At 39.6% G+C, this 429,024-nt stretch overlaps 16 protein-coding genes and 1 pseudogene across 32 annotated transcripts; 5 read left to right on the forward strand and 12 right to left on the reverse strand.

Annotated features, from left to right (window-relative positions):
- Positions 1-241: 241 nt before the first annotated feature.
- foxo1a (forkhead box O1 a) lies at positions 242-22,702 on the reverse strand. The gene is made up of 3 exons (XM_026366698.2): positions 21,669-22,702; positions 4,909-5,100; positions 242-4,499 (listed from the first exon to the last, which is right to left on the reverse strand). The coding sequence occupies exons 1-3, from the start codon at positions 22,332-22,334 to the stop codon at positions 3,201-3,203; spliced, it is 2,157 nt and encodes a 718-aa protein (XP_026222483.1). The 5' UTR covers positions 22,335-22,702; the 3' UTR covers positions 242-3,200.
- Positions 22,703-23,527: 825 nt separating this feature from the next.
- On the forward strand, positions 23,528-27,821 carry slc25a15a (solute carrier family 25 member 15a). 2 transcript variants are annotated; one of them, XM_026363949.1, is made up of 8 exons: positions 23,528-23,601; positions 24,036-24,132; positions 24,235-24,302; positions 24,492-24,750; positions 25,204-25,344; positions 25,424-25,599; positions 25,704-25,862; positions 27,461-27,821. In XM_026363949.1, the coding sequence occupies exons 3-8, from the start codon at positions 24,248-24,250 to the stop codon at positions 27,580-27,582; spliced, it is 912 nt and encodes a 303-aa protein (XP_026219734.1). In that variant the 5' UTR covers positions 23,528-23,601; positions 24,036-24,132; positions 24,235-24,247; the 3' UTR covers positions 27,583-27,821. The 2 variants fall into 2 exon arrangements, with proteins under 2 accessions (XP_026219734.1, XP_026219726.1); XM_026363941.1 differs by lacking the exon at positions 23,528-23,601 and having other exon boundaries at positions 23,748-24,132.
- Positions 27,822-27,905: 84 nt separating this feature from the next.
- Positions 27,906-36,984, forward strand: stoml3a (stomatin (EPB72)-like 3a). Of its 4 annotated transcripts, none has more exons than XM_026363978.1 (8): positions 27,906-29,359; positions 29,775-29,919; positions 30,126-30,198; positions 30,299-30,381; positions 30,493-30,696; positions 31,141-31,275; positions 31,355-31,582; positions 36,852-36,984. In XM_026363978.1, exons 2-7 carry the CDS (start codon positions 29,797-29,799, stop codon positions 31,544-31,546), a joined length of 810 nt encoding a protein of 269 aa, XP_026219763.1. In that variant the 5' UTR covers positions 27,906-29,359; positions 29,775-29,796; the 3' UTR covers positions 31,547-31,582; positions 36,852-36,984. The 4 variants fall into 4 exon arrangements, with proteins under 4 accessions (XP_026219763.1, XP_026219747.1, XP_026219755.1 ...); XM_026363962.1 differs by having other exon boundaries at positions 29,775-29,878; XM_026363970.1 differs by having other exon boundaries at positions 29,775-29,836.
- Positions 32,844-54,563, reverse strand: mtus2b (microtubule associated tumor suppressor candidate 2b). Of its 3 annotated transcripts, none has more exons than XM_026363891.1 (15): positions 54,257-54,563; positions 48,528-50,521; positions 48,045-48,237; positions 47,487-47,693; positions 43,930-44,064; positions 42,570-42,668; positions 41,494-41,684; positions 37,307-37,373; positions 36,868-37,082; positions 36,418-36,523; positions 36,044-36,117; positions 35,844-35,942; positions 35,632-35,751; positions 35,261-35,358; positions 32,844-34,793 (listed from the first exon to the last, which is right to left on the reverse strand). In XM_026363891.1, exons 2-15 carry the CDS (start codon positions 50,301-50,303, stop codon positions 34,586-34,588), a joined length of 3,588 nt encoding a protein of 1,195 aa, XP_026219676.1. In that variant the 5' UTR covers positions 50,304-50,521; positions 54,257-54,563; the 3' UTR covers positions 32,844-34,585. The 3 variants fall into 3 exon arrangements, with proteins under 3 accessions (XP_026219676.1, XP_026219669.1, XP_026219683.1); XM_026363884.1 differs by having other exon boundaries at positions 35,261-35,361; XM_026363898.2 differs by lacking the exons at positions 41,494-41,684; positions 42,570-42,668; positions 43,930-44,064; ... (2 more) ...; positions 48,528-50,521; positions 54,257-54,563 and adding an exon at positions 39,484-39,856.
- Positions 54,564-54,647: 84 nt separating this feature from the next.
- LOC113164557 (high affinity cationic amino acid transporter 1-like) lies at positions 54,648-65,608 on the reverse strand. Of its 4 annotated transcripts, none has more exons than XM_026363926.1 (12): positions 65,448-65,608; positions 60,422-60,811; positions 60,178-60,336; positions 59,925-60,096; positions 59,691-59,824; positions 59,390-59,612; positions 58,922-59,058; positions 58,595-58,697; positions 57,869-58,068; positions 57,609-57,760; positions 56,607-56,715; positions 54,648-56,499 (listed from the first exon to the last, which is right to left on the reverse strand). In XM_026363926.1, the coding sequence occupies exons 2-12, from the start codon at positions 60,783-60,785 to the stop codon at positions 56,336-56,338; spliced, it is 1,917 nt and encodes a 638-aa protein (XP_026219711.1). In that variant the 5' UTR covers positions 60,786-60,811; positions 65,448-65,608; the 3' UTR covers positions 54,648-56,335. The 4 variants fall into 4 exon arrangements, with proteins under 4 accessions (XP_026219711.1, XP_026219697.1, XP_026219719.1 ...); XM_026363912.1 differs by having other exon boundaries at positions 60,422-60,829; XM_026363934.1 differs by lacking the exon at positions 65,448-65,608 and adding an exon at positions 61,269-63,392.
- Positions 65,609-69,948: 4,340 nt separating this feature from the next.
- Positions 69,949-137,721, reverse strand: gbe1b (glucan (1,4-alpha-), branching enzyme 1b). The gene is made up of 16 exons (XM_026367645.1): positions 137,543-137,721; positions 129,150-129,319; positions 126,394-126,509; positions 124,018-124,143; positions 122,843-122,978; positions 120,333-120,423; positions 118,492-118,701; positions 109,792-109,907; positions 108,847-108,974; positions 108,435-108,533; positions 100,683-100,793; positions 100,422-100,593; positions 89,722-89,906; positions 86,554-86,684; positions 79,251-79,368; positions 69,949-72,051 (listed from the first exon to the last, which is right to left on the reverse strand). The coding sequence occupies exons 1-16, from the start codon at positions 137,719-137,721 to the stop codon at positions 71,989-71,991; spliced, it is 2,151 nt and encodes a 716-aa protein (XP_026223430.1). The 3' UTR covers positions 69,949-71,988.
- A 22,860-nt stretch (positions 137,722-160,581) lies between these two features.
- cadm2b (cell adhesion molecule 2b) lies at positions 160,582-279,350 on the forward strand. Of its 3 annotated transcripts, XM_026365784.1 has the most exons (10): positions 160,582-160,881; positions 241,793-241,819; positions 254,429-254,578; positions 263,511-263,663; positions 264,255-264,392; positions 270,881-271,039; positions 271,331-271,421; positions 271,613-271,791; positions 277,292-277,414; positions 277,519-279,350. In XM_026365784.1, the coding sequence occupies exons 1-10, from the start codon at positions 160,821-160,823 to the stop codon at positions 277,635-277,637; spliced, it is 1,200 nt and encodes a 399-aa protein (XP_026221569.1). In that variant the 5' UTR covers positions 160,582-160,820; the 3' UTR covers positions 277,638-279,350. The 3 variants fall into 3 exon arrangements, with proteins under 3 accessions (XP_026221569.1, XP_026221579.1, XP_026221588.1); XM_026365794.1 differs by lacking the exon at positions 241,793-241,819; XM_026365803.1 differs by lacking the exons at positions 271,331-271,421; positions 271,613-271,791.
- A 10,843-nt stretch (positions 279,351-290,193) lies between these two features.
- rwdd2b (RWD domain containing 2B) lies at positions 290,194-292,884 on the reverse strand. Its single transcript, XM_026365723.1, has 4 exons — positions 292,477-292,884; positions 292,305-292,372; positions 290,752-291,120; positions 290,194-290,655 (listed from the first exon to the last, which is right to left on the reverse strand). Exons 1-4 carry the CDS (start codon positions 292,681-292,683, stop codon positions 290,403-290,405), a joined length of 897 nt encoding a protein of 298 aa, XP_026221508.1. The 5' UTR covers positions 292,684-292,884; the 3' UTR covers positions 290,194-290,402.
- An 82-nt stretch (positions 292,885-292,966) lies between these two features.
- Positions 292,967-297,858, forward strand: usp16 (ubiquitin specific peptidase 16). Its single transcript, XM_026371298.1, has 18 exons — positions 292,967-293,178; positions 293,274-293,371; positions 293,471-293,667; positions 293,758-293,861; positions 293,952-294,064; positions 294,161-294,393; positions 294,487-294,582; positions 294,678-294,808; positions 294,896-294,983; positions 295,156-295,237; positions 295,375-295,466; positions 295,549-295,602; positions 295,694-295,861; positions 295,971-296,622; positions 296,819-296,913; positions 297,084-297,170; positions 297,257-297,401; positions 297,484-297,858. Exons 2-18 carry the CDS (start codon positions 293,311-293,313, stop codon positions 297,603-297,605), a joined length of 2,520 nt encoding a protein of 839 aa, XP_026227083.1. The 5' UTR covers positions 292,967-293,178; positions 293,274-293,310; the 3' UTR covers positions 297,606-297,858.
- Positions 297,859-298,001: 143 nt separating this feature from the next.
- On the forward strand, positions 298,002-302,516 carry LOC113169680 (transcription regulator protein BACH1). 2 transcript variants are annotated; one of them, XM_026371276.1, is made up of 5 exons: positions 298,002-298,114; positions 299,078-299,335; positions 299,774-300,940; positions 301,030-301,236; positions 301,593-302,516. In XM_026371276.1, the coding sequence occupies exons 2-5, from the start codon at positions 299,096-299,098 to the stop codon at positions 301,956-301,958; spliced, it is 1,980 nt and encodes a 659-aa protein (XP_026227061.1). In that variant the 5' UTR covers positions 298,002-298,114; positions 299,078-299,095; the 3' UTR covers positions 301,959-302,516. The 2 variants fall into 2 exon arrangements, with proteins under 2 accessions (XP_026227061.1, XP_026227070.1); XM_026371285.1 differs by lacking the exon at positions 298,002-298,114 and having other exon boundaries at positions 298,350-299,335.
- A 3,269-nt stretch (positions 302,517-305,785) lies between these two features.
- Positions 305,786-329,452, reverse strand: LOC113170254 (glutamate receptor ionotropic, kainate 1). 2 transcript variants are annotated; one of them, XM_026372275.1, is made up of 16 exons: positions 329,365-329,452; positions 329,036-329,246; positions 320,650-320,817; positions 320,273-320,530; positions 318,153-318,334; positions 317,352-317,405; positions 315,947-316,120; positions 315,090-315,233; positions 311,169-311,276; positions 310,165-310,278; positions 309,872-310,075; positions 309,548-309,771; positions 309,186-309,304; positions 308,777-308,994; positions 308,161-308,386; positions 307,729-308,018 (listed from the first exon to the last, which is right to left on the reverse strand). In XM_026372275.1, the coding sequence occupies exons 2-16, from the start codon at positions 329,118-329,120 to the stop codon at positions 307,729-307,731; spliced, it is 2,568 nt and encodes an 855-aa protein (XP_026228060.1). In that variant the 5' UTR covers positions 329,121-329,246; positions 329,365-329,452. The 2 variants fall into 2 exon arrangements, with proteins under 2 accessions (XP_026228067.1, XP_026228060.1); XM_026372282.1 differs by lacking the exon at positions 329,365-329,452 and having other exon boundaries at positions 305,786-308,018; positions 329,036-329,120.
- A 1,769-nt stretch (positions 329,453-331,221) lies between these two features.
- LOC113170266 lies at positions 331,222-332,637 on the reverse strand (annotated as a pseudogene).
- Positions 332,638-332,825: 188 nt separating this feature from the next.
- cldn8 (claudin 8) lies at positions 332,826-334,635 on the reverse strand. The gene has a single exon (XM_026372306.1). The coding sequence runs from the start codon at positions 334,505-334,507 to the stop codon at positions 333,743-333,745; it is 765 nt and encodes a 254-aa protein (XP_026228091.1). The 5' UTR covers positions 334,508-334,635; the 3' UTR covers positions 332,826-333,742.
- Positions 334,636-335,374: 739 nt separating this feature from the next.
- On the reverse strand, positions 335,375-336,775 carry zgc:110333 (uncharacterized protein LOC550497 homolog). The gene has a single exon (XM_026364009.1). It carries the CDS (start codon positions 336,715-336,717, stop codon positions 335,845-335,847), a length of 873 nt encoding a protein of 290 aa, XP_026219794.1. The 5' UTR covers positions 336,718-336,775; the 3' UTR covers positions 335,375-335,844.
- A 4,873-nt stretch (positions 336,776-341,648) lies between these two features.
- On the reverse strand, positions 341,649-380,631 carry tiam1b (TIAM Rac1 associated GEF 1b). Of its 4 annotated transcripts, none has more exons than XM_026340849.1 (27): positions 380,497-380,631; positions 363,390-363,477; positions 362,351-363,272; positions 360,963-361,419; positions 360,314-360,486; positions 359,842-360,066; positions 358,610-358,795; positions 357,017-357,163; positions 356,812-356,886; positions 356,199-356,369; positions 355,996-356,100; positions 355,473-355,554; positions 355,146-355,232; positions 354,195-354,407; positions 353,591-353,691; positions 348,122-348,307; positions 346,809-346,877; positions 346,359-346,484; positions 346,146-346,254; positions 345,413-345,592; positions 345,195-345,313; positions 344,994-345,102; positions 344,774-344,832; positions 344,058-344,163; positions 343,887-343,974; positions 343,604-343,776; positions 341,649-343,305 (listed from the first exon to the last, which is right to left on the reverse strand). In XM_026340849.1, the coding sequence occupies exons 3-27, from the start codon at positions 363,260-363,262 to the stop codon at positions 342,791-342,793; spliced, it is 4,773 nt and encodes a 1,590-aa protein (XP_026196634.1). In that variant the 5' UTR covers positions 363,263-363,272; positions 363,390-363,477; positions 380,497-380,631; the 3' UTR covers positions 341,649-342,790. The 4 variants fall into 4 exon arrangements, with proteins under 4 accessions (XP_026196634.1, XP_026196642.1, XP_026196650.1 ...); XM_026340857.1 differs by lacking the exon at positions 380,497-380,631 and adding an exon at positions 363,562-363,639; XM_026340865.1 differs by lacking the exons at positions 353,591-353,691; positions 354,195-354,407; positions 355,146-355,232; ... (10 more) ...; positions 363,390-363,477; positions 380,497-380,631 and adding an exon at positions 351,026-351,342.
- A 263-nt stretch (positions 380,632-380,894) lies between these two features.
- LOC113170186 (SR-related and CTD-associated factor 4-like) lies at positions 380,895-399,223 on the reverse strand. The gene is made up of 18 exons (XM_026372162.1): positions 399,002-399,223; positions 397,450-397,533; positions 396,896-396,940; positions 396,624-396,785; positions 396,414-396,531; positions 396,137-396,270; positions 395,897-396,043; positions 395,728-395,801; positions 395,151-395,247; positions 394,813-394,896; positions 394,483-394,568; positions 394,029-394,213; positions 393,251-393,351; positions 393,040-393,153; positions 392,786-392,942; positions 392,589-392,683; positions 382,278-382,416; positions 380,895-382,028 (listed from the first exon to the last, which is right to left on the reverse strand). Exons 1-18 carry the CDS (start codon positions 399,029-399,031, stop codon positions 381,616-381,618), a joined length of 2,265 nt encoding a protein of 754 aa, XP_026227947.1. The 5' UTR covers positions 399,032-399,223; the 3' UTR covers positions 380,895-381,615.
- A 1,433-nt stretch (positions 399,224-400,656) lies between these two features.
- Positions 400,657-412,986, reverse strand: urb1 (URB1 ribosome biogenesis homolog). Its single transcript, XM_026375280.1, has 39 exons — positions 412,755-412,986; positions 412,495-412,634; positions 412,262-412,413; positions 412,047-412,176; positions 411,871-411,967; positions 411,703-411,788; positions 411,482-411,607; positions 411,251-411,372; positions 410,972-411,167; positions 410,741-410,878; positions 410,439-410,612; positions 410,216-410,348; positions 409,996-410,118; positions 409,761-409,873; positions 409,532-409,651; positions 408,986-409,102; positions 408,730-408,868; positions 408,481-408,639; positions 408,048-408,247; positions 407,744-407,962; positions 407,479-407,664; positions 406,533-407,370; positions 406,224-406,428; positions 405,962-406,148; positions 405,830-405,888; positions 405,531-405,718; positions 405,331-405,441; positions 405,194-405,257; positions 404,938-405,106; positions 404,593-404,695; positions 404,335-404,495; positions 404,139-404,250; positions 403,859-403,965; positions 403,483-403,626; positions 403,156-403,265; positions 402,832-403,041; positions 402,401-402,642; positions 401,552-402,127; positions 400,657-400,986 (listed from the first exon to the last, which is right to left on the reverse strand). The coding sequence occupies exons 1-39, from the start codon at positions 412,873-412,875 to the stop codon at positions 400,799-400,801; spliced, it is 6,765 nt and encodes a 2,254-aa protein (XP_026231065.1). The 5' UTR covers positions 412,876-412,986; the 3' UTR covers positions 400,657-400,798.
- Positions 412,987-429,024: the final 16,038 nt, after the last annotated feature.

A 429,024-nucleotide genomic window follows, 5' to 3' on the forward strand; every position in this document is an offset into this window, starting at 1 on the left:
AATCATGATTAAATAATGGCTAATGCAATTAGATGACACATAAAGTGCTTGTTAGTCCTCTCGTTACTTTGCTGTCATTAGGGAAAGTCATCATTTTTTTGGCAGATATATTTGAATCAGTTCAAGTTTCCCACCTAGCGTAATTTGCAACTGTAACAAAAGTCAGATTGATCCGGTTTCACCTCTTCTGCAGAGCAGGCCCCCTGCAGCGTCTTTCTCATGCAAAATCACAAATCTCACGTCTTTAACACAGAAGTACATTTATTCAGGTCTTAATACATTAATATTGAACAAGTTACATATTCTTATTGATTGCAAATCACAGCACAATTCCAATTTATTCCTGTATAAGTTAAATGTAACAGATTTTTGTTTTCAAAATATGTAATAGGTACTCGTCCTCTTGTCACGAGGAGCACTTTGTTATAAAATGAAAGTAAAAGTGCAATGTCTTTCTACTCATAAAATTACAAAAATTGGTCCAGAATCTGCATTCTGAGCAGGACTTCTCTGACAGACTAAAAATTTTGTTTTTCATTTTTAAAAACGCAATATATCTTTAAGTTTTTTTTCAGTAATTTGCTTTCTGTTTCTATTTTCTAAAAAGTGTAGCTAAATACAAGAAATACAACATTGTCAGTTTACAAAAGCTTAGCATATCAATCACTGCATTACCTATTTTCTAAATAAACTTCATTTTTTTCCCCATTTTAGTATCTGGAACATAGAGTTTTGACAACAACAACACCAAAATATCTCACAGCGCTATACAATAAAATATCTCTGTCATAAGTTCAAAAAGAAAATGAAAAATATAACAATAGCAACATAAAATTAAGGAATACAATGCATAGATTCAATCATTTAAAAATGTAAAGATATAATTTACTTAGTACAGCTCTTTTATTTTTTAGAGTGAACCCTGTGATACTGACTACATGGATTCATTACAGTTTATCCTGACTTGAGTGACCGGCACAAATATATATATAATTCTGAACATATCACATGATAAAAATGCTAAATATATCACTTTGACTTCAAAGGCAAATTTGGCTATAGTACACTATGGTAAGTTTGGGTAAGAAAAGGCAACACCTGGCACCAAAGCCAAACAGCAGCTTCTTTGATGGCTTCTCAGCAGAGCCTTCTGAAATGTTAAGAATTACATTTTACTCTTCTTAGACCTGGCCTTCTCCCTGGCCTTCTTAAAAATGGATGCCAGCAGTGTCAGATCATGTGCCACTACTAATGTGGAGTATGCACGTTTGTATTGAACAGCGTTCCCCTCTCGTTTGAGGCGAAGTCGTTAGTAGTAAATTAAAGGCTGCACACTCACAGTTCTTGACAAGACAGGATCAGACGCCTAGTGATGTGTGGTTTCTGGAGAAATCCTACAATAAACATTAATGAATTGAATAGGCAGTTTTCCATTTTAGTTACTTATCTCTATGTCACTTTCAGCCACCAAATCAGTCAACTTAATAAGAAGCAATCGTGTTTACAGATATTATCTTCACAAAGGTCGCCACAGTCTTGTACGCTATTTGTGACTCTGCATAATAAGTCACTGACAGGATGATAAACTCATTATTACAGCAATAAGTGGGGAAAGCAAGTCAGAAAATGCTAATATACAAGCTAGATAAGATACGTAACACTTAGTGGTGCATTTCAGGGGCAGCTTTAAGAAATAATAAAAATAGATTTGTTATTAAAAGGTAACTGGAGCTATCAAGTCATGTGTAATCAAGGAGACAGGTAGAGGTAGGAGGGGCAGGGACAACTTAGACTCTGATTAAAAGCGGTGAAGCTGATCTGACAGACAGTATCTGGGGTTTCTTTTGGACAAAAAGGATCACATTAACCTGTTCAGACAAAGAAGAGCGTGTTTTGTAAAGTTGTGAACTGAACAGGGGGCTGGGTGGTTACTCAGTGTCTTTAATGACAATCTCTGGCAGGTTTTGGACACAGCCTGGTGTGAAAACAACAGTAGCACTGAGAATATATTAAATCCACCAACCTGCCTTGACCTTCTAACATTCACAGTGCTGCAAAGCGTTCAGGAAATCCTAATAATAACAATTTAGAGTCACTTGTTTCTTCTTGTGAAAGCAGGAAACCGAAAATAAAGAATTCACTGTACTTTTCTTCAAGACTGCTGGATTTGAGTATCTTCTGGACCGTAGACATTTATTATATACATAAAACCCTTCAAGCCTGCAGTCAATATCTACTATGTTAGGCACAATAAATAGGCTCCTGTGGTATTAAGGTTCAGAGTGACAAATGCATCAGAACAATTCTGATGTCTGAGTGCAGGTTATGCACCAGCATAAATTTATATGCCACAAATAATTTAGGTCTCAAATATATACTAGCTCTAGTAAACATCTACTACATTATTTTAATATACATTCTTAATGTATGTACATGAAATCAGAAAAGCGTATTACCATTTTACAGTCCGATTGAGATAGATCCTCAAGCACAGAACTGTCCGCTTCACATGTGTTTAAAAGAATCTGATCCAGTTTTCTCTGTGAGTACATTTCTGCTGCCTTGATTTTTGCTTCTGTTCTGTAAACACTATTTACAGTCTTACAAAATACACTACGAGACCTGATTTTACAGACTGTGTAATGACATTATTTACATTTAGGCAATAACAAAGTGAAGTGAGTTATTACAAAACATCATCCGAGAAGTCTCTCACTTTACATCGGGTCAGTCCACAAACCCATGAGCCACATCGCCTTCATTCTTCTTCTGCAGTGGTAGTCAGTCGTCACTACATTGTACATACAAAACGCTTGATTATGGAAACGTAGTAAACAGCGTGGTACGAGTTTGTGCTGCTGCTGCTGCTGCTGTTGATGATGAGATGTTCTGTGGTTGGCAGTGTCACGTAAATTGTTGAGGGAACCACTGCATTGTTTCCTTAAACTTGGTAAGTAAACCAGAGAGGTGTGTTTCAGTTTGGCTCTTGTATTAAGGCAAAATGTTTGGCACTTAGTTTGTCCAGAATATCTGATATTTCAAAAATAATTCTGACTTCATCTTCACCAAAACAGGGGCTCTAGAGGCGATGTGTCCTCAGCAGATAACGACCAGTCCCAATCCGCTTAAGTTATCAGAAAAATATTTTTGAAACAGAAATGTTGATGGTACAGAAACTGCCGGTGATGTCAGGATGAGGATTAAGAATCCTCAGATATATATTTTTGTTTCAAATGAGTTTTGATTGTGTTCTTTACCAAACAGCAACAACAACAATTCAGATGAGCAGAACTTTTGTTTTTTTCCACTGCAGTTTCTACCCCTGACACCCAGCTGTGTGTGGTGGTCTTCACTCCATGGGGGAAACCTTGTTGGGTCACCATCGGCTCAAAGTTGAAGTCCAGCGAGTCCCCGTCCATCAGGGTGTCATGAAGAACCGTCTCCATGTCAAACTCAAACTTCTCGATGGACATGTCATCCAAGTCACTGGGCAGCTTCTCTGGGTGCGACGGTGGTGGCAGGCCTGGTCGACCATATCCATTGGTGTTGAGAGGGCAGAAGCCACCAGGTATTCCTCCCCCGCTGAGGTGGCTGGAGAGGCCGTAAGGCATCTGCATGGGGATTTTGGCTGTAGGCAAGCGGGTGTTGCCGTGGTTTAAAGACATGAGCAAATGGCCATTCATAGACGGTGATGTGGCTGGGGCTTGGCTGTGCACATTGTGGGGGTGAGTGTGAGAGAGACCGTGCGGGTGACCGTTTCCTCCTCCCATTAGTTTGGCTGCATGCTGACTGCTGCTGTAAGGCGGCAGCATGCAGCCTCCGCTGGACTGAGACACCACAGTCTCCACTGACGGCATGAGCTCTCCGTGCTGATCTGTATCTGACGTCAGCAGTTCCTTCAGAAGCCCCGCAGGGCAGCTGTACTGACCCATATTGTGCCCAAAGCTGGGCTTGTTCTCGGACAGTGTCTGCAGTTGGATGGATGACAGAGTGTTCATCCCTGCTTGGCCATACACACACTTGCGGTACTCTTGCTGAGGTTGCGGGGCCATGCTGGGGGAGCTGTAAGCAGGGTATCCTGGGCTTGGCTGCATCATAGGAGAGGGGGAGGACTGGGATGAGCCAGGGGTTGTTGCCCCTCCTCCAACCTGAGAGTTGTTAGGCGAGAGCAAGTTCAGGTTGTCCAGAAGATTCTCCATGACGTTCTCAGAGCTGTGCCCCAGAGAGCCTGCCATCTCTGTGAGGCTGGGCAGTGTAGCTGTCATTTTGGCCCCGGGAGCTCCTGGGTAGCCCATATGCACATCTGCCTCCCCGAGATCGTCCTCTGGCATGAAGGGTGAGAGGCGCCCACTCACTGTGCTAGCGTTGGAGCTGGTTCGAGGCCTGAAGCTGTTCCACGCATCAAAGTCGTCATTGCTGTGGGAGTTGGGGCTTCCAGGCCACTTAGAGAAGGAGCCTGGGCTGTCTGCGCCTCCATCAGGGCCACCTTGGAGAGTGAGCTGTGGGGACACAGTGAGACTCTGAGTGTACCAGCAGAACCATATATGACAGCTACGGTCAATGTAAAATATGCTTTGGGCAGAAACCATTACATAAATAACAGACTGGGTAATATTGTATCAAATAATACTGTATCTGGTAAATGAATGGATATTTACATACAATATCATTATAGGAAATAATTACTTAGCAGTGTAAAAATGACTTATTTTAGTCTAAGAAGTTGAGAAAATGACATGTTAATTGTAACATAGCTTTTAAAACCAAGAAAAAACAAGAAGGCCAGAATATTACTAAAATTCAGTAGCTGTGCTTTCAGCTTAACCAGCATTCAACCCCCCCTTTCATGAAGTGTTGTCTGAAAAGTGCAGAGTCGGAGAAGAACAAAGAACAAAGACAGATGTTTACCTTTTTCTTAGCCGCTCTTCCTCTGCTCTTAATAAACTTGCTGTTGTTGTCCATGGAGGCAGCTCTGCGTCGTGGGGACTTGCCGCTCTTCCCACCCTCTGGGTTTAACATCCACCACGAGCTCTTCCCCGTCCCCTCATTCTGGACGCGAACAAAGCGGCTGTGCAGCGACAAGTTGTGTCTAATGGAGTTCTGGAGAAGAGGCAGAAAGAGCAAAACAGAAAAGCTGGGTGAGAAACAGGCAATCAGACATTTGCCCTTTTTCCAAAACACCTCAGGTCTGCTTTAGCATTCAAGTGCAAATCCCTCCTTACAGGTGGCTCCTTTTTTAAAAACACATTCACCATGACAGCTAACTTACAGAGGAGAAAGGAGAGATTTTAAGGTCTCTCAACAAGCCATTTGCTATTCAAAGAAACGCACATTTGTAAAGTGAACACACACACACAAAATAGGTGTCAGTAAGTTTTTTCTATGAGCAATATATGCGGAACAATGTGAGGATTAAAGTGCAGACACTCTTATCTCCAAACATACTGTACATGTGGGCCTTTATTTCCTTCACAAAAACAAAGGGGCCCATTGTAAAACACCATTATACCAACGCTCACATTCCACCTGACTATGTGTCTTGTCTAAACCAGCAAAGAATCAAAGGGAGGAAACAGACTAATCTTTCCTCTTTACAGACACATTAATACTGCACTCGAATGTTGCTTAGTGACGCCCCCAGTGGAAAAACTAATTTTTGTGCAGGAAGCAAGTGAAGCATCATTAAAACATGGCAAACAAAAGAGCAAAAATATTGGGCAAATGTCTGCTAAGCAAACCACACAGAGTGAGACACCATTTCTGCCCTACTTTACTGGAACTGCTGCTGTGTCGGGACACTTCAAGTTACTCAGAATTTCAGACTCTGTTTGTTTTTCAGCCTCTCACAACTTTTTATACTAACTCACAGAATCATTTTACACTGTAGCCGCTTTAGGGCCCGGCTCGTTTTGTGTCCGGGACATGACATGAAGTAATGAGCCTTGGCCAGACATCACTGTGCATGCGTAAAGCTTGTTGTTTTGGAAGAAAGGCTGGAACTCCCGGCACACACATGCAGAGCTTAGCGTGCATAGTGGCTAACGTCATCAAGTCTGTTCCTGCTGTGAGTCATTGCTTCACATCTGGTTGCCCTCTGCTCTGCTTTCACCTCCACTTCTCATCTCTACCATCTCCTCTCATTCTCTGCACTGATATTTGATCCCATAAAATGACAAAAAATAATATAAATGATTGATGTATTGAATTGTGTTTGGTGATAAAACAGAGAAATCACCCTGGCAGCATATGGGTATTACTCAGCTGTTTTACAAGCTTGAACTCCTCTTATTAACTAACCTCACATGTAAAACTGGTGACGTGTCCCTTTAACCAATTAACACCATTGTATTTGATTAATTTCCTGACGATCAACAGATCAGTTAATTGATTTAATTCCACCACATTTCATTTATTTGTCTTTTACATCTCCTTTTCTCCTTTCCCCTCTCCCCCCACTGGAGGACCTCAGACTCCTCTGAACAGCGGCACTTTACAAGTGAATGAAATTACCTCTGCATCAAATGACCCGACAGCTTCAGCCAATGTCTTGGGCTGGTTTGCATGATGTGAAGGACGTAACAGCCCTTCCCTGATTAGCCTAGCAAATGCTTGTCTCCCCACTCCTCCTGCACATTGGTAGATATGACAAAAGGCGAGGAGTAAAGTCTGGTCATGAGTCTCTCCTTCCCATGATCGCTAAAAGTACTGTTAATTTCAGCTGTGCTGCAACAAGGAATGACTGCAATGTGAGCAGAGACGCCGGGATGTCCTGTTACAGCCCTATATCATCCTGATGACAGGAAGGACAAACTCACAGCTTAAAACTCCACTTTGGAGGCTCCGGTTCAATTTTGGCTTATTTCACAGTCGATACACATGGTGTTGTTGATCGGTCAAGAACATTTTAAAACCAGTTTTGATGCAACAGAGAGGGAGTACAAGTGAAGGGTCATAAAAAACTGCTCTGATGGGAAATGCCAGAACTTGGTAGAACTCTGTGTGCCGTGTGGGGAGTGTGGCTGAGAGTGTCTGGTGGGGCCAATGGAAAAGCCTCGTCTCCCACTGTGTGTGTGTGCGTGTGCATGTTTTGTCGTCATAGACTGAGTGCCAGCTCATGTTTTTAGTGGAATGGCAGCATAACAAACAGCAGCACAGAATGGTTTTGATTTTGTTGCTCTCTCCACTGCAGCCAGTGATATCGTGGCGTGTAAACACGCGACTGGGGATGAACACACGCACAGGAACACACACAGGAGACTAATACACACACATGCATATTGCTTCCTACATTTCTAAAATCACTTTTCTTTTCAACCTCAGCCTTTAATTTTTTACAAATTAAATGTGTTTCTTTTGGACACTGTGTGTGTGACACTCGTTTATCACTGGCTGCAGTACACAGGAATCTTAACATTCCAGCTAATCACTGTGTGCAAAGTTCAATTGTAATCACAGCCAACTTGTTAGTATCTCTTAGGAAACAGTAAAGGCAGGATTCCCAGCCAGGCAGCCATCACAATCAACATTCCTCAGCAAGGTTACAAAACCCATGATTTCACAGGAGTGAACTCTGATTACCGTCGCTGGAGGACGTCCTATCTTTTGTTCTATACAAATACCACAAAAACACTGTGACTAGCTCCAAAGTGGAGGTTTTTGTTTCAAAATGCAACAAAATAATGGAAACTGTTCTGGAAAATAAACAAAAGGTTGTGTAAAGACAGACTACTTTGACCCCCAAATAATAAAATGTTGCGTGCAATTAACACACAGCAAACCTTTGCACTCAGGAATGTAATTATAATAAACTGTATGTTATGAAAATAGGCAGCAACCTGACATTATCTCTGAAGGCTGGTTCATGAGGCCAGAGATAATAACATTTTTCTCTGTTCTACCTCAGTTCGCCGCGAGGAGCACCACCTCCGTTCTCTGAGTCAACAGAACACAGTGGTGCTGGCAAAGCACGAGGAAGTGACCACATGAAAGAGGTCTGTGACAGGAAACAGAGCTGACTTCCTGCCTCACAGGAAACATGGCGGTTGCGAGGCAGAGAAAAAGGCATGGAATGCAAAGCCGCAGGGTCCCAAGCCAAGTGGACACCGCAAATTTAGCTTTCACCCTCTCCTCCAACTCCACTCGGCTGTGTTGAGCAACAGGCACAAGTCCCCGGTGTCACACTACATTTATTAAATGAAAGTAATGTTCACTTTGTCGTGTGACTGCTAAAACTGAATTGCATGACTGGATATGTCATGACTCAACAAGTGGCTGCAGTATGGGTGCATGGGTGGTGAGTGTGTGTGAGAAAGGGAGAGAGAGAGCAGGATAATGTGTTTTGAGTGTGGGCAGTTCAAGAAATAGAGAAAGAGGGGTTGTGTGTGACAGAGTGGGCTTGGATCAGTTAAGAACACACTGTGCTGGTTTAAACTCCCTCACTGGCAGCACTACTGAAAGGCCACAGTGTTTGGTACATCCCCGTCTCCTTCCTCCTCTCCTTCTCGTCTCCTCCCCCTGTTTTAATATCATCTCTCTCTTGCCATGTTTTGTGTTCTTTCACCTCTTTCCTACTCCTTCTAGTCCCTCTCTTCTATTCTCACCTCTCCTCTCGTACCTTGTTCTCTTCTTTGCACCCTGCATCTCGACTCCTTTCTCTACTACTCTCCTCACTTCATTTGTTTTGTCCTCTTCATCTGTCCTCTCCTTCTTGCCTTGTCTTCTGTCACTCCATACTCCCACATGTCTGCCTTTCTCCCCTTGTTTCCTTCCTTATCCTCCTCTTTCCTTGCCTTTTATTTTGTTTCCTTCCCACTGCCTGGTCTCTCCTCTCCTTTCCTGCCTTCTCATGTCTTATCCTCCCTGCTCCTACTTTCTCTTGCAGGTAGTAGCCAAGTATCTGCAGAAAATTTGAGACACTGTGCCAGACATATGCTGGCATGCTGACCGAGGTTCTGACGCTCTCAGAGTTGCTCAAATGTCAACTCGTCTAATGAAAAAAAAATCCCCAGATGACTGCAATACCACCTACATGCAGGGCTGCTTTGAATCAAGTGAAGCCACAAGTGAAACCTCAGTTGCAAAGCCCATAGAGCTTTAGGTATACAGTATCTGCAGCAATGCTCCCTCCTCACTGACTGAAAGCGTGCAGCAGGTACAAACTCACACACCAGCAGTTGTCGGAGCAGTTTCACAAGCATATAGCAGCGATAAGGAGCTGATGAAAGTGAAATAATTGTGGTTTCCCTGCACAATTTCCATTGAACTCATTAGAGAAACGGTGCTGTCCTGAACAGTTTTTTCACCTTTCATTACCCATGCTCAGGTGCGTTCGTGCACTGTAACTAGCTATTTTCTGTGTAATGTCTGCGGCTATGAACCAGTCAATCTATAGAGTAGATAGTGCACCATTTATAACCACCAAAGTAAGTAGCCCTAAAGCTGCAGCTTGGTCATGTCTAAGCTTTGTGCTGAGTCTGGCTGAGTTGAAGTGGTGTGATTAGGACAGAAAACAGGTAAACCTGTTATTAGCCTAACACCAACTCAGCAGGTCTACCTGCTTAACAACAGCATGGAGGTGAGGACACAGCTCCAGGTGAGATGGTAGGGCAACAAGTGATGGTGAACAACCACTCACTGAGATCTCAAAGGCCTCAAAAGATGCACTCACAGCACTTTTCCTAACGGCATAAGGCACACTTAGGATTGCGTCAGAATGTGTGCGATTGTCAGAGGTTGATTGCAACTAATTCTATTAGTAAAACAAAGCTAACAAAAGTAGATAAACTGGCTGTAGAGGCTGATCGAACACCTGGAGCCAGGTAAAGAGAAACACAGGCATGAGGGAAGAGTTAATAGATACTTTAAGTTGATTAGGTTGCAGCTTTTTTGGTGAAAAGGTTTGTTATTAAAATCTAAAATCAAACACACGGTCAGTATGTAATCTTATTTGCATGTTCTTTATGATCATCTCTTCTTTCAGAATATCAGATAAAGTGTTAGAGTCTGGGTGTATTCACCTTGTTCAGCTGCACACAAGGAATCTCTCGCTCATACACACAAAAACACAAAGCTCTACACCTTCACGTCACAACATTCACAAAGCAATCTGAAGACGGTGATGACTTCATTTGTTTGCTGTTTGATAGGTTATCATTAGCGCTAATATTGAACTGACCAGTAATAATTGCTGACCTATTTGCTAAAATCAATACAACGGCGATCATAAAAGGCTGTGGAAATCAAAAGCAGGGCACAGGAAATGTAAAGCCTTGGACCATTTTATTATTTACACCCTCAGTTTCATTAACACAGCCCGGAGAAAAGGAAATGATTGCTGCCATTAATGTTGCGTAGCAGCGAGCAACACAAGCACTGTGCCTCAGGTTTGATTGGTCAAGAAGACATAGACATGTCCCTGTTTCAGGGATATAAAAAGAAATATGTTTTTCCGCACTTTCTGTATTTAAAAAGTTTCAGATTAAATATGGAAACTGACCCTAGGATATAGTTCAAGCCAGAAATAGTTTGTTTCTGCCCTCTCCTTCCATCCTGTCTCGTTCCTAGTATACTATTTCTCCCTTGTCCTTTTCACTTGCTCCTCTGGGACATTGTGCACGTACACTACTGGCCACAGCTGATCGCACACTCGTGTTGCAGCAAAAAGGGTCCCTTTCTCACCCGCTGACGTCAACTTGCAATAATTCAATTTGGCAAAGAGAGGGGAGAGAGAAGTCTTGGACAAAGAGTGCTCAGTGTGGAGCTCCGTAAATTCACTTTAGAGCTCCATGAGCCCAAGTAGCACTCTATGACTTCCAGGAAAGTACCTCTTGAAAATGGTTATTGTCAGAAGCTGAATTATATGACCATTGTAAAGCGCACATGGAAATGCAGAAAACGCAAGTCATGCAGAAGCAAATCTGTCTGCAAATGTATTTACTGACGGCCTCTTGGCAGGATCTGCTTTTCACAATCCTCTGCAAAGAATCTGTGTGCAACCAGCAGGCCTTTCCCCAAACACACACACATGCACACACACATATAGTTGAACTTGAAAACCAGAGTGGATGTTGATTGGTTAAACTAAAGATGGATTGGTCTCACAGACTCGACAGACAAATGATAAATCGACTGCGAGTGGTTTTGTGCATATGGTGAGAAGCAGCAAAGCCACTGACACTCCGGGATCTTTCATCAGAGTATGAGACGAGTGACGGAGTGGAGGAGCTATTAGCGAACTTCCTGCTGCATTGTATCCACACAGGAAGAGCTGGCCAGGCCTGATATTGATTCCACTGATGCCTTTGATTTCTATGTAAAACACAGCAAAATGAGCCATTGGTAGGTGCAATGTAAAGGGGACCAGCTGAAGAACATTGGGTTCAGGAGCCACTACTTCCTAATCAAAACTTTGACTGGGCAAAGCAGGAATAAAAAGGAAAGAGGGGCCCCTTCTCTGTGTTAGCTATGACCCTTAAAATGTAAAAGGCCAATGAGAGAAGTTGAGTGAATAGATGAAGGCTACAGGGTTGGTGCTTTATGCAGTTTTAAAATACTGTCCCAGCAGCCTGTTAACAGCAAGCAGAGCTTTGTGTTTACATGCTGAGCTCTATCTTGTGCTCGCTGATTTCATGACTCAGACTTAAGCAGCACGCAGCTCATGTGTACAGACAGGGACTGGGTTGTGCTGGCAAAGCTTACCAAGCTAAAATATGTGCATGTGTTGCTATGTGCAACACAATGTGAGTCTGTAAATGCACAGAGCTCTGTCTGTGGAGCGGGGATATTTTTCGCCTCTGATCAGCAGAGTGGCTGGGCTGGGCTGGGCTGCTGCCTGCTCTGCCTGGATAAAGATGCAGTGTGTGGACCATTGCTGGGTGCCTGTGTGGCGGCCTGTGTGCAGTCAGACGCACTACAGGAGGGAGGGTAGAGGGACTGATTGGGGGGGGGTTCTATTTATTCGCTTGTTACCCCAGTTCAACCTGGCAAACACGGGGATATCCCCAAGCTGTTTTTATGGCTGGATGTTGATTCTACCAATAAATCAGCTCCAGAGTGGAGAGGATTTCTCTTTGGTGCATGTCTTTCCTGTGTTTCTTTATGACCTTGTAAAGCATTGAGATAAATAAGTGTACTTTTAAACTGTGTTTGTGAAAACTGTTGTATATAAATCATGTTTGTACAAAGTAGATATAATTAAGATACATGTTTATGGGATTCAACGGTGGGGTGGATCACTGCTGGGTGCCTGTGTTGCAGCCTGTGAAGGGAGGGTGGGTGGAGCATAAGATGAAGAAGACAAAGACAAAAAGTCAACATCAAAATCTATTGAAAAGACAAAAAGCCATATACATAAAAAATAACTGTTCTCAAAACAATAATAATAATAATAATATAATAATAAGTGTAGTGTAGTAGGAATTTTATCCAATGAAGAAAAATAGTTTTGAAAAATAGTTTTGATTTTAGTGTACGCTGCCTGCTCCTGATGCTTTTAACTGTCCTTAGATATCCACACTGTGCACTTACCTGTTTGCCGTTTCTAAAATTAGCTTGAGCAGCAAAAAAAAACAAAAAAGAAAAAGAAAGGTAAAATTAAAGTTTCACATAAAAAGTCCTTCTCAGCGTAACGCTTCTGTACAACAGTTGATGTAGTAGTTGAGTGAAAGAGTTATGAAACAATAAGCTGATAATCCTAGAGGTGTCCTTATTGTTTTAAAATCTTCTGGAACTGGTAGACCAATAGAAATGACTATAAAAACGCTGCTCTACATTCAACATCTCCATCAACGAATGATAAAATCAGCTGTGGTGAGGGTGCGAGGAACAGTAGACAGTAAGTGTGTCATTAAACAGGGGTACCAAGACCTGAACTTGGCTTTCCAATCAGCGCAGCCATTATCAAACTGAGACCAGAACAGATCAGGACGTGGACCGCACGAGTAAACCAAACCCTCACACACCCGCATTTACTTTTGCTTTATTTAAATACTTTCCATACAGCATCATTAAGCTGACTGTCAATGAGCCAAAGTGTGAACCACAATATCTCGATATGCATATTTTGAGGGTTTAGCATTATCATATTGAGCAATGATTAGCGATAATACTGATTCATTTCCCAACTCTGAGTGGGGCAAAGAGGAAGAATGAGAAAAAAGGAAACACTGGAAGAGGAAGAAGTCACTGAACCTGACGTCACTCTGAATGCTGCTTCCTCTCTTCATGATATAGGCTGGTACTGCGTACCTTGAACTGCTTTCAAGCACCCACTTCCTGTCAGACTGCAATTTGCATTTGGTAAAAGAGAGTGCAGCAGATGGAGGAAAATAGAGGTAATAGATTCTACAAAAGAAAAAAAAAAATATATATATATATATGATAATTGCTACATAAGATAGAAGTTGTACTGGCAAATGAGCACTTCTTTAAAATGCATTGACATTGTGCAACATTTTTTTTTCCTGACATCACAGCTTTTCTACAATTCAGTTGTTTCCTACTAAAGAGAGCTGCAGCAATAAAAGCATATAAGCCAAATTTAAAATCCAATATTAATGCAGAATGGAAGATGTGGGATGTGGGAACAACTACAATTATGGCATCATGACAGATGGAAGCCAAGAACGACAAAACTATTTCCTTTAACTCATTTGACCAAATTCCACGGCCGAATTCTTCCAATGTTGCTCACCTTTTGGTAAAAGTATGTTTCCCATGGTGCCTGCCTGTCTCTCCATAATTCACTGTCAATAAAAGGCAGACATGCCAAAGATGTGTATATAAATATTTACCAGAATGAAATTCAAAATAACATCAGTGTGATGATGGATATGATGAAAACTAAGGATTCTTGTTCCCTCACATGATAATGTCAACAAATCAACATCAAGATTTTCTTTTTCTTTGGTATCCCTCTTGTCATTTGCTTCAACCACGTCATAAATGATTCATTGAGAGACAAATGAGTCCACATGTGGTTACATGTGTAATCTGCCTGTCTGGCACTGCTGTGTTTCCTAGAATCCAAGACAGGAGCCTCGGTGGAGAGCCATGTTGGGAATGCAAATGCCACCTTCAGCACATAAATGTTCAGAAACATATTATATATCATTACTTTTTTGTTTATAATATAGAACAGTATTATTAATACTATCAAATATAACTATATAACTATATAACTATATAACTATATATATATATATATATACTGTATATATAAAGATATATATAAGCTATACGTCTGTCTCAGCTATCAGTGACGGTGAGAAAGTAATAACTTCCCACACAATTGCTAGCAGCCATTTCTTTTAATGTAAAACAATTTTCAGTTTTAGTCCACGCTGTATGTTCCAGTGGAAGTTAGTGTCAAGTGAAGCGTACCGTTGATATCCTGTCCTCTCGCCTCTGCATGCTTTCATTTATAAACACTGCAGAAGAGCCTCACTAAACAAAACTGCAATGTTGCAGCGCAAGTGCAAACCTAAAGTGCACACCTCTGACCTTGAAACAAACTATTAGTTCCCATGACAACTGACGTGGGAAACCTGCAGTCTGATGCATAATCATAACAGCACTTTTGATTTAAGTGCACATTTTAATTTCCATCCATGTCAGCCAGCTGCACAGCTCCAGCATGCGCTCATGTATGCACATCGAGCACCTCAATGCATGTGTGACTGTATGATAATACCGGGCCAGTCTCACAGGCACCGTGCATAATCGCTTTAGGGCGGGTATTGCACAACAATGTGGGTCTGGGTAATGCCTGTGGTTTGGGGCCCTCAGCAGCAAGTGGTCCCATAAAAGTGTTGCTCTGCTCATTCCCTGTGGTCTGGAGCCAGTTCACGCATACACACACACACACACACACACACAAGCTATGAGAAATTGATGGGACACCACATTTTTAATGTGTGAATAAGAGCTGAGGGCTTTCACTTCTCATTTGAATGGTAAAATTATTTACATTCCATACCAACAGTTCCTCTTCTCACACCGTAAAACAATGCCGAAGTCTTCCTGTTAACCCCACAGGAGATTTTACTAATTTTCTGAGAGCTGAGAAGCCGCGATGGCACATAGACCAAACAACAGCATATTCTGTGAAACAAACTGCCATGCCTGGACAAACCCACTGCCAAAACAGATGATCACATGCTCTCATCTCGCTCCTACCAAACCCGCATGAAAAACATTCTTACTCATCCTAAATTACTGTTTATCTGACCATGATGGTGAACATCAACTCTGTATGTTTTGGACTCTAGCGTAAAGCAGCCTGCACGGGCACCTTTCCTCTGTCCTGTGGAATGACACTACTCTCTGCTGGTATCACTTTACTGGACACTACATCCGCACTGAATGATCTGTACTCTGGTCTGCAGCCAGAAAAAGGACTGACAAAACAAAACTCTGGCATGGGTGCTGCAGGGTTGTGTGATGCCAGCGCCTGAGGTGGGTGGAAACACCCGTGTACACATTTGACATGATTGGTCTGAATTCGCTAAATGAAAGGGGCACTTTAAGGGGATTTTCCTGGGTCCTTTCCAGTGCGATAAAGGCTCTGTAAGTGTGAAGTTACCAGTTCTAATGCTATTGAAGACTGAAAATATCACCTATAACATGGTCAGCACCTATTTATCAAGTCTTGTGGTTGTACTTTGGTTTTAGTTCAAAGTTGGTAATGTCCTATAAGTAAAGGCACATCCCCCAAACAGTAACTGCAACGCCCATGTTTTGATTCCCAGCTGTGGTTCCTGTGTTCCATGTCCACTACTCTCCCCCCCTTTATTTACCGTCTCTCTCTCTCTACGCTGTCCACTGTGGAATAAGGGCAGAATTAAAATGTATTAACACAGGACTTTAAAGCAGCTTCTCAGCTGCTAAAATCCCTCACTGGTTGCTGAGATTGGTGGTGGCAGACAGTTCCTATACAGTAAAACCTCGACTGAGTAATGTTTGGCAGACAATTTGGAACATCAAAAATGATTAGAAACCCCCTGCAGACACAGCACAGCTGTTTTGTTCCATCTTAAAAACCCAATTATTTCCCATTCAAAGTGGGAAAAAAGTGTTTATGTGTCAAAGACGTTCGTTGGTTTTTCAGACATTTGAGTAAAAAATAACTTCATCTGCAACTTTTTCGAGACAGAACTAGAAAGTTTGTTCAGACAGACAGACAGACAGACAGACAGGCACAAATCAGACATGATCCCCAGTGCGGTATGTGTATTACGGCTTCTGCTGTTGCCTGTTGGCTTGCTCCCATGGCATTCTGGAGATGCTATTAAAGGTCTACCGTGAAACGATGACCCAGACGGCACCGGCACATGGAATCAATTGTCAACACTTGCTTGGGAAAAAAGTGAATGACTGGATTCATAAATAAACACACGTGTTGCTCACTCAGATATAAAAATTTCAACACCATGTGATCTCAACTGCCCCACCACACTGACCTGGTTTCCTGCTCAGTGATTAATATCCGAAAATGTTTCTTGGTATGAGGGAATAAGACGTAACAGACAGACAAAAACAGGGAGTACTAATGCCAGGACTGAGAGGTAAACACATGTGGAGCAGAACAGAAGGAAAACATGAGGTTGTGAAATAATCTGTGGGGCTACTAGTTTCACACTGTTGCTCAATCAAATCAGTGTGGATGAGCACAGTTACGTCACTCTGAACACGGCTTCACATTTTTATACCATGCTGAGCCACAACATTTACCTGTGCCAAAACAGTTAGTCAATAAAAACGGCTTTGATTTTGGCGAAATGTAAGTATGTAAGTCACCTCTTTGTAGATGTATCATAGACACAACAAGTCATCGGTAACAAGGAATAAATCATCAGTACATTAATTGATAATGCAAAGCAAATCAAAGGCCAACATGATTTTCAAAGTCACAGCTGCCTTTTTAACTCCCTTAGTGTGCCAGCTATCGTGATCGAGCACATCAAAGCACAATGAGTGATATGCAAAGGAAACAGTGAGGGGAAAAAGCCGTTGTAAGGAGATACTGGATTAAAATCAGCTGGGAGAAAAAGGAAAGGCACACTATCACGCCACAATAAAAAACGATATAAAGGCCTGTGCTGGAATGTTCCCTGTGTCAGCCTGTCTGTTTGCCATCGTGTCTGTGCATCTGCCAGCAGCAGGGCTTTAATTATGAGGCCCAGGTTATGTGCACACACACACACACACAGGAGACTAGCGTCCCACATATCTCTAACACAGTGCTTCACAGTTCCGCTGACTAACCAGTGGCACCAGACTTTGGCCTGCGGCTCCCTGATTCCAGTAAATGTCTTGTTATGCAACTCCTAACAAGTGTCACCCAGTCTGAACTTAGAGCATTCTGGGTCGCTGCTGCTCTCTCTCTCTCTCTCTCTCTCTCCCTCTCGTGTTGTCTTTATCTCTTGATTTTTCTCTGTACAATCTAAGCAGCTCCATGGGGAGGAGACTGAGGGTGGGGTGGGAGTGGTGGTCCAGTAACCCTTTAAATAACTAAGTATGAACTGCTTTGTGCAGAGGCGGAAAACTAGCACTGGAGAGGTAGGCAGCCCCAGGCAGGAAATGGGGAGGAGGGTGAGGAGAGCGACTCCAGCCCTTTGCCTGAGAAACACAGCTGCCCCTCATGTCTTGGGGCAATGCCAAGGTTGGACTCCTTCACTGCCTCTGGGGGGTGAGAGGTGTGTGTGTGTGTGTGTGTGTGTTGAAGCAGTTGAAACAAGAGGACGGCTGTTCCATCCAGCTCACTGTCCTACTAATACACATTCAGCCCTGGAGAAACAAGCAGTTTGTGATCAGTGACAAAGTGAAACCAGCTTTGGATTAGAATACCTTCACTCTTAGCTTCTGTATTTGATTCTAGTGAGATTGCCGCAGCGGATGGGAAAGATATTTCAGATAACGTAGCAAATGCGTCCACCCGTGCATCACCTTGCAAACAACCTACGTAAATATCAATTAAACACCTAATGTAACTCTTAGTAGAAGGATGTGGTAGAGATTTTGCTGCATCACTCACAGTGATATGATGATTTCGCACACACTCATATATGGGCCATGCTACACAACCTCACTGAGCGACTCTTTTCGGTGATACCTACTGTGTTTACAGTAAGACCGACAATGAGAGGCTGGAGTCAATGGGTGCATTCTGCGTGGTAATGACCCTTGTGTCACTTGTACTATCTGCTTGGACTTATGTGTTTGTCTGCTATGGCACAGTTTGTTTAGAGACCCGTGGGAGTGTTTACCAGCGTAGGCTGAGGAATTTCAGGTCAAGAGAGCTCCATGTACAGAGAAAACCTATGACCAAATTGATCTGAATACTAACATCAAAGAGCTGAGACATCCAGCTCCACTGGCTAAAACCAAATATTTACCCCGTGGTGACGTACGTATAGTAGAGGAACACGAGAGAGAACAGATTTTTGGCAGGTATGCAAGGTTGCGTGTGTGTGTGTGTGTGTGTGCACTGTATGTACTGTACTGTGTTAATGGAAGTGTACACTTTGTGTATGATGCAGCCTGAAGCAATTTAACGACATTTTAGAGAGTGATTTAAAAGGAAAATCAGGCAGTCTCCTGGGGAACACAACATATTAGAAAGAGCGAACCAGCTCTGCAAAGAGGTTTGATACATTATTTGTGCCATCTGTTCTTCTTCCTGTTGGATGATATTCTGTGCCAGGGCCAGTGTCTAGTGCACTTGGAGAGCTTCTCCAAGTACGGTCCCACCTGGCACAACTGTCCTCAAAATTCACACTGTCGCAGACGGCCTGAAGAGTGTGGAGGCTGTCATGACTCAGTTCAGACACGACCGAGCGTCAAGGATCAGCCGCGCTGCGAAACGAGCTCGAGCTCAAACAATTACGGAGCAGACAGCCTTAATCACAGATTAATGAAAACTCTGTGTGCTCCAGCCAGTTCACTTCAGGAGAGTCTGTTCACGTGGACAAACGATGCTCGGTAACTGAACCAAAAGTACTTTACAACTCATATTTACGCTGCTGTGACTGTCTCACAGCATAAATACAGCCACCAAACTTTAGGCTGGATATGAGTCAACAGTCTGTCAGTCAATCAACCCCATACTTCCACTAACCACAGATCCCCTTCTCATTCTAATCACTGTTGTATAATGGGAGATTTTTGAGTTTTGAGGTTTTTGTTTTAGCATTTTTGCAAAGCTGGTGTCTTTGGAATGAAACCTGCCAATTTACATACGTTCATGTTTCCAATCTGTCGCTTTATCAGTTGAGACAGAACTTAACATGGCACGGAAAGGGTCAAATGCTTCATCAGATTTAACATGGACAGACTGAAAGGGTTAAATATTGATGACACATTCGTATTTAACTACTGGAAAAAAACACATTGCTGCTAAATTAGCATTTTATATTGTTATGTTTATCACACAGGCGTTTTCTCGTCAGCGTGCCCCGGCTCATGAGTGAGCCCGCTCTGAAGAGACAATGTGTGATAGCCGCCCTGTGTGGAACTGAAGGGAGCTCTATGAATAACTCCCCTCGCAGCAGTGAATGGCACTTTGCTTTCCCACAGTATTACTCAGCATACACCCCCAACATGGCAGCATAAGCAGCAAGCCCAGGCTCAGTGGTGGAAGAAGTACGGAAATCATTTACGAAAGTTAAAGTAGCAACACCACAAAGTAGAAATGTACAATGTACAAGCACAGGTCCATTCAAAATAACAGCAAGAAACCACTGTTTATTTATGTGAAATAATGAAGACACATAGATGTGTCACTGTGTTTCATGCTTTACACAATGTAAATGATCAACTACTGCAGGTAATGACTGATGTCGGAGACAATTAACTCACAGTAACCTCACTTAACTGCTCTCTGCTATATAATAACTGCCATAATTACACTGTAACCATCGAGTACTGCTGAGAAAGTGTTGATCAAAGCTGTGGTCACTGAGGGGCTGGTATGACGGCTGACAATCAGGTGACAGAGTGGAAAGTCTCATCAAAAATAATAACGTGCTGCATATACATTGGCATGTTCACAAATTAATCTGGTTTCCTCATTGATAGTTTGAGCTGTAGCTTCCCACACCAATGCATTCCTCTTCATTATAGTAGAATCCATTAAGTATTAAAGCAGGACAGATGCCGGCACCTTTAAACATACAAAGGATCAAACCTACCTGGACAGTTTCACGTTCCTAACAACACATTACGCACAGTGTATACTGTACTGAAACAAAGCAGGAACTGGACAGATTTCACTGGGCTGAAGGGTTTTTCCCAGTCTCACAAATTCACTTATGGGACAACGTTTGAGTTTGGTTCTGTTTGTAAACACAGAGGAGCAGGAGGTCGCTGAAAATGCACCGTTTCCTCAAAAGGTGGTTAAAAAAAAAAAACAGAATATAGCAAAATATGAAAGTTGTGGCTAAATCGTTTTTATTATGTGATTCAGAACAAACTAAAATAAGAAGTTCTCACTGGCGTTTGTGACTGATATGCGTGTTCCACCTCTCAGCACATGACTCAAGCATGGGAGCTGGCTCTGACAGGGGAAGACAAAAAGCACTACGAATGCTTTAAATTTCATCGGCAACCCAGGAAGTATATAACAGAGGGAAGCGGCAATAAATCTCTCACTTAGTGACTACAGACTCAATACAATTTCCCACTGGGAGAGTAGACTGTCATTAATTTATTGTCAGACACCACTGAAACTATGTGTCTCCAAAGGGAGGTTTACACCCTTCAATAGTGTTCAGTGGGAGGGCCTGTCACACCACATCAGAAATTTTAAATCCCCTCTTGTGTAATGTGTTGGACGGTTTCCAGGACACATGAATGCTTTTGGTATTTCTTTATGACATAGACATCCATCCACAGCTTCATTCAAGGCACACACTCTGATGCAAATCTGTGATTCATTTCTCAAGTAACAACGGAGACGACTCCCGTCAATCATACTAAGCCAGAACTCAAAGTGTTGCTGAATAGAAGATTCAGGGAAGCAATAAGGCAGAAAGACAGAAAAAAAACCCTGTTGAGTCAGCAGACTCACATAAATCACACACTGCAGGGAGAAGTCAGATGACTGTCTAAGGTCGTGTTAGGAATTGGTCAATTCACTGAATTGCCATGAGCTGGATGGGTGCCAGTGAAGGAAGACTTGGTTTCCGTGAATGGGAGCCAATAATAAACAACCCAACAGTCACTCAAACGTTCATGCATGCTCTGACGCTCGGTCTCACCTTGTTGGAAATAGTAAGAATGCATTGCAAATATTAGCAGAGGTCCCTGCAGGAGGTGTAACAGTGATAACTCAGGGGGTGATGATAGATGATGGCGATAAAAACAGAAACAACCTAGACCAAAAAGCATTATATAGTCACAATAAACTGACTATTGGAGACCACAGAGAAGCCAGAAAGCCCTGGGGGGATATTACAGTGATACCACAGGAGATAAAAACATAGCATAAAGGACAATGAAGTCCCTGTGAGCCCAGTGTTAAGTACCACAGACGCACTATAACTCCCAGCTGGAAAAACTTTGTCCAAGAGCTGCATAGGCAAATGCTTTATCAGCCATAAGCAGCAGTTCACTGTGCAGCTTAATCTGACTGTGACAGAGTAAAAGAACCAAAAGAGTGAAAACAGACGTACCTTCCAGCCCGCGGAGCTGTTGCTGTCTCCTTTGTCCTTGAAGTAAGGCACACTCTTCACCATCCAGTCATAGATCTGAGACAGAGTTAGTCTGTTCTCAGGAGAACTTTCGATAGCTTTGGTTATGAGGTCTGCATATGACATATTCCCCCATGCGTTTCGCCGGGAGGAGCTGCTCTTCCTTTGGGCGGCAGCGGCAGCTGCGGCCGCGGCCGCCGAGGACGACGAGCCGCCCGGGGATGAGAGCAGAGGCACCTGCTGCTGCTGCTGCTGCTGCTGCTGCTGCTGCTGCTGCTGCGGGAGTTGCGGGTTCGAGTGTTGCTGATGCTGCTGATGTTGCTGCTGATGTTGCTGCTGCTGCTGCTGCTGTTGCTGTGGAGGTTGCTGGTGGACGCAGTTCTCCTGACACTGGAAATCAGTGCACAGGATCACCGGCTTCTGCTCCGTGAAGTCCTCGTTCTCCTCCAGCAGGCTCAGGTTGTTGATGAACTCGTTGTTGCCGGTGGGCTCCTGCTTCACAGACGGCACCGGCGAAGACGTGTTGGAGTCACCCGGGTTGATGAACTCCGGCCGGGGCAGGGGCCAAGTGCACGACCGGGGCCGCGGCAGGGGCTCAAAATCCGGGTCGATCTCCACCAGGTGTGGCTGCTGGGCCGCTTCCGCCATGGTCTAAAGGTGACGGAGCCAAGAGTTACACTGTCATGTAAATGTGGCAAACGTGTCGCCCCAAGAAGCCCCTTGGCCTTTGATTGTGAGCGAACACAAGATCAATCTGTCCGGGGAAATAAAGCTCCGCCTGGGCGCAAACTCTGCACTGACAGTTACATCCCAAGCTGGTGAAAAACAAGTGAGTCAACAACAATAAAAAAAAAAAAGGTTTCTAAAAAGAGCTTTCACGTGGAAAAAGTTGTCGAAGTGGCCGCAGCGCGCAGAGCCGCTGGTTTGTTGTTGTTATTCAGTCGTAGTGATGTTCCGTGTGCGCCCCGATCCGCCCGCTGACTCTCCGTGTCGTCCAGCATGTGAGCGCTGACTGGAAGGATCATCTGTCACAGTCACCGCCCTCTCCTCTGACTGACACCGCGCAAGCACCAATGAAGGACGCGGACACAGTTGGATGAAAAAAATAAAAAAAATCTGTGTTTTCATTCTTTCGTCTAGTAAACATCTTATCTGGGGACAAGATAATTGAACTTTTTTTTTCTGACAACTGTGTTTCTCTCTCCTAGAAAATCCACGGATTCAACTCCAGAAGTTCATGTTAATTTTATTGTATCCTGATGCATCACACACTGAACCAGTTACTTTTCATTGACATCTCTAATATTGGTCTCTATGAGACTTTATCAGAGGCAAACTGTAATTTTTTCATCGCTTGGTGACGTTTAATTGCTAAATTACGATCTAATTACCATGAATTACAGTGATTTAAATGTTTGATGTAAATAATGAATTGGACCATGATAATAAATCATGTTTTCAATGCACAGCTTAAACTTAAACTGAGGATACAGACACATACCACTCTCAGTAAGCCGGAATATTTATATTCTAATTCTCCCCTCAGAGACTACTAATAATAACTAATCACTGTTAAAACGTTAAATGCTAAAATGATTTTTCATAATAAAGGTACAGTGGACATCAGCTGTGATTAATTAGTGTTTTAATAAGTGAATAAAGAGTGGATCTTCACAGTTCAGTTAATACAACAAACTAGTGTCTGTCTCCTCATGGTGACTGTGCTGCTCCTGGATGGTTTGTGTTCTGTGTCCTCACCTAACTATGGACTGATGTGACCATCTGGTGGTAATTCTCAAGTATTACAACTACAGAGAGTCCTCATCGTGTCTCTTCCGCGTTTGGTTCTCTCTGTTCAAACACGGTAATGAATTCCTTCTGTCACTTTTATTCTAGAGAGACAATGTCAACAGAGGTAAGTTAAAAATAAAGCCCCATTGTTGGACGTGTTTTAATTCAATTAAACTTCAAATGTGCACATTTTTTAAAATTAATCATTTTCTCAGCAGTTTCAATGAAAACTATACATAAAGTCTGGATAATGGTTTAATTTGACCTCTGATGATCATAGTTTAATTTGTGGTCTGAAAACGATCAATGTCCTGTAATGTTGGGATTTCCTTCCCAGTGTTAACCAACAACTTGTGCGCTCGATGTGCGTAAAATGCGCACGGGCTTGTTGAAATCCAACCGTGGATTGCACAACGCGTAGCTCTAAAAAAAACGGAAGTACGCTAAAACATGAACCTCCCATGGGTGGATTTTAAGCACTGCAGAACATCGCTATGCTATCTTGATGGTCGGACTCTCATTCATCGTGTGAATATGCTCATTTGGAAACTTTGTAAGATGTAGAAGAGTCTGACTGTTGGTCAAGGACGAGCTCATCCTGCGCACACGTGGAGCGAAGTCCGGCGTTGTCGCGTTTGGACGGAGGAGATCACAGGTGAGCATCAAGTGTGATCCACCCTGCTTCACCGAAACATTTTATATTGCTGTGTTTCTAGTCTCCAGTAGCACGTTTATTGTCACTTGATTTGTCTTTTAGGTTCATCTGAATCATGGCCCCACATCCCGTCACCCAGGCAATCATCGACTTCTCAGCTGGAGCATTAGGTGAGTCGACTGGTTTAATAATCCATGGCTGCAGTTAAAAAATATGCTGTGTTCCCAAAGAGAGGGTTCATCTATAGCTGTCGTGTCGGTCTGGTCCGGACTCTGCTTTGTTCTCTTATGCTCTGATAGACCCTGACATCACTTTAATCTCTTTCAATGAACCCTCAGCCTTATGAAATCCTTCCTCAGGTGGTACAGCCTGCGTGCTGAGCGGTCAGCCGTTCGACACCACAAAGGTGAAGATGCAGACGTTCCCCACCATGTACCGCGGCTTCATCCACTGCTTCATATCGACCTTCAGACAGGTGGGGGTCCGAGGTCTCTACAGAGGCGCAACCCCAGCTCTCATAGCCAACATCAGTGAGAACGCTGTGCTCTTCTTGAGTTACGGCCTCTGTCAGGATGTGGTTCGCTTTGTGTCCAGGATGGATAAAAGGGCAGAACTAAGGTTCGACAATGACATTTGAGATCTTATTATTGTATACATAAAAGTAAACCAACGTAATTGGCTGTGGTGCTATTAATATTGGATGACATCATATTCATAAAACCTAGACTGGAGTTCAAGACCCTCTTTGGGACTTCTTAGGAGTGTGTTGTTCAAAGGTTTTTCATGTCCTCTGTATTTGCCCTCTATCTCCAACCCCTGTGCTGTAAATCATTTCACTATACACTATTGGGTAACATTACATCACATTTGGGTGGGGTGCACCTAATCTTTACAGCCATGGGGGGTATTTGTGTGTCCAAGATTACAACAAGGCCATTCCCTGTTAATTTTAGCTACAGTAGATAATAATTGTATTTCTGTCCTGGATGATAAAAGTTGGAGGTCTTACTTGATGCATACTTAAACCCTTTAATTGTTTATTTCTTCTGTTGTACTTTATTCCATGTTCAGTGATATTCAGAAGGCATCAGCAGGGTCTTTAGCCTCCATCTTCTCTTCCATGGCCATATGCCCCACCGAGCTGGTGAAATGTCGCCTGCAGGCCATGCATGAAATGGAAGCATCAGGCAAGATTGCAAGTGGACAGAGGAGGTAAGTGATAAAACAAAAGAAAGATCTGAATGTGCAGAACATGTTTTCAGCTGTGTTGTGTTTTGTGGTGTGGCTTCAGCACAGTGTGGACGGTAGTGAAGACGGTGTTGAAGACAAATGGTCCCCTGGGCTTCTACCAAGGACTGTCATCCACCATGGTGAGGGAGATACCAGGTTATTTCTGCTTTTTTGGGGCCTATGAACTGTGTCGGTCTAAATTTGCACAGTACATGGGCACAGACAAGGATGGCATAGGTACGGATATATTATTTCTCTTCATATTTAATGTGGATTTTTTTGCACGTTGTGATGTGCAGTTGTTGTGATTTGTTCTTACAAATTAGTTTTGTTCTTTGCAGGTATTCTTCCACTCATGTTCAGTGGCGGGTTTGGGGGAGCCTGTCTTTGGATGGTGGTCTATCCCATAGACTGTGTTAAGTCCAGGATCCAGGTGTACTCATTGGCTGGGAGGCAAGAGGGCTTCATGAAGACCTTCATGGGTATCTTGCGCACTGAGGGTAAGATCTGAACTTTTTTATTCTTTTTCTAATTGAAATTCAGGTAGATGGTTGTGGATCTCAACTTTACAGCTCACATTCAACCAGAGGAAAAAAGAAAGTTGCCCCCTAAAATATCTCTGAGGTTTTTACAGCCAAGTGGTGTGTGTGTGTGTGTGTGTGTGTGTGTGTACCTCTTTGATTGTACTAGTAGGGTTAGTATGTTTGTTGATGCATAAATAGTATGGGAGAGACGGGTGTTTCTGATTTACACAAATCTTATTTGTTAATGGTTATACAGTCTCAGATTATACAGTAAATGCCTGTTTTCTTCATAGAAAGGTAATAGGATCATTTTATTTGCACAGACTGACATTAATCAGACTTACAAACCTTCACTATAAAGAAAACGCCAGCACATTGACTGTAAGTATCTACGGTGTGAAGGGTGTCCAAACAGAATGAAGCAAAGTTTGATCGGATAGAGCTGTGACTGCGCTACTTACTGCATGTAAATGCAAATTGCAAGTAAATTACCTCTGCTGCTAGTGTCTTTGTTAAATATTAAGTGAATGAGGGGTAGGGGTGGAGTTTGACACTGACATTGTGTTCATTATTAAACAAAAAAAAACATTGCTCATTTTAACAGGTATTAAAGAAGAAGACAAATGATGTTCTATACTTTAATTGTCAATTCGACAATGAATCATTTACTTACTGTAACATCTGTACATCAGAGCCTGATTGGAGCTTGGTTGTCCCTGCCGAAGAGCTTTATTGTTGCATAAACACGTTTAAAACACATTAGTGGCTCACATCGCTGCACTAGGTGACTTTTAATTCTTTCTCATGTAAAGAAACTACTAACGTATTTATTATTTCTTCCAACAATAAAAAAAAAAAGGTGTTGGAAAGCTCGGAAAGTCGATCACGTTTTACTTGACTCGCCACCAATAAACCAACCCAATGTAGCAGGCTTATATTTTTCTCCCCTAGATCTTTGTCAACATTTGCACATTAATTAGTTAAATACACCTGTAAATCTCACATGTCTAGGTCACAGCCACTCCATCTGCTGGGACAGTGGGGGAACATACAGAATAGCTTGGTTTGGTTTGCATGGTTTAGATGATTAAAGGACAGTTTCTATGGAACTACACTATCACTTATTTTATAACAAACAATCTTTGGATAAGAACAAATGCAGGCTGCAGAGAAGATGTTATTCAGAGATTAATGTTTAAAATACCAGTGAAGTTTATCATTATAACCAGCCAAGTATAAATAGTACAACATGTTTTGCACTCTGCCACCTGCTAGTGATAAATAACTCCAGAGTTTAGTAGAGTTGACACACAACAGGTTAGAGTTCAGTAAAGCAAGGATTGGAGTTTTACTCAGCTTTAATTTAGCAGCGATCAGTCTTTTACATCAGCTCGGGACATCTCTAGACAGAACATGTAAAAATAAACAATTAGCCAACATTTATAATAGACACTGAACAGAGGTTCAATCCCCCGACTTTGATCCAGAGCATGGATGCATCTTGTTAATTAATAGCTGAATAACTTATCCGTGGGGACTGACTTGTTTAGCGGTTTGTTTCTTTTGTCCGACAGGGTTCATCACGCTCTACTCAGGCCTAACTCCTACCATGATACGCACCTTCCCTGCCAACGGAGCACTCTTCCTGGCTTACGAGTTTAGTCGCAAGTTCATGATGGAAACAGTTGGAGCCTGATGTGGAGGGTATTGCAACTTGAAGCAAGTATTCTGCTGAAAAACTCTTTTGTAATAGTACTTTTAATTAGATGACACATTTTTATTAAGGTTTAAGATTTAAGTGACATGATGTAACAAAGATGCACATGGTGGTTTGTCTGGTATATTAAAATGTCTTGGACAATGAACACTGGACAGTATTTCAGCACTGTGCTGGCCACAGTAATTCAAAATAAAGTTTTAATCTTACCCCCGTAAGTCTTTGCTTAATACTTTATCTACAGCAAATCTGTGAACATGCAAAGTTCTAGCTTGAAACATCGTTTGGCCATTTGTAATAAAAACTAAGAGCAGAGTATGAACAGCAGCAACCTGTCCTCTAAGCACTTTCCACAACCTCACCAAGCTAACAGTACTAAATGTTATCTTGGTGAGGTGTCCAGTTTTTAAAGTAAAATATGTGTCTTTTGCTTTTTACTGAAATATATACAGAGTGAGGTACCTGTCCTGACCACAAGGGGCGCTATTGCAGCAGGAAAACAAATACATTTTTATTATTGTAGTTTAAAGTTAGAAATCATTTCTGAAACATTTATCTTCTACTACTCAGTCCTGTCCTTAAAGTTACTGTAATCTATAAAAATTTATTGATTTAATTGGACTGAAAGAGGTTCTGGCATCAAAATATCAAGGAAAAGCAAGTCATGATCCTGTAGTATCAAAATAAAATGCATTTAGTCTCCAGTGGGGTTTTATTTTGCATCTAGTGATAAAGTGTTAAAAATTAAATATCATAAGATAAGGAGGAGGAATATTTTCATTGTGATGATGTATAAATGACTATAAATGAGATCTGCCTAAAATAATAACACAATAAAATCTGATCCTTTATCCAAGTCAAGAGCATTAAATAAATAAAGATCAGGTCACATTTTATGACAAAGGAATGCAAAGAAAAAAAAAAAACAAAACCAAACCAAACCAAAAAAATCATCAAAGATCATCTAGTGGGGCTGGCTTCCATGTAACTATCATATGGCAGTCATTTGAAGTGACCTTGCTATGGTAACGTGCTTCTCACATTTCAGCTCACACACAGTTTTCACGGTACAAACTAAAAACACGGACATAAAAATTATGACTTAGGCTGTTTTATTACTGCATGTATTCAAACTGCTTTCACCTATTCAACAGAACTATTACATTAATACTAATAACAGGAATAAGATTCTTTCATCTGTCATTCATTCTCTTCTACCTGTAGTCTGTGTTTGTTAAATTTTACGTTTTTTATTCTTATTGTATAAAAACTTACTACGACAATCTTTTCTTTTCTTCAGTTGTTTCACAAAACTTCTGTTATAAAGGGAAACAATCACACCTTATTGCTCCAGCACTGGCTCTCGTGTTTCACGACTTGGAATCCTCATGTTGTTTATTCAGAACATGCATTCAACAGGTGTCACATCAGCGTAAGAACGGGAAACACCTTAGCTTTTCAAAACAGGAGTCAGGTAGAGGCTGCTTAGGCTCTATGGTTCATGTTACTCATTGTTATTAATTAGGTGAGTCCAAGAGTCACGTACCCTGCGAGTGTACGAGTTTATGTGTATCTCAGGCTCGTGCAAGGTAACAAGTAGCGAGGGGAGGGGACAGTCTACAGCCTGCAGGGAGAACAGGCAGCTGCAGCTCGGCTTCACAGACGCTCAACATCAGTATGCTCTCAACAACATCCAGCACAGTCGAGATGGTTACACATGGTAAACTTCAGATCAACCCTGACCACAACGTGGAGGGTAGGTACTCTTTTTATTTTTATTTTAATATTTTAAAAATCAGTGTATATTTTGACTGTCATCAGTTAGGTTTCCTGCTTGTCTCTTTGTTTTTTGTTTTGCTCACCAAGGATACAGAGGAAAAGTAAATTATTCAGGGTGAATGAGCGACTCTACTGTAGTAGGATCTGATCAGAATGTGTCTTTTAGTATTTTGTTTTCTGTCAGACTTTGAATTAAGACATTTGAATATTCAATATGATTTTTTGACCCTATTTGTGATGGCACTCATAGTTCAAATACTAACTCAAAAACCTAACCTAAAAGTGGACGGATAATTAGATTTTCATTTATATTTCCTCTCTTAACAAGACTTAAGTAACCTTTCACAACATTGGGACTCGTGTCACTGTCACCTTTTCCACTCTCCTTACAGATAAAAACTTGGGAAGACTGGGATGTTTCGGCTGGCTGTTGGTCCTCATATCCTGCCTCTTTGTAGTAGCAACGTTCCCACTCACAATATTTATGTGTATAAGGGTAGATTGAAATCCTACTTCTCGTACCGATCAGCTATAACCGTAATAGAAACGTCTTGTTTGTTTACATCTATGTAGTGTTAGCATTTATTCAGTTAAAAGTGCATTATTGGCTAATTTAATAAATAATTAAAATATGCAGAGCAGTAGCTGTGGTCATTTATTGTAGTTGATATGTATCCTGACATGTTTGCCTTTGCACTGATTTATTTTTCTTTCTGTTCTGTGTGTGGCTTTTGAACAAGCAGATAGTGAATGAGTATGAGAGAGCTGTTATTTTTAGACTCGGCCGGATCCTAGACAGGAAGGCCAAAGGACCAGGTTTGTCTTTTTATGTGTCACATACATGAGTATATACTGTGTGGCCTTATTAACTCCAGTGGATAGATGACATAAAAGCAGTATCTTTATTTCTTTCTAGGGCTTTTCTTTGTTCTGCCCTGCACTGACAACTTTATCAAAGTTGATCTTAGAACCGTGTCCTTTAACATCCCTCCACAAGAGGCAAGTTTTTGTTTCTTCTTTGCTCTTTCTCTTGTCAGAGTGCTTATCTTACAGTTTCTGTCATTGATAAGAGTTTTCCTGGCTGAACATAAAAACTTTTTACCTTTGCAGATCCTAACAAAAGACTCTGTGACAGTGTCGGTGGATGGTGTGGTTTACTTCCGCATACACTGCCCGATCTCCTCTGTGGCTAATGTGTCCGATGCAAATTCATCTACACGGCTGCTGGCTCAAACCACCCTGAGGAATGTTCTCGGTACCAAAAACCTTTCAGAACTGTTGTCTGACAGAGAGGGCATTTCATTGAGTATGCAGGTAAGGATGCACTGTGTGTTAATCATATTTAATGGCTGGAGCTGGAGGTCAGAGTAGTAGTGTGAAAGTTTAATGTAGTAATTATTAATGATTTTAAAATAGACTGTTTTCATTTAAACAGAATTCAGAAATCCACACAGAAGTACAAGTACATATAGACTGGTGTTTAAAATCCAATATATACTTTATTATCCAGTTCTTGATACCAGTGTGTTGTTGTTGACCATGGGCTTATCAGAGCTCGTAGGCATAAAACTGTCTTTGTCTTCTTCTGAAATGACAATGACGAGCGAGGAGCTTGAACAAGACGACAAATGTAACCCAAAACCAAAGCATTGAGCTCCACACAATGCCTGAGTTGGGTGATATGTTTGACTATAATAAATGAAGGGAGCTAACAAAGGTTTAATGCGGCTGGATTGTTTATTTAACCTTTCCCTACAGGACGCCCTGGATGAAGCCACTCATCTGTGGGGCATTAAGGTGGAGCGTGTGGAAATCAAGGATGTGAAGTTGCCTCTGCAGCTGCAAAGAGCCATGGCAGCAGAGGCAGAGGCCAGTCGGGAGGCCAGAGCTAAGGTGAAGAGGGTTTATACTAAAAATAAAAGAATGCTGAGAGAGGTCATGTCAAGAAACAACATCTTTGTCTGTGTTGCAGATCATTGCTGCAGAGGGAGAGATGAACGCTTCCAGAGCACTGAAAGAAGCCTCTCTGGTGATTTCTGAGTCACCCTCTGCTCTCCAGCTGCGATATCTCCAGACCCTCAACAACATCGCAGCAGAGAAGAACTCAACCATCATCTTTCCTCTGCCCATAGATATACTGCAGAATTTCATGCAGAGGAAATGACGAATCTCCTCATCAGCAAGTCCTATAAAAGCTGAAGTAAGTCTCATTTACACTGATATTGTTATATTATCACAGTTCTACGTTTCAGCGACATCGTTGTTAAATAATTGAAAATGGTCGAAGTGGGCTAACGTGTTTGCTGCTCAGCTGTGTGCTGCACTGCATTATCAGTTCCTAAGATTAACTAAGCAAAAATAGGAGCTCAATAACATAATTAAGTACTTGGAGGTATATCCACACCAAATGTTGTATTTGTACACTTATGTTTTTGTAATTTAATACTTAAATACAAAGTGCAACATGGACATTAATGTCTCATAACTGACCACAATGTTTTAACAAGATGAGCTACAGTCGCAGTTCTGGAGGAGGACAAATAAAGAAATTTGAAATGCACAGGGAATGTGACACAGAAATAATGCAAAACAACCTTATAAAGACATGCTTTCATTAATACACTTATCCAGAGCATGGATTTCTCATATAGTGATTACAATATTTACATAAGAAAGACCCAACATCCGTTTGATATCCAGGACCAGTCACCGGGTTGGTTGGATCGCATAAGATCTGAACTGTAAACAAAACCTGTGTCAAACAAACATTCAGTAAACCAATACAAGGTCGTGCTGATGCAATCAGTGCAATTGGAGTACCTGATGACAGAGAGAAACATCATTTCTACTTGGTTTTAAAAACACATTAAAATCCACCAGTAACCAAAGAAACTTTTATTGTACTAACAGTAAATTCTACGAACCTACAACCAGTCCCTGCTCGAGCAGAAGTCTATGTTTTATGTCTGTGGGAGGTTGGTTGTTATTATTGTATTAAAGCAATATTTCTTCACACTATGTTATATACAGTATGTATATACAGTCCCCTCCAGAAGTATAGTTAATCTGTTTTTGCTGTAAAGTGAGAGAATTTGGGATTAAGATCAAAAAATGTGATGTGAGACAAAAGTTCAGAATTTCAGGTTTTATCTTGTGACTGAACAATTGCTGTTAAAATGGGATAAATCAACAAGAAATTCAAAGAGCTGCCAATAGGAGAAAGACGAGACATTTTGAATATGAAAAAACCACAGGAAGAAACCACCAAAACACAGCTGAAGTAAAAACCTATGATAAGAACAAACCATTTGGTGACATCATTGAGTCACAGGCTTGATGCAGGTATTGCAAACATTAAGTCTCAAATGGATTTTAAATCAAATATTTTATTTACTTCAATAGAATGTCTACCTAATATTTAGGTCATCTGATACAAAATATGCTATGTTTTTGACACATACAGATGCAAATAGCATCAAATAAAAGCGAGAAACTGAATTCTTTTAATCCTAAACCCAAATTCTTTCAGTGTACAGAAAAAAAAAATCATTCAATATTCAATTCCAATAGTTTTGGAGGGGTCTGTACCTATTTACTTACGGTTTTACATTAAAACAGAATGTGATTAAATTAAAAAACAAAAAAAAATACACAAAAGGGTTATGGCAGTTGATTCCCTTTAATAACTCTCAGCACCTGAGATTCTTCTCTACAGTGAGAAATGAGGTAACATCTTGCAGATTTTCGTGCACAATTTATTAAAAGAAATTTAAAAATATTATTTTTTTTCCTCATCAGGAATTTCGGGATTTTGTCGAGTCAATTGGAGGGACAAGTGAAAAACTAATATTTGGAAGCCGCATCACATTTGCTCACATTTGTTTTCTGTTGCGAATCTCAAAGCACGGAGAAAACATTTAGCGAGACAAATGCTAAACACTTCCAATTACTGTAGCTGCAAAAGCAATGATAATGGAAACATAAAGACAGAACAACAGTGCAGGTGTTAAACTGTATGAATGCACCAGATGGACAGATGTTAGGATTGAATGCATTTACATGAATACTTTATGAAGAACTGCAATGTGTGCACCACTCAGTATCTGGTTGTTTCTGCAGCACTGAACTCCAGGCATGTGACAGTTACAGTACATGATGAACTGCTGTGATTTCCTCTTTGGTGGCTGCTAAAGATACAGAGTTCTTGTTTAGTGTTTTCTTAACCCGAATGCAGGTGAGGGGCGCAAACTCAGTTAACACAGTTATTTAATTAACTGGTTTCATTTGAGCAAATCATCCCCATCTTATTAGAAATAAGATTTGACTCATGCTCACCGTTCCACTCACATGTGACACCCATCAAGTCATAGTAAATCCTAAAATAAAGATAATTGTACCCGGAAGACAGAACAAGCGCTAAATAGAGCTATACATGAACAGTTTTTACTTATTATAGTCATTTATATCATTATAGTGTTATACTGTGTAGGCGATTCATTGGATTTAAGAGTTATGCTGTTATCATACATTTTTAGGTCAATGCTGAAAAAGTAAGATAGATGATTGAGGTTAAGTAGTCATTCATACACTCCTGATACATGAATCATCTCAGCATGGAAACGCTAATGAATGCCAGAGGAGACTTTGCACTTTGAGAGCATCTTGCTGTAGGTAGTTTTATGATTTAGTTTAGTTTTTTATTCAGAGTAGTGCCTGTGCCTTTGTAAACGTTGCTGGTGGGAGAGAATGGATGAGAAAGGCGCTTCTTGGGTTCATCGTTGCACTTTTAATGTTTGCTTTATCTCGTTCATCCGTCATCCTGAGTGCTGGATGAGAAGGCGGCGATGAGAGATGAGGCGAAAACATGGAAATGAGGCACCGTGACTTTGATCCTGCTCTCTGACGTTTACAACGACTAGGTCTTTCATATACTGTTGTACTGCAGTATTTCTGGCTTGTGGGGCATTCTTGTGGAATAGAAAAAGAAGGGCAGAGAATTCCCTTTTGAACAATAAGAGACGCTAATACAATTCTTTAGGTCAGAGATTAAAATTCCTGGGGTTTGACTTTGGAAATGTGTCTCATGGGTGAGTGACATTTCCCATCTGCATGGTGTAAAATCCTACTCTTCTAACCGAGAGAAACATTCAGCAACAAGTATAAAAAAAGAAGGTGTTTGGTACAATAACTTCTACTGAAAGTGTCATTGATGGTAGGAGTGTGGCCGGGCAGGAGAGCCTGGTCCAGAGGAGGGGCGGTGGATGGGAGAAGAGCTGGGAGACATGCGAGGGCTCAGCTCGCCCGTCTGAAGACGCCATAGCAGTTCCTCATTAGTGCGGCTCAGCCTCTTCTTCTCCTTGCTCTCCTTCTCCACGTTCACTTGCAGATTGGCATTTTCCTCAGAGAGTTGTCTGAGGAAGAAGTGGGATGACAAAACATTTCAATATTATGGAATAATGCAGTATTCAGAACGTTCTAATCTCTGTCCATTACTGTTGCATTCAGAGATTTTCTGAACCACTCTTTCACAATTTAAGCATAACCGGGTCAACCTGGTCATTCAGTATATTCAGGTAGTCAGCTGACCTCGTTCTTTGGACACATAACATTGCTGAACCTAGACCTGACCAACTGCTGCGACCCCAGATCATAGCACTGCCCCCACAGGCTTTTACAGTAGGCACTAGACATGATGGGTGAATCACTTCACCCGCCTCTCAGAGAAGGTCAGAGAAGGAGCAGGATTCAATTTGGGTTGATAAAGACTCCAGTGGACGTGAGCAGTTTCTGGGTGTGAATGTGGTCAGGATGACTGTGAACAGGAGAGAAGGCCTGTAGGTTATACTTCCATGAATAGATAAAGGTAAAAGACACTGACCTGGACACAGCTAGGTTTTTGTCTATTCGCTCCTTCAGGTCTTCGTTCTGCTGTTGTAATACCTGTAGTCTTTCCTCCAGGTACACGTTCTTTTCAGCCTGCTCAAAAATACAGGAGAAAAGGTGCACAACATTAAATTCTTTAAATACTGAATAACAGTGAAACACACTAAATGCAATGGTTTAATGAGGAGAGATTTAATCTTTAAATTACTAGAGGTGCAATAACTCCAATATTGATGCAGTTAAAGACTAAAACATTATTTGTAAAATTCAACATGAGGTTACTGCAGATTTCAGGAGAGTTCAATACAAAAGTGAGTCCTAAAGGTTTTTTCAGATGTTGAACAAAAGCAGAAATTTGAAGCCTACTATTTTTTCCAGTTCTGAAATCTTCAGTTCTTGTTGATGAATTTGCTGATTCTTCATCTCCAGAACTTCTTTCAGACTCTTTAGGTCCTCATCAATGTGTTTATAAGGTGCCAAGGCGTCCTGTAAACAGCAGGTTGCATTAGCGAAACCATCAGTCTTTAGCATCAGCAGAGGTTTTATTCAGGTCTTGTACTGTATCATGTAGCAGTTACCACTATCTGCTCGTCTGTGCTCTTGCGCAGAGCTTCTTCAAAGCGCTTTGCTCGGTCTCTGAGGCTTCGGTTCTGAAATGTCAGCGTGTCCACCTGATCCTGGGTGGCAGTCAGAAGCTTACTGGTTAGTAACTTACCACAGAATCTATCATCGTCTATATTCAGCTTATGTGTCCATCAATAAAATTAAAATTCTTTACTTGAAGCGACAGTCTGATCTTTTCAAACTCCTCCTCCAGAGACTTCCTCTGCTGTTCATGGGCCATCTTCAAATCTGTGAATGAAATAACATATTGTTAAACCTTCTGAATGTGCAGCCGAATGAGTCAGCAAAGTAGAGGTAATGGGCATTCGTAGCAGTGCGATGACCAGTGGCTTTTCATGTTTATTTCTTGAAATGTATTATGGTGTAAATATTTTACAGTATGACTGTGACTATTTATGACCTGAAAAGGGAACTGGCACTGTTGTACAAATTCAATTAAAACAAATGTACTGCCGGCTAAAGTGGTTTGTCTGTAGTGTCTTTACTCAGTTAGCATAGGGCCAGTAGACTTTATTTTCTGACTCTTACTTTTTACAGTCCTGGCGTGTTCTTCTTGCAGAGTGGCCAATGTGTCGTTATGAGTCGTCTCCATCTCCATCAAAGACGCCTCATGGTTCTCACTCATCTCCTCGAGCTAAAGCCAAGATTTAGGCAATTAAATGTAACACATATAACATGATAGCAGTGAAAAACGCATTCTCATACACACAATACCAGGGGTGTTGTAATAGGTACCACAGTATGCACAGAAGGGTAACGTTTTTATGGGGACTTTCAGTTCCAAACAGTTCACACTGAGATCTGTGGATGATCCAAAGGAACAGGGATATGATTTATAGACAGAACAAAGTTTTGAATGTTTTGAAAACCACATTATTCCAGATGGAAGTAGGAAACAGAAGTGTGGGGTGGGAGAGAGGATATGTTGTTTCATATCATCATTCTTATTATTTATCTTTCAGAGATGACCACACACACCTGCTCCTGCTGTTTGACCCTCAGCTCCTCCAGCTCAGTTCTTTGTTCTGCCTGCAGGCTCTCTATCTCGACCATGTGCTGCACCTTCAGCCGCTCCTCCAGCTCTCCCAGCTCCCTCTGCTGCTGAGCCCGCAATCCCAGCAGCTCAGCCTGAAAACGATGCTCCAGTTCCTCCTTCTCCTGCTGCAGTTGCTCCCAGTGTGCAACACTGAAAGCTGGAACACAGCGTTTGTTTCACTATTTGAATTTAGGTCATTTAACAAAGCAAATTTATTTCAAACCACACCACAGTTAATTTAACCTTTAAATTTAGTGATCTGAACTCCTATTAGAAAGGAATGTCAGTGTTAACAGGGCAGCATTTTAACAGTGTCTGGACTGTGGTGATCTGGGGTTAAATACAGGTGATGTCATATCTGTCACACTGAATCCCACTTACCCACTTCATCCCTGATTCTGGCAAGCTCCAGGGACAGTTCCCTCTCCTTCACAATGGCACTCTCACTCTGGAATGCAAACACATACATCGGTGAACACGTCTGAACTGTACAAACGGATTTCTAACAAACATCTGCAGTAGCACTGAAAGTTTTCGTGATAAGAAATGACAAAGAGTGAAACTGACAAAAAAGATTTTCCCATGTTGTGAGTTTCATTTCTCTACTCTTCTGCCCTCTGATGACTTCTACCACTTTCCTTGGGATTTTTCCCACTAACTCAAGTCACATAATAATGGAGTTTACAAGGCCTCTATTAATTTGACTTCTTCCATAAATCTATTTTCTAAACTGGTTTTCCTAATCAGGGTGTATAACGGTTCTTTTTAAGAAATACTATCTGTGCCCTTGTTTGTTTCTACTCATTTCTTTCTTTTGTTGCACCACTATGGTTTGTTACAGTATTTGATTCTGACTTTTCTCACACTTGTACTAGTCATATCTAATCACAGTGTAAATATCTACAAACCAAACTGAACCGATTAAAAAAAACAAACAGAATTTTCTTTGAATTAGAAAATAAAATTACTCATGTTGTCTCTCCTCCTGGTTGTCACAAGATTAGCTGTGGTGATTATTCAAAAATAAAATAAAACTTAAAATATTTATACATATTTATTAATTAAAAATAACAAAACCCGTTAGTAGTCAACGCCACAGTCTATTGCACTAGATAATAAAAAGCTGGGTGTTGGTGCCGGTGCTCACAGATCACATGAAGAGTGGTAACAACATTTTTTTTACTCCATGCTAAAAACTCAAAGGCTCCTCCAGTATCCACTTGGGACTCATCATGATGTGACATCCTCAGAGCACGTCTTACTCACAGAGCCACGCAGATAAAAGACTATTGCTCACAACAGTCAGATGGCTATGCACACTGTTGCATGGAGAGAAAGCTTAGATTACTGAGCAGCGCTTATGAGAAGCGAAGAGAGAGCAGCAGGTGAAATATGTATGACATAGTATACGCCATGTCTCTGCAGAAATGATGTCACCCTCTAAGAGGTTTTATTTGGAATCTACAGTCACCATGATCCTACTCACCATCCTCCAGTCCTGCCCATACTCCCCCCGGCTTAAATCTCCAGGGAGTTATGTGTGACATGAATTCTAATTTTCCTAAATGATACTCAACCCTCACCCATGGCAACGTAAGCCATTGTCAGCTACAACCAAATGTTAGTTTTTTCATTATCAATTACACTGACTATTTCTGTTTGACTTTGATTAAGATAGGGAAATGGTCTAAATCACAATTAAATGACATTCAAGGCTTAATGAGTCTGGCCAACAGTGCAAACCTCAATATTTACAAATATATATTTGATTTATTTTTAAATTAAACAGCTCAGTGACACAGTTCAGAAGCTGCAACCAGCTAATGCTTTCCACTATTCCTTATTAAGTAACAAATTAATAATAAATTATAAAAAAATGTGTATCTCATTTCAGCACTGTTCTTTTTACCTTCTGAAAACGAATACTCATGGCTTTTTATATAAGACCTCTCATTCTGGATGAGATGCTGTAATGAGTTAATCTCTCCAAAGTCTGCATCCATGTAATCAGTCCAGTCTCAGTGGGACCATAAAAGGTTTTCAATGTGCAGCTGCTGTTCCTCTTTGGACTTAGGCTACTAGCTAACTGTAACTACAGCCTAAATTTTATAAAGAAAACTGAACACATGAGTTCATGTACTTGATAAATAAAGCAGCATCAGGTAAACGAGAAGTGAAAGTCCTATACAGTCAACTGATTGTAATCACCAAGAATTACACAAGTTATTAATATTGACAATAATGTAAACAACAAAACGAAGAAGACAAGTGTAAGAATATAGCATAGCAGCAAAAGTATGTTATGTAATGTCCCTGCAAACTGTAAGAGAAGAGAAAAAGGGGCAGTGCGACAGACAAGACTGCTTTGACTCAGCATAATCATGCACAGCTTCACATCTTCCACCAGCTCCGTCACTAGGAAACAAGTGAACAAAATGCTCATATAGACAGACCCATTGAGACACCCCCATCTAACACACATGCGCACAACCACACATACATTAAGGAATCCTCTGTGTTGAAATAAGCTTGCTGCCTGCAGAGGATCCTGCTTTTACCGTTTGATCCAGACAATGCAGAGGTAGGAAATGGAGCCTACAGCAGCAATGGCCCATACTAGGCTAGCAGACAGCAGCATCCCTGAGCCGGCTGAGGAGGCAGCAGTGACAGATGCGAGTGAAGGAAAGATATAGAAAGAGAAACAGAGGGGGAGGGAACCAGGCAAAGAAAGGAGAAGGGGAGGAGAGATGGCAAAACCGAAACCTCACCTCGTTTCCTAGTTTGCGACCGGCGTTTATCACTGCTGAAACAAAGACTGCCAGACCCAGCCCAGCTCTGCCTACCCTCCTCTTAAACCCCCACCAACACGCCCCATATCACATTCAGTCGCATGGCAGGGAGCATCACACGCAGGCGAACACACATGTGCAGGCTTATTCATCGTTGAGGAAAAAAAAAGACTGGAGCAGGAGAAGATGGGGGAGGGAGATTAATCAATAAGTGACCAATTATCTGCTGTTATTCAGGGAAAATACGTGAAGGCATTTCAGGACATACTGAACACACACACGTAGAAAATCATTCTTGCTAGATAACTGACTGAAACAATGAAATTAAGTTTCTTGTAGATATTGTAACAAAAGGATGCCCATCTTTTCTCTAATACCTAATTTCTTTATTGAATAAACCTTCTGAAACCTCATTAGCACATGTGTGATCAGTAATAGGCGAAGTGAATCACTGGATAAATGCAGGACGTTCATGAGGGGCACATCTAAACTTAGCAACAACTAACAGAGCAAATCACAGCAGAAATACGATGTCAGCATAATAGATTTAAATTGAACAAAGATTTAAGGTTGGACTGTTGTGACCGAATTAAAGGAACATTTTAAACGGGAGTCCTAGTGCTCAAGGGTTAGTGTGTATTTGGAGATTTAGTATTTCAAATGTGTAGTAGCTATTTTAAGATCTTCCAAATTTATTATCATTCATTCTTTAGTGGGACTGATGTCTGTGTCTGACCATTGGTCCCACTGTACTCAAAGGACAGCCATACCCTGGCAGACAGCTCTAATCACATTTAACATTTCCAACTGTAGCACAAACCCATGGGTGGGGCTGGGAAGCAGATGAAATACAAGGAGAGCACCAGCAAAGGGCAAGAAGCAAATACATAATGGAGGGTTGGAAAGCAGAACACATGCAAGCAGAGTGTCCACACCATCAACAGCACCAACCCAGCTATTTAAAATAAATACAACAATTCAGCCGCTGTAGGAGCCAATACGAAACGCCACACAGCTCAATCACACGCATGTCCCCAGAAATCCATAATGCATCGCATAACAGGTCCCTGGAAACCCTTTGGAAATCCTCAGTGTTTCCCAACAAACAGTTGTACTGACAGAACCTGCTGCTTCAGAGTTCCTCCCAACATGTTCAAAAAGCTCCGATAGTCAGGTATTAAAGCAAGTCACTGGCTTTGTCAGCAAAGCAATGCTGACAACAAAAGGCAGATGCCGTAGCTTTTGCTTTTGTTGTCTGAAAATAGGCTGCAAAGCAAATGAATAGGAAGATCAATTAGCAGGCGAGGTTTAGGCAAAGAATGGTGTGTCCATTAAAGGACACAGAAAGGACATGTGCATGACACCTAAAGCTGGTTTTACCCTATTATCTAAAATTATAATTACTAAAAACGAATTGTTTTTTCCAAAGCATCCAATGATGTTTCAGATAAATTCTCATTTCAGTGTGACATGAAAAACAACTGGTAGAGATTTGAACCATCAACCATCACAGTCAACGTTACAGCCACTTTGTCAAATTACGATCATGCTACACAGCGATACAATTACATAGAAAGGGCTGTTCAGAAGATTCATCCCTGCTCAACATCCAACATTATAATAATATGAGGTAATTTAGCAGAATTTAAAGGGTTACTTCTGAATGAAAAACTCCATAATCTTGGATGTAAAAGAAGTCAAGTTCAGTTCTCTGAAACTCTCTGAATTTCCACATCTTTTATGTTGCTTGTCTGTCGACCTCAGGTCTGCTGAGCCTACCTTGTTACAGAAGTGTTGGGTAGTGATGCTGAAAACGTCCAGGCACAGGGAGGCCTTCTTCAAGTGGGCCTGGAGGCTCTGCAGCTGCAGAGCCTGCTGCTCGCAACGATCCCGCAGCTGCTGGATCAGCGCCAACTCCCGAGACCTGTCAGCTTGAACGGGACCAAGGACTCCTGCTGTCTTCCCATGGACTGTAGTAACAGAGAGCAGATTGATTAATAAATAATTATAATTTCATTGCAAACCGAAATATTAAGGATGCACAGTGCCTTTCACAACTGGACCATATACTGTATTTAACATTTCCTTTACAATAAGATAAGTATAACCTACAGGAAGACAATGTGACTACACAAAATAAATAAACATTAATTTATCAAATACTTAATATTGCAGTAACTTTTTTTAAGACTATATTCGGACTGTAGAGACATTACATGTTTATTATGTAATGCTACAAGCATTTGTTTGCTACACCCCCAGTTGAAAACAAATAGCTGGTTTGCTCTTTCAGCTTACAGACACACACACACACACACACACACACACACACACACACACACACACACACACACACACACACACACACACACACACACACACACATACAATTTAACTGCTGATTTCCTAGGACCTGTGTGGTTTATATCCTCCTACGTGGACAAATTGGCTTTCCAATTTAGTGTTCCTCAAGTCTGCTCACTGCTCCAACTGCAATTAGCAGCAATTTCCTTTTTCACCTTCAGTTTATTATTGGAGCACCATTGAAACTCTCTGGCTCTCTATCCAGTCGTCAATCTTTTCCTCTGGTCTCTGAGAAAAGGACAAAATGCTGACTTGTGTTGTAGTAACATGACCCAGCAGGATCGCTACTGAAGGAACCATCCTAGCAATTCAGCTACCGTAGCCTGTTGCCATGACAACAGCAGGCTGCCATTGGTCTTGCATTAAAGTGTGGAGACAGAGAGAGAGAGATGTACAGAGAAAGTGACTGTATATTTTAAGGATACAGCAGAAGCTGAATGTGATGCACTACCGACAAACCAAACACACAATCTCCAACATGTAAAACTCACCAGGGGACTGAGGCTTGGGTGAAACCACTGCAAATCTTTTAGGGGAGGACTTTGGTGCCATTACAGTCTCTGTATCCTTCTGCATCTCCCTCCTTAATGCTGTGTAGTAGAGAAATGAGACATGTTTTATAGTGCACATGTTTGACATTCATACATTTTGCCCTTGGATTACATGTTAGTACAAAATTGGTGGTGCAGAGATTTGCACACATCACTTACTGTAAGTATTTTCATTTTATGCTATCGTAACAATCCAATGTGGAATAATCAAGTCAGGCTGCAGTTGGTGATCGACACGTTGGTACAGTGACCACTAGCTGGAGCTACTGCTCCACCTGTATATATAACAAGGATGTATGGTTCAAACAGATTCTGATGCAGGGAGCTGAGGCTGTTTCTGGCTCCCACATAAATACAATCTGTGACCACTGGATGGTGTTGATCTCCCACATTTCACAGCTAACATACAACTACAGACAACAAGGTGCAGCAGCTAACAACAAAGACTATGTCAGCACAGTGTAATATCCTGCGTGGTACTGCCTCAATTCTGTGATGCAATACTAAGCAAGAGTTTAGACAGAAGAACAGAAGGTTTTGAAGGTTAAATATTTCTTCAAATGTTAAATTAAATCAAATCCACAGGGAAAATGAAGTGAACATCGTAGGTTAAGTGACTGTGCAGAACCTTTTTGTGATGAAAGACTCTGCAGCTGCTGAAAGAAAAACATCAACATCTACACAGATTCCAGCTTTGCTTTGTAGTCATCTAGCTCAGTTTTAGGAGCCTTATTCTTTCACTTATAAGAAAACTCAGATGGTAAATGATTCATCTTTTTAGCAGTTCTACTACATGAATTAATTAAACTTATTTTAAATAAAAATTATTTGAAGAATTGGCCTTATGGTTGAAATATTAGAAAAATATGGTAATTTCCTGGCAATAAAAGTATATTTATTTTGTATTAAGCAGGTCAGGCACTAAAATTAATAAATTTACTCATTTCTATTCATCAGTCAATTTTTGGACCAATAAAGTACAATAAAAAGAAATAACAGAATGCCGGTCCAGTCAAACATCGATCACTACATCTGTAAACTAGTAATCTTAACAGATAACTGTCATTTCTGTGAATTACATGCTGGTGCTGAACTGATACACATGCATTGAAGGCTGCAGCATTGCTTGAATGATGACTGCAATCCTCATGTACAACACACTCACACATCTTGTCTTAAGTGTCATGTGATCATCACACCAGACAGAATGACATTCAAGTGGGGTTGTGGAAACAGTGACACCACTTTTATGTTGTTTCTAGCACCAAACACACACCAAAACAGTGTTGTAGGGACATACCGAGTGGGGAGCTGCGCTGCGGGGGCAGAGTGCGGCGTTGCAGGTTGGGGGCGTTGGGAGGCTGCGGCCGACTCAGACCATGGGAGGTTTCACTGAGGGATGCTGTGGCTTTGTGTAGTGGGGTGTCATCAGGATCTGTAGAGTGAAGACAGTTTCAGAGAACAGAAAATATAGTGGTTGCATTTAAATTTGAGTTTTATCTAAATCTAATAACAACACGACAACGTTTTTCTCAACAGCTGAAGCTGATGTAGATGTCCAGCCTGTGTAAGAATCCCTCTAGGTTTATTTTTACATACAGATAGTTCTATGAGTATTTGAACAGGGACACAAATTTGGCTCTATTTATTTCCAAAATGGGTCTGAAATCAATCCATCAAGATGTGTGTGTGCAAAGACTGTTTAGTAATTACAGCCAACTGTAATTATTAACAAATTATGTTGTTACTGTAACTGTCTCTTCAGAGGATTGAATACTTAGAACATGTTCAAGAGGGTTTTTCCTCAAACAGTCCAGATACAAACTGCAAACTACCGGCTATGAATGTTAGAAACCTTTTGATTTCTGTTCTTATTTCTTTCTTTCTGCTTTCACTGACTCCATGTTTCTACTTGTATAAGAGGGAATAGGTGTTGCGCACCAGCATTTATTTCAGTGTATTACTGTGTAATGAGATGCAGTGGACAATGCTTGGCTGTACAAATTGCTAAGAACTTCATATATTAAAATAAGTCTGTAATATTAGTATTATAATGTAGGATTTTCCTCATTACGTTTTTATAACCAAAGCCATCATTTACTTTGATAAAACTGCAGGAAGACTGATTGTCATTTTGCATTTTAGGATCAAATATCGGCAGATCACTATTTTTCCTTGGAGAGCAGTTTTTTCTAAATTGCAGAAAATTTACAGAGACTAGCAGAAAAAGCAGGATTGCTGCAAACATCTTAATTATTCATAACAGCTGTTATTATGCCTCTAGGTTTCTGTGAATATGAAAGGCTTTGATTCATAGACAAACCCAAGCTGTAGCAAGGAGTAGTCCAACAGAAAAACAACACCATGAACAAACATTTCCTTCTAATGTGCGGGAAAATCCCTGCTGTTGTTATACAATGTCATACGTTGTTTTGCTTTTTAACATTTATTAGGATAAACCTTTTTTTGTGTCAAGGATTGCAGCCCTATATGTGCAATTCGCCATTTAGGTTTACTTTGTCAGTGCAAGTGAAGAATTTCCAACCACGTAGCTCTTTTTACTTATCATGAAATATTAATCAACTCGATCAATAACAGTTCTGGCACATGCTGCAACTATAGGTAACTCTGTACTCTCACAGGGGAAAGGACAGGTTTAAATTAAATTAAAATATCTAAGAATGACTGTAATTAAAAACTAAAAACATGCTGTAATATACAGTGTAGAGTACAGTCGAAATGACTGTGGATACCACAACAAATTCATATGAGAAAGCGATTGTTAAATCTTATGTCAAAATGCCCACGGCCTGTGTTAAACACTCAGTGGGATCAAACAGTATCTAGCTACACAGAGTCCCTATTCACCTGGGGAAAGTCAGCAGATGCTTTTGTTTCCGAAGGCATTTTACTAAAAAGGAGGTTTAGCCAAGATGCAGACTGGCTGAAGGAGCCAGCTAGAGGCTGACTCACACTGTTAAATGCTCGTTTGCAGCCTGCATGTACAGTGCAAACCCATCTCCTGCTGTAAGCATCCTCTGATCTGTGTTACGCCAACAAGACACGAGGAAGACTCTACTCTGTTGGTGGCTAATTCAGCCGAGACGACATCCATGTTAAATATTAAAGAAATTCTGGCTCATCTCTGTTATTATTAGTGAACGTTCAATTCTCATGTTTTCTCCTATTTCTGAATACATGTTTATCCAGTAGGCCTGCGTTGGTTTGACCTGCCCTATACCGCTACACCTCACTGCTTCACTTAATATCCTTTTGAGAAAGAGAAAATAAAATAGGCCTTCCAGACACCAGAGGGGTCTTGATCAAAAGCGGTCTTTTTACTGCAGCACATGACAAGGGTGGGTGTGATCTGCTGGAAAAGCAGCTTAATATTAATAAAATACCACAGAGATTTGCACTGCTGGAAAGTCTCACTATGAACTGGAATGGTTACTAGACGCTATACCATGCCTAGAAAACGTCTAAAAATATCTCAAGGTGACATTCAAACAGCTTTTTTTGTTTGATGAACAGTTCAAAATCCAAAGATATTAATGTTCCTGTGATGGAAAACACAGAAAAAGCTGTTTAATCACAAAGTTTAAGAATTTGGAAGCAATGAGTGTTTGCTATTTAAACTAGCACTAGCTGAGACTTTAAACACAGTCTGCTTTATCCAGCCTTTCATCTCCCTCTGCTGCTCTCAGCGTTCTGCACATAAGTCATTACAAAATTACAATGAGTAAGAAGGCTGCAATATCAAATAAATGTATTAAATTATCATTATGTATAGAAGTTTGTATGTAAAACACATAGAACACATATCTTGCTGGACACAGGAAGTCCTTCACTATGAGCCTGATGTTCATCATGGCGACCTCTACTCTCAAAGGACACTAAAACTCTCAGGCACATTGTTTTGGTGGAGTGTATCCCCAGTGAATGTGACTGTATGTGAGGCATATGGTGGCATATTAATAGAGCACTGCTGTCTGAGCCAAGAACCTGAAGGGAAAACACTGCCAAACAAGCTGCCATTCATGGATCTGCTGTCTGAGCTACTCCCAAGCATTTTACTATCTGGTAGACACCCATCTATTATTATTTTTTTGCTGAAAAGCGTCTTTCTGAAGCAGACTGCAGCTGCTTTCACCACTGATTCTGGATAGGAAAGAGACGACTGCCACAGACATGTGAAACAGTTGCTATGGTTAAAACTGGGATATGAACCCTGCATGTGACAACAGCTGCTTTCTCCTTTTTTGCCCAGTCTGAGGATCCTTCCTGCACTAGCAGTTTAAGGAATCCTTTAAACCCATGAGGTCAGTATAAGACAGTAAGGGGTGAGCAGAGACAGGCAGCTATTTTAAGACTGGGACAAATGTGTTAACGCACAGCAGAGGAGAGCATCAACCCTTCATCATAGCCACTTTATATCAGCACAGTCAATTATTAGCTTAGGAAAACATTTTACTGGCATTGACTTTTTTAAGTGAAAGCTCTGGGACGCTTATGAGAAGTGGTGTCTAGCTGATCACCAGCCTCTGATCTAAAAACAAATGCTGCAGTACATTGAGGAGAGACAGGTCAACATTTCCTCTGTGGTGCAGTAGCTTTCAGCACCTTTTTGTGATAAATGAATAAAAAATAAAAGGGAGCGAGTGGCTCTTACTATAATAACTGAGTACAGCAGGGGAAGCCACAAGTGCTGGTGAACTAATGGGAAGATCTAAAGGTGGAATATACCTGTGCTCACACTAAACAGTATGCCTGATATATGGAATAATGTCTGAGGCTCTACTTAGCTGTGTAACCCTAATAATAACATTTGAAATGTGTGGAGAGGGCATCACTCACGCTGAGAAGCTCGGCTGGGATCATTGTGACTGCTGTCATTAGACTGGCTGCTTGACACAGAGGAGACACTGGAGCTCCGGACGAAGCCGAAGGCGGCCAGACGGGCAGTCGGTAGGGCGGAGAAGCCTGGAGGACGAAGACCAGATTGAACTGGTTTGGCCAGGAGGTTCTTGGGTGGGATTTCTGGACCTGACCTCTTGTGCTCTCCTGGAGGTAAAGGGGAAAATAGCAATATAACAGCTGTAGTGAGTGAATCTTCAAGACCTATCGAGACATGGGGAATACCGTTCAATGTAAAGGTCAGAGTGAGAGAGAATGAATAACACTGCAATAACTTTTTTTTGTGAACCATATGTGAAAAGTAGATCATGACTTACAGTATGAGTGGGCAGAAAGGTGCAGTGCAACTTAGTAGGATGTAAGCATGACTAAGCCATAAAAAACAAATTGCCCAACATGAGAAAATTCTCTGATAACAATCCATACATTTTCACTTTTGAAAGTGAAATTTTCACAAATTGCAGTATTTTCAATCTGAATTTATCATTATCATCTCACCTGTAGGATCCTGGTGGGCTTGTGTGGTCACCCTGACTGCCGATGACGACTGGCCTAAAGTTGAGACAGACCTTTGACCTGTCTGCGGGATTCTTGGTTTGGCAGCAGGCTGCCTTGTGACTGCCCCTAACCCCAGCTGAGGCCTCAAAGCTCTGGGTGAAGAGTACACACTGGCTCCTTCTTGGGTACCATGCTGTTGAGGAACCAATACATTGATGTCGATGGTCATTGGGATTTTATAGTATACTGTAGTTTTGGTAAACTAGATTCTTTAATTTAATTATAATAACTTCATTAGCTTTCAGCTTTTGTGATGTTCTGTAATGTGTTACTTGTTTTGTTTTCTCTGTTTGAAACCTGGAAGTATACACAGTACTTACAGTGCATACTTTTACTTTTCTCACCTTCTGCCCTAGGTACTGTACTAGGTTAGACCACTAATCAAACTCTGGAAATATGTCAAGGCAGAAGTCAACTTCTCACCTCTTCCTCATGAAAGCTGTCTGACTTCCCGCTTAGCCTCTGAGGGATGGTGCTGCTTGAAGGTTTCCCCCCAGTCCCAGCTGTGCCTGGAGAACAGTGCCCTCCCTTCTGCATCTCCTGTCGATATTTGTCAAACAGCAGGTTGGATGAACAAAGAACTGGTGTGGATTTAGGCTGAGGACCAACCTTTAGGTCTTTATGAGCTGGTGGGCTGGAGTAAGATGGTAATCTTAGTGGGGCTGTAGAGGCTTCATGTGGAGCATCTGGTTTTGCTTGAGGATTCTTCCTAACATAGGTGATGATTTTTGGTCGAATGTTTTTGGGTTTCTGGGGAGGAGAAGACCTCCTGAGTTCAGGCTCTTTTTGCTGAGGCATAACAGGTTTGGGGATACCACTCATTAACAATGTCTTACCCGGTGGCTTGACTGTTTGACTCAAACCTCTCTGAGGAGAACTGCTACGCTCCAGGCTAAGTGCCCTGATGCCCTGAACCTTAGCTGGAGAACCTGGCGGCCGTCTCTTGGGTGAACAGGAAGTTATTTTAGGCGAAGTAGGAAGTGCTGGTCGACTAGGGCTTCCCCATGGCTTCCTCCTCTCCAGACTTGAAGAGCTGGAGGTGACAGTGTTCTCAAAAGAGGCCTGCTTTTTTAAACTATTCTCAAACGAAGGCTGCTTTTTAAAAGTCTTGTCAAAAGAGCTTTGTGTTTTCACTGTGTTATCAAATGATCCTTGTTTTTTTATGGCTTTGGATTCAATTGATGACTGATTCCCCTTTGTGCTTGTATTGAGTGGGCTGTAGTTTACATCAGGGGCCTCATCAGCTTGTGTGCTTTTATCCATTTTATTGTTGCTTTCTTCACATGACTTTTTTGCTGTGGGTAAAACTTTGTGCTCGGTACATCCACTATCACCCTCTGACATGTCATTCCCTGCTTTACTCCTCCGGTTATTGTTCTTCTTGTGCTCATCAATGATATCCATACATGGAACAACTCCATTGCTCACTTGTGGCTGTGATATAACACCCACTGAGTAAGCTGCTGAATTCCGATTCACGTCCACAACCTTTTGGTGTATTGTGCTTTTTTGAGAGGACAGGGAAGGATGATCAGCTTGTTGAGATACCTTGCCTCTCTCAGAGACAGTGCTGCAAGTCTGGGAAGCCAGAGTCAGGTCTTCTGAGATGGTTGAGTAAGGACCGGAGGCAACGTGCCAAGAGTCTGTCGTCTGGGTCCTGCCAACAGTGTCCATAGCAGTGACCATGCTTGAAATAGTTGACAGACAGGATACAAAGACATCCGTTTCAGAACTCAGGTCAATCTTGGATACATCTCTGCTCTCTGAGACATGAAAGGCTTTGGATTCTTGCTCACTAGCACCATACAGAATGGACTTTCTCTCTTCCTTGCTCTTATTATTTATTGCCTGGTCTGCTGTGGCTTTGCTGTATGATGAAGGCTGTGACTGAAGATCTTTCCGTTCTGTGAGCCCAACAAAGTCCTCTCCCTCTCCAACCAGGTATGCCTCCAGTTCCTGACATTCCAGCATTTCAAACTCGGCCAGTTCTGGGTCATCACACTGGGAGTCCGTACCCCAGATTACAACTTTGTCTTGCTCTGCTGTTTCAGTCACCTGCCCCGATAAAATGTCTGTATCTGCCATTCTTGCTTCTGTCCAGATATCATTGGAATTGGCATTATCATCAGCCAGCACTCCACCCTGCTGGTTGTTATTCCTCAACTCCCCCTCAATGAAGGGCTCTTCTCGCTCGCACATTTTGGAAGCAGCTCTGAGTTCACAGGGCTCTCAAGAGCTCTTTAGAAATCAATCATCCATGGCATCAATTACAAAAAAGGCTGCGTGCACATCCAAGAGACTTAACAGCACAGCAGGATCCTAGAGACTGATTTTCACATTTCTTTCCAGTACACATGTACTAGCAATTTAATGTCTACTTTGGGATATGGAGCTTCATGACATCTGAGGTCCTTTTCCTGGATAGAAAAGATAATAACAAAATCACTTGACATAACCAGTTAGACTTGATATAAAAAGTTAGTGTAATGTCATTCAGTGAAATGTTTAAGAGCCCACACTGAATTACAATTAAAGGCACAAGGATTTCAAGCAGCAACCCTATGAAAAGTGCATTACCTTTTAAGTGATACCCTATTTTTTCAAAAGACAAACTGAGATTGATTTGAAACAAGAGATTTCCTTTAGAAAAGCCGTCTGGCTACGTCTTGATCTCATTCATTTTCAGAAGTCATCTATTAATGTGATACTTCAAACTAAACCATGACTACTGATCTTGCAGCAACACCAAATTAACTCCTTCAGACAAATATTTTTAAATAAGTCTAGGTGGTTCCTTTACACCTAACAAAACAGCGATATTCAATTTTTTTTATACACGGATAATACTATCTCAACCTTTGCATGTGACTGAGAACTAATGTGACGTGAATATGCTGCACTACACCCGGTGGAGGCAGCTTGTGTTAACCTACTGCTCAACCATGAACTTTTCAGTGTAGGTTACAAGTTTGTGCTTGAAACTATGATACAAATCAACACAAGGCAACTCTGTTATAAAACAGTATTTGAGTTCTACAGCAACTGTATTATTTACTGTTGAGATAAATAAATAGAAAAAGATGGAAAGTTACAAATCCCACAATATACACAGAAAAAAGATGCTTTTCGGACTTTGACTCTGCATGTACAGTATGTGCACTTTATAGAATAATTTAACAGTCTGTTTAATGTGACAGGAGCCTCTCCAAAGATAATACACTATTGGCCACACATCAAATGATCTCTGCATACCAGAAGTCACAAGGAAAATACCAAAACAGCACACTTCCAGGGTGGAAAAATATGCCAATACCACGTGGGACTTACTTGCACTTCTGATGTCATTAGAAGGACTTCTAGTGTCTTGCATAGAGCTGACTGTCAAAATGACTTCTAGGTCTTTGTGCACATTTATCACCCTGATGTTTAGCAGTTATGATTAGGCTTAGGTTGTAAATTGGTAGAAACTGCTCCGTCCTTTAAGGTTTCCCTTCATCTTTTCAGTCAAGAGCACATTATAAAGGATATCTGAAATTTTCGGAGTGGACTCTTACATCGGACTGAAAGACCCTGTGATCTCAGGCAGCAACTATTTCTCAAAAAAGCATCTTTACATTAGGTTCACACCTTATGAAATCTTTGCCATTGTTCAGCCCTGGTTGTCAGATTCAGCTATAAACCTTCCATTAATCTCCAAGTCAGAAAAAAACACCTGTTGTTTTAAGTTTTTTACACTAAAGCACAAACTTATTAAACACATTTGATGTGCTTTTGTTTCTACTTCAATCAAAAAAAATACAGAAATAAATATAAAAAATCAACTTCAGGTATGCAGCTGTACTTGCAGAACTAAACGGGATGTCACGAGGACTGAAAATGGAAGAACAAAACAAAAGACTATTTTAAATGGCTCAGGGGGAAAGCAGAAGTAAACTGGCTAACATTCATCCTTGTTAGACTCATCACCTGATTAGCATGACCTGACCGACTACTGCTCCACCTCATCTCTTTGCTCTCCATTTATGTCCTATTAAATTCAGTTACACCGCAGGAAACAGCATCCCATTTCCCTCTAATAAAAATAAACTGGGCTGTTGTCTGATAATAGAGTGAAGGGAACATTACTGAATACAAAACATTTGCAGTTGTGTATATGTTCTTATTTATGGATTTCTTAAAAGCCTTACAGATGCAAGAGTATCTATCAAGCATAGAATCTGTTTGCTATACAAGCTAACACACTGCACTGAATGCTGCCTCAGCACCTGCACTGCAGAACAGTGACCAATGAATCAGATTCCCTCTACACCTGCTTCTCCCCTGCCTCCCTATCAATTCAAGCCGCAATGCCCACTGGGAAAACAAATACCTAATGAATCTATGTCGAAGTTTTTGGCATGCTGAATGTTCACTGATGAGTATGGCAAGAGATAAGAAAGTAGGTAAACAATCTGCAATCTGATTTATCTGCAGCCACGATTGCTTCTCCATCCCTTCAACTGATTTCCAGCTACAGGTCAATGCAGTTCAGAACAGGCACTATGCACAGTATTTCATATAACCTCCATCAGAACAGCAATGTTATCATGTGTATAGCTCACAAGATTTAGCTAGATTCTTTAAGGAATTCATCTTGGAATATTAAGTTATTAACTTAACAAAACAAGGGACTGGGAAGTCCTCCTGCATATTTGTGAACACTCGATCTAAATTATTTAATTATCTAACATCAATATCTTTCACAGTCAGAGTATTCTGTACCTGCCCTACTTTGGTGTCTTAAGCCAAAGATCCTTTCCCGTTTTTCAGCGCAGTGCATTTTATAATTTTCTGCTTCAATTCCTCATGCTGGATGAAATAAAAGTATTACAGAGACAATTAAACGTTTTAATTTGTTTCTACCTCTTTCTCTTCACAAATCTCCCGAGAGCTGAGATTCACAGTCCGGGCAAGAAAGAGCAGGATGCTGCTGGTCTTACTGACTGAAAAAAGTGCAGTGCAAGTACCCCGAGTGACTGTAGAGATATTCCTCACCTCCTTTACCACCCAATTTACCATTTCCACCCACATTGTCCATACAGTGCTGCTATACATTCAGGCTGTTACTGTGTTAGGCTCATTCCAGCGTTGGCCTTTTGCTTTTTTCCTTGATAATTTACATTCCGTCCCATGATTTCTCCTCCTGCTGGAACAGCTGATAACGTTCCTGCCGTGACACCATCACGGCACAAGGGAGATTGAGGAAATTTATGTTCACCCCAACGACATGCTTCCCTGAGCATGTTTCCCCATCCCCCAATTGTTCAGCAGCTCACCCCGCCACCTGCCTCATGATATGCAACATGATGATGAGACCTTCACCGCGGCCTCTTATGAAATCCGTGCATCTTTGCACAAGTGCATGTTAAACAATGTGTTTTACTTAGTGAAACAGAAGCTTGTTGCAGTCATACAGTATATCAGAAAGAGCATAGATCAGGACTTTCATCTTCCCATCATGCCTCACATCACACTTAAACTGGAAGCCCCATGAAATATTGAAGATGAATGAAATATGAAAATGGAGGCACAAGTCCCCCCCCCCCCGCCCCCTGCTGCTGCAAACATGGTCCTCTGTAGGCTACTTCACTGTCACATAGTGCATCATGTAAAAAATATAAAAAAGGCCTTGGCTGACTGTGGTCACTGCAGAACAACTGCAATGTGTCACTTCACTGTTGCACATGTCCCTTCATTCATCTTGTTCCTTTTTTCCAAATTTAAAGTGCATCTCTACATGTGATCCCTGAACAGGAAAAAAAGAGGAAGGCCAAGCTTTGAAAACCAAGCATGAGACAGGGGGAAGCTAACACATCATTCAGACTCTGACCCCGCTGCACACGCACATGCACACGCACGCCCTCAGAGGTAAACCCACCTCTTTTGTGTTTAACAGCCAGACTGTGTGCAACAGCTTTAACAGCCATTATTCTCCCATTAACTCATTACGCGGCTTGAAAACAACAACAACGTTAATAATATGATCCGCAGTCTGTCCAGCAGATGCAGCAGTGTCAATAAATCCAATTATCACTGCCGCTGATCTGAGAGAGAGAGAGGGGGGGGGGACAGAAAACAGCCGCCGTCACCGCCGCGCACTCACAGGCCCTTACCGTGTACATTCAGGTGATCCCCTGGAGAAGAGCACGACACCGGAGAGAAGATGAGGAAGAAGGAGCTTCACGTCCAGCTCCAGCCGTGATGGAGAGGATACAGTCTGCAGTATCGCTGGGAAACAGGGAGGATAGGAGAGGAGGTGAGACTCTACGCCCATGTTAACATGGGCTCAGGTCGCCCCCTGCAGGTGAGAACATCCTTTTAGTTTCTCTAAATCAGTTATGCAGAGCTACTGTACATGCAGTGATCAGACCGTGGACAAGTCTGGCTGGATTATTTGGCTATACAGAAATGCATAGTGTGTTGAGTACAAAAATATTAAAGAAATTACATTATTAAGAAGTAGGTCCCTAATTCCTCAGAGAAATCAAAGACAATGTCTGTGGCTTCAACTTTGATCATTATTTATTTACAGCAGGAGCAGTAACCAACATCCAGACGACACATGCTCATCGCTGAGAACGTGTTAACTTACCGTCCTATCAAACTTACACTGAAGTGCAGCATGCAGATGTTTTTGGTGGTTTAACTAGAATGTTTTAGGCCCAAATGTCTAACATAACTATGGCATCAACAACAAAAGGCGATGAAATATTATTTGGCTTCTGGTAACAGTTTATATAAGAAATTCTCTTAATGAACATAAATGACAAAAACAGTAATTGTTGATTTCATTTTAAAGGGACTTGAAAGAGACTTTTTACCTCACTTCATGTCCACACACACACACACGCGCTACCGTTCATAAGTTTGGGGTCACTTAGAAATGATCTTGTTTTCCATGAAAACATATGTTTTGAGGTATGCAAACATAATTGCAAAAGGGTTTTTGAATGACCATGTAACCTTTTTAATTGAAAACCTTTCATTAGGAAACAATATGCTGTTGGAACAGGCCTACGTTTCGATGTGACCCTGGACTTTTGAACAGCTGTGCACCTCAAAATGCATTGAGCTGTGCTGTAAATCTGCACAGACCAAACACTTTAGATCATTACGGATCTATTACTGCACGAGATCCTGCTGGTGTGGTACATTTCAGAATGTACAGTAAGAAAAATCAGTAAATCAAAAACTTAGTCACATACTATGGAAACCACAGGTGTTCAGTATGACCACTGCACGACTAACTGCACTTCCTCCCATTCAGATGAGATACTAAAAAGTGAAAATGGTGAATATTGTTTTATAAAGTATAAATACATCATATACTTTTCAAAATTAAAAGCGTACATTATATACAGACAATAAAAAATAGATATTTCACATTCCTAGCTTGTTACAGAGATGTAACATGTAACATTCATTTGGGAAATAGGCACTTAAAATACATCCTCTCAAGAATCTGATTAAATCAGTTCACATTAGCAGATTTTTTACTACTTATCTATCTCTAGTTTTTTTTTTTACTGGCGTGTTTGATTTCTAATAAATGTGTTCAAAGAGTCCTCGATCAGCAAGAAGTAAACGTTTCACATCACAAAGTACTGTACGGATAATTTATAACATCATACTGTGTTTTGCTCAGCTACTGTATATTGTTCATGCACTTTCTGTTCACTTCTGAACAAAAAGATGTACCTTTGAGGCAAACATACAGATCACAAAAGGTACTACACAACAGTCAATGTTTAAAACCTGAAATACAAGGATGCTAATTAAAAAAATAATCTTTCACAGGATCTGGACACCTGCCCTGTGCTTATTAATGTTGGGACAAACATTTAGTAGGACATCATCTGTATGTACATAAATGTACATTTGCCAAAAGAAAAGATTATTCATTAAACAGCTTTTAGAATTCAGTCTTTTCTGTAAACAGCCAACATGTTAAATGTTGAGCAGATTAACTGTAGAAGGGCAGTAAAAACTTAATTCAAATATTAAATTAAGTTCACATTTGTGAGATGTTTGCATATCACATTTGTACATTTTATATGTACATATTGCACGTGTACTATAGGTGCCTTCTTTTGAATTTTGCAATACTTTAAAATCCTGCTTTGCCCTTGGTTGCTAAATAATATCTGATATGCAAATTAGAGCCAGAGTAGATTAGTGAACCTCCTGCCTCCTCAGAAATCTTCATCATTGTCTCCGGTGATCGTTTGCGTGTTGCGTAGGAAGGCTTCCTTCTCTGGGGTCATGAATTTATCTTGTGTTGTGCGGGTTGGCATGCAGGTGTCCGACTTGGCCTCTGAACTGTTGCGTATGCCATAGCCAAAGTAGATGACGAAACCTAAAAATGGGACAGAAACATAAAAGCACTCACAATTCCCGGTCACAACATATTGTTCAGTGCAGACGAGGTGATATGTGACATTGTTGTCTAAAAATTAAAAGTACCTAAGACCATCCAGACAGCGAAGCGCACCCAGGTTCCTCTGCTGAGTTGCATCATCAGGTACACATTGATGAACATACTAATGACTGGGATGAAGGGCAGAAAAGGGACCTACAAGGAGAGTGTAATGACATGACATTACAATCTCGCATCTTAGGTGACAGATAACACAGACCCTTAACGCTAATGGTTGGTTTTGCTCTGTTCCAGAAGGGTCAGATTATTGGCATGAATCAAGCAAAGAAAACATCTAAGGAGGTTGATGAAACTACTAAAGCTGGGTTAAGAACTGTCCAACGCATTATTAAAAACTGGAAGGATAGTTGGGAACCATCATCTCCGAGGTAGAAATGTGGGACTAAACAGCTGTGCAGCCTTAAGAAAACCACTTGTCAGTAAGACTAATTGGAAGAAAGACTTCAGTTTGCTGGGGAGCTTAAAGGTTGGACTCTGGAACGATGGAAGGAGGTCATGTGGTCTGATGAGTCCAGATTCACCCTGTTCCAGAGTGATCAGGGTAAGAAGAGAGCCGGGTGAAGTGATGCACCCATCATGCCTAGTGTCTACCGTACAAGCCTGTGGGGGTAGTGCTATGATCTGGGGTTGCTGCAGTTGGTTAAGTTAAGTTAAAAAAATGGCTAAAAATGAATGCAACTCTGTATGGAAATAAATGATCTGACATTGCAGAAGCTTGTTGAAACGATGCAATGGTGAATGCATGTCATAATCAAAGCTAAAGGTGGTCCAACAAAATATTACGAGTGCGTGTCTTTTTGGAAGGGCAGTGTATTTTCCAGACAGCTACTACTACTTAATTTAAAAACATATTGCGTACTTTGAAAATTGTCTGTAATCAACTTGCACACACACACACATTATAATGTAGCTTGAAGAGCAACTCTTCCCTATTTCTTTGCTTGTTTGCTCTGTAAACTATTTACTACACTGAGACAATAGCAAAGAACAGGTTGCTTTAAACTCTATGGTGAAAGAATACACTTTACCTTAAAGGCAAGCTTCTCCTTGCTCTGTGGCTGTCTGCACACAATAAAGGTGAGAATCAGACAGACCACCAAGATAATACAGAGGGCAGACACTGACCAGGGGGCCAGTCCCCCTTGAACAGCTACAACACTGAAGACACACACCAAAACACCTGAAAAACGTGAGAGAAGATGACAACATTATATGCATTATATGCTTTTATGCTTTTTATGGTGAGTTATTCTGGCACTTTCATCCATTCTGTGGGCTTGTGACTCACCAAGTATACCGGTGCACGTTTTGACAGCAAACCCTGTCAGACTGGACGGCTCCGTGTTCAAAGGGAAAAGGAGATTTTTGATGGTGAGGCGATCGTCTGGCTGTGGTAATATGTCGATGCTCCCCTCGTTATCAGCAAGTTCGGCTTCATCCTGGGTGCTGGCCATCTCATAGGCTACACTGGGCTGCTCAGGCTGGTACCTTCAGGCAGTAAAACAGACAGTGAAACCAGACACAGACACTGCAGCCCTCAAAAAGGCATCCCTTACATTAATACAGAATAACAGGTCGTTCTTTCTAATAAATATCCTACAAATTATTATGATGATCTACTGTTACATGATTTAATAGAATAAATGACACAATTAATCGGGGCATATATTTTGGGCTGACACCTTTTAAGACTGAAGCTCAGTGGCTTCAAATAAGATAGGAGCTTCCAAAAATGATTTTGATGATATTACTCTCAGTGACTTTTCTCTATGCGTGACTCATTCTCATGTTTTTGAAGACTTTGATATCAGAGGCAGATGAGATCAATCACCTGGTATCAAATAAAAACTGAAACAACTGCACACATGTTGAAAATAAACTAAATTGTCTCTGATTGGACTTGGGGTTTCCTTCTCTGTCTGAAGATGTATAAATATGATTCAAATAAGCCTGGTAGCTCTCAAGTGGCATGTCACCTTCAGGGTGGATACATAGGCTAAGAGAGGCAGACTACCTGAGGACCAGTACACAGGCAGCCACCAGTGTATAGGCCAGCAAAGTCCCAATGGACATGAGGTCAACCAGGTCCTTCAAGTCAAACAGGAAAGCCATTACAGCTGCAGGATGAAATACACAATGTCAGAAAAATAACCGATCCAAACAGTTATAATGCCCAAAGCACAGTGGTCACAAAATAATGCATATATTGTATTTAATTAAGTCATACTACTGTATAGCTATAAACTATAGCTGCTCCATTTATTTACACCTCCGTGATTGGGCCACCACCTTCCTTCCACAGGGGGGCGCTGTTGCATTTGGCTTCATTTCAGCTGCATACCTGACATAACGCCTGCCACCAAGGTGGAGATGATGGGCGTCTTTCTGGAGCTGACACGGGCCAGAAATGAGAAGAGCAGTCCATCACGAGCCATAGCAAAGATAATCCGTGGGAGCGGAAACATGGAGCCAAGAAGGCTAAAGCAAACAGGAAGGAATGAGGAGAAGGCAGAGACTTATAAAAAATAATATCAGAGATTCACTCCTATGCAGCTACAAGCGCATTAAGTGATGTGTGGGAATAATTTAAACAAATCTTTAAAAAAATTACTAAGAAATTGCCACAGTGCAGCTTTATGTGAGCTAAATAACATCAGCCTGACAGACCTCAGAAAGAAAACAGTAGAGAATATACTAAACTTCTATAATCAGTGTACTAGACATGGATTATTCATATCTAAAAGCATGCAGAACAATTACAAGTCCTCTGTGACTTCTCATGCTGAGAGGCAGCAAAAGAGCCTCTTACCTGGTCGACAAGGCACATAAAGAGCCAATAGCTACTGCATAAGTGGCTCCCTCCCAGCCCACATACTTAAAGGCCACCGGCAGAGGGCTGTTCTTGTCTAGCATGTAATAAGGCATCATCATAGTGAGGGCAGCGGACACGCCAAAGTACGCCACAAAACAGATAAGGAGTGAGGCCACTATCCCAATAGGAATGGCCCTTTGAGGATTCTTCACTTCTTCTCCTGGGGAAGAAACACAAGTTGAGATGTCAGAGGACGCGGCACGTGTGCGGATTATTAACTAAATTCCTTTCCACCCACCTGTAGTGGCAATGCAGTCAAACCCTACAAAGGCATAAAAACAGGTGGCAGCACCAGAGAGGACCCCAGAAAAGCCAAATGGCATGAATCCACCTTCACCAAGACTTTCAGCTGACACTAAAGAATTTGATACACTGGAAGCAGAAGAAGAAAATGTCTGTTTACTGAAAAATATAAAAAACAAACATATGATTAAGTAAAACAGTATTGGTATTTGCTCTTTATTTCACCCACTTGAGGCTCATGTTTCTGTTGGCATTGAAGATTTCTTCAGGGCTTACTTTCCAGTTTTTTAGGCTTCCTTTGACGAAACCAGCAATGATGACAAACAGCAGCACTAATACATTGACACAGGTAAATACTTTATTTACCAAGGCTGATTCCTTGACTCCAAAAGCAAGAAGTCCTGCAAACAGTAAAGACATCATGATGTAAAAAGCAAAAATAACAAAAGAAAACCCCAAGACAGGTATAAGTTGTTCCTGACCTGTCAGAGTGATTATGATGAAAACAGCAAATAGGTCTGGATATTCTGCCAGGACACCCGGGGCATTCATAGTCATGTGCCGTTTGCAGAATTCCTCGATGTGCTTTCCAATCAGCTCATCAAACGTAGCGCTCCATGCTCTGGCCACACTTGAATTACCTGAGTTGAGAAAAATGTTTATGTAAACTGAACTATATCTGGTGTGGGAGCCAACTCCTTCCCTTCCTTTCTGTAAGTGTCTCACCAATAACATAAGAGAGGATGAGATTCCAGCCTGTGATAAAGGCCCACAGTTCTCCGACGGTGACATAGCTATAGAGGTAAGCCGAGCCAGTCTGGGGGACACGGGCGCCAAACTCAGCATAGCACAGACCAGCGAGGACAGAAGCCAGGGCAGCAATGAGGAAGGAGAGGACGATGCCAGGTCCAGAGCTGTCTCGGGCTACAGCACCCGCCAGCACGTAGACGCCAGCGCCCAGCGTACTGCCGACACCCAGGGCCACTAGGTCAAACGTGTTGAGGCACCGAGACAAGTGGGATTCCTTCGAGTCCACAACTTTCACCCGCAGGAGCTGCTTCCCGACGCCTTTTAACGTTGCCAGAATCATCCTGGCTGGAACTGTGGACTGAAGCTCTACAGAAGAGAATTTACCTGATGACATAACAATACAGAAATGACAGATCACTGGGATCACTGGATGTGTAAACGGAACAATCAACTATTGTGCTGTTCCTGTTCTGTTCAACTTTTTTTTTATTCCATTATTTCTGTTACTTAACTTGAGAAACTGTTACTTAAAAAGAGAAAATGTGACTTCAATCATGTTGGTCAATGATCATGAAGTATCTCGACGTCAACATAAGCCACAGACTACACAACAAGCAGTTTAGCAGCTTAATAACTCCACATCAGGACACACACACACACACACATTATTATTATTATTATTAGTAAAACTACATTCTGATATATTAGTACATACTGTGCAGGGCATAATTGTCAACGATCCAATTTCCAAAGCCTATTCTATAACAGAGTAGCAAAGACAGATCTGCTGTAGATCTGTCCAATTATATAAGCAAGTACTCACTTTCACAATACAAAGCAAGTTCTTCTATCCTTGCGGATACTCAGTAACTCTTCTTTCAGTTTGTGAACCTCCACTCAACCACTTTCTCACAGAGTGCAGCTGTGCACTAATCTACACTCAGACAAACAGAGCTGGGGAAAGCTGCTTTTACAAGTTGTGGGTTGACATGTGATACACACACCTCTTAGGGTGCAAACCATTCAGGTGTCAAGAACAGTGACACATGACATGGTTTGGGGTCTAAGAGCAGATATGACAACATCAGTATGCCTCCACATTCATAAACAACTGACTCCAGCAGATTAATTAAGACATGAATACAATACAGTGAGGAAAATAAGTCCCCGTTGTACTTTTGGATGCTTTTACAGCAGAAATGCTTTAGACTTTATCTGGCATTGTAATAACAGTTGCACTCAAATGAGACTATGTTTATGATGTGCTTTGTGAATATAACGATGGGGTTTTTCTACTGTTTATTATTGAGGTCAGTGGGAGGTGAAGTCCTACTGAGGTACATTATAATAAGAGGTGTTTCTGATTTTTCATTGCAATTGCAATTGTGCAAATACGTTGCATAATTGAGAGTTTTTCCTGACACTGCAGCACAGGCAGAAGCGTAGCCAGTGGTTCTGTGGTGGAATCACACATACTGTACTGTCCACATGATGTTAGCTAAAAAAAGCAGGATGGGCAGGGAAAGGACCTGCCCTCCTCTCAGCCAATCACTGAACTCGCAACCTTCAAATCACACCCTGGCACGCTGGGTGAGTTTGGAATAACGTTCAGTCACATGCTCTTCTCTTCTTGGCTCTAGGCAAAATACTTGTTCTGCTCCCTGATCATTTACGTGGGCACTAACATTCTTTAAACGAGGAAACCAGAAGTCACTCACCTTAAACTTGCTAGATTAAAAAAATAGGAACAAACATGTTACATTGCATTCAAGTTTTCAGCATGCAACAAACATGAGGTTGAGAAACCCTGCTGACTTATCATAAATAGCCATTTTCCCATTCTGAATTTAAAAGCCAATGCAAATCCTACAGAGCTGCCACTTGGCATGTGAAGCATATTCAGTGGCTCTACAAAGAGAGTCCATCTGCCCTTGTGATGTAACTGGTGAACAAACAAACAAAGTGCCTTCAAATGAACGATCATAAAACAGACAACAAGTTAATCAAACTTTACTTTCCAGGAAATTTGGCCCTTAGTGACACCTCTCAGGTTAACCAGGCCTGAACAACGGCTTCCAATGTTTTCCGGAGGTGGTCGACATTTTCACAGCTTCACAGTGAAGAAGCCTCAAAGTGGAAGAAGTTTCTTACTCTACATGTTTCAGCTTTCACATAACGTAACATAGCAAATACATTTTGTAGAACAATAAGTGTGTTTTGCATCTTTTCGTGTCAGGATTTGGGTATCGTCTGCGTATAAGGCTGCAGTGGGTGGCGAGAAGAAATCCACATTTAAAGATGCTAAATTTGACACTAAAAATGTATTTGAACGGTTATTCTGTATGTTTAATCTACAGCGCTGCACACAAACAAACACAGACGGTCAGGCAATACACAGCCAATAATAGTATCGCCCACGACGTGCTGTAGATTATGTGATGTTGACACCCTGGCTTAAAGCCAGGAGCAGTGTCGAAAACAGTCCTGTTAGAGCTCGCTGACATGACCTTGCAGGCGTCTCACTGATTCAGTGTTTACATTGTGTACCTTCCTCGTGATTTGTTCTCTGTGACTTTAGAGTAAGTAGCAGATGTCAGGATGACACCCAATAAAGCCTCTACACTATACCTTTCATCCCAAAAGCACTTTTCGCCTCTCAAACTACATCTTCACATATAATTAAATGTGCGTGTTAAGGTGACCGCGATTTACAGGACCTCAGTCTGACAAACTCTCCACAGGCTGGCATTGTGCCAATATTTCCTCCACATAAATAAAATAACTAATAAATACACATTTGTTTGGCAGGTGGTCATTCTGCATATTTAAAAAGCTTTAATGTTTGTTTGAAATCATTTGCATACGTTTTAAATACACTTTCATGCCTAATTAGCTAACGTGTCAAAAGCCTGTAATTTCTCTTTTTTTTTTGTAAATTAACTGTCCTACAGACCATAAAACTAAACATTTTACCAAATAAGGGACATAATTGTTGTTTATTTCCAATGTGAAACATGGAGCACTAAATAAACACTGATCATTACAGATCTGTAGCGTTTTATCATGGTCACTGCACAGTGATTAAAAATGAGACACCGCAGGTGGTGCTCTAGACAATTAGTCAAACTATTTCTAAAGCATGCTGCACAAGAACTTAGACAAAAATCTAATTAAATATCCAATTTAAGTCATAAGTGAATGAACATTTCAGCTTCACCTGTTAATACAGTTTCAGAGTGTGAAACAAAGTTCGATTCAGGTTCCTCTAAATAAGTTATGTTTGACAGTTACACTGAAAACGTGACAATCACCATCAAACACTGTGATGAAACTGGCTCTCGTGAAGACCACAGCGGATCTCTGTGCTGCAGAGGATACGCTCATCACGTACAAGGGGCCGAAATTGCAAACTAGCTCAGATTAATCAGCAGTGTAGTGGTAAGATTGCTGCCCTCCATGTTACACTGCCTTTGCCTTGTACCTCACTTGTTTGTCGCTTTGGATAAAAGCGTAAAAACATCTCTACAACAAGGGACTGAAGGAGGCTGCGTGAAGCTGACCTTTAAGGTTGTTGTATTTCTGCAAAGAAACCACGAGGCAGGGGTCTGCTGCCCTGTGTCTGTTTTTCTAACTATCCCTGCCTACCCAGTGAGGTGGGCTCGGTGTGTCAGAGCTGGAAGACACCATCTTAGAGAAGGTGTGGGAAGACAAAGTGAATTGGTATCTTCCAGCTTCTGATTGACTGAATGCACTTGATTCAGGTATCAGTAGAGGGTGGGACAGTATAGTCTGATTGGAACTGCCCACTCTTACCGAGGGATTTGTTCTTGGCCAAAATGGCCTAAGCTATTCTCTTCTCTTCTCATCAGACCAGTGGAAACATGTTTTTTAGTCTGATGGACCCAAATTTGGGATTTTAGCTTCTAAATCACAGTCTTTGTGATTTAAAACCATCTTTTCAGCAGTGTGGTTCCCATTGTGATGAAGGTGCTTTGCTGGCAACACATAAGGTAAAATAGTACAACCATCATGGTTACCTCAACAGCACCAACATACCACCCCATCTGGGCCAATTTTCAGCAGGACCCAAAACACACATCCAGGCTCTGTAAGGGTTTTTGACTAAGCATTGCATCAGATGATCTGATCTTCATAATTACCGGACATAAGCCCGGTCGAGACACTTCAGGGTGAGTTGGACCAAAGAGGGAGGGAAAAGTGTCCAACGAGCGCTCAGCATATGTGAAACTTCCAAAACTGCTGGAAAAGCATGAAAACATGCCAAGAGTGCGCAAAAGTGGCTACGTTGAGGAATCAGCTGTAAACATCAAGCATATTCTACACTTAGCAGTTTTATGCTCACGATATGATCCCACAGGTTATGTGTTAAGTAGTTTTGATGTCTTCAGTATTGGCCTATCATAAAAAAAAAAAACATAAAAAATAAAAAAACAGGGAGACGAAAGTGTGGCCAAACTTAGAGATATTCAGTTACCCCGACAAACATGTTGACTTCTAGTCAAACGTTATTTCAGAGTTATTTTCAAGTCACATAAAACTTTAAATAATTACAATGTGAGTTCATATGAGTCCACCCAGCCCACTGGTGAAAATAACACGCCTGGAACTCTGTGGCGCTATAAAAGGCAACGCGTCCTCCGAGGCGCACAGCTCCGTCCTTTAAAACTGGGAACATCCGCGCTAAACTATTACACCTAACTTCATTAGAGAAGATTTTTGCGTCACACTTTAAAGAGTGCTGAATGGGAGAGAAAAGCTACAGCAGCTGCTCCCTGATGCCCTCAGGTTTTATTGCATCAGCCGGATAGCCCCCTTTCCTTTTTTCCAGGCCATGTGCAACTGCTTCCTCGTAGAGTCCTGCAGGATACGCACGACACAGCTCTTTCCTCCTTCTCACAAACAGCTTTAATTGTAACATTACTTCAGAAACAACTTTAACTTCACAGAAAGAAGTCCAGCTATGTCACTTTTAAAGTCTTACCTTGCTTATGAGGAAGTCAGTCACTTAAGATTCTGCCGCCGTTTGCGCGACTCCTGTCAACTTCACACAAAAGACGCATGAAATGTTTTCATGTCTCACAAAGTCAAACAGAGACACACGTGTACGAAGTGGCTGCCCACACACGGACAGTCCGCCCAGCTGTCCCTGTGTGGCTCCACCCGATTATTAATCTACATTTACAACAGCAGAGGGCGATCTCTACAAGCAAATGCTCGTCCAGCTCCTCCTGTGGCTCTGTTTGACACATCCTGGATGGTGATCAGACACAGCATCGCGCCCTTTAGTAGGGTTTTAAATTTGCCCCTGTATCATTATGCATGTGTGGACATCTTTCCTTGGTGCTCCTCCATCCTTTCATCGTTGCACACACATGCACATCAACACAGAATCATTATGTTTTGTTGCTTGTGAAGTTACAATAGTCTCAGTGAGAGACACAAAGCTGTTACACTCCATCCTCTGAGCTTCCTGCTATGCAGCAGTTGTACAATGTCGTGATCCTCTTATTTCACTTGGCTTCTTGATGTATAGGCCCAAGATCTACATCAGGTTCGAGGATTATCAACCTAAAGGGGTTTCAATAGTCAGCACACATTGCCTAGCATGCACAAAGGAGTCATGAGTGACCTCCATCCAGCCGAGGTTGGAGAGATTCCTCCCAATCAGATCAGTAGGCCCTGTTGAAACCAGCTGCAGAGGTGGTTGAAATTCTGTCTTTGCTTTGACTGCAACTACTGCAAGTATCAAAGCGCACACAGACATAATTGGTAAGAGAAGTGCTGTATATGCTGACTTATCTGACATTTCTAGATTTATAGTTGACTTCTGCACGTCCTGTGGGCCAATTGTGGATAGCCTTGATAAATGGAAGTCAGTGCTCGGAGGTGATTTTAAACTAATGCAGATCCTGTGGGACATGGAGAAGAAAGTACTTCATAAGAAATACTTGCACACACTTACAAGATATTGCTGCGTTTTCTCCTTATGTAGAATAAGTGCACATTTCTAGTGGATTGTTTCCCACCTCATGAACTCATTGAACCGCTTTCAGAAACGAGCACCGGTGCATTCTGTGGTAGCGCAGCTCTTATTATAGGCCAGTTGTTTCCAGATCTGGTTCTCAGGAGCTTGAGTACTGATAGTTTTCATTCAAGCTGTTTAATGAGGATTGAATAGCCAAGCGATACCAAGAGAATGCAGTTAATTACATTGTACAATAGAAAACAAGTGGCACTTTGGGCCCCAAAGATCTGCAGTGGAACCACATGCTGTCAGTGTTCTCCATAAAGAAGAATAAGTGAGTGTAATGACTAAAAGAGTAACAGTACACTCTGCTCTCTATTGGGCCTGACAACAGTCCCGCCATGCACACTAATCTTCCCATCTCCCCTGTTGATACCAGAGTGCTGCACTAAGACCGTCTGACTCAGGCGTCAATGATCTTTATGATCGGGTAAATTACATTAAAAGTGAAAATTCAAATTAATTTGACCCAGGAGGTCAAGGATCCCAAGCTGTCAAGACTTTGATGCTCACATTGAAGAAATATTTCCACAGTTTAGGGAAATTTGTACCAAGAGTCCTAATTTCACCTTCAAGCTCCATAACTTTAGAGACAGTTTGCTCACATTTTATTTTGCTTATAGCATAAGGAGTCTATGATAAGAGAAAAAAAGTCACCTTCATGTATTACTATTACATTTATTCAGCTTGTTTAACTTTCTCGATAAAATAAAAACTTTACTTATATTTATTTATGTAGAATACAAACTAAACTTAAAGTCATGTTTGTCTATATTGTATTAGGTTATATTTGAATGTTAAATATCAGCTTTGTATTTGTTCTGCCTTATTTTTTTATTTTATTTTTTTTTCCTTTTATCCTCTGTGTGGTGCAGCTTTAATGGCTGTAATGTATACTGATATTTGGAAAAATCTACAGCCCTTTATTTGTTGTTGTAATATAACGCTATTGTTCAGAAAGGCTTTAGTTATGGAGTCATGGTGGACAGTGTCGTACCATCCTAGAAAAATACAGCTAGCCAGGCTAAGATCAGGTTCCATACTGTGCCCCAGGCATTCAAACCTGCAGGAGCTGATTGTTCCTGAAAACCACAGGCTATCTCTCTTCAGAAATAACAACGAAGAGCACATGTACTTCTCTTGACTGCTCCACATACCCAGGAGAGAAGCAGCAAGCAGTGTTATGTTCTAAGCCAGACTTTACTATTCATAGTACAGGACGTGCTAAAAGTATAGATTAATAATGAGAAGCAAAAAAATAAAAAAAACACTATAATAGCTCCTGCCATTAATAGTGCATTGTGGCTCTAACAGTGCAGGAAATTAGTTCAGCAGGGGTTGAAGAAAGTTTAACTCTTCAAATTTATGCTCATATAGTCAAATCTTTATCCCGAGGTTTGAAGTCCATGCACAATGTAGACCCATTATATCAACACATTATTTGCCATTCAGATCTTATTACTTCACTCTAGACTTTAAATGTTAACAATAAGTAGTCCTCTCTGTTTTTGCCCCCCAGAAATTACTCACTGCTTGTTTTCTTACTGGGGAAAGAGATAAAATGGCCCTTGGTTAAACAAACATTTCACTAATTATTGTAATTATCTTTACATTCCTAATTTTTGAAGTGTTTGTATTGGGCAAAGCAAGCATTTTCAGTATCAGGAAAGCTGAAATAACAGAAAAGAACACAATCGCAGGCATTTTGCATTGCAGCAGCAGCAGCAGCAGCAGCGTGCATTGTAAAATCCCTACCTGGTCTTGTGCAGTCTCATGGGTCACACAGAAAACATCCTCTTTGTGCATGTCATACCCCCAATTCTCACTATGACAATATTGGATTCTCCAGGAGCTTCCCGCCAGGCATTATAAATCCTTGTGAGCCCATAAAGAAAGAACAAAAAGACAAACCGTTCCAACACAAAATACACTCTGCTGCATTGAGAATTACTAATAAAATATTCTATGTGCAACACAGCATATATGTTGTGCATATTTCATGACATTCATGCCTGCAGGGGTTGCACCCAACAACATGAAGGCCTGCACAGTTCGGTGAAATAGCCATGCACTAACATCTCACACTGTGATGCTTGCACTTTGTGCTGCAACTGTTTCAGAAAGGTGTTGATTTAACTCAGGTAAGTTCTTAAGCCGTTTGCAGTGGTATTGCATTATGCTGTAAGACATTTCTGTCATTTAGTCCACTGTGTGAACAAATTTGCATGGTAATTGGATTGGACATCATCTTATTGTACAGGTTATCCCCGGTGGTAGCACATGAATACTGAGGGCCATTTTTGGAAAAGGCCAGAGGGTTTTGGGGAGTTGGGGATGATTTATTTTTGCCATTTGCCTTTATTAAATACTTGACAAGTTGAATGAGACATGTCACGCGGCTTTAAAACATACACCTGCATGAGTCCCACAGACACCCAAGGGCTAGTTAATGAATATGTGCAGAACGTGAACCAGAAGAATAAATTCAACAGAGAGAAAGAGGGAGGGGGGAAAAAAAAAAGAGACAACAACCTTCCCTTCTGAACACTAAAAAAAAAAAAAAAAACAGCCTCAAAAATTACCACCAAATTGAATCAGCATCTTTGTGAAACTGCCGCGACAAAAGCTACATTGTGATCTTCCCAAACAGCTTTGTATGGTGTAACTGCTATTAAGAAGCTGCTTGTATCGATGCCAGCACACAAAGACACATAATCTGGTGAAAGTAGCACAAAGTGCGGATGCCTAGGAAATGGAAATTTAAGAATTATGGTCTGATGAGTTGCCTTTCATCCTCCTTACATCATGTTGTGGGAATTATTGAGGCAATTGCACTGTACAGTGCTGTAAAAATATTTCACAGTTCCCCTCACCGAATGGAAAATGAAACGTTGTGTTTTGGAGTGTAGAGTGCAAAGTAGATAGCTTCCTTTGATTTGAAGATTTGGGGTCTTTCCTTATGGAAGTCTGGTCCAGTGTCTGTGCACCATTGTCATACAAATAACTTTAATTTAACATTTTTATTAGATCAGTAATTTTCTTTAATTTCTGATGCAACATTGCACTCTTTGTGAACTCTCTCTTGTAAGAACTATCGAATATATGGTCAAGCATCCATTATACCCTCTAACATTCCTCACAGTCACAGTCAGAAAATAGATGCATGCGAGTACAACTGCTTCTTGTTGGTTACAAGCAGACATATGGTGGGACTCAGATGCATAAAGCTGACATGTAATGACTCAGAATGCCATCCTAAAATCATATTTTGATTAATTCTGAGGGGACAGTTTTTCTATCAAGTACCATCGCAATACACTATGCAGGATGCTGAAACGGCACCGGCAGAATCAGTAGTCAGACTGCACACCCAGTTCATCTACGTTTTTCTTGTGGCTCGGCAGACACTGATTTATTATCATTAGTAGTAATGAAAGAAATTTGCAGCAATAGTTACTGTGTATCAGACATCAGTTTTACTTTAGAGAACAAATGCAGACAATTCATTTTGGCAGTGGCAAAATGACAATGACATTGGGTCAGATGAGGGATGATTAAACACTCCACTTCTTTCTCACAGCCTTGTTGCTTAAAATTTATGCAGAGTGATCCTCTCAGTGCTTTTGGAGAGGTGGAGAAAGTCATTTTTATGAATGTTTTTTGGTGTTACACGAAAAAAATAAATGCCATGTTCATGATAGTTTTGGCTAAACACACGAGGATGGTCGTGAATATGAATGCTGATTTCTTCAGCTGCAGGGGAGGCAGATCAAAACCTGCCATATGTTACAATACACGGCTTAAATGACAGAGAATCTACACTAATGCAGTAGGTGTGGATCACAGAAAAGCAGCATCCATGGCAGTAAATCAAGGCATTAGCTTTTATCAGGAATGCCCAAAATCAGCTCTTGTTTTACTTATAACAGTATTGCTTTGATAAAATGTGCAGAGAATGCTGAAAATTGTCCAAAAGACATCAATTTATATTGCAACAAGGGACTTTTAGAGAGAAGATGGAAACCAAGAGAACATAAGGCTGGAAATAGATGAATTATCACAATCTCTTGCAAAACGTAACCTCAAAAGATGAAACCCGTCACATGAAAGTCTATTATTATGACATTTTTGAGTGTGTGAGTTCAGTAGTTACAGAAACACCATCTATAGTAGTCACCTATCAATAACCTTCTCAGATAACAGCTATGGATAACATGGAGTAAGCACTGCTACTGTTCTTTGAGATGCTCAATCTTTGAGTGTGTTGAGATAAAAGTCACCAAAGTCAGATCTAATTGGAAGAGGCACGCTTTATGTGTGTGAATTTAGGCTGTTTCTGTGTTTTTTTTCTGGGCTAATCCCAGGGGAATGCTAAAGCACATACAGTAATGAGCACACTAGATGGAAGATACATAAATCATAGAATCTTAAAGTAGTCAAGTGTGTGAGTCATACCTGTAAAACCGTCTTCGCCCACACAAAATGATATGTTGATCATCTTCAGTTTATTTTTATTGAATTTTGCCGCTCGAAGAGTTTAGTGGAATCCACAATATAAACTACTTTGTGATTAACTGAAGGAGAAAACTATGCATTACTATATGCTACGTTTAAAACTGTATTATTCAGCTAAAATGTCACTTGTGTATTATACAACATGCTGTGAACAATCCAAATTAGACGATTTTATCACTTTGCTTTAGCTGCAAATTGCTGGCGTAACAACTGGGCCATAAATAAACACATGAATGCACCCTGTGGCTGCATAAATGCAAACATTACAACACATCTGTTTTAGATACCCACAGAAAATATAATAATTCAAATTAATTTGTGCAAATTACAATATTTGTATACGTACATTGACCTACAATGCAAGTGAACAAAGACGGATCACTGGTAATTAAATACCTGGACGCTTTGATTTTCAAGTGCTGGACAATATTGTTAAGTCTCTGTGTCTTTAACAATATAATATTATATGTATTTAAATACACAAACAATTAGACACACTAAGCAAACTAAACTGTACTGATACACATAATATTCTAACATATTCTTATTTCTCTGAGCTTTCATCGTGTTTGAATAAATGAATAAATGCTTGCTGTATTGCTTCTCTCTGCCACAGTCGCCAGTCATGTGTTTGAAATGACACGCCAAATTCAACAGAGCCTATAAATGGCTCCTGGCTAGTGGTGGATGGACTCTGCAGGGTTTTGAGTTTTAGCATCTAGCTGCTGGTTATGTTGGATGCTTCCCAAATGGACCAATCTGTAGTAAATGGGGTTACACAGCATCTAAGGTCGCAGATGGTGTTTGAAAGCACCGAAGCTCACAGTGCTTTGCCACCCCCCCATTTAGAAAAAGACTCAAACACAAAAAGTGGGTTTAGGTGGTGTGCAAGGTTGACACTTTAAGATGAAGGTGATTGTTAACACTCAGTTTGAGGTTGGAATCCATTCTCGATCCTGGTCTCTGTGGAGACAATCATCCTCTAATAACAGTAATCTATCTCCTCGTTGGCCAGGACAATAGCTGTTCTGCAGGGGATGTAGACCTGCAAGAGAAAAAGAAAGAGACAAAGGGAGGAAAGAAAGCAGGGAGAAAAGTGAGATGACAATTGAAGATTAATGATGTTAACAAGATCACTGATTTAGGAGTTTACTGAGTTTTCAGTTGGATCCTTTTTATTTTTTTCTTTCAGAACTGTGACATGGAGGCACTTGGCGGTGCCTTGATGATCAGGCATGATCGCTTTTCACAATTAAGGTTGACGTGACGGCTAAACAAAGAGCAGGAGATGGAGGGAAGAGACAGTGAAGAACAGGGTGGGAGGTGTATTTAGAGGGATATTCAGATCCGAGCAGAGAAATAACTCTTCAAAGGAGACGGTGCATAAACACCACACTCTTGATCGAAGAGGACTGTCAAGGGTAGAGAGGTATAATCAAAGTGTGACAGAGTTGGAGCTGCATTAAGACCTCTGGGTGGCACTGGAGTCAGCAAATCTAAAGTAGAGGTGGAAGTCACAACTGCTTAAATTTGTGCTGTGACGTTCTCTTTAAGCGTTGAGCTACAGAGAATCTGGCTCTTTGCATCGCTGATGCTACAAATTTCTAGATTAGTGACTTAATCTGTGTCAGATTTGTATTAGATTACAGTTTCAAAGCTCATTTATTCAAGTCAACTCTCAAATGAGCAATTCTGCCTTAAGTGGGAGCAAAAGAAAAAAAAAGTCAATTTAAACCTCTCCAATCAGTGCAGTGAGTATGTGTTTCATCATCTAAATATTGGCTGTGCATCAACTGTAAATTTGGGGTTCTGTGACGATACAATCTGCCAGTGGGCATAAACTGAGCTACAATAATCTCCGGAGTTTTAGTGGACTCAAGAAAAAACATGTCAGCAAAAAAAAACAAAAAACAAACATAATACAACAAAATATAGAACAAACAGATCCTGGAAATATCAAATGCCGTAAATATACTGTATAGCATAAAGAAATCTTAGCATGGTGTTAGTTCAGAGATGTGTAGCTAATAAAGTCTTTGATCAATCCTTTTGATATTCGCAGTGTCATTTGGAGGCAAGGAGCTACTGTGTAGCGTTAGTCACTTCAGATTTATGTCAAAGGAAAAGCAAAGCAGACGTAAATGATGCTATATTTCCCAACAGAAAACTAAAAAAGAGAGCAGAGCTGTAAACAATTCAATCACCCCCTGAACTCTTTGAGCCACCCCTCGGCATCAGTGGATCTGAGCTCGCGGTGGATATGTTTCTTTGGCAACAGTTTGTCACAGAGGGAGTCGAGCCGCCCGGCGCTGAAACACTGACACAGACATTGGTGACTAATTAAACAGTCACAGTAGGAGAGCCTCCATGCAGAATCACCACAGAGAGAAGGAAAGGAGAAATGAATCATTGCACCTGTTTAGACAAAAGCTACCACTGCGCCTAACCTGGAATGTGTCAACAGCTTTTATTTCCACCAAGCGGATAGCAATAGTGACAAATTCAAAATCAATCTGTGAACAAAGAGTAGCAGATAGTCCCAAGTGTTGGCACAGCAATTAGTGGAAGAGCTTCTAATTAACATATTACTGCTCACAACAGGAAGGTGTTTTAAATTGGTTACATACTCTTCAGTACATAGTCTACATGACCTATCACTCACGAACACACAGCGCTCAGACTAGATACAGTTAAAAACAGGATCATTCTCATCGTGTTACATTTTAGTCAAATGTTTTCAAACCACCGAAATGACAGGAAACTAAAACTACCACCAGCTGTAATGAAATCCCCTACTGGCATTTGATGGGACAGATGTGAGATCACAGTGACCTTGACTTTTGTCCTTTGACCACAAAAATCTCATCAGTTCAATTCCAAGTAGACGTTGGTGCCAAATAATAAAGAAATCCCCTGAAGATGTTCCTGAGATACGGATGGGCGACCTGAAAAACTGCCACAATGTCTCCAGCATGGACGCATAAAAAGCAAAATTAGCTTTTTAGCTAATACAAATTGAGCAAGAACGTGTTTTATTGCTCATTCAGCTTCATATTTAATTCTGTTTTTGGACAGAATGTAAGTTTTACTGGCAGCACAATTGCATACATCAGTAGAGAGACATAATAACTGTGTTCGCCAACACACACAAGCGCTACACGGTCGGTACATTCGTCGCTGGCATGCGTCTATTTACTTTGTACATTATCTGATGAGGCAAATAAACACAAACGGAATAAAATTTGCGTGAGTAATGTGATGAGAACAGTGCTCTACTTCACTCTCTGAATTAGAACACTTCTTTAATTGTGGTTTTCTTCCTCATATAAAATTACAAGTGCTCACCTCAAGTGCAGATTGATTTGAAAAGTCTGCATCATGAGAATGTATCAGTCCAGAACTGACTAAATGTATGGTGCTTTAAGTATAGTAGACAGTTGTGTGAATAGAAATATTCCTCAGCTATCAGTGAGATCATCTCTGATCACCCTCCTGATCCCCCAGTGCTAATAACGTCACACTCCTGTTAACCTATGTTATGATCTCATTTTGGATCAAACGTCCACTTATACAATATTAATATAAATTCCTCTGGCATATCGTCAGACACAATTCTCTGGAGGGTAGCACTAATTCTGCCAGTGTTTTATGAAGCCACCCTGGTCCTCAGCATCTGACTGGATTCGTCTGAATGTGCCCATAAAGCCTCCGCTGCTTTGCAATGAGTCATCTGGAGTAGGTGTTCACCACTTCATCAACAGAAACTCCTGAGCCACCTTTCACATTTAAGGAAGCACACTTACTACCAGCAGTCAGATGCTAGAGCAGTTACAGTGATAACAGAACGTTTGCAAATGTGATAAAATGTGTTTAAGCAGTAGTGAAGTACGTGTGCTGTGTTAGTAGAAAGTTAGTCATGGCCATTTGTTGTTGTCTCGACTTCTTTTGTTTCATAGATGTTCTTGTATCTCTCACACACACACACACACACACACACACACACACACACACACACACACACACACACACACACACACACACACACACACACACACACACACACAGGGAATTCGAATTCTGCTCCCTTCAACAATACAGCTCAGCCTTTGGGCTAATACTCAATCTGATCAGTGTTCAAACACGCTGATCACAGGAATATATCATCCACTAAGTTTCTGTCTCCTGACCCCTGCTACTGGTGGGAGCATTGTCTGACTACCTATGCACCTGTTGGTCATCTGACGATAATATCAGCTTCTCTTTCCACTCTAGGCCTGATTTTTTTTTTTGTAGCTTTCATCATAATTTTTATTAAATTCCATGTGACTCTACAACATGAGTGCTGGAGGCCTCTTGGATGTTAAGTTTGAGTTGTAGTTAATCAAAGCAATTAATAATAATCAAATTAATTCATATTACTTTTATTAGTTCTCACCTGCACATTTCATCCTGAATACACAGGCTTTATATTATATACTATACTGTGTATTTGTATGTGTGTGTTAAAGTGTGAAGCAAGTTTTACGCACCGTCACAGTTTTACTCCGTTAGTTCAAACTTCAACATCAGGCCTTAGATCTTTCTGATTGAAATGTACATCTTTTGATCATTCGCAACAAGCCCGCTATGTTTCCTTCACTTTCTTTTTCTTCCTCACTTCAGCTTAATTTCTTTATGTGAAACTGTCAAAGGAGACAACCCCTTTGATGCATGCAAAAGATTTTGAAGCCCGCTAATTATTCATCAGCACTTCTTGGCGTTATGTCTTTGACACTGTAACAGACAAAACTGTAAATGTGACAAATAACAGAAAAGGTTAAGCTACCAACATTTGCTCCGTTGGGGAATTTCGATTTTTGCCTTACTAAACATACTGCAATAATACTAATGTAAACTAATAATAAACTGTAACAATCCATAGAGGAAGTCCTAGTTCTTGTCTAGATTCTCATCAAATACCCTGCTGAGTACATGAAGCTGTCAGTTCACTCAGATGAAAGCTTAGTTGCAACATTTTTTATTTGCATAATGAAAGTTTTTTTTATGCAAGATGTTCAACCATTCACAGGGGTATAATGAAAAAAAGTCTGAGTGCCGACTCTTTTGTTATTACTAAGAAACCCCACTTGTAACAAACCATGATGGCAGCGTTAAAAACCTGTAACATCAAACTATGTAGGCGTTTTTAGGCGTTTCTACACTTATCTTTCTCTTTAATTCATCAGCACTGGACCATTTGACCTTCTAGAAAACTTACATTTACATTACATTTCATTATTTCAGACTCGTTGGCTTAAATAACCTCATTAACATTTATTAATTACTTTATTAACATTAGTACCTGCAGAATTAATCACATGTTAAAAAGTTAGTCTCATTAATATTTATTAATGTGGAAGGTCGTGAGAAACAGCAACAAAAGAAATGTTTTCACAATGTTGCAACTCTTAACTTCAGCTCTTACCAATGACTTAAAACTGATGGATTAAATATGATTTATTGACTCATTTATAGGGTGACTTTTTTAGACAGTGCCAAATGTTTCAGTGGGAAATCAACATATTCTCAAAAACACAGACATAGTTCTAGCAACACTTGTAAAATATGCAGCATCCATTATTGACTGTATGTAAGTGTCTATCCTTATAAATCTAGTGCTCTTCTTTCAAGTGAAAATACTTTTATGCCATGGCTATGACAACTTCCACGACTCTATATACAGGCTATATAATGGCCTGTTTACCATCTGTTCCACATCATACAGGTTCTTTGTGGTTGGAGCATTTTTCTATTTATTCTTTTCTTTTATAATGGAGAAAAAAAAAAGCATGATTGAGATCTAACAAGATGTCAGATGACAGTCTAGGACCAGATCCGTAAACACAGGGTGTCACGGTTGCATACTGTTCACCACAGTCTCCCAAGCTGCCAGGGTGCTCTTGACTCTGCTTGCTTCATCCAATTACGTGCATTGGCAGTGTGAGAATTTTTAGAGGATATCAGAGTTTATTATCGCTCCGTAACGAGGAAGCCGGAGAACTGACGGACCCATTAAAAAGACAGGAGAGAACAAGTTCGAGCAGACTTTGAAAGCAACAGTTGTTAAATAAAACATGGATGGTGTGGGCACCTTTTGCAGCCCCCACAGAGGCTATTGTCTGATTATTCTTGTCATAACCAGGTAGGAGTAAGAAGGAGGTAGGAGGGAAAAAAGAAGCATATTTATGCAAGACTACAGTCTCACCATGCAATCTCTACGAGGAAGCCTATAAAGCAGATACAGTATATGCATATGAGTCCCGACCCTGCCTTCCTCCCTCCCTGTCGGCTCCATTCCCCTCACTCGCATTCATTCCCTATTAATCCAAGATGGTGCCAACATTAGCAGATGACTTGATAGCTAAACTTCACATTTTGGCCAAGAGGGACGAGGGTGAAGCAGTGGTGTTTGAATTAATAAGAGCTAGAAAAGATTTAAGAGAATGTGGAATTTAAGTCCTTAACTGATGAAACCTATGCTAATACAATCAAGGATCACTGTCTGCACGAAAGAGGAAGACGCTTTTTAACCTGGGACGACACAGTCTTTAATGTGAAAGTGTTGCTCTTAATAGCATTTTGACAAACACAGTTTTTTGATGCACTAAAGTGCTGCATCCCACTTTAGTTGTACAGTATATCTAATAACTGCAACGCTTTCGTATTGATCTGAGGAGGTTCATGTTGAGTTCACATAATCAAAGCCCTCATCAGGTACTCTGTCAACTCTGGTACTAACTGAAACAGTTAAACTGTACTGTGTCGAGATGTTTATTATTTTACTAAACAAACTGAAAAACCACAGGAGATGATGAGACTGTGGAGACCACTTCACAGACATCACTGCCCTCACATATTAATTAGATTCATTAACATAAGATCTAACGCATGCAATCAGCCGAGTTACAGTTGGAGTGTTTGGGTATCTGTGGTGATCCTCACTAATTCATCCCTGACCTTATTCATAAACATCTTATTGCCTTTCAGCATTTTAATCAAGAAAAAAAAATTACACATCGGGAAAAAAGGAGGCAAACGTGGAAGATCCTCAAGCACTCTCCTTAAAATGCATATCAGTGTTTCGTGCTATATTTCAAGAATCAACCTATTTCATGCTATTACCCTTAAGCAGTCTCCATGATAGAAGCCCAGTGGTTCGTTCTGCCAGATATTTTTCTCCCTTCCGTGACGCTGTGCGAGCTTAAGAGCCATGCACATGAAAAGGTAAGTTCCAACACCATGAATAATGCACATTGTTTGCCTGAAAAAGCTCTAGATATGAGATTCACATGATGCTGAAAGACTCCAGGATAACAGCCACATAAAATGCACGGTAAAATGCAAAGACATCAAATTTGATTTTGTACAAACAAAGCCTAAAGATGCGATTACTGGCAAACAATGGATAGTGTCCACTGACAGGCAGATGTAGTGTTTTTATTGCTGCCATATTTGATCATTTTCTGAATTTTGCATTAAAAGCTAATCATATTAATGAAGAGGATGCTAAATTATAGAGCAGCAGTTAAGCGGAGTGGCCCAGACCAGGGAGACTGTGGCTTTTTGCCAGAACAGGCAGCCCTCTTTCATGACAACACACTTAAACCTCATTAGAATGGCTCTGAAAGATCCTCTCACTACAAACTCCATTTCATACTAATTAAAGCGATTTGTGAAATCAAACCGGACAAAACATTAATTCACTGACAGCAATTTCATCTCATTTTGTAAAACTACTGGTGAAACAACAAAGTGTAAGAAAAATAAAATGTTTGTCTAAAGTTTTGGCCCTACATTTGCTATTTTCTGAAATATTTCTGGAGCTGTCTCATCAACACCCACAACTCCTTTTCAGCAGTGAGCAGCTCCTCCATTACATAAAGTATGTGCACTGCATTGTGGGACAATAGCATCCATCAACAGCGCTCTCAAAAATCATTTAGTATGCATGCTGACATTTTTGAGTACACTTAATTTTGTAACTTTTTCAGTATGAATGTACAAAAACCTCTAAACTGCGTTAGCATTAGGATGCAGAGTGGGATGGTGATACAGCACAGGTTATTAGAAAAGTGGACTACTGACTGGACTCAACTATAATGGCCCTGGAATTATAAGTGGAGTACACTTGATATTTAGGACTCCGTCATATTCAACAAAAGACGACCTTTGATGAGTTAAAAGTGGGATGCTGAAAATATTTACCTTTATAGAGTTGGAGCGGCCACTGAAGGGCAGGGGCTCAGTGAAGAACTCCGTGTTATGGTCCAGCCGTCCGTGACCTCCATACTGAACCGCATCTGAATCTAGCTTGATTTTATATCTGGCAAAGATTGAAGTTAAGGCACAATAGCAGTGGGAAACTAGATTATAAGATCTAAGACATAAGAAGCACAAGAGAAGGCTTTACCACCAGTGCTTTTGGTGTGCAGACTTGGTTGAGCAGTGCTCATCTGGTTTATACTCATTGAAATCCTCACATCCATCAGCATTCAGCTCCCCTTCGCAGCACTGCAAAGTGACAGTGCAGAGCTCTAAAAGACAAAGCTGCCTGAAATTAACATAAATACAAAAGTGATTTAGTCATGGCGAAACCATCCACCCCGTCTGTCTAATTTATCTAATTCACTGCATAAACAATGGATTTGATCAAAAAAGTGATCCAAATGAGTGACAACAGTTACACACACACAGTGTCCATAAAAAAGTGTTCACTTCTCCTCTAGGATATTTTGTTGTTTTACAACTCCGAATCACAGTGGAACAGTTGAGCTTTTTTGACACAGATCAAAAAGAAAAGACTCTTTTATGACAATGTCAGCGAGAGCAAATCAGTGCAAAATGAGAACCAAATAATGCAGAATTGACTTCCAAGCTTTTTATCCCCCTCAAGTTAGTATTTAACAGTTGGCATTTAGGTCTGTTCCTGAACTAACAAAGACTGTAGCAGCTCTGCACATATGGATGCTGATATGTTCCTAAAAAAATAATGCTTAAAATTATATGTAACATACTGATGTTAGTGAATAATTATACTGTAGTTTATCAGTTGAATGAATGTCACATTTATACATACTGTAAAGATGTTAATGTGAGTGAGTGAGTTCTTTGCTATACCTAGATGGTTAAATACCCTTGATCATGTACAGAAGAGGTGTGTGTGTGTGTGTGTGTGTGTGTGGGAAGGCCCCTTGCTGTCATTTCTTTATTCTTTTTGCACCGTCTCTCTGTGCTGTGCTTCGGGGCGGGGATGTTCAGCAGCTGAAGAGCTGACAGATGAAATATGTGTGTCACTGAAGAAGAACCAAGATGGAGAGATATTTCTTCAAATATAATATGTAAATCATATTGTGTGCTACAAAAAGGATTTCAGCATATTCACCTTTTTACCCCTCTGCAGGATCAAATCCATTATGTGCATTTACACTCTCTTCCGTCTCACCAGAGGGAAATACTGTCGGTTTTACAGCTATATTGTTAAATTATCTAAATTCTTAGGAAAGTGTTCTCAAGAAATAATGTCGGGGGGGATGTTAAGCAAACCCCCTTGTCTTTCTTAACCTGCTTCACCTTACTGCTGTTCCAATGTTGTTGCTAGACTAAAACAAAAATTATATATGTTAGAATTAGTCAGTATTATTATAATCAAAGGAAATATTTGAGATGGATTTAAAATGCAACTAAATGTATGTCTGTAAATATTTACCTGAAAAGTTCTCGTTTAGCCCTGTTCATGTCAGTCAAAAACGTTAGTAGCCTACACGTGTAGCCTGATGTCCATGTGCACATAAATATCTTTGCTGTGCATTGTTTACCATCTCTCTGAGATGATAGTTGTAAGGAGTGGTACTGCGACAGACACCTGGAGAGAGGGGCACACATGCAAACAGCCCTCTAATTGGATGTCTGAATAATCACCTACTTTCCCCAGAGGTGATAGTCTAGAGTTTGAGTACTGTATGAGCCTCAAACGCTGCTTCATTCTGCCCCCGAGCTGGGGAAGTTTAGCTTTTTCTGCCCGTTTGTCTGCTTTGATAGCGATGATTAAAAAGGAGTGCTTCTCCATGCATTGTTTCCGCTGAGGGAGAAGATCCCCCTTCATTTCCTCTGTTCTACTCGCTACCATGTTGGTTTATTGACACAGTAAACTCCTTTTTCTTTAGAGGTCTACCAGTAATTATCAGAAGTATATGGAAATACCATCTCAAGGCTTATGGTGCTTCTCAGAATGTGATTTCAAAAGTTAATCATCCTGGTACAAACAATAAAAACCTCACATAAAACATAATGATGCAGTGAATATGTTTCAACACCACATGAAGTACATGTAAATATTTTCCAGTAACATCAATACCATGTTTCACACCTGATACAGAATAGCACTACAGCGATTCCTTGAGCTCTTTGTTGTGCATTTCCACTCTTGTGGATTGCATGTTTACATGTGTGCACGCCTGTAGCACGGCGCGTGCTGGAAATGAGGCATAGTTACAGTAATTCAGAGTTGCCTGGCAAACTTCTGGAAGCTAGAACCAGCACAAATTGGTAGTTGGAAGCTTTGAGCGATTACATCTTTGTTAGTGGCTACAGATGGCTGCAACAACAGCTTGCAGTTCAGCTGTAAAGTATTGTAATCAATACAGTCTGTGTGAATAAAGGGGAAGATTTAAGAACACAATCAATTTTGCCCAATGAGCAGAAAGAAAAGAAGTCAGTCCGAAGCTTGATGATTAGAGTCGTTGATGACCTGAAAACAACCTGGCCATGACCATGATTGCAGACCAAGGCACCACTTAGTTTCTCCATCAGCCTGTCGTTTCTTCTGGCTTTATGAAAGTAATCGCTCCCTGGTGTGAGTGAACAAGAGCTGAATGAAATGTGTGTGCACATCTGAAGAATGTGTCACGGCCTTGTAAGCATTCTAAATACCGCATCTTGCCTTTTCAGAGTTGACTTTTCCCTGCTTTCTGCTCAGCTGGTGCAAGTTACATCAGAGTGGAAGAAATAGTAGAAACAGTGTCTGTCACAGAGGAATAAGAGACGGCTCGGGCCAGGCAGCAGATGAAACTCATGGAAACTGAAGTAAAGTGGCACCCTTACAGACTATTCATTTCAAAACAAAGAGATGTCCATCTCTTTTCATGAAGAGCTTGACACCTACAGGACTGTTTAACAGCATACGAATGCTTTATACTCCTTTGCTTTGTTTCACTGTTACAAGCTTTAGAGGATATAGACCGGATTTTCTTATACTTTTATACAAAGTGATGAGCTATTTAACTAATTTAAATGTATTTAAATGGGAATAATACTCCTAAGTTATACATTTGTACAAAGAATGCACTGCCAAGTGCTCTCAATGGCTTTGTACTTAATAAAAACACAATAATAGCATAAGGTTACTTATAATACTCTAATAAGGGGCTATTTTACCTCTTGTTCCAATTTGTAATTTTGCAATTTTCTCTCAAAATAAATTGTCTGCTAAAAGGAAAAACATGACAAGTCAAATCATCAGATAAATACAGTATTAAACAACCCCTGCATTAACCAAACTTATCCACCACCACAGTTTTTAGTCTGGTTTGTTGGACCATCGTTGATCTACTGGTGTTTGCAGTAGATTTGTCTGAATAGTTTTCTGATTGTGATTATTACCAACATTTTGGGAAACTTTCTGGCCCTTTTGCAGGAGAAGCATTTTATTAACTTAAAATTGTTTCGTCAGGGATTGTGGATGACTTCTTGGCGTATATATAACGGCTTAGACTGTCTGAAATGTTACTCAACTGTTATGAATGATGTGAGGAAACTTTCAATTACTGCAGTTTGGAAACGGAGCACCATTTAATGTCTTACACTAAATGTATTGAGCTGTCTGAGAAAGAAGAATTTTACAGTAGTGTCTTTTGTTGTTATTGGAGATAAGTGGTTTATTTCACCTACAAATGATGTCTGATAGACTGCTTCTGTTTCTTGCTACATGTAATGTCAGCATATTCCCTTATCTCAGGAATTACTTTATCAAGTGCAATGTTTTCATAATCAAGAGAAATTAATGCCTCAAATAAAGCAGCTCATCGTTTTGTCTACAGCATTTGAACCAAACTGTGAAACCAGAGATTAAGTCATTGGATTGATGAGAATGACTCTGGATGATATCTGGTAAAGTTACAACCTAATGGGATCCCACACAGAGAAAAGTAATGCAAATGTGTTTATGCAATCTATCTTGATGTGTCTTCTGGCACTGGGGATAAATAAATCCATATTTTCCTTTTTCAGAAACCTCGTATGATTCATTCTTGATAATATCAGAGTAAATTACTGTCACCTATGCAGAGCTCTGTGTTTTTTATTCAAAATTTTAGTTAGTGTCATTGCGCCTGTAGTTGAATTATTTCAAATGGCATTTAAGGAGCGGCTCAGGCAGAAAAGGAGAATGATGACCTGACACAATCTCAACTGCCTATTGGCACGGTGTAAATCAAAGACCAATCTGCCCTGACAGGTGCAGCTTTCATGACGGGATCCAACTGGGATTTCAAATTCTCTAACCAGCCAGATAAAGCCCACTGCCTGAAGAATGTATCCACCACGAGTCTGAGAGAAAATAATAAAAATCACTGATGATTTGAGTGCCTGTCGAAAAGCTGACGTTGACTGCATTTTAATGGCCAGCATTTTTGGTAAGGTGCTTTCGCTTCACTTTCTTCACTGTTCCTCCCGGAGAAAAAAAAAGAAAAGAGAAGAAAAACACATTTAAAAGAGGACATCGAGAAGCAAAAGAAAAGCTTGTCTAAAAATATGAAGAGGCCAAACAGTCACTGAGCATCCCACTAAGGACTGCTGCTGAAGGATGATGACTGTATTGCAATTGAAGTATTTATTTATTGTAAAGTTAAGACAGCAGACTTTCAGTTTCGCATTAAACCGCAGACGCTAAAACCACAACTGTTATTTAACTGCAACGCATCTGTACAGCATGAACTGTGGATTCTTTTCAGTGCCACGTTTGACGGCTCTTTTTATTTTTTCTTAAAGTTTGTATGAATAAACAAGCAAACTGCGGCTGAGCGGTAGGTTTCCGAGCAGCGCTGCCACTGGGCACCATTCGGCTCGTATATAGTTCAGTCATAAGAAAGCAGCAGAATATTCTAGACCAACGTGCAGCCATCCAGCATGACTGAGGGCAACAAAAGGTAACTTAATGGTGTTTGTTGCTCAAAAGGGACACCCTCTTATACAATGCAGTACTTGCCATTTTGCTGAAGAAAATAACACCCATATTGGATCTGTTGAAATGATACACAGCATTATCGGCTGCATCCGGCTATTATTTCCAGATATAGCGGTGGTGTGGGGCCCCGCTGTGACATACCTGACCCTAACACAGGTAGAAGAAAGTTTAAGTATATGACAGCAGAGTGTAATGAAAAAGCACTTTTGGACTCTTTGAGCTTGTCTTGTTTACCTCCTCTGCCTCTGAGTGGCACTTTCATCTGTCTTCTCCCCTAATTGGATCCTCTGCACACATTCCCATCGGAGGATCTGCATCTCCACATACACGCGGCGCATTTACCTTCCTCACACACACGGCACATTTGCCTTTATGTGTTTACTGCCTCTCTGTATAATGACAGTCAGAGCTTTGCCCTCACATTTATTTGCATTTCCTCTCAACCAGCCCAGTGTCTGAGGCCTCTCCTTAAACATCAAAAGAAGCACCAGGAGGAAAAGATGTGGTTCCATCTAAATGAAAATAAACCCTCAAAAACGATGTAACAGACACTGTGCAGCAAGGCTATTAGTTCTGTGCCCAACATTCACCCCATCAAGGCAGCACTGAAAACACACGGCAGAATGTACAATTACTGAACACCCAACAAACGTACAATTAACACATGATATTCGAAGATTAGAGTTTACTTTAGTTTTCTGCATATTTAATTTTATTTTGACCGACTTCTATTATTTCATAATAATTAGCAAGAAGCATCGACTTATCCTGGTAAATGAAACTAAAATCATGTGGAACTCGAAGTAACAACTGCTGTCTAACATCCTCATTGTCAGCCAATCGAATCATCATAATTTGAGACCGAATTCCTCATGCATGGTAATTTAAACTGTTGGCGCCCAGAGAAAACTAACAAACTCTGGCTGGGTTTTGACTCACCGTCACATTATTTATGTCATAGCTGAAAAAGCAACACAGCGCCGTATCCATCCGAGAAACTGCTTGCGTGAGCTACAGTGGGCCCCCGAAGAGAGTGATGTCCGTTATAATAAATACAAATCTGTCAGCTTTCTGTCCCCCTTCACATCCCTGATCATTAAGCCTGCTGTAATCACAACTGTGGGACTCATTAAATTCCTCTGCGCTGCTCGCTGGGAAGACAGACAGCCAATGCTGCTAAAGAGAACGCTTTCTGAATCACTGGGCTCTGCTATTATTTCTCTCTAATAGCATAACAACACCACTATGAACAACTGACTCATATTCCTCTCAACAGTGACTGCTAAAATTACATCACAAAAGTATTAGCCTTGGAGAAAACACTGTCATTACAATTGCGGGTCTTTGCAAGTCACATTTACTTTAAACAAGGCTGACACAGTGTTTAGATCCCTGATCCACATCTCAGCCCAGAAGACATCTTTTCAGAGCTGATTTTTATTGTCTTCAATTCCCTGACAAAATTATGGTTGATTCTTCTGAACCATATCCAGCCTTGGATCAAAACAGCAAGGCTTCATGGTGACATAACAACTTAATTGATTATTAAAAACGACTCGCTCACTTTGATGGTTTGCACATAAGACGTGTCTGATGTTGCATTCTGTAAGATGATCTCAAAATAACTTTTGTTACTGCAGCATTTAAATTTATGATAATAGGACTGAAGGAAACTCTACACAGTGGCTGTTTGTGGGTATCCAGGCTGAGAAAATAGGAAAAGTATTGAGAGATTAAATAATGTGCTGCTGGTTTTGAGCTTTTCTTGGGGTTGAGCGATTAGAAAATAACAGAACACTGCAAGCTTTGTCTTTTTAAACAGACACAAAATGCTAATATTAATGTGCACCAGGAATGTGGTTCATTCATTTTGGAAAACTCTGTAAAGAAGTGTTGGTGGACATGTGGACTCTAATGATATGAGATTTAAGGACCATCATCAATGTACAAAATAGTTGCATGTGATGACGATATGATATTCTCTGTGAACCTTAAAAATGGATCGTGTAATTCCCATCTCTCCATTTCTGTCTCCTTTTTGTTCCCCTTTAACAGACATTTACTGTCTTAGCTGTAATATCATCACTTACGGATTGTGTCAAGCTCAAAAGATCAGTCATGTTATTGAATCTAACAAAGTAACTAACAAAGACGTTATTACTCTGCGAAGCGCTGCGAGTGTGCAGTGTGGCATGAAAGAGAAAAACCAGTGTGTGAAGATTTAAGGGAAACAAGCAGTGACGTGACGGATGGGAGCTAAAAGGATACTTTCCTGGAACTTCTACAGCCACCCTGTAGTCCTGGAAGCTCTTACTGGGGTGGAAGTTGAAGATAAAGAGCACATTTGCCCTGTCAAACACAATGACCTTGTCCTCTTCATGCTTGGCACTGACAAAGGCCTGGAGGGGGAAAGCGAGAGAAAAGAAAAGCTAATAAAATATTTCTTCATGAATAGTCATTACCTTTCTCATCTTGGATTGAGAGAATTATAATGGGGCACATTATATCAGTGAACTACACATTTCCAAATAGGCTCAGTAACATTCCCACATCAAATTTCAGGTGGCACTCATCAGCAGAAGGCAGGAGCCCGGACTAGCACGAAGCAGACACTGTCAGCGTTAGACAGCTGCACATGATAAATCCGCCACTCTCCTGTGGAGCGAGCTACTGTTAACGTGTCATTAGCAGAGATTATCAATGTCACCCAACCCCCCTATTTTTGGTTCCTTGTTCCCCAAGCCAATTTCAGGGCAGCATATTCACAGCTGAACGAGAAGATAAGCACCCCTGCAACTGGACTGGCAGAGAGGATGGAGGTTAAGGAATGAGCTCACAGTCTTGACAGCTGGAGTTTTTTTTTTTTTTTTTAACCAAGTGCATTTCTACATGAACAGCTGGAAGTGGTAATGTTTTTAACTTAAATTCGCCTCCATCCAAGTTGTAACCCAATGAGCATACGCTACACAGCGAGTGTGCATTCCTGCTTACAATTAAATAAATGTAAATGTAATCAAGAGTTTGTGGTACTCATAAAATTCTTCTGATTATATTTAGAATCGGTTGATGTTTGTGAGGAAAATCAAACTTATCTAACTAATCAAATGTCCACTAACAAAAATATCTCCCAACATGCAAACACAATATTCCCTGATATGTACTGTAAGCAACATCTTCTAGTTTGACATTAGGTGTAAGAGTCCACTGCTTCTGTTTCTGTCGCCGCCTGCAGCGTCACTCTGACCTAAAAAAGCAATTTTGGGTGAAACTTAGCCAGGCAACGAGAGCAGGGGAAATCCCTCCAGTCGCCCTATTTATGACCTCAGCACTCTGAATGAAAATATGTTTGTGAAAACACTGTTCAAATTCAATATTCCCACAAACTGTGACCCTCGACTCTGCTGCTTTTCTACACAGGCACTTACGTAAAGGCAGCTGCAGGTGCAGCCAGAGCAGTGTGTGGAAAAATTGGATTTAAATGTTGGTCGCTAGAAACATTTTATGTTTCCAGGGAAACAGGGACGAGTAAAAAAAAAAAGAAGTAACCTGTTGTTAGGTAAGATGTCAAAAATAACACGGATGTTGATGTCAATTAATGTTGACTTCTGCTCTAAAGGACATGATGTGACTGAATCACAGTGTTTAAGTCAGAAACAGGTCCAGGAAAATCCCAATGACCTAAATAAATAGTAGTGTGAAAATGTGAACATTAAATGTTTCCTAGACATGTTTAACTATTAGAAATAAAGATTTAAGTTACCATTAATTCAACTAGTTCATTTTAATTAAACTGTTTTAAACGTGTAGAGATATATACATTTCTTCACTGTGGAACTCCTAAAGTGATGCTATCTGTGCACCAACACAAGTGTCAAGAGTTTGGTTTTTTGTAGCTGCATATCTCCAAAGAGGCGACTTAACTACAAAACTCCCTCCACAGTGATATATTGAGCAGAGGTATAGAATATACCCATTAAATGCGGTTATCTCAGTTTCTTTGATAAGCTGTACCGAGGATTCAGACTCATTTGGTTGTTGCAGCAGAATGTCTGAGCGGTTATTGCATTATCTGTGAATAATGTCTTACAAAGTCTTTCTGTGATACTGTATCAGGCTGTGAATAAGAATTTTTTTGTCTCAGCTGCTTCCAGCTAAGACCACAGCACGGGTTCAGCTACAGAAGCCCCCTGGAAGTGGTTTATTATTTATTGCTGCGGTCCAGTCCTCTGACCACATTCCTAATATCTTAGGTCAAGTCTTACATAACGTCTTTTCTGATTCATATGTCTACTTCGACCCCTACTCCTCCATCTTATTAATTCTAATATTAGATCTCCATCAGATCTAATATCTTTTATATCAGTAAAGCTAAACCCTGTGATGGATGTTGTTCCTGCTCCCTACACACCCTCCACCCACAGAATTAAACATAATGTACTGTAACACAGATGAAAATGACAACTTTCAGACTGCCATTATTTAATCCTACAAAATTATTTAACACATGATTTGAGGTTATAAATCAAAGAAAGAAAGAGCATAATTAGATGATGGCTTAAGTATACATTAGCAGAGCTGTCATCTGCTATAAGGTTTTACATAAAAAGATGTAGAAACAGCCAAGTAAAACGTGTAGCAGGTCAGCACCGGTGCCAAATGTATTCGTCTTCTCTGCCAGTAGCATCCTTTGGGATCAGCTTTCCCTCTGATTCACCCCCAAAAGGGAAGACTGAAATCAGCCAGACTCTGCTTTTGCTTTGCCTTACCTCCAAAACTCTTTTTCAACTGGTTGTAAATAGTGTAAGAGGTTCCAGTAAGTCAGAACTTCTGATTGATAGACCAATATGTGGAAATTATCCTTGTGAACCAGACATGCCTCTAATTATGCTGTCTCATACATTTCCAACTCGGCTACTTTGTCTGTCTGTCAAGTAGACATGACGCAGGTCAGAGAGTAATGCAGCAAGGTGAAGTAGCTCTAATCTGAGTACTGATGTGAGGGAGGGTATTTTTGAATCAATTACACAGACCCATTTCTAATCCCTGTCAATTTAGCTACACTCTCCATTTGCATTATCCTATTACTTTGCTACCAGCCCCTTAAGAGAAAACCCTCATTTATTCTACCACAGGCTTCAACTGCAGGCTAAGAGAGAAGCCCCATTCCTGTTCACTTTGACAGCAGACAGAGAAAGAAGATGTATCCAAAATAAACTCTTTTTATGGTGCATTTAACCCCCCTGCAGTACTCGCTGACACTGCAAATGTACATAAAGCTGGTACCCCCTTATACAAGCTAAGTCATTACCAAATTCTTGGGATACTAGAAAATATTCAATATCCTGTGTCTGTGTAAAACAAAATGCTGCTGTGACATTGATGCGATTTTGTCATTGAGAGTGTCTGCACAAAGTCTACTGTGTGTGATGTTCTTACAGGTGGGGCAGCCAGCCAGCCGTACTTGTCTTCAGTACGGTTCATGTCCCGGTCAAAGGCGTAGAGCTGACAGTAGCGGAGGTGATCCATATCCACTAGGTTAAACTGCCGCCGGGCATAGTGGTAACTCTGATTGTTCCCCTCTCTTGGGAAATCCAGCCACTCAGGATGGCCAAACTCATTCCCTGCAACACAGAGAGTGTTATTAAAGAATGTACATAATGAAGGGAAAGGCACACAGTCTCACAGCGAATTAGCATACTCTATTGTGTCAAGCTATATAAGGTTATTTTCAAGTTTTGTGCAATTTTTAACAAGAGAAAAAAAGAAAGAAAGAAAGAAAGAAAAACAGATCAAAGAGACCAGAGTCAGCGACAGTCTGTGACCTTTTCATAACCTCGGCAAAGGTTGGTGCTTTCCATATTAAAACAGAGCCCCACAGCTCTTGCAACATTTTCCACCAACTGCAGTGTGCCAACCACGCTGTCACACTTTTTTTTAGTTAGCACTTGACAAACACACTTTTTCAACAAAAATATGGACAATGCTAGGATGTGTTTGTACATTATTTTTCCATGACAGGATGCAAACTTTAAGTCAGTGCTGGAAATTAGGAGAAACTGCAAAGATGTATCCTTAGGACTAATTTAAAGAGAAAGAATCTAGATGTAAAGCTGAACGTATACCAGAGAAGTTTAGGAAACAACAGTCCTGTTGCCACTATGCTGTCAAGCTAGGAGATGAGATAATGAATCCGTCATCAGATGTCACAACAACATCATAAAACAACAGTCGGGATAATTGAATTCTGAGCAGAGAAAGAAACACGCAGGCAAGAGACAGGAAGATGCATGACAACAGAATAGAGGCTAGTTGTTTATTTGGTGCACAACCCCCCACATACTAAAAAAAAAAAAAAAATCTGAGTGATGGGATGAAGTGGAACGGACAGGGAATGACAGCAGATTTTAATGAAATACATTATGTAGGTGTTAAAGAGTGTTAAAGAAGTAGCAAACAATACAACACAGGACTGCCAGCAGAAAAAAATAAAAGCCAACAGAAGTACTAGCCTGGAAATTAGGGCAGCAAAGACGTGCAGAGAGAGGGGAAGAGAGAAGGAGAGAAAGAATGAGAAAGAAGAAAGAGAGAGGGGCTTTTCTTGTGACATCTGCATGAATAACAAGCCTCCCACACAGCTGAACTTGAAATCTAAAGGAGAGAATTACACCTCAGACTTGCAACACTGGTAGTCAAAGGCAGACTTTCTTCCCTGCAGTCCACCAAGAGGAACACACAGTATACACCACACATTCAGTGTGCAGGTAAAAGCTATATTTGACATGCAAGCAGTTTCAGTGGGCATGCTAAAGTGAAAGTAGTAGTTTTTTACTTTTAGATTGTAGCTTTAATTACTTGTGAGGCAAGTAATTTATTCTACATTTTAATTCTTCAATATAAAATGGGTTCATGTCTTTCTTATTAAAGTAACTTTTTACCTGTGTCCCAGAGTCTTGAATTCAGCTTCTGTCTTTGAAACAAATCACAGTGGTCCCACACCAACACGGTGCACACTAATAAAACTGTAACCGTCACCGAATTTAGCGTCTGTGTTATTAACAGGCTGTTAGATACAGTTTTCCAAGGTGTCTGTAATCATGGTGCTACAGTATAGATCAAAACTAAATCACACCCTCTTTAATAGTATAAATTCACGTGTTTTTTAGATATACTGTACTGACCCAGTTTTACCTTACTGCAGTGCATGAAGGAAGGTCAAAGCATTACAATAATCATTAGGTTTCCTTGACATGGGAGTGTTGATCAACACAGTTTCCAGTGATCATTAATGTTTGTTACAGTATACAATGTTCCTAAGGACAGCCATGATGCTGCTCCCCGTCTATTTTTCTTTACTCCTGTCATTATATGCTCAGCAGTGACACCTCAGTGCTCCTCATGCTGCCACTGGGATCATCGACTAGCCAGTCTAAGGAGCACGTGGCCATATCATCAGGTGACAAGAAGACAGCCTCCCACATTCACACTGAATAAAGCTCCAATGTACAGGGGCAAGAAAAAGTTTGTGAATTTTGGAATGTCATGGTTTTCTGGATTAATTTGTCATAAAATGTGATCTGAGCTTCATCTAAGTCAAGAGCATTAACAAATATGATGTGCCTAAAATAATAATAATAAAAAATCTGATCTTTCATTTCTTTATTGAGAACAACCATAAGAACCTCACAGTGCGAGTGGAAAAAGTATGTGAACCCTTGGAATGATGACCTCTAAAAACCTAACTGGAGTCAGGTGCTAGCATACCTTGAGTCATGTTAAGAAATTGGCGGGGTGGACTAGAGCTACTTTGACTGGAAAAAAAAAAATTACTTTTTGCGTTTGCTTCGCACAAGAAGAATGTCCTTATGTGAACCAAGCCTCTCCAAAGAAGCTTTCAGAGGATCTACGGTCAAGAATTGTTGATTTACATGAAGCTGGAAATGATTACACAGTGATGTCAAAGACTCAACAGTCTACAGTTAAGCAAATATTCTGCAAATGCAGATGCTTCAGGACTGTGGCTACTCTACCAAGAAGTGGGCAGCCAGTCAAAATGACCCCAAGAGCACAATGAACACTCATTAATGAGGTATAGAAGCAACCCCAAGTGACAGCCAAAGATTTGAAGGCATCATTGGAACTGGCTAACATCTGTGTTCATGAGTCTACAGTAGGTAAAACATTGAACAAGCAAAGTGTGTATGACAGGACACCAAAAAATAGGTTGCTTCTTACTAAAAAGAACATTGCTGCATGTCTGAGGGTTGCCAAAGAGCACATTGATACTCCACAGCAGTATTGGCCAAATGTTTTGTGGACTGATAAAACTAAGATTGAACTATTTGGAAAGAACACACAGCACTACATCTGGTATTAAAAAGGTCACTGTATATCATCATAAAAACATCATGAACAACCAGTTAGTAATTCCAAGGGTTCACATACTTTTTCCACTAGCATTATAAGGTTTTTATAGTTCTCAATAAAGACATAAAAGATCTGAATTTTTTTGTGTTATTATTTTAGCCACATTATATTTGTTATAATTGTACTCTTCACTTAGATGAAGATCAGATCATATTTTACGACAAATTAATGCAGAAAAGCAAAAGGTTCACATACTTTTTCTTTCCACTGTAACGTAAACAGCTAGCAGTTATACAAGGCCATCTGTAAGTCCTTCCTAAGGAAGAGAAGACAACTTCACACCTCTTGGCAACACTGAAGACAGTGTCTTCTCATCTTTCTCATACTGAGCCAGGTGAGTAAACTGGGTGAGATGTTTCCAGTATTTTAAAGTCTGTGTCAAATAATATCAGCAGTGAGCTTCACCCCTGTGGCCCTTCTTACTTGTCCTAGAGGGACCTCCAAGCCAACATTCACCACCCGTGTGCCTTAAAAAAACCCAGCATTGTGTGAAGGCGTTATGGCAGGAGCCTCTTACAGATTAAGACTCCCGTCTTTGACAGAGTTGTTCTTTGTGTCCGCCATAGCAGGGCAAATGAGCAATTTCACCATGTCTGTTACAGACGCTGTGGGCTGTGTCAAGGCCCTGGCCACAAGTGGCAGCTGATATGTCTGGTAGGCTTGACAGCCCTCAACTAAAAACAATAAAGTTCTCGTGTGTGCTCTGCTGCCACTGTCTAAAGTGTCAGTCTACTACCTGATGTCTTTAGAGCCTCAGAAAAGAAATAGCCCATTTCAAGAACCTCCCTCAGTTGTTCAAATCATCCTCCCTCTCTGCTCAACATCCACACCACTGCACTGTTGAGGGGAATCGTTTGCAAGTCAGCGATGAAACACACAGTCTGAGCATAGTGCTGGATACAAGGGGACTTACTATGTGGCAGTTTTAGTTTAAGCACCAAGACTGTACACGTGCAGTATGTGTTCTTTACATTTTGACCAGAGCCAATGTGATTTATTGGGTATGTTTACTGGATAACGTCATTCTAAGCACATGCTTGTACATTTTCACGTGAAGAACAGAGGGAAATGAGTACTTAAGTCTACAGATTAACTTGTAATCATAGAACAATAGTTACAGTAGAAAACTATTTGCTGTCTGCATTGTCAACCCACTTGAAAATGAAATGAGAGGAGAATGGGTGATTGAGCTGAATAGAAGGTGTTGAACGTGTTACAATTTGGCAGCCCTCCATTTTTTATTTTACAGCAGTAACAATAAGTATAACATTCTCTGGGCTCACGTACTGTAGCCTTCACTGTGTTGTCTTTAAAATGCAAATCACAACGTATGTAGAGCTTCTCACACCCGCAAAAATATTAGTAAGTAAGGATCTCAAAATAACATCAGTAAAACCTGATGCATCTATCATCTCTAATACTTTCATTATTATAAAGTCCATTTCACAGGCACAACACAGCTATAGTATTTAGCAGAGTATGTCTGCATGGACAGCCACAGTGATCGTGGACATGTGACAGCTGCATGAATTCAAAAGCTAAACAATTAAACCATTCATTTGCAGATCATGGCAACAATTCCACCCACTCATACTCATAACACAGGATGGCTCATTTCTGTTTTCTGTTGGTAGCTTTTTGTTACTATTTGTGATAAACAAAATCATATTACATTATTGTTTCTCTTTGTGTGAGCTTTTTGTGACTACCATGGAAAGTAAGTAAAGATTCAAGCGTCGGTAAACACAGTGCCACTTGCTGTCAGTCACAGAAGTAAATATTGTTTTGATTTTCCTCCTGCAGGCCCATGTAGCACTGGTGATGCAGAATAGGTCACAGAAAATGTCTGACTTTATGTTTACAACTCTGGGTTTGTTTGTAATAACTCAGTGTGAAACTTAAATGGACTAGAACCAAAAGGACACAATGGATCATTTTCAGCCCTGTGGTTTGGAGTAAGAGAGAACGAAACTACAGGTGGGAACAGAGACAGGGCAGAAAAAGAGCACATAAAGAAACCATTATTCCAAGCTGCAATCTAAATATTTAAATGCGATGCGAGTTCCTCTATGGCCCACAGTTGATATGCATAAGTAAGAGCATACCATGCAACACAATGTGTACAGCAATGCAAACTATCTTACACTTCTTTTACACCTATTTTACACTGTGAAAATGTTCAAGTGTGAACTTCTCTATTAATGAATAAGCAGCATATGTACTCACATCAGCACACACATGCAGTTAGAGAAAAACATGGGGTGCCTGCTAATCTCTGTCTGAGCTCAGGCTTGTGCTTTAATAAAAGCTTTTTAAAGAGAGCTACACTTCATTAGTGCTGTTAAGTGCACCAGGCTCTTTTGCCTGTATTTACTTTCAGTTTTTCTATGTTATTATTTTACAAAGTCTAGTGGAGATGATTGATTTCCTGTACAGGTTGATTTAGTAACCCATGGAAGCCTTTGACTCATCTTTTCATTTCAGCTTTAAAGAAACACATTGGACACACCTCCGTTTGGTAATCATTTCCCTCTCCTCTACGACACAGCAATGTTCCTCCTGTATGCCTACATTAATCACCATGATAATCACCTTCCGTTGCCTCCTCACAGCTGAAATAAACCAGATAGCACATTCAAGAATGAATGTGCAATAATGAAATATGATGAATTATCTTCCCAATACACACATTCATCCTATCTGAGATAAAATACCGTGAGGTGTTTTAGTGTAATATATACAAGAATGGTAAACATCATTTAAGGAAAATTACAGTTTGTAACGGAGTCTGATAACAGTGATATCAAGCAGAAATAAATGCAGTCAGAAGATCAGACAAGTCAACTGTTTAGCTGGGTTAAGCTGAGTTGATTCACGTGTACAAACATTACGCAGTGGTCAAAGTTGACCCAGGAGGTTTATGTAAAACCTTTTTTCACCATTTGCTGCTTGTTTTCTCTTCTAAAAAGCTCAGGATTTGTTTTAAGTCAGTAAAATTGTGACTGCTTAGGTGTTCTGCACCACTGGAGTTCTTTTTAGTGTTGTTGCTGCTTTGATCTTCGAAATTGCATTGGTGATAAGGTGGTGCAGTGTTATTATTACTGATAGCCATTAATAGAAAAAAGAAAGCCCCAAAATTGTAACAGACCCTGAAAGAAAAAGCCTGAAATCCTTTTTCTTATAGGGGAAATAGTCTTTCTGGAAGAATGGTTATTTCTATGTCTCAACAACTAATAAATAGATGGATTGCAATGAAATTTGATACAGACGTGTGATCTCCAGAGGATAACTTCTATACCGTTTTCCCACTGCATGGTGGGATTCATTTTTTGAAAAGGGTACACAGCAAATATTACTGCCTCAGTGTGGTTGGTGGTCATAGTGACGCCACATAAAACTGTCATGAAGTCCTGTGAAACTGCCTAAACACACAGGAACAACAGAGAATGTAGAATGCTGTTCTTGTAACAGCAAGGAGACAGATTTTATTTCAGAATAAACTGAAGGCACCAAAACGAAAAGCTGCTGAAGAAAATCTGAGGTTGGGAAATACTTCAGTCTGCAGTGTTTTCATTATGTCACCTTCTGGTGTTGCCAGAAGGTGATTTTTCTTTCTTTTAATGCTGATTAGCAAACGTTATCCTGCTAACATGACAAATTAACAGTGATCATGTGAACATCACATCTGTTTAACATGTTTGCACTGTCATTGAGACATTTACTGCAGTGAATGCATGAACCATGTTGAGATTAGCATTCACTGCTGTGCTGGATACATAAAATATTACTTACCATGGTAACACATAACTAACACTTACTTCATAAGGCTTAGTATTATTATTTAAGTTACTTTAAGCAGTAACATGTTGCATTCAGGTCAACACTGTGAATTCTTAATATACCTGTTAATAATAATCTGTTAATACTGTATATACCAGTTACATGTCCCACTAACTGAGCCAGACAACAGTGGCAAAAATCTGACGCTCTTTTAGAATAAGTAATGTGTAATAAGTAACTGCTCGAGCACTGACCACCTCCACAGCTGCTGGCATTATAGTAGGTCTGTTTTAATTGAGGTAAATATAGTAAAGTTCATTTTTTGTCTGTTATCAAATTGGTATCAGAATTGCAGAGAGTCTCCACATCCTCAGATATTAAGTTGTTGAGTAGAGTGTTATCAGTTTAAATGTTGGCTTAAACCATTAAGAAAACAGTTTTTCCTTTAAGAAGATGTACCAGGATTTGCCACCCAGGCTAAAGGATGGGAAAAAACAACTAAAGGTTTTACTTCAACGATGTTGATACTTAAGTTAATGCTGGTTCCAATAATGATATGATAAATTGGAGGCAATCATGTTTACACAAGGTTATGTCAGACAGCTTTTCAGCTGGCACATCCCATTACACCTCTACACAGCTCTGCATCAGATAAGGGCCTGGCAGTGACACAGTCCCCTCAGTAATTAGCAGCACAAGAAGAAGCCAAGGATCAATGTGTTTTCCATTGGAGGGATTCTGCCAAAGGAAGATCAATGAGGGAATCAGAGGGGATGGGAAGGCAAGAGTCACAGGTTTTAGATGCAGTAAAAAAAGGAAAAGGAGAAGAAGAAAAAAAAAAGCTGCAGTCGTAATGCAATGATTATTTGCACTTGCTAGATTGATTTCTTGTTACTGTGTTAATGTCCTGTCCCTGTTCCCACTCTTGGTTTGCACATTAAATAAACGTTACTGGTCCAAAAGCACAGGTGGGATTGGCACATTCACCTAAAACCACGAGCCTCAAAGCACAGTTCACTCGAGATTATCTATTTGAAATGTATGAAGAGGAAAGGCTGGGTTTCAATTCATTGTCCAAGGCTGCAGTATAACGGTTGCCTGTTGCACTATAGCACTTCATGAATATAGAGTCCCGCAGGAGAAGTTTTTAGCTCAGTAATTTAGACTGTAAATCTGCAAGGTTATCTTAAGTCTCTGTGAGCCCTGAAAGTCAGGAAGTGCGAGCGCTTCCATTCTGTCCCTGCTGATGTAATGATAAAACCACTGAGGCGTTTCATTACTGCCACGCCACTTGGCGCTTTAATGTCATTGACGCTCCAACATCCTTTACAGTATCCATCTCTCAGCATCTCAAATACAGATGCTGCCTCTGTCCTCTTGCTCTGTGGTGTTTACTATTGGTCATGAGTAAATAAATGGGTTTTTCTAGGCTAGGCACTTCAAATTGATTTGCTTGCTCAAACAATTTGCTCTTGCTCAGCACTGGCTAAATGACTCTGCCATCATTGATCCATTGACACGGCATGTCATCTCGGATTTACTTGATTTTCTTTTTTTTCCTCCTTTACTTGAGCATTTCCATAATACTCACCCATCAGATGCTTGAACTTTGAAAACATCTTGTGCTTGAACGTCACAATCCTTCTAGATTGGGAAACTTTTACAGTTTCCTAATAAAAACTTTTAACTTTTATCCATTTTCATGGCTAACAAAAGATGATAGCACCACCTTTTAGTCAGTCACACAATAGTTCTGGCTGAAAGAGAGCAATATTCCTTTCATAACCTTCGTAATATTGGTCTTCTTGCCAAATGGCTGCTCTTCAAACCACAGAGCATTACTTGACAGAATGGGGTAAATTAAAGTTTTGATTGTGACTTTGAGTAATTCAGCAAATGTGATCGAAAGTAATGAAACAGAATGAGAAGAAAATTTTAATGAGTAAGCAAGGGAGATCTTATTTTACTTTATTTGGGTACATTAGGTACCTTTATAAAGTTTGCCACTCACCACAGCAGATTTACAAGGAGACACAAGACATGCGACTGCATGAAGTAAAGACTTGGTTTAAAAAAATACAGTGGGGATCTCTAATGACTTAAACACCACTTTCATGCCGTTTTAAAACTGCTTTATGTATTTCAGTGATGCATTTTGATGTGCATGAAGGCAATGGGGAGATTAGTACAGGCTCTTTGTTACTAAGGTGTGACATGGCACATGACACACGACTGTATATTTTTAATGTAATATTTAAATGTAAATTGAAATGTATTGTAATGTATGGGAGAGATTAAAAGTGAGAAAATCCCTCAGGGTTGAAAAGATCAAGAAAATCACTGTGAAGTGTTTTTCAGCCACTATATCAACTCGTGGTGATTGTGATGCTGACCAATGGGCACAAAGCATCAAGAGTACCACTGAGTGTGCGAATATCTGAACGAATCAGATATAATTACTATGAACTGTCCTTCAGCTGCCCACATGGGGTCATTTCTTTGACACCATGTTCAACATGAGCTGCCATGTTATCATTGTCCATCTAGAACAGTTTTGATTCTGCTGTTTGTTCCCTGCACATTAATCCACTTAGCAGAATTTCCCCTGAGTAATACTGGCCATCATAGTGAAAGGAGATATTAAATCCAAAGAGACATTGTAGAAATATTTTTGCTTGTCCAGAACACCTAGTCACAAGGTGGAGCTAAAATGCTGTGGATCTGTAGTGTATGCAGTATTTACATTAAACCAGAGGGAGGCATATGCAAGGAAACACACCATCAACCAAGGTCAAGTCATAGCATTATTATTTATCACTTTATTATCTTTATCAGCTGGCACTGATAAAGCCATGCTGTTGCTGAGGTGATGTGTGGAAAATGAAGAGCATCTCAGCAGTGATGAGAATTGGAACCATTTGAAAAAAAAGAGGACTTAGAGAAATATCCATGAAATAAATATCACACGTAAAAACGGAGGACTTTAGACCAGTTAGAAAATAAGTACCAAGGGCTACTTTACGCTTTCATTAATTAGGATTTGCTTATTATAAAAGGTGACATCTGTTTCTTAGTCTTCCTGTGCAGCTAGAAAACATACTATGACATCATCATGTACAAAAATAACACAATGCACTGTAGCACAAACGTTAACACTGCTAACTGCAGTGCAAATGAAAACAGTAGGAACAGCTTATCAGTAAAATATACAGCATTTACTGAGGCAGTATATACATGTTTTTCCCTGTTGACCATAAAGGACTTGCGTTGGAGAGCAAAATAAATGTGTGTTCATGTAACATGTCAACATGATTATACAGTACATATATTATTTACATGAGAGACAGTATGTAATTAGCATTTGATGTCTAAATATCTAATTAGAACGTGTCTAAATGAAAATCAGCCATGTAAATATTGGTCAATGGTTTATTAGGTCTGCAAGAAATTACTATTTCTATTGTATTAATCTTATAATCCTTTAATTTATTACTTGCTTAAACCATAAATTGTCAAAAATAGTTTTAATCCCCATCATAATTTATCAGAGTAAAAAGCAACATCAAATTACTTTAAACATCTGAATTTTGTTTGTTCAAAAGCCATTTAATAGTATATTCCATTTACATTAATAATAAACGAAGACAAGTAGAAAATTATCACACTTGAGAGAAGAAACTAATGTTTGGCATTTTTCATGCTAATGCTAAAATTACTAATGGATTGTCATAATTGTTGTAGATTAATTTTCTGTCAGTGAATTAAACCATTTCATAAGATGTCATTAATAATGGGATCTTATTGAACTGCAAGCAACAAAAATACTACAATATCTCTTAATTACGTCTTCTTATTATCTTTTGTGGTGTATAGTGAACGTTATATAAAACTGTAGTGTTAGATTCTCTGTGTGTTGTGTCCTGGTGACTCACCCATGAAGTTGAGGTAGCCTTCTCCACCCAGACCGTGAGTGAGAAGCCGAATCATTTTGTGCAGCTGCATGCCGCGGTCGATGATGGGTGTCATGGGAATCATGGAGCTCATGTTGGTGTACATCTCCTTGTCCATCAACCAGAAGGCCAGAGACTTATCCCCAACCAGAGCCTGGAAGTGTAGGGTATGTTTTAGTGTCTACGCTGAGATAATGCAGACTCTACTGACGCTGTAAAATAGGACCATGTAGAAAAACCTACCTGATCGTGACTTTCTGCATAGGCTACACAATTCTCTCCATAGCGCCTGTTGGTCAGTGTATGGACAATATTGCCTATGTTCCAGTCCTCATCCTTTAACTCCTTCAGGATCTACACAGTGACAGAGAGGGGTTATTGAAAAAGGGTGTGATAGATGTGTAGCTGAGAGATCCATTTGGGCTCTGACTGATGTCTAAAGCTCAGTATTTCTGTTCTGGCAGTCTTTCTACCTTTCTTAAGTTTTCTCTGAGTAACACTTTTTTCTCAGATCAATCTCTGTTTTGACATCTCTATATCCACACTGTGAGTTATGTCTACCTTTGAATGGTGGTAATGGAGTTTTTAATAACTTCACTACAGCCCATGGGTAGTAAGGCATCAGCTCTCCCCACCTGAGATGGGCAAGGTCAGACCCTCTCATCCAAACGGAGGGATTCAACAATAAATCCAACCATGGAATCAATGCCCTGCCGCTGGCCTGCCTACATGCACACTTCCTGCCAAAAGAGTCATTTTCAGAGGTCAGAAGGAAACGGGGGCCAGAAAACATGCATGTCAAGCACATCTGCCCACACATTGCTGCTTTGTGGCCACACTAACAGGACAAAATCACCCAAGTAAATGACAGCAAGGGCAGACTATAGATAAGCACATGTACTGCAGTGGACACAAAAGGGAAGGTAGAAAGCCACAGTATCAATAGCATTCAGAGAGGTAAGAAAAGGAGAGTTTATGCCCTCCAAGAACCCTTGTGATAGACTTGCAGCCTGTCTGATTGGTGAAGGAGTTGGTGAGACCATCTCAGTGACAGGTTGAAGTCTGCTCGGTGGAACTGGCCGTGACAGCTGATTGACATGTCAGGAAACCTTTATATTACTCTACAGAGCCATAATCCTCCGAGTAAAGAGAGTAAATTGTGCCGATCAATATGTCTGAGATGAACTGGCTGCTCCACCTAAATAGAGGCTTTCCCTCTACATATATATATCACCATCTGTTCACATTCAATCTTTTTCACCCTAGCCTTGTGTGGCAATATTACTCATTGCCACCAGAAAACCTCATTGAGACACTGATCATGTACTACGAATTCTGAGACCTTTTAACTCTCTGCGCTGCCCAGATCTTCAAGACAAGCCCTGCTGCAGTGGGTAATTAGGCTAGAAGCCAAATCTCCACCTGTTTTTGTTCTGTGTAAATAGATTTTAACAGTATTAAAATTATTTAGTCCTATGTGAGGTCTGTGTAGCATTGCTTTTAAATGAAATGTCCAAGAGCGTATTTACAATGATTTCCTTGCTTGTGTATTTGAATGTTAAGCTTGTATTGTTTCATGGATGTTTACTTTTTAAGGAGTTGTTGGGATATGCTATTGATAATGAATTACAATAGTAACTAGTTTTTCAGCATCACTTTGAGACAGGATGCTCCTAATTTTATCAATATTCCTTAGGTGGAAGAAGGCCGCTCTAAAGATGTATTTTATGTATGATGAGATATTTTGGTCAAAGATAAATAAACTAAGGGTAATAATGCTATTAGACAGGTTTCTAGAAGAAGTGGGTTTATTTGTATTATTACTATCTATTTGATAGTCTCTTATCAAATCATTCACCAACAGGGATTTAGACGAGAGATCAGATTTTTAATAGTCCAAATTTGATTGTTTTCTTTTTATTTTGTTCTGTGAGAGAATCGTCTTATTTTTATTAGGTTATTTGGTTTTCGATATATATAATTTAGGTGGTCGGGGAGCAGACACTGTCTCTATGTGGTTTTAGTAGTTTTTTGGGGGGTGTCGGCTGTAAGGAAACTGCCGAGAGATGTGTAAGACTGCCCCTCTGCGTCATGGACTCCACTCTGATTTGTCAGGGTCTAGGTTGTCTGATAAACTCGGCCATAATTCTGAAAATTACAATAAAGCAGTTAACACATGGATAAACTGAAGAGTAATATATAACATAAATTTAAATATGCAGCTAAAACTAAATACTCTATATATTTATCTCATTTGTCCATCAGTTCTCTTATAAAGGTTAAACAACAGAATCTGCAGGTTATACCACAGAGATCATCTCTGTTGCCTAAATATCCACGTACAATCAGACACTTTACACTTCCTTATGAATCATTACAATTCAATTCAACCGCAAAAGTGGTCTGGGAGCAATTAATCCTTCGGAGCAGAGACAGAAGTGACTGGGTTGACGACTTCCCTACCGCCAGCTCACCCACATCAGCCCCAACCAGCCAAGCTTCCTGGCACCACTGACACTCCACTTCATCAATGATAATGAGCAGTGCACAAATCTTACTTTACAAGCCTGCTGTCAGGAGCCAACCAGAGTGCCCAGATTAATTAGGCAGAGCCAGAAATAAAAAAAAAAATAAAATAAAAATCAAGAGCAGGATGAGGTCATCTGACTGCCACTGACATGCTGTGATGGATTCAAGAGCCTCTCTACTTCCATCGCATGGTGCTGGAAAGGACGCAGGGGCAGAGATGAGTTTTGTGTAAAGCTCTTGTTTTACATTTGGTGGGCTGGCCCGAGCATCCCACCTCTCCTGTCTTTGCAAACATGTCTACTGGAACTATGTTTGAGTTTGTGTTGCTATGGGGACATCCTCTCCTCTCACATACAGTGCCGCCCCCAGAGATGAGCAGAGAACCAAGTTGTACAGCACTCAGTCCCGTGGATCAAGCTAATGCCTCCCTATCTTTATATTTTCTGTTTCGAAAATTAATGAACTTCTTGCCCACGCAAATGTCTTCACCAGAAGCTTCACTCAGCTGAAAGGCACCCCTTAGCTCACCTTACAGTTTTTTTTCTATAAAAAGCCTCGCTGAATAAACCTGCACTGCCTGAACCTTGCACCACCAGTTAACACTATACAAGGGAGGACTCAGAGTGCAATTAGCTAATAAAAATAAGCAGGATAAGGCTGAAATGCTGCCGTTGAAGGAAGCGAGCAGAGGGTGTTGCTGGGTGAAGCGGTCAAAGAGAGTGGGCGCCCTTTAAAGGCTGCTGATGAGGCCCTGACATGTTTACATAAACAAGCTGAATCCAACATTGCTTGCCAGTAGCCTGAATTTTATTAAGTCATGTTAATTGAAAGTGTTTCCAGTGTGATGGACAGAACAAAGTATGGGAACCAGAAATTGATTTTTCCCCTGAAACTAATAAGGAGAGAGTTGTGCAGAATGATATTTTCGTTCAATTAAAATAAATGGAGGAACTGAAACAAAAATTGGGACAATTGACTCTGAGGTCATTCAAGTTGGGGAGCTGAGAGAAGCACAGGGATATTGGAGAATTGTTCGCATTGCCTTCTCTTTTCCAAGCTGCGACCAGCGAGCCCTCTACCTCCTCCACCTCTAATTGTTTCAATTACATCTCAATCTATTGTAGCTGGAGGCAAGGGTGCTTGTTAAATTAGAGGGCTTTTGTAACATTATCCATTAGGAGTGACAGCATTTTATGGTCATAATCAGATCAAATCATCCAAACTTGTGCTGTGCGCCTTATCTGGTCCTCTCATTAGGATATCTTAATTTTTCACAGCCTGTTGGTCCTTACAGCCTTCTGCAGCCAGTAAATGAGTCATATCAATCAGTCATGCTGAGGACGAAACACAGCGTGAGGCCCCGCTCGAGGAACCGAGAGAGATTCATCCATGCACACATGTGAATCTATAAATAAGCTCACAGCTCTGTCTCTTTGTCTCTCTTTCCTTCTGTTTCTTCCCGCCTGCCTGTCTATCTCTCTGTCTATCTGCAACACACACCTCACTGGAGGCTCCACTTCAGTCCATTCAAATCCCTCCCTAATTGACACTCTGTGAGAAGAGGCAAAGCTAGCCCTGCACTTCACTGACTATAGCGAGGCAAGTCCATATGAATGCTTTCCTGCATAGAAATGCATGAACTGTGCTACACACTTCGTCTTCCCAAGCTTTACAATTCACGTGGCATCAGGCTTCCTCAGAGACAACAAATTTAATTGAAAAAATTGCAACAAAAAGAAGTATCTAAACAAATACTGCATTGCAAGCGATACAGTTTGAAAAGTAAACAAGGAGACAACCTCTCCCGAGGCATTCTGAGGATAATCTTGTGAAACCGCTGGTTTACTATGGAGGAGGCAGTGTCTCAGCGGTGCAGCACTGCCTGCTGCACATCTAGTGCAAGCATCACTGAGGAAGGTCAAGTCTGGGACTCTCTCTCTCCCCCCCTCCCTCGCTTCCTCTGCCCCTCTGTTCTCCTCCCTCCATCCCCACTACTGAGTAAAACCCACCGCTGTGAGAGACAGACTTGATTAACGATGCATAGACTTCCCCCATCGAGAAAAACAAGACACCGTAGTGCAAGAGGATGCATGTGATGCGGAGGTCACGCACACGCTACTTTGATTTTTCACTAAAATATGTGTAAATGTAACTTTCATGAATCTTCCAACAGATAACCTCACTAGGTTTTCTACATGTTTTGCTCAAATATCAAACAAGAAGACTCCACTGCTTGTTTTAAACATACACATGCAAACAAAGACAGGGCACAAAACAATCCACCTTCATCCACCATGTAACCCAAACAGACACATCCCCAGAGACACCTGCTGCCTGTCTGCTCAGCTAAAACGTTCATGTATTTAAGTAATATTTGTTGATTTTATAAAAAAACCAGCATGATGAATGGGTGATATTATTATAATGACAGGTTAGAAAGAAACACCAAAGGGGCTAAGAAAATAAATGATGAGTTATGTACCACTCCAGAAGTTCCAAGAGGCAAATATTCTTCCAAAACAAGGTTGAAATGCTTTCTGGGAACAGCATGTTGGCATCATCAAACAGAAAGCAGAAAACTGAACTTTCAAATAAAGAATATTCAGTGACCTCTGTTTATCTCTGGATAGGCGGCTTGGTATCCATTTACTTTCCTTGTGCTGCTCAGTTTCAGCATCATACAGTTATGGATGGCTGCTCAGTTATAAACAATGTTTTCCCATCGTACGCCATTAAGTACTTTCACAGTGGCGGTTTGGACTGAAGTGGTGAGCTAAAGGATGCTTCAACAGCTGTTGTGGCAGGATGGAGAATATTTGGTGCCTAAAATGTCCCTTTTAAAAAATCAAGTCACTGGTGTTGTTATTATCCTGCGTAAATCAGACAGGTTTATGAAAGGCTGTGCCCTATTACTGCGTTATATACAGAAAAACACAGCTGTTCTGAATGAAAATGAGATTAGCATTAACTACAGTAGGCATAGGGGGAAAAGTCACATCCACAGTGATAAAGACTTCTCAGGTTCAACAAACTACATTTTGGAGACATTAGAGATGGATTGCAATAGTAAAGGCAGTGACCCCAGCTCGAGTCTGGCAGGGGACCTTAGTTGAATGTCACATCCTATCTCTACTCCCATGTTTCCTGTCTGCCCGTCCACAGCCGAATTGATCAAATAAAGGCTAACATGCCAAAAAAATATGTTGGAGATGTGAGAATTTTAAACAACTGTCTACATACTATATATCCTATACAATATGTCCTGATTACAAAGCGCTTCCAGAGACATTCAACAATTCGTGTTGCCCCGGTGTTCCTGCTATGAAGCCCTTTCCTTCAGCAGATATTCTCTGTTTTGTCTGTTCCTGTTTTTATGCCTGAGTGTGTACACATTAGCTACGTTTTGTCTGGCAGACAGCAGAGCAATGAGCAGCACCTTGTGGTGTGGCATGACTGATGATGACCTGCACAAGACCAAGAAAAAACTCCAACACGGACAGTGAGCAAAAAACAACAGGTCACTTTTCTTTTCCAAACCAGCCTATCCGCAGTGCAGTATATTCAAAGTTAGACACAACTATGTGGTTAATAAGTAGGATAGATAAAGTTAAATTAGAAAAGTTTAGTCACGATAAACTTTTTGCACAGAAGGTTCCGTTTTTTTCATTTGACAAATGAAATCACAAATGACCACATTTTGTTTCATCATAATTAAACCTCACACCCAATTAAAAACAATAACACTAATATTTTCAAATGAATTTAAGCTTGGAAAAGCATCAGAAATCTACTGAGAGAACCCGCAGCGCAACACAGGTTCCGACTTTATGTCTACAAACTGTCATGCACTATTGCCATTTAATGAAGTTTATTCATAGCAATACCATCAATTCAATTTAAAACTCACATATTTTTTTATATGTCCTATTGTCCAAAGTAGTGGAGCAAAAATAATTGACCCTTTTCTTCTTTAATTCATTATGAGTGACATTATTCTCTAGATTTCCCCTGACAATGAGTGGAGGCTGTCAAACCAGCTGGGACAAGGATATGTTGTCAGGAAACTAGTGTTTCTGATCTTCAACTATTCAGATTGTCTGGGAGGGTGAAAAAAAAAATCAACTATAAAACCACTGAAGTCAAACTGAAAAATAACTTTTGCTTAGACATCATACAAAACTAACCCAAGGACAGACATTTCAGCCTGAATAATGAATCAAAGTGAAATATAAAGGTGACTGTCAGTCTATTCAAATGCTCCACTTAAGGAAAAAAAGAAATTTCAGCCTGGCATCAGTGACTAGATGACATTCATGTTAACATCATTAAAGTCTGTCTTTCTTCCCACTCACTCCGAATGAAAATATACATCCAAGCAAAGGACTCAGACTAATTACAGATCTAAGAAGAAAAAAAAGGTCATTCAGTGAATAAGTCGATTGCTTTTATTGTCAATAACAATTCTGTCTTTTCCATCATTTATTCATAAATCTGTGTTTGAAGGGATAAATAATGACCTTCCCATTCTCACAGCAGGTAGGATTAAGGAGGAAAAAAGAAAAATAAATTGGCTCAGCTTTAGAAAAAGCACAAAGACCATTTTTCAGTTTGATAAAAAAATGAAATAAAACAAAAACTTGCAGCTCCGGGTGAAGAAAACTCAAGTCAAGTGAAGAGTCTTCATACATAAAGATACTTTAGACCTCGATCTCTATAACAACCACTGCAAGACAGAAAGCTCATATGTCCTATTTACATTTACCGTATACACGTCTTACAGTGAATGCAGGAGCTTATGCATTGTAATTATCTCTGTTTGGCCATGTTTATTAAAAAGGCAACATAAAAAGCACCTTGAACTGCATTTATAAGTATGTAATATTACTGCATCACTACTTGCTTTACTGCAAACAACAAAATCTAAACTTGTGGAGTTTGTCCAGTTGTTGTTTGTATTTAATGCAATATAAAAGATTGTAATATACCGTAATGCAAATCTGATGCAGTGTTAAGGTGAATTAATACCTACACGACATTTCAAACTCAACATCATAAGCTTTACAACACCATTGTGCAAGTCTGTGTAGTTTTTCTAGTTACTTAGTGTATTTATGTTGCATGTTCTTCTAGGAAAATATAGGGCACGATTCTCTTGTCACTATATTTCTGAACAAGTTTTGCTTGAAAGCTTCTTACAAGGCTCAAAAGCTTAGCAACAGGCTCAGCTGTAATATAGCACAAGAATGTTTAATACCTCCCAACATTCCCTGTCACTCCCTTTGTCTTTCATCCCTGTTTTAAAAGCAAACGGTTTCATTTTTCTCCCTATTTGTGGCTCATACACAAGTTCTGTGTGAGCATGTCTGCAGTGTCTGTAAAAGCTGCTGCGGAGAAAAAAAAAAAAAAAAAAAAAAAAGGAGACAGGGCACAAAAAGAGGTCGATTAAGAAGAAGTAAATCATCTTACCTGAATCCACTTGTCAGGAATGGCCATAGCCAGTCGGTAATCAAAACCAAGTCCTCCCTCCTCCACTCCTCTGCAGAGAGCAGGCATCCCTGACACATCCTGCAGAGAAGTCACACTATTTCATATCACATTTTCTCTTTGTGTGCACAGGTTTCTTTCTCAGTAGTCAGCCAAGATCACATCAATACCACTCCAAACTCACATATTAAGTGGTAAAAATCCTATACCACAGGCCAAAAAAAAAATCCCCCAACAATCCCATTTCTTTTTGCATTACTTCTTAATTACACCAATGAATATACAAGTAAGCTATGCCCAACTAATAAGTGCTTTTAATTAATAATAGCTGTGGGCAGTATCAGTGCAAAGTAAGGCAATGCTGAAAGTGTGTGTGTGGCACATGTGTTTTTACCTCTGCAATTGTGATGCAGTCGGGATAAAGGGTATGAAGAATATGATTGGAAAGCATCAGGTAAACCAAAGAGTCTTCATCCACCTGTAGGCCAAAGTATTCACTGTAGTCCCCTGAGAAGCCCGTGCCTGAGGAGTAAACACCCACACAGTTAACAATCTAAAATCCTTCAATCCTCTGTGTTTTTTTAAGCACTGCTACTCTTTTACTTCATAACATTGAATTTTTTAATATCTTTTAATACTAAGAAACGGATATATTTTGATGTAGAGCGGTATCTGTAGAATATTGAAAGAGATTAATGAGAACAATAACACGCACGTGACTGTGAGAGATCTACTATAAACATTTCTTATGTAATTAGATAAAATACACTGTGTGCATCGAGGAGACCTTATAAAGATGCTGAGTGCACTTTCATGCTAATAAAACAAAGTCATCCTTGTTACCCTTAACTCGCAGTCTTCTTCTATCCAGCTCTTTCTCCGGGGTCTTAAGGCATTACTGTCAACAAATGTTGATCTGTTGAACAGCATGAAATTGTTTTTGATTTAATTGGTTCGCCTCGTTGAATAATTACTAAAATCCACCTAATCATGTAACGCTGTACCATCTAAAATTACACAGTTCACGCAGAAGGCTGACCTCATTTGATATAGTGATAACATTTTTATGTGTAGACACAGGTTAATTCATCAGGCAACAGTTACACTATTCCGGCCTTATGTTTAATTTAATTGAAACTTGCTTTGCAGATAAGAAATGTCACCATATGATGGGTGGGATCAGTCAGGCTTCTCAACAGAACTTCTATTGGCCCTGGCCTTTAACCATCTGGAAATCCTGGCATATATTGCGTTGTGGGTTTCAAAGGAGAGGACTACGAAATGCGCTTAGACACACTATGCACTCGTGAATTAGAAGGTTCACACAAAGCAGCCTTACCGATGCCATGGTGATGGTACAGCATAGAGGTAATGCCATCAAATCTGAAGCCGTCAAAGCGGTACTCCTCCATCCACCAGCGCAGGTTTGACAATAAGAACCGCAGCACTTCCCAGCTAGTCAAACACACAGGCAGGTACACACACACACACACACACACACACACACTCAAGGTCAGATAAACTAGAAGCTGTGAATTATTCACACATCTCATCATGCACTTTAGGCACCAGAGATTAATTTTCACCACTACAGGACATTCACATATTGATAACAAGAGTTCCATTGTGTTGGAGATGGAGTGTCAGCGTCAGGAGAAGTGTTTTCATTAACTACACTGTAGAGGGGATACTGTCTTTCACATATCTAGTTGTCAGGATGAGAAATCAGTGGCTTATAATACACAGTAAAGTTTTTAGATTTCCATCAGACCGCATGCATGACCACTGGGCACCTTTACTATAGCCGGACCATCCCTGTGTATTTGAACTGATAGGATTTCATGCTACACTTGGGTAAACAAACACCATGCAGTAGAATTGAGTTCCCTCTCCTGAGGATGAGATAAATTATACAATTCAACTCGCTTTGCCTTCCATCTTCAATGTATGACGAACTCTGCTGTCTTACAAGCAAGAGGGCAAATATTCAGCAAAAAAAAAGAAAGAGTGAAACCAACAAACTCTCTGAATATGAAAGCTTGACTTGTGGCTATGTTTTGGTGCCCACGGTGCGCTACAAAGCATGCAAATGCTTTCTGCGCCCGTTGGCTGGACTGTGATGGGGGAGGCAAGAGGAGGTGGATTCCATAAATGGCCCCAGTCCCTGTTCCTGACTGAGCAATCTGAGAGTCATCTGGATCTGAACAGTCACTCAAGGCAAAGTACACTATGCAACTCACCTCTTCCCCGTTCAGTGGCGTGTTGCTATGGAAACGTCAGTTTAAACTCGAGATTTGGTTGTTTCTATGTGGCGTGCGTAATGAGCACCACATGAAACATTGTACACACGCATGGCACGCTGGAGAAAAGCAGCAAGTGCCAAGGATGTGAGGCGAATGTCATTCATGACACTGATTAAATGTGAACTGCTGCCTCTGCTTAGTCTGAAATTCAAAACTCAGAGTCGCTCCGTGCACTCAGCTCCAACAATGGCTGTCATCATATGTGTCTAGAGATACCTGGATATAACCACACCTATGGACATAATGTACGTACTCTTCTATTTTTGCAACAAATGGGTATCTGTGGTGTGTCTGTGATAACAGTGGCAACTTTTATACCAAAAGTTTCAAAGTTCTTCACACATCCTGTGTCTACTGCAAAGCTTAGATACATGAAATTAAGGGTTCACAACCGTGTTAAAAAAAAAAAAACTTAGTCAGCATTAAAACAACTAGAAGTGAAACAGGTTTCTACCTTTGCTGCAGCATAGATTTATTTATCATTATTACAGTTTCTTGGTTAACATTTTTATTTGCTGGTGTTTTATGGCCACCAGGTGGCAGCGATACTTAAAAAAGGATATCTTCCAGGGAGAATTAGGGAATGGATCATTAGAATAATGCTTAAATTGGGGTGTTAGCATCCAAACATGCTCTTTAGCACTTGGCGTAGAGGACAAAGTTCTCTGTATTTTAATGTTATACGTAATCTGAAGAGGTTTCTGTGTCACAGATGTTTCACCACTGTAGGAATACTACTGCCATGTTTCAAGTCTACATGAGTTGGGCCCTTCAGTAATCATGGGCTTTTGGTAAATTATGATCATTAAGTGCAGTAAGACCAGATCTATTTAAACATTTACTGTCTAGACAAATGAACCACACAACATGCAGTGGAGCTAATTTATACTGCAGAATCTTTTTGGCAATTTCCATTATTAAAGTGGTCAATGTGATACTGTATTAGACAGGGAATATAACTGGGAAAACCATCTCTCTGTACACACAGCAGCAGCAGTTTCCAAACCAGTTTCAGACCTTGAATTGAAAAGACTGGTGAAGCAGTGAGGAGTCCCACATTCATGCTTGAACAACACTTCAATAACATCTCACACTGCAAAAATCCATCCAAACACTGGACAATTCCTGTTCACAACAATACCACCTCTTTAAAACGTATCATTGAGTCATCCCCTGACTGTTACAGCACTAAATGCTAAGGATTATATGCTCTATGACAAAGGACAAAATCATTCTTTTTTTTTTTTTGGCAAAGTAAGCTATGACACAAAATGCATTTAAATGCCTCGTCTTCTGTGCTCCATCCCTCAGGGATGACCATCCCTAGCACTGTTTGACAGGTGTGAAGCTGCATGTTACATTGGCGCTTCCTCCTTCCCTTGAGGAAGAGCACAAGGGAGCCTGGTATGATCCGATATAGCAGCCTGGCTGGGTGGTCACGCAGACCCTGTGATAAATAGATTAGGTCCTCCACTCCACTGCGCAGAGCCAACAAAGGCTCAGACACAATGTATCCTCATGGGATGGAGATAATAGCCAGTGAGAGCCAGAGGCCCAAGATGAAACCATAGTGCCACATTAGGACCCACAATGCCATTCATCATCAAGTCCAATTAGAGTCAGAAAGTTAGCTCTCTATACCAAACGCAGTCCACCACTTATCTTTGCAGTTCAATGAAGTTATCACTTGGTCTGTGGTATTAATACAAAAGCAAATTGCATATCACACTGTGCTCATGCTAAAGCACAGCAATGACAGTGAAACCTGGTTAGGGAGCCAGTAGAGTAAAGCTCTAATAATGCTGTTTGTAGAGTAAGATAAGGTAATCTATCATATATGCTGTTGTTTTAGCTGCAAGCACACACTGCTACAAAAGTCGCCACCAGTCGATTCAAAGAACAGACTTTTTCCACATCAGCTTCATGCTTAGTTGCTCCTTATCTGAGCTTATTTCCTCCTCCAGCTGAACATGACTGTGACCCGTATTATGGCATTTGCGTTTGAATGCAAGCAGAGCAGATATCGCTGGAACATGCTGTGTTTCTAGAAGTCAATTTTGCATAAGTGGGCATGGCAACTTTTCATGATGGCAGAGAAAAAGATTTAAGTCCCAGTTTTTGCAACATCACACGTAAGCTGCAGATAAGAGCAAATAAATTTAAGAAGCTGACAGGTCATTCCACAAGAAGTGTGATGCTCAAACAACGATGCTAGACAGCCTGATGGATGGCGTGCATTTGTTGGACCAAAAAGGACAAATAAGGTGCCTCATTTAACGCATTTCAAACTTTTCTCCAATCCCTGCAGCCATTAATGTATCCAGGACAGAGACACTGACAGGTGTGACACCTGCAATAAATTCACATTTCATGGTTGAAGCTTGATTTATTTATTTATTCGGTCAAGGAATTATTATTCAGCTCACAAATACATTAAATACACATATGCACCATAGTGAAGGATAAGACTTAAATTAGTAATCATGTATCGTGGCTTTTCGATTATTTTTGTCTCTAAAAGGTAGAAATTTTAATCCTGTTTAGTTGTCACATATATTTTATAAAATAAAAATTGGTTCAGTGAACCACAGTTCTAGTAGCAATGTAGTTCTAAGCAATGCAAATATGTGTTTGGTGCTGGACATGTGTTATATACAGTATATAATACATCTTTATACCATCTACCACATTGCTAAGGAGCCCTTTAAGCAATCTGGTGATGCTGGCTGCCTTGCAGGGTAAACTCTCATCTAGCTGTGTGACAGACTGTCCCTGTATTGCTGTGCTTTGTGTCAGATATCTGCCATTTGTCTGGCATTCTTTAGGCTGCCTGGCAGCAAGCTGCTCTTGCTTGGCATCCTCAGGAGAGGGATATTGTGTTGCCTCTGAGAATGTTTGTATGTTTAGCAACCTGTAATTAGGATCACCTTGCTGCCTTTCAAGTTGCAGTCTGGCAGGCCAATGCTGCCCCAACAGAGTTTTCTCCAGTGGACTATTTTAGCATTAGTCCTGATGCCTCTGAAAGTGTATGTTTTCATGTAAATTATCTAAAAGGAGAATGAACATTCTGACAAAGAAACATTTAAATTGTAGGAATTAGGCTTCCAGTATCTTAGCTATACAGGTAACTAATTAGTCAGCTAATATTACCATCATGAGTTGCCATGTACTAACTACTTTGGTTAATTGCAAAAAGAGGTGGGCCAGAAGTTGGCAGTCAGGCTTTGGGGAGGATGCAACAATACAGGCTTTACTGAGGGAATGACAAGCCGCCCGGGGCTGGGAAAGTAGAGGAGGTGGCACAAGTTACAGCAAGCACAATTTCCTTAGTACTTCTTAGTATGGAATTACAGACTGGTTGCATAACTGTCACATGAAGCAAATCTAACATCATTTGCATTATGTTAACTCTTCTCTGCAGTGCACAGTCTCTAAAGTTGGTATTTAAAAGCTATAGGTTATCTAGTTGAATCACACAGGAAGGTCTACACATACAGTATTACTGCTCTTATATACTCTTTTTTTTTTTTATTTGTCAGATAGTTTTAAGGAGCTGAGGGGCATGAAGGTGCAAAGCTGCTGCGTTCCTATCCACTGGCTCCATGCAGCACCTACTGGAAGCACTACAGGCAGCTCCAACCAGCCGCCATGCACACCTACGGTTGAGCTGAGCTCATTAGCTGAAACGCACCAGAGGGGAAAAAATGGCTTTTCTTCTTGCTGCGCGACATGATGGGCCAAGAGAAATACAGTAATGCATGGGTACTAAATACTGAAATGACTCCTTATGACTTGGACTAAATTGATACTTGAGGTTTGAGTATATCGATTTTTCAGACAGTTGCACGGCCCCAAACAGTTCAACAGTTGGCTCACGTATGTTAAAGAACACAATAAATTCTCAAAAGATTTTTTTGTTTGTTTGTTTCTATGTAATGGTTTCTGCTCTGTTTCTTTAAAATAAAAGCCTGTCATTTATCAGCAGGGTGATTCTTTGCTTCTCTGCATGTCTTCCTGTCCTTACAGTTCTGTTATTTCAGAGTTTCACAATTTAAAGATGTTTAACCGGCACATTGGAAGGTTCAACATACGGTAAAGCAGTGAATTATACAGATGAAAGCATAGCTCATACTGTAATGCTTCTACTATAATGCCTATATTGAAATTTGTTCCACTGATCTTTAAAAACAGCTAATTCATTCAGGGACATAGATTTACCAACACCTGTGCATAATTCCAAATCATTTAAGAGTGCTACAGTTTTTATATGAAGCAGTGCATTGAATCGTCGTCTTTTGATAAACTAGAGTATATACACTACTGTAGCTTGTAGGAAAGCCTTTATGACGTAAACAGTTTTTCATTGCAGTGTCTGGGGTTTATGTAGATTAAAACTAAATATATAGATCAGTCATTTTAGTACTTCTTATACATCAGAGAACCTGCATTGTTTGATTCTTCCTTACTTTACAATCCATACAGTGCCAATCAGTCTTCAGTCAATGTCTGTAATCTATATTTGTACCCATTCATTTCAGACCAACAGCAGCACAGAGATACAGAGGGAGAAAAAACACTATTTATATTGCCTCAGCCACACATCATTAAAAAACATTTGAACATAATAAAATAAGTTTAGAATAATCTTGTCAAAGAGTGAATTATTGCTCCTTGGTAATCAAACACAAGGCTGATCTCTCAACATGAGAGCATGAAGAAGAGTTAAAAAAGAGTTTTCCAAAGCCTGGCCCTGGGCCCATTTTTCATATCTTAAAAATTCACACAAAGATTGATGAAAAATGGATGCAAATGATCCTGAGAGAGAGGTGGGGGGATTACAGAACAAGCTCACATCAAGCTTCTCAGAACACTTACTTCTGAGAGGCCTGCTCTGCAAAAAGGCTTCTTTGGTTGCCAACTCAATACAGTACACACTGAACAATGGGCTCCTTTCACTCTATCACTGTCTCAAGGTGACCTTGACGTATTTGAAAAGGTTTATAAAGGAAAGAGTGGCCAGCGAATAATGCAAACATCTGCTAGTTAGTTTATGCTCATCGCATCAAGAGCACCTGACTGTCTGGTACATCACAATGTACATTCACAGAATTCACCCCCTGAAGTGGCAGGAGTTTGAAAAGTATTTATCATGGGGTCACTTCAAATACAAGCTATATATGAGTTGCTTTGCTTTGATGGCATTTGGAACATTTCATCTCAAAGCAATGGTTGAAGCAAAGAATCTATAGCCTTTTTTAATCAAAACACTGTTTTCAATTAATAAATCCATGCTAACAATTTAGTGTGCAGCACCACGTGCTCCTTTGTATAAAGAGATTCCAAGAACCTCTTGACATAGGCCAACTAGAATGTGAGCCAGGCCAGGCGTCTGCAGGATGTGTCCTTACATGTTTTCAATGCAACTCAGTTATTCTACTATCAAGTTGGTATTCAGCAACTGCAAAACCACTTCTCGCATTTCTACAGCCTGGAACCAATGTTTGCCAAGCTAGACATTCTTAATACTGAATACAGACGCAATTGACTCAGAGGCAACTCAAGTTAACAAATTGGATAGCAGGCATCTATCTAAACAGCATTCTCTCCAGACTGAGCTGAATGTTTTATGAGGAAAGTTGGAGAGAAACACGTATAGACTTTAACAAAAAAACAAAAACTGTGCTTTCTGATAAAGATGCAGGAGTGGAAGCAGAGCAGGAGGGGCAGCAACAACAAAAAGGCATATTTGCTCCTATAGCTGGTATCAGTCAGCTTCTGTCAAGCTAATAAGAACATCATGGTCCGACTGTGATGGCTGATAGCGAGGCAGCTTGATTAAAAGCAGGCTGTGTTTCGCAGCGAGGTTTACAGCTAGCCTCTGAGCTTCATTTCCTTCCAAAGGGAGTAGTAGAAAAGCCTGACAAAAACGACACATCCAAACAACCTGTGAGAGGCAGAGAAGACAAATGAACCGGGGATGACATTGCAGAGCTCCTTTGGGCTTTTACAAATGACTCCTCATATGCCTCCCAGTTGCGGCATATGTCTGCACCATGTCTAATGAGTGCTTCTGATATGAGGAGAGTTCAATAACTAATGAAAGAAGAACCTTGTTCTCTTATTATAGCCCCCATGCCTGACACTAAGCATCGTATAATGTATTGGAAACTGCTGCACACAACACACAATTATTAAAAGCGAGCTCAAGAAAGACATTTGATAGACTCAACGGTGCCTGTTCATCTTGAATGTGTGCTGGGATCATTTTCTGGGCACAGAGGCAGTAGCAGAGACACTTAATTAACCGACCCTACAACAACACCAATCAATAATTTTTGGTGTACGCTGAGCACCAGCAGAGTCAGAAACTAGCCTTTCAACTTAAGACCTTTCATGCTTTTCCTTGCACTTTTGTAATTAGATGATAATACAAATATACCCAAAGCCTGTCAGCGCTGTAACGTCAAAACATTACTCGTAGCGAGTTAAAATTCAACACGTGTGTGACCAAATGTGCAAAAGTTAAAAATCAAGAGCATCGGACGGAGGAGGCTTAAATTCACCATCAATAACATATTCTGCGCCTTAGGAATATCAGATTCCAACTGAACCTGACCGTATGGCCATTTTGGTGAGAGATGTAATCTGTCATTTTTGTGATCATCTCTTGCCACTGACCTTCAACATATCATGCTGCATCAGATAGGCTCAGAAAATATAATGAGTGGTATGTCACTTTCCATTTGCCCTCATTTATCAATCTGTTCATATGTTGCTTATACATTTTTTATAAAAATCAGAACCCACTAAAGCCATAATGCCCATTTATCAACCTTCTGTCCAAGGACAAACATTTACAGAACATATCTGATGCAGGCATGGCAGGTTTTGAGTCGCTTTAGCATCATATGCTACATTCAAATGCTGCCTTTAATCTCCACACATAGAGTACTGTATAATGAGGAGTTGAGTTGAAATTGCAGTAATCAGTGAGCAGTTGCTTGCTGTTATATTGTGAACAGTGCTAAAAGTCTTAGAAAAAAAAAGACTGTTGGATTTAATTGCATTAATATTAAAGAAGCATAAAGTCAGATAGAAATAAAGGAGTCCAACAGTGCTGGTTAAATACAGATCTACTATTAATACCACACAATGTAGAGCTAGTACATTTTTCTGATACTGTACATCAGTAATCAAATCTGATTTAATTACAGTGCATTACAGTTAATACCGTATGTTCTTGTCTCTCACAGCTTCCATAAGTCTTCATAAACACCTGCTTGTTCCCTAATGAAAATTAAATGCAAAATGCAGTTTCTAATTGACATAAAAATCATGCTTTAACCAAATGTAACACTGCATATCTAGAAATATGTTGTACATCATCTCACAACATATTTTGATACCAATAAACTTAATGCATAATTATGCTAAAACCAAACAGCATTTCAGTCCCTTTTTTAGTACAATGATATAAGTTATTTAATATAATAAAAGGAAGACATTTTCACTTCCCCATGATAGAAGATCATTTAGATTAAGAATACACAGTCAATCCCTCAATCCATCTTTAATAATACACATATAATGGCTAGGTTTCATTTTACTGACTGCAACCTCTATAGGTTCAATTATACTGCAGGATTCAGTTCTGTTGTATAAATATAAAGATGGGGTTATAAAAACATAAATAAAAAAACTTTAGTTAACTAAACAAACAAGCCAAAGAAGAGTACCTGGAGTAGTTGAAGAGGCGGCTATCCCAGAGGCTGTGCTCCCCTCTGGGTGGAGAGTGGAAGAAGCATGAGTCAGAGCCATCAAACTGGTTCAGGCCGTCCTCTGTGTTCTTTGAGGCATGGCTATGAACGACATCGAGCAGCACCAAGATGCCCAGCGAATGAGCCACATCAATCAGCTGCTTCAGTTCATCTGGGGTACCGTACCGACTATAGACACACAACAACAGAGAGTTTGTGTTATTCCCTGCTCTAAATCCGCCAGAGTTCATCACTTGAATTTAGTCCTAATGTCAAATTAACAACTGTTAGCTCATAGGCTAATCATCTTTTCATTTTGTTCTTCTTTCCAAGGACAAAAACATGTATCAGGCGTTTTAAAATTTAACATTACCTTAACATTAAACCTCACAGTCTAATTTTATTGTGCAGCCATAACAGGGCACCTTAACCTAACCTACCCTAAAAATAAACCAGGTTCATGACTTGTGCAAGGTGATGGCCGACACAAATGTCCTTGGTTTGAAGTTTGTTTGCCCTAAACTCACTGTGATAGTGACAATAGGCCTATGATTTAGGACAAAGAACAACTGGCACAGACTGAATTTTCACTAAAATGTGTGCGATTGAAACAACCGCAAGACCAGTATTATTTTACAAACATAATCTGATGTCTTGCTGTCATGAGAGCTTCCTCGGATTCTGCTGTTTGATAGATTTAGTGTAAGATTTTAATATCATCTAAAGGGTCATGAAAACGACCCAGGAACCCATAGGACACTCAGAAAACCATTATATGTATGCATGCACACGTCCTTATACAAACACACATACACACGCACATATCTTTCGAGTACACTCCTCATATTGTCCAATAACGTCCCATCTGTCCTTCCAGCTATCACTACATCAGCCTCTTTGCAAAACAGGACACATAGCAACAGTATTACTCGGCTTCCTGGTATTCAAGCGCTCAGGTTTTAAATGACACTGAGAGATCAATCATGGGTGAAATTACACTATATACATTACACTTCAGGTTTATGCTCTACTCGAAGCAAGGAAGAGGGGATCGCTGAAAGAAGATAAATACTATACTAGTCCGCCTTTATCTATGACTCCCTCCACTCTCTGGATTAACAGTAAATGTATTTACAGAGAGAGAGATTATTGCTGGTGTCAGGCTTCCTAACCTTGATTTGAGGTGACCAAGTTTAGTAGGAAGTTGCTCACTCAGTTTGCAGTTGAATTAGGGACATATGCTGCCAGTAGCAACTAAACAAAGACATTTACAAAATGCTGGTTAGTGGTGATATCAGCAGTGATGCAGGTACCAGAGGAGGACAACTGGGAAACAGGAGAGGCTACTCGGACAGAAATGGCACAGAAAAAGAACAACTGGTGTATCTGTTCACAGCTCACACACACTCAGTGTATAACAACAGGATTCTTCATGTTACATCGTTTAAAATAAAGACAAACTGAGGAAGACAGTTCAGCTGCATCATCCGGCTTGGTAAGACTGAACTCATTATCAAATGTTGTCTTCCACAGTATGGCAAATGCCATATGCACCTTGTCTACTGCATCAAGTCCCCATATGTGCATGCATAGCTGCTTGCAAAGCTGAAATTAATAATGAAAAACTCCTGAACGGGGGGATAAATATAGAATACAAATACATTTATTTGCTATTGCTGAAACAATGCTGGTTGGAAATTGTAAAATAAATGGGTTCTGATGCATTATGAAGCATGTGTTGAAATGATTAAACATGACTATTAATCGATTAAGCTTGTACAAAATATACAAATCATATTCTGAGAGGAGCAAATATTTACCTGGAAGCAGCAAAGAAACTCGTAATCTGATATCCAAAGCTGGCGTAGTAGGCGTGCTCCATGACAGCCATCAGTTGAATACAGTTGTAACCTAGTTACAAAAGGCGAGGCAGAAAAAAATAAATATCTATATGTATATACAATTTTACTAAGGACTTATCTTCAGCTCATGTGCTTAAAGCTTTCCAACCAAATTATGGAGCCGACTTTGTCTAACTGATGTAAATAGTTGAGATATTAGCTGTGGGTAAACCAATAAATTATGTATGATTAAGGATGGCAGCATGACACAATGTAGCTCGACATCCTTTGTTATCATAGGTATTACAACCTATTTCTATTTATTTATTTGAATGCTTCGTTTTTCATTTTTCTTACAATAACTAGAGGGAGTCTTTTCCAATTTCCCTTAAAATAACAGCAGCTGCTCAGATCGCAGCCCAAACACAAGTTCAAAATGTAAATAATCCTTATAATATTTGATTTTCATTGACCACACAGTCGAAGTAATGTACGTCTGGGTATTCTATATTAATATACAGCATTTGGCCCCATTCATTTGCTATAGCAAGCATCTGGAAACATGATGACTTGATACTACTTGACCCGTGTCGATCTGTACTGTATATATGAGCTGCAGGCCCTTCCTTTTTGACACAAGCTCTGGCTCCTAAAGACAAGCTGTGGCTTCAGGGAAACACCAGCTATCAGAGTCAGGAGGTCATGTACAACATTTCAAAACGACCTACAAAAACTGCTTCTATGAATAAGAGAACAACAGGCTTTTAAACTGCCACTGAAGACTCCAGCGGGAGGCCCTGCAGTTTTTCACTGTTGTGTGGAGCAGAGTTATTTATTTATATCGCAGTTTCTTTTCAGGCTTGAGAGAAAAAACTTTAGCTTCTGAAGAAGTGTGACAAAGCACTGGGGTGAGAGGAAGTTTTTATATATATTATATATATACATACACACACACACTCTCTCTCTCTCCCTTTCTCTCTCGCACTCTCCCTCCTTCCCTCCACAGTCAAGAAAATGAAATGGCAAAGGCAGCCGTCACTAGAGACGGTGGAGTTTAGCCTCCCGGAGAATCCTATTGTACACATTCCCTCAGCTGCTGCAGGTAGATTCTTTGACAGCATTTACTCTGGCAGTTTCCTTTCCCACTAAACAGGATGACACAACCAAAGAAACAGCATTTATCAGATTGCTCCTGGTTTGCTGCACGAGTCATATCTGTGCCTTTTAATAATGTCGGTTCAGCAGCCTGCGTTTAAATGCAAAATAATGACACACTTCATAAGGGCAGAACGGCAAACCCAGAAAGAGATCTGTTCCCTAATGTTAAAGTCACACTTAAAAATCAATTGAGTTAAGTTAATGAGTTAATGAGACACAAATGTAATTTTCAAATTCAGTTTTGGTCAAAAGTACAACTAGAAAAACAAAAGGGGAAAAAAAAAAAAGAATGTAATTAAGCCAGATCAGAATAAATACTATTTTAAGCTAACTGCCATCCATAAAGTGGCGCTACAAGCATTGCTACAATCACACTTAGGCTCAGCAGTATTCAATTTATTTTATAAACTTAAGTCCTGCTCTCAATTTATTCGTACAACAGGACAGAAAAAAAAGTCCAAATCTTGCCAAACCTTTTTGACAACTGTGTCCGTTTCATAAATATTGGATAAATACAGGTCTATAAATGTGGGACAAGGTTTCCAGTCACTACGCTGAATGTATCGACACATACACATTATAAATCTTTCATCGAACCAAGTTGACAGTCAATAAATAAATGATTTGAATGAAAACTGAGAATAGCTATTGCTGTTCAATTATTACTGTATTGTTATAAAGAAAACTGTAGCAATCATCCAGCCACAACTGCAAGTGTGTATATGTTTTTACTGAATCATACAAGATGCAGGAAGATGGCTTTTCTCCACTATTGGCTGTCTGAGGCAAGATCATGGAAAAGGAAACAAGCTGTCAGTTTTTGAGCCACAACAGCTTTATGGTGTGACTTGTACTGCAGAGCTCTCTTTACAAAACACTGTCCAATGGTCAGTGATCCCTTCAGGTCATGCCAGTAAACAGGATGTTGACTTGCTGATGTGGTTTTGTGCAGAGGGAGTGTGACAGGTCTGCTACTGAAAATACTGCTACTGAAGGAACAGTGGCACTCAAAGCAGCCTGGCACGGCTGTCGGGTTATGGACCAGTGTTGACAGAGACGGAAAAACTATTGTTTTGCCACAAACCACATGGTTGGCTCAGATTTGATGTGTAAGGGAGGTATGTACATCAAGTTAATGCTTCACTTCTTCTCCGTTCTTGACTGGAGAAGATACAAATGCTCCAAAGTTGAGTCCACAAAAGCTCTGACACTGACACTTCACAGCAGGATGATTGCTATGCACTATTTACCAACTTCAGTAGCCAACAAAATAAGAGGGAAGAGAGGGGAAAGGCATAATCTTATGAAGGTAACAGGGTGTCATGTCTTACCAAGATCTTTTATACGAGGCAGCACATTGATTGTGAAGTTGGTGTATGAGGCAATCTTTCCCTCTGGTGAAGCGATGCCCACATGGGCCTCGTATATTCTTAGGCTCGTGGGTTTTTTGGGCCGAGGGTGGATTTGCTGGCGAGGAAACCAAAATTGATCAGAAAATCATTATGAAGTCCAGCACTTTTTCCAGAAAACTGCTAAAAATACAGTACATTTGGTGAGTAATTATGAACCATAAGGTCAGAGACAAAGTGTGGGCTTTCTGGGTCTCTGCACCAATATTCTACCACCGTGGCTGCTAACAGTTCTGCACGTTAAATATTAAAAGATCTATTATTCACCCTGTCTGAGTTACACAACGGGAGAGCGATTTGTTTTATACATGGAAGAAATTTCCTGATGGCTACCCACTGGGCCTTGTGAACCCACTATTTGAAGTAGTTGATTGCCACTTGTAAATAAAGCGAATACACTGCCAGTAAGAGGGCTCCTCTAATTAAAATAGTGCCAAATAACAAGTGATAAAGAAAGCAAGGTGGTCTTTAATAGCCTCTTACTGTTTTGCTTGTGCACACTTACACTGAGGGCGTCAAGTAGCATTGAGACGCATTCAAACACTCTCGAATCAGAAGCATCAAGCACCCACATTAAAAATGACCACAGCAGCTTTACATACGAGATGTAAGGTTGAGTTCCCAATGCAAGAAATCAAACCAACAATACAATATATACTCAACATAAAGTCATTTTAGTGATTTTTCTATGTTGAAATCAAATTATCAATGTTATCATGAGCCAATCATACCAATAAAACGTCACTGTCTTTAGTATAAATACAGATTTTTCTTTTTAAGGAATTTAATTTTTACTTCAGCTTTTACCCTTTCTGGCACCCAAAACGTGCTGCTGAAAACTACATTGATCAGTGCTGTTTGCATTACACAAAGTCCTCTTGCAATATTGGCAGCTGAGGAAACGATTCCAATAAAAGAAAACGGAAAAAAACAAAACAGTATGAATCATTGTGTTGCACAAATGATCCACTGTACAATTATAACTCAGTTTGGTATATATTTAGTTTTATCCTTTTTAAAACAAAATTAATTAATTAATTAATACAAAACAACACACAACAAGAAACATTAAATAAAACATTAAAATAATAAGTTACAATGTAAGGCTGAGGGGGATCCCAGTGAACCCAGTCATAGATGACAGATTTCTCCTCCTTGATCACATATTTTGCCCAGGGTGAGATTCGGTACAGCCGCTTACCCTCCTTGGTGTGAACTACCACCTGGGAAATGAAGACAAATGAGTGTTGCGTTTTAGCAAGGGCACTTAAACAATGACACAGAAAATGAGCATTCAAAAGACACGACATGCTCTATAAGTACGCCGAGAGGCAGGGGACACATATTGTAATAAGCGGAGAAAGGATCTGAACCACGTGACACACTATGTAACACTGGCAATCTGGATTAAAAATAAACAGGGGGAAGAGATAAAGAATAATATTATACTAACTACAATAAAATGGAGAAAGTGCTGCAAAAGGGAACACATAATTGAAAAAAAAAAAAAAAAAAGATTATATTAAATAATATTATAGGCCCGGCCACAAGTTCTCTGGCCCGGGTTGTATGCAACTTTAACGTCAGCATTTATTTGCATCTCCCAGCCATGAAATGCTTAAATCATAACTGTGTTGTTACTCCCCATCCTTTACACAGAGAGCATGGTGCCTACTGTTCAACAAATTGCTTAAAGTTTGGATTGTTAAACCAAACATTTTTCAATGTGTCAAAATGAAAACCTCCCCTCTTTCACAAAGCAGCTCCCTCCTCTCTAATGTCAAATTCACAGCTTTAAAACATATTATGGCGTGGAGGACAAAAAGCTACAGTATTGACCAGCAAAGCTGTTGTGGTGAATCTGGATTCAATGGTAATTATGTTGAGTTTTATTTTGTGAGTGGTGCAGCTTTTCCATTGGTTTTAACACAACCACTCATTGGCCCATCTTGAGAAGGGATTTGAGCCAGAGAGCAATTTAGAAGAATAGGAAATCTAAGTCATTATCCTTTGCCTCTCATCTATTATGTCTGCAGTTCATGATTGGAAGGGGGTCAAATAAGTATAGTTTGGAAATTTGACAAGTTACTTTGCCTCCATCAGTCAAATAAGAAGGGAGAAAGCCAGCGTGAGAGTTGGAAAAACCCACCAAGAAATCGATCCTGTAGTGTTACCCACAGTATGGGTTCACGCGTTTTGTCCCCTGCAGAATCGAGCATTAAAACCCAACTAATTCTGGCTACTGTTGTGAAGTAATGACTGTTCCACTGCCACCTGCCTGCAAGCCGTTGGCCAGACCCCCCTCTAGGGTTTTTTCATTATGGCCAGGCCACCTAGGGGCTAGCTGCCTGGCTCCCGTTATGACATGCTTCACAGTTTATAGGATTAGGGAAAGATAGTTGGATAAATGGGCTGGCATAAAGCCTGACAGAGCTATGGTCCTTCAGACAAATTGTCCAGCATTAGGCACATTAAAGAAAAATCAGACTGTTGGGCAGGCTGAGAGGAAGCATGAGCAGGGAAAACAACTTCAACCCAGGCAAAATGTGAGAACTTGGTGGTGGGAAAGAAAAGTGGGGTCTGATCGCTTAGGGAACACTTTAGTTAATTTCCTTAAAGGCTTGCATACAGGTAACATGAAGAGCTCATTGTAAATAATGTTCCAGGGAAAGGACACTGCTTGTTTATGGAGATAAATTGGGCACTGAACGTAGGGGATGGAAGGGCAAGCTGCTCTACATGAGAGTGATTGGAGATAGGCTTGTGCTTCCACGAGGGAGTGCTGTGGAACTAATTCTAAAGTTGAGCTCACAGCAAGACAGCCATTCATAGGCAGCAGGGGTGCACAAGGAAAGGCCAGGTGCCAGCGTTTCCATCTGCTTCGTATCGTCCTTAGACTGACCTCCGCTGACAATGGGAGCCGGGCAGCCTGTCCAGGGCGCAGGAGTGTGCCAAAGATGACCTGGTCCCAAGGAGAGTGGCATTGCAATGCCATCCATTCCTCGCCAAGCATCTCATTTCAGGATTATTTCTCATCCACGCTGTTTGCTTGGGAGACAATGCATAATGGGAGGTGCGTCTTTTGCATTTAACCCTGATGAATTATTTACTAGAGCTAAAAACCAATCATCTACACCCACTGTGGGCTGTGTTTTGCACCAATCAAACACGACTCAGTGTCCTGAGGGATACCTGCTGCAGCCAGGAGCTGAAATAAAAGCCATCAGTTGGACTCCTCAGGTGTATGTCCCCACCACTGTGCAGATTGTGTACATACAGCAATCTCCCTTACGCACACTGTGAGTATGACATGTTGTTGACAGCGACACGCCAGGTTTTCACTTGGTTCATAAGACACCACACATGACAGGGAATCTCCCTCGCATATTATAGTGACAAGTCCCCATGCCATTGCGGCAAGATGGTACCTAGTGAGGGCGTGAAAATAAGCATGAAGCTGTTCTGTTCCCTACCTTGAGTTTGGTGTTATGATCCACAGCTGGAGACTTGTCATGCTTGGGCGGTAAAATCAGTTCCCACTTGCCAAATTCCTTCTTGGTATAGGGGTGGGAGAATTTGTCCCAGTTATCTATGGGTGAACAAAGACAGGATTAAACAAAACAAACTAATTGGCTTACAGAGAAGACCCAGATATAAATTCCAATTACACATGTCCTGATCAAAGAAAGCCATGTGATCAGCCTAGGACAGAAGTACGTTTATGCCCATTGTGCCTTTAATCTCTGTTGGTATGACATCACCACACACCTGAAGACGAATAAAGACTGAATGAATACATCATTTTAAATGTGTTCTTCTTTTCTCCATCTCATTTGTCATGTTGCAACTCATCAGATCAATGCTGTGACCTCCAGGTTAAACTACCACTTGTCTCCATTTTGTGCTGCCAATGTGCAAATTAGCCTGGCACAGTTTTAATTTAGTGACCGAATCAAGCCTCCTATCACTCCAGTTGTACCTCTAGTACTGTTTGGAGTTTCATCTGAATATAGTTGGATGTTTTAGCTGGTATTTGTGATGCTAGGAGTCACCAAAGTTAGAAATGTTTAATGCAAATAAATTGCAAATAAAGCAATTAACAATTGCATTCTTCTTTATTACAGCCGTGTCTTATCACTTTGTATGTAGCCAATAGTCACCACTGTGACTTTTGTGCTATTTCAGTTTCCCCCAATGGTCATGGGACATTTTTATTTTTCCTCATTCTTCACACAATTTGTCTTTCTCTTAAACCTCTTACATAATTCTTCTTTGTTGGTTATGTTTTGTACTCTGCACTGCTCTCTTGTATCCTTTGACTTTTGCAACAGCAAATAAAGCAACAGGCTCAAGTAATCTAAAAGAAAAAGACGATAAAATACCACTTCAGCGCTCAATGAATTATATCTCTGAGGGAACAACAGAGAGGCGTCACATTCATAACCAGCTGATAACACATTGTCATGGACTGACAGAAGTACATTATGACCAAAAACATTTATCATAAAAGCAAACACCTTGGCTTGTCAATTTAGTATGTTGTTTTTATTCAGTAATCGATATCTGTTCGCTATTCATGAGCAGAAGCAATGGCAAGATAGAAAATGAATGACAGGAGATGTTCCAGGAGAAACTCCAGCACTTTCAAAAACAGGCCAAATCATGTTTTTCACAATTTATTTATCTCTTTTTGCTTAAACTCCTCTGAATTAAAAAACTGTGCATTATGCATCCAACCTGCACCATATTCATGACTAGGGCTGCTGGGCTGTTTCCACATTTACTATGAAATTGAAATCAAATAATATGACTGAGCCGTGTCAAAATATAATCTCTCACAGAATTGAATGTTGGAACTGAGCTGCTGCCCAAGGTCCTGGGAAGATAATTAAAAAAGGAAAAGGAACAGGAGAAATATGGAAAGAGGGAACGGCAGCAACAGAACTAACTAGCACAAAAAATGTATAGGGACAATAACAAATTGACAAATCTCTGGTTTTGCACACTGTGTCAGTCTGAGGGTATTACTATTAGCATTTGCTTTCCTTTATCATTACCTGCAGGGGGTCCGTTCTAAATGGCTGTGGCACAGAGGCAAGTGTTTGTGCTACGGTGGGGCATCATATTTGAGTCATGTGCACAGGTCCGATTCCTTCCACCATCCATTTTCTTGATCTTTTTCTATTATTACATTTTTTTGTCTTCTTTATTTGTAAAATGAAAGTAACATATTACCACTGGCATGTGTAATAGATCTCAATGCCTCCATAAATTTGATAAAGGACACAAAAAAAAAAAAAGATACAAGAAGAAAATGATACTGAGGGCTTGTATTACCCTGTATATCTATTTGATAGATGAAAGCGAGTCTCGTTTAATCTTGTAAATGATGATAAAAATAAATGATTTTGCTGCATTTTTTACACCCTACATTAACCGAAAATAACACTCAAAAGACTATTAACCTGAAATTACTTTCAAAGTTAGGAGTAGAGGGAATAGATATTTCAGTGCAAACACAGAGGTTGCACTCTCTCAACAACTTTGCAGGCAATGATGAAATAACCAGCTACTAAAATATTAACTAACACTCCCACATTAAAAAGAACCCCCTACAGTATGCAAGTTTATCCTGTGTAATCAATATTTTCCACATTTCCTATTCCCAGGTTGCTTGATCAAAAGGACTGATATCCTTGTACCACAGTCTACTGTGCATTTTCTTAATTTTTGGCCCTTTTGTGTTGAGCGTCTAGAATGTCTGTCTGTAAAGCACCATGAGGATATGCAACCTTTCAGTTTGCACTGAAATCTCTTCTTTCTTCTTGTCCCCAACAGTGTATGAAATTGTACCATAGAACAATATATTAAAATGTTTCATTTCTAGCAAGTCAATTATTGAACATTTATTGCTAGAACTGGAATGACACATACTTTAGTTTACTGCACGTGGCATGCAAGAACGCAAATGATAAATTCATATTTTGTCGGAATTATTTGATAGCAAATACCTATGATGTTAAAGCACCAAATCTTAACCTTCAAATCCACATTGTGCACATGCTACTAAGATTAAACGAGTAAGAATTGTATCTTCAAAACACAAAACACAGAAGTGCAGATAATACATGATCATCAATGCAGCTCATTTAACCTTTGAGGAAACAGCCTCAGCATTATACTAGTGTCATGTTGTTCAGGAGCTGGCGGTTCTCTTCAGGCTACTTACTGAAGTCGCCAGTGAGGAAGAGAGCCTCTGCAGCCGGAGCCCACTCTTTAAAGAACAGGCTGTTGTCAGGCCGTCGCTGCACACCGAAGGTCTTATAGCTGCGTGTGAACAGGTCAAACCCTCCTTCTGCCTCTTCCAGCTGGAGAAGCTGCTTCTGTAGCAGCTCATACCTTCAAACCACAGGAAACACAGACACACACACAAAACTGTATGAATTCAGTGGAGAATTCACCACTGGACACGTTTTCTGTTGTATCTGTTAGATACATTCAGCGTTAGATGCAGTATCATCATTCACTTTTTTTTTTTTGACTGAAGTGATTTATTTTTTATTGTGAACTCCCACTGCATCGAGCTGTCTCTACTGCTTCTACTTCAGTTGGTGTTTTCCTGCATTTCCCACTATGCTTTCTGACAACCCTCTTGACAATATCAACTGCATTCAGGTCCATGTGTTACACGTAGGAGGAGATTGAAACAACAATAACAAATAAGAGACATACAGAGCTCTATTTCGACTTGACTGCTGAATTTCAGCATTAATATAGTGAGTCCAAGAACTGAGGATCTGATTCAGAGTTATTGACACAAACACCGATGATAGCTGTTGCTTTTAATTTCAATTATTTATTTATAGAGTAATCTTTGGTGTAAAATATTCATGTGGTGTAGTACTTAGTACACTGCATCTTGATTTCCAAACAAATACTCCACAGGAAGGATCAAAAATGTATGATATTACTGTTTTCTGTTCTGAAAGGTTCTCGCAATTGCAATAGAAGATGTTGACATATGCACACACACGCACACACACGCACACATGCACACACTGTATAACAAAACAACTAGACATGAAATTAAAATTACTGGGAAAGAAGATGTTAATCAGTAATTACCACCAATGTTGCCGTTACTGGAATAAGCAGCGCCCTTATTCTACCCATCACTGTTATCACTTTTTACCAATTAACAACTATGAATGACAATACAGTTAATGGTAAAAGCAATTTACAGAACTGTTGGTTGTACTAGAATGTCAGATTAGATTTTCCCTTAGTAATTCATTATTTCCCCTCATTTCTGTGTAATTAACTGTCTTCACATCAACCTTTTTTGAAAAGTAAAAAATTACATTGGGTTTTCCCTTTAAGGCAGCCGTAAAAAGCAGGAAGACCAATCAAAGTTCTTTCCTTAAATAATCATGAATGGAAATAGGGAATATCGCACCACATGCAGAGTAGCGGTGCGAAGTGTTGAATCTTAATGTCTCCATGCTAACGTTATCTCTTTGAGGTCCTACCTCAGCATGCAAACCTGCCTCATTCCCTCAAGAATGTGTGACTACGGGCATATCCTGAGAGATAAACCTCTGCCTGTTACCTTCAACTGGGAAGGATAGACTAACTACTTTGCAATTTATCTCACTTAAGTTCCTGCAACCAGCTGGTGTCCATATCAGATTCCCCCTGGTACAGAAAGCCTCTTTCAGCCAGCTGAGTTAAGTGCACTCTCTCCCCTATAGCCCTGAAGCCAAGCTCAGACTGGCCTGTGAATGCCCTGGGGCTAGTGATGATGGGCTGAAGTAACAACGCGATTTCTCAGCAGCTGCTCCCGGTGTTGAGCATAGTGGATGTAGACGGTGCTTACCAAATGTACACCTTTAAAGTCCAACCAATGCTACCACATACATCCATTCCCACTTTATCGCCACTTCAAGAATATGCTGAAAGGACAATGGGCAAATTTGCATTGGGGTAGAGCTCCAGCGCTACAGTATTAATAGGCATGAAAGTCATGCCTATGATTATAACAAATGAGTTCCAGGGGGTTGAACCAGAGGGAATAGAGAACTGAAATCCTGTAAGGATGAAGTATTCACAGCACATCTCCTGTGTTTTTTGCTGCTTCAGATCACAGCACAGAGGCAAAAATCAGACCACACATCATAATGATTTGTGCCTATTTATTTCAGAACGTGGTTAACAGAGTTGGAAGCTAGACGCACAATCAAAACTTTGATTTATTTTCCTATTACTGATAATCAGATGGAAACTGTCTGAGCATCTATGCTGTCCTCTGTGCCCTTACTGTAGCTATACATTTTGATGAGGTTGTCACTCTTTCTTTCTTCCTCCTACTGACAACACACCTGTGCACTTGGCCCCTGTTTTTCTACGTTACAAATTCCACAGCGCACTAGAAAGTCTAACAAAGGACTGCATGTGGTATCCATGGGTAACATGTGCCAAACAGTGTCATATACCTGCACGGTGTTACCATTTCATCACATACTGTGTGGAACGGCCTTGAATTCCAGATAAAAGCAAGTTAGCTGAAGCTCATTTTTCAAAATGTTGCCTTCCTATCTTCATCTGTTGAAGGCAATTTTTGCCAGCTTATGTATTCAAACTCACACAATAATTGCCTGTTGATTTCAATATTTAGTCAACTCATGTACATTCATGCAAATGACTAAAATGCAAGAATAAATGTCCAACTTAACACACAATCTTTTTGTGGCTCAAATGTACAGCGCCTGGAAGGTGTCACAGGAGAAAACAAAGGAAATTGTGCAAATTGATTTCTAAAGCGAGAGCACAAATTAAGTAATTCTTGTGCACACATAAATAATTATTCTGTGACATGCCATCATGTAATCAGCAAAGTCAAAAAAGGTTCAACTCCACATACAGTACATAAAGGTGTTTTGTAATTTAGGAGAGGTCTCTGCCTGTGAGCGCCTCTGCCAACTGAAGCCACACATTGTGACTTTAACGCTCTCAGTAATGTTAATGGAACAATCTCTAGATGTGAAGTGTATAAAAGCCTGATGTTCAGACATCGTCCAGTGTGCTGAAGAGGCAATTAATCTATAAAGCTGCTCTATACTGATTTTGTGGCTTTGTTTGAGCTGCAAGTGAGGGAAAGTCTGAGCTTGAAAGCGGATGTCTGATGCCAAAAACAAAAGGCAATAAATTGAGAGCATGAATTATGTAATCCATGCGCTTAATTTGTGCTCTCATTAATCTGTGTGCATGATTTATTCTTTTTCTCCCCCATCGTACCTCCCAGGCTCTGTACAAACATAATACTACAGCAGGAATATAATTTCTCAGTCTGATATTAATCTGCTCCTAACCTATGTTGAAGAGCATCTGTTTGTACGGTGGCCCAGAGAGCTCATTGGACAAAAAACCCAAGCTAACCCAAACTATCTTCACTTGTTTGACACCACATGCACAGCATTTAGGCTAAAACTCATCCAAACACAGAAACATGCTGCAAATACAAAAATACTGCAAATAGCACAGAAGACAACATAAACTAAAAAAAATATGTGGATCATGTTATTAGAAGGTTTAAACAAACAATTAAAAAACTTGTGTTAATTTCCCAAAATTAGTGGACTTTAGTAGCTAAAATGAGTCACCATGGCAACAACATGCGTGCTCCAGCCATGTTCATCACTTTTTATCTCCCCCCTGGAAACACTGCAGTTTGCAGTTCTGCAAAGCTTCCATGTGGGCAATAAAAAGTGATGGACACATCATGTGGGGGTCTGAGATTATAGGTTTTCTGTGAAGAGTCGAGTCTGTCAGTAAGATGTAGGAACTGACTGCTCACAAATCTATCTGACTGCAGGTTAAACACATGAAGGGCCACATGGAAACTAAACACTTGTTCAGCCTTTTCAATAAAATAGTAATAGAAACACTACTAATTCAAGTTACAAAGTATTTCTGTCCTGTGATAGCTGAGCAGGTATGGGAGATTACCACTGTGACTCTCTTAACTCTTGGTATGGGAAACTTCTTTACCTAAGATTCTGAAAGAAAATACCATATGGCACAACTGAGACTTTATCCTAATGGATATGATTGCACAGAACTACATTGTAAGTGACAGGTGTCGACTCCCTGTCAAATAACAGAACAATTTCAATGTCAAACATTTTCTGTTTCTTCTCAAAGTGTCAAGTCAGCCTGACAGCAGTCAAGCATTAGTAAGTTCTTAATGTTGCAAGGAATTCATTGTTTTGCAAGTTTTAGTAGCATCCAATTGACAAGTGTCATGTTGACAAAAAAGTCTTAAAGTCACAAGTTGAGACTGTGGCTAGGAAGGCAGTAGAAAAGTGGGAACTTTGTAGAAAGATCATAGAAGAGAAGCCCCATTAAAGGTAGGGTTCGGGAAGCACTTGAGAAAGTGGGTCAGTAAGGTCTCATCAATGAAAAACACTGAGGCTCAGGGGGAGCCTGTGAAAGCACACAAGCTCGGGGACACTCTCCTGAATAAGAGACGCTGTTCAGAAACTACGAGAGGAACTTGATTTCCGCTCTGAAGCACGGTGAGAAGCAGCAGAACATCAATCATCTGCAGAAGCAGAAGGCAGGAGCTATCCGCTCCTCAGAGCCACAGATGAGGTCAAGTCAATGCTGCAGGACACAGAACTGGAGTGGGCAAAGAAGGAGAGCAGCATGATGTGCAGGCTGGATCATCATGAGACAAAAAGAGCAAGAAGAATAGTGGGATAAACAAGATCTTTGATACATTCCTCAAATCCCCTTTGTCTTGACCCTGCCTTGTTGCAATGTGATAGAAATTCTCTACAGCTGATATAGCGAGTATAACATTAACTGGATGTACAGAGACAGTGTTGGTGAGAAAATGGAAAACTTTGTTTGGAGATATGGGTCATGTACAGTTGGCTGGCTGTTAATTAGGTCTGTCAGAATTCAACAGCCTGGAATTTGAATGCAGACTATATCATTACCTTCGCGAAGGGTTGATTGCTGTATTTGTTTAAGCTCCGTGTTCCTACAGTGATAAACTGTAAATGCCAATTGAGTGGGTGGATTACAATTACAAATTACCAATATATGAGAAACAAAAGGTTAAAAAAAAAAGCCAAAATATATTCATTTACTTCATTTTCTAACAAGTCTGTTAGTCCAACAGTTTCAGATCACTTCATCTAAACCATTTGGTTGTGATGTGCAAAAGACTTGGTGGACAACACAATTGCCAGTTAGCCATGCAGCACTTTCACAGCGATGATCGGTTACACTTTTCAAAAACCTTTTCACAATTTTGGCCAAATTTGATCTGGTTTGCAACGAGTCAACATAATTAGTGAAATCAAGGATAATGGATGGATGAATGTGAAATTAATTACAACAATTGTTCTGAAAACTCACTGTGGAAATGAGAGGTTTTACATTTTACAGACAGAGTTAAAGACACCGGAGTCTGGAGAAGAAAAATATGTGCTCATCTATTGTTGGGAAGAGTTTGCAAGTGCTTATTATATAGTAGATAGTATAAGGCCATAAGAAGCACTAAAACTATGCAAACTACGTGTTAACTATGCAACCGTACCTATGTTGATATCTCTAACTAAATCCAGTCAGCTGTTTAAAATTTACAGTTATGATTACAAATCACTTTTTTTAGGTTTTCCCTGCAGAGAAGCTGAACTCGCTGCTCACACACTCACTGTTAGACAATTGGGCATCTAAATTTAGACTGAGGGTTCAGGTCTGTTGTGTATGACTGATGGTGACAGCTGAGGCACAGAGGTGTCAGGACAGTCTGGAACAGCCTGGAGAAACACAAGTAGGAAAAAACTTCTCTCCACCTAATCTCAGTTCGCCTAAAGGGCTTCCATACAGCCCAGCAGCAAGGTGACTTTCAGTGTCATTAATGCCCTTTGACTAAGTGCTTTAATGAGGCTAAAGAGGGACCTTAACATTTGCAGAGCGGCTGATTGATGAAAGCTTAAACTCCTGCTAACTTCATGGCTTTGTTGACCCTCAAGCAAGGTGGCAGGAAAATAAAAGCTACTGTAACTTTAAAAAGGCACATTAAGTATTCACTCATTACTCATTCACTCAACAGGCAGTTCCAGAAGTGTGATCAAGTCATTATAACAACTCCAACTAACTAAGGATCTTATAATCTTTTATTCCCCCACTCATCTTCAATTCCTGTGTGTTTCTTTTTTTTTCTCCAGCTGCTTAATTTTCAGTCAGAGCACATGCATTGGTAGCCGCCACTTCAAAGTCAATAATCAGTTTTACTTTAAATATATTGCATCACCATCGCAAGCATGATATCCAGACTTACTGTTGCACATTCACTTTGAAATGATTTGTGATGACACACTCGAATCTTTGCAAAAACTCTTTGCCATAATAAGCAGCAGTCCCAATTCTTTCTACTTTCATTTCAGTCCAATTTGGGAGATATATGGGGCCACAGGCTGCAAAATCCTAGCAGCACTTCCCGCAGCCTTGTGCAACAGGAAGGGTAAATAATGAAGCACGTCAGCAGAGCGCTGCTCACTGGCTCCACTAGCTCCAACAGTTGTTTTCACAATCAATCTAACACTAGCATCCTGGTAAAAATAAAATAAGAACTGCCTGAAAACACTTGAATAACTAATTCGAATTAGAGGTTTGTGAAATCTGAGGGAATAATTTGAACTGTTTGAGCAGACAGGCTATATCTGGAGTGAACCTAAGTTCAACAAACCTGAGAAGTGGGCGGCCTTGAGCCATGACACCGTGATGAAATGCAAAGAATTAGTCTGTGTGGTCATAGGTCTCCTCCTGATAAAGCAGCTGAATTCTTAGTACTGTGCAGCTCCACGAGGGGACTCAGCGTGACGCGGCATCCGAAGACGGCACTTGATTTCTAAGCCTGTGTTCATGATATGGTGTTTGGACTCTGGGCCTTAGAGCACCAGGGGCTTAGCAAGAATTAACCTTCACACAGCAGTGATTCTATATGTAAAATAAATTATGTGCAACTTTCATCACATGAAACGTGTCTGGGGCTCAGTGAAGCCTAGCAATCCCAAGCTGTGTCTGAGATGTGACTGACACGCTCATATCTCTGCAAGGCTAGAGCCCTGCTCACATGCTTCAAATACAAAGCAGGTGGTCCCTTCTGCCACATTAGAGACAAGATCTGACACAGTAATGAAATGGATGAAACTATATGGCCCCTAAGCAGAGTTTTAAGGCCTAATTTCAGTGAACAGATACCATAGTAATGTAGATCATCATGTAGGAAGCACTACAGTCATTTTTTTGAAGAAATCTATCGTGTAATTTCAATTTGGCATGAGGTGGGGAATAGAGCTGAAGAATTACACTGGCATTTTGGAAAGCAGATGCCTTCCACCCTGAAATGAGCCTACGGGATCCATTCAAAGGAAAGTACATGATTATGGAATCGGCACCGAGTCGTTGCTGCCACTCAGTCATTCTGCAGCGTTTTGTTCACCACTTCATTTTGGTCCAGTCTGTTTATCAGACTGCACAGTGTGTTGATTTACAGACAGCGTCTGTCTGCTTTTTGAGATTAGTGCGGAGCTAAGGTCAAACCGGGAAGTGAAGGACACAGGTTTGTTCTTTTCAGGTCTGTTTAGGGAGCTGCACTCATTTAGGCAGATTTATGTTTTAGTGATAATAATCACTGTTTAATTTAATAGGGACTGTTTTATTCTGGCATTTTTTGGGTGATGACATTATGACAGAAAATAAAAATAGCTGAAAGGGTGCTGTAATTGGCTAAAAGACTGTTTGTGAAGTTCAAGTTTAGGTAATTGAACAAAACCTTGGTTGTAATAAAAGGTTTCGTACCTTCTGTCACCTGAGTATTTAAAGTTAAAAATAGTTATGCATGCACACAAAGTCAGCTACTGAAGACTAATAATTAATTTGAATGGAGGCTAAATTGAGTCTAAAGGGGAAACTCATGCAGGAGGAGTATCCAACTACTGCATGAAGTCCATTCATGTCAGAGGGGATGTTGATCTAAACTGCAAACTCTGGCTTTGGATCCCATTTTAAAGTCCACTGAAACATTAACGGGAAAAGTCATCACTAAAAACTGGAGAAGTACCAATGAAGGCCTGCAGAGAGCAAAGGCAGCAGTGATGCTGGAGCAGGGCTTTGCAGCTCAGAGTCGCTCTTGGAGCCCGACGCAGCGCGGACGTCACCTGACACGCACAGTGCGACTGTCCCAACACAGGAAGTCGAGACACGAGGAGTGTTTTTCAACTTGTCACACGAAATGCAAACACTGCTTCGTAGCTGTTCATGAGTTTCCCCCTGAGCTGATCGTCTCCTAAAGTCTCGTTATTCAACAGACTGGAAACAAGCCGTCAGCTGTGCATGAGCCAGACGCGCCGCTCGGTGCGACCTCTCCTCGTCCACAATGTCAAACCCTGAGCACAGAAAGCGACTGCGATGTGTTGCAAACTTGGCTTTTCATCTGTTAGTTGTGAATGGTTTAGTGTGTCGGCGTAAGCTCGGCTTCTGCTCGACTCCCCGGAAACGGATTTGGGCAACAAGCCGTGCACAAAACCGGTCTGTGCCGTAATTTACCTCCTCTTGAAGTCCCTCTCGTATGGTTTGAGGTAGGGATCCATTTGGAGAAGGCGACTGTAGCCAGGAATGGTAACATTATCCTCTTGGTCTGCCATGGTTTCTCCAGTCGAAACCAATCGAGCACCGACTGCTGCTGCCCTGATGCACTGACACTGACACGCACCGAGGACAGACATGCACCCTGCACAGGGGTTTTTTTTTTTTTGTTTCCGGAGACAACAGCGAATCAGGCTTCATTGTGCTAAGCCCGTCCCCATCCCCGGACGCCGAGTCTACAGCGGCCAGAGACGACAGGGATCAATCTGCAAAAGGCACTCAGCTGATGTGAAACTGTGCCACTTTAAGATGACAGCAGGGACGCGTGATGCGCGTCAGAGGAAGCTGGTGCACAGTTTGTAGTTTGTTAGTCTGCTGGACTTTCATGACACCCAGGTGTCTTTGATGAGATTGTTTTATGTTATGTTGGCTGTGCCTGGTGTCTTGGTGTGTTGTGGTGTATCTGTGGCCACTCAAAGCTTATGATCACCCTATAACCTTTAACTTACTGTAGCAACACTGTGCTGTCACATCCCCCCTGATCCAGAGCAACATGCATCGCCCATTACTGTGGCCACTTTGCCACGCATATTGTCAGGTTTGGACCCGGATCCATGTTTTATATTCATTCCGGTGGCCTCACAAATGTCAGGCGAAACGTGTCCTCCACCAGCGCTTGTGTCATAAAGAACATGTCTGCAGGTGAAATATGATGCCAATTTTTACATCCCCTACTCAATATGCAAACAAAAGTTCTCATGGCTCCTCAGACAATTTTCTAATGCCACTATTGGGCCACAGCTTTCATTACCAGAACAGTATTAAAGTGATTTTTCTGAGTTTTACTGACCACATCCATTCTCCACAGAGGACAATCCTTTTTTCTTTTCTGGCACATTATTAGCCGGGTGCTTCCCTCGTGACATTTTAAGCCCATCTACTATAAATGTTCTAAAAATTTAAACTCTTTGTTGTTTGCTCCGTCCAGTTAATAATAAGATCTTATTCAGATATTGTAATGAGTAGCTGTCATTGGTGTTATGAAAGTCATTTATTATTTATAGTTTATTCAGTGCCTGTTAAAAATTAAACATGTGACTTTGTACAAATCTGTTAGCTGCAAAAGTGAATTTGTAATTGGTGATGATGCGTAAACTTTAAACATTAATTAATGTGTTTCTGCACAATATTTAAATTTATACTCATGTTCAGTGACAAATGTAAATCTATATTAGAAAAGGCTGTATATTTAAGTTTTATTCAGCAAAAGTACATTAACAGAGACACTGCAAACAAGATCCTATTGATTTGGCCAAAGTTACATTTGGGTGCACAAAGTTTGTTCAGTGTCAAGGCCTGCTGTCACATATGTGTGTGGAGTCAGCTCTTTCACTGGAATAAACTCACATCCACACAAAAGCAGAGTGTTTGTGTGCCCGTGTGGAGGTGGATGACGGGATTGTCTATTCAGACAATGAGTTGATTTGCTAATTCACTGTAATGCTGTTGTAAATAGGTGTTTTTCTACTCAACATACCCTTCACCTGTCTCCATTTGTTTTAATCTGTCTATCTAAAATCCAGTGCTTGCACTGTTTTGATCTCAATGTCTGCGGCCTCAATAGGTTTCACCACAAATTACTTTACTGAAGTTGCAGACATAACTTAATAGACTTGAAAAAGATAGCCTTGCTGTTATTTTAATTTAGAGCTTTGGAAAAGGCGGATAACTACGCACGCTGACTGAAGAAATAGTCTGGAAAGTGTTGTCCTTGTCACAAATAAAAACGTCCCAGTTAAAGGTCACAAAGTGAGTGTCATTCTAAAAAACCATCTGTTGGTAACATGAAACAAGTGTGTCACTATCCACCCCACAAGGTTATGTTGTATATGTTATTCTAAAAGAACAGATGTCTACAGGGATATGTGGAAACACACAATACCCAACGGCACCAACAGACAGTATTAGTATTAGATTTTAGCTGAAGGACATCAACTTGACAAGCTGAAGTAAGTAGGTCATTGATTACATGTCTTTTTTGATTCAGTTACTGTGAATGGTTTTTCCAGCTGTAATGGATAAGCTGTAGCAAAACCCACAACACAAAAGGAGATGTTTGTTTAGGTCACAGGTACGTTCATTTTCTCTGGCAACCTGTCTTCTGATCACCGTGCTTTGTCTGTCCCTGATTCACCTGTATTAAGTGCAACGACAAGCTATGAATCATCCAGCTGGTTTATAAATCTGTCTCAAAAAGTTAACATCACTGGAGACGCCGAGTTTCTACACCACACATAAATACAATCTTTGGCACACAATTTACTTTTCATTTTATAAAATTGATTATGTTGCACAAAGTCAATACAGAGCTAAATAACACTTCACTAATGATACAAATCCTTTTACACCAAGTAACCGGTCTAATCAACTACGGGCTGACAGCAGCTTTAGTAATCTATAGCAATGTGGCTGTAACTTACAACAGATTGTATAACACTGAATAAGAAATTGACAAATGCTACTTGGCAAGCAGCCTAATGTAACCCCACACTGTGTCAGAATTTGCACTTCTTGACTTTAGTGGTTCATGTTATGTTCTATACCACATGAAAATGCACAAAGATGAGTTGTAAACTCATAACTCCTCTTTCTTTATTATGCAGCCATCAAAAAATTACAACCTGTGATAGCGTTACAGATTTCAGATCTGAAGACCTGATTTCATTCTTCCCATCCTACTCACCGGAACTTTACCCCCCCAAAAATCCAGCTCTCTTTTCCCAAGACGACACAGTTACAACCCCTGGATGGGTTAGATATATCCGTTCACAAGAATTCAGATGACAGCTGAAGATTAAGCTCCAAATACTGTTATGTTTTGAGCACTCCCTTCCTGCGGGACTGAACAACATATTGCAGCATATTAACCTATTTTAGTTGGAAAACACAACCAAAGTGTCATTTCTGTGTGACTCCAACAGAAACTGCACAAACAAGTTTTTTATTCAACCTAACTGACGATGATGAGCACACATGCATGCCACATTGACATCATGTGTAATGAAAAAATGCAATTACTCCTTCATTATCTGTGATTAGTCATCAAAGCATTATGATGCATCCAAGCTGAGAGAATTATTCCCATTGCATGTTCAACCTCCTTAACACACCTCCAAGGTAAATGATTCAGCTGCTGGAAGATGGATGACTGAACAGTGTAGACACCGAATGCTAAACCTGTAGCTATGACTGCTTTAAGAAGAAACAAATTGTCTTATGAATACCTGGCAGGGACAGGATACTGTACAGTGTGTGGAGAACTGTTATACTTTCTGCAATTGGCCAAACAATAAGTCAGAATTACTGTATCAAGCAGTTTAGAATGCATATGGAATAAGGATAGTTTATATGTGCTACATAAAGACAAACTGAATAAAATCAGCAAAAATAAACCAAAATGAAGCAGGTGGGTTAAATATCTGTGTCTCTGGTTTTGTTGGGCATTTCTACCATATAACTGTGTGCAATCCTGTGAATGTGGAGCAGGATAATGCATGTTTATTCAGCAAAAATCCTGGATAAATATGTGGGCAGCACCTGAGAGAATGACAAAAGTCAACAAATACATAAAGTATTGAGAACATCATTCCACCAGTTTGAGATGGAGCACCGAAACATAGGTTTGAGAAAATGCTGAACTTGTGGCACGAGAAAGTTGCTGCACGCATTTGTTCAATATTTTTGTTTCAAAAAACAGAGATTCATGTATAATTCACAGACAAAGACGCTATTTACATATAAGTAAAGAAAAAACGCTGTTCAAAACATCTCCACAACGGAGAAGTTGACAGTTTGATGTGGAAAATGAAATGCTAAATCATGTGCAATGTTTCTAAGGGTCATGCGTGGAAACAGGCAAGTAAATAAGCTCACAAAATAACAGGAAGACAAAGAATTCCAATAAGATAACTAACAGTTATACTGCAAGACCCTGATATTTATTTAGATATTATTTAGGAAATTAAAAATATAAACATACAGCAGAAAACGTGGGAAATACTGTATTACACGAAAGATACAACAGCATGTTGCAGCAAAAAACACATTTTGGATACACTAGCAAAGCAAAGAGGATATGGATCAGTTCGGGGCCAATATAAAATAACAGTGCACACCTCAGTCTCCGGTTTTAATTAAGATTTGCAGTCAGTTCCTTGACACGAGGACAGTCTCAATTCTAAGTCTGAATCTGAGCGTGTGCAGCACTTGATAAAATTATGTATTTTTGAATGGGAGACAATCGTTTCATTGTGGACACTGCGTCGACAGAGGAAAGATATTTTCAGTGGAGCAGGTTTTCAAAACAACAGACATCTCCCGACTCCAGCTGTCAGACAGGAGCAGAGTCAGCTCTTTGTGAATTGCAAAAAAAAAAAAAAAGGCCAATTTATTTGCATCAATACAAGATACATCAATCACACTAAACAAAAGCTTAAGACAGTGGTTTTGGATCTGCATTCATCCAACAACATAATTAGTATATGTTTTCTGTGTCTCCAATTGCTGCTGATTTCTGTGGAACTGAATAGTACCCAATCCCACATCAGACCATTAGATTCAGACAGTTTTGTGACTTACAGCCTATCAGCAGCATGTCATGATGCACTTTCTTTGGTAATAATACTGCTAAAATGGAGCAATATAAATTAAATTGCTCATGCACTGCTATGGTAACAGGTCTCAGTAACAGAAAATGGAAATTTATGATAATTAAAAGAAATTAAATTAGGTATGGCAATATGATCCAAGGATGATACAGACAACCTCCTTCTGTTGGGGGATCAAATTAGATGTCAGGGATCAGTGTGGTGAAATATTGCAACTCATATAATTCCTCTGAAAGAAGGACACCACTTCTCCATGAATGCCACCAAGTGAGAAGGTTAACACTGAGCAATAAAGGGAGTCAGGGAGAATGGGAATGAAGCTAATGAGAGGCGATAAGATTCATTCCAGCCTACAATTTCAAGGATGGAGGAACTGGGATCTCTGAAAGAACCAGAGACTGACAGAGAGAGATCTTTAATGAGAGGCATTAGAGAAGAAGCAGTGATATGTGTGTATGTGTGAAACAGCACAAAGCGTGTGCTGACTGAGCCCACCAGGTACATGAATCTTTTTATGGAGTTGAGATTTTACAGACGATATGTCATATCAGCTCTCTCATGACTGTCATGTGCAAAGACTCTCTGTGTACTGTCTCTGAATAATTCAAAAGAGTACTGGGGATGGGGGCAGAGAATGCACCAAGTGTAAAATACCATTCAAAGCTGCTTCCTATATGGTTAATGTGATGAGCGTTAAGGACACAGGAAGGTAAGCAGAGGCTGTATCTCCACACTCAGCAGGGGTTTTTTTTTCAGCCAAACTCATTTATGAATTTCAGACTAGTCAGCCCCTTCAGAAGAAGTGAATTGTTAACATCTGACCTCACAATATAACAGGCCAAATGGTTTAAATCAAGCAGAAGGGGCTCAGGGGACGGCGTCAAAGAAAGAAGGTGAAGAGGCTGAATTTCATCTGGGCCTCAGCAAATGAAAGGCAAGGCTTCTTTAAAAGAAACAAGGAGACAATTGTCAAATAAGGTTAGAGAAAAATAATTACCTCTGGCCTCTCAATATCAAAGAAAACACATATCCTTATGACGAATTCAATACATGCCGTGGACCTTAGTGGCACACCATCACAGTACCATTTCACTCTTGGCTTCAGTCCCTTGACAACTGCAGTCCTCCTGTGAAACCATGTCTGAAAACCTTGATTTTGATTATGACCAGAAAAATTTGAGTTTAAAGTATCAGGTCATGTTCAGGAACAGTAAGACTGATGAGAAAACATCATCCACGTCTAACATGGGCAGACAAAATACATCATTATTATTTTAGCCACATGCTGTTATACAGTCCAAAATATTCCAAAAACATTTGGCAATTAACATTATTCAACCTATTATTGCAAAGTTTTCAAAGTTAAATAACATTTAGTTTCTTTTTTGTCACTGGATAAGTCATTCATTGCAGAGCTATGACCTTGAAATGGTCATACCTCATGAAACGTCTCATTATTTTACTTGAATATTGTCTAGAAATGGTGTAAAGTGATAATAAAGTAAAATTCCTACATTCAGAGGTTCCACTTTTAAGATAAATTTCCACCAATGAACATTTGCATTAAAATAATTAACTTAAGAGACATAATGTCCTCAATTAGCCTCAGTGGGTAACTTGAAGATCTGAATTCAATTGGTTCAGTAGAGTACCCATAATTTGACTAAACATCTCTATTAATATACGTATAAGGTACTTCATAACATATTCAGTCAAGGCCAACTGTGTCCAACTCAGAATATATTACTTCCATTAAGGCTATCTTAACATTTTCATATTTTATTTCACTTGACACTTGGGAGCACTGTCACAGTGGGAGCAAATGCTGGTATTAACATGGTTTGAATGTATCATAAGAGGCAATTAACAAAGAAAAAAGGTGTTCTGATTTTCTTTTTCTTTTTTTTTTGCTGAGATATCCATCAGTTCTAATGAAAAATCACGAAAAGGAGCCTCATTTTTAATGCATATTCAAATGAATCTGTTCAAATCTGTACTGACTTTCCATTTAATCACAATAACATATTTTCTCATTTACTAATATGTTGACATGTAACTGTGTCGTTTTTAATTAATCATGCAGCAAAACAGAAAAACTCTCTGGTAAAAAAAACTTTAAGTTATAAGAATAATGAGAAAATGAGATTAATTATTTTGTCTAAGCAAAAGGCTAATATTTACACAGTGAGTTATAAATGTTAGGAATCACTTCGTGTACACCATTAAAGAAACAAAGGGTCGGATTTGATCCAAAATCTGTATGTTTATTTGCCACAAACTTGCACAGTAGTAATGTTCAGTCCCACACCTGACACACTCTGCTCACTTTGGTAAAAATCTAACGCACCCTCTGAAATGTGGCGGCCTATTTAAGCGCCCTACCTGCCGCCCACCTGTGCAGTGCCATGGCGTTCTGGCTGCAGAGCTGCGTATTTACGCGTATTTACGCGTATTTACGCGTACTGGTGCTGCTCCACCTTGTTCCACCGTGTTCCTTCATTATGGCTTTTTGGAATAATCATCCTGTTTGGGATTTTCTGCTGCTCATTTCCTCTTCGTTTTCTCCTGCTCTCTGAAGATGTAACGAGGTAACGTCTACTTATGAACTACTCTGTGCCGTTTGTGTGTGTATGTTATGCTTTGGCTCTGTGTAGTAATATTAGGAAGCTAAGAGGATAACAACACTGCAGTTTCATTAATGGGCTCTATTATTTCCTTTGCTGCTACTTTCTAGCTTTGTTCATATTTTTGTTGCTTCCTTTGTGGATCAACCTTTCAGTGTCTTGGTTAATTTTTCTTTGTAAGTCGTGCTTGAACCCTGCGTTATGGTTTATATACCGTAGTTTGTAGTTGTACATGGTTTGGTCAGGTTAGGTGGGGTAGTTAGTTTGGAGAACACATAAACATAATTAATCATGGTTTTGGTGGAAACTCAAAGTGGCTGTTGTCCCGAAACGGGGAGGATTGGTAAATTTAATTTAATTTAATTTAATTTGATTTGAATAAGTAAATTATTGGGCTCCTGTTTGGTGCATATGCAGCTGCTACTCTCAGTTTTACTTACTGCCAATAACGTGAACATTCATACTAGCGGGCATATATTGCATTAATTTTATTAGTCCAAATCCACAGATTGATGGGTTATAGTTTATTTACATTCAGTGAATCTTAAAGATCTTAACACAGTGCTAAAATTAGAACTAAGGACTGTTTACATAGTTTTAAGAATGAATAACAATACTTAAAATGGAGTAATTTAAATAAAACAAAACAAAGTCAAAAAATTTTGAGTGTTTAAACCATGGCCAGTGTGAGTTGGACACAAAGACTGTTGAAATCTGGTTGTATTTGCTTTTTCACAAGCAGAGCAGATTGATTTTTAGAACATGAATGACATTTTTAACATGTTTTATTTAATATATTTTTAAAAAATGATTAGCCTGAATCAACAGTTTGGATTGGCATCATTTGTTTGACTCACTGACACTACAGTACCTTCCAGTGTTTTATTATTGTAATCTTATGGAGAACCATTTGTAAATACGCTGACAAACCCTGAATTATAAGAGTTTGTCACTGGCCTAACATCTACCACCATCTCTTCCTCCTATTAGTGGTGATTTTGCTTGAGGTGGCGGAACTAATTTTGGTTTGTATATCCATACCTTTCCTCTGAGTCCCCCAATGAGGTATTCTGCCATGCTTTATGATTTTAGGCTCATTACCTAGTAAAATATGACAAATTCTCATGGGAAAGAATTATCATTGTATATTGAGGCTGAGGCTCAGTTTAGTACAGAGTAGGTGGTAAAAGTTTGTCATTGTTCAATGCTGCATTCAAATTCTGACAGAAAAGCAAATAAAACAGATGTCGTTTTGCAGAGGTTAATAGAAAGAAGCATGATTCTACCATTTTCCAATTTGTTCTAAGAAAAGCCACTCATCACTAGCTGTCATTTCAAAGCTAACTTTCCAGGTAATGAATTTGATTTTGATTAGAGACTGGAGGGCCTGTTCAATTAGTTTGGTTCAGTTGTTTAAAATTTGTGCAGCTCATGATTACTTTATTACCCATGAAGCTCTTATCTGTGGTTCATCTCTAAGCAATAAAAAACGGCAGGAAAGTGTGGATTTGCTTAGTTATATAATCTAAAAACAACATTATATTAGTAGAGGGTATGACCAGGTAGAAACAAACTCAGGTAATGAAGATGGGGACCTAAAATTGACTCCTGCGGGACACCGCAAGTTTTGTCTATTGAGGAGGATGATAAGTTGCCTACAGTGACAGAAAAGGTTCTCTGGGTAATGTAGTAGCTGAGACAGTAAAATGCTGAATCTCTGATACCCACCCAGTGCTTGAGGCAGTCAATTAAAATTGCATGAACTACAGTATCAAAAGCCTCACTGAGGTCTAAAAGGAGTAAGATCGAACACTCCCAGCATACACTGTTAAAAAGAAGGTCATTTGCTACTTTAAGGACTTTCTTAGTGCTATTTAGAAAATGTTGCTGTATTTCTGCTACTGGACTAAAGTTCCTCTTAAAAAATCCAGTTTCTGTAGACTGTTTATTTGAACTTGGAGACTTTTAAACTGGTCAGTTATGGCCTCTGCTGAACATATGAATAGTAGATGAACACATTTTACATCAACAGTTGTTCTATATGATGCACTTCACTTGAAATATGTTTTGCGAAGGGGCGTAAATACCGTAGAGAATCGGGGGTGAAAAGCTTAGGTTGGGATTTAGACTTTTATGATTTGAACATTTGATTAAAACAATAAGGAGCTCTACGTGCCAAAACTGACAGAGAGCAGCTATGAGTTTTATTTCTCTCAGCGGGAGTCTTGAATTATGACAAGTCTTTCGTTCTGCCATAAAAGGCAGTTTAATAACCTTCCATTTAAGTTCCTCTTATGCTCTCACACAGTAAAGACCCCCTTCTGTGGCCTCATCCTACCATTCAAATTTGCTCAGCTGCTTTGAAAGAGGCCATTACAAAAAGTGATGGATGATTATCTCAACAAGTCTCAAGTCAGGTTTGCGAAGGGTGAATTAGTTGTCATTCCCTCTTTGCCCTCTGAACCAATGATTTGCTTGCGAGGCCTCTATGAAAAGTTTCACATGCTTGATGAGGTCACAGGAGGGGGAATTAAATGCCCAAGTGCCTTCAAATAGCTGTGAAAGGGCTTTAAAATTGGGACTTTTTACTTTTTAATAGAAACAACAAGCTTGCAGAATGAGTACTAGAAACAAGTATGTGGCCTCTCATTGTGCGTTTTTATATGTCTCAATAGTAATAGTGCTGGGAAGTGCCATAAAGATTTCCATGAATATATTAAGAGGTACAGCCAAAATAAAAAGTGACAGCAGGTAGGTGCATAATTTTAGGGGAGAAGAGAGGCAGCAACATGTACAGCTGCTTTTTATTGAAATTCAAAATGTGCAAATATACTCTGGTTAAATAACACTTAGCAAAAGGTCAAATCTTATTAGGACATTTCTGTTTATCATATTGGCCTTTTTACAGAATGAAAGACTAGAAACTGAACAAGGTGCAAAGTGTTTCTGATTTGGTACCAACTATGAAATGAAACAGTTTTAATTCCACCTAAAAATACCACTAAACTTTTTAAACAGATGTCACAATATAGCTGTTCAATTACAAAATAAAACGTTGAAATCTGAGGTGTGTTAGGAAATTAGCTTTTCACTGATTAGACTTACCTTTCTTTTTGTAGTAATGTTCTTTTAAATATTATTGAGACCACCGTAGCATGCTATACACATGTCTGTGCACTGAAGAAGAGAACTTCAGCAAAGACTACATAGAAACATGCAAATTGCCTACGGAAAGCCACTGTAGATGTCTCATTACCCAACCGTCAGGTTTAATAGATGGATTTAATATTAGTTAATGTTTTTTGAGCATGCTCCTGTCATTGTCTTTACTTTGATAATAATCAGGAATCTAATTTGCTTCTGTCTTCCTCCAAGGCTGTGCAGTGAAGATTACACTGTGGTATACAGGTACTCACTGACAGTTTAAAGATGAAATCATCTACCTAAATTTAATTATAGTGGAAATCATTTTGACAATGTTTATTAGTAAGTTGATTTTTATATCAGCACACAAAAATGTGGGTCATAGCTCATTTAGAAAGGCATGCTTATACCCATCCCAGCCATATAAACTCAGATTAATGTGGGATGGGGTATACATTTTCAAGTTGACAGCATTGCACATAATACTGACGGGATCATCATTTACTTTTTTATATTAAAGATAATGCACCATTTCTCAAAGACAAAGAGGTTCCTGACGACAGCCACTTGCAGTATTTCTACACAGTTAAGTGAAATGGACATTACAGATGGACAGCTGTATTGTGCAGCTGATGGATTTAGTCATGAGGCCTGGTTAACTAACTCCTGCCTTTACAAAACTATTATTAAAATGAATGAATAAAGTCTGATAGTACCAGTCACACGTGAAAAAACGTAGCTGTTGTCTGTTGGACAGTACTAACAGTGGCTTTGCTGACTGATGATATAAAAAGCTTGCGAGAATTCTCGTAAGACGATTAATTATTCATACATTTATGCATCTGCAACCACTTTGTTGAGAAGACGTAGTTAACTGAGGTGCATTAACAGTGTGCAGTATATTAGACAGATATCTAACATAAACTGGGTTTTTAATGCAACAATTGCATCAGTCTATGTATTTTCAGTATGACCCATTGGGTGAACATGCACATCCAGCAAACCTCATTCTACAGTCTAAATTGAGCTAGATGTTGAGTTTCTTACCTGAGTGGTGCATATTTATTCTTCCAATGTTCTATTATTGTCCTATTTCAAATTGTAAGCTGTAACACTGTTGTTGACAGTGTTTGTGCAATGAGTCTGAGTTGTGACAGCTGTCAATCAAGTTATTTTGCAGCCTTCAAAATGTCTTTCTTACTAAGCACTTACAAATCACACTAATATGATTTTTTTTTTTTTTATCTGATGTCTAATATTGTAATGCAGGAAGTTTCATGAAGTTTTGTTGTTGTGCAACGTGCTTTCAATGGTGTAACAGGAAAATAACTTCACTGTAAGAGGTGGAAGATGTTTTTTCTGTGATGTGTAATTTTCATAATTACTCAAAACAGCCATTTCTAAATGTGCAACAATGAGTTAAAGTCGTTCCAACTCTCTCAAATATATACAGGATCCATATGTAGGTACAGCTGTATAGCTGCAGTGCATGTTCATCAGTGAGCGAGTCTCTGCTAACAGTCCAATTAATTGTGATGGCATTGTTCTGCAGATGAGGTGAGAGCAGCCCATTATATGTCAGTCTGACTTTGCCTCCTCCTCTCAGTGCCCTGATAGGGCTCTTCTCTGTGCAGACCTGTTTTGGAGTAATGCCACAGATGGTGATGAGCCTGTGTAATCCCTGTAGATTTCCACGGTTTATAAACAGCAAGAGAAGCAGCAGGTCCCCTCGATCTGAACAAACACTTCTAAATCAGGGGGTGTTTATCATGCCTGTTTGGGGTGGAGGTTGTAATTATTGCAAACAAGAGCAAACATGCAAAGAGAAATGGATTTCACAGATCTAATTGATTGGGGGAAGAGCAGCAGATTTAGCTGCTGTAACCAGCTCCCCCTCCCTGCTACAGTGCTGCATGAGACTATTAAATTTATTATAGTTTATAGCACCTGAAGTATTTATCATTTCAAATGAGATGCATTCAAAGCGATATGGGGCACATTTCATTTCCTAGGGCTAAATCTGAAAAACTTAAGCACAGTTGGAAATGCCTCATTGCTATGTACCTCACAGAAAACAACAGATTTCTGGCTCATGATAGTCAAGACCATGAATCTAACCCCGCATGCACAGACAGAGGATATATGGAGATAATTGACAAATTCCTTGGTGAAATGAAATGCTGTGCATGCTCAAAGTAACATCTGTGTTTGACTTCTGTCTGGCAAAAGAATCACAGCATTTTGATGTGTTGCCTCACCTCTGCACAAAAATACATCCTTTTTTTTGTCGTGTGAATTCCTTCCTAATTTTCCCGGCAACAATAGGAACATTGGGAAATTGGTTTGATCCATGACATGTTGACATTTCATTTGGAGACATCAATCAAAATCTACCAGCAAAAAGGGTGCATGAAATGTTTCAAATGAAACTGCTGAAATCAAAGGTTTTATGGCAATGGTTTTGGAATATTTATCAAGTAAATGAGATATATCAGAGTGCTGCACAAATCACAGGAGAACTAATCAAGATTTTCTTTTTTTCTTGCACTGTTGGTGAGAGGCAATACCCAGGGGAAATTATTATCTGCAAGGCTAGTTTTGTTTTCTGGTGCTTTAATTTGAAAAAATTTAACTGTGAAAGATTACAAATGGCAAAATCTATTATTGATTTATAGTATGTGACATTAAAAACCCTTCTGTCACCTGTATGTAGCCCTGGGTTTTTGGTAAGGCTTTTGTTTTTGTTGTTCACCTTGTTTTACATGTAGAGCGACTAGAGAGTCATCTAAAATTAGCTGCACAGTTTGAGAAACAGCAGGTAGTGCACCCTCCTAAAAGACTCTAGAGGTGAATTAGCCATTAGCTGAAAAGGCTAATTCACCTCTAAACCAGATGTCTTTGTGAAAGTGAAAAAAGTGAAATTGTAAATGGAACACTGGGAGAAGTGCTGAGAGAGAAAAGGGTGTTGATTAGACCAAAGTAAATATCTCACTACTGAGTAGATGTAATATATTTGAAACATAAATGTGAGAAAGGTTATCTGTACAGTCGACCTAAAACTGCAAGATGAAGGTAAAATGTGTCATTTTTTTCAAATGTTTCAGTAATTTTCAGTAAGAAGCTTTTTTACCTGACACAACACCACCATGTCCTTCTGGGCTCTGGTGCTACCTTTTTGTCCGAAGAGGTCATATGGAAATCCTGTCTTTAGGGGAGAGCTGCAAATGTCTCCTAATGGATCTGACTTGACACCTGTCAGGTCTGCAAACACAGCTGTGGTTAACATACAACACAACAAACTAATCACTCTGCCTTGGTCAGATTTGGGAGACACATGTTAAAGTTTGAGCCAGATAAAACATGAGTGCACTCTCAAAGTTAAACGGCAGCAGGTTGTTGTAAACTGTACAGATTTTTCTGTGGGGTAGTTTTTGACCGAAAACATCATTATACAACTTTTACTCTGGATTATCTGATCTATTAGCCCGAATGCATGTTTCGTTATGTACAATCACTTATTTATATCAATTTATTTTACTTTGATGTGAGCAAGGCTTGTAATTCCATGTACCTCAGTCATCATGTTTCCTTGATGAAATTTTCATCTATGTATGAATTATGCATTAGTTATGCATAATGCACTAATAGAATTCCACTACTTTTTCCAAAACAAAACTTATAAGAATATTATTTTATTTATTTATTTTTTACTTGGTAACTTTCCTACATTGGATGCTTGTAGTTTGCAATCTCATTAAACCTTTTCCAAATGCCATAATATTTGCAGACATTACTGATTGAAATGTTACAGAATAAGCTGAGTTAAATGTGTTGACCACCGTATTACTGCACCCACATGCATCACACTGTTTAGGTTGAGATGTTTTACAGCAGTCTTTCAGTGGTTTGCAAAGACTGTATTAGTCATTCCTTTAAAAGCCCGAGGCGAGCAGTAGACTTCTTAATACACTGGATGCCCGCCACCCGCTCAGTGAGGAAGTGGTGAGTGTAGAGGCCTGTCCAGATACAGGTACAGTAATGTGCTATGGGAGAAAATAAGGTTGTGTTTTAAATTATACAACATACACTCTTCTTTGGCACACACATAAATATTTGGCTGAATATGAATATTTTACCTGCAGAGAGAGAAATCTGTTCGTAACTGTTACATGATGTTGAGTTGACACACATCAAAACCTGGGGAATGATTCACAGTCCAAAATGAGTAGAATTAGATTCCATCCTAAAAAGCTGCACTTATTACTCTGCTAGAGTGACAGAATACCATCTAGTACCATCACTGGATATATTTATTGTCTAGTTTTCAGTGTAATGTGTTCTATATTGATAGTAACATATTTCCATCGTCCAAATTAATAATCTCATACAGAGTTTAGTGAGGTCTAGTTTGATCTAATAGACACCAGATGAGCACAGTTCAGTCAATTATGTTGATAATCGTGATTATATAGACCAAGTGACATTTGGATACACTTACCATATTGTCATTTACTGTATATACGTATTAAAACTGTTCTAATAAAGTCTATTGTTTATTTAACAGTATTGCTAGAGATGGCATTACTGTGTGTGAAACATGAGCAACAGCTAGTAGCTACAGTCATGTTGAGTTTACATTGATAAGACTAATGAAATCAGAAATGATTCATATTTGAGAAGATTAAACAAGAAATTTTTGATTTTACAAGTCGCTAAACTATTGGAAGACTCATTCAATCCTAATTTATGTTACAGATTTTTTTGCAGTATACAGCCAGATGTCGGTCTGAAAGTTCAAGAGGTGTGACATGAATTACAAACTGTGTATTCCATGCTATCTTCACAACTTATGTTTTACAGCTCTGTTACACTTCAGTGTGTGAGTCTGTATGTTAGAGAGAGAGTGCGAAACAAAAGCAAAGAGGAAGAATATGATATCAATACTAAGATTGACTCAGTAGGGAGAGGATGTAGAGGCAGAAGCTGGCACGCACAGAAGATTGGCAGCAGGGAACAGATGGTCAGGAGGAGAAAGGAAACATGACCAGGATGTGTAGTTATGCAAAGATAAGCAAAGGAGGTGCTGGGAGTGCTGATGAGCTGTGAGACACTAGGCATCATAATTCTGTGTATAACACAGTTATCCAAGTATCAAAAGTTTTGGTAATGCTTGTCGTTTAATGGTGCTAAAGAATTCCTGCAGAGGTTCTTAAACTTGTTACTCATTGTTTGAAATCATTCAGTATGTATTGAATAAAGGCTGATAGGCACCAGATGTGGTGCTTTTTCTTATTCATTGATTGAGCTGTTTACATTTCACATTCCAATGCAACACATCAACATATTTGACAGATGTAGTAATAATATCAGTATCATTTAGGTATATGTTAATAAATGTTGATTGATTTATTAATATTTTCCTTACACTGAAAATAAGATGCAATGACCTTGATTTTTGAAGTGATGTGTTTTTTTTTTTTACCAGACATAACTATCACAACAACAGATGCATGAGCACTTGAATCTTCAGTTCAAATGCTAAATTAAATAGCTTTATTCTAATGAGGCTGCTTTTGTCAGAACAGCATTATGACAGTAAATGGCAGCGACACCGACCAGCAGGTAACAAAACTGAGACTTGGGACTCAAAACCTCGCTGTTAATCTTGTGTCCATATCAGTGTGATTCTGGCCCCAATAAGCAGCGAGTTAGAAATCCACCACGGGCAGCTAAATCCTGAAATCAGCCCATTTTCCATGCAGTGGTCTGTGAGAACACCAGCTGCCGTGGGCTATCATGGACGTGAGCCCTAACACAGAGCACTTCACTCTGCATAACCTGGGCACTAGGTTTTGTTTGTATCGACATGGAGAGGTGGAGAGAGGTGCGCCCACTTGAATATGCCTCTGTACTAGTCCCACAGGGGCGGTGCATGCCCTTGAAAAGAAGCTTGGTTTGTAAAGTTAAGACAAAAGGCCAGTATTGACTGAATTATTATAGGTCCATCCTGGAGCTGTGCAGTGAAGATGCAGTAATTACCATGCGTTTCTCCTGGTCCAGAATTGACTTCAATCTTTTAAAAGTAGTTTCAGTAGAAAATAACGTGACGAGTTCAGGGTTTGTTTTACTGCATAGATCTATCATTTAATTCCCTGTTAATGAGCCATTCTTTGATATTTATATCTTTAGTGATACAACAGTGCGCTATGGTGCTGCTCTGGGTATCCCTGTAAGAACTAGACACTTGACTGGTCCTGTGGAAAGCCAACCCAACATGAATTACTCAAATTTCAAAAAATAGTCTTGACTTAAGCATAGCCGGACCCACCCCAGTTGGACCCCTAGCAGTTAATTAACAAGCATCCATGATGGAAAAGAGCAGCATTAAAGTCTAAAAATGATATAACACTACGTCACCAGCCGTTGACGACACATAGGCTCAGGTGTGTTTTTATCTGGGTCACGGTTTGAGTCTCCATGAAGACTTCTACTAAGCACTTCTACATTTAATGCTACTAAAATATTCTTATAGCCAAAATATTCATGATACTACTACAGCACTTGGCTCAATGTTGGTTATTGGGGCTTTTAGGGAATATTGTGAAAATGTTTATACTCTCCTGTCTTCTTAGAAAAATCTGCTTTCATTATATATTAAAATAACGTTCAAGGTTTTGCCTTGCAGATTGTTGAGTTGTATCTCCAATAATGATGAACTGCAGAAGGTGCCCTAGGTCACATAATATCAATGAAAAACATGGTTGTTTTTACAAAGTTACCTGGATAACTTTTCAGAGTAAACCCAGAACAGATGCTTTTTTTTCTCAGTCCATCTCCCAGAGGGAGTTGTCCTTGGCTTTAATTTTGTTCTTGTCAACCTGACTGTATTGACTCCTATGAACTTCCACTGAAAATTCATTACGCAGGTCAGCTACATATGAAATTAACTAGTTTATTTAGAGCCACAGTTGTATAATGTTGTGTAAAATCAGTTGCCTGTAATGAGAAAAATTAAGTAACCACCTTTGGAAACCCTTTAAAGCAGCTCAACAATCTATCAAATGAAATGACCATCGGTGACCTCGGCACCCCTCATAGTAATTTGTGATTCTCGTACATAGTACGTTATGGAAAATGAAATCTGTCGGGGGGGGGAAGCCTGCAGAGATAAAACCATCTGCTGGATTACTGTTCAAAAAGCCTTAAGGTCGGTCTAGAGAAGCGATTTTTGACTGAACTGTGGTATAACGTACAGAATACTGAAGTCAGGAATGACGTAATAGCCTTCAAAACAAATTCTCCTTTTGTAAAATCTAAAAATTTTTATTGCAAGTCAGACATGTTGATTGTGTGTATCAGGCTATATTGCACAAAGGGGGTGGACGATATGGCCTCGTAATGATCTCTCTCAAATGTGCTCTGCGTGAGACGTCTATTTGAAGAAAACTTCCATAGAATTAAGTAGCTCCTTTTACATTACAAATTGTCATTGGAGGCCCTTGCTCTCAGGCATACAGTAGGATGGTTGTGTGTGCTGGTAAATATAGATGGGTCACCACATCACTATATCATTTATATTGTGCAATGACACTTTTTTTATTGTTTAACAATTTATACCAGTGTTATTTCTGATATTAGCGGAGCAGATTAGCCATCATGTGATTACACTTTTATTAAAAACTGATCAGAATCTGAAGCAGAACAATCATGCTGTGGTATCTCATGCATATATTTGTGTATATTTGGCACTGGTATTAGATTAAAATACTACAAGGAACGGCCGTGAGGCACATACGTCTCCCGACAACATTTTTGTGTTAGTGCTTTTAATTTTGCAGCATATAATGACATCCGTAGAGCACTGGCGTACGTGTTCATTGCCTAATACAGAAAGCCATTATCAAATGTAGCTGTTCCCAATGTTCCACCAATAAAGCAAGAAACGGGTACACTTGTATTCCCACCAGTCATCAATAGCACATATTCTTTCAGGAATAAGAAAAGGCACACACAATAAAATCTCTCATTAGAACATGTTTAAGCTCAGAGCAGGTGTTATTTCCCAGTGGAGCTCTGACAGGAAAAACATGTATGTGTTAGACACACTGGATTATAACAGACTGACTGAGTTTAATACAAAGGGCAGTGTCCTACTGTTGCAGTCTGAGCTTTAGTCCTTACTGGAAAAGAAACATGCATCAAGAAGAGCAGTGTTTCTGCAAACCTTTGTGAAAAAACTTTTTTAAAGAAGCAAATCTAATTATGTGTTATTTTATAGTCACCTTCAAATATGGTGTTGGTTTGATAATTAGCAGTGATACAGAAAAGCAGAGATATATATTTACACACCGTTCAGAGAAGTTGCATTAATCATAAGTTGTTTCTTCATCTTTTTTAAAACGGCACAGCACAAACGGCATGATGTAAAATGTTAATATCACAAATGTTAATGCTTAGATTATCATAAAGCAGAATAGTCATACATGTATTTTATTTAATCTTCTCATTTAATCACATTTATTACTACAAATCAAAGGTGTGTCATAAACGACTTGAGAGCAGTCCTGTACTGTATATTATGACGTTCCCTTTTATTTAGAACGTCTACATACAGTCTTGGAACGGTTCTTTGACTGAACTGTTCATACTCAGTCAAATCTGCCAGGAAATCTGTAAAATGACTTGCAGCTGAAAAGCTGAGTTTAAAAAGTTGTAATCTCAGTAACAACAAATGCATTATGTATTTAGTACAAAGGGATTGAGAGCTCTCTCAGTGAAACCCTTTGAGTTTCTAATGTGTAAAACACTGTAGTACTGTAATACTCCCTGTAGGATAAGAACCAAACTAAAATATTTGTTACTTTTAATTGAATCCTGAATTAAATATGTTTTGGATCTCATTAGTATAAAGACTGAATTTTTAATTTCATTGCTTAATTTGGTGACCTATACTAACAATACCCATTACTGGCAGTGCTGTGCGATTAAGCCAATTGCAGTCAATCAATCACGAGGTCAGCCTGTGCGATTATATGACCGCAAAAGGCAGAATAAATAGCACCGTCCCGAATACTAAAGTTTAAATTAAATTAAATGATTGGCCTTATGCATAGAAAAATTAACTAATAATATGAAGTGAACAATTTCTTTCCTAAAAAAATTAAAAAAAAAACGAATCTTAATCACATTGGAAGCTTGCTAAATCCAAATCTTACCCTCTACACACTTCCTGTTGTGCGCGTGTACAGTTAGTTTGTCCACATTCTCTGGTTAAAGCAAACTTTGTCTTTTTCCATGATGTAGCAGCCTTTGGGGGGGAAAGTGTCCGGTTTGTAAAGGCAGTGCAGCAATCGCCGTTTTGCTTCCATCACAAGTGGACCAGAGTGGACTCTTATCATCTCTCAAATAGCCTATTGCACCATTTCCATTCTGAAATTGTCAATGAATGTTCTCTCCTGTGGCTGTGACTCTTTCAGTCTGTGTATTGGTTGTAAATCTATCCCAATTGTTTGTCCCTTTAAGCTACTTTTTTGTTTTTGGGTTTAATTTCGTGTGAGTTCATTGAAATTTCTGGATTCACTCTGTCATGTGATACATGATTCTGTCTGTCAGGTTGCAACTGTCTATGTAAGGAGCTTCTCAAATTTTAAATAGATTTAGATGCTTATTGATGTCATAACTGCTTAAAATAGGTTAATAGCACATAAGGACAGGTTTTTAATAGGACTGTGTATTGGCAAGAATCTGACAATACAATACGTATCACGATACAGGGCTTACGATGCAATATATCACAATAAATATAGAAAATTTAGAATATTTTTAGGAAAACTGTCATAGCATAAACAATACACGATATACTAAAGGCAGTTTAGTTTTAAAAAAATGTGTCTTTTTCAAACACAACACAGAATAAACTAAACATATAATCGCAATATTAAATATTTTGACGTTTAACATTTTAAAATGATCAATAATGTGCATTGTTTTGTGATAACCAAGCAAGTAGACACATTTTATTAATTGTATATTATGCTACTATTGTGAACCACATTATTATCCACAATATACAATATGACTTTTTAACCAAATCGTGCAGCCCTACTTATTGAGAACACATTGTGTGATACATTTTAAATCATGCTGACAACTCTTGTGTGACTTTTATAGATCTTGTTCAACACATTTGGCACATTTTGAAATGACCTTTTGTGAGGTTTAACTCATCCAGTGCTGAGTTGTTAAAGCCAAAATGTATGATGTTGAAACAAATACTAGTATCAATGGGGTTATGGGGGAAATGCTCTCTAGTGGACAAAGTACAGTAATGGTAAATTGGTTAACTTCCTCAAATTTCAATACATGCATTAAACATCTGCATTGTACTGTCTGCCTATGCACTGATTCTCAATTCAAGCAGAACAAAACTAATCTGGTCTCATTTGTAACACATTTTACAAAGAACATCACACACTGAGCTCTGCTCTTGTGGAAGTGAATTCAATGTTTATGTAAAGGGAAAAGTAAACAAATAAAATTATCCTTATGTCAGACATGTTATGTGTTATGAAGTATTTATGGGTTAAATGTGTTGTGATCCTATGAGCAGAACTTCATCTCCTGAAATGGACCATTTACATTAAGTCAGCCATGCTCGTCGTGATACTGATTGTGTACACTCCTCTGTATTAGGGTTCCTCTGGAATCTGAGATTTCTGCAGTCCTAAAGTTGTACTGCAAGCCACACTGTGAACATGTGGCTTGCAGGTCTTTGAACATCTCTCACAGGGCAACCATGTTTTTTATCGACACAGCCAAAGACATCGCCACATTTGGTGATGTTTCATTTTTTTATTGTTGTGTCCCAACACGTCAAGTGTCAATATAGAGATGAAATAGACAGTTATAGCGTTTTAAATGATACGAGCCGTATACTGAGTCCGGGAGGTGAATCCTCCTCTGCTGCATTATATATTCCTCAGCACCCTGTTCTTTTCTCCTGAACCCACATTGTCAGTAAATTATCAGTATTAAAAAGGCACTTGAGTCAAATTTTACTCTCAAGGATCTCAAATGATGAGGAATTGACCTTCAGGACACATGGGATTGATTCTTCATCACCATGCTCATGGTAATTGACTTGGTATATTCTGCTCTGAATTATAAGTGAGTCATATAGAGAATGTAAGTCACACAAGAGTGCTCAGTCCTTCAGGGTTTACAGTTCAGAAAGGCAACAATGGTTCCACAGGGATTAGAGATGTGCATGGATCCAAGTTCAAAGGCTAAAATGCAGCATCAGCAATACAAATGTGGATGAGTGCTCGTCTTTGTAAAAGGCCTCCATTCGACTCGTGATTAAAAGCTGTAATAGATTAGAACATTCTGAAAAATGCTGCATTCGTTTCCTGTTTGGCAGTAAAACTGGTGATCCAACTGATTGCTTGTTTAGATATTAAAAGGTGGCGCTGTCATAATGTCATATACATTTATTCCTACTGAGAGAAAAGTCAATGATCTTAAAGGCTGGAGTGTATTTTTAGTACCACAGCTTTTTCTCAGGTGGTATGGCCAGGTCAGCAATTTGATTTGAAGTGGGAGTGGCATGGAAGGCCACTGTGCAAAATTGAACCAAATTCGCCTGGCAGCAAGTTAAACCATGTGTAAAATCCCCGCGATGGGCTTAGAAAACGATCCCTGGCTGCAGCCGCTGCTTTCCCCCCACCTCTGTCTTTTAGGGATGGTCACACACATTTCTGTGCACAACTCATAGCAACCTTTGAAGGAAGAAGGATGTCCAGGAGGCCATTAACCTCCCCTGTGCCTGTGCACTGATTCCTGACACACACCCACACACCAGGTCACAACCTCTGAGAAAGCAGCCGTCTTCTCCTGTACAACACGGGCAGGTCCTTCGTTTGTTACTGCACGCCGTCCTTGCTTATTGCATTTCCAGCTCTCCGAGAAAGTCGCTCAGTGTGCATTGTAAAATTCTCCATGTGATAATAAGTGTTGATTTTCCGGTGACACTTATTTGGAGTCGTCTCGTGTTGACTGCAGGCTTGTTTGTCTGCTCATAACGCTGTTGTGGCTCTGGGGCAGCTGTTCAAATCTGTCTAAAAGTGTTAAATTAACTCTGCTAGCTGTGGGCGCATTTTAATACATGAAATCAATGGTATGGTGATTTTTGCTCTCTCCTGGGTAAGACTTACCCTGACCATAAACGTGGGGTTGAGTGCTTCATTAGGACTTACTGTTATGACCCCTTCTCATCTAATGGCCCCTGACTGTCTGAGGTCTCACTATATTCTTACATAGGTGTGTTGACCTGTGCTGACATGTGATGAACCATCCCTCTAACACTGATCACAGCAATACTGCTGCTCCCTCTCGAAATGGATGGAAGAAAGTAAGTGTGTGTAATTGTTTTGACAGTTTAGCAAAGATCAGAACTATTTCTAGGTGTTCTCCGTCGGTGAAGCGTCTTCATTAGTCAAAAGGCGTGGGCGGGACTCTTGCTCTCTGCAGCGAGTCAAAGAGAAAGGCAATAAAGGGAGGCAGGAGCTGCACTTTGCCGACGAGCATCTCTGCCGTCCTGCTTCACTACAGTGATCACTGCCCCCGGATCTGCGAAAATACACAGGGACTTCTGTGGAAAAGGCAGAGTTGATCTATGTAACTCCGGTCAGTCCGAAACTGCGCCGTTTACCTGGATAAGTCCATCTCGAGGAGAGGAGAGGAAGAGAGCAGAGAGACGAACGCGAGTGGAGTGTCGACGTCCAATTGTGAAGGAAAGAGAACAATATGATTGTCAAGCAGCGCTTGATCTTCATCCTTTACAGCCTCTGTGCGAGCGTCTTCAAAGGTGAGAGAGCGCTGGATGCTGCTGTGTAGACGGGCGTGGTGCGCGGGGAGTTGGTGGCCACGTTAAGTGTAAAGACCATATGTGCTCATGTCACACGTTGAATGCAATGAGATGTGGTTTAAAATTCCTTTAAAGTAGTGTGTGTGTGTGTGTGTGTGTGTGTGCGTGTGCGTGTGTGTGCGTGCAGCTGTGGTAGGAGGACTGCTGTCGTTGCCTGCTGTCAGAGCCGACTGTGCTGGAATGCCTGGAAGTTGAATTGTGCAGCGCAGAGAAAAGCAGAATGCGGCTGCACAAGTTTCTGTATCGGAGACAAGTTGGACGCTGTTGTCCTGCCGTAGATATGAAGTGACAGATAAAAACGACGGGCGGTGCATGGGTCGCCTGCAGCCTGCCCGCGTTTGTTTGCTCATGCAGTTGTGTCCCGTGTCGCTGACACAGGGATGCACAAAAGGTTACGGCAGCCGGTGGCGTGCGCCTTATTTGTTGTGGATCATTGCGAAGTGATGCTCTCGAATCTGTGGGAAATGTAGGTAATTCAACACATGACTTTAAATCCGAAGAGGACTCACTGCATCGGAGTTGAACTGTCGTCTCCAGCCGTTTTGCGCACTATGTTTAAGTGTAGGCACAATACTGTGTGTGTGTGTGTGTGTGTGTGTGTGTGTGTGTGTGTGTGTCGGTATGTATTACTGAGCGTGCAAGCATGTAGTGGCTGAATGAAAGTTGAGATGCTGCGATGAGACGCGGGTAAGATGGTGTGAGACACCTCTCTGCAGTCGAGCATTGAGCGTCTCCTCATGACAACTCCCTCAACTCCCCACAGACCGTCCCGCTCTTGGACATGCTTGCGCAGCCACCGCCCTGTAGGCGACCAGTGCGCAGATCCATAAAGCTTACAGCAGAATGGTGTGAGCTATAAGGCTGCAGTTTCATGTCAAACTCCCAATTTAAAGCACCCATATCCAAGTCAATGCGATTTTTCTCCCACAAACAGCAACAGGAAGGTGTGAACAATCGATATTATTCCAATACTTTTGAGTTGATTGAGGAGCCCGCACTGACACTTAGCAGGACAGTTACAAGGAAAACCTGAAGAATCAAATGATAAAAAAACAACAATAAGCTCTCAAACTATTATCACAGTCTCAGATTCTTCCAGGAACATCACATCCTGTCAAGTAAAAAAAAAAAAAAAAACCTCTAAGTGTCAGACCATTATGTGTTGAAGAACACACAGCTGGGTCTCAGTTTAACTCACAGGTGTTAAATCCTGTTAGATTCCCTGGTAAAAGTCTCTATAAATGATGACGTTTGTTATTATTATTTTGCCTTGATGTATTATGTTGCATCTGACAGTTTGGCTGTCTTTCCCTTTGGCAAGGTTTCACCCCACACATTTGTTTCATCTCACTGAACTGGCCAACGTGAGGTGCCATCAAGTTTCCTAAATCCAGCTGTTACTTGCTGACACGTCTAGCCACAGCTACTGTGTACCGTGCTCCCTAAATCTGTCCCCCCCTGCGGATTGGGTTATGGATATGGTTGAATATCTTTATATAGTCCATTAACTACTGCAGTTACATAACTACTACTGTTAGGGTGTTTTTTTTTTTAGCTGCTTCCTACTATGAGTCCTGCCACTGGAGTCAGTCCACTCCATGTTAACCTTTTTGTGGTGTATTTAAGGACACTCTATTATGTGGGACGCGAGAATTGGCCTTCAGTAAGAATTATATTCATTGGCTGTGATGTAAAAAACAAAAAGCAGATATCGATGCTAAGGGAAGAATGTCAGTGGTAGCATCTTTTATTAAGAGCTTGTTGTGTAGTAGCACCTTTAGGACACCCAGACACTCTGTACTCACAAAGTCATTACCACATGTGGAAAAACAATTAAGTGGACTTACAGTAGTGGCAGACACAGTCCAACAACCCAAAGCACATTTCAGGTTTCTGAAGGAAGCTGTTCTGAAATGAGGAAAAACTACTTTGAAGGTGGGAAATGTTATGGTACGCTTTGAAAAATGGTCGCAGTAATTGCATGTTAGTTGTAGTTAATGGGCTATATAGGAAAACAATGACACGGTTCCTCAAGCCGGGGTCCATCTGAGTTCTATCTAGACTAAAGTAATAAGTATCCAGAATAATAAATATTCTATTTTCAAATGCTTGTATGTAAATGTCAGATGCAAATCATTTAAATTAGAGTCCCTGTCAAAGGTTCAACTTTGAGTATTTGATTAATGCAAGTTTAACAAAGTTTATGGCTGAGCTCAACTAATCACTTAACCGTCTGTATATTTTATTGGACATTTTACATTAGCATTAAATTGCTGTCAAGTACTGATTATATCAAAAAAAATTTTTCAAGCATTTGTTCAAATCAGTTCAAGACTCCATCTATAAATATTGGAGCATAGACAGGAAGAGGTCAAATAGGACTAGAGTAGATTTTTGTTGCTATAGGCTTTATTAGCTTTACCACACAACAGTGGTGACAGTGTAGAGAATAAAATGAATAGCGGGAAGCTAACCCATTTTGCAACAGATTTGGGTTGATGATATTCTGCCAGAGCGAACAGGGCACAGTTTATTTATTTATTTTTTCCTCTTGTCTAAGATGAGACCTCTAAGATACTGCCCACTTCAAGGTCTAGTTTAAAAATTTATGCTATGTGGCTTAACTTTAGACACATGAACTAGGGGCGCCTAGGGCAGTGTCCCAAAAGTCTGCCTAGTAAAAGTAAAGCACTTTGTAGAAGGTTAGAGCGGCAGAACAATGAAGGGAACAAATAAAACACTTGGACCGCATGTATATCTAACAAGTCAGAACAATCTTCCATATTCCTTTTATTAAAATGCTCAGAAATGTGGTGCAGTTACCGGGATCATGTGACTTTATCCACTTAAGCATTAGTTTGTGCAAGCATGGAAAGAATTTTCTATCTTGCAGTGTAAACAATTAGTTTTAATAAAGCTGCTGATGTACATCTAGAATTTCTGCACTAGGTCGTGGCTTTAGCTTTCATTAGATTTAATTAAAATCTGTAGAACATTTTTGAGGTATCGCGCTCACTGACACATAAACAAACCAACAAATGGGTCTGAAAACATAGCTTCAGTATAGGTGATAAGGTGCATGCATCTACTGTGTGATCACAATGTAATTGTCAGTTAAATTGCAGGGCGCCACGTAACACACTGCAGTGATATTGTAGACAAGACTTCAGTCTCAGCAACTGTGTTCATGCTCCACAATGCTGAGAGTCATTTCAGGCAGGCTCATCCTTCTTACAACAACCACACCATTAGTATTTTTGCTTAAATGCATTGCTGGACTCTTATCTATAGCTGCAGCCTGTGGAGTGCTACACTGCCTAAATGTTTAATATTCTGTAGTGACAGAATAGATTAATTCTTATGTAGAGTTACTGCATATCTATTCTCTCCTCTCTGTTGTGTGTCCTCTTGTGCTTCTGCTCCGAGTGTGAGGCCCTGTTGTCCCATATGTGTACCAGTGGGAACTTATGTCACTCTGTGAGGTGTTGGTGTATCACAACATATTTTGCCAAAGGCAGATAATGCAGACACCTGACAGACTTGTCAGACAGTTAACAGGCAAGATGTCAGGCAGGCTAGTAATGCTAATTAGCCATGTGGTGCAGCTATACTTAGCCGCTTTTCAGATCTGTGGGATGGTTGTGTCAGAGATGTAAATTTTATGATAAGCGCCTGTCTTTGTTGGCCACAGCTTTTCTGGTTTGGTCTGACATTTCTTGTACTCAAATGTTTCATCACTTTCCTTCTCACAGAGCCCAAAAAGCTCCCGCATCGCCAAGGGAACTTTTCCTTTGTTTGAGCATTGAGCCTTTCATCATTTCTTATCTCGTCAGACATTTTGGCAAGTACAACCTGCAGGTGACATTTGCGCATTGGTGTGTGTTTGACCATAACGTGTGAGGGCAGTAATGAGGGCAAAGCGGAGAATAAATGAAAGTAGCTCTTTTTTTTTTTATATTTATTTTTTGTCTAACATTTAATCTGCTATCAGAACCACAGACATCAAAACTACAGACATAAGAGACAAGGAGGTTGAGGATGAATAATTCCCTCATAATGTAAATGAAAAGTTTCTTCCCTGATTTAGGGAGAAAATTGAGGCTAGTCATTAAAAATGTAAGTGTCTTGTAAAACATTTGATATTTCCTTTTTAAATATTGGCCTAAGACGACGCAATCCATTTATGAGAGTTAAGACCCCTACTGTGTTTATCAAATTGAAATCGTGAACAGTAGAATAAAAAGATAGTAGTAGGATCCTGTTGTATTCTTACTGACTTATGTAAATATGACCAGTTGTTATGCAAAGGTTATAAAGCAGTTTGAAAATGGCTTCATAAAATGTCAAAATGTCAGAAAATGACACTACACTACATTTGAAATCTCAATCTAAAGCTCTTTCAAATATAAGACTCACATTATCTGCTGTATGTGCATGCATATTAATGCATACATATTATGAAGTGAGTTGCTTTTTTGTTTTTATTTGCATACACAGTTGGAAATGAACAAATAAGCAAAATAAACAATCTATTTATATTTGAATTTGTTTCTGGTCTATATGCATACCTTTCACACTTTGTTTAGCTTGGATTTGGGGGGTATTGGAAAAATTGAAACGGCATACTGAAGCGAAGAGAAGGTGAACCCCAACATGTCACATATTGTGAGTCCGTGAGATGTATGCCTGGGTGCATCTCCTGTGGCTTGGAATAATCAGGCAACAGGAATAAACTGGATGAGCTAAAGGCAAGGTATAGGAAGAAGAAGGTGGTTTACATTCATTGCTACCCGCTTCCCTGTTCTGCAGCTTATCCCTGCAGAATGTCTCCCAGCTGCTGTGTGCTGGCTCTGGTGTTGTGCTGTATACTACTGCAAATGAATAATCCAGTGAAGGGGACAAATGTGCTCCAAAAGAGCCCCCGCTGCCCCTCTTGATTTCTGTTGACAGATATACATCTGTAGGGATAAGCCTCAAGCCAGATGCACATGTGCTCAGAGAAGTGAGGAAGGGGCTTAAAGATTAGCTGCTTGGTGCCCTAACTATGTGGTGTGCCGTCAGTCTCCTTTTGCCATGCTCTTTGTCATAGCACTTCTTCACGTCATGCCCCCTCTGAGTGGGTTTAAGCTTAGCCATGAAGCCGAAAGACTGTACGAGCAATTACACCATTAATGATTGTTTTGACCTGTATGTGACGGAGAAAGGTTAGGAGATATTTCTACTTGCCAAGAAGCATGACTCGAGATACTGGTAATAAGTTTAGTGCCACAATGGGTCAATCTCAGGCTCCTGTAGAAGCACGTGTGCTCACTCATCCTAAAGAATTTACACGTATTCTTACAGGTATGATCTCTGACAGTCAGTATTTGTAAACACGAGCAGTTTACAGCTTAAACCCAGAGTGACAAGTACTTAATTTATGTCAAGAAGAAGCATCTTACATTTACAACAGCTGCTGTGTATAGCTGTCTTACGTGTAAGAAATGTTTGTCTGTTTTCAAATATTGCCTTTTGCTAAAAGATGCTTCATAGTTGAGGTATGATTTTAGATTATCACTTGCAGCCACATTTCGAATGAAATGGAAGCAGATTGTGAAGGCAGAGTGCTGTAAGAGATGTGAAGGGCAGGGAACATCTACTGTATTTCAGAATACTGCATTTTTATTAAACCATGAATCAAAATAGGAGAGAATGGGGGGGGGGGGGGGGGGGTAGATAACACTTAATGAAATAGACGATCAGCATTTTTTGTAAAATAATACATTTATTGTATAATAATGACTAAACATTAAATAGTAAGATAATCTATGGGTCTCAAACATGATGCATTTGTTTTGCATGCTTGGGTATATTAGCAGCAACTTTGCATTTAATTTGCTTGCCACTACACACCAAGCTGACATTCAAATTTGGCATTTCTTATCATCGAGCTTTATAAATTACAAAGATTTACCCAGCAAATATTAGTCAAGCACTGCATCCATTACTCATTGTGCTAACAACTGCAGATGTGAAACTAATAACAGAAACAGAAAATAAATAAGTTTCACACAGAACAGCTTGCTCAAGAGTTGAATGTTCTGTGTACCATTTACAATGTTATTAACAAGTAGTGATGTACCAAGAATCCAATGTTAAATCTAATAGAGCTTCAGATGTCCTGTTCGGAGCTGGGAGAAGCTGTGGGAGTAACAGTTCCAGCAGCACTCTGTTAGCTTTTTATAGTAGTTTACATTCAAGTAGAAGGAAAAGCATATGACAGTGAGCTTTGAGTTTGACTCAAATGACGTTTAAAGAACTCAGAGGATTAGAAAACGCATTCTGTGGTCTGAGACAAAAATAGAGCTCTTTGGGCATGACTGCGAGCACTATGTCTGCTGAACAACAGACACTGCTAATTGCCTGGTTAATACCATACTTGCAATGAAGCGTGTTGTTGGCAGCGTCATGTTATGGAGGTGCATCTATAAACGTGAAAACTGCTGAGAAGTGAGAGGAGGACGAACGCAGCCAAACACATAGAAATCCTCGATATGAAAACCTGTTCCAGTGGCTGGATAGCGCAGTGGTAGGTCTCGGCCTTGTATCTTGTTATTTGCTGTGGAGAAAAGCATCTGCCAAATGACTAAATGTAAATGTAAATGTAAATGTCCCAGAGAGCACATGACCTGACACTGCACTTCAACTCTTCATATAACAGTGACCCAAAGCTGCCTAAATGCAGCCAAAACAACACTGGAGTAGCTTCCGGACAAGTCTCAGACTGTTCTTGAGTGGCCCAGCCTCAGCCCAGCTTAAGAGGATCTTCCTGGAAAGAATGGATAAACTGCCAAAATCCAGATATGAGAAGCTTGTACTTTGGAGATTTACCCAAAGTCTGTCCAGGTAAAAAAAAAAACGTAAAACACTAAACTAAAACTGAATGTTTTTTCAATAGAATCTCCTGAAAAGTGGAATAAAGAACATTTCTTACTGAAGTTTTGATGAAGGAGATCCAGTTGTGATGTTAGAAAGGTGGTATCCGTCTGTTCTCTGAGAAGTTTATGCACTCCCTATGTTTCAGTATTGTACCTAAAATGAAGCCTAGACTTCATTTTATGCCCGTTTGCAGTGTTGACCTTTACCAATCTCTCTTGGCCCTCATCTCTGTTGAAGTGGGCTTTGTGCCCAACTATGGATGAGCCTCTGTATCTCATTTAGCCTGTGTGATGATCTCCGTTTTCTCCTCTTGCTGCAGTCTCGATGAACAGAGTTAATATTTTTTTGCTCCGAAATGACAGACAAACACCATTCCATGACCCACTGGGCATGTAATCTGTTTGTCTCTTTTATTTTTTTAAGTGTGGATGTTTTACCACCTGAAAGTAAAGTTGTCTTTCTTTTTTATGTTGTCTGATTTGAGGTTTTTCTGATCATTATTATTACAGAAGTAGAAGAGACTTCACAGAAATACACCCAGTGTGTTAATGTAGTTGGGAGAAGTGTTGGGTGCTGAATGTTAACCATGAAACATTGGGAGCATCATTATGTGGTTGCTATAATAGATGTCCTTTTCTGCTTCTGCTGTGCATGTTTGGGAGGCTTCCAAAAAGAGTGATGGACGATCTGAAGCATCACACTGCAACCACACATCTGGCAGCAAGACCAAAAGTGACTGTGCTTGTTTTGGGTTATGTTGGGGTCTTTACAATCAAAGCCACAGTAAGGCATTACGCTGGGGTGTATTTGTTTAGTGTAGGGTGACTGCATTAAAAAACACAAGTCATCAATGAGCAGGCAGCTGTCCCAAAGCTAAAAAATGGCCTTTTTATTTCTTTAACTTGGATGTTAAATAACTGTAGGCACATTGTGTTATTACCTCTTTATTTATTGTTCAAAATGAAGTGCCAGACTCTTTCCTTTGCCACTTTATTTCATCGTGGTAGTTTGTCTGCAGACCCTAAATCACTAAATCCAACCCTGCTCTGTGAATTTCTGAATGACCATTCAGATGATGCTCTGACCATTTCAGACTGAGTTTGTGAACATACCAAGAAAAGTAGGTGTGGTTACCTTTAATCATTAACATGTTTAACCCATGGTTTTCGAAAACTGCATTTCTTCACCTTTACGTGATGAACTGTTTCTCATGTTTCCGTCTATATATGCAGAAGACTTGTTACAAATTTTTAACGTTAAGTTTCTTTTCCCATTATCATAACAGCAGGTTCTGTGTGTGTTGCACAGTGCTGCTGCGTCTAAGAGAGCTGTCCCTATCCCTCGCACACAGGCTGCAATAGAGATGTCTCTTCTTGATTTGGAATAGTAAAAATGCAAAATAATAGAATGTCTTAATCAAAAACAGAGTTGGTGAGATAAAATGTGCAAGATAACTTTTATGTAACTATAAAAAATGGAAAATCTATTTCCTTAATTTCTCCAGTACAGAGAAGGGAACTGATAACGTTGGAGCTTATCAATACAACATTCTTTGATAATTCAGCCCTTGGGGCCATTTGATGCCGGGTTTCAGTACCCATCCCTATTCATTAGGCAACCTGCTGCTTTGCCCTGAATTACAGTGCTGGGATCTATTTTCCAATGAAAAACTGATATCTTAATTTTGTGTATGTTAATTTCAAAGCCTTATTTTACATTTTTAACAACACTATACAGGTGCACGTCCATGCAAACAATGTAGCATTGGCTTATAGTTTTATTTATTGACCTGACGCTGAGCTAACACTAGCACTTGCCTCAAGCTATAACCTTACTGTGACCTAGGGGTTTTCACGCGTCCACATGGTTCTGAGAAAACGAAGACCTCAGTTGTTAGTGCCACGAGTCTCAGGCTGGGTCTGTGTGTCAATACATCCAATACCCAAGTGGATCCTAATGGATCTGGGAATACGCTAGATCTGTTTATGTGACAGAGAATGACAAATGGCAATTTACGACCCAGCAGAGCTTCGTTCTGACCAGGTAACTGAAGCCGAAATTATTTTAAGACAAGCAGTCTTTCCTTCAAGTGTTTGATTGCTAGAAGTTGGTATGTGATTGAATGCTGGCAGGAACTCACACACACACATACACACACACACAGCCATGTTGACGTCTCTTTATTTTCTTATTGTTTACTATATGACTGGCTGTTGAATCGATTCACTGGTACCTTGGTTAATCTTTTCACTCTGAATTCTCATTCCAGAAATTATGAAGAGATACCATCACAATTTCCTAGAGCCCTTCACCTGTCCAAAACCTGTTCCTATTCAGTTATTAATTTTGTAAAACAGAGAGATTATCTTAAACTATATAGCTGATTAAATTTTGTCCAACTCCCGTTTTAATTGGGAACACCTTGCTTCATCACAAGCTTTGAAAGCTGGTGGATTTTGTTTTTTTTTTCTGAACACTAAGAAGTGTGCACATACCTTCCCCCACTTGGCATTGGAGCCACATTGTCCACTCTAGTTTGAGATTTTAAATATATCTGTTTTTATGTATCGGCACAGAAAATCCATCAGTTTCACACAGTCAGTAGAACTTTGCATCACTGGGTTGCTGTGCTCATAAAGCCCCCTCAGTTGAGCAGTCAGGCTGGAAGTCTGTGCTTCAGATAAAGGAGACTCTGTTGCATTTCTTTGGAAATTTGATAGCTTGCTGGAATACGCCTAGCATAGATTTACAAGCAACACATCATTGCAAATGTAGTTATTAATTGCAATGTATTGCTTTTTTTGTGCATACAAGATTTATTCTGTATTGTGCACAATGTGAAACACACCTGCTAAAAGCAGATTGACTCGTGAGAAAGGCTTGTAACAATTTGTTGGTGCAAAAATGAAAACCCCTTCATATTGTATGCTCAGTGTGCTGAATCCCTCTCCAGCTCACAAGGAGGCTGTTGACTAAGCCAGCATACATTCTGCAGTGTGCAGACAGGTGCAACTAGAAGGTCACCTGTCCATCAAAGAGGCTATCATACACAGACAGAAAACATCATGTTGTTGGTGATTTAGTGTCTCCTGTCCATTCCAGACTTTCATGTCTCTAAATTTGTGAGGAAACCTGCAGGAACTTGGAAAGTCATGCCAACTTAAAGGCACGGTACAACGTAACCAATAGGAGGCTAATTAAAATGTTTTAAAGTCTGGCACTATTTCACAGTATTTCATGACATTTTTCCATGTGCTTTTGGGCTTTCTCAACTCCCCTGTGTTGTTATCACTGCAAAGTATGTAAAGTGACTACTTATGTGCCTGAGGGCATCCTCAAAAAAAATAAAAAATAAAATAAACAAATAAAACAAGCACAAGACCAACCTGTTTATTTTCTTACCGCAATTAAATCTGACAATTTTATTGAGCAAACTTGCTTGTAGTTATCAGTAGACTAATTCCCACTGCAGATGCTGTCTAAAGGCAGTAGAACATGCAACTCAGTCTGTGGATCTTCAGACGCATTGTATAATCAGTCCTGGTCAGTTTTTAAGAAAGGTTCACTGCTGCATTCGTAAGTAATGTTTTGCATTTAATTATTATTGTTGTTTAAACATCCCACACACAGGAGCAACATGAAACCTGGCTACTGTCAAGAATGTGTCTGTTCATGGTAGCTACATCTATTCTCATAGATGGATAGATTAAAGCCAATGATTTATAAACACATCCATATTATACTGTGTAACATGAAGAATGTGCACTGCAACAGAGAAGAAAGGGCACAGATGAGTATTGTACATAGTGCAGGTCAGTAATTGAAGTGCATATTCTGATTGGCATTTGCTAACCAGATGTTTATATGTTTATACAAATGTTAAATTAAAGATTTTATTACAAGAATCATGTGTTCATTTGATTTAAAAAGGGAATTAATTAATAATTTGTCACATGGTATTTAATTTTATACAGATTACATAACTAATGAAGAGATGACTGAAGAAATTCTGTTCCTCAATGTTTCTGTTGTTTTTTTTTTTTGTTTTTTTTTTAGCTGCAGTGTAGCTTGAGTGAAATGCCATCCCCCCCAAAAAAACCTAACTTTGGAATAAAGACACAAAAAGCACAAACTTAAGCTCATGCATGTTTATACCCTTTTATTGACTTCCTCTTTAAAAGCTTCCCACAGGCCTCTAAAGCTGGAGTGTAGATACTGAATGCAGGCATATTTGCAAGTGAAGGTGGGGGATAAAAGCATTGAAACTCATGTCCTCATAAAGAGGGATCAGCAGCCTGAACGGGAGCTGCATACCGATGCAAGAGATGCCAGTGCTCAGAGCCAGAGAGCATGCTTTGCTGGAAAAAAGCCTTAAAGCTGCTAAGCTGAGAGCAAGAGGAAGAGAAGGTGTGAAGCAGGAAGGCATGCAAACTGTAAAAAGCAGAGAGGAGAAATGTCATAGTGTAATATAAGCTACATCTGCCATTTCCTTCACCTGCTACAACTGAGAGATCTGAAGGAATTCATTCATGTTTTAAAATAAAGCCTAAACCATTACACGTACATAACACTTTGTCATTTCACAGATTTAATTCAGATTTAGCTAGTTTGGTGTGACTTATGTCAATAGAACTGTAAAGATTTATGCAAAGAAGGAAGGCTCACAATTTGTTAGGAAGTGAAACAGAAATGCAAGTTTCAGCGAGCTCCTGGTGTTCAGAGGAGTATTACAATTAGTAAACACAGATGACCTCTTCAAAGAGACTACATTACTTTGGCAGTTATCTTCATGGAAAATGTTTCATCACCTGCTGACTGCTGCATGAGCATGATTTTTAGAGGGTGTGTTCACACTCGGCTTGTTTAGAGCAGCTTCTTCTAACCCCGAAGCGTTATTATTTCAGAGCCGTCTATTTTGGCAGGCATGTACTGTGCCTCTCAACTTTAGCTGTGAAAGTAAAATAACCACTGAGAACAAGGATGCATTCAAACTGTATGTGAAGCTGAACAGTTTCTTAAAATGACTTTATGTGCGTAGAGGAACTTTTGACATGGCTTGTTTTTTCATTAGAGTGGAAGACAATAACTTACCATAATCTTAATAAGTGTTGAATAATCATATCATATGGTCTTGAAAGTAAAATGGCCACTAAGGCTGTAGTGTGAATATCTACATCAAACCACTCACAGGGTGTTAAATTTCCTTTTGTTTTTTTTTATTTATTATTTATTTGTTTAGAGTATAGGCCTTCAGTGTGAATCTGGGCAGATGCTTAAGCCACAATTTAGGTGTACAAGTGATGCAAGATAACAGTGCTAACACGTACATATTAAAGCCAACAATGCAATGTAGGTGAATGTAATTTAAAGCTGAGTTGGTCTAGTCACATTCTACACGTAGATTATCTCAAATGAAATGTTGCCCATCTAAATTCCTCAAACTCCAAGGCGATGCAAACAAGTTTGCAATGGGACACTACTGAAAAGGTAGCAGGTGGAAAAGCAAGAAGAGATAATAGCAAGAACAGATAAAAGCAAGAACAGATAAAAGCAAGAACAGTTTGTTTGTTTGTTTGTTTGTTTGTTTGTTTTTTAAAGGTTCTCAATATCTTTCTCGTTTCAGATCTAGTGCATCTTTAGTGGATCCTTTCCATGGAATAAAACATGGTGGTTTTCACTTAACACTGGAAACATTGTTTTTCCCATTTATTACTCTAGATATACTTCATCTGTATCTTTTTTTAATAATAACTTTTTGTTAAAGTGTTGGTTTCAAACTATGGCACCAGTGAGAAGCGCAGACTTAAGATTTGCTCTTAGTATGAACTTTGAGTCCTGCCTTCACCATAGTCGGCTATCAGCTATCTGTAAGACAATACCACAGGAAAGATATACTATTTTGGATTGTGCTGCTGCTGAAATAGCAGGATATAAAGCCAGGATGGACCCTACAATAAGCTCTTGTAATGGCCAGCCTGGATAGATCCTGCCTTTTGTGGGCTCAGAGATGATTACACATTTAGTATCCTCTAGTACTGGTGGAGTGTCAGGACATCCGGTGTGTACCAGATGACCTTAACTACTGGAGCTGTAGCATACCCCAGATAATGACCACTCTGAACCCCAGGAGCAGGCCTCTTCACCCCATAAATGCAGGGACCATATGGACTTGCAGTGGAAAGCTGCAGACAGTCACTTTTCAAATGGCCGCATATTTGTAGGAGGCTTTTGTGCTGTGAAAAAAGACTAGCTTGGCATTTTCACTGGTTCATGAAGACTGTTTTGTGGAGGCTGTATTTCAGTTACACTAACCAAACGGCAGAAGTCTGTAAAAGTGTAATGCAGTCGCTGCTGGAAGAAAACAATACCGTCAAATACAGTGACTGAATTTATGGTTGGGGGAAAATTGCTGATCAGTGTTCAAGTCCCTCGGGGCAAATTCAGGGTCATTGTGTAACAGGTAATATTGAATTTCTATTTCCCACTGAGGCGAATTTACCCGTGTCGTGACCAATCTGAGTGTTAACAAATTAATTACAACAAAATGTTCTGAAACCCAACATGAGAAAGCAAAGAGGCAGTTAGAAGCTACTGTGGTTCAGCTCACCTTATTGATGTTTGTAGACAACAGCACCACACAGCACCAAAGGTCAGCGAGCTGAGGAAACTTTATTTAGTTCTGGAAAAAATGATGGGGCTGCTTTGAACTAACAAATTGATCACTATAAAAGCATTCAGCATCTTCAGTGTTTGGAGAAGGTTCCTTCTATAGGCAAAAACAGTGCATGGAGCTCCTCTGTATCCCTAGTTTCAGGCCTGATTGTACAATCACTGTGTGAGGTAGCCTTATGTACAAAGAGGCTCTCTGGACACAATTGCTTGATGTGGTGGCTACCAACCGACCATTTCTGTGATGCTGAACTCTCTACTGCTCTACAGTGGTAATGTAGGTGCGGCACTCTTTACAATATGAGCTCAATTTTTATAGCCTAATTTGGCATTTGGAAATCATCTGTAAGGTTGTTATTACCAGACTTCACTTCTGGCTCTGGCGGAGGTGCCCGCGAGGCCCCAACATCAGCGCTGGCTGATGAAAGACTCTGGCTCAGTCGCCGTAAGACATCCAACACTGTACAGCCGATTCTGTGCCTTTTTTGTTTGGTAAGATTTAACATGCAACACTTGCAGCTAATTAGCTAATTAGCCAAACTTGTAACAGTTTGCAGTTTGCAGTGCATCTTTCACAAACTGTTGCATTTGCATGTATCCTCGCTCATAGATAAACAAATGACACAGCATTGGTTTAAGGTTTTGGAACAGATGAAAAGAACCGAAATCCAGTTTTTGTTATGGGTACTCCGTTTTTAAAATTTGCTTATAATTGGAAGAATCCTACTTCTGTTACATTTACGTGGTTTGGGTATGAAAAAGTCTAATATGGACCAGAAAACTGTACTTTTATTGATTCTATAGACGGGCTCCAACAACAGACTCAAAACACCATCAACTCTTAACACTACTGTCAAACTGTACAAAAAGAATCTATGGATGAGGGCCACAAAAACAGGAGTCATTCAAAACAAGTCATAAGTCAAAGAATCACGAAGATGGAAATTAAAAGCATATTTATGTATCTGGACCCCAATTACAGGATTGTCATGAAAAACAGGAGTCGCGTATTAGGAAAATGTGACGTGTATTGTCATCTGGATATAAATTACCTCTATGGAGATGGGAAATTTTGGTCAGGCCACTCTGTGCTAACATTTGATGTAAAAAAAAACAATCACAATGGCTTGTCCTTTATTGCATTGCGTGCGTATGTTAATCTTTTAATGCATGAACTGCCTGGAAAACATCATAGCAACTGCAGTTAAGTTTACATTATTGATGTGACCTTTTGTTCATCTGAACATAAAGCAAATGGATGCAACAGTGCTACAGCTCAACTCTGACCTCATTTACACCTGAATGAACATGAGCCACAGAGAAGACATAGGGTATATTTACGTGGGAACATCTGCAATCTCAAGTGTGTGTCTGTTAATGCATGAGTAACCTTGATAACATCATAGCAACTGTAGTTAGGTTTGCATTATTGATGTGACCTTTTGCTCAGCTGAACATAAAGTAAAGTGGATGCAGCAGTGCTACAGCTCAACTCTGACCTCATTTAATAATATTAACATGTGATCTGCACCAGGATATGTTATCTGGATATTGTATTATCACATCAGCTGTAATAAATAAAATTTATTTGAGGTTAGTTGTGCAGTTGTAAATGCATTTTAATAAAAAAATGTTTTTCCAGTAAATCAAATCATAATAAAATTGCAAGCTCACTAAGCCCTAACTTACCCTCCCCACTTGTCCTGTTGTGTGAGAGTAAGTTTAGTTTGTCCATGTTCTCTGGTCAAAGCAAACTTCTCTCCACATGTTCACAACATAGCAGTAATCTGATGGTTAAGTGGTACACAAATGCAGTGTTTAGGTGGAGTATGTGTATTTATTATTAATATAAATACACATTATTTGTATCAGAAATGTGTAGTAAATACTACTACATTCAGTGTAATGGCTACTGTAACACTGAAATTAAAAAAAAAAAAAGTCTATAATCTGTTCAACTGACATCCATTCTCCATAGATGTTTCTTCCCATCATTGTGGTGCAAGTTGATCTTGGTCTTTCCAGCATGACAGTGACCCAGAGCATACAGCCAAGAAACTGCTAGAGCTGTTTCAGTGCAAGACTCTTTGTGATTGGCCTGGCCACTATCCTTGCCCTACCCACTGCTGGTAACCTGGTTCAGGTTACCAATTAGAAGCTGTAAGTATGGGAGTGGAGCAGTAAAGGCTGGACAGTGGCTCTCAATGAGCAGCTGTATGGTATCTGTGGAGTGTCCTTAAGATGAATGTGTGTCTTTGTAGAGACTCGACTAAGAAAATCTGTCTTTGCTTCCAAAGAGACACAAGGTCTGAATCCTTTTATTAAAATGAGACATCTCTGCTTTTTTATTTATTTTTTTATTGTTTGGTAAAGAGAGAACATTTTTTATCTGTTTTAAAATTCAATCTACCAGACAGTAGACTTAACGATTCTTGATACATTTCTCAGTTTCAAAACACAATCAGTGAAACGCAATCAGGATATTTTAAGACCTTCTTCTCACTGCACTGGGCTGATTCTGAATTACTTACACTTTTGCCAATGGCAAAACAGGAGCAGTAATAGGAAATATGGGTTTTCAAGATATTCTTGGCTCTACAAAGGCTTTGTCAAATGTATCCCAGATTGACAGGCTCCGGTGGGGATTTTCACATTCAGTAGTAAGACTGAAACTATAACCAGCGTCATTTCTTCACTGAAAGGCCAGATTTAACACAGAAAATGATGCAAAACCGGTATACATTTGATCAGTTACCTACATCTCATTGAGGATCATGTGATGGAATTTTACCTTTTAAGCTCTGCCACACAGCTATATGATGAAAGTAGTTGTATCTCTAATTAGTCTTACAGAATCTTTCGTAGTCATATGACTCTGTAAGCCAATATTGCATTACTTAATTTGGCTTACTACAGAGCGCCGCTGGCATCAGTCTTAGCTAAATATCAAAAAACAAGCCCATGAAAGACATTCAGTGTTTCCCCTAAATGCATTCAGCGGTGGTTCAGTGACATTGCATTATACGTCAGACAAATAGATTATGATAACTTGAAAATTAATAAAACTCATGTTTGTGTAAACTCATTTGTCATCACTTTTGAGTAAATTGGATGTTTTCCGGGTGATGTAGACTATGCTTGAATGTAAAGTTTTATTTATCTAATATTGTGTGCATATTTTTGCATGTTTGCACAGACAATGTACAAACAAATCAAAATGGTTCTGATATCCTGATCATACTGGATCCCAGCTGAAGAGAGGTCCAAACCTTTTCCTGTACATTTATCTTGTTAGTCAAATTATTTTTGACTTTCTTTCTGATAGACTGGCTCATTAAAAAAGAGAGGGAGCGATTGTGGCCTTGGAGGAGATGAGGTCAGTAAATGAAAGTAGGGATGCAAAACTAGTCACCTTTTAACTAAATGAGGGGGTGTTTCTTTTGGATGTTAATATGTATATCCATTAATAACCATATATATAATGATTCTAAGGTTGCCTTAAGCTTTTCGTCTACTGACACATGTAAATCAGGGTCCGCTGTTGCACCACTCTCAGAGATCTGTGACCACAACACTACATTTACTGAGAAGAGTATTAGAGGGGAAACACTGAAACTTAAAGGAAGATATTGAATTGCTTACGTATTTAATACATAATTTACCTAAAAGAATGACTACAGGCATATCACGCAAACATTTTTCACTATATGCGATTAAAAATTCGTCAAAAAAAGTAATGTATAAAGATCTTTCTTTTTAAATATATGTTGCAAAAAAACTCTGTATATTCATGTCTGTTTCACTCTTGTGTACATCATTTAAATCTCTAGATATTATGTTAACTAATATTAGTATGTATGAGTGACAATATTTCATGGATGGTCAGTTCTAGGTATATGTAAATAATTTTCTGCTGTTGCATACAAGCTCCACAAGGGGAAAAATTTGATTCTTAGAAATGGCCCAAATTGCACTTCTGTATTTGGTATTTTAAATTATTGTTCTCACAAATTTTATTATAGTACCGGTAACAATAGGAAATGTTTCCTAGAATAGAGAGCACCTTCACCCAACATCACAACAACATTGTATTGACCTCATCTTGGCAGGGCACCCTGCAGTTTGATGTGCTTGGTAATGATGTGACATTTTGTGAGGCAACATTACATTTATTGCATGAAAACTAACTAATTTTGACCCATAGTCTCAAGTAGCAGGAGGTGTGCTCTATGGTATTCATGCTTTGGCCTTTGCAAATTATTAATAGCACTCAAATGATTTTCTATGATAAGGTGATGTATTACTGCTGTGAATTAGCAGAAACCACTGAAACAGGGCTCGCAGTGTGCTGCCATGAAGCTGTGCATGAAGAGCACAGCTCTGAGAATCATTTCCAGTAATTGGCCTGATACTTAGAACATTATACTGTACATATCTCTCTAAAGAACAGCCTCAGGCACATTTCTGCTGGAACCAACATACTGTAGCTTGGTTTAATCACTCGCCATACCATTATTTTGACACAATGATTTTCTTACCTTAATGCTATACTGACTTAAGTAGTATTTTTAATGAGTGCCGTATATCTACAATACAGATTGAGATTTAAATTATTCTTATGAAGAGCTCTGGGTATTTCAGTAATTGAAGATATGCTGTGAAGACTTGTTAGACTCCTAATTTGCATTAAAATGAAATTTACTTTCAAGTGAACCTCTAATGGTTGAAAGGTTTAAATATACAGTATAAAGTATGCAGATAGCTGATTATATAAAAAAATAAAAGCACGGAGCTGCAGCAAATCCTCAAAGGTCGTTCAGAAAATAGAGGATGGGAAAAATACAACTGTGCTGTTTTTTTTTTCTTTTTTCTTTTATCTCCACATTTTTCAGGGGCAACTTTAATGAAAGTGATGAGTGTGGGAAACGGCAATGGCAAAAGTAGTTAAGTTGATGAATTGTTTAATTGTTCCCTACATTTAATTCTCCTCACACCTTGAAAAACGACAGACTGACGTGTGAAAGTGCAGAATGACATGAAACCATGTATGTAAATGTAAAGCCCCTTTTCAGTCATTAACATTTTTCTTTTTTGCTTCTCTTTGAATTGGCAGAAACTGTCATGGTAATTCATGTAAATTAATTTCTTGTAAGTAGTGTATGATCTCTATATTGATACACTACGTTGAGTTAAATGTAGCAGCAGTGGGTCTGCTGGGCACTGAGTTGTACATAATGATACCACACTAGATTAATCACAACATGTTTCTCTGGATTTAGAGGCAAGCAGTCATTTTTTTTATTATTTTCATTTCATGTATGGTATTAATCAGTGTTTTAAGGTCTCATCTCAGAACAATTTTGCCTATAGAGCATTGATTTGATACATTTCCTGCGCAAAGAAGGCCAAGTTAGTTATAATTATTTCTCCCATTTCATCATGAAATTCGTTTCATGTTTGGTTTATTCATGATTTTCTGATGTATATCTTGCCATTTGATAAGAATTAAGTGATCACCACTTTTGAATAATTTGATGACAAGTGAATTAATCAGGCACTATATACTGTGCATTAACAGATGTCTCATACATTGTGTGTGTGTCTTTTCTTGATAGACTTTTTGAATGTTTAAACAATGGTTCTGTGCTCGAAAACAACCCTTTGAATGCTCAGTCATTTGCATACCGTCTGTGGTGCATTTTTGATTCTTTTTGTTTATTTGTTTAGAGAAATGAGCTTTTTTTTTTTTTTTTTTTTTGAGTCATTCTAGCTTTAGTCTCTTCTCTTAGCAGACGAAATTCTGTAATTAAGTTTGGCATGAGAGAAAGACACCATGCAGGTTTAAATAACATTTTAAAACTGCTAATGAATAATATTTTGGCATTACATTCATTGCCAACGAGAACATTTTTATGACTTGTTTTTTTCTTTGTTATATTATCCTTTAATTTACACTTACATCCCCTGCCTGTAATACCACCCCCGTATGAGCTGCAGAGTCTGCTGCTTTTATCTCCTCTGTGTACATGTTTTAGCACCGTACACAAGCTTCCATCATTCGTTGCATCATTTGTCCATTATTCAAGACAGTGTTGATATTTTTAGTTTATGCACTCTTAGAATTGTTGATATGTAATAATTTGTATTAAAACTACCTAATCATCTCCTTTTTCACCTACTTGTATGGGAATTACACCTACACTGTAAGAGGAGTTGACTTCTTTACCATGGGGTGCTCAAATTCGCCTTCATGTTAGAATATAATCAAATCAACCATGTATTTCCTTTACTATATCCTTGAGGGTAGTGGCAGGAAGGATTTATTTTCATCTCTTGGCATGTGATCATGTTACGTCTTCCATCCATCCATCCCTCCTCTATCAGAAACTTTAAAGCTAAACTGATTTACCTGAAAGCGCCCTGCGTTTTAAAAATACATTTACAGTAAGGCACTCTCCACGGACTTGCACATTTATTTCATTGATCTGCCACAATGACGGGGATTTTGTCACTTACATAAAGAAAATGCAAGAATTGCTGCATCTGCACACAACAGAACATGTTTGAATCTAAAATCAAAACCTGTGGAAGTGCTAGTTACTGAAACTTGTGTTTAGAACTTCCCGATCTTGACTCTTTTCTTATTTTTAAACCGACCTCCCACATGATGCTTGAGGGAAATTTAGTTTCTTATTGGTTTAGTATGAAATATCTTAACTTTAAGTGAGAAACCCTGAACATGCAGGGCGGAGGAAAAGACTCTTTATTATATATGCCGGCAAACAGTTCTCAGAAATGGTGATGTGTGAACATTAGTCCTGAAACCAGGGGGCTGAAGTGCTTTTCGCTCTGACTTGAACGCTCTGAAAAGCTGCACAGTAGCAGCCTTATAGGCTTGTTTGTGTTCAGCTGTTACGTAATTGGCCTGCATTCACAGATTATAGTGGGGTGCCTGTTGCTCGGGGTTTTCACTTAAGCTTAATCAAAAATGTATGTTAGGCCTAGATTTGAACTAATAATACTCAAAAGAATAATAATATTTCATGAGGTGCTCCTCTGAGTTATAATTGTGTTTTAGACTAATATAGAGTACAACACTGTTTGGATCTAATCATATAATCATAAATAACAGTTTTCAGACCATAGAACAGAATTTTCTAGAGTGGATCAAGTACCTCACCTAATTGTTAAATTAAGGTAATTCTCAAACCCTTAAAGCTACAGATTCATGAAAGGATAGATACTGCCAGGTACTCTGTATCCTTAGATACTGTATGAATGCACCACCAATTAAAAAAATATCTGTCACTCCTCTTTAATAGTTAAAGGTTGGCCCATACTGTGTATGGTTTTTGTATTAATATATAATGTATTAATAGTATTTCAGTAAATCACATTCGTTTCCCATGAGTGTGTTCAGTTATTTATTATTATTATTATTTTTGGCTGATCTTAGTGTTTTACTGCAGTCAAAAGAACATGAGCATGGACACTCATTGTTTTCACACAAACAGTGTTTATGTGTGAAAACAAATTCAGCTTTTTTTATGGTGCCAAATATGCAAAAACAGTTGGTTACCCTTCCTTGATCCAAAATGATTTCTCTTCCAATGGTGTGATTTCACGTCGAATGTTGTTCCCCATAAAGCAGTACACTAAGAAAAGACTCCTGGTCATTTTGTCTGGAGTCAATAGTGACTGTCTAAGATCTAAACCAGCTTGTATTTAATGCTGTATTGAGGGTCGTAGAGAAGCTCCGAGCAATGCCCATGTTTGTATGCTCATTATTGCCACTGCTCTGAGTTTCAAGAGGGTGCTTATGCTTATCAAAGAATGAATTATCAAGCATGACATAAACAAGCATAATTAGACCATCAATCAAGTAAATTAGTTATGGATTATCTCTCTGTAATTGACCCTTTTGTATTACGGGTTCAAAGTGAAACTTAGCCGAAGATTTTAAAAGTAGGTTGGATGACTGTGATTTGTTTTTTCTTTCTGCCTCCTATTAATATAGTGGAGGGTAGCCTTTTGTGTATGCTCATCAAATTCCAGCAATTTCAATCTCTCTGGGCTACGCAGCTGTTGTTGTTTTGTCCCCGCTGTATTGGTGTTGATGGATCCCCTTGAAATATGTCTGAAGGCTTGTAGAATTGCACAGGAAAGAGAATAGATGCACGCTGGCTTTTTTTAAATAAATTATTTGATCATTAAATAGGGCAGGAGTCTGTTTAAAGTGATGAATCATAGGCTAATACTCAGAGGCAAAGCTTGACTGTGAGCAGTCTATGCCAATATGGCACTTCCAGGATCCTGGAATGTAAATGCTTTCTGGCCGGGCTTCTCTGAGATCTCTAAATGAACTTGACGTACTGTATCAGAGGAGATAACAACAAAAGAGCTGCCACAGTGCGGAGGTGATTTGCATTGAGACACCGCTGAGCCTCCTGCTATACCTGAGTGAGCTCTCAGACAGGTTTCCAGACACTCTTTGGTAAAGCAAGCGGCAAACCAGCGATTGTGATGTCTTGAGATGTTTACTGCAGAGCCGAGCACGAGGAGGAGGGGCAGCCATGTGTCTCATCTTCTGCGTAGCCCCACAAGTGCGTGACTGTTACTTGAAAAATCACTTGACCAGAAAGTAGAGTAAGAGCAGAGTTGAGTGAACACTTTGAGAACTGTGCACTGTTTATACAAATAGCATTTTTTAGGGTGTAGTGGTTGTTGTTGTTGGGCAGGGCTGAGCGAAATGCACTGTTCAAAATAAATTAAAGGAGCACTTTGAAAACACATCAGATTTCAATGGGGAAAAAAATCATGCTGGATTTTTATACTGATATAGACTGGGTAATGTGTTAGGAACGAATGGATGCCACTCCTTCATCCTCCAGGAACAGACTGCATACTCTCACCACATGAGGCCGGGCTTTGTTGTCACCAGGAGCAACCCAAGACCCACTGCACCAGTGTAGACGTCTGCGTGTCCCTCCATTGATATGCGTGCCCAGACCATCACTGACCCACCATGCTAAATGGTGTAACAGGCAGCATAAAGTTCTTCACGTCTGTCTGTCACGTGTTCAGTGTGAACCTGCTCACATTTGTGAAAAGCACAGCGGCCCAGAGAACCTGACGTTCTCGTGTTCTATGGCACATGTCAATCAAGCTCCACAAAAACTAACAGAAAAGATGAGGAGAGAAAAAATGTTAAGGGTCTCCACCTGTATAACCATTCCTATTTTGGGGGTGATCTCATTGTTGCCCCTCTAGTTCACCTGTTTCAGTGTTTCAGCAGCTGAAACTGATGAACAGCCCCCTCTGCTACTAAACTGACCAGATGAACAGGCTAGTATTGTTTTGCTGCAGTCACACTTCTACTGTGATTTTTGTTTCACTGGAATAGTGTCTAAATAGTAATTGACATTAAATTAGTCATTGGGCTGCTGTTTGTTTTCTTCAGTACATCGTATCTACAAAAGTGAGACATTTTTTCTGCTCGGCTCAGAGTAAATAAGTCGGTAAGTTGCAATGAATGTTTTATACATCAAAAATCTGCACAACAGGTCAGGCCCGTAAGGTGTTGAGGTGGACTAGCAACCATCCCAGCTGAGTTTAATAGTTTGACATCTGCCACTCAAACAAACACACTGCAAACATGCCACTCTTTATACATTAATTTCTTCTGAACAGACACATTAGATGTAGCCTTTGCTATTCAGGGCCTAACTTCTGCTAAATAAAACAGTTCACTTTGTATTTCTCCACTGAATTGGAAGTTTTCCCATTCATTTGAATACAGTTTTCTACAGAGCCAGCATCTAGCAGCCATCAGGGAACTGCATCTTAAGGCACTTCCACATTAATTTCACCATTCTGCCATGGTTGTTGGTGCTCCAGGCTTAGTGCAGCATCTGTGGACCTTGGCATTTCTTCTTGTCCTTTTACATTGAATGAAAGCTTACAAAGTTTGGAGTGTAAAAGTTCAGCTTGTGCGAGTCTTTTGACTGATTGCGCATTTTAGTTGGTGGCGTACCTTTACTATTTCTGTTTGCGCCAGAAACTGGATTTTTGATGAAGATCAAAATAGTAATTTTTAGAGTTGTTTTCTCAACATGGATTCTTGTTTTAATTGTATTGCCAAAAATTTACAAATCATGGCAGTATGTACTGTAGCAGCAGGAGCCAAATAGAAAGTACTGCAAACCTGCTCTGATAGCAGTGTCTGTTTTTTACAATATGCTTCTCAGTGTTTGAAAAAGTCATCAAAAAGGTAAGATATTCTCCTATCGGGCCAGAATTTCTCCATCTTTTATTCAGCTTTAACAGATGCTACTAAGTTTTTTTTTCCACATCTGTCATTTTTTTTTAATTTGATTGGAAAATAAACCAGAATCTATCCCTTAAAAACATACATAGACCAAACTCATTTAACTATTAAGATTGACTTAGAATCTGATCCACTTCAAACAAAACCAGGTAATGACAAGAAAGTCTGATGATTAGGAACCCGCACTAAACCCATTATTTTAGACTTGTTTCAAAGCAATAATTACCTGATGTGACCTATTTTTCGTTTTTACCATTGCCTTTATTGTTGCATGAGGTAATTGTGGAGCACTGGTATCTTCATTGTTGGATAACTGCTGTCCTGTGTTCCAGTTGTCAGAGTAGTGATGGTGGCTGTGTGTGTGTGTGTGTGTGTGGGTGTGTGTGTGCAGGAGCCTGCAGGGAAGACCCATGCTGTGGATATCTGTCACTTCATGATTCCAAAGAGCTTATCACAGAGGGAACAGTTTCTGCTTCACCAGTTATTTGAATTGAGACTTTTTTTCTGTATGTCTGTGTAATACAGATTCTTACGGAATTAAATGGGCAGTGTTAATATGCAACTTTATAGTGTGAAGAATGAAATACTGCTGTTTGAGGTGCAAACACTGTTTTTGAATTCATCTCACAATGGTAAAAAACATGTATGACATGTTTTTAGTTTTACACTATTGTCAATTCGAAACTTTTTTAGAAGGTTACAAAATGTGCCAACTAAATTATTTTCACTTTCCCCTACAGTGTAATTGTGTCATAAACATGAGTGAAATACTTTCTAAGTGGTGGTTCAGTGTTCTCACAGTAGGCATTAATGTCAAAACCATGATGTAGCAGATGGCAAGGAGGTGCCCCGAGTGAAAGTCCCTTAAAGGCATCTGGTAATTGTTTTTGAAGACGAACAAGTGTTGCTGCTGAATGCCAAAGCTGTTACTGAGCTTGACATCTTTCTCAGGTTGATTTCATTATCATATCAGATGACCGACAATCCGTACTTTCTGATCAACATCAAGCACATGCACTTGTCACAACCCTGTGTTTCTAATATGGCTTTGGACTGTTGCTTTAAGGTCCGTTCTTATTAAAGCAGACCCAGTGACTCTGACTGAATGTGTATTAGCGCGTGATATATGACTAAGAGACTCGGAATTATAAAACTCAATAACACAATATAATAACAGGTCATGTGGTAATGTGAGTTTTATGCACAATGCCACATCACTAATGTCATCTGTATAACAAACTATAATGTCGTAGCCACTAAACTGCTTTTTTTTTTTTTTAAGTTTCACAAATAAGTTGCCTTAAGAACTCTGTGTGACACAGGAGGGATTGTGCCGTTTGAATCCCTGCAAGGCGACTTTCAATCATCTTTGCAGGATGTGTTAAGTTGTAGCTTAACAACATATAAAAAGTAATGAACACAGACTGGTTTTCTGGTAAAGTAAAAATTCAGAGCAGCAACGAATTGGGTATGATGAGACTATATTGTTGTACTTACGAAGCTAGTGCAGTGGAAATGTACATTATCCATAATTTATCACGATAACAGTTAAATATGGAGGAAATGTGAGTTTAGATTAACTCCAAACATCATCAACAGCAAATTTAAACAGAAGCATATCAGAAAACACAGAATCTTCTTGTCGAATTGTCATAAAATATACTTACAAAATATAACATTTTAACATGATTTGACTCTTTACTCTAATTTCAAGTTTGCACATACATGTTCATTTAATGTAATGCTCCCTGTATTGCATTAGTGTGTTTGTCAGATAGTCAGAAGTCTCGTCTCCTTTCAGCTTCAAATACAAAATTATTTTAAAATTAAGCCTTAATATTCACAACAGATCAACTGATTTCCTCAAATGCATCATAGCACTGATGAAATGAGCTGCCTGCAGATCATCACCACACTACTGCATGACGGAAGTTAAAGGGTGCTGATTTGCAAAGTTTACAGGGTCTGGACTTTTACAGAAATGCCAGATTTAATGTCAGTCAATGCTGTGGCAACCCTTACTCTTATTCTTGCATATAGATGTTAAGCAAGTAACATAAAAGAAATATTAAATTGCCTCCTAACATTCATAATATTTGTATTTTACTACCCAGTGCTGCTTTAATTCATTACCTGCTACACATTGATTTGGCCTCTGTGAGCACTGAAAAGCCCCATACTAATTCCTCGAGTAAGATATTCAGCCATTGCCCTTTTTAACAGCCCAAAGTTTCCTGACCAACTTCACGTTAATAACCAATCGGCCCCAGAGTCCAGTGTTGTGTTGTTGCCTGGAATTTATTTGTCCTCCCATAAATTATTCAGTATTTTGCATTGACTAACTGCCATACGTTTAAGGTTGCAGATCCAAGACCTTGGCACACCTTGCATGTTAATAGAGCCAGACTCACAAGGTGACTGAAAACCCTAAAATGACCAAGGCTTTAGTGGAGTTGTCCTAAGAGGCAAAAGTTTTGTCATGCTTCCTTATTGTTAACTTGTATTTGTGCCAGGAGTTCTGTCCATTATTTATTTATTTTCTTTTCTTTAAGCCTGTTCCTATCTGGTTGGCTCAGAAACGACTTATTGGGCAGAACGTCAGATTATTGCACTGTGCAACGATCTTTAGTTGTCAGGCCAACATAGTGTGAGGTATCATGGCCTGTCAACATTAGGGTGTCAATGAGGATCCTCAGCTCATCTGTCTATAGATATCTACTGTGAGGGCACATCTCATCCACTCTGACACTGTGCAATTACAAGTGCCTGACAGAGGAATGGCAGCTTGTCGCTGAGATAAAACAAGCTCACAGTGAATCATATTGCTTACATTCGATCTTACCACTAGTCAGGAAATTAAGTTGAACCCGTGCATGGCAGTTGTCATGTTGTTGTGGGTACTTCAGATAAACATCATTTAAACGTTCCTTTTTTTCACAGTTACAAAGCAACTGTAGAAGAGGAATATTCTCAATTTACGAAATATATTCTCAGACAAAGCTTTTGTAGTGGAACTCCATTGTAGTGTGATTATTATGTTACAATTCTCAAATATAGTCCTACTTTTCCTTGGTACTAATATTTCTATCCTCATATAAATAAAAGCATTTTATAAAATAATAATATTATCAATAATAATAATAATATTAATAATAATGTAATTATCACGGCATGCATGTGAAATAAACCCATCCTATTGGTCATCATTCCAACTTAGAGCTATATCACAAAATAAACATCCCGTCCACCTCAATTTACCTCCTCTAGATTTGACTCGCTGGCTTAAAGTAAGAAATCAATTCTCAGAATCAGAAATCAAGCAATTTTTACTCTAAACAGCAACTGTGAGCGCCCTGTTGAGAAAAAGCTGGACACCACAGCTAAAATATTCCCTTTTCACCAAATCCACTCCCACCAGCCACCGAGGAAAAAATGTTCTAGGTCAGAGTAATATGCCGTTTACCGACATCATGTTAGATAACAGGTGATGAAGACATTCAAACTTTTAAAAATTGAAATGGCTATCTCCTGCTTCCACCTGGGGCTACCAGAGTGTGAAGTTTCCTACTGCAGGTCTTAAAGTAAGTAAAGACCAACTCATCACCAAGTAGTGTGTGGTAGGAGTATTAGCACCTAAGCCTGTGAACGTAAGGTGGTGATTGAATAATTGTCCTTGTGTGTGTGCCTAGTTGGGAATGTGCCAAAGGTGAGGTAATAACATATTAGAAGTATAAGAAGTCATGTTTACTGTATGTGCAACTTTGGTGCTTTGGGTCACTGCAGTGACTCAGATTGCTAAAAATAGAAAACGTAAGGAAAAAGATGACCTCGATTTTTAAGTCTTTCTATTTATCATCAGTGGCCATAAACAAAATCAGTCTTGGTATGTTAAATACCTTTTTATTGGCCCATTTTTAGCTTTTAATTCAGTGTTGGCTGATGAAATTTCGCAAAACAGTTTGGTCCTGTCTAGTCCGCGTACTCCAATATATGGACAAATCACCTGAAGGTGTCACCAGAGCAATAATCGCTTCTATCAAGGGCTTTTTCAATAACTCAAAACGTTAGGGTAGCGAGACCACCTTAGAACCATCCCAAACAAATCAGCGTTTCTTCATTTGGACATTTGAAATGTAAAACATAACGTTCATGTGTGCATGTAAACGTCCTGGGTTATTACCCTCATTGGACGTGAAAACAAGTGAGCATTTCTGCATAAAGTGCACCAACGGTTTACAAAGATTTCATCATTTCTGAGAATAATATAAGCATCCGGTACCGCAGGTAGCTGTGTGAAGACATTTGGTGGAATAGGAAACTGACGTTGAGAGCGTTTGAATTGAACTACCGAGGGAGTATCTGTCTGACCATTTGCAGTCTCAATGTGCTGACATCAGCCATCTCGCTTCTTTAAACTGCCTATTAGCTTAGGTACAGTACAGTAGTGCTGATGTGGTGGCCTGCAAGCCGTTTTTCCTCATCTGAATTTATTCAGGCAAGTATTGCTGGTCACACAAGCTGACCTCTCGTCACTGTATAACTCGGATTCAAAACACAACCTTGCCTGGGAGCTGCAGTACAACTGTAGTATTATACCGATCACTGATCAGCTTCTCTGGAGCAGCTGAAGCTTACTGTATGTACTTGGCTTAAGGGCAGCTAACGAGAGTCTATATCTATGGCCGACAAGAGTGTCATCATTTTTGCAAGTAATGGGTCATAAAGGAAATCATTAGACAGGATGAAATGTTGCAGCTGTAGGTACATGTTTTTAAAATATCAATTTCACTGGCATAATTTCTACTTATTGGTGGAGAAGTGAGAAGATCACCAAGTCTAGTGACGGTACAGTACATCCAATAGTCAGAGAAATTCCACATAAAAAGGAAAATTTTAACATCATATTGGTGCTATAGTGATGAGCATCATTCGTTTTGGTTGTAGTCAAGATGAGTGAGTTGGTGAGTTAACCCTTACTCTTGCAGATTCATAAATAACTTGAGGCCTTTCGTATGTACAGTACACTGACAGTTGATAATCCATGTATCTGTTTGCTCACCTGTGCATGCTCTGCCAGCTCATTAAATGTGCTAAACAAGATAACCAGCAAAATTTGCAAATAATCCCCCTGTGGCACAAGAAATCAGCGAAGACGAACACACATTCAGATAGAAGGAAGTGTCAGAGCAGGCATGAGAAGGATTATCAATCTAATCTGATCTCCCATGCTCAGTCATTACAGCAGTACCTGCATGTTGTGTGTGCAGCCTCATGCACACTGCTTTGTAAGAATCACTTAAGTTCAGGAAGATAATCATTCTTTGCTGGTTTGGGTGTAGAAGCTCTTATTATAAAATATGATTATCCAGTAAAATGTGACAGTTTCAGCAATTAGGAACATTGCAGCTGCTGTGGGAGACCTATGTCTGCTAGTCTGAAACAGCAGACCCGACAGTTGATTAAGAACACTTCTGACAACTAACTACTCTCTCTACTTCTTCAACAAGTTTAGTGCTATTCTAAACATACTTATCTTTGTGAGGTTAAAAGCTTGATGGATTCTAACTCAGACTAATCACTGCTTTTATTTTGCTCAACTGTGTGTTTGTCTCCATTATGCAGCTTTGGCTGTGAACTCTGGAGTTTGTGCAGAGAAGTGCTGAAGGTTACTTCAGCAAAGCGCTGTCCATATTCAGGGTGACGGCTGTTTTTTGAAAAACGAAAAGTAGACAGGTAATTATGTATTATTTCTCCTAACAGCTTTTCAGCTCTGAGCCAAACTGAACATCAGACTTGGGGGTTGACATGGCTCTAAAGAGTTAATTAGGCCTCCAGTATTGAGATACAGTGACCCTCACTGAGCAGAGAGAATACACTTAGTTGTTCTCTATCAATATCCTCCTGCAGTATTGACCCGATTGTTGACAGTCTTTAAGCAGTCTTTCTTTTTCAGACTTTAAAATATATTAAAATCATTAACACGAACAAACTTTCTGAAGTTTTCAAGTAAACTCCGGGAAACTGTTGCTGTGAGGATGCGGTCATGCCTGGTAGCCACAGGCTTCTGAACACCGACTCACTCAAAGGACACTTAGTTGAATGTGGACATGAAACCATGAAGCCAAAAATCAGGTTGTCAACAATTAAAATATGTTGGTAGGATTGTAAATGTATTGCCGGCATTTCTCTGAGTTCACCTTTAGTTTTTTGTGATGAACCAGTTATGTTGCTTTCGGATTAAACTGTGAAATGTTTGACAGAGTTGATGTGCAGAATGACTGCATCTGTGAAAAATGCCTTCACGTCACACAATTTACAAAAAATATTTATCTCAAAATCAAATTGAGCCGTGAGCTGTGATGTGAGCTGCTGCACATCCTCGCAACAATGCATTGATGAGAATAGGATGATGTGATGTGGGGTGACAGTGACCTTGACCAAAATCAAATCACTTCATCCTTGGGTGCAAGGGGACATCTGAGCTATATATGAAGACATTCCTTCAAGGCATTGAGAACATGCAGTACATTCAGCTACCGTCTTTTTTGTATAGTTTGAAATGGCCAGATTTTCCTACATGTGTCTCTTCTTTAAAGTGAAATTGTGGTTGCTTTAACACCAGCCTTCTTTAGTGCCAGAAATCCCACTGGATGTGCATTGTTGAAGTTGGCACATTTGCGGTTGAAGTTCAGTTTGCTTTGGGAATAATGGTCTTGCTCTGCACAATGTTAAACTTGTGCTTTGTGTGTGAAAGCCCCATTACAGTGAGTGGTGCTGCTGGAACTATTGACTGGAATTTTCATGCCATCCTAAGAGGATATTGTAGTAAACTGTGTGTCAGGGAATCACTCTATTAATCGTTTGTAGTGACAGTTAATATAAATTAGGCTTCACACTGAAAATAAATAGCATTTCATTAGGGCTACACAATAAATCAGACATTAGCATTAAATATTAACAGTGAGTTGTGCAAAGCCACTTGCAAATCTTGTTATGGCTTCTAAACTGTTGGCAACATCAAATCAGCTCCCACACACATACTGCACACTGTGTAGTCAATAAAAGATGGTTCATAAAAGCATGGTTCAGATGTCAGAGATGGAGTAATAATGCAATTTGTGTCGTCAAATCTCTGTTAGCCTGAGTTGGTCTGAATTGCATAAAGTATGTACAAATTGTAGTTATATAGCCAGAGGTTCACTGTTTTTTGTTCAAATGATTTATTTATCAATGCCAAGTTTAAGATTATGGCATGTGGAAGATGTTGATGGATTAAGAACTTTATTTTCTTCTAGTTGGGATTTGTTTTAATAATCAGTAAGTTAGAAACACTGAAAGTCTATGTTGGAAACTCTGGTGACATTTCTATACATATTTATGCTTAAGACAACATTACCATTTTGATTTCTCATAAATTGAATAATTTCTACATCTTCCAGTCAGTTATACATATTATAATATCATCAAAAGATGTTTACTTTAGTGTTGATGATTATTGACAGTTTATAGTTTATACTATAGTTTCTAAACAATCATGTTAAGGTCTTTACATGAAATGTCAATTACATTTTTGTGATAAAGTTTTGGGAGACATGTTTTCCACACTGCAGGCTTTTAACTAGAGTGGCAAACTTTTTACATTGCTCTCTCAACTGTGGTGTTTTGTATCAGGAGTCTCAACAATTTCCAATGAAACAGTCCCTCACCAGCAGTGTGCTGCAACATTATCACAAACTTATTTGAATAAATCACTGTAGGACTGTAAAATATTGGACTTTCAGTAAAAATCCTGGATCTGCATCCATGGTTACATAACTGTAAACAAATAGTGGTCTAATCAGAAGAACAGTCTTTAATGTAAAGAGCTGCAAGAGAAGGAAAAGTTGGTATTCTGAAAGCAGCAGGGTTGGAGATGACAGATTGGGTATACTTTTCCACATTCGGGCCCCCGCACTCGACTTATGATGCCCCCGTTCAGCTATCAGATCACTGTTTAGTAAACTAGACGCTAATAAACCAGATTTTTTTTTTCTTTCTTCAATTTGTCACGCTTCTTTCTGGTCAAAGTCAACTGAACTGTCAGGAACCTATGAGCTCATTTCCATATTGTTTGCAGTTGTATAATGACTCAAAATTAGCTTCTAATTAAATCGGAGGAATTCACACTTGAGTGCAGACAGTGTGTGTGTGTGTGTGTGTGTTTGTATGTGAACACTTCTTCGTGTGTGTGTGTGTGTGTGTGTGTGTGTGGTGGCTGCGTCCGCTGAAATTCATTTAGTAGTCCTTCACAGAGGAGGCAGAAAATAATGGGTGATACACTGAAGCGACAACACATCCTCAAGGATCAAGTTTACTTTGAGTCAAAGTAAAGAATTATGTCAGCAGCAAATATGAGATGCAAGAATATTATGTTTTTGTTTCAGTTCTTGTGTCTGATTTTGACGTGAGTATTATAAATTTAGGTGATATGTCAATGAAACTTCTGCGAGCCAGTTAAACGCCCAAAGCTTCCTGTGTCCGACAGTGGAATAAGTCTTCTACATATTTGACAGGACCGTTCTCAAAAAGCTGTTTAACAAGTTGGACACAAAGAAATTGTGTAGCCTGATTTTTAGTTGTATTGATCTGTTCTCTCCATGTTTCTACACCTCCAGCATTTCAAATGTACTTTTCCTCTACTTTGTCTTATCCTGCCAGCTACTGCGTGGTGCCTGGCTGGAAAAATCACTTATCAATAAACGCGATGTGTTGGCGCATGCTATCAATCAACAAACATGTAGGATGCAGCAAACTAAGTACAACAGTACACCAAGTATAGCAGGAGTTGTTTTTAACTTCCCTTCGAGGTTCTTTTGTGGAGTATAAATTGCATTAATCATTATTCAACAGGCCTTTATTGTCCCCTTTTCCTTGAATATCGTTTCTTGATGTTTTGTAATTGCACTGTAAGCTCATCTGGGCAATTTGCTAATTCACTGCACAATGTAAGTGCATTTCTATAAACTATTCAGCTACTTTGGCTATACACAGGCAGATGGTTTCATTTGTATGTGGTCATTAAACCACACATCCTCCTCGCTGATCGGTTATTTGAATTTGCATTTAAATGTGTTTGACCTTGAGACTTTGGACACACTGGCTTCTCTTTGTTGCCTCACACCTTTTAATTGGCTAATTATTTTGGGTTTTGTGTTCAGCCTGCTCCATTATACTTTGTTTATTTTAGCTTTCTCATGTGTTGCTGGGGAAAGGTGATTAGGCAGGAGATTTGTAAGTGTCAGATTTTCTCAGTAATTTTGTTTTTATGATTCAGTGAATTATCTTGAAATTTCACAAACACTGGTTCTTCAATTGTAACTTGTCATCACACCATAGGTTCATTTTGGCCTGTCCGGCTGTAAAATATAGTCAGGTTAGAAGACGGACATAATCTCCAATGGCCACTCGACTGAGAGCTGCAGTTTGGTCTGTCACAATGAAGCCAATATGATAAACTTGCAGTGTATCCACAGGGATCACGGTTGAGAGTTGAGCAGTAGATCCACTGATCGCAGCACAAACACAGTACAGGTGGCAGGTGGCAGGTAGCAGTGCAAGTTAAGACTGAAAATGCTGCGTGAAATTAAACAAATATTGAAGTATTGTCATCTGTGTTAACATAGGCTTTGAAGCTTTGGAGGCTTTAGAGACTCACTAGGGTGCTTTTCTTGCTCATCAATAACACAACATTACCATTCTTAAACGTGTACAGTGTTAGTTATAGTAATTGGCAGGTAGACACATACTTGTTTTGTGGAATTTCATCTGTCCTGTGCATTAGATAGAATTGCCCCTGACAAATCCTGCAGGAGGAGCCTGCAATGAGAGAAGCTTTCAGAGTCTACAGAAACACAGAGGAAAAAAAATGCCTCTTAACCTTAATGCTCAGCATTACCTCATATTTCTCTGAGTAAGGAAGATGAAACGGTTTGAAGGGAGAACAAGGCTAGAGTTGGTGCTTATTTTATGCAGTGTGAGGCTGACTGAGTTATACAAAGGCACTTACAGATGAAGGCTAACTGCATCGGTGAATGAATAAATGTTAATTTAGTGGAAAAACATTCCAGCCAGCCCAGGAGTACACCAGCAAAAAAAAAAAAAACTTAGCAGGGACATGAGGAACATTACCATGTGGTGATGATCCTTGCACTCCACAATAACGGTTTGTCATTTTACTTCCACCAGGGCACAAACCATGGTCACATTGTGGACGGGTTATATCCCAGGAAGCCAGTGACACTGATGGAGAAATGTTTGCTTCATGAGTAGGCACATGAGCTATGGAGTTCGTTTTAGGCAACATAAATATTCGAAGTAGATGGAAATTGGCCTCTTGAGGATCAGTGATGAAAGCAGTTGCAATGGCTAAGTGCAGTTCAGGAGAAACTGGCCTGGCCTGTCAGATATAGACACACGTCTCCTTTCATGCCTATCATATCTCTCTCTCTGTGTAGATAAGATCTTAACACAGATTGCAGATTTGCGGAGCTTTCCAGGTTTCCTGACTGATTTCTTTTTTCTTTTTTCTTTTTTTTTTTTGGAGCTAGTTGTTACTGAGAAAATTCAAACGGCTTTCAGTGAATTTACTGTATGCACTCCTCTGAATATGTACTCATGTCCTGTTTCATATTCCAATTCAGGTGTCAGTTTGAATGTTGTAGAAAAAGACAGCAAAATCCAGATAAGGTACTTACATGCCACAGTTTTCTGAGTAATACAAAACAAAACAGCTTTTGCATTCAGTATTTACAACAAGAAGGATTATCCCTGCTACTGTAAACTGGATGTGGTGCTTTGAAGCAGCCACAGTTCAGCACTAGTCTTCTTGTGTACACATGGGTCAGACTTAGACAATCAAACAGATGAAGTGCATTAAATATGTTAATTTAGAAACAAAAACGTGAATAAACGGTATTTATGGTGATTAAAGGGGGGAAAAGCATAAATATTTCGTATTATATCAAGCAAATCTTTTGAAGAATAACTTTAAACGTGAAGGCGTCTCTTCATGTTCACCATTATCAGGCTTTTATTAAAAATCAATTACCAACAAGATGGTAATTTCAGGCTGCATGAAAAACACTCTTGATGTTTTCTTTGACTTTACTGTGTTTGTGTGTATGGTTCAGTATGTAAAGCACAATATTCAGCTACATGTTATAGTTTTATGTACTACAACTAAAATGTGTATGATTAAGTTAAAGCATTTTTAAATGATTGGTCAGTATATTCAGAGTAAGTCTCTTCATCTGCAGTGTGAGCAAGACCATCTGGTTGAGTATTAGAAAGTGGAAACACTAACTATGTTATTTTCAGAAATACACAAAGATTCCAGAAGAAAATAATTAGAAATCTCTGAAAATTATTTCTCACAGACAGCTGACTGTTTTCAAGCAATAACACTAAGGTTTTATTAGATTTTAGACATGTTTTATATTTTAAAATCCAATGTTTGAGGTGTATTACCTTCAAAACGTATACGAACATAAAATTATAATACATGGTTGTTGCACAGCGGAAGATGTGTTTAGTGGCTTTAATGGTGAGCCCCCTGAGATCAGTAGCAATGTGATTACACCATGTTAAATAGAGGTAGTGTATCAGATATAATTAGATTCAATGTTTGATTTGAAAATGTCTGAATTTTGATTTCAAGCAATCATTATTTTTTTTAAAATATTTACTCAGTGATATGAATTATTACAGTTGTCATGTTTAATAATCTCAGGAGTGGTGAATTTCTCTCAAGGCTGACATCAGATCACCAAATGTTCCAGACTTAGAACAAACACTAGAAAGAAACGCGGCAGCGAATGACACATGCAAGACTAAGCAAATTGTCACATTTCCATATCTCCTCTAACAAAATGCACCGCTCCTCTTTCAGCATAAAGTCTTGAGAAGAAATCACTACACTACAAATGTGGCAGCATGAAGAAAACCTCGTCCTCGGTGTCACTAATCTATGCACTACCTGATTTTTTTGGTTTTGTGTTGTGTTGCAACAATAGAGAGTGCAGGCCGTTTAACAGAACTAATGGAGGAGAGGATGACCCTATTCTCAGGGGACTGTAAAGTCCCAAGATCAACATGAAAAAATAATGAGTTGAGCCTCTAAAAAGGCAACCACAGCAGAGAAACATAATGATACAGGAGGCTGGGGCCCTGTGTGCATACAGACTGCTCTCTATGGCCAGCATTGCTCCTCTTCATCGCACTTCAGCTCTTTATTAAAATGACAGAATAATTAGCACATGTACAGGGCAATAAGATCATGTAACATCCCTCCAGTCTATAATCTATATAGTGTAGTCTGCTGGTTGTATTGTATGTACAACTGGTTTGTTTTAATGCAATATTACTAAGAGAAATCATGTTGCTTCTGATGCATCAGATTTTTGTGTAGTGGGTCAGCTAATAATAGCATCAAGTCAGGAAGTCAGAACTGGCCTGATGGTTGTAATTTCCTCAAGAGACAGAGGGTTATGTCTTTTATGTTTTCCCAAAGTCCGTTTTTACTGTAAAGCTGGTATTTGGGTCAGTTGAGAAAATTGTGCTAAATGCCATTACTGTGTTACCGCTCAGCTGTCACAATCTGGATGAGAACACATCAAGAACAATATAAAATCCAGATTTGGATGATCTGAGCTTTGCCCTTTTCAACGGTTCACATCTGTTCACAATTAGACATACTGTAAATAGAAGCTGATCTTGGATGGATGGCCATTAGGCAGAGTGTGTTTATCTTTATTTATAGTAATAAACAGAGACACATTTGTTGTGTGGGTTTAATCTGGCCTGGGACATGTTAATCCTAAATGACTTGATAGGATTTTAGAAGACGGCGCCCAGGATTACCTTTAGCCAAATTAAACATTGCTAAGATGTGGAAAAGCAGTTTCTTACATTTTCCAGCCAACTTGAGAATAGAGGACACTCAGTTCTCCACTGGACCTTCATTAGATGATGGATGAGCTTGGAGGTTTGTAGCACATCTGCAGAGTCTTGATATGAGATGTAGAGCAGTTAAGTACCACTTTAGCAAACACATTAGCAATTTTAACTTTAACGCTCTTGGATGTCACCTAAAGGGTGTAATTATTATTATTAGTGCTCATTGAAGAATCTGACAGTTGAGCAGTAGAAAATCAATATAAAGTTTTGTTGGTTTCGTGCCTTTATGTTTTTTTCTTCCTGATAAAAATGAACTGAAAACAGCTCGGCTGCCAGTGGGGAATACAAATTTCTTTGTGTTTGTGGTGTCAGAGGTTGATGCCTAGCCAAGTCAGACCAGGTACAAAATTGTGCGGAAAAATAAATCTTGTAACCAAGTGAAATATTGCTTGAACAAAAGAATGGGTGAATTGTTCTTTCTGTTTTTTGTCATTTTTCTTTATAAATATACTAAAGTGAGCTTCTTGTCAAATGGTTCAGAGAAAGAAATGCCGACCTCCTTGAGTTATTCCCCGTTACAGCTGATACTTTTGCACAATGCATGCATGTAATTGTATCCCTATACGTTTGATGGATGAGTCTCAATAGTTGAAGTCTTATAGATTTTGTTAGTTTGTGCCGTGTTATTTTAACAGTCTCTTCCGGCTTTCCCAGTGTTTTTTTTTTTTTTTTTTCTCTGAGTAGACAGATGAAGGTAGGTATGGGCACAGTGAGGGCAATGGAGTGTGGCTTGCCTCAACCCTGTCACTTTGATAGAGTGAATACATTGTGAGAGATAATGGAAACTTTCTATTCAGCGAGGGCTGGAATAAAGAGAGCCTTCCTACTCATTCATCAACATTGATTACTGTACAGCCCATGGCCTGGAAAGAGCATGGGAGCACTACTTCTCACAAAGACTCTGCTGAATTGCAGGTAGAGGAATCAGAAAACAACAAAAGTGCAATACTGGCGTTTTAAGAAACATCACCCCAATTTGTTTTAAGGTGAAGCCATGCAATATCTGAAACACAGAGCTCTGGGGTTATAAGGACGGTTGTTCCTATACTGTGTACAGCATTACAGAAACAACCTGCAATACAATTTGCTAGTTGTATTAAACGTCTAAAAGGTTGCAGTAGCTAATATATTTTTAAATGTACATGTGCAGCACCAAAGGCCAAAGTTAATAGTGCATTCAGTTAAATTTTACATCAGACAGGTACAGCTTTGCCTATAGGGAGCACATTAAACGCAGATGTTGCACTTAAATTATGTTAATGACATTACAGTGCAGACATTACATGATATTAGCACTTCATCTGGTCTCCTTCACTTTGAGATCCTGATAGTAGTATCGACATAGAGTTGTTAAAACAGTTAGTCCCAGAGGACATTTTACCAGGTCATGGTGGTTCTAAAACTAGCCCACTGTGCAGGTTTGCACGATTCTGTAGATAAAATGTACAATTGGTTTTTATTTTTGCCCCTAACATTTCAGAATTGTTGTTTTCTGTTGACGGATTGTTTCAGCACCAGTTTCAACTGCAGGTGATACAGTTTAGAAGCCCAACAGAATATTTTGAATGTTCCTGTGGTTGTAAAGTCACTGTTCAGTTGCTGCACCCCCATTTTTTTCAGTTCAGCCGGACTCCTGTCAAGCAAATCGGATGAGACAAGGTGTATTCAGTGTGTGTGTGTGTGTGTGTGTGTGTGTGTGTGTGTGTGTGTGTGTGTGTGTGTGCATGTGCATGGGAGATTCTTGCAGTCTTGCAGAGCTAAATGTGAGTTACTCCAAGTTTTAAGTGACAATCAGAAACAACCCTAAAACATTTTTTTTTCTCTTCTGCTGCTTGATGAAGCCACGGCAGCGGCGATAATTATTATTATATTATGAGCTGCTCAGTTTGCTTCGTCACACTCCAGTGGCGCTTGCTTGTCAATATTTTCCCTCCTCCACCTCCCTGGAGCAGGTACTCTATATCACTCACCTTATGTGTTGAGCACCTTGTGTTCTGCACCTCATTTAGAATCTGTTCCGTCAGCATTACTCAGCTTTAGGTGTCATGTCATATCACACTGAGGGTTTGACTATCACCTGAAAACTGTTAAAACTAAACGGACCCTTTTTCCTTCTTTGTTTGGGCCTAAGAGTGAAGCTGCAGTTTCTACTGTATGTTTTATTAGTGGACTGCCTATTAATGCCTTCTGGGTGATGTTTTTCAGTTCGCATGCTGAACTATCCACTCATAGTTTATGTAGAAAAGAAAGATAATGCTATGTTGATTCACATATTTACACCACTAAAACCCTTGGCACACAAGGGCTCTAAATTATACAGCTTGTAGCAAGCTGCAGTCTTAGGAATAGCTATTTTCTTTGTTATCAAGTGGCATTTAGCTTGATAACAAGCCTGGCATGTTAGCTTAATATCCTTTCACTACAGTTGTCTGGAGCATAGTGAAGGCTCTCTGCCATGGCTCTGTGGCCAGAGGCCTGTGATGCATACTGAACAATTCAGAGAGCAACGCTGTGAAAATACAAACAAATTCTGGCAGCGATCTGAATTAAAAAAAGACAGAAACGTCATTATTACAACTCCAGGGTTAGTTTGTGCTGAAATTATTTTTCTCACATGTTCTTTGAGCGAATTGAGGTACTCTATAGTACTAGAGATACTGGTCTTATCACAATGTAAAGACCTGCATTCACAGTACAATGTAATGCCTGCCTCTGACACATATAATTACACATTCATGGACAAGAATAGATGGCAGATGGCAAAATACATTTCCCCCTTTATGATTTACTGCATGCAGCTAAATTTCAAGGTTTTAGACTCTGCAAGGGGGGAAGCTTTCTTGGTGACACGTCTTGCAGTAATGCCTTTGAAATACTTTACAATCAGAGCAATAACAAATCTTGCTGAATAAGCTGTTGTGTGTTCATATGAGAGCGAGAACTGCTCACCCCCTTCAGCTGGAGTCTCGACATAAAGCTGGCCCACTAAAAAACCCTTTCAGTCTCTGTCGTCCAAGCAAACCCTCCGAGAGGCTTTTATTGGCGATTCAATTGATCGGCATTGCAATTTAATAGCAGCAAAGTTCTAAATAACAAAAGCAGCTGCATGAAGCTGAATCATTTTTGAGTACATCAGGTAATCTTTTCAATTTATTTAAATAAGGTGGACAATGATGGGACAGATTTGTCAAATAAAGTCAGGAAATCCCCTTGATTGATATGTTAATGAAGTGTCTATACTAAATATTAGCTGGGTACGAGTGCCAGCAAGCAGCCATTGCAGGTAAACAAAGACGTGAATGTGAAAATCAAGAGTGATCTCTGTTAAAGCAGCTGCTACTTGCATACAGTACATGCATCAGCCTGATTGGTTTGACTGCTTAGCATAATGCAAGTATTGCAAGGTGGCAATTCCCTTGGGGTGAAATAGTTTGAGGCGATAGCTGCCAGATGTGACCGAGTTTGGTGCATATGCAAAGATTTGAATGTACCTTTTTACAAAGTGGGTGTTAGCTCACTTGCATAAGTACTTCCACAACAACACTGAAATAGCAAAAGAAATGTCACAAAATAACAAGTGATCTGCCTCAAGACCTCGTTTTTGTTAAAGTCTGAAAAATGAGTAAGAACATCACAAGCACCCTCGGCTTGTAAACAGTTCAACCAGATCACCCGTAATTTCCCTTCAATACCACAAGGCTGTATTTATATATTTTTTTCTGTCATCCTTGTGATGGAGTTGTGATATGACACAGGGCCAGAGTGAGATATCATACTTCCTCCTCTTCTATACAGATCATGCTGTGACGAACTTATGAAGTCTTATCTGGCTCACTAGGATGTTAAAAGATTGGCTTGCAGACTTGAGCACAATGACATAAAGAATTGTATTTGACCTTGAAGGAGGTAGAATTTGGCTGAAAGCCACATGGAGTCCAACCTAATACGGATCACTCTTTAGAGTTAATACACATACGGTACAAGCTTATCTTTACTCTAACATAATTTTAATGTTCTTTCTGCATCTTGTTTCTAGCATGAAGTATCAGTTTAAATGGGAAACAGAAGCTACTGTACATGTTTGCAGCAGCATGTGAACGGGGTCCTGCAGTCAAATTTCAGAAGGCAATTGTGGGTTTATTAAACATGGTGGATACTGGGTGGGAAGACAAATATGTCCTTCACACAGAGGATTAGATATTATCAGCTTGTGTTTCCCACAGCTTGCCCAGCCCGCTCAGTGTAAACCTCAGGACTGCATAGTTAAGCAAACAGAGATGCCTGGAGTCAGGCGTGGTCGCTGGCAGGCGAATGAGGATGAGCAAGGACTCTGGTATGCAGAGAGGGCAGGAATTTATTTGTTCATTTAGCCTCTGCAACCTAAATGTTGGTGTTGTGGAAGCGTATGCATTTGTGTTAAAGGAGGAAGATAATAGCAGTTTTTATTGATTGAGTTGAGGACAATTATTGCTTTCTGTATGAAGCAGCACGGTGTTGAAATCTAATCTAAATTAGATTGAATACATGCAGTTGTGTCACATTATTTTGTGTTCTAGTTGAGTATATATATACCTTAGAATTCACCTTCTTGCTATTAGTGTCTCTCAAGATTTATTCCAAGATAGTCGTAAACGTTTGTTGACAAAGCTGTACTGCAGCAAACCTCACTGTAGATTTCCTGGTATTTGATTGGCCAGGAAACAAGGACCTATAATTGATGGAGCAGTTCTGCCTATGGTGGTAGCAAACTGGGCTGGTGCCCATAGATAGCAACATACGGCAAGCCCACTGCAGAGTTGCTAATGACATTTATTCTGAGTGAAAGAGGTTTGCTGGGCCTGGTTTGTCAGATTATCCTCCTTACATGGTTTCTAAGGTAATGATATGTGAACCCCCTTCGAAACAATCCAATAATTTATTAGCTATCTGACCTATTCTATTTTTACTAACAGTGCATTTACCTCACAGGAATCTAATAAAACTGTGCTCTAGTTTGACAATGTCTTTGATTTATTTATTTATTGTTTTAGGGAATGCAAACATCCTGGGGGGATAATAGTCAGCCTATTACCAAATATTTCCCTCAACTAGGTAATATAATTGCAAAAATAAAAATAGAGGTAATGCACACACTTAAAATCATCTAGTGTATTAAAAATGAAAACTTTGCTTATGGCCTGATAACAACTTTGACCTTGTTTTATTGCAATTTTCAAGACAATGGAAGTGATTACTTTAGACCCTTTACATGATTTGTAAACTGTGTTCTCCTTTTTTATGTTTATAATGATTAAACTTTTATTAATTGATTTTATTTGTATTGGCGTGAGCACATGATTAATGAGGGCTCATTACCTGACGATGCGGGTGACAGAGGTAACAATGAGGCTAAACTCCACTGCAAGTTTACCACAATGTACTAAAGCTTTGTTTCTGCAGGCGTAACAGAAGGTACGCCGCGGTTCCTTCTTCCTTTCTAATTAAGTTTGTTTGTTGTTTTGGGATCTAGGGCTGGCTTGTCATGACCACCCACTGGAAATGAAACTTGTCATACTTTCTTCAATGCCACATTGACTTGATGAAAAAATAGAGCGAATGTAGGTGCAAAGACTCACTAAGATAAATCTGTCTGAACTCTCCCATTATATGCCAAGTGGGATGCAGAGATTAAATCTGCTGTTGACTCGTGGGTTTATCAGCAGTCACATTGCCCTTGGCGAACCCTCCCGTCGTTGACTCAAGCGCTGCTTGTGGCCATGTTTGTCTTTCTTGAAAAGATATTAGCCTTTATAATTGAGATGGGAGAGTTGGCATCAGACCTTGATGTCCTATTTCAAGGCTGTTTCTTAGTACGCCACTGACCAAATTAAGTTAATTTACTGAACGTGGGACTGCAGCACTCAGATCTCAATCTCTGTGTAAATATATGGTACATAATCAAGTTGTCTCAAAAATGAAAATCTTGCAGGAAATTATACCATTACATGCTGATTTATTCTAAAATGACTTCATAATGCCTGGACTATAGTGTTTGTGTCAGTATTAACTAATAAAGACACTGAAATATGTTTTAAATCTCAGAAAAGAGCTGTTTTGAACAGTTTTTATGTAATCAAGTCATTTCATTGCAAAAATGATTGTCGTTGATTGGAGTGTAACTCTGATATTAGTCAGACAGCAGATATCTGTCTTACCTGATTGTGGGTGGCTTATATAAATGACCCTGTTATAAAAAAAAAAAAGGACATTGAGCAAACTTTAGATTTTTTGCTTAAGCTTGAAGGTCTGTCTCTGTTAACTGTGCAGTTTGACCTGAACATCTCAAAATCATAATAATAATTTAAAAAAAAAACTGGCTAAAAGAGATCTCAAAAAATTCCGCATAACATCTCATGCTATTTAAGGACGGCAGCTCCTCTACATCTGAGGTGGATTTGTTGAGCTTTACCAACAACATAAGCTGCTCCATTTATTTATCTTTATCATTTAAAACCTGAATTACTAGGTATATGGGCATGACAACATGTAAAGGAATATATTAGCTTTAACCTGTACATATTTTTACAAAGCTGTTGTGTTTTCATAAGTTAATGTACAGGTGCAGTAGTTAGCATTTTGCACTATGTGGGGAATGTAAGAAAATCAATGTGCTGTATTATTTTGCCCTTGTAATGACATTTAAATGTCCCGGGGCTTTCAATTAGTGCAGTGTTTTGAGTTTATGTCCTGCACTTTTGGTATTGTAATTAAAATGAGCTCCTGATGTGCTTATGTCTCAATCTAATTTGAAACACAGTGCTGCTTAAAGTGGTTTTACATAGATCTTGTATATAAAAAAAAAAAGCCTTGAGAGAAATTATTTTTCAAAGTTCATTGGAACGGAATAAGGTTTAGAATAGCACATTAAACAAAAGGAGCCATAAACTTGTTGAAGTCAGGATGGGTTAATGAATATTATTCGGTGAGCCACTTGTACACAGCACAAATTGTGGAACCACATAACTCACATGAAACAAGTCTGCCGTTAGAATAGTTGGGCTGTTTTATTATAAGTTTTTGCAGTTTTCTGGAAATCCAGTATGAAAGCCGACAGTTTTGAGATTAAATCACTGTGCAGAACACCACTTAATATTTTGAACTGAGTTATGTAACTCTGGCAACATGACATTACCCAGGCAGTAAGTTCAGCCTGTAAGGCACAGCTCCTAAAGTGGTGTATTTGTTTTTCCTCTATATTTTGTCAGAGTCTGCAACATGTGCCAGAGACAGTCTGTGTGTGCCATTTCAGATTTGGTGCCAGTGGCTGGCTGTTCAGTTAGAAGGGCACTAGAGCTGGCCAGAGTATCACTGCAGTTCTTTTTATACTACACAGATGGATATGAGTTATAAGCCAAAGATTACGCCAACCAGTGGTCGATGAAACAGCAGATGGGTGGGAACTTGTGAAACGTCCCATTAACTATGTGCTTTAAGTGCCATCTTCTTAATTACTTTTTCACTTTAGGATGGTTAGGAAGGGATGCTATGCGTTTTCAACTGAAGAAATGATCAACAAAATAAATTGTAATGCCAGCTCTATAATGAACAAAAAAAATAATTCATAACAGCACATTACTTATGACGTGATAACAACATACATTACATTATTAAAAAAGAAGTAAATAAAATAAATAATTAGAATGATCATGAACATTTAACTGATGTAGGTTTAAAATCCTTTTGTATCCTTATTCAATTATGAATGAATTGTCAGGAGCTATGGAATAATGATAGTCCACTGATGTTGAATAATTAGATTAGGACAGTAATAGGATTCAATATATTTCATTGTCCTTTGTGGCAGATATTTTAATAGCAGTTGAGACCCTACCAGGCCATTAGCCAGATGGGTCAGAGCAACTTAATCTCCAAACAATGTCTTCAATGGAGCAAATGACCTAATTAGCTACATAATACAGGATGTACCACACAATGAGACACAAATGAAAAAATGAAATGGTACTTCTCTATTAAGTGTAATTATACTAGTGTTTTGTGTTTTATGTGATGACAGTGAAACAGACAAGTTGTGAGAGGCACAGTGACACACCCTGTCAAACCAAATACTCCAAAATAGAAAACAGTTGCTCTTAGGATAAATTTTTTAAGTCCTTATTAATTTTTTTAACAACTGTTGACCCTTTTGACAAACTGAGACAGTTGAGGATAAAAGCCTCTAAAATAAGCCTTTTCTCTCAAATGTTCTGATAGATTTGAATATAGAAAGACTGATTAAGAGGTGATAACCTGCTCAGTTAACCTCCATTCTCTTTAAGTGATTTTGTAAAAGAGTCTTTTCCATAAAGCATCTCAAGCCCCTGTGGGTGCCATCATGGAGTTCTGCTCATCTGGCGAGGTAACACGGATCATTTGTTTTGCTATACAAGTGATGAGCTTTTATTTACTGAAATTCAGTCTGTTTTGACAAAGTGCTCCATTGATTCAGGAAGGACAGTGTACACATGGCGAGAAACAGAAGACGGAGCCCGATGAAACAGGTTCAGGTAGAAATCATGTTCGCCTTCGGCTAGGATTTGGTCGTGTAGGTCAAACTGTAGGATAACTAGCTGCCATTGCAGTTCGTAATATGGCTACACCAAAAGTAAACACAAAAACATACTAGAAAAGCATCACACAAACTCGGATGCGTCAGGCTCCGATTGGGTTTAACCACCATAGTCTCAGCTTTGGGTTGTGTTTGGACAGAAATGTGCAGCCTTATCCATACATGCCATGGAAAAAAATCTCAATTTAAAGTGCAGTATATTGATAGCACTGCACTGCAAACCAGCATGTTATCTGAATGTTACAGATCATAAAAAAACAAACAAAAGAATTTTTTAAAGCTTTGCAGACAAATGATGAAATGAAATGTATATGCTTTGTCCTTTTGCAGAATTTTGGGGGGCATTATATGCTTAAGAGTGATGGTCTTTAATCAATAGTAAATGATGGAAGTAGAGTGGGAACACAAGAAGAGACAGAGAGGGTGACAGACATGTTGGCTGCAGTTACCTGGTATGCGTCTTGGACCACTAGGTAACCAGGACAGCCTGTTCTTTGCCCTTGTTTTATTGAAATGAACACAGGAGCGAGGACATGTCCTACTGTGTCTCAACGCCTTAACGTCTCCCTTGACTTATCTGTGCCACAGACGTTTGCACTAAAATTCCTCTTTAAGCGAAGCCTTGTGAAAAATATTTCTTCTCTGTGATGGAACTTTCTCCAGATTAGCAAATGATTTACCATCAGCTCTTGTTTAAATGAGGTCAGCTGTAATTCAGCTGCACTTATTCAATTGTAACACCCGACCAGTGCACCTGTTCTGTAAATCTTGAATACACATACCCATAAAAAATAAGCAGCTAGGAACGAACAGAGTGTGTGTTTGTGTTCGTGAGCGTGTGTGTGTGATTTCAGCTAATAAACCAGCAGCGCGTAATGACTGTGATGCTGACTGACAGTGGCTATCTGTCCCATTTATGAGCACGGGGGATTGGGGGAATGACGATTCTTTACACTCACCTAACAACCACCCACAGCCTTGTTTGACATCACCTCATGCGGCTGGTTGTTACTTATGAATGAATTGTGTTTAACTGGGGAAATAGTAGCTACATTTTGAAAACATTTGTTAGGAGACGTTCCTCGGTCTTGCTGACAACCAGGATATTCTCAGTGCAGATGTCATTTGCAGCTGACACCTACTGAAGGTGGCCATTGTGAGATGGTTTCATTGTGTCCCTGTGGCTGCTTGTGTCCGTGTCTTTGGAAAACCTGTACAGCAGCCAAAAAACATGCTGAAGTTAGGATATGTTTCGAGTTTCAGCTGCTAAATATTTGTGTACCAGGAAGAAAGTACAGTATACATATAGTAAAAAGTGTTGTCAGATTTATTAAGATTAGTTTTTACTCCCCCATTTACAGGTTGAGTTGATCAGAATCAAATGATGAAGTGCACAGGATAACTTGGCAGTTACAGACAACGTGACATCATGTCCTTTATGGTATTTCCCTCCGATTTGAAAGTGCATGCACGTCGCATTCATCGCCCTTAGGCATAAATGTGAATGATTGTCTGTTGTAGCCCTGTGATTAACTTTTGATCCATCTGTTGTGTTTTGCAGCCTTTTGCTCAACGTGTGCTGGGATTGTCTCTGTGACCCTGAATAACAATAAGGGGGTGAATGAATTATTTATTTTATATTGTTCATTTTCACATCTGATTCAACCAGTGATGTACTGTAGACTAGAGTGCCTTTTATATGTGATGCATCGTCCTCGCAGTGAATGATGGGGCCATTAGCCAAAGTTGACGTCTGATGGGCCGTCAGTTGGCGCGTTAGCTTCCAGGATTTTCGTCTGTCCTTAACTGTAGTTCAGCTGCTGGATAGATTGTGAAATCTGTTGTTGGTATCAAAGGGAAGAGTTTGTTGGCAAAAAACAAACTTTACTTAATCTTTCAAAGTCAGATTTATCTCTACCCATAATCAGGGATTTGTTACAGGTGAGTGCGAATAAAATAAAGCTGCTGATTGTTATTATTTAGAATTCATTCCTTAATTCAGTATTAAAGGTTACTTTTGTTTTTCCCTTTTTGAATTGCTTAAACATCAGCATCCTTTTAAAGGTTATTTTTTTCATAATGTAATCTTGCAGTTTGGCATGATGCCATTATTTCTTCTGCCAAAAGCTGTTGATGCACCCACCCCACCACCGTACCCAAAAGTGAAATTGCCGTGATTGTCACGCTTATGTCTGTTGAGATTCCACAGTTCTTTGTCAATGTTCCTTTTTTTTTTTTATTTCATCCACGGATCATAAGTTGTTTTGTTTATTTATATATTTTGAAAACAAGATCCATTTGTTCTGACAGATGCTTGTTCTGGGGCAGCGGCCAAAGCTCAGCTTGATTTTCTGGATTGTCACGCAAGACTTGTGGTTTATACTTTGTTGTCAGACAAACAAAATTGTTCACTTGGCACATTGGTGAATAATTATCTCTCCTCAAAGAGATGTAATTGTTGAACTTGTTTTGGTTAGGGGGGAAAATGCAGGACATAGATTTGCCTGGAACGTTGCTTTGGCCTACTTGTTAGTTTGGCTTTCATATAAAGCCCAGATGTAGCTCTAGTGCTGTTTTAAAATATCTTGGAAGGCTATTGCAGAAAGATGAATTCATGTTGAATTCCAGGGATGTTTGGCTGCTATGATCGCAAAAATAACAGCAGACATATTTTGAAAGATTGAGCAAGTTTCTCCTTTTGCCTTAGGTGCAGTGGTCTAGTTTGTATCTGAGCTGCTGTTGTGTTTTCACTGAAGAATTACTGGGGGAGATTTAAGCCGACCGATGGGGAATCCCGTGAGATTTTACAAGTCATGCCCTTCATGCAGTAGCCGTTAATTATGTGTTTAATCGTTTAGGATGTCTTTTCTTTCAATCTTAATAACTCACCCTTTCCCCTCCAGCACTTAGAAAATGCAGCAGATTAGCAGTCATGTTTGAAGGTATATCTCTAAAGGTGACGACAATGTCATTTTTCACAGGGCATAAAAATTTGAGCCAGCCAGAGTTTTTATATGGACTTACAATAAAGCCAAAATGCCTGTGACGTGCAAAACAGAAAAAAGAAAATATATGCACCTATTTACTGTTGCTGCAACAGCCCTGAGTGATCAGATTTAATCCTTGCAGGTAATAAGCTAATAAGGTTTTATCACAGCGGTTTGTTCATTTCTCTGTGTGGAGCTGGAGCCGTTAACAAACACACTGCTCCCCTCACTGTTTATTCAACGGTTTAACATCAGTTCAAAGGTCGTGCCTGCTCGGAAAGCGTCTTTATGGAGCAACAATGCACAAATGACATTGAGTTGCTTGAGTCTTGAAATCAGTCAACCCGTTCTTATTAATTCTTTGTTGACACCATTTTTCTAGCAGTGAATATTATACACCATTTTCTCAAATGTAAAATCTGCTGCATTTAGGCAGGGAGTTTATTTTCTTCACAGTTTACAGTCAGAGTTAAAATTTTACCTCACAGAACATCCGGAAAATGTGTTGTAGTCGTGTCGGTGCCCCAGTTTTTTCATCATTCTTGGACTGAATGCTGCTTCACAGTTTTCTTACCTTTGATAACGTTGAATTGTAGCAAAGCTTTTTATCCTTCTTATCCAGATGTTTGCAGCAGCAATCAGTAGTTAACAGTTCACACAGCCCTGCTCCAGCAGCTGGCGTTACCTCTGAGGACTGGTTCAATCACAGGAGGCTTTCATGTGTCAAAGAATTTGAATAGTGACCTCTGTGACTCAGTGGCACGCTGGAGATGTGTTCTGCAGGTTGCAACGCTAATCTTGGCTGAAGTCTAAACAGGGAATTTATTAGCACTGCTGCGTACATGCATAACAAATTCCCATCTCAGACACATTTTAAAAGCTTTTGAGTATTCTGGAGGTGTCGACAAGGATATTTGGAGGTGAGTTTAATTAGAGCACATCTCCCCTCTGCAGTGCTGGCAAAAGAATGCATAATAGCTTGAAGACACAAGAAAGCCGCTTTATAAGCTTGTCATGGTTTTGATTTCTTTACTCTTAAGTCCTCAATCTATTTGTCTGCAGCAAATCAGTACTATCGCTTACAAGCAAACAATATTTGTTTATGCAGGAGAATATGTTATCCACATTATGTCCTAGAGGGTGAATGTAGATACTAAATAACTTAGTTATGGGCAGAACAAGTATTATGGCAGCTATTAAATGACCCTTTTCACTTCAGGTTCTACTGTAGTGTAAGTTAATCTCAGGAATTCAAAAGTATTTCTTACAAAAACTGTGTGTGGGGGGGGTGAGTGTCTTCTATGCAGATGCAGTGTTCAAATGTGAGCAAAAGCTACTGGCTTTTCTTTTTCTCGGGGAAGGAGCCTGCATGAATCTGCAGTATGACAACACAAAGGAAGGGTAATTATTGGTTGTATATATCTTAGCCTAAAGTTGGCTTCTCATACGCCACACCAAATAATGGAAGTGGGCCAAAGAATGATTCATTATCATGCGGTTGCCAAAGGCATTCCACCTATGACCTTATAATATATACAATACATTACACTTTGTGATAGGGTTCAAATAATGCTAAATAAAATTTAAAAAAGTAATTTTCTAAACAAGTTCCTTGCTTGATTAAAGAGTCATTTGTAATAGATGGTCGTGTTCCCGCCTCTTTTTAGTTACAGTCATTTTTCAAGACCTCTCAGGGCAGCGCTGCTTTTTCTCTGCGCTCCTTTAAAAGTAGATAACTGGGTTAATGTAATTTCAATGTGATCATGGAGATTCTCCCCCTTAAAGACTTCCATATGGGTTGAGGCACAATAGGGCACACCTTTTGAGAGCAAATGACAAGTTTTATTTTTTTATTTTTTTATTTTTCCCAGATTAGTCGCAGAGGATTAGGAGCAATGAGCTCTCCCTCAAATAGGAGATGACAGCGTACGGGTCAGTGAGAACAGGCTGTTTCTGCACACCTCTTATTGAGATATAGGGCAACATGTGTAAGCTTTCTGATGCCACCCTTATGGCATTCATCTTTTGAAGATCCTGTTTAAAAAACACTGCTGTGAGAATGTGTTAGAAGTGTGAGAACCATGGTTTTGTCATTACTTCTCAGATTAATAAAATACTACAGTCAAGGACATCAGTTTTGTTCTGCTACCACCTTATTTTAGAATATTAAAGTCCAATAAGAACTATTTTTACTGTCCCATGGCACAAAATGGCCTTAATACTGTATATCTGCAGGGTAGTTAACCAAGTCTAACGAGAGATTCCTTATTTTCAAAACTCAATTATCAGCCTACACCTACACACTTCTGAAGCCAAAAATGCAAAGCAACATTATTACTGCACTATTTGCATCATAATGTATGTATATTTCCTCTCACAAGTAACAAACAATGCACACACACTACCTCTACAAAAGACTGATCACCTCAGTTATTCTTATTAGCTAATTTACTAGTCTTTGGTGTCAAAATCTACAGTAAACTTGCAATTTGTGGTAAATGCAGACTGTGAGCTGTATCAGATGTTGATTCTACCTGTGGTATCCATCCCAAAGTCTGTGCTTTTACTAGTAACACGTTACAGTAATATTACTTGTTTTAGTAATTTCTTAAATGGTAATATTATTACAGTTATTAATCAAAGTAACTCTGCATTGTTACGTTACCTGACTGCATGTGACATGTGGATGTGAGCAGGTTCACGTTGGCTACAAGCCAATAAGCAAAGTGGCATATAGCAGAAGATCCTGACATTCAGAACTAGTGTTTTATTATCTGAGATTCGTTTACAGTTTACAGTTATATACTTTTATTAGGATTTAAAGTGCAATCACATTTTATCAGGTCTTTTTTTTTTTAAATAACTCAGTTGAATTCAATAATTTATTTATTTTACAAATCAGCTGGAAATTAGGAAAAGAGCAATGGCAACCTCTCACACGGCAATACATTGCTCGTTGCTGAAAGTTTAAGCAGTGATGGAATCTAATTTCATGGCCACACTCCGAGAGGTAAAGTTTCCTTCTACTAAGCACTTTATGCTTGCGGGAAGATCATAGTTTTGTTTAAAAGTAAGTTGTTTTTTTCTGAACCAAGTTTTCTGACAGCCTAAACACAACCATAAAAAAGTTGAATATTGCTGGAGCCTGTGTACATTTTATTGATATGTTCAATACCAACGTGTTTGGGACTTGTTCGATATCAAAATATCAAGTTCCATATGAAAACGTTTTGAAGTTCTGTTATAGAGGAATGTAACTTTTAGGAGACGTGGTTGACAGCTAACAATAAAAGCTTTTCGAGTGTTCACTGGATCAGCAGTTTTGGAGCACAAAAAGGTTGATACAGCATGTAAATGAGTCAGAGGCACACAAAGGTTATTGGCTGAGATTGGGGATTTGGCAAAGTCGCAATTGCTGCAACAGTGTTTGAAGCTGTTGCACATTAGTATGTTACTAATGTATGTAATGTACTAAGAAGTAATGTATTACTCTTTGTACTGAGTAAAAGGTCAATTCACCCAAATAATAAAGATACATGTCTGTGCCACACTTTACTACAACACAGTGAAAGTGAATTAAACTTTATATCTGGTGAAAATGTTTTAGTGGATCGTCGTCTTCACCCTGTGTCACAGCGAGACGATCGTGGGTTTGTAGCTGTGGCTGACTGGGTGGAGTTTGCATGTTCTCCTTGTGCTCGTGCGGTTTTCTCCCAGCTACACCAGCTCCTTCTCACAAAGCGGAGACATGCAATCAGGTTAATTGGTGTCCCTAAACTGCTTTTAACTGTGAATGTGAGTGTGAATTGTCTCTCTGTGTCAATCCTGTGACACATTTTCACCCAGAGAGAGTTGGGATTGACTCCAGCCTTGATCATTCTCTTGCGTTTTCTCCAAATCTCTCCTGTTTTCTTGGTTTCTCCATTCTTTATTGTAATTGTAACTCTTATAAAGGGGAATCGACACCTCTCCTGAACTAAAGTGAACACTAAACATGGAAACAGAGCAGAAGGGTGACCTCTCTCTCTTACCTGATGTGGCGTTCATGTCAGGTATGAATCAGACAGCCAGCTGTGACGGCTGATCGTGGAAGCTTTCAGCCAGAGAACTTTTCAAGGCAGTCCAGGTTCATCACCAGCTGCTTCCAAGAAAGATTGATGCCAGGCCTGCATTGAAGGATTGCTCTCTGGTGCAGTCACTGGGCATGGAGATTGAGGCTCAACCACGGCAGTGCAATGATGACATGACTCATCACCGGAGAATTATATGGAGAGAAGGGAGATTGAAAACACAAAGCCCCTATTCAATCAATCCTGTTTACTGGAAATTCTGAATGAGCACCAAATGGGAGGATTCACGTAGGCCTACAGTAAAACAGGAAGCCTGGAGCAGACTTGTCTTTTATTAGCAGTGCTGCTGTTTGTTCGACAGTTGGTTTTGTTTTTTCTTTTTTATTGAACACTGCTTGATGTGCTGAATAGCACAGCATCCCAGTGGTTCACAAACAAACCAGAAGATAATGGCTTAAAGAAACGGCAGCAAAGCCCAAATTCCCCATGCATTTCACCATTTTGACCAACGGTGGTTTTGGATTCTGTAGATGGAGGCGAAACAAGCAACAGGGGCTTAAAAAGATGCATTTCAGCAAAAGTTTGGCAGTTTAGCTGAAAACGGGATTCTGAGTGCACAGCTGCTGTCCGCAACGGGCTTGTTTACCAGTGCGTGGCTCGGGTGGAGTGCTGCAATGTCACTGTGCCACAGAGAAATGTCAAATGCTGTGTTAATATTTGGTTATGGTGCATCCATAATGTGTTTTGAAAAGAAAGGCATTTGTATTCTTAAACCGATACAGGGTTTGTTGTGCGTCTTTTATTCAATAACATTTTCCATAAAAGAGAAAGGCGTTGTCATTCTGTGGCAACAAACGTGGCATATACCCATATTTATTTTTTGCTTCATTTAATTTTTATATCCTCACCCCCCCCATTGTTTTGACTTCGCAAAAGTGACTCATATCAAATGCCTTTTTTTATTTTATTTTTTTTTATAGATGAGCTTTTGAGACAATTATTTTGCCAGAGTGAACGATTAGCTCTCTAAACAAATTCCTCTACCTATACCCACCAAGGAGGACTGAAGGTCATCCATCTGGCTGGCTCTATTTTTTCTGTGCTTTGTTGTTGAGTTGCTTTTCCAATATGTGAGGAGAGTCATTCCGTTCAATACACTGCCTGCCCCGGCACTACTGCTCAGCACAGTGATAAATCACAACACAGAGAAACAGAATTTTATTTGCATTCAGCTTCCATCCACTTTTGAAGCCGCAGATTTGGAATTGAATTTTTTTCCCCTCGCAGCTCTCTCTTTCTCCTCAGTAAGAGGCTATGATCTCAGAGCTCTGAGCTATCTATCTTGTTTTTTGGGGGAAACCTGATTCAGCTTGAATCTGTTAAAGCACAGTGAACATTTGCATACCCATATAAATGCCACTTGCAGGTTACGGTGTGCTCAGCTCAATAGCAAATCCTTGTGGGGGGAAAAAAACAGCTTTAGTGCAGTAGGTTTCAGTCTAGCAAAACATTAGAAAGCGCATGGTCATTTATGTCACCATAAGTTATGGTGATTACGGTGAGAGGAGAGAGCGGCTGGGGCAGGCCCAGAGGATGAAACCTGCCACCAGATTTTGGAAGATAAACAGCGGGGCATGTGGCAGGATGTTGACTGGCTCCCTCCTGGCTTTGCAGGCTGCAAAGGGAATCTATCACGTCAAAGAGGCCATAGCCTCCAGCACACTCCAGATTGCTCTCTGCATACACACACACACACACACACACACACACACACACACTGTAAACACTCACGCGAGCATGCCTGCTCAAGGGCTGGCCCCTTACACTTGACCGCTCTCTGTGGCAGAAAGGGTATATACTCCCCATGACAGTGGCACTCTGTTGTCCTCCTGGAGATGGAGCTCGGCCCCTTCAACCTGCCTCGCTGCCTGAGAGCTGGCCCACATCGAGCCTCGTGTGCTGTGACCTTCATGTCCTACAAACAGCCCAGAGGTGAGAAGCAGATCAATCCTGCAACCACACATTCTATCCAGCCTAATGCTGGGTGATGTTGTCTGTATTTGCTCGTTCTGGACGAATTAGAGAAAATTTTGTATTCATCTGTGAGTCAAATGAGTCAGCAGTGTTGCCGGTGTAGAGCCAGGCTAATCTGCTTTGCTCGATGCTGAAAATGACTGACACAGTGCTAATAAAACCATAACAAATTCAAAACTCAGGACACTAGTTCATCTAAAGATGCCAAGAGATTATTCGTCTTGGATTGCATTTCAGGATGAGCCACCGTTTGGGAACAGAGGAACCACTGGGGTTATCACATTTTTTTTTTTTTCTGTCTTGTTTTATTTACTCAGAATTACACAAGGAATTCATTCTGAGGGTTATTATTCGCGTTATTATTGTTATTATTCAGCCCATAATGAGAAAACAAACATAAAACAGTTAAAATTGCTAATTTAAAGATAAATTATATTATAGAATATATACATTCTCAGACAAACAATCAGCCATATTGTCAAACAGTGCATATACACCTTTTCTGTACATTGTTTAATTTGTAAGCTGCATTAAAAAAATGAGGAATTTCTTCGATTCTCAAGAGATGTCAAGCTTCTGAAACTGCACACTTCTGTGGTGGCAATGCACTGTTGCAGCAGCAGCAGCATAGATTTGCATGACATCACCATAATCAAGTACAGAAAGTTGTATTGCAGCTTTTCTCCACCAAAAGTTTTTATTATTATTATTTTTAAACATACTGAGCCTGAAAGTAAATACCAAACTTTATCTACCTGACAATTTCTATATGGATTTCATTACATGTTTGCTTTTTTAAAATGTGAGATAGATTGTTCAGCATTCATGTCTGTTAACATTAGGGCCAACACATACTGTGGCATGATATTATAATTGGGACTATGTTTTCATTAAGATGATAAATAGCAGTGAGATTACAATTGAACAGTGTGCAGTCCCCTGAAAGGTACACACATTCACTATATTAAAAATCCAACTGAACAGTTGTAGAATAATTTGTCATGTTACATCTACAGCAAGCACCAAATAATTAGCACATGTACAGCATCTTTCTGTGAGATACATATTTACCTTATGTTTCATAAGAAAAATCTAATATAGGATGATGTGAGTCGAGTTGTTCTATTTATATCAAATTAGACTTAGATTAGACTAGATGTGAGTCAATAATTCATATAAATTATAGAAGTAATTTATGGGAGTTATTGAAAGGATAACAGGAGAAGTAGAATTACCAACATTTACTTCTATCAGGTATCACTGTAGAGCAGTATTGTGAGATTCTGTTCATATCCTGTGCTGTAATATAATTATTTTCACAGAAATTCTACACTATTAAACTCATCAACAGCACCAAACAGGAAAGAGGAGAGTTCATTTAACATTTTCTTTTTTCTTTTTGGATGCTAATTTCAGTCAAAGTTGGCAGATGCTGATTTGGTAACTTAGATCTTAGTTAAAGGAATATACTGTACCCTAATTGTGAAATTAACCATTTACAGCAGAACTTCTGTTTTATGCTCAAGAGCTGATGTCATTTATGTGAAGGCTGTCAGCATGATTCATCATTTAATATCATTATTAAAGCGAGCCTCATATAATTTTATTTTAAAATGTTAATTTTACATTTTTACATACACTGTACCCTTATAAATGTGGTAGCACAAGTGTAGTTTGACTGACAGACCGAACTGTTCAGTATAATTAACAGTCGGAAAAGTTTCTTGGTGGGATTCTACTGTCTCAGCTCAGCAGCATAGGATTTTTTTTATGGAGTCACAAGTTACTCAAGTCATTAACATCACCACCTTCACATGCATGGTTTTATGCACTGCCAGTCTCGGAACCATTAAATACATTAAGCACACCGTGATTAGATCTTGAGTGAAGGCATTATGAGAAGAATTGATTTGATCCTTTGAATAATCATTCTATCCCTCCTTAAATATAGTCAATACAGTGGGCAGTAATGAGTAGCATGTAGGATTGCATTAGAGGTCTCTTGACACTTCATTGGGTCCCAGATTGCTTTGGGCACCGACATCCTTCCTTGCTAGGCCTAATGAAGCATCCTGCACTCCTGTGGCAGGCTACCGACTTAATCTCCCCACCATGGCTGCATTGTTTGAGAAGAAACCATGCATTAGGAGGTTGGAGGTGTGAGTCCAACTTCCCACCAGGAGTTCACAGAGTCAACATAAGGTGCCATCTGTTTAGGTGTTATAACTGGGGTTCAGTTAGGGTTGAATGCAATTATTGTAGTTGTTTCAGAGATCTTCTGATTATCTGAGTGTGTCATTGTTCTCTGTTGCATAGACCTTTAACTTATTAAGCATACTAGAGTAAGCATTGTTTGCACAAAGTGATGTGGAAAATATAGCTCCTCTCCTGATGAGTACAGTATGATTTGAAGAAGTATTTCTTTTTTCTTATTCAGGCACTAGCATAAGATGAGCTGGCACATGGAACTGCACTTTGAAAGACTTTTGGTTTTGACAGACAAAATAACCACTTACTTTGCTCTAATCTACAATATTTAAGAGGGTTAGAGAGTAGGCTACAGCGCCAGTCACAGCATTGTTTGGATGATAGCTGCAGCATGAAAAGAGGAGAGAAGGAATTTTTGTTGGTGGTTATCGCTACATGTTGGGTCCGCTCACTTGTCACAGTTCACCACAATATAAGCCAGCAGCCCGAATCCAGAAAAAAAAGTTTGACAGCCTCTTTGTTTCTGAAAATGCTGCAGCCCTGACACCGCTGAACGATGACCGGCTTTTCTTCTTTATGATTATAGAGTCAGCGAGTGCTTCACCAGATGTCATCACACTGTTCTGTTTATGTTGGCATGTTGAGGGTAGCAACATTGTTATAGAAATGCATTACCACCCTTCATTAAACTGAGACCAATCACAGGCAGGATTATGTAAATGAACCCTGATATGAGAATCAGTATGCCCAGGACAGAGAGCCAGCAGTGCCAAGAAGAGCTGGCTGAGAAGCTCTCACTCAGAGCCAAGAGTCTCTGGCTCCAGCAGTGGAGAACATGTGTTGGTCTCGATGTTGGAGTTACTTTGCATTTTCATTCCTGACAGTCATCCGTTTGGAAATCATGAAGGTAATTGGGGAATATGTCAGCACAGAGATAAAAAGGTAGTCATTAACTCCTCCTGGAGAAAGCTTTCTTTTCTTATTGTTCTACAAATTCAGCATAATGGTCCAGTTTTAAGAACATTCACAATGCAAATCAATCAAGTAATGACCTTAGCCATCTGTGCATCTCCTTGTTCTTTTATCACATCAGACTAACTGGCTACAAGCTGGCACGCAGACATAGGCACGTACATACAGAACCAGAGAGGGAGGATGACACCCAGTCATTAGCAGCATATTTTTGGAGAAATCGCTTCTGTTCTGTTGCTGGAACTGTCGCAATTAATCTACACTGCTTGTTATTTCACTACAAAATCTGAGCCTCCCAGATAAACCAGCTGTATACTCTGTTGACGCAAAGGAAAGGATAAATTAAATACATACTTTTAAATGAGACTGTGTTAGACAATCGAAACAGTCTAATTCAGCATTTTAATAGCATTAAGTGGTCTCCCCGGTTTGAGACTAATCCTGGCAGCACGGGGAGAGTAGTATCAACGCATCAGCTCCCAGAGTCTGCTCACTTCCCCACACAATAAAGATGGACATCTTCCCAAGTGGGCACCACTAGGAACATTTTTAATATTCTTGCCATAAGGAAGAACATTCATAAGACGCATCAGCATCTCTGAGTGTGTGGCTGTCCAGGGAAGTAAAGCTCCACAGGGCTGAAGGTAATGGCCATATTGCCTGCAGCTCTACCATGGGAAGGATGAGTGTAGCCAGAGGCCACTGTTAGGAGAGGAGAGCTGAGCGCGCGGTATTTGTCACGGCTCCTGTATAAGAACCACTTTGAGATCCCCACCCCACCGGAGAGCTTTCCCAAGTATTGGTGGAGGAAGATCACACAGATATCAACCACCGCTGTAACAAAGCTCTGATCTCATCTCTGTGAAATGATGATTAGATGACAGCAGCTGGAGACATGCTCTTGTTTGAAAATTAGACCGTATTAATTATTCAAAGTTTCACCTGGCTCATCTGTTCGCTTCCTGGTCCTAAGATTCTGTGGCGTTCCTTTTTAAATCTCTTAGGGATGTTCATTGTGTGGTAGAGGCAGCTTGTATAGATGACTGTGTAAAACAAGAACAACATTAACTTTGACTGATGTCCTGTGTATCCATAATTAAACCGAACATCATCCCTAGGGCTAGATATATGTCACAAAAGAAGAGTCAGGCTATGAGCCTCTGGAACAGCACACAATAACCCCCTTGGCTGTTAGCATTTTGTCATAGATCACAATGCAGACCCTATGGCACCTCACACCACCACTGGGTAGTGGACATTATTACAGAATGGCCAGTGGTTCTGAAGTGATATACAGTTTACCCTGAGGGTGTGCTACACAGACAAAAGAGCTATTTTTCTTTTATGGTCAGTCTGTCAGTGATGTATTGTACATAATTCAAAATGAGTGAAAATGTGTGGCTTTCTTTAATAGCCTTTAGCATCTCACAGTGCAGACTGTTGGTTTACTGATGTCTTTTTAAGTGTGCAGGCTCTTTCATTTTCTTTGATATCAAATTGTGTGTTTACAGGATTGTGATGAAAGCCAAAGTGGATCATAGCACATTTCTAGTCTTTTTTTTATATTTATATATATATTTTTTTTTTGCGGTAATGACGGTATGCACTATGTGCAGTTTATTTAGGTCATTTTCAGGTAGTATCTACAGTCTGTCTTCCCTAGCTGAGGACAAACACGTTGCCTATAGCATAAGAGTGGAAGGAGAGAAAATGGTTTTGATGGACGCATCCCTGAAAGCTCCAAAGGACTGTCTGAGCTCTCTGTGAGGGATTAGGCAGAGGTTGGTGTAAGAGGTGCTTCTTACTTCAGCTAAGCACTTGTGAGACCATGCAAATGTAAGATATTGTGCATTAATGGAACTAGTAATAGTAATATTGTTAAAGGTGACAGAGCCGTGCTTTTCTCTTTTGTCGTTGCTGTTGTTCAATTTCATTAAAGCCCTTTTTATTGCAATGTAATTAAAATACTGTACTTTTGAAAAGCCCCGGGGCTCTACCTTTTTATAGATACCACATCCCTTGCATAATCAGTTAACAGATGCATTTGGCATTGAGAATGACAGTTAAATTTAAGGTCAATGTGAAGAAGGAAGCAGAGAATTTGGTGCAGCTGAACACTGACACTCTTTGCCAACATATTGGGCAGCTCTGGTTGCTCTTTCTGGAAGCCTCTTGGGTCCCTCCGGGAGCAGAAACATGATCAGATTTATAGGGCAACAGCTGCCACCCCGTTTTCTTCAAGCTACTTGGCTGCAGGGAGATTTGTTAGTATTCACTCTCATCACTGATAATCTGATACCCATTTCTGACAGAGCAGTATAATGATAATAATTCTTAAGAGTGTCAGTTTATCCCTGACTGCTTCAGTAGACCAGTTAATTTAAGAGTGTAGCTTTCTATCCTCATACAATAGAAAGGCGCATGGTGTGTGTAGACTGTATGGATAATCTTGATGCAGCCGGAGGATTTGAGTAAAGGGAGGTGTTGAAGTGGGGTCACACACCGTAGCTATCCTGATGCGCATTGGCCTGTCGGCACAAGCTCATTGACTGTAGAATCTTCAGGCTTTCAGTGTATGAGTCTGTTGTAGATTTAGTAAACCTAGGTGGTGTTTTCTTTCAAACAATCTATACGCTGATTTCTCTGTGAAAGGGGATCAGACATTTCCCATCAGGCTTTCGGACGACATACTGAAGTGATCAAGCTTGTCAAATCCTGTAAAACCACTTCAAAAACCCCAGTTTTACTTTTACTATCCTAAGCGTGTGTTGCACCTGCTTTTAAGAGGTCTAGTTTGTCTCTGTATTGCATTTTGCTTAATTCAATTACTGTCAGTTTAACTGTATTGTGATATTAGCAGTAGCAGCAAGTAGTGGGACAATGTAACTACATTTATTTAAGAGTTGTGCATAAACATTTGTATTTTACTTTGCCATTCCCACCACATTTCAGAGAGAAATATTACTCTAAGAGGTTAGACAGCTAAAATTACTAAATGACTTTGCAGGTTAGGTTTTTATACACAAAACGTGTATAATAAGATTCATAGCTTCCTTCACTTGTGGTTTAAGTACTTATAATAGTAGAAGTAATGCAGGAGTTGCAGTTGTACTACTGCAAATGATAGCCAGTTGCTACAGAACATATTGTCAGGTACATGGAAAGGAAGGTCTGAGTTTTCTGCCACGCTGGCCCTCCCATGCCAGTTGTGTGAGCCCTGTGTTTGGCTGGAGAGTTGGGGGAGTTGTTGTAGTGAGTCACTGCTGTGAGTCCTGGGAAGCCAAGGTTCGATAGTTCCAATGAAAGAACGTTCAAGCTGAGCCGATGATACAGTCTACTGGAACTCCAGCGATTTTTGTGCCTCTGTCTTGTGCCTGTGCTTCCTTGCCAAAATTGGATACCGTCCTTCTGTCATGAGTCATTGGTTCTTTTCAGAGATGTGAAACCTGTTCAGTCTGGATCCTTCTTGTGTGCTGATGAAATTGAATGAACAGAACACTTGTAAAAACAGAATAATTTGTTTCTATTCATGTAAAAAAAAACATTGGTTTGTTTAAAGTGATACTTCAGACTCGCCCAGAAATCATTCTTAAACTTAGTTATTAACAAAAAATGTTGATACCCAAATGGTTGATTCTCGAAGAACAGTTCTTAGAGGAGGAAGACTACATTTTTAACCTGTGTTGACCCTCCTTAAACACACACACACGCCCACACTGACACAAACAGAAGAACTGATCTGGTGTTCCCCCAGTCCAGTAGCCTACCTACATTATAAGTGAGACACTCATTAGTACTCTTTTTTTTGCTGTGGATGCTGGCCCAGATACTTATACTATAGTAGTTCTGTCAAGCCAAGCTGCTGGTGTCAGAAATAATGGTACTGTAGGTGTATGGGTAAGAAAAGTGCGATGAGTGCACTTTCCTTTCCCTCCAAAAGAGGAATAATGAAGTACATGGTCCGTGTTCCCCACGGGAGGTGTAATTTAGTTTGCACACCTGACAGTCTGTGATGTGAATTCCTTTCTCAGGAGCAGAGAACATGATTTATTTGCTCTGCTATTTTTGTCTGACCTAATTGGACATTATTTGCATCACATCAATGACAGGTGTAAACGTACCCAAGGAAAATCAAAGTTGAATAATATTCCCCAAAGGCTGAAAATATAGACATTCAGGCATCACTACTATATAGCAGAGCATAAAATACTTTGCTTGCTGTCCTTGGTTAGTGTTGTATTTCAAAACTCTGTTAGGTAAACCCAGAATATATATATAAAAAATACAATATTTAACTTTGAGTAAAAAAACATCCTTGTGGAGCTTCATCGTAGTAGCTGCCTGTGACCACATGCAGCCAGATAAACTGATGTTCTGTCACCAATGTAAACAAATCATTATAAACTTTCGGTCCACTTTTGATGGTTCTGATGCTGTCCTAACCTTCACATTTACTGTAGTTCACGTGTAAAATGTTATTTGGACTGCAGTCTGCAGTTCAATTTCTGTTGCCCTGTAAAACCAGAGCAATCTCTTCTTGTGCCACTGTTATGGGATGTTTATCTCGGAACAGATGTGTCAGTAATGTGGCTCACAGACTGGAGCTGTTGTTGTTATTAGTTGGTATAAACTGAGGCCTAGTAAGCCACATTTAATTTCCACCAGCGATACCAACCCTGATATACCATTGAACTGATACTGAACTAGCAGTCATCATGGTGCCTGGACATAAATTAAAAAAATAATATTTAAAACATTTGTTGTTGTCCTGATTTTCTCACTGTATGTGGATTTGATGCAAAACAATGTAGGCCTGAACTAAAGTATCTGCTCACATCTGTTAGCTTTAGCTGATCTTATTTGGTGGACGCAGTCTCACAAGTGCTTTTTAGCCTCATTAGCTTCTGATGACAACATAAAATTTTACTGTGTTCTTTCCCAAGTGTATGTACTGTACTGCATATGTTCACCTTATGGCAGTGTTCTGTGCATTTTGAGTCAGCGTTGCACATTTCAGCTAGGACAAAGTTGCAACCTGTATGTCATTATGAAATATTAGATTCAGCACAAACCTTTTGCTCAACAAAAATATATTTTTGTTTGTAAAAACCCCCAAGTAGAATGCATATCATTAATTTAGTTTATTGTTGTGGGTGGCTTGGTTAGTTAAAGCCTCATTTTGTATTCACATAATCAAATGACTGTAATTTTAAAGCAGTCTGTGTTAATGTTGAACTAGTTTGAGGTTGTAATTGGTAATTAATTAATCTTTAAATCTAACTTCTAATTCGACTGCCTGTTAAATTATATTATATGTTACAGTGACTTACATAAGATTTTACCACTCAAAGGTTGATGCATTTGAAAAACATTCTTTATTACACATGATTATTTGGATGTAGAGAAAATACTTGAAAATAGAGAAATATGTTAATTTGTTAGATTAGTACATTAACGGTAGTAAGTACCTAAGTCTCTTCTGCATTTCCAGGTGCAGTGTGTACGTGGCTGGCACATGTTCAGGATGTTGAAACACGACAGTGATTGCTCTGCTAAAGATGTGAATCCATGCAAACTGCATCCATTAGGAACATAACAGGCTATCAGGAATGAGCCCATAATCAAGGATTGGTATTAATTATGTGATACAGGTGACATGAATCTCAAACAGGTGGAGTTTGGTTTGTTTGACTGAAGCAATAGTTAAAGTGTGTAGTAAAACGAGTCTCTTATTTGATGGTTCAATTCGTCTTCTGATTCTTGAACTTCAGGGGAAAAAAAATTGGCATTCTGACATTTGAAAAATAGCACGTAGCTTCAGTTTGATCCTTTCCTGGGGTTGAGATGTGATTATTAGCCAGTTTAAAAAAATCTAAAACGTAGGAACTAGAAATTGGAATGTGCAATAGATATATAAATTATATGATAATATCTTCATTGTTGTCATTATTGTGCCAGCTGAAGAATTCATACATACATAACTACAGCATGTAACTAAGTTAAAAAGTGAAAGTGACAAAATACAGACAGGATCAGCCTCGCAACCTAATACTTCATCATATTTTGTTACTAGACGCAGATCATGCTCACTCACATGGAGCTGGTTTGGCTTTGAAAAGATGTGCCGACAGTTTGCTTCACTAAACTGGTGGCATATGAAGGTACCGACAGGCCTAAACTATCCAAAGTACAGTACTAGCAGAAAAACGTGCTCAGCAAACTTTAGTGGAATCATTCTGCAAACAGACAAGAAAATCAACAGATGACAAATTCTTCTGAATACTTGAGACTCAATATACAAACTGCCTGACCAAAAGTCTTACAGTCCAACAACTCTGCCTAAATTTGATGGTTTGTGTTGGAAAACTCTGGTGCATACATTGCATTAGGTTTCACAATTTGCATGCTTGCATATTGTCTACTTATTGTAGACATTATTACTAATCCGAATGGCCTGATAGTCTGTATGGACGTCTTTAGTAGAGCAATCTCTATGTTTCAACATCCTGAATATGTGCTAAGAATATGAACTGTTAATTTAATATGTGCATTGAAGGTGGGATTGTTAGCCTTGATAATATAATACCATTCTAATTACTTTGCATATTAGATGTGAATTCTCAGTATATTGAAACTACCCTGGATACAGGTAGAACTTCACATTTCTAAGCTTACAAGGTTAATCTCTTACAACAGCCAACTGCAGGCTATCTATCTTTCTAAAGGAACAGTATTCTCTCTGTCCATCTTGTGAAGAGTGTGATGGAGGGCTCAGTCAGGGATATCACTTAGCTAATGCCCCACCCTAGCTCTGCCCTTTCTCCAGGGACCGGAGTGATACTTCAGCAATCATGTGGGAATTGCCCCTTCCCACAACATACATCCATCACTACAGACACCACATTACAGACACATTAGTCCACAGTGATTTTATTGTAATTGCATAGATGTTGCTTGGAAGGTAGGTTAATAAAAGTAGGGTAAATGCTGTTGCATGCCTTCTCTTTGTGGCATTTAGTAAACAAATGCATGAATTATAAGCTGCACAGAGGAGTGTTCTATAGTCAAGGACATTCAGTGTGGCTTGACTGGGATGACTACTGAACTGACAACGCTGATACAACTGAGGCTCTTGTTTGTCTGTCAACATGGGGACATGAGCAAATCTGATGATTGTTAGTCTATGAAGGAACTATCAGCCAGACTGTCATAGATATCAGTTATGACAGTGCAAAATTACACATTGCACAGGAGGCAGAGAAGCGAGTGAAAGAGACACTTGTTTGGACAGGGGCTGAGATCAGAACATGCTGAAGTTGTTGTATTGAGAATGTGAGAAGCTAGCTCTGGCAACACCAGTCAATAGTTATGTATTTCCTATTTCCTCTGGAGTGAAGAGTAAAGCCATGAATACATAATTGAACAAAGGCGAAATAGTCCAGGACAAACAACAACCCCTGCTAGACCCATTAGTATGAGCTGCATGGACTAAACAAAAAACTAATTCCACTTTCTCTTCAGTGTTGCTTCGTGAGTAACAACAACTAGTGGCAACATGAAATGCACTTAGAGCAAAAAGTTGTTGAAATTCGAATGTCGAACACAAAACTAACAGCTTCCATGTGATTGCAATAATGAACATGCCAAGCCCTATCTTAAGGCAGTGTCTTCACCCATGGACCCTAGCAATTGGCGGATTAGAGAGTATAATTATCGAACATGGTGTGAGAAAATGGTATTTATTGGCATTATCTCAGTTCATGATGTCAGCCTGACTTGATTAACTCCTCCAGTGAAGAGTGAATGAGGTTATGGACCTTATCAGGTGGGATTGTGCCTGTGAGCTGTTTGGTGTTTGCCTGTTTGCCTTTGTCAGTCATGAAGACCTTCTTATTGATGGCTGGGGTCCAGGAGGCTAAACCGATATTACAGTTTTTAATGGCAGCCTTGCAGATACTGTGCTCCCCGTACAGCACTCTAGCACCTTTTGTTCTTCCTGCCTCCAAGCAAACATGCTTTTAATCAACTTCTAGACCTTATGTTGAAGAGCTTTAGAGATATGTTAATGAAAGCAATGAAGAGGCACATGTCCTCTGTCTACAGACGAGCGCCGATGCTGGAACACATTTTGAACGGTGTTTGCGCTGCTATCATCTTAACAACTTATGTCTCCACTCATGCTCTTGGCTCAGATATTAACCATCGTAACCATCATCTGAGCTGGACGGACTGAAATGGTGCAACAAAGCCATGATGACAGATGAGGTGTTTGTTCTTAGTTGAAGATATCTACAGCAATCTAGAGAAAAAAAGAACACATTACACATGATGGATGAACGGTGTTGGCTGCCACATCCAAAAAGTGTAATAAGGTGAATGCTGACATCCATTTTACTATTCAGTGAATGTCTTCTTATCATAGGGCGACATATTATGAAAAAACATGACGTGTTGAATAGACAAGAGCCCAGAACTACAAGGGCAAATGATAATACAAAATGTTTCAAAGAAAGAGACGCTTACCTGGTGACTCATTTCTGAGACTATTTATTACCACAATACAGGAATAATCATGACAAAGTGGCAGATGTGGTCAACTCTTGATAAGTTTCCTGTTCGGAGAGAAGTAAACAAGTGGACTCAGCTGTTTGATGTCGCGGTTATCTTCGTACATATGGATCTCTCAGCTGCTTCTGAGAGCATTGTTATAGCCCATTTGAATCATTGTCAGCTGCTGCTTCCGAGATTGAAGCGGTTTCGCTCCTGCTCGGAGATAAGAGGATGTTTAGAATAGTGCAACTACACAGTCGGAATAAATAATTTTTTTGTTAATCAACAAAATAACTGCAGATGTGCCCTTGCTATTAGATAAAGGGAATTTTACTTTATTATTCACTACAGTTCTGGTTCAGTCGAAATTATATATATAATTTATAACTTTTTTCAAAGGCCTTTCAGAAACTGTCATTGGTGTATGGCGCAGTCTCAAGGTAAATGTGTGTCATTTCTTTCTATTCGCTGTGACACGTTGCAGAAAGACTAGACGCCCTCAGAGTACGACTTTGATGATAGCTTGTGATGGCCTGCCCAGGTGTGAGAATAACATTAGACCTGCTGGACAGGTGGCAGCGCGAGAGAGGAGGGCTTGGAGGCTCAATAATGAGGGGTATGCCAGCTAGACCCCCATCTGTTGCCATGCACGCAACTCTGATCCATTAAATTGCAGCACAGTCAAGTTTTGTCACAGATGAGGAAGTGTCTACTCCTCCGAAGTGTAATCGTGAGGTTTCTGGTGACTTGAAACCATTTTTAACCGGTTAAACCACATATTTTCATGGGTCATCTTTTGTCTTCTTGGTGAATGAATAATACTTTTTAAAGTCAGAGCCACTGTTTTTTTTTTTTTTTCTGCACACAAAAGGAATATCATATTATTCTGCTCATACTGTGCTTTTTCTGTACTTCTCCATGCTGCTAATCTACAGGGAAGCTATTTTTTTAGGGGTTCACTCAGCCTGTATACTCACTAATTAGAATATGTGGCAGTGCTCAGAGGAAGATGCCTCATAGGCAGTGGCGAAATTCAGTTAAGCCAGAGGTAAAAACTTCATAAGAGCAGTTAACAAAACAGGTAGTCCTTCATTTCAAATACTTTTATTTTTTCCTGTTGGAGGGGCAGTTCACCCTAATTACACACTCATTTTCTCACTTGTCGCTGTGATAGCTAGCCATACAGATAGTTTCTTGGGCTTTGAATTATGAATGTCAGAGATGTTTGTCACTGCCTTAACGCAGGAGAATAGAATTTCACAGTATTATGTTTTATGTATTAGCAGCCATATAAAATCCAACACAAAGATTTTTTTCTTTTAGTGTTTTTCAGTGTTTATATTAATGTCTCATACTATGAATCATACAGCAAACACGCTGTCAACTTATTTATATTATATAAATTATATGAGGAGTGTTACAGGAAGGGATTATTCAACTCAAGGGGGCATTGCATCTGGAAAGGCACATTACTTTTTAATTTTGAATACAATATACATTTGTACTGACAAAACCAATTTCTGTTACATTCATTGAATTGAAGTGGCAAAAGAAATCAACAAATATCAAACTCTTACCAGAGCTATCTGCACATTTAGTTGCCATTAGCTGGTGTAAGTGAGAAGATATGTAATATGGAATTTAGGCATAACAGATGTTTATATATACAGTCAGAAATGCATTAAAAAAACATCTAATCCGTCTGAGAGGAGCTTTAAAGAAATCCCATCCCCACCTGAGAGAGCGTGTGTAGGTCATGGGGGGATATTTGACGCATTAAAGTAAATATATCTTTGAGTGCACGTACATGTGCAGCGTTCTGCTTTTGTCACTTTGAAAATCTGCTTTTACAGTTACACTGTGAATGTCACATGCACTGCATCTATAGGGGATGAATGTGTGGAAGTATTGCCCTGTTTGATCCCAAACTGTGTCTTCCTTGAGCCATCTTTCTTTTTGAGTCATGGTCTCTCATCAGTTTCTCTCTCAACCCGTGTTCTTTACTGCAGTAAATCCAGCAATAAACATAATAGGCCTGCTTAAGCTAAACACAGGGCTTATGTGTTCTCTCTCTTGTGACTGTGTTTAGATATTATGCATTGTTCTAGAAGGGAAAGAGAGAGTCTTTTAGGGATTAAGAGTAAATTATGGCAGTGGGAACTAAGCAAGTGGGAATGACCCTGTCGACGGGGATGTGAGCGAGGCAAGCAGTTTCCTAGGATTTCCCACTGTCAGCCAAGTGGTTGCTGTGTTGCCAGAACCCACAGTGCCTGGTGCCTGGTGTCAAAGGAAATGTGAATTCCCACAAACCCTACTTCAGAACCTGTGTGAGGACAAGCTCTCAGAGCATCTTCTGGATCATTTCCAGCAGACACATTGTCTCCTCCACAGCAGGGCGTGTCTCTGGTCATGGAGGTCATTGCCTCCAACCATTCCTCTCTCCTCTCCTCCTCAATCTGGCTTCACCGAGGCCTCGATTACAGTTGAGGTGACTGGTCTGTACTTGATTACCCTGAAAAAAAGGGAGGAGAGTGATGGTGGGGATGACATTTGCTCAGTATGTTATCAAAACAGAGACATTATGTCATCATCCCACTCGAGCATTGATCCTAACCGCTGGATAATGTGCCAGCTAGTGTCACAATAAAACGTGCTATTTGTGAATGAAGCTGAATTCTCACACTCAGTCATCTAAATGTACACTAAGGGAAAAATAAAAACTGTTAGACTCCTGTTTTATGCATAAACAGTTTCAGACTATCTAAACTTCTCCATTATTACTTAAATAGTGGATATTAGTTTGTATTTCATTATTAAATATCCCCTTCTCAAATTCCCAAATAACAGTAAATCTTTTTTTAAAACCTGCTTATTTTTAGGCATGAAAAGGGAAAAAGGCAAGAAAGGTAAAAGCGATAAAGAAGAAAGCAAGGAAACTGAAAGAAAGCAAAAGAAAAAAAATCCACCTCTGACCACAATTATAATGAAAGGGGTTTTCACTAACTTGCTAAAATTGATTTTACACCCCAATTAAAGACAAGAGAAGGCTGCTGAATGCCCAAATCATATTAATGTTTTTTCAGTGCACAGAGACTCTGACCAGCTGGCACTGAACAGTGACGGAGTCCTGCCATGAGCCAGCTAAATAAAAGCTCTGTTTGGTCATGCTGATTCACTTTTATCAGTGAATGATTACATATCCCTAAGAGCACTCAGCAGGAAATATTCAGATATGAACTCAAAATTGCACTTCAACAAAGCATCAGATGAATCACTTCCAAAGACTGCCGCAAAAACACAGGAGCATGAAAGTGCCATTATACTGCCTTGGTGTCCTCCTTGTAAAACCAGGTTTCCAATAAACACTACACTGTAGCGGCACTATTTAAATGATCTTGAGTGGAAAATAACTTAAAGAAGCATCTTTCTTTAATGTTACAACTCAGACTTTTTGACTCCTCCAGTCATTTCTGTGGTGTAAAGGAGGGCAGTTATAATAATACAAGACTCATGCTTCTGTGGCATTTACGTTCTTGTTCTTTACCGATGACTTATGGAAATGTTGTGCAGCAATATTCAGTTATAATAATATCAAAATAGATGGTGGCGCCATAACCATGACTAATGGATTTTAGACTCGGGCCACACTAGATGTTAATTGCATTACTTAGCCTTATGCTATAAAGCACTGACATGAATAAAGCTATTAGTTTCATTAGGTTAATTTGCTGTGATGGTGTTGAGCAGCAACATCTTTGCAACAAGAACAGACAGATTTTTTTTTTCGGAATAATTCAGAGACCAATAGCAGTATTACTGACATGTTCCATCAGAACATGATTTGTTTGTGAAGATTTCAACTATATAGCCTTTTTTCGTCATTGTTGGATTACTTTTGTTTCAACTTCAAGGACCATATTCAGCATAATGAGTTTAGCTTTTAGCATTATTAGCATGGCTGACGTCTGTAATAGAAGGTTGCCAAAGCCAGGCAACCTTGGATTTTGAAGAACCGCTTTGAGGACAAAATATTTGTTTTGCTGTTTTCTTTTCGATTTCCTTTTGCATAATTGTGTAATTGTAGTCTGCTCCATTGACACACAGTTGACATAGAAACGCAGAAAAATAAAAATATCATAAAGCAACATCTATGTTTTGCTATTTCAGAATAATAAGCACGATCAGCATTAAGAAGTGAATAGGATGCACCGCGCAGTGAATAGCGATTGGCATTAGAAATAAAATGATACTAAACAATAAGACACTGACATTGAAATCAAAACATTGAAAAAGGAAAAACTGAAAAAAACTTTTTTTATTACAGACCTACAGACTTATAACAAACATTACTTATTGAAATATTTTTCTTTTATTGTGAAGTAGTGGCAAATCTAAAATATTTTTACTGCCCAAGAAAGTGGAGTGAAGTATATCTAAAGATCCAGGTAGAGTCTGTATCTTTATGATACAGACTTTGCAATATGTAGTGCTATCTGGTGTCTAAAAAATAAGTCAGTTTCCACTGACTGATGTTTTTGTGAAGTCCACAGTGTCTGGAATGACACAGTGAGAGTTAGTATATGTAGCTTATTCACACCTAAAACGATTTATGAGGTTTTATTGGGTTCCTTTTGGCTTAAAAGATATCATGAATACAGCCTGATGAATATTGTTACTCTGCTTGATTCCTATAAAATAAATATAGACGCATTGAAATCATTTGGACTTTGTCTATTACAGGGGTGCCTGGACTGTTGAGCACAGGTGCACCCGTCTTGCTTTGCTTAAATCCCTTTTATGTGCTCGCCTCTTGTAGTATATATGGTTGACCTTCATGCAGAAATGCAACTTTGGTGGAAACCAGGAATCTTTTGGTAAGCACTCAAATAAGATGCCCAAATCCCAAAGGTGGACTCACTTGTGCCCTGAGCAGCTGGTGTTTTAAAACCAATGGGGTCTTAGAACTTGGTGTTTAAGCAGGGCCTCAGCGGGTTAGCCCTCAAGAGGAATACATCATCACTGATGAATGGGCTCCTAGAATAAGGGTGGTGGTGAAATTCACAGGTAGCCCTGCTGGAGACTTGGTCCATAGGCAGATTTGCAGAGAATTGCACCCCAGCATCAGTGACTTGGAAGCAGAGGTTTGCATCTGCATCAGCTACAGTAGCAGCACAAACAGCTTTTTCTTTTTTCAAGAGTACTGTGATCTCGACTGTGTTGCAGCCTGGAAGACAATATGCCTTACAGTCCGTTGAGCCAACACAGCTGGGGGAAATTCATTTCTGCATGTAATGAATTTGGGAAAAGACATGAAAACTCACCCGAGAGCATCACTGTTGCTGCAACCTTTCTCTACACCACATTGTTTGCATGTAAGATCACTTGCGTTGTCATATAGAAGGTTGAGGCTAGAGGTGGTGATTATGAGCTTTTCCTCTGTGGAAAAAGTCAACATGCATAAGATGTCAGAGTAAGGTTATACAAGCAGACCTCTTTGTTGTGTAGTGTATGTGGAAATCATTTTCACAACCGAGTTAGGAAATGTGCCAGAAGACTGGCAGAACTGTGACGTTGTTGACTGCAGGGTCATTGGTTTGATTCCTGGTTCCTCCTGACCTGTCACCGTGTAGGTGTCTGCTAAATGTAAATAGTATACAGTATATTACATCTAAATGCAGTATTTTTTAATAAGTGTTTGCTTTCTTGTTCAGGTTTAGGTTTCAGCGCCACTGGCTCTGTTGTTTCATATCCGATTTTATTGTCATTGCCTGATAACAAAGTCACTTTTTGGCTGTAGTGTGAATTTGAACTATTGAGTGTGAAGTGCCTCTCATTGTAACATCTTCAACACGTCCTGGTGTCATTCTCAACAGGTTTTCAGTTCAGGCTGGTAACATCGTGTGTGCATAACAGTGTTTGCAAGCTGCAGTGATTTATGAAGCATCTATTTCATATCAAGGTGGACGTCGGGAGCCTCTGAAAGGCTTTAGGGATGACACTTTGAGGATGTGAACAGATTCATCAACGTGGATTATCTTTGTGGCTGAAAGTAGTCCCCAGAGGTTGACCTTCTTTAGAATTCCATCACTGGGACACAGAACACAACTGCGACTGTGTTTTTGTAAGATATGGGACTGATATGCCAGGAGGGTGATGAAGTGAGTGTGTGTTCAGTTGTTTCCAACATGTAGTTGCATATGACACAGCATTATCCTCATTGTTACTACAGAACATTAGTGTGAATTACAATTATCTAAAGGGTTCCTCACCAGTCCAACATTTAACGACCTTGGGAACGTTGTCTCCTCTTTATTTTTCTACCTTGGAGGGAGGAGTGGTGAACGCTGGACTGTCATGACAGACCAGTGACAAACCAAAGTGAAGAATCTTGGCCCAACATCATTTCCATAAGCAGCGTCAAAACTCATTTTGACTTGGGGACAAACACTTTGTTCAAGAGATGTGACATGTATTTGCTCCAAGTGAACAGCATTATCAGTGTTTCACAGCTTGAAATCCTTTTTGCAGAAAACAAGGGCAGAGGCTCTGTTTTACCTTTAAACATTTTCCATGAAAACACATTACAGGGCAAAATATCTCACACTTGGAACAGGGCCCAAAAAATTTCCTGGGCTCCGTGCAGGATTTGAACTTATATTTAAACTAGTTACTGATGAATTTTTCCCTGCATATGCTGAGGGTGTGTCATTTCGGGAACAATAAAGCCTTGTACTTCCTGTCATCCAGCAAATAAAGCATACTGCTTATTGCTATGTTACGGCCCAATTCAGATTGCATTACAGTAACTCAAGCACGTTCTGTGCATCCCAGCTGTACCGTGCTTTAGTCAGGTTATACACCAGGTGCTCAGTGATGGGGGAAAGACGTGCACTCAGAAGTGATTGGAATATTATTTTATCAAAGGAGGGAAATGTCAGCAGGTATTTCTTGTTTAAACGTAATAAATAACATTAACATTATTGTTGCACATTTAAAGTTGGGGTTATGTATTTTCCTAGTGTGTGTGTGTGTGTGAAGATCTGGAGTCTGACAGTGTCACCATCGTACTAGAGTGAAGTCAGGGGAGAGAGGTATTATGTGTGCAGGCCTGCTATTTTCCTGAGGGTTGGCAGATAAAGACTTAGGTGGTTTGGGTCCTGGGTTGCCTTGAGCAGGGACCCTCATCTGCATGCACAGGGCTTCTGCGAGGCATTGGTGCAGCCACATAATGTCAAGCAATTTTCTGTAACACAAGGAAATGTGATTTCTAGTAGAGCAGGAGTTGAGATGGACACTCTGAAATTACTTTGAAACATCTCAGTTTATATCAAATATATATCAAAAAAAGCTCAGCTGGACTGAAGTAAATCGTCATGACATGGTTTTAGGGACCCGTGGTGTGCACACCGTAAACCCAGATGTGGGGGTGCATAAGTGGGTAATGCTGAGTGATAGGCACTGCAGGCACTGTGGTGGCCTTTGTTGTTGTGTTTCCCCCTTATCATGTGTGTCATAGAAACAGGGGTTTTATTGTATAGCATACCCACACCTATACCTGTGCCCGTAAAGGCAGTATGTTGATCTTAAAAGATGAGGGTAATCTAGCGTCTTTTAATATTAAATTTCATTTCTGAATATTTCATGTTAGTGAAGTGAAAACATCTTATTACAACCTCTGTCAAAAAAGCAATTTTGTTTTGAATGGACCACTGAAATGGTAAATCTCACAGGTTGTGCCTGGAGCAAAAACAAAGATTTGATTTAAGTGCCATGGTAAAGTTCAAGGTGGCTGTGGACAGAATGGTGCTAAAGAAAACAAAAAGAAAGGAGAGGTAATAGGCATCACAGTCCACCTCATCATGACAAATGCTTGAGCATCAATCTGTCTCCAGTCAGAAAGCCATGACTCCTGTTCTTGCCAGACTGATTAATGGCCACATACAAGCTACTACTGCAAAACTATGCTCATGAATTAAACAAAGGGCAAGATTTCTGCCAGAGCAGCGAGTTTAAACAACTTCTTTAACAATCATCGGGTCAGTAGTCACCATGTTTAAGGTGGCATTTATACTGGCAGTGAGACTGTTAACCTATGAGCACTCTTTAATGGCTTAATGGCAGTGCTGCCAGTTAGACTAATTGTGTATTAGGCAACTAATTATAACTTAGGTATTTCAGTGGATAGAGTGAAATTGAACTTGCTCAGTAATATGGGTCAAACTTCTTGCTACTTCAAACTTAACTTATTCTGTAATTGTAACTGTAATTATGCAACAATATGGACAATCAGATATATAGCTGTCTCATGTAATTGAGTTCAACTTGTGTCACTGCTTATTGAGTAGACCCATATTATATGCATGTATCTTGGACAGTACAGATAAAACTGGGAACAGACGAGCATTTGGAAATCCCTCTTTACCTTCCTATTTCCAGAGCTGCGTTGTTAGTTGGTTAAAATTAGTCCCCTGTCAGATTGTTGCACAGCAAGAGGTAAATTTAAAATAGACTGAACAGCAAAAATGAAATGAACAGAAGAAAATTATCACCTTAGAAATCACCAAAATACAAATTTAATTCAGGTTTGCATTTGTTCTTTTAGAATAAGAGAAATATTGCGAAACAATTTAACACTGCTCATTTTAATCTTCGGTCTTTGCACAGCGCTAAGCATTGAAATACCTTTTTCAAAAAAAGACCAGTAAGTGTCCTGTCTGTTCGAACATTGCACTGCTGTGGTGCCTGCAAACAAGTTGAAGAACATGGGGAAAATTAAACCTCCATATTGCTGTAGTTTTGGTGATATCTTGCATTATTGTGTATGAGGATTGTATGTTGAATTAATTTTTACAATAACAGTGAGACCTGAAAAGATGAGTAGGTCTTATTCATCACACGGTGGCTACACCATGAGACAGCTGTGTGAAATCAAGTTTTCTCAATTACTCTAGCTCACCTCCCCATGCTAGTGTTGCTCTAACTGGAGGGACACTTGCACGCTTTCGTTACATCAAGTGCCCCGATTGAAACACAGTAGAAACAAGATGAGAAAATTGAAGAAGAAATTGGTTTGGGGCGTTGTCAGGAGGTACAATATGTGCGCCTGTAATTCTACCTTTCACCGGGCTGTAGAAGTGTGTTTAAATTGTGCCTCTGCGGCAGCATGTGCTGCCAGGAGGAAAGGAAAACATGCTTGTGTTGCTCTGAAGGGAGTCACTGCTGTTTATGGGGGAGTTAGCTCTTTTAATCTGGTAATTCAACTGGTGTCATTGCTGCAAAAACCTGGAGGCACTGACCATTTGTTTTAGCTCAACCTCATTAATAATCCAATTAACACTAAATTATTCAGAAAACTCTGGACGCAGGTGAAAGAATATTACAGCTGTTGAACTTTGCCAGGTGTGCCACTTCAAACTTTCTACTTGTCTGTTATTACTCGTGGCTTTGTGTTGTTTAATCGAGAGCTGCAGATACTTACTGGATATGCAGTGAACAGTCATTTGAAATCTTGGATAATGGCTGTGGAGTAATTCTGGAATTGATTAGTCTGTGATTAAAAAAATGTAAAGATAAACTTTTGATAATTCACTAAATGTTCATATTTTTCAAATTAAAATAAGTAAAAGGTCAAAACAAGCTTTTAAAAATGTTCTGGAAATAGAATCCTAAACCATTAAAAACAGGAAACGGCCGCTGCTGTTTAACGACCACCAACATGCACAGCAGCCCCAAGCAGCTATTAAACTTCCTTGTGCTTCCACTTGTATGTGTGTGAGCAGAAATATGATGAAGTGCTTCCCTGTCAAAAGGTTACTTACAGCCACGTTTGTCCCAGGAGAGTTTGTTGTGACACTGGCAAAGGGAGAGCAGTGACCCCAGTGATGGCCAGCTGAGGGACAGAGGCCGGCGCTCACTGTGTTAGAGGACAAACCTCTCAGTGGTTGGTTAAACTAATCACCCCAGGGACCAGTGGCTATTGCTTTGTTGCCGGCGTACATACCCACTTTAGAAATAAGCCTGACAGATAAAGAATAGATTTCATTCTGTCGCACTCTGAGCCTCACATAATGCTAAAACAACTAACAAGCTGGCTGACTGCTCCAAATTTATGCCACTTGTGGCCAAACTGGCCAAAGTCCCATCTTTCTGCCTTGCTGCCTATCTCTTTTTCTTCTTGCTTTCTTATCTCATTATCATTGACATGCCATTATCCACTTTATTGTTTTGTTCCAGAACACATTGGCCTCATCTCTTTGTTGGGGGAACCCAGTTTATCCTCCACCCAGTATATTTAGTTTTTGTTGAGGTTGCAGTGTAAAGCTACATAAGCTAATGTCACTGATTATGAGTTAGTTTTTTAAAGGAAGCTCTAGTGTTATTTCAATAGTTATGTGCAGCATTGCATTGATATTTTCCTACCTGCGTCATATTCGGAAATGTGTGTTTAAATCTTAATGAGGACACAATGAAGATGCCACCTTAGGCTGTCAGTAACAATGCACTGTTTTCAAGAAGGAAATTAACAGGATATTGTTAAACTAACTATGCTGTACATGTGTTGGGGTTCGCTGTGGAAAAATCGGTAGGTGCACGGACATCGTTGCTTTGAAAAACAACTGAAATATCAACTCAATACCCAGGACTTTGTGGTCGTAACCTACAGTGACATATTGTTTAATCCTCCTCTGTATTTATTTATGAATCATCTAATGAGGATTTATTTAGCATTTAACACTAATTGTTCGCTAAACAACCTACGGTGTACCGGGTGTTCAGGGGTGTTAATTAGCAACTACTACATGTTGCCTGTCCATGCTAAAATAGCTAAATTAATGTCACTGATTTTACCCTTGCACTACCTCATAGACACTAATGTAATACTTTATTTACAACACAACCTTAAGACGAAAACAGTAATGTATTAAATAGGATTCTGCTCCTATTCAAAGTCATTACACTTGGAGATTGCTTTCTATATTAAGGGCCAGTTGCTCATTACAATTAGGATCGGGCCCTGAAATGCTGCTAAGAAATTAAAGGTGCAAAACTGATGCTCCATTTCTTTACACAGTTTACCTCACCTATGCAGCCTTGATCAACACTTGACCATATACAGCATTTTATTTTTCACCACAACGTTAAAACCACGTGGTGCTTTTAACGGTATGGCTGATCGGTATAGCGTGGTGTTGGATTTAACACTTGCACTCATGCACTTAATTGTGCTATGTGTGTTGAACACATCGACATCCTTTGACAGAGATTTGTGTTGTTGTGTGCACTGTTATTGATTTTCAGTGAAAGTCCTCTTAGGAATGTCAAACATAAGCCTATACGTTTGAGATAGAATACATTGATATGCCTGCCATGTGCTTGCAAACATTTCCAGTTCACAGCAAGGAGAATCTTATCATGGTGTGTGACTTTGTCAACACTATTAAATTTAGAGAGTCAGAGATTAATAACTTCCACATAAGGAAGAAAATAGGAAGAGGCGCAGGCTTGGGAGTTTACAGAAAGATTAATGAGTGTCAAAAACAATGAATTTTCCGTTAGATAGTCGAATGGCATAAGCTACTTGTATGATCTTCCCAGTTTCAACAGATAACTGCTTGTTCGAGCATCACCAAGAAGTGACCTATTTTTACAGATAAACATTTCGTCCTTTCTGCAGACTTCAGATTAACACTGACCTATTTTTAAGTAAGAAATTGTACTTTTTTTTTTTTTTTGTCACTCCACCCTCAGCTGTGGGTATTGTAATCGTGAAATAATCACCATTTTTTATTGAACGTTTGGCCTGGCTGTAAAAGAATCGCAAAGAAATGTGTTATGTGGTTATGTGCAAAATTGGCCTCATGGAGGCTGGTTACAGAGGAAAAATGCAGCTGGCAGGCCAATTGTTAAATTTTAGTTCCTGATACTGCAAGTACCAACATGGAAACGCACACGGAGTCGTGCCTCTTAAATAGCTTTCATTGTTTTGATGAATGCTTATCAGTTATCAAATGATCGTTGTGACTACAGATGCAACTTTGAGTACCAGGGGGATGGTAAGAAGCCAAAAAGATCTTTGACAACAGAAACAAATAAGGTTGGTATCGTGTGAACAATATGACCAGCATGTCCAGCTGGAGGGGAATGAATCATAGACAGGTAGACAGGTAAATACTACAAGAAGAACTTATCTCACAAGGAGCGAAGAAGTACTCATGTCAGTCAACCTCCACAAGAAACAAGGCTTGGCTGTGACCTTAGCCAGTGTGGTTTTGTTCAGTGCTTTTTAGGAAAACCTCCAGTCCCTTCCTCCTGCAGCTCTGTCTGGAGCATCAGTCATAGTGAACAATTGAAAAACATAAATCATTTGCTAAATGTTAGGTCATTTATTCTGTGAGTGTGTCTATTTATGATTAAATTAGGAATAAAATGACTAATTTGACAGAAAACAACAACTTTTTTTCCAAGCTTACATTTGGCTTGACGAAAGTGCAAAAACTGCCACTGTCCCCCAAAAGATTTAGTACAGTAGCTGGTGTGGTGAGGGTTTGTATTTTTTTTCTTCCTCAGTATGCCATTCGGGCAGTTGTTGGACCATGTAAGCACCACCTTAACCACGGCTCCTGTGAGCAAAATCTCATCAACATCCCCCCAGAAATCAGATGTGAGCTGTAAATTAATATAACCTCCTAACTCACAGACAGATTTTAACAGGCAGGCTCTTACAGGAAGACCAGCAGTGATTTTCACCTTCAGGGTTGTGTACTTCGTATGATTTTCTGTGTTGCTGATGTGTGATTTGAATGTGTAACATCTGGAGCAAGTGTCTGCTATGAATAACTAGGATTCCTCAAGATGCTTATAAAGAAACAACTGTATTTTGATTTTTGTGTGTGCACAAAGACACAAACTTGTCACCTATTAGATGACTAATCTCCTGTGTGAGCTGCCAAGTTAATGACCTGGGGAAGTCCAAATGTGGATGTTGAACTTTGTCCCAGTATTAAGATTGTGCCTATTGTTTGTGTTTCTGTACCACTCTCTCAAATTACTACACTCCTCCTTCCACTTGGCTACAGGACCTACAGGTTATTCATCCCTCATGTATTTTCAGTGGGGTGGCTCTAGTGCTCAGAGCAACATCTTCATGGAAGCGACACCCTGAATATATATTTCCCTCCGTCCTCTGCTCATTCCCTCAGATTTTGATGTTATCCATCAAATCAAAGCTACTTATAAACGTATGTATTGTTGTTAAAACTGTGCTACCTGTGGTTACAGATCATGCCACTAGCACAGGTTTAGTATATCAGTTTGGGGTTTTGCAACAGGTCTGGCCTTTTTCTGTGGTGTATGATGCTTAATTCTGTTCTGGGTGCATAGTTCTTCTGATTAGCAGTGGTGATTCAGGCTTTTTAAAAAATCCAACCAGCAACTCGAGTGTGAAGCTGCACTATACTCTGAAGCCTTTGGTAACAGTGTTCTGTCGTCATTACAGCTAGCTAAGTGTCTCTATCTGAAGACAGCTTAGCACCTTCTTTTATGTAACCACTGGAGACAAACAAAGCATCTGTCTCTCCAGTGATGAGGAAGGGAAATTGTTTACCCGTCTGCCATGTTACTCTGAGTTGCATGTAATTTGCACAGAAGGTGAAAGTTGAAAGTTGTTGAGTCGAATTCTTCCCAGGCACTGCCAGGCAGATTAGCAATTAAGCAGAGAAGATTCACTAATTTTGTTGCAGTTTCCAATTTTACAGCACTTAATTGTTTGAATTGCTATATTTAAACAGATATATCTTATGATCCTTAAGCTGTATTAAACATTACTCTCAACTTGAATCGACATAATTAGCCAAGACGTGTAATTTTATACAAGCAAAAACAAATCTGCAACAACAGAGGCATACATAGTGAGTCTGATTGTATTGTTGTAATTTCACTTTTGAGCTCCACTGTAGAACATAAATGGAAAAGGAAGCAAACAGCAGGCAGGTTTTGTCCACTGAAATTGAATCTCTCAAATTATGTTAGTGCTTACACCTCAGAGTAGGAAAAGCCTTTGTTCTAGTTTCAGTTCCTCTGTGTACACATGTATTGTATGTTGAGTAGGAGCTCCAGATACCTGTAGGTGCTCAAGAGACATTTTTTTAATATTAACCTGATGCATAATTAACTAATCATTTATCATGTCTTGAAGAAAAAAATGTCATCAATGTTTCATGAAATCAGGCATCATGGAGCCTTTTTTTTTTTTTTTTGTGTTTGATCCCCTTCGTGTTAACGTGGATAAAATGGGAATTGTTAAACGCAGATTAACTCTCTCTCTCTCTTTTCTTGTCTCTTTGTGACGCTGTATTGATGTTAATGTCTATCATATTGATATTTCCATATTGCCAACATATAATCTTGTACTTCCTACCCTAATGGATAGAGTGAATAATAAGCATGCTATTAGTGTTACTCTTTTTTACACTGCCTGTCTAATCTGCTGTTTCCTTGCTTCACCCCCTCATGCTATCAGTGGCTGGGACAAAAAGCAAAGGGAAAGGTGAGTTATTGGCTCCATTTTCTTGCTACATGATTTATGTTGTCCACAGTTCCCAATAAACAATGTTTGGATTGCCCTTTTATCTCCCCAAGAGCCTGGAAAGCATTAATATACACTGCTTGTTTTTTATTTATTTATTTTATTTTATAACCTTTTTTTTTAACCTTTCTTTATCCAGTAGAGGTTTGCAGAACATGCTTGCTCTTTTTCGAACACAACCCGCTTCACATATGTGTAGATTCACATGTGCACATTGGGGAGCTGACCGCCTCACCTAGTCATGCTTTTCCTCTATTTGGCGGCTGTGCAGCTCCACTGAAGCAGCTGGGGGGGTTGTTCCTGGTTCAAGGACAGCTCCGCGGTAGATAGGGGCCAGATTTTCTCAAATGTACTGTGCATTTAAACCGGAAACGACCCCCTTCGTTACAAGCCTGCTTCTTTTCATTTTACCACTGCTTTTCTGTAGTTAATGCTTCATCCCAATATTTGTTGGTTTCTGTAGTCACTTCATTACCATTGATTTTTATCTATATATTGTCATTTTCAGATTCATTATGCACAGAGCAGAGAAATCCACCAGGCTGAGTGTTTTCTCCCCTAGCTGCTCATCCACAAAAGACGTATACCTTTAAAGAAAGAAGTCCTGTTTCAGAATATTTGATTATTTAGAGTCCGTTCTTTTTCCTTTAAATAAGATAAGATAAGAAGATAAGAAAAACCTTTATTAGTCCCACAATGGGGAAATTGCATAAATATCACTATTCCCTTTCCTGTTAATGCTCAGGTTCCTGCTGGCTGATACTTTACTGAACATAAATATCAAAGCGATTTTGCCTGTATGGTTATTGGCACCACTGTAAGTGTTATTACCGGAACAGTGGATTCTGTGAAAAATATCTACCACTTATTGTGGCTTCTTTGCTCTGCATGTTTGGAAATTTGAGGCCTCTACTTATGTCATATCTGTGTTGTTGTTGTTGTTGTTGTTGTTGTTGTTGATGTTTATTATTCATTTATTTGAATTTAAGCCAAACCCACTAATTCATGTTTTTAATGCTCGTGAATGATTGCCAGGGATTTTTCTTTCTCCCCCCCATTTTTTGAAAATGCAGTGTTTTCTAATTACAGAAGTAATTAGGGGGCTAGTTTTTAATTACCGGAAGATACACATTGAGCAGCCGCACCTCTGGAATCTAGTTCAACATTAGGAAGCCTTTTTCAACGGCACTCTAATTACATTTAATAACCTTTATTAATAATGATGAAAATGATAAATATAACCACATGTATCAGTAGTGAATATTGATGAATGGCTTTTGTCAGCTTTCCTATTGCATGCTAATCCAAGCTATGTAGTTTATTGAATAAGTGCATGGAGAGAAAAAAGCCAGGATAAAAGATCATCTTGGCATTTGTCATTATAGCAGAAAGCATCCCTCTGGGTTTATTTACCAAGACCTTACGAATAGATTTATTTGCTCTCTGTGGACGCATCTTGGCGTTTGAAGCAATGCTATGACCACTGCCAGTGCAGAGAAAAGGACAATCATTTGTTAACGTGTGGACACTGTAAAAAGAGTAAATTGAGGGTAAACTGCTTCATGAGAGAACATTTTGTGACCATCTCCATCTCATTTTTCAGTCAAGCGAATTTAACAGCATTTCAGATAGTGTTTCTGATAGAAGCCATGTTATATGCATAGAGGACAGGGTGAAGATTTCAGTGTGGTGAGGTTTTATTGAACATCTAAAAGAGCAGCTGATGTCTGGGCACATTATTTAGTTGACTTTTTAGAGATGGAAGATGAATACATATATCTCGCACAGCAGTCTTTGTAAGTGATATTTGAAGAGCATGTGGTAAATAGTGTCATTTATTCCCACCTCGTGGCTCTTCAATATTTTAAAGGAAATCCATATTTAGTTATTGGAAAAAAATATGCCTCATAATTCACAATCAAGCCTGTGTTCCACTGATTTTCATTAAAAATGGCTATCTGGGCTATGTAGGCTTCCTACGTTTAATATACTGCCAGTCTGTCAGCTTTATTTCTGAGCGTTTAGCAAAATGCATACAAACACCAGGATTTGACAAAAAATACTTTAAATAGTTCATGTGAGGGACATAGACAATCTTGTAAGCAAGTCTAGCTGGATAATTTAATGTTTTCACCTGGAGACAGTACAGTATTTCTGACCCACTTTCAGAAGCTGATGTATTGCCACTTTCCTTTCCTTTTTCTCACAGAGTTTCCCCAGCAGGGATATTTATAGCCAGTTATGTGGATTGACCACCCCTAACTTCCTCTTTTGCCCCCCCACTGTGGCAAATCACAGGGGAGGACTGCGCTTCGTACCACCTCTGAGTTCAGGGAGGTTCAGTTACTACTCAGTAACAGGCACCAAATGTCCTTTTTGATGGAGGGTAAAGCTGACAGACAGCTCTCTCCATCTTGGTTATTTCCTTTGTAACAGGCTTCAATGGGCTCTGTAACAACTCAATCAACTGCCTGCATCATTTAAGATCACACTGTCAGTCCTGAGTATGAATACAACACAGAGCTGATGCACAGTTGTCAAGTGGTCGTGGGTCATCCTAACATGTATATTGTGCTTATCTGACCTGCTGTGAGTCGTTCTTGTATATAGCTTTTAGAAGCATTGCAAAAACTACTGTTAGGTTCCACACAAACACATTTAATGTGAGAAATGATCCTACTGTATTTGATCTTGCTAAACCACCCCAGGAGCCATTTGCACCTGGAATTAAAACAGCAGCTCAGAAAGAAACTGCAGCTGGATTGTGTCTGAATCTATTTTGCAAATATATTGTGTCCTCTATCCTCTTTGCATTTGTAATTTATTGCCAGATGCAAATGGGGTGCAAAAAAGAGTGACATAGAGTACATTACTAATCTGGGCAAAAGTAATCACAGCCTTTGCTTTTACCATAATTACATATGGATTTTCTATGACTGAATGAATTGCATTTTGGAAGGGCTGTATAGAAAGATTTCAAATGCTCCCTGTTGATTTTAAATTGTGACATTATCTAAAGCTGACTATGTCCAAACCAGTCGGTGAACAGTTTTCAAACATGCATCACTTTGGACAGGTAATTTACAGATTAGCTCCGGTTAATGGATCAGATCTAGATTTAGTGCTAATTAGCTGCTGCTCTTAAATAGTTTCTTAAATCTCCCCAATCAACGCGGCTGATAGCTTTTAAAATGGCACAGCTTATTGAGTGCCACAGATCAGCAGGTTTACCATATACATGAGAAGCATTTCTGTTGCTGTTGAACCTATAGGGATTAGGTGACACATTTGACCTTTCATTCATTATAGAAATACATTATGTGATATTTGTTTTTGTCATGTTTTCCCTCTGTTCAGAAAAGGTCACCGTAGGTGAAAATCATCAGATATGATGGCGTTACTTCATGAGATAATTTGTAATAGTAGCATGTCAAATACTGTCATAACATTTCACTTTAAAAGTATTTCCTCTATTAGATGGTAGTTAATGATTCTGTTAAGTGAGCAGTTCGATATTATTCAAGAAGTAGATCTGGTAAAATTTGTCATACTATATGCATCACATGTAGATTTCACAGTGTAATGAGTCTACGCATTGTAGTGGTGTAATAGGTCTGAAGCGGACACTCAAACCACGACAAACACATCCACGGTTTCGTGCCACAGTTCTGGAAAATGGAACTGCAACATTACTCCCACCCACCCTTCCGGAGACATCCCACCTCTGTTGTGTTGGTCTCTCTCTCATATTAATATTCCCTAATGTCCCCAAATTTAATACAATATCCCAGAAGTGTGATATTTTCTGTTGTAAGAGGATCTATTGCTCGTCTTTGTGAGCAGGTTTTATACACAATCAACATTTAGACACTCTATTAAAATAGAGGAGGGAGTGTTACTGTGTGCTGCATTAGAGGCCGTAAAGAGTCTGAGTTATCCTTGTTTTGTTTCATTACACACAGTGATAATCAAAACGTCTTTATATCATTATTTCTTACTTGTATTTTTTTCATTTCTGCATTTCTCCACATTTTTCACATTTACTACTCACACAAGTTTTGTGTTCTATCATGTCCCCTGAAAAACATTAGCAAGTTGCAACAGCTACTAACAAAACTGTTGCAATCTCAAAACTGCTTACAAGTGCAGCAGACCTTTATCACATCAGCATGAACGCATTAGTATTCTGAGTAACACTGGCAACAACTAGCTAAATTTCAGAAGTGGTGGTATTTGGACTCTAGTGAATGGAGCATGTTGTTTACATGATATGCTTCAAAGAGAGTGTTGGTGCGCTCCAGTAACGTACAGTATGGAATATTAATGTGCTGAGGTTTTTGTTTTTTGTTTTGATTTCTAACCAGTAGATATAAGCTAGAGGCAGAGTTGCAATTAATGGGAGAAGCTTGTCAAACATACCAATTATATGATTATTATAATTATTATTAATATACAGCTGTATACTATGCATTTACATAATAGTTTTATTAATTACTTGTTATTACTTTAGTAGATTTCTTTAACTATATTGTGAACCGGTTTAAGTGTGTGTAAGGGTTGTGTGTATTCATTTTCCGTACTCCACAGGAGAGGCAGCATTAATCTTATCCACTTGACTCCCTTTCAGGGAGGTGTGTTAGTTTTAGCAGGAAGACCACATAAATGCTATACTAAGTGATAATATCAATACTGCTGTGTGAGAATCATGTGACAGGCAGCCATTATGTGGACAGTCTGAGACTGACACTCTCAGCTCTGATTATGGGTCTTTCTGAGCTGCTGCTGCTTCAAGTTTAGGTTTGAGAACTACTCAGTTTTAATCAATATTTGATTATATTTTTTACTTGTTATCTTGAAGGTCTACAGATTATCCTTACCTCCTGATAAATCACTAGGGTCTCTAGAGATTTCTGTAGTAGTGGAACCACACAAATCGCAGTAAGTCATTTCAGAGTCTAACATAACGCTGGAAAAGGCAGCCCTCTTAGCCATCTTTAAAATAGCATAAACTGAGACTATTACTCTTGAATCCAGTCGGGCTCTGTGGCAACTCACATTTGGCAGCACCTTATTAATGATGCTGAATCAAGGTGCAGGGCTCAGGGGATCTCGATTTGCTCATTTTTTAATTCATGTCACTAAGTAATTGCGATGTTCAAAGAAACTAATGCTGTAGAGCAAAATACACCTGTGTTTGGGTTCACCGCAAGTCATATATCTTAACCTAATTTTCAGGTGTGCTGCTGATGTATGATGTCAACTGAATCCTCAGAAGTGCTCCTTTTATTTAGATATTAAAACACAAAATGCAGGGATTAAACTGCAGAGAAAATGAAGGGCAAATGCTTTTCCTTTATTTACTAACCACCTACAGTAACTAACTCGCATTTAAATACAGTACACACTGCACAAAGGCAATATTGAAACGGTTCCACCTCACCAGCAACTGAAATGTATATTTACTCAAACTGCATGTAAACACGAATCCAAATTTATAGCTGCACTACTTGACAGATATATCAGCTCCTCAGTCCAGGGGAATGGTGAAACTATTGTAATAGCAGTAAGAAGAGATGCATTTTTCAACCATGCTGCACTGTAAACATATGATATATTCATAAACAGATGTTTTTATTACATTAGTAAAGCTACTATGAAATAGGAAGGAAGGGAGGTGTTCCAATGTTTTAACTTTAGACAAATAACTACCTGGCAAATAAGAAATAAAAACAAATTTGAACTCTGATCTGTAAGCTCTTATTGCTCAGGGTGGATTTTGGTCCTGATTATTAAAGGATGATAGTTACTTAGCAGTCGGAGCTTGTCTGGCAGGACATTTCACAGCCTAGGTGTCCTGACAGTGAAATCCAGTCATCTTTCATCAAGAGCCTAGACTTAGCAAGTGCCAAGAGCCCTGCCTGTGGTGTTAAAGCTGCACTCTGACTCATGAGGGGCCAAAAGGTCAGAGACATAACTGAGGGCAAAGCCTTGACAAGCCATAAAAGCGATCAATAAAATCAGTTTGTTGCCAAAGTGGGTGTAATATGGCTCCTTCATTGGGTCTTGGTAAGAAATGTTGCTGGAAGCCATGTTTGCCAAAACAAAGAGATATTACAGTAATAAATTGAGAAGATGCTTTTTAAAAGCAAACACACTTCAATTTTGGCAAGGTACCATGGTTGGAGAAATCCTCACGTCCAGAAGACAGACGGTTTGGTCTATAACTGCTCTGGTATGAAGTGATATGTCAGGGGAATATTTTCAGTTTATGGTAAACTCTTGAAAATGTTCAGATATGTTATTTCCGAGCAGGTTTATTAAAGATCTCACATCGCTTTAGCAGAATATGGTTATTTGTTATGACTAAGAGATGTTTTGAAATAATTTTATATCGATTCTTTGATAAGGAGAAATGAATATGTTAGGTCTTTTAGTTAGCAAAGAAGGTTAAATCAAGGTCAGGTCGCCAAATGAGATTGTGAAATATGTGACACAATCATTAGTCATGTAGTTATTTACAACAAAGAAAGCAGCTGCTTTGATAATCTGTCTGAACCCTGGAGAACTTAGCTGGTGTACTGTCTGTACATTGGTACATTGGGGGGTCTGTCAAATGTGATAAAGTGTCTGCAAAGATGCTGGAGTGCATTGATGAAACTGCAGTGCAGACTTTATTTCAGACAGTTCCTGGATTAACATGCCCTCCTCAGAGCTTAAAATACAAAGCAGCTCACCTGGTTTAAAGCCACCGGGTCACTTAAAAGTGGAAGAATCCTATATCAACTCACTTTTGTGTGAGTTCGTCTATTGCCAGTTGTTTGGGTTTACTACTACATCTTGTGTAGTTGAGTACACCTCCCTGCAGCTTGAACGCAGTAGCTCCAGCTTATGTGATAAAGTGTCAATTAGTCCTTGTGGGGAAAGTGATGGGGTAAAGGAAGGACCCGTTTTTCCAGCACAAATAAAAGAGACTTCACGCCAAGGATGCAGCAGGATGTTGGGAGCAAAATATAAGCAACGCTTTCACAAAACTTCACACCGAGTTGGAACAGAGAGTGTCTGTATTTGTGTCACGTGGGAGACAGCAAGCTCCGTTGTATCTTGTTCCCTTCACCAAAGAATGCCCACCACACGAGGCCTCAAATTTTAATTACATGGGATATTTATATACTGCAGATGTTGAACTTCCTTCTCTCTCAACATGCTGTCAACTAGGCCACAGAGTTTAGCGTTAGCCAATTAATTACAATTTTGTTAAGTCCTAGTAATTGCAGTATTTATGTTCCCAAGGGTGTATTGTCTTTTTAAATACTTTTGGACTATTAATGCGGCACATTTGATTTCCTTGAGATTGACTTTTTTTTTACTGCTCTTAGGATGTATTTATTGTTTGGCATTAATATGATTTAACATTTAACATTTTGTTTCAGCGGAATTATTCAAATAGCCCCCTGTTATAATTTTAATAAATGTATTGCCTAAATACTCACCCAACGTTGACCAAATTTAAGATTAAAGATTACAGGATATTCAGCTTTTAGTATAGAAACATACATTATGTGACATGTTCTTTGAATGGCATTTCATAATTGGTAGCCACAGTAGAAAGTTACCGTGACTCATTAGCATGCAGAGGGGAGCTCAGCACCTCCAACGTCTCTATTTGCAAAGAAGCACTTGTGAAATCAAGAACCAGAGGTGAATTTGTGGTTTGATTAACTACCTGGAATTTATTTCCTATGAAAATTAATAATTGTTGTTATTCTGTAATCAATGGGGGCATTACCTATTTCTTGAACTATTTTCTGACTTATTTGTTTTCTTTTTATCCTGCCTGTAGTTTACAGTTTATTCTGCAGTGGCGTGCTTGACTGCTCACCAGCCATTCATCAAGGCACTGCTTTCCATTATTTGGTGCAGTCAGCTGAAACTGAAAGGCTTTTGCAGTGGTATGGCTCATTCTTCCTCCACTAACTCTCTGTTCTCCTCAACAGAGATGTTCCTCGTATTTTTCACCTAACACCCTGGATCAGTGGTTATTAGGCGAGTCGGTAAAATTATGTATGCAACACAGTTCTCTAATGATCTACTTTTCAGACGTGGTTTCCCAACATGCTGGAATTTTTTTCCATGAAGATCATTTGAAAGAACCAAAAGATTTCCGCATGATCAATAATGATAAAGCACCTACATTCGTCAACTAACTCTCTTAATCTTCCTTTAACTGCAGTCGTAAAGATTTCTATCTTCCTCATATTCACATTTTCTACATATCCACTCAGACCACAAGACTCACAAAATCAATAACCTAAGTATCATATTCTTGGCTTCTAATATTGTCAGACTCAGGTTCCATCTGGCTACGATCTGTGCTGCATCCTGATAACAGCATGAAGAGAGGCTGGTTGAAATGAGATGAAACGGTTTGTCGTTAATGTGCACTCAACAGCCACGCAGTCACTCTGAACATCTGTATTCATATTTCTGCTCTACACCTGCTGCACAGACCTCATCCCACGCTAAAATGTATAGAGCAGAAGAGGGGACATCTATTCAGTGTTTTAGCAGATAACTGTTTCTGCAGTTGCCCTTAAAAATCTAATATTTGTATTTACAATAAAGATGCCATCCTGCCTCACTGTTTACACTTCTACCTAATTTTAGCTATGCAGGTAAATATTTGATTCATGAAGCAGTGTCCCTTGATTCTGTATAAGTTAATGTCACGGTGGAGAGATGTGTCAGCAGCATTCTGACTGGGTGAAGCACAGCAAACAACTTGACTAATCTCGTGGGTGCTGACATTGTGACTGATGATCAGGGTGCTGGTGGCTCACCTTAATGTGGACCATAATCTCCCAGCTCAGGGTGATATTGCCAGTTTCAGCTTTCACTGGAGTGGGTTCTTTGCTTTAGCACTAAAAAACAGCAGCTCTCAGATCCATGTGACGGTCATAAAAAAACACAGTGAAAGGGGAAAGCACTGCCAAGGGACCAATTATAGGTTTGAGAGTCGGGCCCATAAGCATGCTGGTCTTGGAGACGTTTTGATTAAAAGAACATACACACAAAAAGCAAAAAATAAAAATCTTGGATTTTAATTAAGTAAAAAGTTTATGTAAAATTACTTCAGTTGTAGTTAATCCCTTCATGTTTTTAATCTTAACCTTCTGGGACGCTGGATTGGAAAGGGAGGGGTTCAGGGGAAAGAGAGAAACACCCATCTGACTTATCACATATCGATTATTTTTTTCTTTTTTACTATAGCACTTTATGATATCCATGGATTAAAGGAGGAGAGGTGCCAGAATGAAAAAGCAAACACTAATGGTATTCATCTTTCAGAGGGCGCCAGCTACTTTCATCAAGATATTTCAGGTTGCTCACCTATTTGCTGTCAAGGCATGCAGGTTGCATGCTGTGTACTGTAAATATGTGCAAGTTGTCAACCTGCTGCTGGCCTTGACTGAAAATAAGTAGCTCTACCACATTCAGTATAATACATCCAAGAGCTGGAAAAAGAATACAGCAAGGCCCAGTACTGTCCTTTAGCCTGTAGAGTTGATATGTTTTGTGTTTAAGGGATGGTCTATCCTCCCCTAAGGCATATTGCAAAAGTCTAGGTTTATTCCTCATTCCTTTATTTCATCACTGCACTTCACTGAGTTGTCTTGGATCATCAGCGGAGCAGACAACCTTCATACCTCTATTACTTCTCTCAGAACTGTTTGTTCCCTTTCACTGGGCTCACTTTTATACGGCTCAGCGTGACCTTACCTACAGTTCTTATTGTATACTTACTGTTAAAGCCACAATTGGTTTTATTTGTTTTGTTGTTTTGTCATAATTTGTGTTTGTAGATAAATATGATAATTCTGGTGAAAACCAGTGTGGTCAAAGAAATGTTCAAATCCAATAACAATGGATTTTTGTTTTATTTCATTTGTTTTGGTTGCTATGCTTCTTATTAAAATTGTCAGTGTGTCTTTTTTTGCCTATCATTAGTGGAGCACAGTGGTTTGCATTGTTCACTGTATTGCATCTTGCAATTATAGCAGATTATATTACAGTTCAGGTAATAATGGGCTTTATATCTTCCAACAATAGACTAGCCAACTGTTAAAGACCTTGCACACCCACATGGGTATTTTCACTTGTTGTAACTAATTAGACCTCTGCTCAGGTTAAAGCAGGGCTGAGGTATGCTGGGATTATGAGGTCACCAGATTTTATGAACTTTATGAAATTAACTTGTACAACAAAACTAATTGGCCCATTATACAGCAAACACTTTTCATACTGACACTGAAGCAACTAAATACCCAAAATTAATGTTATTATTTACACTTCAGCTGTGGCTTTTCTACTGTGGCAAAATGTGATAAAGACATATAGGAGACTGAGACACCTTTTTTAAACTTTTAGAAGAGGTGTAATCAAGCCAATTAATATAGAACACATATGTGGGTGTAGTTTAACCCAGTATTGCCAAATAATTACTCAGAGGATTATGGATGCCATGTTTTTAATCCATATCATCCCATTACTGAAGTAAAGTATTAACATATTCACTTTGTTATACACATTATCTTAAATTAAATAGTTAAATTTGTAGATATTAATAATTTCTTACCATCTTATTGCTGAGCGGCAAAGTGCTGCCACAGCTTTGTGTACACAATGTGACACAGGTTAAATTAAATATGCTGTTGGACTATACCTCCTTGTCACATGCACCTGAACATATGTTTCTTTAAAGCTAGGTCAGTGCATAGAGTCACACAGCACAGTGTAGCGTTCTTGGAAAAGTTTGTGGTTCAGTGATTTTCTAGCACTGTACTGTAGAAGTAAAGCCAGCCACCCTCCAATCACCATCTCAAAAAAATGAAATACACTCTGTAGTTGTAGGCGCTGGGGATTATGTTTCCACAGAAAGGACAGCATTTGCCACACTCTAGACTTGACAGTGGAATTTCATGAATGTATTAGGTGAAGCCCAGTTAGCTGCAGTGCACCCAAACCTACACTGACACTTTGAAAACAATGCTTATGCCTCAGCCATACTTCAATGTGAACAGCCTTTATTGGGCTTGTAGGCATAATTAAAAATTTTCAGCAACAGGTTTTTGCTGAAGCAGGCATATGTACCTCAAACCTGGATAAAACCCAAGGCATTGAGTTACGTTCATTAATGCGTACATTTATTTTCTTACATGGCATTTCAGGGACTAATCAGCTGTATACACTGGAGACAGTCAGTGCCATGATGTGACAAAAACACTGAAAGCAATGCAGCAAGTCACAACAGCTGCACATGGTTTCCTGCACCCATTTTCCTTTTCAATATGACGCATATCTGGTTCTGTTGGGCTCTTTTGCCCACATTTAACCAACTGCTTGTAATGAGGACATGATGAAATGATGACGTTTGTTGATGCGATGTTGTGCGATTGGATGCAATGAGCACATAAGATTTATACACAGTTTGAATAATTCTATTACTATTGAGTCAGTCTCACCTTCAGCTGATAATGGTCTCCATCAGGACAGTGAGGTCAAGGAGGGGCCACAGACCTTTGGCTGTCCCAGCCTCCTCTGCTCCACCATGTGAGCTAGACTAATGAGGCAGGAAGCTGCTCCCTTAGCTGAAATGTCCCCGTGGTGAACTGTACCTGGAAGAGGCAGACACAATGTCACCTTCATATTCAGCCACGCTACAAGTGGAAATGAAATCAGACCAGTGAAAGGGATAACGTGAAAAGATTAGCTTGTGGAAAGTGAAAATACAGCACATTTAGCTTCAAGCATGAACGCAAGGCCTCTAGTACTGTAGGCTTACAGTTGCCGTTTTTCCTGTTGTCATCCTTAAAGGTTGTCCTCTCACAATTTCTCACTAAAGAGTATTGGTTTTAGACATCTGTTTCTACAGCTTGGCATAGTTCAATAAAACACAGGGAGGATAGAAATGCTTCTCCAATGTAATTAGGGGACTTTGCAGAGAGGACAAGTACAAATGTGGAATAAGAAGGTAAAATCCAGCAAGGCTGGGTGATTAGACCTCATTTGGATGTCTTCTGCACACTGTGACGAGTGCCTGTTTCAGGGCAAGGCAGTTGCTCGGATCGAAGGCCCACAGTGTCTAGGATTATGTGTCAATTTACCACCCAGCTGCAGTTCTAGACTCTACAGCAGAACATGACTACCTCTAATTAGGCCATGCTACCAATTAGGGCTCTGCAATAAGGCAGCAAGGAAGGAGCTCTGGGAGACTCAAATCTACTATTGTTTCCACCATAAAAACTCCAAAACTTTTTGTTTTCCTCCTCTATCCAGCACCTGTCAAAGGCTGGAGTCCTTGTTGACCAGTCTCCTATTAAGCTATCTCTGTTTTACTCTGATGTAACAGAGACATTAATGTAATTGGGCAATATGATGGCGATAACTTTGAAAGGTGTCAGGACTGAGTGGTACATTAACGTGATTCAGCGTAATTCAATGAAAGGACAGTCCACAACAGCAATCTATTCATGTCATGGCCATGACCTCAAACTCTGTCTTATAATCCCACAGGTAGCCAAGGTCAGTTCCCCATAACTCAGAATGTGACGGTGGTGGAGGGGGGCACAGCCAACATGACCTGTCGCGTGGATTACAATGATAACACTTCCCTCCAGTGGTCAAACCCTGCACAACAGACCCTGTTCTTTGGGGACAAGAAAGGTGAGTGTTATACCCAGGGTGGGTTAATGGCTGTTATGATAAAATGATGAGATATGATAAAGATTATACTATTACATGAGTCGTCTTCTTTGTAATGTACAAATTTGTCCCCGTCTGCCTTTGAGCACACACAATTTGACTGAATGCAGGAGAAGAAGCACACTTTTAATGAATTTATGTCTCTCCTGATGTCCTAGGGCACAAACGCAACACAAATAGACTGTTTTTGAATTGAACTTTTGTAATCACGAAACACTGACAGCGTTGTTTACAACACTGTTACGCCTGTGGATTGTGCGATGATTGGGCTTAATTAGCATTTTAGCTGCCCTACATTTGTATAGCTGTTTGGATGTCACTCTGAAAAGGAAGCACACTGTTGCAACCTTGTGAAACAAGGCCTGAGCCAGAATGAATTATAATGTGCTCTCACCAGCCAAATCCAATTTAAAGGTGACAAAAGTCTGGAGTTGATAAATTGGAATTGGGGTGAAGGGAGTATAACAGTGGGCTGGTCATGTAAGGGTTGAGGGTGTTCATCTTTCAGTGTTTCTCACAGCATATTACCCATTTCATTTATGCTGTAGCTGCTAACACAATATCATTGGTTCGTGATTGAAGATGAACTTTCTCTTTGAATAACAATTGATAGGAGAAAGAGAGAGAGACGCCAGAGTGAACCAGCAAAATGAGAGTCACAGTCTGGTTTGAAGAAATACTTTTTCCCTTGCAAGTGATTGGATTTAGTAATGAGGTCTAAGGTGTTTTATTAGATGAAATTACTTCCAAATACAATTAAATGAAAGTTAACTGAATCTTAAATAGATATTCTTGTGTGAATGGTGTAAATGTGCCCCAAGGATTTAATTTCAAGCTAAATCCATTGAGCCAAAACCACTTTTTTATCGTTATTTTCTTTCTGTATTCTCTGGTGTACAGTGGATGTAGCATTTTAATACTTTACTTTTGAAAATCACCAGATTTGATCGTACCCATCTTCACCTCTTTGTACTCTGAAAAGCTGTAACGCATGATGAATCATTTACGCCTTTTCTTTTGGTTATTTTAAATGAAATGTCTAAATGAAGCCAGTTAACCATTTTGTTCACATCTCTCATCTCCTGTGAATACAAATCAATAATCTGTAGCCACTTGTTAATCCTGAATGCTGCTACTGTTATAAAATCATGTAAGGGGAGCTTGGAGAGCCCAGTATGTATGAACCTCTTTGCCCTTCTTGGGCAGCCGTTTATATGGCATGACAGAATCCTTTTCCTGAGCAATATGGATGACAAAATGAATGTAGTCCACTCAGCAGAGGTTGCCAGAGCTAAGTGTGGGAACCCTTCCTCTCCATCTCCTTTTAAACAGCCAAATGAAAAGCTTTATTGGCACAACTAATACGATGCCTGTGAGGCCATCAGGAGAAATGGGAGGCGTGGAACAACACAGGCTTCATGTGAGGAAGAGGGTGGGACACCTGGGAAGAAATCTCTGCTGTGCCAAATCACCAGTTAATTGCTTGGCAGAGGACTGCAACTGTCCTTCTCCTGTTTGTTGTGCCTTCTTGTAGAAGCCAGTGAAAAATACAACATTCAACCTTATGTTACCTTCCAGTCCAACAACTAACTGCAGCCTGGCTCAGCTTGAGACAGCTGGTCATAGACTCCTGTCACTGAGTAGATTAATGCAGCTGTATTGCATTTTCTCATTCTAGGTGTTAGACTTGTTTTGGTATATTTTTTTGTCTGCTTCATAGATAAATCTTTCTGTTTTCCCTGTGCTTGTTGTCTCTGTCCATTTTCTCTGTTGTCCACATCTCTTCCTACTACACTTCCCCTTGAGTGTCTATGACAGCATGGCCATATGTTAGCATTTGACGCACATGCAAGTTCAACTCCCTCTCTCTCTTTGCAAAGGTAGTTTGTCATTGCGTGTGTGTGTGTGTGTGTGTGTTTGTGTGTGTCTTTAATCCAAAGGAAATTCAGCTTTTACAGCTTTTATGTGTGATTCTGGATTCTCAACACACACACAGAGTAATGATGATAAAAATACATCTGCTGTTCTGTCTTAAATTAGACAAAACACTGTGAGGCATTTTTTGAAATCTATGCTCACTCTTTTCCTCAAGCTTGGTATTAAAGATAAGGGCATTTGTCTGGGTGTGTTTTTAGTTTGATATAAAATGGTGAGGGAGGAAAAGGAGTATTAAAATGACCTTTTAAATCCTTTTGAGCAGCTATAGTGGAGTAAAAAGAAACATCTGTTTAAAAAAAAAGTTCTATATTATATCAACTCAGTTTGACAGCTGCTGGGTAAAGTAAGACAAAATCTGATCTTTGCCCCAACTATAATTTGTTCCATTTTAATTCAGGTCTAACAAAGAATAAAAATGTGGAAAAAAAAAGCCCCAAAGAGTAGTTTTCACAACCAAGAAGAAAAGGGACTTTATGTCTTTCCAGAATTTTAAAGACACCCAATACCACAGATATACTCCAGCAGACTGGTAAAAAAGCAGGTTTGTTTTGTATCTGCTGCATTAAATATTATTCATACATGAGCACCATGCAGGAAAGGAAGACCTGACAAAAGAGTCATGAAACGAAAACAGGTCGTATGTCAGTGGCTTCGAAAATAGTGTTTCTGGATCTACCACAACAACAAGGTTAAGTGTCGGTCATAAAGAACTGACAAGAAGAAAATATATTAGTCATGATTAAAAGAAACCAACACTGACATTTGTACTCGATCTGATTCCAACATCCTCCCTAAGATGTTTTAAATACCATTCCAATTAACCCTCTGTTAATTTAATTGCAACATACTGCAGAAGAATGGTGTATTATTATCTAATAAACCCATTTGGGGTCTTCAGTAGACCATAATCTAGTACTAGCAGTGCATCCTTTAAGTTGTCTACATAGTAATGACTGATAAGAGATGGATTGGATTGGATAAGGGATGTGTTCAGAGGTTGGAAGGAGACAGTGGACAGATGACAGCTCAGTAGCTTAATGTATCATTGTCGAGGGTGTAAATGATAAGAAGAATCAGTATCTCATTCTCTCCCACAAGAGACTCTGTCAAACCTTCCACGGTTCCAAGTGAGTGTTAACCTTGCTGTTTTCCCAAAGCCGATCCATAAGGGCTGGACTGTCTCTGCACATTTGTCTAAAGCTGAGCACAGCCCTCCTCTTATATTATGCCAGCTGGCTCTTTGGCACATTCCTCCTCATCCATTATGTATATGTGAGTCTTGGTTGATTGTTGCCACCTCAGAGGCTTCAGACTACATGATGGCAAAGACCAGCATGCACATTCCTGTGCACTATTGACACAGACCTGAGACAACAGAGATAGATTGTCTTAGTAGGGAGGCCAACGCATCATTCATACATTAGACCAATTGGGAGGGAGCGCTGAAGGGACACAGCCACGCTAAAGAAATCGGTTTGGACCATATGTCTTTTGTAGAACTATCCCTTTTATATGTTGCTGGGGTTATGAATTATTATGATTAAGCAGGAAAAATGAGAATATAGCTGTCCTTTGCTGTCTTCATTATGATTTACTTCACTTTTGGCTTCTGTGGGAAAAGGATAAAACCTAAGTAGCAATGTTGTAGAGAATGTTAATGACATTCCTGGAGGCATGCAGGATGGAAGCAGAATCTTTTGTCAGATACGGTGAATATGAATAATGCAATTAATGGGAAGCCACTGCAGGTTGCAAGTCAAAGGCAGATAATAAATTGCTCATTTGATCTGCAGCACGTGCTTATAGTAGAGATATGGAGACATACAGAATATACAAGCCTGCTGTGGCGAATTGTACATCACTTCGCCTTATCTCAATCGCATCTCTCAGAAGGCTATGGTTCATCTTACATGACATTTAATTGGGGCATTCAGCTTGGATCATAAAGGTCACAAAGCAAAATTGATCTTAATTGGCTTGTAGTAATCAAAATGCTGTTATGTGCCAAATGAATGCTCTAATGTGAGCGTTAAAACATTCATTAACTTCAGAGAATGAAGGATAATTACCAAGGATGCAATTACTGGAGTGAGAACCAATGAAAGCACATTTAAACGTCCATTCTAGTAAACACGCAACATTTGATGGTGGGCTTGATCTGAGTGAGTGTAGTGGACACTAATGACAGCTCAGTCTCAGGTCTGAGAGTAAATCTATCCTTAGTTTGAAATTATTATTATTGTCATTATTATTATTATTATCATCATTATTACAGTATGGGGAAGGTTGGTTCTTACAAGTCTTTTCTTCTTTATCTTTTTTTTTACAGACAGAAAAGGGTCTTTTGGCCCTTTATGGCCACAGTGAATAACTTTCTTCAGGGACTAATGGGCTTTTAAGTGTACTAGGTTACCTCCAGCTTCACTGAAATGTGAAACTACCACTATGGTACTATAGACTCAGCTATTATCGCTAATGTGAAGAGGTGCTCTTGGATGTGTTACACTAAGTTCTGTGCCACACTACATGTTGATGTATAATGTATCTTAGCCCCTTAGAATAATACATTTATTGCATTTAAATTCATTGAGAAGTTTGACACCCTAAACCTGTTATTGTAATATATCTTTACAGGCCTTGATATGGGTAACACTGAGTTGTAAACCAATGGAATTGTGTTACTGGCCTTTTTTTTTTATATATATATATAATTAAATTCAGAAGATCATACGAAAAAGGAACTCAGCAGCAGGGAAAAAATCCCACTGTGTACAATCAAGATTATGTCAGTGGTTTGAAAAATGGATGGACAAAAATATATTCAGTGTCATTATTCACCACTTGAAGAGAGGATGCAGCGGAGCTGCTGGGAGAATTCCTCCTCCTTTCCTTCCCTCCTTCCAGCTCTGAAAATGAGTCCAATTTGAGTAGCATCTGCTCTGTGGGATCTCTGAGAGTGCAGGCAGTAACAATGGCCCTCTGGAACAAGGCCCTTTCCTTCTCTTAATTGCAGCCACATGTGTGGTGGGAAAGAGCCCCTTGCCTGCACCACTAGCCTTGGAACACGTCCAGAATCGCCCACACAGTCACTGAACGAGCACAGCCAGCAGCAAACATACTCTAATTGCAAAGAGTGGAGCCCCTGGCTGGAGAAGCAGGGGGGGTGCGCCAGGACCCTGTGTTCTCGCTGAAGGACAGCTAGTGCTTTCACATTCCAGGACTGGCTTAGAGTGGTTACAGGCCATGTAAAAATGGCCAAATGGGGACACTCGGCATTGCGGATGTAACATATTTTGGCTGAACCCAAGAGCCATCGGCTTGTTTCCAAGACTAATGGAGAGATGTAAACTGTCCTTTTCTATCTGGACTGTCAGGAGATACTTCATCGTTTTGGATTAGAAACATTGGTTAACATCTGTCTGCTGCTCAGTGGAGTGCAGGAGTGAATGCCATGTGATAAGTGTCCTTCCAGTTCCTCTGCTTCCAGCTTTAACCGAGCACAGAGCAGGAGTAGCTACCAACCAAACTGTCTTAGACATTTAACCAGTATACCACATTCTAGTAAACTATTTTTAACAGATGTTTCACTTGTGAAAACAGTTTGTTGGGCATAAAGCAACAACAGTAGCTTATTTAAAATGATTCTGACAAACTGGTTTTTATCAGGAGACCTCAGATTGTTTTTCTACTGACATGGTCAGTAGTAGAAACTACCTTCAGGAAAACAAGTCAAACATTACTTTGCATCAAAGGACCACAGCAACTGTATGCCTTGCCCTGAGGGGGGACTGGGGTGCCAGTTTTACTGATTTGAGACAGCCTTGGTAAGGCCTCCATCACAGGAGATGTACTGCACATTAAGCTGCCATCCCACAAGGCTGTAGCATACACAAGGTCAGGTGCAGATTTATGCCTCCTCCTAAGCAGAATGAACAGTGCTGGAGCTATCTAGGGTTTGGGGAAAATGAACCTTTTCATCACATTGATTTCCTGAAGCACCTGGAAAAAAGCTTTGTCAGCTGCTGGCATTTGGGTCTGATTGTGACGGATCTGTCCACAAACTGGGCCTCTAGCCTGGGTTGGTTCTAGCATTATGGTTCCCTGACCATATGCTGTTTGAGTAATAGATAACACTTGTCTTTGGGTTATTCAAACCTTTGTACATCTCATTCTATCAATATGTCATTGACCCATGTGCTGTGTAGAGCCAGTGGCTGTCTAACAAAAGTGCATCAGTCAAGTCTGTGTTTTGTTTAACTGTAAGTTCTTTCTCAGCCTCTACTTCAAACTATCTCATTCGGTATTTCAGCTACTGACATTTACATTCGGTTTTGTTTTGATCACAACGTGATATTGTTCAGAAGATAAAATAAGCCACAGCCTATTTAGTACGTTAAATGTCACTCGAAATAATCAGTGGCCTGTACTGTATTTGGTAAGTTTTGGATTATTGCTTTAAATACCAATATATTGAGTGCGTATGAGGCAGTGTTAAAATTGGCAATTTCTGTGAATATCGGTTGTCTTCAGCTTGATTTCATGTTTGTTTCATGTGATTTCAGTGGCGAAATTTGTAGGAAAGCTCTTGCAGCATAATCCACTTTTCTGTTGTCCTTCCAATTTTGGTGTAATCTGCACAGCCTGGAAATATAACTAAATATGCTGAGGAGCTTAAAAGTTGGAAATGGTGTACTGTGAAAGTAGCAGACAAAACAATAACTTTTTGGATAATATGTGCATATGAATGCACTGCAGAGAAGGGCAATAAGATGCTTTTGAAGGCATTGTTATTCTTTTTTTCTTTGAGAAAAATCAGAAGAACAGAATTCAAGCTGATCACGACTGCAGGAGCAAACTGCAAATTTTTCACATTTTGCACCTCAAGGTTTTGATTGGAATGACTTTAACTAAAAGATGTTGCTTTTCTCTTAACAGATCCCTCTTAAGAAACATTCAGACCATTTATCAGCGTCTCAGAGGTGTTTGTGCTTTGAGGAAGGGGAGGTTAAGAAGAAATCAAGTCTCGTTTCTCGCTGTCTTTTCTCTGTGTGTTGCAGAGATATAGGGATATGGGCCAGGGGAAGTACAGTATGTCATCTCGTCCAAAAGCTTTGATCCTCTCAGCCTGTACTTCCATATCTTTTGAGTTCCTTTATGATGTGTGCTTAAACCTCATCACCTCTCCAGTGCACCCATCTACCAAAGGGTCTGCTGTTTTCTACCAGAGCCTCTGGGCATTTTTCTCTGTAGTGAGGATGCTTAACTACAAAGAACACGAAGCAGCTTTGTTTCACGATGTGGTTTGTTACAGTGCGACTATCAAATGTTTGTATTAAGCCCCATAGCACATAATAAGCTGACTCTCTGATGGCACAGCGTGTTATTAAAATTTAATTCTGGCTTGAAGATTGTTTTTATTTACGCTACTCTTTATTCTTGGATAACAAACAGTCTCTAATAAGAAACTTCTTACGGACATCAGTATCTTTATAGCCAATCTTTATATTTTTCCCTTTTTAGCATGTGTGTGATTATACGATAATGATCATCAAATGATACGGTGTAATTGAAGCTGAAGAACTGTGTTGTTGATAATGAACTGTGTGTGTAAATCTAATAGCCATTTCAGCCAATCTAATTTAATTGTATCACATGTCTGCTGTGTACGTTTATCACTAAAATCAAATGGGAATGGAGTCAGTGATTAATGATTTTCATAGACATATCTTTTTTTTTTAATCTGATAGCATGCCACTTCACTTTGGCCATGTTGATTAACTTCTAATCAACACCTACTCGTGCTGCATTTTGCCACATTTGCCCCACGTTGTACAACCTAATAGAGCTCAAATTACTTCAGATGAAAGAGTGTCTAGAGAGCTGACCAGGCCTAAAGGGACTGAGGATTAAGAATGTATAATTTATTCAATGAAGAACACTGTCCTTCATGCCCTCTGTGGTTGGTCGCTTGTAGGAGCAGGTAATTCTGAATTTGAAATCATTTAAAGATGAAAGACGCGGGATAACCTTTTTCAGCTCAGCTGCATCGTCTTCCCACGTTTACGACTGCGTAGTCACATCTAAATGAGCAGCATGAAGGTGTTGACTAAAACGATTCAAACTGTGATGTGAGAACCTTAATTTTGATTAATATTGTATCACAATTCTCATTAGTGGTTCTTAATTTGTAGCAGCTATGTCTTATTACTATTAGCTGTATTATTGTACCTGTGCTAGTGCTGGGCTATTCAAATCCAGGCTTAGAGAAGTTAAATCTTTCTAGTTTGTGCATTGGATCTTTGTTTTACTTTTATTACAATGTGCTTAAAATTTGGAATTTGGAAAATAGTAATTTGTGAACAGTAACACTATAATAATATTATTATTACCATGTAATACTACTGTAGTATTCTGGGAGTACTTATACTGTATGGTTCTTTGGTGTCTGTCACTGTAACTGTGGACTCTCTAAAGCCATGTATGGTTTTGGTACAATATCAATGCCTAAACTGAGAAATGTTACAGCGTCTGTTGCTAAAAGTGCTGAAGTGAGAACTAATCAATACCAGGAGTGTAAATGAATGTTGGCTATGAATGTAAACTACCTAAATAAATATTGTCATTTAGGACTAAGTTGGTTTTTCCCCCGCTGCTATGCATCAGTGCATACAATGATACCTCCTCTCTGCTCACTGACTATGAGCAAGTATTCCAGCCTAGAATGCAAATGGGAAGAAAGTGTTTTAAACCATTGGCTACAGTATGTGTTTCCTGCATTTGACAACTATTTGAAATAACTCAAAGCACAGAGTATTCATCCTTGTTCTGGTAAAGGTCATCGGACTTACACATGGTACTTCTGCAACTTTGCTGCCGTCACTGAGGTCAATGTGAATTTAAGAATAAATGAACTCTGTGCTTTCTGTGATGGCTTGTGTCCTCCTGCCTTATACAGCTCTGAGAGACCACAGAATTGAGCTGGTGCGAGCCTCGTGGCAGGAGCTCACCATCAGAATCGGTGACGTCAGCCTGTCGGACGAGGGCCTGTACACCTGCTCGCTCTTCACCATGCCCGTCAAGACCACCAAGGCCTTTCTCACTGTTCTGGGTGAGCATGTTTGGCCAGTTACAAAGTGCTTGTGGATAATTTTTGTTAATTTTTACTTCTGACAGCTTGAATACCTGTTACGTTTTGAATTATAGCATGTTTTTTCTTCAACAGGCACCTTCTACTTTACAGGAAAATAACATGTTTGTGTAACATTTTTACAAGATGACAGTTAGTGTTACTAGATTTAATTATCTGCCAGATGGACAACCAAAAAAAAAACAAAAACATTTTCACACCTGTGTAAAACGGACAGGTGTGTCTTGAAAGATATGCAGAAATAGACAAAAATAAAAGACAACTCCCACGCACTATCAGCACTTACCATATATTTATTTAGGCGTATGCCTCTACAAGATGAACTTTGTTGGGTATCTAAGCAGTAGCCATTATTTTTTATTGTTATTTTAACTAACTTAAAAATTATGCAGCAAATGTTTATGTTGATCTTGGATATCTGGAAGTGAATCATCATGTCATTTAGTTTTGCAGATTAATAAAGCATACAATGGATATAGTATCACTCACTGTGTTAATATTCAACTCTATCTATGTATTCAGTATATTATTTGTAATTTCCATGCATCGCAGGAGTACCAGGGCGACCGGAGATCACAGGATTCACCAAGCCTGCCAAAGAGGGGGACATAATCACCCTGACGTGCACTACATCAGGCAGCAAACCAGCTGCCAACATTCGGTGGTTCCGAAATGATAAAGAGGTCCAAGGTAAGCAGTTTGTGGTGGATTTCGCAAAGCAGTGTATCTTCAGCTACCACTTGTTCCCTCTTGGAGGCATCATTACTGTCAAGTCATTAAGCTGCTGCATTCCTTTATGCTCATATTCACGCATTGTTCCACTGTCTGGTGTTTAGCAATGCCATGATTCGCCTGGCTCACCGCCAGAGTTGCTTCTGTTGCTGGATACTGTCCAAATGTTTCTGGACTGCGCCAGAGCCATCCTCATTTCACTACCTGAGCAAGGCGAAGACATACTGTATAGGAGTGCATCTTATTGATCCTAATTATCAAGTGTACATCAACGAAAGGATCTCCACGGTGGTCTGTTTTCTCTGGCACTAACATAATGATGTACTCAGCCACTGATTAATAGACAATTCAATCATGCAACACCAAAAATGATTATCAACAATGAGAATTTAAAATCTAGGACTTACTGTTTGTTTTGAGCAGTAAACACCCAAAGATATCAATATACAGTGAAACATAATGTAACAACAAGCTCAAATTGTCTAATTTTGGAAGCCAGAAGACGAAAGTCATTTCAAGAAGAATTTATGCAGGTTGCAGATGAAGGTTTCTGTTGATAAAGCAGTGAAAAATACATTATGATTAAATGTTAAGTTTATCAAAATGAAGAATCCCTAACTTGGACATTTTTAGAATAAAGCATAAAAAATGCATGTTAACAGTTTGAGCAAGGCTGTGTGTGTACCGTGTTCAGCTAAAAAGATATACAGGTGTTCATTTATCCGATGGTTAGAAATTCTATGCAGACCTCAGTGCTGTTTGCATGTAATGAGTTGATCTTGCCGGGCTTCCCATTTGTTCTTGTCAGCCATGTAACCATCCATCGTATCCCCAGGTGGCTCCCACTGAATGCGTTTCTCGTTTTCTTTTTTTTTTAACAGCAGCGATTAGATTAGTAAAACAAGTCAAGGAAGGTACAAGAACGTACAAGAATGAAAACTCAGAAAGGCAACATAACTAGCCCCACCCAGACTGAGGGAGGAAAAAAAAGATCCAGACTGACAGAAACAATGCATTAGGCAGCAGATGGTGCAGTGTAATGTGTGCTGATCACACTAAACCAGCAGAAGTTTTCTGCGGTTTCACACCATGTGCCTTACAAGCTTTCACTTTCTTGTATACCTCTTTCCAAACTGTCTGAATCTCTGCACTTTGTGTTTTTATGCTTTTATCTCTGTCTTATTTCTGCTCTAAAAAGCATAAAAGACAAAAACATTAAAAAAACAGGAATGGAATGTTTTCCTCAATTTGATGGCAGAGGTAAGTTGTGGGTAGCTCTTTAATGTAATGGAGCCTGCTGCGGAGACTCGGTGTGACAGTTGCTCTTTATTGAAGATTTGCACCAGAGAGCTTTTTCTTGGTGGTTCTGTCTGTGTCTGCCCAACATGGCATGATGATTGATGGGAGAGAGGCTGGGATATGAAGTTTTCTTGTTGAAATGACATGCACGTAGATTCCTGAAAGGCCAGTGGAGAGCTGGCACACAGCATCACAACCAGACTTGCTGTCCATCTCAAGAGGCACTGAGATTTCTTTTTTTTTTTTTTTTTTTGCTTTAAGTGTAGACTTTACTTTAAAATACATCCTAAAGGCTCAAAAATTAGTCTTATCTTATATATAGACATGTGCATGTACAATAGGCCAAATGTCAAAGTGCAGCCAGAGTTCAGCTGTTAACAGAATTTAACTTCACTTCAACCTCTGCCCGTTGTGGATATTAATATAAATGTTGTACTTTATGCCATCACAAAATATACAAAGGCACACAAACATAAAATAATAATGCCTTACGTTTATATCTGATGTTTAAATTGCATTGATGTGTGATATATAAATTGTACGGCTGTAAATAGGTTAATTTGCCCCAAGTCTGCCCCAGACAAATGTTCTTTTATTAGTTTTACTTGTGTACGTTGGATTTTATTAAGTCGCTTGGGCAAACAGACCTGGTGTGATGCATCTCCAAGTCAAAGAGAGATAAAGAGCAAAGCAGAGACTGGAGGGCTCGACTTAAAAACTTCATTTCCATGTCAAAGTGTCAAAGAGGAGGAATGTCAATCAGTGCTCTGGATCCAAGTCTTTTGTAGGTGCTGCTTTAAAGGTTTCTTTAGTGAGTATGTGCTGGGAGCAGCATGTTTTGCCATTGGTTCTTCTGTGGTAGATCATTGCCGCCAGTTTCTGCTGTCAGTCAAATCTATCCCCACTGGGGGACCAGTCTACAAAGCTCCAAGACGGCAGCAGGTGTAATAGCAAAAACATGTCATATTTATTTCATGCTCTGATGATTTTGTTTTTCAACAATTTATATTAGAAGCACACAGCATTACAAACCTCAAAATGCAACTGTCATCCAGTGTCAAATTATTTGTTTGCAGAGTATAGAGCCATACAAATTACTTGTGTCGCTGAATGACAGCAACGCTTCAAATTGTAATCTATTGAGGAAAAAAAAAATCCACCCACTGTCACTCTTTTAGCATACATAAAGCGGCCTATATATTCTTTCACAGTGACACAAAAATACATTCACATGCAAAACAATTCCATGGCGACTAATTTTATGTAACTTTTAAATGTTAAGAATTAAAAAATATAATGTTTGTGGTGGTAACAGTGTAACCCTTCGAGCCGACAGCCTTCTTGAGGTTTGATTTTCTCATCCTCATTATTCAAAGTTAAATCAAGTGTCTCACTCATAAATGAGTTCATTATGGTGCTACCACAGAATGATGTGAGCATGTTCTGTTCATGTTCAAACCCTGTTGCCATCAGCAGCAGTGTTGCTGGATGTATTCACATGTTTGATTGTGAACAGTTTTTTTTACTTGCTGACCAAACTCAACATACCTACAGCATTACAGAGGCACATTACACAAATATACCAGCATATGTTTTACAACCTCAAAGTGTTTTCTCACTTCTACTGCCTTGGATGATGTCTTTGAGCTATTTTTAGGTGCTCACTTATTGAACTCCAGTATTTGTTTGCTAAAGACGCACGTGTGAATATGTTTAGTCCTCTTAAATTGTTCCATTTAGTTCATTCTCTAAATGGGGGCATCACATTGCTATTTTCTCAGTTACACTTAGTATTGATCCTGTGCACCTTCATAACAGCCTCACTCTGCTCCAGCATCATCAGTGTTATGTAAAGAGGGACCTCACCTCCTCTTGGACCATTTGTGATAATGTTTACTGAGATCTGAAGTGATAACAACAGAAAATACTATGCTACGTAGCCCATTTGTGTACTGGAAGTAGTTCTATTACGTGTATGTGTTACTTCACTGGTCTTAATAATAATGGTAATAGTTTAATGTATGATTTGCTTTAAGTAAAACTGACATAATAAAAGTGTCTTAGGACTCAAGACATTTCTAACAGCTAGTTAGAATTGCATTATAAAGTATGGTACAAACATCTAATCAGAGTCTAAAAGATATTGAACAATACAGTACATACATTTACAGTAAGCATTTTACTAGCCCATGTCCCTTGTGCCTACTAAATACAAAATTACTATGTGCAACATTGTTTTGAATTAAAATAAATCATTATATCCAGTAAATCAGAATTATCCTTTTATATCTAGTCACACATTTACTCCTATCTAATCAAATACTGCCACTGAGGCTTCTCCTGTTAAAACAGTGAGGTTACAATTTTGCCCCCAGTTGCCTGAATGCAGATCTGCTTACGTCTAGGGCTTGTGGTTCAAAGCAGGTGCACTTTACCTTATTCCCATTTTTACGCAAGCTGCCTCTGTGTGCTCTCTGGCAACGCTAGCAGCCGCCTTGAATCACACTGACAGTTCCTCTATGGCAGCTCTGATGCTGCAGGCGACTTGACGAATGAGAGGAAAAGCTGGAGAGATTTGTGTTTGACACCACAGAGGCACCTATCCCCCTTATGTACTTCAGGGCAAAATGCAAGGCCTTTGACTCTCAAATGCAATGGTGTCTGATTTTCCTGTTTTCTCAAATAATATGTAATGTTTGATATTGTTTAACTCTTCTCTGTTATGGTGCATTATTCAATAAGGGTTGGACATAAAATGAGTTTCCTCCTCATGTTTCTCTTTCTCTTCTTGCTTATTACTTTTAGTTTTGACTTGCCTCAATGTATATCCGATCCAGTGTCGAGTGCATGCTTTCAAAATTGAATTGAATTCAATTTTATTTGTCTAGCGCCAAATCAACAGAAATCATGTTCAGGCACTTTACAGTGTTTAGGGTTTGAGACCTTACAAAATATATAGAATTACATAGAAAACCCAACAACCCTACTTAAGCAAGTGCTATGCAATAGTGGAGAGAAGAACCCACTTTAGAGGAAGAAACCTCCAGCAGAACCAGGCTCAGGGTGGGCGGCCATCTGCCCCCACCGGTTGGGATGAGTGGAAAGAGGAGAGAGAAAAGAACAGCAGGCAACAAGTACACCTGCACTCTGAGAGCGAAGTGTTTTAAACTCTATTGTGGATTTTACAGGGAGCCAATAGAGAGAAGCTAATGTAAGAGATTCCTGAGATAATTCCTGTCAGAACTCTGGCTGCAGCATTTTGGATTACCTGGAGGCTTTTTAAGGAGTTATTGGGACATCCTATTAATAGTGAATTACAATAATTCAGTTTGGAAGTAATAAATGCATGGACTAGTTTTTCATCATCACTTTGAGACAGGATGCTCCTCATTTTAGCAACATTCCTCAGGTGGAACAAGGCAGTTCTAGAGATTTATTTTATGTAAGATGTAAAGGAGATATCCTGGTCAAAGATAACTCACAGTGTTACTTAAGGCCAATGCTTGAAGTAATTGAAGGTGACAATATGATTAGACGCCTCTGAGGTTTTTAGGACCAAACAACATAACCTCTAAAAATTAAATTTCCCATAAATTGCATAATCAAATATTTAAATACAGAATTAATAAATAATTAAGTACTGTACCTGTAATCATAAAAGTTAAATGTTTTACTACAAATATGCTCCAAAACGTATCTTCCTGCCTCCTGTGACCCAGACTCATCAAACAGCACTGCCAGCATATTTATTTCTTAATGTTTTGGGGCTAGACTTGTCCTCAGAACCAATCAGAGAATCTATTCCATTATTTTTGCTTAATTATTAAGTTTAGCAGCATTTTCATTTAGTATAACTTCATATTAATGAAGATTGTAAGGGCTGAGCAGAGCAAAGAGATTGGGCTAGGTAAGATGTATGTGTATATATGTTACATTACGTATTTTAGCTTTAAGAAATTGGGACAAAAGTGAGTTTATGAGCTCATAATCAAACAACCTCTGAAGTTTTTGGTCATCAGTAATTCCAAATATAATAATATATAGTAGCGTTTGGTAGTATGTACATAGAAATAGGCCCAACAGTAAGAGTAAGTAACCCAACTATTAGTATTGCAGCATTCATAGTAGAAACAGTGCTTCCACAGTAAAGTCCAATAAAATATTAATCTCCTCGCCCATGACAAAATCAAACAGATTCATTGGAGTGGAACAAATGGAACAGATCAGCCCAAAATGATGATGATATGGGTGATCAGGGTTTCATTGCAAGGGGCTTTTAGAATTTAATAGACCAAGGGATTGAACAATTTGTGTGCTGCTTGTGTGTGTGTTTTGTGAGTGAAGGACTGGAGTGAGTACATACGTATGTATTGATTGACTCAGGGTTGCACTGGATCGCAGAAAGTCCAGTGGGAGAGGGGGGAAGAAATAGTGCAAAGAAGGTAGCATCTCTTTCTGTGCTTTATCTTTCTGCCTTTGTCCTTTTTTGCCTTGTTCAGTTGTGGTACCAGTCTACAGCTGTTTCCGGAGGAAATTGATGCTAACACACAAAGTGATGACGGGAGAGCAGCAGCAAACTGCAAAGAAATACTTCCAATTATAAGTTAAGAGGCATCTAAATGAAGACAACATCATGTAGCAGGGGAAAAAACAAACACAGATCAAGATCTGATGCTGTGCAAAGGGTGAACTAAGAAACGGCAAGAGAAAGAAAGGGAAGGTGTGACTACAGCTATAGAAATCCACCCCATGCTGACAGGGGAGTGTGTGCCTGTTTGTGTTGACTAGGATGTTTGAGAGAGAGTCCTGGAGGAGCAAACACACCCAACCAACCGAGTCAACGCTCATACTGCTCTCCCTTCACTATTCACTCTACTTTGACTTGACTTTCAAAGGCCAAGGATTCTCTCCCTCAGAGGAGATGCAGAGAAAAACAACAACAACAGCAACTCTGCAGCTGTCTATGTCAGAAAAGGAACATTTTGAAAGAAAATTTCATGTTTCTCACGATTTAGTTAACATACGTGCAGATTTCTGTTTCTCTCACCTTATTTTTTAAAACTATGTTTTTGCATGAAGACTGTTCCCCAGTAATTTTTGGTCATCCACAAATACACAGCAACCCTGTTCATTTTCTGACTCTGCAGGCAATAAGGAGGTGAATGCCACAGGAAAATCATTCACGGTGAGGAGTAGTCTCCAGTTCCAGGTGGACAAACGGGATGACGGCGTCGCCTACACCTGCAGCGTGGAACATGTGACTCTGTCCAGCCCCTACATGACAACGGAGGTCCTGGAGGTCCACTGTGAGTGCAGTCATACACACCCCGCTGGATTAGGTGTAAGATTAGCATTGAGAAGAAATACAAGGACTGAGATTACATTTATGTCTGCAGGTTTAGCTTTGCATTTGCTCAGGATTAGTGTAGGATTAGTTTGCAGGTAAGGGATTAGTACCAAAGTAGAACCGGGATATGGGCTAGAGCTAAGAGCTGCCCAGTGGGTAAAGAGCTAACTACTCTTGTACTTTGTCAGTGTTAAAGCCTCTACCACACAGTGCTGTCATAGCGTTGGATTTTTTTGTCTCTTCTTCGCAGATCCTCCCTATCTGGAGATCACACATTCACTGATTATTCCACAAGAAGGCCAATACTTCAAATTGGAGTGTGTTTCCATAGGCAACCCAATGTAAGTCGGTACTTATTCGATTTGGTGGTAGTTTCTAGCATTAAAACGGTCTACAAATTGGACTTGCAGTGCGAATCCTATTCATCACAGTATGTAATTTTTAAAAACGAATTATGTAGTTTCTTTTTGGAAATCATAATCAATAAGATAAAAAAAAGAAAATACAGTGTTGTCTGTGTTTTCTTTCCTAGACCTGAACCAGTGTTGTGGTCTAAAGATGGAGGAGAGCTGCCAGACATTGAGCGTATGATTGTGGAGGGCAGGGAACTAACCATCACGACACTAAACAAAACAGACAATGGCACATACCGCTGCGAGGCCAGCAACCACCTGGGGACCAGCAGTGCAGAATATATACTGTTTGTATATGGTGGGTACTTCAGTAAGGACTAGTTCTGTTATAAATGATCAGCCTTGTTGTTGCTTTACATGGCTTTTGTTACAAAGATGCAAAGCCAGTAAAGGGCTCCTCAGTCAGGCTAGACCTTCTGCTCACAATAGAAAAATGTCTCTAAATCAAAAGGCACAATAAAGCTATAATAGCTGCCCTCAGAAATGAAAGACGTCAGTATAGGATTATTAAAATTCAGCTTTTCTTGGAATTGCAATGTTACGCCGAGCAATCTGCCAGTCATCGTGACTGTTAGAGACATGTTTATGAGACAGTAGATTATGTGCAGATAAGTTCAATGCTTTAACAGTCACCAGTGATTCATTTATGAATATCAGATGACACATACCAGTCACCCATGACCCTGTGATGGATAAACATGTACAGATATGAATGGATATTTACAAAGGCATAGCAAATTTAATTAATAGAGAATTTCCAAATTCTTTGAAAACTGTTTCCCGTTATCTTTGCTGTAAAAATGTGCGAGTTGTGTTTGGTTTTATTAAGTTTCAAACACAGAAACTTTTTTGTTTTGTTTGCAAAATAGTGTTGTTTTTTTTTGCAAGAGAGCACAGCATTTATCCCACACAGTTGTACGTTTATATAGCTTTAGTATTGAGGTTCAGATACAGTACATAGGATGAAAATGCTATTTTAGGACAAGCGCTGGTATTACAACTCCTGCAGGTCACATGTTAGCAGACGATTTCCACAAGAATCCACTTCCAAATCTTTGCAGGAGAACTCAGTTTACCTCACCGTACTGTACATATCACTACACAGTTTTAGCGTTTGGAGTCTTGCTGTGAGGAAACAGAAAAAAAACGTTAAGAATGCAGAATTTAGCTTCCGAGTACCGCCTGGAGGAGAGATAAGTTAATCCCAAGACAGTAGAGGGGCTGAAAGAATAAAGACAGCGTGGTGCAGGAAACGGATCATTAAGGTCTCTGCAGAACGTTTATAAGTTTTATCAAAGACAGCCAAGTAAAAATATAAAAAGCATACAATATTAAACTATAACATGGATTTATTTGTGTCCATTTTACCAATTAAACAGTCCCCACATTAGAGTGCAGCTTGTTTTGGGGGTGGACTTATCACAGCCTTTCAACCCTAGTAATCCCAGCACCGGGATCGACAGCATCTGTTTTGATTGCACGCGTCGTGGGCACAATTTGGAGAAGGTTGTCCAACATATTCCTTTCTTTTCAGAAAGGTTGTAATTATTATTATTATTATTATTATTATTATTATTAAGAGCTACTTTTGGGTTTCAGGCCTTTTAGGGAGAGGAAGTTCTACATTGGTAAAGAAAAAAGATACTGTAAAGAAGGAGGATGACACATTCGTCCTTTTCACTTTTGTTATCTCAGTGTCTTCTTTCAGCATGCCCATTGAACAGGGAAAGGCAGTGATGTCAGGCTAGTCCATATCATTCTGTCATATCTGGATATCATGAACTGGACCGTACTTTCATTCCTCCCACGTCACAGCCAGGAAGATTTTTCTTTCTTTTTTTTTTTTGCATTATTTCCAATTAAAAAGAAACACTGTGAAAATTGGGGAGCCTTGGTTATTAGAATTACAGTACAGCACATATGCCAAGGAGCTGTTTCTCACTCTTTGTGAGATTAACTGAGGAAATGGCAAAGCTTATAAGCCTCAGCAGCACTCTCACATTAAATACAAAGGTCTGGGTTACTAGAAAAGGATGAAAAATTGAGTCGAGCAGGTAAAAGATGTGTGAGACGGGCTCATTTCCACTGATGATGACAGTCATTCTTCAGAGCTACATCGTGTCTGGCTGAATACTTACCAGGTCTCTTCGGATCATCTCAGCCTCTAAGCCCAATTTGCTAATGACAGGAGAGCTGAGAAGCAATAAATGTCATCACTCCACCGCAATTTATCATCGTCTGCAATTATGCGCTTTAATACACTGTTAAATAAAGTGAGGAAACGTCGTATACGATAACTGCTTTGTCTGAAATGTTAAAGAGGTGGTAACAGATAGTAGTTTGGTTTAATATAATTCAGTAATGTTTGCATCTGTTTGTGAGGCTGCGGTCCTGCTTCTTACTTTTTACCCTCACATTTCATTCATTTTATTATCCATTTTCACGCCAACAAGCATGACACATTGGGAGTTTTGCATTCTCTGTTTGCTGCATGTTTACCAACCAGGCATCAGTTGCATGAAAATGTATCAGATGTAAGAAATGTGAACCCTTCATGTATGACTCATCCTTTGCTCAAGATATTTCTGTACAAATTTACAGAAACTCATTTATGCAAACCTTTTGTTTTATCGCTTGTGCCTCTTTTCATTATTTTGCTTGTTTTCACTGAGGTGAAAGACCTGAATTAACCTACTGCATCAGCCACACGCAGTAATTGATTTGTGCTGTTTAATTTTGCTGTAAGTTTTCTCATGTTGAGCCTGTTCCCTACGGAGAGGTTTGTTTTTGCTCCCCATTGTTCCTGTTTTCATTTAGCAGACACCATCATCTTAGTGGCTTCATCTGCAGCTCCCCTGCCTCCCTCTCTAGCCTCCATTCTTCCAGTCTGCTAATGCCGTCATTCCCACATCAGGCATAGACAGTCACAGCTGTGTTCGCAGGTATGCTTGCATCCCCTTCATAGCCCCGCCTCAATGCTCTATGCACTCACAAACATGACACTGTACACAGAGTGGATGATTGATGAGCTAACAACCAGGCTTTGAGCTAGAAAATAGTGTTGTTTTACTGGCTGAATTCAACACTGGGCTCATTTTTTTCTCTTTTACTTTGCATTATTTTCTCATACACAGCTCTGTTACTTCACCAACGTTTTTATTATTTAGTTTTATTGCTGGTAACCGACATGCGTGTGCAGACAAAGTAGAATCTCATCTAATGGAATTAATTTAACAGTGTCTGACTATGACTTTACCATATTGTTGCACAAGAGCAGTATGCTGGTAAAATTTGTTGAGTGGCTGCCTGAACAGTTGTGATGGAGAAGATAACGTTTCCTTAGGTTTGGGTTATACTTTATTTTGATAATTATCCCACAAAGATGCCTTGTGAGGTTTCTTGTATACAAACAGAGATTATGTTTCTGTTCAGTATTTCTTGCACTACAGTTTGTGTACCCTGGCACCTATATACTAGATTACAATGTTGCTGACTGGCTTTATGTATCATGTGAATCCTCCAATAACAGGAATCCGCTTATTAAAAAGATTTGCACTGTACCTTTAAATAGGGACTTGGTTGCTCATAAAAGCACAGGGAAACATCTGGACTTTTGCTTTTCCAAACAACTTTTAGCAGTTTTTTATGCTCTGGTTAAATGTTAAATATTTGTTACCTAATACCAGAATCAGACAGCATATACTGTAGGTTTACTGGTGTGTATCCAGGATTTAAGATGTCCTCTAACATCGTCTATTGGAAAACAATGACAGTGAATCCAATTTAATTTACTTAGCAGAAACCAACAATTAACAGCTTATACGTTAGTAGACAAGCACTGGTTTAATATCAATGGCTATATTCCACTAGAGGTAAGTGAGAACTGTGTAAAACATGTTTATTTGTACCTTTTGGTGGATGAGCCGTTATGAATACAAAGCTCATAAATGTAGTCGCTCCTCTTCCAGTGCTGATTTCCAGTAACTCCAGTTGAGCATGTACAGCATTTAGCGCTGACAGCAAGCTTCGCTTTGCGTCACTTCTGCATGCTGTCAAAGTAAAACTCAGAAAAACAGACCGTGCTAATTTCTCATGTTTCCTTTGAACTTTGAGGTCATGTTTTTTTTTATCACGGTGTTGTTCCCCTCGTCTTCCCTTACTGCTGTCACTGTCTGCAACCATGGCAACAGCCAAAGACTTCCCAGGGTCTACAACAGGTAAATATCCCACTAGATGATCACTGCAAGCCAGATTTACAGTGTGTGATGCTGGATCTGGGTCAGGACACATTATGGCCTCCACCCAGCATGAGCCAAACCATCACCATGCATGGATGCTCATTCTGCTGACGCCAGCCGCTTTCTCTCTAGTCACGTCACAGGCTGCATAAGTTATGACACAATATGCTTCTGGTTTGGTTGGCCTTTGCACAATGAAATAGATGGCTCTATCTGAGTGGAGTTGGACTGGAAATTGTATCTGTGGCAGCGTGTAAATATTTGATTTTAGATTATGTGATTACAACAGAAAACCAAGTATAGGTCTAAAATTCAGTGAGATTTCTATCTTTCATATTTCAGATCACATAGTTGTTGGAAAATTTCATCTGCATATCATGTTTCTCTGGTATATGGAAAGGGGTTTTGACAAGTAGAAATACTAACTGGTCATTTACTCACACGTTTAGTGCAAGTAGCAACTTGTGCTTCGATGACAAGTTAAGCTGCAGTGCAGCAAGCACCGCTCAGCTTGTGTCATTCTTCTGAGCACCAGCTGAGTGCAGGATGAAAATTGCTTATGCTCCTTGTTGACAGTGGAATTACATGTACAGATCATTATATCCACCAACATGCAACCAGAATTTAGTTAATTCAACTGTTGTAAAACAGTTATTTCTTCAAAGTCTGAAGTGCCTGCCTGTGAGTTCCTGATAAAACAATTATGGTTCTATTCTGCATGGTGTTAAGTAAATTGCATGTTTTGTAATTTTATACTTCACTATTTGGTAATTTTGTTTTATGCTGGTCACTTTTGGTTGCTGAAAATGAGGGTTGCATTCCGTTAACAGAGGAGTATAACGAGGTTTGTAGGAACATCCCCGCCGTCATTTCCCAGGGTCACTTTGCAAAACTGAGCACAAGCCATGGCCATTCATCAGCTTGAGATAATGAGAGCACACGAGGTGCACAGTGAAGACACAGCCACTTACAGTTTATTACAGGACAGACACAAAGGCATGTTCCTGTCTGGGAAACCTTCAGCTCGCCCTGCCTGGAGGATGTCTCATGTTAAATAACGCTTATTTAAAAAAAAAAAAAACCCTGATGCTCAGCTGCAGAATGTGGCAGCAATCAAGGAGAAACACAAATGATAGTGTGTGTAGAGGCTTTGGCAAAAAAAACCTAAAACATCACTCAGAGCTAGACTTCAGTTTTCTTGTGGCATGTTGCTGTTGCTAATGCAATGTTTTTGAATCGTGCAGAGATTTGTAGTATTACCTATGATTACTTCTTTTATACCTCAGTTCAGGCACTTCAAAGCAGCAGTGTCAGGCTGCTCTAAATATGGCAGAATCTCATTTGGGAATGTTATGCTTTGTTCACAAATGTAAAAGCTACATCGGGATTTTTTTTTTTTTTCTCTTTTTCTTTTTAGGATAAACTCTGGAGCAAAAATATTTCCCATGCAGTTTAATAAATATCCACAGCTGCATGCGACCACAGTAGAACGTGGTGCAGGTGTTAATATCGCTCCACTTTTTTTTTCCTCCATCTCTCTCTGTCTCTGTCTTATTTCAGATCCAAATGCTTTAGGACAACATGGACCTGACCACGCTTTAATCGGCGGCGTTGTCGCAGTCGTGGTCTTCATCACCTTGTGTTTGATAATAGTTCTTGGACGATATCTGGCTAGGCATAAAGGTAAAAGGGGTGACTTGATCTCACTTGAATAACAATGTTCCTTCCTGGAGAAAATGTGCACAGTGTATCTAGATGGATAACTTGCTGTGGCTCTTTGTCTCCAGGGACATATCTCACACATGAGGCCAAAGGAGCAGAGGACGCCCCTGACGCAGACACAGCTATCATCAACGCCGAGGGAAACCATGTGCATGCAGAAGAAAAGAAAGAGTACTTCATTTAAGCTTCTGTTAAACCTTTGGCAGTAGACACGCAGTTTTAAACCGTTTCAGCATCACCACATGATCTGTTTTACTTTACCTATTATTAATCTTTAGTCTACTCCAGAAAGTTGGATAGGCTTGTTTTCAAAGCATCTTCAAAGCAGCTTTTTGTGATCACCATTTACAACTTGTTTTTTTTTTACCCATTTAAGTTATACAGTGCCTAAATGCTGTGTGTTTCTTTTAATTCTCTACTCTCTCTTACTTCACTTGTTATACAGCTTTTGTTTTTTCGTTCTAAAATTCAGAAGCAACAAGAAACAAACTTCAATTTAACTTCAGAATCTTAACTTTTCAGACTGTTGCAGAATATGAGCAGAGTATGTTAAATGCATCTGTTAAACACTGGCATCAGAATAATCTTTGGGGATTGAACAGTGAGGTTGGATGTCGCCTGGAGTTTCCCCCACCACAGCCATAATGCACATGTAAAAAAAAACAAAAAAAAAACAGACCAGACACTTTGACAAAACAAAACGTAGAAGCACAATCTATGTGATTGTCTCTAAATGAAATCCACTCCCTTTTAGCACTGTCTATTCCTGCATTGATTCATTTCAAGTTTTTGCTCACGCTGTTCATTTGTACCAACAGTGAACAAGTTAGAAAATTAAAGCACAAAGTCTGAGGACTAACACAGAGGGGAAAACACATCAACTGTTTCTTGTCTCAGGATTCACTATGAGTCTAGATGGAGAGATGGTGTCAGACACGTGATGGGAATTTCCGTACATTTGCAGTTATTGTCATGGATGAGGGACCTAAGTTTTGTTTGCTGATTTGATGTAAGATTCAAACGGAGTGAGTGGAACCTTATGGGGGTTCATTATTTATGTTGAATTTTATTGAACAACTATGCTCAATGTGTGGATATTGCTGTAAATTACTTTGCTAACGTGAATATTGGTGGAAAATATTGTTAAATCTTTGGATCCCTGACACATTACGATTTGTATATTAGCATATACAGTATTTAAATATTCCAATTCTGAATTTCTTCCATTACTGTAACAAGAGTTTGTTTTTGTTTTGCGTTTCTTTTTGCCTGGTGGCGTGTATATAAGGTGTAAGTATTCAATTTTAGTAAAAGGAAAAACACTGACTTTTAATTTCAGGTCACATCAGTTTCCACCTCTTTGATGAGATTGTTTTCACACTTTTGAAGTTTTCATCACACAGGGATTCTCAAAAATGACTGAAAATGTAAAAAATAAAAAAAAGTATTTATTATGATTGACATTTATTATATAATACTCTATTGATTGATATTATTGCTGTTATTACTGAAGTAGTTGTCTGACATTAACTTTTCCATTTTTTAATTCTGTAACTTATCATAAGAAACAATACAAGGATCACCGTTATGGCCTTTGAGTTTGCTGCAAACAGTACTAATGACATGTTGAGCCATTGGTGAATCAGACATCCCCTCACTGTATATAGTCACTGTATCAAAGACATTGAACCACATTGCCAATGCTCATACATGTTATTTTGTTAGTTCGGTATGAAGCTATAAATAACTCACTTTGTACAAAGTTTTAATCGCTGTAATTAATTTGCTTTTTATGGGGGATGTGTGAGGTTTGCTTTTTTCTCAGTATTGAATATTCATTTTTCAACTATGCCACTGTAAAAAAAAAAAAAAGAAAAACGAGAGACAAAGTGCAGATTAAAATATGAACAACTTGAAAACTGCCAATTTGTTGTGACTAGGTTTGTACTTTGAAATGCACAAAGAGTAATACTTTGTACTTGCGAATTACAGCACTATTAGAGACCGTCACAATATTAGTCCACATATCTACAATTATAGAAAAAGGAGCATATGTTGATGGACAGCACAGTGACCGAGGCTGCACTGTAATTGTTATTCCATGCAACTGTGGAGTATTAGTCAGCCGTTAGTATTAATAATATATCCAAAGTGTCTAAGTTGTAGAAGGATTAAAAAACCATGAAGCTCCTCGGGAGGATTGCCTAAGGCTCTAAGTTTTGTGCATTAATACAGGGTGACAACGGGAAGAGTCAGGTCACCCCGAATTTTTCCTGTCTCAGTGAAGCTGCGTTCGATATGCTTGAAGTGGCTTCACAAAACTACCCGCAGATGTCAACACAGCAGGCTGCTGTTGCCCTTGTTTGAGCAAACCAAACAGAGGAAGTGGGCTGGGAGAGGAAAACTGAAGGCAGACCACTTTGCGATTTGACATTATGGTCAGGGTTTTTGAGATGCCGCTGACTGCTCTATTTGGAAGTGAAATGACAACACTCAAGATCAAACTTTATTGATCCCTGTGGGGAAATTAGATGATTGAAAAAGAAAATTGTAATCTGATCTAACGAGGGAAAAAAACAAATGAGACACATTCACGGAACAGGTAATAAAATAAGCACTAAATGTAGAAAAAAAGAGAAAGTAGCAGATTAGAATGGAAAGAACTGTGGAGTTAATAGATATGCAGATGTTTCCTCAGCGATTGTGCAAAATATGAAAGAGGATCACTGATTTATGGACTGGTACAGCTATTACTAGCATTCAAATTATAATAGGAATAAGAATTCCTGCAGGATGAACATGTGCTATATGCATTATATTCAGATTATGTAAATAGGGCTACATCTATGGATGACTGTAGTGGTTGGTACACATTATCAAACTTAGATTTGATTAAAGCAAATGTTAGTTTTACTGTATTGCATAGGCTGTTACATATACATTAGGTCCTACCAATTTCGAAAATACAAGCACACTTTTATGGTCCATTATCAGTGCTTCATTGACACAGATTAAAGTTGGAGATTTGAGTATGGACGTAATGGACATATGCAGATTACTGAGCTCGACAGCCTTAAAGGGAGATCTTGTTCCAGGGCGCAGGGCCCAAGTCATTATGATCCTCCATTCTTCAGCTCCCATTGACCTTGAGCATAATGTTGCTTCCCAGCTAATGTTGCCATTATCAACACGCTGTCCGACCAACCATCTGCCTGCTTCACGCAATGCCTTGCTCCCCCTCTCTCCTCTTGCAGAGACAGTTCCCAGTGCTCACTTCATAATCATTACCAACAAAAGCCCAGCCAGTTCAAATAAACATCAGCACCCACTATCCCACTCCTTTGCGTTATTAAAAGCTCAGTGCTTCGTTAAGCTATGTAAATTGAGATAGACTGTCTTGAATAATGCCTGGCAGAAAATAATGCTAAGAATCCATCATAATTTGGTAATTGGATATTGCGTGGGGAAATGTTCGTGTGCAATCGTAAATAGTGAGTCGGAAAATGGATTTTTCTCTTTACCCTTGAAATGTGAGAACCATACCCTGGGCAATGTAACAATCACAGCGTGACCTCTGAGGAGGCCTTGTAAGTCTTACTAAACTGAAGAAACTGATCCCCACTGTACCCTGCAGGCAGGGTCCATATCAGTCCTCCAGCTCACAATAAGCTCTTATCATAGCAGAACAGAAGTCTCTGACAAAATCCCTAAGGGACAAATTGATATCTAAAAAAAACATTATTACACTTAAACATATTAGGTGTGCAGCCCAATTCTGATTCTGCAGTGTTGAACATAAATTCTTGAGCTAATGGTTTTTGCTGTTGTATTTCTAGATGTTGGACTGGGTGTTCTACTTCACGAGTGTGTAGAGTGTAGTAGTTTTTTTTTTTTTTCTCCCCTTCAGTAACTTGCACCAGTGTTATCGACACAATCTGCCTTTTCATCCCACTGTTATGCTGTAGATTAGTGACAACTGGAGGAGCCATACAAAGACTGAGCACGAAGCCCTCAAACCCTGACATAAACAGTGGTCTTACGTTTGGATTAACGGCACAATGTTTTATGCAGAAATAACAGTAATTCCACTTGTTTTCACTATCCAAGCATGTAAATTGACTTGTGTAGTTCACTGGGCGATTTTCTGAGGGAGTAAAAGGATCAAAGGATTTCAAAGATGGAGCAGGATTGCAAAGCAAATGCAGTATGCTTAAGAGAAGCGATGAAGAAATGTTGGTCCTCTTGATCATGTTTTTAATTACAGATTTAACAGGTATTAGTGACAGTAGGAAGTAACCCAATGATTGAGAAACCTCGTGTCAATACTGTATTTACTGATAAGAATAATCACAATATTCCCAAGTGAACAAAAAAAAAAAATCTATTCATCTCTGCTCATCTTTCATATCGCCTGCCAAGCATGACAAATATTTTGGATGAGTTTACTTGTAATCATTGTTCTGCTCCCAATGATGAGGTGCAAAGAGCAGACAGTGGAAGATGAAATTCACAATTTTTCAATATCCTCCTTTTCATTTTTTTTTGGACTTTATGTTGGAAGTCTGTTATCACTGCCCTTAGAAGCCCAAGGTTGCATTGTTTGTGTAAATGGATTTGTCTTTGATTGACAGCTCATTTTAACAGAGAATCAGGCAGAATAATAACGGCGTGTTTACAACACTCCTGCTACCTTGGAAAAAGTCTCATGATGATGGCAACGAGCATCGCAGGTGCACTATTGGAACACTGCAAATTTGTCAAAGTACCCACAGTTAGATTAGCTAAACATTTCCTTACTTTTATATGTGTCCTAATAGCAAATCCTGTCTCATGTAAAGCAAATACAGACGGAGCACAGCTGATCCTTCTCGAGCCCCCCTTTTGACTTATATCTGCAACATTCGCGCCTCATCTGTATCACTGCTGAATCAGAAGGCTGTAGGATATTATCTTGAAATGTGTTTTGCCTAATCATATTTGATGAGATTAAACAGATCACTCACACTTCCACTTGTGACAGGGTCGAGTGGAAGTTAGAAGGAGTCAAATGATCTGGAACAAAGAACATGAGCTTGTGTATCCCTCTGGATGCATCACCATGCCATTAGTCTAGATGAATGTGTACAGTCAGATACAATTCCCTTGTTTGCTGCATGAGGGCTTCCACTTTGTGAGGCAGCGGCTCCGATGTTCAAATCAGGCCACAGTGGATTGATGACTGAAACAGGGCTACCCAGTGTATTTTAAACTCATTCATCCACACTGACTCTCACTCTCTGTTCCTCTTTAAATAGCCTGGCCTGGGATTGTCTGCGTGCCATTTGATTTATTCTATATTGTATTTTTAGATCTAATTAAAACAAACATTTCTGTATTGTTTGGCTGAATTATGAATTGCTCAGACCCAGGAGAGAACATAAAGGCAAGCCTTGTCTTAGGTAGTCTTTTGGGGAAAGAAAGCTAGTACCTGTGGCATAAGGTATGCAATAAATAGCGTGCCATCTGTTTGGATTTGAGCACTTGAGATTCTTCCAAGGAACTCACCAGAGACTTAATTAAAGTTGGAATATTAGTGAGTAGGAGACTGATGTTCCTCCAGTAAAATGACAACTATAGAAAATCTTAGCTGTAGTTTGATAAGAGAACATTTTCTTTAGGGTGAAGAGACAGTGCTGTACTTTAATAAAGCGTTTCTCCTTAGAGATTTTCACACATTTTCAGTCTGTTAAAGTTCTGTTTCAAGCTTTTTAAAATGCTAGCTTCCATTTATCCTGGCAGGAACTGACATTTCCTGTTAATGTTGACATCTACTGAAAAACACCAGAAATGATTAATGGTCACAAAGGAAATATGATGAATGTGGAAGAGTTGTGTTAGTGGCTAAATGGATAATTAGCCAGTTAATAAGTGGATGACAAGCCACCAATTTTGGGAAATATGATGCGCCACTACCTTATTGTCTCGCTCAAAAACAGGCTACTGCTAAATAAAAGCCTAAAACATTCTCGGTGCACTTCTATAAGACAGAACTTTAAATGTCAAAGTGGATTCTGTGCATTGAAATCCAACAAGTGCATCATGTCCACCGTTAGGACGTTGTTTTAAGGACAGGACAACAGTGAATATAATTAAAAGAATTAAACAGCTACTACATATTTGAAGAACATAATGACCATTTTAACATTTTCCCTGTGTATTCTGTTATAAGACTTTCCATCTTAAATACCAGACACTCTCCAACGCAAACAGAATTTTAATATGTAAACACTGTATTGAAAAGGCTCTGACAAACTGCTGTGCCTGCAAGATGCCAGCTGTCTGCATGTGGGTGGACATCAGGTGGAAGCATCAGCCTCATTATCATCAAGGTCCTCACTCCCTTCTCTGGATGATTTCTTTTTTTCCCTGTAGTAATAGCATAGGACGACATCAGGCTTAAATGTGTGCCTGGCTTAAAATAGCAACAGTGACACAACATATGCTTTGGCTCAGTGCTCTTCTATCTGTCGTTTGCACTGTACTAAAGCTACTGCATCAATAATCACATTCAGTTTAAACACATATGTTGTATTTCAGACAGTTCGTGTTCAAGTGATTCTCACCCTGTGTTGATTGCTTCAACGTGTTTGAGTGCCTCATTTATTTTACATTAAATATTCAGTTTTTAAGTTGGAATCTTTAACTATGTTGCACGAGGGCTGTAGTATGATGAGGAAGTCCAGTCCCAATCTTAATGACTGTCATGATAATGCAATATCTGAAGTTAAAATCAAAAATATTATTATATTTCTGCACAATACTAGTTTGAAGCAGGGACTATTGTTGATTGAAACAATGCCCCTTGATTAGTTAGTGTTTGAATGTAGCTGCACAGCTGAGTTTCCCTAACTATTCTCTTGAATTTCATGTTGTATTACAAACCATAGTTAGGTATGAGTACTATGACAACATGCTTGATATGAGACCATGTTAGTACTAGTGTCACCAAATGCATCAAAACAGCTCACAGAACAATACGGTATGATAAAGACTGTGACTGTTAGTCATCACTAAGTGTTTTACATAAGGGAAATAATCTCTGCTTATCTCCATTTACACAAGCACTTCTATATATTTGTATGAAAGCGGAGACAAATCATCTCTGAGAACTGGCCGAGGGCCGTCACAGCAGACAACAAGCATGCAACAAAGAAGCTCTCTTAATTTATAGGATTGTAGCTGCTACAGAGTGCGTTACAAAAAGAGCAGAAGGACCAGTGGAACAGCAAAGGCTTGAATACTTCCAGAGCAGCTTATCAGTCGTCTTTATGATGCTGAATGTGTGTGATGGCGAGCCTTAGGGATTACTCCAGACAGACAGCGCAGTAAGACAACTGATTAAATAGTAGTGAGAAGAGAGAAAATGTTTAATTCAGCCATATTTAGTATTCATGGGACGGACAGCCATACAAGAGATCACCTTGAGGGGTCATCGGGAGAGAAGGTCCAGAATCCCAAAGAGCTGTCAGGCCAAGTTTCCACATAGCACTTGGAAACACAACTGATTGTGTTTTAATTGCTTTGATTATTGAGTTTACTTTGCTGAATTGAAAATGGTAACGCAACACATAGCAAATTAGCAGACTGATATGCTGTGAAACGGCGCTCTGCTGTGCAGCTCTTGTGACAGTGTGATAGATTTAGCAGCAAAATGAATGTTGAACTTCAAGCGCTGGATATAAATTGATTCATTGCTCATACATTAATACGTTAGAGTCAACTTAAATGTGCTTCTGTGAATTTTATGGCGTTTTATAAAGAGAAAGTGAAAGACTCAGCACATGATAGGCTGGGTTGGGATTTTATATTTATTATAACCACAATTAACTGCTAATGCACTACATATTTTACATCACAACACAACTAATGCTCCAATATAACTTGTCGGGGATTAGAGTACAACTGTGCTACATCTAAGAAAGACAGTATGATTAATGCTTATCCAGGAGGAGTCTGCACAGTTGCATAGAACAATAAATATTGTTCACATTAGGCACAGAACAATGTAGGATGAAGCCACAGTGGTGTGCGTCATTTTCAAGACTATGAAGATTTCTAAGCACAAGTTTGGAAACTCCTCACACTCTCAAAAGCTTCTGTTCAGTGTTTACAGCACACAAAACAATACTATTTATATTTGCATGGCTCTGTGAAACAGTGCCAGCTATAGACATGATGAAATCCCTGTGTTGAAATACCTCACCATGACATTCAAAACTAATTCAATTATATGCATCACCAGTTCAATAGACCTACAGAATTAGGTTATTGTCTGAAATGATGAAAAAAAGAAAAACACCAGTAAATCATGTGTGAATGAAGTTGAATGTAAAAAATATTTTCACAAAGACTTGCCAAAATGGGCTTGAAGAACAAGGGATAACCAATGATTTCTCGTGTAATTTGCCAAGCTATTTATCTGCACCAAGTACAGATTCAATTCACTGCATCTTCAAGTGTATTCCTGGGGAGATAATGTGGTGTAGGGCCAAAGGGGCAAACAACAGAAGAGGTTCAGAACACACAGTGGAAACTTTGAAGTCTACCCCATATTGTACATACAGACTGTATCTACAGAAGTACAATATCAGCGTTTAGGTCATCCCCTCTTGTTTAATGTAAAAATATTACATCACAGAGCAATTAAATACTAAGAGGCAGGTAATGGGAGGGGAATTAACATCGCCACTTTAGAGCTGCAGATACCCCTAAGTCAGTACGCCACCCTAGAGATTTCCAGATACTTAAAGCAGACTGGCATGGAGCCCAAACTCACATTGTGTCCCGGTGGGCTGGATAATCACCACAGTTCCATAAAACAGCATGCATAGCTACTGTGTATTATTTAAGCAAGACTGTGTATAAGTTGGAGAGTGACTGCAACATTTCTATTGTTTTGGTTCTGTAGCCTGGTCCTGAAAAGAAATTCCATTACGATTCAGGTTATAGTGCTGATGCTCAGCTACAGAATAAGAGTGTTAGCTTATGTGCTGGTGGAAAAGCTCAGACGGCTTAACCCTTTCAGGGTGAAACACCCAGGAAATTGCATAGTGGAGGTGGTTAGCCGCCTAGATCCATCTTGTCAAAACGTGCCTGAACAACACAATCAAATCAAATATTACACTTCAATGGCAGTTACTGTGTCATACAGTGTGTGTGCTTCCCTTCTTCCCTTAAGGTTAAATAAATGCAATAATATGATAATATTATGGCTTCTTCAAAATGAATATATGTAATAATACCATCTCATAAATTACCTATTTACAAATTATTCAAATTATTTAGGCAAGATTGCCTCCACTCTAAAATACTGCAGGAAACTCTGCCTTTTAATTAATTAGTCCTCCAGGTTTTCTTGCTGCAGGATAGTGATCCAAAAATCCAAACAGCTGATTACTGACCAGCCAAGTCAGTCCCCTAACCTCCGTCCAACTGATCACATTTCATTAAAACAGAACAACAATAAATAATGACGAGCATGAAAGAGCTTTACAGAGGAAGATGATTTTTGTGTACAGTAAAATTAATTTATTTTACTTTGCAGAAGTCATCATTTGGACAGAAACACTGCAATATTCATCAAAAGTTGATTGCTATCATCCCTGATTGCTATTTCAAATCCAACGGGCTGGAGACAATAAGAGAGATTTGCCATTTTCTTACCTCTGCATTGTTAATCTATCGGTAGCTGGAAAGTAATTACGAACAAAGAATTCAGAAGCTTCAGCTCGGTTACAATAACAAAGAAAATAATAAAAGTGCTAAGGAGTGGTCCACTCTTGACCTGTTATGGTGTTATTGACCTGTATTGACCAGAGGTAGTGTTAATGACCTGCACTACAGCTGTAGCCGCAGTACAGATCAATACTACTGCTCCGTTGCCTAAGATCTTTATTGTAGACAATGAACTTAAAACTACTAGAAACAACCACAGTTACATCTGAAAGGTAGATACTCTGATGGAGGGAGCAGTCAGCTATGACTCAAGTATGTTTCCATGTTCCACTCGGCTATTCATAGTTACATCTGAAGGCGCACATTCATCAGAATCTTTATTTTATGGTGAGGGGCTCAAATGCTGGAAAATCACAAGTGCTGCTCATCAGTTCACTTACTCTGCTTATAGTGCAACTGTAGGCTGAAGAGCATGGAAAAAGTTTCTCTGTCCACTGCTGTATAGTTATGGTAGCAAAGGACCAAAGAGACTCATCGAAAAGAATGAAAAGAGAAAATCAATATAGCATCTTGAAAGTCATCTGTGCATGGAATGAAAAATTAAAGGTGTGGAGTAAAAACAGTTCTGTCTTTATTGAAAGAGACTCTACAACTGATTTATTTCAAAAGTTACTAAGTCATATTCCACTGGCCATTGCTATAATAAAGCCACTATGAAATTATGAAAGGCAGATGATATTTAAACATAAAAAAAAGAATTCTATGCATTTCATGTCATCTTATTTAACCTCTGAGGACCTGGCGTACACATGCGTGTACATTAAATTTTGGGTTCTTGTGCGTTCTAGGTGATCGCAACTGTTACACAGCCTTTCACAAATAGGTGTGTAAAGAAAAGGGCATTGTTACTTTTTAATGCAAAATGTTTGGAATGTGTTATAATTTGTTGTTGTAGGCATGTATGATGTATTTTCTGAAACTGTTTGTGAAAAGATGATGCCTAGTTATTATACTTATCAGGTTCCAGTAAGGCTAAAAATCAAATCAGAGCTCGGGTCTTAAAAGGTAAAAGACTTTTTAGTTGATGTCCAGCTAAACCCAACTCCATGCAGATGAGACTCGAGATCCCAATGGCAGAAATACTGATTAATTAGGAGCTTTTATTTAACAATTTAACTTCGAGTAATGCATCTTCATCATCATATACATATATGTATAAAATTATTTGATTAATTTATAATCAAATTAATTACAGTACTGATTTATACATTTCTGTGACTGAAATGTATAAATCAGTAACTTTTCAAAAAAGGACCTCCGTGAAATATCTAGGGCTCAGCAATAGGATATTTCATAATCCTATTACAATAGGTGAATCCAGATTCTGCTCTAGAGTGGATGTGTTGTGTTGTTGTTAGAAGTAAACATGGTCAAATAAGCCAGTTTAAGCTTTAGAAGCTACATTAATACAATATAGTTATGATGAAGGCATCAGCCTGACTGTAGAAATGACGAAGGGACAGTAGACCTAGAAATGTAGAGTGAGGGATTGGGAAACGTTTCTCATCCAGATTTAGGGTATTAAGTCCTGGGGGAGAAGTTGGAGATTTGAATGCACCTGGGAGCTGAGCTCTCCTCAATAAACAAACACAACCCTCCTCTGATGAGTCTTCAGAGTGAGTCTAATGGTGGAGCCCAGACTCGAGCAAGTGTCTGTTCTCTGAGGGAAAATCAAGAGCCCAAAACACCAGAAGGAGCGTAACAGGGCAGACACCTCCATCACTCTCTGACCACCAGGACAACAGAGGCAGTGAACACAAATCACAGTGGGCAACCCATTTCCCGAGTTAGCATTTCTAGGATAACACAACAGGACAATGCTGAGAACTGTGAGCTGTTTTAGAGCTTTGAACAAAAAACTAATTGATGCCCTTGTGAAATGTACAAGGCCACATGTGTAAAACCTGCATGGTAGACTCCGAACACTCATATATGATGCAAATACAAGCTGAAATAGATTTTAGCTACATTATTATTGATTCTAAAGGTTAATGCAGGCGGTGATGGACCCAGGAACAGGATAACATCCTGAAATCACAGACCTCTACGGTTGCTCCATTTTCCAACTTTGATTATATCATGCTGCCATCTGCTGGGCAGCAAACGCCACACATGCTAATACATCCATAGATCTGTAACTACTTAACTTTTTTTTTGTTCTTTACATCCGAAGGTCTGTAACTACTTAACATTCGTGTTGTCTTTCAGTTGTGTATCCTTGCAGTTTCCATTCACCACTGACTTCACCAACTCTAGCCCCGAGTCATATTCAAAAGGCCATAATAAAAAGCAGAGGGTGTTTATTTTCATTTGTTTCTTCTGTTAATTTTTAGTCTGAACTTAGATACAGTATATTAGAGTTTACATATATAAGGAGTGTAGAATCATCTGTGAATGTCCATATATATGATTACATTACACCGTAAGCTGAACCCAAGTGGAACAAAATCTACATAGAAATCTATATAAATATCTTGTTTTATTTCCATATCTAGTGTTAGGGAGCTAGAATTAGATTCATGCTCAATAATCACACATTTAAATTGCCACTGTGTAATCCATAATTATGCACAATTTATCTAACACCTCATCATTCCAAGAAGACTGGAGAAAGACTTTCCATGGTTATCTATAATTCATAAGAAAATCAACAGATTTCATAAACAGATATCTAGCACATTGTTGTCTATGTTGTCCAATTATTATTGTGGTATCAGACCTGAAAATCCTCTAATACCCAAGCAGGAATACACAGTGGTTACCGTTTGAGGGAAGAAGCACCTAAAGCAGGGAGATGATGAGTCTGTGCTCACATAAAGGAATATTCAAATTGCAAAAAGTCCTTGAGAAAACTTTCAGATAAACATCTTTTAAATTCCTTTTCAAAAACATGCCTATTAGCTAAAAAAGTGAGAAGCCTGTTTTTGTTTTTTTGTTTTTTTTTATTAGAGATACAGGATGTTCTGTCTTACACAGCAGAGCAACATCCATAAAAGTGTGGTTCATTTATTTCAGTACATCAGACACATGTCACCATGTGCTCACATTCATTGTGTGACTGTGTGGAGAAAAACATAAAACAATAATGAATTTATGACTTATGTTCGCAAGACATTACTTTAATGATAAATCACCTGTCAAACCCCCACGTCTGACTATTCTGTAGGTGCGAACACTACCTCCCTTCAATGCCAAAATATATCTGAAAGACATCACAACAGCCTTTCTCATTTAAGAACTGGTAGAGCTGCCCAAGGTCCATGTGATTACCTCTGTTCCCATGGGGGTCGAACATCGCTTCTTCAAAGCCTGTGAATTTGCGCAGAGAGTCTATACTTTCAACAGTTCTGCTGTCCTCGCCCTGACGCTCAAGGGGAATATCCTCTCTATGTCGAATCATGATCTTCTTCCATGTCAGAACCTTCACTCTGTGAAATGGGAAAAAGTTTAGAAAAATAATAAACCTGTCGCCTCAGCGAGCTCCTAGCTGTGACATCAGCTGCTAAAAATATCAGTCTAGGTACCTGGACCAGAACTCCTCGCAGGCAGACTCAGGACCTTCAACGCATACAATACCAGGCTTTCCAGGCATGCTAAATCCTGACAGACCCAACTCCTTGGACCACTCCAAGATGTTCTTCCTCTTTGTCTTGTTGTAGATGTGGTGACTGTAGATCCACAGTCGGCTGAATACTTCCTGTGGCCGCGGAGAGGCACACTGCTTTTTAGGAGCCGGCGCTGCTGATAAGCTCTTATTAATGTAAAGCTCCACATTGTCTTTCACCCAGTCCACAGCAGAGAGCACACACACTTCCCCCTGGCAGGTTTCTGTAAGGTATGCGTTCAGATCTGAATGGAGTTGCGTCTGCTGGGCCCTGCTGAGACTGGAACACCTACGGAACAAAGAGGTCATGCTACAAAGACTCACAGATGATTGTACTGCAACATGGTAAAAAATAATAGATCTTCAAGAGGCTGACAGGCTTACTAATTCAAATGAACGATTACTCTCAGTACAATATTTTCTAAAAGCTGTATTGTATTGTATATCGTATTGTTTCTCATTTTTTGCTGCTGCAGAATTTTGCATTATGATATTATGCATCATCATCATCTTCTCCGCTATAACTGTCAGGATTGGAAACAATGTGATGGATGTGGTTTGTGTTTTTTTGTTCCACCTGATTAAAGTGGACAGAAGGAGAAACCATTACTTATCTTCCCAGGCTGCTATAATTAAACTTTATTATTCCTAGTGGAGGGAATTTGTTACATACACAACACAATAGCCTACGGCAGACAATAAATAATAACATTTAAAAAATGGACAGAAAATTAAACACCATAAAACGTTACATACCATTCTCCCTAGCCCTCAATAGATGTTGACAAGTGGCACGATGCTGATAGATGCAGATGTTGCTTATGTTTTATGTATAAACTACATTTGTGTTTTTAACTTTAACTCAGATAAAGTCTGTATGCTGCGTGTTTTCAACCATGCAGATCTCTTCACTTCAAACAAGGCCATTACAGTAGAAAATAATGTCTTTTTTCTGTTGTTAGTCTGTTTAATTCATCTTCTTTGCAATTTACTAGCGTTTACTTTTCACACTAGACTGCACCAGTGACACTGTTGTCCTTGGCTTCTTTCAGTTCAGGCTGCTGCTTATTGCTTCAGGCTTTATGGGATGAAAGCTATTTCCAGCAAAATGGCAAACTTGAAATGTGTGTGCTTGAGTTATTAATGTCTGCTTGATATGGGACTTTTATGAAAATGTTACATTATCATAAGCTGTAAAATTGCAGGAACTAATTTCATATTTCATTACCAGCTCCCATTCAAACGCGACTTTAAAGAGGATAAACCTGCACACACAACACAGTTGAGTCTTTATCGACCTCCCTAGTTGCCATGACTAAATCTCCACCAACATATTATTTGGATGTTTTGCAATTTAACAAATATGTGAAATGTCATTATCTAATACAAACTCGGCAAATTGGTTGTTTAAGTTCTGTATTGCAAATGTGAAAAGTTCATTATGTTATGACACATGAGCAGAAACTGACTCACCGGACTGTGGTCTCTGGTAAAACACTGGGATATTCAGATGGATAGGCACAGGACAGAATGACATCCACCTGGGTGAAGCAGCACAATAAAAAAAATAAAAAAAAGACAGAACTGTGTTGATTTAAGACATTTTAAATCACTCTAGAAATACTAGTCAGTCTTATTCGTTTACCATATCCATGCAAACAGAGTCCAGCTTCAGTTTGAGGAGAAACTGGGGTCTTGAGGGAGGAGGGCTGTCTGCTGAGCCCTCCACAAAGGCTCTGAGCTCGGCCACAGCCAGCTGATCTGTGATCTCCAGCTCGTCCTGGCTGGGAAACATGCTGGTCAGCAGCTCTATCTCTGCCAGCTGAGCCTCGGCCCACTCCAAGGAAGACATGCCGATGAAAGCCCAGTAAAGCTGCGCTCACTTCCTTGTAAAACATAAAACTAGGGTATTTCGCCACTTGTCAACGTTAGTTTAACTCGCTATAGAATGTCCGATCATGTCTAAAATATTAGAATATATTCATATTAGCTGTTATCAGCCCATGCAGTTTAATTTCTCGCCCTGCTTCATAACCTAGTTATAAATCGAGCTTGTTTCAACTCGGACTGCTTCAGGCGACGCACACAGGAAACGGGGGCCGGACGGCTGACGCAGTGGCACCGGCACCGGCACCGTGTCGTTTTGTTCCTCTGTTGTCTGCATGTGTCAGCTGAGATTTTCAAGCCAGATCAGCAGAGTGATTGTTGTTCATTTTAAACTTTGGAGACGACTTTTCTCACCTGACGTCTTAATAGTTTAAGGCTGTAATCGGTTAACCACGTGGAGGATGTCCGGATTACAGAATACATCCGTGCAAAGTAAACGAAACTGAACATTGAGGTGACGGTAAGTAACCAGAAAGCCTGACGTGCTATTACTTGGTTTTATCTTCTGAAACTGAATGTACAGTATAATCTGACTTAAAGCTGTCGTTTCTCCAGGTGACTCCCATTTATCTCTAATCATACTTAGGTGAAAATGGGAAAGAAAAGAGTAAAGGACAAGAGCTCCAGAGAGGACGATGCCATTGACCTGACAGGTAAAGAATGTATGATCGTCTTTATGCTATATGACAACCTGTGGAGGACCCAAGGTGAGTTTCATTCATTGTGTTTTATTACCTTTTGTATCCTCATAGGCCCGTCCTGCAGGCACATTAAGAAGGGCACAGACCAAACCCTTTTAAAGAAGCTTCATGGGAATTCAGACTGGACAAGATGTCAGGATTGTCAGCATGAAGAGAATAAAGAAAATATCAGTGCAACCCTGCCCCACGACTCTAACGAGGAAACGGAAACAGCACTTGTGTGGATGTGCTTGAAATGCGGCCATAGAGTGAGTTTTATTGGCCCATTTATTATTCATTTCTTGACAATGTATGAAATGACATTTCGTTAATGCTCATGATGCTTCTATTTCTACGAGGGATGTGGACGAAACTCTGAGAACCAGCATGCCATCAAACATTATGAGACTCCTCGTTCGGATCCACATTGCCTGGTGGTCAGTTTAGACAGCTGGAGTGTGTGGTGAGTATGTTGCTGTGGTGTTTTGATCCCACATGCATGCATGTGTTTCAATTGAGAAGTTCTCGTTTTCATTAGTTTTTAAACCTGCAGGTGTTACATATGTGATGATGAAGTCCAGTACTCCCGGACTGGACATTTGGCTCAACTGTTGACCAACTTAAAAAAGCAAACCTCTGCAGATCCACTAAAGCGGCCGCAGAAAAGTAGGTACCACTGTGAATGTGCTTTTAATCAGAATGTATTTTTAGAGCGACATGTTTCTAAAACAATACTGACCATGTTATGTTTCGGTTATTTATGAGTGAAAGAGGAAGATGGCTTCTTGGAAGCTGAGCAGAACACGGAACCTGTGAAAGCAGAAGAAACTGAGGAAAAGGAAAACAAAGAAAACAAGGACCAGCAAAGGAAAAATAACAAGAAAGAGAGTGTTGGGAAATCCCAGAAGTCCAGCACAACTGAAGACAAAGGTGGTGCTTCAGTAAAAGGACTGAGCAACCTGGGAAACACATGTTTCTTTAATGCAGTTATTCAGGTAAGACCAGATAAACCAGTTTCTTATGAGATCCCAGTGATTAATTAAAGTAATGGATCGTAATGTCATTAATTGCTTATTTGTCTATTGCAGAGTCTCTCTCAAACACAGCTCTTAAGACAGACTCTTAACAAAGTGGCAGAAGAGAAAAGGAGTCTTAGCATGTCAACTTCTGCCTCCTTAGATCTGGTGTGTTATCCTTCTTCTTTTAAGTTGATTTTACTCTAAAGACCTGTCCAAAATACCGACTTTAATACATGTACTTGTTTTACTTATGATTGCAGGAGGCTATTGTTGTGCAATTAGACCAGCCTGGACCCCTGACTGTGGCTATGTGTCAACTACTCAATGAGATCCAGGAATCCAAGAAGAGTGTGGTAACACCGCGAGAGTTGTTCACTCAAGTGTGTAAAAAGTGAGTGTGACTACACATTGAGGTGGAAATCAGCCTTAAGATGTGCTTCAAATGTACATTGTTCATCATTTTGTCTCTTACCTGTAGGGCTGCCAGGTTCAAGGGATTTCAGCAGCAGGATAGCCAGGAGCTGCTGCGCTACCTTCTCGATGGGATGCGAGCGGAGGAGGTCAAAGTATGCATTCAGTTTTTAAATAAATATCTATATGTCACATTAGTGAAATATGCATGCTCAAAATGAACACTCTACCTGTCCAGAATGATGATGAAATTCATCAAAAATATTGAGTTTCTTATATTTGAGTTAAGTTATTTCATTTACATGTAAAAATTGTGTGTCTTTACAGAGAATAAGCTCAGGGATCACAGAGGTTTTGAAACAATCCAAAAAAAGCAAAGATGAAGAGCAGCTGAAAACGCTAGTTAAAGGTAAATAACCAAGTTATAAACTAAGCATCTTGTTGTTGTTGGTGTTGTTGTTTCTTTATTGTATCCTATTAAAGTGTAAAATATTCGAACACCTAATAGTTCAATTTGACCCTCTAATGATGAAATTCTGTTTTCAGAGTATGAGAAAAATGCATTTCCGAAAAACTTTGTTGACCAAGTCTTTGGTGGGGAAATGACGAGCACTATAATGTGTCAGCAGTGTAAGACGGTATGTACTGAAGACAACTTTCTAAGAACTTACAAGTGTCATGTCAGTGTTAAGCTAATGTGCTGTCCTTTTCCACTTTCAGGTGTCTGTAGTCACAGAAATGTTTTTGGATCTTTCCCTTCCTGTTTCTGATGAGGTAAATCCCTTGAGAGCATTTGTCTAAAATCTGCTTTTCATGCTTTGTTTGAGTTACACTGATGTGCCCTTTCATGCCTGCATCTTGACAGGCATATAGAAAGAAGAATCTGAAAAAAGGAGTTCAAAAGACGAGTGAGTCGAGCCAAGACGACAGAAACAGCCCTGTTTTGACCAATGGAAATGATGACATTCCCACTGGGGCTGGTAGCAAGTACCAACAGAAGAAAGCAAAGAAGCAGGCAAAGAAGCAAGCAAAGGTATTGATTTGACATATATAAAGAGGGTTGTTTTTGTTGTTGTTGTTGTTGTTGTTGTTGTTGTTGATGATGTTTAAGTGTTAAATTGTTTCCTTGCTTTTGTGTGCAGAATCAAAAGAGGCAGCAGAAGTTTCAGGGCAGAGTCACTTTGGAAAGTCTCACATCTCCAAGTGGTGCAGACGGTGAAAAGATGGATCCTCCTGCAGATGGAGAATCAAATGATGGTGACAATGCTGACAGCGAGACACATCAAGACGCCCCACAGGGTCATGATGCAGTTGAGCTGGAGAAGGAAAAAGAAGAAGAGGAGGAGGAGGTGATCGACTGCAACTCATCAGCTGCATCTTCGGTCAGGAACCGCTTTAACGTCTTATCAGAGGAGCAGCACTCAAAGGACAGCGTGTTAGACAATGACGACATATCTGACATGGAACAGGAGGGAGAGGAGGACACTCAGCTGGTGAGTGAGATGGAGAAAGTTACTCTGGATGATGCCTTCATAGAAGACACAGACAGTAATGCTGTGGACCAAGACACGAAGGCTCAGGATGACCCACCAGAGGCTAAAGAGTACACTGTAGTGAATCAGGACCCAGAACTGGCCTTCCGCACGCTGGCTACGAGAGCGCCCCCTGAGAAACAGGAGTGTTCGGTGCAGTCGTGCCTGTTTCAGTTCACAGAGGTGGAAATCCTCACGGAGAACAACAGCCTGTTGTGTGTCACCTGCACTAAACGGCAGCAAAACAAAGACAAAGCCGGTGGTATGTGGACTTTCTCTCCCTGATCACATTTGACCTGTTGGTATTTTCCTTTAGTTTCTTTTGGTGCGGTGCGATCTCAAAAAGCCAGTAATTACAACAAGGTAACCTCAAGTGTGCTTGTGTTTCTTCTTTGCTGAACTCCCTTTATCATTTGTAGATCAATAAAGTTTACAGTATTTGATTTTGCTCTGTTTAGGATCCCAGAAGAATATCTATACTGATGCCTTGAAGCAGATGCTCATCTCGTCTCCCCCACCAGTGCTCACCCTTCATTTAAAGAGATTTCAACAAGTAAGACCGTGAGAAAATGTCTGGACCAGTTGACTATCAGCCAACTTGTTTTATTCACACACCTGTGAACCAACTGTTTACACAGCATGACATGTTTAAAAGACACTTTTGTCTTTTGTAAGACACTGAGACATTTTCAGTAAAACTGACTAATTGTTGTTTTCCTCTAGAATGGATACGGTATATCCAAGGTGAACAGACATGTCCAGTTCCCCCTGATCCTGGATCTAGCTCCTTTTTGTGCAATTAAATGCAAGGTAACTATCGAACGAACAGCTTTATTTACATGTCACTACCTTTACAGTAGTAGTGTGAGCACTAACAGAAACTTGTTTCCAAACAGGACGTCACCGAGAGCGATTCTCAGATTTTGTACAGTTTGTACGGTATTGTAGAGCACAGTGGGACGATGAGGTCCGGTCATTACACAGCCTATGTGAAAGTACGACCTCATCACCAAACCTCATCCAATGGAGTTACAGCAGAAGGTACTCACGTGTGACAATCAATGGCAGAATAACTCAGTCCTCGTATTTTACACTTCACTTCTAACTCATCACTTCCCCTTAGGAGATCCAGAGCCACCCAGAGGATCCTGGTTTCATATCAGTGACACAAGCGTTCAGCCTGTGAGTGAGAGCAAGGTCCAGAGTTGCCAAGCCTACCTCCTCTTCTATGAAAGGATCATCTAATCGAACAGTGCCTCGCCACTCAGGAAACCCAAACAAACCAACCTGCTGCTGCGCCGCCATGTCCACAATATATGGGACCTCAAACTGTTAACCAACCTCTCCCCGTTTTGCAATGAAATAAATTATATTGAAGGGACGTGATAGTCATGACATGATCATCAGACTGGTGTCACACCGTTTTTCAGGTTTTGAACAGTACAGCTGCGTGCAGGTGTGAAATGAAAATAAATGTGGATACAATATGAGAACATGGAGGGGGGGGGGGTTGAGGGGAACAAATAATTCCTACAATATTTATATGTATTTTTTATCATGGTCATGTAATGAAAGGCTTCAAAGTAAGACACGTGTACTGTCGTGTTCTCACACTGAGCATGCGCAGTAAGGACCAGCAGCTCTTCCGGGTCCTTGTCATGTGACGAGAGGAAAGTCTGTCTCCGGATGGACACGACCGCAGCTAACGTTACTCTGAACTTACTAATAGCAGTGTTATCTGGCTGACATGGCAGGTCAGTGAACATTTGCCTTTTTAAACTCTAATTTATAAAGTTAACTACGCTCCCAGAAGTGTTTATGGTTTAGATACTGAAGGACGTAATGGCTCTTCACGCTTGGAGCTAACGGGGTGGCCTAGCGTTAAGCTTTTTAATTTATGTAACATAACCCACATTTACATTAATATCATAATTAAAAAGTCAGTTATTAGTTGTGTAACGTGTTTGTATAATAACCTTTTTTTTTTTCTTTTTTTTTTTTGTTACGCTTCTCTATCAGGCCAGTGTTGGCTAACTTGGCTAAACATGAGTCAGCATTTTCAACTTGTTTCCCAAGTTGGACTTAAAACTGAATCCGAGTTAACTCAGTGATCGTCTCACTGTTAACATTTGACAGACATCTGCCTTGCTGGTTTAATCTATAACCCAAAACCAGTCCCATTCAATATTAGTTACTAAATAGAGGAACTCACAGTTACACAATCACATTTAATAGCATAATAAGTCAGAAGCACTGGAGGAGGATGTCCCCAAGTTAAAGACTATTCACTAATGCTAACACCTAGATAATAGCAATCTATTACTACATAATAATATATTCATTTAAATGCACTTGATTCAATTACATGTGGGTTTAGGTGCATGTAGGTTATGTTGCATAAGGACACTTCCCAGTTTATTTGCCCGTCCTCTGACTTCACTTAAGCAGGAGAAGGAGAAATAAAGTTATGCTTTTACATTATGATAATACTCCTTTTGTTTTGAACCATATTAAATGCCATTATTCATTAAGGGATTACACACACTATAAAGAGGTGAAGTGCAGGATATGATTTTGCATCACTGCATCCCTATTAGGGCTGCAACTAACAATACATATATTATTGATTGATCATTTGTCTGTAGCATTTCAGGATATTGCCTGTAGTGTGTTCTGTGCATGATACTTTTTTGACTCCCCTCTGCTCCCCCACACAGACTGAGCATGTAACAACTATGTCACTCCAAGGTCCTCGCACGTCAGTGTTCACTTTTCAGTCTGCAGTGCACAGCGCCTACGTTCTCCAGTGTCTGAACGAGCAGAGGCAGCGGGATGTCCTGTGTGACGTGACGGTGGTGGTGGAAAACACAAGTTTTAGGGCTCACTGCTCCGTCTTGGCGTCCTGCAGTGAATACTTTCATAGTAAGGTCACTAATGTCACCAAACAGAATCCTATCATCACTTTGCCTGAAGAGGTCAGTGTCCTGTTGTTCTGCTGAAAGATATGAGGGGAAATGGTTTAACTTTGCATGAATGTGTTGTTGGTTTTATTTTCACCATTATGTGCTGAAAGAGCAGCCAAGACTAAATTGTTAATAATATATGAACTACTCAGGTTGTCTTCTAATTCACCCTTTTAAAATGTAAACACTGCTTTATGTAGGTTTGCTGTCTGTAGATATTGTTTGTGCATACATCAGTGTTTGTGACAACAGTACAGTATATCTTTACAGAGAATAAGATACTGTAAATTACAACTTGTAATTACAACAATAGGTTCTGTATATAACAGCAATGTTAGTGTGGATAGTCACTTTAACTTTTTGAGCTGTTCAAGGTTAATTGTAGTATTTAATACTTGCGTAAATGTTTATTGCGGCTCAATACTTTGCTGTATGTCTTCCCCTCCACAGGTGACTGTGGCGGGGTTTGAACCTTTGCTTCAATTTGCCTACACATCAAAACTGCTCTTCACCAAAGAAAACATTCACGCCATTCACAGCAGTGCTGAGTTCTTGGGATTTCACAACTTGGAGTCGGCATGCTTTGATTTCCTCATCCCAAAGTTTCATGGAGGCAAAAGAACCTCACAGGAGGTCAGGCGTAGAGTCTGTTGTCGAAGCTGGGATTCCAGCGCCAGCTTTGGCTCCAGCATAGATAGCAGCCAACCAGAATCATGTGAGTCACACAGCTCAGTGCCTTCAGCAGGTGATGAACAAACAGACCTCCCTTCACAGTGTCCTCAGAGTGTGCAGGATCAGACAAACAGTGGGGAAGAGCACTTCTGTTTAGAGAACTGTGGGCCACAAATTACCCCCTTAGCTCTGGAGTTAACAGCAAATGGTGTATGCCCCATGTTGTCTTTGCCATGCCCAGGCTCTGACAAAACAGATCATCCCCCACAGTTCTGCGAAAGAGACGTTTTAGAGATAGGAGATGTGTGTAATCAGAGCGAGTTGAGCTTGGCTGACTGTGGCTTACCCTGTGAGTTGTCAACCCCAGTGGATGTGGATGCACCAGAAGTTATTGAACCAGCAGGCAGAGATGCTAAACAGATTGTTGAGACGCTTGGTGCTGAAACCAACTGTAACCCCACTTCATGCCCACTCAACACATCAGCGGTGGAGGATCCCAGTGAGTTATTAGAGCAGAGTGAGGTTGGCTTTGAACAGCGAGGGGCAGGTGATCTCTCAGATGCTACACTGACTCCTCTAAGTCATGTAGATGGAACCGAGGAGAGGAGTACAGTGGAGAGGGAAGTGGCTGAACATTTGGCCAAGGGATTCTGGTCTGACCTATGCACATCTCAAACTCAACCACCCTCCCAGGATCACATGAACCAAAACAATCTGGCAAAAGCATCAGACTTTCATTGGCTTAAACAGCTGGACCTGAGCTCCAATGCAGGAGACTGTCCCTTTCTTAGGGATTATGGAACAGGTGACGACCCAGCTCCACGTGCTGACAACCTGTCCCAGTCAGAAAAGAGCCCCTATATGTCTTCCTCACTCAACTCTGGGGACGACTCAGACTTGGACACAGATGGAGATACAGAGGCCAACAGCAGAAGAGCCGCAGAAGTCAGTGTGATGCACAGCTGATGTTTGGTTATTGATAGTTGAATATACTTTGTTAAATAAATCTTACCCCTAAACCCTGTACGTTACAGATTCAGCTTCCATTTCCAGTGGAACAAATCACGGCACTGAGCCGGAGTGCCTTCCAGCAGCTTCTGAGACACCATCAACTGACACAAGATCAGCAGGAGTTTGTCCATGATGTCCGTCGACGAAGCAAAAATCGAGTGGCTGCACAGCGCTGCCGAAAGAGGAAACTAGACAGTATACAACTGCTTGAAAGCGAAATAAAAAAATTAGTAAGTTTCCTTTAACATATCAAATATTCTCTACATGGCATAGATTAAATCTTTGAACTGTAAGAACTTTATCTTTAACAGTTGTTAGTTTGCCTTTCAGTTTTTGTCATTTGAACAACAACAATAGTAACTCAAACATAGTTACCTAAAGATTAAACTTTATTGATCCCACAGTGGCAAAATTCACACAAAAAACACAGTTACGGTGCATTATAGCAATATAAGGTGCAAAAAAAAAAGAGAAATCTAAAAATAATAAGTATTAATAAAAACTCTGGGTGAGGAGCACAACACAAAATTAATTTATCAGAAGTGAATGAGAGTCCTCTAACATTTTACTGTCATCCTCTCTGCAGAAAAGCGAGAAAGAGCGACTGCTGCAGGAACGAAGTGAACTGGAGCAAAACCTGGAGGAGACACGGCAGAATCTGTGTGGGTTATGTAAGAGTGTCAGCATTGAGTCTGCCTCTGAACAGGACCACTTGCAGCTTCTTGCTAAGCTCTCCTCACCAGACCTCCCCCTCTCATCAGCTAGCGCAGAGGGGAAAGATGCAGAATCCCAGATCACTATTGAAATGGTAAGTTGTGGGCCACCTGCAGATGCAGTTCAGCTTTGTGCACCAGAGGTCAGCACACAGACTGAGGAGGCCGGTTCTCCACAGAGCTGCCCAGTTCCTGCATCTCTGTTCAGCGCATGTCTAGACATGAACAACAGTTTATAATTGGACTCCATTTGTCACTTCATATCCAGCAGGTCCATGAGGTGGTGGGTGGACTTTGATACTGTAATCCACTTTTGGGATAGACATGCTTTATTGTGTATATCACTAAACAATGTCCTGTCTCATAGAGGTACCTTAAGCTGACAGGAAGAAATGTCTGTTTTTCTTTGCTGTCTCTTTTTTAACATGTATTTTACTGTAGTAACCACAGATTCCAGCTTTTTGAAGATGCAGGCAATTTTCAGGTAATCACCAAATTTTTCCAACTTTAATAGGATGATTGACAAAATTGAGTTTGTTTTTCTCAGGGAAACTCATAACCTGACTGTGTTTTGATGGCTAAAAATGTATCTTTGCACATTCACCCCTCCTTACACCCACACAGATACACAGTTACTATTGACATTTCTTTCATTTTATGTTAAGCAGCCTGTTTGTTACAATAATACATAATACACATAATGTATTATTCCAGTGATTTTATGTTTTTATTGAATGAACTAACATTTCTGCAGAAGATTTTAAGAAATTGTTACAGCTTAAGAGCATTATTTCAATGCCTGTGCATAGTTTGAACACCTGTCAGCTTCCCCCTGATATCTGAAGAATGCAGATTGTTCCATGAAAGTGTTAAAGGGAAGATAAGAAATTATCTTACCTGATAACGTGCCTTATGCAATTGTATAGTGTGAATACAGAAAGATGATTGCAGCCTTTGTATAGTCTTGTCTCAAGCACTGTTGCACATTAACCCAGAATCCATGTTGATGGAATTCTCTCACACTTATGTCTTTATGCATGTTGTTGTAACAGTATTTTTTTTTTTTTTTTTTTTGCAATACTCCCATAGATGCCAGATTTTAATTAACATTTTGTTACCATTCAGTGTTTTATTTCAGCTCACAGTAAGAGGGAATCTTTTCCACTCCGTTGGTGTTTAGTACCACAATTTGGCCAGTAGATGGAAGTAAAACTTTATTTACCAGCTCTGCTGATTCTTAATTAACTGACAAAATACTGCAATTGTATGAACTGTTCCCCTGCACTTAAAGTATCACTGATGTCAGACTGTTCTTCAACATTTGTGGAGCTGGCATAATCAAAAACAACAACAACAAAATAAAGAATTTAAAAAGAACTTTGTTGACTATATTTGAATTACTATAGTCTTAAATTACAGCAAATTAATGAAAACAAAACTTTCTGCATGATGCTTACTTTAATATTATTAAGTATCTTCTTCGCTACCCTAATATTATTATTATCATTATTATAATAATAATTATTATTTTAGCTGCGTCTTCTTGTGAAGTGCTACTTAAGTGAAGATGTTTAACGAATAGAACTATCACTTCATCCTATGGACCCAGTTTATTCAAAGATGACTTATTGACTGGTATTTGGTTGTTTACTGTTTCTTTAGACATATAAAATTCCTACCTCTCTAGGTCTGGACAGTGCTTTCCTTTTTTTCTCTTTTAACTGTAACACTTGAAAACAATGAGAGAAAAAGCAATCTTGTGTTTAGTTTCAGACCAGAGTCCTCAAGGTTAAAGTGGTAATTACACCGGCAACCCTGAAGTGACTAATAACATTCACACCTCTGAGAAGTTGATTTACACACAAGTGTTGTTGCATCTAAAAGTCAAAAGGATTAGATGATGATCATGCCACAGACATCAGATATCATCTGTGTGCTGCCATGAAACACATTTGTAGAAAATTCTAAAATATGATACGTGTCAAAGCTGAAATCACCTTCACGTATCTAAACACTCCAAAGCATTGTGATTTGGACCTCATTTTTGCATTCTTCTTTCAAAAATTAGTATTCTTTCTCGGTATTTGTGTCTTTTATGCACAGTTTAGATTCTGGAGCATTGTAGCACAAAAGTAAGATTATCCTCTTTTGCAAGCTACACAGGATGAGAGACTTGATTTGAGGAGGAAGCAGCTGTGCGGCATGGCAAGGTCAGAGGCCTGTAATCCGCGGCCTCATTCATGCGAGATTAAAAACCTGCTCTGAGTTCTGATTAAGAACCCAGGGTTAGAAGATTAAAGACCAGCGAACAAAATGAAAGCAGTTTAAGTCCAATCCTGGAATTCATCAGAATACCAAAACCTTAAACTGTCATTACAACGTGAGATTAATGCAAAGCCCCCTTGAACTCTGTATCTGTCTTGATATATCTTCTGTGTCAGAGCCTATATTCCTTTTCCCCCAAAAAAAGTCTGGATGAAGATCTCACACTTTGTGCATGATTTCTATCCAGCTCCCTCTTCTCTTATTTTGTTTGCCTCTATTGAATATTTTTTTATGAAATATAATAACCAGTCTTTTAAAAATATTTGTAAGACATGTTTTTCTTTTTACTAGGTGGTTTATGTATGCCCCTACACCTAACTTTTCACAATGATTCCATTCATTATCCTCTGATTAACAATATTTAGGTAGCAGGGATTAGGGAACAGGAGGCAAGGGAGAAAACAAGGATTAGAAAAGAAAACATCTGGAAGTTAGTTTACTAAACCAGAGAAAATATATACGCTAATGACAAACAATGTTTTTTGTGACCTGTGTAGAATTGACTTGAGTTTTCCTACAGACCAACAATGATCCTTTCAAGCGCCACTGATTTAAATGTTCAACAACTTTTCCATATTTGCTTTCATTTTTAGACAAATGTCTTTAAAAAAAAGCTGTTAGAGCATCAGAACAATATACATCATAATTGTTGACATTACTATATTGGTCTTCACATCAATAAACACTAGATTACATTTTAATGTCCCAGTTAATGTTCATAGCAGCATTTTTGTAGTGACCTCTGCCATGCACCCTTTAATGTAGACCTAAGGCCTGGACCTCACTGAAAGTCATCTAGAAGGTGTAAACACAAAATATAACCAATTACACACTACCGTTATTATGAACTTCATCTTCAGGGTAGTGCAGAGAAGCAGGTGTATCCCATTGACAGGATTACATAAATGACACTGTAATCTCCCCCCAAAAATGAGAGGAAACAGGGGATCTGCTGACCCCAACAAGCAATCAACCTGCTCTGCCACCGTCAGATAACAAACAGATAACAATCGCACTTTCTTGTCTCAGCAGTCCTCGCTGTGTTGCATTTGTAACACTAGCAGCACAAGGAAAAGTGCCTTTCAGGACAAGAGCCATCAAAGAAGTCAAACTGTATCAGGGTATTAGACAGTCACAGGGAAACTGTCAGAACTAATCAGTGTCAAGAGCCAAGTGGAAAGGCAAAAATGATGCCTGCAATTATTACAAGTACATTGTTTTTTAATGAACTTGGCTGTTGTGAGAGTTTGATTCAGCACTCATTCATTTTTCAGCTTAACGGTGCAGAAAAACATCCCCAAAGTTTAAAGCAAAGCATCACACTTGGAACAAAGTCATACTCTGTCGGTTATGCATGTGTGCCGGTGTTGACTGGATAGCAGCATTGTCTGTATTATCATTTACTGACATTAACATTTAGATTTAGACTGATTACATTGGCCCATAGCTGATCCAGATTCACTTGTGTCTAATTCTCATATGTTTCATTCATTTAAAAATGTGACCAGTGCGTTCCCAACTGAGTATTAGCTGCCTAGTATTCATCTGAAGCTGTTCTGTGAAACATTTAAAACATTTGAAATAAAGATAATGGATTCATCTTTATTCATAAATAGAGGTGAAAATGTGGGAGCAAAATTTGGTCTGAAGGAAAAATGCAACTCGCACTAGTTGTCAGGTCAAATTCAAACAATCCATTGCTGCTTCAGCATCACAGTAGAGTTCCAGGTGATTGCTCGACTTGACCTGTGATCATATGTTTTCTTTGAAACAATCAGAAGAAACAAGATGTTTATTGTTCATTCAGAACTGAGCACTAAAGGCTTCTGTATGATTGTTGTGGTGTTTACTACATGTACTATGTTTATGAGTATTCTAGTTTTGTTGCTGCTCTTTTAGAATTGATCTTACATTCAAATTGTTGCTAGGGTTAAACTTATAAACACGTATATAAATGAGATAATCAAATATGAACTGTTACCTATATATATACTAGTGACTCTTTGTGGACGATGCAACAATATCACTTAATTATCATTGAATTGTTTTGACATTCACATTTAAATTAGTCATAATTTAATGCAGTGATGGCTGTATGATGTAAGAAATCATGTTGTTTAAAAAAACAAATAAAGCTAAAGATCATAATCAACTTTACCATTTAGTTTGATTTATCATGTAGCATTTGAATAGCACATCTCTTAACAAAAACATAGCCATTTCAAATAGAGGTAACGATTGTTCACAAATCCCACTCAGCTGTCCTTAGTCATACTTATTTGAAACCTACAATTCCTTCACATCACACTGACTGTGACACAAATCATATAATGCAGACACAAAACAAGTAAAGCTCTGTGTTACCTGTCAGGCTCTGGGAGAGAATTTCATTACCTCTGCAGGATTTTCTAATCTGTGTGACAGGGCTCGAACACTTTTAAGTGTAATACGTCTTTATAATCCAGTACCCTTGAGGTTGTTACAGTATGTTCTAGCCTTAGTGTGAATGAAGTAAATATGGGTCTGATCAGAGGTGAACGCAGGTAAATGCTGATCCTGTGGTATGTGAGGCACCGCTCTTCATCTGAACTGTTCCAGGAATGGTTGCTTTACATTCTGTGCACTGAGAAACAACTTAAATAATGGTTTTAAATACATGAGAGCAGTTCTTTACAGTAATGGTGAATGTATAGGGGCAAAGTGATTTGCAAATGCATAAAAGTCTGTTAGATATACGGCAAGACTCTGTATATCTGTATATTACAAAATTACGAAAAGACTATAAAATGCGCGTAGTCCAGTAGGTTGTGTAACATGTAACCTCTGTTTTCTGATAATGTGTGAAGTTTCTTTGTAAATTGTTACTCAGAAATTGACAAAAACAAAAGTGTCAAAAAGAAGTCAGAAGAATCCCAAAAGCTTTGGATCACGTCTCCATCCATTAAGGGAAAAAGGCTCTGCATGCAAAGAAAGGGGAACAATCAAAACCAAACCAAGCAGAAACAAAAGGTTTAAGGATGAAACGCTCTCAAATAACTTTAGTCGTTCTGAAACGATTCCAACATGACAAAACGTATACATGCATGTTCATGAACTTCATATGATACAAAAAAAAAAGAATAGACATTAAGCAGTGTGATGAGGGAGCACTCATCCATAAACAAATCAGAAACAACCATCAGTGAATAAATCAAAAGATTAATTGAAATATGTGAGTACATACAAAAGAAGTAGTTACTGTTACCTTACGTGCCTTTCTGTGCGCTATCCTTTCAACCCTGCTGCTGTTTCTGAAATGAACATGCCTCAGAAGATACCACTTACCATCACATATCCACAACGTCATGGCTTGACAACACGTATTTTTGTCCACACAAAACAATGTTACAAAGCTACAGTGTTTTTTTATCTTTTTGCAAAAAACAGCAAGGCCAAGATGGTCAAGAAGTGTCATGATGTCAGAAGTCAACAACCACCTGTCATAAAAAGGGATTCGTATGTATTCTCCCAGTCGAGACGTGTTGATGTGCGCTACATCAATCTACTGAAAACACTAAACTCTGAGTTTAAAAAGTTACGTTTTGATTGTAACAATGCAGTTCAACACATTCAGACTCGCCGCAGTCCTCTGAAGACAACAGTGACAACGCGAAGTAACAGTCTTAGATCGGATCCTCTGGTGTGTTAATACTTGTTGTGCCATTCGCACTGGCCAACACTCACCTCCTCTATGTCCAGGTTTTTTCTGGATTTGTAAATAAACTCTCCAATTGCTACAAAAACTGAGAGGACAAGTCCGGCCGCCAGTACAATAAAGATTCCCCCTATGTTCTCCACACCCAGGGCGCTGGCCTCTTTGCTGTCCTCCTCTGGGCATCCGTTACCTCTCCACCATTTCTCCTTCATCATGTGAAGCTTTCCTTCCTCCTGAAGCTGCAAGATGGCAATGGTGACTTTGTCTCTGTAAGGGGAGCCTACAGTGAAGGATACAGGAAGGATTAAAAAAACATTAGCCTGATACTACAATAAGCAGCAGCATCACCTTTTGGTTTGATGTTTTGTAACAGCTGTTTTGCATGTTTTGTCAGCTATAGTTGTTACTGTGTAGTTTCTTACCAATTGGGGTTCCCACACCGTAGCCCTTTGAGTCTATCAAGCCTCCGATCTGTGTGAGGTTACAGTTGCGCTGGCTGATGTACTCGATGCTGGTTGACTCCATCAGAAGAGCATAATCTGTGGTGAGGACCCTCTGAATCCCCTCCCGGTTGTTTTTCACCAAGGCCGTGTTCTTCCTGCTACTCATGAACGCCCACATTTTCTCGTAAGTTGAAATCTTAGATTTCTGTTGAATCAGAATAAAGATATATGAAAGCTGACAATACAGTACACAGAACAGATAAAACTGACATATGGCCAGTTGATGTTTGTATAATATCTGCTGTCTGGCGCAATCATGCACAGCAGAGTAAAACTATTTTATCTTTCAGTAAGATGGGACAAGGCAAGAGCAAACAAATCAGTTCATAACATTTTGTTTCTACATTTAGAAATGTTCATGCCCACAGATTTTTGACGAGGTATTTGGTAGATGTTAGAGGAAGTTTCTAAGATACTAACCTGTATGCCAACCCACTGGGCGGCACTAATGAGTCCTGATGACTCAAGGGTAACAGTTGTCAGGCTAATTTAAACAAATTATTTTCCCATTTACCGTACAGTGAAAGAAGGTTACCTTAAAAAAGGTCATGGTGGATCCATCTCTTACAGCACCATACTCTATTTTGGTTTGCTTGGCTAAGTCATCTGCAGAATCAATTGGCGAGTCCATTCTCTCCACAGTGAGGAAGGCAGCCAAGTTGGCAGTGTATGAGGAGATTATGATTAATGTAAAGAACCACCATATTCCACCGACTATCCTTGTCGAGAGAGCCTTAGGCATCAGTTCAGATCCTGAAAAAAAAAGAGCACAATAACACAAAGGTGAATTAACTAATCCATCATGAGGCAATGACAGCTACAATATGAAGCAAAAATTGACGTGATGGCTAAAGGTGATTAACCAAAGGGAAACATCTTCCAAATATGAAAACAGAATAAAAGCTACATGAAACATGGTACAATTATAATTGCAGTACGTGTACCTTGCTGCATTAGTGCTCCAACTCCAAACCAGATACTGTTGATCAGAGTGAAGTTGTTTTCAACCACATCCGAGTCTGGGTTGCAGGGGTGAGGGTTGTACCATTCATAGGGCGTGAACCTAAAGGTGAATAACCAAGCTTAGTTACCATAAATAATGTAATATAATATGATGATTGGACGGCTCTCAAGCTGTTGTTCATGAAATTATGCAAACAGGAGAAGTCATTTAGACTAAACAGAAATATTAATGTGGCCAATTAATAGACATTAATGTTTGACTATTCATAAATTCAAAGGCCTTATGCAAACAGGAAGTAAGCTTGTTTCTAATAAACGTTCAACGGTGGATTTCGTAGTGTACCTGGCAATGACAAATAGCACACAGCTGACACCAAGACATGCCAGCAACACATACATCCAGATATCAGGAGAGAGTGGGTTGAGAAAGGAGAACACTCCAGGATTGGTGCCGTTGGGTTTATGATAGAGGATGCTGATCCCTAGTGTCATGAATGGCTTGGAGAAGTCAATCACTTTTTCCCTCACATATGTGATAGTGAGAGGCGCCACAGCAAGATCAGCCACCTGGCACAGGACAACATCAAGTACAGTCACAGTCAGAAACAGTTGATACTGCTGAACACTCTGCTATTCCCTCACTTACTGTGTACTGGTTTGTACTTACATGGTCAATCAGTTCTCGCACCATGCCGTTCCACTCCCCTTTGTCATTCTGTGCTCCATATTTGCCATCAGACACCAGCTTTACCTCATAGGAGAAGCCCAAAATGTTGGAGAGCTCTTTCAGTAGGTCCAGACAGTAACCCTCAAAGCGGTCGTTTCCATACAGAGGCTTATCAGATTTCTTATACATGACATAAGGATTTTCCTGGAAAAAAAAGCACAGTATGGAATTCATTAGTTTCATCGATTAGTGATGATTAAACGCTACTTATGATGATTTTTCCTGTTTCATACCAGAATAGTAGTGACAATGAGAGTCCTGTTGGCCATTGAGTCAGTGACATTTGTGGTTGAGTCCTTGCTGTTTTCTGTTAAATTAAGGCCTAACTGGGAGTTCCACACGCCGATCTGTAAAGGATTAAACATCCAAATAACCACACTGAATCAAAATCAAAGATCCTTAGCCCAAGTCGCCGTCACATGGTCAAAATGCAAAGAAGGGAAAAGAAAGGGTGCAGAAACATCACACTGGAAAACCCAACAGAGATGACTGAGTAGGAGAGAGAAGAGGAACACACGACACAATATCTAATCCCAGTACAGAAATGAGGAACAATTCTTCCCATCAGATCCTTAAACTTATTTTTATTTTATGAAAGGGGAGACATCACAGAGAGCACCACATATAGTGACTTAGTCAACATGGACAATATTCCTTTAGTCTGCTGGGACAAACGTACAGACCTTTTTCCACACTTTATTCAGGCGGCTGTTGCCTGCGATCGTCTTGCAGAAATAATAGAGAAAACATTTTAATCACAGATACCTAAACGTCATGAAAAGTACAAAACGTGTAAAAACTATAGCTCATTAAAGCTAGTTGTATTTTCAGTCTTGAAACTTTAAACTCTATAGCCATGAGTTTAGATTCTTTGTAGTAAAGAGATATGCCATTAACAGATAACCTGTCAACAGTTCTATTTGTCAGTGTGCTCAAAGATCCACTAAGAAAAAGACTTAAAAAGACAGCTACACCTATTTGCGAGAGCTATTGTGTCAAAACACTTCAAAATGGTGCTTTTTTTTTTAGGCATAATTAGGACACTGTGAGATTTCGGTATTTTTCAGCAAATTGCATGTCTGTTGTTTTACAGAAGGTTATCTTGTCACACAGGTACTGTGAATAGCAGTAGCCTCGTTTGTCTTTGGTATATATTACTTTTCTTCTCTGTTCAGCACTGCTTTAATGGCTACAATAACAGCCTGTAGTGACAGTGTATGCGGGTCAGATAGTTCACCTTCTCCAAGCCATCCTCCTTGAGGCTGATGACATCTAAATCAAATTCTTTCCGCAGGCCATCTGTCTTGTTTATAATTATTTGTCCCGTCAAGCCGTTCCATTGCGCCTGTGGCAAAGAGAGGGCAGAATACAAAACCAATGAATCCCTCAGTTCTTTATTGTCAGATATATAAATGCAAAGTCAAGCAGAAGCCTGAGAAAATGAAAACAATTCTTAAGGAATGAATAATTGATGAGCTCTCTGTTAAGTAAAGAACATTAACGGAAGCTAACTGCATCTTAATAGACAGTTTTGCATTGGCTGGATCCTCAATGGAAATATTAAGTGTCTCTGAGTATGAACCACAGTGGACGTTGATGTAAATGGAGCAGGCAGGCAAGGCCTCTGTCTGAGAGGAGAGCAGTGGGTGGGAAGCAGAAGATACTCAGAGATACATGAATGCAGCTGATAATGAAGTGAGCTCACTTGAATGAGGTTAGGTCAGGTTAAATTTCTATCTCATAGGTTCTAGAGAAATGAGCTACATATCAGTAATATTCTAACATAGGCAGCTTTATGGGAGGAGTTGGACAGTTTACTGGTATCTACAATCTCTATCAACATTCAGACCAAAACATGAATTCTTTATGTATCAAATCCAACATGCAGCGGGTAACACAGTCCCATTCCTATTTGTAAATCTAAATGGCAAAAAATCAAATTAGATACTGATGTAGAGGCACGAAACAAAACGCATGCTGCTGTTCCTTCATTTATATAATATCACTGATAAACTGAGCTAAGTAAGATAAACTAACTTCATGTGAACAGTTTATTGCTACAGTAAAAACAAGAGACAGCTGGATGTTCTCTGAAAGAAAGTAGTTCTCTCTCAAACATGAATTCTTGTTAGCTACTAGGAAGTGCAGCTTACAGGAATAAACAGTGTGTTTGAAAACGGATACAGCTATTAACAGAAACAGAAACATTTGGGGAAATAAAGCACGGTACACACAAGAAGAGCTGCAGGACTAGTTTCCTTCAAAGGGCTATGTTGACGTTTACCATCATGCTCCTCATGTTTTCCACTGAGCTTGCAGTTCTGGCAAACGCTCCAAACCTCAACTAAAAACCACAAAAATCTGAACAAATGACTATTAAAGGAATAGAAATGGTTAACTGTCCCCTACTGCTAGAATTAACTTCTACAAAATACTCCTAACTCAATATAGAAATTGATTCCAGGTACATTAGGATATTCCAAACTATACTGCGCCTTTATGTTTCATCATCTTCCTTCATACAGAAGCTTCCATAATTCATCCTGTCTGCTGGAACCATAACAAATAAACCCTGAATCATCACAATGTGCAACAAGCAATCAACAAATCAACATTAAGAGTGAAATTAATTTAACTCCATCATGGTAAAGTGCTGCACTGCTTCACACGCATTACATTATGGCTTAAGTTAAATTAATGTTGGCTCTTAATAAACAGAAACATACATTACTAACATTTCACCTAGACAAACACAAAAGATAAAACTAGACATCATTAGGCTTTTTATCCCCAGTGTAATGTCACTTTCTAATGCAAGGATCATTGTGTAAATCAGCATCTACAGAAGGTTACAGGGTATCATTTGGTGACGTTACTCTTTGATTAGACCTCTTCACACAGTCTTATTACACACATCTGCAGTGACACCCGGTTGAACCCTAAGTCCAGATTTATTCCTGTCATTAAGTATCTTTTTAAATCCTCACCAATCAAAAGTGTCTCTGTCTCGACCACATGCTGGTGTCATTACTGTACATGCAACTTTGACATGGATCGTCTCCGACTGGAGAGTCCAGATGATACAAAGGATGAAAATGAGCTCTGAAACTGCAACATACTGTATGGTCAGATAAACCTGTTCCTTCCCCCTCATGCCTCTATCTGACACAGTGACAAACAGAGAGCTTTTTGTGCTGAGCTTATGAATCTCTGCAAAAATTAACATTTACCATTAAGTATATGACACTGTATTTATTCCTGCAGGGAATCTTTTTCCTTTCCTTGTGATAGCAAAGTGTAGTCTAAGGTTGAGCAGCATCCCTACATTCAGCGTCTTGCTTAAGGCCACTTTACGTAACATGATGTACACTAGTTAGTTTATAGCTGTTCAACTTCAAATACATGTATCTGAAGCTGTCAAGTCAGATTCACACATTTCTATCTACTGCAGCACAAAAGACTTATCAACAGCAGAGACTTGAAATTCCTCTACTGCTGGTCAGCACTTACAATTACTACGACCTCTACTAACTTCTAACTGTCAGGAAGCACAAATAAAAATCAATGCGAGACAGAAGGCAGCCATGCTAATTCTCAACAGCACTCCCACGCATCGACAGCTGATAAAAATAAGGATATCAAGATGTTCACTGTAACAGACAGTGTCAAATTTCATCTTGATTTTTATATAGTAATAAAAATAACGAAGACCAACTGTCATAGTTTCTTATATTTCCTAGGATCAGTTTGAATATTTTGCCTGCTACTACTTCTATATAGTTTCAGACCCTGCTAATCGTTCATGTTCCAGCAGTCTTTAGTTGCCTGTGTTGCACCTGTGCCTCCTTCCCTAATCAGCTCCCTCACTATAAAGCAGCCACCTTGCCTTAGCTCCATGCTAGACTGTGTGTGTGATTTTGCTGAGCCTTCACATGGTAATTATATGGTAAGCTTTGAAAAAAATGCAAGAATACAGTTGTGTGCAAATCCGTGGGTAGATCCCAAGAATACCTCAGAGGTAGGAGGTAAGGAGATAAGGAAGAATAGGAGCAAATCCCTAATAGAAGAACTGAAAGACATTTAATGTATTTGTAAACTGTGTCTGTGCCAAAGGCAAATGATTATCATAAAAAATGGAACAATGCATTAATATTTGCTCAAAATCCTATTCTACTATTGCAACTTAACAAAAAAAAAAGTGTTGTCAGAAGGTGCTCAAACTTTCAGTTCCAAACATCAGTATGGTAGATTTATATAGTGCACTGTAATGAAAACAATGCTGAAGAAGATTTAAGATGTCATGTTTATTGAGTATAAAACAGAATACTGAACAATTCATTGATCATTTGTCATCATAAAAAGCTAATCTATCATGCCTAAGTGTTTATGTAGAAATGCTGATCACAAGTCTGAAGACAGACAGTATCTGCTGAGGCTGTGCAGCTGATAAGTTCATTTATTCTCAGTCTGCTCTCTTGGCTCTTTGGCATCGCCGATGTCCTTCAATATTCTCTCTCCACTCACAGTTGAAAAGCTAATTTGTCAAAGAAACCTCTAATTAGAGAGTGCAATATAACAGGAGAACCTATTAAATTTAAATTGATATATCCGAGGAAGCCCACTTCCATAATTTTACTGAGATAATTACCACTGGACCGACAGCATGGTTTTTCAATCTGTCAGTGCTTTTAAATTTTCTTCTGTCTCATTGTCTCCTTATCACAGTTGTTGTCAGATCAATAGTTCACTTTCAATAACTGAATATTTAGGTTGGAGTATACTTTGTATGGCATCCTTCAAAACTAAAACAGCAGAGATCGAGAGTGACATTTCCACCAAATGCTAAGTCTTAGTATCTTTTATTGTTTTATCCTCTTCATTCATTACATTTATTTAAAAAAGCTCTTATCAGTAGCAAATTGAAAATGCACCAATCTAAATAAAAAAACACTCAAACATGCAGACCCGCATCAATCCCTTATTGAAATTATTCTGAATGTGATCATCACAAACACATTCACTACACCTGATCAGATCTCCTAACTCTACAGTTTCTGCTCTTGCACCCAAGGAAATGAAATAGAGGCGGCAAGCTGTGAAGCGGATGGATGCATGGAGGAAGAGGGGCGCATGTCACACATTCATAAACCTAACTCACGTCTTTGAGCATGTTCATAAAGCGTAATCCGAAGCGCCAGGGTTTGTGTCTGTGGCACTGAAGGGAGCTGACAGTGATCTGGGAAGCGCGTTGTGAGGCAGCAGCCACCATGTAGACGGCGTCATACATCAGAGCTGCTTCAGTCTGAAAGAGGAACACAGCTGTTATTATCCATCAGCAGGGATCACTAATCCTGTCATGCACTTATCATATCAGGACTGTCGATGTACATGAACTGCACTGTGTGATTCCTCAAAGAATAGTAAAAAAAAACGCAGCACCACTTTTACAAACTGCATGGAAAGCAATCAATCGGGCAGTCACAATCAGCCACAGTAAGCACAATTTGGCGAGCAATTTTATCCAAAGTACCTTACTGATTGTACACACAATCAGAAAGCAACATGGCAAATTGTTGCATTGTGACTCAAGTGTGTGTGTGTGTGGGGGGGGGGGGGGGGGGCTGTGATCCAATCTATGTTAGGATCTTGTGCAGCTTCTGAAAATAGTCTAGGTGTTCAGATATTTATATATATGAAATCCTTGATTTTTTGAAAAGTCTTATTTGGTATTTGTACAAGTTTGACAGGTAATGTTAACAATCTGTGAATAAAAAATGTTTGATAACTATAATCAAATTGTCAGAGAACATACATATTGTTAATAATACAAATCAAACCAATTGGTAAAAAGGATGGAAGTCAAACATTTCTTTGTTGATATAGACAGTTCATTTACTGATGATATACTTACAGTATATCATCAGTACAGACACTGGTAACGTGGCTGTCCCTACTGAGCCATATGCCCCCTTGCATTGGTTAAAACGAGGACAGGGAGTACGTATATAAACTCACCGTCATCATCCCCTCCATCATTCCAGTTTCAGCTTTAGAGGGAGCCTGCAGTCGCTCCATGGCCCACCTTTCCACCACTGAGGCCACCTGAGGATTATCTATGTTAAGCAGTCTGAAGCCCGTCATGTTGACCCCACTGTAGCGGTATGGCTCCAGGTCGAGGGCAAACAGGTCCTGTAGAGGAACAACAACACCATCATCAATGCAGAATTTCTGTGATCTGCTTAAAAGACTTAAAAGAAGGTGTGAGTTATTCAGCAAGGGTAAAAGGACACTTGATTAAAACAGCAGAACACCATACAGTATAATACCATGGAATTATGCCAAGGGCACTGCAAACATTCAGCAATCTTATTATGAAACAAACCACAGATGTTTGAGTGCATCTGCATAATCTTTGCATAACTGAATATCTAGATGAAAACACATCTAAACTTGTGTGGGATAAAAGACACTCAATCACTGGGTAATTACCAATGTACATATACACCAGTTTTTTAAATCGTCAATGTCAATGTAAAAAACACATACGCTGGCAAGGAAAAGTTTGGAAAACCCTACACACGTATGTGTGCCTGACATCTGTGGCATTCTACTGATCGGCTTTTGCAGATATTCAGATGTGATTTCCTCCCAGGCTTTCTGCAGCACTTCTCTATGAGGTGCTGTGCTGGTTGTTCTGTACTGTCTGTTCTTCACTTGGATCTATACACCTCAAACATAGACTCATCAGTCCAAAAGTGTTGGTTTTAGTTATCCAGCCATCTTACATTTATTTTTTGTGCATCTTGTACCTTTTCTTCTGATTTGCTTCTTTGCTTATTAGGATTTTCTTTTTTTACGCAACTCTTATGAGACCAGCTGACCTGAATCTCCTAAGCACAGTCTGTGTGCACTGGTTTCTTTATTGTTTTACTCAATGAGTCAGCCAATTCAGGAGCAGTGAGGCATCAGTTTCTCAAGGAGGAAAACTTGCAAGTACAGGTCTTCTTGAATAAATGTACACTTGGGCATATACTGTGTCCTCTGTCCTGAAGGGATCTAATTGCAGCTACTAATTGCAGGGTAGGTAAGCTGTTTTGTTTGTCCATCTTTAGTTCTCATTTACATGGAAAATGAATTTGCACAGTCCTTCAAATTTACCATAGATTGAGCAAATGGCACTGTAGTTGTTTTATAAAAGGTAGGATGTTAAATGGTTTACCTGCTGATTAGATTGTTACAGATGAATGAGGAACGTGTTGTCTGCATTTTGCTATTTTTGTTTACATTACATTGTAAAACATTATAATGTACAAATCCAATAATATGTTGACTTTTTCTTGTCATTGTTTATGAAATACAACAACTTTTACATATTCTTGAGAATATGTTGAGAGAAATTTAGGAAATGTGATTTTCTTACCAGCGTGGTGAAGAAGAAATGGTAATATTCAGTCATCATCCCCATAGACATGATCTAAACAGGATCAGAGGAAAGACTGATTGAGTTTTCCCTCTCATTCTACAGCCATACAAGATTTTTGAATGTAACATAATCTTCTTGTGGCCTGCGAACCATATCGATACCATGGGCTTCTTGCAAATCATACCTTTCATCCATTTTGTATTGTTTACATAGTTTTCATTAACAAGAATGCAAGAGGGCATATAGTACGTCACAGCTTGCTCATATTAGTGCAGTGTCTCCAATTAATCTTCTGTCCAGCATTTGGTCCTAAATGTGTACGTCTGGCTCGTAAATAAGCTCTGCTTGGATTTGGATATGAACATAGGATTTCTGACTAATCTTACACATAGTGCATATTAAACCAAAAGCAATGCAGAAATGTGAAAAAGCACATGGTGAGTCTCCACTGAAAAGGTCAAATTGAGCATTGGCATGAGATGGCAGTATTTGGTGATTTGTAAATATATTTTGAAATGTATCAGTAAACTCTAAAAACCTACCCATATCTGTTTTCACAGAAAATAGCCAATAAATACTAGTACATATTACTTTTGCACTTGCATTACTACACTGGAAATTACATCAACAAAAAATAAAATGAGGTCCAAGCGGTATTTAGGAGAAACAGTGTAACTGGCTAAGCCCTGTGGTTGCACCCTGTAGATCTGCCCCTGCATTTTAGATGCAACCTGAAGAAACTGACTTCTGTCCGGTGTAGACTACATGTTGGTACATGTTGATGTTTGTGTTTTTCACCTGCTTAAGAACATCTACAGAGGTTTGGTGAGAGCAGTCAAAGATGACAAAGAACTCCTTCCCCTTCTTCATCTCTTTCAGCAGAGGACGGGCGTCTTTACTTCCTGTTGGCAGCTGCCGGATCTTGATTTTGATGCTGTACCTGGACGGAGCTTTGATCAACTCTTGCAAACGAATCAGCCCTTAAATAAAACAACGATGAAGACCATTACTAGACTCAAGGATCAGATGTTAACAAACCCACTATACAGGCAATTCACTATAAGGTATTCCAATTTAAAGGGTTGTTTATGTGCAGGTTAAAAAGAGTGTTATGTACAGTAAATGCCTTCTGTACCTCTATACATTACACTATACTGATTTAATTAAATGGTATCAGTTTTTCACACTGTTTGAATATTTAACTTTCATGGTGTTAACATGTTTTGATAGCTTAAGCAGCTAATGTTTCATGTTTACAGATCTATACAAAATATATCCAAATAAACTGTTTTAATCTTAGTGCACCAATTAAAAACCATTTACAGCATGTGGGTGAAGGATATTCCAGCTTTACAAAAACAACAACTTAACATCATAAGCTAGTTTTTAGTTTTTAAATTAGATTTTGCTGATCATGAGCACCAGATGGCAACAAAAACACTTTGTATATTGTGTTCTATGATATATTTATATTATTATACATCTATTTCATCTTGTGTGGTTCATTTAATCGCTGCTTAACATAATTGTATTCTCCTAACGATCAAATAAACATTTATACTACTTTCAATATTTTAAAAACTGTTTATTTCTCTTATGTGGTCACATTGAAATTACCAAAGGGCAAGACTTTCAAAATAAAAGCTTCAATTAGTCTTGAGCTGGAGATGTTGGGACATGACGCACTGGCAGGAGGTGTTTGGTGATTGTTACGTTGTTTGTGTTGTCGATACATCGATTCAAGAGTCAAGAGATGCTTGTGTTTGAAGGTTTACAGCGTGGACGAGTCTGTTTGTTTGCACATTATTTGCGTGAGTTAGGAAAACAGCACCACTTTGTTGGATGAAACCTCGTCATGGACTAAAGAAAGAAGTCGGGAGAGCATGTGCAAGGCCGCAGCTCTGCACAGGCGGCAAAGAGGAACAATTAATCATCCCCAACTGCAGGATTACAATACGTTGCATCAGATCCTTCGTTTCCCCCCAAATGAACTATGAAACGGGGGCTGCCGCTGTCTGAGGAGTCAGGTGAGAGGACTTTGCAAAGATGAGCTCAGAGGAGAAGCTGTTGTGAAAGGTAAGACACATGCCCCTTTCCTCACTTTGCTGTGTGATGTGTTTCTGTGCTTGTAAAGGGAATACTGTTGATCTGGTTGCAGCATCACACTCACCCATGGGTTGCACAGTTACCATGTCTTTGTGTGTAAGGACTCCATGCTATATTACAGCACACCTGTGCTACTGATTTTATGCTTTACTACTGGTTTGATGGCTGAATTTCCCTCTGGGATCAGCACCATATGTCTTGAGATTTGTCACACACAAATCTCATCTCATCTTGACTGACTAGTTGCATCCTCGTAGACCACAGTGACTGTGTTCCAGAGGATGAGGATTGTGTGTCTGTTTGCCATATGCTTGAACAACTGTTGTTTCAGCGACTTTGTAGTACACTGGCAATTCTATTGTGTAGTCTGTAACCTGCACAGGAGGCTACACCATTGGTGTCTGTTGAATCTAGCATTTATTATTGAGCTGCAGAATGAATTTGTTGTGTTGTTGTTTGGAGGTACCTGATAAACCAACATCTCAACATACAGCACAAGCAGCTATGAACATGCCAGCAAGTTGTACCATGTTTAGTCAAATGGCTATAGGTGATTTGCATTTTGTCTTTATTTACAGTAAGTTGTGTTGAACTATAGGAAACGTTGGAATGTATTGAGACTGCGTCTAGCCTTACTGTCCATCGCCTCCTAGCTGATTATTTTTGTGTATGTCCCTCTGTGCAATTACTTCCTGCTATATTACAGCTCACCTGTACCACTGATTTTATGCTTTACTACTATTTTGATGGCTGGATTTCCCTCTGGGATTAACACCATATGCCTTCTGTCATCAAATCTCATCTCGACTCACCAGTTGCATCCTCATAGACCACAGTGACTGTCTTCCACTTGTAGAACTGCACTATGTCCAACACCGCTCGGCTTATGGAGGCATATTCGGGGTAGAGATTGATGTAGAAGCTGTCTTTGTTGTCCACTGATGGGTGTTTCCAGCGCGTCTGGATGTGAGGGACTTCCAGGGCGTTACAAATAGACTGGACTGCACTGACAGATGAGCTGTGAGATGGGCCAAATACGGCGCCCACACCCAGTGCCAACTGGTCACAGGCTGAAGTAATGAAACAGTAATTGGAGAGAGCGAAAAACAAATGACCAACAGCAGAGACACACTGTCTCATCGATTCTTCACCCTAAAATGTTTTTAGAATGAAATAAGATGATCCTTACCTCTTCTTGAGGCCTCAAAGCTGTCAAACAAGTTTATTCTCTGGATGTCATAGGTCAGCGTGGTGTTTGGCATTAAGGTCCGGTTCCTGTTTATGTTGGTTACAGCAAATTTAAAGGCCAGTTCCTCAACACTAATGGGCTCATTCTCAAGTGTTTCAAAGATGCCACCTGTAAGGAAGAGTAGAAACAGGCTGATGAGCAGGTTTTCAAGTTACAATAAGAGAACAGCCGTTGATCGAATGACTGCACACAGCAAAGTTATTCTTCTCTGTTCTAGTGTTTGTTTTTTAATTAAGCAGGTTACCACATCTGAATTCTTACAGTGGCATAATGTGGCCAAATCTTCTTTGTACGTCTGTCACATAATGCCAGTGAGGGACCTGTTTGTGGGGGGGGGGGATTTGACCTCATTCAGAGAAAAGCTTAACTTTCACTGACTTCATTCTATTTACATCACCAAAACTTTCCAAGTTGACAGAATAGGTTTTAAAAAAGTGTGGGTTTACTGTAAAAACACTTTGAGATAAGTTTAGCTTAGTTTCACATGTAATAGACAGAGTTGACGTTAATTTTATGGTACATATTTAAAAGCATCTCGTCTTTTTTGTTTTACTTTTTAACTCTATATCCGGTTCAGCAGGAACGTTTGCATTCACCTACCTCACACACTGTGGTATTTTTTTAGTTTACTACTCTAGACAATGGTTGGTTTTGATGAAAATGTACTTACACGTGTATCGACCAACTCATGATATATAGTATAATATAGACACCAGAAATCAACAAGATCAGATATGAAAGACTGTGTTTATTTTTATCATGCACTGGGCATCCTGTGCTTATATAGCATTGCTTGAAATGTATAATACAGTAAAACACCAGACTCAAACACCAGAATAAAAATGTTATATAATAATATAAACTTTAGTCACTGTGTTAACTTTTTAGTATCCTGTAAAGCAGGATATCATGACCATTTCTAACTCTGCAGAGCTCTTTTACAGTTTGAAATTATTTACCAGATCATCATAGACTCTTCTAAGGGGTTGGAGTCAAGAACAATTTTTCTAGGATGACAATTACTTCTCCACAGAAACAAAGGTGGTAAAAGGAAATGATGTCTCAATGGAGACATCATGTTCATTTTTTTCTTTATGAAGGAAAAATAAAATTATAGATTATAACTATAAAGGCAAATGTAAATTTTAAAAATCGTTTCTGATGTAGTTTTTATTTCTCTGGGGACGAAATTATCATCCCTGGGAAAATAATTAATTAAAATGTATATTTGAGTGGATTGTTTTTGACTCCAGCAGTCTGAGAATTCAGGGTGAGTGTGTTAAAAACAATTATACGTATAAAAACATTTGCTTTCTGCTACTTAATTGTTTTAAACTTCTCATTACAGAAAATCATTATTATATATCAGGTCAGCTGGAAAAGGTGCCAAACGGTAATTTAAAGTATCAATCTTTATTGTACTAGGAAGGACTGACAAATATTATAAACAAATAATATAACACTAGCAATATAGCACTGAAATTGGGTGCTGCCTTTTCTGCCTCTTAAAATGAAACCCCTATTTCACATTTCCGTCTGAGTAGGACAAGGAAATGAACACTGAGCCGAGACCATAACTGTCAAAATGTAATTGAAAGATACATTTCTCTATTAAACAAAAATCACTTTTCAGCTGGCTGTGTGCTTCAGAGCCACAGGAAGGATGGGGGTTGTCTCAAAGTTGAGAAAATCATTCTGAAAACCATCCAACTCTTAATCCTCCATGCTGCTTCAGAAAGGTGACAGGTCTGGCATGCCACGGCCAGAATTCTGACCATACATCACCCCAGCCAGGCTCGAGTGCCAGGCATACAGTTCTAAAATTACATAAAACTGTGCTTCTGCATCACACATTTCTTTATCCTAAAACAAATCTGAGATTAACTGTTTTCATGTTTGCCAAAAATAATAATCAATAGTTACATTATCTTGTCACAAATAATAAAGAGGCCATTATGATGCTGCAGTAGTTTGCAAATGACCTCACTTCAACAGTTAGGCTACAGATGGCAGTAGGTCATTGCACTCTTTAACAGTCTTTGAAGAACTGCCTGTGAAATTGTGATTGATTTGAAAGTGCAGGCCTTTAAAAAGCTCCCCTTGAGACCTTGATTGTGAATGACCTTTTTCTTTGGTGTAGCATAGCCTCAAACCCCAAACTGAGAGAGCCTTGTCTGGACTCCCCAGTCACTAAAAGCATGCTTGAAAGTGCCAATCCTAATTATGGTTACCAAGCCTCAGTGAGCAGCTGCTGGGACCTGGAAGTCCTTAATTCTGTCCACTGTAATATGAAATTCTCAGGCAAAAATACAATAACCTTTCCCCAGTTTTGACAAGGAAATGCATTCCATCTCAGTGTTTTTTATGTTACTTTGTCCTTTGAGCTGCTTTTTTAATGTAAATTGAGAAAAGGATTAGCCAGTCTTGATGTTTGTTTGCTTCAAGTGCAGAGGCTGCAGCAAATGTTACAGATCTTATTAAGGATTCAACAACAAAATTATGAGTTGTAACATCACTGCAACATTTCCAATCTGTACTTTAGTTTTCCTCAAATGTAGTCCAGTTTGATTGAAACGCAAAAATAGCTATTGTTATTTAGATATTTTGACTTTTTTTTTGTAGTTGACTATTTATGTAGTAATGTAATTACTCCGGTGCAAGATGTCTGAAGAAATGTTTACTGCACACAAGAAGAATATGCTTATGTGAGCAATGCATTGCTAAAACGAGCTTACAGAGGATCGATGATCAAGAATTGTTATGATGTCAAAGACACCAGTCCACAGCTAGTGAAACAATCTACAAATGGAGACACTTCAGGACTGTGGCTACTCTACAAAGAAGTGGGCGACCAGTCAAAATGACCTCTAGAGCACAACAAACACTCATTAATGAGGTAAAGAAGCAACCCAGAGTGACAGCCATAGATTTGAAGGCATCATTGGAACTGGCTCACATCTGTGTTCATGAGTCTACAGTAGGTAAAACATTGAACAAGCAGAGTTTCTATGACAGGAGACCTTGAAGGAAGCTGCTGCTTACCAACAAGAACATTGCTGCACACCTGAGGTTTGCGAAAGAGCACATTGACACTCCACAGCAGTGTTGACAGAATGTTTTGTGGACTGATGAAACTATATTGAACCATTTAGAAAGAATATGACAGACCTAAAGCAGTTCTCCCACTGTATTTCCAAAGCCCTGTCCCACTCCCCAGCTCACAAATCCTGTGAGCACTGTGCACAACACTTTGTTGTCAGGAAAAGGAAAAAAAAAAAAAAAGCTATTGCACTGTTTAATTTCCTCTTTGAATCTTGTAAGGGACGTTCTATAGTAAAAGAAAACATAATCATCTGCTTATTTCATGAGATAAAATCTTAAATTTGTAGTTAAATTGTAATGAGTTGGTGTGATGGATTTTTGTATGCAGTTGAGTCTGTAGAGTGCCGACCCAAACAATCAGTACTGGTCCTTATAAGCACAACACTATTGGAAATACTGTATATAATGTAGAAAGTAGCTGAGTGCTTGACTAAAAGTGTATTACTCAACTGAGGTGCTTATATACTGTGCAGCAGAGCTCTGCTGTAACCGTACCATGACCACAACAAACCATCAAGACATCTAGAGTGAAGCTGAAATATTTCTCCAATTCCTTTTTCAGAAAATTGTTTTCAAATTAACTTATGTATTAATGTGGTTGAAAACTAAGACAGGAAATCATAGTTTTATCTCTACCGGCATTTTCAATTAAGACTATGCACATATCACCAGAAAAATAATTAAGTTTGCCTCTACCCCAGGCTGTAACAATTATGGTCCAGTGAGACGGAGTCAACATTGAAACTGTATTTAATGATTTTCTCCTTCTAGGGACACATTTTAAAAGTTGAGCGGGGAATGTAGCAATTGTTTAAGATATGTGGAAGATATCCACCTTTGATCACAGCATAATTCTTCATCTCCGTCTTTGCCTGCTGAAAAACCTTCACCACACCTGAGGAGCCAAACAGGCGCTAATATCCAGGACATAACTTAGTATTTTTGAGTCAATATTGATATTTGAGATTAAGTCATCTGATTTATTGATTGAAATTAATTGTTTTATATATGTACAATAAAAGATTTTGGCACTGTTTGTAATTTCCTGACCATAGTCATGATCTTTCATGTGTTTCTTGAAAACAGCCATTAAACATACAGAGTAATGGTGGAAAAAATAAAGGCAACTGTGTCTGTAATAACTGGCTTAACCACCTTCTGCAAGAAGCGCTTCCTCTAACTGCAGATTAGACCTGAACAACATCCAGGAGGGGTTTTGGACCATATTTTCCTCTCAGAACTGCTTCAGATCAGCTTCCTCTGCCCAGGTTACTGATTTCAAAACCTTATAGAAAAAAAATAATAATGGGGTTTAAATCAAATGAATGGTCATACTCAATCAGTGTTAGGAAGTGTGGCTAGATAATAAATGCATCTGTTGTAACTTGGACTATAGCAGTGGAACTTGTGGCTGATGCATTGATGTGTGGTCCTCTTTGACTGTCACCCTTGTGCTTTTGGTGTTTTACTTTTTGGTGGTAAAAGGTTTTTGCTCCCGTCCGATGTGCGGACCTGAATTCTTTTTAGAGACCACCACCTTGGTGTTAACTCATACATCTTACTGCAGAACAGAGATGTCAACCTGCTCCAATGAATCCTGCAGGTTTTAAGCTGTTAGAGTTCTCAGTTGTGCCACTTCTATGGAGAGTAGTCACAGTACCAAATTGGCTCTATTTATAGACACTATGTGTAACAGTGTAGTGCTAAATATCTAAGCTCCTTGAGGTTGTTCTCTTGATCTTAGGTCTTCCTGGATCCTTTTTGTGATGCATGGCTTGGAAAAAGCACATGGACACTGAGAGTTCCTTTTTGTTTGCTTTATTAAGTCATGCCACTTCTAAACTAAACATCCATTCTTGTTTCATTTTTGGACTCCAGGTTTAGTAACATCACGTGCCTAGTGTTGCCATTACATTGTTCAACCATAATTTTGCATGTTTAATTGGTGCGTTCAATAACGACATAAAAGATCATGACTGTTTTTGTTTAAATATGTTCACAATTTGTGACTTTGAAGATAATTTAGTGAGAAGACTAAGAAATATATGTACATAAGAAAGCAGGATATGTATATCTAACAATATATACAATTATAAAATATACACTGTATAAAAAATATTCCTGAGCATCCCATAAATTTGGTTTAGATTCAGTTAAAGAATTGTGACCAAAATGTGTAAACTACCTTCTGGCACAAGACACAATTTATCAGCTTTAAGCTAATATCAGTGAGATTAAGTTCTGTTCAACTGAATATAAACAGAAAAGCAAATGTTTGAAGATGGGATGGATAGCGTGATGATTATAATGGTAAAATAAGATTAGCATATGAACTGCTGTGTATCAAACCTTAACACAAATGGAACTCGTTGGGTTCATGACTCGTTGCCTATTCTATCTATTCTGCAACCAACATTGTAAATTGGATCAAGTTTTAGTAGAGATGCAGATCAAATGTGGAATAAACAGCTCATACTTTCTGTTTGCAGATGATACGTTGATCATTATAGTCACTCAATAGGATATTTGCAAACAATTGAATGACTGGACAGGAAAGAGAGCTGTTTGGGATAATTTAAGTTACCTAAAGATGTACAAGTTGCAGATGAAATCATAAAGTTGTTGCACTTGACTGTGTATTCTGAACAGATCCACATTCAGTCTGCAGAAATAAAAGCATCAGTATATAAATACACATTTTGAAGCCAAGCTTTTTTGTTTTTTGGCTAGCAAAGCATCCTTCTTGTTATTTGAACTATGCAGACTTTACTATTCTTTTTTTTTTTTTTTTTTTTTTTTTCTTTTCAGTCACAGCTTTATAATTAATGTAATTTATAAAGAGAGGACAAATGAAAACTCTTGCTATAGCTGCCATTAATTACTTTCCAATACAATTTTCAGGATCACTGAGCTTTCATCTCATCTTTAATAGGCCAGACAATGCTTTGGGGTGATGCATGCTAGGAGGTCACAAAAACAAAAGATTCTCCTTCTGCTGCAGGCAAATGCTGATAAACCCATAGGCTATGCTTTTTTTTTTTTTCTTTCTTTTAATAGAATCGGTTCATCCCTTCAGTACAGAGAGCAAGAAAAATAACATGGTTCATGTTTCGGCAGCTGGGTGGAACATTTTTCATCCAATTTTTAAGAACCGATCTTTAGAGCCTGATTCTAATGTATGATTTTATGTGCAATTATCACATGAAGGGAGTCTTTTAAAGCAGACGAACACAATGACATAGTGTTTTGCGTTCTCAGTTCTCTCCATTCTGGGCCGGTTCCCAGTGAGAAACCCCCCCACCTCCACCCCCACCAGCACCACTTCAGCCTGGGCCCATGCCAGACTGTGAATGAATGAGGAGGTCCTAACCAGTCTACTATGTTTGTTTGATGTGAGGCACTGAGGTTTCTCTGTTTATTGGATGGCTGTCTGCAACCCAACATCAAAACATTTATCCCACAGGAATCAAAACTAGATTTCTAATCTTTATCAATACATCTAGAAAATCCACACCAGCTGCATGGCTTACATCAAATGTTATTTCACTAGATGTTGGTAGCTAATCACACCTTTTACCAATCATATGTAAAGAAGTCAAACTATTACTAATACATCAGAATGGACGTGTCAGAAATGGAGACCAGGCCGCAAGCGGCTGCGTCTGTGCCTTCTGCACTGATGAGATTTGGTCACTGCCTAAGTACCATATTTTGTGCAGAGACTTTCTGCATAAAGAAGATTAGTGTTAGTTGTTTAAGGGAAGATTTACCATTATAACAAACCCCACTGAAAAGAGTGGAAGTCAGTCACAATCTGATACCAACACGTGCCAAAACAGGAAATGTTAATTGAACCAAGCCACACACCATATGGGGAGAGATTATGAGTGCGGGTCATGAAGAGAATGACAACGATTAGGTGACCCCTGAAAGTGATAGATTAGAGGGAGATTAACAATATAGAGCACAGATTGGGATTGTTAGAATGGGAAGCTGGCAGTGCCCTATTAGCCTTTAAAGTTATGCAACACCACAAGTCTGATTGTTAAAGCCTTTAGAAGTGAAGCATATTTCGAAAATTACAGCCGCCCTGGGCATTGAGCACAGCAGTATGTCTCGAGGCCAGAATTTAAAATCTCATTTTTGTGATGCAATCTTCTAACCCAAGAGATGAATGGTGGATAGCCAATGGGAGAAGAGGAGAGGGCATTAATTAACAGGCGAACACCGGCATATTGTTGAAAAAGTTACATAAGAAATCAAAGGAGGAAACTTTGAGCAAGAACACTGTATAATTACAAGTGCAGAGTGAAGTTGACAGCAAAGTTCTTGTCAACTCTCAGCAGACAACACTGGGCTCTAATCCACATTCACAGTTGTCATTGACTATTAGCATGCATATGCACCAAATCTAAATAGCTTTTGAGTCCGTTGTGTAGAAGAGAAGCCAAATATAACTGAAAGAGAAAGATCACTGTTAATTTTTTTTATTCATCTGTGCCAAATTCATCATAATGCAAACAGTACCTGCTTTGAAATGCAGCAGTAGGGCAACTTAATTACTCCTCTGCCTCTGACCACACTGTCAACATGGAGGAACAGAGAGAGAGACTCTGGGGTCGGCCAACCAAAGTGGATTAACATGATTTTGATGAAAGCCAATAGAGTTGTTTCATGTGGACAAGCACTACTCTGTCCTCAGTATGAGAAAATAAAAATATAATTGTAATGTACAAACATCATAACAAATAAGAAAAATGCCTCTCAAGGACAAAAGTTTCCAGTGAAACCCTTAACATCCCTGATGATCTGATTGTAAGACACAGCCGAGAACAAATGTGCAGAATGCTCCACAGTGTGGTTCACCACAGGAAACCTTTAATGGAAATAAATAGTAAGTCTTGGTTAATTATTGCAGGAGTTAAAGGGTATGCTGCAGCCACTGACTTACCTACAGCTACTGAGACGAACACTTTATATTAGTGGATGCAGTCTTTAAAGAACTGTAACATAAACTCTGTATGCACCATAAGTTATTAAAACATTATGTTGTCACCACAAAAAGTGCAGTTCTGTACTTAGACGCATTCAAAGAGATGGATAACCCCGAAGTCTTAATAATGGGGTTGATTATTAATACGGGTGGTGATTATACAGTGTTTTTATGTTAACAGTCAATAGGAAAGCAACTAACACAAAAATATATGAGAGTTTTAGCACTTACCAATTCTGAGGACTTGATGTGCAGTGAGCCAAAACTCTGCCATAAAGTACAGCAGTGAAAATAACAGTCCCTTCCTTTTCGCCATGGTCCTCCCTCCAGGGTCGAATTTAACATTGATATCAGTTTTTCTGCCCTCGGTAATTCATGCTGAGAACTTGCCAGTCCTTGTATCCGTAATGAAAATAAACTGGCATCTGACCCACATCCATTCCTTACATGTTGTAGTGAGACAAACAACAAAATCACACTGCAGCTGCAGTTAACACTGATCAAAAGAACTCCACTTCTCCCATTTTGAAATCCTGCATGTGCCAGTCAGGTTTTGTTACCCATATTCAGTGTCCCGACATTCCTCTTATCATGTTTTTTCCCGGTGCACACTTGAATTGTAGGCTGCAACTGAGGAGGAGGACTGTGTGCCGTGCTTCTGCTGTTAAGCTTGCAATAATTGACAACAGCATTTTTAGTTACATCTTTTCAAAATAAAAGCTGAATAAGCAACCGTGTGGCAACAAAAACTTTGCTTGTTTAATGAGAAACATGGGGAAACATGTACTTCAGTCACTAAACAAAATACGAGTCTTTTAGCTTGTTTCCTGATAAATATTGTAAAAAATTAGACTCTTATTTAATATGTTGTTTTATACCTGCTCTACTTTCCCTAGAGTTAATTTAACATTTTGAGCTGAACATGTGTTTCTTATTATTCTAATTTCCTAATCACCAAGGCTTATATGATAAGTTATTTATCTATTTCTGCAGGATCTTAGGTTACCCATTACTTGAATGCTTTTATTATGAAATCAAGCTTGACCTGTTTCCTGTGTCACTCTTCCCGTCTTTGGCTGACTTGCCACTACTGAGCATCCCTCCCGTGCAGGCGCTCAATTGAGGGCACAGCCAAGCCGCTGATCCGCAAACATGGATACGTCCTGAAGATTAACTTCAAATCTGGCAACATTCGACCTCGACAACGTCTTTGCTTTGGTACACCGAGGAATGATTAAATCTTTGCTCCAGTCCTGATGGAAATGCAAATCTAATCTTCAAACTGGTCTGTGATGCTCCCTTGAAGATTAACTACCTCAAACTGTTTATCTGACACAGTCTCATAGTAAAATAAAATGTGTTCATGTTACCGTAACCTACTGTACTTTTTTTTTAAACAGAATACTTTGGGATGGATTTTGAAAAGTTCCTCAGAGATTGATGATGAGTGATGTTGCTCTAAACACCTTCTCTCCAAGCATGGTCGAAACCTCAGGGGTGTTCTGATGGGTTTCTTGGGATAAGGGTGTATTTACTTTTCCAAGAAGTTAGCAAAACTAAATTAGGAATGATAAGACTAATAATTAAGAGTGGTCTCTCAGGTTTAACATGAACATGGAAAAATATCTTATCAAAAGGTGCAGTTAGACCTCTTTATTATTAGAGATGAAAATGCACTCAATAATGTTTCAGTAATCAATTATCTAAAAGGTTTTTATCTTAGAAACATATTTTAAAGTTTTCAGTAGATATCCTTCAATATAAAATATACCAATGAACATTTCAGCTAATGAAAAGCAGTGGAAAGTGGACAATATTCTTCTGACACCTGCAGTGTGAGTGGCAAAGAAAACACTGTCTGTGCAAAGCTTGGGACACTCATCACGTTCTCTGCTGTCATCTAGTGGTGAATAATAACAGTGTCGGGTCGGTCCAGGCCATTATAGTGTTCAGCATAGATTGAGACTTTATTCATCCTAGTGGGAAATTCACAGGCATCACCAGTGATTGATCTTTAACATTGTTGCACCAACCCTTTGCTGGCGTCTTTAACATAGTTTTTCGGACATTTTTTTGGTTCTCTTCACTTCTTTATTTATCTGCCACACCACAGAAAGCCAGTCATATCAGCAAGAATGAGCATAAAAATAATAAAGTTGCTGTGTGGACCTCGTGCAAACTACAGATTCTGACTACAAGCAATGTGCGACTGAAATTATTTTTTTAATCTTTTTTTAAATGATCATTGTCAATACAGTCTTTTACAAATGACCAAGATTTTATTTTATCAGTGGCTGCAAAGACATTGTGATAGACATTTGACAAAACCTTCTACACTGAAGCATTAGTAATAACCACAAAAAATAGATCAACGATGCAAAACATCAGGTTTTAGGAAATTAGGTCCATATCAGGGCTTAATGAAAACAGTATAATGTCATCTTTATTTATAGTCACAACAAAAGCAGTTATGTTCAACATAATGGTATTACTAATGTTCCTTTACACTTGATAAAGTAAAAAAAAACCTTTATGTCTGTACATCAGAATAACATATTATATACGTTATTCATAGTTTCATTCATAGTTTTGCTTTATATATATACCCCTACACTGCTCCCACTGTCAGACTCTGGTCGAATCCTTGATGATTTATATTGTATAAATACAGGTGTGTGGGGAACAGGATGAAAGGACGACTGGTAAGATGCAGGTGGATTAGCTGTATAAATCAATGAATGTGGCGTGCTATTTGGGCTTATGTACAAGGAGTTTCCTGGTGCATACAGGCTTTCAAGATGGTTAGAACTGTGCATTGAGGAATGGTGTCCCATACCAACTTGATTTAACAATGAAACATTTTCTGGCAGATCCGGGTTATAAGCACGAAAGTTGATTGGTGTGCCATCATTTGTAATTACCTGAGGGATATTTTGCAGCGGTATAGCTGGTTGTCCAACAGAGCCGTTGTTGTGCAGAGACGGCTGGTGTGCTGTTGATCGGAGGCTGGAAACGTTCGAAATAGGATGATACGTCATCAGAGTTGGCTTTCTGGATGCTGGCTTGTAACTAAGCAAGTTGGCCCGGTGGTACGCATCGAAAGACCCTTTGTCCGAGGGTAAATGGCGGCAGAGAAACAAAATAGCTGAGGCAAAAAGGATGACTCCTGTCACCCAGCCGATGTAAAGAGCCTCTCCCAGCTCTCTCTTCTGAGCACTAATCAACAAAGGATTGTAAAAATCTCTAATGATGACATGACCTGTCCAGGACACTGGGATAAAGACACAAATGCAAGCCATGAGCTGCATAACACCCTGCAACCATCAGTATAATAGTCTTTGTTCTGTGATTACCCTGAAAACAGGAAATACACTGCATTCCTGCCAGAGCCACAAGGAGTCCGAGAGCAGACAAGGCCACAGAACAGCACATCAGACCTCTGGCTGCCTGTAATTCTGGAGGCAGGAACAGCAGCGAGTCGTACACCTTACACTGCATCCTGATGTTGGCCTGTCGGTAACAGTTCATCCACAAGCCCTCCCAGCGGGTTTCCATAACAATTATGTTCTCTTCGATGAAAGCCGTCACCTTCCACATGGGCAACCCTGTAGTAGCTGCTGCCCCAATCAGACCAATGAGGCCAACACACACTGCGGCGATCTCCAAAACACCTTCAACCATTGTACCTCAGGTAGCGTCCAGCTGTATCCAAATCCAAAACTAGGAAAGCTTAAGTTGACAACAGATCAGAACAACAACTCAGAATGCGAGTCAGAGATGTGTTGAAGGCTGTGATGATCTTTTCATGTGATGTACTTTGTGTTCTTTAAGAGGTGGTTTGTTATGGGAAAGATACTTTGTCCTCACATGATTGGCCCAGAGCGATGGGGGTGAAGATGACCTCTGCTTATTTAGTGTTTATGGTTCATCTGGCTTTAGTGCTGTTTATATACTTTCACATCCCCCAGCATTGAACAGCTAACAGGACAATACCAGACACATATCACAGCATCAGAAACGCTTGTATCACTTTTTTTATTTTACACAATTATTTGTGGTAAGAATTCAGAAGCAAACAAACATGCAGAGACACATTATCTCCTGCAGTGCTCATGTTGTCCACATGGGAGCCGCAATGACCTTCAAGGTGACCAGAGAGGGAGCTTTTCAGTCCAGTCCAAATACAGATATTGGTTGTTAAGTACAACATATATCTTCATCATAAGTTATTATACAATATAAAATGTTGTAGCTGATAAATTAGAAATGTTCTCCCACTGCTCCCATGCTCCATTCAAAGTTAAACTCTGACCAAATGATCATGCTGTCAGCTTGTCTCTGTTTAGCTTCTTTACCTTTACCTTTCTGTAAAATTGAGCCCACACCTTTGACAAGCACTAATAAACCTGTGTCCACAATTTGGTAATTGTCAGTAATCCCGTGTGTGTGTGTGTGTGTGTGTGTGCATGAGCATGCCTGTGCTCAGTCATATGTGCCAACAACAAATTGTGTTGTAATAGTAAACACACTCATAGTTATATACAGAATGCAGATACAAAATTATTAACCCAACATAGAAAAGTAAGGCTCTAAATATGACATTTTTATTATATAACCCATAGAATTAATGGAAATCATGTATTGTCCTACACAAGAACAGGTTATACTTCATATCATATCATCATCATATATCATATATCATATTATAGGTAAATATAAAGATTCTGTAATTTGTGTTCTTTAGATATTATGTTCTCTTTAAAGTATAAAAAAGCTTTTTAAAAAAAGTGTATGAATCAAACCCATTTCTATTTGTAGTGAATATATTCATTTATTTATTTATTTTATAATATTTGAAATGTGGAATGGATTTAAAAACACATTTTCTTCTATAGAGTCTTCTCAGTTGATCATCATTACCTCAGTCATTTCGAGTGTTCAGAGATAAGCCACCCCGCTGCGTACCGAAGGATATCTGGAGTAGTAGCTGTAGTTAGTTGATGGTTGTCTTGAAAGCAATGGCTGTGGTTGTTGTTGGGGAATTAGCACCAACTGTTGAGGCTGTAGGGGTTGTGGAGGATAGGCCATGTAGTTGGAGGACCTGGAGTACGCATACCTCTCTGAACCTTTGTCTTCAGACTCTATATTGCAGCAAGTAAACATGCATCCTCCAGCAAGCAAGAACACAGCAGCCACCCAGCCGATGTACAGAGCCTCTCCAAGCTCCCTGCGCTGGGCATCGAGGAGCAAGGGATTGTAGAAATCCCTGATGATAGCATTACCAGTCCATGACACTGGGATAAGGACACAGAGGCAAGACAATATGATCATAATTCCTGCCACAATGAGAACCATTCTTTTAGCTCGATTGTTGTTTTGGATACATGATGTGCACTGCATCCCCGCTATACTGATCATGAGGCCGAGGCCGGCAAGTGCCACAGCACAGCACATGAGTCCTCGCGCTGCCTGTAGGTCAGGGGTCAGGGCCAGGAGAGAATCGTACACCTTGCATTGCATCCTGATGTTTGCTTGGCGGAAGCAATTCATCCACAGTCCCTCATAGCGCGTCTCAAATACAATGATGTTCTCTCCAATGAAGGCTGTCACTCGCCACATCGGCATCCCAGTGCTCGCTGCCGCCCCTATCAGCCCAATCACGGTCAATAAAAGAGCTACTATCTCCAGTGCTGAATTGGCCATTCTGTTCTTCTGTTACTTCTCTAAGGACATGTGCAGCAAGGATCGAACATGGTGCGACTGAAATAGGAAGCGGTAGATTCTTTCTTTGGATTGGCTTTGCATCCAGAGCCACGGAGGAGGTGGTGCAGGATGATATTCACCTGTACTGCCTCCTCCCTGTGGACAGGACAGGGGTGGGAATTGCAACCTGTTGCTAAGAAACACAATCCCTAAGGCCCTGTTTTCTTTGTACGCCTACTCCTGGAGCTGCTATACTTTACCACTTTGTTTATTTATCAGTCGTAATTTACATTCTCGGAACTAGCTAACAAGGAAGCTTTTAAAATGTGTTTTACTAGATGTGCGTGTATAAAAAAGGCTGTGTTCTTGTATCACCAGTTGTAACTACTGAAATCCGAGATCAGTCTGCTGAATCTTAGGCTGCCCTTAGTCCTATCTGAGCTCAAAGTCATTCTCCGCTGTGAATGACTTTGAGCTCAGTGTTATAGAAGAGCACTAAAAATATGACCAAACAGATAATTTGAAAGCTCCTACATTATTCTGTGCCCTTGTTTTTCAAATTTATTTTCGAAATGGGATAGGGGTAACACCAGTGAGCCCATGTGTCACTATCAGTAGATTTTTGTGTCTTCCTGTGCTCAGGTTAAAGTATTTCAATAGGTTTGCATTGTGGGTGGACCTCCAGTCTGGTTTTACCAGTTTAGGCACATTTCTAGTGACAACAATGGAAACAACGCAACATTAACACACCAGAGTGGAACAGGAGGTTTCAATAGGAACCTTAGAATCACAAACAAAACTAAGAACATTTGATAGGTAGTGACACAGTAGCCAACATTTAAGTAATGGTTCAACCTTAGAAAAAAATAATTGTCTCAATTTGTAGCCCTTTATTTAAAGTCATGATGAACTTATACATTTAAATGAGCATTTTGATATATTTAACTTGAAGCATGGCAACAAACATAAACAGGATATTATGTAATGATATGAAAAAGGCCTAGTGCATATTTTGTTCTCAGAGAGCATTTAGACAGAGCCTGTAAAGACAATGGGGGAAAAAAAAAACACTTGTATTGTTACAGATAGAAAATGCTCCATCAGAATTGCTGGTATGAACGTGTTCGGAATCAAAGTATACAATAATTTAGCACATTCATCATGATCAGTACATGATCCATTCGAAGATGAATTTAAATCTCAGCATTACGCATGGCTCTCTTTGATAAAAACATTTGTCCATTTCCAGTGTAGGCCATATTAGACGTCCTCTTTTCGTACCACATCTTGACAAGTACAAAATAGTCCAAAATTGTCTTTGTGTTTGATTTCTTACTCTAGTACTGAGTTGGGGTATAAGCTACAGATCCCGGTGGTGGTACAGAGTAAGCAGGCTGGTAGGTGTAGGCAGGTTGGTATGTGTACGGCTGGTATGCGTATGCAGGTTGGTAGATATTTTCTCCGGGGTTGTAGACAGTCCTCTCATCTGGGATCTGGGTTCGAGGTGCGTGACGGCACAGGAGAATCACACCAGCAACAAAAAGCAAAGCCGCAGTCACCCAGCCGATGTAAAGAGCCTCTCCAAGCTCTCTTCGCTGGGCATCGATGAGCAGAGGGTTGTAGAAATCCCTGATGATGACACTGGCAGTCCAAGACACTGGGATTAATGTAACGATACAGCCCAAGAGGAACAGACAGCCTCCAGTTACAAGAACAATATGTTTGACGCGAGGCCGATGGTCTACCATATTGGTACACTTCATCCCAACTGCTGAAACAATGACGGCGATGGTGGTCACGGCCACAGCGCTACACATCAGACCCCTCGCAGCCTGGAGGTCTGGGGGCAAAAACAGCAGGGAATCATACACCTTACACTGCATTCTGATGTTGGCTTGTCTGTAGCAGTTCATCCACAAGCCCTCCCAGCGGGTCTCCATGACAATGATGTTCTCCTGGATGAAGGCTGTTACCTTCCACATCGGCAGGCCTGTCACACTTGCCACTCCGATTAGCCCAATAAAGCCGATGACGAGGGCCACCACCTCACAATAGATGGCGTTTTGACGTTTCTTCTTTTCAATTTTCTTTTTTTCCTCATACACGGAGTCTTGATAATCTGCAATAGCCTTGGCTTGCTTCTCATCGTAGTAAGATCCCGCGTAAGATTGAGGAGGTTTGCTGTAACCGCTGTAAGCGTATGAAGCCATTGTGGCTGTCACACAGAGAGCACAAAGATGGACCGAACTGCTTAAGAAACAAATATGAGGAGAAGAGCAAGTTAAGGAACTTATACACCCTCTAAAAATGCTAATGATGCAATGCAGCCATACTGGTTAGGCTGCTTTACAGCCATCAGATAATTGTGGACACACCAAGGAGTGCTGCTTGTTTTGTATGCAAACACTACCACTACTCCCAAACCACCATTTGGTCTCTAGGGTTAAAAACATGTAACATAAAGTAAATTAAAGTAAACTGTATAGAGGGCTCGACTAAAGTATGTTCCCTCTCTTTACTAGGAGACGTTCTCAGTTATTGTTACACACAGGTTTTTGTCTAAAGGAAGGAATGTTCTGATGACCTAACAACTACTACTAATGCTGATTAGCTGTTGGACTAAAAATAAACAAATGTCTGGCCATTTTATTTTAGAAAACAATCTGTATAAAATAAAAAAAAAGGATAAACATAAGGTGATAAGAGAAAACTAGCACATCTTTTATATAGGTATATGTTTATGTAGGTGGTGGCAGTACTTGCACGGAGGTAAGAATCTGTTGTCTGACAGACTAACAGCTGGTTGGATGATGGTGTAAACTGAGCTGATAAAAAGGTGTTGCACAGAAACCTCAGCAGGATTGGTTTCATTGTAACATAGTATTGTCTGTTTGCCAGCAGCTCCCCTACAGTGAAGTCTTTATGTCCTCCTAAGAAGCGCGTGTGTGTGTGGAGGTAGTCTGTGCATGCACTTTGTTTGCTACTCATCTGTGTTTAATTTTTAGTATAGTAAGAAAAAAAATAATAAAGCCAATTGGTGTTGGGAGTGTTGATGCACTAGAACAAAATGTGAAGCAAATATAAAGTCAAACTTTTGATTAGTTAGGTTTAACTGTGAAATATGTGTGAATTTTTTCCAAAACAGAAGGATCAATAACTACTAAGCAGTTTAAAGTGACCAAAATGATTTGTATTACATTACCAGATAATCATATATAGATAAAACTGACTAACTGAATTGAATTGAATTGAATAAAACTAGTTTTATGTACAGTAAAAATTGTATGGGACTTAATATCTTTTAAAGTGTTTCTTAATTGACTTTATTCAGACAATACAAAATACAAAACGGTACAGATAAAAACTATTTATGGTGCACACACAAAATGCATTAGTGATTTAACAGTGACTGACGTGTGTACATATGTTGTGAATACATTTATATAGATTTCTCACACCATCTTTTGACCGTCCCCAGGAGTTTCTTTCAAACATTAGACATGTAATTAGCAGCAGCACATTGCAGGTATTATAGCACAGCTGTTTACACATATTCTTGATGCGTATGAGAGCTGGATGACGTTCTATCCATGTAGACGCTGCCCTCTTTCTGTTCATCGCTCGTCGACATAAGATGCACTTTTGATCTACGTTTGCAGTAGCTGAACAGAAGGATGATTCTGGTGATGAGCAAAATACCTGAAGTGGCCCAGCCAAGGAAGAGGGCCTCCCCTAGCTCCTGTGTCTCCATACCAGAGCTATGGAGACACACATGGCCCCTCTCCCACCCCTTGCTGCATTAAGTCATACACCTTGCACTGCATCCTGTCAATCTATGTGTAGCAGTCCATCCACAAGCCCCCGCAGAGTTCCTCCATGACAATGAGATTAGCACCAATGTAAGTAGACACCCTCCACATGGGCATGGCGGTAACCGCTATTGTTCCAGACAATCATGGTTCAGTGGGGTGTGTGGTCTCGTTTCCCGTGTGTCACCTAATGAATCAAACGAGTCGGTTTTAGAGCTGTAATTTCATCATGTCATCATACTGGTTTGAGCTGACTTGACCTTGATCACATGCAATACAACAAAACTACCCTGCATTTGTTTGGCTTTCATTTGTTTTGGTGTTTAACGTATCAAACATTTCTCATCATGCATTAGTGAAAATTAAAGTGTCAGTTTCAGTGACTTTAAGATTCACTTGGTCTTTGATGTTTCCTTAGTGTATTCTTTAAAGGTTCATGTGATCTGGCAGATAATTCAGTTCAGTTTCCGTGGATAAAGTGCCTTGTAACTCAGCAGTTTTTAATCAACGTTTCCCTCCCCCCACTACTGGAACAATGCATATGAGCATGGTTGGAAGCTGCCAGAATCAGAATTCACATTTTTAATATTCCTCTGGGTTATCAGTACTCTCTCCCTCTACAGAGGCCTGTAGTTCCTCATTTTCTTTCTTTTTATTGTTTTTTTTTTTTTTTTTTTTTGTATTTTTATGTGACTTCCTTGTCTCATTGCTCTTGGGCTAATTTGGAAGAGCCTGAGAAATAGCTTTGTTTTTCTGGTCGATGCAGTTTAGCAGTGTTTTTGATATATTACCTAGGTGGACAAATACTTACAAGTACATTACCATTTTTCTTTAAAGGCTGCTATTATCATTTAAAACTTAGAAAAACGTGTTGGTGCCTTTGTTTATTGTTAGTTTTGTATGAAGGGTTGAATATTTTCCACAGCACTGTAACAGGCTACACACACTTAGTCTAGCTAATCATTACCCACACTTACCAAAACCTTGTACAGTCATAGTAGACATAATGGAAATGCATCATTAAATGTATGTTATTGTTGTTTTGCAATATTTAAACATTCACGTGTCACTCAAGTGTCGCTCAGGCACAGTCTTTGGGTTTTATGTATCAACAACTGAAGTAGGATGATGTGGGTCAGGGTTAAAGCAGTGTTTTAGAAGAGAGCCCGTGGTAGACTTGGAAACTTTTATTTTGATTCATTTTGGGGCTTATTAACTGACTTAATTAAGGATGGAGACCAGGCACAGTGTTCCTCATTTAGTCCCACCTTGGCCTGTACTCTGTACTCTACTGTTAAATAGATTTTTATAGATATATCGTCTATATTCCGTCTTGATAAGGATGATTTTCAGTCTTTGTATGTGACTAGGGACATGTTTGCGAATGGGATTTCACAATTCCTACCAATAGACACTGCTTTATTCAAACTACAGTTTAAGTAAGATTACACCCAGTTGGTCACACTGTTTCTGAGAAGGAGAGACCGAGAAGGAAAGGAGAGAGAGAGAGAGTGATAAGTAGCACATGAGGTCAAACAACAGGAACAGAAACTGGAAAGCCTGTTGAACAGGTTTGGTGACTGATACCATCATCAGCTGCTTTAATTGTAAACACACTTGGTCACTAAAGTACATTCAAACTGGATGTGAAGACGTTTCTTATAATACTAAGCTGCCAGTGTTGTAGATGTGGATTTTCATGTAAGAGAAGTGGATTAAAAATATGATGAAATGGAAGTAAATGAATACACAGCTGGTGTCTGTGTAGTGGCACAGGCTGTAATGCACAACTTCAATAGGCTGCCCCCTGCTGTCTGTAAATACTACTACACGTTTCATACTATAAGATTGCTTCAACATTTAAAAATGTGATTGTAAATCCTTTCTCATTATCCTGTGCTGTTGGGTCACATGAAGAAATTCTGTTCCGGCATGGTGAAACACAGTCCCACAAATCAAGCTTGTGCCATTTTATCTCAAGTTATGTATATCGATTCAAAGCAAGGGCGTTTGCAGAGCATAAATAAATAAATATCCTCTTAGCCCTTTGTCATTTAGCCTGCCTGTCTACAAGTGATCTTTCTATTTTATCTGGAGTATCAGAGCTTTCGTTGTAGTGTTGGTGACTGAGTGAATGTGAGGGATGGCTGAGTAACAGGACACCTAGAGAGAGAGTGCTGTAAATACATACACTAGATTATAGTGCCATGAATATGTGCTTTTTACTGCAAATATGAAATATACTCATTTTGGAGCAGCAGCAAAAGAATAAACAGGACGATGTAAACGGTCTCATCACACTTTTCGATTAGCAGAATCCAAGTGATGTCATGTTTTATTTTTTTTGCTGTTTTCATGCAAACTTAGATCATAACAAGTTATGTGAGCTTTATCATTGCTCAACATGCTCTGAGCGCTGGTTGTAACACATGCTTTCTGCAGCAGCATGCTATCTGCCTTTCTATTCAAGTGCTCAATAAGCTAGACAATAAAGTGGCACTCCGAAACAGAATAGCCCTCCATTAAATATCAGTTTGCTGAAGCTCATAGTTTGGTTCATCTTGAAATTGACAAGATTTTGATTTAAGTGTCGTTCAGCCAGTGCTGGCGAGTGTCTACTTGTGACCACTGTTCATCTTCACTAATGTAGTTTTACTGTGATTGGCATCCTGATTTTCACAGCTTTACCTCTTTTACTTAGTTTTACAGTGCTTGCGACTGATCCACTGGTATTTCAGCTCAAATCCCGATGATATTTACCAGGACAAAATAGAAAAAGGAAATCAGAAGTAGGTCCTCATGAACAATGTTTAACTATATGGTATGCAGCAGTAGCTTAGCACACACAAACACGTCCTTAAAGTTCGGGTCCTCGAGTCAACTAATCCATGCAACAAAAAGACGTTTACATTACAATCGACTCAATAGGCAAGAGATGTGATAATTTCTTATTCTGTGCCAATGCATTTCCTTTAATCCCCATCATTGGGGTCCACTTCAGAGATAGTTGTCTGTTAAATGTCTCAGCTGTTTTCTGTGTTTGCCCGTGACTTTTTCCCATGCTGGTGGTTGGCTGCTTGTGTTGGACATAGACATTTACAGAACTATGTCACTCAAACATGCAAAGAGACTCTTAACACGCAGAAGGTTTTAGTTTTTCCTTTCTGTGTTGCTTTGAGGCTGGTTCTCAGGTATGTCGTAGCACGTAGGGCATTTGTATTTTTGTCATACTACAAAGCTGTTGTGCAGGAATGTTGTCTGCAGAATGACAGGGAATGTGTAAAAATGACATGTAGAAACAGACTTAATTATAAGTAGGAAACAACTGTATTTATTATGATATCAATACATTTTTTTCTATACACACAGTAATAAAAATGCAGTCTTAGTAGCACAATGAGTTGTTTACAAGTGACGTTTTTCAAAGTTCAGGCATACTGCAAGTCTCTCCCCTTGATTGCTTGAGCAAATTTGGACTTTCTTTGCAATAAAATGATTACTTATGTAAATCAATGTACTAATAAATAACAAAACATTGCTTTGTAATTTATTTCCAGTGAATCTTTTTAATACAAGACCTGTTTAAAGTAGCTGATGTGCAAATTCTCTATAAACGAGTGCACGTGATGTGTAAGAAATGTAATGTTGAGTGTTCTTTGAATGGCATTACAAACAAAAAGGAAAATATAATCAACAAAATGGTTTCACAGTAAACAAAGACACATGAAAGAGTAAATGCAAATTCAAGTAAAACAGGATTATGTTAAGTTAAAACAAATTTAAATCCCCCAACTTCTGTGACATAGGGCTTATTACACATTTCTGCTCTTAACTGTAACAAGTGAACAAACTAAATTTTTTCCAGGCTAAAAAGATTTAGGCTTTAAGTCTGTAAAACAAGAGCTCAAAATCATATTGTACATAACTAGGAAATATGTTCCTAAAACATCAGTGTATATTCATGTGAAAATGTACAAGTACAGTAAACTATGCCAGACAAGACTGTCCTTTGCAATTATTTATACTATTTCTTTAAGGACAAATACTATACAGCCCTTAACTATAATAATATCTCAGCGTCACACAGACGAAACAAATATCAATGTTGTCACAATATCCAAATTTGGCAACAGCAGGCAGGACTATAGAATGCTGCCCAAATGTGCAAACCATGTCAAAGCAATTTATTAGATTCCATGATTGTACCATTATTTCATCTCTCAAAGCTTACACCTGATATCTACGTAACAGCATTTGATTTGGGATAAAGTTCCCTCATTCCGGTTCCCTGTATTGCTCCACAGTTGTTCGTACCTGTACAAAAAGCATTCAGTAAAAGTAACGTAAGTAAGGATATATCTTTTACTAGCTGTGCGATATACGTCAATGCCCATGCATTGTGGGTGAAGACTGGTGACTGATGGAGCCCGTGTAAAGCTGTCCAAGACACCAACTGCCTGTCCTCTTTAGATTTTTATGTGTCACAGTCTGGGGACAAACCTGATTGCTCCCTTCGTACCCAAATCTCATCCTTGGTGCTCTGCTTCTCTGAGTCAGACAGCTTCACATCATCAGGTGTCTCACTGACCACTGGGGACTGGAGGCTCTCGCTTTCTTCTGTTTCCTCACCCTCACCTTCCAAAGACAAAGCCATGACGGGGGCCTCCAGGTCAGCCTCAGCGGATGCAGCTCTGGGTGTCTTGCAGAAGTCCTCGTCGTCATCACTCAGGATATCTGTCTCCTTCACCTCGTCCTGGTCCTCATATTCTTCTAGATCAAACTGTTCTTCCACCCAGCGGTCTGTGTCTCCCGCTAACTCAGATTGCTGTTGCTGTTCTGGCTCGTCGCCCTGCTGCAGCCGAATTGAGTCAGGTTCCTGTGGTGAAGCAAGGTCCTGCTCAACCTCGCCATCAAAAACAATGTCAGTGTCTATGGTGAAGCGATTGCGCACAAGCTTCCTCCTTCCTAAAGTCCTTGTCGGAGCAGATGCTGTACATAAAACAAATGGTAGAAAACACAATTCTTAGGTGTTACTAATCTCTTTCAGGTCATTACTTTGGGTTATAAAAACCCTGTTTTAAATTTTTAGGACTGGATGAATTAAAATATTGTCTACTATTTATTTAGCAATATTGTACTAGTGGTTTACAACACATAATACCAAAGACAGTCCTGTCTGGACAGAGTTGAGTATTATACTGTTACTCGGGTTACACCATCAAATCTGTGTCAGGTAAGAAGAAGCTAATTCAGAATTAGGACATTTGGATGGATGGATGGCATTTACCTGCTCTATTTATGACGGGACGGGCTCCCTTCAGGGCACAGAGTCGCTTTCCTCCAAAGGGCACATACTGTTGATTCAGGGGTAAACTCTCTGTTTTTAGGAGTTGTCGACGGTGCTTTTCCCTTAAGATGGAATGGACTGTCTTCAGAAAGTCTTTTCTACTCTCTGGAGAGCTAAGAGAGATACGACATGTTATCAGTTTGTCACTTTGAAGACAGCAGCAGACAGGACCCTATCAGTGGCACACAAGCTTCAATCTCCATTAGAGGACATCCTCACTCACCTACAGCACAGCTGAAATGTCCTCTCTGGCCTGCCCTCTGACTCCGACTTTGTGTGGACGATCTCGCACACAGCAGAGCTCTCGCCATCTGAGGCAAAAATGTATTCTCTCACGTACTGAACAAATGTCATGGATTTGGAAAAAACAATATTATACTGTATTTTAATTTACCTGCATTGGCCAAGGATCTGACTTGAAGGGCATCAGTTGGGATCATGTGACGGTATCGGAAAGGGTCTTTTTCATCTGAAGATACAGAAACTCGATGGGAGCCACCCTACAATAAATAAGACAAAAAATGTACTTCAACATACTTATGTCCCATACATACACAACTACAGTATGGTTGTGAAATAATATGCATGCAGATGTAATGATTCTGAGAATGGTGCATGAGCGAAGTCAATCTACAATGCTGAAACTAAATAGGTTTTTATTGTTTCTGTTTTAAATCTATGCAGAGCCTACACCTAGGCTATGGAAGTGGCCGATGCTGTTGTGAGCATTTACTATATACTTAATGCGCTGGTGTGTCTGTACTAAATGCTGGTGGGGTTTCTGTGGCACTGTAGTGAGTTTTTTTTTTGGTGTACCACAAACAATGGTGCATGTGGTGTGGATCATTGAGTTGGGGCTGACATATGTTGAACAGTTGCTTTTACTGAAATTACTGCACCACAGGAAAGAGAGGTGAAGTTGGATGAAATGGTCTGTGTGACCACCGCAGTGCTACTGAGTGAATCAATATCAGTTGTTGCAGCCAGTGTTGGAGCAGCATGTTACATTTCTGGAGAGATCAGGCTACAACATGGGGTAGACGGTTACATGGTGTAAGTGTAAGTAATCCTGATCCTGCGGGTGGCCTCATGCTATTTGTGGAAACTTACCATTTTCTTTTTCTGCTTGGTTCCATCCTTGCATACAAAGACCACTGCTGTTTTGAATACTAAAAAGCAAAGTCAGAAAAAAGAATCAGTTACAACATTTACAAGATTTACAAATTGTCAGATCACAATGTTCAACATGTAACCATGCAGTTTAAAGTAAAGTTAACTAAATAACAGGAATGGAAACGGGCAAACACTCTCAAATTTAGCCTTGACCTACCAAATGTAGCCATCTGGGGCTCTTTTTTCCATTTTCCTAAGGAAGCAGGAGGGTTGATCCAGATCACACTGGTGTGGAGTAGCAGATCACCCATAGACAGATCAGCAACCTAGTAAAAAGCAGCAATATACCAAAACTCACTCCACTTGTTCACATGTTTTAGTTGACAGCACTGAGTCGATCATTATTTGTCCTAAGTACCTCTTTCTTTTCACTGCTCTGCTCAGTGATGAGCTGATCAAACACTGCTCCAAACTCCTCGTGGATCTTCTGCATCTCGTTAATGTGACTGGCAACTTTGTTCATGGCTTTCATGGCAACTGCAAAAAAAAAGTGTCATTAGAGTTAAATTGTCGCATGACCAAGTTCTCACCTGTCAAAAAGATTTCATGTTCTCAGACACGTAAACTGGGTCTTACCATCCAGGTGGTAATGCTCCTCACTGTCTGGGTCTGTGAGCGAGTAGAGCTCCTTCAGCAAGAGGGGGTATTTTAGCACCCTCTGGATGGGTTTGATTAGGTATGATTCCAGAGTGGAAGAGTGCTGCTGCTTGGGGTTGCGCTCATCCAGAAAGGCCTTGAAATCCGAGTCAGTTTTGGCTGAAATCACCAATAAAAAACACTTAATGCATCTCATACCCACATCTTAGCTTTGTACCTTCTATAATTTTTATATTTTTGCATTTACACTTTGGCTAGATGATTCTACCCTCTAGTGTACATGCAGCTGGAGGAAAGGCTGTAGTGGTTTACTCTTGATTTGGTCAAATTCAGACCCTGGATAATCTCTCCCTCTGCTTTAAGAACTGTTTCATCCAAATAACACCTCACCACACTTATTATGGCCAGTAACTTGTTGACTCACTGAATGTAAAATGCAGCAAACAAAGCGATCCACTTGAGTGTTAAAATGAGTAGTTGGAGAACAGACTGTTCAGCACTAGTCATTACATACAACACAATGTTGCTGGGCTTTTAGTGCTGGGAGCCACCAGCTTGAAAATATGCAGAGGTCAAATGGACAACTGTCTGCCTGACAACATGGCAGAGAAGATGTATGGAGCCTTTCAGGATATGGCAGATGGTTGATGGATAAATACATCCTCTCCTTTGAGCCAAGGAGGAATGTTGACCCAAGTACACATTAACTCACCCTTTACAAGGACCTTAGGGACTTTGGTGTGGCTGGCGCAGAAAGCACTATAGATCTTAAAACGGTCTGCATAGTACAGGAACGATCCTCCCAGGGAGAAGAGAATTTTCTGTAAAAGGGGAAAAAGAAGTTACCAAACTATAGTTGGAGTTTATAGATGTCTTTTGAATGTTCATTTATCATCTGTTGATGTACCACAAAGTTAAAGCATACCTTAAACTGATCCACACTCTCCAGTTTCTCAAGATCTGGAACCAGTCTGGTCCCATCTTCCAAGGTCTTGAGAAACTCAACTTGGAACTCCACCATTTCTGGCAAGTTCCCAAACAGTACATCCAACTGGAGGAAAAGTGTAATTGAGCAAAGTCAAACTAATCTCTTTATTACGGTGTTATATTTTCTTTAGTGCTTCCAATACTGATCCCTTACTGCAGTTAGTGAGCATAGAAATCCTTAAAACATAATACAAGCAAGTGCAGTTTCCTTATTTCAAGTGCATGTAACACATATCTTTGCAAACTCTCTTTCTCTCTCCCTCCTCCTGTGAGGTACAGGGCTACTCTCCACATGGTTATGTAACACACTTTTCTTAGAACATTATAACAGCGTTGGCATTTAAAAGCCAACTACACCTCAAAGGCTGACAGATAACATTTGACATACCTCATCCTGAGTGAGGAAGGTCTCTTTCTGCAGGGGGGTTAAATATCTCCCAATGAGGCAATTGAGATCCTGCAAGACAAGCGTAAATTAGATTTGATTTAGGGTTGTCCAAGTAATTATCTGGAATACAGCCATGGAAAATACACGTCATTACATAAGGCTTATACATTGCTCACTACAAAACATTGATTTAAGTGCATAAATAGTCAGTAAAAGTAGCCACTATCAAGATCAAACACAGAAGAGTTGGTTGATGCTATTTTGCATGCACATTAAGAGAAGGGAGCTATATTGAAAACCAATTAAACAAATGTCTGTGGCATTTACCTCAACTTGTACAAAATGTAGAAATGCTATGAAATGTAGTACTTTAGTACTACTCTTTCAAAAACCAGGGAAATGCACTACCCATCCAAAAAAAAAAAAAAAAAAGTGCTGTAATCAAAACTAAAGGCGGCAGTGCAACTTTCTTTTTTTTTGGACGGGCAGTGTATGTAGTGCTAATAGTGTGGGAAATGCAGTATGTTTTCACGCACACAAAATCAGCATGAGCCATACTGTCAAAGGAATATAAACTGAGATGTGCTTTATTAGCATCTATAAAAATAGCTTTTCCCTGTACAACATGTTTGTATTCCTTCATGCTGCACTTCACTGATGTAATTAAAGCTAAATGCGGTCCAATGAAAAGCGTGTGTTTTTTTTTTTGGATGGGCCGTGTAGATGCTCAACTTAATCACCAACATCAGTCACAAGCTAAGACTAACCAACAAGGACATAATGTACTAGCATTACAAGTCATTTCATTTAGTGTTTCAAATACTTTGTTCATCCTTCTAATAAGTTGATTAACACACACACACACCACACACACACACACACACACACACACACACACACACACACACACACACACACGCTTGATTATTTACAAACAAATAGCCCAAATCAAACTAGAACATTCTACTGATAAGGTTGTAAAAACTCCAAACTTATGAGATGGAATTGATGATGGAACATTTTAGAAAGCCTTGACATTTTCCTATTATATATTCTTTCTAACCCAGTTATTTCACTGAGCCACATTTATACTGGGCAGAAAAGAATTAGGTAATATACAGTCAAGGGCACAGCTGTGGCCCCTTTGTGTCTCCTGGGACACTGAGATAAATATGGATTGGTCCTTTGGAATAGGTAATGCATAAGGCTAATACAACCCAAGGCAGAGAGAAACGCAGATTGATGGACAAGAGGAACACATGCACACACTAAAAGACCATCTGCTTCTTACAAATAAGATGAGAGATACTGACTTTGACGTATGTTCGTTCCGTCTCCACGAGTTCACAGATGACTTTGCGGAGCTTGTCTGCATCGGAGAGCTGGCGGGGAGTTGCAGGAGGTGGGAAGGGAGAGTCCGGGCTAGGCGAAGAGGACACGCACTCCGAGGGATTCATGTCATGAAGACTGCGGCAGAAAGCAGCAACCTGTTCCGTACTCTGAAATAAATCACAGAAGCGGCACAGAAACAAAAAGCGTTTAAAACATTGTTAAATGAAGTAACTCCAACTTCAAGTCAAAAGGGAAATATCCAATTATCGATCAGTCAGCAGAGGATCAGCACCTCAAAAATTAACTTGCAGGTGTCACTTTCCATCGACTTATGTGCACAGATTCATGACTGTGCTGAGAGTGAGTCGGGAGAGAGGCAGCTCTGGGATACAAAAAAAAAAATCATTTGCACTAATTTGGTCTATTTTCAGACTGTCATAACAATGTCTCTCCACCTCCCTGTCTTTCATTCAAATCCCGCTTTTCCCTTGTGTTTTCCTCCTGCCAACAAATCGATGGTGTAATGATTAATCTGTCTCACAGAATCAAAATATACACACAACAGTGTCTGGGCTCATACAGTATGTGTTGCCATGGACACCAGTCCTGATGTGCATGACACTATCATTTTGGACAAGAATAGACCCCACTCAGCAGCAGCCTACATGGTTCAACTAATACTGGAACTTTGTTCACAACAGGCTACAGCCTTACTGGCCATAGCAGCAGAGGATTTTGACTTTTTTTCCCCCCAATACAAACAGAAAAGAGAAAGAAAAGAGAACTCTATTCACATCTTTATGCAATAAGGAAATAATTCAGATTAAATACTTCCCTAGATGATACATAACAATTGAGGAAAAAGGCGGAACACCGCTATGGATGAATAATAGAACATACTGGCAGGTACTGAATCCACTGAGGTCTCTTTTTGGTAATATAAGGATTTTTATAGGCTACACAGAAGCAATTTATCCTGTCACACCTACACATGTTTCTGGGAAATAATAATATAGCCTCCACACAGCTGCAGAAGATAGAATGTTATTCTCAGATAAAAATAATCTTAATTACGATCTGAGCAACTGATCTGTCATCAACCTACACCTACACATCAAAACAACCTTCTTCACTTTCACATTAGATATTAGATAGGTGCATATAATATATACACACCTTCAAGATGTACAAGAATAAGTAGATATGTTGTGTCATTCACTAAGAAATGATGCAAAAGAAATACAAACATTAACTATGTACGGAATGAAGAAGCACTGTTTAGTGCAGACACACAACGTCCATCTTTTTGTGCAACTTTGCAAATGACTGTGGTACTCAGCATTATCTAACCGAACAGACACATCTACTGTATATGTGGAGCGCGACAGCAGTTTTTCCCAAAGTAATCAGGCAGATCATGGAACAGATGAACTGGGAACTGCTAAAATATCTGTTAATGTAATGTTGCAAATACAGTTTACACCAGTGCACTGGTGCTATTTTTGCCACGGTTGTAGTGAGAGAATTGCATTGCACTGATAATTACTGCATGGATGATTATGTTTCTGCTGGCAACAAGTTATTTAACCCTGACTGATGCAGTGAGTAGCTTCTCAGTTCTTAAACAACCATGTCTGAAGACACATCCTGTGGCCGTGGAAAAGATTTTAATCTGTTTCAGAAGGGTCAAATTATTTGCTGCAGTTGGTCAAGTCTAGGTTCAACAACGTCCTGTGCCCAAAGAATGAGTTCAGCTGACTACCTGAATATACCCCACAGAGAATCTTTAGCATGTGCTGGAGAGGACTTTACACAGCGGTCTCACTCTTCATCAATTTAAGATCTTCAGTGACACTGCAGAAGCTTATTGAAACGATGCCACAGTGAATCTGTGCTGGAATCAGAGCTAAAGGCTGTCCAATGAAATATTAGAGTGTGTGACTCTTTGGACGGGCAGATTATGTAGAGCTAATAGTGTGGGAAATACAGTATGTTTCCACGCACACAAAATCAGCATGAGCTATTTTGACAAAGGAATATCAACGGAGATGTGCTTCATTAGCATCTATAAACAACAGCTTTCACCTGTACAACATGTTTGTATTCCTTAATGCTGCACTTAATTACATCACTAATCAAAAATAAAGTTTGAATCATATAAAAGCAAAGTTTGCGACCCATTTAAAAAAATAAATTAATTAATAAAAAAAGAAGGCGTTATGCATGTCATGGAGAGTCATCTTCACAATCACAATCTGGGCTAATTAACACCATGGCAGGTTTGGGAGCATGAACAGTCATGACATGGCAGAGAAAAAAAATGAAAGAACAGATGGGGGCGGGGGATCAAAGCCTTCAATACGACATGAATAGAACAATATAAGAGGATACATAAAAAGAGCTTGTCATGGATAAAGCTGAAGCCAAAGATGAGCATTTCCCCTTTCGAATTAAATATAGATTAAAAAGCATAAAAGCACTGATGAAAGTAAGAATGTTAGTGGGGATACAATTACATGCCTTCCCTCTGAAACTGAAACTGAGATAAGCCTGAGATCACAGATCAAGGAGCCAAGAGACAAACTCTGCAACAGTTACTGGAACAAGTCATCTGGGGTCCGAACTGCAGGCACTCGGCTCCTACATGCAGCGATTTCTTTTGGCATCCTGTGGAATACTCCAGTGATTATGGAGCAATTCTGCGACACAACGGTGACTCACAGTTTCCTGTTGTCTGTCTGTTGCAGCCAAGAGGAGGTGTCGAACAAGCGCCGAGAAGGAAAGGTGTATTACTCTCACTAGAATAAAACAGCAGCTCGCAGTCCATCACAGCAGCAGCAAGAAGTAATCGGGTAAAGAAGTGGGATACAAGGAAGTAGTCTCACCAGATGAAGCATGTCATAGATGGAGTCTGAGGAGCCCTTTCTGTGCTTGCTCCACTTCAGGACAGACATAGCAGGGTGCAGGTGGACAGTCAGCTCTATTTAAAGTGCCAAAGATACAGAGACTCCACGCTTTGAAAAGAGTCAAGTCTACACTGAGCCTCTCCAACACACTTCTTAGTCCTTTTGTCTGTCTTCTGTTTAACAAAAAAAAAAAAAATTGAAGTTGCTTGTGATGAAGGATGAGCGAAGCTGTTCTGCCGCCTCCTCTCCGCCCACCAGTGCTTACAGCCTTCTAGCTCCCCTTCTTTTTGCCTTCAGAGTCTGCTTAGTTCTGTCACTGATGTTCTGCCGTTTTCTCTCTCTCTCCCCCCTCTGCAGGCTGGGTAAATGCACGGACACAGTATGAGTGTGAAGATCTGGCCAACTCCAGCGGCATTGTAAATGAGTGTTGATAATCTTCCAGTCTGGGGAGAATGCAAAGGAGCAGGAGGGTAGGAGTCTCCTCCTCAAGGTTGCAGAGGAGCAGGATTGACTGGAATAGAATATAAATGCAGAGTTTCAAGAATAGAGGGAAGAATGATGTGGAGAGAGTGGCTGCAAAGTGCCAGAGGAGAATGAACAAAGAAACGACTGGAGTGGGAGGCTTTTCGGGAACAAAATGGAGAGTGTGAATGTTTAGACCAAGCCCAGAAAATGCACTTGCTCAGTGAAGGAATGAGGAAAATAGACCTGCAGGAAGTATCACACATTTAGATGTCGTCCAACTTCGAGCAGAATAGTAAAAAATCTTAAATTGCCGTTTGTTTTTCAAAGCAATGACAGAGAGGTATGTCAGTAAATAAATGAACAAACAGATAGTTGGGTTATCAATAAATACCAATGACTCATTTACTCTGGCAGCAACAAGTCTATAGAAGACTTCTCTTTACAGCCTCTACATCATAATTTTTTGAAGAAAACACCAAGCTTGTTGGTGGTTTGGGAACATCTGTTGCAATAAGAAGTTCAAGGACTAAACTGTCATCAACGCCTACACAAGACCGCCATCAAAGAAGAGGATCAACTGGCAAACATTTGTATCATTTCGTTCCATTAAGCTTGAACTGGTAGTTCAATCCAGACATCATTACCATAATTCAGATGCAGAAGTCTTAAATGTTCACTCGTCTCTCGACGTCCAGCCTTTTACACTGAATCATCAAATAACTTCAGTACACAAAGACAAAGAAACCTGCAACATAGTGGTTTGTCTTCAAACCCACCAAAGGAGGGACCATGAACAGTTGAAATAGAGGAAAAACACAATTTCACAAACACTCGTGTGTCAATGACACAATGCTACATCTTTCTACTACTACTACTACTACAGCAACACCACCTCTTCCATCAAGTAGTTTGGTACAAAATCTTATTAATTGCTCCTCATTAGAAGAGAAGATAAATCACTGGACTAAAGAGAAACCAGATAACAGAAGTACTGAACCAGTCCTCAATTTAAAGGTGAGTGGAATTACTAAGGCTCTCACTGTGATCCTTGGAGTTACCAGTAATCCCAGTAGGTACAATGAGAAATAGTGTAGTAATGTTTTGATAAGAGATCAATTAATCTACAAGGAGAAGTTCTTTCATTCAGTGTTTCATGAGCAGAAGCCCAGCCGTCCTTTGAAGTCAGATAGTAGCAGAAGAACATACCACTGCTTTAATCTCATTTGGATGTTTTTTTTTTTTTTCGTACAAGGCTCTTTTTACTCAACATCAGAAGAATTACTCATCTTGTTAGACAAAGCACATCAATAGCAAAATGTAGGTCTTTGAGATTTTTCCTTTGCCTTGTCGGGCTGCTGGTGGTGGTGGTGTAATGGTGTGGGGGATATTTTCTGGGCACACTTTGTGTGCCTTAGTACCAACTGAGCATCATTTAAATGCACACAGCCCACCGGAGAGTTGTTACTGACCATATCCAACTTATGTTCTGATGGCTACTTCTAGCAGGATCAAACACCATGTCACAAAGCTAAAATCATCTCACTGTTTTTTTTTTATATTACAGTGTTCAATGTTTGGGATGTTGTGGAACAAGAGACTCACTTAATGAATGTGCAGCAACTGCTTGATGCCATCATGTCAATATAAACCGAACTCTCTGAATAATGTTTCCTGCAGCTTGTTGAATCTATGCCACACATAATTAAGAAAGGCTGAAGGCAAAAGGTCCAATCCAGTACTAGCCAGGTGCATCTAATAAAGTGGCCAATGAACGTGGATATGTACTGAGAAGCAGGGAGTTAAAAGCTGAACACTATGAACATGGACATAGCTCTGCTTTCCTAAACAAGATCAAACAAGCCAGCAACAGATGGTACCTTACACTGTGCTGAAACAAACTGTTCTTAAGTGCTCTTTTCATAATAACACAGCTGTGGGGGATGCTATGAAGGACAAGGACACAAACACAAAACAGGAGCCAGCATGTCATATACAAGCTGTGCTGTTAGATATTTTTTGTAGAAATACTAAATCAAATGCCACAATAAATAAATTAAATAAATAAAAATGTGTGTTTACCTTTCTGCATTCATCAAACTCACTGAAGTTCTCAGAATCATCATCCAGGCTGTCTCCTGAGCTCTCCAGCAAAAGCCCCACCCCGTCATCCAAGATCTCTTCTACGAAAAACAAAACAGTCACGTATGAGCTTCACGAAAACACTGTATAATATTGGTTTTCTTTAGAACCGGAGCTGAAACTCATGGCTGAGAACATGTTCTCCTCCTACATTAAGACCCTGTATAATCAGCATGTGCCCTCACACAATAAGCACAGATAGGATAACAATACATTTTATTTATAGACTATTATTCCAAGATACTCAGTGATGATCACCTTCTGTTAAAATGCTAATCTGCCTGGTGCCTGAATTAAAATTGCTATTATTAAGATTTCCATATAATTGCCACTCTTATCAGCTGCTCCTAGGTCGATGTTTGGATGTGGATATTTTCAAGTATCATGTTTTTACTTTTACTCATATCCCAATGCCTAACTTGGACAATTCTTCTTAGCAGGCCACAAAGAAGGATTTTTACTAGTGTTATTATGCCCGACTACTCTTGTGGAAGAGTGGTTAAACTGGGTAATAATTAGGATCGATATTTCTAAATTTCATCACCTTGACTCTGGGAAAAGATGTCAGTGTACAGATCTTCCTCTGCATCTGAGCGGCGTGGTGGCAGGTAGCAGAGCTGACGGCGGTCCACAGAGGGCAAGGTGTTGACCGTCAAAGCCAGTGATGCTTGAGTAAATGCTGCCTTCATGTCCGAGAAGTTGAGGCTGTGAGAGTCTTTTCCGTTCAGCTGAAGTATTTCATCTCCTGCATTTAGACCTGCAGAGTGAGAACAGACACCAGCTTCGATTCAATTTACTGCTCGTCATGCATCCATGTGCTAGATAAGTATTTCCCCTTCCCATAATATGCAATATAACAATCTCTAATTTACGTGCCATTAAAAACTTATAGGATGCCATTGTAAGAAACGAAAAGCATGTAACAAAAGTGTGGAGGCTGTTGTTTGGAGAATGCTTTTCAGATTCATAAGCGTGAATAATATCGCTATGCCAAGTGAAGTGTCAGTCAATAAAACAGTGCATGTATCTCACCGTCTGCTGTAAAGCATCACTGCAAGAGCTCTAACAGCATTACAACAAAGTCAAGGAGGATATTTTAATTTCTCTCAACCGTACAGTGTAACATTATAACGGGGGTATCACTGTGAAGAAGCTGCGGTCAGGTGTCGTATTCAGCATCTTCTCTCGCAGAGGCCAGTGAGAGGCAGTGTGGCTGTGATTATAGTAATCAAGACCCTTGAGAACTGGTGTGTCTGAAACCTTCGCTGGAGACTGAATAAACATGCACTAATGCATCTCTAAAGAGAGTAAAAACAAATGTCTATTGACCTTTGTGAGGAAAATGCTCCATTTTGAAAACATGCGCAAGGATAGAAAACAGCTAATGCACCCCAGATTCTTTTTATATGTTCTCTAGCTGTAACTCATCAGTTAAGAGACAAAGATTGAGTGTCTCTGTATGGAGTTCACTCGACAGAAATGAAGGGTAATGAACCTTTAGCAAAGGCTAATCCGCCCGCCTTCACATCAGTGATGTAGAGCTGCTGTACTCCATCCTCCTCCACCACTGAAATGGAGAAACCTGGAGGAGGAAACGGAGAGGCAGAGAGATGGGAAGGGGAGGAGAGAAGGAGAGAGAAAGGGGGACTCTTACATAAAACTTATCAGAGGGAATTGTGCTGTACAAGTGGATATGGTCTGAATTAAAAAAAAAAAAAAAAAGATATAAATATATATAACGTTGACTTCACTACAATAAAAATCACATTATCATTAATTATAATGAGTGATAAAGAAAGATGAGTACACAAAAGAGTCTTACCGTAACCAATCATGCAGGATTCATCTCTGTCAAACTGGATTACTTTTGTTATTTTGGAGCAGAGCTCAATTTCTTTGTAAAGCTGCGAAGAACAAAAAGAAGTTATTATATAAATCGTGAAACCACGGCCTACTTTATTCATATTCTGGTGGGTGGGGTATTAAAAGAACACAAAGAGAGTGCTAATTTCCTGTATTCTTAGACAAATGTTATGTCATAGTAACATGATTTAAATACACAGCGGATGTTTTTATTATAACTATCCACGAATAGATCTGTGTTTTGGCGCATGGTATTTCCAGACAGGCAGTTCTCACAGAAAGTAAGAAATCCAAAAGACATAAATACAAATTATATTAATAATTCATAACAGTGGATGCTCTTAAAGTCTGCAGCATAATTCATATTGTGATTCCTCTCATACTCATAGCTAGTTCCTGGCATTTCTTTAAATGTGTATTTTGACCTTTAGAATCTAGAAAAGTCTGACAGAGAAGAGATAATCAAGCAGGTGGATGCATACCAAGTCGAACACATCCTCCTCCGGTTTGGGAATGTAGAATTGCACTTGATTTTCAATCAGGAATTTGAGTCTCAAGTAGAGCTTGGTGGGATCGAGCTGGTGAGCCTGCAGAACGGGGGCAAAAAGACATTCGTTTAGCTAAGTGATGTTATGACAGGCATTAACAAAACATCAACAGGTAATTTCCGGCTGGGAGCTGTTACCTTGCAGATGGTTTCCAGAACACACAGCGCCGACTCCCCTGGTTGGATGATGGTTAACACCGGCTGGTCATTGGGCAGACACACCCACGAAGGGGTGAGGTGGTCAGGGACCCAGATGTCACTCTCGGTGTCGGGCCGTGGAAGGCTTTTCACTGTGCCCTCCCCGCTTTTCTTCAGAGACATTAAAAGGCTCAATTAGTCTGGTGCTTCAGTTCAGATTCATTTTTACTATATAAACACACACACACACACACACACACACACACAAACCTTTTACTGCAAAGTTTGATTTGATTAAAATGGCTAATAATTCCATTATACTCGTCCCACTAACTACTTTCCAACTAAATGGCTGCCGTCAGTTCACTCAGAGCATTTGTAATACAGTTTTTCAAAGACTCTAGTACATTATTGTACCCTTGCTTAAAAGCTATGAAAGAAGAATTACAACCTCCGATGTGCCTGAGTAGCTATTATAGCTGTAGCCTCTGGGCCCCTGTGTTCTGCGTACTCTGGATACAGCAGACTAATATTTCTTTGACGTCAGTTTTGGCTGAAGATTTAGTTAAGTAACTGTCACATTTATTCAGAGAAATTAATGTTTTCTACTTACTGTGCTTTCCTTAGTGGGATCAATATATATGCCATCTACTGATTTTTTCACTGGCTTTTCACCATCAGCAAAGACCTGCAGGAGCAAAAAGTAGGTCAGGTGGTCATAATTCAAGCAGAATTGTAGTAGATTAAATAATTGATGAGGAGGCAATAAGAAATCTGTGCTCAGAGTCATTCTTTTGGTTGTTGGAATCCTCGCAGACCTGGTTGATAGTGGGATGAGCTTTTGTCTTTTTCTTTGAGGTAGTGTCCAGACCCCAGAGGGATGAGAACCTGCTCTTGCGCTTGCTGCAGGAACGAGACATGGCCTGTGTTCGCCGTCTCACTCCCGTTTCTGTGCGAGCTGCCACCTGCGAAAACACATCATCACGGTCAGGGCTCAAACACACCAAATGAGACTTAAACAATCTGTTTGACGTCAAATCATAATACATTTTAAAAGTCCATATTAACATATGTTGTAGGTTGAAGATGATAAAAAAAAAAAAAGCCAATGAAAATTCATTTCTTTCAACAGATCTCCAGACTAAATCTAATCTAACGATGACTTGAGTCTACCCTCTAATTTCAGTGAATCTAGAATCTGATTTAGTTTCATGAAATTTCTGCACATGGCATTTTGCTTTGAATACCTCGACTGTGTCTCGATGTCTTGAATGTCTGACTTAGCTTTTTTGCTTGCTCTGTACTGCACTTGTAAGTCGCTTTGGATAAAAGCATCTGCCTAACGACTAAATGTAAATAAAATGGGGAAAAGGGGGCACATGAGCCTTAATGTAATACATTTTTAACATGCACATACAGAGCTGTCTTGGCTATTTCACACATGAGCACAGGGCTCGTGCAAATTTTTTAACAACCTGGCATTTCTAGGCTACTTATCAGTGAAGAAGCACGAGTAAAAGGTCTTTAAAAAATGCTGAATTAGGCATTAAAAATAGCCCTGTGCACATATGTGCACGCACGGCCTAACCTAACCCAGGTACTCATTCTGTCGTTTTGTGTTCTGAACACTTTTCTCAGCCCTTTTTTAGGGAAAGTGCTGCTACATGTATTCATGAAAGTGGAATTGAGCAAATTAGAGTGGAGCAAAAGTGTAGGGAAAAAAAATAAAAAAAGAGGAGGAGAGAGGTGTTAGAAAGTGTCTCTTTTGTTAGATATCCCACCGTGCCATCTCACAGCTCCAACACCCACCTCTTCAACAACACTGCATTTGTGGTGAGAGGAAAAAAAAAAGAAAAAAGAAAAGTACCCTGGTCATGTAGTGTAAATGAATCTCTAAAAATCAAATGTTTTCTTCTACTACCAGCGCTTTTAGCTGTGGCATACATAACCTGAGAACTGCAGTGGGAGGCTCAAACCAAACCAAGCCCTCCCTAACTGGTGCCCTGTGTGAGACCCAGACTCCAAAATAAGAGCTATGCATGAACATGGTTTGACAGAACATATTTTAGTTTCCAGAATCAATTGCTCTGCCAGGAGAGTCACCAACCGTACGTAGCCGTGCCAAAGTATATTTTGAGAGATAGAATATTTTGCTCTTCTAAAAATCAAACGAGCCATCATACAACTGTAGGGTCACAGATTTGATATAACAAACAGCTTTAGTTGATGTTGCTGAAGCACATGAGCTAAGACACTGGTTCCTCAAATAAAAATTCATGTCACAGTGAAGGCTCCAGTTATAGGAATAAACATGTAAATGCATCTGCAAGTGTGTCACGATGATACTTCATGAAACTAGACTAAACATGGGCTTTTAGTTACACCTGATGAAACAAAGGGTTGATATTTACCAGTGCATGAAAGGAAGAGACTGAGAATATACCCAGTCGGCCCATTGCCAGCTTAGTGGGGCGGGAGGCGAAGGCCAGGAGGCGTTTGGGGTTGGGCAGCTCTCCTCCCTGTAGGCTGGCCAGGTAGCACCTGAAGCGAAATAGATCCATGTGAAACTGCTCCAGGTTCTGCTCCCACAGAAAGATCTGCAAAGTAAGGGAACAAAACAATATATCCAGTTAAAGATTCATCAAGATTCTTGTTTGTCAACTTCAAAACAAGATCAAATTTATTTCCTCTCTTCCCCCAGACGTTCGGTTACCACAAAGTTTTACCAATCTGCACACTCTAATGGTTTGAGGTTTACTGGGGCAGTAGAGCAGGACATTGTGATTATTCAGTGGGCCATCCCCTCCTGGTCATGGTCCTACATTGGTGTTTTTGGAAGAGGTGGCCGGCTCCATAGTGGAGGGCACTGTATCACTGCCAAGTAGCCCAGAGACGAAAAAGAAACAATACTGCACATTCCACTGGCAGATAGAGGCTGGGAGCATTTCAGCTTTCCAAGGAGCAGGCCTATATCTATTCAGCTCTGCACAATGTGAAACCTGACACTGCCAAACAGAACTGCTCCAACCAGGCAGTACCAAAGTGACCAAACAAAGGCCATTTGATCTCCCTTCTCTGTAAACAGACCTATTAAAGACAATATGAGCTTTGCAATTAATTGAGAGAATGGCAGGCTATCGACTGTTGCCAACTGCATATCATGTTAAAAGTAGCAGTCTGGCAGCCGATAGGTGTGTAACATCAGCAGCCTCTAGCGGACAGCACCTTCAAGAGCTGTTACTTAATATCCTCCTGCCACTCCCTGAGTCCTTGTCCATCTCCTGTATCTTGAATTAGAACAACTTGGGGATACTGATAATAAAAAACATAATTACCAGTATCCTGTGGAAGTAAACAGAAGAAACATATCCTGAATATGTTCAGAAAATAAACTTCAGTATTGCCAGTATGAGAGAAAACAGTATAAACATACTAATGTAAATATTCTGCCCAACAGAATCTGGTGGAAATCAAACTGCAGTTTCTGTTTTACATTTGAGGAAGCAGCTCAGCGTGTGTTATTTCAGTAAAATGCACTTCTAAAGAGAAATCAAAAAAAGTTTCAAAAAAGTTTTGAAACCCTGACTTCCTCAGATAACTGAACCAAATGTTCAACCTTTTGAGAAAACGGACTGAAACCTACTTGATCCAGGATTGTCTTCCTCTTCTTGGCGTCGGTGACAGCAGACAGTTGCATGTCTCCCATCTTCTTCATCTTCTCATCCATGTCTATCTTCTGCTCCAGTTTCTTGATCTCTGCACGAAGCAGCCGCACCGTGTCCTCTCTGTGGTGCTGGCGGGCAACAGCGGTGGCACATGCCGAGTGGATGGCTGTGATCCAGTTCTCTAGCTCTGTCTGGCTGCAGGTCTGCGTGGGGACAGCAAAAGGTCAGAGGTTAAACGGCACAGCAGCTCCTTGACATTCAAAATAAAAAGAAAGAAGCTCTTCATTTGCTGCTCCTGTGCGTTTCACTGCTAATTATAATGGCAAATAAGTATTTCTAAAGAGCACAGAAGGAAAGAAAACATAGAGCACATATAGGTCACAGTAATCTTTGCCCATGGGAGAATTTGCACTTATTCACAGGCCAGATGACATTTAGAGATTCTCTTACCTGAAACAGAAAAGCATCTCCAAGGGAGTTGCTGAGACAGAACACATAGTCCTTTTTGGGATGCTCCGGTACAGCCTGGACGATACTGTTCTCTACCCAGATGGCATGCTTGGGAATACTATTGTTGTCTATCCCTGAACGGCCATCAGTCTCATAGAAGAACAGAGTGCAACCTGGAAAACCCAAACAAATCTTTTTATTACTTGACAGCACAGACACCGGTCTGTTGCTATAAAAACCAAGCGTATACATATTCCTGTGCTGGTCCCAGTCTCCAGGAGGGTGTTACAGTGATCATGATTATTTCTTTCAAATTCAGATTTGCTCAAGTAATTTAATTCTGCTCTCCAGTGGCCAACCTTAAGAAGTGCAACATGGCTGACTTAGCAGAAAGGGAGGCATCGTGATCATTAAAATACTGATTAGATTTCCAGCCTAGTCAAGTGGCATAATGATGTTTGATAATGAGGTTTGGATCATGCTTGAATTAAAGCTTGGTTTAGTGAGCTAAGTTGGATCTGATTAGAGTATAAGTATTTCTGATTGTGTCAGCAAAAAGCTAAACATGTTCAAAAGCATGTGGTGCTGACTGAGCTGTACTGACAAAGTAAAGTCTAGATGTTATAGACACACAGAGGGCATTACAGACCTTTCAGGGAAACCCAGTAACTCTTCCACTTGCGCCTCGTAGCCGACTCCACTTTTTTGTTCTTCTTGTGTACAAGGAAGTTCTTCACTGCAAGTCTGCCAGCCTTACGCACCATCCCCTGGGCGATGCTGAGCAATGGGTCAGACTGGTAGGCGGAGCTCATAGTGCTTTGCTCATCACTGAGGGCAGACCCAGCCTCTTCCAAGCTCTCCGTCTGGCAGGAGCTCATCTCCAGTTCTTGACGAAAGTTCTCGTACACGCCCTGAACGCACTCGCTGGCCCCGCCGCCACTGCTGCTGCCGCTGTCACTGCCAGCGAACAGGCTCCGGCCGTGCGCCGAGCACATGGAGAAGGAGGCCGACATGGTCTTGTAGCGCCGGGACTGGTGCTCTGCCTCCACCGTCAACCCATCGATGCCACTGTCGTCATACTCACTGCCCTCCCCAGCCGTGACATCCTGTGTCGTGGCAAAAGCACAAGACATGTAAGACGGCATGGCAGCCACGTTTTCGTCATCACGATGAAGACAGATTGTCAAAAACAACAACAACTACTACCCTGACCCTCTAGATGCAGAATAGAGGCATTTATGTTGCAAAAACTCTGGAGAAGGTCTGATGAGATTCCATGGGTTTCTTAATCCTCAGGTTGTGCTCAAAATTAATTACTCACAGCAAAGCGTCTGTTGTGCGAGTACAGCCTGCCCTCCCTATGGCACCACAGGGTCTGCCCTCTCCTACCCACATGGCCGAGGGCTCCTGGGAGATGAAGGGGGTTACACCAAGCTTGGTATCCCCGTCTGGTCACATGACCCAATCATGCGCTCCAGAGCTGCATTCACCAGGGCTGATGGTGCCCCGCAGTGACAGGGCCACCATGCACGTTTTACTGTTACACTCTTCTACAGGCCTCCTCTCATTATCATAACAAAAGACTGAGGCATTTCAAACGGGTAGTGACTTTAAGCTGTGCCCCTCTCCCTTCATAACAGTCTCTTCTCCCAAGACAAAAAAAAACTCAACAGTTTCATCAGGAAATGACAAGCTTTCTTTGTAAACGCAATCTGTTCCAGTAGTTTTTTATCTGAGCGTTTTCTCTGCTGCATTTACCTCCCAGACGCAACAGGGAGCTGTCTTATTAGTAATGCCACCAGACAACAATTATGATTCTGCACAGCTTTTTCATAGTCTGTCCAAGGAGCAGGCTTTAGTTCAGGACCCTGACATCAACTTAATCGGACAGACATGAATACATGTTTATATTATCATGCAAACAAAAAAGCTTTATTCTTCTTTCTGTAGTATCATCTACATTCTACTTGAGATCAGTTGAGCCAATTTAGTGGTATAAAAGAAATCAGCACAATGTGATGTTGCTGTTCAGCTTACCTGTATAGTCTGCGCCCTCCTACCCTGCATACTGGCACACATGGCAGCTTGGTGGTTGCTTAGGCCTTCGGACAGGCAGTGGGAACGCCGGCATGGAAGGGTGTATGCACCGTAGGTGTTCCCATCTTCCTCTGACGGAGATAGCATCTTATCATCCTCTCCCTCCCTGATAGCCCTGTTGGCATCGTGCCACTTGGCATACCGGCCATTGGGTTGCCTGCAGGAAGGGCTCTTCTGGCTGTACAGCTCATCCAGGGAGTTTGCCCTGTCGGTGGAGTCTGTGGGGCTGGACTGCAGGTGACCTTTGCAGTTGGTGAAGAGACTCTCATTCGCTGTGCCTATGATCTCCTCTGTGCTAGTCAGGTGCTCTTGGCTGAGGTCAGACAGGGAGAACTCCAAGCTGTCATCCCGCCACATGTCTGCAGATTTAGACCTCTTCTTTTTGAAGCTTGCCGTGTCCTTGGAGCTGTTCCGAGCTTTCTGGAGGTATGTAACCTCACCCATGTACTCGTCTTCGTCCTGCACCTCCTCTGCTGTGGGGCCTGGTAAGGTTATGTGCATTGTATTCACGTGCACCGAGGGACTGGCCAGGTCGTTGTGAAAGGACACAGGCCGCAGATTCATGGCAACTCGGTCCACCCAAATGGGGCTTCCAAAATCTGGGAGAAGATTTGTCTCATTGAAGGGTTCCAGGCCATTGTCAGCCAGAGACTGTGGGATGCTGGGGGTGCTACTTGAGCGGGTGCTCGTCTCAGAGTTCCTGTGCTCTATTTTCCCAGATGAAGCATGTCGAGAGCGCCTTGACTGCTTGTTGGAAATGCGAAGAGATCGAGATGTTTGCTTTCGTGACAAGTAGCTACGGTCGTTACCATAGAGGGCATGGTCCCCATTGTGACTCTCAACATTTCCCATGATTCAGAGGCTGAGTGGAGAAGAACATACTGCTTATAAACTCCAAAAGAGCTTGCAACCAATACCAGAAGTAATGTATCATATAAAACTGGTGCATCAGACAGCAAATGACTGAATAATTGCCTACCAGCAAGATTGTAATAATTTTTCAGGCATTTTGCTACAGGATCTTCACACAGTTTGGTCCTTCAGCTGCTGGAACAATCCACAAAGCTCTGAAAAGAGAGACAACACAATGAGTAATAATATCAATACCAGAATCAAATTTATTCCCCAAGGAGCAACAACAAGGAATTTACCACCCAGTCTGTGCTTCTTATGCACTGTATGCTGCTTGAGTTTTGTACAACCTTGTAGTTTAAGAAGTCTGCAACAAAACATAATATCCACCTTGTGCTAGAGAGTTAAGGGGTTGTAATAAGAAAGAGAAGGTAGTTTTTCCTGCCAGCTAAATATACACCACTCTCAGCTGGACAGAGGAAGTAATCTACTCAGTCCCATTGTGTGAAGTTGAGGGCATGTGATGATAATATGAGTACTGCGACAGCCTGAGCAAACACGAGTTGTTCAGAGCCGACCATGTTGTGTTTTTTCACCATAATGGACATTTGTACTTTAGGCTGGACATTCTGCTCCAAAAAGATTTGGTTGCAGGCATGAAACCTTCAACAGATGTGACAATACCACATTGTAGCTGTTGTTCCTCCTGATGTGTGCTCCCCTTCTTTTAGGACAGACCCTTTGGGGGTGCAGTCATTTTTTTGCTTGTGTGTAGTCAACACAGTTGAGTGGGAGCCCAACCCTCTGCTGCTGCATGCACTCAGGCTTACTGTGAGGAAGAGCATTACGTAAACTGAAGCTGACCCCCTTTTTCTACCTTCTGTTGTTCCCTTTCCCCTTTTTATTCTGCTCACTCATCATCACTCACTGATATTGCAGTGTCCATTGTTTGATGTTGATGTAAGTCCATTTATTTTCCATCTAATCCTGCAGTTTAGTGTCTGTTCTATTTAGCATTTCATCCAATTTGGTAGAGGAAAAAAAAAAACACCACCAAAGCAAGAGGGACAGAAATACCATTTCTCTCATTACATATAACAAGATTCACTGCGGGACACAAACATGCTTGCAAATCCTAGCACAGACATTACACCAAGGGATAATTTAAGTATGTTTGTAGCCTTTATTTTGTATTCCCAGTACCTTTTAATTTTTCATATACAACTTGAAAGTTTAATGTCTTTCCAGATGTCTTCCTCAGAGAGAAACAAAATGTCCAGTGGGTTTTTTTTTTTTTAGTCCCGATCACCACTCTGAGGCCTACGTGGCTTTACAAAACTGTAAATGCAATAAAGTAAAGCCTTATAAAGGGTCTTTTTGACAGGTCAGTATTAAAATGACATTCCTGGCATTTATTGCAGAGCTTTAACATGTTGCTTTGCTGGATTTGCTAATGTTCTCTCAGTGGCTCCAATGTTAATATGATGTGAAATTAGCCAGAAATTAATTAGAGTGTTTCACGCAGAGATGAGGAGCTTAAGTAGCAGAAGCTGTGGTTTTTCTCAGTTGGTACAGTTACAGCAACCCACTGAGCGATGCCCTTGAATTTAGCAGCTAAACCTCATTTGTTCGGGCTTGAAATGTGCAGTATGCCAGGAATACAAAAAAAAAAAAAACATTCAAATATTAAAATATGTGGATAGGTTTAATTCTGCAACGCTGCAGAAAAGCCTCTGTTGTGACTCTACTATGACAGAATCATAGTAGACTGTTAACAGATGTCTTTGCGAAAATATTGTTAAATATTTTTTGCTGTAGGATCTGTGATAATCAGCTACTAGTTACTTTTGCCTCTGGCAGATTTAACAGAAAAGTCGTATACACATAGCAGATAGGAGGGTGACCCGGGGAAGCTCCTAAAAATAAAAATGTACACATGAATAAACATGTTCTAAAATTTGAAATACAGGGAGGTTACATTTTCCTCAATTTAAGTTGCTGGACTATCTGAATACAAGGTAAAAATGGCCACAATTTCCCCAACATGATGTTCTCTAAAGCTGCAATGCTGCTGGTGAGCAGAATCCATCATCAGCTCTTTATTAATACATGAGGAAGAGATGGCAGGGTTGGAAAAGATGATCTAGATCACCATCTCTTGGAACACTGTATGGGTTCTACAGCACCTTACAAAATGTGTGCCCGTCTCTGTCCTGTATCACCACAATGGTATTTCATACACAAATAAATGGAAGTCGGCAATTAGACTGGAAAATCCAGCCTGTGATTTGGCAACGTGACTGAGCGGGGACCCAAGAAAGTGGGCCACCTCTCATTTTCAGCAAATGCACAAGAGCACAGGACTGCAGGACTCGGAGGATTCATCCGTTACAAGGCCTTAATGAAATACGTCACAACAGGAGATTCCAGCTACCCACAGATCAGAGAGAAGAACAGTTTTATTTTATTACACAAGATTAGCAACACAGTGGCTTCAGGGGGAAAACAGAAATTCACCACAGCTAACACCTCTGGAGGAGGCTGTAAACAGCGCATGAAAAGAATAAAGCTACTTTTAAATCAGTGGCTGATGGGCAAATATTTATAAAGTGAGTAAAATCCAGTTCAAGATAATTAGGGATAACATTTTGTAACATACAGTGTGTCACACAGTAAATACTAAACCTTACATAAGGTAAAATGCAGGTTTTTATTAGAATTATGCAGATATGTCATGTAGTAGATGTTCGCTTCTGAAAGTACTATTTGAGACAATGACTTCTGTGTCTGTACTGTTGTATGTGAGCATAAATGTCATACATGTCATATTCTGATTCATGCCATTGTTTAAAAACAATGTCGGTAGTATCTGAAACTGTTTTGGCGTAGTCAAGTTCATGTTTCCATGGTACATTCAAGGTCCTTTTATTAGGAAAGAAAACTAAAAAGTCCAGCTTATATTTACAACAAATATTTGGGCCTGTCATAACACGAATTGGGAAAAAAATATCCCAACCCCCACCTGCTATCATCCTTTACATCCCTGAGGACAAAAAATGTCAAGTTGTTTGTATCTTTAAAGGAAACAAAAATTTTTGCTCAAGGTACGATCTGACAGTGTGAAACAGCTGGCCGCACATTCCTGTACTCATAAGCTTAGTGTCATAACAAAAAAACTAATCATAATACACCAGAGGATAAATAAAACTAAAACTCAGAGCTGCATGACCCTTTAAAATCAGATGCATATGATGAGACAAGATACAAACAAGCTTATTTTTGATAGTCTTCTTATTTCTTGCAAAGACAATCCTGTGATTTAACCTGACTACACTGCTGAAAGGCAAAAATGCACTGGGCTGACAAGTTACAAGCTCCAACATAAAACCCTGTAATCTGAACTCTCCAGCGTTGAGAGATAATAACACAGGTAGCTGTATGGAAGGGATGGTGGGGGTTACCATTGAAAGACTGTACTCAAGACAGCTCATATTTCCCTTGATGCTGTCATATGATTCTGTGCAAATGGAAGTTCCAAACAGCAATGTGCTCATGACAGATTTTCTGCTCCCAAGTGTGATCAGTTGTATTTAAGATTTAATTAGACCAAAAGGAAGTTTAGCATCAGCAGAGCTTGGATATGCTTTCGAATGTTTCATATTTGTTGAGAAACTTTCGTGGTTTTCACCTTATGGCTTAAATAAAAACGTTACAACACCATCATCCATTCATCCATTGATTTCATGTTGCAGAGGATGGCAGCTAAAGCTGCTGCTGCTGTGTGTGACCCGTCTGAACCCTGTCATGAGAGGCTCAGGTGGTTGTGTGTTATGAGACTTTGTTAATGTAGGAGAGCAGCACTTATACTGATGCCAGCACATATTAAGCAAGTGGCATCTGGCAGTAAAGCAGGTGTGAGACCTGGCATGACAGCAGCAGCCACTGATAAAGTGTAAAAACTGTACTGGCTAAAAAAAAGGTTGGATGTTGTGTGTTATGGATGCTGCTACTGCTACTGTCTGAAAATAGCAGAAGTGTTAATTGTTTAGTTCCCTAATTTAAAACAAAGGTTATTGAGTTACTCTGAGCAGCCATGTAGACTTTACTGTCCCAACATGATGCGAATACTGCATTAGAGTGCTGTTTCCAAGAGACAGCTGCCTTGTTTGCCCTTGTCAAACAAACACCTTTCTGCTTAACTGATGTACAGTTCAGTGCAGCACATAGCCCTACCCATTATATATATTTTTTGCATTATCACTGCACTGTTGTGACAAATCCATGAGTAAAAACTTCTTCTGTATTCTCATGCAAATTTGGTAAGGGTCAACATAAAAAAAGTGATAAGGCTTGATTGCATAAAAGACACCTTAGACATTTTTAAAGTGAACTCTCTACAGTAAATCTTAAGTCTGATTTTAGAGCCTGCTGTTGAACAGCAGCTGGTGTTGTTTAGCTGAGTTGCACCTTTGTCCCTGGCCCTATATCCTCTAAGGCCACCACTGTGTGCAGACGCCACTGCTTCTGATGGGTTTGTGTATAGCAGATGCAGTAGGGTGTGTTAAGTGAAATAGACTTTCGTCCATGGTATAAATTTTAAGAATTAAAAAAAAATTGCTTATAAACCCCTGTGGCTACTGGTATTCAGACATTTTGCCTGATAGCACCACAACAACCACAGTACTATCAGTCCACATCCTGCTCACGGCTCTTTAGCTCCTCGTTGACAACTCTGAAAACCTTAAACAGCTGTTTATTGGAGGTATATGTGAGCCACAGACCACCGTTAAGACAAATGGGGGGTAGATTTGGTTGTTTGTCTAACTACCAATTTGTGGGGGAAGGGATGTGTGGTTTTTAAACCTGGTAGGAAGTTGGGGGGGGTTCTCTTAAAACTACAATGTACCATATGCCACTAAAAAGTACTGTGTGAAACTTACAGCTAATCATTAATAATCATCATTAGCATGTCCTACAAATTTAAGGATCACTTATCACCTTTGATGATTTTGAATTCGTCAGAATAAAAAGGAGTCTTACTGAAGATCTAGATTAAAGCAAATGTTCCCAGTAAATTAACTTCCCTCTCCTTCTGTCATCTTTCCAAAGTTTCACCATCTCTATATCATAGCTACAGTGCTCATTTTCTCAACATCTGTAGTAATTAAGTAGGACACCGCGTCGGAGCATCAATGATTACTTTAACCTTCTCTCTTTAATCCTGGCAGCAGTTGCCTTTGGATCTGAAAATCTGCTTTTACCATATCCATAAATCTAACCTCTGCAGTCATTTAAGCTGTCTCTCGTGCAATCAAACGTATAAAAGTGAATCTTTGAAAAGTCGGTTAAACTTGACTGTCACTAACATGAAACATCAGTCAGATGCAGAAATGTTGAAAGTCAGTCACAGCAGATCACACGAGAATCCAAGATCAATACTTAACAGTTTGTGATGGAGTTTTCATCTGAGCACAAAAATGTTAGGTGACATGAAACGGGCTGCAGTAGCAGCGACAAAATATCACAACTACAATCACCACAGACTTTAATAAGTTGACCTTCTCCTAGCCTGTAACGGTCACAGTCAGTGAAAAGGTCTCTCCTGGCTACACGGAGCATCAGCCTGTCTTAAATGCTTTACATTCCAGACTTACAATCTGCTCGTCCACAGTCTGACTCCAGATGCACCCAACAATTTTCCCCTCACACATGGAACAAATGCAGTTTTAGTTGTGTTTTTTTAAACTGTACCAATGCTGACACTTGCTTGGTTAACAAAATCTTCCCTTGACTTTTAAAGGGTTTCCTTTAACATCATAGAGATCATCTATTAAACACTGGCACAGGTGGATGTATATAAAAAACAGCTGTTAGTTGAAATTAGATATTGGTGGAAACTTCAAAGAGCAACACATAATAGAAACTGGGCGTTATCTTCACACACAACAGATTTTTCTAGACAGAGAAGCCTACATAAACATAATCTATGTGCAAAAGAACCTTGACTTGGGGAAAAAAAAAAACATCTATTGTCCCTATTAGATCCCCATTTTCAAAAGAAAATAGGGATCAAATTTTTAGACAATACACTGCAATAGAAAAATTACATTTCAGCAGGAGACTCACAAAAAATAACAAATCCTGCAATTTCTTCTGTGCTCAAATACATTTTCTAAACCAGAGTGTAGGGTTCAGCCGTGGTCAGCATTTGTCCTTGGCTTTGCATGCTTTGCATTATGTAAAATTCTAATTTGATCAAATGCCCTGCTTTATTCATTAAGCCGCCATTGCCACAAAAAGTGCACTGAATGGAGGTCGACGTCTTCAGACCAGCAGCTAGTGCACTGCTGGGCGAGCCATTCACCTACCAGCCTCGCTATGACAGCTGACTTGTCTTTGCCTGAATGTCGCTTTGCTGGCAGCAGAATAAACACAATGCCAAGCAGACAGGGGAGCTGCAGTCCTGCATCGGAAATGTGTTTTCGAATCTGGTTCAATCAGGATCTTCTTCCACAGAGGCAATCATTTGCTTCCAGGTCAGTGAGTAGTAATACCAAGCATGTCTTCAATTTGAGTACATTCCTTTTATGTACCACAAGTGCAGACATACACAATCTGAGCTTGCTCCACTCAGAAACACTTCTGGGTCAAAGTCAAGGGCCATTTTCATCAATTTGATTCTAATATTAATGAGTAGGGATTAAACTTTTTAGATTATGTTGCATATGGATCCTAAAGAAGGGACAATATGCTATGATCATTTCTAACCCCATCCTCGAGGTAATAATTTATTTCCACATTAAGTTCTCTTTAGTTTGTTTTGTTCTTTAATCATTCAATCACAGTTTGGTGAAAGTTCCTATGTGCTAAGGAGACCTGATCCAAATCATCTCTCTGGTCAGTGATCATGGACAAGTCTCCCCAGAACACCACTGCAACCATAACACCCCTGGAGCTCTGTGCTCCCTGCTGTGTTGCATTGTGCACTGAAGCAGAGCCAAGCTTGATCCTGACACACATGACTACACAAACCTTAAGAGAAAAATTTGTCCGCTTACTTGAAGCTGCCCTCGTCACAATTTGCGATACAGGCCTCTTTTATAGCCCTGCAGTAAAACGTCACTTAGAAAGTCACATTTCAGCTGGGGCTCAGCATCTTCATCCATTCACCGGGTTTTGAAACCTTTTTGGTAAAATACAGTTGGTGATACAGCTGAATCGACTTGCCATATGGGCAATTATCGCAATATTTCCAGCCAAACATCTTTACATGGATACAATGCACATTTGGTCATAAGTTATAACCTTTAAAAGGGAACATTTACCACTAAATATTGGTTCCAGTGCAGTAGAAAAGGGCTCATTTGCAGCAGGTTAAGTTGCATTTCCTGATAGTTGATACCCTGAACTTCCACAAAGCTCAGTGGGATGCAGAAAGGGGCATCCTAGCATAGTCATGCAATGTAACCAGGTATACAGGGTATAGAGCTTATGGGAATAAATTACATGTGAAAAACCTTTAGTGGCATTGCTGATGAAAAATGATCAAAGAAAAATCCTAATCTTCAAAGAAACTTATTGGAAGCTGAAACTCATCCAGTTCTGTGTATTTTGACTGAGGAATGTACATTTGAATGGAAATTAAATTTGCATACACCTAAAGCAAAACAAGTTGAAAACTGACTAAACATACAGGTTTGACAATGAGCCCTTATGTAAACTCCAGTTTTATGCATGGGAGCAGCAACAGCTCATCTTATTTATCAAAGTCTTGTGCAGGTTGTTTCTCTAGAGAAACAACCTGCACATAACTACAGCCACAACATTAACTGCAGAATTTGGCACAACTTGAAAAAAAACACACAAAAAATAAATCATAGGTGGTAAAAGCCAGTTCAAAAATAAAATGCAGCACCTTGAGGCATATGGTATCTAACAGAGGAACTGGAGAAACTGTTTTGTGGAGCTGAATTCTGCTCGATAACTTTTATAATAAGCCAAGTGTGTAGACGACCACCTGATCTCAGATGAACGCTGCTTCCTTGGAAACCTACAATATAACCTTTGTTCCACAATACACTGTGTCTTTCAATTAATTGAAGCTTATGACACAAGATCACAATTATTTTCCTCTCAGGATTGTGTTTTGTTAGGTCAATTTCATTCATTCGTGCTTCTAATATTGAACTTTTAGAATTCGTAGTTTGTTTTTTTAAAAAGCCTGCATTGTCAACGCTGGAGCCTGACCTCCTGTCCTGCCAAGTCCCAAATGGTTGATACATTTCCATAACTATGACACCAGATGACCATTTCTCGCCCCTCTCCCCACCACAGGAGTCACAACGGGCTTTCAAACACAAAGCTGCGATTTTTAATGAACTCACACATCATCACTCACCCCCCCACCAGGATGTGCACTGGGAATTCTCCTTGACTTTGACCGTCTCTCACATTTGCAATTCATCATCTCCCCCTTTCTCAGCATCTCAAAACACCACCACCACCGCTGCTGCTTTGTCATTACAACGACAGACACGAGCTGTATTGTTCATGTATGGCAATGAATGGAGAGCAACACAATAGCTCACCGGCTTCATTTGCAGGTTAAGTTGTTCCCCACGCAGGAAAGCTACAGGTACAAACATGATGTAGAAACCCCACCCTAAACACAGGCTGTGAAGACCCCAGGATATGGTTACCACACTAACACACACACACCAACACCCACATGAATACCTTAAATTATAGGATGAGTGCATGGAAATGCAAACACTGATGGGAACTAATGGGAATCTGAACCCAGAGATAATTCATCCTGAAAATGTAAATCCCCAGAGGTACAACCCGATTCACAACAGTTCTAGAGGCATCTGATGAATTTAACCACACTATGAAATAAACTGAAAGCCATACTTACAGGCCACACATCGACTCAGAGCGTGGGACAAAAACCTGGTGTTATTTAGCACCTCTTTTGGAAAGTGGGAGGTTCAGGGCTGGACAACCATTTGTCTCTTCTGTCTGTTAACACGCAGCCAATACACATACCCAGTGTTTTATAGAAGCAAAAAAAAAAAAATACCCTACAGAAAAGATGACTTACCCTACTGTGTACTACCAGGAAGTGTCACTTCTGCGTTTTTCCCCACAGTACTCCAGAAAAAAAAAAATCCCACACATCACTAGGGGAAAAATTTCAAGCTCCACATGAGGGGATTATTGATACTGCTCCTGCAAGTCCACAGCAGACTGACTCCTATATGCAAGGATGAGTTGAAGAACTGAGGGAGGGAGAGGGAGTGACTGTTTGTAAACCCCCCACCCCTCCTCTTGCTGACTCTTTGACACTCTTAGCCTGCTCCCTCCCTTCTTTGCTCACTCCATTCTATAATTCCATCCCCCTAAACTACAAACCTACTGCCAGCAGGAATGCGTGTTCCCTCCCTCATCTCCTCTGTAATTGCCCCTCCACTCCTCCATGAGAAGCTTTATGTTTACACTAAATGTTACAGCCTTTCCTCATTTTAACACAAACTGATCAACAACTATCTTAGTATTCATCAGAAGACGTCTGAATGTAAACTTCACCTCATGTTCAGAAAATGACTGATGTCATCTCCTTTCTTTGTAGTTTAAATGGGAACTGTAATAGGATTTGGGCAAATTAAACAAATGCTCCCTTTGCTAAAGGCTAAAAGGTCACACTCCGAAATGGATCTGTGAATGAGAGAAAGGCTGGGCTTGCTGCTTGTCATAGCACCGGTGATGTCGTGTGGCTTTCACGTCAGCAGTGACTCTGGTGCCGGATTCGTTTTTGAGATGGTGGAACTGGCAGAGGGAACGTGTGAAGAGGACGGGAAGGGCCGACATCTGTCCAGGTGCAGCTGGCATCACGTGCTCCAGGAGCAGATTTGCAAGCACGCTGAACAGTAGAGCGTGCCCCCAGCTAGTCGAGGGTGTAGACACCGCGACAACCACACGGAGGAAAGAGAGAGGGAGCGCAGGAGGCTTAAACTGTCTGAGGGGAGTCCAGAGACTGGAGGAGGGAATTGCCCTGTCTAGACGTTGTGATGACTATGACCAATATAAAAAGCACTCAGCTCTGTGGTCAGGGTGGCTTCCTCTCATGTCCTCTTCACTTCATGTCGTGCCAAGGTTGTGGCCCTGATATTAAACTAAATCACTGGGGTTTAAAGACAAGAATGTCCTGTGTGCAGAGGCAACCAGACAATAACCTGCATTCATATCAACTGTTTGAAAATGATTTTACATCCGTCAGGACAACAGGGCTCTCTTTGAGGTTTGTGCCAAGGCTGCTACAAACTCCAGACACAAACACAAACACGATTGCCAATTTCTGCTTTTCAATTAGTGGAAAAAATAGATATTAGGACTTCACCCAATAACAACAAAAGACCTGGAAGCAGATGATTTACTCTGACAACATGGGGTCACATACAGAATCAAACAATACTGTTGTATTCCCCAAGGTGTTTAATTCAACAGTTAAATAAAGTTTTTATTGATGTTTGTAAAAATATGAAATTCTATCTGCTCACAAAAAGAAAAAAATAAAGTGGATCCGACACCAGAGCAATAAATTAATGCATCTATCAGTGAATGTGGACTAATGCTGAATCCACGTCTGCATTCACCACAGGCATTCCAGAAATGCAGATTGCTTGCATGGTGCTTTCTCATCACCAGCACAAGGCTATTAAATCCTGTGCTATCTGCACTCAATTTAAGAGCTGACTGAATTGGACATTGACAAGCCATTCAATACCACTGGAGCAATTTGGCAGGTGAGACTACGGTTTCAGATCTACAACAACACTTCAGACTGCTGATGCTGTCCAGGTGTCACAACCCACTGCAATCACTGCCAATCACCTTCAGCCACAGTGGACAATAAAAAAACCCAGCTGACAGCAGCCTAGCGACAGATCCATTTGCCAGGATATGCAGTAAGTTCACTAAATACAACTCCTCACAATGACTAAACAATACGATTGACTTAAAATGTTATTAATATTGTTTGCAACAGTAGCATCATCAGAACAGAAACTCTTTTGCAAACCTTGCAGACCTGCCTGCAATCAAAAGATCCGAGACAATCGATGAACTGTCAGATGAGCTTATTTTTTTCCAGAAGTTAGTGTCTGGCTGTTATTGCTTTGACCAGCAGCTTTCCCCAAACCAAACTATTCAACCTTAACCATGTCTGCCTTCTGAAATAGAAAGCTGGCTCAAGCTGGTTCAAGTTAGTCAAGAAGCCTCAATTTCAGTTACTGATGATGGCAGTCAGGTCATGGTTAATTATGTCCCCTTTATTTTTGCCCGTGTCCCGTCACAGCAGCTGAATCCATCACCACCGAGCTTCACAGCAGGGATCATGTTAAGACAGATGCACTTTGTCTATAAAGGAATCAGCGTCATTTAGAAAGGAGATCAGTTTCCCCAAACAGGATTTTGAGAGTCAGCTCAATCATACTGAATACCGCCATAATTAACATTTCATTTTTTCTAATGATTTAATTCAGATTTGGGTTACTGCGTGGTGACTGGTCACATAAATTCTTACTTTGTTCTCGTGTGTGGCAAAAAGTTCAACACTTTCTCAAGGCATCCAGCGAGTTAAATCACTGTGCGGCTCCCCAGAATAGCTTTAAATAAAGGTCAGTTAATAACTGACTACACATGGCGTTATTGTAGCATTTCTGACTGGAACAGAGGACAAAACAATTCCAGAGGATATAACTATGATGGTAAATTCTCCACCTTGTAATGCATTAATGTGAAAGACATGAAGGACAAAGTATTTTAATATATGTTGTCAAGACAGGCCTATGTAGCTCCGCAGAAAAAAAAAAAATGCTGGACAAGAATAGCACGGCTTTCTCTGACCAGGGTGAGTATGTAAATGAACTGCAGGCATTCAACAGTGTGCACCACAGTATGAAAATGCTATGGAACAAGTCTGGTAGGATAAACTGGAGTCTATAAGCAACAGTAACAAATTTGAACTACAAAGCCAAGATCGGTCTTTCACACTTATTAAATCCTCAATTAACATACAGAGGATGAGAATTACTCAAATATGCATCGAGATGCAAATTCAATCACATTGTTCTGTTGATTCAGACTTTACAGAGCAGCGTTATTGTGTACACTACCAAGAATAAATTCAAACACTGAAGCCGATTTTACTGTGACACAAGGGATCGGCTGTATGCGCCATTTGGCTCTGCATAAGGCTGTTTTGTGAATGTGAAACACTGGAAAGAACATCCTTCACCACAACGGTTCAAGTGTTTATTTTCTTGAAGGTTTCCTCAATCACAACAACCCATGTCCCCCCTGGTGTCCCGCTGATTAAACAGATGATCCACTGTACAGAAGAAGAACACAATGTACAACAGCTACATAGGGAGAAAAATGTAACGGTTATGCAAGACAGCAACCTCGGCTCGAGTAGAGATCATTAGCAGAGGATCCGGTGGACTCCAGCAGTGAGTTGCCTCTCAAGAGTTGACATCAAAGACGGCAGTATGCAGAGGGAAATAATTTAGAATGCATAGAAAAAGCTGGAATTGACTGGTTAGGACTGATCCTATACAGAGAAACGGCTCTCAAATATTAGTTATTAAAATATGCTTGAAGCATATTAACGTGCAGCGGTCTGTGCTTAACGAGCTACCAAACAGAATCAACCGCACACTGATCTGGTTACCCTAAAGCATCCTAACAATTGTTTGCTTCAGTTGATTTATAGTTTTTGGGTACAGCTGCTTACTGGAAGAATGTATACCTAGGATGACTTAATAATAATCATAATATATAATAATATAGGTCAAAACAAATCCCACAACAGTCACCTTCAAGCAAACAAAAAGCCACGAGCCATTATTTATGACTGATGGTTCAGTAAAGTTAGGCTAGCTGCAGCCTCCTCAATATGACTGGTAGCCTCAATAGTTTAGTGCACTTAGCATCCATTATTCATCCCAAACTACAAGGCTCCATCAGCCACGTGAGGATGATGGTCATCACCATGTGCGATTCTGACAGCCAGTCATAGGTTCCTGCTCACAACACAGAAATCAGTGGAGGAACTGAGCTTTGATGTTTTTAACGCTCATCTATGATGTCTTTCCAAACACCGTGATCATTGTGGAGAGCAGGGATTGAATACCGTCCACTAGCCTGCATGCGCCTCTCGCTTTGGACTAGTATCCCACTGCAACAGAAACACTCAGAAATCACTTTTCTGAGGTTACCACAACCTCAAAGGAAGCTTTGAAGTTTGAATCAATACTCAGCGGAGCAGGAAAATCCTCAATTTGTGGAGTGCGCTCGTTTGTTTGTTTCTCAGGTGCAGGCCACAGCAGAGTTACTCATTTGGACTTTGATGAGAATGTTAATTTTGGTGTCTAAAGATCCGCGAGTCCGTCTTCATTATGTTTGGAAGTCAGGCTATGAATCAGAAGTTACCACAGTAGGGTTTAACATAAATTGTGAAAGTACTCTGGTCTGTTATTTTTTATTTAATGCTAGAAAACAAAAGCTTTTCCTCACAATCTATGGGGTGTATCACATTCACTAAAGTGCAGCACTGCTGGAGGGTTTGTCCTCTGGAAAGCATCTGGGATCAAACCTTGGCAAGTCTTCTAGATGCCTTTTCAGATTATGCTGACTGTCAGCACATCATGGATTCATCATATGACCTCACTTTGTCAGATGATGGAATATGTGGCAACCTCCAGTCTTCTGCAATTGGTAATAAATGAGAAAATATGCAAGGCATGTTTAAATGCATGTGAAGCAAAACTGGGACTTTGAGACTAGGTCAGTCACCTGCTTAGCAGCACATGTAGCAGAATAAGACACTGCTACGGTCTCACAGATACATACAATGTGGGTGATTGTGAAGATTAATAGGATTCCTCAGTTCAACTGCCCAAACATGGTGGAAGACAGACTGATACAGCAGCACATCAATGGTGTTCTCTAATGGAGACAGATGTCCTGTCAGGGCAAACAAGCGAAGACCAAATTCCTGTTTGAAACTCAATACAACATGGATGTAAACAGAAGTAGAAAGGAAAACATGGTTGTCCTTCATTCATCATCTTGAGGTCCAAAAAAAAGTTTCTGAAATGCAAAACATGAAAAATTGAAGGAAAAGAAGAATAAAATGGATGAAATCACTTCTTACATATGGCTGCAACATGAAATCTGCTTTGCTCTGATATAAGCAATCTGTTGTTCTGCCAGAAAAAAAAAAAAAAGGGGCAGATAATTCTCACAAGACAAATTTGGCAATCAGCCTATGCAGACTGCATTCAACAAGAGAGTCTGGACAGAGAAGACCACTCACAGCTGTAACGTCAACACTGTTGCACAATGTGGCTGCGGCATGAAAGGATTCGTGTGGGAGAAGGCCACATTTACATTAAAAGTGTTACTTTACAAATGCAACGCAGGCGGACGGTGCACATTTTCACACGAAATACAGCTTGTGAGCATGTTAGAGACAGAAAAGGAGCAAATCTGCCCATGTGAAATAGCAACTCTGATGTTTAATCATAATGGTTCAATTCTGTATTGATCATTTAGAATAGAAAACTAATTGAGCGATAAAATATTTTGAGGGCCAACATTTTCACACTCTACCTTATAATTCAATGAAAGAAAATGAAGAGCGGGCTTCTATCCAGCTTCAACAAATATGAAATATTCAGAGAGACTCGCAAACACAACTTAAGCCCAGAGTTTATTCAAATATTTAAACAAGTTTGCCAGAAGTGTTTATTTAAGTGAACTGTTGTAAAGCTTGTTTGGTCAGTTGGGTTATTAAACCTGACAGGCAGAATAATGACTACAGAGATGACATTTTCCTACCACATGTGGAGATAAGTGTACACGGCAGTTACAGGCAGATAAGATTCCCAGCTCTGTGCCCGCAGTCTACACATGTCCTCCTCTTATTTGCTGGCTTTAAACTAATGGTTTGACTCAGTCTGCCAACACTGGGACGCAAGTGATTTAACACAAATCAAACAGAAGTCAAATATAGTCAAACAACAAGCAGCCATTGAGGAATTAAGATTAAAAACGCCGCACTGCAAGTAATACAGTCGTTAGTAGTGAGTTTGTCTTGAAATGAATGGCCTGTTATAATATTATCACACTGGGCTCAGTATCCATCAGTGTCTCCAGTATTTATTTTGCACCACTCTGAAAATGAATGAAGAATTATGTGCAAGTGGGATGGAAATGAATAGAGCACTTACGAGGGGTAAATTATGTGCATTTCAAGAAATCAGCCGTGTTTGGTCGTACATTTCTGTACACGCATGAAGAACAATGTCATGGATTGTGAAAAAAAAAGCCAACACATTAGCATATGAATGTGCAGACATTCCTTCATGTGTAGCTATGAGAGCGGCTACAGTGCCTCAGTTCGACCTCAAGTTGGTCCAAGACTCCGAGATCTTTGAAATGCAGAGTGTCAACACGAGCCGAAGGGAAGCAAAACTAGTCACAACTCGGCCAAACAAAGACAGACAAACACAGGGTGAGCTCTCTGTGCAGACGTGTCACACAGGTGGGCTCAGGTTACAACCCCGAGGACACATCACTGAACACTAAAGCGACTCTGTAGGGTGCTGCACTGCATGGTTGTTTCCTCCCAACAGCTCTCAGTATGAGGCTGCTGTGCAGATCACACTCAGGTTCTCTTACACTGCAAGAACAAATTCCACAGGTCGATTTTTACAACAGCCTCATAAACTAAAATAATTGAGCAATATAAAAAATATTAACAACATTAACCCACTCAAATTTTCTATGCATTTGGAAACACCGTAACTACATGCTGCAAAGTTTTCTACCAACGTGCCGACTAAACACCAAACACTTGTGTGTTGGTCTCCAGGCTGCTGTGGCTCGGACCAATGGATCAATGAGCAACTTTTCACTCAACAAGATCCACTTTTGTTGACGTTCTCTCCACTGGCTCGTGCAACAACAGCTTCTGCAAACACGCATCATCACGTAACATTCGACCCAAACTCGACTGCCGTTCCTGGCTGCTCCATGCTGCACCAGTTAAGATTTAACCCTTTCTCTAGTGTACAAATTATATTTGATGCATCTACCATGGTTTGCTTGTGCACCAGTCGGGTCATGCTGCAATTACTATAAATACAAGCTGCTGACTGAGAAACTGCACCCTGGAAGGCCAGTCCCCGTGGTGAGACTTTTAGTAGAAAATCCATATTTCTCATTTGGCAGAACACCTTGCAGAAAACTCAATGACAATAAAAAAAACAGACACACTTTCAGCTTTCCAAATGGAGCACAAGCTATAAACTGAATCATCCGACTCATTTACAGGTGCAGCATTAACCTGCTACAGCTCAACAAATGATAACAGACTGTGGTTTGGTGGTTTGGAGGGGGGGGTGGGGGTGACACCATCACAGAGCAGCTTCAGTATGACAGGAAGAAAACACCTGAGCGTCAGCAGCAGTAGTGACGCTGCAACTACCTCTGACTCTGTAAGGTCGTTGAAGTAAAACAGCTGCACAAATGAGCTTTCACCATTCAGCTGAGTCACCTGCACAGGATGTGTTCACTAAAGCTCGATGTGAACACATCTACAACTGCACCGAGTCTCATCTCATGACCGTTTCATGCAACAATTGTGCCGCACTAAAGCCGTGCGCGCCGTCTCCTCTCCTAACCTGTGGAGATGACAGTAGCTCCAAGGTGTTCCTGCCTCCTGGGACGTCATGCATGTTTTCTCCTGCAATGTTAAAGCAGCCTCCTGCTTAAAAGAGGGAAGAGGGAAAGCCACATTGGTCGGTGGAGCCCCTGTGCAGGATGCGCATTCAAATAGTGGGATTGAGATGGAAATGTCTGGACATGTAGGTTATTCCTGCTGCATGTCCATCATGATTCAGGCTGCATGACTGTTTCTACCCCCCCCCAAAAAAAATCACACGTCTGACGGGATTCATCGACACCAGATGCCCGTGTGCAGCACCCCAGCGTCCGCTGCACCGCCTGCGTGCAGCAGCGTCCGTCACCTCCAGTAAACTTATATGATTTAGGGACGCAGTCATGCGTGAAGACGGCACTAGGACCAAGCGGAAGCATGCTCGGACATGTAGTGCATTTATGCTTCTCATGATTAGAAGAGCGCGCTCCCCGCTTTGCGCACATACCTGTCACCGCCACCGTCGCCATCTGGCTGCTTCGGTTCCGACACAGAAATCTTCATCTCTCCCACGCCGGTGTTTCCCGTCCGTCCGCGTCTCTGGACCCTCTCTGCCTGTGCGCGGACCATGCGTGCTGTTTCCACACCGCTGAGAGGGGCGGAGCCCGCGCTCCTTGGAGACGGCGTTCAAGTGGATCATGAGCACGCCACTTATTTCTCCTCAGAGCCAATCAGCTGCGCATCACCTCGAATTGGCATTCAGTGACTGGAGTGAAATACTGTACACGGTAGTAGCAGAGAGTTTTTAATCCCAACCCATGATTTAAATGTGCATTAGTGCACAGTGTCTGTGCTGCTCCTATTTCACCAATAGGAGCAAAATAATGTGACAAGAAATGTGAAAACAAGACAAATCATGATTTAGGAAGATGTATCATGTTCAAGGATCCATAACTGAACCAACTAGAATAATAATGTGTTCCACAGAAAGTGAAAGTGACATTATAATAATCTCTCATGCAGGATTATTCAGGAACCTAATTTGTTTTTCCTAGAAACACACACCTGATCAAACGATACTATCTCTCTTTAATATTCACTGCACATAGTCCTACAAGATGTGACCTTAATGTACAACAGAGGTTGGCTGTGGTAGCAGGGTTTACTCTACCCTCTACTGGCATGACAGGAAATGTTCAGCTTCAAATGAAATCCAACATTTCTGGAAAAGAATTAAACAGTGTGGTACAAATGCATTTTACTAAAAACAAAATAGCACAGAGGTATGAATAGATTTTTACAGACTTCTTCCATAAACAAAACCACGGTGAGGGAAAATACAGACTCTGCCTTGTTTACTTTCAATTACCATACTACACAGCTTCAAATATACAAAAACCAAGACCAACAAAGAGTCTGTTCTCTGGAGAACTTGGGGGACCACATCCACCCACCTTGGCTTGGTTTTTGTTGTTTGTCACTAAAAAGAAAAGGTTCTGGTGGTATAAAATAGTCTGAACACAAGTTTCTGCACCACAAATATTTCTTGTTGAACTAGATGTCCGGACATTTATTAGTATCTGTTGCAGAGATGCAGCATCCTGGCCTCTGATGTCCAAAGCAGCCTCTACCACCTCCCTCGGTGGAAGGGTGGACACCCAAACCCTGGCCTCACATTTCGAAAATGTCTTCCTTCCCCGTCATCCATGCCCTCTGGTCCCATAGGAGGTCGATGGAAAGGAGGGCCACGAGGAGGGAAGGGCATGGGCATTCTGAATCTCTCTGGTGGGAACATGGGTCCTCCAGGCATCATCTGCGGCGGCATGTGTGGAGGTGAGAGGAATGGAGGTAGATGAGGGTTTGGCATGCCAGGAGGAGGCTGCAAAGGTGGCAAAGGCTGTCTTTGACCCTGCATGATCGCCGGGCCTGGCAAGGTCATCGCTGCTACAGGAGACCCTAACTGTTTGTCAGTGCCCACATCTGAACGTGCGCCTTCTCCTTTAGATTCATTGGAGTCCTCTGGAGATTTTATACTTCCTGCTGCAAAAGAGTTTAAGATTTTATTGATCCCAGTGGGAATTTGAGCACTGTAGCATAGAAAAAAACAAAACAAACCCCAGTCATAGTTTCAAGGAGCAACATCAAGAACTAAGAACAGTGACAACATTACAGGATAGCAGTGTTTGTATTATCACCAAGTTCAGACGGAAGTTACTTTAAAATGAGTGTGACAGCACTTTTCTTTAATGATGGTGGATGAAACATTTTCTCTTTATATAAATGTCTTACCTGTTACCAGCTTTGTGGGGTCAAATTCTGTGGGCATAAAAGGAGCACCTCCGGGAGGCATGGCTGTGGGGGAAAGCATGATGGAGCTGGGAAAGGCAGGTGGACTTCCAATAGCTGCTGCCGTTTGAGCTGGTGGCACCTGGAAAACACAGAAATAAAAGAGTATACAATTAAAATGTTCTAACTTTATTAACATTTTCTGGCTCCACTGCATGTCTGCATCCTATTTGTAGAAATGTGTGCATTTATTCATCACATTTAAGGAGGATTGTTGTACAATATTCCTGAAAATTCACAGAAGACAGTTATAATAATCCAAACAAATGCACTAAAAACAAAAATGCAAACCATGTCAAGCAAGAATCATTGTAAAAAGGTATTGTGTGATGTAGGAAATGCACTGATAGAAACACAAATGGCAATAACAACTACAAACAGTGTATGGCAAAACTGTCTTTATTCACAGGAGCAACAGTTAACAGTAAAGGAGGGGAAATGACACAGAGTCTGCATACACAACACTGACACATAATTAATTAATTAATGTTTAAAAGATTGAGTGGACTCAAACCTGCAATAACGTGAAACACAGAATAAGAACAACTAGGACATTCACTGGCTGAGTGTGTTTATTTGGGACATGTTGCATTGCATGTATTCATAAAGGAGGTCCAGGCTGACAGCTGCATAAAATTAGGACTTGTGATAGAAGACGTTTATGATGTAGACAACAGCTTTAAGTCAAAGTGTATTCAGAATTAACTGAGAACAAAAATGGGCTACGTGTGACTGTTGTGTTTCTTACCTCTTCTTGCATCACCAGCAACACCAGTATCACTTTTTAAATAGGCTACTCAAGCCAATGCTGTGTGGCTTCAAGGAAACAATGCCCACAGACTCTTTTTACACTTACCAAGTGTAAAACCACAGCAGGGTTGCAGTTATAGCTGTGCCCTTAATTTGGTGCACATCATAGCAACCACTACTGACTCCCAGGCACAACATGCTTGGCACATATGTGAATAGACATTAAGAAATTGAATGTCTATTCTGAAGAATGAATAGACATTAAGAAACAGTTTGAACAAGAAGATCACTACAGTAGACGTATAAGTGGATGTAGACATTTGCCATTAGGGGCTAACTGTTATTGAATGCTGAGAGAGACTCACACATCATTAAACCTGAAAGGCCGATAATCAGCCTAACAATGCTGAAGAAGTCACTTATTACCCGTGACACTCCCAAACAACCAAAATGTCAATTTAAGTGTCTTTCCCTGCAAGCACAACTTTGGGGTCTCTCAGTTTTTAATTAGTTGTAGAGTTGGAGCCAACACATCAGCTGAAGGTCAAAGTAAAGCTGGAGACCTGGCAGGCAAGTGTTTCAGTGCTTAAGAGGGTACAGAGTTCACATACTCCATGATTAAAAAGGAAGAAATAGAAACATGCAAAACTATTTCAACTAAAACTGACTGCAGCCAAAATTTGATAGAAATAGTTTTACATGGGTGAGATATCCTGCTGCGCAACAAACACAATATATACAAGATAAGACTTGAAGACAGATCTGTCAGTGATCAATAGTGAACAGTGTATGAGCTGCATAGCACAAGCATACCAACTACTTCCTCTTAATAATGTAACTGTGCATGTATATACTGAAACTATAAAGAACTTTGTCGCCAATGACAAATGACTGCTATTGAATTGTAAGTATTAAAGCATGAACTATAGATTAAATTTCCTTCACAGGCCTCATAACATGAGATGATTATAATATATATATTCTATGTTAGAGACTAATGTACATCTGATAGTGACTTCAAGAATGTTCAGTTAAAATATAAAAAAACTATAATTTATGGGTCTAGAAATATCACAAATATGCATTAAATAGTATATAAGCAATGGACTGCACAGTAATCATGTATTCTAAAAACAAGAACCATATTCATCTTGCTACGTGTGCTGCAGCATTCAGTGCATGACTACAATCTTGAGTAATTCAATTTTAGTTAATAGTTAATATTTAGTGAGACACTTATGTTAACACCTTATAAGTATTACTTTAACTCAAACTGCTCAAAATATGTCATGCATTCAACCTACAACCTATTTCTAAAATTAACACATAACATTTCTCTCCAAGCATGTCTAAGAGTCGCTGTATATATTACACTTTAACTCGTAGTCTACCAGATGCCGCAAAAATCACCTCAAGCTTCCACCTCGACTTTCCCTCTTTGGTGCCTATTCACCCATGACTGAAGTTACTGATACAAAACAAAATATGCTATAATAATATGTCTGACCTGAGTACAAAACACAGAGACAACAAATATTACAGGTTGTTTTTTCCTTCCCCAAGATACTATGGCTCTGAGGCAGCTTACCTGTCAATGTCATTCAAGGATTTAGTGACAGAATATTCACAGAAACACTGTTGTGTACCTCTGATTGCAAGGTTTGACAATAGTTTTCTATAGATATTTAGTCTATCTTTACAGAACCTAAGCATCCTTGGGTAGCGACGTGGATTTCTGTCAGTTACGATCCAAATTTCGACACTACCACTGGAGGGCACCAAAGTTAAAAACCCTACATATAGTGGCTTTAAGTTTTCCACTAGCACAAACTTTGTTTAAAAGGGGAAAAGTATGGAGGAAGGCATTGGATTTCCTCTTCATTTTGTCTTTTCTACTTCAAAACTTCTATCTTGTTTTCCAGCTATCCCTGGCCTACCCACTGCTGATTACCTGAAGTGTGCTCAGTTAATCAGAAGCTAGAAGACACACCTGATTCAGGTAACCAGCAGTGGGTAGGTCAGGGATAACTGGAAAACAAGCAGGGCAGAGTGGCCTGAGGGAGGACCAAGTTTAAAAACCACTGACCTCTAGAGAAGGGTGAGACTCTAGAGTATAATTTAACAATCTGCACTGATAATGTGGAAAAAAAAAACAAAAAAAAAACAAAGGGAACAATAGCAGACCGTTATTAGACGCCATTTATTTTTATCACAATGTAAATTTTGATGTCAACACTGGGAGGCACTAAAGTTGGAAAATTTCAACTCTTACACATGGCACCTTTAAGATTTCCACGTGCACAAACCTAAAATAACAAAACTTAGGGAGGGGTGTCTTTTGATTTATTTATCCATTATGCCTTTCCACTCTAATTTACAATTACAAATCAATAGCTGGGACTATGAGAGTAGAGTATATGTTAGCTACATGAGGCAACACAGTCAAAAACCGAGGTAACAGCAGGTCATAAAAACTGCTGTTATTTCCTATAGGCTTAAATTTAATGCTGTTTAGTAATTACAAAAATACAATTTTGGTAAAATTGAAAATGCAGTTTAGATGTCAAACTGCTTTGGTGCAGTCAGTATTCCAGGGTATCAAGAAGGATCTGCTCGTACCCTGTGCTTTACTCATCAGCAGAAACGGTAAAGCAGCTCTTTCAGTTTTCCTGCAGGTTAATTCCACAGAGGAAACCCCAAATTTTGTGCTTTCATGCTTGTCAATGTAATTTCTTTGTTGTTTGTTTACACCTGCTTGTGAGACACTAAAAGACACTAATGAGGTAGCTCTACAAAAAATTGTTTTAAGATTTGGTAGTTTAACAGATTCATCAGTTTAAAAAAAAATCACATGGATAAATTCAAACGTCCATTTTATTATGAATGAGCCTTTCATTACCTTTTAATCACTCCACAGTATCCTCCAAGAGTGTGTTTCCAAAAATCCAAGGACAATGTCCGTAATACTCACCTTTGTGAGGCCTCGTGACTCAGATGTTCTCCAAACAAGGATATACTGTTGTATTACTTGACATAATTGAAGAACTGTCCTCTTTCCTTGAAATCTCATTTCATGACTGAAAGAAGAAGGCCGCTCAAATTTTACTTTATAATCCATAATAACAAAGAAACTACCAGAACATACACCAGCAGTGTTTATACTATAAAGAACCTGGAGCCTTTTGATATGTAAAAACTTGACATGTCACTCACCTGACTCCTTACAATTAATTATTAAGTATTTATGTTCGAAGCAGTTTCAACAATCATAAAAATAAATAAAAAACTGCACCTGAAAACCAACCTAATGGTGTAATTACAACAATCTAATAGATACATTTATATAAAAATAAAACTATTTTAATTAAGTCTAACTCTGTCTCAAACATCAATAATGTAATTTTGATGTTTAAATAACTTCCTACTTGGTGGTTTTACTGTCATGGAGGACAGAGCTCAGCTTGGCACTGACTGATGTACTGCAACGACACCTGTTTCACCCGTTTCCACCCGTACATTTTGGAAAACGTTCTGTAAACTGAAACCAATGCATCTTTATATCCTTCATGAATAAGATAACAGGTTGCTTATCATGTGCTAGGTAAGAAGCAAAACTTTTTTTAAATCCCTGCCTTAGGTTTAAACTTCCCCCTGCAGTGAATATGTGCTGAGATTATTTAGGACCAGAAAAATGCAAAATGTTTCTTCTTCATTTTGAGGCCTAATTTGGGGGCTTCACATCTTGTAAAAAATAAATCTAGTGTCTTCTAGTGTTCTGTGGAGTAGAGAGGCGACATTTTTTGGATTCATCACTTTAGCTATGGAGTCATATACAACTGACATAACGAGAGATCTTTCACTTGGCTGTGACCAGATTATTGGTATCAAACCAATAGCTAGTTTTATTTATTTTTACAAAGCTCAGTTGTACAAACCCAGGTGTTATTAAAAAGGTGACCACCCTATATTTCAGTCACCGGTGGATACTTGAGATAGAAGTTGCATTGTGGCATTGGAAAAAAAGAGAAAGTCACCCAAACCCTGTCAGCCCCCTCTGTATTGAGGAGAGACATCACCTGAATGCTTCAACTGCATGTTCACAATTCACTAGTGCTGTTTAGCCATGTGTCTTTGTTCTTCCTTGACCACTTCTCTCCTCCTCTGTGCTGCATTTGAAGTTGGCCGACAGTGAAACCCCATCCTTTTAATGCAGCATACCCTCACATTAGCTGGCATGTCACCTGACACCGGTACCACGAACCAGCCATGTCATACAGACAGAAGAGCCAGTCAAGGGACAGTAATTTAGATGTTCTGATCCAAGGAGTAAGTGATGAAATTGCAGACAGCGGCGTATCCTGACACAATGTGTGCCAGGACATTGTGGGTGTGTGGGATACATGCATAGAATATCCTAGGATATGTGTGGAACAATGCAGGCTGTGCCTTCAATGTTCAATTCATGTGGACAGGATAATGTGCAGGCAGCAATATAATTGAAAACAAAAGGTTAGCATTACTAGTTGGGTATTAAAATGTACTTCTGAAACAAGTATGAGATTATCTACGAATTGCACAGGCAGAGAACAGCGGTGGACGATCATTTATTTGCAGAGGTAACCCTTAAAGTTAAGGAAAGATAATATCAAAACAGCTCTGGTGGGTGATGTGTCTTTCAATCAATCAACCAATTTGCCCAACGTGACAGGTTTCCTGCTATTTTAAAGTCGACTTTTCAAAACACATGCCTTTGATTAAATAAATCAATATTCATTTAAGTATGAGTACAAAGTATAAGACATATGGTCGTAGTGGGTATGTAAAAATGCAGCTAGAACTTTTTCATTTTGTAGTGATTTGTGTTACAAACCATACCTTTACTACTATTGAACAACCAAATTTAACATTTTCAAAATGTGACCGCCAGCCTCTCACACCCAACAGTAAAATCTACATCCTTCGTAAGTGACACTCTCTATAATGGTGCTCTGATTACAGTGGGCCTTATTCACCAACATCTAAGTGTTTCTTAAATTTGTTCTTAAGAGTCCTACGAACAGTCGAGGTCAGATTTATCACCTAGATTTGCTTGTACCTTTGTTATACTGATGAATCCAGTCGTCTTTGTAGGTTGAAAGTACATTCTAGCTGTACCTATTAACATAGGTAAACACACCACAATTGGCCATAAAAGGGCACAAGTCTGCAAGGCCGGACTCATACTCAAGGACTTTTACACAGAAACTGAAAAGAAAAGTAGAAGGTGGCAGAACACCAGACTTCACATGGAAGAAAAACTTCCCCAGTTCTGAAAGTGAACAGCAAACAAGACTCATATTTAGCAATTTGGCAGCCTCAGTAGTGAAGATAAAATAACACACACGCACACAAAAGTAAAATAATAATAAAAAAAGATCTCAAAGAAAGCTTCTCTACTGGAGAAGCATTGCTTGCCCACAGTTACCTGACCTCAGGGACTTTTGGAGGTGGCTGAGGGGGGTAGAGAGTCGTCACATTTCATGGTGATGTTCTATGACGTAGTCTGACTTACTAGTGTAGTGGTTATTGATTTAAGACAATAATATTTTGTAAAATAATGGAATTATTTTAAAATATGGCTGTACTTCAAATCTCGGGTATACAACTGTAGAACTGACAAAAATGCAATAACCAGCTGTTTTGCACAAACATGTCAACACTTAAATGTGCAACGCCACTTTGCTTGAGTGTGTTGGTTTTTTTCTTACCTTAAAACAAACAAGTAAACATTGGGGAATGTCAGCATTTTTGTCAAAACTGCATAAAATGTTTTGATTTTTTGATCGGATTTTATTCCTCAATGATACATTTCAGGGGCTAATATGACATTTTAAAGTGAGTTTCGAATTGGCAGCTCCTTTTAATTAAATGTCAGATGAAAACGTTTCTACTGGCATCTGTGTGAGTCTTGCATTTTATTTTTATTTTTCCATTTCTGTCCAGCTCTGATCACAACTGACAAACCACTGCAGTCGTCTGTCCAACTGAAGTCAATAGCTTTTACAGATTTTTCTTGATGTAGTGACATCTTTGTCACTGCCCGAGTTAAGTCTCTTGGCTACTTTTGGATGTACAGTAAGCATGAAAAATAGTGGAGGACTGAGGATTGTATAAATCACGTGAATGCACAAATGTATACCGGAGATTCGCTGATACCCAAAACCATGATTGATCCGAGCAGTTTTGTTGTTGTATGATTAATGATGAACACTCTAGTTCCAAGGCCAGGATAAATAAAAGCACAACAACTATGAAAGGCAAACATCCTATACATGCACTACAAGGATAAAATACCCTAAACAACTGACTGTAAGCTGCCATTCACAAAACCATGACCCAGGACTGCCATCTTAGGCAATCCCCCACTTACAAAGAACAAAAAAATCAAAACCTCCTGTCCAGTATTCATTTCCAAGGTTTAGTGGAACATAGCACAAATTTCTAAGAGCTGTCGTCTTACCTCGTCTCCCATTTTGACTCTCTTCCTCCTAGCAAAATTTCAGTCCCACCAGCATCCAACAGTCACATACTGTCAACCTCATGACACGCGCCACTTTTCCTCCGAGTGAGGTGCTCGGTTTAGCAGGCCTTGTGGGTTGCAGGCAGTCCAGCTGGAGTAGATTTTATTTAAGCAACTCCGCGGACCATCTATTCAGCGTGTGGTCTTGGGGGGGACTAATTGTTTTAAAATTTTACCTGATCTGCTGGTATAGAAAAGTTTTTGACATCATGCTGGAGGATCAACAGATCTCATTTCTCTTGATGCTTCAATTGAGTTACTGCAAGAACACAAACTGTGTTTATATGTTCAAGCCTCAGACTCACACCCGTTGTGTGTTTTCTCAATTCTGTGAGAACACACTTTATTTATTACACACTAATTTATTTTGTGGATGTTAGAAAATATTTTTGCATTAAGATGCAAAACATTTACAAAAATTACTGGATTATGGAGGTCAGTTACTAAAAAGAGAGAAATGATGAACACAAATGCTTCCCTCTACACAGTACCACAATAATTTTAGGTTTTTTGTAATTCCCACTTTATTTGAATGTGTTATTCTGCACAGTACAAGGTTACTGAGTGAAGACTCAAATATATATAAGAAAAAGGAGAAAAGAATGAATAGGCATTGCTTAGAATTTAATGCCTATGAGCAGAGGAGCTTATCTGAATTGAAAAACCCATATGATGCAAATACGGACGTGTTATGTTGACAACCCCATTACAATGTAATATAATCTGATTATCATACAAGATGCATAAAGCACTCCCAACACTCATTAATACTAAAATCATATCCCACATCGGTTGCACATACTTTAAGTAACTTAACTTTGAAAATTACAAATTATGGGCAGTGAATTGTAGCAGGTTACAGGCTGAACAAGGCAACAATTATTAGGTATTTATTGACCACTTCTCTCTAAATTTGCATTAAAGTTTGAATTAATGGATGCAATGTATGATATGCTGGTATTTCATTAATATCCATAACCAATAATTAACCTCCAGAATTTTCACATCAATGCATAACTTCACCCACGAGATGACACACAATGCTAGATTCACGAGAACAAGACAAGATGGTAATAATTTAATAGTGACGAGGGCATCTTCTATACTCATTTCACCCTCACTCTCTACCTTGCAGGCTGATGCTCTTGTTCTTTTATGTGGCAAGGCAGCTTTTCATTATTGTTGTATTTTAATAACGCAATATATTGTGATCTTGTTGCACCTTTTCTTTCCAAGCAATATTATTTGGGTATATTTTGTGTTTAAGTTCTATTTTATCCGTGTTTTAAAGGTCACAATTACACTTCAGGTGTGCAACTGTGACACATGGAACTCACAGGCCCACAAACAAATTCAGGCCAACAGGTAAATTTGCATCGTTTATTCAGCTGTTGCTGCTGACTGACTTTATCTCTGTCCGAAGATCAGCAGCTCATTTCATGTTTGCCTTGTGTACACCAGAGAGGAGTAAATCACTCAAAGTGCCATAGGATCACTACTCAATTTAACTATATGAATCATATGTACTCTTATAAGCCGCTGTTGATTTGTGTTCTTACATTACATTTATAGCAATAGCAACGATTTAGCATCCATCATCCATTTTCAGACTGTGTTTCAAAGGTCAGTTTGTTTGACCATAACTGAACTCCACCAATAACATCACAGAAGCATCAGTAATGCTATCTTGGTTACTTATAACTTTCCATAGGCTAAGCACCAATTTATAGAATAATAGGGATTTTCAAGGGATGATCTTGAACTGTGTTCAAAGTGTTTACAACTGATTCTTGGTATTGAACCAGTATTTGTATTTGTACAGTAAATACCTACATACCGCCTTGCATGTACTTTATGTTACAGTCTATTCTGACAGCTACAGATATAAGAAGTAATCTAGATATGATACAAAGTACAAAAATCCTTTTACCCTGAAGAGCCCAGAAGCTTTTAGCCTGGTCTGTTCAGCATTTCTAGACATGTGTGCTGCAGTTCAGAATGTCAGTACGACATTTGGTATCATCATCAGCTGAGCCAGTCAAGTTTATACGGGTTTGTAGTAATGAACAGTGTTAACAGCCACACAGCTGTGGTAAGTCAGTGGAAAACAGGCTGTCAACAACACACAGTAGCACAGTATTGAACCAAGGTTCTAACACTATTTAAAATTGTAATGCTTTCATTTACACAGCAGACATCGCCAGTGTTTGTGACTGTAAGTGCTTATATTATGCATGCTATACTGGACGGCTTCAGGTGGAATAAATTTGTAGTATTTCCTGTTTAGATGAGAAGTTCTCAGCAGTTTGCAATGCACAGCAAGAGTATGCCATATCAGACTTAGAGAAGTGAAAACCACAGTCCTCTTTTTACCTTTTTATCTCCTTGTGAAGATGTTGTAGCTGCAGAACTGTTGTCGTCTTCACCAACACTTTTTCATTTCATTTCTTCTGAGGGCACAATCATCTTCATGACTCACTCGCTTTACCAACACAGTAGCTCTGCTAATTCAACCAACCATCAGTGGATTTGTTGGACACGTGGTCCATTTTTAAAAGACTGTCAGGTGACTGGTTAGAACTGCGTTGATTCCTGTGGCATAATAGGCTGATGTGTGCTATGAAGCAATGTCCCTTCACAGTTTAGCAAGATTTTTATTTTCATAGTGTTTAAATTATATATATATCTCAAAGAGTGTATACATTGCCCAGCACTACACTTATAGTATCTCAGTTTAAACGTACAGTTAGAAGATTTGAAGAGAAGATTAAATGATGGTTCAGATAAGCTCCACTACTTATATGCAACAATATTTTATTTTCCCTTTTTTTGCCTCCACAAAGAGGTTCGGAAGATAAACCTCCAAAACTGAGGTCGATACACCATTGAAAAAAGACCACTTGTGATAATAAAAAGAAGGTGCTTAAAGACTTTATCTGCATTACCTGAATGTGAGTAGCGACTGTTCCCTCTGCTGTTGCACCTTCCAATGTTCCATTCACAGCCACATGCCTATTGAGGTCCATGGCATTATTCCACTCTGTACACAAAAGGAAGGTACAATACAACATAAAGAAAATTGCATTTTGCAAGTGAAATTTGGCCATGCTAAAAAAAAAAAAAAAAACAATGGAAAGCTTACCAGGATTTAGTGTTTCCATGTCCAGCATACCCCCCTCACGATAGCTCTCCAACTCCTCAACTTTGACTTTACTCCAGGGAATGTAGGTGACTCCCCGCTCCACGTCCCAGAACTTCTTATGTGCTGATTTTATACCTTTGTTCAAAGCCCACGCAATCTAGAATAGAATTACATAGCATTATATTAATCAATTATCAAAAACAAGTTATACAGAACCATCATGTAAATGGAAATAACAGAAAGAGAACATGTACCTTAACTGGCTTCTGATTGACTTTGTATGACCCCCGACTGAGCTTATTCAAAGCTGTATAGGCATCTTGTCGGTGAACCATAACAATATAGGCACAACCCCTTGGAGGAATCATCTGGACCAAAAAGAAAAGGTAAATGTGAAATACAGGAGAAGATTAGCTTTATATCATAAGAACTTAACTATCTTTGTTGTGAACTCTCCAAACTTACATTGATGGACTCAATCTGGCCAAACTCTTCTAGCAGGGACATCACATCAGACTGCTGTGTTTTCTTGTCCAGTTGTCCAACCCACAGTGTAGTACTGCAAACTACAAGTAAAAGGACATTTTAAATACCTTGGAAGACAGATTTAATTAAGGTGGATACATTTTACAATATGTTTAAACGATGCAGTCATTTTACATTGACTGCTGTTTTAAGATTAAAGTAACTGTAATAACAGAAACAACCTACAAAAGTGGGTCTATTTAAATTATGGCCCAAACTGTGGATTTTAGAAATTAGCATGAGATCCGATAAAAAATGCACACAGTATTTAATGTCACATAAAAAAAAACTATGTTGACATGGACCACTGTGGCCTGTGACCAAGTGAAATGCTATGCTGAATATGTACAGTTGAAAAAAAACTGCTTGTTAACGCTCTCTGGTGGACAATCTATGTAATGGACAGTGTTACTAAATTTCCTTAAATCGATTTTGGACTTTGTGTGGTGCAATTTGTGATAGACAAGGAAATCAAATATCTACTATATAAACACTTCAGAAAATGCAGACTGCACTGAGTGAATCATCAGCCACAAGTCAATCAAATTTTCCAATTTATTATCTTATCTAGTTTGAACAGGCTAACCTCTAGACTGATGATAATTTTAATCAATTCATTAATCATTTAACTGGTAGTGGGAATGGAAGCCACATGTAAGAAGTGATTCCAGCAGTTCTACCATCTGTATCATAGGTAATATTCTGTTGTAGCACATACCACTGAGTGTTTGACTCTTTAAGCTTGGAAGACCTTTCTGTCTGCGCTCTCTGTCCTTCTCTCTTTCACTTCTGTCCTGTGAACGAGAACGAGATCTCCAACGCTGTTCTCTAGAGCGAGAATGAGACCGTCGATGCCTTGACCTTCTTGAACGGGAAGAGGATCTCGATCTTCTCCTGGGAGATCTGAAACAAGTCAGAACAACATGCGATAACAATAACGCACAGAAAGAAACTCATCTTTTTCACACATAAAATTCGCACCTGACCTGAAAAATATTAGAAATGGCTTTGTGATTTTAAAAATGATTATTTCTTTTTCAACTTTAACCTAAACAACAGGTACAAAATAGTCTTAAGCAAGTCTAACACGTGGCACCATAAAAACGTTTTTGTCTTGTTTTTTTAATGTCCAATATCCACAACACTACACAGTTACGTTTTGTGTCTTTTACCTGGAACCAGACCTGGATCTTGATCTCCTGCCAAAGCCTCTGTGTCTGCCCTCTCGTCTAATAGTTGAGTCTTCTCTTGAATTTCCCTATTACAATGATGAAATTACAATTTTGTTTTTCCCCAAATTAATGAAAACAAGTGAGTTCTGAGTTCTAATTTAAGCTCACATCAGTCTAAATTTCACAACACAACACAACAGGTATTGTCTCCCTTCATTAATATAAGAAAAACTGGCATTAAAATGTAAATGCAGCAACAGCTGGAAGCTGAACGTCTATCACTGCAGAGACATTCAATAACTTTAAACTAAATTAGGCTTGAACATTTACCTGTAATTGTAAATAAACCTCATTTATGGAATGGTATCCATCTGGCATCACTTGATTTCCACCATGATTCATTCTTGCATTGTGCTGAGGGATTACAAAGAGACAATCACAGAAGAAAGTTAGTTAACAGGCACCACAGGGACATTAACCACAGCACATTTCAACTGAGTTGCAGTTCTACCCGGTTGACTCTTCACATACTTACAGTATGTGTCAAATTTTGAAGCATTTAGCATTTTAACTATATTTTAGATTGTATAAACTCATACTGCTGTATTATACTAAAGAGTTCCTAAATTTGACTGATATTTATTGTATTATGCTGTAATATTGGATACCTCTATAGCACCAGTCTGTCCCATCATATGTGGATGAATATTCTCTGTGTTGGGCATCTGAACAGGAAACTGGTTAAACACATTTTCAGGAATGGCTCTGTCATAACAAAATACAAGTCACATAGTTAGAATGGGCATTTAAAATCTATAAACAAAATTAAAACAAGGCAACACTAAAAGATGTGTACTGTTGGCCTTTTTTCAAAGCAGACATGTTGAAATTTCATAGAAAGAAAAGGATTGGGATTCCAGTTCCATAACCTCATTGTTCTGAATGGTGGCTAGGACTTTAAATACTGTGACAAGTGAATATCTGCAATGAAACAAGCCTATTACCACTAACTAATGCATCTGCTTTGTAAACATGGTGTTTAATTATAACATTTTGTCATGTTTCCCTTCATATGCGGCCATACTCTTTAATCTGTGACATTTCTAATTATCAGTATAGGACAATGTCTGCACTTTTTATAGTATGAATGGAAAATTCACTTGAGTGCAACAGTGTGAGTGAGTCGCCAGGATGTATTCAATATTGTAGCAGTGAGTGAGATTAACAAATCTGAAAATAACTCACTGTGACTGGGCACTGCCATCAATAGTTATGATTTCCTCAGGTTCATCATCATAGTCAAATCGGTCAAGGAGTTTCTGAGAAAATATATTTAAGTAAATTAAACATGTAATTTATGTGATTTGTAAAATGTATGACCAAAATCAGCTTATGTTACAACCTAGGCCCATACCTCGGCTAAAGAGCTTTTCTTTTCTGTATGTGTATTATACGGGTTGAGATGAGCCACAGGCATCTGGGGTGGGTTTGGTGTGCTGTTTGACATGGTGGTTGCTAAGGTCTTGTCTGCCTGTTGGAAGTTTTGAAGCATCCTCTGCAACTACAAGAGGAAGTGGGAAATGTTATAATACAGAATTTATACATTTATATACCAGTGTGATAGTAGTAGATTTGTTGTCAAATTGTTGCCTACCTCCTGACCATGGGGAGACTGAAACAACTGTGCCACAGCAGCTAAGGCATCAGGAGTGGGTAGCTGGGGCACAACAGATGCAATTGAGGCACTAGTTATAGGCAGTTGGATCTCTGGCTGTGGGTCAGCAGGAACTGTTCAGAAACAAGAAAGAGACTGACACCTTTGCAAAACACCATGGCATGCAGTTCATCAAACATTGAATAAATTACAATCTCACTTTCTTTCACTTTTCCTTTACTCTTGGGTAACACAACGTTTTAATGAATTGCTCTACCTTCCATTGCAGGGGGAGGTACAACAACTTCATTAGCCATGTCCATTAGAGGCTGAAGGATGTCCATGTCAAACACACCATTCTTCTGCCACAGGTTTAGGACGCGAATAACTTTGCTCTAATAAAGATACAGGAAGACCCTACCTGAGATACTTCCTTTTATCGTTCATTTTAAGAATGCAAAATACCAACAGCACAAATCTAGATTACCTTATCATCCTCTGGGCAGCGGTAAAGGTTCTGGAAGGTGTCTGTGAAGTTCTTCAAGAATCTGGGTCCAAATACATCCTTGTCAACACCAAACTGATGGCGTGATTGTCGAACAATAGAATCAACCACATACAAGCCAGGGACTTTTAATTCTGGCTTGCACTGATGGAGCAACAAACAAACAAACAAAACAAAGAACAAAACATATTATAATATATATTTAAACTTAAATATTCTATATATTGTACAATAACAGCCTCTATGGTACATACCTTCTTGATGAACTTTTCAACAATCTGGACAACATGTTTGTAAAGCTAATAAAAGACAAGAATTTGTATAAGTCACAGCACACTATGATCTTTTGGTCATGCAGGATATAATCACAAAGGTCCAGAACAGCAGTGAAAAATTCTGATGACAAGTTAGTCATCAGTTACTAAATTATTTTTGTAGTTTATGAATTATGAACTAGACTTTCACTGAAAGATTAAGTAGGTTTGGTCAGCAGCAATTACTGTCTGTTGAAGATGAGATAATGTGAAAATTATTATTTATAGATATAATAGTCCTTTTGGTAAAGTTTAGCAGTTAACAGACACATTTTGGAACAATAAGAGCAATGTCTAACCAACAAGGAAAATTCTCTGAAGTAATATCTCATTACTAATTACACTGCATATTACAAATCAATGTTGAGTTTAGTCATAACAGTTTGATTATAATCAAATAAACAGTGTTTAATTCTAAAATCAAAACATCCAAAAAGGAGATCACGACTTGCATGAATCACTCCTTAATTCGAAAACTACTGTATTCACTTTACCTTGATAGCTTTGATGGCTGATTTTGTTACAGACATCATCTTAGCACGGGATATCGGAGGCTTCATGTCAATCATGGAGAACAACTGATAGGTTAAAAAAAAATATGAATCAATTTTGACAGAAAATACTGGTATAGAATTACTTGGGAAAGCAGGCTGTGTCCTTTATTTAAAACTTAGCAACAGAGACACCACTATATCACAGCACATTACAGTCATTCCTCAGTGAAGAAAGAAAGAAAATTAAATTCTGTAACCTCAAACACCACCCAAATAAAATTAAGAAGAAGAGTGTAAACGAGGGCTTTCCATGTGATATTGCACTGTTATTTTTTAATAAATCTATATATAATTTAAGTACTTGACAAAGGCAAATAATCCTAATTTTTCAATCTTTCTTCACAATTTTAAAATGTACTAGCCTGGCCAGTTAGGTCCACCTGTACAACCCAATGCAATACAAAACAGTAGGTCTGCCATAAATTCTACTTTTGAAAGGTTATAATGTTTCGTTTTTCCTTTAAATTTACAGAAAGATGATAATTATACACTTTACATTATTAAAGTACTAATGGGTTGTGGCATTGTACTGGAAAGCGTTATATTATGAGGTGTGTCTAATGTTTTGGCCACACACAGTCAGTCTGTTTTCTTTCCCTGAATTAGGTGTGTTGAGCCAATCACAAGGTTTAAGTGCAGGGGTGGTTGGAAAACGAGCACCAAGGTCAGCCACCCCTATGTTAATATAATGCACTCCAGTACAACTCCCTACTTACATAAACATTAGAAACACCTCCTGAAATCATATGACCTCAATAATAAACATAGTACAATTATCACCTTTACAGTGAATTATGATCAATGACAGTGTCACAGGTTTTAAAAGAAGCATGAGGGTTAAGATATCATGTCTTCAGATGAGACCTCACCACTCCCAGTTGTCCACCAACCACAAATACAAACATTCAACAAGGCAGTAAAACAAGACAGACAGAGACATCAGGTGGTAACATTAACAAATGTAATGCATTTACTAAATGCAGAGCTTCAGTAGCCGATATTTGTGTGGGCTTAATAACGAAAGACGATATTCAACCTCCTCAAAACAAGCAACAGTGACGTTGACCAGTCGGTCACTGGGTTACGATTCAACCAGCGCTGACATTTACTTTTAAAACTGACAGCATGACATTAATAACCCTTTTATAACCTGTTATCCTGTCATTTTCATTTACCCGTTCATCGTGCTCTCAGTGTCGTAGCATTATGTTTACTAACGTTAATCACGGGCCTTAACAGATGACCATTAGCGTTTACACACTGAGCTCGACTTAAGCTAGTGGCTAACAAAACCAATCAAACCAGGTTTTTATTTTAACAGACTTCGACCAGCGAACTAAAGTCTCTCCCCCAAAATAATTACATACTTTATATAGAATATAACCACTGCTAGCTAGGCATTAGCAAACCCAAACGAAGTGACAGGACTTAGTTAGCTAGCACTGACGTTAGCCTTCGTGTTTACCGAAGATAAAACGCGAACAAACTTTACCTCCATGTTGAACGCGTTCACTGCATCCATAACGTCTTGTTATACTGGAATTCGGTTGATGAATGTACAGAGTTCGTTCCCCTAGCCAGTCATAACCATGTGTAGTCATAAACGTAGCTTAATAACATCTAGCACAATTGAAATGCTCGGTCTGATCACTCTGAGGGGCTCACATTGCTGCTAGCTAAAGCTCCGGAATGCTAACGTTATTGGCTTCGCGGTTCCTTCTCGTGTGCGACTGCGCGTAAGCGTGTGATGTCACTGGACAATGCTGCCTTCACGTTTGTCAGGGAAAAAGCAATGGCGCTACCTTGTTTGTAAAAGCTTGCTGTTAGATTACAAGTCTCGGAAGTCGACATGTGTTTCGCCTCGCCTTGTGCGGGAATGAATCTGACCATAACCCTGTCATATTATGTTTACTCTAACGAGTTATCTCAGACTCCCGAGAACTGGAATAATGTGAACTTTAACATTTTGTAAACGATCGTGTTTACAATCTCCCGACTGCACTAAAGTGCCCAACCCTTTCATCAGTCTCCTTATTTAAATTAATAAATGAACAAACATGTATAAATATAAAGTAAACATATTAACAAATGTGTAAATAAACACATGTAAATTAAGATAAACAAATATTGGTTATACAAATAAATATACCTAGAATTGCTCATAAATGTTTTTCTTATTTGGAATACTAAATAATAATTGACATTTATTTATGATATCATTTCTCTGTGTCCTTTCTGAACTTTTACTGAACGTAACTGCTCAATTTTGTTTGTTTTCCTGAACGTCCTTCTTGATCACACTGCATGAATCTGCTGTATCTACGTCAGCACAACTGACAGGAAGAAAAACAGCTGGAGCCAAGCAGGCAAACCTACCAGGGTGCTGGTCAGAGGGATTTATCTCTGTTGCTGAAAGATCAGCTTTCCACATAGATTAGAAACAAAAGTGATTCCAAAGTTTTAGGGGGAAAAAAAACTTATTTCTCTCTCAAAATGAGATGATGGCTTTAGCGACGAACTCTACCAGTGCTGTTCCCTATGAATGGGAATACTATTATGATTATCTTGATCCCGTATTTGTGGATGAGAGCAAGCTGACATACAATAAATGTAAGTCTTTATGCTTTCTAACATTTTGGCATTTTTCTTTGTGACATGAAAGATAATTTTCTTTTTCCCTTTCAGACTTAGTTGTCATTACATGTTGGATAGTTCTGATTGCCTTTGTGGGATTCCTCTTTCTCAGTTTGAATCTAATGTCTTGTAGCAGAAACCTGCTAAGGTAAGTATAACGTGCATGTGTATACATTTGTGTGTGTTCTAAATGAGGGTAAACCTACAAAGCTCTACTTTAAAATGATTCCTTGTTGTCATTATTGCAGGCGACCCCACATCAACAGAAGACACAGGCTATCAACAGCTTGACCTGAGGCTAAATGAGGGCACTCGTTATGGATGTGACAAAAAATGTTTACATTTTGGGTGATGGACAACAAATTTAAATTCCAAATGATAAGAAAAGATGATGTGGTGAAAACATTTGTGACCATTCAAACGTTTTTAAGTAACTATTATGTTGTACTTTAACTAGCAGTGTGTGTACATGTCAACACTAGATGCTAAAAGTATGAGGTTATACAGGAACCATATGTTAAAAAAGATTTTTACTCTCAGCCTTTTATAACACAGGATTTTACATAATGTCTTCAATTAGTTTACAGGAATCAAACAAAGCATCAAAGCAAAGGAATGGCTTTCTTATAATTAGTTCTCTGATCAGATGTCACATTTAACTTTTCATAGCGATGATGTCATTACAGATGTCTCTGATAGCCGTCTGTGGCAGTGATTTGGATGATTTCTGTCGTTTACACTTTGCTCTGGTCACCAAACTGACATGAGACATGAACAGTTCTGCAGATAAAGATCCGCTCCACAGCTCATGGATGTACAGTGAAATCAGAAATAGCCCAGCTTCTGGAAAGGAGGAAACAAGAGGTTTAGCTGAATTACAATGCAACGTTTTACAAATGATGAATCTTTAAAAGATGGAAAAAAAGAAGAAGATATGTAGTCATGTTGAGTTGAAAATGTTTGTAGACTCGCTGATATTATGCTTAATTGTCAATATTTATTTGAGACTGAAGTTACTTTGCAGTGGCTGATGGCAGATTTTCACGTCTTACTCTACAGTCAGCAATGTTTGACAGGCCTTCATGATGCACTTTGAATGGCTTTCTGAATGATAATTAACATTGCAAATGATGTACATATGTATGACGTATATATATGATCTAATTTTACAATAAATGTTGCAAAATGTTGGCACTTTCATAGTTCACTGCTCAAGAGTAATATAAGTCATGGGACACATATACCAAACGTATTTAATTTAAATAATTTTTGGCACTTCTAAAATAAAGATTTGGGATCACTGCTTTGAACATTTGGGTAACTCTTAGTTATGTCTAATGGTAGTATGGAGTAGGAAGATGATGCACATCAGCTCTAACAGATAGTTTGTCAGGTGTCAGGACCTTACCACATCTACATGGATCATGTGCACCTTCTGGCAGGCAGGCAGAGATGACTGCCTGATGCAACTCTGGGAGATGACCTTCTGCCTCTAGCATGCGTATCATAATGTTGGTAAATCTCTGGAAGGTTTCCATTCTTGCCGAAATGCCAGAGTGACACTGAGCTTCAAAGGCCTGATGGTGGAGTCGAAGGAGATCTGCTTTCATGCCTGGATCGAGCATTACATCTACGATTTCCCTATGTTTTATCACAGTCTTTTCAAGCCAGCACAAGAATTCTTCAGTTCTGTTTTCATCATATGAGACTTCCACCAAGCACCTCAGGGACCACTTGGTGAGCAGGTGCACAGTATCGCAGGCCAACCGACTGGGATCCAGTTTGTCTCTTGGCTGAGCCAGCTGGGGTTCAGAGAGGGGAAACACAGGTTCCCAGTGAACAAAGATGCTGCTGAGGTAAAATTTACATTCTGTCAGGAGACTCTTGTCTTGTTTTTCAGTGTCGGTGTCCTCTGCCAGGTTCTCTTTTCGTTTGTGGGCCTGGGAAAAGGAGCTTTTACCTCGGGCTTTATCCCTTCCCATCCCTTGAGAGGATGATAAAAAAATTATTATTCCATTATGATACAAAGAATGATATTAAATACATATTGTGAAACAGAAAAAATTCTCCAGTGACTGTAACAGAAACACTATAACATGTAATGTTATCACATATTTTCTTAAACCTTTTTTCATACATTTTTCATTATTGTTGTCTTGTGGGCCCTGAATATAAATCATAATTTGTGGGGATTAATATTGACAAGACTTCTTTGGTGAGACAGCATGTATTGAGGAGTACATTTAATGGCACTCACCCAGCAGGTCCTTCACTTTGTGCTTTTCAGACAAGGCTTGGATTTGGGAAAGGAGTGCTGTGTCGTGGGACAGAGAGGCCCAGCAGAGGAGCAGAGCAAGGACTTCAGTACAGGAAAGCGGCTGTGGGGGTAGTGTGAACCGGTCAGCCTGCTTGTTGACATTGAGAGCTGTCCTATGGTGCTTCAATATAGAGCAAAGTGTCTGCAGAAACAGGCTGAGCTGAGCGGCCTTCACACCCAACCTGACAGGATGGGGTCAAACAAACAGAGACATCCTCAACCAAAAGAAATCAGACAAACATCGATCATTTATCATATCAGCTTTTGTCAGCAGTTCAACATTTAATTACCGGTTGTGGGTAAAGTTAATGTACTGTCTAAATGTGATTGTTCACCATTGCTGTAGGTGTCTGATAGGAAAGGTGCTTTACCTGAAGTGTTTGCTGAGAGTTGATGCCACACATAGGAATTCACTGATAAGTGGGAGAGGGAGACACTTCGGTGAGCTCTGAGGTTTCTCATTTGTGGATGCAGTAGCTTTGGCACCTTCCATCTGCTGCATCTCCTTCTGTCCAAGGTTGGTGAACCACAGCACATGGAGCAGATCTATGATGGCACTTAGCAGCTGCTGGTCTTGGTTTCTGAGGAGGATAAAATATTAATATTAAATAATAAACTGATTAATAGAATATTTTAATATTACTATTTAAAAGTAAAGAGCCAAAATTAAAACAGCATCTGACTCTCGACTGTACCTTTTTTCAACAACTTGTATTATCCAAGTTAGAACTCCGCAGCTCTTGGTGAGGCTATAAGCTGCTTTGTTCACACGGGCAGCCTGACACAACACTGTGATGATCTGTGCCTGGTAGAGAAATACATGAGAAAGAAATGTGTTTTAGACATAACAAGCATCAATCACCTTGTCCTTGACCTTGTAGCTTTCATTCGGTAATTCAGACGACTTATGGTCTTAATTTTTCTGTTATTAATTTAATTTAATAGTTGAACTATTTTATCTCCCATCTGCTTGAGTTCACCACCCACATATTGAATCACTGTGATTCTCACAGTGGGTGTACCTGGGCGTGTTCGTCACACAGGGGGCTGCTGCTGAACCCCAAAAGGCTCTGAAAGATGCCTTGTTGGTCGCACAAGTCGTAGCAGTGTCTATCACTTATCCCCTCCTGCAGCACATTCAGGATCCACTCACGTTCAATCTTGTGCTGCAGAAAAAAAACCAAACAAAAACATTCAGTGACACTGCCATGGCCGACCCCCCCACAAAGATACAGTCTAAGCTGAACAACACAAACAGATGAAGGCTGAATGTTGTTGATGTAAGAGTTTATTATGTCGGTCATTTATCTATTCGGGGTAACATCTGACAAACATGATTAACTTGCAGAGGAAAAAAAACACAGGAACAGTTTTTAGTAGTTTGGTGTAATGATTTACCTCCAAGTCAAAGCCATAGAAAAGCTTAAAGAACTCAGGGACCCTTCTAAAATCCAGACTCTGATGGGACAGCAGAAACCTGTTTAACACCACGTACATGTGGTCCTCTGCAAAATGGGGAGAAACAAGAAAAAAGAACAAACATGAATGCCACAGACAATATTAAAATAGAGACAACAGAGAAAAAGAAACAAAAAGAGGCAAAGGTAAAATTTTACTTTAGATAAAAGTATTGAACAGGGCAGGTCCGGAAAAAAGCGGAGTTTTCATGGTTACACACCAGGTTTTAGCATCTGTTGAGCCACTTTTGTGATGTAAGTGGTCAGGACGAAAGGAAGTCTTTGATTCTTCTGTCGGATTCCATTCTTCACTGTGTCCATCAAATACAGCAGCTGTTTGACAAAAACAAGATCAGTGTGATCCAGAGGGGATTTCCAAACATGCAATAGTCACACACTACATCCATGACGCTTCACCTGTCTCTTCTCTCTAAACCGAGCTCCCTCTAGGTGTTGGTAGAAGCAGCTCAGCACATGGTACGCTGCTGCTCTCACATTTGGGTCGTAACTACTTAGAGCCATTACAGTTACTCCAAGAGCATGACTGGATACAAACTTGAGGCAGTCAATCACACACTCTGTCACATAGGGAAAGATGAATACCACAGAGTTAACCATTGATGACTGTAACTGATAACTGGGGTAAAAACACCAACAGCAGTAAAATATAATCACCTGGCCGCAGTATGGCACTGAATAGAGGCAAAAGAAAGCGGGGATCATACACATTCCCAGGGTCCTTTCCTGCGTTTCCACTGATCACCAGCTCATTAACATCCTGTAAAAGAGCAAAATGGAATATTGATATATAAATATAGGTTCCTTTAAGTAATAAAACTATAATTAAAAAATGTGGTCCTCCAGAATAGATCTTCACTGTGGTTAATATGAAACAGCTTTAAACTAAAATTTCTCAAAACCCATCCACACAGCTAGGGATAATTAAAAAAACACATTTTGTGGAGAAATGGACCTTTATCAAAACCTATAAAACTATTGTTCTGGAAAGTAAAGTCTGACCTGTGGGATGATTCTGTGGTGCTGGGGAAAGTGTGCAATAGTTTTGAGCATCCTGTCAGTTTTCAGCAGGGCCAACAGGTCATCTGAGCTTGCCTGCTTCCACAGAGAAGCTCCAAGGCTTTTCCTGGTCTTGTGGTGCTCCACAGCTGCTGGGCCCCACAGGAAGGATCTATAGTTGGAAACCCACACTTAGTGTTTTGAAGAAAAAAGAGCTGCACTTTTTACATGTACAACATAAAAAACAAATGTAACTCACTGAAACTTGACCAGGCTAACATGGTTCTTTTCATATTCCTGAAGAAGCTGTAACAGTTTCTGATCTGAAAAACAAAAAGATGTAAGAAGAAAAGACAAACGCACGAACTCCCCAAATCCTCAAACTTCATGTTTTACCTAAAGTGTTCAGCGTAGCTCCATATGCTCCCAAAAGTACAACAAAGTGATTGATGTTACAGACTGTAGGGCATTTTTTCACCAAGCAGAGAAGAAGGGACACTAACGCTTCTGAAATGAGAACAAAAATGTGCTTGTGTTCAATAAAAAAGGGATACAGCTTCAGGTTTGTGATTTGATCTTTATCTCAGATACAGTACCTTTAGCCTCATATTTGCTAGGCTCGTCATCAGAGTCCAACATGGTGGGCAGGAATAGAGAATGGCTGCTGCTCATCATGTGAAGCGTGGATAAAGGTATCAGATCCATCTGGTGGTCACTGCTGCTGTACATCACCTCCACCAGGCAGCTCAAAGTGTTCAGGAAGTGATGGTCTCTGTAGCGATATCTACAGTAGATTGTTTTTTTTTTTTAGTTCACTCATTAAAAATATCTGATGAGAAGCTATTTATTAAACACTGACCATTAAAAAAGAATAATAAAATAACACATTTCTTACTTTAATCCATTCTTGACAAAACTATTCCATTCAGATGCAGTGACGTCTTCAGCTGATGTCTGAGGAAAGAAGACAAATTATAAAATGCTGAAAAGTAAAATTAGAGAGTATGTTTTAGGAAAGTTAACCCACTAGGAGTCGCTGCAGTCTCTCCAGGATGCTCTGCTCCTGCTGTGATGGAGAAGTAGCCTGATCTTTAGACTGACTGTAAGAGGTGATGAGACATTTCAGAGCAGAAGCTGTGACAGACTTCCTCCAGGTTTCTTGCTCCTCTGGGCAATCAGCAAGTTTCTCAGAGATGACATCCACGAGTTTCCATCTGGAAGAGAAAGCAGCATTCAGTTAACAAACTCTGACACTAATCGTTTTCTTTTTAATAGGGGTTTATTATCACCTTTCAAAGCTGTCCACTTTTTGAAGAACCTTGGGAAGACTGTTGATGAAATCTCTGATGTCCTTGATGTTTGCAGAGAGCTTGATCAGACTGGCTAGTGTTTCCACAAGCTGGGCTCCAGTGTCTTCTGCCAGATTTTCCAGAACACATCGGGACAATTTTGCAAACAATTGTTGCTTGAGAGCTTTTAAGACTTCTTTTTGCACTATAAAAACACAAGAAAAAAGAATATACAAATCATTAGTGACAATGACAGGAAAAGAGGCTGCATGCATTTTGACAATACAGAACTTATTTTTTAATACAAACCATCTTGTGGTCTGGCCGGATCCTCTCTACTTGCCATCTGTAAGTAGGTATTAATCAGTGGAATGAATGTTTCTGTCTGGTCTGAGAGCTTCTGCATGTTTGCTGGCTCTAGACACCACACCTCAAAGCGGAGACGGTGGGTGGAGGAGTTCTTCAGTAGAAGAGAGCTGATTGCCTGGGTATCTGGGAGAGGTCGTTGGAGACAGTGCAGCAGCACGTCAGAGTGGATGAGCTTGGCACTACCTGGCTCACTAGATAAAGTCTGCAGCATGAAGGCGTCCAGCGCAGGGCTGGAGCAGGACAACAGAAGGGTTCCCAAGCCGTGAAGGTGTGACTGTGTGAGAAAGGTGCTGTCGTCCTGGGAAGAGTTAGATTTATACTCTGTTAAGATCTGCAATGCTGCATGACCATAAACACTAAGCTGGGCATGTGCACCCTCTCTGCTGGAAGAGATGAGTCTCTCCTGGGGGAGGAGCAGCAGCTTGGAGATCACCTCCCTCAGATTACAGGGGTCCATGTAGCTGTGCAGAGACAGGAGAGCATGAAAGGGTCTGGACTGTTTCTTTGTAGCCTGGGAGCTCTTCTCCTTCAGCTCCATGAGTACAGCTTTTTCCACAGCACCCATGTAGCTACAAAGAAGTTCCAGGTGACCCAGATCACGTAGAATGGGGGCACAGATCTTCAACAGGTCCAGCGTGTCATCATTAAGCTGAGCATACAAGTGCTTTAGTCTCACGGGGTTCAGAGTTTGAGGAGGCAAAGCAGCCAGCTCCAGAGCCAGAAACCATTGCTCCAAACATGGGTGTTTAAAGATGGAGCCAAGTGCTGAAACAAGGATCTAAAGACAGAGGGGCCATATAAGACATACTAAATGTTAATATGCTAGAAAATAAATTGATATTCTTGGCCACAGACAATTACTATAAAAGCTGAACTTTTTCCTAACCTTCTCTTTGTTGGCTTCCACCGTGGACGACTGGTTGGGTTCCAGGAAAAGATCTGATCCTTCTTGCAAGTTTTCTGCAGAGGGCTCAGACGTTGTGGTCACTGGAAAGTCCTGCAGCTTTGTCACCAAATCCCGGAGTATTTCCATGAAGGTCTTCAGCAGGTTGATTCCTATGTCACTGGTGAACTGTGCAGAAAAATATAATGTGTTGTGCATATTTCTAACTAAAATGTCCCTGTTCATTGAGCTTGTTTTTTAGTCTTACCGTGCCAAAGTCTTCCACTGTTGATTTGATGTAAAGTAAAATCTGCCTGATTGCTACTGGAAACTCTGTCAGAGACATTGAAGCTAGAACTTCTTGGACTTTCTTTGTGAAGGTGTCCTCAAGCAAAGTGCTCGGTCCCTGGATATTTGCAGCTTTCATCAGTGCAGTGAATGAAACGGGGGATGGCAATTCTTTTGACTGGCACTGAAATGCGTTGAACTGTGAAAATAAAAACAGTTATTTTCTACATAAACAAATCAAATGCATTAAATTAAACAGTTACTTGACGCTGTCAAAAACTAACCAGTTCCTCCCGGCACTGCTGTGGTAACCATTTGGAGTAATACTGATGAAGGTGTACAATGGATGGATGAGGAGTAGCAGTGTGTTCAGAGGATACAAGCTCTTTATCGTATTGCATCAGAGCCAGACAGAGAGGGAGCGGCTCTCTCTGACAGTGCAGCACATCTGAGAGCACGGCAGACAAGTAGTCATATACCACTCCTGAGGGAAGAGAAAACAGATGATTATGAACATTACAACATACCACATTATAAGTCTTCCAAAACACTTCATAAAACAGAGTGAAAGAACCAGGACATGATTTATTGCAGTGTTTTTTAGCACTTTTGATTTTGCAACTGAATTTTTTTGGTGTACCTGAAACAAATGGTTCTAGTCTCCACATTGATTGAATATGTGCACTGTCTGCTCCAGTTTAAGCAGGAGTACTTTACCTTTGTCTGCTGGCAGCTTGTTTCTGGCCTCCAGAGCAGCAGGAACCACCACACTGAAGGGGAAGGTTTGGTTAATGAGATCTTCACTCAGAGATGGCCCGAACTCCTCCATCTCGCCATCATTACCCTCCATGATGACATCCAACATGTCCAGGACATCTGGAACATGAATTGTCAGAATTGACAAACTGCAAAACCTAAATTCATAAGCTCAAGGTAATAACTTGGATTCCATCTTCACATGCTCACCATCAATGTGTGAGACTGGGATACTGGCAGCGTCGCCCTCCTGATTAGTCAGGTTAGCTTGCAGATAAGCTGCTTCCTGCACCAGGCTGGCAACTTTATCTGTGTATGTGTAGGAGCTGCACATCACTTTGACAAACACCTAAAGCAAGAGACCCGGATTTTATGATTAACTGTGGCCACAATGTTATGATTCCAAACGTATAATTTTGTCTAACCAACAACATTTTTCAGAGATGATTTATCAATGTGGATTTACCCTCTCTAAGAAATGGATGACAGTATCTTGTTGGTTTGGCTTTACTCTGGTCAGCTGGTTGAGCCAAAGCTCAAGCTCAGTCCAGGTGTACTCAAACACCCCACTGTCCTTCAGCACCTGTTGAGTGAAATGTGGTAATATGACTTGAAAACTCTTAAATATCAAGACTGAGACTTTTCCTACTATGATTTAGGCTCTTTCAGTATGAAAAAACTACTATTCTTAATGTTAAGTACTAAACTGTTGTACCTGATGTAGATGAAGAACTGCAAACATATCTAGAAACTATGCCATTTGCTCAGATGAAGTAATAAATGTGTTAAGCTTCATTTTTGTTCAATATAATATATGTTAATTAGGCGTCTTTTTGATGTATGGAGAAAATCCCATATACAGTAAATCCCACTAATTGCAGAATAATATTATCTAAATTGAAATTGAAGCATGCCTGTGTGTTTGGACAATATAAAGATATTTCAAATATCTAAATATTTATGTCTCTAATGTACTGAAGGCTTAAAGCAACAAAAGAAGAAATGTTCCTACTTTGAGAACCAGCATCTGTGTGGAGTTTTTCAGGTAGCTGTTGCTGCTGGTGACAAACATCTTGAGAAGCAGATAAAGTACTGACTTCTCTCCAGATGGTGATTCAGTATCTGCAGCATCCTGGAGAAAAGTAATATAGACCACATTAGAAACATTACTGATGAGAAGCAAAAGCTTCAAAAAGCCATCAGTGAAAACGACACATTAAACTGTAGAATGAGTTCTTCACCTGTATGCGGAACCAGGAGAACTTGCTTGCAGGGAGATCTAAAGCCAACTGTAGTATCTGATACTGCAAAACTGGGGGAACTTCTTCCCTCATTCCCTTCTCTGACACAATTCCTAGGGTGGTAAAAAAACAACTCTTACTCTACTATATTGTTAAAAACAGCAGAACAATACTGAGTTAGTTACAGTTGCCTCCACAAGCAACTATAGTTGCTAGTCCACAGAGGGAGCATTACCTTTTAAGAGCTTGCTGAAGTCAAATTTGCACTGGCTGACCAGATGTGGTACTACTTTCTGGTACAGACAAATGACCTGAAGAATCAGAGCCTTGAGCAGGATGACCTCAGCTGTTTCAGCAGCTGTTCAAAATAAAGCACAACAGACTGAATTGCTTTGATTTTCCCTTTGTTTTACTGGACTTTTCATAATAAATACATGCGCTGTAAAAGTTATTACCAGGCTCTTTATTTTTATTCTCCGTCTGTTCAGCACTCTCCCCAGCTTTGGTCTTGTTTTTGTCATCACCTGTCATTTCCTTCTTGCTAAGTGACTGCCACTTTGCTACAATGCTCGTCATGTCAGGCAAAATCTGAAACAAACCATAAAATCAAAAAATCTGTTTTTGATTGGTGTCTAGTTAATATTTATGGGTATTAAAACACCACTTGCCGGAACTTACCTTGCTGAGTGTCTCCCTGTACTGTTGTAATAAATTCCCCATCATGTCGGGCATGCATACATCTGAACTCTGCCACTCAGACTTATCCAAAAGGTACTCTATATTCTTGCTGGCTCTTTTTAAGATGAAACTCATCATGGACAGAGTTGTGAGCTGCACAGCTGTGTTGGCAAGCTGTCAGATACAAGAGGAGACATTTTCAATGTACAGTACTCCCTATTATAACACATTTTTTAAAATTTACTGCACCAATTCAACAGACAACAGACAATTCATTTATTTTAAGAGACTCGATTACTCACGCTGAGGCCCTGCGTGAAGAAGGCCTTGTTACAGACGGGAGGAAGCGACGTCGCTATAATCATGGAGAGCTGGCGAGGAACAGGTATAACCTCCTGAGCTTGAAAGACTGTGGGAAGCTCTGGTTGGGCCTCGTAGATCTAACAAAAAGACAGGAGGGCCATTATTGATTTTAGAATAGGCAAACAAGACATCAGTTAATGCTGGGATTCCCATATGATAGCAGTAGTTACCTTTTTAAGTAACTTGACGTTGTCCTGCCAAGCACTTTTAGGGCGAGGAGTGTAAGAATACTGAGTCTCTTTGAAGTATCTGGCCAGAATATCAGGACTCGCTTTCAGCACATTTACCACCAGCTCTGCCACCAATTCATCCTCTGTGGCCTGCTTCAGACCCACCAGGAACTGAAGCAAGACAATGTTACCAGCTCTGTAAAAAATAAAACTTATCACTCAGTATGAGGAGTTTGCAGAAGATTACTGGGTAAATCTGAGATCCTACAAATGACTCACCTTCCAACTGTGCCAAAGCTGGCATCATGAAAGTTGATTCCATGTTTACGAGAGCAACACAAGTCAAGAAGGAAACTGTGAACAAGTTCCCGGACAACTGATATCCCAGCATGCTCGGAGCTCTTCAAAATAAATAAATAAATAAATGAAAATTAGATGCACATGTTGTAAAGTGAATTAAGTTGATGGAGGCTTTGATTTAACACAGGTGACAAAAACCAAATGACTTACTCTGTTATCATCAGTTGTTGCATCCACAATCCCATTCCATTTATACAGCGACGCGATGTTGGCCAACACAGCAGGTGTGAAGAAACGTACTTTCTGCGTTTTGCTTATGGCCTTATTTAGGACAACCTGCAGTAACAATAGAGAAGAGAAGTAACAATACATATTGACACCATATTCATAAACTGTTTCTAAATGAAAAGAGGGATCTGATGGGCACTTACTCTAGTCTTCAGTGTGGACAAAATCAGACTGACTATGGACATCCTGTCCTCTTTCAGACCTGTATTCAGGATCTCTGGCAGCAGCTCTGATACATCAAATTGACATGTGATCAACATGGTGAAGTTATCAGTTTGTTGTGCAATTTCTAATACAGATCTAGATTTTACCTTTAATTTCCAAAATCTGTCCAACTGTTGTATTATCTCCAGACACCATAAAGGACAACACAAACTGGATGAAAGCCATGCGGACATCTGGTCTTCCCTGGACGATTTACAGAGAAGAATGTAAACACACAAATCAACCTGACAACTCCAATACACACTAAAACTGAAAACAGCACCTTCTTATCCTTTCTCTTTGCCAGTCCAGCCAGTGCTTTGTTGATGTGGATGTTACTTAAAATCTCTCTGGCAGCTTCTGAGCTCTGAGACACCAAGGCGGACATTAGACTGAGGCAATGACGGACCAACCTGTGCACAATAAAAGGACAATGTTAAATCCAATTCACAGTGAGGACTGACAATGAGGTCTCTGTACTAATACATTTAGTCAAACCTGTGATTTTCTGAATGGAAAGATCCCTGCAGAAGTTTCATATAGCTAGAAACAGTCTTTTTCACAATAGCATTGCCAACCATGTTGAAGTGGGACAGGTCACTGGCTGTCCGCAGCAGTATCATCTCCAAGCTCTCAAAAATCAGCATCATCTGGAGAGAAGCAGGATTAGATGAACAGTTTGCTCCTCAGGTAACAGATAATAATCCTCTGAGAAAAGCACCTGAGCTTACCTCAGTCTCTGTATGCTTTTCCCCCTCCAGCAATTTGAATATTTCTGCACACTCCATTGAGATTTTAATATAACCTTCAACCACATCATACAAGTCCGAGCATGGCAGCTTCTTAGCAGTGGATATGAATTTCTCCAGTCCTGCGGGTGACAAAGCATCAAACCGAGCATGAATGGTTGAAATACTAATAAATACATCTCCTAATATAAGAGATAAATTAGATGCGTTAATAACAACACATAACGTGATTGTAAACTCACCTTTCATGGCTGTGGTGGGTTCCTTTAGCATGGCTTTAAATACAGTCCCATTGAACTCCGGAACTTTCTTCACCGCAGCGCTCGACTCTGCCGAGTCCTCGCTTCGGCGTTTTTTACCCATTTTAATGTGAACAACAGCAGTTTCTAGTAGACTACAGCTCTATTTTTACTGTTTTAATACTATACATACAAGTTCTGTCACACGGACCCACGTTGTGGTGTAAACAGAACTCCTTCCGACAAATCCATCGTCCGGTCGGAAACGTTTGCCGCTGAACTTTAGTTCCGCATGCTTCAGACACTACTTTCTTCAGAGGACAAGCTTTCCTGCACCCTCCAGCTCAAAATCTTATTAAATAAAGTTTGCACTACTTATAAAGCTGTTAATTCTTCAACACGGGTCTGTTCTGTATTATAATGCACATTTTTACAGCAATAATAATTGGAAAGTTATATACACACTAGGAGAAACACAGTAAATGTAACATGAAGAAGAGCAGTCTGAAGAGGTTAATGTAGTCCATTTATAATAGGTGCAATTATTAGCTCCTGATAACCCTGCTCTATACAATTTAATACTAATTTATAACCTGTTTATTCTCATCTACATTTAACTTTGGGTAAATTAACAGTATGCTAATACATTTCACATTCCCACTAAACATACATGTATATATGTGTAGTTCTACCTGCTGTTTCTGTTTCACAGGTAAGTATTTACAGTATATACAGTAACATGTACATTGTTGTTGAATAATTTGCTGAAAAGTATTTATGTAGGCTGGAGGGCTACATCAGAGATAACACAGACATCATTTATTTTTATAAAAACCTCTGACACTCACATTCCACTACAAACTGTATATCATTTTGTAAAGTTGGGGAAAAGATTATAGTCGCAGTGCAGTTTTTTTATGATCTTCAGTTTTCAACATGCCTTGTTTTAGTTCCACTCAATTACAGGATAATAATTTTGGAGAAAACATATTTTACTGAGACCATGTTCACATAGTTGTGGTTTAGCTTTGTAGCCTATTTGAAGAGCAAGTGGTTTTTCACCAAAGTGGAGCCTCTTCTCAGTTACTCCTTCAATAAGCTTTTGTAGGCACTGTCCAACCAAATCTCAGAGTTGCTGTTAAACTGACTCAAAGACTTCAGCGCTATTCAGAAAGCATTTAAAAGGTCTTTTTTGGGTGTAAAACACAGTTATTGACATTATCTCATGCACATAGTTGCTCTTTTAGATACATGACCACCACCAGGGGTCACCTTTGCTTGGTTTGAGAGTAAATATGTATAATATAATATGTTTGGGCCAAATACATATGTGTGTGATGTATGTGTGTGCATAGTGTATTTCACTTCACTATCACTTGTCACCCACATGATGCAAACTTCACACTTGTAACTGAGGTTGCAGGTAGACTGGCAAATTGCAGCTGTCCTCCCTAACAAAAAGCTCAATAATCAAATTCCATCCAGAAATGTTTTTGTGAATCCATTTCAGACACGAGTGCATCACAGTTGTATGTGATTAAATAGTTGGGTTATTGTGAGATAGAAAGACACTGTGAGAAGACACAGTTATTTTACATTCAAGCAGTCTGCTATTGTCAGGGATGTTACTTGGAATCCTGGTGACTTGACTATAACTCACAGCTCTAAAAGCTTTAAAACACAGCTGCCTGTGGTGCTGAAACCACCAAACACTTGTTTACTTTCAAGACAATTTTAGAATAAAGATCTTAAATTGGGCAAATGCCTTGATACAAAACTCTTTGAATTATTTGTGATAGGACAAGGCGTATCACTTCACTTTGAGTTGATACAGTCAGTTTTGACAATATGATTACACAGCTCCTCTAATATTCTGTCAAACACACTCATTCTAGGGACATAGTTCAAAGACATTGGGACCCACTTATTAACTCCCCAACTCCCTGCTGTCATGAAGCTGTTGTAGATAATTTTTGTTTACAGAAAACATCAGAAGTTATGAGACACAAGTCTTGTGTTATCCCCTAAGGGCGCACAAAATGAAACTGTGACCAGAACTTTTAAAAATAATAATGCTAAAACTGTGTAGCCTGTCTGCTACGATGCAAACTTAATCAAATTGTAATTGTCAGCTCACGCAGAGCAATGCACCGAATAGAATATTTATTGAAGGAATACCTCTAAGGCATGGCAAAACAGATTAAAATATATCTTTAATCATTGAGCAGGGATGTAAAACCCGGTCAAATAATATAAAAATAACTTAAATATGAGTGAAACGTTCCACTGCAACTGAAATATCTGAAAACTCTATAATCATCAATGCAGAGCTGTAGTAAGATGACATGATCCCAGTAAATCACTTGACTTGACTGTCAAACCTGATGAAATGAGTTTCAGTGACTTTTCATGTTTTTCATCATAAGTCAAACTTGAACTTACTTAAAGTTGGTGTCATAATTTCTGCTAAAACTCGGCCTGTAACTGCGTTCATACACGTAGAGATCATTTATCACGTTAGGCTGTCATATGCCTTGACTCTAGAATTGCAGAAGCCCATAATGCTCAACCACGCTTTTATTTAAAAAGAACCATATTTTAAAAAAGCTGGAGTTGTTGCATTGCAGCTGTAGGGCTCCAAACAACAAGTGAAGCCGTGGTGGACCTTCGAACACCAACATTTAATCAGTTTTTGCGTCACATTTGTGACAAATTTGAAGAAATTCCCTTCGAGGTATTTTTGAGATATCATGTTCGTGAGAAAGGGACGTGTGTGCATAGGGACAACCTGAAAACATCACGGCCTCCAGCCGCTTGTTCAGTTTACTTGTTATGTGGAGTCGTAACAAACAAACAAGACAGTGATTTAACATTGAGGTCTTTCCTCATTTACGGTTAGGCTGCATGGAATCAATCTCAATCGTGTGATGTTTATAAGGAAATGTTGTGAAATCAAAATGTTTTTAAGGTTACGCACTGTTTTTTGTGGGGTTTTTTGCCAGTAATTCTTCTTTTTTAAAATCTTTGAATCTATGACAATTAGCATTATGGAAATAGGAAAAGTACTTCTTTCAAGTTTCAGGAATTTGTAAATAGCTTTTATGGGTTATTGATGAGCAGCAAGCTGGAATTTGACCTTTAAATGCATCTGAGATTCAGTGATGGACTAACGGAATGTGATGTCAACATTTACACTCAGCTTGACTTCAGTGGCTTTTTATTTTAGCCAGTCTCCCCTTTGAGACTTGACCACATCCATTCACAAACAGTAGATCTCCAACTGTTTGTGAATGGATTCTTTGGTCAGTGCACCACTGTGATATGCACATTGCATTAAATATGCTGCACAGGTGTAGGAGAAGAGAATTCAAAACACAGCACCACAGTGGCCTTTTCTTTGTTCATGAGTTATACAGTATCATTTCCTTTTACATGCTTTAAAATGCTGTGAATTTTAACCTCATGTCATGGTGATTTAATGCATGAGAGAAAAATGTGCTGTCCTGCCTCATTAGGACCTGTTGCTGAAGTGCTCCTGCATTGGGACCAAGCTATATTGGATAAGAGAGGAAGCAGGAGTGGCACAGCAATGCAAAGCCCTTTCCGGTTCATAAATGCCATGTTTATTTTTGAAGTTCTGGCCTGGTGCACACCACTTCCTAAAATACCATCTCTCTGAAGCAGAATGGTGGGTGTACAAAGCCTGTCAAAACTCTGACAGGGATAGTTAGTGCTTTATAGTGCTGGGATGTAGGTGCAGGATGTTGATTAGTTCAAAGAGGCTTTAGGCACGTGTGGCTGAGGCAGAGTGACCGTGTCAGCAGAAGGGCAAGTTTCTTTCCTTTTACAGTGGAACAGAAAAAGGTTTATTTATGACATTGGTCTGTTCCATGCCACAATGTGCTACACCACTCAGGACCGATGATGGAAAAAGCATTTCAGCATAGAAACTGAACATTAACATGGATATTTTCAAACATATATTACAAAATATATTACAAACTGAGATTTCCATTTTTTTCATTAAATCTGGAGATTACACACTTTTCTCCTTCCTTTTGATGCAACTCTAAATCACCAGGTATATACTATATTTATGCGTTTACTGCCTTTATGATGATGCCAGTAACACAACTGGGTCTGGATAGAGATGCTGGGTGGTTTCCAAAGAGTTCTTTTCCACAGCTGAAGTCACTTTACCATCCTTGTTTTCACCACAGTGCACCACAGGCCCTTCTGTGAGGTTTTTGTGCTTCCGTTGTGTGTCTCTCAGAGCCTCACAGGCCCTCCTCATGATAACACTACGGCCAACGCTGCTGAGGGATCAAAGATCACCCTACGCCTAACAAACATCTAGACACTTTGCCTATCAGAAACATATGGGAGTGGTTGGTTGCAGCTGTTGGTGCATGCCTACACCCCTTAAACAATCAGGGCTCAGACCAGATGTGGAGACCATCTCACGTAAGGTACAGATGTTTCTGTTCCTCAGAGTAACTCACCACAAGGAGAAGTAGGATGCTTTCTGAAGTCCTATTAAATTTAGACTGTTTGTGCTGCACCCAGATTTAGTTTGGTGCCTTGGGATATGCCACTGGCTTGTGGGTTGTCACTATTCAGCAAGATGATTGAAAACAGTGCTGCTTGCAAAATACTTATGGGAAACTGCAAAAAATGTTTTCTTTTTCCAAATGGGTGAGTGTGAACCACTAAATATCACATAGTCTGTGCCCACTGATGATATAGAGGCGAGAACATTTTTATATATTTTACATAATAAACACTTGCCAAGATGTGGTGCTTGTTGATATAATTCTACCACAAGACACTTCACAACATCCCATAATCTCTTGATTCCATATTCCAACATCAGCTTTACTAGAGTGTCTACTCCACTCCAACACAAAAACACAAATATAAAGTGCAAGTCCAAAAAAAAAAAAAAGTCACACACTCTAATGTTTCATTGGGCCACCTTTAGTATTGATTACAGCGCGCATTCACCGTGATATTGTTTCAATAAGCTTCTGCAATTTCACAACATTTATTTCTGTCCAGACTTGCATTAATTTTTCGCCAAGATCTTGTATTGATGATAGGAGAGTCCGCTGCTCAAGTCTTCTCCAGCGCATCCCAAAGATTCTCAATGGGGTTAAAGTCTGGACTCTGTCTCACATAACGTTGCTGAACCTACACCTGACCAACTGCAGCAACCCCAGATCATAACACTGCCCTCACAGGCTTGTACAGTAGGCACTAGGCCTCGATGGGTGCATCTTTTCATCTGCCTCTCTTCCCTGATGCTGCTATCACTCTGGAACAGTGTAAATCTGGACACATCAGACCACATGACCTTCTTTCATTGCCCCAGAGTCCAAGCGTTATGCTCCCCAAAAAAACTGAAGCCTGTTTTCCAATTAGCCTCACTGACAAGTGTTTTTTCGTAAGGCTACACAGCTGTTTGGTCCCAATCCCTTGAGTTCCCTTCGCATTGGGCTTTTGGAAATGCTCTTATTTTCAATATTAAAATTTTTTTCCGACTACATTTCTTCCTCAAAGATGATGGTTCCCAACTATCCTTCCAGTTTTTAATAATGCTTTGGACGGTTCTTTATAAGTAATTTTAGTAATTTAGTAATTTCATCAATCTCCTTAGATGTTTTCTTTGCTTGATTCATGCCAATAATCTGAACCTTCTGAAACAGATAAACATCTTTTCCACGACCACAGGATGTGTCTTCAGACATGGTTGTTTAAGAAATTAGAAGCTACTCACTGCAACAGTTAGGGTTAAATAACTTGTTGGCAGCTGAAACATAATCATCTATGCGGTAATTATCCAATGGGAGGCTCTTACCTATTTGTTTAGTTAAATCCAGATGGAGACTTTTTTTTTGGCTGGATAGTGTATAAAGGAATAAACAATGAAAACATTCATAATGAAAATGTCAACTAGTGCTAATCTCCATATACTACTTCCTAAACTTCATATACTGTACTTTATGTAGTTGGGAGCATCACGTTATCACGTTAGAACAGCAGACAAAGAAGAGCAAATCTGATCGTCATTGTTCTCTTCAGAATTTTACCATTAAATTGTTATAGTGTTATTATTCTGCTGTTACACTTTAGATACTATTTTTTTCATAGAACATGAAAAATGCAAGTAAATCGGTGTCCGGTCTTGCACATGACACATTAGAATCCACTGTGGACGTGTAAAGCTAATGAAACATAGACATGAATACACCTACAGAGTGATTGCAGAGTTGACATATTGATGCACTGTATATGATGTTAATACCAGACCTGAGATGGTCTGGAGAGTCTTCTGCTTCTACGGGCTCCCTGCGGTGATTAGAAAAACACTTTGGTGGATATTACACCCTGTTATTCTTTCCCTCCGCTGTCTCTGCCTGTTCCCTCTCTCTGCACACCATTAAAACAACATCTTTGGCCCAGGCTCACTGAGCATGACATCGGAAGCTAGGTTTCGTGATGTACCCTCATTGTGACCCCCTCATCCCCCATTCTCATGAATGAAATGGTTTTGTTCTGTACATCAAAGGGATGTCTTCTGTTTACTCTGGCTTTTACTTTCTGTATATCCCTTCCTCAAGTTTTCCCCTGCAGTCTAAGAGTGATCAGTTAGGACCTTAAGACTTGTGGGTCGTGATAACATCAGTGTCCTTCACATGCATTTGTTTTTTGTTTTGAATTTAGATGATCCTACATTATTGAAGTCCCATGTCTGCACCACTTTTGCAGTCTCTCCATCATCAGACTGTCCTCTGGCTGCCTGGTGGTCTTCAAAGAGATTTAATGTGGGACCATGTCTTTACCCAAAGGCCTTTCAATTGTAGAGTTTGGTTTCCTTAATTGCATAGTTTGAGTATTAGCTAAATCCTGCTCGCATTATTCCAGAGGTACTTATTATCTCTAGTACCTGTAGATTGGTGTAGATCAGCATGAGCAGGTGAATAAGGAGAATGAATTGTATTTTCTTGTACATCAGTTAGCAGATGTGATGTAGCAGCTCTTTTCTGACAGTATTAAATGTCTCTTAGGCTTTTCTGTGAGTGCGTGATGTTTTAATAATTACCAATCTCTTGATTTAAAAGACTAAAAGGAACATTATTATTTGAACTTGAGTCATACCCAATCTATTGCTTTGAGTTGGTTTTAATTTTCACGTTAAATAAAATTTCACTAAAAGGTTAAATGGCACTAATGATAAATCTTATGATAAAATCTCTAAGACATAATTGCATTTTTTGGGTAGGGATTGTTTTTTCTATTTATAGTGTTCTTTTGGGATAGCTGGAGAAGGTCTAGATTTGTTTTTATATGAGGTTTGCAGCATTGTCTACAATAGCGTCGTGTCTGTGACTTTACTGACGTATAGAAGCCAAGTGCTGCCTTCTCATCTTGCATCCCGTGCTTCACCCCTTTACTTTGAACTACTTTATCTCATAGAACAGCCTTATCATTTGTTAATTATTTGGCTACAGGCGTTGGCTTTAGGTACTTCAACCAATGAGTCAGAGAACAAATTAAATCCCTGTACTTCAGGAAAAGAATTTGGGTTTTAAACCTCAGTCAGTCATCACAGAGTAAAAACGGGATGTGGTTATTTACTGTATCTGAGGTTATAAAATAATTTCACCATTAAAATGATTCTACTGGCACAACTATCTTTAATTTATAATATGAAACCTTGCCTGTTTATTTTTAGCTGTGGCCTCAGCAGCTGGTTTATAGAGTGCTACTGATTATAGTGTTTGTGCAAACCAAAGCACATATGGCTTTGACAGTATCATAGCAAATCTCTTCATGAACATCTGTGCATGACTAAAGCTGAAAACTTGACATACTGATGTAGCATCTTCCCATGGGCCGTTTATATATTCGATGTACTCCCCATCACCTTTATACCCCATCTCTCTCCTTCCATCCTGTGTTTTTTGGATCTCTAATCCCCTTGTTTTGTTCCTAAATTCCTGACAAGCATTTCTTATGTTTCCCAAGACAGACCTATTTTACACAACAGGCTGTGTTGCATGCAAGCAGTGAAGCACTTTTTATTTGGGTGATTTAAAGTCATAGATCATAACTGACCATTTGCCCAGACTTTAGACTATGGATTTGTATCATCACAGCTGTGTGTTTTTGCACTTTGATGTCACTGTATTCCAGCAATTCTCACAGTATAAATATGAGGTAATAGTCTTAGCTTCCGCAGCTGAGCCCGGCCAATGCAAGATGCAAGTCGTTACAATTTGAAGGCTTTGTCCCAAGGACAGACACAACGGAGATACTGGAGTCCATAGAGAATTGTTTGGGTTTTTTTCAGTTTTTTTTTAAATATTATTTTATTTGATAGTGGTGCTAAAGAGGCAGATGGGAAACATACTGTAGGAGAGGAGAGTGGTGTACGACATGCAGTGAAGGTCCCTGCGGACTTGACCAGAGGGTTAGCTGCAGTTATATGGCATTGGATGTAACATTTCAGCTATTAAATCATTCGCTTTTATGGCATATAATGGTCATGTTAATCTCCCAAGAGTGTATAGAAACCAGATAAGATACCAGCCTGACATTTTTATTAAGCCTCAATGTGTCTACCCAAGTACAAAACAACAGGTTGTAAGGTGTGTGGTGCAGTTACCAGCTCAGAGGGCAGAACTATCAACTGTACATAAACAGAAGCAGAAACCAATGAGAGATTGGGGAGTCTGTAGCATCGAGTGCAGTGACAATCTGGCTGAGGGTGAATATAAGAGGGGATGTGTATTTATGCAGGAACCAGGTGAGTAGATGAGGAAGGGGACATGGCTGAATGAGCTTTAATAAAACGAAACAAAGGGAAGGTGGACATGCAGTGGGATAGGCCAGAGATCTAGAAGTAGACAAAGGGACAATATGATGAGAACTCTGTTTGCCTTCTATGCTATACATATTCATATGATCATTTCCACCAATTATTTTATTTTATTATTTTATTTAGTAGAAGTAATATCCTGTGGACGTGCATGTTTGAAACTTGTGGACTTTGAGTCACTATAAATTTATGGCAGTCTGAGAATGAGCAGATGGACAGTATGTGTACCGGACTATAGAATAGGTTGTTGATCCTACCAGGCTGGACGGATTTTAAAAAGCCCTGAGGATATACAGTTCTCCAGGTTTCAAACTGCTTCCATTGCCTTCCATCAACACTACTGGTTTCTGGTGAGGGATGGTCTTTACTTAATTGTCCAAAAAATGGCATATTTCCTGCATGCACTTCCTCAGACAAATGGCCAGTTACACTTGACCTCTTGCCCCATATTCCTGTTGGGGTTTCTTCTCATAGCTGAATGATGATGACAATAGCACTTCCTTCTTTATCTGTTCACTGGGTATTAAGTGGATGCACATTATTCAAAAAACAAGCCACTCACTATAAGCGTCATATTTAATTGTCAAGCAATCAAATTGGCTGCTATGATTAAAAAAAAGCAGATAACACAACCTGTGTGCAAATACTTTTATAACTTACTTAACTTAGAACTTCACTTTATTTTTTGAATTGCTTGAAGCATAAAGTCATAAAATACGTTTTGTATTTGCATCTCCATAAGGATCTATTTACCATGTAACTATTCAGCCTTGTGTCTTGTTATGTAAATGTTTGTTCATGAGCATGACCATATGAGACCCTTGAGCAAATTCTTGGTGAAGTTAGCAGCCTTGAGGGCTTATGCCTTACCCCCAAAATACACAACTGGCAAAACAACATTCTTTGAGCACATGTCACTTTTTTCAGAGCTTAACCACAATATAAAACAAATCCTGCTGATAGCCTTAACAAGAAAAAACTGCACTTATGTCTTCAATGAATCTTGGTAACGTCTAGTTCGTGTGGAGCATAATGACACTGAGACGTCTTCCAGCCACTGTGTGTATTAGGCCTGCTTCAGCATGTGGTCCTGATTAAAAAGTTAACAACACATGCACATTCATAATCTTGTTTTTTTTTTTTTATTTCCTGTTAACTCAAACAAGGTCATGGGCTTCTTTTTATTTTATTTTTTACACATTTTTTGTCAGTATTGTTATCCTTTCTTTGTTTGTTGATTTTGATTGACACGAGTAGAGAAAATTGCTCCCATTGCCACAGTACAGGGTTATAATTTATAGGTGATCGGAGGGTGTGGGTCATTTATGTTTCCTGTGGAACCAACTGAAACTTTCATATCTGCCAAAGAAAATTATTACATCAACAGGCTCATGGTAGGAAAAACAGTTTCCATAAATATATACTATTTCAGTTAATCCTTTCACTCCATCATGAACACCCTTTTTGTTGGTAACTGTTTTGATCAGCCCCTGTGGTCTGTTGTAACAGAGTAGAGTTCTTTGTCTTCTGTCTTGGTGAAAAGATGGAGGAATTTACCCAGGTTTCTCTGTGCTGACCCCGAAAGTGGTCGTTTTCTTCGATTCTATGGCTTATTGCTATGGTGCGTTTAAAAAACTAAAAAAAAGTAAAGTCTGTCATTTCTTAACTTTGTCAAGTGACAGCATTGTGAAGTGTAGAGTAATGAGATTAGTTGTCTTTTTTCTCTCCTCAAAGAAATGTTTGCTTGAACAATTTAATTGTTTGGGGAATTCCAGAGCATCTCTCTCAATGCTGCACATTCCTTTGCTTAACAATATAATGCATTCCTGGAGAATAAAAGTGACCTCCATCAGAATTAGTTAGACTCCCTACAATGTCTGAGGAATTCCATCCTGCAGCAGAACGACATGTTGGACTGTGTGATTGATAGTGTATTAATTAGAAAGCATTCATTGTGGACAGCCTAAAAGACTTGCTGAAGTGGGTGTCATTGTTATAAGCCAGACTGCTGTTAACTGGGCAAGGGTCCAAGGCAGATCTGTTGCTGTATAGTATCTAGAAGCAAAACTGAACATTTTTGTCTGTACTGTAAATACATATCGTTATGTTTGGATTAATTGAATAATTTAATATTCACTTTAGATCTCAGAAGCACCCATTTGCATGATTTACTAATCACAAAAGAGCTGCATCTTCAAGCAAAATGTTCATATTGCTGACATGTTGAATTATTAAGAGTTCAATTCAACCCTTTTGGTTACAATGAAAGTTCTTTGCTGCATGGCTTGAGGAAAAATGTGAGTTTTATTGATTTTCTTCTCAATCCTATACTTAGCCTGTCAAAAATATTAGATGAATTCTCAATAGCTGCAGCAGTTTGTATAGTCCTGTGGGGTACATTTAAAGAGACCAGTTTCTGTTGTGGACCATGAAAATACTGTAACCATGGTAGATATAGACAGATCGGTGCGGGATTTAAAAAGATACACAAGCAAACAAAGGCCCAGAAACACAGGGTTAAGAGCCTGTAGCTGTTTCGCAACGTTACATTATTTAAAGGTTAAGGATTTTTTTCTTTATTTCTCAGTAGATGAGCAGATTTGGCCCATCTACATACAACATGCAGGAGAAAAACAAAAGAGTTGCAGGCAACTTACTGGCTTTGTTGTCAGAGAAGGCATGAGAACCACAATATTGTTGTGGTTAGCCAGACTTTTTTAAGCTTTTTTTTTTTTAAATCCACAAAAGTATTTGCAGAGCAAGCAGGGTCTTCATTTGCAGAGCCCTGCTTGGTATTTATTTAGTCACACACATGCACACCTGAGACTCGCTGAGCACAATCACAGCTCTCCCAAGGGGCCCCTGAGCACTAAATGTTGAGGAAGAGCACGATCCTGCCAAAATTATGCCTTGACTCCTGGGTGAAAATACAAATTCTGCGCTTTGTCTTCTGTTACAGTGCGGACTAGATTATAGTTTATAAGTCATAGAGAACAGTGGTAACAAATTCAAACACTATAAATGTCCGTGATGATTTAGATAAGGAGTATTTTTAAGTAAATAGCTGTGAGAGTAATGGAAACAGATATGTCCTTTTTCTGGTACCTTAGGCAGAAAATAATAAAGTTTTCAAACCTCACAGGGAGGTTTGACCCAGCAACAGCAGCGTGGAGACAGGATCACCTCTGCAGGCAGCACTTTCAAACACACATATACGATGTACTGTATATATATCCCTACCGTGCTTCATAAATGCATCTGTGGGCAACAAAAAGCATATTGGATGCTGATATTTATTTTAATCTACTTGGTCTCTGTCCATTGGTCGAACAAGCAGATAACTGTAACTATGATAACCAAAACTTACTTCCTCACTGCAGTCTGCCTTTCAACCTGCTCTAAATTCAAGTTATGAATATCTCTTGTTTGAAATATGATGAGTCTGCAGGCCTTCATTTCAGGATCCAGTCTAAGGTATCACAAAGAATTTTGATTTGTTTTTTCTTTGAATGGAAGATTTATTGTTGCAATTTCTGGAGTCGGGAAGCAGTAGTAACACTAAACAGAAATCTATAAAAGAGCTTTTACATCATGATTAACTAAAAGATGATGAAGAGCTGGTACTCCCAGAATTCTTCTTAACCAAATGAAAACCACATGTTCACTCAATATCTAATGTCCTTTGGAAGTATCATGCAGTATCACACACAAAACAGACATATGGAAATACGCTTTAATATAAGGCAACTTTAACAAGTCAGCAGTTTTACTTTTATTCATACAAAGTCTGTAGAATAATTATGACTGTGTCATATTCACATCTTTCAAAGCTCATGTTTCCTCAGATGCAGATGAACAGCAATCTGCAGGAAATGGTCCACTAGTGCTTCTGGTTAGTGTTTTGTCTCAGTAAAAGTCTACATTAGACCTCTGATCGAGCACAACCCCCTCGAAAACACCACTGTGGTCTCTCCATCAAATATCCCTCCACGGCCCTCTGTAAAGACCTAATGCTGTGTTTTGCTTTGGGAAACTGATCCAGCATTTTAAAAGAATGAACAAATACGAGGATGCTAGGAAGTTAAATTTACCCTTAATTAACTAGTAACAATTTTATGTTTGATGATTAAGCCTAATATCACAGGAAACTGTCATAAAATAACACAATCATTAAGTTCCATTTAGTTTGACTTTGCTTACATTTAATAATCTTTGTTATTCATTTTATTTTATTGAATTAAAAAAACTTTGTAACCAAATATTTTTACTTAAAAAATTTTAAACTGCTGCCCACTTCAACAAAACAAATCTTAAGAAAAAACATACAAGTATATACACTGCCCGTCCAAAAAAAAGGCACCACCTGGATTTAACTAAGCAAATAGGTGCCTCCGACTGGATAATTACTGCATGGCTGATTATGTTTCTGCTTGCAAAAAGTTTTGTAACCCTAACTGATGCAGTGAGTAGCTTCTTATTTCTTAAACCATGTCTGAAGAGACATCCTGTGGTCGTGGAAAAGATGTTAATCTGTTTCAGAAGAGTCAAATTATTGGCATGAATCAAGCAAAGAAAACGTCTGAGGAGATTGATGAAACTACTAAAACTGGGTTAAGAACTGTCCAATGGAAGAAGTTCATGTGGTCTGATGAGTCCAGATTTATCCTGTTCCAGAGTGATGGGAGCATCAGGGTAAGAAGAGAGGTGGGTGAAGGGATGCACCCATAATGTCTAGTGTCTACTGTACAAGCCTGTGGGGGCAGTGCTATGATCTGGGGTTGCTGCAGTTGATCAGGTCTAGGTTCAGCAACATTATGTGCCCAAAGAATTAGGTCATCTGACTACCTGAATGACCAGGTTATTCCATCAATGGATTTTTTCTTCCCTGATGTCACAGACATATTCCAAGATGACAATACCAGCATTCATCAGGCTCAAACTGTGAAAGAGGTTCAGGGAGCAGGACACATAATTTTCAGGCCACCATAGAGTCCAGACCTTAACCCCATTGAGAATCTTTTGGATGTGCTGGGAAAAAAATTTGTGCAGGGGTCCAACTCTTCCATCATCAATACAAGATCTTGGCAAAAAGTGAATGCAACTCTGGACGAGAATAAATGTTGTGACATTGCAGAAGCGCATTGAAATGGCGAATGTGTGCTGTAATCAAAACTAAAGGTGGTCCAATGACATATTGTGTGTCACTATTTTAATGGACAGGAAGTATATATTTGCTATCTCATTACAAGTTATACAAAGTATAATGAAGATGTAGGGGCATTAGAATCCTATTTAGTTTGCCACTGTATTAATATTGAATGAAGCAGTGCAAAAATAATGCACTTCAATACTTATAGTGGAAAGATAAAGTCATATTGCATCCATAGATCACGCACTGCATGCCTACTGTCATGTTATTACACTGTACGTATCAGGTTGGATGCACTTTTGTTCTGGTTGGTATGAATTCTTCTGGCAAAGCAGCCTGTCAAACACTTAACTTCAATGCTGATTAAACTCGATCTGTTTATTATTTCTTCCTTTGACTTTCAGCAAGGCTAAAAGAGCCAAGCTCTGTGGTTTCCCCTCTAATCCTTGGTCAAATGTCACTAAAATAGCCATCACAGAAAAATTGCAATGACCACAGCCTTGTGATGTGGACAGCACGTAACCTCAAAGTAGAACTGCAGATTTATCCACCAGCACAGCATCTTATTTCTTTTTCTTTTCAGCATCTCCTATGACTCACAGAAGAAGTCAAGATGCTCTCTATCAACTGGGACCAGTGGATTTTATGCACTGGGAAGTCTCATTCATGCAAAAAGGAGATGAAAAATTAACTAAAAGGGTGAAGTGAGTGAAACTAATGCAGATTAAGTTTTAACAGCTTGAAACCAAAGTTGGACTTTTTTACATATGGTTCATATAGAAGTAATGATGTCAAACACGCAACAGACAATCCTTTGATCTTCTGATGCAATTTCTCAACGTTACAATACTTCATATGCTTGTTGTTGTTTTGCAAACCATAAACAAATGCATCAGGCTGACATTTTCACATTTAGCTTCTGTACATCTTCTCATCTTTCATTGTTTAGAAATCTCAGAATCGGATTAACGCGCTGTCAACAGGATATTTGAATCAATTTACTTGACAGCATGCAGTGTTTGTTGAGTTTTTTCACCTGGTTTCACAAAATTAAAAACACAAAACAAATGAGATTTGCAATAAAAATGCATCTTGATAAGACTTTAGGAATTCATCATTTGCTTTGCTTGATAAAACGCACGGTGACAGACTACACAGATAAGAGAAATGGAATAAGTAGTGCATTATATAAACCAGCCGCCCATGATGAAAAATAATAAAACAAAACCACAGCTATGTCTTCAACGACTCTACGTGTGTCTTATTTTGTTTCACGTAATTTGCAAAAAGTCTTGGTACAATTTTCTATCGATCAAATTTTTTTAACTAAAGCAATCATGATTTGTGTTTGTCTGTCTCTCAGTTTAACCAGAATAAATCCTGTTGGAACAGATATGGGACCGACAGTGTAGATGACGGGGATGATTGTCCCTGCAGAAGTAAAGCTGTAGGCTATTCTGAGTCAGCAAAAAATAAGTGTCATCTGACAATAATGATGATGATGATGACGTGTGTGTGTGTGTGTGTGTGTGTGTGTGTGGCCGCGTGTGTGTGTGTGGACGTGTTTGCCTCCTCTGCTCTGCTGTCACAGTAATAATGAGAAGCTGCCACAGGACTGGGAGTCATTCCACTTGGTGATACAGCCAGTTCACAGAGTGAGTGTGGGGAGACATAACTAGGTTGCTCGGAGGACAAAAATGGTTAGCCAGCAAAACTGCTGAACTGTCGGGATCCCTGACCAAACTTTTTTTAGGTTGTTTTTCTCTTAATCAGCACACGCAGAACTACTGCATACTGCTCTGTCACTCAGCCTGCCTAATGTGATGTTATCATAAAGTGTGAGTCAGTTTAAAAGAACGTCTCTGTGATGTTTCAGTGACGATAACAGCAACAATCAAACAACTGTGATTGAAAACAAGATGATTAGTTGCATGCATTGACCCCACTGTGATGTCAACTGTTTCTCAACACCAAATATGACTGTTGACGCGACGGGCCCCATCTGTTGTTCTCCTGTTTATCAACTGTAAATGCAAAGCGACAAGGGTTTAATAACTTTCAGAGTTGAAAGTGACGAGAAAAAGAAGCAGGGTTACGGCTCCAGCACCATTACAGATAAAAGCAGAGCTCCTCTGGGGAGCAGAGTGGAGCTGCAGGCTGTGCTCCTTTAAAGCCTGACAAGATGTGAGGAAAAGTTATAGGACATTGTCTCTTTTTTTGACTTGGAAGAAAACATCCCCAAG

This window comes from Anabas testudineus, chromosome 13 (assembly GCF_900324465.2).
Source record: "Anabas testudineus chromosome 13, fAnaTes1.2, whole genome shotgun sequence".
NCBI classification, from domain to species: Eukaryota; Metazoa; Chordata; class Actinopteri; order Anabantiformes; family Anabantidae; genus Anabas; species Anabas testudineus.

Coding starts and splice junctions, on each gene's coding strand:
- LOC113170254 (XM_026372282.1), bottom strand. CDS start 329,120: ATGGCGAAAAGGAAGGGACTGTTATTTTCACTGCTGTACTTTATGGCA. Junction 310,279..311,168: donor AGGAGGATGGCTTGGAGAAG/GTGAACTATCTG, acceptor AATCCTTTACAG/ATCGGCGTGTGGAACTCCCA. Junction 309,305..309,547: donor GTGCTATTTGTCATTGCCAG/GTACACTACGAA, acceptor ATTCACCTTTAG/GTTCACGCCCTATGAATGGT.
- tiam1b (XM_026340849.1), bottom strand. CDS start 363,262: ATGGGAAATGTTGAGAGTCACAATGGGGACCATGCCCTCTATGGTAAC. Junction 348,308..353,590: donor AGTTTGATGAATGCAGAAAG/GTAAACACACAT, acceptor GATTTATTTCAG/AGTACGGAACAGGTTGCTGC. Junction 345,314..345,412: donor GGAGCATTACCACCTGGATG/GTAAGACCCAGT, acceptor TTTTTTTTGCAG/TTGCCATGAAAGCCATGAAC.
- gbe1b (XM_026367645.1), bottom strand. CDS start 137,721: ATGTCTGTCCTCGGTGCGTGTCAGTGTCAGTGCATCAGGGCAGCAGCA. Junction 124,144..126,393: donor ATCATAACACCAAACTCAAG/GTAGGGAACAGA, acceptor TTCATTTCCCAG/GTGGTAGTTCACACCAAGGA. Junction 109,908..118,491: donor CGCCTCTTCAACTACTCCAG/GTACTCTTCTTT, acceptor GTGTTTGACTAG/CTGGGAAGTGCTGCGGTTCT.
- rwdd2b (XM_026365723.1), bottom strand. CDS start 292,683: ATGTCTTCCTTGGAGTGGGCCGAGGCTCAGCTGGCAGAGATAGAGCTG. Junction 292,373..292,476: donor ACTCTGTTTGCATGGATATG/GTAAACGAATAA, acceptor TGCTTCACCCAG/GTGGATGTCATTCTGTCCTG. Junction 291,121..292,304: donor TTACCAGAGACCACAGTCCG/GTGAGTCAGTTT, acceptor TTTGTTCCGTAG/GTGTTCCAGTCTCAGCAGGG.
- stoml3a (XM_026363962.1), top strand. CDS start 29,281: ATGCTCTCAACAACATCCAGCACAGTCGAGATGGTTACACATGGTAAA. Junction 29,360..29,774: donor CCCTGACCACAACGTGGAGG/GTAGGTACTCTT, acceptor CTCTCCTTACAG/ATAAAAACTTGGGAAGACTG. Junction 30,697..31,140: donor GCATTTCATTGAGTATGCAG/GTAAGGATGCAC, acceptor CTTTCCCTACAG/GACGCCCTGGATGAAGCCAC.
- LOC113169680 (XM_026371276.1), top strand. CDS start 299,096: ATGTCACTCCAAGGTCCTCGCACGTCAGTGTTCACTTTTCAGTCTGCA. Junction 299,336..299,773: donor TCATCACTTTGCCTGAAGAG/GTCAGTGTCCTG, acceptor TCCCCTCCACAG/GTGACTGTGGCGGGGTTTGA. Junction 301,237..301,592: donor AAAGCGAAATAAAAAAATTA/GTAAGTTTCCTT, acceptor TCCTCTCTGCAG/AAAAGCGAGAAAGAGCGACT.
- urb1 (XM_026375280.1), bottom strand. CDS start 412,875: ATGGGTAAAAAACGCCGAAGCGAGGACTCGGCAGAGTCGAGCGCTGCG. Junction 410,613..410,740: donor TCTTCACGCAGGGCCTCAGC/GTGAGTAATCGA, acceptor TGTATCTGACAG/CTTGCCAACACAGCTGTGCA. Junction 400,987..401,551: donor ACATGATCCATGTAGATGTG/GTAAGGTCCTGA, acceptor CCTCCTTTCCAG/AAGCTGGGCTATTTCTGATT.
- zgc:110333 (XM_026364009.1), bottom strand. CDS start 336,717: ATGGCTTCATACGCTTACAGCGGTTACAGCAAACCTCCTCAATCTTAC.
- foxo1a (XM_026366698.2), bottom strand. CDS start 22,334: ATGGCGGAAGCGGCCCAGCAGCCACACCTGGTGGAGATCGACCCGGAT. Junction 5,101..21,668: donor ACAGCTCCGCGGGCTGGAAG/GTACGTCTGTTT, acceptor CCTCTTCTCCAG/AACTCCATTAGACACAACTT. Junction 4,500..4,908: donor GAAGAGCGGCTAAGAAAAAG/GTAAACATCTGT, acceptor GTGTCCCCACAG/CTCACTCTCCAAGGTGGCCC.
- usp16 (XM_026371298.1), top strand. CDS start 293,311: ATGGGAAAGAAAAGAGTAAAGGACAAGAGCTCCAGAGAGGACGATGCC. Junction 294,065..294,160: donor ACTAAAGCGGCCGCAGAAAA/GTAGGTACCACT, acceptor TCGGTTATTTAT/GAGTGAAAGAGGAAGATGGC. Junction 296,623..296,818: donor AAACAAAGACAAAGCCGGTG/GTATGTGGACTT, acceptor TGCTCTGTTTAG/GATCCCAGAAGAATATCTAT.
- mtus2b (XM_026363884.1), bottom strand. CDS start 50,303: ATGTGCGAGCGAGAAGAGCCCTTCATTGAGGGGGAGTTGAGGAATAAC. Junction 37,374..41,493: donor CCCAACACTTCTGTAACAAG/GTAGGCTCAGCA, acceptor TTTGCATTCCAG/AGTGAGAGTGCCATTGTGAA. Junction 36,118..36,417: donor ACACGCCAGGACTGTAAAAA/GTAAGAGTCAGA, acceptor TTTCATTCACAG/ATTTGAAGATGGCCCATGAA.
- LOC113170186 (XM_026372162.1), bottom strand. CDS start 399,031: ATGGATGCAGTGAACGCGTTCAACATGGAG. Junction 395,802..395,896: donor AGAAAAGCTCTTTAGCCGAG/GTATGGGCCTAG, acceptor ATATTTTCTCAG/AAACTCCTTGACCGATTTGA. Junction 393,154..393,250: donor GCCAGATTGAGTCCATCAAT/GTAAGTTTGGAG, acceptor TTTTTGGTCCAG/ATGATTCCTCCAAGGGGTTG.
- cldn8 (XM_026372306.1), bottom strand. CDS start 334,507: ATGGCCAATTCAGCACTGGAGATAGTAGCTCTTTTATTGACCGTGATT.
- LOC113164557 (XM_026363926.1), bottom strand. CDS start 60,785: ATGATTCTGGCAACGTTAAAAGGCGTCGGGAAGCAGCTCCTGCGGGTG. Junction 59,613..59,690: donor TGACTGCATTGCCACTACAG/GTGGGTGGAAAG, acceptor TTTCTTCCCCAG/GAGAAGAAGTGAAGAATCCT. Junction 58,698..58,921: donor GGTGGCAGGCGTTATGTCAG/GTATGCAGCTGA, acceptor TTCATCCTGCAG/CTGTAATGGCTTTCCTGTTT.
- slc25a15a (XM_026363949.1), top strand. CDS start 24,248: ATGGCCCCACATCCCGTCACCCAGGCAATCATCGACTTCTCAGCTGGA. Junction 24,751..25,203: donor GATAAAAGGGCAGAACTAAG/GTTCGACAATGA, acceptor TTCCATGTTCAG/TGATATTCAGAAGGCATCAG. Junction 25,863..27,460: donor GGGTATCTTGCGCACTGAGG/GTAAGATCTGAA, acceptor TTTGTCCGACAG/GGTTCATCACGCTCTACTCA.
- cadm2b (XM_026365784.1), top strand. CDS start 160,821: ATGATTGTCAAGCAGCGCTTGATCTTCATCCTTTACAGCCTCTGTGCG. Junction 160,882..241,792: donor CTGTGCGAGCGTCTTCAAAG/GTGAGAGAGCGC, acceptor TCATGCTATCAG/TGGCTGGGACAAAAAGCAAA. Junction 263,664..264,254: donor GGCCTTTCTCACTGTTCTGG/GTGAGCATGTTT, acceptor CATGCATCGCAG/GAGTACCAGGGCGACCGGAG.